At 43.8% G+C, this 576716-nt stretch overlaps 14 protein-coding genes, 1 long non-coding RNA gene and 5 pseudogenes across 28 annotated transcripts; 6 read left to right on the forward strand and 14 right to left on the reverse strand.

Moving 5' to 3' along the window:
* Positions 1-47242: 47242 nt before the first annotated feature.
* LOC121584884 (transcription factor COE2) lies at positions 47243-82054 on the reverse strand. Its single transcript, XM_045225684.1, is given in 16 exon segments — positions 47243-48807; positions 49022-49189; positions 49344-49529; positions 49702-49876; positions 51787-51852; positions 52054-52142; positions 52278-52405; positions 52652-52790; positions 52977-53118; positions 54877-54958; positions 74085-74153; positions 75605-75678; positions 75793-75848; positions 76978-77041; positions 78764-78920; positions 81383-82054. Coding segments are annotated over 16 exon segments (1761 nt in total). The 5' UTR covers positions 81517-82054; the 3' UTR covers positions 47243-48775.
* Positions 82055-85749: 3695 nt separating this feature from the next.
* Positions 85750-94912, reverse strand: LOC121583978 (annotated as a pseudogene).
* Positions 94913-102528: 7616 nt separating this feature from the next.
* Positions 102529-104015, reverse strand: LOC121584183. Its single transcript, XR_006003673.1, has 4 exons — positions 103812-104015; positions 103260-103328; positions 102900-102987; positions 102529-102657 (listed from the first exon to the last, which is right to left on the reverse strand). It is a non-coding gene; the product is annotated as an uncharacterized LOC121584183 (long non-coding RNA).
* Positions 104016-106884: 2869 nt separating this feature from the next.
* sftpbb (surfactant protein Bb) lies at positions 106885-115734 on the forward strand. The gene is made up of 11 exons (XM_041901078.2): positions 106885-107055; positions 109185-109246; positions 109706-109780; positions 110172-110297; positions 110469-110603; positions 110759-110839; positions 110924-111107; positions 112795-112937; positions 113171-113251; positions 113937-114047; positions 115183-115734. Exons 1-11 carry the CDS (start codon positions 107007-107009, stop codon positions 115216-115218), a joined length of 1083 nt encoding a protein of 360 aa, XP_041757012.2. The 5' UTR covers positions 106885-107006; the 3' UTR covers positions 115219-115734.
* A 1859-nt stretch (positions 115735-117593) lies between these two features.
* Positions 117594-130168, reverse strand: LOC121584882 (annotated as a pseudogene).
* A 383-nt stretch (positions 130169-130551) lies between these two features.
* Positions 130552-133380, forward strand: LOC121584880 (UPF0561 protein C2orf68 homolog). 2 transcript variants are annotated; one of them, XM_041901077.2, is made up of 4 exons: positions 130553-130882; positions 131444-131559; positions 131652-131797; positions 131892-133380. In XM_041901077.2, exons 1-4 carry the CDS (start codon positions 130773-130775, stop codon positions 132012-132014), a joined length of 495 nt encoding a protein of 164 aa, XP_041757011.1. In that variant the 5' UTR covers positions 130553-130772; the 3' UTR covers positions 132015-133380. The 2 variants fall into 2 exon arrangements, with proteins under 2 accessions (XP_041757010.2, XP_041757011.1); XM_041901076.2 differs by having other exon boundaries at positions 130552-130882; positions 131652-133380.
* An 18044-nt stretch (positions 133381-151424) lies between these two features.
* Positions 151425-162046, reverse strand: LOC121584879 (S-adenosylmethionine synthase). Of its 3 annotated transcripts, none has more exons than XM_041901074.2 (8): positions 161822-162046; positions 160380-160457; positions 159921-160156; positions 159661-159804; positions 159026-159244; positions 157421-157603; positions 155758-155825; positions 151425-155058 (listed from the first exon to the last, which is right to left on the reverse strand). In XM_041901074.2, exons 1-8 carry the CDS (start codon positions 161913-161915, stop codon positions 154956-154958), a joined length of 1125 nt encoding a protein of 374 aa, XP_041757008.1. In that variant the 5' UTR covers positions 161916-162046; the 3' UTR covers positions 151425-154955. The 3 variants fall into 3 exon arrangements, with proteins under 3 accessions (XP_041757008.1, XP_041757007.1, XP_041757009.1); XM_041901073.2 differs by having other exon boundaries at positions 155758-155891; XM_041901075.2 differs by lacking the exon at positions 151425-155058 and having other exon boundaries at positions 155754-155891.
* Positions 162047-180355: 18309 nt separating this feature from the next.
* On the reverse strand, positions 180356-223409 carry LOC121584878 (phosphatidylinositol 4,5-bisphosphate 5-phosphatase A-like). Its single transcript, XM_041901072.2, has 13 exons — positions 222862-223409; positions 200803-201358; positions 196365-196472; positions 193253-193361; positions 185353-185469; positions 183771-183946; positions 183372-183483; positions 182957-183066; positions 182618-182825; positions 182237-182374; positions 182003-182086; positions 181800-181904; positions 180356-181561 (listed from the first exon to the last, which is right to left on the reverse strand). Exons 2-13 carry the CDS (start codon positions 201342-201344, stop codon positions 181226-181228), a joined length of 2145 nt encoding a protein of 714 aa, XP_041757006.1. The 5' UTR covers positions 201345-201358; positions 222862-223409; the 3' UTR covers positions 180356-181225.
* Positions 223410-230492: 7083 nt separating this feature from the next.
* Positions 230493-236566, forward strand: LOC121583977 (annotated as a pseudogene).
* A 2592-nt stretch (positions 236567-239158) lies between these two features.
* LOC121584877 (smoothelin-like) lies at positions 239159-339356 on the reverse strand. 6 transcript variants are annotated; one of them, XM_045225688.1, is made up of 21 exons: positions 338873-339355; positions 300648-300811; positions 298842-298920; positions 298516-298594; positions 293422-293501; positions 282383-282485; positions 279038-279390; positions 278525-278980; positions 275918-275963; positions 266804-267454; positions 261703-261776; positions 247668-247862; positions 247244-247319; positions 246821-246853; positions 245647-245829; positions 245442-245504; positions 245240-245318; positions 244952-245107; positions 244739-244865; positions 244312-244463; positions 239159-239999 (listed from the first exon to the last, which is right to left on the reverse strand). In XM_045225688.1, exons 1-21 carry the CDS (start codon positions 338921-338923, stop codon positions 239828-239830), a joined length of 3372 nt encoding a protein of 1123 aa, XP_045081623.1. In that variant the 5' UTR covers positions 338924-339355; the 3' UTR covers positions 239159-239827. The 6 variants fall into 6 exon arrangements, with proteins under 6 accessions (XP_045081623.1, XP_041757005.2, XP_045081622.1 ...); XM_045225686.1 differs by adding an exon at positions 241861-242041 and having other exon boundaries at positions 239912-239999; positions 278525-279390; XM_041901071.2 differs by having other exon boundaries at positions 278525-279390; positions 338873-339356.
* A 2012-nt stretch (positions 339357-341368) lies between these two features.
* LOC121584876 (TRAF-type zinc finger domain-containing protein 1) lies at positions 341369-354800 on the reverse strand. Of its 3 annotated transcripts, none has more exons than XM_041901068.2 (12): positions 354698-354800; positions 354116-354152; positions 353851-353986; positions 353654-353707; positions 353099-353540; positions 352597-352905; positions 352324-352388; positions 344730-344984; positions 344326-344464; positions 343744-343951; positions 342136-342202; positions 341369-342043 (listed from the first exon to the last, which is right to left on the reverse strand). In XM_041901068.2, exons 2-12 carry the CDS (start codon positions 354148-354150, stop codon positions 342005-342007), a joined length of 1749 nt encoding a protein of 582 aa, XP_041757002.2. In that variant the 5' UTR covers positions 354151-354152; positions 354698-354800; the 3' UTR covers positions 341369-342004. The 3 variants fall into 3 exon arrangements, with proteins under 3 accessions (XP_041757002.2, XP_041757003.2, XP_041757004.2); XM_041901069.2 differs by having other exon boundaries at positions 354546-354786; XM_041901070.2 differs by having other exon boundaries at positions 353851-353982; positions 354698-354763.
* Positions 354801-358446: 3646 nt separating this feature from the next.
* Positions 358447-369787, reverse strand: LOC121584875 (MOB kinase activator 1A). The gene is made up of 6 exons (XM_041901066.1): positions 369609-369787; positions 368909-369075; positions 368557-368650; positions 359490-359623; positions 359224-359387; positions 358447-358952 (listed from the first exon to the last, which is right to left on the reverse strand). Exons 1-6 carry the CDS (start codon positions 369620-369622, stop codon positions 358875-358877), a joined length of 651 nt encoding a protein of 216 aa, XP_041757000.1. The 5' UTR covers positions 369623-369787; the 3' UTR covers positions 358447-358874.
* A 2371-nt stretch (positions 369788-372158) lies between these two features.
* LOC121584182 (bifunctional methylenetetrahydrofolate dehydrogenase/cyclohydrolase, mitochondrial-like) lies at positions 372159-376872 on the forward strand. Its single transcript, XM_041900017.2, has 8 exons — positions 372159-372416; positions 374385-374569; positions 374784-374906; positions 375120-375272; positions 375382-375489; positions 375664-375756; positions 375927-376052; positions 376168-376872. Exons 1-8 carry the CDS (start codon positions 372337-372339, stop codon positions 376314-376316), a joined length of 1017 nt encoding a protein of 338 aa, XP_041755951.1. The 5' UTR covers positions 372159-372336; the 3' UTR covers positions 376317-376872.
* Positions 376873-377197: 325 nt separating this feature from the next.
* Positions 377198-379699, forward strand: LOC121584181 (ADP-ribosylation factor-like protein 6-interacting protein 4). Its single transcript, XM_041900016.2, has 5 exons — positions 377198-377552; positions 378139-378471; positions 378655-378772; positions 378916-378985; positions 379102-379699. Exons 1-5 carry the CDS (start codon positions 377366-377368, stop codon positions 379156-379158), a joined length of 765 nt encoding a protein of 254 aa, XP_041755950.1. The 5' UTR covers positions 377198-377365; the 3' UTR covers positions 379159-379699.
* Positions 379700-385053: 5354 nt separating this feature from the next.
* On the reverse strand, positions 385054-450690 carry LOC121584873 (membrane-associated phosphatidylinositol transfer protein 2). 3 transcript variants are annotated; one of them, XM_041901063.2, is made up of 26 exons: positions 449901-450690; positions 409920-410135; positions 405064-405278; positions 403833-403954; positions 402898-403131; positions 402300-402641; positions 400993-401088; positions 398656-398760; positions 398441-398505; positions 397074-397318; positions 396771-396960; positions 396183-396302; positions 395713-395927; positions 395345-395520; positions 394998-395168; positions 392955-393107; positions 391629-391793; positions 390262-390570; positions 389103-389251; positions 388884-389000; positions 388673-388789; positions 388270-388418; positions 387640-387789; positions 387327-387507; positions 386939-387067; positions 385054-386828 (listed from the first exon to the last, which is right to left on the reverse strand). In XM_041901063.2, the coding sequence occupies exons 2-26, from the start codon at positions 409995-409997 to the stop codon at positions 386469-386471; spliced, it is 4353 nt and encodes a 1450-aa protein (XP_041756997.1). In that variant the 5' UTR covers positions 409998-410135; positions 449901-450690; the 3' UTR covers positions 385054-386468. The 3 variants fall into 3 exon arrangements, with proteins under 3 accessions (XP_041756997.1, XP_041756998.1, XP_041756999.1); XM_041901064.2 differs by lacking the exon at positions 392955-393107; XM_041901065.2 differs by lacking the exons at positions 390262-390570; positions 392955-393107 and having other exon boundaries at positions 449901-450689.
* Positions 450691-458798: 8108 nt separating this feature from the next.
* On the reverse strand, positions 458799-464673 carry LOC121584179 (cyclin-dependent kinase 2-associated protein 1). Its single transcript, XM_041900015.2, has 4 exons — positions 464512-464673; positions 463763-463860; positions 463215-463341; positions 458799-459155 (listed from the first exon to the last, which is right to left on the reverse strand). The coding sequence occupies exons 1-4, from the start codon at positions 464576-464578 to the stop codon at positions 459088-459090; spliced, it is 360 nt and encodes a 119-aa protein (XP_041755949.1). The 5' UTR covers positions 464579-464673; the 3' UTR covers positions 458799-459087.
* A 1269-nt stretch (positions 464674-465942) lies between these two features.
* Positions 465943-474708, forward strand: LOC121583975 (N-lysine methyltransferase KMT5A-A). The gene is made up of 5 exons (XM_041899824.1): positions 465943-465952; positions 466926-466965; positions 473030-473087; positions 473176-473366; positions 473792-474708. Exons 1-5 carry the CDS (start codon positions 465943-465945, stop codon positions 474000-474002), a joined length of 510 nt encoding a protein of 169 aa, XP_041755758.1. The 3' UTR covers positions 474003-474708.
* A 3210-nt stretch (positions 474709-477918) lies between these two features.
* LOC123481145 lies at positions 477919-483968 on the reverse strand (annotated as a pseudogene).
* A 203-nt stretch (positions 483969-484171) lies between these two features.
* On the reverse strand, positions 484172-505964 carry LOC121583974 (annotated as a pseudogene).
* Positions 505965-520981: 15017 nt separating this feature from the next.
* On the reverse strand, positions 520982-561312 carry LOC121584872 (huntingtin-interacting protein 1-related protein). 2 transcript variants are annotated; one of them, XM_041901061.2, is made up of 32 exons: positions 560774-561312; positions 545265-545328; positions 543607-543749; positions 541621-541677; positions 540750-540830; positions 540417-540493; positions 540038-540099; positions 539124-539264; positions 535593-535650; positions 535142-535217; positions 534852-535019; positions 534655-534710; positions 534063-534135; positions 531730-531913; positions 531535-531623; positions 531254-531370; positions 531040-531141; positions 530140-530334; positions 529716-529863; positions 529414-529500; positions 529139-529246; positions 528847-528983; positions 528656-528766; positions 528456-528514; positions 528345-528375; positions 528125-528187; positions 527901-528001; positions 527669-527774; positions 523018-523141; positions 522848-522909; positions 522508-522738; positions 520982-522369 (listed from the first exon to the last, which is right to left on the reverse strand). In XM_041901061.2, the coding sequence occupies exons 1-32, from the start codon at positions 560864-560866 to the stop codon at positions 522361-522363; spliced, it is 3213 nt and encodes a 1070-aa protein (XP_041756995.1). In that variant the 5' UTR covers positions 560867-561312; the 3' UTR covers positions 520982-522360. The 2 variants fall into 2 exon arrangements, with proteins under 2 accessions (XP_041756995.1, XP_041756996.1); XM_041901062.2 differs by lacking the exons at positions 541621-541677; positions 543607-543749; positions 545265-545328.
* Positions 561313-576716: the final 15404 nt, after the last annotated feature.

Here is a 576716-nt window from a genome sequence, read left to right on the forward strand (position 1 = left end):
AGTATCAGACCTGCCTAATTCTCACTTGAAACATTTTTGTGTTTGATAGGATAAATTCCACATTCTGTTAACATATTCCACATTCTGTTAACCGTGCTATTTTGTGTGTTTTTTCACATTATTTTAAACTTATTTTGTACATAATGTTGCTGCTACCGTCTCTTATGACCGAAAAGAGCTTCTGGACATCAGAACAGCAATTACTCACCTTGAACTGGACTAATAATTTTTATTTTATGAGTCGGACGAGAGGGATTTGCTCCAGACACCTGACAGGGCCCTCATCCCCGTCATTTGCAGTAGAAAGAGAAGGTGATCGAGGTGCTTAGTAAGGAGCCGGCGACGAGTGGCTAATCTGCCTTTGCCATCGATACTATTGGCCAACTTACATTCGCTTGATAATAAAACGGACGAACTACAGGCACGAATATCCTACCAACGGGACATTAAAAACTGTAATATCGTTTATTTCACCGAGTTGTGGCTGAACGAAGACATGAATAACATACATCTGGCGGGTTATACACTGTATTAGCAGGATAGAACAGCAGCCTCTGGTAAGACAAGGGGTGGCGGTCTATGTATATATGTAAACAACAGCTGGTGCACGATATGTAAGGAAGTCTCAAGGTTTTCCTCGCCTGAGTCAAATAAAATAAAATAAAATAAAATTTTATTGGTCACATGCGCCGAATACAACAGGTGCAGACATTACAGTGAAATGCTTACTTACAGCCCTTAACCAACAGTGCATTTATTTTTAACAAAGAAAGTAAAAATAAAACAACAACATAAAAAGTGTTGAGAAAAAAAGAGCAGAAGTAAAATAAAATAACAGTAGGGAGGCTATATATACAGGGGGGTACCGGTGCAGAGTCAATGTGCGGGGACACCGGCTAGTTGAGGTAGTTGAAGTAATATGTACATGTGGGTAGAGTTAAAGTGACTATGCATAATTAATTAACAGAGTAGCAGCAGCGTAAAAAGGATGGGGTGGGGGGGCAGTGCAAATAGTCCGGGTAGCCATGATTAGCTGTTCAGGAGTCTTATGGCTTGGGGGTAGAAGCTGTTGAGAAGTCTTTTGGACCTAGACTTGGCACTCCGGTACCGTTTGCCGTGCGGTAGCAGAGAGAACAGTCTATGACTAGGGTGGCTGGAGTCCTTGACAATTTTGAGGGCCTTCCTCTGACACCGCCTGGTATAGAGGTCCTGGATGGCAGGAAGCTTGGCCCCAGTGATGTACTGGGCCGTACGCACTACCCTCTGTAGTGCCTTGCGGTCGGAGGCCAAGCAGTTGCCATACCAGGCGGTGATGCAACCAGTCAGGATGCTCTCAATGGTGCAGCTGTATAATCTTTTGAGGATCTGAGGACCCATGCCAAATCTTTTCAGTCTCCTGAGGGGAAATAGGCTTTGTCGTGCCCTCTTCACGACTGTCTTGGTGTGTTTGGACCATGATAGTTCGTTGGTAATGTGGACACCAAGGAACTTGAAGCTCTCAACCTGTTCCACTACAGCCCCGTCGATGAGAATGGGGGCGTGCTCAGTCCTCTTTTTTTTCCTGTAGTCCACAATCATCTCCTTTGTCTTGGTCACGTTGAGGGAGAGGTTGTTGTCCTGGCACCACACGGCCAGGTCTCTGACCTCCTCCCTATAGGCTGTCTCATCGTTGTCGGTGATCAGGCCTACCACTGTTGTGTCGTCGGCAAACTTAATGATGGTGTTGGAGTCGTGCCTGGCCATGCAGTCATGGGTGAACAGAGAGTACAGGAGGGGACTGAGCACACACCCCTGAGGGGCCCCCGTGTTGAGGATCAGTGTGGCAGATGTGTTGTTACCTACCCTTACCCTGAGGTAGAGTATCTCATGATAAGCTGTAGACCACACTATCTACCAAGAGAGTTTTCATCTATATTTTTCGTAGCTGTCTATTTACCACCACAAACCGATGCTGGCACTAAGACCGCACTCAATGAACTGTATACAGCCATAAGCAAACAGGAAAATGCTCATCCAGAGGCGGCGCTCCTAGTGGCCGTGGACTTTAATGGGAAACTTACATCCGTTTTACCTCATTTCTACCAGCAGTTTAAATGTGCAACCAGAGGGAAAAAAAAACTCTAGACCACCTTTACTCCACACACAGAGACACGTACAAAGCTCTCCCTCGCCCTCCATTTGGAAAATCTGACAATTTCTCCTCATGATTCCTGCTTACAAGCAAAAACTAAAGCAGGAAGCACCAGTGACTCGATCAATAAAAAAGTGGTCAGATGAAGCAGATGCTAAGCTACAGGACTGTTTTGCTACCACAGACTGGAATATGTTCAGGGATTCTTCCGATGGCATTGAGGAGTACACCACATCAGTCACTGGCTTCAACAATAAGTGCATCGATGACGTCGTCCCCACAGTGACCGTATGTACATACCCCAACCAGAAGCCATAGATTACAGGCAACATCCGCACTGAGCTAAAGGGTAGAGCTGCCGCATTCAAGGAGAGGGACTCTAACCCGGAAGCATAAGAAATCCCGCTATGCCCTCCAACGAACCATCAAACAGGCAAAGAGTCAATACAGGACTAAGATCGAATCGTACTACACTGGCTCCGACGCTCGTCAGATGTGGCAGGGCTTGCAAACTATTAGAGACTACAAAAGGGAAGCACGGCCGCGATCTGCCAGTGACACGAGCCTACCAGACGAGCTAAATTACTTCTGTGCTCGCTTCGAGGAAAGTAACACTGAAACATGCATGTGAGCATCAGCTGATCTGGATGACTGTGTGATCACGCTCTCCGTAGCCGATGTGAGTAAGACCTTTAAACAGGTCAACATTCAGACGGATTACCAGGACGTGTACTCCGAGCATGCGCTGACCAACTGGCAAGTGTCTTCACTGACATTTTCAACCTCTCCCTGTCTGAGTCTGTAATACCAACATGTTTCAAGCAGACAACCATAGTCCCTGTGCCCAAGAACACTAAGGTAACCGGCCTAAATGACTACCGACCCGTAGCACTCACGTCTGTAGCCATGAAGTGCTTTGAAAGGCTGGTCATGGCTCACATCAACACCATTATCCCAGAAACCCTAGACCCACTCCAATTTGCATATCGCCCCAACAGATCCACAGATTATGCAATCTCTATTGCTCTCCACACTGCCCTTTCACACCTGGACAAAAGGAACACCTATGTGAGAATGCTATTCATTGACTACAGCTCAGTGTTCAACACCATAGTGCCCTCAAAGCTCATCACTAAGCTAAGGACCCTGGGACTAAACACCTCCCTCTGCAACTGGATCCTGGACTTCCTGACGGCCGCCCCCAGGTGGTAAAGGTAGGTAACAACACATCTGCCACGCTGATCCTCAACACGGGGGGCCCTCAGGGGTGCGTACTCAGTCCCCTCCTGTACTCCCTGTTCACTCATGACTGCATGGCCAGGCACGACTCCAAAACCATCATTAAGTTTGCCGATGACACAATAGTGGTAGGCCTGATCACCGACAACGACGAGACAGCCTATAGGGAGGAGGTCAGAGACCTGGACGTGTGGTGCCAGGGCAATAACCACTCCCTCAAAGTGATCAAGACAAAGGAGATGATTGTAGACTACAGGATAAAGAAGAGGACCGAGCACGCCCCCATTCTCATCGACGGGGCTGTAATGGAGCAGGTTGAGAGCTTCAAGTTCCTTGGTGTCCACATCACCAACAAACTAACATGGTCCAAACACACCAAGACAGTCGTGAAGAGGGCACGACAAAACCTATTCCCCCCAAGGAGACTGAAAAGATTTGGCATGGGTCCTCAGATCCTCAACAGGTTATACAGCTGCACCATCGAGAGCATCCTGACTGGTTGCATCACTGCCTGGTATGACAACTGCTTGGCCTCCGACCACAATGCACTACAGAGGGTAGTGCGTACGGCCCAGTACATCACTGGGGCCAAGCTTCCTGCCATCCAGGACCTCTTTACCAGGAGGAAGGCCCTAAAAATTGACTCCAGCCACCCTAGTCATAGACTGTTCTCTCTGCTACCGCACGGCAAGCGGTACCGGAGCGCCAAGTCTAGGTACAAGAGGCTTCTAAACAGCTTCTACCCCCAAGCCATAAGACTCCTGAACATCTTATCAAAAGGTTACCCAGACTATTTGCATTGCCCCCCACCCCTCCTTTACACTGCTGCTACTCTCTGTTTATTATCTATGCATAGCCACTTTAATAACTCTACCTACATGTACATATTACCCCAATTACTTCAACTAACCGGTGCCCCTGCACATTGACTCGGTACCGGTACCCCCTGTATATAGCCTCGCTATTGTTATTTTTACTGCTGCTCTTTAATTATTTGTAACTTTTATTTCGTATTATTTTATATTGTATTTTTTTGTGATTTTTTCTGGTATTCTTTCTTAAAACTGCATTGTTGGTTAAGGGCTTGTAAGTAAGCACTGTAAGGTCTACACCTGTTGTATTCGGCGCATGTGACAAATAAAAGTTGATTTGATTTGACCCCAAAGTGATCTGTTCTTGCAATTTATCGTCTGACATTTCAGATTTACATATGATAATTTTTCACAAAGTAGTTTAGATGTAGTGAACTACTTTTTCAAAGTAACTTTAGTTAAGTAAACTATATTTCTCGTAGGGGTAGCTTTAGTGTAGGTTAACTTCTTTCAGCATGAAGAAATTTGTAGCTTGATAAACTATATTTTCAGAGTAGCTTCCCCAACACTTTTTAAGAGTGTGCATGTCCTTCACCAGGTGCACTGCAGCCTGCTCTCACCTGCTCTGCAGTGAATCCAACTAACAGCACTCCATCGTATTCTAGACAAGGCCTGACCAGTGTAGTGTATACTGTTTAGTTTAGTTTATTAGGATCCCCGTTAGCTACTGCACATGCAGCAGCTACTCTTCCTGGGGTCCACATAAAACGTACAAATACATTACAAAGTATAGATCAGTTATAGACAAGAACAATATAAGATATTACTTTAAATACAAAATTATAAATCAAATCAAATTGTATTTGCCACATGCACCGTATACAACAGGTGTAGACCTTACAGTGAAATGCTTACTTACAAGCCCTTAACCAACAATGCAGTTTTAAGAAAAATAAGTGCTAAGTAAAAGATAGATAAGTAAAAAATTATTAAAGAGCAGCAGTAAAATAAAATAACAGTAGGGAGGCTATATACAGGGGGCACCGGTACAGAGTCAATGTGCGGGGGCACAGGTTAGTCGAGGTAATTCAGGTAATATGTACATGTGGGTAGAGTTAAAGTGACTATGCATAGATAATAAACAGAGAGTAGCAGCAGCGTAAAAGAGGGGGTGGGGTGGACAATGCAAATAGTCCGGGTAGCCATGATTAGCTGTTCAGGAGTCTTATGGCTTGGGGGTAGAAGCTGTTAAAAAGCCTTTTGGACCTAGACTTGGCGCTCCGGTACCGCTAATAAGAGTTCTATATAGGAGAGACAGCAAGAGATAACATAAAAAACTAGTTACACACTATTCATTATATACATATTCATATTTTTATATACAGTACACTTCAATTAGATCCTTAGAAAGAGGAGAGGCGCTGTGATACAAGATGTTTATCAGTTTTTTAAAGCTAAACTTGCTTTTTGCCTGAGTAACCTCTGGTGTCAGAGCATTCCATGCTGACATGCCTCTATACATAACTGAGCGACGCATTAAATCAGTTTTTGGTTTGGGTACTGTGAAGAAACCCATAGTGGCCATCTGTGACCAGATATTCAGTGGGTAGGCCATTTCTGGTAAGAACAGGCGTGTTCAGGCCTTCCTCACTGACTGCTCCACATGTGTCACCACCCACATGAAAAAATACTATAGTATACTATTGCATAAATAATGTAGTATTCACTGTTAGTGTTTTTGTGGAGTAAAGTCCACAAAAAAACTCTACAGTAAATTATGTAGTATTTACTGTAGTATATAGTATTATTTACAGTTAACTATAGTATATGAAAACTGTAGTATATACTGTAGTATTTACTGTAGTGTTTTTGCAGACATTACTGTACTCGTTTTCTGGAGTCTGTAGCTATCAGCCAGGAGTGTGTGGCTTTCACAAGACTTTGGGAGGTAGGCATACTGGTTTGAGCAATCAGAGAGAACTGAATTTGTTCATGATGAAACTATCCTGGATTTTTCCAAGGCATGAAGTTCGAGAGATCGGCCTCCAGTCACTCGTAGTACATGGGTTTGATACTATAGGCATGGGACACACATTCCCACTTGGCCATATTTCCATGTTACAGCGCTTGCTTATGGAAGACAGATGTGACCACCTGTTCTAATTAGATAGTGAAGCCTCTCCGAACACCTGTGTATAACGAAAGAAGGACACCAGAATAGTGTTGTAACTAAAAAAAATACTGCAATTGTGCTAAAACCAGTTAAAAACGTCTACAGTAGTGTATATTTTGCATTTGTGAAATTATTTTGATGTGATGTGAAAGTAGAGGGCTTTATGTTTCCAAAACCGTATCGCAAGAGCAGATTATTAACGTTTCTAAACATTAAAATAGAGTGTCAGAATTGTAGTTCATATGGAGGCTGCTTTGGTCCATACGTTCAGCTCAGAACCCAAAAGGGGGAAGCTGTAAGCCCCCTTGGGTTCTCGAGAGCTACAGTGGTTGCATGTATACTACACATACTGTATGTGTGTGTGTGTGTTTCTGTGTGTGTGTGTTTCTGCATGTGTGTGTCTGCATTTGTCTGTGCATGTGCTCGGTGTATCAGTAAAGTGGGAGAAGTGGGTCTGTCACAATGAAGGGATGTCCTTGCTACAGTACTGTGGCACTGTAAGGATAGAGAATAGAGACACTCCAGAGAGCAGATAGATACCACAGACAGCTGATGAAACAGCCACATAAAACATGTGTCAAGTGGCAAACATGAAGGAGAAAAACCTCAACAACCATGTCTAATAGTGAATACCATTATAATAATAATAAATAATAATATAATATGCCATTTAGCAGACGCTTTTATCCAAAGCGACTTACAGTCATGCGTGCATACATTTTTTTTTGTGTATGGGTGGTCCCGGGGATCGAACCCACTACCTTGGCGTTACAAGCGCCGTGCTCTACCAGCTGAGCTACAGAGGACCACCATTATAACTCCACACTAGTATTGGTGAGACCAGAGATAAATAAATCTGTCCGTGAGCGAGCCATAGTACCTGGGATAAGAAGAATTCAGGGAAAATATTCAGTGAAAACAGCATAAATGGGGAACACAATAATTCAACCATAGCCTCTGTATAACCCAGCACTGGCCTGTGTGTCACCCTGCTCTTAGACTAGTGTGTACTGGGTGTGGGTTTTTCATCATGTTCAAATGTTCCCCGAAAGAATCCTACTGTCTGCACCGCAAACACAACCTCAGAACCTTGGGCCCATGGCTAGAGCAAGGGGACACACCAGACATAACATTATGACTGTACTTCACTGGTCTAGCTAGGAAAAATATGAAAATGCAGGAAGAGAGAGAGAAATAAAAAGTTCCCCCTATGATAACATCTACTCCAGAAACCAAGATAGCCTCTAAGCTGGCGTTTAAAAAAGAAGAGAGGGGAGAGGAGGCAAGGGATGGGAGGGGAGGGCTGGGGTAGTCACAAGGCTTATTTAACAGACTTTAAGATGGGTGGTTGCTGGTTACATAAGTGACATGGGATACTCTGTAACAATACACTTTCAATCAAAGTTGAGCTGCATGGCCAGAATGTCTGTCCCTCCCCCTTCTCTGGTGTCTCTCCCTCTCCACCACACTGCCCTCCCTGCCTGACTCCCCCACTGCCCGCTACACACACACACACACATGCAAACACACACACGTACGCACACAGAACGCACACACACACGCACACAAACAAATCATAAAAACAGAGCAAAATGCTGGGCACATGCACTTAGTTCTGATTAACCGTGAATGTTTGTATTGTTTAATGCAACACACGTCTATTACAACCCAATGATTTGTAACATGTACCAATACTGAGGAGGGCCCATTGGTACTCAGGTCCATGAGTCACTTGTGAACCTCCACTGTGACACCTGCCCCAGGTAGGTCTGACTCATATCCTCTCTGCCCCTCTCATGCTCCCCCCTCCTTAATGCTCCCTGCCAGCTCCCCATGTTTCTCACCCATTATCTCTTCCTCTCAGACTCCTTTAATCCATACCGACCTTTCTTTCTACCCTTTCTTTCCACCCCCCAATACATCTGCAGCCATACGCAAACTACGCACGACAAACCCACCCCTACCCCAGCACCCGTTCTCCCCCCAGTCCCCTCTATGTCCATCTCCCCCTCTGGGTGCATCCTGTGGGGGTGAGGAACACTAGTAGCCGAATGCGTGTCTGTCCATCTGTCTGTCTGTCCATATCTCTGTCTCTACTGCAACAGCATCAGATCAGTTTACAGCAGAACAGTCCTACAGGCAGATACATGCAGCTGGACACCAGCTCAGGGGTATACAGACACAGACAGACAGATGGGAGAGACAGACAGACACAGGAATGTCTTATCATACGCTAAACAATGCTCATCGATGGCTTTGACTAGTGCTCATTTTAATTCATGAAACTAAGTGAAATGTGAAGTAAAAGAGCTAAGTAGGGATTTCCCAGCTATCCCAGTCATAATCACAGATTGCGCTGATACAGGTCCATCTGTAACCCACAACACAACAGTCAGTGATTGATGAAGCAGGATGTAGTGTTTGCAGCAAGTGCCACTAGTGCGACAACAGCCACCAGCGCTGGCAGCGCACTGCACAGGTCCCAGTTTGAGAAAAGCCTGCAGGTAATTATTACTTCTTAGTCAGCAGTCATTACAATAGTTCTTAAACGAGAGGTAGAAGGAAGAGGATGAGAGAGAGAGAGAGAGAGAGAGAGAGGGGCACAAAAACATGTCCTCTCTCAGTCCTGTCCGCTTTAAGTTATCACTGAGCAGAGTGGCAGTGAAATGTTGCTCATTGACACAATACGCTGCAATGTGATTTCTAAACAATTTAAAAACTCTAAAATGCAATTTGGAGAACTGCTAAATCAAGCAAAATTGACTCCAGCCATTATCACCTTGGCGGCTGTAGCTTAATTCACCTCAGTTGATAGGGGACATAACATTCTAGTACAAACACATACAGCAATTAGCTGCTAGGCACTAGGTCAGCACCGGGATTAGTTTCATGCCAAGTCAAACAGCAGTTACCTAGCCATAAGCCATCTACTACAGCCATCTTCCACCTCCGCACTGTTTTGAGAGAAAAGTTGTGCTGTTCAGTGCAACTGCATCGACCCCTGTGAGCGGACCCCTTACCTTGCGCTTTTTATCCCGCGAGCGGTTCCTCTTCTTGGCCTTCTCCTCTTCCTTCAGCAGGCGCTCCGCCTCAAGCTGGATTTTTAATTCCTTGTTCTTCACGAGATGTTTGGCAGCTTGTGCCATGGTTCAGCCTGGTTGAGCCGATTGTCTGGTGCAGATGAAGGTGGTAGAGGCCTGGTGAGGTCCTGGGGTTGGGGCTGAGAGGCTGGGGGGATGCAGCGCTGGAGGTCCTGCCTGCCGTGGGCGGACACTGACGCTGATGGTGCCAGTGTGTGTTCCCTTGTATGGCCCCGCTGTGTCTAAGAGAGCGTGCTCACACTCTGCCTCAAGGGAACAGAACAGGGGAATTCAGGTGATGCTGCACTTTTCTCTCTCTGTCTCTCTCCCTCTCCCTCTCTTGAGGCTCTAAGTCTCTCTTCCTCCCCTGCTGTTCTGCAGTCCTGTGAAACTACGCCGACCCCCCTCTAAGGAAATGAAAAGATTAAGAAGAGAGGGATGGACAGAGGAATAGAACAGCCTGAACAGCTTTAAGTCAAAGTCAAATCTCCCTCCTCTTGCTGCATTAATTTGGTTTCTTGTTGCAGTTGTTTTTTTTGTTTTTTTTCTGTCCTCTCTAATAGTCCTGCTGCTTGTCCGTCTGTGGAGGGAGGTGCAGACAGAGCGGTGGACAGAGCTGTGGGGGCTACTCACCGTGCCTCTGCTACTGAGAATCACTGAGCATCACAGGCATTCTGAGTATCATCACACTCACTCACCAAGAGACCAGGGAAGACAAAAACCCATCCAAAACATGCACGTAGAAAACTGCCTCTCTCTCATTCGCTCACTGTGCTACTCCCTCCCTCCCTCTCTCTCCCTCTCTCTCTCCCTCTCTCTCGCCCCCTCCTCTCTCTCCCCTCTCTCGCTGCTCCCCCTCCCTCTCTCTCCCTCTCCCTCTCTCTCTCTCTCTCGCTGCTCCCCCCTCCCTCTCTCTCTCTCGCTGCTCCCCCTCCCTCTCTCTCTCTCTCTCGCTGCTCCCCCCTCCCTCTCCCCCTGCTCTTCAGGCGCTGCGGCGAACAGGATTGGTACCCATGCAGGATTGCTGGTGCAGTGTGTGTGTGTGTGTGTGTGTGAGTGCTTATTTGAGCAATAACAGACCATTCTATATCACACTCTGAGCTGCGGTAATAACACCAGCATGCCTGCTACCAGCTCAGGCTTCTCTCCATCTCTCTTTTTCTCATTCCCTTGGTCACTCTCTCTCTATCTCTTCTCTCAATCTCTCTCTCTCTCCTGTACACTAGAAGGGTACTGTAAGGACAGCAGAGAGAGAAGCTCCTCCTATTGTTTTCTGTATCATGGTCAAAGTGTGTGTATGTCTAAACATGTGCTCAGTGGAGGCTGCTGAGGGGAGGATGGTTCATAATGATGGCTGGAACGGAGCGAATGGAATGGCATCAAACCATGTGTTTGATGTATTTGATACCATTCCACCAATTCCGCTCCAGCCATTACTACGAGCCCGTCTTCCCCAATTAAGGTGCCACCAACCTCTTGTGGTGCTCATGTATGAGTATGTATGTATGTGCATGTGTGTGTGTTTGAGTGTGTTTAGCACACAGAGAGTGGGATTGACGAAGGCTGCACCTGTTCACTGGTATTGCTACGGTCATTTCTCTAGCGCTCCTTCTGCTCTCACTTTACCCACCACCCCTCCCTTTCCTCCCTCTGCAATGCTGCTGATGCAAACAAAAAATATAATCTCCCTGGCTCACTTCATCACATGCAGCACACAAATACAGTACACACACACGTAAACAACACACATGCACAAAGAGATGGAGAGAACTATTGTCTTTGTCTTTTTCTCTTCATTCATTTATAATTTCAGAGCAAATTAACTATTACTGCAGGGACTGGAGAGAAGGAGAGTGCAGGAGGGGGAGAAAGGGAATGTAGGAACTCAATTCAATAGAAGTTGTTTTGTTTCCTTCATCATTCTCCCATACTGCCCTGTTGTATGGACCTCTGGAGGGTTGTGCGCCATCATTGGCACAAACACAGGATGCCATCTCACCAGCATCACTGACATCATTGATATTCACTCTATTTTTCCCATCCTCTCTCATTCTCTGATTTTCTCACCATGTACCAACATTTCTTTCCATTACTGCAGAATGATGAATGATGCTGAATCAAATTTGCATACAAGTTATTCCTTAGAGAGAAGGAAAATTAAGTTCCTCACATTTAATTTTTATGTAGTGAATCTAATGACTTTATGTTGTGTCAAGGACATGCTTTAAGATCTTTCAAACTTTGAACCCTCACATTGTGCTACTACATCCCTCCTTAATCTATACCAGTATCTCTCTTTCGCTCTCTCTCGCACTCTACCTCCCTCCCCTCCTCTCTTTCTCCTGCAAAGGCATCCCCTCATCTGATAGACAGCTCACTATTCTGCAGCAGCATACAAATCAACAGGACTGGTGTTATTGTCTTCTGTCTGCAGTGCTACTGTACACATCACTCTCATTCACACACCACCAGGCAGACACACACATTGTCTGTCACACAAGAGATTACAGGTATGGAAAACATGGAGGCAAATTACTACAGACCCAAACATAGTGTTATATTACTCTGACAAGAGGTATTTTCCGAGAAGCTACGATTACGTAGAGCATTGTCTCTGTGGTTTGTACCTGCGGTTAGATGGTCCTACCTAGGCTTGAGTCTGGGGCTGAAGCTGGGGCTGAGGGGGACAGGACTGAGGCTGGGGCTAGGCCAGAGAGGGACAGGTTGTGTTGCCCTGTTGAGAGAGAGAAGCACGCTGCTGCCCTCATGACGGCTAGCACCGCCAGCACATTAACCGCTCCACTGGCCCTGTTAAAACACAGGCCACAACGTGACAGGCCTTCACACATACACAACCAGCCCTGCCCTACAGAGAGAACACAACATCAATATCACACCCAGTCAAGCCCAGCAGGGTGTTGGTCCATAGTTTAGCATGACACATAGGATACTGTCAATCAGTCACAAGTTAACAAGACTGAAATAATACAGCTTTGGTGCAGCCATAGAGAATCAATCCCCCCTCCTACTAGCATTGACTTTGCTGATAACTACTATGTTGAGGGAAAATGTACTTGCTACGATTGTGATATGTTGTCTCATTTAGCTATCTTAAGATGAATGCACTAATGTAAGTCGCGCTTGATAAGAGTGTCTGCTAAATAACAAAATAAAAAATAAAAATTAATAATCTATAGAGTGGGGTTAGTGGTTAGGAAAACGGACCTGTAAACCTATACTGTAGGGTTGCTAAACCAGGCCCTACTAATTTAAGACATGAACCCAGTCATGTATTAATCTTTTACTGCAGTTTCTTGCTAGTCTTAAACAGATCTACCTTGAAACAAAAGTATACACCTCACACACATGGTTATGGGCTTAAAGAAAGAAGACACCTACCTGTACCATGTCAGATATAGAGTTGAAATGTATTACATTTTGAGTTTGCATCCCAATATTACACTTTATATACATCACAGAAAACTGAAATATAACAAAACCGTTTGACATAGAAACACTGGGATAAAAATAAAATAAAACATTTTTTGATGTACTCAGAGGACTGATATTTGCATGTTTTATCCACTCCTATAAAAATTTTAGATTATCAGATATTCAACAAGAAGGTCTGATTTCATTATTACTGAAACAGGACCCAAGTGGTAAATATAAAGATCCAGTTCATTAAAAAAATGTGAGGCCACTTACATTTCAGTGTTGTGTGTCAAGGCTGAGGTGTATGTGGTGTGGGAGTCAGGCGCAGGACACCGAAGCTTAGTCCAACAAAGTTTACTTGTGAAACCACAAGGCAAAGATACAATGAACGGCCTCAAAACAAAACAGAGGCGAGCAATTACGCAACAATGCGTAAAACAATAAAACAACAAAACAGAGAAAAAACACGCAGCACTACGGACAGGCGAAAAACAACACACAACCTAACCAATACAACACAGGCAACTTATAGAACACGTAATCAGACAAACGGACACAGGTGTAATAGACAGACAAAAGCAATCAAACATAGAAACATTCAACGGTGGCAGCTAGTACTCCGGGGACGACGAATGCCGAAGCCTGCCCGAACTAGGAGGAGGAGCAGCCTCGGCAGAATCCGTGACAGTACCCCCCCCTTGACGCGCGGCTCCAGCCGTGCGCCGACCCCGGCCTCGGGGACGGCCAGGAGGACGCGGACCCGGGCGCGTGGGATGCCCACGGTGGAACTCAGTCAGGAGGGATGGATCAAGGATGTCCCTCCTAGGCACCCAGCACCGTTCCTCCGGACCGTACCCCTCCCACTCCACGAGATACTGGAGACCACTCATCCGGCGCCTCGAGTCCAAGATGGTCCGGACCCCGTACGCCGGGGCCCCCTCGATGTCCAAAGGGGGCGAAGGGGTCTCTCCTATCTCATCTTCTTGGAGTGGGCCAGCTACCACCGGCCTGAGAAGAGACACATGGAACGAGGGGTTCATATTCTTGTAATCAATAGGCAGTTGTAACCTGTAACACACCTCGTTCAATCTTCTCAGGACTTTAAAGGGCCCCACAAACCGCCGACCCAGCTTCCGGCAGGGCAGGCGGAGGGGCAGGTTTCGAATCGAGAGCCAGACTTGATCTCCCGGTGCGTACACCGGTCCCTCACTGCGGTGGCGATCGGCGCTCGCCTTTTGTCGACGGATGGCCCGCTGCAGATGGACATGGGCAGCGTCCCACGTCTCCTCCGAGCGCCGAATCCACTCATCCACCGCAGGGGCCTCGATCTGGTTCTCGTGCCATGGTGCCAGGACCGGCTGATACCCTAAAACACACTGGAAAGGTGTTAAATTGGTGGAGGAGTGGCGGAGAGAGTTCTGGGCCATCTCTGCCCAGGGGATATACCTAGACCACTCCTCCGGCCGGCCCTGGCAATAGGACCTCAGAAACCTACCCACATCCTGGTTGACTCGTTCAACCTGCCCATTGCTCTCTGGGTGGTACCCCGAGGTAAGGCTCACCGAGACCCCCCAAGCGTTCCATGAACGCCCCCAGACTCTGGAGGTGAACTGGGGACCTCGGTCAGACACAATATCCTTGGGGACCCCATAGTGCCGGAACACGTGGGTAAATAGGGCCTCAGCGGTCTGTAGGGCAGTAGGGAGACCCGGCATTGGGAGGAGACGACAGGCCTTGGAAAACCGATCCACAACGACCAAAATGGTGGTATTCCCCTGGGAGGGGGGTAGGTCGGTCACAAAATCCACCGAGAGGTGGGACCATGGTCGTTGTGGAACGGGCAGGGGATGTAACTTTCCCCTGGGCAAATGTCTAGGTGCCTTACACTGGGCGCACACCGAGCAGGAGGAGACATAAACCCTCACATCCTTAGCTAACGTTGGCCACCAGTATTTCACGCTAAGGCAGTGCACTGTCCGGCCAATACCTGGATGTCCAGAGGAGGGTGATGTATGAGCCCAATAAATAAGGTGATCACGAACCTCGAGCGGAACGTACGTCCGCCCCACAGGACACTCGGGGGGAGTAGGGTCGGTACGCAGTGCCCGCTCGATCTCCGCATCAACCTCCCACACCACCGGAGCCACCAGACAAGACTCCGGCAGTATGGGAGTAGGCTCAATGGACCTCTCCTCTGTGTCATACCGCCGGGACAGGGCGTCTGCCTTACCGTTCTGGGACCCTGGGATGTATGTGATCTTAAAAACAAACCGGGTCAGGAACATGTTCCACCTAGCCTGACGAGGGTTCAATCTCCTAGCTGCCCGGATGTACTCCAGGTTACGGTGGTCAGTCAGAATGAGGAAAGGGTGTTGAGCCCCTCAAGCCAATGCCTCCACACCTTTAGGGCCTGGACTACAGCTAACAGCTCCCTGTCCCCTACGTCATAATTACGCTCCGCCGAGCTGAGCTTCTTAGAATAGAACGCACAGGGGCGGAGCTTAGGTGGCGTGCCGGACCGTTGCGACAGGACTGCCCCAATACCGGCCTCTGATGCGTCTACCTCTACTTGGAATGGTAAAGAGGGATCCGGATGCGCCAGCACCGGAGCCGAGGTGAACAGGTTTTTCAGTTTGACAAATGCCCTGTCCGCCTCAGCTGACCACTGCAAGCGAACCGGACCCCCCTTTAGCAGGGACGTAATGGGAGCTGCAACCTGTCCAAAGCCCCGGATAAACCTCCGGTAGTAATTAGCAAAACCCAAAAACTGCTGCACCTCTTTTACAGTGGTTGGAGTTTGCCAATTACGCACGGCCGACACACGGTCAACCTCTATCTTCACACCAGACGCGGACAACCGATAACCCAAAAAAGGAGACGGACTCCTGGAAGAACAAGCATTTCTCTGCCTTGACATACAAGTCATGCTCCAACAGTCTCCTCAACACTCGGCGCACCAGGGCTACATGCTCGGCTCGTGTAGAAGAGTACACTAGGATGTCGTCGATGTATACTACCACACCCTGCCCATGCATGTCCCGGAAAATCTCGTCAACAAAGGATTGGAAGACTGAAGGAGCATTCATTAACCCGTATGGCATGACGAGATACTCGTAATGACCCGAGGTGGTGCTAAATGCTGTTTTCCATTCATCCCCCTCCCTAATGCGCACCAGATTGTACGCGCTCATGAGATCCAACTTTGTGAAGAACCGCGCTCCGCGTAATGATTCTGTCATAGTCGCAATCAGTGGAAGAGGGTAACTATACTTAACCGTGATCTGATTGAGACTACGGTAATCAATACACGGGCGCAAACCCCCGTCCTTCTTCTTCACAAAGAAGAAACTCGAGGAAACCGGGGAAGTGGAGGACCGTATGTATCCCTGTGCCAAGGACTCGGCTATGTAAGTCTCCATAGCCGCTGTCTCCTCTTGAGACAGGGGATACACACGGCTCCGTGGAAGTGCCGCTCCTGTTTGGAGATCTATCGCACAATCCCCCTGTCTATGAGGTGGTAGCCGTGTTGCCCTCGTTTTGCTGAACACAAGTGCTAAATCCTCATATTCAGGGGGAATGCGCATTGCGGGCACTTGGTTCGGACTCTCTACCGAGGTCGCCCCTAAGGAAACACCTAGACATCTCCCTACACACTGGGCAGACCACTCCATAAGAGCCCTCTGTTGCCACGCAATGGTAGGATCATGGGCGCTTAACCAGGGAAGCCCCAGCACCACGGGATACGCAGGAGAGTCAATCAGATAAAACTGAATGATCTCCTCATGACCCCCCTGCGTGGTCATCTTAAGTGGTGCTGTGACTTCTCTGATCAACCCCGACCCCAACGGCCGGCTGTCTAGGGCATGAACAGGAAAGGGGGCTTCTACCGGCCGAAGGGGAATTCCTAACCTATAACAAAATGCACGATCAACAAAATTCCCAGCTGCGCCTGAATCTACTAGCGCCTTATGCTGGGAATGAGGTGCCACCTGTGGAAATCTCACAGGTATACTCATGTGACCAACAGAGAGCTCTGGGTAAGTGGGGCGCCTACTCACCTGAAATGACTCCCCAGTGCGTGACCTGTTGTCCCCTCTCCCAGGAGACCCTCCCCAGCACCTGGCCGCGGTGTGTCCTCCACGGCCACAGTTGGTGCAGGGGATGGCCCCCCTCGGGTTCTCTCTCCTCCTCTCTCTAGCGCCAGCACCTCTGAGCTCCATGGGAATCGGCTCGGAGGTGCTGGAGGGTGGAATGGACGACCCCCACTCGGGACGTCCGCGGGTAGCCAGCAGGGTGTCGAGACGGATGGAGATGTCCACCAACTGGTCGAAGGTTAGGTTGGTGTCCCTGCAGGCCAGCTCATGACGAATGTCCTCTCGTAGGCTACACCGGTAATGGTCGATGAGGGCCCTCTCATTCCACCCCACATCCGCTGCTAGAGTCCGGAACTCCAGGGCGAACTCCTGTGCGCTCCTCTTCCCCTGTCGGAGGTGGAACAGACGCTCCCCCGCCGCCTTCCCCTCAGGTGGATGATCGAAGACAGCCCTGAAGCGGCGGGAGAACTCCGCGTAGGTGATGGTAGCGGCGTCTATTCCCCTCCATTCGGCATTGGCCCACTCCAACGCCTTGCCGGATAGACAGGAGATGAGGGCGGAGACGCCTCGTATCCCGAGGGCGCTGGGTGTATGGTGGCCAGGTAGAGTTCCACCTGCAGGAGGAACCCCTGACACCCGGCTGCAGAACCATCATATGCCCTCGGGAGCGAGAGCCGAATGCCACTGGGTTCCGGTGCTGAGAGAGGAGGACTGGCCGTTGGTGATGGTATGGTGTGAGAAGGCGTGGGCACCTCTCCCGTAACCAACCGGCGCAGAGTGTTGGACACCTCGTTCATGGCGGCCCCAAGTTGCCGGATCATGGTGTCTTGGTCGCTGATCCGATCCTCCAGCGACTTGGGTGCCGCCACTGCTCCTGCTGACTCCATACTGGTGTGTTGTTCTGTCAAGGCTGAGGTGTATGTGGTGTGGGAGTCAGGCGCAGGACACCGAAGCTTAGTCCAACAAAGTTTACTTGTGAAACCACAAGGCAAAGATACAATGAACGGCCTCAAAACAAAACAGAGGCGAGCAATTACGCAACAATGCGTAAAACAATAAAACAACAAAACAGAGAAAAAACACGCAGCACTACGGACAGGCGAAAAACAACACACAACCTAACCAATACAACACAGGCAACTTATAGAACACGTAATCAGACACAAACGGACACAGGTGTAATAGACAGACAAAAGCAATCAAACATAGAAACATTCAACGGTGGCAGCTAGTACTCCGGGGACGACGAACGCCGAAGCCTGCCCGAACTAGGAGGAGGAGCAGCCTCGGCAGAATCTGTGACATTGTGAAGCAAAAATTCTAACAAAATGCAAAGCGCATAGAATTAAAAAGGTATTGTCGGATATTATTCATCCTAATCAGACAGATTTTTTGCATGGACGATACATGGGAGATAATATAAGACAAGTACGGGAAACAATAGAACACTATGAAATATCTGGGAAACCAGGCCTGGTATTCATAGCTGACTTTGAAAAGGCTTTTGATAAAGTACAACTGGAATTTATATATAAATGCCTGGATAATCTCTTATATTTTGGAGAATCTCTTATTAATTGGTGATTGGGGTTTCTAGATGATCCAAATATATTTTTCCATACTGTCTCCCAATTTATTTCTGTCAGCAAGTGTAAAATCCTTTTCCCATACAGTGGATAGAGTTAATGGTTTTTGTGCTGCTAGATTGAATTGACTATAGACATCAGAAACAACTCCTTTTGAGGGGCATCAGTCCGTTAGAAGTTTGACAAGTGGGTGTACTGCTAATTCTGCTCCCTGAGGGGACCCCATAGGCTCGCATGGATAGGCTGAGTTGAAGGTAAAGACAAAATGATGAACCTGGGACATTAAAACACTGGCGGAGTTCCTGGAAACTGAGGAATCCATTCACATTGAATATGTTAGCTATTAAAATCAGATCCAACAATAATATCAAGGGGCTAGAAATCCAGGTGTCATTGTACGCTGATGATTCATGTTCTTTTAAATCTACAATTTGGATCCCTCCACAGCCTCAGAGGATCTAGATAATTTTTCTAACCTCTCTGGATTACAACCAAATTATGATAAGTGTACTACTATATTATGTATTGGATCACTAAAAAATAGAACTTTTACGTTACCGTGTAGTTTACCAATAAAATGGTCAGACGGTGAAGTGGACATTCTCGGTATTCATATCCCGAAATAAATAAATGATCTCACTACAATACATTTTCATAGAAAGTTTGCAAAAATAGATAAGACCTTGCTCCCAGTGAAAGTAAAATACCGGTCTATTTGTGGAAAAATCCCCCTGATTAACTCTTTAGTCATATCCCAGTTTACCTATTTGCTTATGGCCTTGCCTACACCTAGTGACTTGTTTTTTAAATTACATGAGCAAAAGACATTCAATTTTATTTGGAACAGCAAGCCAGACAAAATTAAATGGGCCTATTTATATAATGAATATGAATTCGGAGGACAGAAATTATTAAATATTAAAGCATTTGACCTCTCACTAAAGGCTTCAGTCAAACAAAATTTATACTTAAATCCGAACTGGTTCTCTAGCAGATTAGTAAGAATGTCTCACCCCATATTCAAGAATGGCCTTTTTCCCTTTATTCAGATTACAACCTCTCACTTTCGGTTATTTGAAAATGAAATAATCTCCAAAATATCGCTATTTTTAATACAAGCCATAGAAAGTTGGTTGCAATTTCAGTTTAATTCACAAGAAAAGACAGAACAAATATTATGGTTAAACTCAAATATACTAATTGATAAAAAAATATATATATATATTTTTTTAACGGTATAATCGTTGAAAATGATATCATAAATAGGACTGGGGGAGTTATGTCATACATGCAGCTAACAAAAATATATGAAAATGTCTGCTCTACTCAAAATTACAACCAACTAATTGCAGCTTTACCGCATAAAATGGAAGAGGCAAGTGGAAGGAGAGAAAGTAAGAAACTTGTCTGTCAGCCCTGCATTAAAGACCAAAATTGATTAAAGAAAATAGTGATAAATAAAAAAGTATACCAGTTTCATTTAAGGACCAAAAAATTGACAGCTGTGCCATATATGGATAAAAGCGTCTGCTAAATGGCTTATTATTATTATTATTATATAGATTTCAAAATAGTTGGAAAGAGATTTTTGATGTACCGATTCCATAGCACATGGTTTATGAACTGATACACAAAACGACGCTGGATTCAAAACTTCCAGTTTTTCAATTTAAATTATTATACAAAATTATTGCAACCAATAGAATGTTATACTGTATATATATGAAATTAAAAATATTAATAACATTCCACACGAGGCCACTAGAGGCGACTTTGGTCATTCGACTGCAGGAAAGGTGTAGCTACATAATTTTTATTGAAGAGACGTTTTGCAATTGCAGCAGTGTCCTGCGTTATTTTCCTTTTTGATCACTTTAGGAAGGAAAAATAAATGTAGGCCTATGGGTGTTTGGGGTTGTGCAAGGCGATTTGGCGCCAAACATTTTCTTTGCGGCTCCACTAGTAGATAGTTACTCTTTCCATTCATGCAACTATGTGCATTGGTTAATTAGAAGTTACAACCAAGATGTGATCATATTTAAGAATTACATCTGTATGGTTAAGTGAAAATATAGGCTAATTGCTTACCTGTTAATGTCCTCGTAATTGTGGGGTGGTTTATCATGATCAGTTTGACAGGCCAACGCGAGTGTGTTAGCACAATGTAAACTGTTGTTCTACCCAACCTGTTGTGGGGAAACGGGATAATTGGTGAACATTGAAATGTACTGTATATAATGGAATGTTCCATGGTAAAATGCATAATTTCTTGTTGTGGCCAGACATGGGACTGGTGGTCTATTCTGGTGCTGCTTATGCTAATTGCTATGGTGTTCTTGATGCCAGGGTTAGATCAGTGCTCTGACAGTGATCTCAGTCCAGTTTAAGTTGCTCCTCATCCTACTTGTTATTTTGTAAATATTGGAAGTACTTTTGCTGCCTATTTTTTTACTCTTGCAAATAAAAGCCCTCACCTTTGGTAGGAAAATGTACCATCCTTACCTGCCTCATCATTGCAACATTCACCGCGACAGTCTACCTCACAATGACCTTCGTGCCCTTCCAGCTATGAGAATGCTATGAGAACGACAGCGAGCTGACCTGTGAGTCCACACTTTACTGATGGGGATGGAAACTTTTTTACACTAATTCATATTCACTCCACAGGTGAAAAGACAGAGAGAGAGAGAATGGGACTTGGGGGAATATCTCATTAACTGATCTAATTGAATCATGCTCTTCATCAAAGATGATCACATGGCCATATGGGTCTGTAGAGTATTTTGGGAATAAACACTTTGTTAAGTCAGAATGAACCAGCCCAATGACAGACAAAACAAATACACCTCTTCATATCAATGGCTTCATACATGTAACAGTCTTTGATCTCCTACACACACTGTATACAGACAGATCAGTGTGATGTGGGTTTTGTTATGCTGCTCATGTAGAGTCCACCTCACATTTCTATAGTGTCTCTAGAGTGTAGTGGTTGTTCTGGCAGAGGTCCATCAGCCTACAGTACATGGTGCATGTCATGCTCTCTCTGCACGTTCAACTGCAGCACTGCTGGATACCACAGTTATTTTTAGATAGTATTAGTCACCATTAGGCAACCATAATGTGGCATACAATCGCCCTCGTGTATTTCACAAATACTGACTGCCTGAATTGGTTATGAATTGCAGTGAAAACAGCCTTTCATCAAATTATTTCAGTTATGTCCAGTGGATCAAATTATCATAATCCTGCCATTCCTTAAAATAAGATACATATAGTTGTTCACTGCACTTCCCCTCTCTCCCATTACAGTACACTCAGGGACTAACAGTGTGAGTTGTGTAGAGTAACTGGCCCATCTAGTGGTGAGTGTAAGCATTAATGAGACAGGGGTACAGGACAGAGAGGAGTCAGTACTGACAGAGCATACACTACACCAGCTGACTAGCCCCAAAATAATAAAAGATGGACTGTTTAATGATGCATTTATCTCCATTTGTGTTATCACAGAAAACCTGTAGGCCTACTTCTGATCAAGCAAATATGACTTTTCAATGAATCTGTGAACTTAATCTGACTTTGTGAGTGAAAACATAATTGAAAGAACAGAGACAATGAATGTTGCAGTGGCAGGAGTGTTTTAACCTGCTGTGTGGCTACTACTCCCTGACCCTTGGCGCCCCCTGTGGATAATACTGGAAGTGTTATCCAATGGTGTATTTTATATAGCAGGAGGCTCAGCACTGCACTGCACCACACAGCAAACCCAGAGCACAGCTTCAGTAAAGAGCACCGCTTAACCCAGCCAGCAAAATACATACACACGTGTCCTTTATAAAAACAAACACACAAAGTTTTACTAATCAAACACTATAAAGGCAATACAATATTATGACATCATTAAAACAGAGGTGAAGAAAAATGTATGCACTCACTAACTGTAAGTCGCTCTGGATAAGAGCGTCTGCTAAATGACTAAAATGTAAATGTGAAGCCACGGCAGGGCCAGACTGGGCAGAGGCCTTGTCAGATTGAACACTGGCCCACCCAATCAGGCTGGCTTAAAATATATTTACCAAAAAATAAATACAAATAAATATATTTGATTTGTTGTTTGTATTGTCTCTTGACTCATCAGAAATGTTGAAATGCAGTAGGAAGTTTATGGGATCTAATTGGTTACCCCCCCCACCTCCCCCACACACGTACTTTTGATATTCTAGTCATGAAATCTATGCAGCCTACTCAATCACTTTTTATAGCTACTGTTTACAGGCCTCCTGGGCCGTATACAGAGTTCCTCACTGAGTTCCCTGAATTCCTATCGGACCTTGTAGTCATGGCAGATAATATTCAAATTTTTGGTGACTTTAATATTCACATGGAAAAGTCCACAGACTCACTCCAAAAGGCTTTCGGAGCCATCATCGACTCAGAGGGTTTTGTCCAACATGTCTCCGGACCGACTCATTGCCACAGTCATACCCTAGATCTAGTTTTGTCCCGTGGAATAAATATTGTGGATCTAAATGTTTTTCCTCATAACCCTGGACTATCAGACCACCATCTTATTACGTTTGCAATCGCAACAAATAATCTTCTCAGACCCCAACTAAGGACCATCAAAAGCCGTGCTATAAATTCTCTGAAAACCTAAAGATTCCTAGAGGCCCTTCCAGACTCCTTCCACCTACTCAAAGACGTCGGAGTACAAAAATCAGGTAACGACCTAACTGAGGATCTAAATTTAACCTTGCATTATACCCTAAATGCAGTCACACCCCTAAAAACAAAAAACATTTGTCACAAGAAACTAGCTCCCTGGTATACAGAAAATACCCAAGCCCTGAAGCAAGCCTCCAGAAAATTGGAACGGAAATGGCGCTCCACCAAACTGGAAGTCTTCCTACTAGCTTGGAAAGAAAGTACAGAGCAATATCGAAGAGCCCTCACTGCTGCTCGATCATCACATTTTTCCAACCTAATTGAGGAGAATACATTTCTGTTTGATACTGTCACAAAGCTAACTAAAAAGCAGCATTCCCCAAGAGAGGATGCCTTTCACTTCAGCAGTGATGAATTCATGAACTTCTTCGACAAAAAGATCATGATCATTAGAAAGCAAATTACAGACTCCTCTTTGAATCTGCGTATTTCTCCAAAGCTCAGCTGTCCTGAGTCTGCACAAAACTGCCAGGACCTAGGATCAATGGAGACACTCAAGTTTTTTAATCCTATATCTCTTGACACATTCATGAAAATAGTCATGGCCTCTAAACCTTCAAGCTGCATACTGGACCCTATTCCTACTGAAAGAGCTACTTCCTTCCTATGTTGAACATAATAAATGGCTCCCTATCCACTGGATGTGTACCAAACTCACTAAAAGTGGCAGTAATAAAGCTTCTCTTGAAAAAGCCAAACCTTGACCCAGAAAATGTAAATCGAATCTCCCATTCCTCTCAAACATTTTAGAAAAAGCTGTTGTACTCACTGCCTTCCTGAAGACAAAAAATTTATACGAAACGCTTCAGTCTGGTTTTAGACCCCATTATAGCACTGAGACCGCACTCGTGAAGGTGGTAAATTACCTTTTAATGGCGTCAGACCAAGGCTCTGCATACAGTGGGGGAAAAAAGTATTTAGTCAGCCACCAATTGTGCAAGTTCTCCCACTTAAAAAGATGAGAGAGGCCTGTAATTTTCATCATAGGTACACGTCAACTATGACAGACAAAATGAGAAAAAGAATTCCAGAAAATCACATTGTAGGATTTTTAATGAATTTATTTGCAAATTATGGTGGAAAATAAGTATTTGGTCAATAACAAAAGTTTCTCAATACTTTGTTATATACCCTTTGTTGGCAACGACACAGGTCAAACGTTTTCTGTAAGTCTTCACAAGGTTTTCACACACTGTTGCTGGTATTTTGGCCCATTCCTCCATGCAGATCTCCTCTAGAGCAGTGATGTTTTGGGGCTGTCACTGGGCAACACGGACTTTCAACTCCCTCCAAAGATTTTCTATGGGGTTGAGATCTGGAGACTGGCTAGGCCACTCCAGGACCTTGAAATGCTTCTTACGAAGCCACTCCTTCGTTGCCCGGGCGGTGTGTTTGGGATCATTGTCATGCTGAAAGACCCAGCCACGTTTCATCTTCAATGCCCTTGCTGATGGAAGGAGGTTTTCACTCAAAATCTCACGATACATGGCCCCATTCATTCTTTCCTTTACACGGATCAGTCGTCCTGGTCCCTTTGCAGAAAAACAACCGCAAAGCATTATGTTTCCACCCCCATGCTTCACAGTAGGTATGGTGTTCTTTGGATGCAACTCAGCATTCTTTGTCCTCCAAACACGACAAGTTGAGTTTTTACCAAAAAGTTCTATTTTGGTTTCATCTGACCATATGACATTCTCCCAATCCTCTTCTGGATCATCCAAATGCACTCTAGCAAACTTCAGACGGGCCTGGACATGTACTGGCTTAAGCAGGGGGACACGTCTGGCACTGCAGGATTTGAGTCCCTGGTGGCGTAGTGTGTTACTGATGGTAGGCTTTGTTACTTTGGTCCCAGCTCTCTGCAGGTCATTCACTAGGTCCCCCCGTGTGGTTCTGGGATTTTTGCTCACCGTTCTTGTGATCATTTTGACCCCACGGGGTGAGATCTTGCGTGGAGCCCCAGATCGAGGGAGATTATCAGTGGTCTTGTATGTCTTCCATTTCCTAATAATTGCTCCCACAGTTGATTTCTTCAAACCAAGCTGCTTACCTATTGCAGATTCAGTCTTCCCAGCCTGGAGCAGGTCTACAATTTTGTTTCTGGTGTCCTTTGACAGCTCTTTGGTCTTGGCCATAGTGGAGTTTGGAGTGTGACTGTTTGAGGTTGTGGACAGGTGTCTTTTATACTGATAACAAGTTCAAACAGGTGCCATTAATACAGGTAACGAGTGGAGGACAGAGGAGCCTCTTAAAGAAGAAGTTACAGGTCTGTGAGAGCCAGAAATCTTGCTTGTTTGTAGGTGACCAAATACTTATTTTCCACCATAATTTGTAAATAAATTCATAAAAAATCCTACAATGTGATTTTCTGGAGAAAAAAAATCTCAATTTGTCTGTCATAGTTGACGTGTACCTATGATGAAAATTACAGGCCTCTCTCATCTTTTTAAGTGGGAGAACTTGCACAATTGGTGGCTGACTAAATACTTTTTTTCCCCACTGTATGTCCTCGTGCTCCTAGACTTTAGTGCTGCTTTTGACACCTTCGATCACCACATTCTTTTGGAGAGATTGGAAACCTTAATTGGTCTACACGGACAAGATCTTGCCTGGTTTAGATCTTATCTGTCGGAAAGATATCAGTTCGTCTCTGTGGATGGTTTTTACTCTTTACTGAAGACTCATCTCTTCAGTAGGTCCTATGATTGAGTGTAGTCTGGCCCAAGGGTGCGAAGGTGAACGGTAAGGCACTGGAGTGACAAACCGCCCTTGCTGTCTCTGCCTGGCCAGTTCCTGTCTCTCCATTGGGATTCTCTGCCTCTGACCCTATTACGGGGGCTGAGTCACTGGCTTACTTGTGCTTTCCATGCCATCCCTAGGAGGGGTGCATCACTTGAGTGGGTTGAGTCACTGACGTGATCTTCCTGTCCAGTTTGTCGCCCCCTCGGGATTGTGCAGTGGAGGAGATCTTCGTGGGCTATACTCAGCCTTGTTTCAGGGTAGTAGGTTGGTGGTCTGTTGATATACCTCTGGTGGTGTGGGGGCTGTGCTTTGGCAAAGTGGGTGGGGTTATATCCTGCCTGGTTGGCCCTGTCCGGGTGTATCATCGGACGGGGCCACAGTGTCTCCCAACCCCCCCCTGACTCAGCCTCCAATATCTATGCTGCAATAGTCTATGTGCTGGGGGGCTAGGGTCAGTCTGTTATATCTGGTGTTATTCTCCTGTCTTATCCGGTGTCCTGTGTTAATTTAAGTATGCTCCCTCTAATTCTCTCTCCCTCTCTCCCTCCCATCCCGGAGGACCTGAGCCCTAGGACCATTCCTCAGGACTACCAGGCCTGATGACTCCTTGCTGTCCCCAGTCCACCTGGTTGTGCTGCTGCTCCAGTTTCCACTCTTCTGCCTGCGGCTATGGAACCCTGACCTGTTCACCGGACGTGCTACATTGTCCCAGACTTGCTGTTTTCAACTCTCTCTCTCTACCGCACCTGCTATTTCAACCTCTAAATGCCCGGCTATGAAAAGCCAAGTGACATTTACTCCTAATGTACTGACTTGTTGCAACCTCTACAACCACTGTGATTATTATTTGACCCTGCTGGTCATCTATGAACGTTAGATCATCTTGGAGAAAAATCTGGCCTTAATGGCCATGTACTGTTATAATATTAATAATATTAATAATTAATAATAATTAATTAAAATAATCTCCACCCGGCACAACCAGAAGGGGACTGGCCACCCCTCAGAGCCTGGTTCCTCTCTAGGTTTCTTCCTAGGTTTCTGCCTTTCTAGGGAGTCTTTCCTAGCCACGTGCTTCTACATCTGCATTATTGCTGTTTGGGGTTTTAGGCTGGGTTTCTGTATAGCACTTTGTGACATCTGCTGATGTAAAAAGGGCTTTATAAATAACATTTGATTGATTGATTGATATGGACAGTTTTACTGGCTGGAATACAGTTCGACAAGGGACGCTGTTTTCTGTAAAATGTGTAGACATTTCCCTGAGGCCACAATGGAAGGCTCATTTGTTAGAGACAGATATAAGGATTGGAAGCACCTTCTCGAGGCATGCTTCAAGTACCAGGCTAGCAAACCCCACTCTTTTGCACTGGATACATTTGAAGGCTACAGTGCAAGCCATCGCAATCAAAGCCAGGGGTCATATTTTTATTAACTTAACCGCGAGGCCATGGACTATTAATTTGTAGAGAGGAATTGTCAAAGTGGTTCTGGACATTGTTATGCTATGCGCTGAACAGGACATAATACTACATGGACACTGGGATAGGCACGAGGCCCTTAATAAGGTCAACTTTATGGATTTTTTTTCATTCGTATCCAAATATCATATCCTGACTGAGCTGCACACCCAGTTCCAGGAGGATTAATATGGAATAATGAGACCAGCAGCGGCCTGTCTTCCAGGGTCTAGGACTTTCGAACTGAAATAATCACTGCTGGCCCCATGCAATCAATATCATCCCTCTGGGCACAGACGTCAATTCAACGTCTATTCCACGTTGGTTTAACATAATTTCATTGAAATTCATCCAGAAGGTGAGGTCAGTACAGGTGCATCAAAGCTGGGACCAAGAGACTGAAAAACAGCTTCTATCTCAAGGCTATCAGACTGTTAAATAGCCATCACTAGCTGGCTACCACCCAGTTACTCAACCCTGCACCTTAAGAGGCTGCTGCCCTATGTACATAGACATGGAATCACTAGTCACTTGAATAATGTTTACATGCTGTTTTACTCATTTCATACATATATACTGTATTCTACTGTATTCTAGTCAATGCCATTCCGACATTGCTCATCCTAATATGTATATATTTCTTAATTCCATTCTTTTACTTTTAGATTTGTGTGTATTGTTGTGAATTTTGTTAGATACTACTGCACTGTTGGCGCTAGGAACACATGCATTTCACTACACCCGCAATAACATCTGCTAAATATGTGTACGTGACCAATACAATTTTATTTTATTTTATTAGGATTTTTCTGAGTCAAGATCACTTTCTGAGTCAAAATGTAAGCCGAGATCTACCGCTCAGATAAAAAAAAAAACATGACTTAAAAAGCGTAAGCCTGTACAACATTACCCAATTAAAAGCAATTATGTAGCAATGAGGTTTGTGCAGTTGGCTATAGGCCCAATACATTATTATATCACTGCATATTGGCTATATTTGAATTGCACTGCCAATGTTGTTCTTCTCAGACCATTTTGAAATTATATATTTTTAAAAACATGTAGGTATAAGATCACACTGGTAATATATCATTTGTTGTATTACTTGTGAGGCACAGCTGAGTGAGCATAATCATTTTTTTACTGGACTGATGGCCTGCATCTGTTGGGGGGAAAACAGAGCAGTGGTGAGGCTGCCTCTCACCCGACTCACCGTCGCTCCACTCTCCCTCCCTCCGCTGAGAAAAGGGGACAGTCTTCCAGCTGATGGCGAAACTCAAGTAGCACTGCATTATTTCTGCCTCATGCACCAATTCATGTTGTTACTTGTATGAACAGAGAACGTGAAATATTCATCGATATTAAAAAAGACACAAGACTTACAGAAGTGTTGAACAAAGTGTTGACAGTGCTGAATAACAACTTAAACATGAACTTACTCATAAAAACAGCAGCGCTTTCCTCTATTCGTCGAGTATCTCTCTAGTCATGGTTTTTACGTTTTGAAATCTCACAGTATCAACTTTGCTGTACCTTTCAAGGTTTATGTTTTACGGTCTGTGGCTCGGAAACTGTAGACACCGTGATCTGAGCTATCTGATTGGCCAGCACTCGATTTGCTCTCTGGGCCTGCGGGGTAGGCGGAGTTCTTCCTTCAGACACATGAAACGTTTCAAAATGGGAACACTTTGCCATCCCGGCGCTAGATCTGCTGAATCAAGTTCACCTGACTCCAGCGCAAAACGAAAATAGGAACGTTGTTTTGAATTTTTTTACAGAAATGTTTGGTGATTGACTAGGAATGCCTTCAATGTCAGTCTACTAATCAGGTAGACCGCTGCTCCCGAGTGGCGCAGCGGTCTAAGGCACTGTATCTCAGTGTTTGAGGCGTCACCACAGACACCCTGGTTCGATTCCTGGCTGTATCACAACCGGCCGGGATTGGGAGTCCCATAGGGCAGCGCACAATTGGTCCGGGTTTGGCCGGTGTAGGCCGTTATTGTAAATAAGAATTTGTTCTTAACTGACTTGCCTAGTTAAATGAAAAATAATACAGGACTAGTAAAGGCCCATTTGTTGTGAAAAAAATTTAACTATTTGTACAAAACAGTTAAACTGATAATGCTTGTGGAATATAAAAATACTTGATGTATGTTTTCCAGTTTCTTGAAATACTTTGCAAATGCAACTTCTTTCTATGTGAAAACTGAAATGTTCTATTCATTCCTTTTCCATAGATCCTCTTATCCAGAGCAACTTATAGTAGCATACATTTTCATACTGGTCCCCCGTGGGAATCAAACCTACAACCCTAGCACTGCAAGCGCCATGCTCTACCAACTGAGCCACATCATCACAATCAACTTGATGTCTCAATGTACTCATTTACTGTATTGTTTTTCTTCATGGTGATGGAAAGTCTACAGGTACAAACCTAGATGACCAGCCTATGTAAAATACAGTAATGTACATTTACATTAAGTGGTTTGTAAGGATGGTAAATTAATACTGCACAAAAAGTGGTTGTTTTCCATGTTATTTGATCAAGACAAATATTTAATTTGAGGTGGATGTTTTGTGTCTTTGCCCATATCTTTGCACCTTTTGATGTAAATGTTTGAGGACAGGGTTTTGTTCAGAATGGATTCCATTAGAATGACAATTGCAGAGAAAGGGACAGGGCAACAACTCTTACAATTCAAACTATTGAATCCTGCAAGATACTGTTCTTAATTATACAACTACTTTTTTGCCAAAGCAGATACTGAACAAATAGGTTCGATACTATTCCATTCATTCGATTCCAGCCATTACTATGAGCCCGTCCTCCCCAATGCCTGTGCAGCTAAGCCAAGACAACACACCACTGGATGGGAATCTATTAGTATTTCTTGCAGCAATGTCTGAGTCTGGCACCCCTCCGTTTGCATCAGCAATGAGAAACCTGTGTCATATATTTACATATCAAAATATGAGAACAGCCAGCTACTTATTTTTATCAATATGCTCCATGTCTTTCAAATGAGTCAACTAGACCATTAATGCCCATACAGCCCCTCTGACATGTATTTCCTTTTTTAAAAGCATCTCTGACATTTCCCTGTTTCATGACGGAGCGTAAAGTCCTGGAGCTCATAGCCTCAGAACCTTGGAGTGTCTCCTCTAGTGAGGCTGGCAGTGATGGGCAGCCTGGGCCTGGCATAGCATCAATAGAAGGGACTGATTGGGAATGCCATATGGTGGATAACAAACCAAGGGCAGGCTTCACATCCTTGCTCTCACATGGTCCAGGCACTCTGCCATGTAATCTAAAAGGCTGATCAGTCACTAACACTGCAGTGTGTGTGTGTGTGTGTGTGTGTGTGTGTGTGTGTGTGTGTGTGTGTGTGTGTGTGTGTGTGTGTGTGTGTGTGTGTGTGTGTGTGCGTGCGTGCGTGCGAGTGTGTGCGAGTGTACGAGTGTGCGAGTGTGCTGACCAGTGGCCAGCGTGGGCAGGCCTAGGGGTGTTATGATAACCACAGAGTCAGTGATGGGCATCGCCAGGTCACACAAGCTGGGAATGACAACAGCCTGGGGCAGCTTGGCAACAACCACTGTTCTGTTTCATGCCTCTGATGACTGTGGCCTGAGTATCAGTACAGTATGTGGTGCTGCTAAGTGGTGGAGAGAAATCTATATCAACAGAGTGTTGGGTTCTACAGGCTTGGGTTGTTACGGCCAGGGCTATTCTACTGCTCTGCCCTCGAGACGCAGTAAGTGCTGCTTAACTCACAATGCCAGAGAAAAATGCCTTATCTCACTATAAACACATGTCCATTTTCTGGTCAAAACAACGGCTTTATAACATGGTTAGCCTTTGTAAATGTAGACTTCTACTGAAATATATTTTTTGTTTTAAGCTTAGGGAATGTGTACAAACAAGCTGAGAAATATTCAATTAAACGGAACTGTTCATTGATTGGTAATGAATGGAAAAGCCCCAGCCTGGCTTTAGTAAAGATCTCTAATTGGAGAGCTGAAGCATTGTTTGTCCAAACATTCTCTAATCAAGAAGCTTCAGTCGTGTAATACAGATCTCTGGAGAGATGCTGTTTCTCTCATCATTCAAAAACAGACAAAGTTACAAAGTGATCTGAGACCCTCCAGAGTGGCAGCTCTTGACACTAAGGAACAAACGTTGCTCTGCAAAAGCCCTGTCTACTAGATGTTTGCTCCACATTTCAGCCTCTCTGTTTGTTACACCATCAGAATACACTCCATTACCAGCTAATCAATTATAAAGGAGAATAAGGTTGATTGGATGAGAGGAAGATCTAGTGGTAGATTTGAGCTCTGATTCTGGAAGTGGTAAAGGAGCGTGACAGCAGGGGAAAATGCAGAGCTGAGCTGGTATGGATAAAGATACATCAGCTTGCTCCTGCCACCTAGTGGTATTGTATTGCATGGGTTTGGATAATGTACTGTAAGATGTCTGAGGTGGTAACAGAGTGCTGCTGCTTGTCACAGAGACTTTCTAACACTATGTAGTCCCTTCAACTAGCAGAGGCTTCACACAGGATCAACTGCATCACACACAAGAACCTAACCTTTTTAGCCTAACCTCCATATTCACACAGGAGGGCCTTACAGTGGAAAATATAATTGGTTGTTTTTACAGAGTATTTTCCTTTGGTAGAGGGCATGGTTGCCTTGGTGGTGTTGAAGAGACTGTGTTGGGCGATTCCAAGGGAAAGTAAACCTGAGCATGCCCAAATAAAGTTAGTAATTTCCAAATGAAACCACGTTCATAATAATCCTCAAGGTAAATATGTTGGAGTTCAGGCTTTATTTGAAAAGTTTTAAGTAGGAAATTGCATGAATTTTGGCAAGTTCAGAGTAGGTGGCCAAGTGTCCCAAAAAAGAGCTCACATAGCTTGTTTCTCCACTCACAGCTGTCCCCCAGTGTACGCTTTGAAGATGAGATGTTAATTAAGCAATGCACACCAAATTGTAGTGTCTTGAGTTTTGTTTGCATGTTCTATAGTTTTGTAAAGATAGAGGGGTGACTGGGACATACATTTTTTTTAGGGGATTTTGAATTTTAAAATAAACTTTCTCTGTAAAGCTTACTTTGCTCAAGGTTTTATATGGTCTAGGATGTGATATCCATAACATCCATAATGGTTGTGGATGTGATGGATATTTATGTATCATATCTTAGCTTCAGAAGCTTGTGCATTCGCCACATTTTGTGTGCTTGTTCTGAGATGTATTTTTCAAACTTTTACTGAAGCATTTGTTGTTATCTTGAAAATGATGTGCAAAGATTATCTTGGAAAACATATGCTGAAATGCATTTCTCAAACATGGTAGTACTGTTTTTTTAGATCGGTAGAAAGATGAGAAGAGTGTTTATAAACAATCTGTGAATAATCCTGGAGTGTCTTTTTCAAATGAAAGCCCCCCAAAACCTACTGACTTCATCCAGTGTCCAGAAAAGTGGATTGGCAGTATAGGCACATGTATATTGTCTCATTTGCATATTTAATAGGACTTGTGACAGCAAACGTCCCACTTTAAATCTTGTAAGAATTATTTCTGACTTATAGTTATTATTATTTAGAATGCTATTCCTCTTATACTGTTTAAGTTAGAAATGCCATTCAAACTTTAAAATGTGCAGACCTGTCTGAGATAGTGTGCTGTTATACAACCTTTTGGTAACATTGATACCTTTTAAACTATTCAACTTTTTGTCCTTCTTTTTGTCCTCCATCCACTTTTATGGAATTTCCTGAACATTCTAAAGGGCCATTGTGATATCACAACTTCCAACGTTCTATTCTATTCACTGTAAACAATGTAACTGTTGACATAAATCAGCTACTTTAACCACTTTCCCAACAAGTTAGACAAAAAAATATGAACAGGAATAAATCCTGCCAATCAAGAGGTAGAGCTGTTTTAGTAACCATATCAACTGCTTTCATTAAAGTAACTTCCCACTGTCATGTAATTTTGTTGGTGACACTTCCCTGATTACCATAACAACATTTGGTCTCACTGTGCATTAATAGCCCATCTATCTCTGTATGTTTGAAGTGCCACAATTATCATTTTCTACAGGTATGATGTCACAAACACATTGAAACCAGTACACACACATACACTTCTTCCATTGTCATAGTTTAAAGGCACTGAACCGATCATCGTCTGTGGCTACTTCAACGAGGATCTGCTGTTGAGCAAGCCCACCTTGATGTTGTTTCAAGAGAGAGGGTACTCGCAGTTGATACAAGCTGCTACCACAGAAAATAATACACTGCTGGATCCAGCGTTCATTTCTCGACCACAAAGTTGCCTCCATTCAGGTGTGCTGCAGATGTATTACAGCTTTCACAACCCAGTGTACTGTACATTTTTACTTCAGACATCTCTCAGGTATGAATCTTGACCAAAACATTGGTATCACATTTCACTGCTTGCATATATATATATTTTTTTTGGGTGAATATTAAAACATACAATCTACTTGCAGTGAAGCCGCTCAACATCTACATCACATTAGTCATCTAACAGACTCCCATCCAGAGTGACCCACAGAAGCAACCAGGGTCAACAACCCGCTCAAGGGCACGTCGACAGATCTCCCACAAGGCCAAAAACGGAGACCCGAACCAGTGACCTATCAGCCACCGGCCCAAGCTCCCGACCGCCAGGCCACTAGCCCTCCAAGATCCCCCCCACAGTTCCCCAAGAGCTGCTCCTCAACTGCCCACAATCCAAAGTAATAAGGTTGATATAGTAGTATATCAAAGTAATCAAACCAATTATTTTACTACATTTAACTTAGACTATATTTAAGTGCTTTGTTTAAGTTCAACTTTTTAAACTCCTCAACTACCACAAAATACTTTTAAACAGGTAAAGTCCCACAATTTTACTTTATTTAAAGTTACCATCTAGTTTGTTACAATATTTCAGAAAAGTTGTAATACAAAAACATATTATATTTGTGTCTGCATTCAACTGGTAAAGCTAAATGTGTATGTAAGGTACCAGTCAAAAGTTTGGACACACCTACTCATTCAAGGGTTTTTCTTTATTTTTACTATTTTCTACATTGTAGAATAATAGTGAAGACATCAAAACTATGAAATAACATATATGGAATCATGTAGTAACCAAAAAAGTGATCAACAAATCAAAATATATTTTATATTTGAGATTCTTCAAAGTAGCCACCCTTTGCCTTGATGACAGCTTTGCACTGTCACGATCGCTTATAGACGGGACGGACCAAGGCGTAGCGTGATATGCATACATGTTTATTTATATTGAATAAACACCACGACAAAACAACAAAATGAAACGAACCGTGAAGTCCAAGGCAGCACAACACAACATTCCTTACACGGAACAAGATCCCACAACTAACAGGTGCCAAAAGGCTGCCTAAGTATGGTCCGCAATCAGAGACAACGAGCAACAGCTGCCTCTGATTGGGAACCACACAGGCCAACATAGATCTACACATTCTAGATCTTAAACATAGAACATCGACATAGCAAACACAACACAGAAAATACACACCCTGACTCAACAAATACAAGTCCTCAGAGTCAGGGCGTGACAGTACCCCCCCCCCCCAAAGGTGCGGACTCCGACCGCGCCACATAAACATAACAGGGTAGGGGGCCCTGTTGCGCCCTGGTCTGGTCTGGACCTCGGCGCGCTGCTTCCCCTCTCCTTCCTCCCACGACGTACCAAGCCCTGTCTGGACCCTGGTGTGGGAGACCCCGAACCTGGAGAGGGGCTGACGTCTGGGTCTGGACTGGAACCGCTGACTGGAGCTGGATCCGACGACGGTGGATCGAACTGCTCTGGCTCCGGAGTGGAACCGCTGACCGGAGCTGGATCAGGCACCGGTGGAGCGGATTGCTCTGGCTCCGGAGTGGAGCGGCTGACCGGAGCTGGACTGGACCCCGGTGGAGCGGATTGCTCTGGCTCCGGAGTGGATCCGCTGACCGGAGTTGGACCGGACCCCGGTGGAGCAGGAACAGGCCGGGCCGGGCTGGCGATGCGCACCACTGGTTTGGTGCGAGGGACAGGAACAGGCCGGACCGGACTGGCGACGCGCACCACTGGCCTGGTGTGGGGAGCAGGAACAGGCCGGGCCGGGCTGGCGACGCGCACCACTGGTTTGGTGTGAGGGACAGGAACAGGCCGGACCGGGCTGGCGACGCGCACCACTGGCTTGGTGCGAGGGGCAGGAACAGGCCGGAACGGGCTGGCGACGCGCACCACTGCCTTGGTGCGAGGGACAGGAACAGGCCGGACCGGGCTGGCGACGCGCACCACTGGCTTGGTGCGAGGGGCAGGAACAGGCCGGGCCGGGCTGGCGACGCGCACCACTGGCTTGGTGCGAGGGGCAGGAACGGGCCGGGCTGGCGACGCGCACCACAGGCTTGGTGCGAGGGGCAGGAACAGGCCGGGCCGGGCTGGCGACGCACACCACTGGTTTGGTGCGGGGAGCAGGAACGGGTCGGGCCGTACTGGGAACACGCACCACTGGCTTAGTGCGGGGAGCAGGAACGGGCCGGACCGTACTGGGAACACCCACCACTGGCTTAGTGCGGGGATCAGGAACGGGCCGGACCGGACTGGTGACACGCGCCACCAGACTGGCGACACGCTCCTTCTGCTGTCTAACCAGCTCCTCTCGCCGTGCCTCTACACTCTCCTTCTCCCTTATAGCCTCCAGTAGCTCCTCCCTCTGACCAAATAACTCCTGCTCCCTCTGAACCAATAGCCCCCGTAACCTGGTGGCCTCCTCTCCTAACCTGCAGAATCGCCCTGTCGCTGCCTCCTGCTGCCTCGTCGTCCACACCGTGTGCCCCCCCAAAACATTTTCTTGGGGTTGCCTCTCGGGTCTCCGTCGTCGGCACTGTTGGCGCCATTTCACCTCTCCTACCTGGGCATCCTCCTTCATCGCCTTCCGGTAACGGACGGCCTCCTCCTCCGTAATTCTCCCCCAACCGAGGAGGACATCTACTAAAGTCACCTCCTGTTTAATTCCCGGCGTTTGCTCCTGAACACGCTGCTTGGTCCTATTTTGGTGGGATCTTCTGTCACGTTCGTTTACAGACGGGACGGACCAAGGCGCAGCGTGATATGCATACATGTTTATTTATATTGAATAAACACCACGACAAAACAACAAAATGAAACGAAACGTGAAGTCCAAGGCAGCACAACACAACATACCTTACACGGAACAAGATCCCACAACTAACAGGTGCCAAAAGGCTGCCTAAGTATGGTCCCCAATCAGAGACAACGAGCAACAGCTGCCTCTGATTGGGAACCACACAGGCCAACATAGATCTACACATTCTAGATCTTAAACATAGAACATCGACATAGCAAACACAACACAGAAAATACACACCCTGACTCAACAAATACAAGTCCTCAGAGTCAGGGCGTGACATGCACACTCTTGGCATTCTCTCAACCAGCTTCACCTGGAATGCTTTTCCAACAGTCTTGAAGGAGTTCCCACATATGCTGAGCACTTGTTGGCTGCTTTTGGTGGAGTGTACACCACCAAGGGGTACACATCAACATTTTCATTTATATTTTGTTTGTCCATTCTGTGAGACATTAAAGTTGTGATTTTGCAAGCAAATGTAATGTCAATCATGCTGGAATCGCCCTGTTAGTGCTGCTGTGGTTCACTCTGAGGTCCAACTGTAGCTCCTGGCTGCAGATCAGAGGGTGTGAGGGTGATTTAAGGACCGGGAAGGTAGTGGGGGGAGGTAGAGGTGGGACAGGGGGTGAGAGGCTGGGTGAGGAGGAAGAGATGGATTTACAACCTCAAAGCACAGTGGGGCACACAGGGAGAAGGCCAGAGGATGTCAAAGCCCCAGGAGGTTGTCCGGTCAGGGCAAGGGATCAGAACTTCTACCACCACTACAACTGCTACAGGTGTGTATATGTGAGGGTGTTTGTGTGTCTATATAGTTGTATAAGTAAGGGAATGTGTCTAAGTTAGTGGGAGTGTATGTAGAGGATAAAACAGAGGGAAATGGTTAGTGTCCAGAGAATGAGAATGATGAAGAGAGAGAAAAGGGGTAGCAAAGGAGTGAAAACAGAGGAATTTGAACAGGAAAGAACAGGGGAAGAGGCTGGAGGTAGGTGCCACTCTGAGGCCCCGTGCAGCTGAGACATATCTCCCAGAGCCCCATTCCCAAAATGCCCTTCCTCCCTCCCCCTTGCTCCGCTCCCTTTCCTCACCTCCTCTCCTCCACTGCCTCTTTTCCTCTGGGTGTTTTTCTTTCTGAGCTTCCTTCTTCCCCCGTCAAAAAATAGTCCATCCTTCTCCTGTACCCACTCCCTCTATTCTTTCCCCCCAGGTGGCCATCCCTACCCTCTAACCCCTACTCCCCTTCTTCTATACAACCTGGTCAGAACTATCATGCTCCACTGCCCAAACTGACGTCTTTGGTCAATTAACTTTCTCATAGATCAGATATTTGGATACATGGAAATGACAACCACTGCCTCTGGTGAGTACAAAACTCTGCAGTGTGGTAAAAAAAAAATGTCAACTGATATAAAGTTGACTTCATGATCCATGTGGAATACATTAGGAATATGTAATGAGAACTGTAATTTCAATTTACAGCTAATATAAGAATATTCAGTAAAGCTTCAAGAAAGCCCTCAACAGGACATTTTCTGTGACCAGTAAGAGAGAGGATTTTTTTTTTGCATTGTGTTATCCAAGCCGTTATAGCGCCAACAACAACACACACACAAAATACCACCTGATGCCCTGTGTTCTCACTCTATCCCAATCTTTTCCTTAAGATGGGCCAGCATGCCTCTCTCCACCTGCCCTCTTTCTTCCTTTCTAATCAGGCATCACTGCCAATCAATAGAATCGCTGTGACAACATTTCCTACTCCACCCCCATCCACTGAAAAACAACAGCACAAAAAAATAATGTGATTCCGACAGCTCAGATTGATGAGGGAGAGTCCTGTCAAAGGCCTGAGATGAGATTAGGACTGGAACACACACACACACACACACTCACACACACACACGCACATACACACACACACAAACAACATTGAGGTAGCAGGTGCTCCTGGTTAAACCTTAATTACATGATCTCTGATTTCTCTAATTGATATGGTAATGACTATGTAATTAATGCAAAATAAGAAATACCAGCAGCTCTGTTAATGAATGGATTTATTTGATTAGATATCCTGCTGCATATTTATGCATGTTGGTATTCAGTGGATGGAGTGGAGATGCACTTGTTGTTTGTGCCACACACAGATGGACACGGACCAAATCATTACTATACACTGAGTGTACAAAACATTAGGAACACCTTTTACCTCAGTTCGTCGGGGCATGGACTGGTGGACCATTCTTGATACACACGAGAAACTGTTGAGCGTGAAAAACCCAGAAGCGTTGCAGTTCTTGACACAGTCAAACCGATGTGCCTGGCACCTACTACCATACCCCGTTCAAAAGCACTTACATCTTTTGTCTTGCCCATTCACCCTCTGAATGGCACACATACACAAACCTTTTTCACAATAGACTACCACAGTATGAGTCATAGTACCCATAAAACCTAGTGGTCAAACAATACACAATACCTGTTAGCAAAGGCATCAGATAGAGCTGGCGTGCAGGAGCTTGCAGGAATTTGTAGTGTTGCATGATGTCTACTTTGATGCTAATTAGCATTTTCAAATCTGAGAGTAAATAGAGCCGAATGTATTGATATAAATCACCTAATCCGAGAGAGATTTACATGGTTATCAAAATGTCACGCCAGGGTAAGCCTATACAAAACACAGCCCTTATTTTAAGTGTTTCTAAAATTCCCTATGGGAAAAATGTATGGTGGAAAAATGATTGAAACCATTTCCCTGTTTGACTGCTAGGCTTTATGGGTATTATGACACCTCCACTGTGGGGCTCTATTGTCTCAAGGCTTAAAATTCCTTCTTTAACCTGTCTCCTCTCCTTCATCTACACTGATTGACGTGGATTTAACAAGTGACATCAATACGGGATCATATCTTTCACCTGGATTCACCTGGTCACTCTATGTCATGGAAAGAGCAGGTGTTCCTAATATGTTGTACACTCAGAGTATCTTTGACTAGAGAACAATAAAAACGTTGAACATTTTATTTTACCAGAAGGTGGCACTCTAGAGCTTCTTTGAACAGTCCAAAACTACATCATCAGGCAGCAACCTCAGCACCTCTCTCTAAATGTTAAACTGTGTCGTGCATTCCCTTGCTACAGGCTCTGAATGGCACAGCAGCATAACCCCAGCTCCCACAGTTCAGACTGCCTCCTAGAGATCATAGAACAACTGTAGATTGCGAGTAACTTCTAATCTATTACCTAGGCCCATTACAACCTCATCACACTAGCGTTGGCTGTCCATACATGGCTACAGAAAAGATCTGCTGTGTGTCCACAACACAGATTCCATACAGTAATTGGTGGCCCACTATTAAACATATAAAATATTCAAAGACAGACAGACAGACAGACAGACCGAGACATATAATCTCATTGAACAAGTAGGCCTATCTGTATCAACTCCAACTGCTCTCTCTGTGTGCCTCTGTAAACACTGAGCCAGCTTTCTCGGTGGGAGAAAAAGCGGTTATTTTGGGAGAGTTTCTGGTATGACTGACTCACCCTTTGGGGATGAGAAATAATTTGTCCTGGTCAAGCTAATCTCTCCCCAAGGCTCTCCATCTCTAATATATGTCTCTCCCCTTCTTCTCGCTGACTGTCCCTCTGTTTCCTGAGGAGCAAAGCAAAACCACATGTGGGTCCTGACAAGACCAGGTGTGAAGGAGAGAGGACGCAGGCTCTTCCATCTCTCCCTGTCTGTTTGCTCTCCTCACCCAGACAGATATACACCACACTGCACTGCTGGGATCTTCGATCCTACTGTTGCCTACATTGTACTAAGGACAGGGAGGGAATGACTTAAATCGACAAAAGACTGAAAATTATAAAGTCAACCAGGCCTCTGCTGCAGTATGGTTGTATTCACATCAACAGTATGACATGACCTAAGGGGCCCAACTGACTGTAAACACAGTAAGACCTCTTTAGTATTTTATGTTGATTGGAAAATAAAATAATGTTTTATGAGGCTTTCTAATTGAAGGTTATAAATACATGTAACCTACTGGGCCTACACAGGTGTGCACTACTGGGATTCACATAAACCACCATTCCATTTAACCCAATGCCCAGATCAAAATCATCCTGTGTTATGTTAAATTCTGCTCCCCCTTCAGATGTGATCCCTCCTTGTTTTTGGGTGCAATTTTAAGAGAAAACTTAACCAAATCTCTAACATGCCACATAATATGCTACAACAAAACAACATGTTATATGATCTCATGATTTGGGCGAAATGTTGTCTTTCACTATCTGAAGGGGGAACTAAATGGAATGGGGGAACACAGGATCATTTTGATCTGGATTAAATGTTTTGAAAAACTGCTCCACATAGGGTACATACCAACAGCTTGGATACAGATGAGAGGGATCCTTTTTTATCATGTCCTCAGTCATTTCCTCAGGAGGTACTGATTGACAAAGGCTTCACAGTCGATACAATTATTTGAAAGGTTTTGTCACAATTTTACAGAGAACAGAGGTAAAAACAACAAACAGCTCAGTAGGCAGAAAGGAGTCTTTTTAAATTATAGACTATGAATCATCTCATTAGTTAATACTTGGCTGATGAACAGTGATAGGTAGATATTGAAAGTGTTTAACGGGACTAACAATTCAGCCAGGGAAAACTTCCGTAAACTCACTGTCACTGGACCATAGAGAATGATAGAGGACTCTTCTTTGTATCTGTCCTATTTTGGCATTTGTGAGTGCACGGGCAGAGCCATTGAGGCCATCTCCATTTTGAAGTAGTACATTTTCTTCTTCTACTACTTCTATGAGTTGGTAAACAAACTGAAAGGGTGCATACTGCTACCTATAGTGTGTTGTTTGAACAGGTATAAAGCCACGGTTGGCGATTTACGGCCACCTGTATGTATGGAATGTTTGCTCATGAGCATAATTTATTGGCTGATCCTTCCCGATGACCAGGATGAAATGATGTGATCCTTCCTTAACACATAGGAAGTCCCACCCAGTTGACTACTTCAAAATGGTGAAAGTCCTGAATGGCGGGGGGTTATGTTTTAATTGGGATTTATCAGGGGGTGCTACAGCACCCTCCACACCTCTACTTCCCGAGGCTCACATCTGAAAGGATGCTATCTATCTGTCCCTTAAGAGGAAGCTGTAGTGGCCACTTCTCTGAAGAACACTCCATTCTGTCAAGCTGGGGAATTCCATCAGCACTCCGAGCTAATAATGAAGATAGGCCAAATTGGCATTCGTCCACACGTGCATATAGGCCTGTAGGACTACATGATGAAAAATGGTTGAGCACTCTTTAAAAAGGGATATGTTATCATCACACACTTATATAGGCCTATTAGCCTACTTAGAATATCAGTGTATTCGCATTTTGGCACTTACCGGTACACAACATTTCTTTAGGCAAACAACCCCCCCACACTTTTCTGTCTAACTAGCCAGATGCACGGAGGAGAAGCACGCACACAAGAAAAGCTAATACCATTAATGAAAGGTGGAGCGATATTTGGTTAACTAGCTTATCCCTGAATAATGTGTTTCTTACAGGGGCACTTGGGCCATTGGTGATGGATGGCCTAACAGAAGCTGGGTCAATTAGCCAGGGTGGGTTTCCCTCCGTGTTGGTTGCAGGTACCACGTTGAGAGATCCCACCACTGTCACCCGATGTGGGCGTAATTAATCACCGGTACAGGGCCTTCTCACCTCCTCAAACCTCGGCTCTGCAAAAACAGCCAATATGCGCAGTTAGGCCAGATTCTTACTGATTCTACTCCGCTTTTGTCAGTATTAGAATTAGACTGAGTTTTTAAAATATATTTTCATAAATGCAAAGTTTGTCCTGTAGGCTAGACCACATTGAGGCAACACCTGATGTGGCTCATAATCTCATAAAATCCTCAACACTATAATACACTCTTAGAAAAAAAGGTGCTATCTAGAACCGAAAAGGGTTCTTCGGCTGTCCCCATAGGAGAACCCTTTGAAGAACCCTTTTTGGTTCCAGGTAGAACCCTTTTGGTTTCAAGTAGAACCCTTTTGGTTTCAAGTAGAACCCTTTTGGGTTCCATGTAGAACCCTTTCCACAGAGGGTTCTACATGGAACCCAAAAGAGTTCTACCTGGAACCAGAAAGGTTTCTCCTATGGGGACAGCCGAAGAACCCTTTCGGAACCCTTTTTTCTGAGAGTGTATATTTGCACATCTGGGTCCTCTCCTCCACACAGTAGCCACACATCATGAACATCAGAATGAGGTACCATATGGTACCGTGTGTAAATAAAGAACATGCAGTTCTGAATATGATGATTGAGTACATCTGGCTTCATCTGAGCATCGTTCAGCCCACACTAATACTCTGCAAGTGTCATTCACCACACACACACACACACACACAGATTGAGACAGAGGGGCAGAGGCGTCACTCTGTGTTCACAGAGCGCACTTTTCCAAAGTGAACAAAAGCATAGGACAGACAGATGAGGTCTGTGTCTGTGGAGGGGGGTTGTTTGGGGGGTTGTCTTATGGGCCAGCTCTCTGTCTATCCCATCTGTCACCCCACTCTACTGACACCCAAGGGAATGGTGATGGGGGGGTGGGGGGTTCATTTTGGAAAAAGGAAAGGGGGTTCAGTGGTCTAATGCAGGGTTTCTCGGGTGCATGTTTTGTTTTTTTGCCCTAGCACTACACAGCTGATTCAAATAATCAATGCTTGATGATGAATTGGTTATTTGAATCAGCTGTTTAGTGCTAGGTAAAGAAAACAAAACATGCACCGGGGGGGTTTGGAAAACCCTTGTCTAATGGACAACAATACAGGATTTGGTGATTGATTGGCCAAAGGCTGCAGAGAGTGAATGGTTGGTGTGGGGTGGGGTGGGGTCGAGCCAATCTACACGTCTATTTGACCAAACAGTCCCCCTCTCAAGTCCTATTTTAGACTGCCTTTAGCTGGTCATCATCTAAGATTCAAATGAGAAGGAGATGAACACATGAACACACACACACACACACACTGCACAAACTGCACACACTCTGGGATAATGTCAGCTTAATGCAGAGCCATGCTGTGGCCCGAGGGCTAATTGGGTATATAAACACAAACACATCCCTTGAAATGGATGGATGGACTTTTGTCTTATGCTCCCTACTTTTCTTTTTCTCTTAATTTGTTCTATTCTACCTTGCTACATGAAGAGCTAATTCATATTAAAATATCATCCATTTATTTATATTGCTTTTACATGTAAGGCTTTTGACATAAAAATGGTGATGCTCCTTATAATAAGAGATTGTGTAAATCTGTGAGAAGTGCTTGACGGCAGGTGGTGTAACATCCTTCCTTAATTGAATGTGTGATCATAAGACAGTGAAATGGCACCTGTGATGCAGCAGCCAAAACAATAACAACTAAACAGTCCTGAAGAAGATGAGCATATGGCTCCTGCACCACTGGGCAGAAGGAGCACTCATTGGGATGAATGCTGAGGTGCTGACAACAAAGCTGACTTAAACTTGTCAAATTAGCAGCATGTTTACAGTGAGAGAGAGAGCGAGAGAGAGAGAGAGAGAGAGAGAGAGAGAGAGAGAGAGAGATGGAGAGAGAGAAAGAGGGACAGAGAGTGAGAGATGGCTAGCAGCTTTGACTTCTTTGACAAGTGCCACTTGATGGTGACAAAGAAATCAAACAAAAGCAAAGACTAAAAGGAGGCCAGAGGGTCCTCTCACAGAGCAGCTCTGCCTTTTGTATTCAAAACCGCTATTACTACATCCCTGAGTATAGTTATCTAAATACCCTACTGTAGTGTACAATCAGACTTGTAGCACACAACCACACGCATTGACGCACACATGGACATGCATACACTCAGCCCTGGCCCACCCCCTCACTGCTTTGAGCGTTGTGTTAATGAAACAGTTGCTGTTTCCTGGCATAACATTAATTACCCCATCAAAAAAAGAGCTGGTAATTAACTGCCCTCCTTTACCAGTGCTAATTACATTAACAGAGAGAAGCCATTACAGAGGGAGAGAGGGAGCAGGAGAGAAAGAACAAAGGGATGAAAGGGGATTGAAACAAAGACTGAAAGAAAGAATAGCAGGGTAGCGAGAGAGAGGGAGATGGGAGAGAAAGAGGGCACACGCCAGAGAGATAGAAGGAGGAGAGGCTCATGTGGTTCTCAGTGGGGCCCCCAGAGGCCTGGTCCTTAGAGGAATAAGCAAGGTTGCCGCCGGAGAGGAGAGTGATGGGGGATGTTGTTTATCTTTACAGGCAGTAGCTACACAGTCTGCAACGCTCACTACACAACTACACAGTCTGCAACGCTCACTACACAACTACACAGTCTGCAACGCTCACTCCACAACTACACAGTCTGCAACGCTCACTACACAACTACACAGTCTGCAACGCTCACTCCACAACTACACAGTCTGCAACGCTCACTACACAACTACACAGTCTGCAACGCTCACTCCACAACTACACAGTCTGCAACGCTCACTCCACAACTACACAGTCTGCAACGCTCACTCCACAACTACACAGTCTGCAACGCTCACTCCACAATTAAGATGCTGCGCCTCATCAGCTACAGTGGGGAAAAAAAGTATTTAGTCAGCCACCAATTGTGCAAGTTCTCCCACTTAAAAAGATGAGAGAGGCCTGTAATTTTCATCATAGGTACACGTCAACTATGACAGACAAATTGAGATTATTTTTTTTAGGATTTTTAATGAATTTATTTGCAAATTATGGTGGAAAATAAGTATTTTGTCACCTACAAACAAGCAAGATTTCTGGCTCTCACAGACCTGTAACTTCTTCTTTAATAGGCTCCTCTGTCCTCCACTCGTTACCTGTATTAATGGCACCTGTTTGAACTTGTTATCAGTATAAAAGACACCTGTCCACAACCTCAAACAGTCACACTCCAAACTCCACTATGGCCAAGACCAAAGAGCTGTCAAAGGACACCAGAAACAAAATTGTAGACCTGCACCAGGCTGGGAAGACTGAATCTGCAATAGGTAAGCAGCTTGGTTTGAAGAAATCAACTGTGGGAGCAATTATTAGGAAATGGAAGACATACAAGACCACTGATAATCTCCCTCGATCTGGGGGCTCCACGCAAGATCTCACCCCGTGGGGTCGAAATGATCACAAGAACGGTGAACAAAAATCCCAGAACCACACGGGGGGACCTAGTGAATGACCTGCAGAGAGCTGGGACCAAAGTAACAAAGCCTACCATCAGTAACACACTACGCCGCCAGGGACTCAAATCCTGCAGTGCCAGACGTGTCCCCCCTGCTTAAGCCAGTACATGTCCAGGCCCGTCTGAAGTTTGCTAGAGTGCATTTGGATGATCCAGAAGAGGATTGGGAGAATGTCATATGGTCAGATGAAACCAAAATAGAACTTTTTGGTAAAAACTCAACTCGTCGTGTTTGGAGGACAAAGAATGCTGAGTTGCATCCAAAGAACACCATACCTACTGTGAAGCATGGGGGTGGAAACATAATGCTTTGGGGCTGTTTTTCTGCAACGGGACCAGGACGACTGATCCGTGTAAAGGAAAGAATGAATGGGGCCATGTATCATGAGATTTTGAGTGAAAACCTCCTTCCATCAGCAAGGGCATTGAAGATGAAACGTGGCTGGGTCTTTCAGCATGACAATGATCCCAAACACACCGCCCGGGCAACAAAGGAGTGGCTTCGTAAGAAGCATTTCAAGGTCCTGGAGTGGCCTAGCCAGTCTCCAGATCTCAACCCCATAGAAAATCTTTGGAGGGGAGTTGAAAGTCCGTGTTGCCCAGCGACAGCCCCAAAACATCACTGCTCTAGAGGAGATCTGCATGGAGGAATGGGCCAAAATACCAGCAACAGTGTGTGAAAACCTTGTGAAGACTTACAGAAAACGTTTGACCTGTGTCGTTGCCAACAAAGGGTATATAACAAAGTATTGAGAAACTTTTGTTATTGACCAAATACTTATTTTCCACCATAATTTGCAAATAAATTCATAAAAAATCCTACAATGTGATTTTCTGGAATTTTTTCCCTCATTTTGTCTGTCATAGTTGACGTGTACCTATGATGAAAATTACAGGCCTCTCTCATCTTTTTACGTGGGAGAACTTGCACAATTGGTGGCTGACTAAATACTTTTTTTCCCCACTGTAGGTATACAAAGCAGTGTCAAACTACACAAGGGTACAGGTGAGTCAAAAGATTGTCCTGGTGTAGTCCTGAATTATAGTACCATAATGCTGTATGTAGCAAAACCTCACTTGCCTAAAGAGTTTTTGGGGTCATATTATGGATATCTGTACATTTTTATTGATGTCTAATTGGCATAAATGCGAACAGAAAGTCAGGCGCACACAAAAATAGACCTTGTTTTTTCTACTTTCCTCATGTTTCAGTTATGAATACCAACAGTGAATTCTTACTGTGATTTTTTGTTTTATTTGGGAGGACAAAATATAATTACACTTTATGATATACAAATCACAATTTCAGACAATCATGTTATTCTGTACCATTAAAAAAGAAAGATGGCTTTTGAAAAAAAATATTATAATAACTTTACATTTTACTAACTGCTATCAAATAAATAAAACCAGTAAAACACTAGAAACAACTTTGAATAGATGTCAGCTAAATATTTGTTTTATTCTGTGTTTTCTAATCCTGAGCATGATGTTTGTATTGTGTTACAACAGTGAATAAGAACAGTTGCATGGGTTTATGACAAATCCCCAATATATCCCTTTGATTTCAGTTTGTGCTTGCTACTTTACTGCATAGTGACCAGAGACAGTGGAATGAAACACATCAACTGAATCAACAATGAAAATCATAATCTTCTAAATACAATTTCAAATTGGCCACATGAATGAAATAATACAATGGAATCAGTGTTGAAATAACATGCATAAAAATGTAATTAATAATAATATATGCTAACTAGTTTTCCTTTATAAAGAACAGCAAGGTAATTTGCTTCTTTGACATTGGACATAACAGTTCCATGTGAAAAAACAGGAAAAGTGTATTGGCCAAGGACTTTATTTCAAATGAACATTGGAGTACTACTTCATTCTCTCTTATGTATTAATCATCAGTCATGTCTAATAAAACCCTCAAAGATTTCAATAAAAACAAGAATGGTAACATAGAGATAATCATATTTATAACAATCGCAAAAAAGGAATTAAAACAAGTTTATATTATTCCCTAAACTAACTGTAATAATAAGTTAAATTGCTTGTTTTTTTCTTCTTAAATAAATCAATATATGAATTACTTTTTTATTACCAACCCTGGAGGACAAAGAATTTGCCCTTGTAAAATCGTGGAGATCATAACAAAAAATAAAGGGTCTATCATTCTGGAATGTAAATCACCTTCAAAAAGTCTACTACAAAAACCTTGGAGTCGTCACATGCCTTTGACAGTGTCCTTAGAGACAAATATCACCCTGGTTCATAGAGTTTCAGCACATAGTATCAGAGTTGTCCATTGTCCATTCAGTTCAGTGCTCTAACAACAAATCATCAACAGACATATTCTTCTAGCACACCTCCGCTAGCCAAGAGGTTGATCAGTTTGGGGTAGGTGTTGTTGGAAGAACCAAATCCTGCATACGGCTGTAGCATTGGGTGGTGTGAGTGCTTTTGAAGCTCGTGAAGACATCTTGATGCTGAATTCTGCTTTCCTTTCAAAATGCAGACACCCATAGTGCACCCCATAGAACTCCACTGTGTTGTGGTGTGGCCCAAGAAAGTCTCATGTCTTTGCAGCTACTGCAGATGAAGAGGTCTTCTGTCTGCATCTGGAGTGACTGGCCTGGTCTTTGGACTCTTTCTGTCCCATCCTTTTCATCCAAATGAATGAAACATGGACTCAACTAGTGGCAGGGCATCAGTGAGGATAGTTGTGGGGGGTTGAGAAATCAGTGTGTGTTCCATCATCATCCCTGTCCTGTCAGTGCCTGCAGGGGGGTAGCAGTGTTGGAGCAGTGGTCTGGTCTCGTCTGGTTTGTAGGTGGTGGATGGGAGTTGGTGGAGTGCTGCTACATCGGGGGAACTACCAGGCCGGTCATCGCTATAGAGAAAGAGAATAGTAATAATCTAATATGTTTTAGATAAAATCTTATTTTTGACAATGGCAATAATCATTATAACCAAAATAACAGTCAGACATACTGTATGTTCATGCTTGCCTAGCCTATGTGTATGTGGGTATGGATTTGTTTTTATAAAGGAAAATGTTTTTTTACAAAGAAAGGGGTGTTTCTAAGATTGTAGATTGGTTCTACCTCTGAAGCTGTTGCCTCCTGAGGCGGGGCAGGCAGGAGAGGGGGAGCCCTGGGGCCGGAGGACAGGAGCGAAGGCGCTCTTCTGTTTGGCTGAGGACGGGAAGGAGGAGAACGGCAGGAGGGAGGAGGAGGAGCTGGAACCTGGGATGGTGGGACTAGATGGCATTACTGTGGAGGAGAGAAAGAGAATATCAGTTGTTATTTTATAACAGAAGGATATATGCACTGATCAACCTTTGTCAATGGTGGGCAATGTTTTAGTGTAGCAGGGACAGGAAGAAAACACAGGACAGAGTGATTGAGTAAGAGGAGACACACTCACTACCATAGGGAGAACCAGTGGGGGAGGCACTGCTGAAACCAGGGGACCCTGGCACCCCCAGACTAGTCATGGGCACTGCCCCATAGCCCCCACTCATGCCTCCACCACCCCCATAGCCCGACTGCTGAGGGGTGGAGGCAGAGGGGTATCCCCGCGGGGACAAACTGCTGGAGTTACGAATATAACCTGGAGCGAGAGAGAGAGAGAAACAAAGAGAGAGACCGATAAAGTGTTAGAACAAAAAAGACAGAGGAAAGGAAAAGACAGGAAGACAAGTGATTTTCCCACTGGGGATATCATAGCACCAACTAGAAGAAAATATCACTATGAATCACATATTAAGTCTAGTACTGCTCACCCTGGCTGGTTTGTCCTGGCTCTCCGATGCTGACCCCCAGCTGGGAGGGGTATGAGCCCAGGCCCATGACACTGCCATGGGCTGGGGAACTAGGCATGGCCTGCAGCTGGCTGTGGGGACGGGGAACACTGTACAGGGCCTCAGCAATGTCCGCTGCACGCTTCAGCAACATGTCCTAAAGAGACAGACAATACAAACTGTTAGCCAGACCTCAGAGATTTACAGTAGTTATTGATAAGAGTAATAGTAAAAGAGACAAGAACAGCAGAGTTGTGAACTCCAGTCACATGACTTGGAGTCAAGTCTGACTCCAGTCACAAATTTGATGACTTGAGACTGGACTTGGAATTGGAGCCTCATGACTCGGGACTACCCTCTTACTTGAGACTGATGACTTTATATTATCTGACCAGGTGTTTTTACGTTTTGTCACTCATTTTGTGACACAGAGAAGCCATAGACAGTAGCCGCAGCATCGCCCTTGCAAAACTTAAAAAAACGTGCAACAGATTGGCTAGTGAAACGCACACTTGGCCCTCTGATTGGACCAGAAAACTGTCAATCAACACCGGTCGGGTGAGCTAGTGAACAGATTGCTGATTTGCTGTACAGCTATAGGATCGGGTGCAGCGCAAACGTCAAATTGTAGGGAGAGAGGATTGCCATAATAAATAAATATGCAGCTCCAAAAATAATTTGGTGATCAAGAATATTAACTGTTTTCTTTGCAAGCTCACCAGCAATGGGGCATTAAGCAACAATTAGGCCTACTAGCATAGGCCTGCTGGTCTTTTGGTATTTAAAAATTACTTGACATTTATAATTGACTTATGCTTGCATTTGGAATTTGTTGTTAAAAGTAATTATTACTGTGGCGATGATGCACCATAGTCTCTCCACTTGCGCTCTCCAAACTCCCTCCAGTGGAGAGCACTTTGTTCTCTTGTTGAAATGTTTGATGTTGCTTTCACACGTTTAAATGCATATGTGGTAAATGTATATTCCATCTAATCCTACAATAATTACTAACGTTTCATCATTCCATCACCATGCCGTTTATTGCAACACTTAGACATTTCTGTTTCATGTTTCATATGATACATTTTCATTTAGCCTGGTTGCGATGTTTACTGTACACATGAACGTTCGCAAGACTCAAGAGGTAGAAGTTCTGTTTATTTAATTAAATGTATGATTTCCTTTGTTCATATTTCTCGGGTTAGGTCGGAGTTCCGTGTGTCTGTGTCCTATGTCTCTGTCATTCTGGTTGTGCGTAATAGGAGAATGCGCACCTCAGTGCGCATAGAAATAGGCTTTGTGGCCTGCGCCCCACGCTTTGGATTCAGTACGTTGAATAAGAGGAAATGATTGTTCTATGTATGAATGGTGATTAAATACCATTAAGAATCATTAAGTCTGATTAAGAAGAATGTACCAATGTAACAATGGATGTGGAAATTGCCTTTTAAATTGTAGAACCAGTTTATTGGTTGTAATTGCCAATTGGGTAATTGTATGGTCCTGGGAGGGGCTGTGCTTATATGTACCTGTTTGAGCTCCTGTTAGACAGAGTCGATTTGGTTTCTCAAGGGGAGGCTGTGCAGTAGTGTCCCGCTACCTGTGTCTGTTCAGATAGGACGGGTTAAGCCTGATACAAAAGCTATTTATTTTGGGCCTTGTATATTTGGTAAATCTACTTGTATATTTTGTATGATATGGCCCTTTAGCATTGGATCACCAAGACCTGTAAATGAATCTACAATCTGAGCACCTCAACCTGCCTTTCCCTTATGACTGCTACAAGGTCCCTATTTTACAATGACATAATCAAAATGTGTTGACAAAAGAATGAAAAGGGCTGTATGGTAGCCTCAATAAATAGACAAAGATTATTGCATGTTTAGATGATGTTTTACTTGACTTGAGACTTGACTTGAAAACACTTGTGACTTGACTTGCTCTTAGAATGTACGACTTGGACTTGACTCAAGACTTGACCCGTTCTACTTGGGACTCGACTTAAGACTTGCTTGTGACTCGAATAATAGTGACTTGGTGCCACCTCTGCTGAAAATCGCTGGTTACCTGATTACTGTGTGGGTTTCCATACAAGGCCTCTACCAGATCAGCTGCTCTCTTCAGTAGCATCTCCTAAACACAGACAGAGAGACATGCATTAGCCTCTTATGTTACATAGTGTGTACTGTCTGTAAGGAGAGGTGTGATCACAGAAGTCAACATGTGTGCTGTGCTGTGGTCTGGTGTGGTGTAGTGTGGTGTGGTGTAGTGTGGTGTGGTGTAGTGTGATGTGGTGTAGTGTGGTGTGGTGTAGTGTGATGTGTTCTCACTCACCTTGGCCAGTTTGTCAGGGTCACCAGGGTGTCTAGGAATGACCTTTTGAAGTCTCTGGAAACCGTAGTCTATGGTGGGCTCATTCAGCGCTAAACACATACACAGATACATCAGCACTAGGTCATGACTCATCCCATGTAATGGTGCTGTTTGATATGTTGTTGGTGAATGGCTGCTGGATAGGGTAGGTGTGGCTGTGAGGTAAATAGGAGGTGTCTGTTTACCTGTGTAGATGAAGCGCCCAGGTGTCCCCTTGCAGAACTGTTTAGATTTATAGGACAGCGTGACCTCCACGACCCCTGGGATGTGGCGAGGAGGCGTCTGGACACGGATGGCGTGGGGCCGTGATCAACTAAGAGAAAGAGAGAGAAACAGGGACAAGACAGAAAATGAGCAACAAACGAGACTATTTGATAGTTTACAGTATCTAATAGAATAACACATTTTGCTCTCATAATGCCAACATGTAGCAGGCAGCCAACAAATGACTGTGCTAATGAGACAAGCCATATGCTTTAGCTACCTTGTCCCTTATGTTTTCAATCAGTAACAGTATCATTAATTAGTTGTTTTAAAGAGACAGTTACAGTAAAGCCACATAGCTACCTCGCTCCACACCAGCATGCTGCCGAACACCACCTGCAGTCCATCAAAGAAGTTCTCCCCGATCACAATGACCATGGCCCCGCCCGTGGTCCAGCCCTCACTGGGACTGATGGCTTTGATACAGGGGGTGGCTGGAGAGGAAGAGCAATAATGTCATTTTAATTTAACTAATTCCACATCCTGGCAATTTATTTAGTGTCTGTTTTAGGGGGTCAGCCCTAGACCTTGAGGTTAGCCATTAGCACAGTGAAGTGGATAACATGAGTAAGCTACAGTAAGCATCAGTACCTCAGGGTAGGTAGTGGTGTGTGTCTTACCGTATTCCATGCCGTTCTCCACTGACTCTCCCGGCTCCAGCCTACGGGCTCTCCGGCCGTGTTTGGAGTTGTTGTGGACAAACATGTTGTCAGACACAGCTAAGACATGTCCGTCTACACTCACAGTGCTGGACAGGACCACCTGAAAGACAGGGGAGGATGGGGAAGTGGAAAATATCAACGCACGGTGTATCAGGGTAACTAAAGTGATGTTAGGTCACTTTTTGTAAGATTTGGTTTCCTGCAACAACAAAAAATCCCTTGGCTACAATCAATTTCAACATCCAGTTGATAGGAATATTTCTCAACGGGTAATGTGACAACCCTACTATATAATATTTTTACATCACCGCCCTTCTCTCTGTGGCCTCTCTCTCTGTCCCTCCCTTTCCCTCCCCTCCTCTCCCCTCCTGAGGCTGTGGTTGGAGTTTCAGGCCTACTCCCTCACTGACAGCAGACATATGGACTGAATCTCCTCTTTTTACTGGGAGTTAGAGTGTGATATACGGTGGCCCTAATTTGATTTCTGGCCAACAGCATGTGTTTGTCCCTTCCTCTCCACAAAGTACATATGTTCACCTTGGAGGACATGCATTCAAAATATGTGGGTGTTCTTGTGTGTCTGCCTTGGGTCTTTGTGTTTCAGTGTGTCCATATATCTATATGTGTACATGCAGGACAGGGTGGCGGTGGTTGCGTAGGGTCTATGAAATGCTGAAAGACATTCATCTCTAGATATTTTGAAATAGACTTTGCCATAAGAAAGTGGTGTGTTAAGGATTTATCAGTATTGCAGAGCTGCATATGCAGAGACTGGAGCACAGATGCATAGAAAGGAAGAGAGAGAAAGGGAGAGAAAGCAGATGTTCTTGTAGATGGTTGACTAGGAGATGTAAGGAATCTGAAGGAAAATAACAGTAAATTATCGATCAAGCAGCAGCAACGGGCTCCTGTCCAGCTCCGATCGTCTTTTAACCTGGAGGTGAGGGCCTTGGAGCGGCCGCCCGCTCATAACTTCTCAGCATGTGTCACAGTGCAGGAGTTAAAACAAACATGGTGGAAAACAGGGAGAGAGAGAGAGAGAGGCAGAGCTGAGAGAGTGAGAGAGAGAGCTGTGAGAAAGAGAGACCCGAGAGAGAGAGAGCGAGCGAGAGCGAGAGCGAGAGCGAGAGAGAGAGAGAGAGAGAGAGAGAGAGAGAGAGAGAGAGAGAGAGAGAGAGAGAGAGAGAGAGAGAGAGAGAGAGAGAGAGAGAGAGAGAGAGAGAGAGAGAGAGAGAGAGAGAGAGAGAGAGAGAGAGAGAGAGAGAGAGAGAGAGAGAGAGAGAGAGAGAGAATGCCAGACAGGGGCTACGGTGCTGAAAGACAGCAGAGGAAGTGAAGCGGGAGTGTCCCCTGTGACCACTTCCTGGGTCACGGAGCATGACCTTCCCCATCTGGAGCCAATCACTCAATTCTTGACAACTTCCTGAAACACCTCAGCCTATTTCCTGCCTGCCTCCCCCCTTGTCTCTCCCACCCCACTACCTCCTTTTCCTTTCTCTTTCCATCTCTCCCTCTTTGTTTCTCTATTGATTTTTTACTTTCACCTTTAACTTTCCCCTCTATTCCAGTGCTTGAGGTTATGGTATGGAGAAATGTGGTCTCAACTATACCTGGGCAGATCCTGGACAACAAAACACCCTCTTTGTGAAAGTAGATTGGAAAGAAATTCATATATATATTTTAGATAACCATCAATTGTTATTTTCAACATCATGCATGCACCCACCCACCCTCCCTCTCTCTCTCTCTCTCTCTCTCTCTCTCTCTCTCTCTCCCTCTCTCACATGCACACACACATACACAAATAGGTATACATGCATACACACAAACACCTCTCTCTATCTCCTACTCTCCATACCTGAAATCTCCTCATGTCCCTTGGGTTCCCTGCTGTCTTCAGACAATTTTGGTTACACTTCAGGAAAAACTTCAAGAAGAATCTGCAGGGGTAAAAGAAAAATAGGACATCAATAACTCAATAGACAGGAAAACATAACACGGAAGAACAATGCATTCATTATTTGTTGGCCTTATTTATTGGCATTCATCATTTCAAATCAGTCAAGAAGATGCTGATTGCTGTTCTGGCCAGAGATGTGTTATGAACATTGAGTGTTTGTACATGCCTACACGTGTGTGTGTGTCTGCGTATGTGTGTGCATGTGCGTGTGTGTGTGGTCAATGCTGCTGCGTGATATCTGACCTTGCATTAATCACTGCTGTTTACTTTAGCATTAGAGTCAATGTTACTACACTTTAAATCAAATAATGAGAATTTGTAATGCAGTCCAGTGAAAACTGGTGCTGTGTTTCAAAGTGAACAGGAGACCATGATGTATGCCAGGGGACTCTGGGGACCATGGTATCCCACCATGCTGCATCTGAACCACATGGGAACAGTGGGGGAAGAGAGAAAGGCAACTAGAGAGAAAGTGAAAGGAGGACAGAGACAGAGTGTTTGTATGTACGTGTGCATGTGTTTGCATGAGGTTTGTGTGTGTATTTTCTCATGGATGTGTCTCATTAACGGTGTGTGTGTGGGGGGGAGTATGTGAGGGTGTAGAGGGGGATCAGAGCGTGGAAAGAGAGAGACGGGGTGCTGATAGCCTCCACTAGAGCAGAGAAGAGGAGAGAGATGGAGAAACTGAGATGAAGATGGGGAGAGGAGAGGAGGGAGAGACTCCAAATCCCAGGTGTACACAGTTCGGCAACATAGCCCGCTGCCATGGCAACGCGGCTCTGCCGCAATCCCAAAGTCCCCACGCTGAGAGGGAAAGAGAAGGCAACCACAAGGAACACACATTCCATCACAGAGAGCGAGGGAGAGAGGAGGGGGGAGGAAGTGATAGAAGGGGAGAGGCAGGGGAGATAGTTGAGGGAGTAATGAAATGGTCTGAAGACAAGAAGAGAATGAGAGTGAATGGGCGTGGTGTAGAGATCAGGACTACTGGTGTATATATGTGTGTCCATGGATCAGATACTCTGTCATTTTTGACTGAGTCCCAACATTTAGCCACAAATTTGGCCTCAATTTCAGTGATACACCCAACGCTGAAACTAAACAAAGAACAACAGTGATGAGGAGAAATGCTGGCGAGAGAGAGGCTGGAGCTGGTGCTGGGCGGATAGATATCCGATCCCACCCACATTGAGCTCACTGCAGATATAAGTCATATTAATGGAGAGACTTTGTTTGGAGAGGGACTTCATATTGGCCCCGCAGCCCAGGACCGTCCCATTCAATGGTAATTTCTCCTTCCCTCTCTCAGCCTCTTTCTCTCTCTTCTTCCATCACTCCCTCCCCTCCTCCCTAGTGAACAGGCCCTGGCTCAGAACAAGCGCTTGGTTCCAAGACAGTGTCCAATATTTCTTGATTTGAGCTATTTCAGCGGAGGACAATCAATATTGTTGTTGGCGAAGGGTGATTCTGATTTATCAGTGAGAGCTCGGACCTCCAACCTCACAGCTCCGCTACAGTTGGGCCCAGGGTGGATGTGTGCAAAAGGCCACATCGCCTCTCCCTCCCTCTTACCACTTCCTCCTCTTTACATCCCTATCCCCATCTCTCTCTCTCTCTCTCTCTCTCTCTCTCTCCTTCCCTCTCCCTCTCTCTCTCCCTCCTTCCCTCCCTCCCTCCCTCCCTCCCTTACTCCCTCTCTCTCTCCCTCTCTCTCTCTCTCCGTCCTTCCCTCCCTCCCTTACTCCCTCTCTCCTCTCTCTGTACTGTATCTATCATGCTGTCATGATTTATATGATATGTCAGTAGTTTATGCTCAGTGTTTGAATCCAGTTTGCTTCATAGCCACCGATGAGAGATATACTGGATTATGTTCTGCTGTTTTCAAACACTTCTTTCAAACAGTGCACTTGAAGATCCTTCAGTATGTGACTTCTACTCTGGTATATGATGGGAAACATTCTTTATCAATTTGCTTCAAATTCATGTGGGAACCCCCATAAAGAGACATGGCAGAGTAATTTATAACATTACTGCGGGCTCCTTTGTTGGGCTAAATGACCGTGGCCATGGCCCTGCTCTGTCCCAGACACAGACACGCTCCTCTCCCTGCCCAGCCACCTGCTCTCTGGATCTCTGGCCACTTCAAGTGCACCCAGCCAACAATGACCGCTCACTCCACCCAGTCACATTGGTGACTTCACAGCAGGGATGCATGACATCCCTTTAAAGACACACTCCACATGTAGCGACGACCCTCCAAGTTCTAGGCCGACATCCCCATTGGTCAGTTTGCGTTGGACTGCTCCTTTCCTCTGACTTTCATTCATCATTCCCTCACTGTGTTTGTTTGTGTAACATTATAAACACTCATACATACTTCCATACAACCCCCCCACCACTGTCCTCCCCAAAAACCCATTCAGTCAACTTACAGCCCCCTCAGTTCGGACGCACACAGCTGCAAATGCTGAAATTAAAGCGAGACATTGGTGCATATATTAGCATGCATTAGCCGCTTCCCCCTGCCCACTTAACATGCAAATCTCCCAGCCCCGTCGCCTCGCACCTTCTGCCACACATTCATTTGCTGAATTATAATTAGACTAATCTTGCATAATTAATAAGAAGTCGAGGACCCTCTGTTTTTCTCCCGCCTCTGTTGTGGTCGCAAAAGTTTAATATCGGGGTTGTTTGTTTTTGTTTTGATAATGCAATACGCCCACACACCTCCCCACCCATAGGCTAGAGAGGAGCAGGAGTTGTTAAGCATTGGAGGTGATCTGAATGTCCGTTTTCAAAGGAGAACTCATTTAGCTATACTGTGGCTTAGAGGTATGCATTTGCAGCTTTGCCTCTCATATTCAAAGTGGTTATTCCATAACCAACTGTCACTGGAATGCATATTTATCCCACTATTCAATTATGAAATTAATTTTGGGGGAGGGTACATTTTGTGACAAGTTGAGATGCAAGTTTAATATTTTATGAGTTGTCCAGTTGTCATTCATGTAAATCAAGCTATAGCTATAACCCCTCCAACTGGTGTTCCCCACTACCCTCCTCAAAGACCCTGACTAGGAAACACAAACAAAAGGTAGGCCCAAGTCTTAAGCCTTGGGATCAATTTCCACACTGGCTCCATGGTGAGTCTGTTTTTTCCCCTCTGTATCTCTGTTAAGGCCTCCAAATCCCCTTTGTATGCATCTGCTTCAGTTCCCAATACTAAACACAGGCCTCACAGCATGGGATGAGCAATCCGCAGGGTGACAACTTGCTTAACTAAAACTAGTTAAAAAACTAGAGTAAATCATGACATTGCAATAACAGCAAAGTTACAAACTTAACTCCATAATTGTTTCATAGTCCCCTGTAGCTCAGTTGGTAGAGCATGGCGCTTGCAACACCAGGGTTGTGGGTTCGTTTCCCACGGGGGGTCAGTATGAAAATTTATGCACTAACTGTAAGTCGCTCTGGATATGAGCGTCTGCTAAATGACTAAAATGTAAATGTTCACGGGGGCATTGACTGTCAGACAGACCACATTCAGCCTCCGTCAGTCCTATCTGAGGCATCTGTTAAACATAGCTGAGCCTTTACATATGGCCATAATTGTCACACCCTGATCAGTTTCACCTGTCTTGTGCTTGTCTCCACCCCCACCAGGTGTCTCCCATTTGTCCTCATTATCCCCTGTGTATTTATACCAGTGTTTTCGGTTTGTCTGTTGCCAGTTCGTCTTGTCTCGTCAAGCTTACCCGTGGTTTTCCCTTACTCCTGTTTTGCTCTAGTCCCTGGTTTCCTGTTTTTCTCGGTTTTGACCATTCTGCCTGCCCTGAGTCTGCCTGCCGTTTCTGTAACTTTCAGACTCTGCTCTGGATTACTGACCTCTGCCTGCCCTTGACCTGTCATTTGCCTGCCCCCTGTTTTTGTAAATTAACTTTTTGTAATTTTGAACTGTCTGCATCTGGGTCTTATCCTGAGCCTTGATACTTAATCATACTGCTAGCACATGAGCTGCACAGGACCCCTAACAATAACTTTTATTGGCATTTATCAACCTTAATTACAACTGACTTAAATTGCCATGTCACAGAGACACACCATATATCACACTCTATATACTGATTAGACACACAGCTGTATCAGTGTCTGTATCAGTGTATTAGATCTGTATGCTATGGTGCATAGATTTAGCTACAATATTTTGCTTTATATAGATCATATGAACTGGACTAGTTCCTGCAACCTCGTCTTCCTGTGGGACAGTCCCTTTATCTCATGTGAGCCTGGTCCTCTGTTTGGGACAGCTGCATTGATGACAATCATATTTCAAAAAAAGACTTGGGAGGGATTTGAACTGTGAGAGACAGAGAGAGAGGACTAAAATGGAGAGCATTTAGTTTGGCAGGGTGGGAGAGGCTCTGTTCTCTATCTAGGAACAGAGAGAGAGAGAGAGAGAGCAGGGATGGAGTGACAGGTCAGAAGCATGATCTTGCTTCAATCAGTATTTAGAAGACAGGCGGAGAGACTGAAGGAAGTAGAGAGGGAAGGTGCGGATAGATGGTGCGGAAGAAAAGGCTGAAAGAGTGAGAGAAGAGAGGGAGAGACAAAAAGAGGAGAGGGGAGAATGTTGACGTCCTTTATTCAGGGCCATCACTCATCAGACATCCCACCCATCGTCCCCCCCTGGAAAAACAAAACAGTGTCCTGACATGGTGGGGGGGGGAGGAAAATTAGGAAACCAGATGTGAGGCATTAAAACATACTGACATGCTGAGGACCTTCCTCTGCCACACTCACACACTGAGAACATTAACTCATACACACACACACACACACACACATTACATACACACAAACTCTATAATAAACGCACACATTCTAAAAGAAAATGCATGTAAACCCAACTTGAAATGTATCCACAAAATATATGAGTATTGGGTCAAGCAAGTTCCAAGGCTACTGGCTATTGGCCGATTTCTGCATAGGCCAGAGTTGACCTAAGAATATTTTACACTGATACAGAAATCTACAGATGGGTCATCATGCATCAATGTATGGATATGCATCCAATTAGTATATGGAGTGGGTTGTGGTGAGGGATGGGGGTGTTTTGTTTTCCTCCATGGGGAGATTGGGGGAGGGGGGAGGAGGTAATAAATACCGCTGGATCCCAGGGTCCCCTGGCAGACTGGAAGCTAGACTGGTCACCAGGGTTAACACCCGGGGCACCCGACCTTTGACACTGCTAATGGGGCACAGAGAACCCTCCACGAACTGATACCCCCTCTGTGGCATACCACCACGGGACCTTTCACACTAGCCTACTAACACGCCCCCTTGTATTTTAGTACAGAAATAGTACTAGTCCTTCTCTCACCTTTACTTAACATACTTTATATAACCCTAACCCTCTCTCACTCCCCCCCTCTCTCTCCAAACTGCCTTGCATGTTTAAAAGTAATCGACAAACCAACCCTTAGCAACTTGTTTTAGCAGGGGTTTCACTTCTTTTAGTTTTGTTTTATTGGGAGCACAGATATGCGCCTCTGTCCTCTCAAATTTCGAGCAACCCCCACCTTTCCTAATCCCACTGTCATAATCTATAATATGGGCCCTGTTAGTCTCTCATTGATGCCTGTTTTGATCCAGGGATTAAACCTGTCTTTATGGTCTGACAGTCAGGCATACCAACACCCACCTACTAACAACCACACACTGACAACCACACACTGACAACCACACACTAACAACCAAACACTGACAACCACACACTGACAGACGAGACCACTGAGTGATGGGTGGAGATGGGTACACCAAATCAATGGAAAGAAAAATTGCCGGGCTTAGCTCAAATGTTTGTAGTGACAAAAGATATTTGGCTGCTGGCTTCAAAAGGCATATACTGGAAGGAAAAACCTGCACTCACTGAAATATTCTTTATGTTTTAATGTATTTTTTTAGCAGCAGAGGTCAGAACAAACGGTTGTGTTTCGGCGGCAGCCTTCGTCAGCGTTGGTTGAAGGGAAGTACTCACAGATTGTCCTGTGGTATCAAAAATAACAGCTAGATTATTTGGAGAGGTGCCACACAGACTGAAACAGAGCATGGGGAATGAGGACTCCTTTTAAAGTTTGACCACTGGATTGGATTTGCCCCCATGGCCCCTTCTCCATTTCAGCCCAGCCTCACCCCTGCGGCCCTAGCCCAAAACCCAGCCCACCCGTCTCTAAACTTGAGAACTGTGTCAAAGCCAAACATTTAAACCACTTGTGCTGATTTATAGAGCTTGGTAGTGCTGTACAACCATCAGGCTAGACACCGCAAAAGTGCCTCAGTTGAGCCCGGGCTGTGAGGTGAGAGAGGGGTGAGAAGGGGGGAGAGGGTAATAGAGGGACATGGATGGGGGCTGATGGACCCTCCTGATAAGTGCGAATGTGGACTTTTTGAACATTGTATCACCTTGGTCTTAAAATGACTTTACAACATCACTGCTGGCATGATGGTATCGTTTTAATCTTTTAAATAGTTTAATGTTGTTCCAGCGTCCAACACTTGGCATAATGACAAAAGTGGGAGAGAAAGAAAGAGAGAGAGATATAGGTATATATAGTTATATGGATCTATGGCTGGACAGACTGACAGAGACATGCACAGAGAGATCCAGGCTGGGGAGAACGTGAATGTTCAACCAGGATAGGGAATAGACATCCCATCAGTAGCTTGACCTTTCCCAGCATGCTTTGTGAGTCCTATGGGATGAAGATTCAAAATACGCTCTCCAAACTGTCACACTGGAGTCGTTAAGCAGTCCATTGTGTATGGACAGGTCTCATACATACCAATACGGACCTTTACAATCCCCACACTACATCGGTGACCCAAAACTGGTAGTTCTAACTGCAGCAGCATGAATAATGTCACGATGCACAAATGTACGGCTGAAGTGTATCAGGTGCTCCCTCCAATACACATAACAATGATTCCTAGATACTGAGTCCTCCTAACGCTGTCAAAACCTATATGCTTCCATCAGCCGATAATCACCTTTGAGTATTAAATACCCACATACCACAGCACATCCCAAACCCTCCTCAGAGAAGAACAAAGACAGAGAGATGGACGTTAGAGAGAGGAGAGAAGCAACAACAGAATGAGAAGAGATGTCTTCTTAATTAGCCAGTAATGATAAGATCTGACAAACAACATCTGTTTCCAGAGAGAGAGGGAAGGAGAGGGGGGAGGGAGGGAGAAAGGAGAGGGTGGGAGAGAGTGATCGAAGGGAGGAATAGAGAGAGAGTCAGCTAGCTAAAGAAACCTGTAAAGGCAAGACATGCTGGTGTGTAAAATAAAGAATGCTGTGTAGCGTGACACCATAGAAGAACGAAGGAAGGAGTGAAGTAAAATGAAAAAAGAGAGAGACAGAGAGACAGGGGGAGAGAATTCTGACAGGGTTGAGGGAATCTAGGAACCAGGACGGAAATGACAGATAGAAAGGAGAAAAACAGATCAGAATGAAGAGAGGCAGACAGACAGAGCAGACAGACAGACAGACAGACAGGCAGAGAGAGAGACAGACAGACAGACATACAGAGATTGAGAGACAGACAGAAAGAGAGAAAGAGAGACAGACACAGACAGACAGAGACTGAGAGACAGACAGACAGAGAAAGAGAGCGAGAGAGAGAGAGAGAGAGAGAGAGAGAGAGAGAGAGAGAGAGAGAGAGACAGACAGAGGGTAGAACTGGATAATGGCACAAGGGAGGGAAGGAGGGAGAGGTGGAACGTGTGTAGAGATGGGTATGGAATCACTCAGAGGTCCAGGGTGCTGTAATTTACTGTCTGTAGCTAATCCACAGCAAATGTGTGGAGCCATTGAGAGGAGCGGGAGAGAGAGGGAGGGAGGGAAGGAGAAGAGTGAGGGAATAAGAGAGAGGAAAGGGATGGAGGGGGATAGAGGAAGGGCAGGGGGACTGATGGGCGCACAGCATGCCTGCTGGGAGGCTGTCAGCGGCCACATCACCCCCTGCCCTCAGCCCTGACAGATTCATCAAGACTATTTACACACACACACACACACACACACAGGACCATAAAACATCAGAATTGTTTAGTTTTTTGTGTTTGTGCTCCACAAAAATGATATCAGGAGAATGCATCTACAGACATGTGTTGCTCTAAGGGCCATTAGATATTACAGAAATATGCAAGCTGCATCTAATGCACCCATCTCAATAACAAGTTGTTATAATTACTCTATGACCATACTGTAGCATAGCATGCACGTCTAATATTCCCATCTCTCTAAATACTTTTATATGCATGTTTTAGGGGCTCACATCAACCGGAGCGCCAAGTCTAGGTCCAAAAGGCTTCTCAACAGTTTCTACCCCCAAGCCATAAGACTCCTGAACAGCTAATCATGGCTACCCAGACTATTTGCATTGTCCCCCCCCCACCCCACCCCACCCCCTCTTTTACGCTGCTGCTACTCTGTTTATTATTTATGCATAGTCACTTTAACTCTACCCACGTGTACATATTACCTCAATTACCTCAACTAGCCGGTGCCCCCGCACATTGACTCTGTATGCCTCCTGTAGCTCAGTTGGTTGAGCATGGCGCTTGCAACGCCAGAGTTGTGGGTTCAATTCCCACAGGGGGCCAGTATGAAAAATGTATGCACTCACTAACTGTAAGTCGCTCTGGATATGAGCGTCTACTAAAATGTAAAAATGTAAATGTACCGGTACCCCTCTGTATATAGCCTCCCTACTGTTATTTTATTTTACTGCTGCTCTTTAGTTATTTGCTTTTATTTTTTTTACTCAACTCTTTTTTTATTTTACTTTTTTCTATAAAAAACAGCATTGTTGGTTAAGGGCTTGTAAGTAAGCATTTCACTGTAATGTCTACACCTGTTGTATTCGGCGCATGTGACAAATAAAATGTGATTAGATTTGATAGGCCTTTGAGGCGGTAAGGGGGAGGATGATAAGGAGGATGGGGGGATGTAAGGGAAATCCCAGTCCTCCCTGGGAAATAAATTCTATCCAGATTCCTGACAAACAGACAAACAAACAAACAAACAAACAAACTGGGGCCGGGCCAGCGCCAGGGGGCCTTGTTAAATCGTTAGTGAAATTTAAGACCTTTATATGGGGGGCTGACTGACTGACCCCCTATTCATCCCCCACACCCTCTTTGCCCCACCCCTACGCACCAGCATCCAGCCAAAGATAACAGCCCCTGTTCCTAAATACCACTGCTAACTGGCCTCTGACTCTGGCCTTTGACACACATGCACACACACATGCCTGGTTGGAGGCTCCACACACACATCCATGTGCACACAAACTCTGATACACACACATCCATGTACACACAAACTATCTCAAGTACTCTCTAAAATAAATCATGCTAATCTGACCTCCTGAGAGTGCCCCCCACACTTCATCTCTATGCTGCCCTACCAAAGGTGAAACCTATTAGTGGCCAGACAAATGGGAAGCTGCCTTCCCCTCTCCCTGTCCCAGTAACACAACGCCCGGTCCCAGCCACTCAGGGAGCGTGTGGCCATTTTGAGCGCTATGAGCCCCCCTCCAAACCCTATTTTTACCCCCCCACCTAAATTCCCCTGTCGTTCGCCCACATTATCCCATTCACAGTCCATTCCCATTTCCTGTCAAAACATTTCTCTGCTGCGCTCCGTTTCCGACTTCCCCCTCTGTGCGCTCTCCCTAAGAAAACAACATATGCTTGTTCTGAGTGTTAGGGTTCAAGCCACGACACCCAACCCAACGCAGTCCAACGCAGCCAAAGGTGACAGCACAATCCAGTCATCTAATCTGCCACTCATGGTTCACTTCCTATCTGTATTTGAGTCGTGGGTCTTCCTGGTTCACATGAGACCACATCACCAAAACCCCATACATCACAAAATGTATTCTGACTCCTGACTCTGAATAGAGTTCTCTCTCTTAGTTTCTTACAAGAAGTACCTGTCAGTGAGTATTTGATATTCCAGACAGTGGCACCCACTCCCTCTGTCTGTCTGACTGTCTGTGTGTCATTCTCCTCTCATTGCCTCCTGGGATGAGATGTCCCCCACTACCGTGCCAGCTGCTCAGACTGGCCCAGCCTGTGGTGTTGTGTGCAGTGGAGCTGCTGGAGCCCGTCTCTGTCTCCACTCACTGCCAGTCCCCTGCCTGAGGGGCTCCTGACCGGTGTCTGGGGGGACACCACCAGCCACCAGGGAGACACGGCGCCTGTGACAGGGAAGTGAAGGGACTGGAGGGATTGTGTGTGTGTGTGTGTCTTGTCAATCACACACACCTGGTTCTATTCCCCTAATTAGTCAATTTATAAGTGTTCCCTCTGCCCCCTTGTCCTTGTGGGTGATTGTTTGTTGTGGAGGTTAGTAGCTCGGTGGAGCTCTTGTATTTGTTATCAACGGGAGTGCACCTGTTTTGTGCCCTGGAGTGTGTTTGACACATTTCTGCTAAACCTGTATTTTTCGGATTAAAGCCTGTTTCTGTGATTTACCCTCCTGCACCCCAGCAACCGGAGGGATCCAGATATCCCGACCCCGGGCGTTTGATGGGACGACAACGCTGTGCCAGGGATTCCTCCTCAATTGGAACTTTACTTCGCCAGCATCAGGCCGGAACCCTCGGAGCGGGAGAAGGTGTCCGTCCTCGTTTCCTCCCTCTGTGGGAAAGCCCTGGAATGGGCCAAAGCAGTGTGGAACGAAGGAGGGGAGGCAGCCTCGGCGGAAGTCGTGAAAGTACCCCCCTTGACGCACGGCTCCAGCAGCGCGCTGACCCCCGGGGATGGCCAGGAGGACGCGGAGCAGGGCGAGCCAGATGGCGACGGTGGAAATCCCGTAACATGGAGGGATCGAGGATATCCCTCACCGGTACCCAGCACCGTTCCTCCGGACCGTACCCCTCCCACTCCACGAGGTCCTGAAGGCCCCCCACCCGACGCCTCGAATCCAGGATGGCATGGACAGAGTATTTGGTATCGACAGGAGTATTTTTCCCGTGTGCCTTGTATTTTCCAGTGCACCTGTTTTGTGCCCTGGAGTGTGTTTGACGCATTTCTGCGTAAACCTGTATTTTTCGGATTAAAGCCTGTTTCTGTGATTTACCCCCCTGCGCCTGCCTCCTTCAACACCACCTTATCACAGAGAATGATTTATTTCAGCTTTTATTTCTTTCATCACATTCCCAGTGGGTCAGACGTTTACATACACTCAATTAGTATTTGGTAGCATTGCCTTTCAATTGTTTAACTTGGGTCAAACGTTTCGGGTAGCCTTCCACAAGCTTCCCACAATAAGTTGGGTGAATTTTGGCCCATTTCTCCTGACCGAGCTGGTGTAACTGAGTCAGGTTTGTAGGCCTCCTTGCTCGCACACGCTTTTTCAGTTCTGACCACACATTTTCTATAGGATTGAGGTCAGGGCTTTGTGATGGCCACTCCAATACCTTGACTTTGTTGTCCTTAAGCCATTTTGCCACAACTTTGGAAGTATGCTTGGGGTCATTGTCCATTTGGAAGACCCATTTGCGACCAAGCTTTAAATTCCTGACTGATGTCTTGAGATGTTGCTTCAATTTATCCACATAATTTTCCTTCCTCATGATGCCATCTATTTTGTGAAGTGCACCAGTCCCTCCTGCAGAAAAGCACCCCCACAGCATGATGCTGCCACCCCCGTCCTTCACGGTTGGGATGTTGTTCTTCAGCTTGCAAGCGCCCCCTTTTTCCTCCAAACATAACGATGGTCATTATGGGCAAAATGTTATATTTCTGTTTCATCAGACCAGAGGACATTTCTCCAAAAAGTACAATCTTTGTCCCCATGTGCAGTTGCAAACCATAGTCTGGCTTTTTTATGGCGGTTTTGGAGCAGTGGCTTCTTCCTTGCTGAGCGGCCTTTCAGGTTATGGCGATATAGGACTCGTTTTACTGTGGATATAGATACTTTTGTACCTGTTTCCTCCAGCATCTTCACAAGGTCCTTTGCTGTTGTTCTGGGATTGATTTGCACTTTTCGCACCAAAGTACGTTCATCACTAGGAGACAGAACGCGTCTCCTTCCTGAGCGGTATGATGGCTGCGTGGTCCCATGGTGTTTATACTTGCGTACTATTGTTTGTACAGATGAACGTGGTCCCTTCAGGCGTTTGGAAATTGCTCCCAAGGATGAACCAGACTCGTGGAGGTCTACAATGTTTTTCCTGAGGTCTTGGCTGATTTCTTTTGATTTTCCCATGATGTCAAGCAAAGAGGAAGTGAGTTTGAAGGTAGGCCTTGAAATACATCCACAGTTACACCTCCAATTACATTTACATTTACATTTTAGTCATTTAGCAGACGCTCTTATCCAGAGCGACTTACAGTTAGTGAATACATATTTTTTTTATACTGGCCCCCCGTGGGAATCGAACCCACAACCCTGGCGTTGCAAACGCCATGCTCTATCAACTGAGCTACATCCCTGCCGGCCATTCCCTCCCCTACCCTGGACGACGCTGGGCCAATTGTGCGCCGCCCATGAGTCTCCCGGTCGCGGCCGGCTGCGACAGAGCCTGGATTCGAACCAGGATCTCTAGTGGCACAGTTAGCACTGCGATGCAGTGCCTTAGACCACTGCGCCACTCAAACGTGCAATTGACTCAAATAATGTCAGTTAGCCTATCAGAAGCTTCTGAACCCATGACATCATTTTCTGGAATTTTCCCAGCTGTTTAAAGGCACCGTCAACTTAGTGTATGTAAACTTCTGACCCACTGGAATTGTGATACAGTGAATTATAAGTGAAATAATCTGTCTGTAAACAATTGTTGGAAAAATTACTTGTGTCATGCACAAAGTAGATGTCCTATCCGACTTGCAAAAATGATAGTTTGTTAACAAGAAATGTGGAGTGGTTGAAAAACGAGTTTTAATGACTCCAACCTAAGTGTATGTAACTTCCGACTTCAACTGCCTGTAGCTATAGCTGGCTGAGTGAGTGTCTGTGGGGGCTGTATATGTTTTGGCTAGAAGACATGGCATGCTTAGGGCCAGAGGTAGATGAGCCTGTATGGATGGCTTGTCATGCCATTGATCTGTGTAATTCAGATGCAGGATTCCTCCTCCTTCCCCTAAAATCAGGGCTCTCTGGGACAATTAAAAAATGGGTCTTGGAAGGAACCACCATTGTGGAAAGGGTGTCCAGACTAAACAGGGGTGGTGGTGGTGGAGGGGCCCAGTAGGTCTGTTAACTAGGATCTCCACTCTGACATGCACTGCTGCTGAAGACCATGACATCCTACTCTGAGTTCCACGGCTAAAGGAGTTACAGATTCTGTGATCGTGAGAAACAATCTCTAAAACTGACACTGTTCACATCTCCAAGAAGACATATGATGACGCAACAGGGCCATTTGGCTTCTACTATGCATCTGGGAGAGGAGAGGAATTCGACCCTCTGACATAGTCAAAAATGGTTTCAAATTTTTTGGCCAATTGTTTAATGTTCCTTTCCAAAAGCCCTGCTCCCTGCATGTTCCCAGGGGCTCTGCTGAGAGGGGCGGGTGATGTTCCCCTCCATTAAAATTACAGTGAGAGGCTAACGAGGCTAGCAGGGACCTGCCAACACAGACGTACAGGAGCTCAGAATGGCACAGAGGCAACACACAGAGGCAGGAGGAGGAAGAGGAGGTAAAATCATGCCAAAAAAGATATAATACATTCACCCTGCACGTTCATAACTAACACACAAATAAATCTTACATATAGGAGAAAAAAAGAGAGAGAGAAAAGGAGAGAAGGAAGGAAAGAAGGGCGAGGCAGACGGACAGGCAGTCAAGCAGAGACAGACAGAAAATAAGATTCAGACAGATGGTCAAACAGTCCCTTAGAGATGTGGTTGTTGAAGAAGGGCATTCAGATACAAATGAACAATGATATCTGAATGCTATATTGTCAAACTGTCCAGACAAATCTGTATCGATTCCAACAGATAACACATGCAAAACATTCACTGAAATAATCCTCATCCAAAGGAAGACATTAGAAATTGACCCAAATGATTTTCTGGAAGTAAAAGCAATTTAGTGGATATTGATTTAAAAGCAACTGTGTGCACACTTTCATTCACTGCTATGTGACGGCCAGTTAAAAACAACCAAACGTGCACATAACTAGAATCAGGAGTAGAAGATCAATACGGCCCGTAACACAAGATGAAGAGCAATGGATTCCTCTTAGGGTCGACTATTTGAAGTCTTCGCAAGGGAGCTCTAATCACATTTCTAAAAGTGGGCTTGACCATAACCATTACTGCTGCCTATAATAAGTATTTTTTAACAGTTAACATATAGGAAAGGATTTATCTGGTCTAATTGATGAGAAAACAAACTTGCTGAGGAGGATTTTGTATGTTCTCATTGACAGAAAGGAAAACTAACGTATCTCTCCCTTGCATCCAGTCTTTGTGAAATGGCTTGTTGTTTTGAAAGGGGGAAGGGAAAAGCGATACTGACAAAATTGGAAAATTCCCAACGATTATTCCTCTTTCCTCAGAGTGCTGGCTTGTTAAAAAACACCCCTCCTGAAAACACGATCAATTAGTGAGATAGTGCTTGCCATTGATCCCCTCTCCGGACTTTCTCCTCCCCTCTCCTCCCCTGCCTCCTCTCTCCTGCCTTATGATGGATCCTTCATGCTTTCCTTATGACCATCTATTGATTCCAAGGTCCTAGCCAAATATAAAACCACACTCATACACTCCAACCCTGCCCCCTCCCACTAACCAATCCAAACTTCCCATTCCTACAAACACTAGCACTAATACTGACTGTCTGTCTGTCTCTGTTGTAAAGCATGCTCCTCTATAAATACAGAGGCTAGCACTCATATAGTTCCCTAAAGGTCAGGGGTCATCTGGCAGTAATGCCACTGTTAACTGACCTGTCTGTCTCCGAGTAGAGGGTAGAGTAGAACTCCTTAGGTTGGAGGAGGGAAGGACACACACAGGGATGTGTTCTGGTATATGTAAGTTAGACAAGCGCTGAGAAAATATCAAAGCCAGACAATGCAAAAGCTGTGACAGCAAGGCTTGTAAAAATAAACGGAACATATCAGAGAATGGAGTATGGAGTGCTATGCTACAGCCATACAGTGAGTTCTCTTTGAAATAGATCATTTAATCACAAGAGAGTCATTCAGCAACAGGGCACGTGTGAATGTAATCCGTTAAGATTTGAAATTGGCAAGTCAATCAATCAGTCAATTAATCAATCAAAGATAATTGACATCATCAAAACAAAGAGGTCCCCCTCAATTGCATAAGATAGTTAGTGAGTGAGTGACATATTCAACAATGACAAGACTAGTAAGCGCTGCAAGCAGTATGACCTGATCAGTGCTTTACTCTGAATACGAGTAAGGGTGTCTTAAAGAGTAATCTCCCCATTCTGACTAACCCCCTATACCGCCAAGCCTCCTACCCCCACCACTCCTCCATCCCTCCATCCTTCCCTATGGATCAGCTGTGATCTCCTCTCTCCCCTTTCACTCAAATCAGGATTAGGGCGAAGGAGGGAGCGGAGTAGCAGGAGGGGACTGTGGGGGGGGTGGGGGGGTGGGGGGGGGGGCAATATGGAAAGGAGATTAGAAAAGAGGGGTTTGGGCCGTTTGGGGAATTGCAAACTCCCTTGTACTTGGGTAGGTGTCCTAATGACACTGCCTAATTATCACAAGATTTGATGGGCTAAGAGGAGGGGGAGAGAGGGATGAGGGAACATGAGGGAGAGGAAGAGAGAAAGACAAGGGCAGAAAGGAAGTGAAAGAATGATAGAAAGAGTGTGGTAGAAACACTGGTATGATCATGAGAATCCCAGAGAGAAAGAGTAAGAGAGATGGAGAGAGAGAAAGAGAGAGAAATGGAGAGGGAGGGAAAGGGAGAAAAAAAGAAAAAAAAGAGATGAGAGCGATTGGGCGGCAGTAGGGATGGCAGTAGGGGTAGCAGTAGGGAGGGCAGTAGGGGTGGCAGTAGGGGAGGCAGTAGGGGGGGCAGTAGGGGTGGCAGTAGGGGTGGCAGTAGGGGTGGCAGTAGGGGCGGCAGTAGGGGTGGCAGTAGGGGTGGCAGTAGGGAGGGCAGTAGGGGCGGCAGTAGGGGTGGCAGTAGGGGTGGCAGTAGGGGCGGCAGTAGGGGTGGCAGTAGGGGTGGCAGTAGGGGGGGCAGTAGGGGTGGCAGTAGGGGGGCAGTAGGGGTGGCAGTAGGGGGGGCAGTAGGGGGGCAGTGGGGGTGGCAGTAGGGGGGCAGTAGGGGTGGCAGTAGGGAGAGCAGTAGGGGCGGCAGTAGGGGTGGCAGTAGGGGTGGCAGTAGGGGCGGCAGTAGGGGTGGCAGTAGGGGTGGCAGTAGGGGTGGCAGTAGGGGTGGCAGTAGGGGTGGCAGTAGGGGCGGCAGTGGGGGGGGCAGTAGGGGGGCAGTAGGGGTGGCAGTAGGGGGGTGGGCCCCAGCACGCTGCATGTTAATTGGAGAACAGGTGTTGGGGCTAGGAGCAGGAGGATGATTACTGCAGCCTCAGAAACAACCCACACCTCCACCCATCCCCTCCACCCCCACAAATAATTTAGGCCCCAAGCAGTGACGGGGGGGGGAAAAGGTCAGGCAATGGGTCACATACACACAATTACACATGCATCCATTTCCTATACATGCATAAATAAATAAACATCTGTGCACATCCATACACACACACACATACATTAATTTATGTACACACAAACAATGTACATATGGGCATATTCACACAGACACGTTCTCCCTCTCTCACACATACACACATACAAATCCACAAGAAATACATTTGGGATTTCTGCAAGGACACAGTGCAACAAATTCCAACAGCTTATCCCAAATTACATAGCTGTTAATAGGCTGGTCCCCAAGGAGAGGGATCCTTGAGCCTGTCAAGAGGGAAAAGCTCCTATCAGGTCTGGATGGGCCCAGTGTGATTAGAGGGTACCGTAGGTCAACGATCCCATTTAAAACCATCCTCACAGCACCACCATCAGCCTGCACAGGCTCACACACTGATACAGATCATCCAAATCACAAGCCCCCTGCACTACTTATGAACAATCTTTGGAGAGGTTTAGCCATGGAAGATGGAGGAAAAGGATCGTTGGGAAAGTAATGCACTAAACGAGAAAAACAGCTGCTCCTAGGGATTCTGGGAAAATCCAAAAGACAACAGCCCAATTTTCCGTTATATGAAAACTATCTTCAGCAGAGATCCTCTGAGACACACTGTCAACAGCCAGCCAGCTTGAACAGAGGAGAGAAAGAGAGAGAGAAATCTTTGAGATGTATGAAGTGAGTGTATTTTAGGAGGGATGGATGGAGGGGGGAGGGAGGGATTGAGTGAGTGAGGAAGAGTGAGGGGAAGGAAGATGTGATGAAGGTTGAAGAGATGACATCACAGAAAAACGATTGTACGGAATGTCTGCTTATGAGCATTCATCATAGTGGTTAATGCCATGCAGACACAGTGTGACTTCCAAAATCCCTGGGACGTGGAAACCCTCACACACGTCGATTAAGGTAACGCTCTGTCTCCCTAAAGTCTGATAACTGGCTGTCAGTTGGGGAGGCTACAGACAATACATATGTGTGAACCCTCACATTGCATGATAGACCCTAACTCTTCATGATTCTGACAGGAATGTTTTTTATTCCTACAGTATATATGGCCGGAGTTAGGACTGTGTACAGAGTTTTTTTTTGTAGGACAGTTCGGACTAAGTGCAAGGGGCGGTCACAGTGTTCTGTGTGCTGACCAACCAGAGCAAAGGAGGCGGACAGACAGACAGACAGACAGAGAGACAGAGTATACAGTATCTGCATATTTTAGCAGCGCAGTCACTAACAAACACAGATGCTTACATTAGCAGTGACAGGTATACTGCAGAGATGCTAACTATCACAGACGCATGCCTCAGTGTCATAAACACTCACAGGGTGGGTGCACTTCATTAACCCATTACAGTCTAAGCCCTGTCTAAGCCGGGGAGGGGGAGGGGGGGGGGGGGGTTCTACTAAGCTATATGGAATTGTTTTATGGTCATACCAAGGATCATTTTGCTATTTGATTTTGAATTTTAAGACCCCTTGACATATAAAAATAATATATTTAAAAAATATTTGATGAACATTTTTATTTGGCCTTACTGCTATTAGCCCATACAAATGCATTGAATAAGAGATTGACTACATGGAAGAACAGATAGTCCCTGAACAAAAATCAAAAGGATGTTTGTTCTGAAGTGTCTGTCCTATATCTAAGAGATATTATTATTATTTTTACATGTATTTAAGCCCTTATATTTGGCACTAAACAGTCTCCATATATACTTCCATTCATTTTTTCAACTGGTACTGCAGGACCTTCAGACGAGTCTTGTGAGGCCTGTGGGCGTCTTAGAGCAAAACAACCAACATGTACGTGTTCATGAGAGTCTCGCCTTCCACAGAGGGGTCATATTAGTGTGAAGCCCAAACTGTTCGGTTGTTACAGACAGAAGTTTGCAGATCGGCTGTACCGACTTCAGACGAGTCCCAAGACGCTTGTGGGGGATAGAGACACATCCAATGCAAAAAAACAGATATCAATAGTTTAAACAGACAGATTCTTATGGGAATTGTTGTATTATGCTAATTATATTTCCGCGGGGTGTGGACATCGACTCTAGGGGGTTAAAGGCATCTTGCACAGCAACACAGACCTAGAGGGTGAGCTCCCAAATACACCCACAACAACACACACTGTACACACTTGCCCACACATTTAACATGCAGACATGTATGCACCTCGCCATCACCCCTACACATCCTTCTGTCTTTACCGGCCATAAAAGCAATGGCTGATTTGTGAGATGTCATCACAAGAACCACATGTTTGTGTGAGTATTTCTGCATCTGAGTATGTCTGAACATCTTAGAGGCATGAGAGGGACAGTTGAGGGGGAGACAGTGGAACATAGGCTCAGTTGGGGTGTTTGACGTTGTCAGGGTTGTGTGAACGGATGACAGGTGCTGTTACCTGTCAATGATGACTGGGTCAGAGGGCGTCTCATTGCGGTTTCCACAGCTTTTCTTCTCACAACAGCGACTGTGTTCCAAAAGAACAACCAGAAAACAAAACAACACAGTGAGTGAAACAAACCAGCATGACAGGACTGATTTTCCTCTGGCCTGTCCACCATTCCAGACTGCACTGATCCAGGGAAACAAAAAGGGCCAAAGGAGAGGAGGGGAAAAAGAGACAAAATAATAAAAGAAAGGGGGAGAAAAGGTACAACAACGGACCATACAAACAGAGATTATTCAGAAGTGAAAAGCCAGCCTGGCAATCTGTCACATTGATTTCGAAATCAAACTCAACCCCCACCCAATCACACACAGACAAACACACCCACACACACAGCATCCTACAATTCGTCAGCAGTCCTGTCTGTGAAGCCTGCTGGCCCCCCGGCCCCCCTCCAAGTCCCCTCCGCTGCATAACAAAAAGTGCCCCCACCCCTAACCATCTGCCACTCCTACACCTCACTTCACCCCTCTCGTGTCCCAGCTTGGCCCTGCCCCCCTCTGCCCCCCCGCCGCCCCCCTGTCAGACGGCCTCACTCCCCAGCTGTGACGCTTGCCCTCTGCCTCCCCGGCTCTGTTATTAGCCAGCTGTGAGTCACATTCGGGCATCTGCTGGCTATACAATGGCAAAGCCCACTCAGTCTTAGCCCCTCTTCCCCTGCCAAACCCCCCTCTCCTTCCCCCTCCTGCCCTCAAACCCTGGGTCACTGCCCCAACACTCACTTGCTCTCTCTCTCTGTCCCTCTCTTCCTACCTACATACCTCCAAAAACACAGCATGCATAGTGAGGAAGCCCAGTCTTCCAAAAGCACCATAACAGCAGCCCTCTTCTTTCACCCTGACCCATTGCTGCCACACTGTCTTATAGTTTCCATGCACTCTGTTAGAAATCAGATAAACTACTCTAATTCTTATGTTTCAACAGGGTTCCTATGTGGACCATTGTCAATGTAAAACATAAGGGGCTGGGGTGGTGATGGGGGTGGGGGTTGGGGGGGTTAATTATACCCTGAACATGTTTCAGTGGAGGTTCAAGAAAGTCTGTGAGGGATGCTCCAGAGAGAAACAGGATCTGGCGGGGGACTCAGGGGCTAAAGGAGAAGGCAGCAAGGGGCTCACACTGTAACAAGCCTGAAGACAGACAGGCTATACTTTCACTTCAACCCCAGTCTTATTTTCAAATGGCATACTACATGCAGACACATCAAGACAAAACAAAAAGACATGGGGTGATGGATATTTTTAAGGATATGATTTCCTTTGTCTGTGTGTGTGTGTGTGTGTGTGTGTGTGTGTGTGTGTGTGTGTGTGTGTGTGTGCGTGTGTGTGTGTGTGTGTGTGTGCGTGTGCGTGTGTGTGTGCGTGTGTGTGTGTGTGTGTGTGTGTGTGTGTGTGTGTGTGTGTGTGTGTGTGTGTGTGTGTGTGTGTGTGTGTGTGTGTGTGTGTGTGTGTGTGTGTGTGTGTGTGACTCACCTGCACATAACCTCGTGAGTGAGCAGAACCCGGCACATTTCAGGATTCTTGTTCTGTCCCTCATATGCTATGGGCTGAGAGAGGGAGAGCGGGTGATGGGGGAATTAGATTTCATGTGAAATCAATCAAGCTGTAAGCATGAGTTCCATAGCAGGCTAAATCCAGTCAAAGCAAACAGGGCTCCTTACCTGTTTAGTGACGGAGTCAATAAGCCGTGCATAAAGATCCTGTTCCGTACGAACCCCTGCACACAGACACATACACAATCATTAAAGGAAACTAGACTAATCTCACAAAGACAACCTAATGCTGAAGGCATGGGATATGAGTGTTTTTGACTGGACATTTATTTGATTCCCATAATGGCCATTCCCTGGGTCATCCATACAGGTCAGATGATGAGCAGTGGAGGGCTTTAGGGGCTCTGGGATCTGACAGAGAGCCTCCCAGCATGCTTTTAGAAAACACCTGAACCTTTGGTCTCTGGGTGCTTCAAACCCACTGGTTTTACATCCTTGTAGGCTGCCGTCGATGTAATGCCTTGCGACTGAAGAGCAGCACGTTTTATCAGAGGGATTATTTTATGAAGCCTATGCAGAGTATTGCTTTTTAAAACGGGTTCCTTTCATCAAAGTCTCAATCAGGAGGCCTTTGATATCACTAGGGGGAAGGGGAAGTGGGGTGCAGAGGCAGTCGTGTGTGTGTGTGTGTGTGTGTGTGTGTGTGTGTGTGTGTGTGTGTGTGTGTGTGTGGTGGGGGTCTTTCTGGTACATGTCTTTTATCTCATCTCCCATGGGTGTCACGGCGATGGCAGAGGAGGGGCAGTGGAGGCTCATGGGAACCAAAAATCTCTCTGCATATCCCTTATCTGATTTTGTAACACCATGTGGGGCACTGTGTACTTTGTTTCCCTGTTTATGGGTAAGGAAGCAGCTTCACACACAACTAAATCTGGGGCTCAAAGAACTCAGCAATTGGATGAGTGGATAGATATTTAGAAGAGAGGTGAGGTGGGATGAGAGGCAGAGGAAGAGGCAGGGAGAAGAGTACTGGGAGAGAGGGGTGGGGGTTTCAAGTGGGCTTTTCCTCTCATATTTGGAATGCATGAGAAGTGGTTATGTCCATATCATGTCCATTCCATGACCATACCATTGAGATGCGGAATGGTGTTTAGTCAGTGGTCTGGCTCAGGACAACCTGTTCCTCCTCCCACTCTGAAGTGGTCAGACACTAAAAAGTCTCTGGGACAAAGAATCAAGAGAAATGAAACCACACGGAACATATCAATACCAGAGTGCCCACGTTCTCACACTGACATGAATGGGACATGCTGCTATCCGATGCTATGGCTGTTGATTTGAAGGTCTACTCACCATTGCTGTAGAGGAGCTGTAGCTTGTAGTGCGTGCCGTTGTTGGTCTTTTCTCCCGTCTGCTCCTTGGAATGAGACGACAAACAGACAAACAAACAGATGCAGTCATGCAGTTATAGCACCGGTGAGGGCACAGTTAAGCACAGTTAAGTACAGCTGGGCATCACTAAGCACAGTTCAGCACAGTCAGGCTCCTCTAATCGTGCACTTCATCCTTCCCTGGGAGTGGTGTAGTGGTGTGGGGATCCCAGGGTTGTAGGCTCAAACCCCCAGATGGGACCCTGCACTGGGCTCCAGAGCTGGATACTTAACTTTGAGTTAGCTCCTCTTTTTAGAAGTTGAACTGCAGCACATCTGATGTGAAATCCTAAAGCTGTGGGATCTGTATGATCAAATACAATATAGTGTACCCATTATCATGTATGCTATGCAACAGTGAATGTGCGCACAAGCTTGTGTGTGCGTACGTATGTGTGCATGTGCATAATGTGTCTGTGTGTGTGTGTGTAGGCCTACTCTGGATATTTCAGTGAGTGGAAACTACTATAGTGCTGCGAGAGTGAGCAGCAGTCGACCTTGACAGAGAAACTTCCCTTCCTCCATCCTTTCTTCCCCTTGGCTCTACACCACCCTCTTTCATTTTATTCCTCACTTTCTCTTTCTCTCCCTTTCCAGTCTCTCCCTAACTGGTCTCAAAGGAATGCTTTCTGGTCCAATAACCCAGGGAGCCATCATCTCTCAGCAGAAAGAGAGGAAGACAGAGATAAGAGAGGAAGGAAAGAAATGAACATATTAAGAGAGATGAGTGAAAGTAAGAAAGAGAGAAATCGACAGTATACAGTAGAGACTGGAACATAATGTTTAGTAAATATACACAGAGGAACATTTATTTCCCCTTATCACCCTCCCACCTCTGAATAACAACAAAACCAGATGCCAGGTTAACCATGCAGAAAATGAACTCCTCTGCAGCCGTCATATCATTCTGCCTTGCCCTGGCTGTGTGTGTGGCGCTAGGGGAAACACTGACAGCCCTCAGCCCTGGCATTAGCACTGACACTCTCTCTGTGTGTAAAACAAAACCGTCTCTCTCTCTCTCTCTCTCTCTCTCTCTCTCTCTCTCTCTCTCTCTCTCTCTCTCTCTCTCTCTCTCTCTCTCTCTCTCTCCTCTCTCTCTCTCTCTCTCTCTCTCTCGCTCTCTCTCGCTCTCTCCAATGTCTGACCTGAGGAATTTACTTCTCTCCCCTCAGCAGTATTTAGTACATGGGAGTGGGAGGAAAAGAGACTTTGATGATGTAGTCAGGGTAAAACTTAACAGAGGTGAGTGTAATTTGCATTTTTAAAAGTAGTGATGTCCCACTAATGAGTAAGGCTGCTAATTAGTCATTAGGTATTCTTTTTCAATCGCTCATCATCAGCTCATTGGGAGTGAGCTGTCAGCTGTTCAATATGCTCAGCTTTATTGGGGGATGTGGAAGGTCAAGTTAAACGCTTGTAAACTACTGGCTGCATAGAAATGTCCTGCTACGGGTTGTGTAAATGTGGTCAGTTTAAAGCTTTGCTGTATTGCTGTAATAACCATAGAAATCTTCATTCTATTTCTATGGTAATAGCTACCACCTTTTCTTCACTCTCTCTGGTAAACTTATGGAAACTAACTTGAGACTTATGATTTGATTTCAATAATAACGAACACAGAGGACCTGCATAATAAAGAGAAATCTATGGAGAAATACACACAAATATACTCACAGTCAACAAACAAACAAACAAACAAACACACACACCTTGTCCTGCTCCACGAAGTCCACGAAGGAAGTCCTCTCCACCTCTACAGGCTGTCCGTGTCTGTCATAGAGTGCCAGGACAAAATGGAAGAAGTTGGACTTGCGCAGGTTAGAAGGGGGCTGCTTCTCAAAGTGGGCCCTGGAGAGAGCTACACCACTGTGGAGAGGAGAGGCGAGGAGAGGAAAGGAAAGGAAAGGATGGGAGAGGAGAGGAGAGGGAAATTCACTCACACTACATCACAATCCTCAGTCACACATAGCAAAACATCTTACAACTCCAATCACTGTTTATTAAGGTAAAACGTATAGACTACAACAGAATCATTCATTTCTAGATTCAACATTGTAACATGAATAAGTCAGGAATGGCAATATGGAGTAAATTAGTTTTGAAAAATACTCACTGAACCAACAATGTGGAAAAACCATTAAAGCAATTATAGCCTATATGATTTAGATGCTTAATTAAGATTTTAAAAATAAATAGCCTATGTAGCCTATCTGTATGATGCAATCATCTTATGCTTAATTTTCACAAACTGTAATTTAGATTACTTGTTAGCAACAATTCAAGAATCGCTTACAAAACGTTTTAAAGCATTGGGTTCAATGACTAACTTTCTATGCATGACCTACCTAGGAAATCGCGAATTATCGATGGTGGAATGAAATCAAAATGTTGATATGTCCCAAAAAATAGCATGAAGTGCTGGCGGGGTGTTTATGTAATTAATGGGTGGGTCAAAGTTTGACTTGCTCCAAGCGTGAAGGCCTGCAGCTTAATTAACACTGAATGTTTATTGATGCTTCGCCTCTTACACTGGGTGAGATAAAGGCTGTGTTTTTTTCGACGCTGCAAAATATGAAGAAGTTTAAAACGTTTTTCTTATAGGCCTACTGTGAAAGTTATTTTGGCATTCATGCTGACCTTCATCCTTGACCTTTGAAAAGTGCAAGCACAAAAAGTTCCAAAGTCAGACATAAATGAACATGTACTTTTGATAGGATAATTGTGTCTAGCCTACATTTATCCATTATTTTATCGCTGCATAATTTAGGCTTGGAAGAAGACGGAAAATTCTAATTTTCCTACAGGTTGAGAAGCATCAGAGAACTTTCAGTGAAAGTTATATTATATCTGCTATCTGGTGATTATTATGAAAAGTAGATATTCGTGATGTGACAATTGAGAATTGAAAAGGGTTTCATTCCACATATGACTCGAGACGTGTTTCGATTGCATAAAATACATGTAAAATATGAAAAGACTTGATCTGATTAACGCTCATTTGAAACATCAGCCATAACCTTATTTAATCGAATAACGGAGGCTTGCAAATTATCACAAAAGTTTGTTCTTCTGTATCCCAAAAACAGTTTATTTGGGCAAATACACCTTTGAAATTAATGTTAGGCTACATTGTCTGCATGCTTACTTTTTTGCATGTTCTCCTTTGAAAAGAAGGCTATATAATTTATACCAAGGCTATCATAACAGCCTGTAGATGTAGCCTACTGGAGTATTTTAACATTAAGAATTCACAAAAGTTCCTTTTAAACCAGTATGAAAAACAATGTCAATGTTTTGAAAAACTTTTGCATAAGATAATGGTAGGCTAATTGATTTTTTGATAAATAGATGACAATATGAATATGACTTTGTCTACTGATTAATATTTCAGTAGACAAGCCAATATAATTGTATTATTATTATTATTATTACTATCATTATTATTATTGTTATTATGATTAGGCCTATTATTATTACTGGGCTATTATCATCAACTTAAACCGTCATATTGGCTATAGGCCTAAGCAGCTATAGACCTAGGCCTAATATATGGCGATAAGAGAATTTCTGAATGGAGATATACAATCTTTAGTGGATAATTCAACATGGATAAAATAACAGATTCCAACCGTCAAATGCGTTTCATGCGCGTCCTATAGGCCTACAAATCAATAGCCATGAGGTGGGATCCTCACTAAAATAACATTATTCCGGCCCGGGCGGTCGCTTTTGTGACAGAACGCGTTTTTGTTTTATTGTTGTGTTTTGTTGTATCCCTTTCAAGCTGCTCGTGACACCAGCCCCACTCGCTATTGACAGCGCGCACCTCGGACAAGCCGCACTCTCAGCGCACAGAAAGCCAGGGATGCTTGAGATATGTTTTTCTACACAATTGTCAGCTTTACTCCCAAAGACGACCTGTTGCTTTTTCGTTTCCTCTCAAGTCTGGAGAAGTTTAGGGTCAATGAGTATCACACAAGAGCCATGAGCATAATCAACAACAATACTTTATATTTGACTGCTTTGCACCTCGGGTCACTTTTATGGGCTAGCCTATAGGCTATAATATGGTGATCTGTGCGCTATTTGTCATTTACGTTTATATTTTTTCCCGAGCATAATATGCTTTTTGATATTGAAATGGTTAAAACCATGTGCATAATACATCGACTCCTCTTGCATGCTTAAAGAAATCTAGCCTAACCATTAATGCAATTTCTTAAATGTGCGTTAGTGTTTGATGTTGTGCTAAGTTGCCAATAAGAAAGATTGACTCGTGCATTTCGTCAAAATACCACAGGACTTGAGAACATGAGGGTATACTGTACCTTTGCGCCGCTACGTTAGCATCCACAACACCGACATTACGCACCCAGGACCGGACTGGATCCATCTCCTCTCCGAGAGTTATTTCTTTTAATCCGCTGACGTCTCTTATCAGGTGCTCCTGGATCCCGTACATTTAATACACAAATCCAATGGTGTTATTTTCAGAGTAAACAAGAGAGCAATATCACTTTGGCAAAATAGAACTGGGAGGTCCGTTCCAGGATGCTGTTATCGAGCACTTGGATGATGATTGAGGCTTCAGAGCTGCCCAAGGTAAATAATAGGCTACTGCTTGTCCACTATTCTGTCTTCAAAAGTGCTCTCGAAGGAAAACAGGCAATAGATGTATCTTCCCGTGGACTGCAATCATTGTCCACGAACAGAGGAAAAGTAACGTCAAAAGTCGGTTCGACCATAAACAAAGGTCACCTGTTTGGTGGACACGCGCGCACTCCTCGACAGGCTCATGCACACCGTAGTCTATTCCACAGATATGCATGCACACACACTGCCACACGACAGCTCTAAAATCAGGTGACAAAATCTTTCTCAAACAGCGCAGAAGAGACCTTTTGCGCTTTGAATGTATGGGCAAAAGAGCTGGCAATAATGCTCCACTTCACTGTCCTGGAGCATGTATGAGTTCCTCTGCCGGGATAGGGTCGGGAGGAGGGGCTACACTGCCATATGGGGGACCGATTGTTGAAATGGATGCTCTCATTGGTGTAAAATGCCTCCGTTATTTGGACTTCTGCCAATTTGAGCATCCAGCTAGCCAATAGCTCAGTTGTCTCTTCAAACAGTTCTCTAGTGAAGTCCTACTCAAAGAGTGCTTCAGATCTCAGATGAAAGTGGCATAATATGAACAACAATTAAGGCTAATAACATATGTATTTTTATCCTTTCATTATAACTTTTTGACACTTGGTCACATATTCAGACAATAGACCTTTATTATTTTCAGGAGAAAGAGCTGATATTTTGTTTTTTTAAATGGACTATCGAACTATCAGGTTACATTGTGTTAATTGTGTGATTTTGTGTTTTAACATTAAATTATATTATTATTCTATGTTGAAATCACAAATTGATAGTTTCAGTGAACACGATAGGTTTTCATCTAGGGCCTAAACATTTTATTTAGCCTATACTGCAGTGACATCAATCACCTGTTTATAATATAGGCCTATTTATTAGGCTACTTAATAAATTATTATTATTCGATTTCTTGTTTATTATGTCTTTGTAATCTCTCAGTGTTGCGTGCAATTACCGCTGGAGGGAACAAACCTAAATAAATAACATAGACAAAACATGCCATTTGAATAAAGGCCTACTGCTGCCATATTTGTCCCAGAAATATGCATGAAAGGCCTGCAAAAAGACAGCTAAGCCTCCATGTTGCAGCAAAGTTGTCTAATGATTGTAAAATTGAGAAAGCATTTAAGTCTAGGTTACTTGAAAATGTAAAATGTAAAATGTAACATTATAGCCTACACATACATATTGCATCTCCAGCAAAACTATTGGCCTATTTAGTTTCATATTCTAAATGTGGCCAACGTTTCTGTTCTATTGCTTGCATTAGGCATTCAGTTGCAAATTGTATTTTAATAGGATAACTGGATTAAAAGTCTAAAGCAACAATCCTGAATATCTTATTTGGCATTTTCAGTCGAGTCATCAATATTAAACACAAGAGTGCACCTGTCTGCTCTCCCTGAACAATGCGCAGTGATTGAAAGCTGTGATCCGACTTAAGGATATTAGTGCTAAACAATTGTAGTCTGGTTGTTCTATTAATCTTCACTGCTAAACGTTCGTGCTGCTCATCCAAGACAGTGCTGTCAGTCTGAGGAAACACGGTTGGAAGTTCTGTCTAAAATGTTACAGATACAGTATATGTTTGATAAGTTTCAAATGAACGCAGGATAAATAATGATATCCGCTATAACAACAGGCAATGCAATGACAAGACATCCATGAAAAATAATGTGGTTTTATGTGTAGCCTAGTCTATTTATTCTATTTGCTAAATATATCATCAATATATATTTGGGGCACAGTTCTAAAATGTCCCATAATGGAGGAATCAGATATCATGCTTAGATAGGATGTGAACCTGTGTTCATTTGATTAAACCAAATTTCAGTTATAAATGCGTTCAACCTTATTATAAAAAATATTCTACAGTTGGAAAGTTAGACCTCAGTTCCCATGAGGGTGTCACTGAAGAGCCTGTGCAGAAAAACGGATACATTTGCAGTTTGTCTATCTGCAATAAACACGGGCTATGTGTGTATTACGCGTTTTACTCAGGTTATTTGCACCATAAAATGAAAAATGATTTACATAAAAGTTGCTGACAAACTGCTGTTTCTATATGCCTGTTGATCGGTATGCTAGAATAGCTGCCAGATCAAACGTTTTTATGCGTTTTAATTTACAGAAACGTGTTTTTAATTAATTCCCGTTGTTTCTTTATCCATCCTTCTGTATCTGAAAAGGAAAGTTTTTTCATTCCTTGCTCCTTGCCGAGGCTATTGTCTCTGGATTGAGCTCGAGCCCCTGAACAATGAATGTAAATCTCCCCCCTTCGATCCCGCCTCAACCGACCATCTGCCAGCGCGCGACAGAGTCAGATGTTCCCCCAATTATAAGAACAGTCTCGCGGAATCCTTGCCACTGGTTCTCCGCTCCCTCCCTGTGTTCGTTCCACACTTTTCTTCCCCGCATCCCGACTTGTTTGATTGACAGCTCTGCTTAATCCGAAACCAACTACAGATAATTTAGTAGGTAGGCCTAAAACACATCTTGTTAATTCCTCCACATAACACTACTACCACCCATCACTAAAATAACCGCACTTGCTTTTACGGATTTTGGCATTGAGGGCTGTCTAGGGCCGGCTTAGGCTACTTATTGTCAACTATAGCCTACCTGCTTTATGTACCCACTTCCTCTCAGGTGAATGGAGTAATCTACTGGCAGGAGAGAGACCTTCTTGACTTGAGGACTCATGCAGGACTATTGGCTTTAAAAAAAGTAGTCTCCTCAGAAGCGCTTGAAGGACCCTCTCAGAACTTCTTCAGTGCAAGCATTGCACACTGAGTATACTGGCTATACAGAACACCGCAAATAGTTGGCTGACATTAACTGACTAGATTTTATTGACACGAGTCCTGTTTGCACGTGGAGAATTTATGGACCAGTCATCGAGCTTTAAAGGGAAACAACCTGTTTCACTGTACAGATGGGTAGGCCTAGCCCATAGCCATGTAGCCATATCGAATGAAAAATGGATTTGTTCGCTTCGTAATATTGGAGCAGATACCCAGGCGAAAATGGGGATTAGTCAAACAACCTTGAGCGACACAAACGGCTTTCTAATCAATTTAACTCGCTGAGATGGTCAGTGAGTGTTTATTGGGGGTGGGGCGAGGAATCAGTGACTGCTAGACTGAACAATGGGGTATCGTGTGCCACTCGCCATCTCCAGGCATTCCCTCGCTCCCACGGGAGTCCCAGCCGCCACTGGGGGGGTGAAGGCCCAAGACGCAGCAGCTGGTTCCCGTCCCCTCTGTCCACTGCGGAGAGAACAACGGGATAATGCGGCCCACCACGTCCGTATCGAACGCTTAGTGGACAGAACAACGGGATAATGCGGCCCACCACGTCCGTATCGAACGCTATATATTGCGCTCATTTATTTGTTTACTTATTTAAGTAAGGTGAGTCCCCGGGGGAAATAGACGACAATAATTAAAATGGTGCCCAGTCAGACCACATTTTCTGTTATCCTGTGCCTGCAGCTATCATTCTATTGATTTTCTAAATCCTAATCTTTACTTCACTAATAAAACAAAATGTTTAATGAAAATGTTTAGGCTATGAAAGATGTTAGTTTGACTGATTCGTTTGCTTTAATATTGTTGATGATTGGTTATAAGATAAGTAGGCCTATTAAAGTTGACAAAATCTTAGTGTTCTGTTTTCTGTAGCCTATATGTTATTTTTATAGCCAATATTTCTGTTACTCATTTTCCCCAACGAAAACACACACAGCCTAGCCTAGGCCTATGCACAAAAAGTTATGTTGAGTTTATTGTACTTTTCAATGGCACATATTGACTCTTATAGGCCAATCTTCATAAAACTAACATTACACATATATTATTAATTATATGTGTGATAAGCCACATACTGCAGTGTAGCATATAGGCCAATATCTAAACAATCCAAGTAGATTTTGTGTCATTCGTATTTTGTGAAAATCCCTACATCTGAGAAGGGTGCGAATCGAGGTGGAACCCTCACGCCCCCCTTTGGTTGAGCGTGAAGTGAACATGCTGTGTGCTGTGTCTCGCTACTCAAAAATGTGAGGTGAGGTCTTGACTTGAGGTGACACAGAAGACACAGAGGAGCATGTGCATGTGTAATTTTATGCTATTCATTATTTATCATTCGAAAGATGAATCAGTCAGAAAATAATTGTTTATCAAAGTATATTCTTTATAATAATTTACATCCAAAGTTTACTGCATAAATATTAAAACATTAGCTTTAGAACGAATGTTTTGCTGACCCAACGTCAGGAAGGCTCCCTGAGCATAGTCATTAGCATATATTAAGTTCTTAGGTTTTGTTCTAAGTGTTTAATGTGCAAGATCAAAACGATATAATTTAATTAGCCAACAAGTTCATAAGAAGGAAAATGCATACCAACAATTAGAAGAAAGTCAAATGACATAAAATACAATTAACAATCAAAATGCTATCCCAATGCATTTCCCTGATGTGGTAAGATTAATTTAATCTAACAACAATAATTGGGTTTCGGGGGTAGTGGGTTGGGGTCCGCACACAGAAAAATAAGATGTGTTTAGACATGGGTGTTGCATTGGTGAAAAAAGAGGAAGAGAGACAGATGTAATGCAATGACTCTCCCACTCCTCTGTCTCTCCTATCAGTGCAAGTATAACAAACCAGTGCATTGACCTCTCTTCTCCTTGGTGATGGGATAAAGCTTATCATATGTTAAAAGATAATAAAACATTTAATAAAAAAAATCATTTTAAAAGACAGAAAAGGTAGCTTAGTTGTAACCTGTGGGTCAGAGTGGACTCTAGACAGTGGAAATCAGGTGCCCTGAGAAGAAGCTGTCGGAAGTAATGCCGTTGCCACCGTAGTTAGCTGACAGCCAGATCTTGTCCCCCTTGTTGAGCTGCAGCAGTGTGCCTCCAGTAGCCGTGATGTAGCCGGTCTGCTGGGTGGTGAAGGAATGCAGCACCAGCTGGCCATTTTTCCACAGGTCCACGTTGCCCACATTCTGGTACAGTGAGGGAAAAAAGTATTTGATCCCCGGCTGATTTTGTACGTTTGCCCACTGACAAAGAAATGATCAGTCTATAATTTTAATGGTAGGTTTATTTGAACAGTGAGAGACAGAATAACAACAAATAAATACAGAAAAACGCATGTCAAAAATGTTATAAATTGATTTGCATTTTAATGAGGGAAATAAGTATTTGACCCCCTCTCAATCAGAAAGATTTCTGGCTCCCAGGTGTCTTTTATACAGGTAACAAGCTGAGATTAGGAGCACACCCTTAAGGGGAGTGCTCCTAATCTCAGCTTGTTACCTGTATAAAAGACACCTATCCACAGAAGCAATCAATCAATCAGATTCCAAACTCTCCACCATGGCCAAGACCAAAGAGCTCTCCAAGGATGTCAGGGACAAGATTGTAGACCTACACAAGGCTGGAATGGGCTACAAGACCATCGCCAAGCAGCTTGGTGAGAAGGTGCAGGGGCGGTGTGTTCATTAGGGCGATATGGGCGACGCACTGCCAAACGGGAAAAGGAAGGGATTTTTTTTCTAATCAATTATATCACGGCAACAGTAGTTATCAGTGTTCTAATCTAGACGTCTGATCTGCCACTAAATGTCCAATCAGGCTAAAGTCGTGCTTCAAATGGCCCCGCCCCTTTTGGGGCGATTTCAGTCAGGTTGAAAATCGCCCCAGAAGACTCTCATGTAAATATTTATTTTTTTTCAAATATCAGAGCTTTCAATACAATCTCTATGGGTTCCGGGAGGGCTTGCACTTACGCGCTTTCGTCATACGTAACATAACCATGAACGTAACTAAGAAAAGAGCGGGTAGCAGCGTCAATCAATTCACGTACTACTGTCAAGATGGCTAGCGTTCAGTGCAACTCGATTGTCTCTTTGAAAGAAGTTCCTTTTTGTCGGCCGAACAAATCAAGATAAATTGGCAACGAAACAATTAGGACCTCCCAGACCAAATTTAATAATTCAACAGGTTTCTACTAAAGGGGGAAAGTCCTACACCCGAGGATTTTCCAAAAATTGGTACGAACGAAAAACCTGGCTAGCAGGCTGCGATGTAGCTAATGCAATCTTCTGCTACCCCTGCTTACTCTTTCACCCTGAAGGCGGCACGGCAGACAGCACCGCTTGGACAGCGACTGGTGTAACGGACATGCACCATCTTTCAGAAAAGATTAAGAAACATGAGCTGTCAAAGACCCACATGGATAGCTGTTTGAGATTGTCTGCTTTGGGGAGAGTGAACATTGCCACTCAGCTGGATGAGGGATACAGGCTAGCTGTCTGCCGCCACAACGATGAGGTTAGCAAGAACCGCCACATCCTCAGCCGGCTAATCCAGTGTGTGAAGTTTTGCGGAGTGTTTGAGTTAGCTTTGCGAGGCAAAGATGAAACTGAGGGCTCCACCAACCCTGGTATTTTTCTTGGACTTGTCAACTTTGTGGCACAATTAGATGAGGTGTTTTATGGAAATGCATATTGTTTATGCAGTGTTGAGGAATGTGAAAGAACACCCTTGATTATTTTTACTGTGATAACTTATTTTGCTTTTGTAAGCCAACACTTTTGAGATCAGTCAATAAATGCTTCTGGTATTGACTTATATGCTGCCCCTGTCTTCATGTTGTTGCTGGACATATCTTTTTTAAAATGTGTGTAGGTCACCTAAATCATCAGAAAAATTGCCCCCCCTGAGAATTTTTTCAGGAGCCGCCACTGAGAAGGTGACAACAGTTGGTCCGATTATTCGCAAATGGAAGAAACACAAAAGACCTCTCAATCTCCCTCGACCTGGGGCTCCATGCAAGATCTCACCTCGTGGAGTTGCAATGATCATGAGAACGGTGAGGAATCAGCCCAGCACTACACGGGAGGATCTTGTCAATGATCTCAAGGCAGCTGGGACCATGCTCACCAAGAAAACAATTGGTAACACACTACGCCGTGAAGGACTGAAATCCTGCAGCGCCCGCAAGGTCCCCCTGCTCAAGAAAGCACATACAGTGGGGAAAAAAAGTATTTAGTCAGCCACCCATTGTGCATGTTCTCCCACTTAAAAAGATGAGAGAGGCCTGTAATTTTCATCATAGGTACACGTCAACTATGACAGACAAAATCAGAAAAGAAATTCCAGAAAATCACATTGTAGGATTTTTAATGAATTTATTTGCAAATTATGGTGGAAAATAAGTATTTGGTCAATAACAAAAGTTTCTCAATACTTTGTTATATACCCTTTGTTGGCAATGACACAGGTCAAACGTTTTCTGTAAGTCTTCACAAGGTTTTCACACACTGTTGCTGGTATTTTGGCCCATTCCTCCATGCAGATCTCCTCTAGAGCAGTGATGTTTTGGGGCTGTCGCTGGGCAACACGGACTTTCAACTCCCCCCAAAGATTTTCTATGGGGTTGAGATCTGGAGACTGGCTAGGCCACTCCAGGACCTTGAAATGCTTCTTACGAAGCCACTCCTTCGTTGCCCGGGCGATGTGTTTGGGATCATTGTCATGCTGAAAGACCCAGCCACGTTTCATCTTCAATGCCCTTGCTGATGGAAGGAGGTTTTCACTCAAAATCTCACGATACATGGCCCCATTCATTCTTTCCTTTACACGGATCAGTCGTCCTGGTCTCTTTGCAGAAAAACAGCCCAAAGCATGATGTTTCCACCCCCATGCTTCACAGTAGGTATGGTGTTCTTTGGATGCAACTCAGCATTCTTTGTCCTCCAAACACGACGAGTTGAGTTTTTACCAAAAAGTTCTATTTTGGTTTCATCTGACCATATGACATTCTCCCAATCCTCTTCTGGATCATCCAAATGCACTCTAGCAAACTTCAGACGGGCCTGGCGTAAGCAGGGGGACACGTCTGGCACTGCAGGATTTGAGTCCCTGGCGGCGTAGTGTGTTACTGATGGTAGGCTTTGTTACTTTGGTCCCAGCTCTCTGCAGGTCATTCACTAGGTCCCCCCGTGTGGTTCTGGGATTTTTGCTCACCGTTCTTGTGATCATTTTGACCCCATGGGGTGAGATCTTGCATGGAGCCCCAGATCGAGGGAGATTATCAGTGGTCTTGTATGTCTTCCATTTCCTAATAATTGCTCCCACAGTTGATTTCTTCAAACCAAGCTGCTTACCTATTGCAGATTCAGTCTTCCCAGCCTGGTGCAGGTCTACAAATTTGTTTCTGGTGTCCTTTGACAGCTCTTTGGTCTTGGCCATAGTGGAGTTTGGAGTGTGACTGTTTGAGGTTGTGGACAGGTGTCTTTTATACTGATAACAACTTCAAACAGGTGCCATTAATACAGGTAACGAGTGGAGGACAGAGGAGCCTCTTAAAGAAGAAGTTATAGGTCTGTGAGAGCCAGAAATCTTGCTTGTTTGTAGGTGACCAAATACTTATTTTCCACCATAATTTGCAAATAAATTCATTAAAAATCCTACAATGTGAGTTTCTGGATTTTTTCCCCTCAATTTGTCTGTCATAGTTGACGTGTACCTATGATGAAAATTACAGGCCTCTCTCATCTTTTTAAGTGGGAGAACTTGCACAATTGGTGGCTGACTAAATACTTTTTTCCCCCACTGTATACAGGCCCGTCTGAAGTTTGCCAATGAACATCTGAATGATTCAGAGGAGAACTGGGTGAAAGTGTTGTGGTCAGATGAGACCAAAATGGAGCTCTTTGGCATCAACTCAACTCGTCGTGTTTGGAGGAGGAGGAATGCTGCCTATGACCCCAAGAACACCATCCCCACCGTCAAACATGGAGGTGGAAACATTATGCTTTCGGGGTGTTTTTCTGCTAAGGGGACAGGACAATTTCACCGCATCAAAGGGACGATAGACGGGGCCATGTACCATCAAATCTTGGGTGAGAACCTCCTTCCCTCAGCCAGGGCATTGAAAATGGGTCGTGGATGGGTATTCCAGCATGACAATGACCCAAAACACACGGCCAAGGCAACAAAGGAGTGGCTCAAGAAGAAGCACATTAAGGTCCTGGAGTGGCCTAGCCAGTCTCCAGACCATAATCCCATAGAAAATCTGTGGAGGGAGCTGAAGGTTCGGCTTGCCAAACGTCAGCCTCGAAACCTTAATGACTTGGAGAAGATCTGCAAAGAGGAGTGGGACAAAATCCCTCCTGAGATGTGTGCAAACCTGGTGGCCAACTACAAGAAACATCTGACCTGTGTGATTGCCAACAAGGGTTTTGCCACCAAGTACTAAGTCATGTTTTGCAGAGGGGTCAAATACTTATTTCCCTCATTAAAATGCAAATCAATTTATAACATTTTTGACATGCGTTTTTCTGGAATTTTTCGTTGTTATTCTGTCTCTCACTGTTAAAATAAACCTATCATTAAAATTATAGACTGATCATGTCTTTGTCAGTGGGCAAACGTACAAAATCAGCAGGGGATCAAATACTTTTTTCCCTCACTGTATATGGTGCAATGGAACTCAAACTCGTAGACGCCTGGCTCCACGCAGGTGAACAACCCCGTCTTGGTGTCATAGTGGTTCTGTCCGTTGTAGATTACCTCACAGAATTGGATGGGCTGGCCTGGTTTGGGGTAGTTGTAGCCGAGCCGCACGGCGAAGGCAGATTTCACGGCGATGCCAGGCAAACCATGTGGCCCTTGTGGCCCTGAGTGAGAGAGAGTGAGGTTAGGAATGATGTCAACCCTACAACAGACACTATTAGTCATAACAGTGGTTATGCTCCTCCTTGTTATACACTATTAGGCATAGCAGTGGTTATGCTCTGGGGGACCTCATTTTTAGTGTACAACGGGAAATCACTTATGGTGAATGTAAATGTATGCACTCACTAACTGTAAGTCGCTCTGGATACGAGCGCTCTGCTAAATGACTAAAAATGTCAAATGTAAATGTTCCCCTGAGAAGTGGGACTGAGAGTTGTACCTTCAAAGACGATCCAACAGGGGGCGAAGAAGGCCCTGTGCAGCAGCGGGCTGGGGAACTGGGCGTTCTCAGTGTAGTTCTCATCCAGACAGAAGATAAAGGGCTGGATGGACAGGTGAGTGAAGTGGTAGGTGGCGGTGGCAAACACATTGGATATGCTGGGGTCGACATTCTCATCATAGCCAGGGTAGGTGGACAGCTGCCTTGCAATGAAGTCTGGTCCCACAATGTGGAACAGGTAGTCCCTGAAGGTGATCACCTGTGAGAGGAGGAAGGAGATGAGTGACAGTTTAATCACCCAGCAACTCAAACCCATGTGTGTTGGTAACTACGGTATGGTAGGACCTTTGTAATGTTGAACTCCATGTACAGATAGAAACGGAGCTAAATTAAATAGATTTGTTATTATGCTCTCATTTGACTCACCTGGAAGTAGGCTCCCATGATCTTGCGGGTCTCCTGGTAGGTGATCTCTCCAGTCCAGTGAGGGTTGAGCTGGGTGAGGGCGCGGGCCAGACGGTTGTGTTCACGCAGCATCATTGTGTGCATGGTGGTCAAAGCAATGTTCTCATTTGCACGCTCATCACCTGGAAGACAACAAGAGAAGATAGTTGTTACTGGATTGTTGTATGGTCATTCAAGGACAATACAAGTAGATTAACTAACACACAAAAACCCATCCAAAGAAGCAGAAACATGTCTACACTATGTGGATTTGGGAGTGCTGTGACACACATCTGGAGAAGGGTGTGAGTAGCTTGCTGACAGAGAACATTTTGGTGTAGTGTCTAATTGGATGTGTGGTAACAATACATGTTGTGTAGTGTCTATTGCTCACCTGCCAGGAAGCAGGGCACCTCCTCTGCGTTGCTGTCGTTAGTTATGCGGCTTCGGCTGGCACACATGTTGGTGCCCATGATGGAGAAGGGCAGGAGCTCGCGCCCGTTGTCTGTGAACTTTGTATTAACCGCAGCTGGCCCTTGACGTTGGTGAAGTTACGGAGGTTGCGGGCCAGAGCTTCATCTGAGCCATACACCTGGCCCAAATTGATGAAGCACATCAGAGAGTTCATCTGCTGGCGCACATTGCTGGCTCCGAAGACATAGCCTGTGGTGCCTTTGCCGCAGGCTGGGGCCGAGCGGAAGAAGGGCATGCACTCCTCGTCACGAGGATCATCCTTGGGGATCTGTTTCAGAAGAGAGCAGAGAAGGAGTAGTTCATATGATTCTCTGTATTTCAACCTTCAAAAAAGGTTTAGCGTATGTAGAGTGAGAGACTGACCGCCATGGGGAAGCAGGGCTCTGTGCACTTACAGGTCTCGTCACAGTTGATGCCGTTGCTGAAGTGCTCCTTCAGGTCAGGTCGTGGTTATTCCACTGGCCAAAGATGGTCACCAGGTGGATGTACAGCATGTCACTCTCCAAGTCAGCGTCCACTGGTTTCAGAATGCCATCCTCATACTCAGCAGGGAGCCAGCGGGCAAAGGGTGTGTTGGCAGAGCCTCTTTGAGGGTTTTCCCTGGAAAGAGGAGGAGGGAAATATTAATTGAAAAAGTGAAGGAGATGACATGGTGATATTCATGTTGTGTCAATAATCAATTCCTTCCTTCTGTGATTTTAGGCCAGTATGTGTTGTGCAACAACAGGTTTGTTAGGAGTCTTGTTGCCTTGATGCCTTGATTGGCTTACCTGTTGTTAGACACTGGTGGCGGTGCGGAACCTGTTCAGGTTGGGGGTGGTTTTGCAGGAAGGGGAGCGATAGTCTCCAGATCCTCAGCAGAGATCAGGTCTGTGCGGAAGACAGACATAGAGCCAGTGAGCTGTGTGATCTGATTGTTGATGGGGACATGTGTATGGAGCAGTCAGGGTATTTTCCCTAAACTAGGGGAAATACTAGAAAGGAGACGTGTGTGTATGGAGATGTAACTGTGAGAGAAACAGGACAGAGAAACAGGTGTGTCAGAAACAGGACAGACCTGTGGCGTTGAGTGAGCGCTTGTGGATGTGGTGGTTTTTGGTAGATCTCTCCAGGATTCATTTGATGGCGTTCTCCATGTAGTCTGCAGCCCGCACCACTGAGCGGGTGTGCCGAGTGTAACAGGTCAAAGAATTACAGATTTTTGCAACCGTTCATTTTCTATTTTTTATTTTATTTTGTGAGTTGATTTCACCAAAATATTGTATTGTTCAGCATTTCGTGTAGTCTACAGATATTGGGAGAGTTAGTTGTGTAAGTGCGCCCTCTAGAGTTGGTTTGGTTATATGCGGAGGGAGGTCATGCTTTTCTCAGTCTGCATTGTACTCGGCTGGGAGAGGTATGTATTCACTTCGGCGTGACATAAACTTGATATACCTGTTAAAACTAAAACGTTTCAGTGCACATAGTAACTTGTATGTATATTATATGATGAGTGTACGTACATTTAATCAAGCTGTGTCGTGAATTTAGCCATTTTTGAGAGTTGAGAAATTGCTAACTTAGCTAACCTCGTGTTCTGTTTAGCTGTAAGTTAGCAATCATCATTCTATCCTCTTGTATGAAGCTCACGTTGTTCTTTTTATGTTAGGCGGATTCTGGTCGAGGGTAGAGTTTTGAACATTTTCTCTCTTTGATGTTGAACAGGTATGTATTCCCTATATCAGGTTAAAAATGTGTTCATTTAAAATGTTTTCATGTATTGATTAGTGTTTAATGGCACTGAAAAGCTCAAATGTGAAGGATTACATGTTGCTTCGTGCATATTACTGTATGTATTACCCATTTGAAAGATGGTTTATGTCATGTTGCACAGTATTAATGTAAAGGCTAAAAGCTCAGAGTTTTTGGCAGAGATAACATGAATATGACACATACATAAGATATACACCAGATGCAATGTTTATTTTCCAATGATGTTGTATTTTATTCCTTGTATTTTTGAATGTGATTATATTGAGTCTGCATTGTACTCGGCTGGGAGAGGCGGATTCTGGTCGAGGGTAGAGTTTTGAACATTTTCTCTCTTTGATGTTGAACAGATTGAGAGAGTTGTACACAATAAAGTGCCTTCAAGTACGCCAGTGTGTTGTCTTCAGTGCACCGGAACACAACGCAGTAGTCGGCAACGAGCAGACCGCGCCGGCTACATTGGTGCCGTGACCCGGATATCTTCGCTTCAGATCATCGCCAGGGTGATCGCCGGTGGTTGCTGTGACAAGTAGGAACCTCTTCGGAACGTTGACAAGTAGAAGGGCAAACATTAATGTGTAAATTGTAGCTCTTAATTGCTTACCTCAGCTACTTCTATCATTGTACAATTTTTTTTCATATTCACATGTTTTGGTGATTCACATATCATTACCATAGTCTATTACAACTTTCTATTTAAAAAAAAATAAAAAAAATGGCTGATGGCAAGGATGCGCAGACACCATTTAGTGTTGGAGATGCTGCAGGGGTAAGCCTGGGGAGGGGCAGGTTTATGAGTATGGTGGAGAGCACGCCGGTTAGGGGTGCTGGTATACTAGGCAGACCTGTACTCTCGTCCACACGCTTACGCACTGATGAATATTCCCCGCACCACACATGCGTAGCTTAGGAGATGCTCCAGACATTGCAAGCAGCGTTAGTTCAGTGGGCTGTCCTGCATTTTCATACACTCACACCCAAACAGATGAACACTCTCCACGTCAGCCAGTGTCTAGTTCACATGTGAGTTCTACAGACCTAGGGAGTCTCATCACACAGTTAGCTCATGAAATAGGAGAGAACATTGCTAGCCAATTACAGAGATCTGTTGGTAGTGCAGATAACCAAACCACTCCTACGCCTAGCCTGAACTTAGGATATGGACAGTCTGATTTGAACATGACAGGAGTAAAGTTAGTCATGAAGACAGATGTCAAAGAGCCGCCGTACTTCAGGGGTGATGGAACAGACAAACACACAGTGCATGAGTGGGAAGAGATTATGAGCGTTTACCTGAATAAGAGGGGTGTACACCCGCAAGAGCACTCCCAGGAGATAATGTCAAGACTAATGGGAAAGGCTAGAGACATTGTTAAAGTTACCCTGCGCAGTATGCCATCGCTGCAGCCAGCTGAGAACTCCAAGCTCGTCTTTGATATTCTGAAACAACATTTCAGTGAGTTAACCTACTCCTCTATGCCTTTAGCAGATTTCTATAACACACTTCCTCTGGCTGGAGAAAGTCCCATGGACTATTGGATACGCTTGAACAAGGCTGTGGATGTCGCAGATGAGTGTCTGAGAAGGCAGGGGGCGAAACATTGAGGACCCCTCTCACGAAGTCACAATGATGCTGGTGAAACACTGTCCCGACCCCGCTCTTGCAAGTGTCCTAAAGTGCAAAACAGCTGAAAAGTGGACAGCAAATGAGATTCATGAACACCTGCGTTGAACATCAGAGAGAGGCTAGAACAATGTGTCAAGCCAAATCTTATCGGCCAAAGAACATTGGTGCACATGCTCAGGCATTAACCACAGAGACAGTCGCTGCTGAAAACCCAACAGACCTTACTGGTTACCCAAAGGCAATGGGGCTTCCATCCTCTCCTCAGACAGAGAGCATCTGCATGCAGTCTCTCATTGGCTTGCTGGACCGTGTGCTAGAGCAGACGGCACACACAACAGCAGTCGTGCCACCAAGCAGGGGGCCAGCAGCCATTGTTCAGAGTAGATGTAAAGTCTGTCAGTCTGCCGAACATTCAACTACTGCACACTGTAGACAGGCGAACCTCTGTATGGGCTGTTACAAGCCCGGCCACTGGAAGAGAGAATGCCAACAACGCCGGCCAAGAATTAACGCTCAGCCACAGTTAACGCACACATCACCTAACTCTGAGCAAGGTGGAGCCAGTTTAAACTAGATAGCTCACATACGGAAAGGGGATGTGTGAGCGTTGAAGATTCAACCCTTGAAGAAAGTGAAGAATTGAAGGAGATGTATGTCAATGTCTGTAAAGCAATGTCTGATAATTGCACGGTAATTGTTCAGAATATTCACAGAGTTGAGACGTTCAGTGAGTTATTTCACGCACCGGTGACAGTTAATGGCTGTGCTCAGTTGCAAGGGCTCCTCGATACAGGCTCAATGGCCTGCACGATAAGTGAAGAGGCAGAGCAGAGACTACTATCGGATAGCGTCTTGACCCCACATCAAGAACTCTCACAGCATATCATCCTTGTTGGCTGTGGAGGAGTACAAGTGCGCCCCAAGTGCATGTATGACATGGAACTAAGTCTGTATGGGGTGAAGTGCATGGTCCCAGTTCTGGTGATCACTGGTCAGAAAGACGACATAATAGTAGGCACCAACATGTTGAAACGTGTACTGCATCAGCTGAAAAATGAGAACAGTTATTGGACACTTATCTCGAGCAACACAAAAGGGTCTCCAGATGGCGAACAGTTTCTAGAAATGATGACCAGTCTCACAAGATGGAGGGGTGAAGATGTCCCAGGAAAAGTAGGGACAGTGAAGCTAACTCAGGCGGTGACTCTCCTTCCCAAACAAGAGTACCTGCTGTGGGGAAGACTGCCAAGTAATATACCCAAGTCACCTGGGAGTACAGTTGTGGTGGAGCCTACAACCTCCAGGTGTGTGCCTCGGGGCATTATGGTGGGGAGAGTGGTAACACCGCTATGGGGAGATGGCTGGACTCCCATGAAAGTCACTAATATCTCAGACAAACCACTCACACTGAAAAGGAACAGCAAGCTATGCGGACGTCTCTACTTGTGTTGCAGCTGAAGATCTCACACTGTTCCAGGGTTCCTGTCAGAGTGATGCTGGCTCTGTTGGAGTGACTCATGTGAAACAGGACGACAACGGTGACCTGAAAGACAGACTGCAGAAGTCTGGTCTAGGAAATGTCGATATTGATCATTGTGAAGCGAGCCCCTCCACCAAGCTCCAACTTGTGACATTGCTGGAGAAATATCAGGATATATTTTCAAAGCATAATCTTGACTGTGGAGAAGCCAAGGGCTTTGCCCATAGGATCCGCCTCACTGACGACCGTCCCTTCCGTCTTCCATATCGCAGAGTGCCGCCAGCCCACTATCAAAAGCTGCGCCAAGTTCTCACCGAGATGGAGGAACAGGAAATCATACGGAAATCAATGAGTGAATATGCTTCTCCACTCGTGATGGTTTGGAAGAAAAATGGCGACCTCCGGATATGCACAGACTTTCGATGGCTGAATGCAAGAACTATCAAGGATGCTCATCCTTTGCCCCATCAATCGGACTGCTTGGCTGCCCTTGGCGGTAATGCTGTCTTCAGCACCATGGACCTCACGTCTGGATTTTATAACTTGCCCATGCATGAGGAGGACAAAAAGTATACCGCCTTCACAACACCATTAGGCCTGCACGAGTATAACAGAATGCCACAGGGGCTTTGCAACAGTCCAGCGTCCTTCATGAGGATGATGATGAGTATCTTTGGCGATCTTAACTTCAGCAGTCTCTTGTGCTACCTAGATGATCTCTTGATATTTGCCCCCAATGAACAGCAGGCCCTCAGCAGATTAGAGGTTGTTTTCCAGAGGCTACGGGAGCACAATCTAAAGTTGAGTCAAAAAAATGCCATCTGTTGCGGAGATCTGTGAAGTTTCTCGGACACATCGTTGACAGTGACGGTGTTGCTGTTGACCCAGAGAAGGTCGAGGTCATCACCAAAATGTCAAAGAGGGACTTGATGGAAGATGATGGCTGCACTCCTTCAGTTCGCAGAGTGAAGTCGTTCCTGGGGATGGTATTTTATTACCAACACTACATACCAAATTGCTCCTCCATCGCAAAACCCCTGTTTGCTCTCACAGCTGGCCAGAAACGGAGAGGAAAGGCCGGGAAGTACAGTCAGAATGCGGGAGTCTACAGAAAGCTCAAACCTGCGGATTGGACCCTTGACTGCGATTCCGCTTTCGCCGGCCTTAAGGAGAAGCTCCTGAATTGTGTGGTCCTTAGCCATCCAGACTTTTCTAAGCCCTTGGTTTTGTCCATTGATGCGTCTCTTGATGGCCTTGGGGCAGTTCTGTCCCAGATACCAGAAGGAGAAACGAAGGCACGCCCGATCGCCTTTGCCAGCAAGACCCTCACTGGCTCACAAAAGAGGTATCCTGCTCACCGACTGGAGTTCTTGGCGCTCAAATGGAGTGTTTGTGAAAAATTCAGCCACTGGTTGAAAGGCCACACTTTTACAGTGTGGACCGACAATAATCCTTTGACCTATATAATGACCAAACCAAAACTTGACGCTTGCGAACAGAGGTGGGTGGCAAAGCTTTCCCCCTACACCTTCAGTATCAAACACATTCCTGGGGTAAAGAACATTGTGGCAGATGCCCTGAGTAGAGATCCGTTTGCTAAATCAGTGAGCCAAAGGTTGATCAGTGAGCCCTATGGAAGTCTTTTGGCCGAGGCGGAGGGAACCAAAGAGGAGAAAGTCCAAGATCTCTTCCGGAGTAAGACCCAGTGTCTCCAGGCACTTGATGCAGGGTGCTGTGTAACTATGGACCCCACTCAAGACAGGCTGGCCGGCAGTCAAGAACCCTCTCATGTGAAATCTGCTTGTGAAGCTCATGTAGAGTGGGAAAGGGGAGCAGAGATAAGAGCAACACAGTTTCTCAATGTTCTTCCACAGGCGGTGCCCTCAGAACAAGACACACTTCCAGCCCTCTCCATCGGCGAGCTGAGGCACAGCCAGGAAATAGATCCAGTTATCAGGGAAGTCCTGCCACTCATTCAGAGGGGTGAGCCACCACCTAGGCGAGGGAGGAGGAGGTTAGCTCTTACGACCCAGACACTGTGCAAGCAGTGGCATCATCTAAAAGTCCAGGACGGAGTCCTATATAGGGTAACCAAAGACCCATTAAGCAGAGAGAAGAGGTATCAGTTTGTGCTGCCTGCTAGCTTGAAGGCCAAAGCTCTGGCTGGTGTGCATGACTTCGCTGGGCATCAAGGGCAGGCTAGGACAGCACACCTCGCCCGACAGCGTTTCTTCTGGCCGCAAATGGGAAGAGACATCAAGGAATATGTGAAATGCTGCCAACGCTGTATCCTTGCAAAGACCCCTGAACCAGCTGCCCGAGCTCCCTTGGAGAGCATTCGCACTTCGGCACCCATGGAGCTGGTGTGCATTGATTTTTGGAGTGCTGAGGACTCTAAGCAAAGATCTGTCGATGTGTTAGTCATAACAGACCACTTTACAAAATTGGCTCATGCCTTTCCCTGCGTAAACCAAACTGCAAAGCAAATAGCGAAGAAGTTATGGGATAACGTATTCTGCATCTATGGTTTCCCAGAGCGAATACATTCTGATCAAGGGGCCAATTTTGAAAGCAAACTCATAGCTGAACTCCTCAGCCTCACAGGGATTAAGAAAACACACACAACAGCATACCATCCCATGGGAAATGGGCAAACCGAAAAGGTTCAATAGGACACTTGGCAGTATGTTGCGTGCCCTACCCTGACAGCCAAGCAACACTGGGCCCAACAGATACAGACTTTGACTTTTGCGTATAATGCCACCACTCATGAAACAACTGGATATCCTCCATTCTATTTGATGTATGGTCGAGTGCCCAGACTCCCAGTAGACATGGTCTTCAAACAAGTCTTGAGGGATCCAGTCGTGGTGAATTATAAGACCTATGCAGAGAAACTGATGGCGAACCTCCATGTGGCTGCCGACATAGCTCAGCAGCATGCGAGGAAAGGACAGCAACATCAAGCTGATGGCTACAACAAGAGAGTTCGTGGAACCCACTTGAACGTTGGCGACCGAGTTTTGTTAGCTAATAAAGCAGAGAGAGGGAAGAGGAAGTTAGCGGATAAGTGGGAAGCCACTATGTATACCATCATAGACCGGAACCCTCAGACTCACGTTTACAAAGTCAGAGACGAAAGTGGGAAAACAAAAGTTGTTCATCGGAATTTGATGTTGGACGTGAGCTTCTTGCCCATGCCAGAACTAAGCGATGAAGAGACGAATGGAGCTGCCTCGGATGTGGCCAGTGAGTTTCAGCCTCCTTCTGTTGATGCTTTGAGTGGCCTAGCAGTAGATGCTTCTGAGGACCGTACATGTTCGTGGTTAAACGCATCCTCTGACTCTGAGTCTATTGGAGAAGCTGATGAGTCTGAGATGGAGAATGAGACGCCCCACTCTGTCCAGGAAGTCTGTTCAACTGACACCCACGAGAGCCCAGTCTAAAGAGGTCAGAGGCCAAGGGGAAAATGAATACTCACCTGTGAGAGACTTGTCGGATTCCAGTGACCCCCCTGATTTGCACATGACTGACACTGACTCTGTTGCCCCAATTGATGTTCCTGACTTAGATGAGACAGGGTCTTCGGACGTCAATTCACCTGTTACACTGATTGATAGTCAGATACCCCCTCAAGTACAAGGGTTTGAAAGTCAGGTTGTCAGAACACGTACTGGCAGGGTTGTTAAGGCAGTCGATCGCTTGATAGAGAACATGGTGCAAAACCACTCACCAAGGGTTTTGTTACAGGAGTCAGAAGGTCACTGTCTTTCCGTTCTTTATTTTAGATACATTTTTGAGATTGAGATATTTTTCTTTATTACCAGTAGTATGACCTGGGTCATGAGATGTTCATAATGGAGGGAAAGTGTTCCAAGATTTCATATGATGTATAAGGCATCATATTCACTAGAAGGGGCAGTAGCCTGATCAACTGCTGTTTTCTTTTAACTTACTTTGTAAGTAGCTTTATACGCTGTATATGGGAAATGGAGTCCCAGGGCTATCTTGGACCAAGTGGACAAGAGTTTTATTCTATATGTTTTTGGTTATTTTCCACCCTCGAAGTGTGAAGGATTTTGGTGAAATTAAAGAGGGGTGAATGTAACAGGTCAAAGAATTACAGATTTTTGCAACCGTTCATTTTCTATTTTTTATTTTATTTTGTGAGTTGATTTCACCAAAATATTGTATTGTTCAGCATTTCGTGTAGTCTACAGATATTGGGAGAGTTAGTTGTGTAAGTCGCCCTCTAGAGTTGGTTTGGTTATATGCGGAGGGAGGTCATGCTTTTCTCAGTCTGCATTGTACTCGGCTGGGAGAGGTATGTATTCACTTCGGCGTGACATAAACTTGATATACCTGTTAAAACTAAAACGTTTCAGTGCACATAGTAACTTGTATGTATATTATATGATGAGTGTACGTACATTTAATCAAGCTGTGTCGTGAATTTAGCCATTTTTGAGAGTTGAGAAATTGCTAACTTAGCTAACCTCGTGTTCTGTTTAGCTGTAAGTTAGCAATCATCATTCTATCCTCTTGTATGAAGCTCACGTTGTTCTTTTTTATGTTAGGCGGATTCTGGTCGAGGTAGAGTTTTGAACATTTTCTCTCTTTGATGTTGAACAGGTATGTATTCCCTATATCAGGTTAAAAATGTGTTCATTTAAAATGTTTTCATGTATTGATTAGTGTTTAATGGCACTGAAAAGCTCAAATGTGAAGGATTACATGTTGCTTCGTGCATATTACTGTATGTATTACCCATTTGAAAGATGGTTTATGTCATGTTGCACAGTATTAATGTAAAGGCTAAAAGCTCAGAGTTTTTTTGGCAGAGATAACATGAATATGACACATACATAAGATATACACCAGATGCAATGTTTATTTTCCAATGATGTTGTATTTTATTCCTTGTATTTTTGAATGTGATTATATTGAGTCTGCATTGTACTCGGCTGGGAGAGGCGGATTCTGGTCGAGGGTAGAGTTTTGAACATTTTCTCTCTTTGATGTTGAACAGATTGAGAGAGTTGTACACAATAAAGTGCCTTCAAGTACGCCAGTGTGTTGTCTTCAGTGCACCGGAACACAACGCAGTAGTCGGCAACGAGCAGACCGCGCCGGCTACACGAGCAGGCTGCTTCAGTAGCCGCAGGATGTCTGCAGGTCCGACAGCATTCCTCTTTACGCGTGATAAACTCCTACAGGGTTGCAGTGCAGGGACATGAGCCAATGGTATAACTCACTGGTACTGTATGTAGCAACGCATGCCAGGCTTCTCGGCGCTCTTACAGTGAGAGATACATGGCTGTTATGTGGTGTACCATTAATAAATTGCCACATAGAAATACATATTCTGTACAATACATACACAAACCGAAACATGTTCTGTGATTCATACAAGTCACATAAAAATATTTCAAAGAAGGGTTTGCAGACTCACTATTTTCTGGAGTAATCATAGTACGTGTCCACTCTGGCCTTGTTGTCATTTACTGCGTTTAGGATACAATTCCTCCTCAAGCGCCGTTCTGAAGACAAAATAAGCATCTTTCAATTTCTGTGACTGATATCCACATGCTATACGTATGTCTAGTGCTGGCAATATTCTATGTGCAACAATTATTTATTCAATATTTTCGTCAAAGTTAATTTGATTAGACCATAATAAATGAGAGCACATTCAGGCATTTGTTACCAATTTATGTTCTGACCAATTTATGAAATAATTTCTCTTTTCACCCTTTACACAGAATGCAGTCATTCTTGAAGTTCGATGTAAGGTGCTAAAGCCATCACTCACCTGCATTCACCTGGCTTAACAAGCACAGGTACAGCCCCATGGCCAGAAGGCACAGAAAATGGTTCATCTCTGAAAAACACACACACATGATGTCCTAAGTTTCCCAAAGCCAGATATGTGATGGATGTTGTAGTCATAAAATGAAAACGACACATACTATGTGAACATTAGATGTGTAATTTTTCAGATTGCTTTTACAAGTTTTGAACATTCATGTAAAAACAAAATATGTACTATAATCAACCACAATTCACTCTAATTTTACAATTTACTCACATTTTACATTAGCTATAGATATATCATCCCTCTGTGTACAGGCACCTTTATAGTCTGACTTCTAAGATGTTCAGCTCGAGATTTGTCCAATATCTAGCATTACCTCACTATAAGATTAACTAAAGAAGAGCATGATGCATAAGACAATCTTCTGCTAAGGTGACCGCACATGGACATAGACATTCAACTAAAGCCAAAGCACCAGAACAGGGTACATCCAAGATAATTATTTCGTCCAGACACACAGAGAGATGATGAAAAAGAGGACGTGTTTACCTGCAGCCTCCAAATTGGTTCTTCCAAGAGAGGTCAGATCTCAATGTGTCTTACTGTGATCTACAGTGCCTTATATACTGAGTGATCAGTAGGAGGCACAGCCCATATGTCCACCTTTTGACCTAAGGCAGGACTATTACAGTGATGTGTTTCCTTCTTCCCGATTAATCCTGCCTCTTAACCTTAAACATATTTTCTTGACAGGTTCTCCTTTAGGGCAAAGGAAAAAAACGAATTGTATTTAATAAAAACCAGAACTTATTTGTATCCTGGTGTAATGATTCTTCCAGCATGAGCTTGTCCATTTAAAAAATGTCAAGCATCTCCTGACTGATTGATTAATATTGAATCAAGAGATCTTGTGTGCCTGATAAGTGTGACCAGTCATTATTTGTTTAGTTCAAGCAGGACATTATGGTAAGGTTAACAAATCTGTGATCATGTGCCTTACATTTCAACTTTCAATTCATTATTCAGTTACTAAATGTTGCCAATCAATGTAATTTGCTTTGACGTGTAAGAAATCCTATCTTTGAACCTTATTGAATGAGTGTGCATTAGCTGAATATTGTTTACGGTCATTTCGACATACAGTACCAGTCAAAAGTTTGGACACTCCTACTCATTCCAGGGTTTTTCTTAATTTTTTTTAAATTTCTACATTGTAGAAATAGTGAAGACATCAAAACTATGAAATAACACATATGGAATCATGTAGTAACCAAAACAGTGTTGAACAAATCAAAATATGTTTTTTTTATTTGAGATTCTTCAAAGTAGCCACCCTTTGCCTTGATGACAGTTTAGCACACTCTTGGCATTCTCTCATTAATGTAATTTAAAAGTATGCATTAAGGTGTCTGTAATAGAATAAATGTAGCAAAAACAAATGCATACATAAATAAATGCATTTCTAGCTAATAAATGCATGAATAAATGCATTTAGATAAGAGGAATACCTATGTGAGAATGCTGTTCATTGACTACAGCTCAGCGTTCAACACCATTTTCCCCTCCAAGCTCATCACCAAAATGTGTGCTCCACAGGGGTGTGTGCTTATTCCCCTCCTGTACTCCCTGTTCCCCCACGACTGCATGGCCACGCACGACTCCAACACCATCATCAAGTTTGCTGACAACACGACGGTAGTAGGCCTGATCACCAGCGGCAATGAGTCAGCCTACAGGGAGGAGGTCAGTGACCTGGCAGTGTGGTGCCAGAGCAACAACCTCTCCGTCAACATCAGTAAGACCAAGGAGCTGATCGTGGACTACAGGAAAGGGGGGGGGCGAGCACACCCCCATCCACATCGATGGGGCTGCAGTGAAGCAGGTCGAGAGCTTCAAGTTCTTTGGTGTTCAAATCACTAAAGACTTAAAATGGTCCAAATACACAAGCACCGTCGTGAAGAAGGCATAACAGCGCCTCTTCCCACTCAAGAGGTTGAAAAAGTTTGTCATGGGCCCCCAAATCTTCAGAAAGTTCTACAGCTGTACCAGTTGAGAGCATCTTGACTGGCTGCATCACTGCCTGGTACGGCAATAGCACCGCCCTCGATCGCATGGCGCTACAGAGAGTGGTGTGGACAACCCAGTACATCACTGTGGCCGAGCTCCCTGCCATCCAGGACATCTATATCAGGCGGTGTGGAAGGAAGGCCCGGAAAATTATTAAAGACTCCAACCACCCAAGCCATAGACTAATCTCTCTGCTTCCGCATGGCAAGTGGTACCGGTGCATCAAGTCTGAACCAACAGGCTCTTGAACAGCTTCTATCTCCAAGCAATACAAATTATAAATAGCTAACAAAATAGCTACACTGGTTATCTGAGTTAACCTTGTACCTTTATTGACCTTTTATTTTAAGTTTTACACTGTCTCTTTGCACACTCACAGGGCCCAACACACTCACACACACACTCACTCCATCATCTGCTCACTCACACATAATATGCACATACATTTATACTGACTCTACACACATGCACACCCACTCACATACAAGCTGCTGTCATCAAGTGTATATATAAATTATTGGTCATACCCCATGAGAACCCAAAATATAAGCTTGTTTTACTCCAATGTTTGTAAACAATGGAAATGTAAACAAACACTGCATAGCCTCAAAACATGGTTAAAACTATAATTTTGATATCATGGATGGTCAGTCCTTGCATTCATAGCTGTCTATGAATTTGAGAGTGGTTACATTTCTCCAGGCCCATCCCTCAGCTTTATACCAAAACAGGGGTGACCGCTTTGCTATTGTTTCAATTAAGGATTATAGCTTTAAAAATCTGTTAACTGAGGTGTATTCACTAGAAACCAAACGGAACGAAACGGGGAGGGACCTACCTGAATTTGTCCAATATAAACTCTAGTTTGTGTTGCAAAACGTTCTCCATTTGGAGTAAACGGTTTTGAGATGTTTTTCAACCGAATACGGTAGTGAATACACCTCTGGTAAGGAACATTTGACACAGCAAGCCTTAACATGTGACTGTTGTTTTTTCGACTCTGCCTAAACCATAAAGAATGATAGAGGACTCTTCTTTGTATAATAATAATAATAAATAATATGCCATTCAGCAGACGCTTTTTGTAAGTGCACGGGCATTGAGGCTATTTCCATTTTGAGTAGTCCATTTTATTCTTCTACTACTTGGTAAACAAACTAAACCGGTGAATACTACCACCTGGAATGAGTTGTTGGAACAGGTATACATTTACTGCCACCTGCAGTTATGGAATGTTTACTCACGAGCATAATTCATTGGCTATGGATGGGAATTATGTGATCCTTCCTTAACCCATAGGTCAGGGTTTCCCAAACTCAGTTTTGGTTTTTGCCCTAGCACTACACAGCTGATTCAAATAATCAACTAATCATCAAGCTTTGATCATTTGAATCGGCTGTGTAGTGTTAGGGCAAAAAAACGTGCACCGACTTTGGGAGACCCTGTCATAGGAAGTCCCACCGGTTGACAATTTCAATATGATGAAAGTCCATAATGGCGCTGCCCATGCTAACATAGGCTTTTGTGCACTAGAGTCCTCTATCTTTCTCTATGGCCTAAACGCATTATTCCCTTCATGATCTGTGCTTCCGGACTCATAGCCATCGGAAAGATCATACTACTGTCAGTTTTATTGATACAGGGCTGACTGTAAATCATTCTCTGTCCTCTCTTACGATGTCGGTTTTACAATTTATTGTGTTGATCTTGGCATCTTTTTGTATTGGTAAGTAGCTACATGGCTAGCGCATATATATTCTTCTATGTTGACAGTCTTTTTGGCAAACCCTTCCATGTCTAACGAGTCGCTGTCATTAAATGGCTGTCGCTACATATTAACAGTTACAAAAATAGACCTGGATTCTGCACAAACACATCCGTTAAAACTGCGCTAAGAAGCAGTCGTGCTATTTTCTGATTTTGACCACAGTGCTTTTTTTCTTCAATTAGCAATGCCATTGATATTTTGCTTCCTTCCCACTGGGCACACACTGGTGGAATCAACGTTGTTTCCACGGAATTTCAACAAAATTACGTTGAACCAACGTGGATAGACGTTGAATTGACGTCTGTGCCCAGTGGGTTTTTCCTTTGCATAACGTAGAACACGTTAGGCCTGTTCAAAATTTGGGACATGATGCGGTCTGGTCCTTGCAAGATTAGGCTGTACAATTAAGACGGCAGGTATGAATACATTTTTCTAAAGATCGATCAAATATCGGTTCAACAGGGGTGTCATTTTCTTTTGGAACTTGTCTTTATTGCGACAAATGATGGAAACGGTGTTTTTCGAATAAATGATTGCCTAATCATTTTTAAGGTACGCGGGGCACGTGATGTCACGCCTAACTACACTGAACAAAAATATAAACGCAACATGTAAAATGTTGGTCCCAAGTTTCATGAGCTGAAAGAAGAAATCCCAGCAATGTTCCATACACACAAAAGTCTTATTTCTCTCAAATGTTGTGCACAAAATTGTTTACATCCCCGGTTAGTGAGCATTTCTCCTTTGCCAAAATAATCCATGCACCTGACAGGTGAGGCATATCAAGAAGTTGATTTAAACAGCATGCTCATTACACAGGTGCACCTTGTGCTGGGAACAATAAAAGGATACTTTAAAATGTGAAGTTTTGTCACACAACACAATGCCACAGATGTCTCAAGTTTCGAGGGAGCGTGCAATTGGCATGCTGACTGCAGGGATGTCCACCAAAGCTGTTGCCAGAGAATTGAATGTTCATATCTCTACCATAAGCTGCCTCCAGCATCGTTTTAGAGAATTTGGCAGTACATCCAACCAGCCTCACAACCACAGACCACGTTTAACCACGCCAGCCTAGGACCTCCGCATCTGGCTGGGGGGTGCTGAGGAGTATTTCTGTCTGTAAAAATCCCTTTTGTGGGGAAAAACTGATTCTGATTGGCTGGGCCTGGCTCTCCAGTGGGTGGGTCTGGCTGCCAAGTGGGTGGGCCTATGCCCTCCAAGGTCCACCCATAGCTGCACCCCTGCCCAGTCATGTGAAATCCATAGATTAGGGCCTAATTTATTTATTTCAATTGACTGATTTCCTTATGAACTGTAACTCACTAAAATCTTTGAAATCGTTGCATGTTGCGTTAATATTTTTGTTCAGTATATAAAGTTCCACTCCACACATAATTCTTAATGTCTACTGGTTGCAAAGTCATTATTTTTCATATAAATATAAATATGACTTTCAAGAATCCCTGACTCGCTTTGCATTTCAGGTTGGCAAGTTTCACCATTCAATTATTTCAGATCTATGGGAGTGCAAGTTTCACCATGGCACGGACCGTGGCGATACGTTGGCACATGAGAATTATTGGAATATGGCAAATATTAGTCAATTGCGTTCTATCCATGCTTGCTTTCGCAGGCTACCTGAGACACGAAGATAGGTGGGAGGGCATACAGGCTGTCGCCAATTTATTAATGCGCAATTTGCCTAAATGTGTAATGAAAACATTTCAACCACTACATTTTTATTCGACACTAGGTTTTTGCGAAAAACCGTTTTTTAGGTGTGACGTCAATACGTCCAGCTGTTTTTTATCGACACAAGATAGTTAAATGGAAACGCACCCAAGTAGGCAATTGTCGCATCTATTTTCAATGCGAACTTTATAAATGTCGAAAAAAAATCGCTGAACAACTTAATGGACACAGCTGTTGGCAAGAGAGCAGAAACAAGACTGGCACCAGGCTAGTGCCTTGTTCCAATATCTGAATAGAAATGATGTATTGTACTAGTCTACATCTGACCTAGTTAACAACTTTTGTTTATACTAACAAACTAAACTGGGGGTTATTCTGCGGGATCTTCACAGGTGAGACCATGGTCATCGGTGAGCCTACCAGGGCCAAGTTGGGCATCACACAGCAGTCTTCAGTAAGATATAAATTGCTGTATGTGTGAAACCAACAGATCTAACATGTCTCCTCCAGGACCAGGTTTGATGGAGACTACACCCATTAACTCAAGTAGTCACCTGTTAATAGTTACCAATTGCATAACTTGTATTCTCTATTCTAGGGGATATAGCCCTGTACTTGGTTCATAAATCATTAATCACATCTATAGAAAACTCCATATCTTGGCCACATATTTCTAGTAACACAGCCTGTTTCACCAGGCCTGTGCTTTCACACACTACAAAACAAGTTATTTTTAAACTTCAGAAAGACAGTTGTTGTGGTGTGCTGTTTTTCATCAGAGATTCCATGCCTGAACTGTACACATGCTGAAGAGCATGTGGTTATTAGGTTAGAGATGTAGGGGGTTATGCCTGAACATTTTAAATTATAGTTACTCGCTGACCTCTCACTTCTGACCTTCCCCTTCTACCAGACAACTGACATCTGCTCAGACTGCAGCCAGATCATTGAGCTATTCACAGACATGATCTCCAACACAGACACCCAGGTGAGTACCCATTCTGATTCTGCTGAAGTATGTCTTCTGTCATTGTATTTTTGTAGCCAGAGTTGCAGATAACACCCTGATCAGAAAGTGGTACTTCGGATTTCATTTCTGTAGACAAGAGATACAAGGAAATATGAAAAAAGCCTTCTGGTCTCACGCCATTCCTCCCCCATCTTTCAGTTCCTGTTTATTGTGCAAATATAGAATACCATATCTCGGAGCAACTCCCTTATAGTAGTCAACAGAGACTACATTATATTGAACTCTAAGCTTGAAACCAAGACTGCTAGAAGGATGTCAAATTCACATGTCATTGTGCATCTCACCCCTCAACAAAGTGAGCCACCAGTAGTGTACTGTAACTGTATGTGTACCTGTGTTGATTGTTTAGGAGCTGATCCACAACACCCTGGATGCCCTGTGTCTGCGCCTCCCCGGAGATGAGGCTAAAAGCCACTGTATATCCCGGGTGCAGATGTACCTGCCCCAAGCCATCCAGTACCTCACTGGCATACTGGTGAGTGTCTGAGCACTTCAAACATACAGAGAGGGAAGTCCAGTTTACAAGGGATATTATACAACATAACCATCCAAAATGTTCCTACATTCCCTTTATCATGGGCAATAATGTTGTGATTCTATAATAGAATGACTTCTCAATTGTCTTTCTCCTTCTTCATATCTGTAGAAGCCAGGTGAGACATGTATGGTTCTGGGCCTGTGTGCTGTCCGCTCAGAGAGAAGAGCACCTGAACAGCTTCCTCCCACTTTCACTGACATCGATCTGTCCAATGCTGTACTCGACTCAGGCACCAGCCCAGAGGTGAGTGTGAGAGCTGAACTTTTGTACAGTCTAGGAACGGAAGTCCCTTGCCTGCCCTTTTTGTTTGTTTGTCAATGTGTTTTTTTTTCTAGTTCTGCATTTGTAATTTTTCTGTCTGCATTGAATGCTCTCTCACCAGCTAATCTCATCTCTAGGTGCAGGTCAGCCCACAGTGTACCTTCTGTGTTTATCTTATGAAGAAACTGGAGAGCATGTTGCCTATGGAGAGGACTGAGGTAACTCTCTCAATACGTCTATATTTTCCCCACACGTGTCCACACTCACTAACAAATTTTGTTGGACACCCTTGACCCTTACAGGATGCCGTAGTGAAGCTAATGGGTGAGGTGTGTGGCCTCCTGCCTGCAAGCTACAAAGACCAGTGTGATGACTTCATCAACAAGTATGGAAAGGAGATTGTTGACTTCCTGCTGTCGTCAGCCGCCCCTCACTCCATCTGTGTCATGCTGCACCTGTGTCTGTTCCAGGAGACCCCCAGCATGGGTGAGTGGGGTGATTTGGTCAGACCAGAGCTCATGTCTCAATCATAAGGTCATACAGTGCATTCGGGAAGTATTCAGACCCCTTGACTTTTTCAACATTTTGTTACTTTACAGCCTTATTCTAAAATTGATTAAATTGTTTTTTTCCTTCATCAATCTACACACAATACCTCATAATGACGAAGCGAAAACAGGTTTTTAGAATTTTTTGCAAATGTATCAGACCCTTTGCTATGAGACTTGAAATTGAGCTCAGGTGCATCCTGTTTCCATTGATAATCCTTGATGTTTCTACAACTTGATTGGAGTCCATCTGTGGTAAATTCAATTGATTGGACATGATTTGTCTATATAAGGTCCCACAGTTGACAGTGCATGTCATAGCAAAAACCAAGCCATGAGGTCGAAGGAATTGTCCGTACTGCTCCAAGACAGGATTGTGTCGAGGTACAGATCTGGGGAAGGGTACCAAAAAATGTCTGCAGCATTGAAGGTCCCCAAGAACACAGTGGCCTCCATCATTCTTAAATGGAAGAAGTTTGGAACCACCAAGACTCTTCCTAGAACTGGCCGCCCGGCCAAACTGAGCAATCGGGGGAGAATGGCCTTGGTCAGGGAGGTGACCAAGAACCTGATGGTCACTCTGACAGAGCTCCAGAGTTCTCTGTGGAGATGGGAGAACCTTCCAGAAGGACAACCATCTCTGCAGCACTCCACAAATCAGGCCTTTATGGTAGTGGCCAGACGGAAGACACTCCTCAGTAAAAGGCACATGACAGCCTGCTTGGAGTTTGCCAAAAGGCACCTAAAGGACTCTCAGACCATGAGAAACAAGATTCTCTGGTCTGATGAAACCAAGATTGAACTCTTTGGCCTGAATGCCAAGCGTCACATCTGGAGGACACCTGGCACCATCCCTACGGTGAAGCATGGTGGTGGCAGCATCATGCTGTGGGGATGTTTTTCCAGAGCGCTCAGGACCTCAGACTGGGGCGAAGGTTCACCTTCCAACAGGACAAAGATCCTAAGCACACTGCAAAGACAATGCAGGAGTGGCTTCGGGACAAGTCTCTGAATGTCCTTGAGTGGCCCAGCCAGAGCCCGGACTTGAACCCGATCTAACATCTCTGGAGAGACCTAAAAATAGCTGTGCAGTGACGCTCCCCATCCAACCTGACAGAGCTTGAGAGGATCTGCAGAGAAGAATGGGAGAAACTCCCCAAATACATTTGTGCCAAGCTTGTAGCGTCATACCCAAGAAGACTTGAGGCTGTAATCGCTGTCAAAAGGTTCTTCAACAAAGTACTGAGTAAAGGGTCTGAATACTTATGTAAATGTGATCAGGTTGTTATTTGTAATACATTTGTAAACATTTCTAAAAACCTGTTTTTGCTTTGTCATTAAGGGGTATTGTGTGTAGATTGATGGGAAAAAAACATTTAATACATTTTAGAATAAGGCTGTAACGTAACAAAATGTGGAAAAAGTCGAGGGGTCTGAATACTTTCCGAATGCACTGTATGTGTGTGGTCTCATACTGATATGACTATGTGGGCTACACATTTCCTTTCTGCTCTCTCCTCTTCTTCCCTCATCGCTTATGCTCTCCTTGATCTGTAGATTCTCTGTCTCACTTGACACTGCTCTCCCACATTGTAGCCCTCTGTAACCCTGACCCTCCTCTCCAGAGATGCCCCTCCCCTCTGACTGTGATTCCTGCCGTACCCTTGCGGTTCTGAGCCGGCTCCACCTGGGTCTCAATGCCACTGAACCTCAGACCACCTCTTTCCTCCAGTCTGTCTGCCTGCAGCACCCCAACGCCATCCCCAAGGTCTGCCCAGTCCCTCTACTTTACATCCACCCGTTAGCCCCTACATGTTTATTTAGTGTATGAGAAGCACAACAGAGCTTATGCAAGTTGCCTCCACTACCAGTACCAGGAGAATAGGCCTAAATACAGTGCTCTGTGCTGTAGTCACCGTAAGAGACAAGAATAACAAAACTTTAGTTGTGTTAAAAGTAGTTACGTCAGTTTCATTGTACCGGTCTTTGTGTTCTATCCAGTGTGAAATGTTCACCAAACTCTATGGCCCCAGGCTACAGAAGGTTCTGGGAAGCCAAATGGATGCTCCGGATACATGCGAGGTAATTAAACCATTCCCATCCAGCCGTAGGAGGTCCTCCTCTGACTCTACAGTGTCTGTGACATTGCTAACCTCACCATCTATATCCCCAGACCACTTCTTCTAATTACTAACCATGACCACTGCTCTTATAGAGTGACTGTCCCAGTGACAAGTGGTTTGATTGTGTGTAAGGTGACGGAGTCTTGTCTTAGTATATCAGCTGATTATACACTGAGTGTACAAAACATTAGGAAAACCTGCTCGTTCCATTACATAGACTGACCAGGTGAAAGGTATGATCCTTTGAGGTCACTTGTTAAATCCACTTTTAATCGGTCTAGATGAAGGGGAGGAGACAGGTTAAAGAAGGATTTTTAAGCCTTGAGACATGGATTGTGTATGTGTGCTATTCAGAGGGTGAAAAATATTTAAGTGCCTTTGAACGGGGTATGGGTTTTTCACGCTCAACAGTTTCCCATGTGTATCAAGAATGGTCCACCGCCCAAAAGACATCCAGAGAACTTGACAACTGTGGGAAGCATTGGAGTCAACATGGGCCAGCATCCGTTGAACGCTTTCAACACCTTGTAGAGCATGCCCTCGACAAATTGAGGCTGTTCTGAGGGCAAAAGGGGGTGCAACTCAATTTTAATAAGGTGTTCCTAATGTTTTGTACACTCAGTGTATATCTCTGTGTCCTCCAGAGAGCTGATGTGTGTGTTGCTGTGAAAGAGCAGCATCTTCTGGGGAAGAACCAGTGTACCTGGGGACCCAGTTACATCTGCAGGGACTTGAAAACCGCTCAGGGGTGTGGCGTAAGTAAACTAGATCTGCCATGGGCCCGGTTTCCCGATAGCGATAGAACAAGTGTTTTTAACAATGCATCTTTCCTACAACGATCGTAGATGTAACATGAGAGAGCGGTCGCTAAGTGTGTCGATACTGATAGGATCGATAGAAAGGGAGTGCTGCTCTCAGATCAGGTTTCTCCTTTCAAATCTTTCCTTAACATTATAATTATTTCACAATACTGACGGATCAGCTCCTAGAGAGATATTACCACCTACGGCTGCAAATATTGAGGCGGCTAATTCTAATGCTTACCCAATAAAAATGCACTAAATAACCGATTTGGCACATCATTGCGCACTTGTTAGGCTACACATCATGAAATATTGAGACAAATTAGACAGTAGCCTATAAGTAGCAAAATAACTTAGCCTACATTTCATGTTCAATCAGTTATTTCAATATGTTTGAAATAGGCCTATAGCCTTCTGCTTATATTTTAATGCAGTCATCTGGGTTTTCATTTGAAGTATATTTTATACTGTACATTGCTTGTTTGTATCAATTGCAAAGACATTGACAACTTTATTTGTAGTCAACTTTGTTTTGTTATCGGCGGTCACAGAGACGGATAAACCATGTGATTCCATGTTTAGCGGAGATCTTCTGTGTATAAAAGCATCTAACGATACTTAGCTGTTCTACGAGTTGTCTGAGGCATGCGTTAGATTACGACTTCGTTAGATTAGATTAAGTGCAACGTTAATAACAATGGTTTTGGGAAACAGCTCAGATTTAACTATGCTCCTACGAAGGTTCTAACGATGAACTTACATTTTAGTCATTTAGCAGACACTCTTATCCAGAGCGACTTACAGTTAGTGAGTGCATACATTTTATTTTTTTCATACTGGCCCCCCGTGGGAATCGAACCCACAACCCTGGCGTTGCAAACGCCATGCTCTACCAACTGAGCTACACGGGACCGGTCTTAAACTTAAGATGCTTTTGGGAAACTGGGCCATGGTCTTATCTAATACAACAACCCAAGTACAAGTCATGTCTGCCATTGTGTATTGTCTGAAAAACAACCCTACCCACACCAATGTTTTGCTGCATTATTTCTGATCTGGTTTTATTTTCATTTTGATACAACTCCAGATGGTAGACCTCTGCCAGAAGTTGATGTGGAACTAGAGCTGAGAACCACTCCCAGAGTTCTCCCTCCATGGATGAAGCTGATGATTTATCTGCCAAACATATGTTTTAGATTTGCACTTGTTACTAACTGATTGCACTGTTGCCTTAATGATTTTTCTTTGCCACAGTATAAATGAAATATTTGTCAATTTCATTTAACTGGTCATCTGATATTACACTGAGCAATTTGAGTAAAATTCCTGTATATTTAAATAATTCCTTGATTTGCACTTCTGGTAGGCTGTTGTAGCACTGAGATGATTTGCACTGGGTAGGCTGTTATGAGTACAGTAAGTAATTAAGTCAATGTAAATTATTGACTTAAAATAATATTGGACCTATTTAAGCACATATCCACAAGTATAATAATTTACATTTGAAATGTGTTGTGACTTTTCAGTTGTCTACAATAAAAAGGTAGGCTATAGTATCTTCAGTTAAAATCAGTCATAATCAGGAAGAACAAATATAGTACAATAAATGAAAAAGTGGCAAAGTGTCTTGAAGAAATTAGTGAACATGTACCTCCTGTTGAGAAATCCTTTAAATCAGTAATGTCAACATTTTAATAATGCATTACCTTAATATACAATTATTAGATTTTTGTGATCCAACTAAATGTACATGAGTATACAGTGGGGAGAACAAGTATTTGATACACTGTCGATTTTGCAGGTTTTCCTACTTTGTATGATTCACATTGTATGATTTTTAAGTAATTAATTTGCATTTTATTGCATGACATAAGTATTTGATCACCTACCAACCAGTAAGAATTCCGGCTCTCACAGACCTGTTAGTTTTTCTTTAAGAAGCCCTCCTGTTCTCCACTCATTACCTGTATTAACTGCACCTGTTTGAACGCGTTAGCTGTATAAAAGACACCTGTCCACACACTCAATCAAACAGACTCCAACCTCTCCACAATGGCCAAGACCAGAGAGCTGTGTAAGGACATCAGGGATAAAATTGTAGACCTGCACAAGGCTGGGATGGGCTACAGGACAATAGGCAAGCAGCTTGGTGAGAAGGCAACAACTGTTGGAGCAATTATTAGAAAATGGAAGAAGTTCAAGATGACGGTCAATCACCCTCGGTCTGGGGCTCCATGCAAGATCTCACCTCGTGGGGCATCAATGATCATGAGGAAGGTGAGGGATCAGCCCAGAACTTCACGGCAGGACCTGGTCAATGACCTGAAGAGAGCTGGGACCACAGCCATTAGTAACACACTACGCCGTCATGGATAAAAATCCTGCAGCGCACCCAAGGTCCCCCTGCTCAAGCCAGTGCATGTCCAGGCCCGTCTGAAGTTTGCCAATGACCATCTGGATGATCCAGAGGAGGAATGGGAGAAGGTAATGTGGTCTGATGAGATAAAAATAGAGCTTTTTGGTCTAAACTCCACTTGCCGTGTTTGGAGGAAGAAGAAGGATGAGTACAACCCCAATAACGCCATCCCAACCGTGAAGCATGGAGGTAGAAACATCATTCTTTGGGGATGCTTTTCTGCAAAGGGGACAGGACGACTGCACCATATTGAGGTGAGTATGGATGGGGCCATGTATCGCGAGATCTTGGCCAACAACCTCCTTCCCTCAGTAAGAGCATTGAAGATGGGTCGTGGCTGGGTCTTCCAGCATGACAACGACCCGAAACACACAGCCAGGGCAACTAAGGAGTGGCTCCGTAAGAAGCATCTCAAGGTCCTGGAGTGGCCTAGCCAGTCTCCAGACCTGAACCCAATAGAACATCTTTGGAGGGAGCTGAAAGTCCGTATTGCCCAGCGACAGCCACGAAACCTGAAGGATCTGGAGAAGGTCTGTATGGAGGAGTGGGCCAAAATCCCTGCTGCAGTGTGTGCAAACCTGGTCAAGACCTACAGGAAACGTATGATCTCTGTAATTGCAAACAAAGGTTTCTGTACCAAATATTAAGTTCTGCTTTTCTGATGTATCAAATACTTATGTCATGCAATAAAATGCAAATTAATTACTTAAAAATCATACAATGTGATTTTCTGGATTTTTGTTTTAGATTCTTTCTCTCACAGTTGAAGTGTACCTATGACAAAAATTACAGACCTCTACATGCTTTGTAAGTAGGAAAACCTGCAAAATCGGCAGTGTATCAAATACTTGTTCTCCCCACTGTATGTATCCTATAATGTAATGCTTACAATAGGAACATCCTTTTGTAACTCTCACTATTTGGTAATGTCTTATTCAAAATGTTGACATTTTATTTATTGTTTTTACTACCTTGTTTCACAAATAAAGACCCAACTCTGGCAAAGATTCTGGGGGTGAATAAATCAACACATTTCATCCAAAAAGGTCAAACATATCAAATAATATTAATGACTGGAAACAGACATTTCAAAGCTGATTTAATTCCACCATTTACAGTTAAAAGCTGACGTGAAGAACAAAAAAATAGTAGACATTGTTTTCTCGATATCCAAAATCGACAAATAAAAAGTCCTGTGGTGGGGGCTTACCCTTAGGTAATCTTGGACAGTGTCCAGTTCCACTCTGGTGGCTTTTTGGGGCTCGTCTGACCACTGGCCGGCAAGTGACATCTCTTGCCTGTACAATCAATCTTTCAATACGATCAATGCCTTATTCACACCCCTGTGTGGTTAGTTTTGTCATCTTTGTTCTCTCTTCTTTTCCAAATCTGGAACACAGAACCACACAACACAACTGACAGTTACAGGGAGTCAGTAACTTATCTAGACATAAACCTGTAAATTAGAGAACAGCATCTTGTATAATCAGTTGTCAATGTGACAACAGAGCTTACCTGAATGTAGGCCTCTGACAGTGTGATCATCTGGGGCAGGATATCTGTCACCTGTAGGTCCTGCAGCTCGTACCACTTCCCAGTGCCCTTCAGTGACCCCCCAAAAAAGGCACACATTAGCACCAATAACTGAACAGGACGAGTATTTATTTCACTATGTCATAAAATACTGCACATCTAAAGCTCTGCAAATGTGATCCTTTAGAGTACACAAGGAGAAAGTCCTAAAAAATGCAGCTGTCACTTACATGATGCAGGACATGTATTCTGTATGCCCCATCAGTGGGCTTCCCATCATGCACCACGTTGGCCACCAGGTCATAGGTGGTGTTCTTCTCTGTGACCTGTGCCTCTTCTGTCAGGTACTCACGAAGGTCTACGTTCCTGGTCAAGGAGCAAATGCAAGGAGTCAAAAATACAGACATGAAATCATCAGGCTGAGCATGATGCTAAATAACCATTGAGTACATGGGGAAAGTATGCAACAATCTCTTACGTGAAGGGGAAGTTGACGATGGTGGGGTTCTTCTCCACAAAGAAGTTGTTCTTGGTGAACCTCTTGATGCAGAAGATGAGATAGGGGGGAAGCTTGAGCAACTGGAACCTTTTGAGGAAATTCTCTTTGTAGGTTTTATACTCCTAAAAGCAAACAGGAGGGTGAAGGGACCAGAGGAAAGTGCGAAGAGGTGAGGAAAATCAAGAGGTGATAAAGCACTTAAGATTATTTCAAACAGAAGCTGAAGTCTCACAGGCCATCTTTCCAAATCTTGTCCCGTTGACTCGACTTTTGAAAGATTTTGCTTTGGATGGGAGCGCTGGCTGTTAACACTCGCTTTTGTTTTAGTAGCCTATGCAGCATTAGTTTTGTATCCTATGCTAGCTAGCTTGTTGCAAGTCAGAATTTTTCTGAAACAACATTGGTTGGTAGAGCAACCCATGCAACATTTGTTTGGCTTGATAAGTGGCAACGCATCACTAGTTTCCATCTAGCCCACCCCTTTATACCGTCTTCATGAGGCTTTCAAACAAAACGTGAGAAGCCTAGGCTTCTGAGGCTAGTTTTCATTTAACTTGGTGGGAGAGATGGTTGGCTTGAAGATAGGAGTGCTGTTCCTCTGAGCTAATGTAAGTGGGAGTTTGAGGGCAGTACCTTCTCTGTGTTGCCGTTAAACTTTGCCAGGATGTTGAAGAGGGGGACCTGTGGGATGATGAGCTGCTCCTTCTCATCCTTGTACAGTGGGGCTGTGGGGAGGTCAAGGGTCAGGAAGAGGAAGGTAGACTCCGACATCTCCTCCTGGTACTCCTCCTTCAACAGCAGAGCCTCCTTCTCTTCTGGTGGCTGGAGAGAGAGAAAGGTATGTAATATTAACTATTTAGATTTTCAAATATGTAATCATATTGAAGTCATGAATTTACAAGTAAGGATTTAAACTTTGATACAATGATGCAGTCTTCATTTTACAAAGGTCTGACAATAAGCCACTCACCAAATCTGGGTGAGGAAGCTTCTTGGAGAAGATACGCATGGAACCCTGGAACACTTTGGTAAGGCTTGCTATATTGGCGATAGGCGACAGATGGGACAGAAGAGGGAGATATCTTTGTTAATCTCATAGGTTGTATAGTGAGGAAGACAACACTGAATGATAAAGACAATGAAAAAGGTTTAAGTCATATCCTTCCCCAACATCACTCCCTCCACCCCAGTCATCAGTCCCCTTCACCTCCCACTCACAAGGTTTCTTCTTGGTTCCTCCCAGTGCGCTGTGCAGAGCATTCATGAACCATGACAGAAAGTCCACAGCATCCCCTACAGGACAGAGACCAATCAGCAGATTAGTTTATTCGCAACATAAAGGGCAACACATACAGTTGAAGTCGGAAGTTTACATACACTTAGGTTGGAGTCATTAAAACTCATTTTCAACCACTCCACAAATTTCTTGTTAACAAACTATCGTTTTGGCAAGTTGGTTAGGACATCTACTTTGTGCATGACACAAGTAATTTTTCCAACAATTGTTTACAGACAGATTATTTCACTTATAATTCACTGTATCACAATTCCAGTGGGTCAGAAGTTGACTGCCTTTAAACAGCTTGGAAAATTCCAGAAAATTATGTCATGGCTTTAGAAGCTTCTAATAGGCTAATTGACATCATTTGAGTCAATTGGAGGTGTACCTGTGGATGTATTTCAAGGCCTACCTTCAAACTCAGTGCCTCTTTGCTTGACATGTGAAAATCAAAAGAAAATCAGCCAAAACCTCAAAAAAAATTGTAGACCTCCACACGTCTGGTTCATCCTTGGGAGCAATTTCCAAATGCCTGAAGGTACCACGTTCATCTGTACAAACAGTAGTACGCAAGTATAAACACCATGGAACCACGTAGCCGTCATACCGCTCAGGAAGGAGACGCGTTCTGTCTCCTAGAGATGAACGTAATTTGGTGCGAAACGTGCAAATCAATCCCAGAACAACAGCAAAGGACCTTGTGAAGATGCTGGAGGAAACAGGTACAAAAGTATCTATATCCACAGTAAAACGAGTCCTATATCGTCATAAGCTGAAAGGCCGCTCAGCAAGGAAGAGGCCACTGCTCCAAAACCGCCATAAAAAACCCGACTAAGGTTTGCAACTGCACATGGGGACAAAGATCGTACTTTTTGGAGAAATGTCCTCTGGTCTGATGAAACAAAAATAGAACTGTTTGGCCATAATGACCATTGTTATGTTTGGAGGAAAAAGGGGAAGGCTTGCAAGCCGAAGAACACCATCCCAACCGTGAAGCACAGGGTTGGCAGCATCATGCTGTGGGGGTGCTTCGCTGCAGGAGGGACTGGTGCACTTCACAAAATAGATGGCATCATGAGGAAGGAAAATGATGTGGATATATTGAAGCAACATCTCAAGACATCAGTCAGGAAGTTAAAGCTTGGTCGCAAATGGGTCTTCCAAATGGACAATGACCCCAAGCATACTTCCAAAGTTGTGGCAAAATGGCTTAAGGACAACAAAGTCAAGGTATTGGAGTGGCCATCACAAAGCCCTGACCTCAATCCTATAGAACATTTGTGGGCAGAACTGAAAAAGCGTGTGCGAGCAAGGAGGCCTACAAACCTGACTCAGTTACAGTGGGGGCAAAAAGTATTTAGTCAGCCACCAATTGTGCCAGTTCTCCCACTTAAAAAGATGAGAGGCGCCTGTAATTTTCATCATAGGTACACGTCAACTATGACAGACAAAATGAGAAGAAAAAAAAATCCAGAAAAACACATTGTAGGATTTGTAATGAATTTATTAGCAATTTATGGTGGAAAATAAGTATTTGGTCAATAACAAAAGTTTCTCAATACTTTGTTATATACCCTTTGTTGGCAATGACACAGGTCAAACGTTTTCTGTAAGTCTTCACAAGGTTTCACACACTGTTGCTGGTATTTTGGCCCATTCCTCCATGCAGATCTCCTCTAGAGCAGTGATGTTTTGGGGCTGTCGCTGGGCAACACGGACTTTCAACTCCCTCCAAAGATTTTCTATGGGGTTGAGATCTGGAGACTGGCTAGGCCACTCCAGGACCTTGAAATGCTTCTTACGAAGCCACTCCTTCGTTGCCCGGGCGGTGCGTTTGGGATCATTGTCATGCTGAAAGACCCAGCCACGTTTCATCTTCAATGCCCTTGCTGATGGAAGGAGGTTTTCACTCAAAATCTCACGATACATGGCCCCATTCATTCTTTCCTTTACACGGATCAGTCGTCCTGGTCCCTTTGCAGAAAAACAGCCCCAAAGCATGATGTTTCCACCCCCATGCTTCACAGTAGGTATGGTGTTCTTTGGATGCAACTCAGCATTCTTTGTCCTCCAAACACGACGAGTTGAGTTTTTACCAAAAGTTATATTTTGGTTTCATCTGACCATATGACATTCTCCCAATCCTCTTCTGGATCATCCAAATGCACTCTAGCAAACTTCAGACGGGCCTGGACATGTACTGGCTTAAGCAGGGGACACGTCTGGCACTGCAGGATTTGGAGTCCCTGGCGGCGTAGTGTGTTACTGATGGTAGGCTTTGTTACTTTGGTCCCAGCTCTCTGCAGGTCATTCACTAGGTCCCCCCGTGTGGTTCTGGGATTTTTGCTCACCGTTCTTGATCATTTTGACCCCACGGGGTGAGATCTTGCATGGAGCCCCAGATCGAGAGAGATTATCAGTGGTCTTGTATGTCTTCCATTTCCTAATAATTGCTCCCACAGTTGATTTCTTCAAACCAAGCTGCTTACCTATTGCAGATTCAGTCTTCCCAGCCTGGTGCAGGTCTACAATTTTGTTTCTGGTGTCCTTTGACAGCTCTTTGGTCTTGGCCATAGTGGAGTTTGGAGTGTGACTGTTTGAGGTTGTGGACAGGTGTCTTTTATACTGATAACAAGTTCAAACAGGTGCCATTAATACAGGTAACGAGTGGAGGACAGAGGAGCCTCTTAAAGAAGAAGTTACAGGTCTGTGAGAGCCAGAAATCTTGCTTGTTTGTAGGTGACCAAATACTTATTTTCCACCATAATTTGCAAATAAATTCATAAAAAATCCTACAATGTGATTTTCTGGATTTTTTTCTCTCATTTTGTCTGTCATAGTTGACGTGTACCTATGATGAAAATTACAGGCCTCTCTCATCTTTTTAAGTGGGAGAACTTGCACAATTGGTGGCTGACTAAATACTTTTTTCCCCCCCACTGTACACCAGCTCTGTCAGTAGGAATGGGCCAAAATTCACCCAACTTATTGTGGGAAGCTTGTGGAAGGCTACCCGAAACGTTTGACCCAAGTTAAACTATTTAAAGGCAATGCTACCAAATACTAATTGAGTGTATGTAAACTTCTGACCCACTGGGAATGTGATGAAAGAAATAAAAGCTGAAATAAATCGCTCTACTATTATTCTGACATTTCACATTCTTAAAATAAAGTGGTGATCCTAACTGACCTAAGACAGGGAATTTGTACTAGGATTAAATGTCAGGAATTGTGAAAAACTGAGTTTAAATGTATTTGGCTAAGGTGTATGTAAACTTCTGACTTCAACTGTACATACATTTGACTGTACTAAAAACATTTTGTTCTTAAGAATCATGGCTCACGGCCTAACTGAATGTGATATAATAAAATCGTACCTTACTTGGTGATCTGGAAGTTCTTCTTGCTACACAGCACTACGGCCTGTAACATCTCGTGGGGTGACACGTGGGCCTTGAAGTTCCGTGGGTTCCACAGCTTGCGCATCAGCTCACCGAATCGCTGCACCAGCAGGACCATGATGTCACCAGGTGGCCTACGGATGCCGCAGTAATTCTCCTCTTCCAGAAAGTAGTTCCGCAGTGGGGGCACATTGGACAGTGCCTGGAAGGATAAAGACAGTTCACAATAATCATTTTACATTCAAGTCATTTAGCAGACGCTCTTATCCAGAGCGACTTACAGTAGTGAGTGCATACATTTTCATACTGGTCCCCCGTGGAACTCGAACCCAAAACCCTGGCGTTGCAAGCGCCATGCTCTACCAACTGAGCTACATGGATGATCACACAGGAAAAGGTTTAGCAGCATGTGAATGGTGAGAGGTCTGATTCACCAGTGGATACTCTGTGGAGGATAACAGTCTTACCTGCAGCACCACATTAGCGTAGTCATTACCCTTGATGTTGTTGAGCCCCACTATGCCAGGCACTCATACAGCTTGCCCTGCTTGTCCAATCCAGAAATGTTCTGTCTGGTGAACGTGGGCTTCAGTACATACTAAACACAAAGAACAAAAATATATGACCACCTCCATTATTGCACAAACCATGGCTGAACAATAACAGTTATACCTTATAATTCAGAACTATTGGTTTAGCACCATTTAATCAGTGCATGTTTGAATGAATGCATCTGACACTTCCTCCACTGCTTGTGCAGTGGAGGAGATCTTCGTGGGCTATACTCAGCCTTGTGTCTGGGTAGTAGGTTGGTGGTCTGTTGATATCCCTCTGGTGGTCTGGGGGCTGTGATTTGACAAAGTGGTTGGGGTTATATCTTGCCTGGTTGACGATGCACCTGTCCGGGTGTATCGTCGGACAGGGCCACAGTGTCTCCCGACACCCCATCTCAGCCTCCAGTATCTATGCAGCAATAGTCTATGTGCCGGGGGGCTAGGGTCAGTCTGTTACATTGAGGGAAAAAAGTATTTGATCCCCTGCTGATTTTGTACGTTTGCCCACTGACAAAGACATGATCAGTCTATAATTTTAATGGTAGGTTTATTTGAACAGTGAGAGACAGAATAACAACAAAAAAATCCAGAAAAACGCATGTCAAAAATGTTATAAATTGATTTGCATTTTAATGAGGGAAATAAGTATTTGACCCCTCTGTAAAACATTACTTAGTACTTGGTGGCAAAACCCTTGTTGGCAATCACAGAGGTCAGACGTTTCTTGTAGTTGGCCACCAGGTTTGCACACATCTCAGGAGGGATTTTGTTCCACTCCTCTTTGCAGATCTTCTCCAAGTCATTAAGGTTGAGGCTGACGTTTGGCAACTCGAACCTTCAGCTCCCTCCACAGATTTTCTATGGGATTAAGGTCTGGAGACTGGCTAGGCCACTCCAGGACCTTAATGTGCTTCTTCTTGAGCCACTCCTTTGTTGCCTTGGCCGTGTGTTTTGGGTCAATGTCACGCTGGAATACCCATCCACGACCCATTTTCAATGCCCTGGCTGAGGGAAGGAGGTTCTCACCCAAGATTTCACGGTACATGGCCCCGTCCATCGTCCCTTTGATGCGGTGAAGTTGTCCTGTCCCCTTAGCAGAAAAACACCCCCAAAGCATAATGTTTCCACCTCCATGTTTGACGGTGGGGATGGTGTTCTTGGGGTCATAGGCAGCATTCCTCCTCCTCCAAACACGGCGAGTTGAGTTGATGCCAAAGAGCTCCATTTTGGTCTCATCTGACCACAACACTTTCACCCAGTTCTCCTCTGAATCATTCAATGTTCATTGGCAAACTTCAGACTGCCCTGTATATGTGCTTTCTTGAGCAGGGGGACCTTGCGGGCGCTGCAGGATTTCAGTCCTTCGCGGCGTAGTGTGTTACCAATTGTTTTCTTGGTGACTATGGTCCCAGCTGCCTTGAGATCATTAACAAGATCCTCCCGTGTAGTTCTGGGCTGATTCCTCAACGTTCTCATGATCATTGCAACTCCACGAGGTGAGATCTTGCATGGAGCCCCAGGCCGAAGGATATTGACAGTTATTTTGTGTTTCTTCCATTTGCGAATAATCGCACCAACTGTTGTCACATTCTCACCAAGCTGCTTGGCGATGGTCTTGTAGCACATTCCAGCCTTGCGTGGTCCTCTGTAGCTCAGCTGGTAGAGCACGGCGCTTGTAACGCCAAGGTAGTGGGTTCGATCCCCGGGACCACCCATACACAAAAAATGTATGCACGCATGACTGTAAGTCGCTTTGGATAAAAGCGTCTGCTAAATGGCATATTATTATTATTACTATTGTGTAGGTCTACAATCTTGTCCCTGACATCCTTGGAGAGCTCTTTGGTCTTGCCCATGGTGGAGAGTTTGGAATCTGATTGATTGATTGCTTCTGTGGACAGGTGTCTTTTATACAGGTAACAAACTGAGATTAGGAGCACTCCCTTTAAGAGTGTGCTCCTAATCTCAGCTCGTTACCTGTATAAAAGACACATGGGAGCCAGAAATCTTTCTGATTGAGAGGGGGTCAAATACTTATTTCCCTTATTAAAATGCAAATCAATTTATAACATTTTTTACATGCGTTTTTCTGGATTTTTTTGTTGTTATTCTGTCTCTCATTGTTCAAATAAACCTACCATAAAAATTATAGACTGATAATTTCTTTGTCAGTGGGCAAACGTACAAAATCAGCAGGGGATCAAATACTTTTTTCCCTCACTGTATATCTGGTGAAAATTATCCTGTCTTATCTGGTGTCCTGTGTGGATTTAAGTATGCTCCCTCTAATTCTCTCTCTCTCTCTCTCCTCCCGGAGGACCATGCCTCAGGACTTTCTGTATAGCACTTTGTGACATGTGCCGATGTAAAAAGGGCTTAATAAATACATTTGATTGATATGGTATTTCTTATTACAGGGTTAATGTGTGCAAACCCATCTATGTGGACTCAACGTGATGTCTTCCAGGATGAGTCAATGATCTCATAGTTATCTGGCAGACAGTAGAACTTGAGTGTGTGCAGATTGAGGAACACATGGTGGGTGAGCTGCACACTGAGACACACACACACATTAGTTTAGGTCAAATCATTTCTGAACACTTCTCAGGTAGGGAGGCAAGTAACAATGTTAATCTTGAAGTATTGGATACTTTACCTTGGAAGTATTTCCCACAGATGAGACAGGCATAGACGTTGATGTGGGAGAGCGAGATGGAGCACAGCTTCTCAAAATCAAAGTCCAGCACACTCCTGAAGACAAAGGTATTAGAGGTGAGTGACACAAATATTACACATTCAAGAAATGCCTGTTCTTGTACATCTTCCATGTTAAAAACAGTGGACATTTAACGTTACCTATTGATTGTGTCGAGGTAGGGACAGTGGCGACTTCTGCGGTCCTCGGATGAACAGCCTATTTTCACAGGCACTGTAGCTATAAGACAAAGAACATGACAACAAATAATTCAGTGTAGCTAGCTAATTTGATGCCTAGCAATGACAACAATCGTAGCTATCTAGCTAACAGTAGCTACATTACGCCAGAGCTTTCTGTTTACAAAAAGCCTCTGGCTAACACTAACTTAGCTAGAAGTTGCCAGAAGATACCTACTCTACCATTGCACTTGAGATGCACTGGGTTCGGAATGCAGTCATGGTTACATTAAGACACCGTGGAGCCGGCGCGAGACACGAGTTGGAAAATGTACCTCAATGACACTGCCATTCCAAAATGGCTGTGGTGGCCACTGGTAGCTAGCATGAGGACGAAAATGACAATTTCAAGGGGAAACTAGCAGTATTTCAATCTTCTCTGTGAAGCCATGTTAACAAACAGATCACCGTCCATTTCTAATCCCACCGTACCTTATCCGCTATGCAATCTGGTTTCCAAGCTGGTCATGGGTGCACCTCAGCCACGCTAAAGGTCCTAAACGATATTATAACCGCGATCGATAAAAGACAGTACTGTGCAGCATTCTTCATCGACCTGGCCAAGGCTTTCGACTCTGTCAATCACCGCATTCTTATTGGCAGACTAAATAGCCTTGGTTTCTCAAATGACTGCCTCGCCTGGTTCACCAACTACTTCTCAGATAGAGTTCAATGTGTCAAATCGGAGGGCCTGTTGTTTGGACCTCTGGCAGTCTCTATGGGGGTGCCACAGGGTTCAATTCTCGGGCCGCCTCTATTCTCTGTGTATATCAATGATGTCGCTCTTGCTGCTGGTGACTCTCAGATCCACCTCTACGCAGACGACACCATTTTGTATACATCTGGCCCTTCATTGGACACTGTTAACAAACCTCCAAACGAGCTTCAATGCCATACAACACTCCTTCCGTAGCCTCCAACTGCTCTTAAAACGCTAGTAAAACTAAATGCATGCTCTTCAATCGAACGTTGCTTGCCCGACTAGAATCACTACTCTCGGCGGGTCTGACTTAGAATATGTGGACAACTACAAATACCTAGGTGTCTGGTTAGACCGTAAACTCTCCTTCCAGACTCACATTAAGCATCTCCAATCCAAAGTTAAATCTAGAATCGGCTTCCTATTTCGCTATAAAGCCTCCTTCACTCATGCTGCTAAACATGCCCTCGTAAAACGGACTATCCTACCGATCCTTGACTTCGGCGATGTTATTTAGAAAATAGCCTCCAACACTCTACTCAGCAAATTGGATGTAGTCGATCACAGTGCCATCCGTTTTGTCACCAAAGCCCCATATACTACCCACCATTGTGACCTGTACGCTCTCGTTAGCTGGCCCTCACTACATATTCATCGCCAAACCCACTGGCTCCAGGTCATCTATAAATCACTGCTAGGCAAATCCCCGCCTTATCTTAGCTCATTGGTCACCATAGCAACACCCACCCGTAGTATGCACTCCAGCAGGTATATCTCACTGGTCATCCCCAAAGCCAACACCTCCTTTGGCCGCCATTCCTTCCAGTTCTCTGCTGCTAATGACTGGAACAAACTGCAAAAATCTCTGAAGCTGGAGATTCTTATCTCCCTCACTAACTTCAAGCATCGATTGTCAGAGCAGCTTACCGATCACTCCACCTGTACACAGCCCATCTGTAATTAGCCCACCCAACTACCTCATCCCCATATTGTTATTTATTTTGCACCCCAGTATCTCTATTTGCACATCTTCTTCTGCACATCTATCACTCCAGTGTTAATACTAAATTGTAATTATTTTGCACTATGGCCTATTCATTGCCTTACCTCCATAACTTACTACATTTGCACACACTGTATATAGATTTTCTATTGTGTTATTGACTGTATGTTTTGTTTTATCCCATGTGTAACTGTGTTGTTTTTAATCGCACTGCTTTGCTTTCTTGGCCAGGTTGCAGTTGTAAATGAGAACTTGTTCTCAACTGGCTTACCTGGTTAAATAAAGGTGAAATAAAAAATAAAAAGCAGTGTGGATAAAGGTACAATTTGGAGTTCAGTGGCATATCCCAGCCCTGCATTGAGGTACGTTTTCCAACCTATGATGTGTATAAACCCTGGATGACGGACAGGGGACGCTGTATTGATGCCACAGCGCAGCCATCTTGGTACTCCTCCTCCATTGTAAACAATTATACATATGTGGGAGACCCGTTTGAGGTGTTGAATATGGTGAAGTATGCGCTGGGAAAAGTAGAGTCTGTCAGAGTGACCAGGAGTGGTCTTATTTTGTTCATTGTATTTCTTTAGAACAGAGGAAGATTGCACTGAGGCTCAAAAGAATCCGGACAACAGAAGTTTTGTTTTGAACTTCGGAGTAGAGCACCCATCAAAGGAGTCATCTCAGGGGTGACGACGGATGTTCAGGTGAGAATACCTGAAGAGAATTCCTGGTGTGGTTGTCTGACCTGCTGGGTGAATGGAGAAAAATATGGAAGTCCGTCGGTCCTGACAGAGTATACTGAAGAACAGATGACGGTGTTGATCCCGAGTTCCTGGAGTGCCCTGTAAGGGTGAAGGAGATTAGGTGGCAAAAGTTAGAGCTGAGGCGATTAAAATAATTGAGAAAACAAGTGATGCTAGCGAAGATATGGTAGTGGACGCACCACAGCCTGTAGTAAATGTTTGCTGCCAGTCAAAAGATACCCTGTGTGTTAAAAGGGTGGATTTTGTGGTGTTCATTGCCACAGTTAAACTGTATGGCACAGGTCTCAAAGAAGTCTGGACATTATTGTGGCTGCGGTATAAATGTTTTTGGGACTAAATTATTTTACATCTGAAGACTTGCAAGGGATACTGGCACCGGAAGACCCGCCCTCCCAGGTTCCCCTTGAGCTTGTGTTGGGATCAGATCTATTTAATTTAACAGAAAAGTAGTTTAGTTTATTTATTTTTTCCGTTTTTTGGGAATCCCGTTTCATTAAATTGTGCGATCGCCAATATAACATAGAATAATTAGAAGTAGTGTCTTAATGTGTTGCGTTCCGACCCCAGTGTAGCTCAGTGTAAACAAGCGTAACAGTAGGGTCGGTATCTTCTGGCAAAACTAGACGGACACTTTTGAAGCTGGGATCTTAGCTAGTTAACAATACATTAGTCAACTAGAACTAGCTACCTACCGACAATGTTATTTAGGTTAACTAGCTAACTTGGCTAGCAAATATTAACATATACGCTTGGAAATAAACGCTAGCTTGTCACTAGCTAGCGTTAGCTTATACACGGTTTCAAATCGTTAACGTTAGTTACCTTCATCGTTTTCCAAGTCAACTTCTCTCTCCCGTTTTACAAAGACCATCGTGTTAATCTTTGATGCGTATGGGGAAAAATAGAGATAATATTACTAAAGCCAGGGGTGAGTTGATTTTGCTAGTAGCTAGCTAAGCTCCCCAAACGAAGAGCAGTGCACACATCCAAAACTCCCGGTTTCAATATCAAGATGGCCAACCAGAATTTAACCCCGTGTTTTCACATTTACTCTGGCAAAAACAGAACGGTTGAGATTAAATAGTGTTGGCCATTTTTATTTGGGCCTCTAAAGAGCAACGCAGCTTTTAAACAATTTAAAAAGAAAATAATTCATGAAGATTAAAAATGTGAGAAAAGTATCATTTGCAGGGGTAGAAACTTTTTCCTAAAAATAGATTATGGACAGGCTCGTAACTCCGTGTGCAATTCTAGTTAGACAGTAGCCCAGACCACTTTGAAAGGTTCGTCACTAGTTACCACAGTCACAAAGTCATAAACCCCGCCCATTTCTACTATTTCTCTTCTTAAAATGTGATTTTAAAACCTTAACCACAATGATAACCTCATGCCTAACCTTAAATTAAGACCAAAAAGTACGTTTTTGTTTTAATGAATTTTTACGATAGCCAAGGTTGACTTAGTGGCTGTGGTAACTAGTGGAAGCCCTTAGAAAGATTGATTAACGTTATGATGCAGTTGATGGTGTTGTGCATATAAAGAAGTAATAATGTTCCATTTTAAATACTAAATACATTGTCCATCATCTCTCACGATGGAGATTTTGCGGGATGATGAAGAACAAGCGCTCAAATATAAACGTACGGGTCGTTTGGACATGAGCCATGGTTTCTTATACCACATTCGAAGGAACCAGATTGCCAGGTGAATCACTAATCTGAGCTAACATGCCGTGCGGGGTGTATATTTGTCTATCTATTTTGTCAATGTAATCAATTCTGAGAGCGTTCAGTTTCGAGGGTTTTCTTGATAATGTTGAAATTCATCGCTAGTACGCCTACTCATTCCAACCTCTACTGGGCATGCGCACAACGTCTAACAGAGAACTGCCCCTCTTACATTTTACATTTTAGTCATTTAGCAAACGCTGTTATCCAGAGCGACTTACAGTTAGTGAGTGCATACATTTTCATACTGGCTCCCGTCGGAAACGAACCCACAACCCTGGCGTTGCAAGCGCCATGCTCTACCAACTGAGCTAAAGGGGACTCTTCAGAGTATCAATACCATTGACAGATATTGCTGTCTGCTGTGTACAAACTACACCCATCACAGCTCACTCGTCATGGATATTGTTAGAAGTTGGACACTCACAATCATTCCAATGGTTTGAATTAAATGGCCTTCTTACTCTCTAATTTATATAAATAATGTCTCTCTTACTGCAAGATTCAGACACTGACTTATCACTTTGATGTCTTGCAGAGATGACTATGATAAGCAGGTAAAGCAGGCCAATGAGCGTCAGAGGACCAGGCTCACCACTACCCCCCGACGGCCCCGCCGGCCAGATATCCAAGTGTACCATCCTCGACGCGGAAGTAAGAAAACACTGCTGCTAGTATGAACTCTTCTGTCAACTTGATGTAAGACTCAGTTTAGTGGTGATGTGTATTTATGTATGTGTCTCCAGATGGATCTGAGCCAGGAGGGGGTGCAGAGACTGAAGAGGGGAATGAGAGTGGGTCGAGTACAGAGCCAGAGACCCATGGAACTGAACTCTTCTGGCTGGACTACCAGGCTGACTCTGGCCGTGTCACCTCCTTCATTGTACACAAGGTCTGTCTGTCTAGTGTCTATATAGTTATGATGGTGCTCATCCTGTTGCATGCAGAACAATGTGCCCTCGTGACCCCTGTTTCCTGTCTCTTAGGAGGACAAGCCAGAGAGGGTGGTGGAGCGCGTAGCAGAGGAGAATGTTCTGGACTCAGCCATGAGGGTGACACTGCAGGCCCGGGTTCGAAAGGAAATGGATAAACGTCTGGACAAACGCTGAAGGAAGAGAATTAAGTTAACAGACAGTGATGAGAGAGAGGGGTGAGGAGGAGCCAGAGGCCTTTGTTTACCCTCCAGCCAACCCTCTTCCTGTATGTAATGAATACTAGTAGCAGAGGTCTACTCTGGACTCACATTCTGAGGGACTGTTAACCAGGATCTGAGTGACATCACACAGCCACGCTGTCCCCTCTGTGCTAGTGTACAACCATGGTGAAAAGACTGACTTACAGAAGGGTAAAAATGGAGCCGTCCTCATATCTCCTGTATTGGGCTGGCATCTCTGACCCTGGGTCATGTCTGTAGGGGCCCTGTGAAACTGGCGTTGTCTTGTGGTTGAATGGACCATTGGCTGTCAACCTGCTCCAAAGGACAGAGTTAAATGTGAAATGCTGTGTGTAACGTCCATTTTTATAGTTTACTTCGCTACTTGAGTCATCTCTATCTGCTCTCTCTCTCCATGCTGCTTTCCACACAGCCCTAGCCCCGCCCCCTGTCTCTCAAGGGGCACGCATTTGTTGTTCCTCGACCTTGAGACACTTAGTAGACCGGTAGTATGGTTAGGCTACAGTATTGCTGTACGATAGGAGCACAACATAATAGCCTGTTTAATCTCAAAGGCAGGAGATAGACACACAATCATGTATTGATAAACAAAATATTTAACAACAATTCATATTTTGCGTAGACATGTGGACTGTAGGCAGCATTTACTTTGAATTTGTTCAATAGACAATCAATGTTGTAGAATGTGTAGCCAGTGTTTGGCACTCGCTATAGGCGGCATGCATTTTTTGTTTTAATTAAGTCACTGCAAAAAATTAAAACATTCTGCCCATACCTCTACAGAAATGTGATCACATTTGCCATTGCGCTTTCCTTTAGCAAATATCATGGCCCAGTTCCAACATCTCCAAATCATACAGCAAATGAGGGCGTTGTTGTTACCATAAAAGGTGAATGGAGGGCATTTTCCAGGCGGAGTTGTAGCGTTAGTTCACGCACAAATATAGTATGGCTCTGATTTACCAATGAAAACATGCATATATGTTGTGTGCGACAGTTTGATAGATCCCAATCATTTGTTTGCACGTAAATCCTAGAATCTCCACGTACGCCAGAATTTAGTTCGACATTTATGCACGGTTAATAAATGAGGCCCCAGAAACTGTGACGCCACCCCTGTGAATGTTTGTTTTTAACCACACAGTGACATCCTCTGCCCCATAGAAAGTGTGATGCGTTTGCTGTGTTTACATAATGTACTTTTAGTTTATATGGATGTGGTTTAAATCCAGTGGAGGCTGCTGAGGGGAGGACGGCTCATAATAATGGCTGGAACGGCGCGAATGGAATGGCATCAAACACATGGAAACCATGTGATTGATGTATTTGATACCATTCCACCTATTCCGCTCCAGCCATTACCACATGCCTGCCCTCCCCAATTAAGGTGCCACCAACCTCCTGTGTCACATTTGTTTTGCAAAGTGCTGTGAATGGGATGTCATTGCAGTTATATTTTTGGGGGGTTTTCATGAAAAAGCGACCATTTTGATTTGCTATCTGCAGGGTTACATTTGAGGTTACTGTGACTGAAGCGATATGGTTGTGTTTTGTGATAAATCAATATGACTAAGGCTGGAGAGCAAATCAATTGGTCGTAGCAGTTTCTTGTTTGTGTAAAAAATGTGCCGGCCGTGGTCATGACTTCTCTGTATTCTAATTTATTTTTGATTGGCCTGTATGTTCTAAGAGTCTTATTTTTTTATACTGTCATTTTCTGGAGAGGTCCTTATTGTTTCAGCATTATATATATTAAATATAGTTATTTTCCAAAAGTGTTTATTGTATATTTATTTCCAAAAAGTGGTTGGATGTTCACTGTATGCAGATGAATGTGTTAAAGGTGACCGAGGCCGTACGTTACTCTATCCTCCTCCGTCTCAATGTTTTAATTTACGGCTTGGGTGATGCATGGTGAGGGCTGTACCATTAGTGTGGGGGATAAGGTCATTGTCATGGTTGAAATTCCAGATGATGTGCTTCATGCAATCCTAAATTATATGGCCAGATTAGACTAGCGCATGTCATGGAGTGAACTGAAAGCACAGGCCTGTATAATGGGAAAATAACTCACTTCTCTCTAGGGGCAATGTAATGTTACTATTTGTCACTAGGGGGAAGCATCTACCATTTTTACTTAGACAGGGCACAGAAATGTTCCAGTTTGATGTTCAATACAACAAAATTGATCCACAGAGACCTTTACCCACTTGTATTTTTCCATCTATTCTCCTTCATGATGCTCTTACACCATTCCCGTATTTATACTGTTATGATTTCTCTTTCAGCAATGACAGGAGTGAACCTGTTTAGACTAGGTTTACACATCCATTTGGGTTCAATGGCCTCAACACTTTCAGACCTATCAAATAACTTTTAAAAGTATTGCACCGCAATGTACCTTATTTTGGAAAACTTTTTTGGCTCCTTATTTTAGAAAAATTGACGAGCATGGTTAAGTCGTCCAACCTTACGTGTAACCAGAGTCAGCCATTGAACCACAGTGATAGTATCCTGCAACCCTAAGGAGTCACATGGCTAACCTCCGTTCATAACACAGGCCTACTGACACTAGTACACTACTGCAAGGTTATAGAGTTGTATAGAGATCGCAACATTGTATCTGTCCCATTATGGCGTCTGTGAGCGCACGACAGCGCCATTGAGGCCATTTCCATTTTGAAGTAGTCCATTTTTTTCTACTACTGCTATAAATTGGTAAACGAACTGAAAGGGTGCATGCTGCCACTTGGAGTGTGTTGTTTGAACATGTATAAAGCCAAGGTTGCCAATTTACTGCCACCTGCAGTTATGGAATGTTTGCTCACAAGTATAATTCATTGGTTGATCCCTCCTGATGACCTGGATGGAATTATGTGATCCTTCCCTAACCCATAGGAAGTCCCATTCAGTTGACTACTTAAAAATTGTGAAAGTCTTCAGTGGCACTGTCAATGCTAAAATAGGTTTTTGGGCACTAGAGTCCTCTATACAACTCTTTTTAGAGATTAAATTAAAGAACTAACTAAATAATGTTTTTTCCTAGAGCTGTGGTACAACTTGTTCCTAAGGGACTCAACAATCCCATCCAAAGAAAAATCAAAAGGGGGATTAGAACTAACAATCGAGTGGACAAACTGCTGATTCCCACCATTTGTGGCCGATTAATTCATTGTTTTCAGCAATGCATGAGAATATGTAAACTTTATCCCAGGACCACATGCCTGGCTAGTCTTTGTTGCTGTTACATAAATCCCCCTTTTCAGGGGGAGTGGTCCCTGTGATGCTATTGGTGGAACAAGGCCACCCCCCTTTGGACTCATGCCCCTCGCTTGCTGAATCCCCCCCTCCCCACACACACATTCTCTGCATGTGACTGCTGTTGTGAGAGGAGAACAGGACACATTCCCACATTCCCATGTCTGTTACGGCCTCTCCACAGAACCTCACCAATTTCACCATTCCCCAATTGGCCGAAAAGATACCCAACCAACACTCTCGCCTTCACTCCCTCTGACATCCCATGCATTCCCATAGGGCAGCCTCACATGGACTCTTATGCAACAAGCTTTACAGGTTTGTCAGCAAGACGTAACAAATTGATTGTGAGTGGCCCTTTTCCCTTTTTATATCAGTGACACGCTATGATCTGTTGATTTGATTGACAGGACAGAACAGTGCGAACAGCCATCACAGATCTGTCTGTAGTTAGATCTGACAGTCTTCTCTTTCAGGTCTTGGACACACGCAGGTGTACATACTCAGGTCTTTGTTGCTCTGACAATAATGGTATATTATATCTATATACTGTATGTATTATACTGTATATAACTGTGTGAGGTACCATTTGTCACCATTAATTGTTTTCAGTTTGTTAGCCTATACAGGGTCTCCTGATTTGGAATGAATTAATGAACCTCTGTGTGGCAGGTCTGATTTAGAAAGCAGAGCAGACAGACATCCATACTGCAGTCTGAACATGACTGAACATGGTGCAATTACTAAGAGGATTTTGTGGCTTGCATTTCCTTCCTCACCTTTGACTATTTTTGCAAGTCATCGTTGTTCAATTAGCGTATTGCAAAACACTTTATGTTGCGAAAGCAGTTGAACCAATCTCAGAGACATTCAAGTGTTATAAAAGGTTAACATGTTAAGACTGCATGACTGGATAGACAACAATACTCCTCCAGCGATGACGGAATTGTACAAATAAAACCTGAGTGTAACTCCATTATTTTGAGATACTGGATGAGATCAGAGATACATAGATTTCAAAAGTTCCTTATCTTATCATTTACAAAAACATAGTAAAATGAATTATGTTTTTATGGTTCACGTAACCGCATTGCATAACCCTATACATTGCATTTTTGTTTGTAGCTGGAGAAGTTGCCCTGGGGCCACAGACCTATGGGCTTTTGAGAGGTAGTGAAAACAGAGAGACAGATTAGATTAGTGTCATCCAGACACCAGAGGAGGCTGGTGGGAGGAGCTTTAGGAGGACTGGCTCATTGTAATGGCTGGAATGGAATAAATGGTACGGCATCAAACACATCAAACATATTTAATGGCATCAAATGGAATGGCATCAAACACATCAAACATATTGAATGGCATCAAATGGAATGGCATCAAACACATCAAACATATGGAATGGCATCAAATGGAATGGCATCAAACACATTGAAACTGTGTGTTTGATGTATTTGATACCATTCCACTGATTCCGCTCCAGACATTACCACGAGCCCCTCCTCCCCAATTAATTAAGGTGCCACCAACCTCCTGTGTGGGACACATACAAACAATGGGCTTTCTCTACATACGTAACCCTCAGAAAGTACTATGAGGGCTGTAAAAGCAATTATTCTGGATGGAAGCACGGGATCTGGGCCGGGAGACGCTACTTTTTTATCCTGCATAGACACCCTGCAAAGATAACATCTCTACTAATGTTGCATCATACCATCTACCTAACCCTGCAGAGCCACCTGGCCTGATCATGACTTTCTCCATGACCTTCTCACCATGACACCACCCCTAGCCCCCCAACGCCCATTCTTGGAGTTCAATGAGACTCAGAGAATTTTAGCCACCAACCCTTCATACCAAAGTCTGTAAACTAAGAATGTACAGTACTAGAATGTAAAAGAACATTATTTTTTTGTTTAGTCTCATCTCCAAGGCAGTGGAGGCTGCTCCGGGGAGGCCGGCTCATATTAATGGCAGGAATGGAGCAAATGGAATGGCATCAATCACATGGAAACGATGTGTTTGATGTATTTGATACCATTCCACTTATTTTGGAATAAGCGAGCCCATCCTCCCCAATTAAGGTGCCACCAACCTCCTGTGCTCCAAGGCTGTATAAACCTGTCAAACACATGTACTGTCATTTCACCTCTGTTTATTCTACCTCTTGGACAAAACACACTTAGCTGATACACATCCTTCCCAAGGTGATAACATTAGCTACAGTATAGTTTTATAACAATACACTCCTTCAAGAGAGGTTCAACAACAGTAGAATTGTGCAGGGACAAAGGTGGCACAGGCTTGATTAAACCACTCTGCCCATACCCCCTCCATTCATATTTGTTGGTCAAATAGGTATTTTTTTGTGTCTCTAATTGTGTGTGAAGTACTGTATACAGTGCCTTCAGAAAGTATTCACACCCATTGACTTTTTCCACATGTTGTTATGTTACTGGCCTACACACAATAACCCATCATTTCAAAGTGGAATTATATTTTTAGACATTTTTACAAATTAATTAAAATGAAAAGCTGAAAAGTTGTGAGTCAATGGGTATTTAATTATGGCAAGCCTAAATAAGTTCAGGAGTAACAATTTGCTTAACAAGTCACATAATAAGTTGTATGGACTCACTCTGTGTGCAATAATAGTTTTTAACATAATTTTTGAATGACTACTTCATAATCTCTGTACCCCATACATACAGTTATCTGTAAGGTCTCTCAATCGAGCAGTGAATTTCAAACACAGATTCAACCACAAAGGAAGATGTACATGTTTATAGTATCTTCTGATTGCATTTAATTAAAATATGAGACATAATAATTGTAATCTATTAGCTTCCAAATTCTAAGTAGGTAAATCTAGCTGTCGGATAACACATTCTGATTGAATGGCTTGTCCTGCACTGTAAAAACCCAGAGTGCATTGAGTGAATGTTGGACAAAGATATTGGTTCCTTTCTAAACATAGCAATGTGAATGCAAAGAGGACTCGTTCCACAAAATAGATGAAGCGAACTGGCAAAATAGTTGATTCCTCATTCAAAGGCAAGGGCAGTGTGCATACAAAACAGAACTGAAAATATATCCTTTATAGTAAAGGCATTGAATGAATCTATCATCGTATTTACTGGTCAGAGAAAAACTAGCCATTTATAAACATTTCACGCAATTCTACATATTAGCGAATATTTTAATACCGTACAATTAACCGAAATTACAGACTAAGAATGGACAGAGAGATAGGCCCATGTGTTCATCTTATCATATTTCTCCAATGCCAAATCAGTGTGTTTTGTTTGCAACAAAACTGTCCCTGTTTGCAAATATTTACATCTGAGACGTCATTAGGAATCTGAGCATGGTACTTTCAAAAAATGCGCCTACCTTTCCACCCCAGAGAGAGTAGGCCTACCGACGCAGAAAAATGTAAGCTTTAACTGCTGGATACTTTTCTTCCGTGATTTAACCCAACCCATCGGACTCACGTCTTTCCCGGGTATTTTACAGCTTGTCTCTAGCATAAAGCATTGTGGACCAAAGCGTTTTTATAGATCTCTTTATATAATTGGATCCATTTTATTTTCTTCAAAATCTTAAGCTAACATGGGGTAGGCCTGTGCTTTTTTTTTCAATTATTCTTTAATAAAAGGTAGGCCGATGGCAAACCCCCTCAATTCGAGTCTTGGTTTTAACTTAACAGCCCTTCACTGACACGGAGGTAGGCTCTTTAAAGAGTACATGGTGGGTGGAGGAATTTACCCACAAATCTATGGATATAGCAGCCTATAGCCTAATTTACATCTGTCAAACAAGTAGGCCTACCTCTTATTTCTTAAATAGGAAGAAATAAGCTCCAACACAAAGCCCTCTTGTTGTTAGTAAAGTCTAATTAAAATGAAGACAGTTGAAATTAATTATGCCTACTCGAATTTGTCTACTTTCAGTACCATGAGCTGTCCATTTCTGATTGATTGTGCCGCTGCTGCTGCTTGAAGTTTCAGCACCACAGTGTAAGTTACTCGAATCAATAACTCTGATAAATACATTGTGGGCAAGAAACATATTGTTTTGAATAAAATCAATAATATACTGAATAAAAATATAAACGCAACATGTAAAGTGTTGGTCCCATGTTTCATGAGCTGAAATAAAAGATCCATAACATTTGCCATATGCACAAAAAGCTTATTTCTCTCAAATGTTGTGCACAAATGTGTTTACATCCCTGTTAATGAGCATTTCTCCTTTGCCAAGATAATCCATCCACCTGACAGGTGTGACATATCAATACACTGATTAAACAGCATGATCATTCCCGGCACAAGGTGCACCTGTGTACAATAAAAGGCCACTCTAAAATGTGCAGTTTTGTCACACAACACAATGCCACAGATGTCTGAAGTTTTTGAGGGAGTGTGCAATTGGCTTGCTGATTGCAGGAATGTCCACCAGAGCTGTTGCCAGAGAATTTAATGTTAATTTCTCTACCATAAGCAGCCTCCAACGTCGTTTTAGAGAATTTGGCAGTACGTCCAACCGGCCTCACAACCGCAGACCACGTGTAACCACGCCAGCCCAGAACCTCCACATTCAGCTTCTTCACCTGCGGGATCGTCTGAGACCAGCCACCCGGACAGCTGATGAAACTGAGAAGTATTACTGTCTGTTATAAAGCCCTTTTGTGTGGAAAAATGCATTCTGATTGGCTGGGCCTGGCTCCCCAGTGGGTGGGCATAAGCCCTCCCAGGCCCACCCATGGCTGCGCCCCTGCCCAGTCATGTGAAATCCATAGATTAGGGCCTAATGAATTTATTTCAATTGACTGATTTCCTTATATGAACTGTAACTCAGTAAAATCGTTGAAATTGTATGTGGCGTTTATATTTTTGTTCAGTATAGTAGTACCAAGCTATCAAAGTTGACCTCCGGTCCTCCTTCTCATCTTTGCGCTTTCCTTCTCAAACTGAACAGAACATAGGCTATGGGTAGTCCGCACGCAAAAGTGACTTTTTTTGGACTAGGCTTAATAAATATAAAAATATGGAAAGAAACCTTTGACTCTCCTCCTGAACTGCCACTGTAGCCCTACACAGCACAGCCATTAGTTAAGCAGCACTCAAAAAAGTGTTTGATCAGCAAGAGCAGAGCAGGCCAGGGCTCAGGGTTGGAATATCCATTGCCGTGTGTAATGCAGCCTAGTTTCATTTACACCATCCCAGCAGCTGTCTTAGACATAACTTTGCTCTGTGCTTCTCCGAGCATGCACTTCGTAAGCTATGGATCATTTGATTGAAACCACACTAAAGAGCCTCTAGGTGCACTTAATATTGCGCGCCCAGCGGAGTATCAGAGATGGAGGGGCGGCATCGGGCACACTTTTATTTATATACACTACCGTTCAAAAGTTTGGGGTCACTTAGAAATGTCCTTGTTTTCCAGGAAAACATACATAACATTTGTTTGAATAGGAAATATAGCAAAATGAATAGGAAATGTAGTCATTGACAAGGTTAGAAATAATGATTTTTAATTGAAATAATAATTGTGTCCTTCAAACTTTGCTTTCGTCAAAGAATCCTCCATTTGCAGCAATTACAGCCTTGCAGACCTTTGGCATTCTAGTTGTCATTTTGTTGAGGTAATCTGAAGAGATTTCACCCCATGCTTCCTGAAGCACCTCCCACAAGTTGGATTGGCTTGATGGGCACTTCTTACGTACCATACGGTCAAGCTGCTCCCACAACAGCTCAATAGGGTTGAGATCCGGTGACTGTGCTGGCCACTCCATTATAGACAGAATACCAGCTGACTGCTTCTTCCCTAAATAGTTATTGCATAGTTTGGAGCTGTGCTTTGGGTCATTGTCCTGGTGTAGGAGGAAATTGGCTCCAATCAAGCGCCGTCCACAGAGTATGGCATGGCGTTGCAAAATGGAGTGATAGCCTTCCTCCTTCAAGATCCCTTTTACCCTGTACAAATCTCCCACTTTACCACCACCAAAGAACCCCCAGACCATCACATTGCCTCCACCATGCTTGACAGATGGCATCAAGCACTCCTCCAGCATCTTTTCATTTGGTCTGCGTCTCACAAATGTTCTTCTTTGTGATCCGAACACCTCAAACTTCGATTCGTCTGTCCATAACACTTTTTTCCAATCTTCCTCTGTCCAGTGTCTGTATTCTTTTGCCCATCTTAATCTTTTATTTTTATTGGCCAGTCTGAGAATTGGCTTTTTCTTTGCAACTCTACCTAGAAGGTCAGCATCCCGGAGTTGCCTCTTCACTGTTGACGTTGAGACTGGTGTTTTGCGGGTACTATTTAATGAAGCTGCCAGTTGAGGACCTGTGAGGCGTCTGTTTCTCAAACGAGACACTCTAATGTATTTGTCCTCTTGCTCAGTTGTGCACCGGGGCCTCCACTCCTCTTTCTATTCTGGTTAGAGCCAGTTTGCGCTGTTCTGTGAAAGTAGTAGTACACAGCGTTGTATGAGATCTTCAGTTTCTTGGCAATTTCTCACATGGAACAGCCTTCATTTCTCCGAACAAGAATAGACTGACGAGTTTCAGAAGAAAGTTTTTTGTTTCTGGCCATTTTGAGCCTGTAATCGAACCCACAATTGCTGATGCTCCAGATTCTCAACTAGTCTCAAGAAGGCCAGTTTTTTATTGCTTCTTTAATCAGCACAACAGTTTTCAGCTGTGCTAACATAATTGCAAAAGGGTTTTCTAATGATCAATTAGCCTTTTAAAATGATAAACTTGGATTAGCAAGCACAACGTACCATTGGAACACAGGACTGATGGTTGCTGATTATGGGCCTCTGTACGCCTATGTAGATATTCCATTAAAAATCAGCCATTTCCAGCTACAATAGCTACAATGATTATAGTGGCGCCGGAGAAGATGGCTGCTGTTTTACAGCCCTCTAACCAATTGTATTATTATGTGGGTTTTTCCTCGTTATTTGTCATTTATTTTGTACATAATGTTTCTGCCATCGTCTCTTATAACCAAAAAGAGCTTCTGGATATCAGGACAGCGATTACTCACCTCGTATTGGACAAAGATTTTTTCTTCAACGAGGCGGCCGCGAAGGATATCCTACAGACACCTGACAAGGCCCAAATCCCTGTCATTCGCATGAGGAAGAGACAGAGATATCGTGGACGTAGGTCGGGGTGCCTTGTAAGGATCCGACGGCGAGCGAGTAAACTGCCCCTCCCATCAATCCTATTAGCCAATCTTCAATAATTTGAGAATAAATGGGATGACCTAAGATTACGGTTATCCTACCAACAGGACATTAAAAACTGTAATATCTTATGTTTCACCGAGTCGTGGCTGAACGACGACATGGACAACATACAGCTAGCGGGCTATACGCTACATCGGCAGGATAGAATGGCTGACTCCGGTAAGACAAGGGGTGGCGGTCTGTGTATATTTGTAAACAATAGCTGGTGCACAAAATCAAATACTAAGGAAGTCTCGAGGTTTTGCTCGCCTGAGGTAGAGTATCTTATGATAAGCTGTAGACCACACTATTTACCAAGAGAGTTTTCATCTATATTTTTCATAGCTGTCTATTTACCACCACAAACCAATGCTGACATTAAGATTGCACTGAATGAGCTGTATAAGGCCATAAATCAACAGGAAAACGCTCATCCAGAGGCAGCGCTCCTAGTGGCCGGGGACTTTAATGCAGGGAAACTTAAATCCGTTCTACCTAATTTCTACAAGCATGTTAAATGTGCAACCAGAGGAGAAAAAAAACTCTAGACCACCTTTACTCCACACACAGAGACGCATACAAAGCTCTCCCTCACCCTCCATTTGGCAAATCTGACCATAACTCTATCCTCCTGATTCCTGCTTAAAAGCAAAAACTAAAGCAGGAAGCACCAGTGACTCGGTTAATAAAAAAGGTGTCAGATGACGCAGATGCTAAGCTACAGGACTGTTTTGCTAGCACAGACTGGAACATGTTCCGGGATTCTTCAGATAGCATTGAGGTGTACACCACATCAGTGACTGGCTTCATCAATAAGTCCATTGATGATGTCGTTCCCACAGTGACCGTACGTACATACCCCAACCAGAAGCCATGGATTACAGGAAACATCCACACTGAGCTATAGGGTATAGCTGCCGCTTTCAAGGAGCGGGACTCTAACCCGGACGCTTATAAGAAATCCCGCTATGCCCTCCGACGAACCATCAAACAGGCAAAGAGTCAATACAGGACTAAGATTGAATCGTACTACACCGGCTCTCACGCTCGTCAGATGTGGCAGGGCTTGAAAACTATTACAGACTACAAAGGGAAGCACAGCCGCGAGCTGCCCAGTGACACAAGACTTCCAGATGAGCTAAACCACTTCTATGCTCGCTTCGAGGCAAGCAACACTGAAGCATGCATGAGAGCACCAGCTGTTCTGGATGACTATGTGATCACGCTCTCCGTAGCCGATGTGAGTAAGACTTTTAAGCAGGTCAACATTCACAAGGCCGCAGGGCCAGATTGATTACCAGGACGTGTACTCCGAGCATGTGCTGACCAACTGGCAAGTGTCTTCACTGACATTTTCAACATGTCCCTGACTGAGTCTGTAATACCAACATGTTTCAAGCAGACCACCATAGTCCCTGTGCCCAAGGACACTAAGATAACCTGCCTAAATGTCTACCGACCCGTAGCACTGACGTCTGTAGCCATGAAGAAATTTGAAAGGCTGGTCATGGCTCACATCAACACCATTATCCCAGAAACCCTAGACCCACTCCAATTTGCATACCGCCCCAACAGATCCACACATGATGCAATCTCTATTGCACTCCACACTGCCCTTTCCCACCGGGACAAGAGGAACACCTCCGTGAGAATGCTATTCATTGACTACAGCTCAGCATTCAACACCATAGTGCCCTCAAAGCTCATCACTAAGATAAGGATCCTGGGACTAAACACCTCCCTCTGAAACTGGATCCTGGACTTCCTGACGGGCCGCCCCCAGGTGGTAAGGGTAGGTAACAACACATCTGCCACACTGATCCTCAACACAGGGGCCCCTCAGGGGTGCGTGCTCAGTCCCCTCCTGTACTCCCTGTTCACCCATGACTGCATGGCCAGGCACGACTCCAACACCATCATTAAGTTTGCCGACGACACAACAGTGGTAGGCCTGATCACCGACAACGATGAGACAGCCTATAGGGAGGAGGTCAGAGACCTGGCCGTGTGGTGCCAGGATAACAACCTCTCCCTCAACGTGACCAAGACAAAGGAGATGATTGTGGACTACAAGAAAAAAAAGAGGACTGAGCACGCCCCCATTCTCATCGACGGGCTGTAGTGGAACAGGTTGAGAGCTTCAAGTTCCTTGGTGTCCACATCACCAACACACTATCACGGTCCAAACACACCAAGACAGTCGTGAAGAGGGCACGACAAAGCCTATTCCCCTCAGGAGACTGAAAAGATTTGGCATGGGTCCTCAGATCCTCAAAAAATTCTACAGCTGCACCATCGAGAGCATCCTGACTGGTTGCATCACCGCCTGGTATGGCAACTGCTTGGCCTCCGACCACAAGGCACTACAGAGGGTAGTGCGTACGGCCCAGTACATCACTGGGGCCAAGTTTCCTGCCATCCAGGACCTCTATACCAGGCGGTGTCAGAGGAAGGCCCTCAAAATTGTCAAGGACTCCAGCCACCCTAGTCATAGACTGTTCTCTCTGCTACCGCACGGCAAGCGGTACCGGAGTGCCAAGTCTAGGTCCAAAAGACTTCTCAACAGCTTCTACCACCAAGCCATAAGACTCCTGAACAGCTAATCATGGCTACCCGGACTATTTGCACTGCCCCCCACCCCCACCCCCCACCCCATCTTTTTACGCTGCTGCTACTCTGTTAATTATTTATGCATAGTCACTTTAACTCTACCCACATGTACATATTACTTCAACTACCTCAACTAGCCAGTGCCCCCGCACATTGACTCTGCACCGGTACCCCCCTGTATATATAGCCTCCCTACTGTTATTTTATTTTACTTCTGCTCTTTTTTTTCTCAACACTTTTTTGTTGTTGTTTTATTTTTATTTTTTTATTAAAAATAAATGCACTGTTGGTTAAGGGCTGTAAGTAAGCATTTCACTGTAATGTCTGCACCTGTTGTATTTGGCGCATGTGGCCAATACAATTTGATTTGATTTGATTTGAATACAAAGCGTTATGTTTGGGGAAAATCCAACACAATACATCACTGAGTACCACTCATCATATTTTCAAGCATGGTGGTGGCTGCATTATGTTATGGGTATTCTTGTCAATGGCAAGGACTAGGGAGTATTTTAGGATAAAAATAAACAGAATCGAGTTAAGCACAGGCAAAATCCTAGAGGAAAGCCTGGTTCAGTCTGCTTTCCAACAGACACTGGAGACAAATTCATATTTCAGTATGACAATAACCTAAAACACAAGGCCAAATATACACTGGAGTTGCTTACCAAGATGACAATGAATGTTCCTGAGTGGCCTAGTTACATTTTGGACTTAAATCTGCTTGAAAATCTATGGCAAGACTTGAATATGGCTGTCTAGCAATGATCAACAACCAACTTGACAGAGCTTGAAGAATTCAATCAATTTTGAATTCAGGCTGTAACACAACAAAATGTGGAATAAGTCAAGGGGTATAAATACTTTCTGAAGGCACTGTACCTTCGGGGTGGTCAACATATGGCAGTTTTTTATTGTGTGTGTGTGTGTGTGTGGGGGTTATTATTTTGGGTTAATTAAACACTCCAGGCCACTGTTGAACATCTAAAACTAGATGGAAAGTTATAATGTACCTATGTGTTTTCAAATAACTGCCCTTTTTCTGGCCCACAAATTGGTTTTGACGAACAAATTGGTCCTAAAAGAAATCTGTGCGGCCCTCCGCTGAATTTAGAAATCCTGATGTGGCCCTCGAGCCAAAATTATTGCCCACCCCTGGTATACCTAATAGTGAATAAGTCCATGGACATGGTGGATTGAGGCTGCCATAGTGCAGCCGTAGTGCAAAACCCAGCAATCTAACAGAGAGTGTGAGTTAAAAATAGAAGTTTGAGTAAGCATTCTTGATGGTGTGAGTGGACAGCAGCTGCAGAGTGTAGTCAATTAGTGGCAGACAGTTTGGACTCTAGTCACATGAGTAACTTGAGTATCGAAGCTATTTATGGTCCCTGGTTAGTACAGTGTAACTGTAGTAATGTACTACCTCATGATCCATAAAATGTGCTTCAGTAGTCCTAGTTCCTGAAGATGACAGAGTCAAGGGGAGCCATTAATGTCACCGTTTTATTTGGTGTCACAGGGGAGTAGTTATACTGATGACGTGGACAGGTTGCTCACACTCACAGAGATCCTATTCAATTACTATATGGGATTATTTAAGTAATTCTATGAGGTTGATGCTCTCTTTGTCTGAGGACAGATTCCAGTTCTTCAGAAGCATCAGAAGAAAACAAAGAATGTAACCTGTGCTTTGGAGTCTTCCTTTAGGGTAGACACGTGTCCTAAAGCCGACACGCCATCTGAGCCACCATCTACATACCTACAACCATATTTGGGGGTTCACGAGGAAAGCGTCTATCTCACGCATGTTGCTTGTAATGTGAAGGCACGTCAAGCTAGCAATAAATATACCTTCATAAAGATACACCGTTCGTAGTTATTGTATTCACGTATAGACCAGTTAGATTACACAACAGTTGCCTTGCCAAGATGGTGATAAACCGGAACAGGCAGAAGCAGAATGGTGCCCAGGCTATAGCACAACATTGATCCCCAATCCCCTTCAAGATTACACAGACTCTGGGTTGAGCAGACTATGAAATCCATTCATAAATTTTAAAAAACAGCCAGACAAATGGGGCACAATGTAACAGAGCAGTGAACACCAAAGTAATTAGAAGAGAAGCAGCTCAAAAGATTACTCATTTTGAACAGCTAGCTACTGGTTTGGATTCTGATTAACGAACTGAACAGGATTTGGCTGCTGATGATAAATGGTCTACCTGAGAAAGTGTTTCCATTGCCAATCAGAGACTGAATGCTTGGAACCAGTCAAGAAGGGTCACAAGAAGGACAATACGGAATGAAGCCGTTGTATTTTTTGGGAAGCAGATTACGCTCTAAGAATTACAGATAGAACAATCTGTACAGAGGACAAGGGGGGCCTTTTATTTGTAAATCAGGAAGTTAAATAATACTGGGCTAAGAGACTAGGGCTGGGAAATGCCAGGAACCTCACGATACGATATTATCACGATATGACACAATATATACAGTACCAGTCAAAAGTTTGGACACACCTACTCATTCAAGGGTTTTTCTTTATTTTTACTATTTTCTACATTGTAGAATAATAGTGAAGACATCAGAACTATGAAATAACACATATGGAATCATGTAGTAACCAAAAAAGTGTTAAACAAATCAAAACATATTTTATATTTGAGATTCTTCAAATAGCCACCCTTTGCCTTGATGACAGATCTGCACACTCTTGGCATTCTCTCAACCAGCTTCACCTGGAATGCTTTTCCAACAGTCTTGAAGGAGTTCCCACATATGCTGAGCACTTGTTGACTGCTTTTCCTTCACTCTGCATTGCACATTCAATACCACCCCCTAAGACACGGTAGCTTTGTACTCTCGAAAAAGACCGCACTATGTCCTCAGACTTCGAAAAACTATATCTCAGCCTTTACTGACTGCCTCTGGATAGCAAGTTTAGTAAAGCACGGATTTAGTTTGCAGGTGTGGGTAAAACATGTAATTTCGTTTTGGTATCCTACTGTATGTACACCCTGCCTGAAGGAATTATTTCAGTCAATGGACCAATGAGGTGTGTCTGCGTTCTGTGAGGTGATTGGTTTACGAACATCTGATGGTGCGTGTGGGCGGAGTAGTTTTTGCAGCCTAGGCACTGGCATGTACCCCAGGGCCGAGACTCACGTTCAACTAAAAACTGCAGTAAAACAAATTATCCTAAAGATTATGTTTGTCCTTCAACTTGATCCTGGATTAATCAATTCGTTTAAGTATAAAATATACTCAGAGAAAACCATTTGATGGGTCATATTTTAAAAGTTTAGTATTTGAGTCACCAAGTGTCCATTCCTCTCACATGTAACAAAATCAAGACAGTACCACAGAGTTTCTAAATGCTTGCTAAACGGACCAAGTAGACCAGGCCGAAGTTTGAGAAGTCAATGAGATGTGAAAAATTATTCCTTAGTTGTTAATTTTCTCGAAACCTAAAGGCACAACCGAAATTCGAACCAATGTCTTAAGTAGTTGAACATGTCATTACTCCAACCTCGTGAAAGTGACAAACTGACACGTTTTAATTTTCGTCAAAAACAACTTTATATCGAAAGAGTGCCTTTGACATGATGGCCTGCATATGCGCAGTTCGGCGCGAGATGACCGTCAACTCAGATTACGTGTTTCTGCTCATGAGCGGTTAGCCAACGTCACCATGACGTCGCTGTAAGGGAGTGTGGACACTTATTACTATGCAATTATTAGCGGGACACCAGTCCTTTCTTTGACAAAACTGGTCTTCTAAGGTCTGATTCATGAGTTATTTACAATAACTGACAAAAATGTGAATAATAGTAATACGTGTATTATCTGAAGGTATGAATTCTTTGAGAATCAATGAGTTTCCCAGAATAAGAAGACAAACAAGTTATTTATACATGAGTGATCATGAAAAGGTAGGAAATAGAACGAAAGACAAGAGACCTCATGAATATTGAAGATGTGATAGTCTGTTAACAAAATCTGTTGTCCTTGGCTCTTGTTAGGCCGCATGGAGGTGAACAAAGGAAATATGGTGGTGTCCTCCTTTGTCCTGAGTTGAGGGGTTCCTTGGTGGTTTCTTGCTCCTTTCCTCTGAGTTTGGATGGTCCCTCGTGTCGTGTCGCTGGTTGCTCTGTCTGATGGCTCTACCTTAGAGTTGCAGAGGCTGTGCTCTAAATAGTCTTAGTTCCTTGATACATTCAAATCAAATCACATTTTATTGGTCACATGCGCCGAATACAACAGGTGCAGACATCACAGTGAAATGCTGTAAGTAAGCATTTCACTGTGATGTCTGCACCTGTTGTATTCGGCGCATGTGACCAATAAAATTTGATTTGATTTAATCTTAAAATGTACCGTTCAGGCTACACTAGCTCTTTAAAGACCAAGTTTCCTACAAGGACCGTTTAGTGCATGGGCTCTTCAGTCCCAATTTCTGTACTGAATTACAGGTACTATTCCCAAAAACGTTCTTTCCTAACTTATCAGTTCACGCCATTAAAGCCTACTGAAGATGGAGGTTCTTCTCCCTCATTGAGAAAGGTCCAGCAGGATAAGAGGCTAAAAGGGGGAGACAGCAGAGTCCTTTTGTAGTCCTGTGAGGTCACATGGTATCGCACCTAGATGTTTAAGGGCCACTTCGATGACCCTTTGTCTTAGAGCAGGGTTTCCCAAACTCGGTCCTGGTTACACAGCTGATTCAAATAACTCATTATCAAGCTTTGAATCAGCTGTGTAGTGCTAGGGCAAAAAGACATGCACCCAGGGGTTGGGAACAGGACAGAGTTTGGACAACCCAGTCTTAAGAGATTCAGTAGTCCATAAAAGTTCAGCATTATAGACAGAAAAAGGATGTTCAACATATGACATTAAAAACAGCTTCACTACATCACCTACAAGTGTGATTGGGGATTTATATTGGAGAAGTCGTTTCTGCCCATCTTCATACTGTCATTGACAGTACACAAAAACCACTATACAGGTGTAATTTCCCACCATAATATTTACCAGTTTGTTGACTATATACACGTTTGACCTTACGAGTCACTGTGCTGGGGAAACACTGGCAAAGCCACCATAACAAACTGCCAAAGACTTGGGACTTGGTTGGGATCACCTTTATCAAGGCAAGATACGACCATTACAAAATAATAATAATAATAATAATATGCCATTTAGCAGACGCTTTTATCCAAAGCGACTTACAGTCATGCGTGCATACATTTTTGTGTATGGGTGGTCCCGGGGATCGAACCCACTACCTTGGCGTTACAAGCGCCGTGCTCTACCAAACAAACAAACTACATGGAGAGAGCTCAGTCAAAATTAATTTCATTAAAAAAAAAGAAAAAAAGGAATTGATTAAACCAAGTGTGCCCTGACACTGACAACACATAGGATATCAAACATATCATAGCAGACGTGCAGTTTGATTCACACAGTCATGAATTCTGTAATATGAGTATAGTATCAAAATCATGTTATAGCATTATTATCATCCACTGAAACAGTTGATGCAGTCTAATCATGAATGTGCAAAGTGTGTCCAAATGATTTCTGATTTGATTTCTAATAAGATCCTGAGTGTATTTGTGTGTTAGCAGCACTAGATATATCAGTGAAAGTTATGGTCTAGATGTATTACTGTGCAGTAAGAAGTTTTACAAACAAACAAACTCTATTTACCTTGACTTGCTTTCAGCCAATCCCACAGAGGGAGCAAGTCTGAAAGCACTCTAGCTAGTCATATTGAATCAATATGGCATTGGAGTGCTCCTCAATGTGAGCATAATAAGTAAGGTGAGCATCACTGTTAAAACAACCTTCTTAACACAGAACAGCTGTGTGTTTCAACATGAACCACTGTACGTTTCTATGTAACAAAAGAGGGCAGTAATGTCCCTAAGGCATTTCAGATTTAAAATAAATAGAAATCTGTGCTGCAGACCCAGTTATGGGACAGGTGTAATCCATGGCTCAAATACCCAGAAACACATGGGATGATGCCAAATCGCACTGCTATTTTTCATATTCACTACCCATGATCGACCAGACTCTGATAACACCATTCACTACTTATTGATGATGGATTTGTGGCACCACTGGTCAAAGAATTCCATGTGCACAAAGATCTAGCTAGAGTATAGACATTTAATGAATGTGCATTAACTTTTCAAATACAATCTGACAATGAATGAGACAACAAAAACATGCTTCATGAAGGAAAGTTGACATTTATTGCAGATCTTTGACATGAGAAATCCGTATCGAACCTCTGAAGACTGATGCATTGACAAGCTACCTGTTCCTCAGGATGTCGGACCCATGTTGATAAAGAGCAGGAGGGGTGAAAGGGGTTCAGTACAGGGGGAGGCACTCTTACACTCACAGTAGCCAGAAGACTAGCCTCAGTGGCAAAAAAAAGGGAGAAACAAAGCACCAAGGGAAACCCTATCCATACAAACAAGAGACCGCTTGTAAACCAGGCTGGTTTCTCTGTACCACACCAGCCAAACGTCTCTTCATGCAAGGATGAGTAAGGGGGGGGTGTTAGAGAATGGTCTAATTGTATTGACCAGAGGTGTATAGTCAATACAATCTCACCCCATAAAACTGCAGTCCAAAATACTCATCACATCAGCCAGTGACAGTTCCGTGGAGGCAGACCAAAGCTTTTCTGTATGACACTTCGGAACCACTGAAAATGTAACCTAGTTATGGCATTCAGTAAAGTCAATATGTGAGATCAAAAATAAAAACTCTGGGGTTTAAGCTGCCTTCTGAATCCTTTGCTTCTGTATCCATGCCAAGTTTCAGAGAACAAATAAATATATATATATAAAAAAAAAAAGTGTTTGCCAATAGTAAGAGCTCTTCATTGTGGCAAAGACGGCCCTCCTTCAGGATCAAGATGGCGGTTTCTCTGTAGCTACACCTGCCATCAATACCCAACGAAGAAGAACCTTGACCTTAAACCATTTTATAAAATGTAAAAAAAACCAGAAGGAAATTAAACTACCTTTTGAAGGAGTTTAAAAAGACAATCCAATGACAACATGTTTTAAACAATCAAGTATAACCAACACCCCTACAGGCCTTAGCAGTGACATAGCAGCTTCTGACTTTTCTGTATTACGTCAGAAAACAGCACAGACATCTGCAGGGGCATCCCAGATTTTACTGAGTATATTCAAGAACGTGACTTGAAAATAATCAAGATTGGTCTTGTTTCTCAGCCTGCAATGCATAGCATTTCTTTGAAAATCACAATAACCATTGACCCTTAACGGTGCTGTTCTTACATCCTCCACAAATGATAAGGGGAGTGAAATAAAGCTTCAAAAAGGGAGAAGGATTAGGGGTTGGGGGACTAACAGAAAGAAGTGTAAACTAAAGGGAAAAGATTAAGGGGCAGGGAGGGGGCCCTTCCTTCATTCAGTAGCACCAGTAAATTAACATGATATCAACATGTAGCTTTGGTAGGTCAGACTTAACAGGAGCAAAATATTCCAAAAGCTGATCAAGTTTAAGGACAGCTAAGCCCGGATAACCAAACTGCAGTATTTAGTTTCTCAGTGATGCTGGGCAGGGGCTAGGAGTTAATAACACAGTCATGTGTGCATAAATTTTTACGTATGGGTGGTCCCGGGGATCGAACCCACTACCCTGGCGTTACAAGCGCCATGCTCTACCAATTGAGCTACAGAGGACCACCCATACGTAGATTTGTAGTGTGAAAGACATAAATGGAAGACAGGAAGACTAGGCTACCGTATAAAGAGCCTAGTAACACTGTACAACAAAGAGGGACTTGAATGAGGCGCAGCTTAAAAGTCGACGCAGTAAAGGGAGCGAGACTGCTACAGCTACAGCTGTTTTAGATCAAAATAAAATATTACATTGACCATATTTTTGGGAAGACCAATTGATTCAGAGTTCGGGCATATCATTTTATAAGTGAAAACTACTTCTAAGATGCGTACTAGGGTTGGGCAATGTCAACCTTTGTCTTATCATGATCAAGTATCCATAAAAAACATTGATATACAATGCCCCCCCCCCCGTAATATTTGTCATTCAAAATAAAGCTGTGATAGAGAATCATCTATAGACTGACTTTCACAATTGTTCCCATTTGAAAGCTGCAACTTTACGACATTAAACACCATTAGAATAGCCTATTTTGGAAATACTCTTCATAACTTTAAACTTGTCTTAATGCTTTTGATAGGCCATTTTAACTAGTAGGATTTGGCTTTTGGTTTGCAAAGGCAAGCTTCGCGCAACTAAGGTTTGTTAAAAACTACTTGTTCGATTTTTCTATTGTTTGTTCTACCTCATTACCTTAGGTCCATCATGTTTAGGTAATTCAAAAACACTAACTTTATGACAGCCTAGAGCGCTGTTAGATAAATTAATTGATCATGAAGTAGTGTGGTGGGAGAAAGCCAGCATGCATAAAAGTCATATGAAATGTAGAGCAAATATAAAATTAGGTTTTTAAAATAGACACACCGGAGGCTCCACTATAAAAAAAAAGAAGCGGCGCTATATGGCCCAGAGCTGACACTGACAGATCAAAATAAACATTTGACTGGACATTTTGTGCCGCTTTGGTGAAAATCTTTTGCCTTACTCACCTTCTACTGCGCTATGTTCGCTACATACTTCAGTTGGAATGCCATCGTTGAAGTCGTTTGTGGTGACCTCAAAATGGGGGTGTTGTATAAAACAAAGTCAGTGATTGGATCATACCTAACCAATCAGAATATCAAAGCAAATGATTAATTTGAAAAAAAGACGCTTTACCCAGGTGCGTTCTGGCTCTGGACCAACCCATCAGTTTCTGGGACCAATTAGAATGAGTTCTAGATATCGCTGGGGAGGTACGCCGATCCAAACTAAGTCTGTGGGTGTGGCGTAGCGTTTGGCCAGAGCAAGGAGTTTGTGTAGCCAAGCAAGAACATCTTCTTAGCCCTGTCTAAATTGTGCTCTTGAATTCTGTAAATTGCTTATAACATTTATTGAAAGTAGTTATGCAGGCTATAGCAAAGGAATAGGCCACTTGACATGGTCCTGCTGTGGGCTGCCCGGTCAGCTCTTTACGGTGTGGCGCCAGTGAAGTTGAAATAGGCTAGACATCGGTCACATCACGAAATCACCATCGACTATAGCCGTCAATCTTCAATATTGTAGTAGTCGACCAACCCTAACGCGTACTTTCAGATTTTACTAACTTAAATTGTTAAAATCACTTGCACTGCTCACATTTAAGTCCACAATGTAGGGGGGAGGTTCTAAGGGTTGCGCTAGATGGGGGGGGGGGACAGAGATTGGCAATTAAAAATCAGAAGTTGTTTCGTCCGCGCCTGTCATAGCCTCCATTCAAGTCCCTTTCTGAGGCGCGGTGAAACCAGATGAGTCGACAGAGAGAGACTGCTGGTGGAAGAGATTAGGTAGCTAGCCAACACCCTCCTATTATTAATCTTCTCAACATTACTTTTCTGAAATATTTTTGAGAAAGTTAGTAGTCAAGTTAATACTACCAACAGCAAAAATACAGTACAGATGACTGGAGAGGGGAAGTAGAAAGAGAGTTGGGGTGTATTTTGAGGGACGGTGGAAGGGGTAGGGTTCTAATATGCCATTAAGAGGGAAGGGAGTTAAGGGCCTTTCACCCCCAAGACCGTGTAAGCTTCTCTGTAGTATACACCAACAGGCCTGGGGGGAAAAAGCTTCACAAGTTTAGTATCTGAGCTTTTTGGGCATCTCCCATGGGAATGAGTCGCGGCCAAAGTGGCCGTAGGCAGCGGTCCTCTGATACATGGGCTTCTTCAGCTCCAGCTCCCTGGAATACACAATCGACTCATTTAGCGGCCCATCACAGGAAATGACCTCAGATCAACGCATCAATACTCAGCCAAACGCTCAGCTAATAGGGAGTGTCAAGAGCCACAGAAAGAAAGCAATAATCAGAAAGGTTAATTAGGACAGCTAGTAAAGTGGGGGGAGGAAGGGATGAAGCGTTGACACTTACCCTGCTAACCAACTCATCCTTGAGCAGTGTGGGGACTGCAGCTTGGAGATTGAAAGCGCACTAATCCCATTTATAAATGGCATTGAACTTTAACAAGGTCTGAGAAACCTATGACCTTTCAGTTGGATGTGAGCAGGAAACCCTTCCTTATACTGGGTATTTAACATACCATCTAACAGATCAGACAGCCTCTACTGCAGCTCTCAAAGCATTACATACTGTACTTAACTGGCATTTAAAGCGAGACAGGTTGGACAGGAATATCAGGATTGGCAAACTGATCACAAGCCCTGATTGACGCATAAGTCAAAAAGAAAGCAGCAGTAGCTAACAGGTATGTCATTAATTACACCACAGTAGAGAATCATACAGTAAAGGGTTAGAACCATCTCTGAACACTGGCTGACAGCTCAGGCAGAACAGAAAGACGATAGAGGACGTGTGAGTAAAAGGAGAGACAGAAGGTGCAGATTCAGAGAGGCACACAGATTCAAAAGGGGTATACTTTACCTGACAATGACACCAGGACGAAGGTCAAAGTTTTTCTTGACGATGTCCAGCAGCTCCCTCTCACTCTTCTGGGATGTGCCGTAGTGGAAAATGGAGATTGAGAGTGGGTGGGCCACGCCGATTGCATAGGCAACCTGATGTATAGTCGTGAGCATAGAAACATGCATCGGACTTTAGGTTTGATTTTGTGGCACCCCTTTGCGCCTGTGATTTATGTACAGTGCATTCGGAAAGTATTCAGACCCCTTCACTTTTTCCAGTTATGTTAGAGCCTTACTCTAAAATTGATTAAATAGTCCTCCCCCCCTCAATCTACACACACAGAATGACAAAGCAAAAACAGGTTTAGAAATGCAAGCTAAATTACAAAAAGGGAAATATCACATTTACATAAGTATTCAGACTTCACTCAGTACTTTGTTGAAGCACCTTTGGCAGCAATTACAGCATCGAGTCTCCTTGGGTATGACGTTACAAGCATGGCACACCTGTATTTGGGAGAGTTTCTCCCATTCTTCTCTGCAGATCCTCTCAAGCTCTGTAAGGTTGGATGGGGACCGTCGCTGCACAGCCATTTTCAGGTCTCTCTAGAGATGTTTGATCGGGTTCAAGTCCGGGCTCAGGCTGGGTGCACTCAAGGATATGCAGAGACTTGTCCCGAAGCCACTCCTGCATTGTCTTGGCTTCCTTAGGGTCGTTGTCCTGTTGGAAGGTGAACCGTCACCCCAGTCTGAGGTCCTGAGTGCTCTGGAGCAGGTTTTCATCAAGGATCTGTAGTTCTCGGTTCATCTTTCCCCTCGAGCCTGACTAGTCTCCCAGACCCTGCCGCTAAAAACATCCCCACAGCATGATGCTGCCGCCACGCTTCACCGTAGGGATGGTATTGGCCAGGTGATGAGCAGTGCCTGGTTTCCTCCAGACGTGACGCTTGGCATTCAGGCCAAAGAGTTCGATCTCTGTTTCACCAGACCAGAGAATCTTGTTTCTCACGGTCTGAGTCCTTTAGTTGCCTTTTGGCAAACTCCAAGCGGGCGGTCATGTGCCTTTTACTGAGGAGTGGCTTCCGTCTGGCTACTTTGCCATAAAGGCCTGATTGGTGGAGTGCCGCAGAGATGGTTGTCCTTCTGGAAGGTTCCCCCATCTCCACAGAGGAACTCCGGAGCTCTGTCAGAGTGACCATCGGGTTCTTGGTCACCTCCCTGACCAAGGCCCTTCTCCCCAGATTGCTCAGTTTGGCCAGGCACAATCCTGTCTAGGAGCTCTACGGACCATTCCTCCCACCTCATGGTTTGGTTTTTGCTCTGACATGCACTGCCAACTGTGGGACCTTATATAGACAGTTGTGTGCCTTTCTAAATCATGTCCAATCAATTGAATTTACCACACATGGACTCCAATCAAGTTGTAGAAACATCAAGGATGATTAATGGAAACAGGATGCACCAGAGCTCAATTTCAAGTCTCATAGCAAATGATCTGAATACTTATGTAAATAAGGTATCAGTAAATAAAAAATAAAAAAGATTTTTTATTTATCATTATGGAGTAGTGTGTAGATTGAGGATTTAAATCAATTTTAAAAGGCTGTAAATGTAACATGTGGAATAAGTGAAGGGGTCTGAATATTTCCAAATGATCCTTATTAGGATCACCCTGCCCTCACCTGGACCAGGACCCTCTTGCACAGCTCCGCCTTCACCAGAGACTTGGCCACCCAGCGGGCAGCGTAGGCAGCAGAGCGGTCCACCTTAGTGTAGTCCTTCCCTGAGAAGGCTCCTCCACCATGGGCCCCCCAGCCTCCATAAGTGTCAACAATGATCTTACGGCCCGTCAGGCCAGCATCACCCTGCAGGGGAAGGAGGAATGGTTCATGCTCATTCCTTTTCAATTTACCCGAACATAATTGACAGTAATCAAAAATATGGATCAAATATCATGTAAAAATGCTTTATATGAACAGTTAAACAACCCCATGCATCAAAGTTACTTTAGTGTTGACCCCTTCAAGCACAGGGTACAGGTCCTAGATGCCCAGTCCTACAACCACCACTTATTATGGTTCCTAATTTCATGACTTAACCAAATTTCCATGACCAACAATTGGCAGCATCTATATGTACATATAAATTAGTAAGCATAATGGGGTAGACACTGGGAGGCTGATTTCTGATCCCATTTACCATCTCTCGTTGCACAAGGCACTTACACACACACACACTCCCCCAACAAAGTAGAATACCTGTTAGGCAACTGTATAAAACATGTGGTCAACCCTCAGTCTGGAGAGCTACTGGGTGTGCAGGCTTTTGATCAAGCCCTGCTCAAAACAGAGCCAGTTTATCAAGGTCCAGTTGAGCAGTCTGGAGAGCTACTGGGTGTGCAGGCTTTTGATCAAGCCCTGCTCAAAACAGAGCCAGTTTATCAAGGTCCAGTTGAGCAGCGAATTTCTAAAATGTGGTTTGTTAGACGGGACTGGAAGAAAAGCCTGCAGACCAATTAGCTTTCCTGGAGGATGGTTCACCACCCTTGATGTATAACATTGAACCAAATTTGTTTTATGCCTTTTGAAATAATTCGCTCATTCAATGTCAAAGATCAATTGGCTATGGTAGGCTACAAATATTTTTATTTCAGCTGAAGCAAGCACACAAATTCTCTTCAGGAAATGTACCGTCGAGTTTAGTCATATTTAGCTACCGTAACATTTTTTTTTTTGTGTTCACTTTGCAGGCTGACTAGCAGCTATTGAGTTGAAATGTCCCATACATTGGATGCCCAAATGAACTGGAAGTGTCTACCAAACAATTTGAAGCCACATAATCCAAAAGGCTACAAATATTTTCCTAAAATGACTGTTTGCGATTCACAAAATTATTTTGATTCATATGATTCGATTCACCGTGATTGAACCAAATCGCAACTAATATAATGGCGAAGTGAATTGTTCGTTTAGTCAAAAGTATAATTTAAATGAATCGGTAAAAAAGTAAATAAACTTTGTATGGCCTTATTCGCGAGTGTTGAAATTTTTTTGGGGGAAACAGATGTGTATCATTCTACTATGTTGATTTTATTTATAAAATATTTTTTAAACGGCCTAAATAAAATTACATTAATAGAAATTATGAGACACATTTCCATGACTTCTCCAAAACTTTTCAGATATTTATCATTTTCCTAAACTTTTCCAGGCCTGGAATACACCATTTTAAAATTCCATGACTTTTCCAGGATTTATGACTGTACGAACCCTGACTTATAGTCTCACCTGTGGGCCTCCGATGACGAAGCGCCCACTGGGCTGCATGTGGTAAATAGTGTCGTCATCCAGGTAAATACAGGGCACCACAGCCTTTACGACCTTCTCCTTGAGAGCGTCGCGCATCTCGTCCAGGCAGATGTGCTCATCATGCTGCACGGAGACCACGATGGTGTGGACACGCACTGGCAACATGGCACCACGGTCCTGGCGGTACTGAACTGTCACCTGCACAAAGAAACAGATTCAGCAGGATTGTTCAACAGCAAGCCTAGATTAAGGTTGCTTTCCCTTACTCAGACATTGCATGCGTCAACCAATGGTTGCATGCTAATCATCGACTGTGCAGTCAGGCACTAGAATGCAAAAATATATGATGTAGTTAGCCGAGACGTAAAATACCAATCCAGGCATTGTAAGGTCTGGCATGTTTCAGCAATGTCTGAGCAGGGGAACAACCTAAAACTAGTTATATGCTGGAGTTACTGCTGGCCCCAAACAAGGTTGGAGAGATTGAGTAAGAAAAGTAATATTGCACTCATCAGAAGGTGTGATAGACTAGGACAAACTAGTTATATAGGCATTTCAGCATTCTCAATTTAGCCTCATGTAAATAGTCTATCAATTGCACACAGGCAGCTTACCTGGGTCTTGGAGTCAGGCCGGAGCCAGGGCAGGGTGCCATTGCGACGCAGTTCAGCCATCTTGGCGTTGAGCTTGTGGGCGAGCATAATGGTGAGGGGCATGCACTCCTCAGTCTCATCAGTGGCATAGCCAAACATCAGGCCCTGACAATTGAAAAAGTATAACTTCTAAATCTGAAAGGAAAGCTGCATATTTAGCAGTCTGATAAATGTACAGCTAACGTCGCTACTGCAGTGGTCCTCTGCACCCCAAGTCATACCTGGTCCCCTGCCCCTACGTCCTCCTCATTGCGGTCAATGTGAACACCCTGGGCGATGTCTGGAGATTGCTGCTCTAGGGCCACCAGCACGTTGCAGGTCTTATAGTCAAAACCTTTGGAGGAGTCATCGTATCCAATGTGGCGGATGGTGTCGCGAACAACCTTCTGATAGTCCACTGTAGCACGCGACGTCACCTCACCTGCCAGCAGGATCATCCCAGTCTTAGCAACAGTCTCTGAAAAATGTGGAGGGGGAAGAGTACATTAGAACCATATCTTTCCAGAAAAAGCATATCAATCAATACTCACCTGTCAAAACTCTGGGGAGTTGTGCCATAATATAGGCCTACTACCATTAAGAAGATGCAGAGTTTATTGAGATGCTTCCATTCATGTGGTCACAGCTGACTCCAGTGCAGCTAGAAGTTGTATCAGAGGAAGGATGTGCTTTTTTCTTACCACAAGCAACTTTAGCATCAGGATCCTGCTTGAGATGGGCGTCAAGCACTGCATCACTGATCTGGTCGCAAATCTTATCTGTAAAATGAAGAATACAGATGGTACCAGTTCACAATCCTACACTGACATTTGTGCAATTTACTGGTAGGTTGCTTGTTCAAGAGCACATAAAGCATGGCACAAATGGTAATAATTAAAGTGCTCTTCTCCAATGGGTTTGGATTATGTTGGACATGTTTGTATTGTACACAGTGCTCTACAAACTGCAGTTCTAGAGTTGTACACATGCTGTACCATATGTCAGGATTCTGGCGATGGTGGGAGGGGCCTAGCGGTATGTGTAGCCACAGAGAGATTTATACATCTGTCTCTTTGGTCTGAAGCATCCAGTTGGCGTTTCAACTCACCACCAAATATAGTGAGGAGGGGGAAGCCCAGTGGGAGAAAATAAGATTTTGGCCGACATTCTGCTAATTCTCGTGGATTAAACATTTGTTCTGTTCCCAAAACTATAATCTGTTTTGAACAGAGTGGACTACGTTTTGTAGACTTCACCATTTGCCAAAGTTCCCAAAAATTGAGTTGTTTAGAAGGAAAACAAGGATGAATTGAGTTATTGCACACGCGCACTTCAGAGTAGGCGTTCCCTAACGGAATTATGCAAATACATGCTAGAACGCGCCGATAGGTTGTCGCTAGCGTATCCTTGGCTCGGCTCAGCTCACCTGATTGCTTGTTCTGCCCATTATGGTTAATTTGCCAACATTGGAAAAACGACCATCGTGGTCCATCTTGGGTCAGTTATTTTTTATTTATTTTTTATTGGTGTAGCCGTGCGATTAGCATAAATCCGCCACCATTTCCGCGAGTTCAAATGCAACTAAAAATATCTGATTTGTTTGGATTTCCAAGATGAACTACGACCAGTATAGACAAGGAGTGGCACGGAACTCTTAATGAATCCACTTCAGTGCCCCTTGCATAGCAACCAAACGCTATACACAGACAACACATATGGCCTTGTTCCCTGAGAGCGCGCGCGCAAACTGGTCTGAATATTGAGATCTGCAGGGGGCTCTGGCTGGGCAAAAGCGCTCTTGAAATAAGCATGCTTATGACAACGACTACAGGATGCAAATGTGTAACGAGAATCTATCCCAAGGACGGATAGTAATTGCACAATAGAAGCCATGTGACCAACGCTCAGCAAAGTAGCAGGCTGGTTAGCTAATAAACTAAGAACAATTTGGGCCTCACATGCGGCTTATGCAAGATGCTGACGCCGGCGTGGTTTGATCAGCAGAGATGGTTAGCTCGCTAACGATAATTAGCTTCCTACGAAGGCTAAGGAACACCGACGCGCATGTGCTAACTAGCCATCTAAACAAATAGCTGCCAAGCCATAACACATTGGCTGTATTTGTGCCTAAATTAGTTCTCACCGGGGTGTCCTTCTCCAACTGACTCCGAGGTGAATAGGAAGCAGTCCTCGTCGATAAGGGAGTTGTGAAAACCGTTAATCTCTCCGTTCATCATTGTTGCTCTTTTTTGGCAGATATAATAAAGAAATGTTGTAGCTAGCTAAATTATGCTTATTTTAATGATTAGTTCCCCGTGCTGGTGTTCACATACGACTTCTCATCCATCAGTTAAATCCACGCGTTCACTTGTGGCGCTCTGGTATTTATTCAGAAATTCACAGACGTCACTGTCGGCCGCATTGGACTATACCATATTAAACGTGGGGGTGGAAACGTTGACCAGGTGCACTGAGAGGAACGCAGTTGGGTATCGGGTGGGCCAACGTCATCCTTCTCGGGTAATCAGAGAGGAAGAGGCGAATGGGGGGCAATGAGACGAGGCTTATTTGATCTAATAGACGTTTCGTAATGCTTAGGGCCCGGTTTCCAAAAAGCATAGTAAGGCTAAATTAATCGTTAGAACCTTCTAAGGATCATCGTTAAATGTCCGAGCTGTTTCCCAAAACCATTGGTATTAATGTTGAACTTGAAAACGCTCGTAATCTAACACCTGCTAAGTGCGTCGTTAGATGCTTTTTTTGCTCTCTCGCATTACTTCATACACAGAATATCCCGCTAAACATGGAATCACATGGTTTATCCGTTTCTGTGACCGCCGATAACTTCAGAACAAAGTTTACTACACATTCAAAGTTACCATGCAACAACCAAACGACGTATAAAAAGATGCTTCAAATGAAAACCGAGATGACTGCATTAAAATATAAACAGTAGGCTATAGGCCTATTTAAATCATATTGAAATACATTCCATGTTCAATCAATTTAGTTATATTTTGCTACTTGTCTGTAATTTGTCTCAATATATTTTATGATGTGTAGCCTAGCATGTGCGCAATGATGTACCAAATCGGTTATTTAGTGCATTTTTATTGATTGGGTAAGCATTAGAATAAGCCACCTCAATATTTGCAGCCATAGGAGGTAGGCCTAATATTTCTCTAGGAGCTGATCCGTCGTCAGTATTGTGAAATAATTATAATGTTAAGGAAAGCTTTGACAGGAGAATCATGATATTTCGATCCTATCAGCATCGACAAACGCTCCAACTACGCTCTTAGCGACTGTTCTCTCTGCGTGGTGTTTGGGGAAACGAATGTTACATCTTCGACTGTTGTAGGAAAGTTGCATTGTTAAAACACTCGTAAGCCTAAATTCCATCGCTTTCGGGAAACCGGGCCCAGGTTGTTATGAGTACAGTCGTGGTCAAAAGTTTTGAGAATGACACAAATACTAATTTTCACAAAGTCTGCTGCCTCAGTTTTGATGATGGCAATTTGCATATACTCCAGAATGTCATGAAGAGTGATCAGATGAATTGCAATTAATTGCAAAGTCCCTCTTTGCCATGAAAATGAACTTAATCCCACAAAAACATTTTCACTGCATTTCAGCCCTGCCACAAAAGGACCAGCTGCCATCATGTCAGTGATTCTCTCGTTAACACAGGTGAGAGTGTTGATGAGGACAGGGCTGGAGATCACTCTGTCATGCTGATTGAGTTAGAATAACAGACTGGAAGCTTTAAAAGGAGGGTGGTGCTTGAAATCATTGTTCTTTCTCTGTTAACCATGGTTACCGGCAAGGAAACACGTGCCGTCATCATTGCTTTGCACAAAAAGGGCTTCACAGGCAAGGTTATTGCTGCTAGTAAGATTGCACCTAAATCAACCATTTATCGGATCATCAAGAACTTCAAGGAGAGGGGTTCAATTGTTGTGAAGAAGGCTTCAGGGCGCCCAAGAAAGTCCAGCAAGCACCAGGACTGTCTCCTAAAGTTGATTCAGCTGCGGGATCGGGGCACCACCAGTGCAGAGCTTGCTCAGGAATGGCAGCAGGCAGGTGCGAGTGCATCTGCACGCACAGTGAGGTGAAGACTTTTGGAGGATGGCCTGGTGTCAAGAAGGGCAGCAAAGAATCCACTTCTCTCCAGGAAAAACATCAGGGACAGACTGATATTCTGCAAAAGGTATAGGGATTGGACTGCTGAGGACTGGGGTAAAGTCATTTTCTCTGATGAATCCCCTTTCCGATTGTTTGGGGCATCCGGAAAACACCTTGTCCGGAGAAGACAAGGTGAGCACTACTATCAGTCCTGTGTCATGCCAACAGTAAAGCATCCTGAGACCATTCATGTGTGGGGTTGCTTCTCAGCCAAGGGAGTGGGCTCACTCACAATTTTGCCTAAGAACACAGCCATGAATAAAGAATGGTACCAACACATCCTCCAAGAGCAACTTCTCCCAACCATCCAAGAACAGTTTGGTGACGACCAAGGCCTTTTCCAGCATGATGGAGCACCTTGCCATAAGGCAAAAGTGATAACTAAGCGGCTCGGGGAACAATACATCGACATTTTGGGTCCATGGCCAGGAAACTCCCCAGACCTTAATCCCATTGAGAACTAGTGGTCGATCCTCAAGAGGCGGGTGGACAAGCAAAAACCCACAAATTCTGACAAACTCCAAGCATTGATTATGCAATAATGAGCTGCCATCAGTCAGGATGTGGCCCAGAAGTTAATTGACAGCATGCCAGGGCGGATTGCAGAGGTCTTGAAAAAGAAGGGTCAACACTGCAAATATTGACTGTTTGCATAAACTTAATGTAATTGTCAATAAAAGCCTTTGACACTTATGGAATGCTTGTAATTATACTTCAGTATACCATAGTAACATCTGACAAAAATATCTCATAACACTGAAGCAGCGAACTTTGTGAAGACCAATACTTGTCATTCTCAAAACTTTTGACCACGACTGATATAAGTGGGATGAATGTGACATCCTGGCAACAGACCGCAGTTCCACTCTGTGGACAACAAATCCCATTGTTATGGCGGAGACATAGGCATCTCGTCATTATATCACAGATTATCCATTATATTGACCAGATACTCAAGTGGCCGCTCTAACAATGAAAATAAATGTCTTAAAGAATGGAAAGCAGTCGGGAGGAGGCAAGATCAGATGGGACCATGCAGATACGCATGCAGATACAGGCACAACTTCGATATAAAGTGTTATTTTCTCAAAGTTGCCGGGATGTCACGTGTGCTACTTATATCAGCGCATTCACAACAACCTAACCATTACGAAATGTATATTCTACAACGGGTTGGTCAAAACAAGCATTGTGATTGGTTGGGATGCGTTCTAAGTCATTCCCCAATTTTTTTTTTAGCACGGTTAAGCCTATGACGCAAAAATGGGCATCTTCTTTTCTGTTCTATCTGAGAAATCCCTGCGCATCCACTGTCCCATCAGCCCAGCCAGCCAATTCCTTAACTTGATCTCAACTGTAAAAAGCATCTAGACAACATATCCCCTTGCTTCTAGTCTAACATTTGGTTTGCAACAACATGGGTTTGCACAAATGTTGGGGTCATAACAGTTTATTGCCAAAGAGGTTCAAACACTACAGAAAATCAATTCAACATGCCAAATTGGCTTCAGAAACCACCAGAAGCTTCTGTTTACCACTGAGAGAGTTTGATTCTATCTGTTCTCCTTTACCTTTCCTGGCAGGCAAAGTACCAGTGAATGTGCAACCTGGTCTCAGAGCATTTCGTATTATTCTTTATGTAAATCCGAGACACTCCATTTAGTATGATATGTTACCTTTCATATGGTATGTATTAATTTGTGGTTGTCCATCACCCATTTCGTATGATATGTTACGAATTATATTTAGTATTATATGTTACAAATTTGCTAAACTTATGATACAGTGGGGGAAAAAAGTTTAGTCAGCCACCAATTGTGCAAGTTCTCCCACTTAAAAAGATGAGAGAGGCCTGTAATTTTCATCATAGGTACACGTCAACTATGACAGACAAAATGAGAAGAAAAAAATCCAGAAAATCACATTGTAGGATTTTTAATGAATTTATTTGCAAATTATGGTGGAAAATAAGTATTTGGTCAATAACAAAAGTTACTCAATACTTTGTTATATACCCTTTGTTGGCAATGACACAGGTCAAACGTTTTCTGTAAGTCTTCACAAGGTTTTCACACACTGTTGCTGGTATTTTGGCCCATTCCTCCATGCAGATCTCCTCTAGAGCAGTGATGTTTTGGGGCTGTCACTGGGCAACACGGACTTTCAACTCCCTCCAAAGATTTTCTATGGGGTTGAGATCTGGAGACTGGCTAGGCCACTCCAGGACCTTGAAATGCTTCTTACGAAGCCACTCCTTCGTTGCCCGGGCGGTGTGTTTGGGATCATTGTCATGCTGAAAGACCCAGCCACGTTTCATCTTCAATGCCCTTGCTGATGGAAGGAGGTTTTCACTCAAAATCTCACGATACATGGCCCCATTCATTCTTTCCTTTACACGGATCAGTCGTCCTGGTCCCTTTGCAGAAAAACAGCCCCAAAGCATGATATTTCCACCCCCATGCTTCACAGTAGGTATGGTGTTCTTTGGATGCAACTCAGCATTCTTTGTCCTCCAAACACGACGAGTTGAGCTTTTACCAAAAAGTTCTATTTTGGTTTCATCTGACCATATGAAATTCTCCCAATCCTCTTCTGGATCATCCAAATGCACTCTAGCAAACTTCAGACGGGCCTGAAGCAGGGGGACACGTCTTGCACTGCAGGATTTGAGTCCCTGGCGGCGTAGTGTGTTACTGATGGTAGGCTTTGTTACTTTGGTCCCAGCTCTCTGCAGGTCATTCACTAGGTCCCCCCGTGTGGTTCTGGGATTTTTGCTCACCGTTCTTGTGATCATTTTGACCCCACGGGGTGAGATCTTGCGTGGAGCCCCAGATCGAGGGAGATTATCAGTGGTCATGTATGTCTTCCATTTCCTAATAATTGCTCCCACAGTTGATTTCTTCAAACCAAGCTGCTTACCTATTGCAGATTCAGTCTTCCCAGCCTGGTGCAGGTCTACAATTTCGTTTCTGGTGTTCTTGGACAGCTCTTTGGTCTTGGCCATAGTGGAGTTTGGAGTGTGACTGTTTGAGGTTGTGGACAGGTGTCTTTTATACTGATAACAAGTTCAAACAGGTGCCATTAATACAGGTAACGAGTGGAGGACAGAGGAGCCTCGTAAAGAAGAAGTTACAGGTCTGTGAGAGCCAGAAATCTTGCTTGTTTGTAGGTGACCAAATACTTATTTTCCACCATAATTTGCAAATAAATTCATAAAAAATCCTACAATGGGATTTTCTGGATTTTTTTTCCTCAATTTGTCTGTCATAGTTGACGTGTACCTATGATGAAAATTACAGGCCTCTCTCGTCTTTTTAAGTGGGATAACTTGCACAATTGGTGGCTGACTAAATACTTTTTTTCCCCACTGTATGTTACGAATTCTACCTAGGTGGATAACATTAGCTAGCTGGCTAATGTTAGCTAGGTGTAACAGTGTTGCTTCCGTCCCTCTCCTCGCCCCTACCTGGGCTTGAACCAGGGACCCTCTGCACACATCAACAACAGTCACCCTCGAAGCACCGTTACCCATTGCTCCACAAAAGCCGCAGCCCTTGCAGAGCAAGGGAAACAACTACTTCAAGGTCTCAGAATGAGTGACGTCACCGATTGAAACGCTACTAGCGCGCACCGCTAACTAGCTAGCCATTTCACACCGGTTACATAGGCTAGGGCAAGGTTGCCCAACCCTGTTCCTGGAGAGCTACCCTCCTGTAGGTTTTCGCTCCAACCCCAGGTGTTACTAACCTGATTCATCTTATCAACCTGCTAATTATTAGAATCAGGTATGCTAGATTAGGGTTGGAGCAAAAACCTACAGGACGGTAGCTCTCCAGGAACAGGGTTGGGCAGTCCAGGGCTAGGGGTTAGGGTTAAGATTAGGAGTTAGGTTAAAGGGTTAGTGTAAGGGTTATCTTAAAGGGTTAGCTAAAAGGGTTAAAGTTAGGGTTAGCGGAAGGGTTAGGTAACATGCTAAGTAGTTGCAAAGTAGCTAAAAAGTAGTAAGTATATGAAAAGTTGCAAATTAACTAAAATGCTAAAGTTGTCTATGATGAGATTTGAACTCGCAAATTTTTTTGCCTTAAGTAACCATCTGTCTTATGTAACCATACAAAATGTAAGATTTCATGCTATTTTAGTGTCTACTTTTACTATGCTACGTCTAGTCTATGAGACCAGGCTGGAATGTGTGCAGTTTCAAATCAAAACATTCATGGCAAAATAGGTCAGAAGTCTTTTGTACAGCCTATAGCTCAGCCTATACTGTACAAGCTGAGTAACCTGTCACTAAGAGAAATGTTCAGGGGCAGGAGGTATAAAAACACAAACCGTACAAAAAGGAAGAAACTTTACTCAATTTGGTAAAATAATGCATGATTTTGATGTGCACCCTAAATGTATTTGCATTAATTAAACATCACAGATGGGAATTTCTTATCATTCACAATTTATATATTTTTGCCTGAAGTCTGTAAACTGCAGATATATCACATTCTATTTTGCATCAAATGTTCAGAATTTATAAACAGGTGGTCATGGTCCGGTCCAGCTCCTCTTAGTACTATGCTCTTCAATGAAACCAAACGGTGCCACTCTACAGTTAAAGCGACAGCAAATCATTCCATGCACAGACATTGTTAATGTTATCTGTGCCCTCAAAAAGGTACTCAATGTTCAATGGCAGGGCTATTGATTAAGTTACATATGAAATGGAGGCTTTTTGTGAAACCTGGAATTCAGTTATGTAAGAGAACATACTTTGTCATAAACTTATTTTCAGGTTTATCAGGTTATTGCTTCCGGGCATGTATGTCCCTAATCATTGCAACACTTGGCAGAACTGTAAATCACATTTTGGATGGTTGTTTTAAGTCTGCTATAAGCAGTGCTTGAACTGGTGCACACCTCAAATTTGCTACTGCTTGAGTACCCATATGTTCCGGAACCTCATAGAATATTGGCTCTAAAATAAGAGTACCGGCACCCCAAAATGATCATCGACACCTTAAAATTAGCACAGACTGTCACGACTTCCACCGAGGCTGCCTCCCCTCCTTGTTCGGGCAGGCTTCGGCGTTCGTTGTCACCGGAGTACTAACCACTGCCGCCCCAATCATCATATGAATTGTCTTGTCAATCACACACACCTGGTTCTATTCCCCTAATTAATCAATTTATAAGTGTTCCCTCTGCCCCCTTGTCACTGTGGGCGATTGTTTGTTGTGGAAGTTAGTAGCTCGGTGGAGCGCTTGTATTTAGTATCGACGGGAGTATTTTTCCCGTGTGCCTTGTATTTTCAAGTGCACCTGTTTTGTGCCCTGGAGTGTGTTTGACGCATTTCTGTGTAAACCTGTATTTTTCGGATTAAAGCCTGTTTCTGTGATTTACTCTCCTGCGCCTGACTCCTTCAACACTATCTTATCACACATTTCAGTGCACTTTATTGTGTGGTTGATACTGTATGAGCCTTGTGCTAGTCAGAAAGTGGGGTTACTTGGTGCTCTCTAAATGGACCTCCCAATTTATGTTCATGGAATATCAATGACATAAGACCTCTGAGAGAGATGAAAAATAGATAATTTTAGACATTACAATCATCCCACTCAGTACAGCTTCATTCACTGATGGATTCATTACCTCTAGAATTGATTGCTGAGCCACGTGCAATATGTCTGCATGTACAGTATAGCTTTCCAGCTGTACTTTCTACTCCTTAAAATACCTGGGGGCATGGAAGTGTTTTATAGAGTGCTCCATTACCAGGCGAGCATTTGTACCACAGATGGTCTGGCCACAACAAGGGGCACTGTAGATCAGCAGCATCTAATGACAAACATCCAGTGCAATACATACTAAAGTAAAGGCCAATACCCTCCCGGGTGCACGTTTTGGTTTTGGTCCTAGCACTACACAGCTGATTCAAATAATCAAAGCTTGATGATGAGTTGGTTATTTGAATCAGCTGTGTAGTGCTAGGGGGGCAGGACTGAGTTTGGGAAACCGTGGTCTACGTCAAGTATGGGTGTGTGTATGATTGGCGTATGTTTGGCATCACTGTATGACCTACATAATGACACCAACAGTAACACAGACACACACAAAGTTATTTATATAATAGAAGGGTCCAATATAGTCCTGGGCTTGCCTCTAGTCTTGCATCAAGAGAGGCCTTCATCCAGCCTGCAGCATTTTCCATTCCATTCTTTCTCAAAATATGGGATTAAGGGTGGGATTATATTTCCTAATGATTACTGATAATGAAAGGTCATGGCTAGGGTTGCAAAATTCTGGTAACTTTCAATAAATTCCCTGGTTTTCCCAAAATCACAGTTGGAGGATGTTTTTCGGAATCAGGAGGGAATATGAAGGAAATCTGGAATCCTCCAACCAGGGAATTTATTGAAAGTTCTCAGAATTTTACAACCCTAGTTACGGCACCTTTTACAGGGCTGAGGATGCTAAAAGAAAGTCAAAGAGAGGATGACAGAAAATAAAAATGAGACCACTTGGCACAACACTGAGATACAGTGGGGAGAACAAGTATTTGATACACTGCCGATTTTGCAGGTTTTCCTACTTACAAAGCATGTAGAGGTCTGTAATTATCATAGGTACACTTCAACTGTGAGAGACGGAATCAAAAAAAAAAATCCAGAAAATCACATTGTTTGATTTTTAAGTAATTGTAAGTAAATGCATTTTATTGCATGACATAAGTATTTGATCACCTACCAACCAGTAAGAATTCCGGCTCTCACAGACCTGTTAGTTTTTCTTTAAGAAGCCCTCCTGTTCTCCACTTATTACCTGTATTAACTACACCTGTTTGAACTCGTTACCTGTATAAAAGACACCTGTCCACACACTCAATCAAACAGACTCCAACCTCTCCACAATGGCCAAGACCAGAGAGCTGTGTAAGGACATCAGGGATAAAATTAGTAGACCTGCACAAGGCTGGGATGGGCTGCAGGACAATAGGCAAGCAGCTTGGTGAGAAGGCAACAACTGTTGGCGCAATTATTAGAAAATTGAAGAAGTTCAAGATGACGGTCAATCACCCTCGGTCTGGGGCTCCATGCAAGATCTCACCTCGTGGGGCATCAATAATCATGAGGAAGGTGAGGGATCAGCCCAGAACTACACGGCAGGACCTGGACAATGACCTGAAGAGAGCTGGGACCACAGTCTCAAAGAAAACCATTAGTAACACAATACACCGTCATGGATTAAAATCCTGCAGTGCACGCAAGGTCCCCCTGCTCAAGCCAGCGCATGTCCAGGCCCGTCTGAAGTTTTCCAATGACCATCTGGATGATCCAGAGGAGGAATGGGAGAAGGTCATGTGGTCTGATGAGACAAAAATAGAGCTTTTTGGTCTAAACTCCACTCGCTGTGTTTGGAGGAAGAAGAAGGATGAGTACAACCCCAAGAACACCATCCCAACCGTGAAGCATGGAGGTGGAAACATCATTCTTTGGGGATGCTTTTCTGCAAAGGGGACAGGATGACTGCACCATATTGAGGTGAGGATGGATGGGACCATGTATCGCGAGATCTTGGCCAACAACCTCCTTCCCTCAGTAAGAGCATTGAAGATGGGTGGTGGCTGGGTCTTCCAGCATGACAACGACCCGAAACACACAGCCAGGGCATCTAAGGAGTGGCTCCGTAAGAAGCATCTCTAGGTCCTGGAGTGGCCTAGCCAGTCCCCAGACCTGAACCCAATAGAAAATCTTTGGAGGGAGCTGAAAGTCCGTATTGCCCAGTGACAGCCCCGAAACCTGAAGGATCTGGAGAAGGTCTGTATGGAGGAGTGGGCCAAAATCCCTGCTGCAGTGTGTGCAAACCTGGTCAAGACCTACAGGAAACGTATGATCTCTGTAATTGCAAACAAAGGTTTCTGTACCAAATATTAAGTTCTGCTTTTCTGATGTATCAAATACTTATGTCATGCAATAAAATGCAAATTAATTACTTAAAAATCATACAATGTGATTTTCTGGATTTTTGTTTTAGATTCCGCCTCTCACTGTTGAAGTGTACCTATGATAAAAATTACAGACCTCTACATGCTTTGTAAGTAGGAAAATCGGCAGTGTATCAAATACTTGTTCTCCCCACTGTATATATTAGTGATTAGCAGTCAACAGCAGACAGTTAAAAGTGGTACCCCTCCCTCATTCAATGCCATGCATGACAGGGATAAACATCTACCATGCCAGAAATGAGTTAGTCATCTCAATTTAGGAGCAAAAAGTACAGTGCGAGTGAAAACCCAACAGAATCTGTGCCAGCAAAATTGATTCGCCAAAAAAAGCATATTGCATCTGAAAGGAATCTGCAACATCATCTTTAGTTTGATACTTTTCTAATTTCACTCATTGTCATATGAAAGAGCAGAAGAGGGCCATACAGTATGAGTCAACGGTCGATCCTATTATTATCAAGCCATGTGTTAATCCAAACATCCTGCTCCACATCAGCTGCCCCAGTTAGAATGACAAAGCATTTTTTGGGAGTGATTGTGCCTGGGTATGTGGCTGACACACAATGGCACTGCCACGTTCCCCACTGTCTCAACACCAGCCCCATGTTGCATCAGGGAGAACAGAGAGCTGAGTCGTTCCATGTCATTTCAACAAGTCATGACACTCACCCTCTTAAATTGTTCCAAAATCATTTATGTTGTTAGAAACATGTAAGATAGGCGTCCTTGAAACATTATTTTGTTGAAATTTAATTTGATCTCGGAGAAATTAATCTAATTGATTTCACCTAATGTGGCCATTTTAATTTATAGGATTCAGATCATATTCAATAAATATAATACCCAAAATCCGATTTGGACCAAACTTATTCCTACCAATGAGTAAGGCATGAGGAACCCCCCCAAAAAAATCCTAAAGCTACCCACGGACACCCCATACCCCATGCCAATCCAACCACAACAACTAGTATACAGTATCAGTTCTCTATGTTTGACAAATTTGAAGCTGCGGCTGTGAGTTTTGCTTCTCCATACTATGTCCTTCTTTTACGCTTAATCTGTGTCCAGGAAATAGCCCCTTTGTGTGTGGTTTATTCCCTTCAAAAAAGGTCTGGATTAGTTACTCTTAGACCATTCAGACAGAAATGGAGTGCCTTTGTTGCTGCCCAATGCACCAGCCGGCGCAACGGGATGAGTGAGTGAATGAGACCATTCCTGGTGAACAAGCAAACCATTAGGCTACAGCAGTTCTAATGGTTTCAATGTCATGGTCTCTAATGGGCTTCAGTGGTAAAAGTCCCAAACACACATTATATAGTGTTTTGCAATGGTAATGGTATTGGGTTTAATGGTAAATGTCAATAATTATAATACATATAAAACGGTTTCCTAAATTTTTTTTTTGAAAAACATAAGACTGCCATGCAATGTATTATTTTATTAGGGTTTTCACAACATTTAGTCCCTGTCCCATTTCTCCAGCGAAGTTTTGTGCTTTTAGAAAAGATCTTCATATGAGAATTGCACCATAGGGATAGCCCTCGCAGAGAGCTGCCACTTGTTGGACTATTCAAGGAGAGTTGGATTGAAGCATTCGGTTGCTAAGAGAAGGACAAACTGAATTTCTTTCATGGAGGACTGGCTTGAATTGTGAGGATGATGACCACACAATTTAATTTATAATGAGCCAAATCTATTGTTTTCTACGCAAAGTTGCAAAAAGAAATGTTGTGATCTATTCAATAAACACAAGATAACAGCAAAATTGATAAAATAGTTTGGCGGTCTAGTAGGAACAGCAGCATCTAGTGGTCAAAACATGGTACTTTCACACTACTTGATGGTAAATAATGCAAGCGACTTCAATGACACATTTCTCTGAAAACCATCACCAGATTCACAGAGAATACATTTCATAGTACGGAGAAGCAATACTCCAAGCCACAGTTTCATACTAATTGTCAAACATAGAGAACTAATACTGTATACTGGTTGTTGGGGAGGGATTGACGTGGGGTGTGGGGTGTCCGTGGGTGGCTTTTGTTTTCCTCATGTCTAATTCATTGGTAGGAAGAACTTTGGATACTGTATTTATTGAATATTACCTGAATCCTAGAAATTATAATGGCCAATTTGGGTACAATATATTCGTTTAATTTCTCTGAGATCAAATTATATTTCAACAAAATAATGTTTCAGGAATGCTAATTGTATCTGTTACTAACTACAGAAACGATTTCAGAACAATCTGAGATGGTGAGTGTCGAAATCCTCCTTCTTGTTCCTTTTGAGGTGGAATGACCCAACTGTCAATCCCCCTACACACAGGTCTGAGAAAAATAACAAAAACTGAAGAAGTCATTCTTATCAATAAATCCAACAACGGTTACTCAACCAGTGTCCCATTTAGGGCTCTATTCAATCCACATTGCGGAAGCATAGCTTTACTGGGTGATTGAAATTTAAAGGCAATGCTCCCGCTTTACCTTAACATTTCTATGGCGGAATCTGTACAGCTTTACAGATTAAATAGAGCCCTTAGATCTTTTCGGAGGGAAAAACCCTTCCTCTTTTTTGCATGTGATTTCTATAAGGAGATTGCATCAGATAAATGTATATTCCAATACAAACCAAACCATGTCGTGCAATGTTGTGCAATGGTCCTGGTTTGGCTTGTCTTGATAGAGTTTATGTGCTTTGGTGTCACCCAATCAAGTCACCCAACACTTGGCCAATATTGCATCAGGGAGTTGGCAGTCCCACTCACATGCCCTGGGCCCAAATTTGCAAGATGGACAGTATCTTAACAATGGGTTAATGCATAATGTAAGGTATTTGGGCTGTTGCCCTAACTTTAAAGTGTATTTTTGGGGTGTATTTGATTCAGTGTGTTAACTAATAGTTGTGTAATCCCAAAATGTTTCTTTCTGAGATAGAAAAATTGCAATAATTATTTTCTCATGTCATTCATTTTGATATTTTACCCAGAGCGACTTGCATTTATCTTAAGCTAGCTAGGTGGGATAACCACATCTCAGTCATTGTAAGTACATTTTTCCTCAATAATCAGCAAAGTCAGTGCTAGTAGGGGGGAAATAGTCAAGTACGATTGTTTTGTATTTATTATGGATCCCCATTACTCTTCCTGGGGTCCAGCAAAATTAAGGCAGTTATACAATTTTTAAAAACATTACAATACATTCACAGATTTCACAACACACTGTGTGCCCTCAGGCCCCTACTCCACCACTACGACATACAGTTGAAGTCGGAAGATTACGTACACCTTAGCCAAATACATTTAAACTCAGTCTTTCACAATTCCTGACATTTAATCCTAGTAAAAAGTCCCTGTCTTAGGTCAGTTAGGATCACCACTTTATTTTAAGAATGTGAAATGTCAGAATAATAGTAGAGAGAATGATTTATTTCAGCTTTTATTTATTTCATCACATTCCCAGTGGGTCAGAAGTTTACATACACTCAATTAGTATTTGGTAGCGTTGCCTTTAAATTGTTTAACTTGGGTCAAACGTTTTGGGTAGCCTTCCACAAACTTCTCACAATAAGTTGGGTGAATTTTGGCCCATTCCTCCTGACAGAGCTGGTGTAACTGAGTCAGGTTTGTAGGCCTCCTTGCTCGCACATGCTTTTTCAGTTCTGCCCACACATTTTCTATAGGATTGAGGTCAGGGCTTTGTGATGGCCACTCCAATACCTTGACTTTGTTGTCCTTAAGCCATTTTGCCCCAACTTTGGAATTATGCTTGGGGTCATTGTCCATTTGGAAGAATCATTTGCGACCAAGCTTTAACTTCCTGACTGATGTCTTGAGACGTTGCTTCAATATATCCATGTAATTTTCCTTCCTCATGATGCCATCTATTTTGTGAAGTGCACCAGTCCCTCCTGCAGCAAAGCACCCCCACAGCATGATGCCGCCACCCCCGTGCTTCACGGTTGGGATGGTGTTCTTCGGCTTGCAAGCCCCCCCCTTTTCCTCCAAACATAACAATGGTCATTATGGCCAAATAGTTATATTTTTGTTTCATCAGACCAGAGGACATTTCTCCAAAAAGTACGATCTTTGTGCAGTTGCAAACCGTAGTCTGGCTTTTTTATGGCGGTTTTGGAGCAGTGGCTTCTTCCTTGCTGAGCGGCCTTTCAGCTTATGTCAATATAGGACTCGTTTTACTGTGGATATAGATACTTTTGTACCTGTCTCCTCCAGCATCTTCACAAGGTCCTTTGCTGTTGTTCTGGGATTGATTTGCACTTTTCGCACCAAAGTACGTTCACCTCTAGGAGACAGAATGCGTCTCCTTCCTGAGCGGTATGACGGCTACGTGGTCCCATGGTGTTTATACTTGCGTACTATTGTTTGTACAGATGAACGTGGTACCTTCAGGCATTTGGAAATTGCTCCCAAGGATGAACCAGACTTGTGGAGGTCTACAATTTTTTTCTGAGGTTTTGGCTGATTTATTTTGATTTTCCCATGATGTCAAGCAAAGAGGCACTGAGTTTGAAGGTAGGCCTTGAAATACATCCACAGGTACACCTCCAATTGACTCAAATGATGTCAATTAGCCTATCAGAAGCTTCTAAAGCCATGACATAATTTTCTGGAATTTTCCAAGCTGTTTAAAGGCACAGTCAACTTAGTGTATGTAAACTTCTGACCCACTGGAATTGTGATACAGTGAATTATAAGTGAAATAATCTGTCTGTAAACAATTGTTGGAAAAATTACTTGTGTCATGCGCAAAGTAGATGTCCTAACCGACTTGCCAAAATTATAGTTTGTTAACAAGAAATGTGTGGAGTGATTGAAAAACTAGTTTTAATGACTCCAACCTAAGTGTATGTAAACTTCTGACTTCAACTGTATCTGGTTGTGTTGGGGTGCTGTGGGATTATTTAAGATAGTCTTTGAAGAGGTAGGGTTTCAGATGTTTTCGGAAGATGGGCAGGAACTCTGCTGTCCTAGATTCAGGAGGAAGCTGGTTCGACCATTGGGGTACTAGGACAGAGAAGAGCTTTGACTGGGCTGAGCGGGAGCTGCCCTCCCTTAGGGGTGAGAGGGCCAAGATTCCAACCATACCAGGTTTTACACAAACGTTTAAAGGGAGTTTCATGAGCTTGCATAAGTGAATTGATAATAATGGAAGTTGTTGCAGTGAGCATATCTGCCCTTAGGTCGTTCAACTATGAGTGTTGCATAAACCATTAACTTAAAGGCCATATAAAGTGCCATGTAGTCTGTTTCATCACCAGTGCTATCAGAGTGCTATCAGAGTGCTATCAGAGTGCTTATTGACTGGTGGCCCTGGCTTGCCCCTTACAGATGCCATATCTTCATTTGATCATCCTGTTGTTGTAGTAATGTTTCTGCACAGCAGAAAATGCAAACTGGTAGTGTATTCAAGGTTTAAAAAGGCTAAAGTTTGTAATTTCCACGTTCAAATTTCAGACTTGATTTGCCCTAACGAAAAATGTATCAACCGCTACAAAAAAAGTCCATTCAATAATCCACATATCAATTCACATTTCCTGTTGCTGCAGGATTATTTTCAAATGGCATTTGTACAGTGGCTTGCGAAAGTATTCACCCCCATTGGCATTTTTCCTATTTTGTTGCCTTACATCCTGATTTTTTGGGGGTTTGTATCATTTGATTTACACATGCCTACCACTTTGAAGATGCAAAATATTTTTTGGGGTGAAACAAACAAGAAATAAGAAAACAGAAAACTTGAGCGTGCATAACTGGGATTTTTGCCCATTCTTCAAGGCAAAACTGCTCCAGCTCCTTCAAGTTGGATGGGTTCCGCTGGTGTACAACAATCTTTAAGTCATACCACATATTCTCAATTGGATTGAGGTCTGGGCTTTGACTAGACCATTCCAAGACATTGAAATGTTTCTCCTTAAACCACTTGTGTGTTGCTTTAGGCCAGGCATTACTGGAACCATGTCGTCCAAAAAGTTATACTTTTGAATCCTCTGTCCATAGAACGTTCTTCCAAGAGTCTTGATGATCATCCAGGTGCTTTTTGGCAAACTTGAGTCAACTTTTTGGACGAGATGGGTCCCATTATGCCTGGCAAAAACCAAACACTGCATTCCACAGTAAGAACATCATACCAAAGGTCAAGCATGGTGGTGGTGGTGTGATGGTTTGGGGATGCTTTGCTGCCTCAGGACCTGGACGACTTGCCTTAATAGAAGGAACCATGAATTCTGCTCTGTATCAGAGAATTCTACAGGAGAATGTCAGACCATCCGTCTGTGAGCTGAAGCTGAAGCGCAGCTGGGTCATGCACCAAGACAATGATCCAAAACACACAATCAAGTCTACATGAAAATGGCTAAAAAGCAACAAATTGGAAGTTTTGGAATGGCCTAGTCAAAGTCCAGACCTAATCCCAATTGAGATGATGTGGCAGGACTTGAAACGAGCAGTTCATGCTTGAAAACCCACACGTCACTGAGTTAAAGCAGTTCTGCATGGAAGAGTGGGCCAAAATTCCTCCACAGCGACGTGAGAGACTGATCCAACAACTACAGGAAGCATTTGGTTGGAGTCATTGCAGCTAAAGGTGGCACAACCAGTTATTGAGTGTAAGGGGGCAATTACTTTTTCACACAGGGGAATTGGGTGTTGCATAACTTTGTTTATGAAAGAAACTTTGTTTATGAAAGAAATGAAATAAATATGTAATTGTTGTGTTATTTGTTCACTTATGTTCCCTTTATCTAATATTAGGTTTTGGTTGAAGATCTGATAACATTCAGTATCACAAATATGCAAAAGTAGAGAAAATTAGAAAGGTGGCAAATACTTTTTCATAGCACTGTATGTTTTATAAGAGAGCACTTACAATACACTGCAACAACATTAACGTAGTGCAATATAATTAGTTCCTTATCAGAATGGTCAATGTTATTTGATCTGGCCGACTGAAAACAAGAAAGACTCAGAGAGCAAACCAGCTGTACAGCTTGAAGAGGAGTTTAATTCTTTTTCTGAACAGCGTGTGTGTGTGACAGAGGTGTTGAGCTGGAAGGCAGAGGTGACCCCCTGACCCCAGCGGACGAGTCCACACACCACCCTCCAACATCAACATTCAACAACTAGCCAATTCATGCCTCTGACAATGTTGCTGTAATGTTGTCCAGATGTTTTAAGACAGTCACCTTGGATCCCAGTCACATACAAGCTTGCAGAGCCAATACAATGCACAAAATCTACTTTTGATCTGAAATCACAGATAAAACAAATAAAAATAGGTTTATTTTTGCCTCCACATAAAACTGTTGTGTGCATGAATACATATAAAAGTAAAATAAATATAAAACAAATATGTATACACAATATAGCCTATTAAATTAAATGGAATATAACTTTAACTTTAAACCCTTTTCACCCACACTGGCCAGCAGAATTCTCTTTTGACACAATAAAATAAGAAAATAAATACATCATGTTTAAGTATAATAATATTTTTTGGCAATGATTGTTATCTGTTCTCTATTTGATATTTGTCATTTACATACATAACCTACTCTCATCTGTTTTAAACACATTATAAGCTTTCAATATCATTCCTTAGTTACTATTCACATATTTGTCATTGCACGTACAGTATGGGAGCGAGACGTTGCCAAATACTAAAACGACAAAGGACAATTGAAATTGATTTTCAGATCTAGTCTTTCCTTATCACCTTTTCTAGAACCGTACTTTGGATCAATTCAGTTATATTGATTGATACACATAATCAATACATAACAACAAAAAAGCCAAGTTCACTTGCACATATGCAGCACTGATCCTTTACCTTGGATGAGCTTCAAACTATCTAGTGTATTTTGTATATTTTAAATAGGATGAAGAAATTGAATAAAATAAATAAAGTATTTCTTGTTGTTCTGCAAGCAAACTGATTCAGTCTTTAATTTTCATTATGTAGCTATATCTACCATATAATGTTGTGTTTACACTGTCATCATCCCATGTGTTTCTAACACTTCTCAACAGCCAAGTATCTTACAAAGAGGAGTCAAAAACAGCACTTTTAACGGCACAAAATCACAGTACCGGAATGTTTACAGTCCAGAAAACCATGCAAGCACATACACACATCACTATCAATCATACACAATTACACACTCACTTCTGCAAACCCAAACACACACACACGCCCTTACATAAAACACACTCATACGGTGGCATACATACATGAACACACACAATGAGGTTACAGTACAACAGCACACACTGTCCTAAGCTAACAGCCCATAGGTACAAAGTGTTTAGGATGGCTCATTGGAGGTCACAAGCTAACAATCCAACACATTACTACTAGTGACAGAACAGTGTCAGCTAATCACCATCACCAAAAGAGAAAAGGGGAGAGAGGGGACATAAGGAGAGAGAGACAGAGACAGAGAGAGAGAGAGAGAGAGAGAGAGAGAGAGAGAGAGAGAGAGAGAGAGAGAGAGAGAGAGAGAGAGAGAGAGAGAGAGAAAGAGAGAGCGAGAGGTGAGGAGGGAAGGAAAGAGGAGAACTGGAAACACCAGTACCCTAAAGGTGAACATTGCCATTTTTTACCTTATTTTTTCATCATGGCATTTAAGTGACCCATGCAGTCAGGCCTCAGGATAGTTTTACAAAAAAGACCTTCCGCTCAGAGGAGAGCTCACAACTCACAAGGGGTTGTTGGATTTTTCCATGGTAACCGGCCGGGTCCCTTAGAGAATGTATGTAGCAGTAGACACAATGCAGTATTGAAATGTAGGACAGGACTTGCTAAAGCAAATAGGGATTATTCCTATTTGCGAGCAATGTTCCCTTTGGGAGTCAAACTAATCGTTCACCTCATCAGGAGACACCATTTCCTCATGCTCACACACATGCTAATCTGCTGACTAAGCCACCAGGGCTGATATAGAGGGGCAAATATTATGCTGCTTCAAAATATCTGTGAAACAACTGCCGATATGGACCCAAAATGCATTTGGTGGCCATTTGCCTCTGCCTGGGATTTGGTAATGATTTGCCATGTAAGGACCTATTCAAATCAGCCAAAAGCTCCCTGTATTTTCTACGCCTGAGAGGGAAGAGTGACAGAGTGTGAGAGAGGAATGAGAGAACCTACAGAGAGATATACATTTGAAAACAGGTTAAGAAAAATCACACAAGACAAAGTAGTCTTCCTGCACCAGAAGCCTAACCCCAGTCCTGAAACAAATGGCACCCGAAAATGTAAATTTTCAGTAAAGGAAACATACAATACAGTACAGTGCATCATAGATAAAGAAACCACACAGAGTTGGTTATGTGAGAGCAGGATAACAGGGGCTCCATCACAACCCTGTATTCCCAGCCTCAGCTGAGGCCTTCTCCTTCTCCCCATCCGTACCCTCTGGGGCGTTGCCAGAGACAGAGCCATCAGCGGTGTTGTGGGCCGAGCCAGGCTGCAGCTTGAGGCCCTTCATTTCGGGCAGAGCAGGGCTGCCACTGCGGCTACGGCTGTGGCTAGGACTGCGGCTATGGCTATGTCGGGTTCTGTGCTTCTTTTTCCGGGGGCTGGGACTGCAGGACTTGTTCTTCATACCGACCACTGTGCTGTCATCCTCAGAGGTGAAGTCAGAACTGTCGTCAGAGGGGCTACCGGCGGGGCTGGAGGTGGGCAGCTGGATCTGCAGAAGAGAGAAGAGGGAGAGGAGATGGAGGAGGAGAGGAGGAAGACATAGAGAAAGAGCATAAGGAAGTAGCACAGGAAAAGGGTGTAGATCAAAATGAAGAACAGGCGAAGGAGGGGGGAAGGGTGTAGAAGAACCAAAGTTAAATTATAATCCCATTATTCTTCAATGCTCCCATTATACCTCAACATTTGATATATTTACCATAGAAACCAGACACCATCATTGTAAGTACCTGAAAAGGCTCTGTCACACCCACGAGGGTGCTCGTGTTGTTGCTATAGTAACACAAAATGAAGTCTCCTGAGCCCTTGGGCAACTCTTCCTCAGTAAAGGTCACCTGCAGAGGTAAAGACAGGAAGAAAAGTCAAAACACACAAAGATACCATGACAAGGTTCTCCAATTCATTTATGTGTGTTATTAAAAGTGGCCCTTACCTCGTGTTCTACTCTATGGTAATCTGCCTCCTCCTGCTTGGCCCACACATAGCCTACATAGTCCTTATGGTGTTTGAATCCCACCTGGGGAGGCAAAGGCACCACCAATTCCTGATTTTAAAAGACTGAATGTCTTAGCTAATTATTACTTTATCAATACACATTATCTGGGTTACTTCAAACTTCATTAAACATTAAAATCAGCACTAGAAGGTTAAGAGGAAGAGTGAGTACCTTGTACAGCCCAATCCAGTCCCAGGAGCTGCGAGCGAAATTAGGCGCAGCCTTGAAAGTGCAGGTGGCGTCTGCAATGCTGTTCCACTCATCCTCCACCATGATCGTCACCAGGGGCATGTCCACCTTATAGGGGAACTACACACAGCATTCTGGAGGTCAATATCATCACGGTAGATAATCAATAGAACACAACATCAACATCTCTCTGAGATAATACAACATCAAAGTACAGTCTGTATCTGTATCTGTTACAACCATGGTTATCCCAGTTTATTACAGGTTGCAGAGGGCGTTTTGGGCACAGTTATGTGCATGTCACAACTCAGGTGACAAGTAGGACATGGGGGTGGAAAGAGAGGGAGAGGGGCTGTGTCTCACCTGCAGGGTGAAGATGGAAGAGACAGGCTTGTGGTCGCTGACCATGTACTCCATGTGACTGCGGTAGAAGTGCTGGGTGACCTTGGTCCCGCTGCTCAGCCCTGACATAGAGCCTCTCTTCCCAGCATTAGAGGCCGGCCCAAGGGGAGCTGTGGCCCTCAGACGCCACAGGATCCTGTCTGTCCACGCAGGCTTACGCTTCTTCCCACTGAGAAAGATAGCAAGATAGAGAGATAGATTGAGAGAGAGAGAGCAGGGGGGGGGGGGTAAGAACTGTGATGATCAGAACACTCATCTCATTAAAGAGGTGCAAGGTGGACCCCCCATGTCACCACAAACCTTGTATCGTATGTATTTGTCCCCACGTCAAACTTGTAAGTGGGGGGGAACTTGAGAGGTCCCTCCAGAAAGCCCTCCAGCACCATCTCGCTGTCTTTGGCCATGTTCAGCTGTAGAATGGGGGATAACAGTGAAGAACGTTAAATGAAGTGTCTGTTATTTTGGTCTCTGTATGCCCTCTAGTGGCATCCTCTATGCATTACATGCTCAGTTAAAAACCATATAATGGGCCTTTATCTTACATTTACATTTTTGTCATTTAGCAGACGCTCTTATTCAGAGCAACTTACAGTTAGTGAGTGCATGCATTTTTTCATACTGGCCCCCCGTGGGAAACGAACCCACAACCCTGGCGTTGCAAGCGCCATGCTCTACCAACTGAGCTACATGGGGCTATCTTGAACAGGCATCTCACCTGGTCTTTCTCCCACAGCATGGTGAGTTTGTTGTTATCAATGGCTGTTTTCACTGCTGGAATCTCCAGTTCATCAATGCGGAAATTCAGATCTCCAAACCAGAACACCACACTGTAGAGGAGGAGAATAGTATGGAGTGGACTGAGGACAGAGCGGAACGGCAAAGATGCCTTTTAAGGTATGTCCTCTAAATCACACAAAATCTATTGTTTAGGTATATCGATGGAAAAATGAGGTACCTCTTTAGTGTAACCGTAACTATACCCTCTATATCTGCTGGATAAAAGGGAGGGTGGACTGCTTTGAGTATGCTTTCTTATGTGTTTGTTTATTTGTGCAAGTGCCTGGATGGAAACTTAAGTGGGTGGGTGTGTGCATTCATATGTATAGTGACTAACTCGTGGTCGAGCACCCCTGTGGCAGCCTGGCCTTCAAACTGCTGCTGCTGCAGGATGCTCTCAAAGTCCTCCATGCGCTGCTCCGAGTTCTCCATGTGGGCCGGCAGGTGGCAGTTCAGGAAACAGATGGTGTGACCAAACACAGACATGCGCGCACTCACACCCCCTTTATTACCCTAGAACAAGAACAAGGAGAGGGAGAGAGAGAATAAAGGAAGGGGTAGAGTGAGAGAAAAAGAGAGAAAAAGAATAAGGTTGAAGATTGGGGACAGGAGCAGAAGAATGGCAGGATTATTATGATGGGATAAAACATTCCATTTGCAAACCGAGAGAATAAATAGTATGAATAGTAGCCTAGCCTATGAGATACCACCCCCGGTGCGTAAACATATCTGAAGGCAGGAAGTTTGCGGATACATTTATGACTAGTGAATGACATTATCAATATTTAATGTGCAGTGCTCTGTGTGAATGAAGGCAGGATGGAGCCGTGTGGTTCTTCCTGCTGCTCTCCCTCTACAGCTCTGACCTACTAAAATACAAGAGATGACACAGCAGAGGGAGAACTGCAGAATGTGCTGATGCTTATCTGAGTTCATACAGGGAGGACAATAGAAATACTTCACAGTGCATTACTACATGGAACTCTATGTATCCCTCAGTAAGACTCCCAAAGAGGTCTCCCGAGTGGCGCAGTGGTCTAAGGCATGGGGGAGGGTTTGGCGTTGTCCAAGGTAGGGGAGGGTTTGGCCGGCAGGGATGTGGGTTCGTTTCCCACGGGGGCCAGTATGAAATAAACACAAAAAACAAAACAAACAAAAAAACATGTATCCATTCACTAACTGTAAGTCGCTCTGGATAAGAGCGTCTGCTAAATGACTAAAATGTAAATGTAAGACAGGCAGACAGATCCCCCTGCCTGCACACTTTGATCAACTGCTTGGGCTTTCATTAGCCTTAAAGGGTACTTCTGATTATTATACAACTGATTATTTTAACTTCTTAAAGAGTAGATACAATAAAACATGTTTTTTCATGTTTACATATCTAAATAAATTATCTGGGGAGTGTTTAAGGCTGTGAACCATAAAAACATTATCTTTGGAAATACTAAAGCACCACCTTCTGGACATCAGAGGTATGGAGGCAGCACAGATATCAACACAAGCTTTGGGTACAGCCTGCCCCCCAAAACCCTTCCTGCTAAACCCTTCCTGCTAATTAATGAGCAGTAAGGGAAACAGAGAGGCCAACAGAAGCAAACCTGGAGGCAGGTAGTTTTTCATCATTAGCACTGTCTGGCTGTCCTTAGACTATGTGTGGAGGTTTTAAGGTTGGGTCAGTTCTGAATGTGAACTTCAGTTCAATAATGCTGGCATGCCATTTTACTGTATCTATCCTAGAGTAATGGGTCTTCATTAGTGTGGCTGTTTGACTGTGGTTCTCTATCAGTTGGGTCAGTTCTGTCATTTAGGTGTGCTTCTCTGTCAGTTGGTCAGTAGGATGGGTCAGTTCTGTCAGTTGGTTGTGGTTCTCCGTCAGTTGGTCAGTAGGATATAGTCTCGACAGGCAGTTGTCTCACCCAGTAGCCCCCCAGGCCAGTGCGGGTGGTCTCTGTCTGCACCCCTCGAAGGAAGGGGAGGTGGTAGTACTTAGCAAACACCAGCAGCAACACACCCTGCATCCGCTGGGACGTCACCTGAGAGAGGGACCAACAGAGAAGGAGAGAGGAGGGGGAGAGAGAGAGAATTAGTGATGGTGGTGGTAATTTGTGTCCTGCTAAATTTGTGTCCTGCTACCATTCAGTGGATGATTATTACTGTAATCTGTAGGCAATAGCTAATTCTACACTCAGTAGCCAGTTTATTAGGTACACCATCCCGTTCACGAAAATGGTTCGCTCCTACAGACAGTGAGTCACGTGGCCGTGGCTTGCTATATAAAGCAGGCAGACAAGCATCCAGGCAGTTACTGTTCAATTGAACGTTAAAATGGGCAAAACGAGTGACCTAAGCGACGTTGAGCGTGGTATGATCGTCGGTGCCAGGCGCGCCGGTTCCAGTATCTCAGAAATGGCTGGCATCCTGGCCTTTTCACGCTCGACAGTGTCTACGGTTTACAGAGAATGGTGCGACAAACAAAAAACATCCAGTCAGCGGCCGTCCTGTGGGCGAAAACAGATTGTTGATGAGAGAGGTTGAAGGAGAATGGCAAGAATTGTGCAGGCTAACAGGCGGGCCACAAACAGGCAAATAACGGCACAGTACAACAGTGGTGTGCAAAACAACATCTCGGAACGCACAACTCATCGTTCCTTGTCATGGATGGGCTATTGCAGCAGGGTTCCACTCCTATCAGCTAAAAACAAGAAGAAGCGGCTCCAGTGAGCACGCGATCACCAACACTGGACAATTGAGGAGTGGAAAAACATTGCCTAGTCCGACGAATCACGGTACCTGTTGCTGATGGCAGAGTCAGGATTTGGCATAAGCAGCATCAGTCCATGACTCCATCTTGCCTGGTGTCAACGGTACAGGCTGGTGGCGGTGGTGTAATGGCGTGGGGAATGTTTTCCTGGTACACGTTAGGTCCCTTGATACCAATTGAGCAACGTTTGAACACAACACCTTGTAGAATCCATGCCGGAAAAATTAAGGCTATTCTAGAGGCAAAGGTGGGTTCGACCCGGTACTAGATGGGTGTAACTAATAAGAGAGAGAGAGTACGACCCTGCCTTACAGGGTCGTAGGTTCGGAGAGTACGACCCTGCCTTACACAGGAAGCGGCACAGGTCCTAATCCAGGCACTTGTCATCTCCCGTCTGGATTACTGCAACTCGCTGTTGGCTGGGCTCCCTGCCTGTGACATTAAACCCCTACAACTCATCCAGAATGCTGCAGCCCGTCTGGTGTTCAACCTTCCCAAGTTCCCAGTAAAGTATGTCCAAAAAAAATAAATAAATTGTAAAGTGGTTATCCCACTGGCTATAAGGTGAATGCACCTATTTGTAAGTCGCTCTGGATAAGAGCGTCTGCTAAATGACGTAAATGTAAATGTAAATGTAATAAACTGGCCACTGAGTGTATATAAGCAACCTCTCTGTGCTGTCTGTCTGAAGCCTGCTAACTGTGTGTCTGTCCGTCTCTGCTGTGTACCAGTGATGTCTTTCTCGTTCCTCCTCTCTCCTCACATTTGCATTGTGTCTTGCAGGATCCAGTGGCCCAGCTCTCCCGCTGTTTTGCATGAAGCAGTGAACATAAAGGAGGCCATAGCCAGTGGTCTACCCTCTCTGTCTAAACAGTAAATCCATGTGAGGGAAAAACATGATGCCTGATTTGACAATCCTGCCAGCCTGCAGTTGTATTTCACTTGTATTTCATTGGTCTAGATTCTAGGTAATATAGTGATTTATTCACTATCTATTAACAGATCCACAGACAATGCAATTGCCATTGCACTGAACACCTTCCTATCCCACCTGGATGTAAGAATGCTTTTCATCGACTACAGCTCAGCCTTCAACATCATAGTGCCCTCCAAGCTCATCACTAAAAAGCTCAGGGCCCTGGGTCTGAACACCTCCCTGTGCAGCTGGGCCCTGGACTTCCTGATGGGCTGACCCCAAGTGGTGAAGGTAGCCAACAACTCCTCTGTCTCCAACTCAATCATCAAGTTTGCTGACGACACAACAGTGGTAGGCCTGATTACCAACAACAACGAGACCGCCTACAGGGAGGAGCTGAGTGCCTTGATGGAGTGGTGCCAGGAAAATAACCTCTCCCTCAACATCAACCATTTTGTATACATCTGGCCCTTCATTGGACACTGTGTTAACAAACCTCCAAACGAGCTTCAATTCCATACAACACTCCTTCAGTAGCCTCCAACTGCTCTTAAACACTAGTAAAACTAAATGCATGCTTTTCAATCGAACGCTGCTGGCACCCGCCCACCCGACTAGAATCACTACTCTCGACGGGTCTGACCTAGAGTATGTGGACAACTACAAATATCTAGGTGTCTGGTTAGACTGTAAACTCTCCTTCCAGACTCACATTAAGAATCTCCAATCCAAAGTTAAATCTAGAATCGGTTTCCTATTTCGCAACAAAGCCTCCTTCACTCATGCTGCCAAACATGCCCTCGTAAAACTGACTATCCTACCGATCCTTGACTTGGCGATGTCATTTACAAAATAGCCTCCAACACTCTACTCAGCAAATTGGATGTAGTCTATCACAGTGCCATCCGTTTTGTCTCCAAAGCCCCATATAATACCCACCACTGTGACCTGTACGCTCTTGTTGGCTGGTCCTCACTACATATTCGTCGCCAAACCCACTGGCTCCAGGCCATCTATAAATCACTGCTAGGCAAATCCCCGCCTTATCTTAGCTCATTGGTCACCATAGCAACACCCACCCGTAGTCTGCGCTCCAGCGGGTATATCTCACTGGTCATCCCCAAAGCCAACACCTCCTTTGGCCACAATTCCTTCCAGTTCTCTGCTGCCAATGACTGGAACAAATTGCAAAAATCTCTGAAGCTGGAGACACTTATCTCCCTCACTAACTTTAAGCATCAGTTGTCAGAGCACCTTACCGATCACTGCACCTGTACACAGCCCATCTGAAATTAGCCCACCCAACTACCTCATCCCTAAATTGTTATTTATTTTGCTCATTTGTACCCCAGTATCTCTATTTGCACATCATCTCTTGCACATCTATCATTCCAGTGTTAATACCAATTGTAATTATTTTGCACTATAGCCTATTTTATTGCCTTACCTCCATAACTTGCTAAATTTGCACACACTGTATATTATATGTATTTCTGTTGTATTTTTGACTTTGTTTTGTTTTACCCCATATGTAACTCTGTGTTGTTGTTTTTATCGCACTGCTTTGCTTTATCTTGGCCAGGTCGCAGTTGTAAATGAGAACTTGTTCTCAACTGGTTTACCTGGTTAAATAAAGGTGAAATAAAAATAAAAATAAAATCAACAAAACGAAGGAGCTGATCGTGGAATACAGGAGACAGCTGAGAGAGCACGCCCCCATCCACACCGATAGGGCCACAGTGGAGAGGGTCAAAAGCTTCAAGTTCCTTGGTGTGCACATCACTGATGACCTGAAATGGTCCCTTCACACAGACAGTGTGGTGAAGACAGCCCCTCTTCAACCTCAGACATTTTTTGGTACCCTTTCCCAGATCAACGGACAATTCCTTCGACCTCATGGCTTGATTTTTGCTCTAACATGCACTGTCAACTGTGGGACCTTATATAAACAGGTGTGTGCCTTTCTAAATCATGTCCAATCAATTGAATTTACCACAGGTGGACTCCAAAGGATGATCAATGGAAACAGGATTCACCTGAGCTCAATTTCGAGTCTCATAGCAAAGGGTCTGAATACTTATGTAAATAAGGTATTTATGTTGTTTATTTTTTAAACATTTGCAAAATTTCTAAAAACCTGTGTTTGCATCGTCATTATGGGGTATTGTGTGAGAAAATTGATGAGAAAATGTTTATATTTTATCAATTTTAGAATAAGGCTGTAACGTAACAGAATGTCGAAAAGTCAAGGGGTCTGAATACTTTCCGAATGCACTGTAACTACTGCTATACACACCTTTTCTATTCACATACTGTCCATACTGTCTATACACACCATTCACATACATATATATTATTTATAATTTCCTCCAATTCTATCAATTTTGCTATGGGGTTTTGTATAGTGTTTTTTTATATACTGTATTGTCAACATAGCTCATTCTAAGATTTCTACTATTGTACATTGCATTTTAGTTACACTGTTTATACACACCGCTTATTTATTTATATGCTGGATTCTTGACATAGCTCACTCTAATACTGGAAATCTACATTTTACATTTTAGTCATTTAGCAGACGCTCTTATCCAGAGCGACTTACAGTTAGTGAGTGCATACATTATTTTTTTCATACTGGCCCCCCATGGGAATCGAACCCACAACCCTGGCATTGCAAACGCCATCCCTGCCGGCCAAACCCTCCCCTACCTTGGACGACGCTGGGCCAATTGTGCGCCACCCCATGTCTCCCGGTCGCGGCCGGCTACGACAGAGCCTGGATTCGAACCAGGATCTCTAGTGGCACAGTTAGCACTGCGACCACTTAGACCACTGCGCCACTCGGGAGGTTAAATCTACTGCTGTACATATCATTCCTAATATATCTTGTGTACATTAATCCAGTGTAGATACATATAGATTGCGTTTGGATTACTGTTACAGTGCTATTTGGGTTGTTAATTGGATTTGTTCTGACATTTCTTAATTTCTTAATTATTTCTTTTTGGATTATGTGTGTATTGTTTTATATTGCTAGGTATTACTGTACTGTTGGAGCTAGAAACACAAGCATTTCATTGCACCTGCATTAACATCTGCAAATCTGTGTATGGGACCAATAAACTTTGATTTGATTTTTAATAAAGGTATATAAGGGGGAAATGACATGCAAGTTTCCTGATGGAAACAAGCCAAAGGGACTAAATGTAATTTTTCACTCCAGAACAGAGATTATAGTAATGCTTCTCCCTTCCCCGTCCTCAGTAGACACATTTGGGAGTGCTGCTGAGGGCTGCCAAACCACATTTTGAGTTGATAATAGAAAATACATTATTGACCCCTAGGCATGTTTGTGTGAGTGTGAGTGTGAGTGTAAGTGTCGGTGTGAGTGTGAGTGTGAGTGTGAGTGTGAGTGTGCCTAATTTAGGCCTGAGATGAGCTGTTAGCCAGTATCAACAGGGCAGCCCTGGAGTTTTGCAGAGGAAGTCAAGCGCAAATCCAGTTTAGTACCGGGGCGTAGCTCTGACGACCATGGGACTTTTCATCTTTTACAAGCTTTGTCTTTATTTCCTTCTATTTTTTCCTGTGATCTGTCTCTGAAAAACTACATTTTTGATTGTTTGATATGTCCACCAAAATATCAATAGAGGTAGCCTGGGTGCTAGTCTGTTTCTGCTCTCTTGCCAACTCATGATGGAATTGCCATGCCAAACAAAATGACAGCAATGGAGTTGGCAAGAGCACAAATAGATCTGGGACCAGGCTACAATAGAGGATATGCTTCCCTATAAGTGATTCCTTCTGATTGGTCTAATGGACTGCCAGGTCTGACAGTGGGCTGTGAGAGCAGAGGAGAGTGGAAAGAGGGGAGGGAAGTGGGATATTACTGACTGTGACCTTAGGGAGAGGAAAGAGGGGGTGTTGGGTTACAGGACATTCTTGGAAACCTCATGTCTGTTCAACATGCCATGACTAGACAGACTGATCCTCAACACGGGGGCCCCTCAGGAGTGCGTGCTTAGTCCCCTTCTGTACTCCCTGTTCACCCACGACTGTGTGGCCAAGCACGACTCCAACACCATCATTAAGTTTGCTGACGACACAACGGTGGTAGGCCTGATCACCGACAACGATGAAACAGCCTATAGGGAGGCGGTCAGAGACCTGGCAGTGTGGTGCCAGGAAAACAACCTCTCATTCAACATGAGCAAGACAAAGGAGATGATCGTGGACTACAGGAAAAGGAGGGCCGAACACGCCCCCATTCACATCGAAAGGGCTGAAGTAGAGCGGGTCGAGAGTTTCAAGTTCCTTGGTGTCCACATCACCAACAAACTATCATGGTCCAAACACACCAAGAAAGTCGTGAAGAGGGCACGACAACACCTTCTCCCCCTCAGGAGAGTGAAAAGATTTGGCATGGGTCCCCAGATCCTCAAAAAGTTATACAGCTGCACCATCGAGAGCATCCTGACAGGTTGCATCAACACCTGGTATGGCAACTGCTCGGCATCCAATCGTAAGGCGTTACAGAGGGTAGTGCGTACAGCCCAGTACATCACTGGGGCAGCTTCTACCCCCAAGCCATAAGACTGCTGAACAATTAATCAAATAGCCACCCGGACTAGTTGCATTGACCCCCCCCTCCCTTTGTTTTTACACTGCTGCTACTCACTGTTTATTATCTATGCATAGTCACTTTATCCCTACCTAAATGTACAAATTACCTTGACTAACCTGTACCCCCGCACATTGACTCGGTACCGGTACCCCCTGTAAATAGCCTCATTATTGTTATTTTATTGTGTTACTTTTTGTATTTGGTATTTTTTACTTTAGTTTATTTAGTAAATCTTTTCTGAATTCTATTTTCTTAAAAATGCATTGTTTGTTAAGGGCTTGTAAGTAAGCATTTCACTGTAAGGTCTACACCTGTTGTATTCGGCGCGCATGTGACAAATAAAATGTGATATTACCGTAATACTGTCATGGTTCAAGTTCTGAGGTAGACTACAGACACTAACAACCACTCAGACATTCAATTCTAACAAATAAGCCTACCCATGCATGCATGTGAACACAAAGTATGAATATATATATATATATATATATATATATATATATATATATGTGGATAAGAGCGTCTGCTAAATGACTACAAAAAAATAATAAATGCACATAAAATGTTCTCATGAGCATTTTGGAGTCAAGCAGGGCATGAGATGGCCAGAGGACAGCATCAGTCTCACTCAACATGGAGGGAGCACAGTCCAGAAATAAACCAGCACCCTGGGAGACATTCTCTTGTCTAGCTCTCTGCTGTCTCTCTGCAGCTGGTTCATCCGCTCTCCCTACAGCTCCAACTGGCCCAAACAATGTGTTAGACACTGACAGGCCAACAAACACCAACCAACCACACTGCACCAGCTGTGGCCAGGCCCCCTCCTCTCCATTACTTTGTCTCTCTCTCTGTCTCTCAAATACACACACACACACACACACACACACACACAAGTACATTTTAATGGATGGAGCATAAATAAGCACATTGGAAACGGATGAGAAATGTTCCCTAACCAAGAATGCTGCAACATGCCATTGGGTGAGGGGCTCATGATAAGCCACAGAGCTGTGTGTGTGTGTGTGAGAGAGAGAGAGAGAGAGAGAGAGAGAGAGAGAGAGAGAGAGAGAGAGAGAGAGAGAGAGAGAGAGAGAGAGAGAGAGAGAGAGAGAGAGAGAGAGAGAGAGAGAGAGAGAGAGAGAGAGAGAGAGAGAGAGAGAGAGAGAGAGAGAGAGAGAGAGAGAGATAGAGTGTTGTATGAGAGCCTAGCAGACAGAGGAAGATAACAGATAAACCAACACTGCACGCTTGTTTGTAGTCAGCCCCCACGCTCCACTATGCCCTAGCATATTATAGACATCACATGCATTGGGAGAGATATGAGCACAGAGAGTCCTGAGACTGGCTCACACTCCACTTACATTTCAAAACAGTTTTTACAAATGCATATAACATGAGCTCCATTTGTTTGCTCTGCATTTAATTATCTTTTTGTGTGTGTACCACAACCATGTGGTGTACGTGTTAGTGTGCATGTGCATAAGTGTGCGTGTGTCTCTGTGTCAACCCTTTACTGACCAGTATGTATCCGAAGGGGCTGAGTCTCTCCATGCAGGCATCACTCCATTGGTCTGTGAAGAGAACGTCTTTCAGCCTTTTGTTGATCATGGAGTTGACTTCCTGTAGCCTGAGAGAGCAGCAGTTACATACACAGTCATTATAAGGAGGCCATAGGGGGAGAGAGAGAGAGAGAGAGAGAGAGAGAGAGAGAGAGAGAGAGAGAGAGAGAGAGAGAGAGAGAGAGAGAGAGAGAGAGAGAGAGAGAGAGAGAGAGAGAGAGGGGGAGAGAGAGAGAGAGAGAGAGAGAGAGAGGAGGGAGAGGGAGAGAGAGAGAGAGAGAGAGAGAGAGAGAGGGGGAAAGGGCTGTAACAAGGAAATGGATGGAGAATAAATATGTAGGGGGAAACAGAAACACAGCTAAAGGGAGCTAGATAGATGGATCAATGTTGTTTATTTCAATTTTCGCCTAAAATGAGATACCCAAGTCTAACTGCCTGTAGCTTAGAACCTGAAGCAAGGATATACATATTATTGATACCATTTGAAAGGAAACACTTTGAAGTTTGTGGAAATGTGAAACTAATGTAGAAGACTATAACACATTAGATCTGGTAAAAGACAATACAAACTTTTTTATCATCTTTGAAATGCAAGAGAAAGGCCACAATATAATATTGCAGATTAGGCGCAATTTAGATTATGGCCACTAGATGGCAGCACTGTGTGTGCAACGTTTCAAATTGATCCAGTGAAGCGTTGCAATACTGGACTATTTTGTATGAAGTCTGCCCAAATGTGCCGAATTGGTCAATTGATACATTTTCAAGTACATAACTATAGAGAACATACAAAAATGATACGGTAATACAAAATGTAACTTTACACACTCCCAGGAATGTCATACATGATGGATCATTAGCTTATACACTAACTTTCACACATCTAGATGGCCGGGCGGGTTGGGTATGGAGCCAGAGACAGCAGGGGTTCAAACTGTAGAACCCAGTTCCTACATTTTAATATAAAAATGGATTTTCTCCAAAAAAAAACGATGCTACATTTTATCTCTGGGACCCTTAGGATGACAAATCAGAGCAAGATTACTGAATGTAAGTACATTATTTACCTTCAGAGGTGAATGTATCAAACCAGTTGCCGTGATACGTTTTTTGTTGTTGTGCATTCTCCTCAAACAATAGAATGGTATTTTTTCACTGTAATAGCTACTGTAAATTGGAAAGTGCAGTTAGATTAACAAGAATTTAAGCTTTCTGCCCATATAAGACATGTCTATGTCCTGGAAAGTTTGCTTTTACTTACAACAGTCATGCTAATCACATTAGCGCACGTTAGCTCAATCGTCCGGTATACGGGACACCGATCCCGTAGAGGTTAACAGTAAATCCAACCTCTCATAACCTAGGGGACTGTCTATCAAAGGAGGATGGATACAGTGGGGAAAAAAGTATTTAGTCAGTCACCAATTGTGCAAGTTCTCCCACTTAAAAATATGAGAGAGGCCTGTAATTGTCATCATAGGTACACGTCAACTATGACAGACAAAATGAGACTTTTTTCCAGAAAATCACATTGTAGGATTTTTTATGAATTTATTTGCAAATTATGGTGGAAAATAAGTATTTGGTCAATAACAAAAGTGTCTCAATACTTTGTTATATACCCTTTGTTGGCAATGACACAGGTCAAACGTTTTCTGTAAGTCTTCACAAGGTTTTCACACACTGTTGCTGGTATTTTGGCACATTCCTCCATGCAGATCTCCTCTAGAGCAGTGATGTTTTGGGGCTGTCGCTGGGCAACACGGACTTTCAACTCCCCTCCAAAGATTTTCTATGGGGTTGAGATCTGGAGACTGGCTAGGCCACTCCAGGACCTTGAAATGCTTCTTACGAAGCCACTCCTTCGTTGCCCGGGCGGTGTGTTTGGGATCATTGTCATGCTGAAAGACCCAGCCACGTTACATCTTCAATGCCCTTGCTGATGGAAGGAGGTTTTCACTCAAAATCTCACGATACATGGCCCCATTCATTCTTTCCTTTACACGGATCAGTCGTCCTGGTCCCTTTGCAGAAAAACAGCCCCAAAGCATGATGTTTCCACCCCCATGCTTCACAGTAGGTATGGTATTCTTTGGATGAAACTCAGCATTCTTTGTCCTCCAAACACGACGAGTTGAGTTTTTACGAAAATGTTATATTTTGGTTTCATCTGACCATATGACATTCTCCCAATCCTCTTCTGGATCATCCAAATGCACTCTAGCAAACTTCAGACGGGCCTGGACATGTACTGGCTTAAGCAGGGGGACACGTCTGGCACTGCAGGATTTGAGTCCCTGGCGGCGTAGTGTGTTACTGATGGTAGGCTTTGTTACTTTGGTCCCAGCTCTCTGCAGGTCATTCACTAGGTCCCCCCGTGTGGTTCTGGGATTTTTGCTCACCGTTCTTGTGATCATTTTGACCCCACGGGGTGAGATCTTGCGTGGAGCCCCAGATCGAGGGAGATTATCAGTGGTCTTGTATGTCTTCCATTTCCTAATAATTGCTCCCACAGTTGATTTCTTCAAACCAAGCTGCTTACCTATTGCAGATTCAGTCTTCCCAGCCTGGTGCAGGTCTACAATTTTGTTTCTGGTGTCCTTTGACAGCTCGTTGGTCTTGTCCATAGTGGAGTTTGGAGTGTGACTGTTTGAGGTTGTGGACAGGTGTCTTTTATACTGATAACAAGTTCAAACAGGTGCCATTAATACAGGTAACGAGTGGAGGACAGAGGAGCCTCTTAAAGAAGAAGTTACAGGTCTGTGAGAGCCAGAAATCTTGCTTGTTTGTAGGTGACCAAATACTTATTTTCCACCATAATTTGCAAATAAATTCATTAAAAATCCTACAATGTGATTTTCTGGATTTTTTTTCTCAATTTGTCTGTCATAGTTGACATGTACCTATGATGAAAATTACAGGCCTCTCTCATCTTTTTAAGTGGGAGAACTTGCACAATTGGTGGCTGACTAAATACTTTTTTCCCCCACTGTATAAGGGACAAGAGAGGTCTTCTGGAATACTTGGCGATGAGGAGATGGTTGGCTGACTGCCACCTGGGAAAAGCTCACCCAATGATATACATGTCTGTGTTTCCATCCCCAATGTGTAATCCCAGCAGAGCAGTGATGTCATCCGGCGGCATGGCACCGCCCACATTCCATGTGATTATGTGCACCCTATCAGAGAGCAGGAACACAGAATCTCGCAATCAATAGAAGCTTGGTTCAACCCGTAACCAAATAATTAGGCAACAGATTCTTAATGAACTGCAGACCATTTAATTACAAATAATATTTCAGGACTTGGGAGGGCACATCCTTACGCATTTAACATACAGTACATACAAAGTCTTTCTCTGATATAATTCCATTGATTCTCTGAGTATCCACTCTCTCCATTAGCTTAATTAGCAACATTAATGAGAGAGGTTAGCAGAGATCTCTGACAAAGCCTCTGGGACACTGGGTCTGTGCTGTGAGTAGAAAATAACACACAAGCAACACAGAGTGGGACTGCTGACTGTTATAGCCTCTCAATTTCATAGTTTCAGTGGCAAAGACGGGTGTTTCTCAACATGCATACTACTGTGCTCCAAGCACACAAATTGGAGCACAGGAGGGTCAGAGAATGAGTCCAAATCAAAGTATGCGAAACGGGGCACGGAGGGCACTTCTCGAATGCGTACTCCGTTTGTACATATTGTGAAGCATGCATCGGTGCAAGCTTCAACGGAAAGTATGCAAAGAAATATGACGCAACCACGTAAAAAAGTAAGACATTTTTCTTGAATCAACAGATAATTATTTGAGCTAAAGTAAGAGAAAATACACTCCGACTTCGAAAATACACTCTGACTGCCTATTCACAACTCATACAGTGCATTCGGAAAGTATTCAGACCCCTTGACTTTTTCCCCATTTTGTTATGTCACAGCCTTATTCTAAAATTGATTAAATTGTTTTTTCCCCTCATCAATCTACGCACAATACCCCATAATGACAAAGGAAAAAACGGTTTTTAGAATTTGTTTCAAATGTACAGTACCAGTCAAAAGTTTGGACACACCTACTCATTCAAGGGTTTTTCTTTATTTTGACTATTTTCTACATTGTAGAATAATAGTGAAGACATAAAAACTATGAAATAACACATATGGAATCGTGTAGTAACCAAAAAAGTGTTAAACAAATCAAAATATATTTTATATTTTTCAAAGTAGCCACCATTTGCCTTGATGACAGCTTTGGTCCTCTGTAGCTCAGCTGGTAGAGCACGGCGCTTGTAACGCCAGGGTAGTGGGTTCGATCCCCGGGACCACCCATACACAAAAATGTATGCACGCATGACTGTAAGTCACTTTGGATAAAAGCGTCTGCTAAGTGGCATATTATTATTATTATTTGCACACTCTTGGCATTCTCTCAACCAGCTTCACCTGGAATGCTTTTCCAACAGTTTTGTAGTTCCCACATATGCTGAGCACTTGTTGGCTGCTTTTCCTTCACTCTGTGGTCCAACTCATCCCAAACCATCTCAATTGGGTTGAGGTCGGGTGATTGTGGAGGCCAGGTCATCTGATGCAGCACTCCATCACTCTCCTTCTTGGTCAAATAGCCCTTACACAGCCTGGAGGTGTGTTTTGGGTCATTGTCCTGTTGAAAAACAAATGGGATGGGATGGCGTATCGCTGCAGAATGCTGTGGTAGCCATGCTGGTTAAGTGTGCCTTGAATTCTAAATACATCACCGACAGTGTCACCGGTAAAGCACCCCCACACCATCACACCTCCTCCTCCATGCTTCACGGTGGGAACCACACATGCGGAGATCATCCGTTCACCTACTCTGCGTCTCACAAAGAGTAGGTTGGAAACATACATCTCAAATATGGACTCATCAGACCAAAGGACAGAATTCCACCGGTCAAATGTCCATTGCTTCTGTTTCTTGGCCCAAGCAAGTCTCTTCGTATTATTGGTGTCCTTTAGTAGTGGTTTCTTTGCAGCAATTCGACCATGAAGGCCTGATTCACGCAGTCTCTTCTGAACAGTTGATGTTGCGATGTGTCTGTTACTTGAACTCTGTGAAGCATTTATTTGGGCTGCAATTTGACGTCCAGTTATTCTAATGAACTTATCCTCTGCAGCAGAGGTAACTCTGGGTCTTCGTTTCCTGTGGCGGTCCTCATGAGAGCCAGTTTCATCATAGCGCTTGATGGTTTTTGCGACTGCACTTGAAGAAACTCTCAAAGTTATTTTTGGTTACTACATGATTCCATATGTGCTATTTCATAGTTTTGATGTCTTCACTATTATTCTACAATGTAGGTGTGTCCAACATTTTGACTGGTACTGTATAAAAATAAAAATAAACTGAAAGATACATTTACATAAGTATTCAGACCCTTTACTCAGTACTTTGTTGAAGCACCTTTGGCAGCGATTACAGCCTCGAGTCTTCTTGGGTATGACGCTACGAGCTTGGCATACCTGTATTTGAGGAGTTTCTACCATTCTTCTCTGCAGATCCTCTCAAGCTTTGTCAGGTTGGATGGGGAGCGTCGCTGCAGAGATGTTCGATCGGGTTCAAGTCCGGGCTCTGGCTGGGCCACTCAAGGACATTCAGAGACTTGGCCCGAAGCCACTCCTGCATTGTCTTGGCTGTGTGCTTAGGGTCGTTGTCCTGTTGGAAGGTGAACCTTCGCCCCAGTCTGAGGTCCTGAGCACTCTGGAGCCGGATTTCATCAAGGATCTCTCTGTACTTTGTTCCGTTCATCTTTCCGTCGATCCTGACTAGTCTCCCAGTCCCTGCCGCTGAAAAACATCCCCACAGCATGATGCTGCCACCAACATGCTTCACCGTAGGGATGGTGCCAGGTTTCCTCCAGACGTGACGCTTGGCATTCAGGCCAAAGACTTCAATATTGGTTTCATCCAACTAAAGAATGTTGTTTCTCATGGTCTGAGAGTCCTTTAGGTGCCTTTTGGCAAACTCCAAACGGGCTATCCTGTGCCTTTTACTGAGGAGTGGCTTCCGTCTGGCCACTCTACCATAATGGCCTGATTGGTGGAGTGCTGAAGAGATGGTTGTCCTTCTGGAATATTCTCCCATCTCCACAGAAGAACTCTGGAGCTCTGTCAGAGTGACCATCGGGTTCTTGGTTATCTCCCTGACCAAGGCCCTTCTCCCCCGGTTGCTCAGTTTGGTCAGGCAGCCAGCTCTAGGAAGAGTCTTGGTGGTTCCAAACTTCTTCCATTTAAGAATGATGGAGGCCACTGTGTTCTTGGAGACCTTCAATGCTGCAGACATTTTTTGGTACCCTTCCCCAAATCTGTGCCTCGACACAATCCTGTCTCGGAGCCCTACGGCCAATTCCTTCAACCTCATGACTTGGTTTTTGCTCTGACATGCACTGTTAACTGTGGGTCCTTATATAGACAGGTGTGTGCCTTTCCAAATCATGTCCAATCAATTGAATTTACCACAGGTGGACTGGATGCACCTGAGCTCAATTTCAAGTCTCATAGCAAAGGGTCTGAATACTTATGAAAATAAGGTATTTCTGTTTTTGTTTTTTATAAATTAGAAAACATTTCTAAAAACCTGTTTTCACTTTGTCATGATGGGGTATTGGGTGTAGATTGATGAGGAAATAAATACATGTAATCCATTTTAGAATAAGAAAAAATGTATGCACTCACTAACTGTAAGTCGCTCTGGATAAGAGCGTCTGCTAAATGACTAAAATGTAAAATGTAACATAATGTGGAAAAGGGGAAGGGGTCTGAATACTTTCCGAATGCACTGCCTGACTACAATATTTTATCTTGATACATTAATAAATACATGCTGTGTTAATTGTGGCATGGTTACCTGCCTACAATACCCATTGTAGTGTGCGTAGGTCACAAGCTCATAGTAAGTCAATAGAGCTAACTGGCTAGCTACTACTGTTAGCTAGCCAGATAGCCACGAAGAATGGTTAGCTAGCTACCCACAAAGAATTGACATCTACCTTGGATAACATTGGTTTTAGGTAATTTTTGCCTGTTATACTAACTGGTTAGCTACATTATCACGATTCACATATAGCTAGCTGATAATTATGAAGTGAAACATTTGCCTTGTGTATATATTTTGTTGTCTCTATTGCCATTTTCCTGGCTAGAAGGAAGGTTCAGTGAATGGGTAAATCAATAGGACTAACTGGCTAGCTAGCTAGCCACAAATAATTATTAGCTAGCTACCCACGAAGAATTAATCAGTTTACTGCCACTTTCACTTTGTTAATGGGAAACTACACCCCAGTAAAAGTTTAGTTGGATACATGCCACTGCAGCCTTTACTATTGTGTGTAAGGCTATATATTGAAAAATGACTGTCACCACCACAACACTGAAGGTCTGAAGCCTGCTCTTCAAAAGTGTTTTCTGTTAATGTTTAAAAAAAAGATTATGCGGTAGTGAAAGCTGGATTGGACAGATAACACACAGAGCCTGGAGCTCACCTGAAGTCTTCTACCACCTGGGCCTGAGTGTCCGCGGTGCCCGACACAGAGAAGGCCCTCTGGGCATGAGGGTTGAGGTGGGGAGGTATAGGCCTGGAGGACGGTGGCTGGGGCACTGAGGCTGCCCTCATTGAGATGGGGCTCCGGGCCCCTGGGGGGTGGCCTGGGACTTTAGGGCCAGCCTTCAGAGTGGTTTCAGTGGCCCCCCCAGGCCCACCAGGTCCCCCAGGGGGCTTGGTTGCTCCAGGCCGCAAGGGCTTATAACGTCTGGCCCCAGCTGGAGCATCAGGAGTGGATCTGTCCTGGTTGGCCTCTGGAGGTTTGGGCTCACAGACGTCCACAGAGCCCTCTACTCTGGGGGTCCTCTGAGGCCGTCGAGGCCGCGCTGGGACTGACGGTTGAGGAGCAGGAGCAGAGGCGCAGGGTTCAGAGGTTGGCGCTTCTGTGCCTGGAGGTGCTGCTGGAGTGGGGGTTAAAACCTCTGCTCGTCCAGATGGGTTCTCAGCGTGAGGTTGGCTTTGGTTCTTGTTGTCAGGATCCATCTCCCAGAAACTCACTGAAAAACAATAGCAGGGGAAAGCCATGTTCACCATATTCCATCAGAGTGTGCCACACAGTATAGACAGACTAGATGTTAAAGAAGCAATGGGAGACAAAAGTTCAAAATGTCTGGTGAGGGTGGGGCGGGGCGGGTTATCATGTGCTCTCATTGACTCAGCTGTTAATGTGATTGAGCAGTTCACATTCCCCCCATTCCTAGGCTGCTCTGGCAGCATAATGCCAGCCCTGAGTGTTTGGCTGTCTGCCCTCTCCTGGGCGACTGAGAGCGTCTGAAACAGGTAATTAAGAGAGAGGGAGAGAGGGAAGGGGGGGGCACGTGGAGTATGATGCAGCCTCTGGCCTGTGAGTGTCCCTGGGCCTGAGAGAGTTGACTCATGACCAGTCTGGGACACCTGCCCATGCACATAACTCAACCACTGTGGTTGGGAGACAGAGACATGAGGAGAGACGCCATCTCTCAGACTAGCCCAGGAGATATAAGGAGGGCACCTCTTGATTGCCAATACTGCTGGGCATCCATCCAACACAACATCCCCTCACCCTCTATAAGGTCTATGTGAAAGTACTGACGCTATACCGTACCTATATCACAAAGCAAATGCCAGTGCAGTGTAACAGTACACTCTTAGAAGAAAGGGTTCCAAAAGGGTTCTTCAGCTGACCCTTTGAATAACCCTTTTTGGTTCCAGGTATAAACCCTTTTTGGTTCCAGGTAGACCCTTTTGGGTTCCATGTAGAACCCTCTGTGGAAAGGGTTCTTCATAGAACAGAAAAGGGGTTCTACCTGGAACCAAAAAGGGTTATTCAAAGGGTTCTCCTATTGGGACAACCGAAGAGCCCTTTTAGGTTCTACAGTGCCTTCAGAAAGTATTCACATCTCTTGATTATTTCCACATTTTGTGTTAATTTAGATTTTGTGTCACGGATTTACACACAATACCCCATCATTTCAAAGTGGATTTATGTTTTTAGAAATGTTTACTAATTAATCAAAAATGAAAAGCTGAAATGTCTTGAGTCAATATGTATTCAAACCTTTTGTTATTGCAAGCCTAACAAGTCACATAATAAGTTGCATGCAATAATAGTGTTTAACATGATTTTTAAATGACTACCCCATCTCTGTACTCCCCACATACAATTATATGTAAGGTCCCTCAGTCGAGCAGTGAATTTCAAGCACAGATTAAACCACAAAGACCAGGGACATTTTTGAATGGTTTGCAAAGAAGGGCACCTATTGGTAGATGGGTCAACAACAACAAACAAGCAGACATTGAATATCCCTTTGAGCATGGTGCCGTTATTAATTACACTTTGGATGGTGTATCAATACACCCAGTCACTACAGAGATACAGGCACCCTTCGTAACTCAGTTGCTGGAGAGGAAGGAAACCGCTTAGGGATTTCACCATGAGGCCAATGGTGATTTTAAAACAGTTGCAGTTTAATGGCTGTGATAGGAGATAACTGAGGATGGATCAAAAACATTGTAGTTACACCACAATACTAACATTAATGACAGAGTGAAAAGAAGGAAGCCTGTACAGAATACAAATATTCCAAAACATGCATCCTGTTTGCAATAAGGCACTAAAGTAAAACTGCAAAGAATTTAACTTTGTCCTGAATACAAAGCGTTATGTTTGGGGCAAATCCATGTTTGCAATAAGGCACTAAAGTAATACTGCAAAGAAAGTACAATTACCTAAAACACAAGGCCAAATATACACTGGAGTTGCTTACCAAGATGACATTGAATGTTCCTGAGTGGCCTAGTTACAGTTTTGACTTTTTGAAAATCTATGGCAAGACTTGAATATGGCTGTCTAGCAATGATCAACAACCAACTTGACAGAGCTTGAAGAATAAAAAAATAAAATAATGGGTAAATAATTTACAATCCAGGTATGCAAAGCTCTTAGAGACTTACCCAGAAAGGTGATTCTAACATATATTGAGTCAGGGGATTGAATACATATCTAATTAAGATATATTAGTGTTATATTTTCCATTCATTCAAACAAATATATATATACACTACTGGTCAAAAGTTTTAGAGCACCTACTCATTCAAGGGTTTTTCTTTATTTTTACTATTTTCTACATTTTAGAATAATAGTGTCACGAGTTACAAAGCCAGAACCCAGAAGCAGACCAGGACAAGGTAAGTTGAAACGAAGGTGAGTGTTTATTTACAAATTCAAGAGTGATGCTGAATAATCCAGGGAACAGAGCGGGCGGCGTTGATTAGTTGTTGGGGGTGCAGTGGTTGATCCAATCATGGCTCGGCAGCCGCCGACCACCAGGCAGAGGTTGGATGAAGGTTCCGGACGAGTGACTGCAGATGGAACAAAACGGAGGTAAGTAAACAACAAACCAACAAGGTGCAAAACAACAAAACTAACGCTAGAAGCTCTAAGACTGATACTCTGGTAAACCTACTGTTCATGGCTAACGATCCGGCAGGGAATGGATGTTAGGCCAGAGCCTAAGAAGGGTGATGATCAGGACCAGGTGTGCAGATTGCTGATGGGATGCAGGTGCGGAAATCAAGAGAGCTCCCGCCTAGCGACGTTGCCCGGCAACCAGGCAGGGAGCGTTCCAGAACCCTCGGGAAACTGGAGATCACGAGCAGAAAACTAGTCCACAGACAGGACCCGACTCAGACTGCCGGGATCGTTACAAATAGTGAAGACATCAAAACTATGAAATAACACATATGGAATCATGTAGTAATTAAAAAAGTGTTAAACAAATCAAAATATATTTTATATTTGAGATTTGTCAAATAGCCACCCTTTGCCTTGATGACAGCTTTGCACACTCTTTGCATTCTCTCAACCAGCTTCACCTGGAATAGTTTTCCAACAGTCTTGAAGGAGTTCCCACATATGCTGAGCACTTGTTGGCTGCTTTTCCTTCACTCTGCGGTCCGACTCATCCCAAACCATCTCAATTTGGTTGAGGTTGGGGGATTGTGGAGGCCAGGTCATCTGATGCAGCACTCCATCACTCTCCTTCTTGGTAAAATAGCCCTTACACAGCCTTGAGGTGTGTTGGGTCATTGTCCTGTTTAAAAACAAATGATAGTCCCACTAAGCCCAAACCAGATGGGATGCCATATCGCGTGAGAATGCTGTGGTAGCCATGCTGGTTAAGTGTGCCTTGAATTCTAAATAAATCACAGACAGTGTCACCAGCAAAGCACCCCCACACCATAACACCTCCTCCTCCATGCTTAACGGTGGGAAATACACATGCAGAGATCCTCCGTTCACCCACACCGCGTCTCACAAGGACAAGGCGGTTGGAACCAAAAATCTCCAATTTGGACTCTAGACCAAAGGACAGTTTCCACCGGTCTAATGTCCATTGCTCATGTTTCTTGGCCCAAGCAAGTCTCTTCTTCTTATTGGTGTCCTTTAGTAGTGGTTTCTTTGCAGCAATTCGACCATGAAGGCCTGATTCACACAGTCTCCTCTGAACAGTTGATATGTGTCTGTTACTTGAACTCTGTGAAACATTTATTTGGGCTGCAATTTCTGAGGCTGGTAACTCTATTGAACTTATCCTCTGCAGCAGAGGTAACTCTGGGTCTTCCATTCCTGTTGCGGTCCTCATGAGAGCCAGTTTCATCATAGCCTTCATGGTTTTTGAGACTGCACTTGAAGAAACTTTCAAAGTTCTTGAAATGTTCCGTATTGACTGACCTTCACGTCTTAAAGTAATGATGGACTGTCGTTTCTCTTTGCTTATTTGAGCTGTTCTTGACATAATATGGACTTGGTCTTTTACCAAATAGGGTTATCTTCTGTATACCTTGTCACAACACAACACAACTGATTGGCTCAAACGCATTAAGAAGGAAAGAAATTCCACAAATTAACTTTTAAGAAGGCACACCTGTTAATTGAAATGCATTCCAGGTGACTACCTCATGAAACTGGTTGACAGAATGCCAAGACTGTGCAAAGCTGTCATCAAGGCAAAGGGTGGCTATTTGTGTAATGAAGATTCAGGGAGAAAAAGGTGTAGATTCACGCGCAGAGCGCCGCAGGTGTTTATTTCGCCTTCGCAGAAGGCAGGGATCGTGGTCACAGGCAGGCAATAGACATACACAGGTAGGCAAACAGGTAGGTGAATCAAAACTAGGACTGAAGGCTATAACTGGTACTCACAAACGAGCTAGGAAAAGGCTTAGTTGAGTCAAGACGAACAATACTTCACAAGGCACAAACAGAATGAACTGAACTAAATAAGGAGCTAATGAGACCAGGTGAGTAACAAACACAGGTGAAAACAATGAACAAAAATGAAAGACAGGGCTATGTTCAAGAACACAAAGAAACAGGACTACGTTCAAGAACACAAGGTGAACTAAGAAAATAAATACAGAACCTTACAATTAGAAGAATCTCAAATATGAAGTATATTTTGATTTGTTTAACACTTTTTTGGTTACTACATGATTCCATATTGTCACGCCCTGGCTCTGGGGACTTATATGTTGAGACAGGGTGTGGATTGTCTATGTGTTATTTTCTATGTTGTGTTCTAGTTCGTGTATTTCTATGTTGGCCAGGGTGGTTCCCAATCAGAGGCAGCTGTAGCTTGTTGTCTCTGATTGGGTACCACACTTAGGCAGCCTGTTGGCACATGTTTATTGTGGGATCTTGTTCCGGAAGGTTTGTTTTGGTGTTATTTACCTAGGACTTCACGTATCGTTTGTTTTGGTTCGTGTTGTACAGAAATAAAGTATGTACGCCTATCACGCTGCGCCTTGGTCCGCTTCATCCTGTAACGATCGTGACAGAAGATCCCACCATAAAAGGACCAAGCAGCGTGCCAAGCAGGAGGAGTTGGCGATGTCCCAGGTGGGCGAATGGTGGTATTGGGAGGACATATTCGCGGGCAGAGGGCCCTGGGCAAAGGTACAGGCCCTGGCAAGAGAGGAGAAACACAGAGTGTGTGGAAATAGGCATTCAGCCAGGACGGGTTGTGTCAGCTCTCCGTTCCAGATCTCCAGTCCGTCTCCACAGTCCAGCCCGGCCTGTTCCTGTCCCTCGTACCAAGCCTGTGGTGCGCGTCGCCAGCCCGGTCCGGCCCGTTCCTGCTCCCCGCACCAAGCCAGTGGTGCGCGTCGTCAGCCCGGTCCGGCCTGTTCCTGTCCCTCGCACCAAGCCTGTGGTGCGCGTCGCCAGCCCGGTCCGGCCTGTTCCTGCTCCCCGCACCAAGCCAGTGGTGCGCGTCGTCAGCCCGGTCCAGCCTGTTCCTGTCCCTCGCACCAAGCCTGTGGTGCGGCGTCGCCAGCCCGGTCCGGCCTGTTCCTGTCTCTCGCACCAAACCAGTGGTGCACGTCGCCAGCCCGGTCCGGCCTGTTCCTGCTCCCGCACCAAGCCAGTGGTGCGGCGTCGTCAACCGGTCCGGCCCGTTCCTGCTCCCCGCACCAAGCCAGTGGTGCGCGTCGCCAGCCCGGTCCGGCCCGTTCCTGCTCCCCGCACCAAGCCAGTGGTGCGCGTCGCCAGCCCAGTCCGGCCCGTTCCTGCTCCCGCACCAAGCCAGTGGTGCGCGTCGCCAGCCGGGCCCGGCCGTTCCTGCTCCCCGCACCAAGCCAGTGGTGCGCGTCGTCAGCCCGGTCCGGCCCGTTCCTGCTCCCCGCACCAAGCCAGTGGTGCGCGTCGTCAGCCCGGTCCGGCCCGTTCCTGCTCCCCGCACCAAGCCAGTGGTGCGCGTCGTCAGTCCGGCACGGTCCATGCCTGTTCCACCGGTGCCTGGTCTGGCACCGGTCAGCTGCTCCACACCGGAGCCAGAGCAATCCGCTCCACCGATGTCCAGTCCAGCTCCGGCCAGCGGGGCCAGACCAGACCAGGGGCGCTACGGGGGGGTAGAGAGAGAGTGGTGGTCACGCCCGGAGCCGGATCCGCCTCCGAGGCGGAATGCCCACCCGGCCCCTACCCTCTTGTGTTTGGTTGGCGCGGGCCTTTGGGGGGGGGGGGTACTGTCACGCCCTGGCTCTGAGGACTCTTATATGTTGAGCCAGGGTGTGGATTTTCTATGTGTTATTTTCTATGTTGTGTTCTAGTTCGTGTATTTCTATGTTGGCCAGGGTGGTTCCCAATCAGAGGCAGCTGTAGCTTGTTGTCTCTGATTGGGGACCATACTTAGGCAGCCTGTTGGCACATGTTTATTGTGGGATCTTGTTCCGGAAGGTTTGTTTTGGTGTTATTTACCTAGGACTTCACGTATCGTTTGTTTTGGTTCGTGTTGTACACAAATAAAGTATGTACGCCTATCACGCTGCGCCTTGGTCCGCTTCATCCTGTAACGATCGTGACACATGTGTGTTATTTCATAGTTTTGATGTCTTCACTATTATTCTACAATGTAGAAAATAGTAAAAATAAAGAAAAACCCTTGAATGAGTAGGTGTTCTAAAACTTTTGACTAGTAGTGTATGTATAATTCTCCCACTTTGACATTACAGAGTATATTGTGTACATCGTTGACAGAAAATTACAATTCAATCCATTTTAATCCCACTTTGTAACACAACAAAATGTGAAAAAGTCAAGGGGTGTGAATACTTTGTGATTCTGACAATTCTTATCAGCTCTTGAAATATGTCACAAGACCTTCTGGAGTCAGGGTCGTGACCTTGATGCAGAGAGCTGATATTGGAGCTACAGCTCCATGGAGGTCAGTTCAAGTTATGTGACATGTCCCCCTGAGCTGTACATGCATGGTAACATAGTGTTTTTTATGTGGACCAATAGCCTGGTCCCTGGGCACATGCCTATAGTCCATGTATGGTGTTTTTGTGGAGGAATGGGGAGGAGGGTGGCTGGTGATTCGTCACACATGGGAGAGGGTGGGTACAAAACGAGCAGCGCTGACTGGGGATGAGAGTCAGGCAGGCTAGACTATACCTACGATGACAACATCCTATGTCTCTCAACCGTGCATATACAGTAGCCTATCTCCTGTTTGTTCCTTTCCCATTTGTTCACATATCGTCTCTGGTCCTATCTCATTCTCCATGCCTTAATCCCCTTCTCTTTCGACTCCTTATCTTCCATTTTCTCTCCATCGTCTCCTCTGCCGTCATTGTTCGTCTCCATCTCACACACACTGTTCCTCTCTTATTTATTCTCCTCTATTTTGCCTCTTGCCTGTCATTTTCTCTGTCTATCTAATTCTATACCTAAAATGACCCTACGCTCTTCCTCTGCCTCTCAGTCTCTCTCCATGCTAAGGTGACACTTGTGCTGTTCACTCGGCTGGCTGACATGAGCTGTATTGTCCCTCTCAGCCAACCCCCTCACAGTCACTATCTGTGACGTCAACGTGTCATAGTCCGGATGGCCGCTGTCACATACAGCTAGAGATAACTATCAGCTGCCAATGGAGGAATGGGGGGATGAGGTCTGGAAAGAAATGATGGATGACTGAAAAGGGAGTATAGGTGAGGTAGTGGTAGTAGGACTGATAGTGAGCAATACAGAAAGTAAGGAAATATGAAATGGAGAACATTATTTAGGAAAAATGCAATCACACTGACTAACAACTAAAGGAATGGTATTTTATACCTACACTCCCCTACGTATTTATTTGGACAGTGAAGCTAAAACTCTATATTCCAGCATTTTGGATTTGAGAGCAACATTTTCATGAGGCAACAGTCCAGAATGTTGCCATTTATTTGAGGCTTTTCGATACATATCTGTTTTACCGTTTGGAAATGAAAGCTCTTAACGTATCTAGTCCCCCCATTTGAAGGTGTCATAAGTATTTGGACAAATTCACATGGGGGAATTCCGACCCGAGTTAAGCACATGTAAATTAAACCTAATTCACTTTTTATGCACTTTTCTCTCTACGCGTATTCTGACCTTGAACTTAAGCATGAGAATAGCATGGTATTCATCAGCTATTCGTTTGGGGTGATCGAATAAATGAAGATGTGGCGGAGGTGTGTCTACAGATACGCCGTATTCTGACCTTGACGTAATTACCTAAATATTCCACCAGCTTTACGCGCGAGGAAACGATGAATAAGGTCTAGAGAACCTATCGGTTCCAAGTGGAAAAGGCATCTAGGCCTACTTTTTTCACTAGAAATAACACCATTCTCCATGCACTGTAATTTACAACTTGATAAGAGCTATGTAAATGAGTCATCAGTTTGGATAAGGGAATTGTAAATATAAATGGCACTTGTTTTAGATCTATTTTACCTTATAATCGTGAAATGGCAGCAAATGTGAAATGCTTAATGGCAGCAAACTGAAGCATATCAACACATCAACTTTCCCACAGTAACGTTTATGAAATGCTGTGCCATTATGCAGAATTTAAATTGTACGGCCTTTTAACTTGCAGGGATGGGCGCTCTCGAATGTCTTAATTATAGGCTACCCTGACTTTCTCTGTTTCCTATTTCTATCATGTTAAATATTAGCCACTATCAGTATCGACCGTCAGTAGGCCTACTAACCATACGTATTCAACTGCCAATTTACTGTTAGTTCCCTTCAGTTGGTATAGACTACATTATCATTCCATTTAATGATATTGTTTCGTTTACCTTCATTTGCTTCCTCTGTAAACGCTGTCACGGCCATGTGGTTGTTGCTGAGGATCATTAGTGACATGTAGGCTAATTAAATCGTTATGGAGCGGAGCGCTGACCAAGCCATAACAGTTTGAACCCAACAAATGGCGCAATACTTGGCTGTGTCATCACACAGTTCCATGGTTAATGCAGGCAATTGATGAGGGTATAGCCTACTATTGTACACTATTCTCCCTATTATAATTCTACACGTTTGTACACTGATCTTCCAACATTACCGTGAGTTGAAGAACTGAATGTGGCAACTTTCAGGATTAATAAAACCACAGTATTTTTGATTAATCAATATACACTGCTCAAAAAAATAAAGGGAACACTTAAACAACACAATGTAACTCCAAGTCAATCACACTTCTGTGAAATCAAACTGTCCACTTAGGAAGCAACACTGATTGACAATACATTTCACATGCTGTTGTGCAAATGGAATAGACAACAGGTGGAAATTATAGGCAATTAGCAAGACACCCCCAATAAAGGACTGGTTTTGCAGGTGGTGACCACAGACCACTTCTCAGTTCCTATGCTTCCTGGCTGATGTTTTGGTCACTTTTGAATGCTGGCGGTGCTTTCACTCTAGTGGTAGCATGAGACGGAGTCTACAACCCACACAAGTGGCTCAGGTAGTGCAGCTCATCCAGGATGGCACATCAATGCGAGCTGTGGCAAGAAGGTTTGCTGTGTCTGTCAGCGTAGTGTCCAGAGCATGGAGGCGCTACCAGGAGACAGGCCAGTACATCAGGAGACGTGGAGGAGGCCGTAGGAGGGCAACAACCCAGCAGCAGGACTGCTACCTCCGCCTTTGTGCAAGGAGGAGCAGGAGGAGCACTGCCAGAGCCCTGCAAAATGACCTCCAGCAGGCCACAAATGTGCATGTGTCTGCACAAACGGTCAGAAACAGACTCCATGAGGGTGGTATGAGGGCCCGACGTCCACAGGTGGGGGGTTGTGCTTACAGCCCAACACCGTGCAGAACGCTTTGGCATTTGCCAGAGAACACCAAGATTGGCAAATTCGCCACTGGCGCCCCTGTGCTCTTCACAGATGAAAGCAGGTTCACACTGAGCACGTGACAGACGTGACAGAGTCTGGAGACGCCGTGGAGAACGTTCTGCTGCCTGCAACATCCTCCAGCATGACCGGCTTGGCGGTGGGTCAGTCATGGTGTGGGGTGGCATTTCTTTGGGGGGCCGCACAGCCCTCCATGTGCTCGCCAGAGGTAGCCTGACTGCCATTTGGTACTGAGATGAGATCCTCAGACCCCTTGTGAGACCATATGCTGGTGCGGTTGGCCCTGGGTTCCTCCTAATGCAAGACAATGCTAGACCTCATGTGGCTGGAGTGTGTCAGCAGTTCCTGCAAGAGGAAGGCATTGATGCTATGGACTGGCCCGCCCGTTCCCCAGACCTGAATCCAATTGAGCACATCTGGGACATCATGTCTCGCTCCATCCACCAACGCCACGTTGCACCACAGACTGTTCAGGAGTTGGCGGATGCTTTAGTCCAGGTCTGGGAGGAGATCCCTCAGGAGACCATCCGCCACCTCATCAGGAGCATGCTCAGGCGTTGTAGGGAGGTCATACAGGAACGTGGAGGCCACACACACTACTGAGCCTCATTTTGACTTGTTTTAAGGACATTACATCAAAGTTGGATCAGCCTGTAGTGTGGTTTTCCACTTTAATTTTGAGGGTGACTCCAAATCCAGACCCCCATGGGTTGATAAATTTGATTTCCATTGATAATTTTTGTGTGATTTTGTTGTCAGCACATTCAACTATGTAAAGAAAAAAGTATTTAATAAGATTATTTCATTCATTCAGATCTAGGATGTGTTATTTTAGTGTTCCCTTAATTTTTTGGAGCAGTGTATTTAGTGTGTCAAGGCTCTACAAACCTGTTTTGTATGATTCAGAAATACTTTCCTAACCCTAAATAATCTACAAGATCAGAGTATTTTTAAATCTACCAATTGGTGCTGAAACGGAGATGAATATGCATATATTTAGATGGCTTTCTTTCATTTCTTTCATATTCTGAACCTGTTCTCTCAAAATATTCTAGTGAGTCTATCGACAAGATTTACAACAGAAAAATACACCCTATTTAAAGTGATGGCTTAAGATACATTTACTGAAAACCCTATTGAATGAAAACTCCATGAAAAAAATCTGTTGGTCATCAAGTGGGAAGGTTTACATTTATTCTGAGCGTTCAAGGTAGCCACACCTGCAGAACGCGTTCCGCGACTGAATAAGGTAAGTCTGAATACCAAATACTGAGATGTGCTTAGGAAAGGCATGCTTGGGAAAGACGTAAATGTCCTAAATCTGAAACGGCCCCTTAGGGGGAATTCCGACCAGAGTTAAGCCTGCGGAAATGGAAAGCCCCTTTTTATGCACTTTTCTCTCTATGCATATTCTGACCTTCAATTTAGAATAGCATGCTAGTCGAAAAGAGAACACACAGAAGGCTCCGGATTACATTTTCAAACTAAGGGCAACCATGGCATCCGTGACAGAGAAGGAGAAGCGTCCATCCATGTATACGGGTAAGAGAGTCTAGCTAGCTACAGTGGGGAAAAAAAGTATTTAGTCAGCCACCAATTGTGCAAGTTCTCCCACTTAAAAAGATGAGAGAGGCCTGTAATTTTCATCATAGGTACACGTCAACTATGACAGACAAAATGAGAATTTTTTTTCCAGAAAATCACATTGTTGGATTTTTAATGAATTTATTTGCAAATTATGGTGGAAAATAAGTATTTGGTCAATAACAAAAGTTTCTCAATACTTTGTTATATACCCTTTGTTGGCAATGACACAGGTCAAATGTTTTCTGTAAGTCTTCACAAGGTTTTCACACACTGTTGCTGGTATTTTGGCCCATTCCTCCATGCAGATCTCCTCTATAGCAGTGATGTTTTGGGGCTGTCGCTGGGCAACACGGACTTTCAACTCCCTCCAAAGATTTTCTATGGGGTTGAGATCTGGAGACTGGCTAGGCCACTCCAGGACCTTGAAATGCTTCTTACGAAGCCACTCCTTCATTGACCGGGCGGTGTGTTTGGGATCATTGTCATGCTGGAAGACCCAGCCACGTTTCATCTTCAATGCCCTTGCTGATGGAAGGAGGTTTTCACTCAAAATCTCACGATACATGGCCCCATTCATTCTTTCCTTTACAAGGATCAGTCGTCCTGGTCCCTTTGCAGAAAAACAGCCCCAAAGCATGATGTTACCACCCCCATGCTTCACAGTAGGTATGGTGTTCTTTGGATGCAATTCAGCATTCTTTGTCCTCCAAACACGACGAGTTGAGTTTTTACCAAAAAGTTATATTTTGGTTTCATCTGACCATATGACATTCTCCCAATCCTCTTCTGGATCAACCAAATGCACTCTAGCAAACTTCAGACGGGCCTGGACATGTACTGGCTTAAGCAGGGGGACACGTCTGGCACTGCAGGATTTGAGTCCCTGGCGGCGTAGTGTGTTACTGATGGTAGGCTTTGTTACTTTGGTCCCAGCTCTCTGCAGGTCATTCACTAGGTCCCCCCGTGTGGTTCTGGGATTTTTGCTCACGGGGTGAGATCTTGCGGGGAGCCCCAGATCGAGGGAGATTATCAGTGGTCTTGTATGTCTTCCATTTCCTAATAATTGCTCCCACAGTTGATTTCTTCAAACCAAGCTGCTTACCTATTGCAGATTCAGTCTTCCCAGCCTGGTGCAGGTCTACAATTTTGTTTCTGGTGTCCTTTGACAGCTCTTTGGTCTTGGCCATAGTGGAGTTTGGAGTGTGACTGTTTGAGGTTGTGGACAGGTGTCTTTTATACTGATAACAACTTCAAACAGGTGCCATTAATACAGGTAACGAGTGGAGGACAGATGAGCCTCTTAAAGAAGAAGTTACAGGTCTGTGAGAGCCAGAAATCTTGCTTGTTTGTAGGTGACCAAATACTTATTTTCCACCATAATTTGCAAATAAATTCATAAAAAATCCTACAATGTGATTTTCTGGAGAAAAAAATTCTCAATTTGTCTGTCATAGTTGACGTGTACCTATGATGAAAATTACAGGCCTCTCTCATCTTTTTAAGTGGGAGAACTTGCACAATTGGTGGCTGACTAAATACTTTTTTCCCCACTGTACATTTTCAGATATTACACGTATCTAATTTTGTCAGAAAGTCATTTTCATTTCAAGTTAAAGTGTACTGTTAGCTACCTAGCTAATGTTAGCTGGCTGGCTAGCTAGCTAAAGTTAGCTGGCTGGCTAGGTAGCTAACGTTACGTGTATGATCTGTGTAATAATATTATTCATATTTCAGAGCCATTTTCATTGCTAGTTATAGCCTAATGTTAGATAGCTAACATTGAACCTGGTTGGTTAGCTACCTGCAAATTCATGCTGGGTAGTAATGCGCCCGAGTGGCGCAGTGGTCTAAGGCACTGCATCGCAGTGCTAGCTGTGCCATTAGAGATCCTGGTTCGAATCCAGGCTCTGTCGTAGCCGGCCGCGACCGGGAGACCCATGGGGCGGCGCACAATTGGCCGAGCGTCGTCCAGGGTAGGGGAGGGAATGGCCGGCAGGGATGTAGCTCAGTTGGTAGAGCATGGCGTTTGCAACGCCAGGGTTGTGGGTTCGATTCCCACGTGGGGCCAGTATAAAAAAAATAATGTATGCACTCTCTAACTGTAAGTCGCTCTGGATAAGAGCGTCTGCTAAATGAGTCAAATGTAATGAGTTGTGATTATGGTTCATTGTTTAGCTAGCTACATGTCTAAACAAAAGACTCCACTATGAAAGTAACTATTTCAATAGAATGTTTATGATGTCACTGCGACAACTGTCGATAGACGTAGCTGGTAATTTCGGTCTGGCTATCTACTCCGATTTCAGAGCACTCTCGTCTGAGTGTGCCAGAGCGCAGAATAACTGACAAATTTACGAACGCTCAACACCCGTTGAATATGGCCGGTGTCAGTAAACGTTGGCAAATAAAAGTGTAATTAAATTGTTGCCAGCAGCACAACACTTTGCTGACTGGGTGTAGACAAAGAAGAGCTCTCCAGTAGGTACCAAAACATTCAAGGATCATTTTCTCAAATGTGAGGTTACAAGTTTATCAACATTCAAAGCAGAATTACTTTCCCATTGTTCCTCAACTGTAGTGTATGATATATAATTTTCTAGCTCTGAGTCTCTACTTTTATCCAATGTAAAAAACATCATTTCAAATTTTGCTACATAAGACCGAATCGAGCCGGTCGGTCAAATATTTGCAATCAAACGGCATAATTTTCTCCATCTCCTTAGCTATCATACTCTAATTCCACTGATTTCAGAACTCGGTCCTCCAGAATGTGGAGAGCAACACTTATGCAGTTCTACTATGTGATATCTTTCAAAAAAGCTGCATTAAAAAGGATTACCTACAAAATACTGACCAACTCATATTATAGACAGAAGCATGCTACATGGCAGACCAATCCGAACTCGTCTCTCGGCATGTCCAGCCCACTCATTACCTCAGCCAATCATGGCTAGTGGGAAGGTTGCTGTCTTTTTCCTTTTCCATGGCTAAACCAACTAGGCTTGTCATGTTACCATTTTATTCGTATTTACAGATGGCAAGTTTGTTATTAAGGCACATTAAAGTTCACATGTTCCAGAAGGCATTTCTGCCAAAAAACGCATTTTGATTTTTAAAAAAAAGTTTCAGTTCAAATGGCGCTCCTGTGAAGTAGTGATGCGCGACATATGCCTAGTTTCCTGAAATGAGTCACATATAAATAACAGCATTCTCCATGCACTGTAATTTATAAATTGATAAGAGCTATTGAAAAGCGCTAGGTAAATGAGTAATCCGTTTGGAGAAGGGGATCACAAATACACATAGCAATTGTTTTAGATGATTTTTCCTTATGATCCATGGAGACAAATGATAAACCAGTCATGTGGAAGCAAACTGAAAATCATATCAACATGACATGTATTGCAGCCCCTTTTCCACAGTGAAGTAGGCTATAAATAGCTGTGCTGTTATTCAGAATTTTAATTGTATGCCCTCATAATTTATGTGGATGAAATTTGGAGACCCACGCTATAGATCCTGGTTCGAATCCAGGCTCTGTCGCCGCCGGCCGCGACCGGGAGACTCATGGGCGGCGCACAATTGGCCCAGCGTCGTCCAGGGTAGGGGAGGGAATGGCCGGCAGGGATGTAGCTCAGTTGATAGAGCATGGCGTTTGCAACGCCAGGGTTGTGGGTTCGATTCCCACGGGGGGCCAGTATAAAAAATATATATGTATTCACTAACTGTAAGTCGCTCTGGATAAGAGCGTCTGCTAAATGACTAAAATGTAATGTAAATGTCTATAGGCTTCTGTAGGGCCAAACCTGCCGAGTTGATGTATGCGCTTTAGAATGTTTTAATTATATGGCCAGGCTTTTCTCCTTTTTATTTTACAATTTGTATCATGTTCAATATTAGCCACTATCGGGAGCCACCGTCAGTAATACCCACATACATTTATTACTGTCACTTTAGTCTTAGTTTCCTTCTATTTGTAGCCTACATTTTGCATCATTCCATTCCATTCTGTTTATCTTTCTTTCCTCTGTCACGTCCGTGTAGTTGTTCCTGAGGGTCGCTAGCATTAGTGGATCCTATTAGGCTAACGTTGTGCAATAATTTGTGACATGTAGCCTATTTGAATCATTATGGAACTCAGATCACAAGTAGCAGGTTAAACCTGGAGCCTGGACGCACGGTTCACGACGACTGGACCGTTGTCATACAGTTCCATGATTAGTGAGAATTAGGGTAGATTAATAGGACTATTGTTAAACCACTATTGTACACTTGAACTTGAATATGACCAGTGGTGGGACCAAGTCACTATTATTCGAGTCACAAGCAAGTCTTAAGTCACAAGGTCCAAGTCTCAAGTCGTGTCCCAAGTAGAATGGGTCGAGTCTCGAGTTAAGTCCAAGTTGTGCATTCTAAGAGCAAGAAAGTCGAGTCAAGTCAAGTAAAAACCAAATCTATACATGCAATGACTTGTTCAACTACAAATCTTTGTCTATTTATTGAGGCTACCATACAGCCCTTTTCATTATTTGGTCTACAACACATTTTGATTATGTCATTGTAAAAAAGGGACTTTGTAGCAGTCGTAAGGGCATGAAATCAGCAGAAGGCAAGACAGGTTGACGTGCTCAGAGTGTAGATTTATTTACAGGTCCTGGTGATTTAATGGTGAAAGTGCCATATCATACAAAATGTACAAATATATTTACTAAATATACATGGGGAAAAAGCCCAAAAGAAATAGCCTCTATATCAGGCGTAACCTGTTCTATCTGAACGGACATAGGTAGAGGGCAAGACTGCAAAGCCTCCAGTTGGGAAACCAAATAGATATTTCCTCACCATTCATAAATGGAACAATACTTTTCTCTATTCAACATACTGACTCCAAATTGTAGCGCACAGGTCACGTAGCCTATTTATATATGCACTGAGGCACGCGGTGTCCTATAACGCACAACCAGAATGACAGAGACATAGAGAATTATGAAGGAAACCATACATTTAATTAAATAAACAGAACTTCTACATGAGTCTTGCGAACGTTCATTTGCACAATAAACATCGCACCCACTCAGAGAGTAAGAAATGGTAAATAAAAATGTATCTATCAAACATGAAACAGAAATGTCGAAGTGTTGCAATAAACGGTATGGGGATGGAATGATGAAACGCTAGCAATTCATGTAGGATTAGATGGAATATCGATTTACCACATATGCATTTAAACGTGTGAAAGCAACATCAAACATTTCAACAAGAGAACAAAGTGCTCTCCACTGGAGGGAGTTTGGAGAGCGCACCCGCCTATGGTGCTTCTTCGCCACAGTAATAATACATTTTAACAACAAATTCCAAATGCAAGCTTCATAAGTAAATTAGCAATTTCAAGCAATTTTGACATACTAAAAGACCGGTAGGCATATGCTAGTAATTGTTGCTTGATGCCCCATTTCTGGTGAGCTTGCAAACTAGGATAAACAGTTAATATTCTTGATCACCAATTTTTGAAGCTGCATATTTATTTATTATGGCAATCCTCTCTCCCTACAATTTGACGTTTGCGCTGCACCCGATCCTATAGCTGTACAGCAAATCAGCAATCTGTTCACTAGCTCACCCGACCTGTGTTGATTGACAGTTTTTTGGTCCAATCATAGGTCAAGTGTGCGTTTCACTAGCCAATCTATTCACGTGAGATGCTGTGGTTACTGTCTCTGGCTGCGTGGAGAGTAATCCACTGAGACTCTGCCACAATATGAGGGAAAAAACGTTACAAAACATGGCCATATAATTTCAAGTCATCAGTCTCAAGTCAAAGTCGAGTCCCGAGTCTTGAGGCTCCAAGTCAAGTCATCAAATGTGTCGGACTTGAGTCCAAGTCATGTGACTAGAGTCCATAACTCTGAATATGACAACTTTCAGGATTAATCAAACCACTGTATTTTTTATTCATCAATATATTTTGTGTGTAAAGGCTCTCCAAACATGTTTTTTTTTATGATTCATACATACCTTCCTAACCCTAAAATGTGCCTAAATAATCTACAAGATCAGAGGATTTTTAAATCCACCAGTTGGTGCTGAAACGGAGATTAATATGCATATATTTAGATGGCTTTCATTGATCCCTATATTTTGAACCTGTTCTCTGAACCCGTTATCTCGATTCTAGTGAGTCTGTCGCCAGAATTTTAATTAAAGGTGCACCGTATTTAAAGGGATGGCTTAAGATAAATTTACTGAAAACCCTATTGAATGAAAACTCCACGTTAAAATCTGTTGGCTAGCAAGTGGGAGGGTTTTCAGCGGTTGAATTAAATATATTAAGGGCGCACAAGGGAACCACGCCTGCAAAGGCCGTTATGCACCTGCATAAGGTAAGTATGATTACCAACCAGTGAGAAGTCCGTAGGAAAGGCGTGCGTAGGAAAGGTGTCGATTTCCTAAGTCTGAATCGGGCCCTTATAGTGTACTAAATTTAGTATTTGGTCCCATATTTCTAGCAGGCAATGATTACATCAAGCATGTGACTCTACAAACTTGTTGGATGCATTTGCAGTTTGTTTTGGTTGTGTTTCAGATTATGTTGTGCTCAATAGAAATTAATGGTAAATAATGTATTGTGTCATTTTGGAGTCACTTATATTGTAAATAAGAATAGAATATGTTTCTAAACACTTCTACATAATGTGGATTGGATGCTACCATGATTACGGATAATCCTGAATGAATTGTGAATAATAATGAGTGAAAAAGTTACAGATGCACAAAGATCATACCCCCAAAACATGCTAACATCTCATCATTACCAATAACAGGAGAGATTAGCATTTTTGGGGGGGTATGATATTTATGCCTCTGTAACTTTCTCACTCATCATTATTCACGATTCATTCATGATTATCCATAATTATGGTAGCATCCACAGTAATGTAGAAGTGTAGAGTCACAAATCAATGTAGTCATTGCGTGCTAGGAATATGGGACCAAATGCTGGCGTATAGAGCTTTAAATGTTTTAGCTTCACTGTCCAAATAAATACATAGGAATGTACATATTAGAGTGTTGCTGTAGCTTTAAGAGAATATACACTATATTATGAGCAGTTATATGTTAGCTATCTAGCTAGATGTCTTTCCTCCTGAGGACTACACATGGGCCTGAATAGACAGGCTCTGACTGACAGCAACTACTTTTCATTCCACACACGTTCTACAGGGAGAGAGAGCGGAATGATTTGATAATAGAAAATCTGTCATGATGTTTGCATGCATCTACATTGAGAGAGCAGGAGCAAGAGTGACAGTGAGAGCAGAAGAGAGGGAGTGCTTACAGCAAACAACACACAAGAATACAGCACAAAAAAGTATAAACTGAATTATAAACTGTGTGGTTCGAGCCCTGAATTCTGATTGGCTGACAGCCATGGTATATCAGACCGTATACCACGGTTATGACAAAACATTTATTTTTACTGTTCTAATTACGTTGGTAACCAGTTTATAATAGCAATAAGGCACCTCAGTGGTTGTGGTATTTAAGTGATAATGCCCTCGAAGCCGGTGTTTGGAGGATATATTAGCACCGTGCCAATATATCCTCCAAACACCGGCTTCGAGGGCATTATACAACCGGGTTACCAACATATTCAAATAATGATTGACATATTTTTATTAAAAACGTTATTGTTATGAATTTATTCATACTATTTCATCCTTCCACAAGATATAGTCCCGACACAAATCTAGGGTTGCTACCCAAGCCAGCTGGTCGTTCGTCCTATCGGTTCGGTTGCCAGACGCGACCCAGTTTTCCAGTCTTTTTGTTCTGTATCTATGGACGTGACCCAGTCGTTCGTTCTAAATGTTCCATTGCCATACTGGCTGGCAACGTTATTTTCCTTTGCTTGTTAACTAGCTAACTACGGCTAACTTACAGTCACATCAAAAAGTGCAGCCAGAATAACAACAAAGTAGCTGCCTTTGCATGTGTTTAAGCTGTTTTCTAGTGACATTTATTTGGATACATCCATAACAATCAGCTAATGAGGCGCGATTTCGCTTGGCATAAAAAATGTGCCCACTTGTCAGGACACTGTTGTTCAGAGGAGCTAGCCAACAACACAGCTAACACAATCACTTCAAACTGAAGCTGGAAAGACTGCAAACTAGCTGCACTTCGTTTCGTTTGAACTTTTTTTCAATTGACATTTCTTTGTATATATCCATAAAAATGATGCCAGCTGATTTATGATTTCGACTGGCTGAGAAACGCTGCCTGTCTGTCTCGTCCCAACTCCCAACACGTTGAAACAATGTTGCAAATTTCGGAGAGACAGACAGCAAGGTTTATACAAATCTCCGCTGTTGAAAACTAAATGTTCGTCTAAAAGAAATGTGAGATAATGTCTAGATGCTTTTGATAGTGGAGATCAAGTTTATAAATTGCTTGGCTGGGCTGATGAGACAGTGGATTGCGCAGTCAGATGGAACAGAGTAAATAGGCATTTTAACGTCATAGATTTAGCAGGTGGTAACTTGTGGAATAGACACCGGCTGGAATGCGGTTTTAACCAATCAGCATTCAGGATTAGACCCACCCGTTGTATATATGGCCACTTTTCCTCATGGTCATTTCAACCATATAACTTGCTTTTATTTTTTTGTCATACCCATGGTATACAGTCTGATATACTACAACTTTCAGCCAATCAGCATTCAGGGTATAAAATCACCCAGTTTATAATTAAGCTATAAAGCCCAAGGGGGTGTGGTATATGGCCAATATATTCCAATATACCACGGCTAAGGGCTGTTCTTGGGTACGACGCAACGCGGAGTGCCTGGATACAGCCCTTAGTCATGGTATATTGGAATATATTGGCCATATACCACACCCCCTTGGGCTTTATAGCTTAATTATAAACTGGGTGATTTTATACCCTGAATGCTGATTGGCTGAAAGTTGTAGTATATCAGACTGTATACCATGGGTATGACAAAAAAATAAAAGCAAGTTATATGGTTGAAATGACCATGAGGAAAAGTAGAAAATGAAAGCAAACTGAATTAAATAAGCCATTCTGAGGTTATATCTTGACTTCAGTCTCATGTGCTTTAGCCTATCACAGATCTCTTGGAAGTTGAATTGTGTGCAACAACCATTGGTCCTAATGTTCTAAATTAAGTGACTGACTGAAGAGATGTAAATGTATAAAATGATTTCTTCAGGAATCCAATCAACCAGTGACTGAATGAGGCCAGTCGCTTGTGTGGCCTAATTCTGCTCCTATTTCAAGGGTATTGTGAGAGAAAAATTGAAGGTTGGTTTAATTTGGTGTTTCAGTCTCAGATCTTCTCTCAGAGCATGTTTGTGTATGTGTCCGGTAGATAACAACAGAGAGAGGGCATCTGTGTGTTTAACAACATGATTATAAATCATTACCAGTATTTGGGTGTAGTGGCTATTTCAATCAAGAGTTAGACCATGTTAATTAGTGTAAATGTGTACAAACACTGATGCATGAAGGAACATCAGTGTAGTTGCACAAAGGATTTTTCCACTAGACATAACAATGCCCTAGGAGGTTTTTATTATACAATCACTATCCCATATGGGCTCGGTGGTCAGATTCCTGTATCTGAACCCCAACCTCTCTTTCCACTTCCTGAAGCTGTGTAACTCAATCAGAGGCAAAAAGTAACATGAAACAGAAGCAGAGTAGGGATAGATACCATGATTTCATACAGTGGCATATGGGTTATACAATGATAGCCTATAGTGGTATGCCTATTGCAAACGGATTATACATAGGAGAAATTGATGGGACATAAAATTCATATTAGCATAATATGATTTGTACCACTTTTCTGAGTAAGACAACTGAAACTGATAATGTGAAGAAGAACACTGTCAATGTTTGTTTACATTATTTCCATGTTACCATCAAGTGTGTGAGATTTCTTTTTTTACTGTACAGCTTGTAGTGATCATGTTTATGTTATGTAACAACTCTGGATGTTACAGTGAGTCAGAGGACACCAGATTAAATACATGAAATCATCAGAAATAATATAATACGAACAAATATGAAAAAGTACGCACTCACTACTGTAAGTCACTCTGGATAACAGCGTCTGTTAAATTACTAAAATGTAAATGTTTAGGATTGTATTCAGTGTTGTGCTCAGCAGGTCGCCTACATTGGCAGAAGCATGCAATGACGTGTCTTTACTATAACACAGTTACAGAACTAAATTACCTGTTCAGTCAATATTACAGATGAAAGAATGACAGGCGACGAGATAACCCCTCCGAATGAATGCTTGGTTAGTTAGAGTATAGCTTGATGCTTATTCGGCGCAACCTCTCCTGAGGATGAATAGGTCTGAGCTATTACTGTATTTACGCCTTGTCAGAGGATGAGGTTTAAATAGCCTTCCCCGTTACAATACTGTTATAATATCAGACCTGCCTGACTTTCTTCAAATGAAACCATCCGCATCACAGCCCGTTCCACACTGGCGATAGAGAGCAGGTGAGCTACCAAGTGAACTTTTGCAAGGTTCCAAATCCACGCTCACGAGAGAAACATAGGCTACATTTCATAAACAAACCAGGCGTACGTCCATATTCACCCGTTGCGCTTATCAGTTTATAGTCTGAACGATAGAACAACCGTTACACGCCGAATGCAAATACTGCGTCGATTAAACCGTTAGGGCTTGGACTGTTTGGTAGCCTATGCCCTTTAAATTGTGAATGTGAACACTCTTTCGGCCGGTTCCGTACGCGAACGTCCACTACGCGTTGCTCTGTTGATGATGAGTAGTTACTCAGACAGCCTACAGTAGAGATTGTGGAGCATTACCGCCGCACAGCGGTTATATTTGTGAACTGTCTCTTTACAGAAATGGAACCGTGAAGGTTGCTCAATGCCGTGCAATTTGACGAGGTGGAACGGGCGTCTTTGCGCATCTTTACAATCTTTCATTAAAATTAACAATATAAAAATGTGCCTTGATACCTCTTATTTACCATTTATTACAATCAGTCCTATCCATGTCCTAGGGCTAGTCTATACCCCGCTCTGGGGTCTGTATACCTAGGCTACAGGCCGCCCACTATCCTACACTTGCAGCCATTCAACGACTCCAGGCGCGCGCGCGACGTATCCATATTTAAATGTCATGTTGTTACTATAGCAGGTTTTGTTAAGTCTCATGTGGCCTATTATGTAAAAGTGGCCCGAGTGTGGACTAATTGTGTTTCTAAGTATTTCTCAGTTACCAGAGGCAGTAGGCTACACTTAAGTTCCCACGAACTACACAATAAAGAATTACCTCGGGCCCGAGCTCCACCATCAAGCTCTTGATAATGAGGGAATAAAATGTATAATTTAAAACGAGAGCATTCTAATATTGCAGAATGTATTATCATTAAACATATGTCCCCCATCTATTAAAATTACAATAACATACAATTATAGTGGAGTAGGCCTAGGCCATAATGGTCACAATACAGAGATAATTTGCAATGCAACAATGAGACAGGCATTCATAATTGAAGATTATTAATTATTCATATTCATGAATAGGTTTACCCACTGTCTGTATGCATAAGCACTGTGTATTTCCTATGACAAATAGCTATGAATCTCTGTGCTGAAACAACACTAAATAGACTCCAGGTTAAGATAAACCTTTAAAAAAACAGAATCCTAACATCAGCATCACCACTAATGAAATTGTCACTTTTAATGAGCTATAACCCACACATAACTTTGTTCTGAAGCTGTGATTGACAGCAACATTAAGTTACCAAGGCAACATCCCAGGGTTCCTGTCCACCACATAAGGCGTATGACTTCCTGAATGACAGTGTAAAACCTCTGTAAAATTCATGACCTTCAAACTGTGAGTGAAATTCCCCCATTTATTGTTGTGGATGGGTCTGGCTCAGTTCCATCCCCAATATGGCCATGGGGCATAGCACCTGTATGCTTTATTGGTCTCACTTGTTTATCCACCAATTAGGTACTGTTTAAAGGTACAATCTGTAATTTCAACGGTACAATCTGTCATTTCAACAGTCTGACCCTGCCACTTTTGTTTGGTAAAATGAGTGTAGCCAGTGGCACCTAGTGGCCGCTATGAGATGAGTTGAGCAATTTGCATATATACCTAAAGCGTAATTCTTTGGGGGAGTGTTGATTCTTCCCCAGAGGACAGGGAAGCACATTCCCTGTTCACACCTTTTGGCTGTGTTTATGAAACTTTGTCGAACTTTGGGTAAGCTAACTTTGGTTTCTGGTTCTGTGAATGTTTTACCGCTTGCTAAAGTAATACGACAGCCATGTAAAACAATGATTTGTGTTTCAGTGATGTGATAAACACTGTCTGTGAGATGTGGTATTGACACCATTTTGTTGGTTGTGTATGGCCTACCAGCACTGCTTGTAACATTGTAATGTGAATTGAGTCTATTTGATAATGTTGTGTATTTAATAAAGTATAAAAGTTTGATATTGCTATTTCTAAATGAGCCAGGGTGTAATTATGTTTGTATTTTTCAGTGCTTTAGAGACGCATTTGCCCTGGCAAAAGAGCTGGTACCACTGCAAAAGATTTGGGGTTGCCTTATCAGGTGCACTAGTTTATTTTGATTTGTTATATGTTTGTTTTTGTTTTTGTCTTAAACTGTCACCACTATCCCAGTGGGCACAGACAATCAATTAAACATCTATTCCACATTGGTTCAACGTAATTTCATTGAAATTATGTGGAAACAACGTTGATTCAACCAGTGTGATGTATTTAAGTTTGTGCATGCACGCTAATTACCACAAGTATGTTATCCACAAAAGTATTGCATCAATGTGCTATCTTACATAGAGTTTACAATCAGTGTGCTATCTTATAAAGAGTGTTTAATCATAAGTGTGTTTATCTTAAAGAGTGTGCATAATACTTTATTTATCCCACCCTGCTCCCTGCTGCTAATGATTTGTGTGTTCTCCGGTATACAGTGCATTCGGAAAGTATTCAGACCCCTTGACTTTTTCCACATTTTGTTATGTTACAGCCTTATTCTAAAATTGATTAAATCATTTTTTCCCCTCATCGATCTAAACACAATACCCCATAATGACAAAGCAAAAACAGGTTTTTAGAAATGTTTGCAAATGTAATAAAAAAAAAAAACAGAAATACTTTATTTACATAGGTATTCAGACCCTTTGCTCTGAGACTCGTAATTGAGCTCAGGTGCATCCTGTTTCATTTGATCATTCTTGAGATGTTTCTACAACTTGATTGGAGTCCACCTGTGGTAAATTCAATTGATTGGACATGATTTGGAAAGGCACACACCTGTGTATATAAGGTCAGAGCAAAAACCAAGCCATGAGGATGAAGGAATTGGCCTTCGAGCTCCGAGACAAGATTGTGTCAGGCACAGATCTGGGGAAGGGTACCAAAACATTTCTGCAGCATTGAAGGTCCCCAAGAACACAGTGGCCTCCATCATTCTTAAATGGAAGAAGTTTCGAATTACCAATACTCTTCCTAGAGCTGGCTGCCCTGACAGAGCTCCAGAGTTCCTCTGTGGACATTGGAGAACCTTCCAGAAGGACAACCATCTCTGCAGCACTCCACCAATCAGGCCTTTATGGTAGAGTGGCCAGACGGAAGCCACTCTTCAGTAAAAGGCACATGACAGCCCGCTTGGAGTTTGCTAAAAGGCACCTAAAGGACTCTCAGACCATGAAAAACCAGATTCTCTGTTCTGATGAAACCAAGATTGAAGTCTTTGGCCTGAATGCCAAGTGTCACTCAAACCTGGCACCATCCTACGGTGAAGCATGGTGGTGGCAGCATCATGCTGTGGGGATGTTTTTCAGCGGCAGGGAATGGGAGACTAGTCAGGATCGAGGGAAAAATGGAGCAAAGTACAGAGAGATCCTTGATAAAAACCTGCTCCAGAGCACTCAGGACCTCAGACTGGGGCGAAGGTTCACCTTCTAACAGGAAAACGACCCTAAGCACACAACCAAGACAACGCAGGCGTGGCTTCGGGACAAGTCTCTGAATGCCTTTGAGTGGCCCAGCCAGAGCCCGGACTTGAACCCGATCGAACATCTCTGGAGAGACCTGAAAATAGCTGTGCAGCGACGCTCCCCATCCAACCTGACAGAGTTTGAGATGATCTGCAGAGAAGAATGGGAGAAACTCCCCCAAATACAGGTGTGCCAAGCTTGTAGCGTCATACCCAAGAAGACTTGAGGCTGTAATCACTGCCAAAGGTGCTTCAACAAAGTACTGAGTAAAGGGTCTGAATACTTATGTAAATCTAATATTTCACTTTTTTATTTGTTATAAAATAGCAAATATTTATAAAAACCTGTTTTTGCTTTGTCATTATGGGGTATTGTGTGTAGATTGATGAGGGGAAAAAAACTATTTAATCAATTTTAAAATAAGGCTGTAACATAACAAAATGTGGAAAAAGTTAAGGTGTCTGAATACTTTCCGAATGCACTTTAAATATGCTATGTAGAACTAACATGCCACTCCAACATGTAGAATAAGGAATCACGTCGGCTCCATTCATGGGATTTCTATCTGCAACGTTCGGGAACGTTTTGAAAACTGAATGTGGCCCAGGAATGCAATTGACGTGGCAAAGGGTCCGGACTTGACAGTAGTTGAACATCACCTTAGAGCAGCACATCTTGTTTTTCAAGAATACCTGCTGCAAGTGTCGTAGTAAATATATAATGTTATAGCTTGGTCTGACTAAAATCTTGTGCATGACCCATCTTGTGTTGGGCCTTTGTATTTAATACAATGCACAAGAGACTTCTATCTTGTCAGCCTTATCAGCAGGTGGCTATGGACAACACCCACGCCATAGGTCTCTCAGTTCTTCCAACTCACGAGTTCTTGCTCTGAGGACACACACACACACACCCACACACACACACACACACACATCATCACTGATAAACACACACACACACACACACACACACACACACACACCACTGATAAACACACACACACACACACACCACTGTTAAACACACACAAACACACACACACACAAAAACCCCTTCTCTTAGGCTGAACATCTGAAGACAGAGAACCCGACTCAGAGCCAATGCAACAGTGACACTAGCCTGGAGGTGACCTCGCCCAACTCATCAGGACCAATCAGAAGATCAGAACTACTAGAATCAACCTACTTTATTTTATTGTATAAAATGTCAGCACACAATGTTTAGGGGCTCTCGCTCAGATATCTCCCTACGAGATTGACGAACGGGTCCGTGCACGCTATTTACAGATATCTTTACCTCTGAATAAACTGCCTTATATTATACAATTATCCACCTTGTCCGAAAGTCTCTACTTGGTCTCCGTTCTCCAGTAAACTTGTGATCATCAACACAAGTACGAAGAGGTTTGCAGACTAGTTGGACGACCCGAATGAGCAAGACCGTCTGCTCTGCACGAATCTACTTGCCACGCAGGAATCAAAGGAAAATATGTGGTTGTTAATTTTTGCCAGATTACTTCACTGTGTGTCGGTTTATGATGTAGATCTGAAGAAACTGGATGGTCTCGTAGAAGCGTAGGTGGAGGTAGCAAATAGTATGCAATTGCGTTCATATATTCTATTCTATTATATGGTTATTGTAAACAAATGTAGGCTACTACAAAGTAGCCTAAGACGAGAATCAATACGAGCTAGGCTTTATATTGGTGGATATAATTATGGATCATGTTTGGTCACTGGATAAACGAATAGATCAATTCATTATAGTGTAGCCTGTTGTCATATGTGCGCATGCGTACGTGTTTGTGAGGAGGAAAATTAATGAATGGATGCTGTAAGTGAAACCATCCTCGTATCTGCGCCTATGGGTGCTTCTCTATGATATTAGCATTTGACCAAACATTTTAGGAAATAAGTGCAATACAGTGATATGACCTATGGGTAAAGACAGACTCTCAAGGGTGTAGCCCAAACGGATTACCTACTTCCTGTAATCATTGTGTTCAATATAATGACAAATTAATTATTTCAATGTGGCAGAAAGATGAGATCTACGGTTTAATTTACAGTGTGCTAACAATGTCTTTTTCAAATATATTTCTCCTCTTTGTGAGAGAGAACATACTATTATCCTCCAGGGTGCATCACACCTGCCTGGATCATTGGGCGAAAAATGTGTTGTCGCTTGAGTTGGCATTTACCTGTGTGATACCTACAGTTGAAGTCGGAAGTTTACATACACTTAGGTTGGAATCATTAAAACTTGTTTTTCAACCACTCCACAAATGTCTTGTTAACAAACTATAGTTTTGGCAAGTCGGTTAGGACATCTACTTTGTGCATGACACAAGTAATTTTTCCAACAATTGTTTACAGACAGATTATTTCACTTATAATTCACTGTATCACAATTCCAGTGGGTCAGAAGTTTACATACACTAAGTTGACTGTGCCTTTAAACAGCTTGGAAAATTCCAGAAAATGATGTCATGGCTTTAGAAGCTTCTGATAGGCTAATTTACATCATTTTAGTCAATTGGAGGTGTACCTGTGGATGTATTTCAAGGCCTACCTTCAAACTCAGTGCCTCTTTGCTTGACATCATGGGAAAATCAAAAGAAATCAGCCAAGACCTCAGACAATTTTTTGTAGACCTCCACAAGTCTGGTTCATCCTTGGGAGCAATTTCCAAATGCCTGAAGGTACCACGTTCATTTGTACAAACAATAGTATGGTCCTCTGTAGCTCAGCTGGTAGAGCACGGCGCTTGTAACGCCAAGGTAGTGGGTTCGATCCCCGGGACCACCCATACACAAAAATGTATGCACGCATGACTGTAAGTCGCTTTGGATAAAAGCGTCTGCTAAATGGCATATTATATTATATTATTATAAGTATAAACACCATGGGACCACGCAGCCGTCATACCGCTCAGGAAGGAGACGCGTTCTGTCTCCTAGAGATGAACGTACTTTGATGCGAAAAGTGCAAGTCAATCCAAGAACAACAGCAAAGGACCTTGTGAAGATGCTGGAGGAAACACGTACAAAAGTATCTATATCCACAGTAAAACGAGTCCTATATCGACATAACCTGAAAGGCCGCTCAGCAAGGAAGAAGCCACTGCTCCAAAACCGCCATAAAAAAGCCAGACTACGGTTTGCAACTGCACATGGGGACAAAGATTGTACTTTTTGGAGAAATGTCCTCTGGTCTGAAGAAACAAAAATAGAACTGTTTTGCCATAATGACCATTTGTTATGTTTGGAGAAAAAAGGGGGTCGCTTGCAAGCCGCAGAACACCATCCCAACCGTGAAGCACGGGGGTGGCAGCATCATGCTGTGGGGGTGCTTTGCTGCAGGAGGGACTGGTGCACTTCACAAAATTGATGGCATCATGAGGAAGGAAAATTATGTAGATATATTGAAGCAACATCTCAAGACATCAGTCAGGAAGTTAAAGCTTGGTTGCAAATGGGTCTTCCAAATGGACAATGACCCCAAGCATAATTCCGAAATTGTGGCAAAATGACTTAAGGACAACAAAGTCAAGGTATTGGAGTGGCCATGACAAAGCCCTGACCTCAATTCTATAGAAAATGTGTGCGAACAAGGAGGCCTACAAACCTGACTCAGTTACACCAGCTCTGTCAGGAGGAATGGGCCAAAATTCACCCAACTTATTGTGGGAAGCTTGTGGAAGGTTACCCAAAACGTTTGACCCAAGTTAAACCATTTAAAGGCAATGCTACCAAATACTAATTGAGTGTATGTAAACTTCTGATCCACTGGGAATGTGATGAAAGAAATAAAAGCTGATCCACTGGGAATGTGATGAAAGAAATAAAAGCTGAAATAAATCCTTCTCTCTACTATTATTCTGACATTTCACATTCTTAAAATAAAGTGGTAATCCTAACTGACCTAAGACAGGGAATTTTTACTAGGATTAAATGTCAGGAATTGTGAACACTAACCACTTTTCCATCCAACCATTTCATGCAGATGAATTACCTGACCTGACCAATGAAAAAAGTCACTACCGGGCTGATGGAAACATGAAATGCCGGTACAATTTTCTAAATGCCAACCGATAATTTGTTCGTTCGACATGGTGGGATCTTTTTGTGTCTGGAAAATTAATTATGCGAGAAATGGTGTTGGAAACACCTTTATGCGCAAATATTAATATAGTTAATAACCATCATATAGAAGTAAACTTGGAGTCACGCGATGATATGGTGTGTGGTCCTCCCACTACGACTCGGGAAACCATACAGTTTATTAGGTCAGGGTTTCCAAAACTTGGTCCTGGGGCCCCTCCTGGGTGCATTATTTGGTTTTTGCCCTAGCACTACACAGCTGATTCAAATAACCAACTCATCATCAAGCTTCGATTATTTGAATCAGCTGTGTAGGGCTAGCCTATCTTCACTGTATCTTCTAGCTGTTGGCTAGCGCGCAGGTGCCAAGACCAGAGTAGGCACATTTGTGACAAAACTATCTGTAGAGTTGAAAATGCGATGGAAACACATTAAACTTTAGATTTTTATTCGGTACATGAAAACGTAAGCGAAAAAGTACATTTTGTGTGCACTACGTCATCATGAACTGACTTTTATCCGCAACAAGTCTGTTTGTTGGAAACCACAGGCGGCTGGTGGCACCTTCATTGGAGAGGATGACTCATAGTAATGGCTGGAACGGTATAAATGGAATTCCATACACTCCATTCCAGCCATTAGTATGAGCTTTCCTCCCCTCAGCAGCCTCCTATGGAACACACCACTAGCTGGGTTTCCATCCAATTGTCGACAGATTTTCATGCAAATATTCAAAAATCTGCATAAAAACAATATGCGCATTTTCCCACCAGAGATGTTTCCATAATTTACTTGTTGGGGATAAAAGTCTGTGTGTGATGACGTAGTGCATATAAAACTGAAATTTGCGGTTAAATCCATGTACCGAATAAAAATAGACATTAAATGGGTTTCCATCGCATTTTCTCTACTGATGTTTTTTTCACAAAATAAAGTGTTATATAGCGTGTGCCCACTGTGGTATTGGCATGTGCGCTCTAGCCAACAGCTCGCAGATAAAGTGCATTCGGAAAGTATTCAGACACCTTTACTTTTTTCAAATTTTGTTACGTTGCAGCCTTATTCTAAAATGTATTAAATACTTTTTTCCCCTCATCAATCTACACAGTCAGTCAGTCACCTACTGCCCTGCTCCTGTCCTGGGGTGGATCTATAACCACTAGCCTGTTTTATGTCTGTTTCTCAGTCATGCAGAGGATGACAGCTGAACAGGCTGAGAGAGGTAAGCTCTTAAGTAGACCTATCCTAATCAACAGTCTTATCTGTATATGTAGGATATTGTAGATTGATATATTGCAAGTGTTGAAGTATTTGTAAAATGTATCGCGGTTTGCCCAAAAAAGCTGAGTTACACTAATCATCAACTCGAGGACATTCCTCTTTAGTATCTTTTTCATTTTGGTGCTTGTGATGGCAGACGTGCAGAGATGTGATAGCCAATGTGTGGTAGGTAGGTGCTCTCCCGTGATATGTAAGCCATGCACTGAATAAGGTCTGGATTCACTTGTTGACCATGTTTCTATCTGATTTAACCACCTTAGAATAAATAATGAACGGCCTTCTCACTGATTTATAAACTACACTACATGACCAAAAGTATGTGGACACCTGATCGTCGAACATCTCATTCCAAAATCATGGGCATTGATATGGAGTTGGTCCCCCCTTTGCTGCTATAACAGCCTCCACTCTTCTGGGAAGGCTTTCCACTAGATGTTGGAACATTGCTGTGGGGACTTGCTTCCATTCAGCCACAAGAGCATTAATGAGGTCGGGCACTGATGTTGGGCGATTAGGCCTGGCTCGCAGTCTGCGTTTCAATTAATCCCAAAGGTGTTCGGTGGGGTTGAGGTCAGGGCTCTGTGCAGGCCGTTCAAGTTCTTCCACACCGATCTCGATAAACAATTTCTGTATGGACCTCGCTTTGTGCATGGGGGCATTGTCATGCTGAAACAGGAAAGGGCCTTCCCAAACTGTTGCCACAAAGTTGGATGCACAGAATCGTCTAGAATGTCATTGTATGCTGTAGCATTAAGATTTCCCTTCAATGGAACTAAGGGGCCTAGCCGAACCATGAAAAATAGCCCCAGACCATTATTCCTCCTCCACCAAACTTTACAGTTGGCACTATGCATTTGGGTAGGTAGCATTTACCTGGCATCCGCCAAACCCAGATTCGTCCGTCCGACTGCCAGATGGTGAAGCGTGATTCATCACTCCAGAGAACGCGTTTCCACTGGTCCAGAGTCCAATGGCAGCGAGCTTTACACCACTCCAGCCAACACTTGTCATTGCACATGGTGATCTTAGGCTTGTGTGCGGCTGCTCAGCCATGGAAACCCATTTCATGAAGCTCCCGACGAACAGTTCTTGTGCTGACGTTTCTTCTAGAGGCAGTTTGGAACTCTGTAGTGAGTGTTGCAACCAAGGACAGATGATTGTTACGCACTTCAGCGCTCAGCGGTCCCGTTCTGTGAGCTTTGTGGCCTACCACTTCGCGGCTGAGCTGTTGTTGCTTCTAGAAGTTTTCACTTCACCATAACAGCACTTAAAGCTGACTGGGGCAGCTCTAGCAGGGCAAAAATTTGACAAACTGACTTGTTGGAAAGGTGGCATCCTATGACGGTGCCAAGTTGAAAGTCACTGAGCTCTTCAATAAGGCTATTCATTTACATTTACATTTAAGTCATTTAGCAGACGCTCTTATCCAGAGCGACTTACAAATTGGTGAATTCAACTTAGGATAGCCAGTGGGACAACCACCCTTATTTTGTATTTTTATTTTGTATTTTTAAATGGGGGGTGGGGGAGGGGGGTAGAAGGATTACTGTTATACTATTCCAGGTATTCCTTAAAGAGGTAGGGTTTCAAGTGTCTCCGGAAGGTGGTCAGTGACTCCGCTGTCCTGGCGTCGTGGGGGAGCTTGTTCCACCATTGGGGTGCCAGAGCAGCGAATAGCTTTGACTGGGCTGAGCGGGAACTTCCGTAGAAGTAGGGGAGCTAGCAGGCCAGAGGTGGATGAACGTAGTGCCCTCGTTTGGGTGTAGGGTCTGATCAGAGCCTGAAGGTAAGGAGGTGCCGTTCCCCTCACAGCTCCGTAGGCAAGCACCACGGTTTTGTAGTAGATGCAAGCTTCAACTGGAAGCCAGTGGAGTTTGTCTATGGAGATTGCATGGCTGTGTGATTAATTTTATACACCTGTCAGCAACAGGTGTGGCTGAAATAGCCGAATCCACTAATTTGAAGGGGTGTCCACATACTTCTGTATATATAGTGTATGTACGTTTAATGTAAAGTGCTGCCGTATGGAGTAACGAGAATAGTTACACAGCAGATACATTTACTACACATTTGCATTCACCATCTGACAAAGTAAATGAAAGCTATTTCTGCATACAGAAGCTTATATACATTCTGATAACCCTAAAGCAAGCCGTAAACTTACCCTGCAGATAGCTTTCTGTCCTGAAGCAGTCACACCTCCAGCATGCAAGCCTGTCCTGAAGTCATCTCATAACTGAAGTGCTTTAGGATCCCTGTCCTGTATGGAGCACAAAGTCCAAACCTCACATGAAACAATTTCCTACTACCTGAACAAAAATATAAACGGAACCATTTTCAACGATTTTACTGAGTTACAGTTCATATAAGGAAATCAGCCAATAAAATAAATTCATTAGGCCCTAATCTATGGATTTCACATGACTGGGAATACAGAAATGCATCTGTTGGTCAAAGATACCTTAAAAAAAAGGTAGGAGCGTGGATCAGAAAACCAATCAGTATCTGGTGTGACCATCATTTGCCCCATGCAGCATGACGCATCTCCTTCGCATAGAGTTGATCAGGCTGTTGATTGTGGCCTGTGGAATGTTGTCCCATTCCTCTTCAATGGCTGTGTGAAGTTGCTGGATATTGGTGGGAACTGGAACGCGCTGTCGTACTCGTCGATCTAGAGCATTCCAACCATGCTCAATGGGTGACATGTCTGGTCAGTATGCAGGCCATGGAAGAACTGGGACATTTTCAGCTTCCACGAATTGTGTGCGAGATGGGGCCGTGCATTATCATGCTGAAACATGAGGTGATGGCGGCGGGTGAATGGCACAACAATGGGCCTCAGGATCTTGTCACAGTATCTCTGTGCATTCAAATTGCCATCGATAAAATGCAATTGTGTTCATTGTCCATAGCTTATGCCTGCCCATACCATAACATTTTTTACATTTTAGTCATTTAGCAGACTCTCTTATCCAGAGCGACTTACAGTTAGTGAGTGCATACATTTTCATACATAACCCCACTGCCACTATGGGGCACTCTGTTCACAACATTGACATCAGCAAACCACTCGCCCACACGACGCCATACTGCCATCTGCCCGGTACAGTTGAAACCGGGATTCATCCGTGAAAAACACACTTCTCCAGCGTGCCAGTGGCCATCGAAGGGGAGCATTTGCCAACCGAAGTCAGTTATGACGCCGAACTGCAGTCAGGTCAAGACACTGGTGAAGATGACAAGCATGCAGATGAGCTTCCCTGAGACGGTTTCTGACAGTTTGTGCAGAAATTCTTCGGTTGTGCAAACCCACAGTTTCATCAGCTGTCCTGGTGGGTGGTCTCAGATGATCCCGCAGGTGAAGAAGCCAGATGTGGAGTTCCTGGGCTGGCGTGGTTACATGTGGTCTGCGGTTGTGAGGCCGGTTGGACGTACTGCCAAATTCTCTATAATGACGTTGGAGGCAGGTTATGGTAGAGAAATGAACATTCAATTATCTGCCAACAGCTCTGGTGGACATTCCTGCAGTCAGCATGCCAATTGCACGCTACCTCAAAACTTGAGACATCTGTGACAACTGCACATTTTAGAGTGGTCTTTTATTGTCCCCAACACAAGGTGCACCTGTGTAATGAACATGCTGTTTATAATTTGTTTCTCCCCAATTTCGATCTTGTCTCATCGCTGCAACTCTCGGGAGGTGAAGGTCGAGTCATATGTCCTCCAAAACATGACCCGCCAAACTTAACACCCACCCGCTTAACCCGGAAGCCAACCGCACCAATGTGTCAGAGGAAACACCAAGGTCAGCCTGCAGGCGCCCGGCGCGATGAGTTGCTAGAGCGCGATGAGCCAACTAAAGCCCCCCGGCCAAACCCTCCCCTAACCCGGACGACGCTGTGTCAGACGCCTTTCCACGAGCATTGCATTTCCCTGTTTGCGACCCTTGACCCATGCCACCCCAGCCATAACCTGGTAATGTAGCACATCCCTGGGGCCGAACCTGAGCTTGTCCTCCTCAACCACTACTACGAAGAGCTGGACGTAAGTGAGCTGCTGAAACACACTCTGAAGTTTTACTGTATCTTTATCACATCTCTGGTGTTAATTTTCTGTGCTGTTTGTAGGTTCTCACTAGTGAGCTATAATGGTTAAGAAAATATTTGTCATAGAGATGCATGCATGTAAAGGGTGGGCCTACTATTGCACAGAAATTGTATGACAAACCTATTTGTGCAATGCTACATCTTGTGAAAGAATAGGGTATAGAGCCTGTATGCCTGTCCTGTTCAGCGCATCGCCCTGTCCGACATGGCCCGCTCTGAGATCAACGAGCTGCTGGAGAAGTTGGGCTTCTACAAGAAGGCTCAGCCTGAGGATGAGGTCCCAGAGGAGTTCCGATTCTCCCCCGCCAAGGACAGATCCTTCAAAGGCACCCCCAAGTCCCAGTCCTCCCCCTCCTCAGCCCCCACAGACAACGCTTCCTTTGAGTCCGACGCAGAGGCCAAACACTCTGACCTATAACCCTCACAGCAATAAAGAGGAGTCTGCGATCTGTGTGGACCTGGACAGACAGGGCTACTCTCCCCCAGGTCTGGTCAGAATGACAAGCAGGTCCTGGATCAGCACTTGGGGGAACAGTCTCTGTAGCATCAGCAAAGGTTTCAAAGGTCACACAAAAATTGCACATAAAACAATTTCTGCTGTTTGACCATTTATTTCCGGTGATGCGTATGATTTACCACTTAGTGTCAAGTGAGGGGTCTCTCCTTTGCTGATCTCTCTCGTGTGTCTAATGACTTCCTGTCCGCTGTGGAACTGAATGACGCCTCTGGCTGTAAAATCTCCTGATTGGCTTGGGGCTGATGTAACGTGTCCTGGTGGGTGGGGCTTAGGCACAAGGGGATTCAAGTGAAGGGGCTGACAAATGGTTGTAAAACAAAAACATGTAACACTTTCAATAATTTTGAAATTTTGTAGACTATCCATGTGCCATTTGTAGACTATCCACCCGAAAAACTAATTCCCATTGCTAACACATACACAATTATTTTTATTTTTTTTGTAAAATACCATTTAAAGACAAATCAACAACAAATACTTTGTCTTAAATTGGTTTTAATTGTTAATTTACATTTAATTGTGGAGTACAGATCAAATCAAATGTATTTATAAAGCCCTTTTTACATCAGCAGATGTCACAAAGTGCTTATACAGAAACCCAGCCTAAAACTCCAAACAGCAAGCAATGCAGATGTAGAAGCACCGTGGCTAGGAAAAACTCCCTAGAAAGCCAGGAACCTAGGAAGAAACCTAGAGAGGAACCAGGCTCTGAGGGGTGGCCAGTCCTATTCTACAGAAACAAGGAATTATGACGTGTCCAAGCATGTATGTACAGTACAGGATTCACTAGTTTGTGGAAGCTCTCTAGTTGCCAAATTGGCAGGAGCGGAATATTGAAAAATAGTAACTTTCTCAAGTCTCAATTACAGATGTACAGATAATGAAGCAGATAATTTCATCAGAACCAGTTCTAAATCCAACTGAAAAGTCTTAAAATTCTTGATAAAGAAACCATAATATATAATGGAATACATTTCTTTTTTTTCTTCACTTAAGTTCAGAAAATATACATTGGAAATAAAGTACATTTAGCCTTTATCAGTAATACTCTCCTGTTCATCAGTCATAGAATCAACTGAGCTGAAAGCCAGCCTTCATTGGGCCAAAGGATGTAGAGAAGAGAAGTTGGCCTCGCCAACAAACCTTTCATATTCTATCAAATAATTACATTACCATAAACTTTGTTCTGGCTATAGGTTTGATTCATAGACTGACTCATGAAACAAAACTTCAAAGCATATGGTTATATATATATATATATTTTTTAATGGTCCCAAGCATAAATAAAGAGCCCACAACAAAGAGCCCTGTGTGTGTTTGCTGGGGTGGGGTTGGGTGGGCTGTGGGATGTGCTGGCAGTGTGAATGTGACACCATTGTGAAGCTGGCAAAAATAACTAAGCACGTCCAGGTCATGGATTTTGAGTCCTATCCTGTATACTTTGTAAATTAATAATTAGGGCGAAAATGATGGAAATTGTGCACAATTATCAATATATTTTATACTAGTTATCATATAAATAATTATTTAAAGTATTTCTATGATATGTCTTTTTTCAGGCCTAAATGGTCAACAATGTTTTTTGTGTGTGTACTCCTATCATTTATTGGACTGTACAAAATGTTCTGTACATTGTGTCCAGTAAAAGTGGTGTCCATTCTACTCAGGAGCACTTGTAGTTTCCAAATCCACAGAATTTACACCCCAATCAATCATCGCTGCTAATGTTGTGTCCCTTATAGCCCCCATGCAGTCTTTTTAACTGTATTTTTAAATCATCACTCTGTCTAATAAATCACTCTGTGTGGCCATTCTAATGGTCAGTCTGATCGTGTGGGCGTTGGGAAACGATTTTCCTTTTTTGATATTGTTAAACCAAATCCTAACATTTTATTAGGAAACAAAATGTCCAAATAGAATGTTAAGAGTTTCAACCATTTGTATAATTTTTCTACCATCTTCATTGGACTTTTATTTGGAAGGGAAATCGTCGAGGTCACAGCCTTATTCTTGCTGGCGTCTCAAACATGAATGTGACAACCCTATGCTGAGTCTTTTTATGCCCCAATGTAACAAACTGAGGCAAGGACAGGGGAAAAAAGCTGAGAAAATATGTGATAATCTAGAAACAACACCAATGTGTGATTTTACCTGTTTGAGAAGTACTTGGAACCTACTTTTCAACACTGGTTTCTCCACTCAGACCAAAATGATGTAAATATGAGTGGTGCAAATTCACAATTAATTATAGTTACACAACTACTATCATAACATGTCAGTATTAGAAAATGACTATTACAACCTAGTCTGGCTTTAACCTCATCTGGGTTTGTAGATTCAGATATGGTTCTTACTCAGCATAGGGCTGTACAAACAGATCCACCAATGTCATAATGCCGACTACTATATAACACAATGACTGAATAACATCCCTCCATACCAGTGCTTATGAATAAACTTAAATAGTAATAATGATTATTATTAACAACACAATAGGAATAATAAGGACTATTTAAAACAATTCAAGTAGATGTGTTTTAAAAAGCATGCACAGTCGTTAACACCTTAAACAGTACCAGTGTGGACTGAAGGAATATAAACAGATGCATCATATATCAGATTATTTTTCTTCACCAACAGCTTGAGTAACATCTTACAATGTAGGCATTAAGGTGGGTGAAGGAGTACAATACAATTCATATTTTCCTCATGTACATTTAATGTAGGGTTTTGTTGGTGCCATATCTTCAGGGACTTCCAAAGCATGAATATAATTGCCTACTGATAGACTACAACTACATTTCAGTATAACATATCAATTAAAGCTTAAAAAGATTCTCTATTATGAAAACTTTGGAGTTCTCCTTCGGGAAGGGTCGCACAGCCTGAACAAATGTGTGTCCAGCGGGGGGGAATTTATCTGTCTGACATGCCACCACCGTCAACAAAGATAATCATTAGACAGATACACACACCTACACAAACACTCTTCCACCGTTGGCCATCAGAGATGTGCAAATCAGTAACACCTCTCACTCAGAGTCTGGGCTGCTGTCAGCCTGTTGGGACAGGGGTGGTGTTGAGGGACAGGGCTCAGGAGGACAGGAGGGGTACTGTGTAGTGGTGCGATGGGGAAGGCCACACTGTGAGCACAGGGGCAGATCAGAAGTCGGTGCCCTGGAGTTTGGCCAAGGCCTTGGCAAGTTTCATCTCGTGCCTGCGCAGGTGGTTGACCAGTGACTGCACGTAGGTGAACACACACTTGGAGTCAGGCTTCCTCCCCATGATCATCATGTCCTCCACCTCCAGCAGGGGCATGCAGTTGGCACATTCCCTAAGGGACGGAGATGGCGAGATGGTGAGATGGAGAAAGGGAGAGGTGGGGAGATGGCGAAAGAGAGAGATGAACAGAGTGATGGTAAGGATAAAATATGACATTCTCTCCACAAACGCTGCTCTCATAACAGCTTTTTCATCCACCCAAACTAACCAGGCAAGAGGGAGACACTCTACAAAGTATTTGTTTCAAAAAAGCATTATAGGCATTCCAAACATATTCTGCCATTTGGTCAACAAAATAATATATGTGCAATGCATGCATATAACCACATGGTGGCACACTTGACTACTAAGCCCTAAAGGTACTGTAGCTGACTGACAATGACAACAGTATGGCAGTGTGAGCTGCCCAGCCAGGAGCACAGAGAAGGAAGAGAGGGAGAGCTCTGGGAAACAGCTGCAAGGTAATAATAATAATAATATGCCATTTAGCAGACGTTTTTATCCAAAGCGACTTACAGTCATGCGTGCATACATTTTTGTGTATTGGTGGTCCCGGGGATCGAACCCACTACCTTCGCGTTACAAGCGCCGTGCTCTACCAGCTGAGCTACAGAGTTGGCAGGGACACAGAGAGCAAAGCTACTATACCAGCAGATAGTAACCTAGCCCCTCAAAGACAAACACAAATGTCAACACCGTAAAACTCTGTATTAAAAGTTTTCCTTTGTTGTTTTAGATACTACGGAGATAAGTCTATTTATGTAATTCAGCAATGGTTGTTATAAACTGACCAGACTTTATACACTTAAAGTACAAAAACATCAGTAATTCTGAAGTCACTAAATGAGGGGAGATGATACACATGCTTCACACACCACAGGTCTGACATTTATTTTTCCTCCACTTTGTTTCCAATCTCTGTTTCCACTCCACTGTTGTGTTGCGGCAGCTCCTTTTAAAGTGTGGAGCTGCAGACGGGGTGTGCTGATGGCTGGCCCTCCGCCTGGCTGCAGCCTGGCTCTGACTCTAGTCACAACCTCACAATCCATGTTTGGGCCTTTGGACCCCAGCACTGGCTCACAGGGCGGAGAAAACTGCGCTCCGACCTGTACCTAGACAGTGCAACACTAAGAGTGCACTTCCTACCACTTCATATGACTTCCTGCAGGATAATGATCATGTTTGTATTAATGGATAGCTCACTCTTCTCCTGTCTGACTTCACCATCATAATATGATGGAACTGGTGGCACTGTTGTTGATCCTGCCATTCATCCCCCCCACAACATGCACTCCTACACCCACATTCACACACTGAGAGAATCTCAATTGGATTTGCTCAATTCCTCACGTCCTCTTCTCTGTCCTCTCCTCACCTCCTTTTGAAAAAGCTCAAAGGTAATCGAGGATAGGAGTCATCGAGGAGAGGAAACGTGGAAACAAATGCTCATGTATGAAATAAGACTCCTTCGCAACAAGCTTGTCATCAGGCAGCTGACGTGTACAGTAGAGGAATCCCAAAATGTAATGTGTAAAGGGGTCAAAATACATTAGCTAGTTGTGCTAGACATTTGATGGATAAATGTATAAGTAGCGTATGGTTTTTAAATGTGTGCATGTTTTTCTCCTCCGAGTAAACAACAGCTGATTCAAGGGGTTGAGGAAAAACTCTGGTATCCTCCGCTGGAGGAGGCAATCTAGGAGATGAGGAAACTCCTCGGTTAACCAATTAACAAATTCTCCTACATATGGCGACCACTTATCAGTTTCTGGGTCACGGCGGAGAAGAGGACAGAGGAATCAAGTAGAGTATGAACCTTTGCTCAATTGAGAATCTCCCACTCACACCAATCCCACCCCATAAACCTCCAGCACCAGCATGTGGTTCCTCCGTGGGCCTGTTGCCTCTCTCACCATGAGTGCATTTGGGGTCCTAGGGGTGCGACTCTAGGAGGAGTTTTTGGTTTTAACCAGGCCCTTGGTCACCAGGCCCCTGTAGAACTCCTGCAGGTACGTGTACACACACTTCCAATCTGGCTCACGCATCCGCACCATGTCCTCTACGTCCAACAGCTCGGGACAGTCAGCCAGCTTCCTGCACCCGCACCCCGGAGGGGGAGCAGGGGGAGAGAGGGGGGCGAGGGAGGGGGAGAGAAAGAGAAGAGGGAGGAAAAGAGACGGAAATATAGAGAGAAAGTCCAGATATATGAAAAGTGAACAGATAGAAATAAAGTGAGGGAGACAGAAGGAAGGAGGTTGAGAGAGAGAGAAAGCAGTGAGCAGCCAAATGAGAGGAATACCCAGGGTGTGGAGAGAGGGAGAGAGAAGACACAAAAAGAAACGATAACATTACATTCCCTGTGTTGACAAACATATCCATGAGTTGACATGCTTCATGAACAACATGACACATATGCGCACACACGCAGACACAACAAAATGTCAAATGAAGCGTCAGGAGACGTCCATTTTGCCTTTTTGTTTGTTTTGTTTGTTTTTCTGTGCACTGAGAGAAAAGACTTGGGCATGGGGGTATAGAGACATCAACAATAGAACATTGGCTTTGTTATGTCCAGTACAAAAACAAGAGCAAGGACAAAACAAAAATAATCTTACACTGACATAAAGACATGGACCACAGGGTGAACCTAGAAGAGAAACACAGGATGGTGTGTTTGTGTGGGTGTTGGAGGGGTGTGTGAGAGGGTTCCAGATGAGGCACAGTGGCAGGGGGTGAGGGGGGTGAGGTTGGTAAGGGAGTGACAGTGCAGCACAGTGACAAAGAGGGGGTTGGGGGGTGAGGGGGTAGCTAGGAGGAAGAGGTGTTTGACAATCCGGGGTTTACGTCATCATGGTCGTTATCTTCAGCAGCAGCATCACAGGACAGGTGAACACAGCAGACACTGGTGGGTGACAGGACAGAGGTTGGCAGTACATGACCTCATCAAAAGAGGAGATGACAGAGGTGGAGTGAGGAAGAGGAGGAGGAGATGGCCAGATTAAAGGAGAGAGGGAAGGAGAGGGGTCTGGGAGGAAGTCATTCGAGTGCTCTTCCTGTACTGTAGTAACCTGTTGGTTGTTTGGGGAGGGGTCAGTCTCAGGAGTTTCCTGGTTTAGATCAGGGTTGGTGGATGGAGGGTCACATCACACAGCGGTTACTGAGGTGAGCATCTCTGAGAGGAGAGAGTGGATGGAGAGTGGAGGTTTAAAGGTACAGGAGATAGTAGTAGTAGTAGTAGTAGTAACAGTAGTAGTAGTAGTAGTAGTAGTAGTAGTAACAGTAGTAGTAGTAGTAGTAGTAGTAGTAGTAGTAGTAGTAGTAGTAGTAGTAGTAGTAGTAGTAGTAGTAGTAGTAGTAGTAGTAGTAACAGATCCAGGAGCCGACTGCACAGACATGAGAGAGAGAGGAGAGATTAAAACAACTGAGCAGTGGGCCCAGGCCCACCCCAACCCTCTTACTGTAGGGCCCCTGGAAACAGTGAGTTGAGTCCAATAGGTTAATCTGATGAATCCAAAGGCTGCATCCTGTGGATGCACATTCTCTTCCTCCCTCAGGCAGGCATTCTTACTGTACATGGATGGGTAGTTAGGTGGTAGTAAGGTGGTAGTTAGGTGGTAGTTAGGTGGTAGTTATAATAATAATAAATAATAATATGCCATTTAGCAGACGCTTTTATCCAAAGCGACTTACAGTCATGTGTGCATACATTTTTACGTATGGGTGGTCCCGGGGATCGAACCCACTACCCTGGCATTACAAGCGCCATGCTCTACCAATTGAGCTACAGAGGACCACCTAACTACCACAGCAGGTGGTAGTTAGGTGGTAGTAAGGTGGTAGTAAGGTGGTAGTAAGGTGGTAGTAAGGTGGTAGTAAGTTGGTAGTTAGGTGGTAGTAAGGCTAAGAGGATGGTGAGAGCCCAGAGGTCCAGTCCTGCTGAGCCTGAGGAATCCATAGACTGGCAGCTCAGTGTTGATTTTACAGAGGTCAAACAAACATACCCAATAGAGGGATCATATCTGTTCAGAGAAAGAGGAGTGTGTTGGTTTGGGGCAGAGAAAGGCGAGGGAAGTTGTGGTTCTCAAGATGTGTGATGGATTTTGAGTTCAATGGGTAGGCAAAGAGTTGGCTAGAGCTACTTTCCCACGAACAGAGCCTTGGGGTGGTCAGACGATTGATGGTCTTGGGGACGGAGGATGGTTCACTTAGATCCTGATCCATTCTGCTGTAAATGACCATGGGGCAACTCCAAGAGTGAAGCTTGATTCCATGTCATACTTCAAGACATCACATTCAGTACATCTATGAGTGCATGCATGACGGACAGTTTACAAGTGTATGCATTTGTGTATGTGTGTACTCACTCTGCAGTGCTGAAGGCCACCTCAAAGTTGTGTCTGCGGTTGGCAGGGGTGAGAGAGGAGTAGTCAAAGGCCTCTGGGAAGAAGTTATGCACCAGGGCACAGAACGCCATGCCATCACTCCAACTGGACGAGAAGTTCTGGATGTCCACATTCTGAAAGAGAGGAGGAAAGAAGAAAAAGAGAGAAATACTATATTAAATCACAAAGCATTAACCAATGCTTCCAAATGTCATTAGTCACCTAATAGACTAGACTCAAGAGTATGAGAGAACACAGCATCGCTGACAGAAGACATGGTGGCATGTTTTGATTGCAGTAGAGGGCTTATATAAAGGCCTAACCCTCATAGCAGGATGAACTAGTGTGAATGCCTCAGATCTTTGAGGAGACTGGACACTCAGGATAGTGCCATAGTGGGTTGGCTCACCTCGTATGAGCGGGTCTTGGCGCGGCACCAGTCCAGCAGCATCTGTTTGATGGAGTTGGCATTGGGCACCACACAGCTAGCGGAGCGCTGGACCGTGTTCACCTTGGCAACCGCTTTATTCCCTGGCCTGAAGGAGGGGGATTGGTTTATGTTAGTATAGACATGTTTCAACTCTTCTCCTTCTTTGCTATTCTCAGTTCTTTCTATCCTTACCCTCCGCTCTCCTTCTCCAACTTCTCGATCATGGCTTTGCGGGACTGTGCGGCGGACGTCTTGGGCAGACTTTGGGCTCTCATCAGCTCCTTACGTTTCTCTGCCTGCCGGCGCTCCGCAGCACGGGAAGCCGAGTCATCCTCACGGTCAAACACACTGATGGACGGAAGGGAGGAGGAAGGAAGATAGAGAAGGGGTAAATTACCGTTCAACACAATTTCAGTTAATCCTATAGGGGTTGCTGAGGAGAAGGGTTTAGGCACAGAATTATATGGGTTCAGTTCTCACCTGCCCACTTTCCTGGCGGAGCTGGAACTGGAAGAGGTAGAGGAGGAGTAGCTGTAGGACTTGGACTGGACTGTCCCCACTAGAGAACACAGGGAGGTGGTGGTGGTGAGATCACATAACACCATATATGGATGAGAAGATATAGCAATCAAATGATGATGATGATGATTTAAATGAGGAGGAGGATGCATTGATGACTCACTGTCTGTTTTCTTCACATAACTGGCCTCCATGATGGTGCTGTGAGCTGTCCTGCTGCCATCACCTAGACACACAAACACATATAAATACATTAGAACCATTTCAACTGACCTCGGAAGATCACGCACTGTTAAACTGGAGCTAGTGTATTGCCCAAATGTATCAGCCATGTTGTCAGCCTAAGACATGGTGTATGATTGGCCTACCAGACTGGGCGAAGTGGTTTGTCTTGGTGACTTGGCTGAGGGTGGCGCCATCAGCTGACTTCTCCACCTTCCTCATCACCACCTCTTCAGCTCCTCCTCCTCCCGTACGACCCTTCTGAGCACGATCTTCTCTCTGCTGCCGAAGCTCCACAAGACGAACCTCTCTCTCCTTTTCTCTTTGGTCTGAGATAGAGGAGAGGAGGGATAGCAGGAGGAAAAGGTCAGTGGAAAAAGAGGGAGAAGAGGCACTCAACAAGTTGACAGCATCTCATCTGCTACAAAGCCAAACTAAACATGGGTTGAATGTTTGCAGGGTACATTTCAAGATTCTTTCCAAAGCACCATCAAATGCCTTGGAACACAAACAGCCACCCACAGGTGAAAGACAAACACAACCAACCTCAGGCTGTGATGTGGTGGGGCATGTGCTGAACAAACATCAAAGAGACCCTGAACATCACGTCAGACCACTGAGACACTGGCATAGAAAGGCTACTGAACGCTGTCCAACACTGATACCTTAACACCACTACTGTTACCCGATGCCTGGGAGCTGTAGCAGTCTTACCTGTCCATTTACCTTCCTAAGCCCCAGAGACACAGTTAAGCGCTCATTATAATGGAACTAAATACCTCCGGTCTCTCACTTACTGTTTCAACAGATTGGCTAGGGTTAAGGGTAATACAGGGATGAAATGGGTGGCTAGCTATTAAGCCCATGGAAACTTCTCTGACACAGAGTTCCGAGACCTGTCTGGAGTCTCAACAAACAGTCAACACTTTACACCCAGCCAGCCATATGTGGAACAACATAAGGTGTGTTTGCCCTGAGACAGTGAGTGAACCAGAAAGTCCTGCATCATCCTGATATATCACATATGGCACCGTGGTGAGTAGTCACACAAACATCAAGACTCATGCGTTTCAACAGATGTTTTAACATATCCCTCATCGTTCACCATACAGGTTCCTCATGTTCATTGTTGCTGCTGGTCAGTTCATGATCAATGTGTATCACTGAGAAAACTAAATGACGAGTGTCAAGCTCGATAACAGCACTGGTGGGACAGTATGGTTGACAATGAGGGGATACAGCCAAGTGGGACATTGATAAATGACAAACACGGATGCATACTGTATTAATATAGTCCACAAACACACAGGACGTTCCTACCTATTTCCTCCTGTGTACATCCCAGTATGGCCTCTGAGAGCAGGATGGGAGAATGTGAAAATAAGATCAGAAAATAAGGATGGAAAATGGCAAGAGATGAGGCAGGTACATAATGCAGACTAGATTTGGAAAATGAGGCAGGTACATAATGCAGACTAGATTTGGAAAATGAGGCAGGTACATAATGCAGACTAGATTTGGAAAATGAGGCAGGTACATAATGCAGACTAGATTTGGAAAATGAGGCAGGTACATTATGCAGACTAGATTTGGAAAATGAGGCAGGTACATAATGCAGACTAGATTTGGAAAATGAGGCAGGTACATAATGCAGATTTGGAAAATGAGGCAGGTACATAATGCAGCCTAGATTTGGAAAATGAGGCAGGTGCATAATGCAGACTAGATTTGGAAAAATCTCACCTCTCTTCCTCTTACGCAGATCTCTCATGGCTTGTCGGATCATCTTCCTCTCCTCAAAGTCCTTGGACTCATCCAGCTGTCGGAAAGAACAGGACAGACGGAAGGAATGAGAGGGGTCGGTCTTCAGACAAAGTCAGTCACATAGCTCCAAATACACACAGAGTGTAGTGTACACACACAGAAATACACACAGAGTGTAGTGTACACACACAGAAATACACACAGAGTGTAGTGTACACACACAGAAATACACACAGAGTGTAGTGTACACACACACAAATGTAAAGGTATGACCTTTCCAAATATAAGTTCGCTCAGCAGATCAGATTTAACTCCTAACTAATACACAAAAACAACAACACCACATCTAGGTATGGGGATTTGAAGACTGTAAGCATGTGTGATATGGGGGAGGGGGAAGTACCATTTTATCCAGGAGCTCCTCATCGTCGATGGCAGCCAGCTGTTCTGCAGTCAGTTTTCCGGACCGTTCTTCGACTTTGGCCCGAGCTGCAGAGGAGCCGTTGGGTACTGTAGCCGGGGACTGAAAGCATGCCACCTGCACCGAGGGCTCCACTTCAAACACTGGCTCTGAGGCCATCACAGGCTCTGTCTCCAACTACACAGACAAAGAGAGAGAGGGAGAGGGAATGATGGGTTATTTACAGGTTACACAGCTTTTTAAATCAGGATTGGCATCCATTTTAGACTATGTGAGTGTGAATTCTTTTTTATCCTCAGCTAAGGGTCAATGTCAGTGGCAGGACAGATATAAACAGATACAAAAGGTAGTTGATCATACTCAAAGACCATTCTCCAGCTGGTGAGAAATCATGGGACCAGGACACACAAGGCCAGGGGAGAGACAGAAAAGGGAGGCTTCTGATCCGTCAACCCCTACAGCTGTGTTTACAGAGAAGACACCGAGGCTTGCTGACATTTATGATGGAATGAGCACTGGAGGATCTCAGGAAAACTTCCTGGAACTTTTGGAGGTGGGAGGGGGAGCATGTATACCAGGGATCAACTAGATTCAGCCGCGGGACAAATTATTCTTGAGCGGATGGTCGGGGGGCCGGAACATGATTAGAAATAAGTTGTAGGCTGCAAATTGACCGCAAGAAGCCCAAACAAATATGATATTTGACTAAAATCACGTGTCTCTCTATGCATGGTAATACTTTGGAACAGATTTCCAAAATTAAAATCACTTGGAGCTGATTATCCTGGTGTTTTTACCATCTTTTATTTCCAACAATGAAAAAATAAAATAAAACATTAATAAATTTATATATAAATAAATATAATATATATATATATATATATATATATATATATATATATATATATATATATATATATATATATATATATATATATATATATATATACATACATACACACATATATATATATACACACACACACACACACACACACACACATTACCAGTCAAAAGTTTGGACACACCTACTCACACCTAAAGGGTTTTTCTTTATTTTTACCATTTTCTACAATGTAGAATAATAGTGAAGACATCAAAACTCTGAAATAACACATATGGAATCATGTAGTAACCAAAAACGTGTTAAACAAATCAAAATATAGTTTATATTTGAGATTCTTCAAAGTAGCCATCCTTTGCCTTGATGACAGCTTTGCACACTCTTGGCATTCTCTCAACCAGCTTCATGAGGTAGTCACCTGAAATAGATTTCAATTAACAGGTGTGACTTCTTAAAAGTAAATTTGTGGAATTTCTTTCCTTCTTAATATGTTTGAGCCAATCAGTTGTGTTGTGACAAGGTAGGGGTGGTATACAGAATATAGCCCTATTTGGTAAAAGACCAAGTCCATATTATGTCAAGAACAGCTCAAATATGCAAAGAGAGATGACAACTTTAAGACATGAAGGTCAGTCAATACGGAAAATTTCAAGAACTTTGAAAGTTTCTTCAAGTGCAGTCGCAAAAACCATCAAGCGCTATGATGAAACTGGCTCTCATGAGGACCGCCACAGGAAAGGAAGACCAAGAGTTACCTCTGCTGCAGAGGACAAGTACATTTGAGTTAACTGCACCTCAGATTGCAGCCCAAATAAATGCTTCACAGAGTTCAAGTAACAGACACATCAACATCAACTGTTCAGAGGAGACTGCATGAATCAGGCCTTCATGGTCGAAATGCTGCAAAGAAACCACTACTAAAGGAACACCAATAAGAAGAAGAGACTTGCTTGGGCCAAGAAACACGAGCAATGGACATTAGACCGGTGGAAATCTGTCCTTTGGTCTGAGGAGTCCAAATTTGAGATTTTTTGGTTCCAACCGCCGTGTCTTTGTAAGACGCAGAGTAGGTGAACGAATGCCAAGAGTGTGCAAAGCTGTCATCAAGGCAAAGGGTGGCTACTTTGAAGAATCTCAAATATAAAACTATATTTTGATTTGTTTAACACTTTTTTGGTTACTACATGATTCCATATGTGTTATTTCATAGTTTTGATGTCTTCACTATTATTCTACAATGTAGAAAACAGTACAAATAAAGAAAAACCCTTGAATGAGTAGGTGTCCAAACTTTTGACTGCTACTGTATATATATATATTTTTTGTGGCTCAAATTCGGACTGCGGGCCACCAGTTGGGGAAACCTGATGTACACTTTCGCACCCCTCATGATTCCCCAGGCCCTCCAGCTCCTCAGTCTTCCTGCCTTGTCACGGAGCGTGAGGATTATTACAGCGGTTTGACATCACTGCCAAGCAACAGTTAGCTCACACATCACTGGCCACTTCTGACTGATGCCCTCTCAGTCTGTCTAAGCAGTATGATGATGAACAGAGGGCTCATGTCATGTGACAGGAGTAAAGCACTACTTTGGCTATGGGCCTGTAGAGCTGCAAGAATGTAAATTGTGTAGGATAGAAGCCAGCTCCTTCCTCCTACAGGATATAGTAGTATACACACTACAGTACTGTAAAAGCACAAGCACATTGTCCAGGAACAGATAGTGCACCTCAGTCAGTGCTGTTACAGACAGGAGAGATGTAGGGTTTTTGTGTGCTGCCACTGCTGACAGGCGAAGAAAGGCGATGAGACATGGACATAAACACAGCACAGTCTTCCATTAAGATACCACTGTCTTTGTAACTGTTTATTTTAAGTGGCCATAAAGCCTATAGATAACACCTCTTAAATAGATTTTCATATGGTGCCACATGCCTTCTGCAGACTACAGAGGCTGGGCTGGTCTGCTAGACTTTTTGCTTTTGTTGTAGATGTGCAGGTCCAAATTTCGTCCCAGACAGCGGGCACTGTCCCCATCAGCCCACACACCACCCCCCTCTCCTCCCAGAGAGTCCAGCCAGGGAGAGGGTGCCCCCCCCCAGCCCCAGTGCAGCCAGAGCTGTGTGATCCAGGGTGGCCTCTGGTTCTGGTTCTGGAGGTCTGGACTGAGATTCAGGGGTCTGACCCATGGGACAGATCAGAGTGAGAGCCACTTGACCGCAGTGGAATGTTCTTGGACACGGCCCTGCAAAAAAACACCAAAACAAACAGGGTCTCACTGGAACAGATGCATGGACATGTGTGGGCATTGTGGGGTTAGGGGGGGGGCTTTACTTGGCTCATCGCGCTCTAGCGAGTCCTTCTGGCGGGCCGGGCGCCTGCAGGCTGACCTCGTCGTCAGTTGAAGGGTGTTTCCTCCGACACATTGGTGCGGCTGGCTTCTGGGTTAAGCGGGCGGGTGTTTCGGAGGACGCATGACTCGACCTTCGCCTTCCGCAGCGATGAGACAAGATCGAAATTGGGGGGAAAAAGGGGGTAAAATACAAAATATAAATAACAAAAGTGGCTGGTGTGCCTAACACTATGCCATTGTGTGATGTGTCTGTACACCTTTAGTACTGAGTTATGTAAACAGAACTGCATCTATAATTAATTGATGATCGGAGAGAGACAGGCTTTCTTGTCTTCTTGCATGAGAGTGTACATTATGCTAAGGGTGTCCAGTTGTGTCTAACACTATGCCATTGAGAGTGTCTGTATACTATAGACCTACAGGACTAGGTTATGTAAGAGCTGTTGAGGCAGAAGTGTATCTATATACTACCACATTGTTAAGAGTAGGGGTCGGGTAAGATCAGCTTCCATGCATCCCAGTCATCTGTCAGTCTGTGACATGACTGAACTAAATGAGAACAGCTTCCCTCTGGGTGGAGAGGCCTGATTGACAGGACCAGCTGGTCTGGGAGCATTACTGGGCTAAGGACCCTGTCCAGCTGAATAATACCACATAAATTCCCTTCAATATCCCTCAAAATGTCATCAACCCATGTGGACATGCAACAATAAACATACACTATAGAGCCAGGACGCTCTGTCACTCAGAGCAGCTCAGAATACATTACATTATTAGGAATAACAGACTTGGCAAACCTTCACATAGACACCAATCTACAGAAACATACAGTCTGATTGCCCAACCAACAGAGCAGAGAGGTCAACAGGTTTCAGAGCCTATCTGTGTCAGTGTTAGCGGTACCGGTGTTTAATACCAGACTAATACCATCAGAGTAATTAGAAGGTAAGTAACATAGGACAGAGAGAGAGCCACTATGTTGTCAGCTCCTTGGCTGGGTTCCCTTTACCCCAGTCAAAACACAGAGCAGAGCTGACCTTCTTGATCTGGACTACAGCCGGCTGCAGGGTTCAAGAGCAGTCTGATTGCCTCTAGAACGCTGAGGAGCATGTCCAATCTCTCGAGTCCCCTAATCACAAAGGGTCTGGACCATAGGGGGGCTGATGGAGTGACATTGGTGTGTCACACACCTGAGATGTAATCAGAGAGAGCACCCAGGCTGTGAACCATCATTTGGCCACAGAGAGGGGTATGGTTCAGTATCTGACCAGGATCACTGTGAAGTGTGAACTCTGAGCCACATATCCCAAATAAAATCGTAATGTCGAAGAGAGGTGAGGAGTTCCTAAAAGACTGAAGTGTAGTCCAAGTCCAACACAATGTTAGGGACCTAGTTTAGGAGGAGAGTACCATAGAGATCGTAGGAGCCCAGTGTTTGGGCAGTAGACCAGAGGCTTTCATCATGACCAGGCGGTTACTCAGAAGATTAAATGACAGCAAACAGGACACTTCCTCCCACCGCAGGAAGTGTGTCCCCTGACAGAACACGGAAACAAACAGGAACACATGCACAAACAAACACTCTGCCAGGTTCTTCCAGGGCAGTGAGGGCACCTCCACAAACCCCAACATCCACCCAATGGGATTAAAGCACATCAGTGACAAATGCAGGTGTCACACACTCACAGACAATGAGAGAGGAGCTGGCACGAAACAGTGAGAGATAAGAGAGAAGGTCTTTGTGGATGGGAGGTGATGATGTGAGATGATAGAGATGCTGTTGGAACTGTCCTCATGACAGATGGTGGAAAAAGACAGGAGGAGAGAAGGAGGGGCTACAGAAAGGCACGCAGATAAAGCTGGCGAGTTGATTAGTTACGGGTAAATCCACTTCTTCACAATGACACCCCCAACCCTGATGTAACCAGCCATCTGCACTGACAATGATCTCTAATCTGCAGACTGAAGCTGTCAAGCTGAGCACTAGAAATGGAACACTAGTCACTTTAATAATGTTTACATATCTTGCACTACTCATCTCATATGTATATACTGCATTCCATTCTATTCTATAATATTCTACTGTATCTTAGTCCATGCCGCTCTGTCATTGCTTGTCCATATATGTATATATTCTTAAATTCCATTTCTTACTAGTGTTGTGTGTATTGGATATATGTTGTGAAATTGTTAGATATTACTTGTTAGATATTACTGCACTGTCGGAGCTAGAAGCACAAGCATTTTGCTACACCCGCTATAACATCTGCTAAACACGTGTATGTGACAAATAACATTTGATTTGATTTAGTACAGCCAATAAAACCATAAAATAACCTAGACTGATCAGATGCTCATTGAAGATGTGAAAACCTGTCATTCAGATTAGAGGAAAATATCTAGGCGTCAAAGAGGGATAGGGAAGAGAGTGTCAGTAAAGAGTAAAAGGCTAGAACTGATGATAAATATTTTGGCAGGAGGGGATCCATACAGGCATAGAGAGAGAGGCATACCATGCTATTGCTGTGCGAGATGCCTCCTAGTCCTACCAGAGAGGAGATGGAGGAAGAACGACGTGTGGCAAAGGTGGGACGGTGGGGGACCGGGGTGGCCTCAGGTTCACAGTCTGGCCCATCGGGCATTTTAGGGCAGAGGGGTGTGCTGGATGGAAGTTGGAGGTCATTGGGAGTGCTGGGTGTGGGCTCCGGGACGAAGGCTGTGTAAGGTGGGGGTTCAGGCAGCCCCAGGGCCTGACACAGAGCCTCCAACTGGCGGGCCAGCCTCTCCTGTTGGATACGCAGCCTCAAGTTCTCCTCCTGCAGAGCTGCCAGAGCTGTAGACAGAGGAACCACACGCGCCGCAGCCTCCTCCAGCCGTGCATCCACCCGCTTCCCAAAGGCCTGCAGGTCACTGTGGATCTCCCCCACGGCACAGCGCAGTGTCAGCTCCAGCCCACACTCACCCCCCTCACCCTCCTCCTCCTCAGCCTGATCTTGGGCTAGAAGGTCACCGATCACCTCCTCCAGACCAGACTCAGCACACAGGCTGCCTGGATTTCCCACCAGGGGCTGTGGAGCCTCTGAGGCCGACAGGAAGTCCAGGTTCACGCCAGGCATGGTGGGTAACTTCTCTCAGTATCAAAAGTCACACCGAAGGTCGGATCCCGTTACAATGAGACACAAAGTCCCTCTCCTTCAACTCAACTCTAGGAACCGAATCAAGCTCTAAGAGTTAAACAATCCAAGAGCGCTGTGTGTTGAGTTTTCAGTACGTATCCCCTGGGAGAAGAGGACAGTAGGCTCTCTCTCAGTCTGCCTGTTTATAGAGACCCTCCAAAACTCTAGTTCTTTATACCCCCCACAAATCCCAGACAGCCAATGAGCATGCACGGAATCCTGTTTCCAAGGCAGCAGAGGCCCCCACCCCCTTTTTTCCCCTCAGGTGCCATAGACATGTGTATTTATCACTGGCCCCATCTATTATTCCATTGAGCCAGTCAAGGCTTGGGTGTCTGGTGGGGGCCGGAGGGGAAATACGGGTGACAACAATTCAGAAACCCCCCCTCTCCCTCTCTCAACTCCCCTTTTATTTAGAGCCCTTGTCCTTCACACCTCGATTGGCAGGCGACTGGGGTTTGGATGGGGCTCTGTGTCTGGCCGACTGAGAGGGCTCAGCAGTTAGAGTTTTGCTTAAAGTGTTTTGACCTCCCATTTACATTTACATTTACGTCATTTAGCAGACGCTCTTATCCAGAGCGACTTACAAATAGGTGCATTCACCTTATAGCCAGTGGGATAACCACTTTACAACTTTTTTTGGGGGGGGGGAGGCGGGGTTGGAGTAAGGGGGGTAGAAGGATTACTTTATCTCAGGCTTGACATTATGAGTCAGTTGAGCTACATGGGTCAGGTCATAGGACAGGTCACCAGGGGTAAGGAGAACCTAAGAAGCACACAGAGCTGTAAGATAGAGACAGAGGGTGGTCAATGTGGTGGACTATAGACAACCTGAACCTGGTTCTGGCTGACCCTGGCCGTAGGGAAGGCTCTTGGAAAAGGCTAGCTGTTCTCTGCCGTGTGCTTGCTTTGGAACTTGCTGATAGAATAGAGTATCACAGTGGTCTGACCAGCTGCTGTTACGTGTACATTCTTCAAGTACTTTGTGTGTCAAGTTGAATGCTTTGAGAGAGTGTTGAACAGTCTGTGTCTTCATGAATGTGTGCCTCCAGCATGCGTTTGTGTACATGTATCGAATGCTCATAACGATTCCAATTTTAGAAAATTATAGCACTGTAGGTCTGCATGAAACAAATCATTTGAACTCAAACTACAGTATATGAGGAGAACAAGGTTAGTGCAACACAAGCATGCCCTCTTAGCACGTAATGTTGTTCTAATGTTGACTCCCGAGTGGCGCAGTGGTCTAAGGCACTGCATCGCAGTGCTAGCTGTGCCACTAGAGATCCTGGTTCGAGTCCAGGCTCTGTCGCTGCCGGCAGCGACCGGGAGACCCATGGGCGGCGCACAATTGGTCCAGCGTCGTCCAAGGTAGGGGAGGGTTTGGCCGGCAGGGATGTGGGTTCGTTTCCCACGGGGGGCCAGTATGAAAAAACAAAAAAAACAAAAAAACATGTATGCATTCACTAAACTGTAAGTCGCTCTGGATAAGAGCATCTGCAAAATGTAAAATGTAAAAATTTTCTTAACCTCTGGTACACACACCTAAATGGTTCTTGACTAATGGTGCTTAAGTAATATAGCGGTGTTCACTGAAAACAAGGATTTTTGTAGTTATTTGACATGGTGGTTTCCAGGGTTGGATTTAAGTACGTTTCAATTCAGAAAGTAAACCAAATTCCAATTCAACATTTTCCAAATTGAAAAGCATTGATGAGAATTGGAAATGGAATTTCAGTGTACTTCCTGAATTGACTGGAATTTAAATGGTATTGACCCCAACACTGGTGATTTTATCAATATATCGTCATTCATTGAATTCCTTGATATTGATAGTGTGTGTGTAACTGAGCTGATTTCCTGGGATTTAGAGGACAGCAGAGCAGCTTCCAGGAACGGGGAGCAGGCCAGAGAGACTATGGCCAGGCAGGCCAGGAGAAGTGGGTCAGACCCCATCAAGGACATCACTTTAGTCTGGCCCACACACACACACAGAGGGGCATCTGAACACTGCAACAAGGTTTTGTGTGTGTGTGTGTGTGTGTGTGTGTGTGTGTGTGTGTGTGTCAAAACACAGTCTGTTTTGTTAGTGCATATTTGAGCATGTGTGTGGGAGCGCGAGCGTGAGAAAGAGTCAGAGGGACAAAGAGAGTGAAAGACAGACACAGACACAGACACAGACACAGACACAGAGACAGAGACAGAGAGACAGACAGACAGAGACAGAGATCGACAGACAGAGACCGACAGACAGAGACAGAGAAAGACAGCGAGAGACAGACAGACAGAGACAGACAGAGACAGACAGACAGACAGAGACGGACAGACAGAGAGACAGAGAGACAGACAGACAGAGACAGAGAGAGACCGACAGAGACCGACAGAGACCGACAGACACAGAGACAGAGAGAGACAGAGAGAGAGAGAGAGACAGAGAGAGAGACAGAGACAGACAGACAGAGACCGACAGACAGAGACCGACAGACAGAGACCGACAGACAGAGACCGACAGACAGAGACCGACAGAGACAGACAGACAGAGACTGACAGAGACAGACAGACAGACAGAGAGAGACAGAGAGAGCATGTGTTGTGCAAGTGAATGTTCATGTGTGGATGTTCTCTATATCTCTAGATGTTCTTTATCTGTATAATAAGCAAGTGACTGTATTTTTGCCCTAAGGCACGCCTGTGTGATTCAGATAGACATTAATTGTGTCCGTCTCAGAGAAGTGACAATGTCTTTGATAGTTGTGACCCCGCTGCAGTTATTTACAAGAGAGTGTCTAAAAATTGTCAGCAGCTTTATCCAGAACCTACCAATAAAACTCGGCTGGGACTTCACCCTGGCCCCCCTCCAGAGAAGAACAGCACAGTGAGATAAATGCTCTTAGAGCACAGCTTGAAGTCATATAGTCATAAAACACCAGGGATAAAACAGTAACACACTGTTTCTGACTTATGGCTGCACTAACAAAATAATCTCCAAAATAGTCAGAGACCTCATCTCTCTCTCCCCTTCTCCTTTCCTATACAAAAGCCCCGTTCAGGGGCCATACACTAGGGCACATGTGTGCTGTTTGGGTAACCCGTGTTCAGAGTGTGTGTTCAGGCTGTGCTGATAATAGGAAGATTAGTGTGGTGTATGACAGTGAGGGGCCAGGACTGACAGTTGATCATTCACTTTGGGACTGTGGCCATATACCCCTGTGCAGCGTTACCAGTGTGACCCAGGGCTCTACTGTAATCTCCATGCCCGCAGGAGAGCCACTGCTTGTCCGTCATCGCCGCAAAGACAGAACGATGGCATTATTTATGCCCGAGGGCACGGTCAGCAGACAGCCTGGACGGGTGGCAGAGATGAGCGGGCACAGCTGAGGGTACTTAAGCCAGGGCCGACGTGAGCATCAATAACCCCAGCGGCCGGTCCCATATGCTACACACACACACAGAGCTATTCCAACAGCACTCCCTCTTTCTCACTCTCACTTAGCCTAAGTCTCCGTTCCACCTTTCACCTTTCTGTACTTCGTTTTTCACTGTCTCCCCTATTTACCCATCTGTTGATCTTACTTACCCTCCATTTCCATCCTTAATGCTCCCACTTTTTTTGTCCTTCTACTTACCATTACTTATTTATGATCCCTCCCTCAGCTGCTTCTTGCTCGCTTTCTTTAGAGTTTATGTGTTGTTATTATTCTGCCCACTGTAAGACTCAATGCTTTCCTATCTGCATTCTCCCAGTCTAAAAGCCTATCTGAACCTAAGCCATCATTAAGTAACTGGTTGTGTTTAAGGGTGATAACGATGATAAGGTTTGAGGACAGACCACCAGAGAGGAGCAAAGAACCACCCACACAGATCACAGACAGTCTGTGTACCCCATGGCTGCTCCTTTACCAAACACCAATAAAGACTAACTAATCCAAAACAACCCTCTTATCACACAACTCTGATTGCAAGACATCCATAATAGGACTGTTCCATCAGCGTGTATACAACTCTACGATCCTATAGAGGACAGAGAAATGTGAATGAGGATCACTCAATGCCTGTTATTGATGGGACTGGAAGCCAATCCAGACAAATCCATCGTCCTGGTAACATCATTGTCACGCACCCTTGAACTTGCATGGGCCTGAGAGACTATGTGGACAGGTGGTGGGGCCTCGACCCAGGACAGAGGTACAGTGCAGCAGCCCTGCTTGATGCTAACCCAGAGCGAACACAGCATCTGCCAGCTTCCCTCACAAATCTCATTAGCGGAGTTATTTCCACGTTTGTCTAATAACCTGAATAAGCCCGGCAGCAGCTCCCAGAGGGCTATAAGGTTAACTCAGGGACCCTGCTCACTTTCAGAGCCCAGGGAGAGAGTGAGGAGGCCCACCTGTGGCTCTCCCATCCTCACAGTAACCACGGAAGACAGAAGACCTCATGAGACAGTCATTACCATAGTGTTCTTTCTGCTTGCTTATTACCCTCATTTGTGTCTGCACAACCTACCTGCTAACATATGCAACATGTCTATGCAAGCAGGACGTTTCAGCGTTACACTTTGCTGCACGTGTCAAGTTCAAAGGCTTAACCCCAACCCCTGACAGCGCTGTATAACAAATCGCATTAGAACCATAATAACAATTCAGGGCTTGAGTAACAGTAACTGATATACCATGCTATAATCCGCAGCACCATGCTAGTGGCTTGGCCTGAAAAAGAGTCCCCGTTTGCCTACACAAAAAGGAACAGTGCACATATGTAGTGTAACTGTCTTGGTGTAAATCCTTACAAAAAGGACTTCGAAAGATTCCAATGGTTCTATCCATGACTTTCACAATGAGCCAACAGAGTTCACCACTGAAAATGGGAAGTTTTTAAAATTAAATTGTAACACATCACATACACGCAAGACTCTCGACCATAGTTACCTATTTGTCCTGATTATGCCTAGCTCAGTCAAGCATACACCTCATCTTCTGCAGAATGAATAAATGTGTTGTTGCCCCTTTGTCTCGCTCAGTCTGTGTGTGTGTAAGAGCCACCTATCGGTGTCTGTATCCGTCTGGATGTGTGTGACTGCAGGGTTAACACATCCCCCCCCACCTCCCAGCCCCAGGCAGCATCCGCCCAGCCCTGATCCCCCTAACCAGATTACTGCTCTGCTCTACATGGGGGTGGAATAGAGAACCATTAAGGAGTAAACTAGACTACACTTTTCCCTTGCCCTACATTCACTTCCCTTCATTCACTCGTGACAGAGCTTTTTCCTTTTAAGAAGTATAACTTGATTAAAAAATGATTTGATTTGACCTAATTTTAACATTCTGTCATAAACAGCACATGTTCAAATGTATTGCAAATAACAAGTTTTCCAAGTATCTCAAGAAGTTAAATTGAAAAAAAATGACTATAGTATAGCCTATTACAGTAGCTGCCACAAAGTAACAGGGTTGATGATTTCTTCTTAAGTCAGACATAAATCCCCCTGTGACAGGGGGAATTGAAGCTAATTGTGTGCAACAGGGAGTGGCAATTGGGGGAAATGTTTCTAGCCTATCTATGGGTAACACGGTTGACATGTTATGCTCGACCCACTCAGTTTCCAACCACAAGACACCAGGAAATTGCCAAAAAGAGCAGAACCAGCTCACATGCTTTTACTCTATGATGTGACTATTAGATGTTCAATGTTTCTTTGACAATTTTTTTTTTTTAAGGAATAAATTCTGCACATTAAAACGAGAGCTTAGTTCACGTAACAGAATGACCTTAAAATGAGGGACAGATGTAAATTAATCACTAATCACATTAAATAAATAATAATCTAATCATAAATGACTTTGTCAAAGCAACTAGGGCTTTACCATGATGGTGAAACTTGGAGAAATGTTGGGATTAAGTGGGTTCAAATCTTCCTAGAAGTGACACAGGGTTGACGGAGGGACTTGTGAATTTGCTGAATTTTGCTGATGTATTGAATTATCTATGTGGTCTATATAAAAGGTCACATCATTTATATAACAGGCTTTTAAAATTCCATATTGGTGCACAATTTCTACTGAAAATATCATAGGGACGCAAAAGGCACCCATTTTGCGGAACGACCTGTGTCATCGTCTAGTTGAGTGGCTAAGACTGTAGGGAGATGGCATGGACTGTAGGGAGGTGGTATAGACTGTAGGGAGATGGCATGGACTGTAGGGAGGTGGCATGGACTGTAGGGAGATGGCATGGACTGTAGGGAGGTGGCATGGACTGTAGGGAGATGGCATGGACTGTAGGGAGATGGCATGGACTGTAGAGCGATGGTATAGACTGTAGGGAGATGGCATGGACTGTAGGGAGGTGGCATGGACTGTAGGGAGATGGCATGGACTGTAGAGCGATGGTATAGACTGTAGGGAGATGGCATGGACTGTAGGGAGGTAGTATAGACTGTAGGGAGGTGGTATAGACTGTAGGGAGATGGCATGGACTGTAGGGAGGTGGTATAGACTGTAGAGAGATGGCATGGACTGTAGGGAGATGGCATGGACTGTAGAGAGATGGTATAGACTGTAGGGAGATGGCATGGACTGTAGGGAGGTGGTATAGACTGTAGAGAGATGGCATGGACTGTAGGGAGGTGGCATGGACTGTAGGGAGATGGCATGGACTGTAGGGAGATGGTATAGACTGTAGGGAGATGGCATGGACTGTAGGGAGGTGGTATAGACTGTAGGGAGATGGCATGGAGTGTAGGGAGACAGCATTGGATATGTAGGGAGGTGGCATGGGATTGTAGGGAGGTGGCATGGGATTGTAGGGAGGTGGCATGGGATTGTAGGGAGGTGGCATGAGACTGTACTTGATGTGGATGAGGAGAGACTGGTGTGATTTAGGAAGCAGTACAGAGATAAATCTCAGGCGGGATGGTATGGGGCATAGAGAGAATGAAGTGCCCAGTGCACCTCCCTCCCTCTCTGTCTGTTTCTCATACCCTACAAGGAAAGATGTGACCAGCTACACACTCTTTGTTTGATAAACACCAAGTCCACCCTGCTCCCTCGCTCTCTCTCCCTCCCTTTCTCGCTCTCATTAGGCGCCTGAGGCACTTGCTTTTAGGGGCCTTGGGGCAAGTGCTTTGTGACAACGATGATTTTTAAAAAATGTTGAAATTAACATTTCAAGGCAAGAGGTAAACCATGACTGTTCAACTTATAGTCCAACATGTATTGATAGCTTTTAAAAGGCATGACATGCAGAACTCAGGTTTGACACGTGTTACAGTCATTTAAAGTCCTACTCCAGTCTCCTTTTCACCTCATTTAACACCTGATTTACTTAACAAAAGGCACATCTCAATAGGTGGTCCAGGTATGACATGTCATGGCACAAGTGGGGGGTGGGCCTTTCCTCTTTTGTTCTCTACTGCTCCTCTATTGTCCCTCAAGCAAGGGGGGAGGCCAATGACATCACATCAGACCAACTCCTTGAATGCCCTATTCCTTGAAGTTTGCAGTTGTGTCTAAAAAACTATTTTGCTGAAAGTGTGTGTACATTACTGTATTATACTTGGGATATTGTTTTCAACAGGAAAAGTAAAAAAAATAGCTGGAGTGTGTCTTTAACCCTGTGTTTCTGCCAGGACAGGAGGAGTTACAGTACCTTGAAGGAGGATCCGGAAGTGAGGCTGGAGGAGGAGATCTTGAAGGGGGTCGCTATCAGACCCATGGTCAACTCTGCCAGGGAGAGAGAGAGAGACATACAGTGAGAGACTTACATGGAGCTGAAGTGTCAAAAGCTCTATAAAACAATGTCACAGCACACCACCAGTGTTTAACCATAAATAGTTACATGTTAAATAGACTCAAGTCCCCTAAGCATATATGTTTTTGAACATTGTACATGATGATGTGCGGATGGCTCTGAGTGTCCTTGAGGGGACCATCACTCACTTACATAAGCGGTCATGGTGCCATCTTATACTTATGCAAAACAAAAATATATATTCTACTGAGCCACTTTATATTCATATTCTTATCTTTTATTATTTCTTATTGTTGTTGCATTGTCGAGAAGGAACCTACAAGTAAGCATTTTGTTGGACGGTGTATACCATGTGAATCCTGTACATACGACAAATAAAACTTGAAATGGTGTCATAAAGGATGGTATTGAGTGAGTTACGAGTGAGGAAGGTCTCATATCTAATGAGTGAGTCACACTATGGACCCCGTCACTGCTAATATAAACACTCATGTTACATCTTTCTCTGCACACATACATTTTCATGTGACCTGTGCACTAACACACACACACACACACTAAGCTGGGGACCATCATAATAGGTTTTTTTCTGGATCAAAAAGGGGCTTAGGTGGTTGCAATGGGCACGGTCCGCCCGTCGGTGCTGCTGGATTTCGGAGAACATTATAGAGGCCCCCACCTTGGCGGTGTAGAGAAATGTTTAAATATTTAAGCCAATTACCTGCAATTCTCAAAATTTCTCGAAGAAGGTTAAGATATTTTTTTTCAGTTTTAAAGCACATTTCCTGCAATTCTACACATTTTGTCATGGAGTGGAGAGAAAATGTTGCAGTTTTAAAGCTAATTTCCTGCAATTCTATGCATTTTGACATGGCTAATGCTATGTTCCTATGCTCAAACATAATCAAATCTATACTGCTAAATTCATTGTTTTTGGAATGTACAATTCTCGCTGACTGTCTAGCTTTTATTTTGGTGATTCTCAAAGATTATATTATTGAACAATATATAGATCATTAAGAGTTTTCCATCCTGAAAATGAATTTCAAAAATATACATATACAGTGCATTCGGAAAGTATTCAGACCCCTTTACCACATTTTGTTACGTTACAGCCTTATTCTAAAATGGATTAAATAGTTTTTCCTCAATCTACACACAATACCCCATAATGACAAAGCAAAAACAGGTTTTTAGAAATGTTTGCAAACCTATTACAAATAAAAAAATGAAATATACATTTACATAAGTATTCAGATCCTTTACTCAGTACTTTGTTGAAGCACCTTTGGCAGCGATTACAGCTTTGAGTCTTCCTGGGTATGATGCTACAAGCTTGGCACACCTGTATTTTGGGGAGTTTCTCCCATTATTCTCTGCATATCCTCTCAAGCTCTGTCAGGTTGGATGGGGAGCGTCGCAGCACAGCTATTTTCAGGTCTCTCCAGAGATTTGCGTTGCCTTGACTGTGTGCTTAGGGTCATTGTCCTGTTGGAAAGTGAACATTCGCCCCAGTCTGATGTCCTGAGCACTCTGGAGCAGGTTTTCATCAAGGACCTCTCTGTACTTTGCTCTGTTCATCTTTCCCTCGATCTTGACTAGTCTCCTAGTACCTGCCACTGAAAAACATCCCCACAGCATGATGCTGCCACCACCATGCTTCATCGTAGGGATGGTGCCAGGTTTCCTCCAGATGTGACGCTTGGCATTTAGGCCAAAGAGTTCAATCTTGGTTTCAACATACCAGAGAATCTTGTTTCTCATGGTCAGAGTCCTTTAAGTGCCTTTTGGCAAACTCCAAGCAAGCTGTCATGTGCCTTTTACTGAGGAGTGGCTTCCGTCTGGCCACTCTATCATAAAGGCTTGATTTGTGGAGTGCTGCAGAGATGGTTGTCCTTCTGGAAGGTTCTCCCATCTCCACAGAGGAACTCCGGAGCTCTGTCAGAGTTACCATCGGGTTCTTGGTCACCTCCCTGACCAAGGCCCTTCTCCCCCGATTGCTCAGTTTGGCCGGGCGGCCAGCGCTAGGAAGAGTCTTGGTGGTTCCAAACTCCTTCCATTTAAGGATGATGGAGGCCACTTGGGGACCTTCAATGTTCTTGGGGACCTTCAATGCTGCAGACATTTTTGGGTACCCTTCCCCAGATCGACATAATACTGTCTCGGAGCTCTACGGACAATTCCTTCGACCTCACGGCTTGGTTTTTGCTCTGACATGCACTGTCAACTGTGGGACCTTATATAGACAGGTGCGTGCCTTTCCAAATCATGTCCAATTAATTGAATTTATCACAGGTGGACTCCAATCAAGTTGTAGAAACATCTCAAGGATGATCAATGGAAACGGAATGCGCCTGAGCTCAATTTCGAGTCTCATAGCAAAGGGTCTGAACACTTCTGTAAATAAGGTATTTCTGTTTTGTTTTTTTATATACATTTGCAAACATTTCTAAAAACCTGTTTTTGCTTTGTCATTATGGGGTATTGTGTGTAGATTGATGAGGAAAGCAATTAATTTAATCAATTTTAGAATAAGGCTGTAAAGTTACAAAATTTGGAAAAAGTCAAGGGGTCTGAATACTTTCCGAATGCACTGTATATATTTTTACACTGTTTGGACTTAGACTTCCCGAAAAACTCTTAGGCAGCCCGCCCGAGGATTTTAATAGCAGAAAAATCACTACATAAGACAGCAGCTAGGTCAGTTTAACCACAGCTGTAAAACAGAAGTGCCTGTTTGATCCGTTCCAGTGTTCTGTACTGTACACTCAGGACTGTTGTTAGGAGCTGCTGGGTGAACACAATACATTCTCCAAGCCAGTCTTCAGTCAGTGACAGGGAGCTTCCAAAAAAGGAGCCCAAAGCCATTAGAGAAAATTGGGCTTAACGCTGGCCTCTTGAAGAAGCCCAGTGGAGCTGTCAGAGGGTCTGGGAGGAGGGAGATCAGGCGAGGGGGGTAATCAGAGTCTGACTGGGTGCTGTAATAATCCTGCTCCAGGCAGGGTCTTAAGTAAACTGTTTGAGTTGGAGGTCCTGGTGGCTGGAAAGTGCTAGAGCACAAGACTGGTTGTTTGGACAGATTTCCACAGCAGCTGTGACCAGGCCGCTTCTGAGACACACAAAAACACTAACATACACAGAAAGACGAACAGAAACACACACTGTATTTACAGACACATACAAGTAGGTGTCCAGAGGGGTATACTACGAAGTAAGCTAGATATACTCAGGGTTTTCTAAAGCTAACAGCTTCAGTTAGCTTCACATTCCAGCTCAGACTTCATACTGTACGTATTACGAAGGTGGCTATTGCTTGTCTGCCTGCCGCTAACACTAGCAGGCTTGTAATTGCGGGTGCATGTCGCAGATGGCTAGTTGAACACCGAAAATCTTAACTGAGATAATACTGAAACATCAATCCATGGGCGAGTCATATTTTAGTTTGTGCCGAAAACAAAATGATAGAAAAGTTATCTTGCAAATTCATGGTGTGAAATAAGCTTTTAGAAGTGCAGTCTTTATTTTATTACTTATTATTATCGTTAATAGCGTCTTTGGTGTGCTTATCAATACAGAAGCACCTTTTTCCCCACTCCTACCAATACGTATTTGTATTAAATCATACGAAAGTGTTACATTGCGTGAAGTTGACTAAATGCGTAATGTGATATATTTTAACATTATTAATAAAATATTTAATCAGTCGTCTTCCTGAAGGGTTCTTTGCAAGACGGATGGAATCCGATTTCATTGGTCCTCAACTTGCGTCTCAGTCATTTCATTCAGAGTTAATCGAGAGTTAGCCTGCCCTGGAGAAGGTTAGTTCTGAAGGATTTGCTGCCATAGAATTTTACCTGGCTAAAAGGTTAGCCACTTTCATATGACAGGTTATCCCGAGTTGAACTGAGAGTTGACTAACGTTACCTTGCCATCTCCTCAAACCTGCTTCTAGGATACCCCTCAGGAGTAGGATAAAGTTAGCAATAGTTCAGCAATAACACAATTTGTGTTTACAACGTATGCCTGGGTACTAGTGTACAGTATGAGTGTTTGTATGGCATTTACAGAGTGGTACACAGACCAGTCTGTTGTGGATGTCGCCAACTCTGCAGGAATGCAACAGAGAGACCACAGCGTATTGTGGTGTAAGATCATACGGTTTACTCATTAACTGCCCATTGTTGTGTGTTCTTGATCCCATACCACCCTCCATTCCCCCTCCACCTCCACACAGCGTGCCTGCCCATCTTTAGAGACAATGCTGCTCATGTCCACAGCAGACCCCTGCTCCCACACACTCACACGCTCCCTGGCCCTAACTCTGGCCATGCCCTGTCCTCAGCCTGGGGTTCAGCCCTGCTGACTTACCCATACAAATGCATTCTATTTATATGGACTGACCCCTGTCCCTGTGGCATCTCTGGTGGCCCAAGGCAACAGGGATTCCAGTGGGATCTCAAGGCTGATATTAGCATGCAGAGGTGGAGCTGGGACAGAGCAGGAAACACACAGTATCTACACTGTCTGCCTCCACACACAGAACCAGTGCCTATGATCTGCTGCAGTACACTGGGCTGGAGGGATGGAAAATGGCCCAAAATGCTCCACTGGTAATGTTTGCTGATCTATTCTAAGATTTAAAAGGGAGAAAATATTTAAAGGCACGTCTATGACTGATGTAGGCTCAAGGCACTCAGGCACTTATGTTTTTTTACCCCATATGTAACTCTGTGTTGTTTTTATTGCACTGCTTTGCTTTATCTTGGCCAGGTCGCAGTTGTAAATGAGAACCTGTTCTCAACTGGTTTACCTAGTTAAATAAAGGTGAAATAAAAAATAAATAAAATAAAAAGTCTGCCTGGTACCACTGGTAACGCATCATTTCATAGATCAACTTCTGTTTTTGGATTTAACTCAAATCTATCAAAAGCTATGGTCTGTAAAGATAAAGAATCTGGAACCAGAAGTCTATCTAGCATCCATTAGGCAGTGCTCCTACCTGCTCTCTGTCCCATGGCGTTGGTGGTGATGCGTGGGGCCATGGGGGTCATGGAGGCCAGGTTGCCTCTAGAGGAAGAGGAAGAGGAGGAGGAGGAGGTGCTGATGGTGCGTCCATCTTTGATCTCGATAGTTAGGAAGGTCTTCATGTCGGGGTCTGCCTCTCCCTGGCTCCCTGGGGTCTTGTCTTCCATTGAGATGCCCGAGGAGTGCAGCAGCTTTTCAGCCGGCTGCTTCGCCCCGCCTACAGTGCTCATGGATTGAGCAGCGGTTTGCAGATCTTTGGTGGCCACGCCTCCTGACTGAATTGTGCCCTTGCATTGGACAAGGTTCTCTGAGGAAGAGGAGGATGAAGAGTAGGATGTAGAACCTACATGCGGTCTCCCGTGCCTGTCTGTAGGGGTGCTGATGGATACTGCTGTGGTCCCTGCTGTTTGGTTGGCTGGCCCTGCTGCTCGCCCCTCACTCAGCTCGGTGGCTCTGCCTAGGACTCGGGCACTGGGGGCTGTCCCGTTCCTCAGAGACTGAGAGCCCCTCTTCAGGAACGGGTCACTGGGACTGGGGCTGGGCTCTGTGAACTTACGCATACGGTCCCGCACAGAGTTAACCCGGCCAAACGGGGCCAAGACAACCGTCTCCTTCTTCTCAGGCACTGCAAAACACAGACAACATGTTAGTGGAAATGATTTACACACAGTAGCAAAGAACAGAGGAACACAGACACAGTCAAGTAATACAAACTCAGTAGTTAATTACCCAGCCCTCCAGTACAGCTGACACACAAAGACTGGAAACATTTCAAAGTCTTCAGCGGGGCAATATGACTAAAATCCCCAGAACGCAAAGCAGCACACTCACTGCCTCACTCCTCATCCTAAAGCGCTCTACAAATCCCTTGATTTTATTTCCCTTCTCTCAAACTCCCTCTCTCTCTCTCGCTCTCCCCCTTTTTCCAGCCCCCCTCCTTTTCTTCAATCCCCCTCGCCTTCCCTCATTCTCCCTCTCCTTCAGTGCGTCAGCATTGGCCATAAGCTGACAGATTTGCTATATTTCTAGGTTGCCTGAGTGTTTCTGGATTCCTGCTCCTTTATGTACAGTAGAATGATGGTCTGCTTTCATCACATGCAGGGAAAGGCTCCACTCATTTACGGAAGCAGTTCCCTCCCGCTTAATAATATCGATTTAGTGTGCTTGAGAATCACAACGTTTTAGGAGCCTAGGGCCACAGAGAGGAGATTATAACGAAGGGCCCAGAGCTAGGGAGCGAAAGACAAAAAAAGAAGGATATAAGAGGATAAAGGTACAATCCGACGTCTCCCTTATGGAGGCAAAACATTTGCGGACACGGACCAGTGTTTACATGGGACAGAGAGTTTAAAGACAAACGTGCGCACACACACAGACAGATAGATGATCCTGTGCACTCGTATCTCTATCCAGTCCTCTAGCGGTGCACCTCACACCTTCCCCTGTATGACAGGCCCTATACGGCCATGCTGGCCCTGCAAGGCTCCTTCGAAATGGAAGCCATTCAACTGATAGGAGTTAGGGAGCAGGACGTCTTGATATTAGAGGAACAGCTATAACTCAGCAGCACTAAGGGCTTCCAGCTCACAGGTCCTCTGGTGTGATGTTATCAACACTGCCGGTGGAGTTGAACAGTAAAGCACAATTAATGAGGCACACATCCGGTCTGGCTCCCACTTTAAATGTCAGGTTATTACATCTATAGTGCCTTCAGAAAGTATGTCATACCCCTTGACTTACTCCACATTTTGTCATCTACAAACAACATCCCATAATGACAAAGTCAGGGCTGTGTATGTAAATATCTGACCTAACGCCCATATGATCAGACGGAGCATTCCAATGGCCAAAAGAGGCTCAGGGAAATAAATGATTAAAAAATGTATATTGGAATTATTTTCATTAAATAAACACAGTTATTTATTAGACAGAGTGATGATTTAAAAATACAGTTAAAAAGACTGCATGGGGGCTATAAGGGACACAACATTAGCAGCGATGATTGATTGGGGTGTAAAATCTGTGGATTTGGAAACTACAAGTGCTCCTGAGTAGAATGGACACCACTTTTACTGGACACAATGTACAGAACATTTTGTACAGTCCAATAAATGATAGGAGTACACACACAAAAAACATTGTTGACCATTTAGGCTTGAAAAAATAAACAACTAAATCACATATCTCAGAAATATTTTAAAGACGCACTACGCAGAAATCGCTCTGCCATTTCCTGGTGGCTAATATTCTAATAGTTCGCTTAATTTCAGTTTATGTGACAAAACAAGCAAGTATAGTGTAGAGAATCATTGTACCATCTAAACCGCTGTGAAATATATTTTCTATAACCAAAAATGTTGTATTTTCAGCTGATTGAAGCTGGTGTACAAAGCCAAAATTAAAAGACATAAAAACAAAACGTAAGAACGGGAAGTATAGAAATAGCGCACATAGAACAGATCTACCGCTTCTTAGACTTGCTTTCGATGAGAATGACAGATATATAACACACATTTCTATGTGAATTTGGTCAAGTCACTGAAAAAGTTATACGAAACAAAAATATAAACGCAACATGCAACAATTTCAAAGAGTTTACTGCGTTACAGTTCATATAAGGAAATCAGTCAATTGAAATAAATTCATTAGGCCCTAATATATGGATTTCACATGACTGGGCATGGGTGCAGCCATGGGTGGGCCTTTGGAGGGCATAGGCCCACCCACTTGGCAGCCAGGCCCACCCACTGGGAAGCCAGGCCCAGCCAATCAGAATGAGATTGTCACCACAAAGGGCTTTATTACAGACAGAAATACTCCTCAGACCCCCCACCCCCCACAGGCTGGCGTGGTTACACGTGGTCTGCGGTTGTGAGGCCGGTTGGATGTCTTGCCAAATTCTCTAAAACAACGTTGGAGGCTTCTTATGGTAGAGAAATTAACATTCAACTCTATGCCAAAAGCTCTGGTGGACATTCCTGCAGTCAGCATGTCAATTGCACGCTCCCTCAAAACTTGAGACATCTGTGGCATTGTGTTGTGTGACAAAACTGCACATTTTAGAGTGGCCTTTTATTGTCCCCAGGACAAGGTGCACCTGTGTAATGTTCATGCTGTTTAATCAGATTCTTGATATGTCACACCTGTCAGGTGGATGGATTATCTTGGCAAAGGATAAATGCTCACTAACAGGGATGTAAACAAATTTGTGCACACAATTTGAGAGAAATAAGCTTTTTGTGCGTATGGAACATTTCTGGATTTTTTTTTTCATCTCATGAAACATGAGACCAACATGTTGCGTTTATATATTTTTTCAGTGTACATATTACAGCTTTAAATAATTATTTGTATGATAACTAGTATAAAATATATCGATAATTGTGCACATTATCCATCATTTTCACCCTTATTATTCATTTACAAAGTATACAGGACAAAAAAATCCATGACCCGTAAGTGCTTGCAGTGCCTTCAGAAAGTATTCATACCGCTTGATTATTCAACATTTTGTTGCGTTACAGCCCGAATTCAAAATGGATTTTTTTTTTTAAATATCTCGCCCATCTACACATAATAACCCATAATGACAAAGTAAAAACATGTTTTTAGAAATTGTTGCAAATGTATTGAAAATGAAATACAGAAGTATCTCATTTACATAAGTATTCACACCTGAGTCAATACTTTGTAGAAGCACCTTTGGCGTCGATTACAGCTTTGAGTCATCTTGAGTATGTCTGTATCAGCTTTGGGGATTTTCTTCCATTCTTCCTTGCAGATTTTCTCAAGCTCTGTTAAATTAGATGGGGAGCGGCGGTGAACAGCAATTTTCAAGTCTCTCCACAGATTTTCAATGGGATTCAAGTCTGGGCTTTGGCTGGGCCACTCAAGGTCTTCCACATTCTTGTTCTGAAGCCATTCCAGCGTTGCTTTGGCTGTATGCTTAGGGTCATTGTCCTGTTGGAACGTAAATCTTTGCCTCAGTCTATGGTCGTTTGCACGCTGAAGCAGGTTCACATCAAGGATTTGCCTGTATTTGGTTCCATTCATTGTTCCCTCTATCCTTACCAGTCTCCCAGTACCTACCACTGAAAAGCATCCCCATAGCATGATGCTGCCACCACCATGCTTCACGGTAGGGATGGTGTTAGATGGGTGATGAGCTGTGCCTGGTTTTCTCCAGACATAGCGCTTTGCATTCAGACCCAAAAGTAAAATTTTTGTCTCATCAGACCACATCATCTTTTTCCTTATGCTCTCAGTCTTTCACGTGCCTTTTTGCAAACTCCAGGTGTGCTGTCATGGGCCTTTTTCTCAAGAGTGGCTTCCATCTGGCCACTCTCCCAGATTGGGAAAATCTGCTTTACAGCACTTCACCAAACTCAGTCCTGGGGCACCCCCTGGGTGCACGTTTTGGTTTTTGCCAAACCAAGTCATCATCAAGCTTTGATTATTAGAATCAGCTATGAAATGTTAGGGTAAAAAACAAAATGTGCAACCAAGGGGGTCCCAGGATCGAGTTTGTCCTTCTGGCAGGTTTTCCCATCTCAGCCAAGAAACTCTAATTCTGTCAGAGTGGTTGTAGCGGCTTTCTGTCTCTAAATACCCAATTAACCTACACTACACAGCCAAATATATTTGGATACCTGCTCATCTAACATCTCATTCCAAAATCATGGGCATTAATATGAAGTTGGTCCCCCCTTTGCTGCTATAACAGCCTCCACTCTTATGGGAAGGCTTTCCACTAGATGTTGGAACATTGTTGCAGGGACTTGCTTCCATTCAGCCACAAGAGCATTAATGAGGTCGGGCACTGATGTTGGGCGATTAGGCCTGGCTCGCAGTCGGCATTCCAATTCATCCCAAAGGTGTTTGATGGGGTTGAGGTCAGGGCTCGGGGCAGGCCAGTCAAGTTTTTCCACACCGATCTCGACTAACCATTTCTATATGGACCTCGCTTTGTGCACAGGGTTTCTTGCTGAAACAGGAAAGGGCCTTCCCCAAACTGTTGCCACAAAGTTGGAAGCACAGAATCGTCTAGAATGTCATTGTATGCTGTAGCGTTAAGATTTCCCTTCACTGGAACTAAGGGACCTAGCCCGAACCATGAAAAACAGCCCCAGACCATTATTCCTCCTCCACCAAACTTTACAGTTGGCACTATGCATTCGGGCAGGTAGCATTCTCCTGGCAACAGCCAAACCCAGATTCGATGGTAGAATAACCGTTGTAGCTGCGTGTTTGGCCAGTCTGGGTGCAACAGCGTGTCCTTTGACAATCCCAAACTTTTTGTATCCGTTCTCGTGGAAATATGTATTTGACACAGAATCGGCTTGAAGGTCAGCAAGCTCATCTTCACAGCCGAGGTATTCCACGTCCTCAAGACTGCAAATGTAATGGTCCATCACCCACGATTCCTTTGATAAGTATTCGGCAACATCGGCAAAACAGGATTTAATTTCCTCCCAAAGCATGTTCATGTGCCGGGTAAACTCAGTGCGTAAAGACGCAGGCACAGTGGAAATTTAATCAGCAGTTTCATCAGCAGTGGAAATTGTTGTAGCTCCCCTTTTGACATTTTTCCAACTCTGTACTTCAGTTTCCGCACAAAAGCGACGAGAGCGTCTTTGCACTGCATGATGTTTGATTCAGGACCCTGCATCCTCTTGTTTGTCTCATTGTAGAGAGTGAATGCATCAGCCAGCTGTTCGCACAGTGGTCGATTGTGATCTTGCAAGAATTCCTTTATTTTTTCCTGCAGTTCTATAAAACGCACAAGCACTTGTCCACGTGACAACCAGTGTATCTCTGTGTGTAACAGCAGTGTTTGATGCGCTTCATCCTCACACAGCTGGGCAAACAGTCTCTTGTTAGTAGGGCGAGCCTTAATGAAGTTTACAACTTTAACAGTTGCCAACGTGTTACTAAGGTCTTCCAAAAGTGTTTTACTGGTCAATGCTTGGCGATGTAGCATGCAGTGGAAAATTGCGCACCCTGGGGCTTTTTCCTTAAATCGGCTGTTAAATCCCTTGTTTTTGCCCATCAACGCTGCAGCCCCATCAGTGCAGCATGCAACAATATTCTCATAAGGCAGATTGTTGGACGAGAGATACGAGTCCATAGCTATAAAAATTTGATTAGCTGCTCTCCAGAATTGTGCGGCTTTTTAGCCTTGGCAATTAATAGCGAACAATCAAATGATGCCTCCGTGGCTCTGTGTAAATCACTGCCTGCTCTTTCAAATGCTTTTCTGATGTCTGTGGATCTTTTTGATAGTGCCACCTGCTTCTTCCTCTCAAAAAAATCCTGACCTTCACCAATTGTCTCCTGGTGTTTTGTTTCCTGGTGTCGTTGCATTTTGCTTGGCTTCATGCTGTCATTAGCTAGCTTCTCGCCACAAATGACACATTCTGGCCGAGTCCTTCAATAAAACCGAAGTTAAGATAACTCTCGAGATATAGCCTTACTTTCTTTTTTGATGATGAGTCATCAGCACTTTTATGTTTCTTAGACATGTTGTTTTATTCATAAAATAGTGATGCTCTGACTGCAGGAAAAACGAGCTGATAGCTGAAACTGTTTGAGCGCGGGTCATTGACGTGCAAAAAAAATTTTCGGGGAATTACCGCTTTTAAGTTTCTCTGCCATTATTATTACTATTGTTTAGATTGGCCTTGGCATTGCAAGCATATGATTTTTAATAACATTTTACAATGTATTAATTTTACAATTAAATTATAGTGGAACATTTTATGCATGTTTGACCTCAAAGCAAATTAGATCACGCGCCCCCCCTGTGAACTCTAGCCCCAGGTTGGGAACCACTGCTCTAGCCGACGCTTGGCATTGCGCATGGTGATCTTAGGCTTGTTTGCGGCTGCTTGGCCACGGAAACCCATTTCATGAAGATCCCGATGAGCAGTTTGGAACCTGGTAGTGAGTGTTGCAACCGAGGACAAACAATTTTTATGCGCTACGTGCTTCAGCACTTGCCGGTCCCATTCTGTGAGCTTGTGTGGCCTACCACTTCGCGGCTGAGTCATTGTTGCTCCTAGACGTTTCCACTTCATAATAACAGCACTTACAGTTGACCAGGGCAGCTCTAGCAGGGAAGAAATTTTACGAACTGACTTCTTGGAAAGGTGGCATCGTATGAAGGTATATATCCTCCAAACACCAGCTTCGAGGGCATTATTTTAAAAACATTTTTAGATTTTAGTCATTTAGCAGACGCTCTTATCCAGAGCGACTTACAGTTAGTGAGTGCATACATACTTTCATACTAGCCCCCTGTGGGGAACGAACCCACAACCCTGGCGTTGCAAGCGCCATGCTCTACCAACTGAGCTACACGGGGCCATTATCACTTTTATACAACGGGTTTCCAACATATTCAAATAATGATTTACATATTTTCATTAAAAATGTTATTTTAATGAATTTATTCATACTATTTCATCCTTCCACAAGATACAGTCCTGACACAAATCTAGGGTTGCTAACCAAGCCGGCTAGTCATTCGTTCTATCGGTTCGGTTGCCAGAGAGGCAACCCAGTCGTTCAGTCTTTTTGTTCTGTATCTATGGACGCGACCCAACCGTTCATTCTAAATGTTCTATTGCCATACTGGCTGGCAACGTTCTTATCCCTCGCTAGCTAGCCAACTACGGATAACTTACAGTCACGTCAAACAGTGCAGCCAGAATAACAACAAAGTAGCTGCATTTGCATAAGCCGTTTTCTAGTGACATTTATTTGGATACATCCATAACAATGAGCTAATGAGGCGTGATTTCATCTGGCATAGAAAATGTGCTCTCTCCTCAGGACACTGTTGTTCAGAGGAGCTACCCAACAGCACAGCTAACACAATCACATCAAACTGAAGATGGAAAGACTGCAAACTAGCTGCACTTTGTTTCATTTAACCTGTTTTCTATTGATATTTATTTGTATATATCCATAAAAATGATGCAGATTCATGATTTCCACTGGCTGAGAAAAGCTGCCTGTCTGTCTCATCCCGACACGTTTATTACTACTATGCGACAGCTGGAGATCAAATTAGAATATTGAAACAATGTTGCAAATGTCGAAGGGACAGACAGCAAGGTTTATACAAATCTCCGCTGTTGAAAACTAAATGTTAGTCTAAAAGAAATGTGAGAATGTCTAAATGCTTTTTATAGTTGAGATCAAGTTAATAAATTGCCTGGCTGGGCTGACGAGACAGTGGATTGCGCAGTCAGATCGAACAGAGTAAATAGGCATTTTAACGTCATAGATTTAGCTGGTGGTAACTTGTGGAATAGACCCCGGCTGGAATGCGGTTTTAACCAATCAGCATTCAGGATTAGACCCACCCGTTGTATAATAAACAAATATTTGCATAACCAAAGAAATATAGAAACTGACTCCAACAGTGGTCATTGGGTTCTTGGTCACCTCACTGACCAAGGTCCTTCTTGCCCGGTTGCTCAGTTTGGTCGGATGGCCAGCTCTAGGCAGAGTCTGGTAGCTCCATATCTTTTCCATTTTCCAATGACAGACACCACTGTGCTCTTGGAAACTTTCAACACTCTAGAAATTGATTTATACCCTTCCCCAGATATATGCCTCATCACAATTCTATCTCTGAGATCTACAGACAGTTCCTTGGACTTCATGGTATAGTTTCTGCTCTGACATGCACTGTCAACAGTGGGCCATTATAGAGACAGGTGTTTTCTTTCTAAATCATGTCCAAACAATTGAATTGGCCACAGGTGGACTCCAATCAAGTTGTAGTGACATCTCAAGGATGATCAAAGGAAATTGGATGCGTCATAGCAAAGGGGTGTGAATACTTATGTAAATGAGATATTTCTGTATTTCATTTTTAATAAGCAAATATTTCTAAAAACATGTTTTCATTTTGTCATTAGGGGTTATTGTGTGTAGATGGATGACCATAACATCTATTAATCCATTTTGAATTCAGGTTGTAACAACAAATTGTCAATTAAGTCAAGGGGTATGAATACTTTCTAAAGGCACTGTACACACACACAAAGATAAGGTTTGTATCTGTAAACATGCTCACCTGCATCCTTTGCTTTGCTGAGAGTAGTGAATAAAGTATCTCTGACCTGAAAATGAGAGAGACAGAGAAATAGTTTAGAATAAAATGGAACACAGTAAAGCATCACAGGGCAATAGTGCAGATCAATGGGATGGCAAGGCACTTGGGGCAGGGAGGATCAGACTTGTCACGGTGACATCCACGTGAACACACATACAGGTGACCAGGGTAGTGTTTGCATTATGTAACAGTGTTTAGAGCGAGGGAGACAAGTTTGTGTCTCTGTTCTTTTTTTGGCTGATCAAGGGGCCATGGGGCCACGATGTGCCTGAACCTCCAGTGTAATGTAAACATACGGAACACAAGCATATTATATTGCAGGGCTCTATAAAAGAGCCTGTAGCCTGTGTTGGGTAAACACTCCCGATAAGGATGACGACGTGGTGTCATGGTGACCAAGTCCCTGATGAGGGCGTTGAGCAAACAATATTCTACTGCCTGTGTGTTTGGCTGTTGCTGGCCAGCCCCAGCGGCTCTCCCTCTGACAGCAGGTGAGGGAGACAGAGATCTGAGGGGAACCAGAACCAGCTGTGCACAACAAAGGACTTGGGCACGGCTCTGAGGTGCTGAGTTTATTTGTGTAGCCAATTAACCATAGTTTAACAAAGCTATTAAAAGACATACAGAGAAAGATGAGATGTTTATACAGTGGGGGAAAAAAGTATTTATTCAGCCACCAATTGTGCAAGTTCTCCCACTTAAAAAGATGAGAGAGGCCTGTAATTTTCATCATAGGTACATGTCAACTATGACAGACAAATTGAGAAAAAAAATTCCAGAAAATCACATTGTAGGATTTTTTATGAATTTATTTGCAAATTATGGCGGAAAATAAGTATTTGGTCACCTACAAACAAGCAAGATTTCTGGCTCTCACAGACCTGTAACTTCTTCTTTAAGAGGCTCCTCTGTCCTCCACTCGTTACCTGTATAAATGGCACCTGTTTGAACTTGTTATCAGTATAAAAGACACCTGTCCACAACCTCAAACAGTCACACTCCAAACTCCACTATGGCCAAGACCAAAGAGCTGTCAAAGGACACCAGAAACAAAATTGTAGACCTGCACCAGGCTGGGAAGACTGAATCTGCAATAGGTAAGCAGCTTGGTTTGAAGAAATCAACTGTGGGAGCAATTATTAGGAAATGGAAGACATACAAGACCACTGATAATCTCCCTCGATCTGGGGCTCCACGCAAGATCTCACCCCGTGGGGTCAAAATGATCACAAGAACGGTGAGCAAAAATCCCAGAACCACACGGGGGACCTAGTGAATGACCTGCAGAGAGCTGGGACCAAAGTAACAAAGCCTACCATCAGTAACACACTACGCCGCCAGGGACTCAAATCCTGCAGTGCCAGACGTGTCCCCCTGCTTAAGCCAGTACATGTCCAGGCCTGTCTGAAGTTTGCTAGAGTGCATTTGGATGATCCAGAAGAGGATTGGGAGAATGTCAGATGAAACCAAAATATAACTTTTTGGTAAAAACTCAACTCGTCGTGTTTGGAGGACAAAGAATGCTGAGTTGCATCCAAAGAACACCATACCTACTGTGAAGCATGGGGGTGGAAACATCATGCTTTGGGGCTGTTTTTCTGCAAAGGGACCAGGACGACTGATCCGTGTAAAGGAAAGAATGAATGGGGCCATGTATCGTGAGATTTTTAGTGAAAACCTCCTTCCATCAGCAAGGGCATTGAAGATGAAACGTGGCTGGGTCTTTCAGCATGACAATGATCCCAAACACACCGCCCGGGCAACGAAGGAGTGGCTTCGTAAGAAGCATTTCAAGGTCCTGGAGTGGCCTAGCCAGTCTCCAGATCTCAACCCCATAGAAAAGCTTTGGAGGGAGTTGAAAGTCTGTGTTGCCCAGCGACAGTCCCAAAACATCACTGCTCTAGAGGAGATCTGCATGGAGGAATGTGCCAAAATACCAGCAACAGTGTGTGAAAACCTTGTGAAGACTTACAGAAAACGTTTGACCTGTGTCATTGCCAACAAAGGGTATATAACAAAGTATTGAGAAACTTTTGTTATTGACCAAATACTTATTTCCCACCATAATTTGCAAATAAATTCATTAAAAATCCTACAATGTGATTTTCTGGATTTTTTCCCCTCATTTTGTCTGTCATAGTTGACGTGTACCTATGATGAAAATTACAGGCCTCTCTCATCTTTTTAAGTGGGAGAACTTGCACAATTGGTGGCTGACTAAATACTTTTTTCCCCCACTGTAGCTGCTGCCGTGACAAAGGTGCCGAGAACTAGTGTTTCAAAATAGAGGGAGGGATGGAGGGAAAGAGAAGGGAAACGGGATACCTAGTCAGTCACACACCTGAATGCATTCAACTGAAATGTGTCTTCCGCATTTAACACAACCCCTCTGAATCAGAGAGGTGCAGGAGAGGGACACTAGGAGAGTGCGCGAACATTGTAGCCTCATTATCATTGCTCAACATCCCCATCTAGTGGTGTGATAACCTACATATTCTAATGTTCTACCTCAAGACACAGCAGATCATACCAGCAAGCATCACCCAGGAAGATTAAACAAGACTGTACCTTCTGTTCCTGGATGTCTCCTCTCCCCTTGGAACTGCCATTGAGCAGGCCACTGTGGGAGCCTGAGGCTTTTCTGGATAGGACGGCCCGATCAGGCTGATCACGGTTGGTAGAGGAGCGGTCTAGGCGGGGTTGGGCTGAAAGGTGGTTGGTGCTCTCAGCCTCTGAGTCTGTGCTGGAGGAGGAGCTACTCATGGTCACCTCTGGCTCCTCCACTCGGCCCCGTCCCACAGAAGACACACTCACGCTCAGGTCAGACGTCCCAGAGTCCAGCCGTTTCCGTGACAGCAGCCCCGCGCTGTCAGAGGTCTCAGAGCCTAAAGGGGCTGGTGGTCCCACGCTGGAGTCTGACGTGCCAGAGTCCAGTCTCGGTCTGATGCGGGACTCGGAAGCCCCAGAGTCCAATCTGCCTCTGTGGACTGAACACTGGCTTCTGTCTGATGCTCCCGAGTCCACCTTGGTCCTGAAGGCTGAGCCCAGACCCAGGCTCTTTTCTGACGCTCCTGAGTCCACCCTGGTCCGGAAGGCTGAGCCCAGACCCAGGCTCTTTTCTGACGCTCCTGAGTCCACCCTGGTCCGGAAGGCTGAGCCCAGACCTAGGCTCTTTTCTGACGCTCCTGAGTCCACCCTGGTCCGGAAGGCTGAGCCCAGACCTAGGCTCTTCTCTGAGGCTCCAGAGTCCAGACGGGGCCTGGAGGCCTGGCTGCGGTCCGAGGCTGTCGAGTCAGAGCGCTGGCTGTGGGACAGGACCACGTCCAGCTCTGATGATGTCACAGGGTCCCAGATCTTTGGGCGGGTCAGCAGAGGCCCCGAGACCTCCTCCCTCACCAGGGGGTCCAGAACCAGAACCATGCCTGAGTTGGAGCCTACGGAACACAACCACCACAATACAGTGAGTGGAACACAGTGGAACATACCCATGATTATATCTAGTATAGTGCAGAGGAACACCATGGAAATACAACTCTGCTCTGTACAATTCTCTGACCGAACATAAAAAATATGGAATGTGGGGTCACGTGAGCGGTTGGTTGCTGGAGAACTTGTGGACTGCTGATGGATATGAAAGGTTTCTGCAGACGCCAAATCCCCAAGAGCACAGAGGGAGAGACGTGTGAGCGTCACTGGGGAAACGAGAGGGGTCACGTGGAGACATAAGGGATTGTAGGCATTTCCTTCAGGCCTGACTCAATTCCTGGACCAGATGTCTACGTGTGTGTGTGTGTATGTGTATGTGAGAGAGAAAGCGCCATAACAGTAGGTGGTAACCGAGCAGTAGGAAGTGTAGGGGGAAGTGGGGGTGAAATAGAGACTAGGACAAGTACTTCCCCTCCCCCGGTCCGTATCCAACCTCCTTCATTCCTCCTCCTCTCATCAGGAAACCACACTCCAAACAACGCTGCAATGCCCACATCCTCCCCCTCCTAGAGCCAGAGTCTCTCGCCCCGTCTCTCTCTCTCCCTCTCTCAATCTACCCCTCACCCTGTGGTGCTCACTGCTCAGTGCCTAACTCTGGGGGCTGTACAGGGAGAGACACATCATTGTATGATAACACATCTCTGCATACCCTAGTTATGTGTCCTATTCAAACAGAGTTCACAAAGCGTGCAGGTCTGTCATTTACAAACCAAATCAGTGTGGGAAAGCACCATTCTGGTTTAAGACAGCCACAGCCTCAGCAGCCTTTTCAAGTCCCTCTGAAGGCCTCTCAGAGCCAGGGGCAGGATGAAGTTCACTTGATTAGTTGATGAAATAGTTATAGACTGTGTATTATATGCATTCACTTCGAAAATCACAACATGGCTGCCTTTCTCACACGAGGCCCTATAAAATAGACCACGTGATCTAATGAAGGCCCCAGTCAACTCCAATTAAAAGATAACTATAGTTAAAGGGATGATGTTTGTACATCATTGTGTCCAGTCCATTGTGCCCTGTTGTGAGGGTTTCTGGGAAAACCCCTACTACTCTTGGATAATGAGAGGATGGTTTTAAATAACCACACTAGTGAATAATGCAGAGAGCCCCCCCTCCCCTAACCCTTCTTAACGAACACAAAAAACTAAATAGCAACAACAACAAAAGCGGTCTTTTCAGTGTCAAGTTCAAATTTGAGGAGTCTGGCTCCCTGTCACTCAAAGTGGCTCAGTGGAATGTGCTCTGTCTCTCAAACGGGTAATTTCCTAAATCACAGCCTTGTCACCAACACTGTGGACTGTGAGCATGTATACGTGTGCAAGACATGCAGCTGTATATTTAAGCATGAGAGTGTGTGTGTATGAAAAGGGAGAGAGGTGTGTGTGTGTGAAAAGGGAGAGAGAGGTGTGTGTGAAAAGGGAGAGAGTGGTGTGTGTGTGTGTGTGTGTGTGTGTGTGGCAGCCAGTGTGCCATAGTACACCCCTAATCTTCAAAGTTTAGTCCTCTCTTTCTAGCCACTTCTCTCCTTCTCTGTTAAAAGGACATCTCACCCCCCTTGCCCCTGGCCAAACCCACCCCACCCTATCCTGTCTGTTCCCAGCCACTAACTTCCTGTGTCTTTGTGTATCGGCGTCCATTTCAAACAGCTCCTACCCTCAATCCCTCTGCTCTGTGGAGGTCTGCTCCTGCCGGCTGCTAGCCCTGATTTCACCCCGGACCAAATTGCAGGGCGAGGGCAGAGCAGGGAGCTTCTGGTCCATGTCAAGAAAGGATTCTGTTCTAGTTCTGGTATGTGCTTTAAATAGCAGAGGTATCACTAGGCTGTGGGTTCCTCCTTGAACAGGTGATATTCCTGTTCCGTCTCATAACCCCACTACTACCAGACGCTGGCTGATGAGTGGGGTGCTGAGGTCCAAGGGCAGGCCAGACCACACGGGGTGCGTCCCAAATGGCACCCTATTCTCATAGCCTCATATGGCTCTAGTCAAAAGTAGTACACAATATATGCAATAGGGTGCTATTTGGGATACACACCATGATTTAATTATGATCAAAGGACCCAGCCAGGGAAGCAGCCAGGTTCAGGACAACATTGAGGTGGATGCCCCGATAAGAAAAAGACTGACCTTTCAGCAACAACAACAAAAACATATTAGAGGCGGGTATATTTGTTCAACAAATACTTACTCACTTTAGATTCAGGCATTCAAATCTGTATGGCCGTAAACAAATTCTCTATTCTACTGCATGCTTCTTTCAGCTATTCTTCTCTCCTATATCTTGCTCTTTCACTCTAGCCCTTTACCGGTCCTTTCTCATTTAAACATTTGAATTAAATCACTTTGGGAGTGGGTGTACAAGTCAAAAGGTCATGGATGAAGATAGCACACCTATAGTAAAGCATTCACTGTGTTTGTTAACAGTGGTTAATGAAATGACTCACACCCAAAACCAGAGTGTTAGTCCCATGACTGTGGTGCCTCTAACCTGAAAATAAAGAGGAGGAGCTAAACAAAATCTAAACCAATGTGACCGACCGCCTCAGCTCCACTCCCCTCCCCTTCCCTCCCCTCCCCTACAGCAGAATGGCTCTATTGGCTGGCTATTTTCACTAGCAGGCCAGAGGAAATTGCATCTAAGTGCATATGTGTGGAAATACCGGCAATATTTGAATCAATGTTATGTTTAAGTATAATTGCCTATCCAAACTTGACCCTTAAGCTAATGCAAACATGATCATAAAAGCATGCCATATATAAAACAGAGATTTAAATGGCAGGAAGCAAATAAACTGTGTGTCTGAGTGTGCCTGTGTGTGTGTGTGTGTGTGTGTGTGTGCGTGTGTGTGTGTGTGTGCGTGTGTGTGTGTTGGACCTATGGACTGGCTTAGGGGAAAGGAACAGTCAACCACTCATTCAGATGGTCTTTGACATTGCTCACCTGTCCTCTGCAGCTCTCTGCCCTGCTGCGTCTGGTGGCTGCGCAGCTCCCGGATCTGTGACTTGATTCTCTCTCGCTCGCCAAGGCTCTCGCTCTCTGTGTCCTGCAGAAACAACACAGTAAATCAGAGACACTCTGTGCTTTTCAATTTTTCGCATCAATGCAAAGACAATGGAGTTGAGACGAGGGCATTCAGTTCTTCTCACATGCAGTATGACAAAGATAGAACACAGTCAGTCAGTCAGCCCCAGCCCAGCTACACCATTGAGCTGAACCCCACCCATCCCATCCCTCTCAGTGGTCTGATCAGAAGATAAGTAGAACCATCAGGTGCACAAAGTCCTCAGTCTGTATGGGGCAATCAGAACAGTGTTGTGTGTGATGTCAGGGTCAAACGCTCCTCAAAGAGAGAGGCCATGATGAGGCCCTGCCTACGGCTGAGATGATAAGACAGTTGTTGGCTGCCTCCACCCTGTCCCTGCTCACCCTGGGAGAGACACAGCACAACACACCCTGAGAGCCAGGCAGGTAAATCAACCAACCATCCCATAATACTTTGAAGCTGGATTCTACACCAAGGGAGTTAGTGACCCAGCTGTATGGACATGACATGAAGTGTGCTGGGTTGGGTTAGCATCTGCCTGACCGCTCTGACCCCTCACTCCTCCACCTTGGGCTGCTGTGTTAGTAACGTCTGGTCCTCAGTACAGCCAGCCCAGACAGGAGGAACACACGGGGTCTCATTCATAATCTGCCATGATAGAGGAAAGACACAGTAGGAGGGAGACTGTAGAATAGAGAGCACAGCGTTTTGGCATATGGAGAGGAAATGGGAGGTCGAGACAGAGGGAGAGAGAAAGGGAGAGATGTAGAGGCTGCCACTGCTGTAGGCCCCTGCTGCCTGACCTTGAGAGACTCTCCAGGAGGAGCAGCTGTAGAAACAGGCCAACACATACACACACGCACGGACGCACACACGACCAGACACTTTTCCTCCTACACACGACCACACACTCTCCCTCCTACACACAACCACACACTTTCCCTCCTACACACGACCAGACACTTTTCCTCCTACACACGACCACACACTATCCCTCCTACACACGACCATACACTTTCCCTCCTACACACTACCACACACTTTCCCTCCTACACACTACCACACACTCTCCCTCCTACACACTACCACACACTCTCCCTCCTACACACTACCACACACTCTCCCTCCTACACACTACCACACACTTTCCCTCCTACACACTACCAGACACTTTCCCTCCTACACACTACCACACACTGTCCCTCCTACACACTACCACACACTCTCCCTCCTACACACTACCACACACTCTCCCTCCTACACACTACCACACACTCTCCTTCCTACACACTACCACACACTCTCCCTCCTACACACGACCACACACTCTCCCTCCTACACATAACCACACACTCTCCCTCCTATACACTACCACACACTTTCCCTCCTACACACGACCACAAACTCTCCCTCCTACACACTACCACACACTCTCCCTCCTACACACGACCACACACTCTCCCTCCTACACACGACCACACACTCTCCCTCCTACACACGACCACACACTCTCCCTCCTATACACTACCACACACTCTCCCTCCTACACACGACCACACTTTCCCTCCTACACATGACCACACACTCTCCCTCCTACACACTACCACACTCTCCCTCCTACACACGACCACACACTCTCCCTCCTACACACCCGACCACACACTCTCCCTCCTACACACCACACCTCTCCCTCCTAACACACTCTCCCTCCTACACACGACCACACACTTTCCCTCCTACACACGACCACACACTTTCCCTCCTACACACGACCACACACTTTCCCTCCTACACATGCACACACTCTCCCTCCAGTTCACCCCAAACCTCTCCACTAAAGTGCATCTCTGGTATTGTGTGGAAAAGGATTGGGTGGTTTTATGGGCTTTCTACACACGCTTATTTAGAAATAACTTCACAGTAAGTAATTTCTTTATAACCATAAGGTATTTGGCATAATGCATCCAGGAATAGTAAAACCAGAGCTGTGTCTGGTTCACTGGTCTATAAACGGGTGTCATGAGAAATACTCTGCCCTGAAACTACATAATGTTTGTGCCAGAATTACAGCAGAGTGCCACTACTAATACATGTCTACCTAGTGTAACGAAGCACACACACAGAGGTGGTGGTGGTTATGGAGGGACACACGTGAATTACAAGACACAGGCCTGGAGCATATTTGATTCAAATCCACCACCATCTTTAAACTCTTCAAATCTGGGACACACAAACATGGCACATTTGCTTAATGTGTGTTATCCTGGGGCTGATAAAGGTGTCAGAAGTTTGAGGAGGTTAAAAATCACCTTGTGAATAGAGTAAATCAAATCAGGCTGTGATCAGAGGGAGGTGAGAGAGTGTCAGGTGAGAGAGTGAACAAACACAAAGCCTGGTACCACACAAACACACCTGAGGGAGGGAGGGAGGGAAAAGGAGAGAGCTTAATCACTCGTTAGCCTGTCTGACGAGCCAGGACCAGACTGTGACTTTAGCTAAATAAATAAAATAGAAATCACCCCAAACCTGAATAGCTAATCCAGAGAAAATAACATAGAGAGAAACTGTAGAAGAATGAGAGAAGTTGCTTTAAAATATTCTCTCCCTGAGGAAGGTTCTTCATTCAAAGAAGCGGAGGAGAGATAATGACGTTTGAGCTGGAAATAACCCCCCCCTTTCCTCTCATCTACCCCTCCCCTCAGCTGCCACGACCAGGAGACAGACACCCAGACAGTGATCATTTCACAGCTCCCCATATACCACAGGGAACATACTTCTCACAGAGACAGAAAGAAGGAAAAAAATGTATAGTGGTGTATGAGAGAGAAAAAGAGAGAGCAGGGGTGTATTCATTAGTCGCAGATCTTTGCAAAATGTTTGGTCTGTTGCAAAACGTTTTGCAAAGGAAACAGTTTACACCAAACAGAACACTTTTTGAGTTTCTATTGGACAAAAACAGGTACGTCCCTCCCCGTTTCGTTCCATTTTAAATCTGTTTGCTTCTGTTAGCAAACGGTAAATGGTTTCCGTTGCAAAACATTTAGCAACAGACCAAACATTTTGCAATGGTCTGCAACTAATGAATACACCCCAGATAATCCCATCCCAGGACCTGTTGCCAATCCCACGCTGTCATTACTGGCCTCTGGTCTCTGGCCCAGGCTGACAGTGCAGACCTGACAGAGTGGAACCAAGGCAGAGGCAGTCCCACTCCAGCGCCCTGGCCTCATCAGCTCTTAGGCCTCAGAGTCTGAGCTGGGCTCCTCTCATGTGTGGCTCGTGGCCTCACCATACGGGTTCAGGAGGCTGTTTGTGTCTGTCAGGGTTGTAATTGTGAAAGCGCTGGCCCAAAAACACACAAAAATGCCAACTGTCCTCTGGCCTGATCACAGCCAAGGTGTGGGCCATCTGGACTCCTCTGAACCCTCAGAGCCACAGAAACAACAATGAAGCAGAGCCGACAAGCACGGAGCAAAATCAGACTACTACGGATTACTGCACCACCCAGAGTAGAGCAGAGAAGAGGCAGCTCAACTAAACCAGGGATTACTGCAGCTACCTGGGTTAGAATGGACACATTTTCCATGGAAGCAGAATCCATTATTGTGCAGATGAGGTCAGAATGTGATGAGGTCAGGCTCTCCTCTCCATGGCTGTCTGAGGGAAGTCTGACAGGGTCCTTTTCCATGACTGAATGGCAAAGCCTGAGGAACCACATACACTCGGCCGACCTCCAGTAAGTGAAATACATTAGCAGGACTGAAGTAGAAATCAATCATTTCTGCATCACACACACACAACCTGGACAAGAGACAACCCACAGAGAATTCACCCATAAGCCTCATTCCCGTTTTTCAATTACCCACACATCATTCAAAGTCCAGTTAAAGCCGTTTCTCCCTCTCTCCATCCAACTCTCAATTTTTGCCATCCATCTCCCTTTCGTGACGGTTTCTTTTCCCTTTCTCCATCTTCCATCCTCTCACTACAGCAGATCTTTCTTCCCATTATACCTGTCATCATAAACTGCTCATCTCAGTTTGTTACAGGTTTATGATCATATCAGATTAGTGAACAAACACTGTCTCTGCCCCCAGTCTGGTCTACCTCACCTGCTCCATACAACACACACCTGGCCACGAAGACAGATCTGACACATAACCATTTGTAAAGTTGCACAATGTACAACAATTACACACCTGTATGCTATTAACTATGGATTTCTGAAACCAATTGATAGAAGTTCTAAATGACTGCCCAATTATCAAAAAGGTAGGTCCTCAGGTCTCAGCGCAATGAGAAACAAGAAGAAACATGGATGAATTGTGTAAAGAGAAATAGATGGAATTTGATAAGGAAGAAAAAAGTCTGAAAAAAGGACAGGTATTCAAAGAGGACAACTAGGTCCGTGAGAGTGGAAGAACTAGAATGTGTCATTTACCTTCTTCCCCTGGCTCTGCTGCCTGTCTGTCCTCTCTCGCTCTCTCTCTCTCTCTCTCTCTCTGCGCTCACTCTAGTAGGGAGGACGTCCTCTACCTCTCCACTCCCTCAGTCACCACACACACTCCTACACACCCACCAACAGGCCACTCCCTCCACTTCCCCTCCCTCCCCATCTGTCTCCACAGGGCTCCTTCTAAGCCTCCTTCTCCCTCCCTCTCTCCTTCCTCTCTATATCGCGATCCTTAAGACGTCCGCATACATTGAAAAATGGCATGGTTGTTTGTCCCCCTTGGGCCACCGTAGCAACAACATAGCCAGTAACACTTCCTCACAATAGTCAGAATTTAGCTATTCCTCCTGACAGAGCTGGTGTAACTGAGTCAGGTTTGTAGGCCTCCTTGCTCGCACACGCTTTTACAGTTCTGCCCACACATTTTCTATAGGATTGGGGTCAGGGCTTTGTGATGGCCACTCCAATACCTTTACTTTGTTGTCCTTAAGCCATTTTGCCACGTTGGAAGTATGCTTGGGGTCATTGTCCATTTGGAAGACCCATTTGCGACCAAGCTTTAACTTCCTGACTGATGTCTTGAGATGTTGCTTCAATATATCCACATCATTTTCCTTCCTCATGATGCAATCTATTTTGTGAAGTGCACCAGTCCCTCCTGCAGCAAAGCACCCCCACAGCATGATGCTGCCACTCCCGTGCTTCACGGTTGGAATGGTGTTCTTCGGCTTGCAAGTTACCCCCTTTTTCCTCCAAACATAACAATGGTCATTATGGCCAAACAGTTCTATTTTTGTTTCATCAGACCAGACCAGACCAAAAGTACGATCTTTGTCCCCATGTGCAGTTGCAAACCGTAGTCTGGCTTTTTTATGGCGGTTTTGGAGCAGTGGCTTCTTCCTTTCTGAGCGGCCTTTCAGGTTATGTCGATATAGGACTCGTTTTACTGTGGATATAGATACTTTTGTACCTATTTCCTCCAGCATCTTCACAAGGTCCTTTGCTGTTGTTCTGGGATTGATTTGCATTTTTCGCACCAAAGTACGTTAATCTCTAGGAGACAGCACGCGTCTCCTTCCTGAGCGGTATGACGGCTGCGTGGTCCCATGGTGTTTATACTTGCATACTATTGTTTGTACAGATGAACGTGGTACCTTCAGGCGTTTGGAAATTGCTCCCAAGGATGAACCAGACTTGTGGAGGTCTACCATTTTTTTCTGAGGTCTTGGCTGATTTCTTTTGATTTTCCCATGATGTCAAGCAAAGAGGCACTGAGTTTGAAGGTAGGCCTTGAAATGAATCCACAGGTACACCTCCAATTGACTCAAATGATGTCAATTAGCCTATCAGAAGCTTCTAAAGCCATGACATCATTTCCTGGAATTTTCCAAGCTGTTTAAAGGCACAATCAACTTAGTGTATGTAAACTTCTGACCCACTGGAATTGAGATACAGTGAATTATAAGTGAAATAATCTGTCTAAACAATTGTTGGAAAAATTACTTGTGTCATGCGCAAAGTAGATGTCCTAACCGACTTGCCAAAACTATAGTTTGTTAACAAGACATTTGTGGAGTGGTTGAAAAACAAGTTTTAATGACTCCAACCTAAGTGTATGTAAACTTCCGACTTCAACTGTATATATATATATATACATATACATACATACATACACTACCGTTCAAAAGTTTGGGGTCACTTAGAAATGTCCTTGTTTTCGAAAGAAAATAAATTATTTTGTCCATTAAAATAACATCAAATTGATCAGAAATACAGTGTAGAAATTTTTTTGTTGTTGTATTTTACTCCCTTTTTCGTGGTATCTAATTGGTAGTTACAGTTTTGTCCCATCGCTGCAACTCCCATACGGACACGGGAAAGGCGAAGGTCGAGAGTCGTGCGTCCTCCGAAACACAACCCAACCGAGCCGCATTGTTTCTTGACACAGTGCCCACTTAACCCGGAAGCCAGCCGCACCAATGTGTCGGAGGAAACACCGTACACCTGGCGACCGAGTCAGCGTGCACTGCGCCCGGCCCGCCACAGGAGTCGCTAGTGCGCGATGGGACAAGAACATCCCTGCCGGCCAAACCCTCCCCTACCCTGGACGAAAATGATGCGTCGCCCCATGGGTCTCCTGGTCGCGGCCGGTTGCGACAGAGCCTGGACTCGAACCAGGATCTCTAGTGGCACAGCTAGCACTGCAATGCAGTGCCTTAGACCACTGCGCCACCTGGGAGGCCCCAGTGTAGACATTGTTAATGTTGTAAATGGCTATTGTAGCTGGAAACTGCTGATTTTTTATGGAATATCTACATAGGCGTACAGAGGCCCATTATCAGCAACCATCAGTCCTGTGTTCCAATGGCACGTTGTGTTTGCTAATCCAAGTTTATAATTTTAAAAGGCTAATTGATTATTAGAAAACCCTTTTGCAATTATGTTAGCACAGCTGAAAACTGTTGTGCTGATTAAAGAAGAAATAAAACTAGCCTTCTTGAGACTAGTTGAGTATCTGGAGCATCAGCAATTGTGGGTTCGATTACAGGCTCAAAATGACCAGAAACAAATAACTTTCTTCTGAAACTCGTCAGTCTATTCTTGTTCTGAGAAATGAAGGCTATTCCATGCGAGAAATTGCCAAGAAACTGAAGATCTCGTACAACGCTGTGTACTACTCCCTTCACAGAACAGCGCAAACTGGCTCTAACCAGAATAGAAAGAGGAGTGGGTGGCCCCGGTGCACAACTGAGCGAGAGGACAAATACATTAGAGTGTCTAGTTTGAGAAACAGGCGCCTCACAGGTCCTCAACCAGCAGCTTCATTAAATAGTACCCGCAAAACACCAGTCTCAACGTCAACAGTGAAGAGGCGACTCTGGGATGCTAAGAAAAAGCAATATCTCAGACTGCCCATCTTAATCTTTTCTTTTTATTAGCCAGTCTGAGATATGGCTTTTCTCGCATGGAATAGCCTTCATTTCTCAGAACAAGAATAGACTGACGAGCTTTAGAAGAAAGTTATTTGTTTCTGGGCATTTTGAGCCTTTAATCGTTTCCAGCTACAATAGCCATTTACAACATTAACAATGTCTACACTGTATTTCTGATCAATTTGATGTTATTTTAATGAAAAAAACAAGGACATTTCTAAGTGACCCCAAACTTGAACGGTAGTATATATATATATACACACACACACACACACACACACACACACACACACACACACACACGTATGTATGTATGTGTGTGTGAACTATAGACCATTATCTGGGGTCTCCATCTGCCAGGGGACAATTGAGCGCGGCTCAAAGAGACCCGCTCCTGTGATGTGTGGAAGGAGCCCTGCTGCCAGTTGCTGCTGTTGTTGTTGGCCACAGCCCCATTACAGACAGAGCAGACTGACTCAAGACAGACTCCAATTCGCATACCGCCCCAACAGATCCACAGATGACGCAATCTCAATCGCACTCCACACTGCCCTTTCCCACCTGGACAAAACACCTATGTGAGAATGCTGTTCATTGACTACAGCACAGCGTTCAACACCATAGTGCCAACAAAGCTCATCACTAAGCTAAGGACCCTGGGACTTAACACCTCCCTCTGCAACTGGATCCTGGACTTCCTGACGGGCCGCCCCCAGGTGGTAAGTGTAGGCAACAATACATCTGCCTCGCTGTTCCTCAACACGGGGGCCCCTCAGGGGTGCGTGCTTAGGCTCCTCCTGTACTCCCTGTTCACCCATGACCGCGTGGCCAAGCACAACAGTGGTAGGCCTGATTACCGATAACGATGAGACAGCCTATAGGGAGGAGGTCAGAGACCTGGCAGTGTGGTGCCAGGACAACAACCTCTCCCTCAATGTGAGCAAGACAAAGGAATGATCGTGGACTACAGGAAAAGGAGGGTCGAACACGCCCCCATTCACATCGACAGGGCTGTAGTGGAGTGGGTAGAGAGTTTCAAGTTCCTTGGTGTCCACATCACTAAGGACCTATCATGGTCCAAACACATCAAGACAGTCGTGAAGAGGGCATGACATCACCTTTTCCCCCTCAAGACACTGAAAAGATTTGGCATGGGTCCCCAGATCCTCAAAAAGTTCTACAGCTGTACCAGAGAGCATCCTGACCGGTTGCATCACCGCCTGGTACAGCAACTGCTTGGCATCCAACCATAAGGCGCTAAAGAGGGTAGTTTGTATGGCCCAGTACATCACTGGGGCTAAGCTTCCTGCCATCCAGGACCTATATACTAGGCGGTGTCAGAGGAAGGCCCAAAGAATTGTCAAAGACTCCAGTCACCCAAGTCATAGGCTGTTCCCTCTGCGACTGCACGGCAAATGGTACCGGAGCGCCAAGTCTAGGTCCAAAAGGCTCCTTAACAGCTTCTACCCCCAAGTCATAAGACTATTTACATTGGGGGGGGGGGGGGATCGATGCGCAGTTTCTCTAGAGATAAATCAGATCAAGCCCGAACTGTGCGATGTAGTTGGGAGTTGTAGTTTCCAACAGGCCAATATTTTAAATAGTTTAGCGCAGAAACCATGGTAATTACCTACAATGACCATAATCCAAGTATGCCTTTTTTACTTTGAAGAACTACAAAATAGTGATTTTGTCAGACAGCATAGGCAGAGATGAGATGATGACTTTGAATGAAATAATAAAGTCATCACATAAAATAAATGTAATATACAAAACAACTGAAATATTTTATTAAAGTAAAGTAATGTGAATAAATGATGGTTAATAAGTGATAAGCAGTAATGGCCAGTCATCATGGGACTTTTATTAGCCTAATTGTTTTATTCTGGGTTGTTACAGCATTCAACCCACATAATGCATAGTGCAATTGTCAATTTATTTGATCAAAACCATGATTATTTTTTAATAATCAAACCAAAATCCAAAGAACCTAAAAGAAGCACTAATCACTCAGCACTACTATAGTTTAAAAAGTATTTGTTTTTGCGGACTGTAGTGTTTTTTTTGCGGACATTACTATAGTATTTACAACAGTGCTTTTTTTGCTGATAATACTGTAGTATTTTCTATAGTATTCTATAGTATACTACAACATTCTATAGTAAGTACTACACATGATCGAGGGATACTACAGTTTGTAGTATAGTATTCTAGAGTACACTACAGTTTGCTATAGAATTCTATAGTAAGTACTGTAGTATTATATAGTAAACTGTAGCATTTTTTCATGTGGGTACATCATTCTGGCTGAGCATATAACCCCCATCACCTTCATCAACCCAATTCCTACAGGAATGACGGCATACAATAGGAATTTACTTTGTTTCCCCAACAGAGATCCTGTCTTTAGAAAACAGTGCATTCATCAGGGAGTGCAGACAAACTGATCAAGCAACAGTGATAAGATAGCATCTGGCCCCAGGCAAGCAGTTCTCAAAGACTATTATGTTGTTTTACAGAGATGTCTTTCAGCATTATCAGCACATAAGCTCATCAGTCAATCTGCAATGCTTTCACAGGAAACATGTCATTATTTAATTTGAAGTTAACTGTAGCTATTAGGGATATGAATACAGTAGTTCACTTCACTGACCACAAGGGGGCCTCTCCAAACCAAACGAGTAAAGTGCTTTGACATGCAAAGCCTCAAGTCTGAAAGGTGGAGAGAGAAAGCAAGAGAGGTGAGAGGGAGGAACATAGAATGGGAGAGAGACTACCATCGCTCATCCCTTCCAATCGCCGACAGACAGATGGACAGATAGGCACGCACGCACAGACACGCCCATGCTGTGGTTGCCACACATAATCAAAACATAATAATTTCCCTTCAGTGTGAAGTGAGAGTGTGGAGAGTGACAGCCTAGGTTAATAGTAGTGTGTAGAATGACAGGCATGGCTCGCAGGGTGTTCTTATCACCAAGGATTTACTGTCTATACCAAACACCAGAGCCTGAGCAAATGTAATTCTCCGTCTCTGGGTGTACTTAGCCAGAAATGAATGAGGTATGAAGAATGAAAATTCATTCCTTGCGTTGTGGCAGCCACTTTGGCGCAAGAACGTCTGCTTGTCTGTCAGTTTATGTGTTTGGAACATGGTGAAGAGAAGACACAGTCATGAGACAGACGGTGTCTGACGGAGTCACATGCCTGGGTGTTGTTGTTTTCTGCATTCTTCATTGTGGCAGCACAAAACCTAAATGGTCACTGTTCTCTGCAAACATATACTCAACACCAGCAAATGAGTCTGTGTTGGGCTTATTTTTGCAAATGAAAGTTGACGTGTAAGTTGCAACATGATCTCTCTTCTATAAAAAAGTTTGAGGCATTGAACACGACAGCCAGTGAGATCGCAGCCCCAATCAGTTCATCACCTTGCCGTTTATCTATATTTCATACAGCTGTCATAATCAAACCTGCTTGTCATTCCACCTCTCTCACACACACACACACACACACATATACATACATACACCTCCCTCCCAGGACTCACCCCTGCTCCCAGGCTGTTTTGGAGATCCAGGCCCTCAGACTCCAGGCATCGGCCAGTGGTCCACCATTTCTGCCCCGTACCTGAAACACACACCACAGCCAACTGGTTACACAGAACACATATACATGCCACAGCTATAGCCACACATCTTGAGTTGGAAGAAAGATGGGTGGTGTTGAATGGAGTTGAAGGATGGGACTAATAACAACTAACAACAACTAATAACAACAAGATAACTAATAATGTAAGCATACTGTGTCCATAATAAGTATATAGGTTATAAGTTGAGAGCTTTTGTGAAAGAGCACAGATATGGCATATAGAAGCAAACCGGATGGACATCATGAAAATGATCGGAGCGGTTGAGGGTAGAGGAAGTTGAGGAGTAAAAACAAACAAAATATAATTATTGTAAAATTGACTATGTCCAGTTTACTCCAATTAGGGAAGGGGTGGTGGGGTTGGAAAGTAATAAAGGGAAATATATATTTTTTAAAGGATATGTATGTATGTATGTATGTATGTATGTATGTATGCATGCATGTATATACATGTACTCAGTCATCACCAGAATAACCAAACAAGCCACCTCTTTTTTTTTTTGTCTTTTTTTTTTTTTTAGGTGGTAGATCAGCTTTAATATTGCAGATAGATTGTAACTTCCATATTTATGCTAATTTTGTACGTTTGCCCACTGACAAAGAAATGATCTGTCTATAATTTTAATGGTAGGTTTACTTGAACAGTGAGAGACAAAATAACAACAGAAAAATCCAGAAAAACGCATATCAAAAATGTTATAAATTGATTTTAATGAGGGAAATAAGTATTTGACCCCCTCTCAATCAGAAAGATTTCTGGCTCCCAGGTGTCTTTTATACAGGTAACGAGCTGAGATTAGGAGCACACTCTTAAAGGGAGTGCTCCTAATCTCAGCTTGTTACCTGTATAAAAGTCACCTGTCCACAGAAGCAATCAATCAATCAGATTCCAAACTCTCCACCATGGCCAAGACCAAAGAGCGCTCCTAGGATGTCAGGGACAAGATTGTAGACCTACAAAAGGCTGGAATGGGCTACAAGACCATCGCCAAGCAGCTTGGTGAGAAGGTGACAACAGTTGGTACGATTATTCGCAAATGGAAGAAACACAAAATAACTGGCAATCTCCCTTGGCCTGGGGCTCCATGCAAGATCTCACCTCGTGGAGTTGCAATGATCATGAGAACGGTGAGGAATCAGCCCAGAACTACACGGGAGGATCTTGTCAATGATCTCAAGGCAGCTGGGACCATAGTCACCAAGAAAACAATTGGTAACACACTACGCCGTGAAGTACTGAAATCGTGCAGCGCCCGCAAGGTCCCCCTGCTCAAGAAAGCACATATACATGCCCGTCTGAAGTTTGCCAATGAACATCTGAATGATTCAGAGGAGAACTGGGTGAAAGTGTTGTGGTCAGATGAGACCAAAATCGAGCTCTTTGGCATCAAATCAACTCGCTGTGTTTGGAGGAGGAGGAATGCTGCCTATGACCCCAAGAACACCATCGCCACCGTCAAACATGGAGGTGGAAACATTATGCTTTGGGGGTGTTTTTCTGCTAAGGGGACAGGACAACTTCACCGCATCAAAGGGACGATGGACGAGGGCCATGTACCATCAAATCTTGGGTGAGAACCTCCTTCCCTCAGCCAGGGCATTGAAAATGGGTCGTGGGTGGGTATTCCAGCATGACAATGACCCAAAACACACGGCCAAGGCAACAAAGGAGTGGCTCAAGAAGAAGCACATTAAGGTCCTGGAGTGGCCTAGCCAGTCTCCAGACCTTAATCCCATAGAAAATCTGTGGAGGGAGCTGAAGGTTCGAGTTGCCAAACGTCAGCCTCGAAACCTTAATGACTTGGAGAAGATCTGCAAAGAGGAGTGGGACAAAATCCCTCCTGAGATGTGTGCAAACCTGGTGGCCAACTACAAGAAACGTCTGACCTCTGTGATTGCCAACAAGGGTTTTGCCACCAAGTACTAAGTCATGTTTAAGTAGTACTAAGTCATGTTTTGCAGAGGGGTCAAATAATTATTTCCCTCATTAAAATGCTAATCAATTTATAAAAACATTTACATGCGTTTTTCTGGATTTTCTTTGTTGTTATTCTGTCTCTCACTGTTCAAATAAACCTACCATTAAAATTATAGACTGATCTTATCTTTGTCAGTGGGTAAACGTACAAAATCAGCAGGGGATCAAATACTTTTTTCCTCACTGTGTGTGTGTGTATATATATATATATATATATATATATATATATATATATATATATATATATATATATATATATATATATATATATATATATATATATATATATATATATATATATATACATATATACACACACACACACACAGTGGGGAGAACAAGTATTTGATACACTGCCGATTCTGCAGGTTTTCCTACTTACAAAGCATGCAGAGGTCTGTAATTTTTATCATAGGTACACTTCAACTGTGAGAGAGGGAATCTAAAACAAAAATCCAGAAAATCACATTGTATGATTTTTAAGTAATTAATTTGCATTTTATTGCATGACATAAGTATTTGATCACCTACCAACCAGTAAGAATTCCGGCTCTCACAGACCTGTTAGTTTTTCTTTAAGAAGCCCTCCTGTTCTCCACTCATTACCTGTATTAACTGCACCTGTTTGAACTCGTTACCTGTATAAAAGCACCTGTCCACACACTCAATCAAACAGACTCCAACCTCTCCACAATGGCCAAGACCAGAGAGCTGTGTAAGGACATCAGGGATAAAATTGTAGACCTGCACAAGGCTGGGATGGGCTACAGGACAATAGGCAAGCAGCTTGGTGAAGGCAACAACTGCTGGCGCAATTATTAGAAAATTGAAGAAGTTCAAGATGACTGTCAATCACCCTCGGTCTGGGGCTCCATGCAAGATCTCACCTTGTGGGGCATCAATGATCATGAGGAAGGTGAGGGATCAGCCCAGAACTACACGGCAGGACCAGGTCAATGACCTGAAGAGAGCTGGGACCACAGTCTCAAAGAAAATCATTAGTAACACACTACGCCGTCATGGATTAAAATCCTGCAGCGCACGCAAGGTCCCCTTGCTCAAGCCAGCGCATGTCCAGGCCCGTCTGAAGTTTGCCAATGACCATCTGGATGATCCAGAGGAGGAATGGGAGAAGGTCATGTGGTCTGATGAGACAAAAATAGAGCTTTTTTGTCTAAACTCCACTCGCCGTGTTTGGAGGAAGAAGAAGGATGAGTACAACCCCAAGAACACCATCCCAACCGTGAAGCATGGAGGTGGAAACATCATTCTTTGGGGATGCTTTTCTGCAAAGGGGACAGGACGACTGCACCGTATTGAAGGGAGGATGGATGGGGCCATGTATCGCGAGATCTTGGCCAACAACCTCCTTCCCTCAGTAAGAGCATTGAAGATGGGTCGTGGCTGGGTCTTCCAGCATGACAACGACCCAAAACACACAGCCAGGGCAACTAAGAAGTGGCTCCGTAAGAAGCATCTCAAGGTCCTGGAGTGGCCTAGCCAGTCTCCAGACCTGAACCCAATAGAAAATCTTTGGAGGGAGCTGAAAGTCCGTATTGCCCAGCGACAGCCCCAAAACCTGAAGGATCTGGAGAAGGTCTGTATGGAGGAGTGGGCCAAAATCCCTGCTGCAGTGTGTGCAAACCTGGTCAAGACCAACAGGAAACGTATGATCTCTGTAATTGCAAACAAAGGTTTCTGTACCAAATATTAAGTTCTGCTTTTCTGATGTATCAAATACTTATGTCATGCAATAAACTGCAAATTCCTTACTTAAAAATCATACAATGTGATATTCTGGATTTTTGTTTTAGATTCCATCTCTCACAGTTGAAGTGTACCTATGATAAAAAATTACAGACCTCTACATGCTTTGTAAGTAGGAAAACCTGCAAAATCGGCAGTGTATCAAATACTTGTTCTCCCCACTGTGTATATATATATACATACACATACACACACATGTATATATATATATTTGCGAGAGAAAAAAACATATGGGGGATTGGAAGTGATGCAGACAATTACATTGATGGAAGTTATAATCTATCTGCAATATTAAAGCTGATCTACCCCCTAAAAAAATATTTAAATTAAATTAAAACCTTTAAAAAAAGGTGGCTTGGTGATGACTGAGTACTGACTGATGAGGGGGGAGAGGATCCAAACCTAACAAATCTCCAATGGGAGCTGAGAGTGAGACATACTTATGGAGAAGCTAAAGTGGTTTAATTTGTCATGACAGGAGCTTACTACTGAATGAACAAGCCAGAGGGGGTGAGAAGGACAGAGAACAAAAGGGTGGAAATAGAGTGAGGACGAGAAAGGGAGAACCTCTGGGCAACAGGGGACAGGATTATTAGAGAGTAGTATCCTAACATGTCCTTCTACTTAACAGGTAGCAGGGGAGTGTTGTATGCTAGCAGGGATGTGTGTACTGTATGTGTGCTCCTCTCTGTTCCTTCTCCTCCTCCTCCACCTCCTCTCTGTTCCTTCTCCCCCTCCTCTACCTCCAGCTCCTCTGTTCTTTCTCCCCCTCCTCTACCTCCAGCTCCTCTCTGTTCCTTCTCCCCCTCCTCTACCTCCACCTCCTCTCTGTTCCTTCTCCCCCTCCTCTACCTCCAGCTCCTCTCTGTTCCTTCTCCTCCTCCTCTACCTCCAGCTCCTCTCTGTTCCTTCTCCTCCTCCTCTACCTCCAGCTCCTCTCTGTTCCTTCTCCTCCTCCTCTACCTCCAGCTCCTCTCTGTTCCTTCTCCCCTCCTCTACCTCCAGCTCCTCTCTGTTCCTTCTCCTCCTCCTCTACCTCCAGCTCCTCTCTGTTCCTTCTCCTCCTCCTCTACCTCCAGCTCCTCTCTGTTCCTTCTCCTCCTCCTCTACCTCCAGCTCCTCTCTGTTCCTTCTCCTCCTCCTCTACCTCCAGCTCCTCTCTGTTCCTTCTCCTTCTCCTCTACCTCCTCTCTGTTCCTTCTCCTTCTCCTCTACCTCCAGCTCCTTCTCCTCCTCCTCTGTACTCACCCTGCTGCTCCTCGTCTCGGAGGCGGCGGATGGCAGCTCTGATCAGTTTCCTCTCCTCATATGCAGTGGCCCCGCGTAGCTGGAACACACAGACAGGACAGCCATCACAACACAGGGAGAGTGATGCTCAGAACCATTCATGTGGATGGGGAGACAAACTCAGAGGGCCACATAGAGAGATACAGAAACGGATGAGCGAGACTGGCTGACTTGTCATGTATTTACTAATCTAGGGCAGTATGTGCATGGAGGTTTGTGAAAGATTGATATTGATGTCTAACTGTAAATTCACAAGTAATGTGTGTGGTGTACATCACTGTCCTCACCAGTCCAGTCAGTTCCTCAATGTCCTGGATGGTTTGTAGTTTCACAGCGAGCACGTTTAGGGAGTCACCCGAATCTGACCTGAGATACAGACACACAAACAGAAACACACACTGACACATCAGAGTGCTGCTTTTATGGTAGTTGGTGATGCTTGACCCTGTACACGTGTTAGGGTTGCCAGAAGGGCGGTGTAATCCACATTCAGAGGCATCCTGCAGTGTTGTGGGCCTCACTGGCTCCACTAGCGTGTGACGGGCAGGCGGTGGAGTAATTCAAGACGCCAGACAGATTGTCTTGGCCGGGAAGAAAACATTTTTTTCGGAGAAAAAGATTCCCAAATCCAGCCTGGAAAAAGTGACCGCATGATAGACACGTAAAGGAGAGAGAAGCACATAGCCTGGCAAAAACTTATTCCGCCTCTCGATCCTCATATATCTCTCCATCTCTCTGCCTCTTTTTCTCTTCCTCTCTGACTCATTCCCCCTCTCTTTCCCTCTCTCCTCGCCTCATTGGGATTGGAGGATGTGTGGAACTTGGAATATAATATTTTACATTCCTGCAGTGAGTCGAAAAGGATAATGTTGCTTTCAGGAGGCTTTCTGTGGTGGTGTGTGTGTGTGTGTGTGTGTGTGTGTGTGTGTGTGTGTGTGTGTGTGTGTGTGTGTGAGCCTGTACGGACACGTGCATGCATGTGGTTAATAGACATATTCTTCCACCTTTAAAAAGGGGCACCTCTGTTATTTTTGTAACCCAAGTAATCCAACTACCCAGCAAACGGAACTCATTTAACAGTCATTGTTCCTAATGTGATCCAGTAGGAGTAGAGATGTAGGAGGGCCAGTGTCCTCCTCATGTTGTGGATCTGTGAAGTCTGAAGTGCAGCCCAGAACAGGAGTCAACTAGGAGCAGCTGTCTGCTGGGGCCCTTCCTGGCTGGCTGCAGTAAAGCTGCTGTAGTAAAGACAGTCATTAATTAGCAGAGAGGAGCAGCAAGCCAGCATGGCCCACAGGGCTCGGCCTAGACGCTCCAGCCTGAACTCACTCACTACCATTACAGCCCAATGAAAACTAATAAAAAGTACAATGATGATGATTGGCACACAAAGGGATGTTGTTATCCTGTTAGTCCTGTTTCTAATTGGATTCTAATGAAAAACAAACTGGTGTAATAAACAGATGACAGGAGGCGACAGGAGACGACGACTGCAGAGTCGTCAGTTTTTCCGTCTGCTATGGCTACGTGGCGTGACGGGTCCTGGCGGCTGCGCATCGCTGAACCGGTAAAACGTTCAAGCCTGCTGTAACGGGTCAATAAACACTAATGAAATACAAATAAATAAAATACCCGCAAACGACTGTATTGACGTCTTTACCTCCAGGGATATGGCTGGTAGGCACCTAATAGAATGGGTGTGCATTTGTCTGTAGGCTACATGACAGTGATCCTGTTAGGAATATCACATTAAAGGTATGAGTAAATGTATGAGAATACATACAGTACATACCAATTATTATTCAACGTTATGCCTACACAGGTGTGTATTTGCATAATGAAAAATTGCAAATGAGTTCTTCCACCTCCCCTGTTTTTATGGACTCCCTGTCATGGTTTTTCCAGATCTGCAGTGTTATGGCTCAACTTCCCAGAAGGCCTCCCTGGAGAAGGAGAGGGAGTGCTGCATCTGGGTTTGTGTGCTTGTTGTCTCAGAGTTTCCAGGCAGCTCATCTGGACTGGCACAATCTGTCATGGGTAATGGGTCTGTGTGCACATGTGCAAGTGTGTGTATTCAGATTCAGGAGGCTCACCTATTTGTGAGTTGGTTCTCTTTGTCATCATTCTGGTTGAGGTGTTTGGGCCGGAAGCGTTTGCTGGCCAGGGCTGCCTCCATGTCCTCTATCTCTCTCCTCCTCAGCTCTCTGATGGCTGAACGGATCAGCCGTCGCTCATCCAGGTCCATCGTCCCATCCAGCTACACACACAGAGGGGAAGAGCAGGAGTGTCAGCAATGGAGAGCAAGCACATTGGGACACACACATCTAATAGATAGACCCAGCACCAGGATAATGTCACTAAGGGGGCAGTTGAAATCGGTGAGGTGGCACAATTATGGGGGGGTTCTTGCATTGGAATTATATTGAATCTGCTTATATCACTTTATGCCCTCTGCCCTGTAAAGCCAAACCACTGTGGCAGGCAGGGCAGGGCAGGCAGGGCAGGGCAGGGCAGGGCAGGGCAGGGCAGGGCAGGGCAGGGCAGGGCAGGGCAGGCGGAGCCCCTCTGGAACAGCCTCTTCAAGTTCATCCCAGTCCCTCCATGGGAAACAGGCCCTACCCTCTTCTCTTCTCCCCAGCCTGCCTTGGGAAACAGGCCCTACCCTCTTCTCTTCTCCCCAGCCTGCCTTGGGAAACAGGCCCTACCCTCTTCTCTTCTCCCCAGCCTGCCTTGGGAAACAGGCCCTACCCTCTTCTCTTCTCCCCAGCCTGCCTTGGGAAACAGGCCCTACCCTCTTCTCTTCTCCCCAGCCTGCCATGGGAAACAGGCCCTACCCTCTTCTCTTCTCCCCAGCCTGCCATGGGAAACTTAAATAATAATAATAAATAATTCCCTGCTTTCTTAAATAATCAAAAGGAGGTTTAACATGGAGAGTGAGCAGAAGGAAGTGTCAGTAGTATATTGCTCTGTGAGAGCCAGGCAGCGTTGTGCTGTTGCTGCAGTTGGGCCGTGGCTTAGCTTCCACAGTGTGGTGGGGAGTCATGGGGTCAGTGGGGCTTATATGAGGTTTTATAGTTTGGTGACAAGTGATTTAACTTCAATAAAGCACAAAGTGAGGACGACCTGAGCATGGAGCAGAGGATGAGAAACAGACAGTCTCCCAGCTGCTGCTGAGCTAATGGGCTGTAGGAGAGAGGCTGGGCCAGGCTGACTGTAAACCTACTGGGCTCTAGGAGAGAGGCTGGGCCAGGCTGACTGTAAACCTACTGGGCTCTAGGAGGGAGGCTGGGCCAGGCTGACTGTAAACCTACTGGGCTGTAGGAGGGAGGCTGGGCCAGGCTGACTGTAAACCTACTGGGCTCTAGGAGAGAGTCTGGGCCAGGCTGACTGTAAACCTACAGGGCTGTAGGAGAGGCTGGGCCAGGCTGACTGTAAACCTACTGGGCTGTAGTAGGGAGGCTGGGCCAGGCTGACTGTAAACCTACTGGGCTCTAGGAGAGAGGCTGGGCCAGGCTGACTGTAAACCTACTGGGCTGTAGGAGAGAGTCTGGGCCAGGCTGACTGTAAACCTACTGGGCTCTAGGAGGGAGGCTGGGCCAGGCTGACTGTAAACCTACTGGGCTGTAGGAGGGAGGCTGGGCCAGGCGGACTGTAAACCTACTGGGCTCTAGGAGAGAGTCTGGGCCAGGCTGACTGTAAACCTACTGGGCTGTAGGAGAGTCTGGGCCAGGCTGACTGTAAACCTACTGGGCTCTAGGAGGGAGGCTGGGCCAGGCTGACTGTAAACCTACTGGGCTGTAGGAGGGAGGCTGGGCCAGGCGGACTGTAAACCTACTGGGCTCTAGGAGAGAGGCTGGGCCAGGCTGACTGTAAACCTACTGGGCTCTAGGAGAGAGGCTGGGCCAGGCTGACTGTAAACCTACTGGGCTGTAGGAGGGAGGCTGGGCCAGGCTGACTGTAAACCTACTGGGCTGTAGGAGGGAGGCTGGGCCAGGCTGACTGCAAACCTACTGGGCTGTAGGAGGGAGGCTGGGCCAGGCTGACTGTAAACCTACTGGGCTCTAGGAGAGAGGCTGGGCCAGGCTGACTGTAAACCTACTGGGCTCTAGGAGAGAGGCTAGGCCAGGCTGACTGTAAACCTACTGGGCTGTAGGAAGGAGGCTGGGCCAGGCTGACTGTAAACCTACTGGGCTGTAGGAGAGAGGCTGGGCCAGGCTGACTGTAAACATACTGGGCTCTAGGAGAGAGGCTGGGCCAGGCTGAAGGTGTTAGCATGCTTCAGTCTGGCTGAAACCTAGCCGAACCGAATGAGTGTGCTCGTATACTCCCTTAAAAGACCTTCACTTGAAAAAACGAGAAAAAAGCGGCAATAGTACTGTTTGTCCATTTTGAGACATCGTAACCAGTATACACTTACTCAAAATAGTCAGAATTAATCTAAGATAACTCAAGAAATCTGTCATTAATTTGTACGTTTTTGCCGAGGAGTTCTTAGTCGCGCAATTTTACATCTAAATAAGATGTTTGGGGCAGTATTTCTCAAGTGAAAAATGTGCATGAAAACAATTGAATGACAAAACACTTAAAGAATCCCTACTGTTGACCAATCACCGTCGAAGGGGTGTAGACTTCGGCTTGCCTCAAGAAATTTTTTTGTGTGCTCATCCTCAAGTTGCTCCATCTGTTAGAGGTGTTTTACTATACAGAGACAGGAAGTGTACATGTGTGCAGGCACACACAGTACACCTCTAACAGATGGAGCAACTTGAGGATGAGCACACATGTACACTTCCTGTCTCTGTATAGTAAAACACCTCTAACAGATGGAGCAACTTGAGGATGAGCACACAAAAAATTTTCTTGAGGCAAGCCGAAGTCTACACCCCTTCGACGGTGATTGGTCAACAGTAGGGATTCTTTAAGTGTTTTGTCATTCAATTGTTTTCAGGGTGTGAGTTTTCATTTGTTTATGTTCTAGTTGTTGTATATCTATGTTGGCCAGGGTGGCTCCCAATCAGAGATGGCTGTAGCTCGTTGTCTCTGATTGGGAGTCATACTTAGGTAGCCGTTAGGCATTCATTATTTGTGGTTTCTTGTTCCGTGTTGGTTTGTTTATGTAACCAGGGACGTCACGTTTTCGTTTTGTTGTTTTGATCGTGTGATCATTCTAATAAATAAAATGTTCGCATTCAACGCTGCGCCTTGGTCCTCCTCTATGAATGACGATCGTGACAGAAGAAACCACCAAGATGTGACCAAGCAGCGTGTCCAGGAGCCATCGCCAGGGAGATCCCTAACAGATCTCCTTCGCCTCCTCGACTGGGTCAAGCCGAGTGAGGAAGAGAAGGGCTTGACATTGTGGCAGAAGGGCGAAAGGCTGGCGAGGGACATGGAGACCTGGTCCACGGGTAGGGGAGACGCCCAGAAATTTTTTAGGGGGCTAACGCCGTGGACGACGGGGCCAGCAGGAGACCGCGGCAGAGCGGCCCAGCGGATTGGCAGAGGAGGCCGCCAGGTTACGGGGGCCACTGGTCGAAGAGGGGGTGGAAGATGTAGAGGCACGGCGAGAGGTACTGGCGTGTGTTGCCAGTCCGGTCCGGCCTGTTCCTGATCCCCACGTAGGGCCAGTGGTGTGTGTTCCCAGAACGGTCCGGCCTGTTCCTGCTCCCCGCACCAAGTCTGTGGTGCGTTTCGTCAGCCCTGTTCGGCCCGTTCCTGCTCTCCGCACCAAGTCTGTGGTGCGCGTCGCCAGCCCAGTCCGGCCCATTCCTGCTCCCCGCACCAAGTCAGTGGTGCGTTTCGTCAGCCCTGTTTCGGCCCGTTCCTGCTCCCCGCACCAAGTCAGTGGTGCGCGTCGTCAGCCCGGCACGGCCCGTTCCTGCTCCCCGCACCAAGTCAGTGGTGCGCTTCGTCAGCCCGGTCCGGCCCGCTCCTGCTCCCCACACCAAGTCAGTGGTGCGTTTCGTCAGCCCGGCTCGGCCCGCTCCTGCTCCCCGCACCAAGTCAGTGGTGCGCTTCGTCAGCCCGGTCCGGCCCGCTCCTGCTCCCCACACCAAGTCAGTGGTGCGTTTGCGCCAGCCGGCTCGGCCCGCTCCTGCTCCCCGCACCAAGTCAGTGGTGCGCCCGTCAGCCCGGTCCGGCCCGCTCCTGCTCCCCGCACCAAGTCAGTGGTGCGCTCCGTCAGCCCGGTCCAGCCCGCTCCTGCTCCCCACACCAAGCCAGTGGTGTGCGTCGTCAGTCCGGCACGGCCCGTGCCTGTTCCACCGGTGGCGGGTCCAGCACCGGTCAGGTGCTGCGTCACGCCGGAGCTAGAGCAACCCGCTCCACCAGTGTTCAGTTCAGCTCTGGTCAGCAGGGCCAGACCGGACCAGGGGTACTTTGGGGGGTTAGAGAAGGAGTGGGGGTCATGTCCGGAGCCGGATCCGCCGCCGAGGCAGAGTGCCCACCCGGTCCCTCCCTGTTGTAGTTTGGTTGGCGCGGTCGGAGTCCGCGCCTTTAGGGGGGGGTACTGTCACGCCCTGGCTCTGGGGACTCTAGTATGTTGAGCCAGGGTGTGAGTTTTCATTTGTTTATGTTCTAGTTGTTGTATATCTATGTTGGCCAGGGTGGCTCCCAATCAGAGACGGCTGTAGCTCGTTGTCTCTGATTGGGAGTCATACTTAGGTAGCCGTTAGGCATTCATTATTTGTGGTTTCTTGTTCCGTGTTGGTTTGTTTATGTAACCAGGGACGTCACGTTTTCGTTTTGTTGTTTTGATCGTGTGATCATTCTAATAAATAAAATGTTCGCATTCAACGCTGCGCCTTGGTCCTCCTCTATGAATGACGATCGTGACACACAGAAGCCGTGAAAGCCAACTGCATTAAGCAGGTTGGCATTTATTGGGATGACTAATGTACTGGAGGCAGCTCTGCAGGGTAGTCACTAGCCGGCACACCCACAAAGTCATAAAATCTGACTTTAAACCTAACCCTAACCTTAACCACACTGCTTACCTTATACCTAACCCTAACCTTAAATTAAGACCAAAAAGGGAGAGAAGAGGGAGGAGAGGAAGCAGTCCTCTGTCAGGTATGACAGGTTGCAGAGCTCTACTCCAGCATTTACAGCAGGAACCTGTCAACAAACGCACAAGGGATGAAGAGCTCCATTTCCTCTGGCAGACAGACTGCACTGGGAGACCTAACACTTTCCTAGAACAGCCCACATGGCCTAGGCATGTCATAGTGTGCTAACTTACAGTAGGAGTGTGAGGGCAGGGGGTGTTGTAAACTGGAGATCAAACAGGCCACCCATGAACAGCCTTGTGAATCGTAAAGGAGGAACCAGAGGAGGTACAGTACTCTTCCAGGGGAGGGACGGGGTCTCTGGATTCGAGGCCTCTCTGTGGTTTGGTAGAATATAGAGCCAAGCGCCTCTTGCTCAAAGGGTCTCCCATATAATTGGGAGAAATTTGGAGTGTTGAGCTGACTGAGGAGAAAATGTGTAAGAGGAGTAGAAACAGAGAGAAGGTAAGAGAGGAGAAAGGATATGAATGAGGGGGAGGGAAGGAGAGGTGGGAGGCAAAATACATTAGTAGTTAATGGTGGGATAGAATGACAGAAGGAGAGAGAGGAATGAAGGAAAAAGAGAAAGTCGATCATGCCTAAAAATGGGCAGACGAGTAGGGTGGGAAAGGTCAGGTCATTCCTCACATTCCTGCTGACTCAGGAGGGGAGAGAGAGGAGAGAAATCAGCTACACACAGGCACTGGGATAGACAGACAGACAGGCCTACACAGATGACACATGGGCTGGAAGCATGGCCAGAGTAGGAGAGGGTCGAGGGTGCAGAAGGAAGAGGAGGAAATGAAAACACACGTTCTCACTTCCACTCTGTTTCTCTCTCACACACTTACACCACAAACAGCTCTCCCTTACTGCACAATTGAGCTTATTGCTGCATGAATGCCATGATTTGATTACATGTCCCAATACGCTGCCAAGTTGTTAACCAGGATTTTGTGATCTATTTTTAGTGATTTAGAGATGTATTTATACATTTTTTCAGATAACAAAGAAAGCGCCTGGAGCCTGAGAGAAAAATCAGAGAATAAAGGTGAGAGCTAGGCTACAGCTTGAGCAGGAATCAAGCACACCAAGTACTCCACCACACACTGCCTGTGTGGGAGGGAGTTCATCAAATACTTCCAAATTACATACATTTCTGTTGATGATCAGTTTAAAAAACAAGTCCAAGATGAAGAATGCCATAAAAACGTTATTAATCCGATGAACAGAGCATGCGATGGACTGGAGATGGACGGTGGTCTGGCTGGCATTACCAGCTGTCCAGATTAATTACCCCAATCCTGCCCAACACAAACCGACAGACAGGGATTAAGATCACAAGGTGATGGTACAAGATGAAACATAATCCATCATTTGTGATCATCAGGACTCCCCCATGCCCAAAGCACTTTACCAAGTAACAGCATCAGGTGGGTTCCAAAGAGCCTCCAACTTGACAATAAATTGACAGGGCTTAAACTAACATCAACCCTGATTGGTCCAGACATGCGGGGGCGAGGATATTACTGTCTGTTGGCAGGAGGCCAATGACTGTGCCGGTACAGGAAGGTTATGAGTAATGATAGAGCAAATAAAACACACCTTTCACTTGGACGTCTGCCAAGATAAACACAAAATAACTGTTAAAGAACCAGACACGGAAACACAAACAGAGTTCTTTGACTTTGGACTCCTAGAGGTGTATAACCCATACACAGGGAACCCACTGTAGTGGAACATGGCAGGAGAGAAGGGAGAAAGAAGGAAAGTCTAGCCAGGTCCACCAATGTGCATTTTTCAAAATGAAACACAGTAGTTCCTGGGTTACCAACCGTCACTTTGGTCAAACCAAACAACACTGATCGAGAAGACAGCGTTTCCTGAGCCAAGGCACTATGCTCACAGTACTGAATGTTCTGTAGCCTGTACAGAGCTCTCTGCTGGACCAAGAGCACTCCGCTCTACCGGATTGTTTTGTACTGAGCACTGTGACACTGGTGGAAAGGGAAGGAAGGAAGCCAAAAAACTCTATCACAGTTCACGACATCCGGAGGAAATGTGCATGAGTCAAGTGCAAGAGATTAGTCTCTCAGGAAACTGAACTCTGGCCTTGGTGGAGTCTCCTGATTCACCAGGAGTGACGTGTTAGGAAACAGGACGGGGGGGTGGGGGGGGTCGCAGACAGGAGAGAAGAGGGAAGAGGTTGAGGAAGATGGGCAGGCAGGCAATCCTGTGATAGCCAGCGGATTCTACCATGCAGCCTCGAAGTAGGTTATTGAAGTAGCAAACAAATGCAACACTTTTCATTTCCTCCATCAAAGCTCTGAAGTTATGAGCAAAGCTGGGAACCCTGTTTGAATGGCCCACAGGAAACCTGTCAAATGACTCTGTAAATGTACTGTGGTAAACACGAGGATAAAAAAACACAAACATTCCTACTTTTTCATAAGCAGCCTCGTTAAGGCATGCAGCCCTCTGTGAGTCAACTTCCTGTAGATTAACAGCACATTTCCACCAAAGAAAGAAATCTCCATGGAATTAAAAACCCCAAATTGTCCATAAAGGCATTAAGCTGTAGCTCAATCAATAACGGTAAAATAGATGGTGATTATGGCGCACTAGGACCCGTTCATAATGCCCACCAGCTGGGGAAAGGCTCCTGAGGACGCCCTGCGCCCACCACCCAGCACCCAGCACTCCGCCCACGCCAGTCTCTGCCTGCCTGTGGTGAAACACTACAGTAGGGAAAACAAACCAGAGCAGCTACATACCAGTCCAAGCCCACATACCACCACAACAATGTGAAACACATTGTTAGTTACAATGTGTACTACTTATCTACAGAATAAAGCCTTATAGCTAAGTCTCAGGCTGAGGTCAGATGAGGACTGTATCTCAACAGCAGTTTCAGCTTGCTTGTTACAAAGTTATAGTAAATATACAGTGTCAAGGTTTAGTTGAAAAATTTATAAAGAATTCTATGCATGGCCAAGTGTCAGAAACCGTTTGGACCAACCACTACTAAGAGCGGCTTGGCAAGGGATCCATTGAGATGTGGGTGTTCCAATCACATACACTGCAGTACAGTACAGTGCTGCTGGCTTGACCTCAGAGCCACTACACTTATGTTCAGTGCAGTCTGACATATAGCCCTGCTCTGGTCCCTCTCCCTGTAAGCTGACAGGCAGGCATGCAGACCCACAAAGACACAGTGTCTCTCTGCTGTGTGTCAGGGCAGAGGAGGACCAGCCACCGGCCTCCCCATGATACAGAGTGACTCACAATCACACGACCTGAGCAACGTCATTGCTGCTGCTCCACTCCAGTCTTCAGTTACTCTAGCTACATCACAGCCTACGTCTGCAAGGAAACCCTCTCACCTCCTCCTCCTCCTCCTCCTCCTCCTCCCAGCCCAGTCTCAGAGCACAACAGACCCTCAGGCTGTGTTGTAACAATTTGACTGTAAATTTTTTGTAAATGAAAAAGTATTTCTCAATTACAGTTCAACTGTTTTTGCCTAGTTCATTTGACAGGTATATCAAAATGAGTGTTTTGGGTAGGCATCCTGACAGGCATCCAGTAAGAGCTCAACAGGCATCCAGTACAGACAAAAATGTCTAAACAAAATTAAAAATGTATGTGGGTGTTTGTGTGTATGGTGTGTGTGTGGTTGGGGGGGTGTAATAATTTCCAGCACGGGGGTTAGAGTGCAGACAAAGCAGCAGATCGGATCATTGCTTTAGACTCCAGTGTTAGACCAGAGTTTGTCCTTATAAGGGCACAGGACACTCGGAGCGAGTCAGAGCCTGACCAGATTACCAGCTGCTACTGAGGAAGCCAGCCTGGCACAAGCCGAGAGATAGACAGAAACAAACAAACAGTACTACACACAAAATAAAGGCCTCTAATATGTACCGGAGAACCCAGGGTCAGACTGCACCTCACTATACACCTACACTATACACCTCACTATACAGAACCCAGGGTCAGACTGCACCTCACTATACACCTACACTATACACCTCACTATACAGAACCCAGGGTCAGACTGCACCTCACTATACACCTACACTATACACCTAACAGAACCCAGGGTCAGACTGTACCTCACTATACACCTCACTATACAGAACCCAGGGTCAGACTGCACCTCACTATACACCTACACTATACACCTCACTATACAGAACCCAGGGTCAGACTGCACCTCACTATACACCTACACTATACACCTCACTATACAGAACCCAGGGTCAGACTGCACCTCACTATACACCTACACTATACACCTCACTATACAGAACCCAGGGTCAGACTGCACCTCACTATACACCTACACTATACACCTCACTATACAGAACACAGGGTCAGACTGCACCTCACTATACTGTGCAGCCATTGTCTGGAGAGGGGGAAGACCTAGCGAGAAAGAAAGAGAGATGGGAGAGGACAAGCGATGAAAGAGGGAGGGAAAAGGGATCCTCTTCATGCAGGCCTGTGTTGTGAGGGAAGTTCCACGCAAGGGGAAAGATATCCCCACTCAGAGCTACATGGCAGGACAGTCAGAGGCCCAGGCCAGGCCAGGAGGAACAGTGTCCCTCTTTCCACTCTGGTGAGCATTAATAAAGAGAGGGCAGATACAGGAATGTGTGTGTGTGTGTGTGTATGTGTCAGAGGCTACAGGATATTACATTTACATTTACGTCATTTAGCAGACGCTCTTATCCAGAGCGACTTACAATGAAGGAAAGCACTACGGGAGAGTAATTACGCACTGAGAGAAGGTCGGAGACCTCATGCTATTGCGTGATCTGCACTTGGGCCTGAGCATGCTGGGTGTGTTCGAGTCTAAAGTACAGTCACGTTCTGGTAGTGTTGCATGTGCAGGTAGTCAATCATTACCGAGGCACACTGACATGAGTGTTGACGTGAGGTCAGTGCCCCCATCTGCACTGTAGGTTCAGTCCTGGAGAGTGGGCATAGATCTTCAAAGTTCAAATCCAACCCTTTCAAAACACACCTACAGTGCCTATAGAAAGTCTACACCCCCTTGAACTTTTTATTGCATCATAAAGTGGCATTGAAATAGATTTAATTGTAATTTCTTGTCATTGATCTAAACAAAACACTGCATAATGTCAAAGTGAAAATTAAATAATATTAGCTAAAATATAGCCGTTGCATAAGTATTCACTCCCTTTGTTTAGGCAAGTCTAAATTAAAGTAGAATTTGACTTAACAAATCACATAAGTTATATGGACTCACTCAGTGAATTTCAAGCACAGGATTCAACTACAAAGACCAGGGAGCTTTTCGAAAGCCTCATAAAGGGCAGTGATTGGTAGATAACAAATCAGACATGGAATATATCTTTAAGCATGGTCAAGTTAATGATTATGCTGTTGATTATGTATTAAACCACCCAGATACATCAAAGATGCAGTCGTCTTTCTGAACTGAGCTGCAGGACAGAAAGGAAACTGCTTAGGGAAAACTGAGGAAGGATCAACAACACTGTAGTGACTCCACAATAATGACCTAAATGACAGTGAAAAGAAGAATACAAATATACAGAATAAAAATGTTCCAAAACATGCATATGTAAGCAACAAGGCACTAAAGTAATACTGCAAATAAAACACGGCAGAGGAACACACTTTTTGGCCTAAATGCAAAGCCTTATGTTTGAGGCAAATCCAACAACACATCACTGAGTAACTGCCTCCTTATTTTCAAGCATGGTGGTGGCTGCATCATGGTATGGGTATGCTTGACATCGGCAAACACTGCCGAGTTGTTCAGGATGAAAAGAAACAGATGGAGCTAAGCACAGGAAGAATCCTAGAGGAAAACCTGTTTCAGTCTGCTTTACACCAAACACTGGGAGGGGAATTCTCCATTCAGCAGGACAATAACCTACAACACAAAGCCAAATCTACACTGGAGTTGCTTAACAAGAAGACAGTGAATGTTCCTGAGTGGCTGAGTTACAGTTTTGACTTAAATCTGCTTGAACGTACAGTATATGGCAAGACATGAAAATTGCTGTTCAGCCATGATTGCCAACACCTTGAAGAATTTTGAAAAGAAAAATGGGCAAATATTGCACAATACAGGTGTGCAAAGCTCTTATGAGACTTACACAAGAAGACTGCTGTAATCGCTGGCAAAGGTGTTTCTAATGTATTGACTCAGGGGGTTGAATACTTATCTAATCAATATATATACACACACATACATACATACATACAAAAGTTTCAAATTCAAATTAGTGGATTCGGCTATTTCAGCCACACCCGTTGCTGACAGGTGTATAAAATCAAGCACACAGCCATGCAATCTCCATAGGTAAACATTGGCAATAGAATGGCCTTACAGAAGAGCTCAGTGACTTTCAACGTGGCACCATGATAGGATGCCACCTTTCCAACAAGTCAGTTTGTTAAATCTCTGCCCTGCTAGAGCTGCCCTGGTCAACTGTAAGTGCTGCTACTGTGAAGTGGAAACATCTAGGAGCAACAATGGCTCAGTCGCGAAGTGGTAGGCCACACAAGCTCACAGAAAGGGACCACAGAGTGCTGAAGCGCGTAAAAATAGTCTGTCCTCGGTTGCAACACTCAATACAGAGTTCCAAACTGCCTCTGGAAGCAACGTCAGCACAATAACTGTTTGTCCGGAGCTTCATGAAATGGGTTTCCATGGCCGAGCAGCCGCACACAAGCCTAAGATCAACATGCGCAATGCCAAGCGTCGGCTGGAGTGGTGTAAAGCTCGCCGCCATTGGACTCTGGAGCATTGGAAACTAGTTCTCTGGAGTGATGAATCACGCTTCACCATCTGGCAGTCCGACTGACGAATCTGGGTTTGGCGGATGCCAGGAGAACGCTACCTGCCCCAATGCATAGTGCCAATTGTAAAGTTTGGTGGAGTAGGAATAATTGTCTGGGTCTGTTTTTCATAGTTCGGCTGGGCCCCTTAGTTCCAGTGAAGGAAATCTTAACGCTACAGCATACAATGACATTCTAGACGATTCTGTGCTTCCAACTTTGTGGCAACAGTTTGGGAAGGTCCATACAGAAATGGTTTGTAGAGATCGGTGTGGAAGAACTTGAACGGCCTGCACAGAGCCCTGACCTCAACCCCATCGAACACCTTTGGGATGAATTGGAACGCAGACTGCGAGCCACACCTAATAGCCCAACATCAGTGCCCGACCTCACTAATGCTCTTGTGGCTGAATTGAAGCAAGTCCCCACAGCAATGTTCCAACATCTACTGGAAAGCTTTCCCAGAAGAGTTGAGGCTGTTATAGAAGCAAAGGGGGGACCAACTCCATATTAATGCCCATGATTTATGAATGAGATGTTCAACAACACGTGTCCACATACTTTTGGTAATTTTAATCCCACTTTGTAACACAAAATTTGAAGAAATCCAAGGGGGGTGTAGACTTTCTATAGACACTGTCTATGCAATGAAAACATGGTCTGGACCAACTCTCTAAAAAGGATGGCTCCTCCCACCAGCCTCCTCTGGTGTACAGGCAAACTGTGAGAGTTCAAGGATACACGGTTCCATTCCATGCCATATCCCCATCCCTACAACCTTCAGAAATTTTCTCCCTCAGTCTTCTGCACCTCCCTTCTTGATTTCAACCATCTCTTTGTTTTTAACATAAAATCTTGACATTTCATCCCCATTTTCCTCCCTCAAATATTACACTAGCATTCATTGTCCAGTCCCATATCCTCTATATATCCTTATCCAATTCATTTCAAGACATTTCAGACCTGCCTAGTTTGTCTTCGATATCTATTCATCTTCAACCGCATCGAACTTCTGCCTCCCATTCAAAATCACCATGTTCTCGGTTTCCATTTCCTTTGTTTTCTTCAGACCATTATCTCCATACTTGATTTTCAACGTATTGCGCAACACATGAGGGGAGTTCACACCTACATGATCTTCAACGTATTGCGCAACACATGAGGGGAGTTCACACCTACATGATCTTAAACCTATTGCACAACACATGAGGGGAGTTCACACCTACATGATCTTAAACCTATTGCACAACACATGAGGGGAGTTCACACCTACACTACCAGTCAAAAGTTTGGACACACCTACTCATTCAAGAGTTTCTTTATTTTGACTATTTTTTACATTGTAGAATAATAGTGAAGACATCAAAACTATGAAATAAAAAAAGTGTTAAACAAATCAAAATATATTTTATATTTGAGGTTCTTCAAATAGCCACCCTTTGCCTTGATGACAGCTTTGCACACTCTTGGCATTCTCTCAACCAGCTTCATGAGGTAGTCACCTGGAATGCATTTCAATTAACAGGTGTGCCTTCTTAAAAGTTAATTTGTGGAATTTCTTTCTTCAAGTGCAGTCACAAAAACCATCAAGCGCTATGATGAAACTGACTCTCATGAGGACCGCCACAGGAATGGAAGACCCAGAGTTACCTCTGCTGCAGAGGATAAGTTCAATAGAGTTACCAGCCTCAGAAATTGCAGCCCAAATAAATGCTTCACAGAGTTCAAGTCACAGACACATCAACATCAACTGTTCAGAGGAGACTGTGTGAATCAGGCCTTCATGGTGGAATTGCTGCAAAGAAACCACTACTAAAGGACACCAATATTTACATTTACATTTTAGTCATTTAGCAGACGCTCTTATCCAGAGCGACTTACATTTAGAGCATACATTTTTTATTTATTTTTTTCATACTGGCCCCCTGTGGGAATTGAACCCACAACCCTGGCATTGCAAATGCCATGCTCTACCAACTGAGCTACATCCCTGCCGGCCATTCCCTCCCCTACCTGGACGACACTGGGCCAATTGTGCGCCGCCCCATATGAAGAAGAGACCTGATTGGACCAAGCAACACAAGCAATGGACATTAGACTGGTGGAAATTTGTCCTTTGGTCTGGAGTCCAAATTTGAGATTTTTGGTTCCAACCGCTGTGTCTTTGTGAGACGCGGTGTGGGTGAACGGATTATCTCAGCATGTGTATTTCCCACCGTAAAGCATGGAGGAGGTGGTGTTATGGTGTGGGGGTGCATTGCTGGTGACACTGTCTGTGATCTATTTAGAATTCAAGGCACACTTAACCAGCATGGCTACCACAGCATTCTCACGCGATACGCCATCCCATCTGGTTTGGGCTTAGTGGGACTATCATTTGTTTTTCAACAGGACAATGACCCAACACACCTCCAGGCGGTGTAAGGGCTATTTTCCCAAGAAGGAGAGTGATGGAGTGCTGCATCAGATGACCTGGCCTCCACAATCCCCTAACCTCAACCCAATTGAGATGGTTTGGGATGAGTCGGACGGCAGAGTGAAGGAAAAGCAGCCAACGAGTGCTCAGCATGTGGGAACTCCTTCAAGACTGTTGGAAAAGCATTCTAGGTGAAGCTGGTTGAGAGAATGCCAAGAGCATGCAAAGCTGTCATCAAGGCAAAGGGTGGCTATTTGAAGAATCTCAAATATAAAATATGATTTGATTTGTTTAACCCTTTTTGGTTACTACATGATTCCATATGTGTTATTTCATAGTTTTGATGTCGTCACTATTATTCTACAATGTAGAAAATAGTAAGAATAAAGAAAAACCCTTGAATGAGTAGGTGTGTCCAAACTTTTGACTGCTACTGTACATGCAGCTTAGTGCAACATATTAATGCTGTCATCATGCCTTTACATTAGAGGAGTGGACAGGCACAAAAGAAAGAGAGAAGACCCCTCATCATTGTAAAGAACATCATTGTACAACATGTCACATGAGCTTTCTAAGCTGGCCTGGTTCTTAACTCTTGCTGACGTTGTCCTCTCTGAAGTCCCAGAGCACGGTAACTTGGACCAACTGGAGCATGATGGGTAGCTCTGCACGACTGACTTGTTTGTCTTAAATCAGGGAGGCAACAGAGGGAAGTACCATGGGATGGAACACAGAGATTGTAGCACACTGGAAGGTTCTAGAACTGGAACATGGTGATCAGCTGGATCCATAAGCCCAGTGAATCCAGCCTCCTCCTCTCCTCCACCGCAACATGGACAGGAGCAGAGAGGGCAGGCAGACAGAACAAAACACAATCTACAAGTCAGCTGTGTATATCTAGGGAGCGCCACCATTTTAAACACTGTAACAAGGAAAGCAAAACATCAACATCCACTAGAGGACATCTTTGGTGGATCTCAGGAAATGCCTCTATCCTGAGGGATTCTAGACAGGAAGCTAAAACCCCAGTTATGTGCTTTCACTCTCTCCCTGTCTATACATAACTAGCCTGTCTGTCTGGTTTGTTTTTAGTTTTGACTATGGCTTCTTTTGCAAAAGTATTTTCACGTTAATGTGTTGTGCTTGACATTTGGTTATGGCAGGTGATGGTAGAGACCATGACATCACTATGTGTGTGGTATGTCACAGGAGGTCTGCAAATCCCCATCTTACACCTGGAGATGATCTTTACAGGCCTGTCTGATTTACAGCTCCTGGAGGAAGAGAGGAGAGCTGCTAAGGAGCTATAGCCAAACATTATCCTAGAGGTGATGATAAGAGACAAGATAATGTAATAGAGGACAGGGGAGAGATCTGCATCCATCATCATTGCCCCCACAAATGCAATAAGCTTCCAGGCTGGGCGGGGAGTGTCAGGGCTGTCATGGCCTGGGCCAGGCTGAGGGGAGAGGGCAGCTGGGGAACCAGCAGTCACTGACAACGACTGTCTGAGGGTTGTCACACAGGAGACTCTAAATATCTGTTGAATGTCCCCACTGGGATCACAACACCTGCTCCATGAATCTGACGCAGGTATTTGCCAGAGAAAGCAGAAGACAGACATTTTTCCAAACTCAAGATCCCCAAAGCATGAGGTCAGACTGGGAACACTGGGCCCAACCAGGCCCCTATCATCCGTTCCAGAGAAGAAAATCCCTTTTCCAGAGCTTTCCATTTGACTGGGTGTTGCTGCAGACAAGCAGGGAGCAGCCCCCAAAGCCATGCCTGCTGCTTCAGTTTATAGAGCCAGACCAGACCAGGGCTGAGCCCTGACAGTGGAATATCTCTAAGATCTAGTGGTAACTAACCTATCAATTAGGACTTAAGCGCTTGGCTGACACCCCTCTCTCAAGAGGAATTATACATATGTTTTATTATTACATGCTGTTATGCATTAACAAAACCGAGTTGGCCACTTAAAGATGTGGTTCAGGTTAAAAGTCTTGCAGAAGAGACCAGCTGTGTAGAGGTCTCTCTTGCTTTTCAACCTGCAGCTCTCTGGATGTCCTCCCTTTAGTCTGTCAACACTGCACCAAACTGCAGCTAGCATAGGCAGACTGGGAGGCACACACACACACACACACACACACACACACACACACAGATATCCAGAGCACCGAGAGCCAGGTAGTAAAAGGGATCAAAGCATCAATTTATCAATCAAGCCTGGTCTTTTCCTGTTAGCTCTCCGGGCACTGCAGGACAAATGGGTAACAGAACTTATTCTGTTGCCAATATATAAAGAACTTCATGTACACTTATGGTTTACAAGGAGTCATGATTTACAAATATAACATATTTGACTGAATATCATGGTATTTCGATTCAATTGATACATAATAGTCTACAGCACATGGTATATTTGATAAATGAAACTAAACATCCATATTATATTTACTCAAAGCAATTGTTCTTGTATCAAAAACATTGTGCAATACAATGGACTAAAAATAACCCTTACTATAAATATAGGCCATTTCAAAGTTCATTGCATTTTTTCTCACCACTTCTGGGCCAAAAATACTATTTTAAGCACTTGTCAGAGAGACATTTCCCATCTTATCAAATAAATATACTCTGCCTTATCTCCCTGGCTCTGGTTCCAGTGTGTTCTAACATTATAGTCAGAGCGTATGTATGACACTACCACCACACTGTTGTCAGTTAAGTAGTGGGACAAAGCATTGTTGTTGTCATACTAAATGAGAGGGTCCACACAACACAGTCATTGGGCATTGTCTGATGTAAGACAGTGGTCACTAGGTAGAGAATACATTTGTTCTACTTGAGAATCGGAATACTAATAGAGGCGCTCTGTCCAACAAAGTGACTAGAAACACTGAGCATGACAACACGTCCAGTGGAGAATCAGGTGTGCCGTTTGAACTCTGCTCACATAATTTACAGCTTTCCTAGCTCTGGGTGAGGGAAACACCAGCCATAAAACGTTATAAAACAGCCATTGAGGTCAAAGGTAATTTCAGCTACTAATCTGCAGTTTTCTGGGTAAACTAAGACTCTATGGTTTCTGCTTGGACACTACCTGGAATCCTATCCGTGTATGTGTGCGTGCGTGTGTGGCAGCCTGGAGCTGTGAGAGTATCTGTAAGGCATGCAGCAGCTTGAATCCAGGGCCTACTTGGAAAACACTCAAGCATTAACAACGCCATCTTCCCTTAGCCTCTCACAGCCACTCAGAAGGGAACCCAGGGGAGGGCTGGTTTTCTTGATGTCTCAAAAGGTTGACTTCAATCAAAAACTAATTTCTAGCCTTCCAATGTCAGTGTGCTGTAACTTGTAGCCCTTTGAAAAGGAAAAATCTGTAACAGACTTACTGCGAAAGACAAACATGAAAACAGAATACCCACTTTTACCCAAAACATACAGTACCAGTCAAAAGTTTGGACACACCTACTCATTCAAGGGTTTTTCTTTATTTTTACAATTTTTTTACGTTGTAGAATAATAGTGAAGACATCAAAACTATGAAATAACACATATGTAATCATGTAGTAAACAAAAAAGTGTTAAACAAATCAAAATATATTTTAGATTTTAGATTCTTCAAATAGCCACCCTTTGCCTTGATGGCAGCTTTGCACACTCTTGGCACTCCCTCAACCAGCTTCACCTGGAATGCTTTTCCAACAGTCTTGAAGGAGTTCCCACATATGCTGAACACTTGTTGGCTGCGTTTCCTTCACTCTGCCGTCCGACTCATCCCAAACCATCTCAATTGGGTTGAGGTCGGGGGATTGTGGAGGCCAGGTCATCTGATGCAACACTCCATCACTCTCCTTCTTGGTAAAATAGCCCTTACACAGCCTGGAGGTGTGTTGGGTCATTGTCCTGTTGAAAAACGAATAATAGTCCCACTAAGCCCAAACCAGATGGGATGGCGTATCGATGCAGAATGCTGTGGTAGCCATGCTGGTTAAGTGTGCCTTGAATTCTAAATAAATCACAGACAGTGTCACCAACAAAGCACCCCCATACCATAACACCTCCTCCTCCATGATTTATGGTGGGAACTACACATGCGGAAATAATCCGTTCATCCACATCGCGTCTCAGAAAGACACAGCGGTTGTAACCAAAAATATCAAATTTTGACTACAGACCAAAGGAGAAATTTCCACCGGTCTAATGTCCATTGCTCGTGTTTCTTGGCCCAAACAGGTATCTTCTTCTTATTGGTGTCCTTTAGTAGTGATTTCTTTGCCGCAATTCCACCATGAAGGCCTGATATTTGATTTGATTCACACAGTCCCCTCTGAGCAGTTGATGTTGAGATGTGTCTGTGACTTGAACTCTGTGAAGCATTTATTTGGGCTGCAATTTTTGAGGCTTGTAACTCTAATTAACTTATCCTCTGCAGCAGAGGTACCTCTGGGTCTTTTATTCCTGTCGCGGTCCTCATGAGAGCCAGTTACATCATAGCGCTTGATGGATTTTGCGACTGCACTTGAAGAAACTTTCAAAGTTCTTGAAATGTTCCGTACTGACTGACCTTCATGTCTTAGAGGAATGATGGACTGTCATTTCTCTTTGCTTATTTGAGCTGTTCTTGCCATAAGATGGACTTGGTATTTTACCAAATAGGGCTATCTTCTGTATACCCCCACTACCTTGTCACAACACATCTGATTGGCTCAAAGGCATTAAGAAGGAAAGAAATTCCACAAATTAACTTTTAAGAAGGCACACCTGTTTAATTGAAATGCATTCCAGGTGACTACCTCATGAAGCTGGTTGAGAGAATGCCAAGAGAGTGCAAAACTGTCATCAAGGCAAAGGGTGGCTATTTGAAGAATCTCAAATATAAAATATATTTTGATTTGTTTAACATGTTTTTGGTTACTACCCCCCCTTACCCCATCCCAAAGAAATAAAATAAAATAAAACATATTGTAAAGTGGTTATCCCACTGGCTATAAGGTGAATGCACCAATTTGTAAGTCGCTCTGGATAAGAGCGTCTGCTAAATGACGTAAATGTAAATGTAAATGTTATTTCATAGTTTTGATGTCTTCACTATTATTCTACAATGTAGAAAAATAGTAAAAATAAAGAAAAACCCTGGAATGAGTAGGTGTGTCCAAACGTTTGACTGGTACTGTATATAAATAAACCCAGACTGATTATATAATTCTGTGTAATTCTTCCAATTTTCTCTGATGATGGAGCTGACATTTCCGAGCGGGCCTCTTGGGACCTGACGACATGAGACTGGTGTGCGAGTCTCCAAAACAAACCCATTCCTTCTCTCCATTCTTTACCCCCGAGCCCCTGTCAACACAGAGAAGGGCCCACAGAGCCATAAACCTCCAGCCCAGGGGTCCCATATATCGCTGGACCTGAACCACACAGTGTAATTACTCTATTTTTAACATGTGAATCTCTCGCTGGAGAGAAAGGGTGGGTCACAGAGCCTGCAAGCCCAGTCACAAATCACCATGCAGGACATCCTACACGGCTGATCAGCCCACCAGGCGCCTGGGACAGAGAGACCTCATATCAATCATGTCTATCAGAGGGGTTGGGTTAAATGCGGAAGACACATTTCAGTTGAATACATTCAGTTGTACAAATGACTAGGTATCCCCCTTTCCCTTCACTTTATCCAGTGACGAAAAAGACATCACGGTCACATGTGCACAAAACACACTACAGATTAATACGCTTTTCACGCTACTGAGCGAAACAGAACCGAGCTGTACTGGACTGGCCTGGTTAGGCATCTACCATAGTTGCTGGAACTATGCTGGCAAGGACAATGTGAAAATAACATCTAATAGCCCTATACCCTATATTGTAAATCTGGCACTGACACAGAAATGCCATCTTAACACCAACATCAGTTCAAAGAGAAAGTTGAGCTCAATGCCCAAGCTTGTACACTATATTCAGCTAATTATCAGAACATCAGAGATAAGAAATAAAAGGGTTGTTAACTAAGAGGTCAGAGATGGATGATCACTGACCTGGGGCTCACCTGGACACAGGCTAGAGCACAGAAGGAAGGAGGGAGGGAAGGATGGATGGAGAGAGTAACCACTGCAAGTTCAAAGCATCGCAGAGACGGTGGGTAGGCTCGATCCTAGGCCCCACACTCTTCTCAATTTACATCAACAACATAGCTCAAGCAGTAGGAAGCTCTCTCATCCATTTATATGCAGATGATACAGTCTTATACTCAGCTGGCCCCTCCCCGGATTATGTGTTAAACACTTTCTTAGTGTCCAACAAGCTTTCTCTGCCCTTAACCTTATTCTGAACACCTCCAAAACAAAGGTACAGTGGGGGAAAAAAGTATTTAGTCAGCCACCAATTGTGCAAGTTCTCCCACTTAAAAAGATGAGAGAGGCCTGTAATTTTCATCATAGGTACACGTCAACTATGACAGACAAAATGAGAAAAGAAAATCCAGAAAATCACATTGTAGGATTTTTTATGAATTTATTTGCAAATTATGGTGGAAAATAAGTATTTGGTCAATAACAAAAGTTGCTCAATACTTTGTTATATACCCTTTGTTGGCAATGACACAGGTCAAACATTTTATGTAAGTCTTCACAAGGTTTTCACACACTGTTGCTGGTATTTTGGCACATTCCTCCATGCAGATCTCCTCTAGAGCAGTGATGTTTTGGGGCTGTCGCTGGGAAACACAGACTTTCAACTCCCTCCAAAGCTTTTCTATGGGGTTGAGATCTGGAGACTGGCTAGGCCACTCCAGGACCTTGAAATGCTTCTTACGAAGCCACTCCTTCGTTGCCCGGGCGGTGTGTTTGGGATCATTGTCATGCTGAAAGACCCAGCCACGTTTCATCTTCAATGCCCTTGCTGATGGAAGGAGGTTTTCACTCAAATTCTCACGATACATGGCCCCATTCATTCTTTCCTTTACACGGATCAGTCGTCCTGGTCCCTTTGCAGAAAAACAGCCCCAAAGCATGATGTTTCCACCCCCATGCTTCACAGTAGGTATGGTGTTCTTTGGATGCAACTCAGCATTCTTTGTCCTCCAAACACGACGAGTTGAGTTTTTACCGAAAAGTTATATTTTGGTTTCATCTGACCATATGACATTCTCCCAATCCTCTTCTGGATCATCCAAATGCACTCTAGCAAACTTCAGACGGGCCTGGACATGTACTGGCTTAAGCAGGGGGACACGTCTGGCACTGCAGGATTTGAGTCCCTGGCGGCGTAGTGTGTTACTGATGGTAGGCTTTGTTACTTTGGTCCCAGCTCTCTGCAGGTCATTCACTAGGTCCCCCAGTGTGGTTCTGGGATTTTTGCTCACCGTTCTTGTGATCATTTTGACCCCACGGGGTGAGATCTTGCGTGGAGCCCCAGATCGAGGGAGATTATCAGTGGTCTTGTATGTCTTCCATTTCCTAATAATTGCTCCCACAGTTGATTTCTTCAAACCAAGTTGCTTACCTATTGCAGATTCAGTCTTCCCAGCCTGGTGCAGGTCTTTTGTTTCTGGTGTCCTTTGACAGCTCTTTGGTCTTGGCCATAGTGGAGTTTAGAGTGTGACTGTTTGAGGTTGTGGACAGGTGTCTTTTATACTGATAACAAGTTCAAACAGGTGCCATTAATACAGGTAACGAGTGGAGGACAGAGGAGCTTCTTAAAGAAGAAGTTACAGGTCTGTGAGAGCCAGAAATCTTGCTTGTTTGTAGGTGACCAAATACTTATTTTCCACCATAATTTGCAAATAAATTCATAAAAAATCCTACAATGTGATTTTCTTTTCTCATTTTGTCTGTCATAGTTGACGTGTACCTATGATGAAAATTACAGGCCTCTCTCATCTTTTTAAGTGGGAGAACTTGCACAATTGGTGGCTGACTAAATACTTTTTTCCCCCACTGTAAATGTGGTTTGGTAAGAAGAATGCCCCTCTCCCCACCGCTGTGATTACTACCGTTGAGGGTTTAGAGCTTGAGGTAGTCACCTCATACAAGTACTTGGGAGTATGGCTAGATGGTACACTGTCCTTCTCTCAGCAAATATCAAAGCTGCAGGCTAAGGTTAAATCTAGACTTGGTTTCCTCTATCGTAATCATTCCTCTTTCACCCCAGCTGCCAAACTAACCCTAATTCAGATGACCATCCTACCCATGCTAGATTACGGAGACGTAATTTATAGATCGGCAGGTAAGGGTGCATTCGAGCGGCTAGATGTTCTTTACCATTCGGCCATCAGATTTGCCACCAATGCTCCTTATAGGACACATCACTGCACTCTATACTCCTCTGTAAACTGGTAATCTCTGTATACCCATCGCAAGACCCCCTGGTTGATGCATATTTATAAAAACCCTCTTAGGCCTCACTCCCCCCTATCTGAGATACAGCGCCTTGCAAAAGTATTCATCCCCCTAAGAGTTTTCCCTATTTTGTTGCATTACAACCTGTTATTTAAATTGATTTTTATTTGGATTTCATGTAATGGACATACACAAAATAGTCCAAATTGGTGAAGTGAAATTAAAAAATAACTTGTTTAAAAAAATTCTAAAAAATGAATAAACTGAAAAGTGGTGCGTGCATATGTATTCACCCACTTTGCTATGAAGCCCCTAAATAAGATCTGGTGCAACCAATTACCTTCAGAAGTAACATAATTAGTTAAATAAAGTCCACCTGTGTGCAATCTAAGTGTCACATGATCTGTCACATGATCTCAGTATATATATACACACACACCTGTTCTGAAAGGCCCCAGAGTCTGCAACACTACTAAGCAAGGGGCACCACCAAGCAAGCGGCACCATGAAGACCAAGGAGCTCTCCAAACAGATCAGGGACAAAGTTGTGGAGAAGTACAGATCAGGGTTGGGTTATAAAAAAATATCAGAAACTTTGAACATCCCACGGAGCACCATTAAATCCATTATAAGAAAATGGAAAGAATATGGCACCACAACAAACCTGCCAAGAGAGGGCCGCCCACCAAAACTCACGGACCAGGCAAGGAGGGCATTAATCAGAGAGGCAACAAGGAGACCAAAGATAACCCTGAAGGAGCTGCAAAGCTCCACAGCGGAGATTGGAGTATCTGTCCATAGGACCACTTTAAGCCGTACACTCCACAGAGCTCTGCTTTACGGAAGAGTGGCCAGAAAAAAGCCATTGCTTAAAGAAATAAATAAGCAAACATGTTTGGTGTTCGCCAAAAGGCATGTGGGAGACTCCCCAATCATATGGAAGAAGGTACTCTGGTCAGATGAGACTAAAATTTAGCTTTTTGGCCATCAAGGAAAACGCTATGTCTGGCGCAAACCCAACACCTCTCATCACCCCGAGAACACCATCCGATGTTTTTCATCAGCAGGGACTGGGAAACTGGTCAGAATTGAAGGAATGATGGATAGCGCTAAATACAGGGAAATTCTTGAGGGAAACCTGTTTCAGTCTTCCAGAGATTTGAGACTGGAACGAGGTTCACCTTCCATCAGGACAATGACCTTAAGCATACTGCTAAAGCAACACTTGAGTGGTTTAAGGGGAAACATTTAAATGTATTGGAATGGCCTAGTCAACGGTGGCTAGATGTGCCAAGCTTATAGAGACATACCCCAAGAGACTTGCAGCTGTAATTGCTGCAAAAGGTGGCTCTACAAAGTATTGACTTTGAATAGTTATGCATGCTCAAGTTATTTTGTCTTATTTCTTGTTTGTTTCACCCCAAAATATTTTGCATCTTCAAAGTGGTAGGCATGTTGTGTAAATCAAATGATACAAACTCAATTTTAATTCCAGGTTGTAAGGCAACAAAATAGGAAAAATGCCAAGGGGGGTTAATACTTTCGTAAGCCACTGTACCTACTGCAGCCCTCATCCTCCACATACAACACCCGTTCTGCCAGTCACATTCTGTTTAAGGTCCCCAAAGCACACAAATCCCTGGGTCGCTCCTCTATTCAGTTCGCTGCAGCTAGCGACTGGAACGAGCTGCAAAAAACACTCAAACTGGACCGTTTTATCTCCATCTCTTCATTCAAAGACTCAATCATGGACACTCTTACTGACAGTTGTGGCTGCTTTGCGTGATGTATTGTTGTCTCTACCTTCTTGCCCTTTGTGCTGTTGTCTGTGCCCAATAATGTTTGTACCATGTTTTGTTCTGCTACCATGTTGTGCTGCTGCCATGTTGTGTTGCTACCATGTTGGTGTCATGTTGTGTTGCTACCAGGCTGTGTTGTCATGTGTTGCTGCCATGCTATGTTGTTGCCTTCGGTCTCTCTTTATGTAGTGTTGTGGTGTCTCTTGTCGTGATGTGTGTTATGTCCTATATTTGTATTTATGTTTAAAAAAATAATAATCCAGCCCCCGTCCCCGCAGGAGGCCTTTTGCCTTTTGGTAGATCGTCATTCTAAAAAAGAATTTGTTCTTGCCTAGTTAAATAAAGTTTAAATAAACAAATAGTTTAAAAATGGCTGCTTGACACCAGGGATCTGTCAGACTGTAAATCTCATGTGAGTGAGCAGGTGCGCCCTGCCTCCTGTGCAGGTGTGACAAAGCAACCCCTGGCAAGAGGGAGGGGATCACAGCACTGACAGTACTCCTGTCTAAAACACCAGTGGGTTGGCCCGTCCTACAGGCTCACAGCTGAGAGCATAATGACTAATAATCATCATACACCGCTAGCTAGTAATCAGCTTAATTGAAAAACTGGGTCACTGTTTTTTAAATGTAATATCATGGGTTATTATATACCCATTTCCCAGCCGCGTGGAAGGTTCAAATGAAAAGTTGCATGTGCAGTTCGTCATCATAAACATCTTTGTTTACCCTAGCAGTGCAACTTCAATTGCAGCTTATGCAAGTTAAAATGTAATCAGATGGTTATCATTTACAACATCGCAGATGCCATCAGAGGATTGATTACCTAGCAAACTAGCAAGCCAGCGAGGCAAGGTAAAATATGAAAAATGTAGTTAGATAAAGCCAGAAGAATAACATACTTGTTGAACATAGCTATAGCCATCAGCCTTGCGCGTTTTCATGGTCATCACTCACTCACCTAAAGCTGCAATATGTAACTTTTTGGGCGACCTGACCAAATTCACATAGAAATGTGTGTTATAAATCTATCATTCTCATTGAAAGCAAGTCTAAGAAGCGGTAGATCTGTTCTATGTCCACTATTTCTATGCTTCCCTTTCTTAAGTTTAGTTTTTGCGTCTTTTACTTTCGGTTTTGTACACCGGCTTCAAACAGCTCAAAATACAATATTTTTGGTTATGGAAAATATATTTCACAGCGGTTTAGATGGTACAATGATTCTCTACACTATACTTGCTTGTTTTGTCACATAAACTGAAATTAAGCAAACTATTAGAATTTTTGCTTCCAGGAAATGGCGGAGCGATTTCTGCATACTGCATCTTTAAGTTTGTCAAGGTCCTGACTTTAGCGTTAGCTATCCTGCTACAGAGCTTTTTGGTGCCGGGATGCGCACATCACTCGAAAGTGACACTTGCTTGTAAACAAAAAAATTGCTCTATGATGACCCTTGGCGAAAAAAAACATGTCTGTTTCCCAATTTTCTTAAACAGCTTCCTTTTTTCTTTCCTTTGGGGCCGCTGATCATGAAAGACTACATAGCAATAACGAGTTTAGCCTTCCCCCCTGCTGCTTTCATAAATCTTTCAGATCAGCACAAACACTCAGGTCACAAATGAAGAGTCACAAGGACTCCATGTTCATTTATGAGTATTGGGGGACATGTTTTCAAAGGAATCTTGACCCTAGCAATTGTTGCTGCTCTGTGATCATGGCCTTGTTTTCTGCATTTCACACTAGACAGATGTAGTTAAGCTCTCAGAACCTGCCTGCAGCAGTTTGTGTCTTCTCTGTCTGTTTGACACCAAACTGATGGTTTTGTGTGTGTTCAAAGAGCTGAGTCCAACTGAAAAGTTGTTTTCCTGGTTCCTGTGGAGGGGGACAAATGAGCAATATACCAGCAGGCAGGCAGCTGGCAGTGGACTGAATGGAAGAGTATTCATGAGATTAGTGCCGTTAGGGAGACCACCATATGACCTTCTGGCTGTTAAGTTCATTAAGCACAGCAGTGTGTGTGTGTGTGTGTGTGTGTGTGTGTGAGAGGTTATTGCAAATGTGTTTTTGTAGCAACCCCACCCCGCACTCCACAGTGCCTGTTGTAAATATAGGCCAATCCCAGTTCTACCGTTAAATTCTTGTCAATGGCTTTTTTGACCAGCTTCCTAAGTAGCAATAGGTTACAAATTCTCTGTTCAAACTGCTACCCTGTTGCTGGAGTCTTTTTAAAACCAAACCCTTGGATGATGTGGGCCATCTTTTATTGGGAGAGAAAAAAATGCAACTGAAGAAAAAATAAACATTTGGCGCCATTAATCCTTCTCTCTAGCAGCATTACCCAAATCTCATCAGGCCTCCATATAAACAAGTCAACTGGAGCAATAAGCCCCAGACATCCTTTTGTTTCCTTTGGAGATGATTCTTCCATGGAAAAAAGTGACACTTAAAACATCAAGCGTCTTTGTAGAGCTCAGGGGGGGCTGGGAGCTCTGCGACCCTTGTTGGTGGTCACATCCGAGATGGGGGGGGCAGCGGGAGCCATGGGGGACAGGCACCGGTAAAGGCCTAACTCAGCCCCATACATACTGCACTGGGGTCTGGTGCGAGACATAGCATTCCATTCTTTGTTATTATGCGACTATAAAATGGCCATTATCAGCATAAATATACCAAATGTATCTACACTGAACAAAAACTGAGTTACAGTTTATAGAAGGAAATCAATGAATTGAAATAGATTCATTAGGTCCTAATTTATGGATTTCACTGAGAATACAGATATGCATCTGTCGGTGACAAATACCTTAAAAAAAAGGTATCACTGTGGAATGTTGTCCCACTCCTCTTCAATGTCTGTGCGAAGTTGCTGGATATTGGTGGGAACTGGAACACGCTGTCGTACACGTCGATCCAGAGCATCCCAAACATGCTCAATGGGTGACATGTCTGGTGAGTATGCAGGCCATGGAAGAACTTGGACATTTTCAGCTTCCAGGAATAGTGTACAGATCCTTGCGACATTGGGCTGTGCATTATCATGTAGAAACATGAGGTGATGGCGGTGGATGAATGGCATGACAATGGGCCTCAGGATCTCGTCACGGTATCTCTGTGCATTCAAATTGCCATTGATAAAATGAAATTGTGTTCGTTGTCCGTAGCTTATGCCTGCCCATCCCATAACCCCACTGCTACCATGCAGCATTCTGTTCACAACGTTGATATCAGCAAACGGCTCGCCCACACAACGCCATTACACGCAGTCTGCCACCTGTCCGGTACAGTTGAAAACTGGATTCATCCGTGAAGAGCACACTTCTTCAGCGTGCCAGTGGCCATCGAAAGTTAGCATTTTCCCACTGAAGTCGGTTACGACGCCAAACAGCAGTCAGGTCAAGACCTTGGTGAGGACGACGAGCACGCAGATGAGCTTCCCTGAGACGGTTTCTGACAGTTTGTGCCGAAATTCTTATGTTGTGCAAACCCACAGTTTCATCAGCTGTCCGGGTGACTTGTCTCAGACCATCCCGCAGGTGAAGAAGCCGGATGTGGAGGTCCTGGACTGGCGTGGTTACACATGGTCTGCAGTTGTGAGGCTGGTTGGTCGTACTGCCAAATTTTATAAAACGACGTTGGAGGCAGCTTATGGTAGAGAAATGAACATTCAGTTATCTGGCAAAAGTTCTGGTGGACATTCCTGCAGTCAGCAAACCAATTGCACGCTCCCTCAAACCCTGAGACATCTGTGGCATTGTACTAACTGTAAGTCGCTCTGGATAAGAGCGTCTGCTAAATGACTTAAAATGTCAAATGTAAATTGTGTTGTGTGACAAAACTGCACATTTTAGAGTGACCTTTTGTTGTCCCCAGCACAAGGTGCACCTGTGTAATGATAATTATGTTTAATCATCTTCTTGATATGCCACACCTGTCAGGTGGATGGATTATCTTGGAGAAATGCTCACTAACAGGGATGTAAACAAATTTGTGGACAAAACTTTAGAGAAATTTGTGCGTATGGAACATTTCTGGGATCTTTTATTTCAGCTCATGAAACATGGGACCAGCACTTTACATGTTGCATTTATATTTTTGTTCAGTAGATATTGTATATTCCTTAGGGTATATTTTCCTTCAATGTCAGTCCACATTTGTCCTACTGGCTCATGGGTTTACGTTTTTATAGGAAAGTTCTTACACAATTCCTCCTCTGCTGTGGTTTGATCAACATTTTGTAAACCTCCAATCTTCTTCCCATCCTGGAAAATACATACACCTGTCATTTGGGGAATATGGTCAGTGAAGCACAAAGATGTGGGAAGTGTGAAGAGGAAAAATTATTAAAAGCTACAGATGTGCATATTCCCGCCGCTTACTATTCCATTTATAGTCCTTTATTAGTCCAGACTGAATTCAGATCATTTTCAAGCTGAGGACATTAAAGAACGTCATGAGGGAACATTACGTTAGTCCTGTTTACACTATCAGATTCCTGCCTATGGTAAAAGTTTGCCATCTCAGAGATTTACGAGGATAAAGTCACACACAGTCCCTGCCCAGACAATACCTCCCATCTGATATTTCTGAGGGGGATTGATGATTCATGGCATTCATTAAAATATATCAAATAAGCCTCAGCAGGTCAACAAATCATCACACCCCTACCCGCCTCTGCCAAAATGAGCAATCTTTAACAAATCACAATGTTATTTTAAGATGCCCTTTTTGCTTTTTCATGTACACAGACTGTGTTTGTATCTGAACACCAGTCCTTAGGAAAGTGGCCTATAAGGATAACAACCCTGAGGATTATTTCTTGCCACAAAAGGAGAACTTGAGCCCCATCTGGTATCTGGCCAGCTAATCAAACTGACCTCAGCTAGCCCAGATGTTAAGTGTTTTACCACAACAGCAGCATAGAACAGCACAGCTCAGCACTAGGCAAGGCAGGGATTCTGTCTTTTTCAGCAGTACCAGGTGTCACTTGGGGATTATTACCAGTGACTTAGACACTGATATGACTGATGTAATATTGTGTTCCTCAAATACATGCTGGAAATAGAGCAGTTATACCTTCCTCATTCCAAGGTGTAATGGTCCTCAACAACCCTATTATGAGTGTGGATTGTGGAAGTGTTGGTGGGGCATGGCGTTTGCAACGCCAGGGTTGTGGGTTCGATTCCCACGGGGGGCCAGTATGAAAAATAAAATAAAAAGATAATGTAAGTCGCTCTGGATATGAGTGTCTGCTAAATGACAAAAAAATAATAATAAAAATTTTTTTTGTAGAAGTGTGTACAGTAGTTGGTTTTATAGTTGTGTGTGTTTATTAAAAAAAAATATTTTACCTTTATTTAACTAGGCAAGTCAGTTAAGAACAAATTCTTATTTACAATGATGGCCTACACCGGCCAACGCTGGGCCAATTGTGCGGGAGATACGGAGTGTAAGAGTGTCTGATCAGGCCCAGGTGACTAATACATCTCCAATGATCACACACAGACAGGTGTTATGAGGCATGAGACACTAATGTTACGGCAGTTTCCTTAAAGGCCCAATGCAGCGATTTTTATATCAATATCAAATATTTTCTGGGAAACAATGAAGTACCTTCATGTAATATGTAAATTTCCATAAAAAATAGGCAAAAATAGATTTTTAGCAAAACTTTTTTTCAAGCAAGACTTTTGCTAGGACTGTCGGAGTGGTTTGAGTGGGGAGGGGAAAACTGAAAACTATTGGCAAAGATGTTTGGAACTCTTTCTTATTGGTCTATTAACCAATTTACGGCATGGTGATGTCACCATGAAAAGCCTAAACTCTCGCCCATGCAAACCTGCTGATTAGAAGGTTCTGTGTAGATTATATTTTCAACCAGCAACTATCACCCTCCGCTGCAACTTGCCCATGCCTCCACCACTTCTCCTTCACACAAATTCAGACAGCTGATGTTCTGAAAGAGCTGCACAATCTGGACCCCTACAAATCAGCTGGGCTAGACAATCTGGACCCTTTCTTTCTAAAACTAGCCGCCGAAATTGTCGCAACCCCTATTACTAGCCTGTTCAACCTCTCTTTTGTAATGTCTGAGATCCCCAGAGATTGGAAAGCTGCCGCGGTCATCCCCCTCTTCAAAGGGGGTGACACTCTAGATCCAAACTGTTACAGACTGTTATATCCATCCTGCCCTGCCTTTCGAACGTTTTTGAAAGCCAAGTTAACAAACAGATCACCGACCATTTCGAATCCCACCGTACCTTCTCCGCTATACAATCCCGTTTCCGAGCTGGTCATGGGTGCACTTCAGCCACACTCAAGGTCCTAAACGATATTATAACCGCGATCGATAATAGACAGTACTGTGCAGCAGTCTTCATCGACCTGGCTTTCGACTCTGTCAACCACCGCATTCTTATTGGCAGACTAAATAGCCTTGGTTTCTCAAATGACTGCCTCGCCTGGTTCACCAACTACTTCTCAGATAGAGTTCAATGTGTCAAATCGGAGGGCCTGTTGTCTGGACCTATGGCAGTCTCTATGGGGGTGCCACAGGGTTCAATTCTTGGGCCGACTCTTTTCTCAGTGTATATCAATGATGTCGCTCTTGCTGCTGGTGACTCTCAGATCCACCTCTACGCAGACGACACCATTTTGTATACATCTGGCCCTTCATTGGACACTGTGTTAACAAACCTCCAAACGAGCTTCAATGCCATACAACACTCCTTCAGTAGCCTCCAATTGCTCTTAAACACTAGTAAAACTAAATGCATGCTCTTCAATCGAACGCTGCTGGCACCCGCCCACCCAACTAGAATCACTACTCTCGACGGGTCTGACCTAGAGTATGTGGACAACTACAAATACCTAGGTGTCTGGTTAGACTGTAAACTCTCCTTCCAGACTCACATTAAGAATCTCCAATCCAAAGTTAAATCTAGAATCGGCTTCCTATTTCGCAACAAAGCCTCCTTCACTCATGCTGCCAAACATGCCCTCGTAAACCTGACTATCCTACCGATCCTTGATTTCGGCGATGACATTTACAAAATAGCCTCCAACACTCTATTCAGCAAATTGGATGTAGTCTATCACAGTGCCATCCGTTTTGTCTCCAAAGCCCCATACACTACCCACCACTGTGACCTGTACGCTCTTGTTGGCTGGTCCTCATTACATGTTCGTCGTCAAACCCACTGGCTCCAGGCCATCTATAAATCACTGCTAGGCAAATCCCCGCCTTATCTTAGCTCATTGGTCACCATAGCAACACCCACCCGTAGTATGCGCTCCAGCAGGTATATCTCACTGGTCATCCCCAAAGCCAACACCTCCTTTGGCCGCCATTCCTTCCAGTTCTCTACTGCCAATGACTGGAATGAATTGCAAAAATCACTGAAGCTGGAGACTCTTATCTCCCTCACTAACTTTAAGCATCAGTTGTCAGAGCACCTTACCGATCACTGCACCTGTACACAGCCCATCTGAAATTAGCCCACCCAACTACCTCATCCCTATATTGTTATTTATTTTGCTCATTTGCACCCCAGTATCTCTATTTGCACATCTATCATTCCAGTGTTAATACTAATTGTTATTATTTTGCACTATAGCCTATTTATTGCCTTACCTCCATAACTTGCTACATTTGCACACACTGTATATATATTTTCTGTTCTATTTTTGACTTTATGTTTTGTTTTACCCCATATGTAACTCTGTGTTGTTGTTTTTATCGCACTGGTTTGCTTTATCTTGGCCAGGTCGCAGTTGTAAATTAGAACTTGTTCTCAACTGGCTTACCTGGTTAAATAAAGGTGAAATTAAAAAATTTAAAAAATCAGGAAATAACACACTTGGCGTCATCAGCTGTTGTACAATATCATATAAAACACAGGAAAACTGAATTTTGACTACACTGTGCCTTTAAGGAAACACCATCAGGCCCCGTCTCTGGGTGTCCTGTCCATCAGCATTTCTGTCTGTAAGCTTTGATGACTAAGCCTGTTGAGCAACAGTGTCTGTCATGTCACCTCCACCACAAGTGGGATTTTTAAAAAGGTACTGTCTGATAGTGTTCAGCAAGGCAATACCAATCTGGCTACAATACTTCTAAATGGGTATCTAGACTCTAGAACCAGTAGCTCAATCTGCTACAAAGACATGCATCCTAAGGGGTCAAGGGGTGCACAGAGGAATGTGTGTGCTCATCAAAACAGTTCAAAATTCCCAAGCACTGCTCAGTGCTCACCAAACCACTATGTTAGTCTATAGAAAATGAGAATAATTGGGATGCCATTGAGATGTAGGCTAGAATCTACCATCCAACATACATCAAGCATAGGCCTACATTGCTGTCTGAAAATGTTGAGACTCATCTTAATCTAAATAGGTAAATTGTATCCCATTCACGTTAATCTTTTAGAAAACAATGTTTGAAAAAAACATACACTACCAGTCAAAAGTGTAAACACCAACTCATTCAAGGGTTTTTCTATATTTTTACATTGTAGAATAATAGTTGACATAAAAACTATTAAATAACACATATGGAATCATGTAGTAACCAAAAAAGTGTTAAACAAATATATTTGAGAGTCTTCAAATAGCCACCCTTTGCCTTGATGACAGCTTTGCACACTCTTAGCATTCTCTCAACCAGCTTCATGAGGTAGTCACCTGGAATGCATTTCAATTAACAGGTATTCCTTCTTAAAAGTTAATTTGTGGAATTTCTTTCCTTCTTTATGCGTTTGAGCCAATCAGTTGTGTTGTGACAAGGTAGGGGGGGGGGGGGTATACAGAAGATAACCCTATTTGGTAAAATACCAAGTCCATATTATGGCAAGAATAGCTCAAATAAGCAAAGAGAAATGACAGTCCATCATTACTTTAAGACATGAAGGTCAGTCAATACTGAACATTTCAAGAACTTTTAAAGTTTCTTCAAGTGCAGTCGCAAAAACCATCAAGCGCTATGATGTAACTGGCTCTCATGAGGACTGCCACAGGAATGGAAGACCCAGAATTACCTCTGCTGCAGAGGATAAGTTCATTAGAGTTACCAGCCTCAGAAATTGCAGCCCAAATAAATGCTTCACAGAGTTCAAGTAACAGACACATCTAAACATCAACTGTTCAGAAGGGACTGTGTGAATCAGGCTTTCATGGTCAAATTACTGCAAAGAACCACTACTAAAGGACACCAATAAGAAGAAGAGACCTGCTTGGGCCAAGAAACACGAGCAATGGACATTAGACCGGTGGAAATATGTCCTTTGGTCAGGAGTCCAAATTGGAGATTTTTGGTTCCAACTGCCGTATCACTATGAGACGCGTGTGGGTAAACAGATGATCTCCAATGTGTATTTCCCACCGTAAAGCATGGAGGTGGTGTTATGGTGTGGGGGTGCTTTGCTGGTGACACGGTCTGTGATTTATTTAGATTTCAAGGCACACTTAACCAGCATGGCTACCACAGCATTCTGCAGCGATACGCCATCCCATCTGGTTTGGGCTTAGTGGGACTATCATTTGTTTTCAACAGGACAATGACCCAACACACCTCCAGGCTGTGTAAGGGCTATTTTACCAAGAAGGAGAGTGATGGAGTGCTGCATCAGATGACCTGGCCTCCACAATTCCCCGAACCAGAACCCAATTGAGATGGTTTGGGATGAGTCGGACGCCAGAGTGAAGGAAAAGCAGCCAACAAGTGCTCAGCATATGTGGGAACTCCTTCAAGACTGTTGGAAAAGCATTCCAAGTGTAGCTGGTTGAGAGAATGCCAAGAGTGTGCAAAGCTGTCATCAAGGCAAAGGGTGGCTCCCGAGTGGCAGAGTGGTCTAAGGCACTGCATCGCAGTGCCAGCTGTGCCACTAGAGATCCTGGTTCGAATCCAGGCTCTGTCGTAGCCGGCCGCAACCGGGAGACCCATGGGGCGGCGCGCAATTGGCCCAGCGTCGTCCAGGGTAGGGGAGGGAATGGCTGGCAGGGATGTAGCTCAGTTGATAGAGCATGGCGTTTGCAACGCCAGGGTTGTGGGTTCGATTCCCACAGGGGGTATGAAAAAAAATATATATAATAATAATGTGACTAACTGTAAGTCGCTCTGGATAAGAGTGTCTGCTAAATGACGTAAATGTTTTTGAAGAATCTCAAATATAAAATATTATTTGATTTGTTTAACACTTTTTTGGTTACTACATGATTACATGTGTTATTTCATAGTTTTAATGTCTTCACTATTATTCTACAATGTAAAAAATTGTATAAAAATAAAGAAAAACCCTTGAATGAGTAGGTGTGTCCAAACTTTTGACTGGTACTGTATATAACAATAAAAACGCAGCATTGAGTGTCAGAGACTTATTTCTGTAATTCTATATTGTCTGGGATTCTGGAGCTTTCTGGACATACTTGTTAAAGGCCTTCTTTTCACACCAGGTTTTAGTTCGTAGGTTAAGCTACTGCACGTCGCCTCGGGGCCACAAGGGCACAACCCATTGCAAAGTAGGCAAGGATACGACCAAGATCCGAACATGTGCAATAAATACATCTTCATGCAAACTGAAGACATTATGCCATGTGTCTACCCTCCAAGAGCTTGATGCCGACGTACCTTTTCTAAAGTGAGCTAGAGCACTCTTTATATGTTTAATACATTTAAAATGCCTAACATTAGGATTCCTCATTTTTTGTAAATCAAGCAAGAGGTCACTGGGGAGGTCACTGGGGTGATTGTACGTTTGCCAATAGAACGGAGGGTAGAGGCGGTTTATTTGCTCGCCAACGTAGTCTCATCAGGTGCCGGCTCGTTTGCCTCTCTTGTGACGTCGTTTCCTCTTTAGAGTCTTGGGTATTAGGGCCTGGTCCAGAATAAGCAGAACGTCCAGAGCTGCTGACTCGTTGAAGTAGAAATGGTCATCCAAATCGAGGTTAGTGATCGCTGTTCTGACGTCCAGAAGCTGGTTTTGGTAATAGGAAATGATGGCGGAGACATTATGTACAAAAAAGGTTAAGCTCAGTGTAAAAAAACAACAACACAAAATAGAGTAAAACGGCTGCTATCCACTGCAGCGTCATCTTATACTAGCTAGCCTGTAACGTCACTTCCTGGAGTAGCTCAAACTGCGCATGTTATGTTTCAAGTTTAAATTGTCACGTGCATAGTGAAATGTCTTTCTTGCTTGCTCTTTCCCAACAATGCTGTAATCAAAATCAGTAGTACTATAAAAAAAATATCAAATAAGTCAAGAAGAACAAAAAAAAGAAATAAGAAGAACATGAGAAAGTAAATAACCTATATACAGGGTCAATGCCAATACCATATTTACAATGTGCCGGGATACTGGAGTGGTAGGGTTAGATATGCATGGTCAGAGCAAAAATGTTAAATAAAAGAGGGTCAATGCAGATAGTCCGTGTAGCCATTTTGTTAGCTATTTAGAAGTCTTATGGCTTGGGGATAGAAGCTGTTCAGGAGCCTGTTGGTATCAGACTTGTAGCTCCGGTACCGCTTGCCATGCATTAGCAGAGAGAACATTCTATGGCTTGGGTGGCTGGAGTCCATGAGATGCCATCTTAACCGACTTCATTTGGCTTCAATGCGCTATTGAGTCTTCACATAGGAATGAATGGTGTCACGTGATCCATGGCTTTGTCCATTCATATATACCAGAGGTATTCAACTCTTACCCTACGAGGTCCGGATCCTGCTGGTTCTGTTCTACCTGATAATTAAATTGCACCCACCTGGTGTCCCAGGTCTAAATCAGTCCCTGATTAGAGTGGAACAATGAAAAAACGCAGTGGAACTGGCTTCGAGGTCCAGAGTTGAGTTTGAGCGATAAATACAGTCATTGGTGCACACTCCATAGGTAAGGCAGTACAGTCCAATATGAATGTTCAATACGTATAATAGGCTGACTGGTTAGCCAATGTGGCTCACTTCACAGTGGTGTCAAAGTCCTGCAAAAAGAGCTACAACGCTAATACTTGTGTACACTCTTCAGAGTTGTTCTGTGGGTGTCACCGAGTAGGCTGATACCTATGGAGTGTGCATCAATTAAATGGGGTAAGGCTGTACAGTGCATAGACTGTGCCTTCAGAAATTATTCATACCCCTTGACTTACTCCACATTTTGTTGTGTTATAGCCTGAATTCAAAATGGATTAAATTGACATTTTCTCTCACCCATCTACACAAAATACCCAATTTTTGCTAATTTATTGCAAATTAAACACAGAATCTCTTTTACATAAGTATTCACACCCCTGAGTCAATATATGTTAGAATCACCTTTGGCAGCGATTACAGCGGAGTCTTTCTGGGTAAGTCTCTAAGACCTTTGTAGACCTGGATTGTACAGTATTTGCACATTATTCTTTAAAAAATGATTCACGCTGTTTCAAGTTGGTTGTTGATCATTGCTAGGCAGCCATTTTCAAGTATTACCATTGATTTTCAAGCTGATTTAAGTCAAAACTGTAACTAGGCCACTCAGGAACATTCAATATCATCTTGGTAAGCAATTCCAGTGTATACTTGGCCTTGTGTTTTAGGTTCTTGTCCTGCTGAAAGGTGAATTTGTTCTCAGTGTCTGTTGGAAAGCATACTGAACCAGGTTTTCCTCTAGGATTTTGCCTGTGTTTAACTTATTTTTATCCTAAAAAACTCCCTATTCCTTGCCGATGACATGCATACCCATAACATGATGCAGCCACCACCATGCTTGAAAATATGAAGAGTGCTACACAGTGATATACTGTGTTGGATTTGCCCCAAACATAACGCTTTGTATTCAGGACAAAGTTACATTCTTTGCAGTTTTACTTTAGTGCCTTATTGCAAACAGGATGCATGTTTTGGAATATTTTTATTCTGTACAGGCTTCCTTCTTTTTACTTTGTCATTTAGGTTAGTATTGTGGAGTAACCACAATGTTGTTGATCCATCCTCAGTTCTCCTATCACAGCCATTAAACTCTGTTTTAAAGTCACCATTGGCCACATGGTGACATCCCTGAGTGGTTTCCTTCCTCTGGGAAGGACTCTTGTATCTTCGTAGTGACTGGTTGTATTGATAACTTCACCTTGCTCAAAGCGATATTCAATGTCCGTTTTTTTTTAACCAATAGGTGCCCTTCTTTGTGAGGCATTGGAAAACCTCCCTGTTCTTTGTGGATTAATCTGTGTTTAAAACTCACTGCTTAACTGGGGGGTATCTGTTGGGTACAGAGATGAGGTAGTTATTCAAAAATAATGTTAAACACTATTATTGCACACAGAGTGTGTCCATGCAACTTGTGACTTTTTAATTAACTAATAAAAATATATAAAAACATAATACCACTTTCACATTATGGGGTATTGTGTGTAGGCCAGTGGCACAAAATCTAAATGTAATCCATTTTAAATTTAGGCTGTAACACAACACAATGTGGAAAAAGTAAATGGGTGTGAATACTTTCTGTAGACACTGTAATTATGCCCCCAATGCAAATATGTAGTCTAATACATCCACAGTGTGATTTCAATGTTCTGTTTATTGTCAAATTAATTATTTATTGTATTTCATTTTAAATTATGTAACATTCCAACTTTTTGTATCATTCTAGTAGAAATATTTGTATCCGTTTGCGTCACTTAATGCATAACTTTTATTTTGAAGGCAAATCGCAGATTCCACTATTGTGACTAATCGTTGTGGCTCCCTTTTCATAGGTACTGGGGAGAACCTGAGACTACCAGCCCTTCCATGCCCAATTATTCTCAGGTGTGTAAAAAGCATTAATATTAGCCTCTAGTAAAGTGTTATTATATGAGCCGAGGTACACACAACAAGATAAATAAAGCAGTATGTATTTCACACCATACTCACCAGATTCCGAAGCGACGGTTCATCCAAAGTTGAATATCTTTCAGCAGACATTTTCAGTCTTTAGGATACAATGACAGGTGAAAGGTAAACAAAATGCCGCCTTTTGTTTTGGAAATGTCCTTCAAATAAATAACTGTTGCGCGTTACACGTAGGACCTATCAATGGAATAACGCAGACCAGCAGGATACAAATGCTGGCAACAATTATATCCCAAAAGAAGACCCAAGTCCCCTTTTAACGTGTCCGAATTGATGCTCCACCTGCTCGAATCGGAGTTTCTTCCAAGCAACTTTACATATAACTTGTGAGCGTCTGATCACAACGCAAATCCCTGCCTCAAAATAACTTTTTGATTATTGCAATAAAACACGACTGGAGTGCTTTAGAGATGGAAAACACATTTTTTTTAAACTCAACTCTATCTGGCTTCATTCACTTTTATCTCACTCCTAAAATATTTAGAATACGCGAACCGGAGTTTGAGGAGTTTGAATACAGAATTCCCACTAGATTTGAGGTCTGCTCCGCCCCTGAAAGACTAATCGACCAATTGAATAACAGATATTCAAACCCGCAGCCCTTCGTGGGTGGATCAAATACTCAAGTTGTGTTTATTACAATCAATAAGTAATAAACATAATTATGTTCAGAAAAAAACAAGTAGGCCTAGAGGACAAAACATATTTGGACATACAGTATTATTATGTTGCCCTTTTTTTGTGTGCATTTATTAGATAAATATTATCTAATAATTTTGATATATCCAAGACTACTAGATATGGTCAATAAAGTAGGCTATAATATATTTGGCTTGGAAAATATGGTTTCGCCTAAACGTGATGGGTATCGTTGGCTATATATCATGTGAACCTCATGAACCTCTTGTGTAGACATTCAGGTGCTGAATTGTTTCAAAGACAGAAATGGCTGAGTAGAGTGCTCCCACCAGTGAACAATATGTGAACTACCAGAAGGCAACGCTTCATCGATGGCCACTTCTATTGGGGCTATATCCTTTTATTGACTTACACTGAACAAAAATATAAACGCAACATGTAAAGTGTTGGTCCCATGTTTCATGAGCTGAAATAAAAGACCCCAGAAATGTTCCATATGTACAAAAAGCTTATTTCTCTCAAATTTTGCACACAAATATTTACATCCCTGTTAGTGAGCATTTCTTTGCCAAGATAATCCATCCACTTGACAAGTGTGGCATATCAAGAAGCTGATTAAACAGCATGATCATTACACAGGTGCCCCTTGTGCTGGGGACAATAAAAGGACACTCTACAATGTACAGTTTTGTCACACAGCACAATGCCTCAGATGTCTAAAGTTTTGAGGGAGAGTGCAATTGACTTGCTGACTGCAGGAATGTTCACCAGAACTGTTGCCAGAGAATGTAATGTTAATTTCTCTACCATACGCCACCTCCATCGTTTTAGGGAATTTGGCACCAAGTCCAACCGGCCTCACAACCGCAGACCACGTGTATGGCATCGTGTGGACGACCAGTTTGATGATGTCAACGTTGTGAACAGAGTGCCCTATGGTGGAGGTGGGGTTATGGTATGAGCAGGCATAAGCTACGGACAACGAACACAATTGCATTTTATCAATGGCAATTTGAATGCACAGAGATACCGTGACATTCATCTGCCATCACCTCATGTATCAGCATGATGATGCATGGTCCCATGTCGCAAGGATCTGTACACAATTCCTGGAAGCTGAAAATGTCCCAGTTCTTCCATGGCCTGCATACTCACCAGACATGTCACCCATTGAGCACCCATTGGGATGCTCTGGATCGACGTGTACGACAGCGTGTTCCAGTTACCGCCAATTTCCAGCAACTTCACACAGCCATTGAAGAGTAGGACAACATTCCACAGGCCACAATCAACAGCCTGATCAACGCTATGCGAAGCAGATGTCGCGCTGCATGAGGCAAATGGTGGTCACACCAGATTCTGACTGGTTTTCTGATCCATGCCCCTACCCTTTTTTTTGTTAAGCTATCTGTGACCAACAGATGCATATCTGTATTCCCAGTCATGTGAAATCCATAGATTAGGGCCTAATGAATTTATTTCAATTGACTGATTTCCTTATATGAACTGTAACTCAGTAAAATCTTTGAAATTGTTGCATGTTGCGTTTAAATTTTTGTTCAGTATAATTCAGATGATGTTTAACCTATTGAATGAGGGATACAGCCAACACTGAACTGAATAAATTAACGGCAGTAGTCTGCAGACGATATTTTTACAGGTGGGGAAAATAGAGGACCATTGACCAAGTACTAATTTTGAATCTCTGCAAATCTCACTCTCCGGTCATACTGCAGTAACCAATGTGATATGTGCATTTTTTACATGTGGAGGGTTCAAAGCATTTTAGCCTATTACAGTTGTAGGAAAATGGCCATGTGATGAATAAATACTTTGTATTGAGGACATTCTTTTACATTAAGAGTCATCCACAAGTGCCAAAGCATCAATACTAGGATTTATTAAAAGTATGAAGATAACATCAAAGCATATAAAAAAACTACTGTTTTATAGGTGCAGCCCTAAATACAAATAATACTTAGATAAATAAATACATTATCATTGATTTTCAATTATTCAGAGAACAGTACAATTACTTAGTGGATCTTGAAGATTTCTTACATATACATTTTTACATAGGTTTTTCAAGAGTATATTAAGGGGGGTTTTCGAAATTCTATACAACTTATATAAAACAGTTTAAAACTGAAAGGATTATAATAAGAAGCTGAAAGTTAAAACAAAATATTGGAATCACAAAGATTTCAGTTTGACTGTTTATACTTTAAAAGGTAGAGCGACTGAAACATACCGACACACACACACAAGCAATAAAGAGACTGGTCGTGTTCCAGGCCAACTATATTGGATTGCATCAACCACTGGTTGCGCCCCACGTCATCTGCTGCGCAGTTGGGCATCAGAGTGTTAAACAACAACCCAAGCATGGTGAGATCTCGGAGGCGTCTTCAATGTAGTCAGCCAGGAACACCACCACTTTTAAAGCTCACACAAAATGCATTTGGTGATTGCCTGTTGCTCTTTCCATCGACAGTCTCTTAATCAGTCTTGCCCTCACTCCTCTTCCTTTTCTTTGTTTTGCTTCTTAGGCACCTAAAAATGAATGTTGTCACAGAAAAACATTAAAATTAACTTAGGAGATGACAACCATAGAAGCTCTAAAGAAACAAGGATTGTTTGTTTACCTTTGATGGCCCTGCATTCCTTGGTAACTTATTCCTTCTTCCCCCATTATTTTCTCTTAGGGGTGGTCTGGTGGATAGAGACAAAATATTTAATTTGGAAGCATTATCATTAGAGATGTGCATCTCTCCTTTCATGAACGATTCGACACCTATCTAGATGCATTGGCTCCAATATGATACAGGAACGATACGTTTTAGTTTGAAACGAGTCGGTGCAATTCGGTTTGATTAGAGCTGAGTCTGAGATGACTTCCCTAAACTGAGAGGCCCTCTGTTAGTGTGTGTCAATGTCAGTGGCGTGTGTAGGCACCTGAGCTGAGCCATTCGGCAGACTGAGCATCTACAACTCCACTATCAGATTAGGGGTGGGGTAAATGTATGCTTTTTGCCCCCCCCCACTCCACACTTTTTATCTGAGACCACCATCACTCACTGATTAACTTGCAATTTTTGCAGATTGAAAATGTTTTGAGCTAGAACTATGTCAATATTTATATTTAGAAATTAGCATGGCATTTAGCCATTTAACAATGCAGTTTGGGATTTTACCTCCCTTTCGAAAGCGAATGGTTTAGGCCGTTTTGAATTTTACAGAGATCTTACATTTAAGTCATTTAGCAGACGCTCTTATCCAGAGCGACTTACATTATTTATTTATTTTTTATACTGGCCCCCCGTGGGAATCGAACCCACAACCCTGGCATTGCAAACGCCATGCTCTACCAACTGAGCTACATCCCTGCCGGCCATATCTTCTCCCTCTTCGACCAATGAATGCGAAATGATTGCTGTCCTTTATGAAATTACCATGTTCATGTAAAAATGACCAAATACACTGACTGTTTAAAGCAAAACTACCAAAATGATTTATTATGGTGAACCTGAACAATCTAAATAAAATCTGAATGATTGAAAACCCCAATCAGCAGTTGGATGTGAGTTGCGTCCACTCTGGTAGGCTACACAATTTTCTACTGCGCATTTGATAACAATGACCCAGCAAATTACATAGGTTGTAACTAATAAAGCCTATGATTTGACATTGTGAAAGCCATTGTACAAGCATCTGAATGCTGAAGTGCCATATATTAGAACAGGGGATAGGCCTACCTCTCGTTTGCGCGAGCAGCTGTGTCTCCCGCACATTGCACACAGTTGTTATCTGACAGTCATACGCAGAACATGCATAAAAGTTCGATAGGCTACTGAACTGAAGGAGGCATCAATTCAGTCACAACAGATGAGGTATTTTCGGTATAAAATAATATAATATATAATATAGTAAAAAAACATTGGTAAACAGGCAATTTGTAACGTTTGAATCGTTTTTCTAACCGATGCATGCTTAATTTGGATCGGTTTGGGCTCCCACATACGCACTCATCTCTTAAAAATTCGAACCAGGGAGCGATGCGTATCGGTGAATCGCTACATCCTCGAATTATCATCACTATATTATACTAAAGAAAACACTTTCAACACTAATTCTGTAACACAAAACGTAATCCAAATATTAGGTGACCCAAACAATTTCAAATTAAGTTGTTGTACCAAGTCAAATTGTTTGTTAAAATGACATTATTATGGAAGGTTTGTCATTGTTCTTACCCCACAGCTGCTGCAGAGTTGGATTTGTGGCCTGCAGTGAAAAGTGAGTGGCCCCCATCTGCCTCTCTGCCATGCTGGAGTCTGTTCTTCACCTGGGGATCACAGTTTGAGGTCTTCCCTGTAATAGGCAGCCCACTGTGGTCTCTCTGCCATTCGTTTGGGCTTCGCACCGGGGGCCTCTCTCCATCCAGCCCACCGAAGGGGTCCACTTTAGATGTAAGCGTGTGCACACACACACAAAATTAGTCAGTCTCTCTGAATTTGATGTACTGTGGTCATTAAAGATCCCATGGCATTTATCGTAAGAGTAGGGGTGTTAACCCCGGTGTCCTGGCTAAATTCCCAATCTGGCCCTTGTACAATCATAGCCACCTAATCATCCCCAGCTTCCAATTGGCTCATTCATCCCCCCTCCAAGTATTCCCCATGTCATTGCTGTAAATGAGAATGTGTTCTCAGTCAACCTACCTCATAAAATAAGGGTTAAATAAAATAAAACATAGGTGGATAGATGGAACCCAACCAACATTGACTTTGTTAAAAATTATTTAGCAGTGGTGAACATAGGGTTCAGTGTCTTACATTGGTGCTCGAGTCTCCTCTGCACCTCAGGAGAGATCCGTCCACAGCTCTCTTTGGGAGGAAGAGATTGTTTTTGAAAGGACACTTTGTTGACCTTATCCACTGAGTGAGCAGTGCCGGGTCGGAGGTCACACTTATCCTGTAAACAAAGTGTAATGCTGTACTCGATTACTAGGAAATTACTATGGAGCAACATGTTAGTGCAATAACAATAATACTTGAGTAATTACAATGTTAATACACAGGTATAGGAGCAAAGTTATCACATTTTCTTCCCGTCAAAATTACTTTTCTCCCTCATTTGTATCGTGACTAAGGACTATTTGACATTGGCATACACTCTTTGAATATGATCTTCAGTTCTTACAGTACTACATATTGCACAGCAAATAACGTAGGCCTACCTGGTGGTGAAAGACAACGGCCTCCTCCAGGGCCACTCCACAGAACTCACAAGGAATAACCACATCCCCCTCTAGTGGACTGGCAGGTAAACTATAGGAGAGCGGGGAGACTGAAGGGGGGAAGGTGGGGAAGTAAGGGGTGTCAGGTGGGATGTGCAGTAGACCACCAGCACCCCTAGCAATCCTGTCATCATAGCGTGGAGATGGAGGACGCTTGCTGAAAGATGCAAAGGCTGAGGCTGGACTACAGCCAGTCTGAAAGACAACAAAAACAGCCGTGAGGGGAAAAATGTATTTCTGCTCACCAGATAGAGCAGGTGGCTAGCTACCTACCCTCAAGTGATTACCACATTATCCACACTGCACTATCAAATCAGCCCTCATGGAAAATTATTAACAGTTCTAACATTCTCATCGTGGAATTCCACCATAACTATCTACGTTACATAATTTCAAGGGTTTTTCTTTATTTTTACTATTTTCTACATTGTAGAATAATAATGAAGACATCAAAACTATGAAATAACACATATGGAATCATGTAGTAACCAGAAAGTTTTAAAAAATCAAAATATATTTGAGATTCTTCAAATAGCCACCCTTTGCCTTGATGACAGCTTTGCACACTCTTGGCGTTCTCTCAACCAGCTTCGCCTTGAATGCGTTTCCAACAGTTTTGAAGGAGTTCCCACATATGCTGAGCACTTGTTGGCTGCTTTTCCTTCACTCTGCCGTCCGACTCATCCCAAACCATCTCAATTTGGTTGAGGTCGGGGGATTGTGGAGGCCAGGTCATCTGATGCAACACTCCATCACTCTCCTTCTTGGTAAAATAGCCCTTACAGAGCCTGGAGGTGTGTTGGGTCATTGTCCTGTTGAAAAACAAATGATAGTCCCACTAAGCCCAAACCAGATGGGATGGCATATCGCTGCAGAACGCTGTGGTAGCCATGCTGGTTAAGTGTGCCTTGAATTCTAAATAAATCAGTCAGTGTCACCAGCAAAGCACCCCCACACCATAACACCTTGTCCTCCATGCTTTACAGTGGGAAATACACATGCGGAGATCATCGGTTTACCCACACCGCGTCTCATAGTGACACGGCGGTTGGAACCAAACATCTCCAATTTGGACTCAAGACCAAAAGGACACATTTCCACCGGTCTAATGTCCATTGCTCGTGTTTCTTGGCCCAAGCAAGTCTCTTCTTCTTATTGGTGTCCTTTAGTAGTGGTTTCTTTGCAGCAATTCCACCATGAAGGCCTGATTCACACGGTATCCTCTGAACAGTTGATGTTGAGATGTGTCTGTTACTTGAACTCGGTGAAGCATTTATTTGGGCTGCCATTTCTGAGGCTGGTAACTCTAATGAACTTATCCTCTGCAGCAGAGGTAACTCTGGGTCTTCCATTCCTGTGGCAGTCCTCATGAGAGCCAGTTTCATCATAGCGCTTGATGGTTTTTGCGACTGCACTTGAAGAAAGGTTCAAAGTTCTTGAAATGTTCCGTATTGACTGACCTTCGTCTTAAAGTAATGATGGACTTTTTTTTAGCTGTTCTTGCCATAATATGGACTTGGTCTTTTGCCAAATAGGGCTATCTTCTTTTTTTTGCAGGTTTTAGTTCGTAGGTTAAGCTACTGCACTTCGCCTCGGGGCCACAAGGGCACAATTCATTGCAAAGTAGGCAAGGATACGACCAAGATCCGAACATGTGCAATAAATACATCTTCATGCAAACTGAAGACATTATGCCATGTGTCTACCCTCCAAGAGCTTGATGCCGACGTACCTTTTCTAAAGTGAGCTAGAGCACTCTTTATATGTTTAATACATTTAAAATGCCTAACATTTGGATTCCTCACTTTTTTTTAAATCAAGCAAGAGGTCACTGGGGAGAACTACGTGAAGGGAGCCACAACAATGATTAGCCACAATAGTGGAATCGTGGTTCGCCATCAAAGTAAAAGTCCCACATTTGAAAGTGATACAAACGGATACAAATGGCGGAATCATGCCATATTTGGACTAGATAATGCTAAACAAGGTTGCAATGTTGTTAATTTACAATGAAATACAATAAATTAATAACCATTGGCAGAGATTACAGCTGTGAGTTTTCTGAGTATGTCTCTAAGCGTTTTGCACACCTGGATTGTACAATATTTGCCCATTATTATTTTCAAAATTCTTCAAGCTCTAATTGGTTGTTGGTCATTGCTAGACAATCATTTTCAGGTCTTGCCATTGATTTTAATGCAGATTTAAGTCAAAACTATAACTCGGACACTCAGGAATATTCACTGTCTTCTTGGTAAGCAACTGTAGATTTGGCCTTGTGTTTTAGGTTATTGTCCTGCTGAAAGGTGAATTCATCTCCAAATGTCTGATGGAAAGCACTTTTTTTGGTTACTACATGATTCCATATGTGTTTTTTCATAGTTCTGATGTCTTCACTATTATTCTACAATGTAGAAAATAGTAAAAATAAAAAAACCCTTGAATGAGTAGGTGTTCTAGAACTTTTGCCGGTAGTGTAGGCTAAACCTAGAATTTGTTTTAGAACGAACACAAACCATTTGAATTCAATCTCTTTTTGTCAGAATCCCTTTTGATTTTAACAAAACTTTGCATACGTTTACCCATAGAAGAAGTGGTAATAAAATGAGTTTTTGGAAATGAATGCCAAAACATTCATGAGATAAAGGTATATGGATGTCTCATGGTATGGTGGGGTATGCAAAATAAGTCAACTTTGAGCACCTTTATTTCTTGAATGTTTTGGCATTCAAGTCCGATCAAAACAATGAATGAATCTAACAGAGTTCCATCTCAAAAAGTTGTATTAATAGCCTAAAATGTAAGGCAGACAGGAAACTAATAATGAGAGAAAAAACAATATCAATGGCATATAGAAAAACAAAATGACACGTTTTATCAAGTTTAAGCTTATTAACACAGAAATTATCTGTGAAGGGCGGAAAATCCCACCAAGCGAGGTTGAAAATCAAATGGCCAATAACCTATCCTCCTACTCAATTCAAGAACAGTGGCCTTTTCCAAAATATTCTAATAGCCTAAGGTACTGTTTTCCTAAAGTTGCCACTTTCAAAAAAAAGTATATTGGCCCAGGCTACTCTCAATCACAGCTTTATGCCCATTAAAAGGAGAAGTTTACCCAAAATCCAGAAACTCCCAAGTGATTCCATACATTGAAACTAGTTCAGTGGGGATTGCCCTCTCCCCCGCTCCCTGTCGTGCTGTACTGAAACAGCTGCAAAAACGGGTCACGTGACTCAAGATGTTGCTGGATGCAAGCCTCGCTCTGCTCCGTTGCCAGTGAATTCATGATTCAGAAATCCACGAAGTGTTGACAAATTCATTATTTTATTGAAAGCGTACGGCCGAATTAGCTATTTTTGTCAAAAGTACTATTAGTTTTGATTCAGGAAATGTGTGCTTTTCCACCTAAAACATTAGCGAGTATTTTATATCATTATTTTATGTAGCCGGCTGCAGCGTAGATCGGTGGCCTAACAACTGCGCATGTGCGCTCTGGGGGAATACCTGCTATGTATAAACTGCACGTTACGCCCTTATTCACAGATGCACGTTTTTTTCAGCGGAGAAGTGAAGACTGCGTAAATAACAACCTACAAACATATCTGAGGACGAGTGTTGAAGTGATGAAGAAAACTACTGAAGGGGTACCGATGGTGTCGTCGAACCATATTGATTTGAGCCTGAGTTTTTGGACGAAGAATTAAGGCAAATGTAGCTTTTGATGTCCACCGAAGCCGCAGGAACAGCTGGACCACAGCCCCAATCCATCCGTAGGATCAACACTGACTGGTGGTGCAGTTGCCGACAGATGAGGGAGAGGGGAAACTCAACTGAACTAGTTTCAATGTATGGAATCACTTTGGAGTTTCTTGATTTTGGGTAAATTCTCCTTTAAGAGAAGAGGATAAGACAAAGTAATTATCCAGTTCTGAAGACAGTAGACTTTGCTTCTATCCAGCCCATGATTTATAATAGTCCATGAGCCAGACCCCCAAATTTGAGCCGTCATGCTCACCTGGACCCACGATGTCTCATCATTTTTTATTTTTTTTTATGTCTATGTCCATAGAGTTAGAAAATGTGTGATAGCAGTGCAGCAATGGTAGTAGAGGACTAGACACTTGCTGCATACATTACAATGTCAAATTCCATAGGAATGCCAATTCGTTTTCAACTGATAATACGTAGTTCATCAAAATTCTTACTATGGGGCATAGCAGATTGGTCCGTTACTAGAATACTAAAAGTAATGTAATTGGCCTCAACAGGCCCAACATTGGATTTTACTACACTAATGGAATGTACGGTGCAGGTATACAGTGCAGTCGGAAAGTATTCAGACCTCTTCACTCTTTCCACATTGTTACATTACAGCCTTATTCTACAATGGATTAAATAGTTCCCCCCTCATCAATCTACACACAATAACCCATAATGACAAAGCAAAACAGGCGTAGAAATTTTTGCAAAAGTGTTAAAAATAAATAACTGAAATAACACATTTACATAAGTATTCAGACCCTTTACTCAGTACTTTGTTGAAGCACCTTTGGCAGCGATTACAGCCTCGAGTCTTCTTGGGTATGACGCTACAAGCTTGGCACACCTGTATTTGGGTAGTTTCTCCCATTCTTCTCTGCAGATACTCTCAAGCTCTGGCAGGTTGGATGGGGAGCGTCGCTGCACAGCTATTTTCAGGTCTCTCCAGAGATGTCCGATCGGGTTGAAGTCCGGGCTCTGGCTGGGCCACTCAAGGACATTGAGAGACTTGTCCCGAAGCCACTCCTGCGTTCTTTTGGCTGTCTGCTTAGGGTTGTTGTCCTGTTGGAAGATGAACCTTCGCCCCCAGTATGAGGTCCTGAGCGCTCTGGAGCAGGTTTTCATCAAGGATCGCTCTGTACTTTGCTCCATTCATCTTTCCCTTGTTCCTGACTAGTCTCCCAGTCCCTGCCATTGAAAAACATCCCCACAGCATGATGCTGCCACCACCATGCTTCACCGTAGGGATGGTATTGGCCAGGTGATGAGCGGTGCCTGGTTTCTTCCATACGTGACGCTTGGCATTCAGGCCAAAGTGTTCAATCTTGGTTTCCTCAGACCAGAGAATCTTGTTTCTCATGGTCAGAGTCCTTTGGCAAACTCCAAGCAGGCTGTCACATGCCTTTTACTGAGGAGTGGGTTCTGTCTGGCCACTCTACCATAAAAGCCTGATTGGTGGAGTGCTGCAGAGATGGTTGTCCTTCTGGAAGATTTTCCCATCTCCACAGAGGAACTCTGGAGCTCTGTCAGAGTGACCATCGGGTTCTTGGTCACCTCCCTGACCTAGGCCCTTCTCCCCCGATTGCACAGTTTGGCCGGGCGGCCAGCTCTAGGAAGAGTCTTGGTGGTTCCAAACTTCTTCCATTTATGAATGATGGAGGCCACAGTGTTCTTGGGGACCTTCACTGTTGCAGAAATGTGTTGGTACCCTTCCCCAGATCTGTGCCTCGACACATTCCTGTCTCGGAGCTCTATGGACAATTCCTTCAACCTCATGGCTTGGTTTTTGCTCTGACATGCACTGTCAACTGTGGGACCTTATATAGACAGGTGTGTGCCAAATCATGTCCAATCAATTGAATTTACCACAGGTGGACTCCAATCAAGTTGTAGAAACATCTCAAGGATGATCAATGGAAACAGGATGCACCTGAGCTCCATTTTGAGTTTCATAGCAAAGGGTCTGAATATTTATGTAAATAAGGTATCTGTTGTTGTTTTTTTAAATCTAAAAACCTGTTTTCACTGTCATTATGGGGTATTGTGCGTAGATTGATGAGGAAAATGTATTATTTAAGGCTGTAACGTAACAAAATGTGCAAAAAGTGAAGGGTTCTGAATAGTTTCTGAATTACCTGTATAGTCCTCATAATGAAAACAGCTACTTGGATAACATTGTCTATCATTTTAATCAGTTCATATCCATGACTATTCACATGTACATATCCATTTAACATGGTTGAAGGTTAAATATTGCAATTATTGATCATAACATCTTCAGAAATCAGCGATTCAGACAGCTTTTTGGGAACATTCTTACCACATGTCTGTGAATAATATTTATATATCTGGCACACCTGGCTCACATGGTTGTGTATTCTACATCACTATGAACATTGAAATATATTTTTGGGCATAATACAATTATATTTCACACAGGTATGGTCATGTGAAATTGTCCAATAAGACCACATTGATTTGTTTGGCGGCAAGAACTGTGGGGTTAATGTGTGAATTCGATGATGGCCCTGTATCTACAACTCTTTTTAATAACCGGGCTTAACTGTGTGTGCAATTTGGTGCCTCTATTATCAAAGGTAGAATCCAAAAACATAGCTGTCCCATTACATGGAATTCTATGGCTAAGCTTCCAACATTCTAATGTCAATGTTTAATCAAACAATAGGTGTAGCTGGTGATTTCAAAGTTGGTTATATTATATATCATTTCCACTTGTCAAAAAGTTTAAAATGTATCATGTTTTGCTTTTTAAAGCCATTTACACAGGCAACATAGAGGTCAAAGTTCTGAAAATTGTGTCTGATGGATAGCTGTGAATCTTTCCAATGATATGACTAAAGGGTATAAGTGAGCAATAGCTTGTAGTATACTGACATTGTTTGTCATGGGGTAAAATCCCTATGGAAACATGCATCTGATGGAGGGATGAAAGAAAGAGTGATAGTGCAAAGAGAGCTGCCATTGCTGCACTGCTATCACACATTCTCCAACTCTCGAGACATAGACCTGCAAAGAAATCACTATCAGACATCATCGGCCCAAGTGAGCCCGACCAACCTCCTGGCTCATGGACTATAACCTAACTCACTATGGTAAGACAGCCTGTGCCTCATCAGTTGACTGTCACTTTGCTCCATCATGTGCGCGAGACAGACACACACGTTCCACCAGAAAGGAATATTAGAAAAGATTTGCCTGTACTTCACCTCTACCAAGGTTTTCAACAACATTATCTTTCTTCATGATTCGTCCGTTGTAGCATGTGATTTCACGCTATAGCCCAAAGGTGGTTTTAGCTGAGTTTTTATTTTTGTAGAATGTATTTTTGGGGGGCAAAGCAGATACCTAGTCAGTTTCACAACTGAATGCATTCAACTGAAATGGGTTTCCTGCATTTAACACAACCCCTCTGAATCAATAGGGGGAAATACCATCGTACATCACAATGTTTTATGAGTACATAATCACGATAGGACAAAGGTTGACATCGCCCAATCCTAATACCAAGTGCAAGACACAAAATGAACGGTGACCAAGTATGAACTGTTTTCAGGAGGGGAAACTAGGAAATTAGGGGGAGTGAACAAAAGAAAAACAACATCCACAGGAAGGAAATAATGGGGAGGAGAGGGCCTGTGTTTATAACTAACTGCTGCAGCCTATAAAGGAAATGAATTCCCAGGCCTCGACAGACTCAGCCGCCATTGAGTTAGCCTGACTTGTAGGCTAAGTGTCAAAAGATCCTTCTAACCTGGTGTAAAATGAGGTCCACTTCAGGAAACAGATCCTCACAGAACTCACAGGGCAACATGGTGTCTACATGGGAGAAAAAGAGCAGAGGAATAATGGGTACAGTAGAAAACACTAGATTATTCTCAATTTATTTACAAACATCACAGGGTTGAATGTAAAGATGGGTGGAAACGTCAAAATGTAAAAGGCAGAGGAGGGCAACATTCTGTAACGGAATATAATTATGAAAACAAACTGGGACAATAAGTGGTATTTTTGTATAGTATCTGACCTGTCTGGTCATGGTCTGTATTGGTGCCTGTGGTGAATTGTTGGTAGTTGTTAGGGGGAGAGATGGGAGGGATGAGGGAGCCGGTGTTGGACATCCTTCCAAGTTTGTGGTCCCAGACATCCGTCCACAAGGCCCCCTCTCCTCCCCCTAGATCCCCTGTGTCCCCATCACTCTGCAGGCTGAGGGCCAGCAGGTAGTCCAGGTTGGCAGAGTCCTCTCCCAGTGATTGGCCTGCAGGCCATGCCAATGAGGCCAATGGTGCTATGCTGTAATTGTTGTTGCCCAGCACTGCTGGTTCTTGTTCCAGTACTGGGGAGGTGAAACCACAAGTGAGATATGTTTTTACAATCACAAAAAAAAATATTCAAATAAAACAATGTTTCACTTTAATATAGGCCAGGGAAGTTAATCAATACCAGACTATAAATTCTAAGATTGTTTTTGGATAATGTAAGGGAGAAGAAAAACTTTAACACTTTGTATGAGCCATTGGCTGACGTACAGTGGCTGAAGTCTGTATTCCTAGGGGCAATGTTCACCCTTCCTCCCAGGCCCACTTGCCCCCGGGTGCTGTTGTGCACTCTGGCCTCCAGGGGCCGTGGTAGGGCCCTGCGGTCAGATGCACTGGCGTTGTTGTTCTTGTGGCCTCCTCCCTCCTTGGCCCTAAACAGGTTACGGATGGAGTAGGCTTCAAACCAGGCTCCTGGGGACTGGGGCTCTGCTGGGCTGTGACTTGCCCGGCTGTTGTTCCTCTCTTGAGGAGGCGTGAGGCTACCACACCAGGCTGGGTGGACAGCCTGCTCCCTCAACATTACATTGCACATGCAGAATGGACAGGGCTCTGTGCGCGTCCCACAATAATCCTCATGCTCCTTAGATTGACTGAAAACCAGCTCCAGGTCACAGTACTGACACGGCACCATCCGCTGATTGCACTCAGAGCTCTGGAAAAGAGCGAGGTCAGATGAAAAGGCCACGTCTCAGTTACAATGTAATACATGACCATCACAAGTCAGGTAGATGAGAAGGTCTCCATCCTGATACAAGTTTTACATACCTGGTGGGATTCGATATGGCTTTTCTCAACCTTTAAACCACACTTACATTTCACCTGAAATTTAAAGAAAATGTTTGAAGCCTCCTTTGCAACAACTGTACAGCAACTTTGGGATGTCTCCCTAGCTTTTAATAGGCTAATTTAAGAATAGCCCACCCACCTCCCGGCTCCCGCCCTCTCCATGTTTAGCACTGTACCTGCATATGCTCTTGCTCCTTGTGCTGCTGAAGATCTGAACGGGGCACTGGCTCTTGGCACACCTCACACAGAGCAATGTTCCGGCAACAGTGAATCTCATGAGTAGTGAAATTAGCCTCTGGAATGTCATGCTGACTAGAGCGCAGGAGAGAAAGAAAGAAGGAGAGGAGAGAGACAGAGAAAGAGCGAGAATCAGACAGACTTCTAATGTGTATTTATCCACATTGTCCCTACTACTCAACTACCCTGAATCTTCATACTTACCAATTGGCACAGAACTGTGTACTTTCATCTGCCATGGCTTGTATGGACATAAAAAGAAGGAGAGAAAAATAGGATAAAATTGCCAAGGGGCATTTGAAACTCGGGTGGCAAACAATCCACCTAAAATTGATGTGGCATCAAAGATCGCCTTTTATAGCTAGTTAGCTACAGAATGTACAGATATAACGTTACAATGACCCACAACACACGTTATTACTAGCTAGCAATCTGCCCAAATTAAACAGTAACGTTAGCTAGCTAATTAACAAGCAAGCTAGCTAGAAAAGTTCCCATTTAGCTAGTATCGTCATTTGGCTGACAATGACCAAGCGAACATGCAACGTAGCTAGCTATTGTTTCAGTTCAATGCTGGTAGTTTCGATTTAGCAGGTTGTACCGGTATCTATAAATGAGAAAGTCACATAGCTACCTGTGCTGTGACTTTAGTCCCTTGTTTGTTTACTGTAACGTTACTTGGCTAACGCTACTTTTTAGGTATGTCTAGGCGCTAGTTAGCTAGGTAAAGATTGACGGCGGCTTTAAATCGCTGTTTTCAATAGCTAAATGTCAGAGTAAACTTACGGGGTGACAAGAAAGCTCTTCTGCTGCTAAATTTGTTTTCGTTTCACCCTACTTTCCAAGCTCGTTTATGCAAACCGTGCGTTTCCTGAAAGTACTAGTGACGGATAACTCTCTGATTCGCTAGTCACCGAAAGAAAGTTGACCAATGAGATCACCCGAGTGGAATTTGCTAATATTTGATAATTGGGACGTTCATACCCTAAATCCTTAACGATAACCCATTCCTAACACTTGTAAATGTAAACTTCAATGGAGTAACTTCCGAGTTGCGACGTCCCAAGGATCCCGGCTAGCAAGGGCTTTGACAAAATGAATAGATTGTCTTGTGAATATGTTGTCTTCAGAAAAACATTTAATTGACAGAATGTTGATATAAATAACCAATTGTCTAGGACGTATTGATGGGAGTGGTTGTTAAAAATAGTAGATGTGATCTTACACCAGGCAGTTATTATCAAGAAAGGTGTCATTTAGTTTCCCAACTCTTTTTGATCACTTGAGCAACAAATTAATTATGTTTTGTGAGGCTCTCATACACATTTAAAATAATTTCAAAACAGACACTTGCAATCTCCACAAACTCCTTTTTAATGTTTATTAAACTATTGTGCCATCAATACTGTAATTTCAGACACATTATTTTCTCTTTTCTAAAAGGCACAGTTTTGTTCACATAATGTACTGTAAATTACCTTATTTACAGCAGAGTATTGGACTCACAGTTGTAACATTCATTGCCCACGAATTAGGCTACCTCCAAAAGTTCTATAACCATCTAAATATATATATAAAAAGTCTAACCCTTTTCTGAATTCTTTACTCAAAGTTATACAATTAATTTTACAGCAATATAAAACATAAGATTAAATGTAACTCCAAATCTATGGCATGCCAAACAAAGTTTTCATTGGATATATGGGAGAAAAGGGTAGACAAAATGAAGTAAATGTGTCAAATAAATCATATGAGATTGAGAAAAACCAAAGTAGATATATTTTTCAAGAGAAAACTACACCTGACATATTCCAGAAACATATGGAGTGTGTATGGTCTTATCATTATTCCCAACATCTCATTACCTATGGGGAATGTAACTCCACATTCAAAATTGCAATGTTGAATGCAATAAAATCACATACCGGAGGTATATCAGGTCACTTTATCCAAACATATGAGCACATATTAGGAAAGATGATGAACATCACAAACATGCTGGGGTTTTGTAAAGACATACCAATCTCACAATTGCTTAATACCATGTGTTGACTAGAATACCATATTTCTACAAGGATGTATTTTCCAAACTGGGGGCCAAATGAGAGATAAGCAGTTTAAACATGTATTTCCATTGCCTTAGATTCCATTTTGGTGATCAAAATTGCATGTGTCAAGGTGGCACAACAAACAGCCCTGCTGCTTTAGCCCTGTGTGCCAGGATTGAACACAGATAATGACTAGGGTGAGTTAACATGTCACACACTCAGCTAAGACAAATAGCACAAAACATCACAACAAAAAACAAAAAATCCTGTACACTGTCCCTTGTCATGTATTGGTGCAAGCACTATTGCTATTATTGCATTTTGCATGCATTAGTAAAGTAAAGGTATGTTTAATAAACAATAAAACAAAATATTGACTTGATACTGATATTCAAATTAAGTACCAGCATGTAGGACAAAGATATCAAAGGAATTTGAAATAGTTAAAACATCATTGAGGCACATTTGTGCTATTTGAGTGAAATTACAGAATGAGTAAGATCAAAATATTCACATTTCATTTTTGACATTTCATATACGTTTTTAAAACGTATCCTCTGATACTTTGATTGCCTTCTCTTAAAACACCGTATATTATAACATCTAAGTAGTCAAGTAAAGCATCCAAATATGATCACTGATTGTTTATGAACTATGGAAGATTATCTATTTCACAAGTATATCAAGTGTCACAGCAAATATTTATTGATCTATCCCTGGCTTTTGCAACTTTTCACCCTAAGAGAAAAAAAATCTAAAAATGTAAAACGGTGTCAGATACAGATAAAAAAAACACTGTATTGAAGTACATTATTGACCAAAACTTCAACAAAATGTGATCGTTAAAACGTTTTTAAAAAGCATGTAAAACTGTTTTAGGATATACACTACAGGTCAAAAGTTATAGAACACCTACTCATTCAAGGGTTTTTCTTTATTTTTACTATTTTCTACATTGTAGAATAATAGTGAAGACATCAAAACTATGTAATAACACACATGGAATCATGTAGTAAACAAAACAAGCGTTAAACAAATCAAAATATATTTTATATTTGAGATTCTTCAAAGTAGCCACCCTTTGCCTTGATGACAGTTTAGCACACTCTTGGCATTCTCTCAACCAGCTTCATGAGTTAGTCACCTTGAAGTAATTTCAATTAACAGGTGTGCCTTGTTAAAAGTACATTTGTGGAATTTCTTTCCTTCTTAATGCGTTTGAGCCAATCAGTTGTGTTGTGACAAGGTAGGGGTGGTATACAGAAGATAGCCCTATTTGGTAAAAGACCAAGTCCATATTATGGCAAGAACAGCTCAAATAAGCAAAAAGAAATGACAGTCCATCATCACTTTAAGACATGAAGGTCAGTCAATCTGGAAAATGTCAACAGGTCCCAGACATGCTCAATGGGATTGAGATCCGGGCTCGTCCCTGGCCATGGCAGAACACTGACATTCCTGTCTTGCAGGAAATCACGCACAGAATGAGCAGTATGGCTGGTGGCATTGTCATGCTGGAGGGTCATGTCAGGATGAGCCTGCAGGAAGGGTACCACATAAGGGAACATGATGTCTTCCCTGTAACGCACAGCGTTGTGATTGCCTGCAATGACAACAAGCTCAGTCCGATGATGCTGTGACACACCGCCCCAGACCATGACGGACCCTCCACCTCGATCCCGCTCCAGAGTACAGGCCTCGGTGTAACGCTCATTCCTTCTACGATAAACGCGAATCCGACCATCACCCCTGAGACAAAAGAGACAAAACCGCGACGTGTCAGTGAAGAGCACCTTTTGACAGTCGTGTCTGATCCAGCGACGGTGGGTTTGTGCCCATAGGCAACGTTGCTGCCGGTGATGTCTGGTGAGGACAGGCCTACAAGCCCTCAGTCCAGCCTATCTCAGCCTATTGCGGACAGTCCGAGCACTGATGGAGGGATTGTGCATTCCTGGTGTAACTCGGGCAGTTGTTGCCATCCTGTACCTGTCCCGCAGGTGTGATGTTCGGATGTACCGATCCTGTGCAGGTGTTGTTACACGTGGTCTGCCACTGCGAGGACGATCAGTTGTCTGTCCTGTCTCCCTGTAGCGCTGTCTTAGGCGTCTCACAGTACGGACATTGCAATTTATTGCCCTGGCCACATCTGCAGTCCTCATGCCTCCTTGCAGCATGCCTAAGGCACGTTCACGCAGATGAGCAGGGACCCTGGGCATCTTTCTTTTGGTGTTTTTCAGTCAGTAGAAAGGCCTCTTTAGTGTCCTAAGTTTTCATAACTGTGACCTTAATTGCCTACCGTCTGTAAGCTGTTAGTGTCTTAACGACCGTTCCACGGGTGCATGTTCATTAATTGTTTATGGTTCATTGAACAAGCATGATCTGTGAAGTTTTGGATTTATACGAATTATCTTTGAAAGACAGAGTCCTGAAAAAGGGAAGTTTCTTTTTTTGCTGAGTTTACATGATTCCATAGGTGTTATTTCATAGTTTTCATAGTTCTACAATGTAGAAAACAGTAAAAAGAAAAGAAAAACCCTTGAATGAGTAGGTGTGTCCAAACTTCCATTTAAACTCCTTAAACATCTTGGTCCATAGTACAGGTCAGTAGGTCCCAATTATATAACTTGTTTACCAAAATTACAAAATATACCTTCAATATACTACACTCTGGTATCTTACCTTAAAGACTAGAGTGAGCTGTAACAATACAAGCTCTGAAACAATGTCAGACAACTAGAGGGAAGAGCAAGAAACTGGAACAGAACAAAAAACATACAGGTAATGAATGGAGGGAGAAAGAGGGGAAAGAAAAAGGCACAAAGTGAAAGAGTGGACAATTCTAGAAAGCCAGAGAGGTGGTAGGCACAGCGAGAGTGAGATAGAGAGAGGAGGGGGGATGAGAAAGAGAAAGGAGTTTATCTGTCCTTGGAGCCCAGCTTCTCAATGAGGTCCTGCAGGGGGGCCAGCTCACGACGATCAATGAGGTTGAACTCCTAAACAGACACACAACCAAGGTAAAAGACCATACAAGCCATATGTGATCGTGATAGAACATAAAATCAAGGTTCCTGCTATATTTACACAGGATAGTAACAATTATGCCTGTTAACTGTGAATTATAATTGCACAATGCATCAATGGGAATATAATATTATTTACTACATCCATGGAAGCATGAATAACCCTTCTGATAGAATCATGACAATCATTTCTAAACAGCAATAAAGATAACGTTTGATATTTTGAATGTATTAGCAGTTGCACCTGGACAAAGAAGATGAAGTGTTTGAAGGAGGTATTGAGGTGGGCCTCCTCCTGCAGCTGCATCACAGAATCAAAATGCTGGTGGTAGATGTGGGCATAGACTCTGAACAGGCGCTTCAAAATGGTCTTGGCCACAGACATGAAGTTCTTAGGAAAGGGCACTCCTGGGGAGACAGAGCAGGGGAGTTCTTTCAGTTTCTCAAAGCCAAAGGTCTAGGCTTTGAAGGTTTCAAATTCATGCGCACAAATGTGAATTGTCACCTAACCTATCTTGGAGGGGAAGAGTGTCTCATCATCCAGCTGGTCCTGCACCCAGGTCATCAGGTAGTCTATGTACTTGGGAGCAGAGCACTTGATGGGCTTTTTGATGTTGGTGCCATCAGCCCAGTGGTATTCATACCTTGAGGGAGGTAGAGATGGAGGAGAGATGGAATGAGATGGAGGTAGAGATGGAATTTTAATAACATGCAATTCTGACTTCCTCTGTTTTTGGCACAATTCAATGGCTTAATACTAGAAATCGCTAAAGCAGTCATTTGGACTGCTCATTAATAAATAAATAAATAAATATTACTCTGCCATTTAAGTAATGCCCCCCTCTGTCCTTGACTTTCACTAAATAAGTCTATATAACACACAGTCGTTGTTAGAATCTTAATATCACAAACAGAACCCAGAGTAATAACCAGTTTGAGGAGGGCATGTCATTTTTTGGAATGGTTTCCTCCCCGTTGCCCTCCTTCTCCCAACAGTAGGGCCTGCTCCCCTCCTTCTCCCGACAGTTGAAGGTGTTGTGCCCAGTTGATAATCACCCCGATAATTGCGTCGAAACTAAACCTAAACTATTCCAAAACTAATTTCACACATATAACAGACAAAATAAATTAAGTGAAGTATGATGGGGGAGAATGGGTGAGTTGATGAACAAGGGGAAGCAAACATGCATAGTTATGTAATCACTAATTGTGAATGATGATCAGGGTGGGCCATTCTATTGTTTTGATCTGTTCTAATTCTAATCTCATAATGGTATGTACCCTGTATCAGTCCACCAAATCCAAGCAGTCTCATCAGTCTACTCTGGCCTACTTGGAGAACATTGACAGCGTGAGTAATTTACAATAACAAGAAGCCCAAGACGAATCAATGCACATGGTGCGTTAGCGTCGCTACAAAATCTGAATGAAAATGGCTCAGATGGTGGGGAAGAAATGAATCATGACATCTGATGTTTATTCTTCATTATGATGATTATGAGCCTCAACCTGAACCTACACCTCCGAGGCCTAAGTGCAAAAAAGCCAGAATGGTACGCACTGAGCAGGTGACCGCGCAACCTCCAAAATGAAACAGTGAGAATGGAGAGGAAGGGACAGCACCGTTTGGCTAGAACAGGCCGGTGGCAATGCTACAGGCCGATTATGAGCACAAAATGTCATCACAGAGAGCAGGCCCTACATCTCAAGCAAAAAACATCAGCAAGTGCACTCACCAGCTTTCATTGTTTATGTGACATGGACATGCTCCAACTAATGCCAGTGCGTGAAGATGCACACCATGTAAGCACGAGCTGACAATTGACGTTTTGACTGCTGTCATATCGACACAATTATAATTCCATTATTGCTTTTGTGCTGATTTTCACTATTTATCAAGCACATTGGCGCTTATAATGATGTTTAGGCTACGAATGTTATCATCATTTGGTGGTTGGGGTATTTTATTTATTTTGTCATAAAAATATGCCGTTACCACGTTCCAACACATATGTTTTCTGTTTCATAGTAGTACCAAAGGCACTGTTTGTGATTTTTTGTTTTTAAATATAGCTTACAGCAGCGGTTCCCAAACTAGATGTCGCCTGATATCAACATGGGGTCACTGGAGAAATTCCAAAATCCATTAAAAAATATATATATATATATATATATATATATATATATATATACACATACATACACACACACAGCCTTCGGAAAGTATTCAGACCCCTTGACTTTTTCCACATTTTGTTAGGTTACAGCCTTATTCTAACATTGTTTTTTCACCCCTCATTAAATCTACACACAATACCCCATAATGACAAAGCAAAAACGTGTTTTTAGAAATGTGTATCCTTAGGGTCGTTGTCCTGTTGGAAGGTGAACCTTTGCCCCAATCTGAGGTCCTGAGCGCTCTGGAGCAGGTTTTCATCAAGGATCTCTATGTACTGTTCTCCGTTCATCTTTCCCTCAATCCTGACTAGTCTCCCAGTCCCTGCCGCTGAAAAACACCCCCACAGCATGTTGCTGCCACCACCATGCGTCACCATAGGGATGGTGCCAGGTTTCCTCCAGATGTGACACTTGGCATTCAGGCCAAAGAGTTAAATCATGGTTTCATCAGACCAGAGAATCTTGTTTCTCATGGTCTGAGAGTCTTTAGGTGCCTTTTGGCAAACTCCAATCGGGCTGTCCTGTGCCTTTTACTGAGGAGTGGCTTCCGTCTGGCCACTCTACCATAAAGGCCTGATTGGTGGAGTGCTGCAGAGATGGTTGTCCTTCTGGAAGGTTCTCCCATCTCCACAGAGGAACTCTGGAGCTCTGTCAGAGTGACCATTGGGTTCTTGGTCACCTCCCTGACCAAGGCCCATCTCCTCCGATTGCTCAGTTTGGTAGGGCGGCCAGCTCTAGGAAGAGTCTTGGTGGTTCCAAACTTCTTCCATTTAAGAATGATGGAGGCTACCGTGTTCTTGGGGACCTTTAATGCTGCAGAAATGTTTTGGTACCCTTCCCCAGATCTGTCCCTCGACACAATCCTGTCTCGGAGCTCTATGGACAATTCCTTTGACCTCATGGCTTGGTTTTTGCTCTGACATGCACTGTCAACTGTGGAACCTTATATAGACAGGTGTGTGTCTTTCCAAATCATGTCCAATCAATTGAATTTACCCCAGGTGGACGCCAATCAAGTTGTAGAAACATCTCAAGGATGATCAATGGAAACAGGATGCACCTGAGCTCGGTTGAGTCTCATAGCAAAGGGTCTGAATACTTATGTAAATAAGGTATTTCTGTTTTTAATAAATGTACAAACATTTCTAAAAACCTGTTTTTGCTTTGTCATTATGGGGTATTGTGTGTAGATTGCTGAGGAAATTGTTTTATTTAATCCATTTTAGAATAAGGCTGTAACATAAAATGTGGAAAATGTCAAGGGGTCTGAATACTTTCTGAAGGCACTGTATGTATGTACTAGTCAAAAGTTTGGACACGCCTACTCATTCAAGGGTTTATCTTCATTTTTACTATTTTCTACATTGTAGAATAATAGTGAAGGCATCAAAACTATAAAAGAACACATATGGAATCATGTAGTAAACAAAAAAAGTGTTAAACAAATCACACTATATTTTATATTTGAGATTCTTCAAAGTAGCCACCCTTTGCCTTGATGACAGCTTTGCACACTCTTGGCATTCTCACAACCAGCTTCATGAGGTAGTCAACTGGAAGTCATTTCAATTAACAGGTGTGGAATTTATTTCCTTCTTAATGCGTTTGAGCCAATCAGTTGTGTTGTGACAAGGTAGGGGTGGTATACAGAAGATAGCCCTATTTGGTAAAAGACCAAGTCCATATTATGGCAAGAACAGCTCAAATAAGCAAAGAGAAATGACAGTCCATCATTACTTTAAGACATGAAGGTCAATCAATCAATCCGGAAAATGTCTAGAACTTTGAACGTTTCTTCATGTGCAGTCGCAAAAACCATCAAGCGCTATGATGAAACTGGCTCTGATGAGGACCGCCACAAGAAAGGAAGAGCCAGAGTTACCTCAGAGGATAGGTTCATTAGAGTTACCAGCCTCAGAAATTGCAGCCCAAATAAATGCTTCACAGAGTTCAAGTAACAGACACATCTCAACATCAACTGTTCAGAGGAGACTACGTGAATGGTCGAATTGCTGCAAAGAAACCACTACTAAATGACACGAATAAGAAGAAGAGACTTGCTTGGGCCAAGACAGACGAGCAATGGACATTAGACCGAAAATCTGCCCTTTGGTCTGAGGAGTCCAAATCTGAGATTTTTGGTTCCAACCGCTGTGTCTTTGTGAGACGCAGAGTAGGTGAAAGGATGATCTTGCATGTGTGGTTTCCACCGTGAAGCATGGTGGAGGAGGTGTGATGGTGCTTTGCTGGTGACACTATCAGTGATTTATTTAGAATTCAAGGCACACTTAAACAGCATGGCTACCACAGCATTCTGCAGCGATATGCCATCCCATCTGGTTTGTGCTTAGTGGGACTATCATTTGTTTTTCAACAGGACAATGACCCAACACACCTCCAGGCTGTGTAAGGGCTATTTGACCAAGAAGGAGAGTGATGGACTGCTACATCAGATGACCTGGCCTCCACAATCACCCGACCTCAACCCAATTGAGATGGTTTGGGATGAGTTGGACCGCAGAGTGAAGGAAAAGCAGCCAACAAGTGCTCAGCATATGTGGGAACTCCTTCAAGACTGTTGGAAAAGCATTCCAGGTGAAGCTGGTTGAGAGAATGCCAATAGTGTGCAAAGCTGTCATCAAGGCAAAGGGTGAAGAATCTCAAATATATGTGTTATTTCATAGTTTTGATGTCTTCACTATTATTCTACAATGTAGAAAACAGTAAAAATAAAGAAAAACCCTTGAATGAGTAGGTGTGTCCAAACTTTGGACTTGTGCTGTGTGTGTGTAAAATATATATATATATATATATATATATATACAGTGGGGAAAAAAAGTATTTAGTCAGCCACCAATTGTGCAAGTTCTCCCACTTAAAAAGATGAGAGATGCCTGTAATTTTCATCATAGGTACACGTCAACTATGACAGACAAATTGAGGAAAAAAAAACCTGAAAATCCCATTGTAGGATTTTTGAATTTATTTGCAAATTATGGTGGAAAATAAGTATTTGGTCACCTACAAACAAGCAAGATTTCTGGCTCTCACAGACCTGTAACTTCTTCTTTAAGAGGCTCCTCTGTCCTCCACTCGTTACCTGTATTAATGGCACCTGTTTGAACTTGTTATTAGTATAAAATACACCTGTCCACAACCTCAAACAGTCACACTCCAAACTTCACAATGGCCAAGACCAAAGAGCTGTCAAAGGACACCAAAACAAAATTGTAGACCTGCACCAGGCTGGGAAGACTGAATCTGCAATAGGTAAGAAGCTTGGTTTGAAGAAATCAACTGTGGGAGCAATTATTAGGAAATGGAAGACATACAAGACCACTGATAATCTCCCTCGATCTGGGGCTCCACGCAAGATCTCACCCCGTGGGGTCAAAATGATCACAAGAACGGTGAGCAAAAATCCCAGAACCACACGGGGGACCTAGTGAATGACCTGCAGAGAGCTGGGACCAAAGTAACAAAGCCTACCATCAGTAACACACTACGCCGTCAGGGGACTCAAATCCTGCAGTGCGAGACGGTGTCCCCCTGCTTAAGCCAGTACATGTCCAGGCCCGTCTGAAGTGCATTTGGATGATCCAGAAGAGGATTGGGAGAATGTCATATGGTCAGATGAAAACCAAAATATAACTTTTTGGTAAAAACTCAACTCGTCATGTTTGGAGGACAAAGAATGCTGAGTTGCATCCAAAGAACACCATACCTACTGTGAAGCATGGGGTTGGAAACATCATGCTTTTGGGCTGTTTTTTGCAAAGGGACCAGGACGACTGATCCGTGTAAAGGAAAGAATGAATGGGGCCATGTATCGTAGATTTTGAGTGAAACCCTCCTTCCATCAGCAAGGGCATTGAAGATGAAACGTGGCTGGGTCTTTCAACATGACAATGATCCCAAACACACTGCCGGCAAGCAACGAGTGGCTTCGTAAGAAGCATTTCAAGGTCCTGGAGTGGCCTAGCCAGTCTCCAGATCTCAACCCCATAGAAAATCTTTGAGGGAGTTGAAAGTCTGTGTTGCCCAGCGACAGCCCCAAAACATCACTGCTCTAGAGGAGATCTGCATGGAGGAATGGGCCAAAATACCAGCAACGGTGTGTGAAAACCTTGTGAAGACTTACAGAAAACGTTGACCTGTGTCATTGCCAACAAAGGGTATATAACAAAGTATTGAGAAACTTTTGTTATTGACCAAATACTTATTTTCCACCATCATATGCCAATAAATTCATTAAAAATCCTACAATGTGATTTTCTGGAATTTTTTTCTCATTTTGTCTGTCATAGTTGACGTGTACCTGTGATGAAAATTACAGGCCTCTCTCATCTTTTTAAGTGGGAGAACTTGCACAATTGGTGGCTGACTAAATACTTTTTTTCCCACTGTATATATATATATATATATATATATATATATATATATAATATATATATATATATATATATATATATATATATATATATATATATATATATATATATATATATATATATATATATATATATATATATATATATATTTTTATCTTCAAAATTCAACGAGAGCACCCTTAGATCATGGGAAAAGGCCTAATTTGACCGTTGCACACAAATCATTCCCACGGTGAATGGCTAGGCCCGCTACGCTATGAAACCACACACTATTGCAGAGACTTTGATATTACCGGCCGCAATTCATATGTTGAAAACAATGTGTGGGGAGGCACAGGAACTCACATCAATACCTTTGTCAGAGAAGACTGTTAAACAAAGAATTTATGCTCTGAATGAACGACTCGAAAACTCCCCAGCTTATGCTCTCCAAATGGACGTTAGCTTTGAGGGCCGTTACATGTCCGGGGATGCTATTCATTTCACATTTTAGTCATTTAGCAGACGCTCTTATCCAGAGCGACTTACAGTTAGTGAGTGCATACATTTTCATACTGGCCCCCCGTGGGAAACGAACCCACAACCCGGGCGTTGCAAGCGCCATGCTCTACCAACTGAGCTACACAAGGATATATTGTTCTGGCTCACGATTCCCAAGCATGAAATGACATTGGGGATGTTCAGTGTTCTGCGTGGCTATAGTGACAAAAAACAGATTCCATATGGGATCGAATGGTGGGCTTTTTCACAGATGGGGCTCCATCTATGGCGGGATGGCGGGCAGGCTATGCACTCTAGTTATGAATGTGTCTCCCTCTGCCATATGGACACATTCATTGTATGATACAACGAGAGCAACTGGCAGCAAAAGAGCTGAGCACAGAGCTCTGAGATATGCTGCAGCAGGTGACTTCGATTGTAAACTACATCAAACCACATCCACTGCGCGCATGCCTGTTCGCAAAACTATGTGGAGATATCGGATCAGAGCATGATAATGTTCTATGTTATCGAGGGGGAGTGTTGGATTTTTCACATTGAGAGAGGAACTGTTGTCATTCACAATGGATGTAAAAAGAACAGACTTGGTTGACTTTCTGTGTAATGAAAAGAAAATAACAGAAAACAGCATCAGTGTCCCACACGATTGATGACTGCTCACCTCCAACGCTTGGAAGAGCACTTTGGGACCTACTTCCCAATCCATTTGACTGTGATCCTGTCTCAGTTGACATGCCAGTAAGTGAAATCGAACAGCTGATCGAACTGTCATGTGAGTGAATACATTCACGGGTCAATACAGAGGAGTTTTGGTTCCTGACTCAAAGTAAATACCATGCTGTCTCCCTCTGAGCATTAATTCCGCATTCAAAACAACTGGGAACTCAGAACTGGGACCTCTGAAAGAAACAAGCTTTGACTGGTAGAAAAGTTTAACAGTCATCCAACTCGGAATTCCAACTCCGGTCTCTTTCTAGACCCCCGACTTTCCAACCTAAAGATCACTGACGTCATTATTTGACCTCCCAGTTGTCTTGAAAGCACCATAAAACTCATGGTAGGCTACCCTTCGCCAGCTCATATCTGTGTGAAGCTGGATTCAGTGCTCTGGTCTGCATTAAAATTAAATACAGTAACAATCCAGGTTGGACGTGACAGCAGAGATGAGGTGTACACTGTCGACCACACCCGATGTGCATCAAGCACACCCATCTCATTAGTGGTGGTGAGACAAATTTGCAATTGACTGTCATAGCCCCACATTAAAAGTATGTGACAGTGAGTTGAGAAGACAGTCAGAAATACAGAATGTTTTTCAATTGACTGCCATAGCCCCAAATAAAAAAGTAAACATTGGCTGTTAATTAAAAAATAATAATTCACATGGTTGGGGGTCGCAATAATTTTCAGATATCCAAATGGGGTCATGGCCAAAAAAGTTTGGGAACCCCTGGTATACAGTAACAAACTAATGAAATGCAATAAAAAAAAAATTTATATACATATAAATATACACAACCAAATGATTATTATTTTGTGATAGCATATATGAAATGTATTAATTACAATGTTAGAATGTTGCAGTCAGAATGACTGCTCATTAGCTCTAATGGGGGTCCCTCTAGGCCCAAGGATTCTAGTGTTAAAGAGGACATCTTCCTGACAAGAACCAGTTTGGGGTCAAAACATTGTCCTATTAGACACAGAGCATTTCATTAGTGTGCGGATTTTCTTATTGTTCTTCATACAAGACATTTACCATACATTATTAGTACAGTGTATGCTAGAGTAAGTTCCAGGAGCTGGAAAGGAGCAGAAGAGACTAGGACAAACGCTATAGTGACCGTGATTATGACCATTTGGGCAGGAATTCGGCTCGGGTCTCTTCCTCCTGATTAGAGACCGAAAATAGAGAAAGGAGAAGGAACTCTGAGGAAGAGCCCAAACTATATACCACTAAACTAATGACAGCACTTAAGTGGTTTCAGTCGACACAGGAATCAGTATTCACAAAGCATATCAGAGAAGGACTGCTGATCTAGGATCAGCTTCCCCTTTCATATCATAATGAATAAGATTGCATGATTAGATCACCACTCCTCCTCTGAGAGGCTTTGTGAATACGGGCCACCTCCAGAAATGATTTGTTCTGTACTGCACTCGCATTGTAAAAACATTAAGTGAAACCAACGCACTGAACCAAAGTTTGAAACTAGGTACCCAAAATAAAACATGTCTATGTGTATGTGGGCAGAGTCTGCGCTGGGCTGACCATAGCAGTAGCTTATGGATAAATAAATAACATATTAAAGAATAACATTTTCATCACTCTTTTCAGGTCATTTCAGAGAATACTAGAATTGAAATAGAGGGAACATGCATCAAATGTCTGTCTGTTACCCTGATGAAGGTTCTTTAGCCGAAACGTTGGTCAAATAAATCCACAGCAAAGAAAGCTGAGTGTGCAGCTTCCTTTTCCATTTGAATTGTCTGTCTGCCGGTCTTACCTTGGTCCGGCAGACATCACAGAGCAGCTGGTCTCAGTGCAGAACTCAGTAATGGTGCCGTAGAGCATGTTGATCTGATTGAAGAAGTCCACAGCTGAAACGGAAAGCAGACCAAAGACCCATATTACCTCATACAAAAGCACAACTGAATGGGAAACTAAATGCCCAATGACAAAGTACTTGATATGAAAGAGGCAATAACCAGATAGACTGAACAGTTATACTTAAATCTCATCTCTGGCCACATATATAGACACTGTGCTACAACCTAAAGGACCTGAAGGCTGTCATTAAGAAGAGGTGTCATTTCAATCTCCCGTGCTCTCCTCCCTCAATCACCCCTTTCACTCACTGTTAACAGCAATCCACTCATTGAGATCTTCCCCCTCTGGCAGCATGACAGCCTGCCTCAGGTTCCCACTCCCCAGTGTTGCCTCGGCATGCTTCAACAGCTCATACTGGTGGGAGCCCTCTGGGATGTTCTTCTTCGGCTTAAAGGTCTTAGAGGAACGACTGCCACTGGATCAAGGGATGAGGGGGAGATAGAGTAACAAACTGTGATATTCCAAGTTGTAGCTAGTGGTAATGAGTAGATGGTAGCTATGTGCTCACTACTCAAGATATGAAATCATACTGTGTGAACCTTCCTGTTTACACTTTAATCTGATTAGTTGACGGTAACAAAACAGGAAGGAACCCAGGCTATCTATAATTGCTTGCCATTGACTTGTTCACTAGTTAGCTACATAGTAAAAATATGTCAATGATCAGTTCCCCTGATGTGACACAAAATAGCTAACTAGATAAAACGATTTTATTGTTTTTTAGCTAGCTAACGTTAGGTGGCTAAGTTAGCAGAATTTGTCTTAACCCAGTTAACGTTAGTAACGTTAAATTGTATCAACAGTTTCATCAAATATTATGATAATCTGTGGTTACAGCATTTCTAGGTAGTCAATATCTGTCTGAATCCTAAATTAAGCAAATATAGCTAACAGCATAGCTGGCTAGTTCGCTAACTAGCTCCGAGCTAGCTAGCAAACGTTACTTACAATAGGAAGCTCATCGTTGGAAACTTCGTGTACAGACCAAAGAATATCGTAGATCTAAGGAAAACTGTCGTGTCGAAGGTTTCACTGGCTGTTTGGTGAAAATACAGTCTTTCTAGATTTAACTTCCCTGGTCAAAAGTTTGCAAACCTTCTCTCACTTGTCAGTGTGTTGTCGTCGTGCAAGACGTACGGAAAATAAATAATATTTGTACGTAACTACGTAGTTAGCGCAACATTTTCTCTCGCGAGAATCTTCCTCGGCATGTTGACGTCAGCGCTGTATGCAGGCAACTGCCAAAATAATGGAAACATCTGAGTAAATTAGAGCTATAAAGTGTATTGAAAGCAAGTGCTTCCACACAGGTGTGGTTCCCGAGTTAATTAAGCAATTAACATCCCATCAGGCTTAGGGTCATGTATAAAAATACTGGGCAGGCCATTATATTGGCTACCACGGCTATACCCCATAGGATGACAATGCCCCCATTCACAGAGCAAGAGTGGTCACTGAATGTATTGATGAGCATGAAAACGATATAAACCACATGCCATGGCATCTCCCGAGTGGCACAGTGGTCTAATGCACTGCATGTGCCACTAGAGATCCTGGTTTGAGTCCAGCCGGCCGCGAGACCCATGGGCGGCGCACAATTGGTCCAGCGTCGTCCAAGGTAGGGGAGGGTTTGGCCAGCAGGGATGTGGGTTCGTTTCCCACGGGGGCCCAGTATGAAAAATAAATAAATAAATAAACATGTATGCATTCACTAACTGTAAGTCGCTCTGGATAAGAGCGTCTGCTAAATGACTTAAATGTAAAATGTAAATCTCACCCAATTGAACACTTATGGGAAGGAATGGGAGGAGGAGACTGAATAGGGCCGGCCCTAGCCATTTGATTGTGGGCCCCCCCACGTCACAGGCCTAACATTTTAGTGGCCCCCCTCTTGACAGCTGAGGGAACATTTTCAGTTTTAAAGTTAATTTCATGCAATTCTACTCATTTTGCCATGGGGTGTAGAGAAGTTTAGCAATATTGTTTCCAAACTAGATAAATTGAAGGAGGAGACTGAATAGGGTCAGATTTCGCCACTATCAGATGACAGAACCTTCCAGAAGGACAACCATCTCTGCAGCACCCCACCAATCAGGCCTTTGTGGTAAAGTGGCCAGACGGTGTCGTGGAAATGTATCACTATACTTATTAAAAATCAAAGTTCTTCCAGAGTTTTTGTAGAATCAAGATTTAATTTATTACACAGAGCAACAAAAGCCGAGTCTGCAGAGCAACTGCCTTCCCAACACTCAGCCCTCAATTTATATACAATTTCCATTCCTGCTCGTTTTACATACTCTTTAGCTTAAACCCTCCCAGTTCAGTTTCTCCACTATTGTTTCCAAGCCTTCATCATTTGACCGCTCCGCCCACTCTCTTCATTTATGATAGTGGCGAAATCTGACCCTATTCAGTCTCCTCCTCCTATTTATCTAGTTTGGAAACAATAGTGGCAGAACCACGCTTTCTCATGTAAAAAATAACAGAGCCATCTCCTGACTCTGCTCTGTTTATTCCAAAACATATCAATCAATACTTAAATATGGTTTAAACATGGTAGGTCCATAACCCATTCTCAACCATATACATTTAAGACTTTCCTTATGCATTGCCTCATGCATAACAGTATAATCAATCAAGAGCCATGTCCTGACTCTGGCTCAGACTCCCTCCTTGTGTACCACTCGGTACCACACTCCGTATTCACTTAGTCATACTGCTTGTCTTTATGATTAACTATGTTTTAATCTTTATAGTCTAAAAAATATGTACCATGTTTAACCTATGGTCTGACCTTGTGTATCACTCAGTACCATGGCTCTGTATGGTCTACTGAAAAAAACCCAACAACGGAAGCCACTCCTTAGTAAAAGGCACATGACAGGCTGCTTGGAGTTTGCCAAAAGGCACCTAAAGGACTCTCAGACCATGAAAAACAAGATTCTCTGGTCTGATGAAAACCAAGATTGAACTCTTTGGCCTGAATGCCAAACGTCAAGTCTGGAGGAAACCTGGCACCATCCCTCCTGTGAAGCATGGTGGCGTTAGCATCATGCTGTGGGTATTTATTTATAAATTTACAACAAAACAATTCTAATCTGTTTTTTTTTGTCATTATGGGGTATTGTGTGTAGATTGATGAGGGGGGATGAGGCTGTTACCTAACAATGTGGAAAAAGTCAAGGGGTCTGAATACTTTCCGAATGCACTGTAAATGTAAGGAAAGAAAGGTAATGTTTTGTGTCACATGATTTTTGCCAAATCTGTGAAGACTCCTAGAATGAGAACGGGTTTAAACTCATTCATTATATTGAATTTAGCTATGTTCCTCCTTCATATCTTAATGTATTCACATGAAAACAAATGGTAAATTATTATTCATGACTTTGTAACAGCTCCAAACAGTTGTCCACTACAAGAAATGCTCACTGGTACCCTAGTTTATAGAAGTACCCATTTAGAGGTGTGGCCCATGCCTGGAAACTGACGTAGAGAGAATATACTCAGTGCCAGCAGCCAGCGCTGGAGGGGGGGCATGAGCCTTTAAAACATCTCGAGCCCTCTCAATCTTCCTTACAGGCGGTGTTCTTTCAGACCGGGTTTACTTCCTCCTTCAGCCTCCCTCGCTTCTCTCTTCCTAAACTCAGTTTTGGATTACTTATCTAGATCAGTAAACATGGCAACGCTGAGCGCTCTAAGAAAATTCTGCCAGCAATCGAAGCATCATGTGTGCAGTCTACATATGTCCGCATCAAGGTATGTATTAAAATTGAGATATCAAATAGATTATCTGTCTTGGTGGACTATGATGGGTTACTTTCTTTCGATATGAAAAATGCCGCTTCTTTTTGGAAGGTAGCTACCCGGTATTAATTTCCTACTTGTCAATAACGTTACCCATAGCTTGACACTTTCCCATAGCTTTCCCTTATGTATGTTTTCCATTCTGTACCCTGGCACCTGATGTCGCTGTGGATACAACGTTTCTGATTGTGCTTTGAGGACAATGTTATGTAATGTTTTAAATGATACATTGTAGCGAAGAGTGATTGAATCCATGATCTTCGTAATGCGCCCCCTAACGTTATGCCGGTATCATTGCAATTCTGCATGGCTGATGAAATCTCACTTGTATTGTGTGTATTGTAGGCGGGCAAGTTCCCAATGGGGGAACGTGGTCACCAACCAAAGTGATCAGTATTATTATTATCAGTATTCTCATGTCCTGTGTGTTTAAACCTGGCTTTTGCAGACCATTATGTGCTGCAAATGTATTTGATTAATTCCATGAACCCCTTTTATTTGAGACATGCCTTAATGCAGCACGTTCCTTATGACAAACTAATGTTCCACACGTTGTCCAGAAACATAAACCACGTGTGACTATGCACATGACTTGCATCACAACTGATTTAGCCACTTTTAATCTAGCATGAGATGAGTCTCTTTTGGAGCATGCAAATTCATAATGCATTTGAGTAGTAGGTTATGGCCAACATAGATGAGCCTAAATTATAAATCCATAACAACACAAAACAAGTTGCATTGTTTGTGCTATTTGTATTTCACACTAGCCCATGTCCTAGACTCTTTGAACTTGACAGAATGTTAATAACTGTATTTACAAGTTACATGAAGGCAAACCTGTAGGGCAAGGGTACTCAACTCTTACCATAGTTGTCCGGAGCCTGCTGGTTTTCTGTTCTACCTGATAATTAATTGCACACATATTGGCTTGGCTTCTAGTTCAAAGTTGACAATCTTAATGATTTGGGACTGCTGCAAATCCTTTCCCTATCATGGTACTGGTACTATGTGAAGGAGAACTAGTCTGGGAGGCAAGGCAGCAAGGTGTGAAAAGTATATGCATTTTTGTCAAAGGTGTATTCTTTGGGTAGAAGTTAAGGCCTATTGAGTCCGCTCTGCATTTGCAGTTCTCCCATTGCTTGTGATGGCCACTCATGTACTTTATCCTGTCAGAGGTTAACTACTCATTAACATTGTCAGTTGTCAACTGTTTGCTGAGAACTCAACACATTTCCAACAAGGTTGTCCAAAAATGCTTAGATTAAAACATTATGTTCATGCTCTGTGTGCATGTTGGAAGCAGGGCAGTGGGGGGTGTTGTCAAATGCAAAATGTCATGCCATAATGGAGTCTCCTCCAGGACCTGCTATCCTGGCCCCATGGAAGATTTGAATGTTTCTATGGGTCTTTAATTACTTGTGGCAGAATGGGATGGTTACATCACTGTGGACGGCTCATTACTCCTCAGTTATTACTCCTCTGTGTGCATGCTATTACATAAGCACTGCTATCAAGTTTAACACATTGGACATCAAATGTGAATAGAGCAGCATTCAGGTTTCATATTCACCCACTCTGCACTCCACACTGAGGCCAACACTTGACTTGAAGCCCGGGGGTTCCAAGAAGTTTCTTAAATAGCCTGGGCCACATTGTAATTCATATCTTGCTATTTTAGACACCACACTCCTCATGCATGGGTAACACAGGAGCCCTGTACTTGGTGTGACTGTACTTGGCCATCGCTGGCTTATGGCGGCACTCCTTGCTGGTTGACTGCCATGAACTCTCACTTTGGGATTGACAACTAGTCTGCAGGACTATAAGTCACGTGCCCACCACAGTGTATACTTTCCCCTGACTCCTTGACTGTTTACTTGTTCTGCTGTCCTTTAACATCTGCCTCTGATTCTTCAGACAGGAAGCAGTGGTCATCTCAGGCAGGAAGTTGGCCCGTCAGATCCGGGAGGAGGCCAGGAACGACGTGGAACAGTGGGTCTCCACTGGCAACAGGAGACCCCACCTGAGCGTGGTCCTTGTAGGAGATAATGCAGCCAGTCACTCCTATGTCCTGAATAAAACCCGAGCTGCAGCTGATGTTGGTATGTAAACACACACACTCAATATTTTACTTACCTGTGCTGGAGCTGAACTCTACACAGCAGTGTGACTTTGAAACTATTTTATGAATTCTATGACTCTTCAGTGTGGCTTTCTAATTCCCTTTTTCTTCCTGGTCACCATTCATCTATGGCACTGCTCATTCGTTGGGGATATAATGGGTTCATAATTCCTCCCTCTTCTTCTTCTCTGCAGGTATCAGCAGTGAGACTATCCTGAAGCCCTCCTGTATCTCTGAGGATGAACTCATGGACCTGATCCACAAACTCAACACAGACCACCGGGTGGATGGCCTGCTGGTGCAACTGCCTCTGCCAGGTAAGTAGTGGCTTTAGAGCGAGGTGGCGATGCATGGCTTTGGAAAGGGCATATTGGTAAGGACAAAGAAAGAATGACAGTTTGAAGCTGTTGTTTTGAATATTTATGGCTATTATGGGCATATCCTTGAATTATTTGCTCTTTGGCCTATTTACTGTACAACATCCATTTATATGCTGACTTGTAACCATCACTCTCATTGTCTTCTCACAGAACACATTGACGAGCGGTGCATCTGTAATGCTGTGTCCCCCGGCAAGGATGTGGACGGCTTCCATGTGGTCAATGTGGGCCGCATGTGCCTGGACCAGTCCACCATGCTGCCCGCCACTCCCTGGGGAGTCTGGGAAATCATCAAACGCACAGGTGTGGTAGTGGGATGGATCTCTCACCTCCCTCTGTTATATCAATGGAATTATGCTGTTATGGGGAGCAATGTCAACTCTGTCACTGACTGTTTATCCCTGATTCCCAGGAATTCCTACCCTTGGAAAAAATGTTGTGGTGGCGGGACGCTCCAAGAATGTGGGCATGCCCATTGCCATGTTGCTGCACTCAGATGGGCGCCATGAGAGGCCAGGGGGTGAGTAATGATGTCAGGATAACTAAGGGCTACAGTAATAGGGTGTATGTAAAGGTAGATTAACAATGGGTAGTAGAGATAATACAGGGTTTTCACTTAAAGTTGAAATATTGAAGTTGAAAGGGAATTTGTGGATCATGGCCCTGGCATTTACTTATTTTTTTGGTTCTGCAGGTGATGCCACAGTCACCATCTCTCACCGTTACACACCAAAGGAACAGCTCCGTCAGCACACAAGAATTGCAGACATCGTTGTTGCTGCTGCAGGTATGGATCCTCTCCTCCTACTGAGGATATATCTACCTTGTCTACTACCTGTCTCTCTTATTCTGCATATTCCTGTATGTTTATAGAGCTATTTTTGTGTCTCTTGAGGAGGTTGTCCTGGGTGGGTCTCTTATCAACTGATCACACTCTAAACCCTCTCCTAATCCCAGGGATTCCAAACCTCATCACAGCAGACATGATCAAAGAAGGAGCAGCCGTTATTGATGTTGGAATAAACAGAGTGCATGACCATGCGACTGGCAAGGACAGACTTGTAGGGGATGTGGATTTTGAAGGTAGGAGTTTCTAATCTAGACTTCACAATTTGTCTTATATTACATTTTTCCTGACACATACTGTTCTCACACACATTTTCTCTGCAACACTCACCCTTTATCTCTCCCTGTGTAGGTGTGAGACAAAAGGCTAGCTTCATTACCCCAGTGCCTGGAGGAGTAGGACCCATGACAGTGGCCATGCTTATGAAGAACACCATCAAGGCAGCTAAGAACCTCCTGCTGACGCCCGCTGAGAGGATCCGCATGGTAGCCTCTTCATAACAGGCCATGCCTGACCCCATCAAGTGACACATTCCATCCCACCACCCCTTCCCTTTTCACTCTGAGCAACTCGGCGAACTCCCCTGCACACAGACACAGATCGATATGTGATAGCTTTAAGATTCTCAACTTGCTGGTACCTTCCACTTTCATAACCTCTGCCTGCCATTTCAGACTATTACAGCCATGCAGCTACTACATATTTATTATTTGCTAGACTTCTTCTTTTTTTTCTCATGTACTTTCTATGAGACCTTTTTGGTTTTAGGTGAATTTAAACTACCTATTTATTTATTTCTCTGCATTCATTTGTCAAATATGTTGAAAGCATTAAAAAGTGCAAGGGAGACTGGCAAGAAATAAGACAGTTATGTCTAGCTCCTATCTCCACAATACCCTTTAGATCACACAAGCACTGTGAGTTAAGAGGATTAAGGGCTAGAGTTATGAAATGTCTGAAAAAAACGAGTCTGTTAAACACCATAAGCTTTATATTTACAGTGTTTCAAAAATGCCTTTGGAAATATAATTTGGAAATAAAATGTTATTGCAAATGGATGGTCTTCATTACTGTTGCAATGTTGTGGTTGTTTTTTGGGGGTGAACAGGTGCTTATAGCATAGCTCTCTATTGTAAAGATTTACAGGTAGGCCGTTCTATTTCCATTGTATAGGAATGATACGAAATATCACATAATTCAATAATTTTAACCCTCAGAGGAGGTGATAAATAGTTTTGAGTATGATATAAATCTTGATTTTATATTAGTCCCGTTAATAATAAAAACCAATATTCTAACAATTATTAGCCAAAATACTCTGGCCGTATTATATGCGGCTCATAAAATTATATGATCAGTGTGCAAGAGGACCGTAAAGGGAAGCGGACACACTTCCTAAAGATCCGGAAAAACACGGGGGAAAAAAACAGTTGCACAATCTATTTATTTTGGAGTGGACATGTTTTTTTATTTCTCCATTTATTTGCAGAAACATAGGCAATTTCTTTTAGAGGCATACGATTAATTGATTTACCTAACATTTTCGACTATGGAGCGCAGTAGATCGCGCGACAGTTCCGCCGATACGACCAAGAGCACAAGCAGACAAGGCGGAGAGAAAAAAACATCCAAAAAGAAAAAGCGAAGACGTTCCTCTTCATCTTCCTCTTCGTCCAGCAGCAGTGCAAGTCCGACCCCTTTAAAGAAAGCCTCACGTTCCCTCAGCAAGAACCAAGGTTTCCGTCACTTGATTACTAAATCATCATTAGTAGTAGTAGGCAGCTAACGTTAGCCACACTGGAATGTGTATAGCTGCTATTAGCAATGCTGATACACTACAGCGTTGCTCCCTTTTGTATTGGGTTGTACAAAAACAGTCCGTGGGAAGCCAGAAGTCAAATACAATTCCATTTCAACTTACTAGGCCAGTTGGTCATTAAAACGGGGGGAAACTATCTAAAGGAACGTATTATTAAACGGACTTTCCAAACGTGGGTCTGTTGTATACCCACTTCCTCTCTGCTTACCTTATGTCAAAATAAAAGTCCCCCACAAGTTATTCCACTTATGGCTCACGTACAGGACTTTTATTTCGAATGAGTTAAGAAGCGAGGAAGTGGGTCTACAAACGCTCATTTCTGCCCGACGTAGAATTCAATGCAATTCAACTTCGTGTTCAACAATGTGTAGTGCTTCAGACAATGCACATCCTCACACAGATATATCTATTATCTAATGTGTCAGAGAATATGGTAATGAAATGCATTTTTATGTCTATCAATGCTGACAATGTACATTTCGTTATACCTTTGTCTGCTTCAGATGGGAAAGGGAAGAAAAAAAAGAAAAGTTCATCTTCCTTGTCAAGCTCTTCTTCATCCTCATCGTCCTCCTCATCAAGTGATGAAAAGGCCAAGAGGAAGGAAAAGAAAAGGAAAAAATTAAAGAAGAAGTTAAAGAAGAAAAGAAAGTTGAAGAAAGAGATGAAATTGGAGAAGAAGAAAAATAAGAAGTTAAAGCAATTGGAAGAAAGAAGAGCATCCCTGCTTGTAGATTTGATGCCCCCTCCAGCCCCCCCTCAGGCTCAAGGCAGTGCCCCGCAGCCCTTCCTGGAGTTGTGGCAGAGTGATGATAGCACAGAAGATCACGGACCAGGTATGGTCAATGAAATCCATTGGGAATTTGCGCCAGCAGTTGAGTTTAGACTTGTAGCTGTCTCACATTTTGTCTTATGTTGACAATGGTTGGATGTTTCTTTGTTACCTAGCTCAACAAGGAATGGAAAATGAACATAAAGCTGAGCAGATGGATGGATCTTTTGTTTTGTCCATTCTTTAGCAATGACAGATGAGCAGAAAGCCAGGCTATCCACCAAGCGGCCCCTAACAAAGGAGGAGTATGAGGCTAAGCAGAGTGTCATCCGCAGGGTGGTAGATCCTGAGACTGGACGCACCAGGTACACCAACGCTATAGACAACATGAATGTTCCCATGGCATCTATGGCTCAGTAGTTTCTCTCTATTCCTATATGGGCTGGGTGTGTGCTGGTTTTTATTCCTTATGTGTATAAAGAAAAATTATATTATCTTTGTTTTTCAGGCTGATAAGGGGAGAAGGAGAGATCATTGAGGAGATTGTCAGTAGAGAGAGACACAAAGAGATCAACAAGGTAAATTGAAAACCATCAAAGGCCATGTAGCTGTGTGTGCTTTTGGGGGTTAAAATGTTGTCCTTTACCCCCCCCAAAAAAGCCTACCTAATACCTACCCTCCATTCTTGTCACAGCAAGCCACAAAGGGAGACGGAAACTCCTTTCAGAAGAAACTAGGATTGAACAGGTAGAGGATCACCCCTGATGCCAAATGTATGGTAGAAAGGAGGAAGGAGCCATTAATACTATTCTGTATAGATAGGACAGGAGAATACATCTCCAGTGAATGTTTGGCTGGACCACATTTGTGACATGATCACTACATGTCTCCAAAATGAAAGTGCAAAACAACCCTTTCTGTGCCTATCTATGACTGTACTGTGAGTGTGACTCAATCATATGATGTTTGGTCACACTTTAAATAAAGTTTGGCCAGACTTTATGTTTAATTGCTCAAATTAAATGTAATAACATTACATTTTGATTTTACTTGACCAGCATTCTTTCATCACAATTCACTTTGGACTTTCTCTGAATGCATCAGAACTTCAGAATGGCCATGATGGCCTGACTGTCAATGTTTTCATATTCAATTCTATTATACATGCATTCAAACTGCACCCAAAAACAAGTCAACTGTGTAATGCCGTTTACTTAAAAAAAATTGTACCATACACACTGAACAAAATTATAAACGTAACATGTAAAGTGCTGGTCCCATGTTTCATGAGCTGAAATAAAAGATCCCAGAAATTTTCCATTGCACAAAAAGCTTATTTCTCTCAAATGTTGTGTACAAATTTGTTTACATCCCTGTTTGTAAGCATTTTATCCTTTGTCAAGATAATCCATCCACCTTATTAAACAGCATGATCATTACACAGGTACCATAACTATTTTGAAGTGGCTAGATGCATTGCCCTGAAATATGGACGTCAGTATTCTTGAATGGCCTTTTTCGTTCATGGAGACAAGATGGTCCTTGATGCTTTTTGTGAAGATGTGTTTTACTATTCGTGCTCTGGACTTGAGGCTGGAGGGTTAAGATCATTTTTATTATTTTGAAGGAGTCGTGTGTTTAGTCTCCGTAATTTGTGCTGTGGCATTGTGCTGGGGACAATAAAAGGCCACTCTAAAATGTGCAGTTTTGTCACAACACAATGCCACAGATGTCTCAAGTTTTGAGGGAGCGCGCAATTGGCATGCTGACTTCTGGAATGTCCACCAAAACTGTTGCCAGATAATTGAATGTTCATTTCTCTACCATAAGCCACCTCCAACGTCGTTTTAGATAATTTGGCAGTACGTCCAACCGGCCCTGGACCTCCACATCTGGCTTCTTAACCTGGGGGGGTGGGGTGGGGGGGGAGTATTTCTGTCTGTAATAAAGCCCCTTTTGTGGGGAATAACTCATTCTGATTGGCTGGGCCTGGCTCCCCAGTGGGTGGGCCTATGACCTCCCAGTCCCACCCATGTCTGCGCCCCTGCCCAGTCATGTGAAATCCATAGATTAGGGCCTAATGAATTTATTTCAATTGACTGATTTCCTTATATGAACTGTAACTCAGCAAAATCTTTGAAATTGTTGCATGTTGCGTTTATTGTTCAGTAAATGTCTTTTTTGGGGGGGATAATTATCCTTGACCATCGCTGTGTGCATCGGGTATTTACTATTTCAGTTACAGGTTGAAAACCTAATCTTACACCCGCCATTAAAATAATGTAGAGACAAGAAACCACACATTTAATTTCTGTTCTTCATACTTTCTTTATACACTGTACATGGAAACACTGGGAATGGGTAAAATAAAACTGTCTAAAACTTCAGAGTAATACAAAGTATATTGATACTGTATATAGCCAAGGTATTGGGAGATTTTTACAGCCAGGTAAGGTCATTTTGATGTGATCAAATTCAGTCAGCATTGCCATTTCAATTAGCATGAGATTAAACATTTTTATGTGCAGAGTGGAGGCTTGATATGATACGGGTGCAAGTAGTTGTATTTGTAATATATTCCTATGTACATTTATACTACTTCCCTGTCGAAACAACCAACCAGACATACAAGTCATACCAACGTCTCATTGGGAAATAATGGTCCTTTTCAGTGACCATACAGCAAATTCTACTGGAGGATTATTCCATAGAGGCATGAGTCAGAACAGGGAAACAGCAAATTTAAGGCAAAAAAGGAAATGTACTGTAAGGCCTCTGGTAATATCTGCATCTGCCAGTAGGAGAACTATGGATATTGTCTTTGTGTAGAGGTGTCTGAGTTTAACTGATGATTGCACAGATCTACTTTTACATTCTCCAGGTGTCAATGTCCAGTTGACTGATACAGTATCTCTGGAGCAGGACTGATGCTTTAAAGAGCAGACATGTAATAATTGTTAGAGGGGTGCATGTTTTCTTTTAGCTGGATGTGCTAAACTGTCTTCTCCAATTTCACTGTCAGGATGCACAGAAAGAGTCAGTGTTGTCTACAGAGAAATCCATGTGGGTTGCCCTTAAGAGTTATGTGCTACTTCAAAAAAAAGGTAACCATATCATATGGACAGTGACTCCTAGCCTACTACAGTGTCAGTTACATTTCTTCACCACACAAGACCCTCCCGCTCAACTGACTGCATATTTACCATGCCTGTTGCATGTTTGTGTATTTGGGGCAATGCTTTCTGGGTCACCCTGGAATGTGCCTATAGTCGGGAATTGAACAGGAATAGAATGATCTAATTTATGTATGAGATTAATTGGTGATTAACCAAGGAGTCTAGAACATCGGGTTCACAATAGCCTTGTTTAAACCTTGCGCTAACATGTGAGTTTCATGATCTGATCAATATGATCCAATCACTATCTGATCAAGGTTTGTCGCTTCTACACATTGCATTACAATGAGGGAGTTCTGTTAACCTGAGCTGCGGTGCACTGGTCTATGGCCCGTGAAGTGAACGGGCAAAAGCAATGAGGGAGGAGCGCCCTTCTAAAAATCAAACATTAATCTGCGCAGCTCTGCCATGTTGTCAACAAGGCTGCATGCTGTATCATCTTTTTCATAAAATATATGTTCGAATTTTCAAACTAGTTTTCATTGGGAGGGCAGGAAAAGCGTTATCAAAATCAATCACTTATGCATGTGAAAACACAGAATCCTACTCATTACTCTACGTGCCTTATCTAGCCTAGCCTACGTCACTTTTGTTTTGAGCAGACTGCAAATTCCTCCTACCGGGGGTAACCCGGGCCAGATAATTGAGTCCCATCAATTGCTGCATTTACACAGGCAGCCCAATTCTGATATTTTTTTCCACTAATTGGTCTTTTGACCAATCACATCAGGAAAATATCTGATGTGATTGGTCAAAAGGCAAATTAGTGGATTTTTTTGTAGAATTGGGCTGCCTGTCTAAACGCAGCCAAAGTGCCTCATCCTTCCACTGTGTCCGCATTGTGAACAGATTAGCTGGTGCCTCCCTGTACGCAAAATATTTGACAGCTATTCTTTCAAAAATAATAACACTTATTTATTTTAAGACAATTAATGATGTCATAAATCAATTGTGCTACCTGTCAATGATTTTAGAGGCCGGTATAACGATGATTTAACACTGATGATTTGACCATCCAGATCTGTTTACACTTGATTGATATACAGACACAATGCGTGCCTGACTACCTCTGGAGGGTCTGATGACAATCAGATCACAATGTGTATTTTAATCATCTACACCTGTTTGAAAATGTGGGCACAACCAGAATGTGAACAAGATCAGGACAAAGTGTGAATGTTAGTGCCAGGTAGGCTGCGTTTGCACAGGCAGCCCACTTCTGATCTTTTTTTACTAATTGGTCTTTTGACCAATTAGATCAGCTCTTTTGCCCATAATTGGCCAAAAGATCAGAATTGGGCTGCCTGTGTAAATACAGCCATATAAACAGGGCTGTAGACAGTCTGGTGCCTCATTCATTCCCTACCAGAGCAATCTGTTTGGATTGAGACGACCCCACTTCACCATGATGGTCCTCCCCCTCACAGTCTTGTTGTCCCAGGATCACGGCAGAAATGTAATAACAGTTCAACCAAGATCCCATTTGTCTAAACAACTTGCTATGATCATGTTTATACCCGTATGTCTCAAATCACACAGCACCAAGACATTCTGTGTCTCTGCTTCTGCATGTGCCTGCTTAACTGATTCTTTCTCTATGGTGGATCTGCTGCTGTGGCATGTGTGTGGGTAATATTGAACCTTTTCACTAACATTTCAATTCTCATTGGTCGATTACCGTTATAGTTCTACACAGGTTTGAAACAAGGAAGAAGTAAACATAATTTGAATGATAAACTGACGATCAATCACCTTAAATTATTAATCAACATTATTGAACAAATCTGAACTTTATGTTCCTACTTTCCAAAGCATATTTTTTACATTATCTACAATCTACAAATTGTTCATCGGAGGCTTCAACAAATGACTCCCAATTGAACCTAAATAGTATTGTCTATGTGCATAATCACATTCTGTGCCTCATTTACAGCTCAGGAAGTGATTGACTGTATTTCAAATTTTCTAAATAATCACAACGTATTCAGACCCCTTTACTTTTTCCACATTTTGTTACGTTACAGCCTTTTTCTAAAATTGATTACTTAGTTTTTTCCCCTCATCAATCTACACACAATACCCCGTAATGACAAAGCAAAAACAGGTTGTTAGAAATTTGTGCATATTTATTAAAAATAAAAAACCGAAATATAACATTTACATAAGTATTCAGACCCTTTATTCAGTACTTTGTTAAAGCACCTTTGGCAGCGATTACAGCCTCGAGTCTACAGCCACCTGTATTTGGGGAGTTTCTCCCATTCTTCTCTGCAGATCCTCTCATGCTCTGTCAGGTTGGATGGGGAGCGTCGCTGCACAGCTATTTTCAGGTCTCTCCAGAGATGTTCGATGGGTTGAAGTCCGGGCTCTGGCTGGGCCACTCAAGGACATTCAGAGACGTGTCCCGAAAGCCACTCCTGCGTTCTCTGTGTGCTTAGGGTCGTTGTTCTGTTGGAAGGTGAACCTTCGCCCCTGTCTGAGGTCCTGAGCGCTCTGGAGCAGGTTTTCGTCAAGGATCTCTCTGTACTTTGCTCCGTTCATCTTTCCCTCGATCCTGACTAGTCTCTCAGCCCTGCCGCTGAAAAACATCCCCACAGCATGATGCTGCCACCACAATGCTTCACCGTAGGGATGGTGCCAGGATTCCTCCATATGTGACCTTTGGCATTCAGGCCAAAGATTTAAATCTTGGTTTCATCAGACCAGAGAATCTTGTTTCTCATGGTCTGAGAGTCCTTTAGGTGCCTTTTGGCAAACTCCAAGCGGGCTGTCCTGTGCCTTTTACTGAGTGGCGGCTTCCGTCTGGCCACTCTACCATAAAGGCCTGATTGGTGGAGTGCTGCAGAGATTATTGTCCTTCTGGAAGGTTCTCCCATCTCCACAGAGGAACTCTGGAGCTCTGTCAGAGTGACCATCGGGTTCTTGGTCACCTCCCTGACCAAGACCCTTCTCCCCCGATTGCTCAGTTTGGCCGGGCAGCCAGCTCTAGGAAGAGTCGTGGTGGTTCCAAACTGCTTCCATTTAAGAATGATGGAGGCCACTGTGTTCTTGGGGACCTTCAATGCTGCAGACATGTTTAGGTATCCTTCCCTAGATCTGTGCCTCGACACAATCCTGTCTCGGCACTCTCCAGACAATTCCTTCGACCTCATTGCTTGATTTTTGCTCTGACCTGCACTGTCAACTGTGGGACCTTATATAGACAGGTTTGTGCCTTTCCAAATCATGTCCAATCAATTGAATTTACCACATGTGGACTCCAATCAAGTTGTAGAAACATCAAGGATGATCAATGGAAAAAGGATGCACCTGAGCTCAATTTTGAGTCTCATAGCAAAGGGTCTGAATACTTATGTAAATAAGTTATTTTTAATAAATTTGCAAACATTTCTAAAAACCTGTTTTCGCTTTGTCATTATGGGGTATTGTGTGTAGATTGATGAGGAAAAAATGTAATTTAATCCATTTTAGAATAAGGCTGTATTGTAACAAAATGTTGAAAAAGTCAAGGGGTCTGAATACTTTCCGAATACACTGTAATAATAGCATATACATTAATACAAGTCTCATGATTTGCATGATCAGTCAATCTGGTAGAAATACAATATTGTGCAAGGCAAATACCTCTGCTGTGTATTGGCTGCTGCGGATGATTGCTTGAGAAAACAACCTAGAAAATGAAATACTATGTAGTTAACAGAACTAAAACACTTCTGTTCACAAAAAATGTATATATACATTTATATCTAAAAAATAATTAAAAAGTGTATCCTGAATGTGATTGTGTATCTCCTCAGTGTGAAGAGGATACTAGATAATGGCCCCTTGGCAGACCTGACCCCAGCTCTAAATACAATATTATATACAAACCTTGATTATCTTCAACTATACAATCAATCATCCCAAATGAGGTCCACAGAGCAGTTTCAGCCTGTCTCAAAAGACATCTTGGATTCAGCTTATCCCTTCACATACAGTATACAATTTCATACTGCCTACATTGGCACATCACCTTACAGTAATACACGTTTGCCCTGCAAGTGATATATATAAATATACTTGATGTATAGGCAATGATTGCAGTGGCCTATAGCTAATGTAACATGTTTGGTATGATAACACAGACAATAAATGGGGTCTCAACTGTAACCAAAGAGCAATTGGTACACAGACTTGGGAGTATTGCAGCTGCTGAAAATAATTCTATTTTGGCTGTATTTGTGTGGTTCTGGAGACTGTAGACTGCCATGGTGCAGGGGGGATACAACACACCTGCATAACCCAGGGTGGGAGATGGAGGACATGGATCTATCAGGACTTAACCCAAACCTGCAGCATGAATTACCACAGAATGGAACCAGCTCCAATCTGAAGCCCCAGTCCAGGACACACACTATGTATATTGATATGGTATTAAAGACATTGATAAATAAAAACTAAAACAAAATGCAACTCTTTCTTTAGGAGTCTCTTCCTATTGTTGGCCAGTGGTTTGTTTGTGTGTTGTGCCTGCATGTTCTTTGCTTAAATAAGATGCTTCTTAAAAGGCCTTTCTCCATTGTATCACTGTCTGAAGTAAAGAGAGCCTCTGACCGTTGATTTTTGTTGATTCAGTTATATTGATAGTGTTGCTTTACAAAGACTGGTTCGTAGCACTTAAGGTTTTCAATGCTGTATTCTCTCATTCTTCTTCCTGTCTATATTTAGAGCCTTGAAAGCCTACGATCTGCATCTCACTCTCCCTCTGTCTTGACTCGTCATCTCAATCTTAATTTCTTTAATTATTTTGCAGTCTTTCCCTCCTTTCTCAATTTCATCCTCTTCTTCTCTCACTTTACACACTCTCCTTATCATCCCTCTCTTATCTACCTCTCTAACCCTAACCCTACTTTGGGTTGAAAATCCCAGGTTCCAGCTTGGTGCTGCCACTGCGGCCCCAGCAGCCTGCTGCCATGCTCATGCTGCGCTGGGCTGGTCCCGGGCCATGCTGGCTGTGGCTGTGGCTGTCTGACTGGCTCTGTGTACGCTCTGGTCTGCTGTGGCCGCTGCCGGTGGGCGAGCTGGGGGCCGGCTGGGCGGAGATGGTGCGCAGCAGGTGGTTCCGCTTCCGCAGGAAGTCGCTGTTTGCACCTAGACCAAAGCTGCCTTTCCGTAGGACCATGCGGGCACTGCTGGTCTTTGCTGGCCGGGAGCGCTGGTTGTACTCCAGCTGAGAGAGGTGGGTCGCATAGCCCTCAGTAATGAACTGTTGGGACAGGCAGGGGAAAGAGACAGTCATAAAATGTAATGGCGTGCTGCATATAGTATACAGGACCAGGACTAAACTAAAATGTCAGAAGTGCATGTGTATCGTACCTGGCACTGAGCTTGCATCTTCTTGGAGGGTCGGCCAATGATGTAGATCTGGGAGGGAGAGAGGCCGATGGAGGTGTAGACTGAAATGTCTTTGGTAGAACCGTAGCCAGCAAAGATCTTCATGTGAGCCTGTGGAACCAGCGAATTAAGTGTCATCTATAAATTCTGACCAAGACAACTTATTTTCTTGAAAATCTTTCTCTCATGATCTTTTTGTTTGCCCCATCTCCCCAATCATCTCTTCTCCCTTCATTGTCCCCCTATCATGCATTTTGCACCATTCCCCTTAGCCCTCACCTACTTTTGAACCTACCCCCAGCCTCTGTTACCCACCCCAGTCCCCTCCACAAACCCACCACCCAACAACCACTCCCACTCCCATCCTGACCTCCATGAGTGACTTGAGGAAGTTGGCTTTGTGTCTGAGTGGGTCGTGGACCAGGCCATCACAGAAGGAGACAATGCCATGGGGAAAGTTATGCTGTGACAGCCAGGCCACCACTCTCTGCTTCTGCATGTCTGGACGCCCCGTCACATAGACGATCAGATAGCCCAGGTCCTGCCAGTGCCTGGAAAGAAGTCAAACAGTATAAGAAAGAGTGGAGAGAGTGCAATACAACCAGTTATAGAAACAAAAACAGAGATCAATCATTTTGGTGGTTATGACTATCCAATCCCAAGTGATGCCAGGTGCATATTACCTAACCACGTCGACTGCTCCGGCGCGCACTTTGGGGTCGCTCCCCATGATGGACACACTGGCAGCAAATGAGCCGTCTATACTGAACACCACAAACTCTGTCCCACGGGGAAGCACTGTCAGGTAGCTGTCTGCAAATGTGTGGTCCCCCCTGGTAGTGATAGGAGACAAAATAATGTAACGATGGAGGAGGAGAGAGACAGGGACAGGGACAGAGACAGAGACAGAGACAGAGACAGAGACAGAGAGAGGGACAGGGACAGAGACAGGGACAGGGACAGAGACAGGGACAGGAGAGAGAGAGACAGAGATAGAGAGAGACAGAGACAGGGACAGGGACAGAGACAGAGAGAGAGACAGAGATAGAGAGAGACAGAGAGAGAGGGACAGAGACAGAGAGAGGGACAGAGACAGGAAACAAAGACAGGAGAGAGACAGAGAGAGAGGGACAGAGACAGAGAGAGGGACAGAGACAGGGACAGGGACAGGGACAGAGACAGAGACAGGTGGAAATGAATGAAGGAACAGAGTAAAAAAGACATCAGAGAAATCTAAAACACTCCAAAAACAGAGGTCACCTGGATTGGCTGAAAGAGGCCAGAGAAGAGCGTGCCATAGATACCAGTCTCACCTGACCACCAGTTTGACCGGATAGACACCAACCCCCAGCTGTTTGTTCTCTGGGATTATGAAGGACACGCGGCCGCTGCTGTTGGTCAGCTCCGTGTCAAAGTACACCCAGTCTCCAGATGGAGGCTGGGTCATGATGTGGATGTCCACCTGTAAACATAGAGATATGCGACCACTATGAACACAAACATATAGGATTTGCACATACATGTGCTGTGTGTTGGATTTAAAACAAATACAGATATGACTCATGGATGGAGGGATAAGTACATATGGATAAGATGGATGGTACATATATTTGTATATAGGCCTTTATGTGTTACACACATACTGTTTTCATTGTTGTAATGATAAATAAAAAGAATGAGTGCTGAGAGAGCGAGAGAGAGAGAGCGAGGGCCCACCTTCTCCCCTGTCAATGTAACCATGTCCAGAGGTCCGTACATGAAGCGGCCAGTCACGATCTGCTGCCCATCTTCTGTGAACACTGCATCGTTGACACGATGATTGGCTGTCACATTCTGTCAAAGATACACACACATGAATAGATTGAGACACAATTACAATGTTAGCCTATAGAGTGGTTAACACTGTTCTAATTGCACCAGACCTTACCCTGATCTTGACGTGGGTTCTCTTCCTGAGCCACTTCTCCCGAGGTTTGGATGGAGTGAACTCTGACACCTCCTTACCATCCAGCTCCAGTATGCTGGAGTTGTCATGCCTCATCACCTAAAATAAACATATAGATGACACCATACATACTCACCATGCCTACACTAGTGTAAAGGGGGCGAGAAGCACAGGCCATGGATGTTTGGGGGGTGAGCTTACCTGTCGCAGCAGGAAGGACACTACATCAGTGGACTCCCAGTAGGATGCATGGAAGAGGTGCGGTAGTGCCACCGTGGGGAAGGCTGTCAGGGCATCAGGGCAGTACAAGGCAAAGTCCATACGCTTGGTGCCCCACCAACGGGCTGCGACTGCACGGTGAGAGGGGGTACATGGGTAAGGGTGGGGTGGCATGGGGGCAAAACATCCCAATACACACCCCTGGAAAGGTTAAAACATTAACCATTTGAAGGAAGACTGCATTAAATCATAAACTCCTATCAAAGCCCAGATAGTCCACAGCAGTTCCTCAGCTATAAGGGAAGTAAGACAGGAGTTGAAGAGTGTTACTCCCAGCTGACAAAGCTTTGAATTGTTATGCAATAATTATATTGTTAAAGTTAGTACAAGAAAAATGAGTAAATGTTAAACCAGCATAGTTATTTGTATTAGTATATGAAACACGAAGGGAAGATGGGATTTTAAAGACATCTGTTCAATGATTTTGCCAAATAAAACTTCACTAAGTGGATTCACACTAGGACTGTCACTGATGAATTAATGTTTGCCTCCAGAACAGGCTAGGACAAAAATATCTGAATAACATTTTGTTATTGTTTCACTCTATTGAACCTGATCTGTTACAGTGTCCATAGGGCTCCACCACATGGCAGTGGTACAATTGTGTGATGGTTTTGTAAAGATATCTTCAGTATTGATACATTTTGTTGGTGGTGGACTGCTCACAAACTTGCCATGTTCAATCGTGTCAACTGTGAGGCAGAGACTGGCAAATTTGGCCAGTAGCCTTCCCGCTATATCATTTGGATGATGGGTATGTTACACTTTTAAAGTCACAATATCATCTCAGTAGGCATAGAGGGTCTCTTACTGCAGGTTTGTTGGGAGTATGTTGTATACAATAAACATATTCCACCAGGGAACAGGGTTGTGGTCAGTCCTTTCAGAGCAGAGTTCATCATAGAAACAGAGGGAGAGACTGAGTCAAGCTGGGAGATGTCTATGGTAGACAAGAAGCATATTAAAAAGAGATTGATTGCACAATGATTTAGGATTTAAAGAAGAGGAGGATAGGAGTCAGTAGTAGCCTCAGCCTGGCTTTGGTACAGAGTTGATAGGGTCCAGTCTCTTAGAAGAATACCTTGATCCACCTCTGCCTGGGAGTCCAGGGAGACCAGGTCATATATGGTATAATCCAGGCCAGCTGACAGGTGTCTCTCTAACTGACCAGAGCCACAGGGGCTTACACATCTGTTAGCTTCTGGGTCTGCCTCTTGGTCTGGTTGTGGCCCATTTCCTGTGTCTGTGTCAGTAGATCCTTGGACTGGATCAGTCCTTTCTTTTCTACAGGACTTATGGGGGCTTCTCAGGGAGAATTTGGTTTGTGATGTCAGGGCGATTTGGGACAAAAGGCTGAGTTTTTTGGTTTGGTTAATTTGGCATGGTTGTGCTATGGGAAACAAAACAAAAAGAAAGAAACCACGTGAAAATTATTGATGGATAATGACAAAGGAAATTGGTGTCATACAGTATAATGCAGTTAATTCCAGTTTACAAACAAATGTGAAGTACTTTTGCTACCAGCTGCATTCACAACCTGAAAATGGCTTCAAAACAAAGTATTCAATTGAGTGTTCAACTGGTCCTCAGATGAACTGAAAAAGAAGGTTAGAATGATCTTTGACAAAACCCATTTTCATACTTTTTTCAAAAGCATTCCATGGCATTTCTTCCAATAACCATGAACTGGAAATTCTCTCATCAACGCACAACTTCCCAACTGAGTACATTGTTAGTAAATGTTTTGAAAGCCATGTGAAACTTCTGTAGGTGTTATTAGGCCTTATATAGGACATATCCACTTCAGGTAGAGAGTATAACACAACAGAAGCTTGGTCACCTGGGCAGACAGTGCGACAGGGAGCGAACAATGCAGGAATGATTCAGCTAAACAGGTCTCTTTACATGCATGGCAAACATTCAATAAATGCAGAACACAGCCTTTGCATTTATATTCAAACAATGGGTCAGAGTAAGACAGACACGCAGTGAAAGGAGGTGAGCTTTTGCTTCTCTAGTAGTGGCACATTGTATTTGAACAATGGATAACGTCCACTGTATGTCTGTGGTGATGTTACGCTCCCTCTATGATGAAGGGGCTTAGAGCAGTGCAATCCATCACAGGTGTCATAATGTGTTGGAGCTGAGCTAGCAGGTAACTATGTGGTTATTCTGTGAATGCAGGCACAACTGGGTCACTACAGAGCTGCTTGGGATCCGGCGCAGTGAGTGATGTGTGCAGAGTCTGAGTAAGAACGGTCAGAATGAGAGAGAGAGAAGATTGAGAGAAAAGATTGCAGTGGAGTAGGACCAGGAAGATAGAGCAAGACAGAAAAGAAAAGAGGGGGTGGAAATAAGAAGAGAGAAAGACTAGAGAAGAGATTGACTGAAAGAGGAGTTGAGATGGAGCAGTGTGAGAGAGATACTTGTGGTAACGAGAACACTTACTGTTGGCTATGTTGGTGGCAGTGTAACTGTCTGCCATTCCTGAAACCTGGCTGGCAATGCTGACCTCACTGGCCCTGCGCAGGCCCCGGCAGTGGGGGCCCGTAACAGGGGAGGAGGGGTACGAACTGTCCATGAAGACACCACCATGAGACTGAACAACATCCGCTATTGAGTCGAAACAAGGAGATCCCATTAGACATAGACAAGAGGAGAGGTGGATGAACAGGAAGGCAACAGGATGAGAAGGAGGGGGTTGCAACCAAGAAATGTGATGGACCACACCATGGTTTCAGAAACCAGCAGGTGCCAACGTCAGATTTCTTGGACAATCAGTGAGTGATCAAATAGTGGCCTGATGAATACAACAGCATGTTAAAAGTGACATGTTACTCCATTGGTTGTCACAGTACTATGTCTCAAAGTTTTTAATATCTGTCAAATGATTAGCTGGATTATTATTGTATGTATTTTTAGTGGTAACAGTCCCATTTAGTATACGAAGCTAATCTACATGTTGTAACAAAAAGGTCAGGAGATACAATATTCACCACCATCACTAGCAGAAAAACACAAGGATACACAATTACAATGCAAGGGGCAGGGGCGGGGTTCAATGATTCAAGCAGACATCTGAGCAACACAGTCAGTATAGCTTCCAAGCCTCAGATTTGGCAAAATCACCCAGAAGATAGTTCTCTAGTCACAGTGTTATGGTTTATATGGGGACCATTGCCTACCACCTTAAACACACTCCCCAACTCTTGTATTTGACGTCGAGGAGATGCTGCAGCAGCAAAGAAACCACATAATAACAATGAGTGCAGGAAGAGGCACCATATTTTCATACCATTTCAAAGGACATCAATCATTTATGGCAACAGCGAAACACAGCAAAACAAGGACAGACTATTCCAGGTCAAGGTTTCATTCACTGTGTCAGCCATTGCTGTCTCTCTAAATCACTAAAATTCCAACAACTAATGACTATTGCATTTTGATCACCTCATTGTTTAGAGATAGTTTAAACAGACAGGTTCTGAGGGCCATGCTAATGAGCTATAATAAAGGCAATGGACTGAATCCTGCAGAATGAGGGCTCATACATGACACGATTGACCTGGAACAGCCAGTAATGTGACCCCAACTCTTGACTGGGGTAACATTCCCAAAGCATTCTAATGCACCAGTATTGGTAAAGGTGTGAAAACATACATACACAGACAAAGTCAGTGTGGAAAGAGAGGGTGCAACTAACACAAAAAGACATGTACGACACAGAGTGAGAGACATCGGGGGGGATGCAGGTGAAGAGGAGAGGCTACACACACTCCAGAACAGCAGGTGTGGCCTTGAGGGAGCCCTCCTGCCAGTTTAGCACGGGCACAGGGATGCAGGTCTCGCTGATGGCCTCCTGACAGCGGAAAGAGAGGGGGGTCCCACTATCGAGCAGGAGCTGAGGGTTGCTCTGGACTGTCTCCACTAGAGGGGGAGGTGGGGGATCAGAGGGGAGGGGGCAGGGTTTTCAGGGGAAGGGGGTAGGTTTTTGCAGAGATGGGGGCAGGAGGCCGAGAGAGGGGAAAGGAAGACAATGAAGACACAGAAAACATGAAGCAATAACAAGAACAACAGAAATGTGAAACGAGTCAAGCCATTAGAGCTACAGGAAATACTGCAGTAGCAGTAACTAAGGCAACAACAGGTTGTAGTAGAGCTTAGGGGAGCAGGGTGATGCTGTTCTTGGATTGTAATTCAGGCCACCATGTTAGCACATTTATTCTAAAAATGTTAGTGATATAACAACACGAGAACGCCTCCGACAGTTCCCTATGAATTGACCCGCTGTAAAAAAGCAAAACAGAGTAGCGAATTCAACTGACATTTTTATTGATTAGCATTTGGGATAATGTGTATCCAAGTCTGTACTGTGTTGTGGTGTCAACAAATTGCATATCCCCCCCTCTTTTTGCCTTTAGAACCGCCTCAATTAGTTGGGGCATGGACTCTACAAGGTGTCAAAAGCTTCCCACAGCTGTGTCAAGTTGGGTGGATGTCCTTTGGGTGGTGGAAAAACCCAGCAGTGTTGCAGTTCTTGACACAAACCAGTATGCCTGACACCTACTACCCTACCCTACTACCAAGGCACTTAAATATTTTGTCTTGCCCATTCACCCTCTAAATGGCACACTTACACAATCCATGTCTTAACTGTCTCAAGGTTTAAAAATCCTTCTTTAACCTGTCTCCTCCCCTTCATCTACACTGATTGAAGTGGATTTAACAAGTGACATCAATAAGGGCTCATTGCTTTCACCTGGATTCACCTGGTCAGTCTGTCATGCAAAGAGCAGGTGTTAATGTTTTGTACACTCAGTGTATATATGACTCTGGTTCTGACTCGCATTTAAATTAACCTCTGCACACACTGATTACGGAACCAAAATGAATCATTAAAACTTTCTCAATGATTAATGCTGCACAGTACACCTGAGAATATGGGCTGACAGCTCATTAGATAAAAACTATCAACATATTACTTAACAATCTATCATATCATTTCTAAGATAAAAATAATCAAAATTCAATATCCAGAATAATACTGTATCATTGGGAAGGGAAATACGATCCCTAGTCAGTTGCACAACTGAATGCATTCAACCGAAATGTGTCTTCCGCATTTAACCCAACCCCTCTGAATCAGAGAGGTGTGGGGGGCTGCCTTAATTGACGTCCACATCATCGGTGCCCAGGGAGCAGTAGTTGTTGGGGGTTAACTGCCTTGCTCAAGGGCAGAACAGCAGATTTTTCTACCTTGCCGGCTCGGGGATTCGAACCAGCAACCTTTTGGTTACTCGCCCAATGCTCTTAACCGCTAGGTTACCAGCCACCCCCTACTTAAACAGAAAAGGTGCAGTGTAACCTTTAAGGTTATTCTACTGTAAGGGCTAACCAACCACAACAGAAACCAGCAGCACCATGACAATATATACATGAGAACATTGCTTCACAAAGACTTGAAGCACAAACAATATATATTTTTTCATTTTTCTCAACTTGAAGCTATTTTCGGTGTATCTCTCTATAGCAAACCACAGACCACTGGCAATAGGTCTCTGAGACATTCCCTGCACGTGTGGGAAAGAAGTCAGAAAACTAACAACATATTCCATCACATTGGTCAGTTTCTACACACTGTTACATCACACAGAGTCCCCAATGGCTAATCAAAACAAGGGCTATATAACCAATGAATGTAACAAATTAGTACATTTTTGTTTGCATATAAATCCACAACAGATATATGCTCATACAGGTACAGGACTGTGTGTGAGTCTGAGTGAACTCTTCCAGCTTTCATTCCAGTGTGCTCACCCAGTAGAGCAGAGTTGCCGTCCCCCAGGGGAAAGCGTGTGTAGCGGGGTACGTTGAAGGGGGGCAGGAGGTGGAACTTCTTCTCCAGGAGGGGCTCCAGGCGCGAGGCTGAGGGGTCGGCTGGATGGAACAGGTTGTAGACCTGCTGGCAAGCTGGGCGCAGCTGGGCCACTAGGGGGAGACAGAGTTAACAGGCGTAAAGAAGGAGAAGGGGATTTCAAGGAGTTAAGACCCCACAGTACCTACTAGGCTTTCACTACCCGATTCATAGCACAAAACTTTTCACATATTAAATAATACATTTTTAAAGCACTTTATTCATTTTCCCTCTGTTTAGGTGGGATTACCATCCAGCACAGGAATGACAGTCTTCCTCAGGGCAAGGACAAGGCCCAGAGGAGAGCCGAAGAGGAAGAAGTCTGCCACCTCAAAGTCAAACTTCCCCAGACAGCCTGCATCCTGGAAGGTGCTGCTGCTGGACCTGCGGGAGCACGGGTCGGTCCGCAGAACACTGGAGTGGAGGCTGAGGGGACAACAATAGACAAACAGCCAGAGTCAGAAGGGAAGCACATCCACAAGTATACACACAAACACAGCACACAGTAAGACAAACAGAGACCAACCCATGACTCTACAATATCACATGCATAGCCATACCCTTCTCAGCTACATCAATGATGGAATGTAACTGTAGTAATATAAACCACCGTCACACCTGGTCAGGAAGGCCTGGTGGTGTTTGATGGTGTCCAGCTCGTATGTGGAGGAGTCGCTCCTTTTGCGGGGCAGCTGTCTCTTGGGGTCGTCTGGTCCTCCTGAGCGGGGGATGTCGATGTTGCTGAGGCTCAGGTGGCGGCTGCCCTCCAGGGTGGGAGAGGCAGAGCCGTGCCCACTGTTGATGATGATGCCTGGGGAGAGGAGGTCCTGGTCCTGCAGGGAGGGATGAGGGGAGGACAGAGGTTGGGGAATGTATAGTGAACTTGACTGACATGCAAATGGCACCAGACCTAGGTTGGGCGCTGGATAAGTGTCCTTCTCAGAGGAGAAATGTGGTGGTGAAATACCAGAGCGTTGAAACTTGTATTTAGAGCTCCTGGGTGAGTGAGTGTCTGTGATTTGGGGTATGGGTAAAGATGCAAGATTAGGAACAGGGAGAGTAACTAAGCTTCAAGGTTTAGGTCTTACCTGTACGCTGATTACACTACCCCTGCGGCTGCTGTTCTGGCTCTCACCAATAGTTTGGTTGCTGTTGCACAATGCGTCAAACCCCAGGATCCCTCCCACACAGTCCCCAATCAGGCACACCTACACAGAGGTCACAGGTCAATTTACTAAAACAGATCAGATCATTAGATATCAAACAGGATGCAGATAAGAGTGTCCAACCCCTTTAAAAAGAATCAGCCGTAATAACCACATCATCAAACACACCCACAAACATGTGGGCACACACACGTACAAATAATCTAATCAAATTATGTGAGCCTCTGACAATTTTTTATAAAAATGTATACTAAATTCAACTTGCGTCAAATATTGAATGCTAGCTTCATTTGTCTTACCTGCAGGAACAGAAAACACCCACATAATTTAGAAACAGAAAACACCCACATAATTCATTTGTTGCTAAAAGGATTCAAATCCAAATGATGTTCTTCATAAGAAATATCCTCCTTGACTTGGAAACATGCTCTTGCAATTTTAGACTCCAAATAAAGAGCAGCCGTTGTCCGTAACAATGGAGACGCTGACAGGCCAGTAGCAGCTCCTCACCTGGCCAGAGAAGGTTGCCCCGTTCAGGGACCTGATGAAGTCATTGTACACCTGGTTGGCTCTCATGATGACAGTGGCCACAGCCTCCTGGTACTGGGGGGCGGAGGTGGCCAGGAGAGGCAGGGCAGCCAGGGGGATGTGGTCCTGACTGCTAGACAGACAGCTCTCATCATAACTGTATGGGCTCAGACTGAAGCCAGGGACACACACACAGGGGATAGGTTAGTAATAGTAGTAGAAGTAGTGTGTGTACTGTAGTTGTGTACACAGTATCTACGGTTGTGTAGTGTGTGTGTCCCTCACTTGGACACCAGGGAGAAGGCCTCAGCGCAGATGGCGGGACAGGGAACCAGGCGGATGGCGATGCGACCCAGCGCAGTGGGATAGTGCACGCGCATCACCGCGTCAAAGGCCGTGCTGATGGTGTTGACATCGCCTTGCTTACTGGTCTGGTCCCCTCCGCCCGTGTCCAGGATGTTGCCCCCATGTAGCACCAGGATTAGCACATGAATCTTAGAAGGCTGCAGACACTGCTGGGAGGAGAGGTCCTATTATGGGGGAGGAAATGAGGGGGAATGGATGGAGTGAATGGGAGGTGAAGAGAAAAGGCAGGATGAGGGGCAGAGAGATCTGTTAAACTCAACGGAAATGAAGCCATTCACCCATAGAACCATGCTTCTGGCTTGGCTGCTAATGTATCATGACCACTGACAACATGCTTCTTGACTTACTCACAAAACCACACAGACAGTAACAGGGCTTTGTGTTTGCACACACCTCTTTAGTATATAGTGATACGTCTCATTGTGTGTTCAGTGTGCACTTCCACTTCCTTCAGATATGAAACACAGGAAGTGTATACAGTGTGTGATAACTACACCCTATCCAGCAACAGCATGCTTGTCCAGCTTTCCTCTTCACACTGAGAGCATCATTAAGAGACGCTGGACCAACCTACACCCCAGCTGGTCACATTGCAAACGATTCCAACTTTAGCCAACCACAACAACAAGCCAACAACAACAAAAACCAAGGGCAAAGACACATTTGTATAGAAATACAAAACCACACTGACATAAAAGGGGAAAATGTAAATGTTAAGTTTTTGTGTTTTCCAAAACTCACATTTTTTAGAGGCTGTACACTGTAAACGCCACGACTACAGTTCAGAGGATATTTCACAAGGGATAGGGGGTTTGAGGAGTAGAGAGGGGGTGGGCTGGGGCAAGGGCAGGAGCAGGGTGGTTAGTACTGGGTCTGTTAGGGTCTCTGTGGATCTACTCTGGCCCATAATGGAATGGGACAGGAAGTTTACTTACTGACTGGTGCTTGGTTACAGTGATGGTGGGAATGGTAGAGCTATAGGCTTGGCTGCTAACAGAGCCACCCATCTGAACACAAGACAGAGAGTCTAAAGGAGTGGACCACTAAAGCCCTACACAGAATATTCACTTCAACACCTACTGTTAGGCCTGAACGCTTTAGTGACTGGGATTTAAGTTTCCTTTTAGCTCATACCTCCTGCATGTTCAATGTTGATATTTTGTCTGAATATGAACTCAGCCAGACCGCATCTATGTGACATGCTACTGATATTGGGTCTGAATGTAATGGAGTTGTTGGTATATCAATGTTCAGTTGAAAAGCCATTCACCCTCCCAGGTACCTACCTCATCTAGTCTCTCCTCGCTGGCTGCCCTCTCATAGTCCCCTGCCATATCCTTGTACAGCTCTCCTGCAGAAACATCCACAGACACACTTTAACATTGAGAATCAGAGTAATATAATACTGTCAGTAAAAAAAAGACACTTTGACACAAACTCCATCTCCTCTGTCTTGCCTACATCTCCCATAATACAACACAGACAGCGTTTGTCTCCATACCAGGGGTGTCTTCTGCGTCAGCCGCCTCAATCTTGTCCATGAGGTCGTTGGAGTTCCACTTGGCGATCTCCTTGGGGAAAATGTCTTCATCACCTGACAAGTCCTCTGTGGGGAGAAGGGACAGGATTAGTTTTTACGAAGTGTCCATATTACCAAGTATTATACCTATTAAGTCAATGTGCCATTTTATCCCATCTGCAGTATATTCAGGGCCCAGTTTTTCAAAAGTTATCTATCCGGATTTAGAAAGGGAGTCCCCATTCAAGTCAATGATTTGTCCGTTCTATTCATTCTATTTCTATGCATTTAATCCTATAGGAGAAATCCAGATACTTTTTGAAAAACTGGGCCCAGATGACCAGTCACAGATCATTCTCAAACATTCTGTGACAAGGAACACTGAACTTTTTAGACATTTATATGTTCACAAATGTGAAAGAGGCTTCCGTGTACTGGCGGAGTACAGATAGAGACAAACATACAGTACACCCTGATCGCTACCATAGGACATTATGATTTGAGATCAATATTAATACTGATAAATAAAGTAATTGCTACCTTGCATTTTATGTGTTCCTTTAGAAACAATAGTGGTTTTGGAATAGCATAGCCTCCTCAATCAAATCACCAAGCCACTGGGATGTTTCAGTGAAATCACATTATAGAACCTGTATCCTTTGCACACTTCTGCTTTATCAAAAGGTCACCACTCAAACCTCCAAAACAATGTTTTGCTGGTCCTCATTTGCACAGATCAGGGAGAAGCTCAGTTCAGTTAAAGAAGCTGAGCAGTATAAAAGCTTTTATATGAGCATGAGCATTTATCGGAGTATGCTCAAACACTTTTGCTACAGAGCAGCAGCATTCATGTGTCATATTGGTTTAATCATTCCATGATCTGACATAAAATGGTCATGAATGGATAGTGTAAGCAGTGTGGCACTATGATGACAGAATGTTATAGCTATATGCCTACTATCAGACTTGATTCTGTTAATTTAATTACAGACATATTTATACATATTACATATGCCTGTATGTATGCTATTGTCATCCTTGTAATCTCTACAATCGCATCACCATCTGATCATGGTAATCTTAATGAACGGCTCATCCAGAGACAGGCATGGGTGTTCTCAGCTCTTATGATATGCTACTGTGCTCACAAGGAAAATGTAATGAGGAAAATATTCTGTGGAGCCAATGTCAGTACTTACTGTCCTATTACATTACAACCCTCACCAAACTGCTGCTCTAGAAATCCTTGCTCATTATGGCAATGTTGTCTGAGTTCATTATCAAGGGATTAACTCATGAAGCGACTGAGTAGGGTTGCTTGTATAATAAAACAAGTTACAGTGAAGCATTATTTGATTATGTTTCAGCATTTAGTTTCCACATTTTAATTGATTTAAATTAACTAATCAGGTGTCCAATGAAAAGTTGAAGACTCCCGATAGCCACATACTGGGGTGTGTATAATGGTATAAACATACCACTGTATGATGGTTAGTGAAAAACAGATGAATCCAGGGATGAAACAACAATTTATATTCACCAGAAACAGCTACCATCTCATTGTGAACATAAATAACGGCACAAACACCAAAAGCATACAGCTATATATATTTGAACATGCAGCTAAATGCACATGCAGTTACTTCATGACATCTCATGAACAGTTTCAACTGTTGATACAGATTTAATCCAAATAGCATCAGTATCATCTAAATAAATAGATACAAAGGAAACATGCATTGCTTTATTATTCTTATTTCATTACTTCTTACTTTATTATGTCATTAAAAAATCAAAGTTAATCATGCTTCCACACATACATCATTTTGTGGATTGACTTGATGGGATGATTGACTCTCTACAGGCAATGTGTGATGGATGTGGGGAGGTGATGAGCTTTATGAAGTACAGACTTAGTAATGTCTTCACGAACTGTCTGGTAAATGCAATAGGGATGGTGTAAAGGTGTGTGTTGTGTGTGTAGGAGGGCAGGGGGAGATAGTTTTGTCAATGGGGAACAGGTGAAGGTAGAGGGTGATGATTTCAGCACTTCTTCAGGACAAGCCAAAACCCGGGGTCAGTCCTCTCCTGGGCCAGCAGATGAACCGAAGTGTCGAGCTACACCCACCTATTTCAACCGCAAGCCAAAAGCATGCTGGGTATCTGGGTAGCTTAAGAACTGATCTGTGTTGAAGAGACGCATGCTGAGTCAAAGGAGGATGCAACAGGAGGGTTACGGGAAAGGAACACACTACTAGTGTTGTCTCCTGTAACCTACTCCAGGCCTCTAAGAGGACTTTATCAAAATGGTGGATTTACCGTGAGCATCAAAGAACTCCTCTTCTGAGCTGTCCTCGGAGTCTCGTGCTATGCTCTGCATCCTCCATTCAGAGAGGCTGTGGCGTGATGGGCTCGCTGAATCACACAGAGGGGAACAAACCGTACCACTGTTATTTTAAGACCCAACTGCATCATATTCCTACTAATACACACTCCTGCTGATACACACACAAACACTCAACAGTCTCTGTTACGCTTGACTTAATCACAGATCAATTGCTCAGTGGTCAGGAGGGGGTGTGAAGTGTGGAGTCCAACGTAACACAGACACACTAACAGTCAATTAGCGCACAGAAAAAAGACCCTGGACTAAAAGTAGGACTGTCTGTCCCTCATGTCTGTTGTTAGCTTCCTATATCATTACTGAGGAGGAGGGGGGGGGGTCTCTTTGAAAGCCTGGCTGGCTGGATGCTCATGGGCTAGGGAGCGCAGCTGTGCCTGTCAGCCAAGAGAGAGGAGCAGCAGGGGTGGAGCGGAGGGTCAGTGTGAAGAGAGTCAGTCTCCACTAGCCTGTGATGTCAATACTGCTGCTATAAATAGCCCAGGAGAGCGCTGTAGAGTGGGATAATAGTAGTTAATGGGGGAAAAAATTCTATACAGTTAAATATCGGGATATTATATTTGACGATATATCGTAACGTATTGACAAAAACACAATATTATTTTTGCGCTAGTTGGCTGTACCTGCACCAAAACTCAGTATTTTTCCTTCATAGCTTGTTTTCTTTTTTCTTTTTAAATAGGGAGCCAATTTGTTTCAGCACTTTTATTTCCATGACTGATCAAAACTTGTTTTCTCATGGTTCTCCCTTGTCGTTCTGCAGCAGACATATGGTGAGCAATATGTTTGGAACATTGAATCGCAACAAAATCACAGTATCAAATAGCATTACATATAGAATTGTGAGAATCGCAATACATATCGTATCGGCACCTAAGTATCGTGATAATATCGTATCATGAGGTCCCTGGCAATTCCCGGTCTTAGGTAATAGGGGGTGAAATGAGGCTGACTGGCAGAGAGAGAGGGTCCAGGTGGCAGGCAGGATTCTGACTGCTGCTTAGAGGTGGGGATGGGGGTTGTACTGTCTGTAGGAGAGGGGTTTGTCCTTAGACTGTATATTGAACAAGCAGGTAAAACATATCTGGATAAAGCAGGGACAGTGGTAGTGTAGATACAGCACCTAGATACATACTCAATAACAAATGATGTCTGTACACCACCTGCTTGTTAAACAGTCCAACATCTCCACACAGATACAGACAATTGGGCTCAAACATCTCACCTCCTCTCTTGGATGAGCGGGAGGATCTGGAGGAGGTGGACCACTGCTTGGTGAGCCCTGCTCGTTTTGTTTGGAGAGAGTCTCCCCCACCCCCTGCACTGACCACCTCCTCAGTTTCTAAGGAGCTGATGGTATCTTTGGCCTCCTGGTTCTTGTCTGGGGATGAAGCAGCTCCATTGGCCTCAGTGGCCTCCTCTGCCTGGCTGAACTGGGCCATCTTCTGGGCCAGAGCAAGCTGGGTCTCCAGCTCCAGCTGTCTGATGTCCTCAATGGTCAGGCCGTACCACTCATCCTGCCAGCACCAGGCCTGCCGGTGGGCCCGCACCATCACCTTCCTCAGCCCTGAGGGACGGGAGGGGAGAATATTTAGACAGACAGCACTGGAAAAGATCAGTGCATCCCACCTGGCCACCACCTATAACATATTGACACGATGTCAGCTGAAGTTTGCTAGCTAAACTAGTCAGCAGCAGCATGCCTGTAGTATGGAAACACTACTGCTCTTGGACCAAGCACTCATATGCCAGCACCGGGGAAGGGATATATCAAGGTACTGTTAAAAGTACTCTTTCAACGACTAATCCCATCTAATACGCACCTACATCATGGATGAAGCGCTCGATCTTGGACTGCATGCCCCAGTAGCGGAACTCCACCTTGCACAGTTTGTAAGCACACATGATGGGCGTCTTCCCTGGGTTATTGTTGTACTCCTCGATCCAGTCCTCCTGCAGAGGGCCTCTCTTGGTCTTGTCTGACCTGTAGATCCGAGGGTCCTCCTCTTGCATGTACTCATGTGGGGGGATGGGATCTTTGACAATGTCGATGGGGTCTGCAAGAGAGTCTGATTTGAACACATATGCCAGAAATAACATGTACATATGAGCAGGTGGTTTGTTGGGGTGTCCACATTTTCCTACATAACATAGCCAGTCGTTTTATGGCTGTTGGTCGAAACAAAATTGTTTAACAACCAAGTTATTTTGACACGTTAATTAAATCTAGGACACTTAATAGTACACACTGGATTTGGTATTTCTAAGACAAACATTTTCCCTTTTCAGTCAACAGCTGACGATGAACCAGGGTAGAAATGTCATTCATGACATCTCAGGAACACTGGCAATGAATTGTGTAAATTAGGTCACTGCATGCCCTCAAACCATGAGCATCTGAGCAGCATCACTTCTGACGAGACTCTATTGCCGCCAACAAAAAAAAAAAAAAAAAAACAGGAAAACAGCTGCAGTGGTAGCAAACGGCCACCAGTGGGCCTCTACTCTACTGGCTGCTGTGTGAGACCAGGAGCTTCCCTCTAATCCTTATGGAGGTCATGCGTCAGGAAGACCTCAATACTAATCATGACTATTCAAACAAGACCACTAACATAGGTCTGTCATTTTGTAAGTTGTCCATAGTGAGGAAAAATAATCACCATCTAACAGTGTTGTCAATTTGGACACTGTGGTCTGAAGCTATAGTGTCCTTCTAATCTCCCACTATTTGTCCCAGACTTGCACCACAGGTTCTTACCCAGAGTCCTTAGCCTTTTCTCGACTGGGGACATGTTGAAGACGTCTGGCTGGTTCCCTGTGTCTGGCTTGTAGTATGTCTCAATGTCAATGGAGAACTTCTCAACAAAGGGACAGGTATACCTGGAGGAGAAAAAACAGCAAGCTTAGAGGTCACGGTAATAAATAACCACAATATGTTGACCTGGACACAGTATATACTCACAGGGAAATTACTGGTGGAAACATCTTGATGTCTCTGTTATTTAGTGGGTTCTTTGTTAAATGATGGGCAGGCCCAAAATATGCCTACATGGCAAGAGTTAGCTACTGCTTGTATTTGTCTCTGTCTGTCACTCTAGATCTTTCTCACCCCGAACTCTCGCTCTCTGTTTCTGGCTCCAGGCGAGGTGTAGAGGTGCTAGCTCTGCCCATCTCTCGAGTCAGTCTTCTGCAGCAGAGCTGTCACTGCTTTGATAAACGTGTCAGCAGACGGCTCCAGTCTATCAATACCTTGACAGTGTTTTCAAGGGGCACTTCTCATTTCAGCAGCCTCACGCCTGCGGCTCTGCCCAGGCCCCAGACAGACAGACAGACAGACAGACCCTAAGACTTGGGGAGTCATCAACTCTTAACGACAGGCTGGCTAGCAGAGCTGCTGACTTGAAGACTGTCCATGTCTTGGTTGGCACGCTCAGCAGTGTTCTGACAACTGCTCTGGAAGCTTTGCTTGGCTCTTTACTTGGCTCTTAGTAACAGTATTTTCCTGAAGAGGCAGATTATATAAACAATCACTCCATTATGGATAAGGTTTGATGTTGAGATGGTCTGTTGAATACAACTGATCATACCCCTCAAAATCGACGCCCTCCCTATCAACTCCCTCACTATGGGCATGGGTATAAGCTTAGGGGAAACAGTCTCATCATACTGTACTGGCTCACATGTTGAGCTTTTCCTGTGGAAGTGGGGGAGGCTCCCTGACTGTATGGGGGTGTAAGGGTGGTACTGATCTGTGTGGGTAATTCTGTGTGTGGGGGGTAGTAAGGGTGGTACTCCTATGTGTGTGGGGGTGTTTCAGTTTCAATGTCACGTGCACAACTACAGTGAAATGCCTTTCTTGCAAGCTCTAAACCCAACAATGCAGTAATCAATATCAATATAGTACTAAAAATAACATAAAGTAGGGTGGTACTCCTGTGTGTGTGAGGGGTGTAAGGGTGGTACTCCTGTAGGGGGCAGTAGTCTCACACCTTGTGCGGGTGTAGGGGTAGGCGTTCCAGGACTCCTCCTCCACCCGGAGTGCTGCCTTGGGCAGGATGGAGCGGAACCAGCTGGGGATGTGCATGCCGATGTGGTAGACCTTGTGGGTGTACTGGCCGATTCCCCCTGGGCCGTCATCATAAGGCTTGTTCTCCAGGATCTCCACTCCGCTGCCTTCACCACAGGTCTCATCCCGGCTCTTTTTCTGTTCAGATCAGAATACATTTTCAGTGACGGGTTAGGTGAGGAAGCATAGGTCAAAGGTCAACTGAGGACTGAAATGAGGTTAAACAAGGGAGGTCAGGAGAAGTACACTGCTGGAAAGACAACAAGTCAAGTGTGGCATCCCTCTAAATCCAAAACAATGAATCTGCTACAAATGTTGTTTTTATGAATCTAAACACAGAAGATGTTGTCATTTATCTTCAACAGAATCGGTGAATCACCAAGACATTATGTTGCTTGAGTAGCTGATTCCATTAGGCTCAAGGCTGTTCCTAGTAGGTCTAGAAAGCTCCAGGTCTGTTATTTCATCTGTTCCATAGGCGACACACAAAGGTTTTCTGCACTAAAACTGATGCTTTGACAAACTCTACCCTGCTGGTAAAGTTCCAGACAGCTGACAGTTGTAAACACACCATGTCATGACTCATGTGTGTGGACAATAACCATTGCCTCCAGGTATGACCTACACTGCTAAGTCAGGAGTGTTGCCCAGCCAGTTCAGTGAAACACACCTTTCCCATACTAACATTCCAGGTACACCACAGAAAGGGGGGAGGGTGGGTGGCTAGAAGGAGACGTCATAGGGGACTTAATGGTTGGATGACTTTACTTTTCAAACATAACGCAGTGAGATCCACCAGGGAGAGGCTTCATGATGTAAAAATTTGGGAAACAGGAGTGCTAAAGGTACATTAGGGAACAGAGTCCAAGTGCTGAGGACGCTGAAAACTTGAGGAGTAAAGGGCAAGGACTACAGTACAACATTTCCAGAGAGTCTGAGTAAATACTAGAGTCAATATTACATGTGCATGTAATACCCTAGCCACTACCTGCTTTTACATAATGTTCTATTCTTCACTTTGAAATTCTGATACATGTATTTGACTAATTACAGACAGCATTTACGGCATGGAGAGGGAGAACAGGATAGTGAAGGAGAACAGGATAGAGAAGGAGAACAGGATAGTGTACGAGAACAGGATAGAGAGGGAGAACAGGATAGTGTAGGAGAACAGGATAGTGTAGGAGAACAGGATAGAGAAGGAGAACAGGATAGTGTAGGAGAATAGGATAGAGAAAGAGAACAGGATAGAGAAGGAGAACAGGATAGAGAGGGAGAACAGGATAGAGAGGGAGAACAGGATAGAGAGGGAGAACAGGATAGAGAGGGAGAACAGGATAGAGAAGGAGAACAGGATAGAGAAGGAGAACAGGATAGAGAGGGAGAACAGGATAGAGAGGGAGAACAGGATAGAGAGGGAGAACAGGATAGAGAAGGAGAACAGGATAGTGTAGGAGAACAGGATAGTGTAGGAGAACAGGATAGAGAAGGAGAACAGGATAGAGAAGGAGAACAGGATAGAGAGGGAGAACAGGATAGAGAGGGAGAACAGGATAGAGAAGGAGAACAGGATAGAGAGGGAGAACAGGATAGAGAGGGAGAACAGGATAGAGAAGGAGAGCAAGATGGAGTGTCAGAGCAGGCAGTGAATCTGTGGTGTGGTGGGGAGATGAGATGGTGCGTGAGGTGTCCACCCCTCCAGCCCTCATTACCTCTGACAGGTCGTTCATTAGCCACCCGCCCTGCTCTCAACAGCCAGACACAGCTCCAGACACAGCACAGATACTGACTGAACACCTGCTCTTTCCATGACATAGCCTGACCAGGTGAATCCAGGTGAAAGCTATGATCCCTTATTGATGTCACTTGTTAAATCCACTTCAAATCAGTGTAGATGAAGGGGAGGAGACAGGTTAAAGAAGGATTTTAAGCAGAGACAATTGAGACATGGATTGTTTGTGTGTGCCATTCAGAGGGTGAATGGGCAAGATAAAAGTGCCTTTGAACGGGGTATGGTAGTAGGTGCCAGTCACACCGGTTTGAGTGCATCAAGAACTGCAATGCTGCGTGAGTTTCCCATGCGTATCAAGACAGGCCCACCACCCAAAAGACAACCAGCCAACTGTGGGAAGCATTGGAGTCAACATGGGCCAGCATTCCTGTGGAACACTTTCGGTACCTTGTAGAGTCCATGCCCTGACGAATTGAGGAAGTTCTGAGGGCAAAACGGGGTGCAACTCAATTTTAGGAAGGTGTTCCTAATGTTTTGTACACTCAGTGTACACACACACACACACACACACACACACACACACACACACACACACACACACACACACACACACACACACAAGCAGATGCTCAAAAACACTCCGCAAAGCATACAGTATAGGCCCATGTACGCACAGCTGCACAAACGCACGCCCACAGCCAGACACTTACACAGACATACTGTAGTGTGTATACACCCACACACATGCACACCCACACAAGGCACTTAATTAGCCTGCTGACAGGTGCCTGTGGCCTGCGAGCCTGTGTGCCACTGGCCAGTATCAATCCTGCCCTCCTGCCAGAGATTGGCTCTTGGTGCTCTGCAGCTCACAAGAAACCATCAGGAAGATAAAAAATCCCAGGCCACAGCTCAGCAGGTAGCCTAACGGTTAAGAGAATTGGGCCAGTAACCGAAAGGTCGCTGGTTCGAATCCCGAAGCCGAATAGGTGACACATCTGTCAATGTGCCCTTGAGCAATGCACTTAACCCTAATTTCTCCTGTAAGTCGCTCTGGATAAGAGCGTCTGCTAAATGACAAACATTTAAATGTAGAGCTGAAGGAACCCACAGGGCAAAAACAGGTTGAATCAACATTGGTTCTACATAATTTCAGCTAAAAACGTTCAATGTGATGATGTCGAATCAACATGGAAAACTGATTGGATTTGCAAAAAGTCATCAACGTAAGGGGATAGTCTTTTTTTCACCTTTTACCTAAATCCAATGACATGGTGAATATTTTAGTTGATTTGACGTTGAATTCACATTAGTTGACAACTCAATCGATTAGTGCTTTTTGAGGTCAGTTCGGTTTCGATAATTATTTAAAAACATTAAATGCACTATGCAGGGGTTGAATGCTGTAGCAACACAGAATAAAACAAAAAAAAGTCCCTGATGGTAGTGACTGCCCATGACTGCTTATCACTTATTATTATCAGTTATTCATGTTACTTCAGGACTACCTTAAATCAAATATTTCAGTTGTTGTGTTTATTACATGTTGTATTTGATGACTTTATTATTTCATTCCATCATCTAATCTCTATAGAGCTGCTGCCTATGCTGTCTGACAAAATCACTATTTTAGTAGTTCTTTGAAGTAAATATGGCATACTTTTATGACTGCTGAATACCAATACCTCGCAAAGCAACTGCTCTTTATGCATCCCTTCTTGATTGACGTAGCAGGCGTAAAAGAAACATAGACCGGACAAGTAGACGCGGATTATGGAAATTGTAGTTAATGATCACGTTTTCTGTGCTAAACTATGTAGAACATTGGCCTGTTGGAAACTACAACTCCCTAATACATCGCACAGTTCGGGCATGATCTGATTTATCTCTAGAAAATCTGCAGCCCAATGTGCACATTGAGCTCACAGAAAAAAAATTAACAAAATGGAATTCAAATAATTGAACCGACATCGGTCAATTAGTTGTTTAAAAAATGAAAAATTACCTAAATGTTGGTTAATTGCTCAGCACTACTTTCTGTTCAGCTTCCTCAAAACTACCTGGCTGGCTGTATTGACTGGAGGATAGAGTCATATCCTGCTACATGCCATATGGTATCAGATCAGTGAAACATATTTCCTGTTGAGACGGTTCTCACTTTTCTGGAAGAGCAAAACGGTGGGTGGTGATTAGAGAGAGAAAAGTGCCGACTTCATTTCACTTACACCCTGCATTTGTGATATCTTTGCAAATTCCAGTCGTGATAATGAATTCACAATTAACTATCAATTAAGGAGGCAGCGTGATAAGGTATGAAGATAAACGAGAGACAGCAGTGTGGAACATGGAGTCAGGAGGAGTCTGGCCGGCTGGAGTGAAGATACTCATACAGTACAGAGAAGATTTTAATTGTACTGAGAGGCCAAGCCAGGCTTGAGGCACCATGCTTACACTGGGGATGGGTCAGGGGCCAGCATGCTGCCTGGTGTTTGCCCTAGCAACATACAGTAATGAAGACAGGGTATCCACACTCTGCCTTCTACTCTCCCCAAAATATTTTTCCCTCCTATCTCCCCCTCTGTATCTCTCTCCTACGCTTCCCCTGCCTTTCCCCACATTCTCCCCACGGTTTCTTCTCCTCTCTCACGCCACACTCCATCTCTCTCCAACAAAACCTGACTGCCGGCACGCTGCTGTCGTCATGGTTACCATGGTAATGGGAACTTCACACCAGCGAGAGAGAGAGGCTGCACAGAGAAGGCTGAGGTCAGGGGGAAACGTAACTATGGGTCACTGATCCAACAGGACAATTTAACCTCCATCCCTTTCCTGTCTGCCTCAGATTGTTAACAACCCATCCATGTGGATTATCTCTCTGTTCGCTTTGCTGAGGTTTACAATGTGCCTATGGCACTGGGCCAGAATCAATGGCTCTGGAGTTCAACCCCATTTGTTAGAAATTACTGATCAGCCTGACTTCCTGCTAGTGTCAAAACCCTTCCTCTGATAAAGTCCTATTAAAACAGGTCTAGTACAAGTCCACACACCTGGATCATGTAGAGCTGGGCGATGCGGTACTCGTCCACGCTCATTGGCATTGGGATCCGGTACTCCTTGATCAGCATGGTGAGTGGGGTGGGGGTAGAGGGGTCAGAAGGAGGGGAGAGGGACAGAGGGAGGGGAGGGGGGCTGGAGGTGGGAGGGACTGGGGGGCTTCTATGTGTGGCTCGTCAATTCACTGCTGGCGTCCTCATCGGTGATGCCTGTGGACGAAAGGAGAGACATAATGGTAACATAGATGAACAGTTAACAGCAACTGATGATCTTGTCCCGTGTGGCTCAGTTGGTAGAGCATGGCGCTTGCAACGTCAGGGTTGTGGGTTCAATTCCCACAGGGGACAAGAGCGTCTGCTAAATGACTCAAATGTAAATCAACAGCTTCTTGGTAGAAGTTGGTCATAGAGTGGGGAAAGTTAGCCAGCCGTGGGTCTTGAAAAATCTGACCTCTTAAAACACTCAAAGAAAATAAAATCCAGGGCCTAGGAATTTTCTTAAAGCAGATTCCACAGAATTCATCCACAAATAACAAAACCATTCCGCATGCGTCAAGGCTACAACAGTATGGCTGCAAAAACCAAAAGAACCAAAGTTCAAAATCCTGACCAAAAATACCTGTATTCAAAAACAGTCCTTCGCCTTAGGCAGTAAAATCCCTCTATTTTCACAACCAAGGACATAAAATGTCATTCTCAACTGGCTCACACCCAGATAGACATGATGAAAGGAAAGACGACGTCTCCGGGGGTATTCGCTCAGTATGGAGTGGTGTCGTTCGCTCAGATCCACAGCTCGTTTCTGAGGGAGACTATCAGCTCCACTCCATCCAACAGTGGTCTTCCTCCACGTCTCAGATCCCAGGAAGGCCCCCACACCGCTGGGCTCAGCTCTTATATACCCCAGCCCAGAGCCAGAGTGCGGGGGCACGCACCTGACCGCCACACAGGACCAGAGTGTGGAGAACAGCCAAGCCTCTAAATGCCTCAACAACAGTCACCTCAGCACCACAGGCCATGAGCCAGCCTCTCTCCCAGACCTGTTGATCGATCACATGGGGGGCTCATTCAGCATAAGAGGGATTACACCCGCTGGAAGTGGGGGGCATTACATAACTTCCTCAGAGCCCCCTGTGCATGTATGCTGCTTAACAGTCATTACTATGTGGAATTATGCATATCATAATGTTCTTTTTTAACAATGTGGCCAGAGACTGAGACAAGGAGTGTTCTAAACAGGATCTGAGTGAGTGAGGCAGAACTGTATCTACCTGGACCCTTAGGGCAGAACAACACCTGATGACTACACAGAAACAGAACACGGAGCTCTGGTCAAAACACAGTTCCTCATTCCAGGTCCTCACTGGCAAGCATGTGTCAATAATCCAACTGAATTATAACTAAATTGTCTAAATAATGCAATCACTGGCTTGATTGATCTGTATTATCATACCCTCCAGTTAGTCTCCAGGATCTGTATTCACTGCCTTAGATTGTTTCCACTGATCCAATCCCTTTCCCCATTCTCCTGAAGCCTAACCTGGGGAGAGAGAGAGCACAGAGCAGAGTGCAAGCTTAACACTGGCAGCCCATGGTCATCCACTAGTGATTACCCCATCATTGCATAACCATAGCAATCCCCCCAATAGCAGCAACTGTGGTCCTCTCTGGCTCTAATCACTCTAAATCACGCTAATATTCACACTGCGTCACTAATCCACTGAACAAAGGCTGGCTTTGAGAGAGCCTCCCAGTGACGCCGCCTGACACACTCAGGTCCTCGACCTGTCGAGAGCTCCCACCAACCTTCTCCCCCCTCCCCTCCACTTAGACATTTACTTAACCCATTAAAGGTGAGTGACGCACCACTAGAATACAGAGGACATGGAGGGGACCCATCCAGGATGACATAAACACTTAACAGTGACTGAGAGGCAGGCAACACTGGCTAACAGTGTGGGAGGGCGGTAGAGCAGTGGAGTTTTAAATCTCTTCCTCCTCACTCCTCCTCCACTATTTCTTTATATTCTCCACACAATGTGCAGCAGCCTGCTCTAGATGGGACGACACATCTACAAAAGAAGAGCGGAACATCGTGCTCTGCTTAAAATAACCACGCTCCTGGGAAACAAAGAGATAAAAGTAGGCTAGAGAGGCCTACAGAGGAGGCAGGGGCACAGGAGGGAGCCCGGGGGGGGGGCTGCAGGACATGCCCATGTTTTGTGGAGAACAGATAACATTACTGTAGATAGAGAATAGAATACAGACCACCACTCATCATGCTGACACGCCTGTAGCTGAACAGGTCATTTCCATGTAAAAGGACCCATGAGCACAAACATGTCCATAGAAGCATGTCAAATCTGGTGTCAAATGAAAGCCAAGAGTCTATATATTTATGAAAATAACAGTTGAAGTCAGAAGTTTACATACACTTAGGTTGGAGTCATTAAAACTCGTTTTTCAACCACTCCACAAATTTCTTGTTAAACTATAGTTTTGGCAAATCGGTTAGGATATCTACTTTGTGCATGACACAAGTAATTTTTCCAACAATTGTTTACAGACAGATTATTTAACTTATAATTCACTGTATCACAATTCCAGTGGGTCAGAAGTTTACATACACTAAGTTGACTGTGCCTTTAAACAGCTTGGAAAATTCCAGAAAATGATGTCATGGCTTTAGAAGCTTCTGATAGGCTAACTGACATCATTTGAGTCAATTGGAGGTGTACCTGTGGATGCATTTCAAGACCTACCTTCAAACTCAGTGCCTCTTTGCTTGACATCATGGGAAAATCAAAATAAATCAGCCAAGACCTCAGAAAAAAAATTGCAGACCTCCACAAGTCTGGTGCATCCTTGGGAGCAAATTCCAAAAACGCCTGAAGGTACCACGTTCATCTGTACAAACAATAGTACGCAAGTATAAACACCATGGAACCACGCAGCCGTCATACCGCTCAGGAAGGAGACGCGTTCTGTCTCCTAGAGATGAACGTACTTTGGTGCGAAAAGTGCAAATCAATCCCAGAACAACAGCAAAGGACCTTGTGAAGATGCTTGAGGAAACAGGTACAAAAGTATCTATATCCACAGTAAAACGAGTCCTATATCGACATAACCTGAAAGGCCGCTCAGCAAGGAAGAAGCCACTGCTCCAAAACTGCCATAGAAAATCCAGACTACGGTTTGCAACTGCACATGGGGACAAAGATCGTACTTTTTGGAGAAATGTCCTCTGGTCTGATGAAACAAAAATAGAACTGTTTGGCCATAATGACCATCATTATGTTTGGAGGAAAAAGGGGGTCGCTTGCAAGCTGAAGAACACCATCCCAACCGTGAAGCACGGGGGTGGCAGCATCATGCTGTGAGGGTGCTTTGCTGCAGGAAGGACTGGTGCACTTCACAAAATAGATGGCATCATGAGGAAGGACAATTATGTGGATATATTGAAGCAACATCTCAAGACATCAGTCAGGAAGTTAAAGCTTGGTCACAAATGGGTCTTCCAAATGGACAATGACCCCAAGCATACTTCCAAAGTTGTGGCAAAATGGCTTAAGGACAACAAAGTCAAGGTATTGGAGTGGCCATCACAAAGCCCTGACCTCAATCCTATAGAACATTTGTGGGCAGAACTGAAAAAGCGTGTGCGAGCAAGGAGGCCTACAAACCTGACTTTTGGAGGAATGGGCCAAAATTCGCCCAACGTATTGTGGGAAGCTTGTGGAAGGCTACCTGAAACGTTTGACCCAAGTTAAACAATTTAAAGGCAATGCTACCAAATACTAATTGAGTGTATGTAAACTTCTGACCCACTGGGAATGTGATGAAAGAAATAAAAGCTGAAATAAATCACTACTATTACTCTGACATTTCACATTCTTAAAATAAAGTGGTGATCCTTACTGACCTAAGACAGGGAATTCTTACTAGGATTAAATGTCAGGAATTGTGGAAAAACTGAGTTTAAATGTATTTGGCTAAGGTGTATGTAAACTTCTGACTTCAACTGTATATACACTACCAGTCAGAAGTTAGGACACACCTACTCATTCAAGGGTTTTTCTTTATTTCTACATTGTAGAATAATAGTGAAGACATCAAAACTATGAAATAACACATATGGAATCATGTAGTAACCAAAAAAGTGTTAAACAAATCAAAATTTATTTTATATTTGAGATTCTTCAAATAGCCACCCTTTGCCTTGATGACAGCTTTGCACACTCTTGGCATGCTCTCAACCAGCTTCATGAGGTAGTCACCTGGAATGCATTTCAATTAACAGGTGTGCCTTCTTAAAAGTTAATTTGTGTAATTTCTTTCCTTCTTAATGTGTTTGAGCCAATCAGTTGTGTTGTGACAATGTAGGGGGTATACAGAAGATGGTATTTTACCAAATAGGGCTAAGTCCATATTATGGCACGAACAGCTCAAATCAGCAAAGAGAAATGACAGTCCATCATCACTTTAAGACGTGAAGGTCAGTCAATACGGAACATTTCAAGAACTTTGAACGTTTCTTCAAGTGCAGTCGCAAAAACCATCAAGCGCTATGATGAAACTGGCTCTCATGAGGACCGCCACAGGAAAGGAAGACCCAGAGTTACCTCTGCTGCAGAGGATAAGTTCATTAGAGTTACAAGCCTCAGAAATTGCAGCCCAAATAAATGCTTCACAGAGTTCAAGTAACAGACATCTCAACATCAACTGTTCAGAGGAGACTGTGTGAATCAGGCCTTCATTGTCAAATTGCTGCAAAGAAACCACTACTAAAGGACACCAATAAGAAGAGACCTGCTTGGGCCAAGAAACACGAGCAATGGACATTAGACCTGTGGAGTCCAAATTGGAGATTTTTGGGTGAACGGATGATCTCTGCATGTGTAGTTCCCACCGTAAAGCATGGAGGAGGAGTTGTTATGGTGTGGGGGTATTTTGCTGGTGACACTGTCAGTGATTTATTTAGAATTCAAGGCACACTTAACCAGCATGGCTACCACAGCGATACGCCATCCCATCTGGTTTGGGCTTAGTGGGACTATCATTTGTTTTTCAACAGGACAATGACCCAACACACCTCCAGGCTGTGCAAGGGCTATTTTCCAAGAAGGAGAGTAATGGAGTACTGCATCAGATGACCTGGCCTCCAAAATCCCCCAACCTCAATCCAATTGAGATGGTTTGGGATGAGTCGGATGGCAGAGTGAAGGAAAAGCAGCCAACAAGTGCTCAGCATATGTGGGAACTCCTTCAAGACTGTTGGAAAAGCATTCCAGGTGAAGCTGGTTGAGAGAATGCCAAGAGTGTGCAAAGCTGTCATCAAGGCAAAGGGTGGCTATTTGAAGAATCTCAAATATAAAATATATCTAGATTTGTTTAACACTTTTTTGGTTACTACATGATTCCATATGTATCATTTCATAGTTTTGATGTCTTCACTATTATTCTACAATGTAAAAAATAGTAAAAATAAAGAACAACCTTGAATGAGTAGGTGTGTCCAAACTTTTGACTGGTACTGTAAATTTTTTCAACCATTTTCTATCCTTAATGTTAAGGAATAAGCAAAGGCTTTGATTTCTGGTCAAACATATCAAAAAGGAATCTTAGAAAACATATGGCCTTGATTTTGACATCCACCGAAGTCGTTTTGTGGTACGTTCCACCCCGGCTTTAATTTCAAGGTCCACAGATGTAGACTTTTGGTCCAGCCCGGACCAGAGTTGGGCTCAATTCAGAATTGAGAATGCCTCAAATTCCAATTAAATTCTTGAATTTGAAATGAAGTATTTAATAGGATACAGAATTGCAATTCAAATTTGAATGAAATAAAATATAATTTGATTAAGTGAAATTAAATGAAATTCAAATGTCTCTTCTATTCTATATTACGTGTAGTCTATACAAATATACACAATGTACATAAAAAACATGTCGTTAAATACATACATAAAATATTGTTGAAACAATCAACTTAAACTGAATGATCATATATTTTAAGTTATTATATTTAATTAAAATGACTTACATTTTGTTCAAAATGGGGGAAAATACTACATTTCCCAGAATGCATTAGTTTAACCCTCAAGTTGACCCTGTGGCCTTCAAAAAGAAGCCAAACAAACAAAATGGTTGGCGAAATTAAATATAATTGGCTATTCTAAGCACTAAGATTTAAGAATCTATGGTAGAGAAATTAACATTACATTCTCTGGCAACAGGTCTGGTTGGGGTCATTAAAACTGAAGGCGGATTTACCCAATGCAGTCAAGACCCGAGGAACCTCAAGAGTTGTGAACAGATTTGGTAACTCACATTTTTATACTTCAACAACAAAGTTAGGTAAGTCAGAAGCTTGTGTAGTAGAGCTTTGTAAACAAAAAGGGAATATTGAAGGGATCTACGGGACTTTAATGAAGACCAGCCAACCTTTTGATACAGGATGCAGTGATGCTTATTAAAACTGTCCCCTGTGATAAAGCGAAGGGCGCTATGGTAGACGGCATCCAAAGGTTTAAGAGTAGTGGCTGCTGTATTCCGGTAAATGATGTCACCATAGTCAAGAACTGGCAGGAAAGTTGACTGTACAATCTGCTTCCTGCTGTTTAGGGGCAGAACAGGGACGCAAGGCAGACACTGTTTATATGTTATCTAGGGGAAGTGGAACAGGGATAAATCTACACAGAGGAGAGCGTGAGATTAAGTATTTGAGTCACCACCCAAATGGACAAATTTAGGCCTACTTCTCTAGTGCTATTTGATGAAACACACCCTCTCACACACACTGATGTGCTAACACACCCACAGATGCTAATGTAGTCTTGAATACTGTAACATGCACACTGACAGAAACATACAGTAGTCTGCCATGCTCAAAACACACTGCTGACTGTTCAGCAGTCAAGACAGAGGAGAGAAAGGCCCTTGTGTCCTTGTCCCTACAGACCTCTGCAGTCAGAAAGAGTGAGTGAGTGATAAGGTATGAGTGTATGAGAGAGAGAAAAAAAGAGAGATGGAGAGAGAGAGAGATTCCTACACACCAGTGCACTGTCACGGCATGGCTCTGTCCAGGGGGACCTGACGGGAGCCTGTGGGCAGCAATGATGACGCTGCAGAAAGGGATTGTGCTGACGCATACAAGATTCATGAGCCTCTCGCTTCACCGCTCAGAGATGGAGGAGAGCGAAGGCTCTCCTCTATCACAGTTACTCTTCTCCTCCCTTCCCATTTTCTCCATCTGTCAATGTCTCTTTCACGCTCTCTCTCAGTCTCTACCCAACTTTCAGAGACTCCTGAAAGAGACACTCACGAACTGACACACCAGTATTGTTAAACTCCTCTAAAACCTTTCTGTGCATTAAACAGGCAGGCTGGGGAGAGAGATTGTCTGGTCTGGTGCACTGATGGTTGACACAGGTCCTGAAGGGGAACAGAGAGCAGCATCCTAGCAAACCTCCCCATCAAACAGGGAATAACTTTAGTTACTCTGCTTAGTCTTTTCTCCTCCATCTTTTCTACTGATCAGTGTAAAATCAGCACTGTTCCTCAACCGAACACCATAATCTTTCTAATAATGGCTTAGTAGTTTTCCCAGAAGCAAGTTTCCTGTGAGATGCTACCCAGAAAATGCCATAACAGAAAACACCCGGTAATCTTTCCACAACTAGAATCAATTGGCAATTATACAGATGCCTCTCACTCATGTACCACCAGCAACCTTCACATAGACCACTTGCACCATGCTTTACCTAGAAAACACACACACACACACACACCCCCTCTCATACATGCACACTAAGTCTAAACATAGAATGGACACAATAATCCTAGCATACGCAAGCAAGCAGAGCGCTTGACGCTGTACGTTCGTAGAATATGCCCATTCCCTTCTAAAAATACAGTCTCTGCTACCCCCTTGGTAGTGACGCAATAGCTGCACTCATCCGGTGGGCTGAGGATTCGCTACTAAAACTAGTCTAACTGAACCACTGTGGATGGGTGTCATCTGAAGGGTTTCTCAGGGGTTTATAAATAAAGTTATTTTAATTGAATTGAATAGTGGTGGCCAGCAGCAAGTGAGTAAAATCTGGTGTAACATCTTGACTTGTACTGCCCCCAGATATCTCCCTGTAACCTCTCTGTACTGCTAACTTGAAAACCCTCCATATGATTGCTTGAGCACAAGGTTGTGCCCTCACTTACTCCCCTCTGAGGTGGAAACTGACCTCTGCCCTTGTGGATGGTGTTGCTGTAACCTTGCTAACCAAGACAGAGTATGAGCAGGACATCAAATAACCCTCCTCAAAACTCCTGACACTGTACTGACACAGCATCTCTTTTACCCCTGACATGACTGTGAAGATCGTGGACGGCACTGCTATAATTGTGAACACACCTTTTATAAATGTTAGACATGGAAGAGCACAGGCTGCGTTTGGAATGAGACTGATACCTCCATGTCCGCTACTAGCCTGAGGCCCCAGGTACCGAGTGGCGCAGTGGTCGGTGTGCCACTAGAGATCCTGGTTCGTATCCAGGCTCTGTCGTAGCCGGCCGCGACCGGGAGACCCATGGGGCGGCGCACAATTGGCCCAGCGTCGTCCAGGGTAGGGGAGGGAATGGCCGGCAGGGATGTAGCTCAGTTGGTAGAGCATGGCGTTTGCAACGACAGGGTTGTGGGTTCGATTCCCACGGGGGGCCAGTATGAAAAATAAAAATAATGTATGCACTCTAACTGTAAGTCGCTCTGGATAAGAGCGTCTGCTAAATGACTCAAATGTAATGTAAAATGTACCTAGGGAGGTCATTCAGAACTAGGGCTGTTACGGTGACCTTATTACCGCCACACAGGAGTTATAACCATAGTCAAATTCCACGTGACCGTTGAGTCACAGTAACTACACTTTTTCAAACCTGCGCTCGGATGCCGCTGATGGTCATTAGTAGCCTACCAAACTTGATAAGTACTCAGCGCACTATTGTCCCTCTAATCACTCTGACATCAATGCAAATGCAATCGAAAATCAAATCAAATACTGAATGAGTTTGAGCGGAATAGGATCACCTGTTGCGCAGTGAGAGCCAGCTCCTCATAGCTGGTTGATGCATAGAATTAAATAAGTGTTCCTATAAGCTCATGTTGCGCAATATTTCTACAGGCTATGCAATTGCGTGAGAAAACAAGAGTTTTGATGGCCTCTATTAAAAAGAGGAGAATCCCATCAGCTATCTACAGTGGGGGAAAAAAGTATTTAGTCAGCCACCAATTGTGCAAGTTCTCCCACTTAAAAAGATGAGAGAGGCCTGTAATTTTCATCATAGGTACACATCAACTATGACAGACAAATTGAGTTTTTTTTTCTCCAGAAAATCACATTGTAGGATTTTTTTTGAATTTATTTGCAAATTATGGTGGAAAATAAGTATTTGGTCAATAACAAAAGTTTCTCAATACTTTGTTATATACCCTTTGTTGGCAATGACACAGGTCAAACGTTTTCTGTAAGTCTTCACAAGGTTTTCACACACTGTTGCTGGTATTTTGGCCCATTCCTCCATGCAGATCTCCTCTAGAGCAGTGATGTTTTGGGGCTGTCGCTGGGCAACACGGACTTTCAACTCCCTCCAAAGATTTTCTATGGGGTTGAGATCTGGAGACTGGCTAGGCCACTTCAGGACCTTGAAATGCTTCTTACGAAGCCACTCCTTCGTTGCCCGGGCGGTGTGTTTGGGATCATTGTCATGCTGAAAGACCCAGCCACGTTTCATCTTCAATGCCCTTGCTGATGGAAGGTTTTCACTCAAAATCTCACGATACATGGCCCCATTCATTCTTTCCTTTACACGGATCAGTCGTCCTGGTCCCTTTGCAGAAAAACAGCCCCAAAGCATGATGATTCCACCCCCATGCTTCACAGTAGGTATGGTGTTCTTTGGATGCAACTCAGCATTCTTTGTCCTCCAAACACGACGAGTTGAGTTTTTACCAAAAAGTTCTATTTTGGTTTCATCTGACCATATGACATTCTCCCAATCCTCTTCTGGATCATCCAAATGCACTCTAACAAACTTCAGACGGGCCTGGACATGTACTGGCTTAAGCAGGGGGACATGTCTGGCACTGCAGGATTTGAGTCCCTGGCGGCGTAGTGTGTTACTGATGGTAGGCTTTGTTACTTTGGTCCCAGCTCTCTGCAGGTCATTCACTAGGTCCCCCCGTGTGGTTCTGGGATTTTTGCTCACCGTTCTTGTGATCATTTTGACCCCACGGGGTGAGATCTTGCGTGGAGCCCCAGATCGAGGGAGATTATCAGTGGTCTTGTATGTCTTCCATTTCCTAATAATTGCTCCCACAGTTGATTTCTTCAAACCAAGCTGCTTACCTATTGCAGATTCAGTCTTCCCAGCCTGGTGCAGGTCTACAATTTTGTTTCTGGTGTCCTTTGACAGCTCTTTGGTCTTGGCCATAGTGGAGTTTGGAGTGTGACTGTTTGAAGTTGTGGACAGGTGTCTTTTATACTGATAACAAGTTCAAACAGGTGCCATTAATACAGGTAACGAGTGGAGGACAGAGGAGCCTCTTAAAGAAGAAGTTACAGGTCTGTGAGAGCCAGAAATCTTGCTTGTTTGTAGGTGACCAAATACTTATTTTCCACCATAATTTGCAAATAAATTCATAAAAAATCCTACAATGTGATTTTCGGGATTTTTTTTCCTCAATTTGTCTGTCATAGTTGACGTGTACCTATGATGAAAATTACAGGCCTCTCTCATCTTTTTAAGTGGGAGAACTTGCACAATTGGTGGCTGACTAAATACTTTTTACCCCCACTGTATAGGCTAGGCCTACTATATTTATTTCTCAACTTTCCCAATATTAAGCACATTGCTTCGCTTTACAACCGGAGTAGCCTACCTGGCTGGCATGAAAATAAACCGTCGGAAAAGCGTCCTCCATTCGCTATTCAAGTGCATACGGATGACATGTCATGTTTTACCCTGCCCCTGTTCCGACAAGTGCATGAAAATGGCCCATTATAAATCAAAACTAATTTCACACATATATTATTTAGTATATGTAATGACATGATTAAATTGAGAATAGTCTGATGGGTGAGAATATTACTACTTGTGAATGATGCCCAGCATGTGCAAGAAACTGTGCATGCATTTTAAAATCACAGTCGCTTTCATCATGGAGCCTAACCAATAGGCCTACAGTATATGTTTTGATAAGGTTTGTGTAGAAACGGCTAGCTGGAGCCATCTGAGCAGTTGGCTTCTGAGCCCTCATCCGCTAGTGACTTAAGCAGACTCTACTTTGGTATGACCCCACTGGACATGGTCTGGTAAGAACCAGGCAGATGTGTCCATATCCAAGCAGAGCATGAGACCGCAGACCTGCAAATGGGGCAGCTAACTTAGGGCCTAGCATGGCAGAGGGCTCTAAGCCTGGTGGGATAGTGAGCTGCATGCCCGATAAGCCAGGGGGCCGCGATCCGAGCAGGGCAGGAGACTGCAGACCTGCTGGCAAAGCAAAGCGGACTCTACTTTGGTCTGACCCCGCTAGAGGCGGTCCGGTAAGAACCAGGCAGATGTGTCCATATCCAGAGTTTTATTGTCTTAGTCACCACCACACAGTTGCACACACACACACACACACACTTACATCAGAAGTGATCATGTGGTTATTGCGAATGCGCGCACAAACATTTCTAGAAAACACACAGAAAACTTGGTCCCCAGCCAAACTTTGCGTCCTCATCGGCTGAAGACAATAACTACTCTGAGCTAGGGCTGAGTGGGAGAGTCCAAATGTCCATCCGGCCACACATATTGGCTGAAACCAGGAGGCTGTGATAGACACCTGAGAAAGGGAGAAAACAGGACTGTGGGGAAAGTCACATGCACAGGCATGGCCTTTTTTTACAGTTTGTATCACAACTAAAGTGGCCAAATAACTCCAAAATGTAGCCTATAGGCCAAAGACCCCTGGAACACGGTTGAAGAGATCATAGCACACTGGACAGTAAAAAATTATACCACACATACAGTGAGCACCATAATTCATTGTACAGTGACCATTTATTTGTTATTTTGGTTCTGTACTCTAGCACTTTGAGTTTGAAAGGATACAATGACAATGAGGGTGAAGTGCAGACTGTCAGCTTTAATTTGAGGGTATTTACATACATATCGGATGAAACGTTTAGAAATTATAGAAGCTTTTGTACATGGTCCCCCCCATTTTCGGGCATCAAAAAACATTGGACAGTTTAACATAATGTAGAATAAAGTAATTATTGTTAATATTTGGTCGCATATCCTTTGCAATGACTGCTTGAAGTCTGCGATGCATCGATATCACCAGACGCTGGGTATAATAATATAATAATAATATGCCATTTAGCAGACGCTTTTATCCAAAGCGACTTACAGTCATGCGTGCATACATTTTAAAATAAATAAATTTGTGTATGGGTGGTCCCGGGGATCGAACCCACTACCTTGGCGTTACAAGCGCCGTGCTCTACCAGCTGAGCTACAGAGGACCACCAGGGTATCTTCCCTGGTGATGCTCTGCCAGGCCTGTACTGCAGCCATCTTCAGTTCCTGCTTGTTTAAGGGACTTATTGCCTTCAGTCTCCTCTTCAGCATGTAAAATGCATGTTCAATTGGATTCAGATCCGGTGATTGACTCGGCCAGTCAAGGATCTTCCACTTTTTGGCCATCAAAAACCCCTTCGTTGCTCTAGCAGTATGTTTAGGGTCATTGTCTTGTTGCATGATGAAGTGCCGGCCAATGAGTTTGGAGGCGTTTGGTTTTATCTGAGCAGATAAAATATTTCTGTAGACTTCAGAATTCATTGTTCTACTTCTGTCTGCAGTCACATCAATGAAGACAAGTGAGCCTGTTCCACTGGCAGCCATACAGGCCCAAGCCATACACCCCCTCCACCATGTTTCACGAATGAGGTGGTATGCTTTGGATCATGGGCATTTCTTTTTTTTCTCCGCACTTTCCTCTTTCCATCACTCTGGTACATGTTAATCCTTGTCTCATCTGTCCACAATACTTTTTTCCAGAACTCTTGGGGCTTTTTTAGGTGCTTTTTAGCAAACTGTACCTTTCTGTTCTTCAGGCTTATCAGTGGTTTGCATCTTGTAGTGTACCCTCTGTAGTCCTGCTGGTGTAGTCTTCTACGTATGGTAGACTTTGACACATCCATCCAGGAGAGTGTTTTTGATCTGTTGGGCTGTTGTCAAGGTTTTTTCCTTCATCATAGAGAATATTCTCTGGTCATCCACTACAGTGGTCTTCCTCGGTCTACCGGGTCTTTTGACATAATTGAGTTCACCGGTTGTTTTTTTCTTGTTAATGATGAACCAAACTGTTGACTTGGGCATGGCCAGGGTTTTTGCAATGTTCCTGACTTGTAGTACCTTAAAATGGGGGGACCATGTACAAAAGGTGCTATCATTTCTAAACGGTTCATCCGATATGTATGAATATACCCTCAAATTAAAGCTGACAGTCTGCACTTCACCCTCATTGTCATTGTATCCTTCCAAACTCAAAGTGCTTGAGTACAGAACCAAAATAACAAAAAAAAATGTCACTGTCCAATGAATTATGGTGCTCACTGTACATTAGTAGGCTACAGTGCATTCGGAAAGTATTCAGAACCCTTGACTTTTTCCGCATTTTGTTAAGTTACAGACGTATTCTTATTTAATTTTTTATCCTTATCAATCTACACACAATACCCCATAATGACAAAGTAAAAACAGGTTTTTAGACGTAAATATCACATTTACAAGTATTCAGACCCTTTACTCAGTACTTTGTTGAAACACCTTTGGCAGCGATTACAGCCTCGAGTCTTCTTGGGTATGACGCTACAAGCTTGGCACACCTGTATTTGGAGAGTTTCTCCCATTCTTCTCTGCATATCCTCACAAGCTCTGTCAGGTTGGATGGGGAGAGTCGCTGCACAGCTATTTTCAGGTCTCTCCAGAGATGTTCGATCGGGTTGAAGTCCGGGCTCTGGCTGGGCCACTCAAGGACATTGAGAGACTTGTCCCGAAGCCACTCCTGCGTTGTCTTGGCTGTGTGCTTAGGGTCCTTGTCCTGTTGGAAGGTTAACCATCGCCCAAGCACTCTGGAGCAGGTTTTCATCAAGGATCTCTCTGTACATTGTTACGTTCATCTTTCCCTCGATCCTGACTAGTCTCCCAGTCCCTGCCGCTGAAAAACACCCCCACAGGGATGGTGCCAGGTTTCCTCCAGACGTGATGCTTGGCATTCAGGCCAAAGAGTTCAATCTTGGTTTCATCAGACCAGAGAAGCTTGTTTCTCATGGTCTGAGAGTCCTTTAGGTGCCTTTTGGCAAACTCCAAGTGGGCCTGATTGGTGGAGTGCTGCAGTGATGATTGTCCTTCTGGAAGGTTCTCCCATCTCCACAAAGGAACTCTGGAGCTCAGTCAGAGTGACCATCGGGTTCTTGGTCACCTCCCTGACCAAGGCCCTTTTCCCCCCGATTGCTCAGTTTGGCTGGGCGGCCAGCTCTATGAAGACTCTTGGTGGTTCCAAACTTCTTCCATTTAAGAATGATGGAGGCCACTGTGTTCTTGGGGACCGTCAATGCTGCAGACATTTTTGGGTACCCTTCCCCAGATCTGTGCCTCGACACAATCCTGTTTCTGAGCTCTACGGACAATTCCTTCGACCTCATGGCTTGGTTTTTGCTCTGACATGCACTGTCAACTGTGGGACCTTATATAGAAAGTGAGTGCCTTTCCAAATCATGTCCAATCAATTGAATTTACCACAGGTGGACTCCAATCAAGTTGTGGAAACATCAAGGATAATCAATGGAAACAGGATGCACCGGAGCTCAAATTCAAGTCTCATAGCAAAGGGTCTGAATACTTATGTAAATAAGGTATTTTTTTATTTATTTTTTATATATAATTTCTAAAAACCTGTTTTCACTTTGTTATTATGGGGTATTGTGTGTAGATTGATGAGGGGGAAAAAACGATTCAATCCATTTTAGAATAAGGCTGTAACGTAACAAAATGTGGAAAAAGGGAAGGGGTCTGAATACTTTCCGAATGCACTGTATATGTAAAGACCAGATTAAATTGAGAATAGTCTGAATATTTTCAAGTGCTTGTCAAATTGTGAATGAGAGACTGATGAAGTGTGTGCAGCCTGTGCAAGAAACAGAGCACTTGCCTTTCACGCAACTTTCCCAAATCAGAGTCGCATCATGCAGCCTTAGGCTATAATGTTTTTATTTATTTCTAATACATTCTGACGTTTGTATCACAACTAAAGTTGCATAAATAAGTCTAAATTAAGCATATAGGAGGACTTGTTTTTGTTAACCGCTCAGAATAGCCGCATGTTCGCACTCCCTAGAAAATCGTTTGGGGAAAATATCCATTCTATTTTATTCAGCTATGTTCAATTGTATTGAAAAATATAAATAATGCCATGGGAATTATAAGCAAATCTTACCTGCTAAATGAACTAATGTAGCCCACAGCCATAGCCAGATCAGGGCCTAACATAAGAACGACTCAGAATATGCTATTCTCTTCTTCTGAAATAGGCTACATTTGCTTCATATCATGTTTCTTTAGACCTGCCTAAAAAAAATGTGTGGATTTATTGTGAAGGTGTAAGCTGTATTAAATGGATTTAGACTTTTTTAAATGTAGTTCCAAAGGTCTGCATCAGTGCCTTGTAGGCTACGCGTAGCCGGAGATGCTAAACTTGTTTATGTTAATTAACAGATTGCGTTCTTCATTTCACCAGTCACATTATTCTACATTATGAATCTTACCGTAGTTCCCCAGAACAGTTGAACCAGTCACGTGTTTCTTTGTAAATAGCACAACGGGAGAAAGCAGGAGTAGATTAGTCCAGCTGTGTATTGACAGGGGTCGTGTTTTATATTGAAAGTCAACACTGTTTTTTTGCTTCAATAGAGTGACCAGGGGCGTGCAACTTTAGTTTTCCTTCACAGAAAATACATTGGTTTAACACATTCGGCAGAAAATAGCATCATTTTCATCAGATAACAACAGAAGTGCAACTCTATTTGGCTGGCAGCCACATAAGTAAATTAGCTTATTATGAAAAAGCAAGGTATTTTTTGCAAAAACAATGCATGGTCATCATATTTCTAATGTTTATCATAGAAAGAATGTAGCCAGCTACATTTCCTAATGTTTTGCTTAAAGTTACTCTTGCATTTTACCAGTGAAAAGTAGGCTACACCAAATTTTGCGTTAACGCGACCCATACATTTAACTTGCTAGTTATCTAAGTAAGGGGCTGAATGAATAAGAGCTCAATGATTTTCCACGTGGCACCATCATAGGTTGCCACCTTTCCAACAAGTCAGTTCGTCAAATTTCTGCCCTGCTAGTGCTGCCCCGGTCAACTGTAAGTGCTGTTATTGTGAAGTGGAAACGTCTAGGAGCAACAACGGATCAGCCGTGACGTGGTAGGCCACACAAGCTCACAGAACGGGACCGCCGAGTGCTGAAGCACGTAAAAATCATATGTCCTCGGTTGCAACACTCACTACCGAGTTCCAAACTGCCTCTGGAAGCAACGTCAGCACAAGAACTGTTCGTCTGGAGCTTCATGAAATGGGTTTCCATGGCCGAACAGCGGCATACAAGCCTAAGATCACCATGTGCAATGCCAAGCAGCGGCTGGAGTGGTGTAAAGCTCGCCACCATTGGACTCTGGAGCAGTGGAAATGCGTTCTCTGGAGTGATGAATCACACTTCACCATCTGGCAGTCCGACAGACTGTAAAGTTTGGTGAGGAGGAATAATGGTCTGGGGCCGTTTTTCATGGTTCGGACTGGGCCCCTTAGTTCCAGTGAAGAGAAATCTTAACGCTACAGCATACAACGACATTCTAGACAATTCTGTGCTTCCAACTTTGTGACAACAGTTTGGTCCCTTTCCTGTTTTAGCATGACAATGCCCCCGTGCACAAAGCGAGGTCCATATAGACATGGTTTGTCAAGATCGGTGTGGAAGAACTTGACTGGCCTGCACAGAGCCCTGACCTCGAACACCTTTGGGATGAATTGGAACGCTGACTGTGAGCCAGGCCTAATTGCCCAACATCAGTGCCCGACCTCGCTAATGCTTGTGGCTGAATAGAAGCAAGTCCCCGCAGCAATGTTCCAACATCTTGTGGAAAGCCTTGCCAGAAGAGTGGAGGCTGTTATAGCAGAAAAGGGGAGACCAACTCCATATTAATGCCCATGATTTTTGAATGAGATGTTCGACGAGCAGGTGTCCACATACTTTTGGTCATGTAGTGTATCTATATATAACTTTATGAGCTGGATTGCCTGTCTTTGTAATTCATTTATTTTCCTTTACGCTCGTTAGCATATTTAGCTAGCAGCCTCCATGGAAATGCACTATTACTTGTGCTAAATTTGGCATTCTGGTAATAGACGTCCAGTGGGCTTTGAGTTTTTTGTATATTAAACCGCCTAAATCCCGGGATGAGAGAAGGACGGTATGACGATATGATACCGCCCAACCCTAAATTGAACTTTCCATGGTTCCAGAGTGGTTCTTATGAGTTCTAACCTAATTTTGCTATATCGTGACTTTTATTTATTTACTTTGTTTTTTACAGAATGTTCATACTATTATCACATATGACCGCCAAGCACTTCTGGACATCAGATCAACAGTTACTAACCTTGATTTCAACTTCAAATACAACTTCAACTCCGACGCAGCTATTCCACTGTTCATTCCGGACCCTATTCCTTTGATCCATGGGCTACCAAAACGCCTCAGGCGTAAACATGGGAGATGAGGTGGAGTCGTAGTGAAATTGAGGCGAAGTGATAACCGAATGGCGCTCCCCTCGTTCTATTAGCAAATGTCCAGTCACTCGAAAATAACACGAATGAGCTTCGTTCGAGAGTCAACTAACAGAGACTTGAAAAGCTGCAATATAATATGTCTTACTGAAATGTGGCTGGATGATGATGCTATGCACGTAGTACTCGGTGGATCCTCCATGCAGTGGCAGGATCAGACGGTGGCTTTGGGGAAAACGAAAGGAGGCAGTGTGTGTTTTTCATAAATAACAACTGGTGTGCTGCTTCAAGTGTGAAGGAAATCTCAAGCTTTTGCTCACCTGATATAGAATACCTCATGGTAAACTGCAGATCCTTTAATCTACTAACAGAGTTCTAATCCGTAATTATCACGGCTGTCTACATTCCTCCACAGGCCAACACCACTCTGGCACTCAACGAACTGTATGGGGCCATAAACAAACAAGAAACCGCTCACCTAGAGGCAGCATTTCTGGTGGGTGGAGACATTAATGCGGGAAGACTTAAAAACGTCCTACTGCACTTCTACCAGCACGTCTCCTGCGCCACTAAACCTCTAGACCACTTTTATTCTATCCACAGAAACGCCCTCCCTCATCCTCCCTTTGGCAAATCTGACCATGACGCCATTCTCCTGCTTCCTGTTTACAAACAAAAGCTCATCAATAAGTGCATAGACTATGTCGTCCCCACAGTGACTAGAAGAAGGTATCCCAACCAAAGACCATGGATTACAGGCAACATGCGCGGTGGGCTAAAAGGCTAAAGTTAATGCTTACAATGAACGGGACACGGAAATGGACGCATACAAGAAATCCCGCTACGACCTCAGACGAAACATCCAACATGCAAAAGGACAATTTAGGAGTAAGGTGGACTCCTATTACACCGGCCAAGACACTAGTCGTATGCGGCAGGGCTTGAAGACGATAACAAATTACAAAGGGAAACCCAGCCATGAGCTGCCCAGCGACACACTACTCCCAAACGAGCTAAATGCCTTTTATGCTCTCGTCGAGGAATATAACACTGTGCCTTGCGTGAAAGCCCCTGCTTTTCCGGATGACTGCGTGATCTCGCTCTACATGGCCGATGTGAGCAAAACGTTTAAAAACAGGTTAAGAATCACAAGGCTGCCGGGCGTGTTCTCAAAGCATGCGCAGACCAGCTGGCATGTGACTTCAGACATTTTCAATCTCTCCTTGTCCCAGTCTGTAATCCCAAAATGTTTCAAGCTGACCACCATTGTCCCTGTTCCCAGGAGAAACAAGGTAACCTGCCTAAATTACTATCGCCCTGTAGCACTCACATCTGTAATCATGAAGTGCTTTGAAAGGCTGGTTATGACACACATCAACACCATCATCCCAGACACCCTAGACCCACTCAAATTCGCATACTGCCCCAACAGATCCACAGATGACACAATCTCAATTGCACTTCACACTGCCCTCTCCCACCTGGACAAGAGGTGAAATAACTATGAGAATGCTGTTCATAGCCTACAGCTCAGCGTTCAATATCATAGTCCCTTCCAAGCTCATCACCAAGCTAGGGACCCTGGGACTCAACCCCTCCCTCTGCAACTTGATCCTGGACTTCCTGACGGGTCAGCCCCAGGTGGTGAGGGTAGGCAACAACACCTTCCCCACGCTGACCCTCAACACGGGGGCCCCCTCAGGGGTGTGTGTTTAGTCCCCTCCTGTACTACCTGTTCACCCACAACTGCGTGGCCGCGCACGACTCCAACACCATTACAACGGTGATAGGCCTGATCACCGACAGCGATGAGTCAGCCTACAGGGAGGTCAGAGACTTAGCAGTGTGGTGCCAGGACAACCTCCTCTCCCTAGATGTCAGTAAGACCAAGGAGCTGATCGTGGACTATAGGAGAAAGAAGGGAGAGCACGCCCCCATCCACAGGGCTGTTGTGGAACAGGTTGAGAGCTTTAAATTCCTTAGCGTCCACATCACTAAGGACTTAACATGGTCCACACACACACACACACCCGCACAGTCGTGAAGGCTGAAAAGTCACGAGGCTGAAAAGATTTGGCATGGGCCCTCAGATCCTCAAAAAGTTATACAGCTGCACCATCGATAGCATCTTGACTGGCTACATCACTGCTTGGTATGGCAATTGCATCGCCCTTGACCGCAAAGCGCTACAAAGGGTGGTGCGGACAACCCAGTACATCACTGGGGCCGAGCTCCCTGCCATCCAGGACCTCTATCTCAGGCGGTGTCAGAGGAAGTCCTGAAAAATTGCCAAAGACGGCAGTCACCCAAGCCATAGACTGTTCACTCTGCTAACGTCCGGCAAACGGTACCGGAGCATCGGCTCTCGGACCAACAGGCTCTGAGACAGCTTCTACCCCAAAGCCATAAGACTGCTAATTAGCCAGACTGCTAAATAGTCAATTAATGGTACCCGAACTACCTGCACTGACTATCTTGCACTGACCCTACGCAGACTTTAGAATACACACACACACACACACACACAAATCCCTCACACATTCAAACACTACATACGCACACACACCACAAACAAAACATACATACATACATACATAGTGAGGGAAAAAAGTATTTAATCCCCTGCTGATTTTGTACGTTTGCCCACTGACAAAGAAATGATCAGTCTATAATTTTAATGGTAGGTTTATTTGAACAGTGAGAGAGAATAACAACAAAAAAATCCAGAAAGACGCATGTCAAAAATGTTATAAATTGATTTGCATTTTAATGAGGGAAATAAGTATTTGACCCCCTCTCAATCAGAAAGATTTCTGGCTCCCAGGTGTCTTTTATACAGGTAACGAGCTGAGATTAGGAGCACACTCTTAAAGGGAGTGCTCCTAATCTCAGCTTGTTACCTGTATAAAAGGCACCTGTCCACAGAAGCAATCAATCAATCAGATTCCAAACTCTCCACCATGGCCAAGACCAAAGAGCTCTCCAAGGATGTCAGGGACAAGATTGTAGACCTACACAAGGCTGGAATGGGCTACAAGACCATCGCCAAGCAGCTTTGTGAGAAGGTGACAACAGTTGGTGCGATTATTCACAAATGGAAGAAACACAAAATTTCAATCTCCCTCGGCCTGGGGCTCCATGCAAGATCTCACCTCGTGGAGTTGCAATGATCATGAGAACGGTGAGGAATCAGCCGAGAACTACACAGGAGGATCTTGTCAATGATCTCAAGGCAGCTGGGACCATAGTCACCAAGAAAACAATTGGTAACACACTACGCCGTGAAGGACTGAAATCCTGTAGCGCCCGCAAGGTCCCCCTGCTCAAGAAAGCACATATACATGCCTGTCTGAAGTTTGCCAATGAACATCTGAATGATTCAGAGGAGAACTGGGTGAAAGTGTTGTGGTCAGATGAGACCAAAATGGAGCTCTTTGGCATCAACTCAACGTGTTTGGAGGAGGAGGAATGCTGCCTATGACCCCAAGAACACCATCGCCACCGTCAAACAAGGAGGTGGAAACATTATGCTTTGGGGGTGTTTTTCTGCTAAGGGGACAGGACAACTTCACCGCATCAAAGGGACGATGGACGGGGCCATGTACCGTCAAATCGTGGGTGAGAACCTCCTTCCCTCAGCCAGGGCATTGAAAATGGGTCGTGGATGGGTATTCCAGCATGACAATGACCCAAAACACACGGCCAAGGCAACAAAGGAGTGGCTCAAGAAGAAGCACATTAAGGTCCTGGAGTGGCCTAGCCAGTCTCCAGACCTTAATCCCATAGAAAATCTGTGGAGGGAGCTGAAGGTTCGAGTTGCCAAACGTCAGCCTCGAAACCTTAATGACTTGGAGAAGATCTGCAAAGAGGAGTGGGACAAAATCCCTCCTGAGATGTGTGCAAACCTGGTGGCCAACTACAAGAAACGTCTGACCTCTGTGATTGCCAACAAGGGTTTTGCCACCAAGTACTAAGTCATGTTTTGCAGAGGAGTCAAATACTTATTTCCCTCATTAAAATGCAAATCAATTTATAAAATTTTTGACACGCGATTTTCAGGATTTTGTTGTTGTTATTCTGTCTCTCACTGTTCAAATAAACCTACCATTAAAATTATAGACTGATCATTTATTTGTCAGTGGGCAAACGTACAAAATCAGCAGGGGATCAAATACTTTTTTCCCCATCACTGTACATACATACATACATACATACATACATACATACACACACACACTTTTACACTCATCATTTGCTGCTGCTACTCTGTTCTTTAAATGTACTATTAATAATAATAATAATAATAATAATAATGTCTAGCCGGATGCCTAGTCACTTTACCCTGTATCATGTACATATCTACCTCAAGTACCTTGTTCCTCTGCACATTGATCTGCTACTGGTAGTCCCTGTACATAGCTCCATTCTTGTGTATTTTATTTCTCGCGTTAGTTATTTTATTTTTTAAACTCTGCATTGTTGGGAAAGGTTTGTGAGCAAGCATTTCACTGTAAAGTCAACACCAGTTGTATTCGGCGCATGTGATAAATACAATTTGAGATCCTGGCCTTAAACCTCAAATAACATGATGCTTAGCACTTCTGGAACCAGCAGGACAAGATCAGTAAACACAAACATCTGTGCATCCTGACAGATGGGTAACAGCACACACAATCTTACATACAATCTTCCCCTTTAACACCATCTACTACACCCCACTTATTTTTTCCAGGTAGTGCTCTGTGGCTATTCCGTGGTATTCAACTCCCACAGAGGAATAGGCCTACTAGGGAAGGGCTATTCACGCAATAGCAGGAAAAGCTATGAGTAAAACAATCTAAACAATAACATTGACCTCTCTCTTCACATAATTTGTATCGTAGTGAACACAACATTTACTGTACATGTAAACACATCTAACAAACAGGCAGTAGAAGGAGCAGTGCGGAACAGCTGGTGCTGGCTGTCGTCACGGCGACATAAGGCGTCAAAGTGAAATCCTGGGAGGGAGGTGCTGAGTCACAGGAGGCATTTTACCGGTCTCTGTTAATTAAATATAACCCAGTTTCTGAGAGGACAGCTACGAGGGGGAGCGGCTGGGGAGGTGTGTAATGGAAAAGTTAGTTTTTGGGGGGGTTCCCTCATGACGCACCAATAATAAGACCCCTTTATATACAAGTGGAAAGAAAATGTTGGGCCCTGGTCAGCCTAAAATACCACATATCACTTTCACAGTCACCTTGACATTGCAGGAACAACGTTAGCCATGACAACCACTCCAAACACAGCTCAGTGCATAGTAAGAACCCCATGAGTGGCTCTACGGGCTTATCTCAGAATCCTGTTAAAATGTCAAAGGGCTTAGGACAATACAGTCTCGTCTGTGTGACTCGTGGTAAGAATTGCCAGCATTGCCACCGGCCTCCCATGACCAGATAGGACGAAAACAGACGTGGACATACCATGACTAGAAAAAAAAAACAAGTAGGAAAATTACAGAATATTGTTAAACAACCATGGAAGCCCAGGGGCCGGCCTCTTGTCTTCCCCACAGGGCAGCCTCCCCATGGTCCAGACAGTGTGCCATGGAGCAATCAGTCATCGCCTCCCCCTGACCCGTGCCCCTCCACAGGCTGAGCAGGAGGGATGCACAGCACAACCTGCCCTGGCCCCGTCCTCTACTCATCATTCCGCTACGAGGAGAGAGTTAAAAATACTCTACACCCACCGAGCATCTCTTCCATCATGTACCTCCTCCTCCTACACCTCCTCCTCCCCAGCAATTCAGGCCTGCTTCCAAAAATGACCCTGGTTTAAGCAGAGAAAAAGAAAGAAACAGAGCTGGATATTGATACTGCTATAACTTTGGTGTACGTGTTAAGCTTCTGAAAGCTTCCTTGATACGCAGCTCAAGTTGAGCAACAAGCAGGTTGTTAATTATCCACCTACTGTGAGCTCTCACTGCACATCAAATCCTGTTGCTAAACCAGCTATCCACTGTAGTACCCCAATGTAAAACACACCTTATTCTGTTTAGTTAGATGAAGTAGAGGGGTGCTGGACTAAATTGTTTTACAATGGAGGAAGGGGATAACCACTGTGATGATTAGACCACTGTGATTAGTTATTGTGACCACAGTTCCCAGCATCCAGGCTGCCAGGTTGTCATTGGTGTAGTATAAACAGATGTTAGAGTGCATGCATTGATTACAGTGAGCTCCTGCACTCCAATACTGTACTAGTAGCCTACAGTACGAGGGCATCATTTGGTTTAGGCTATGTTCTACCGGCCATTGTCCTGCCTCGTTAAGGCCAGAAACCACAGGGTCTCCTTTTAAACTCGGCCCGTCACTCAAATCAACACCATACCTCCACCTGAAACACTGGATGAGGTGAGGTGACCTTGTATGCAAATCACACTTGAATTAATCAGTTAAGTGCCGAGGTAGAATGAAAACTCCCATCGGTGACATTCTGTCCGGGTAGCTTGCTCGAAGAGCTGGAATGAACTGCGTAACAGAGAACGGCCTTATGTAACACAAAGACGGAAGGGAAAAACATCCCTGCTGCATACCATTTTTGTCACGCAGTACATTCATGCAAGTTCAATCAGACCAGGTCTCGTCCTGCTAATGGTTTCCCTGTACCGATGCCAAAGTTGTATTTTAAGCCTGTAATTGAAACACCCCTACTCTTTCTCATTCCTCTCTACGGGTAAAAGTTCCAAAACACATCTTCAAGTCATTTAGCAGTACATCATAGCAAAACTGAACCGGCTAAGCAGGTCAGACTAATGGTGTTAGACGCTGCATAATGTGCTTTACAATGCAGTCAAGCAAAACCCTTCAGGTTTGGAAGAGACCATTTCCACAGAATTACATTAATGTCTCTTACTCCATAATTTAGACCAAAAAAACTTACCACCAAAAGGTGTGTGAATTACCACAGTTCTCATGTATTCATCATTGCCTTGAGTTGAGGTCCTCTGCCACCTATAGCCTAATTAATGTTGTGAATGATATTGCTGCTGTGGCCTGGCAATCAAATCTAATAATATACAGACAATGTAGGAGGAGAGAGACAACACTGTGCATATACTGTGTGATTTTTTGGCCAATGGTTTTTGAAGAGGCAGGAAGTATTGCTCTTCTCCTCTACATTGAGCCCCTAAACCCAGTCTATCCTCTCAGTCACTGCTTCAACAGGAGGTTACCATGGAGACATAGAAGGCTCTGTCATGATTGGCTGCTGGGATGCAGTCAGAGTGAGAGAGGAGACCAGATCCTGCCAGAGCTTCTTCCCCTCTTTCCTCCCTCTCTACAAAGCATGTGACAAATAAATATTTTATTTGATTTACCCCTCACATGTTTCCCCATTCATCAGTTCCATTTCATTTCCATGTTCTCCCTCGTTTCCTTCCCCTCCCTCTTGTTACTATGTTGTGTGACTATATACAGTATGATTCTCACATTCCTCTATGCTATGATGCCAGTGTCTTGGTCTCACAGTGCAGTCCACATCGTGTAAATCCACACAATGCAATTTCCCTCTGACTGTGTGTTATAACATGGCAATAACTTCACAAATAGAACCATATGTGTAGAACTCCTTATATGCTATTTTTATCTCACTGTTTTCTGATTATGAGGGGATTTGAGAACCCCTCCACGGAGTCTCTCTCGTGGTGAAAATCCAATGGAAGACAGGCACTGAATGTGGCACAGTATGAGTCAGACCATTATGATGATCTCGATAACGTGATTGATTTTATGGTGATTATCTAACTTGTTGGGAAGCATGTCCTGCCATCTCTGTCTGAAAATAGAAGTTATAATTGAATGTAGGCAAGTACAATTCATTCACTACTTACTTCAAGCAAGATTTCAAGCAAATGGATCTCATCCACTGGTACACGTAGTAAGCACATAAACCAGATCGGTTATCCTTGACCACTTCACATTTGAGTCATTTAGAAGATGCTCTTATCCAGAGCGACTTACAGCAGCAATTAGGGTTTTTCAACTAGTCGGCTCGGGGATTCGAACCAGCGACCTTTTGATTTCTGACCCAACACTCTTAACCGCTAGGCTACCTGCCACCCCACATGCTAAGCATACAAACAAAAAGAGAGACCGAGAGAAATAAAAGCCTGTGTTGGTGATGTAGACTCAAGAGGTAAAGTGAAGCGTTAGTTAGTTTGGCTGTCCTCCTGCAATGGGGACAGAGGGAAAGAACAAGCTCATTTTTTAAATAATAAATCAAAGTGCAACAGGAGAGGGCAATTCATTTGTCTTAGATTATTCACTATAAAATGTATGCCAAACAAAAACCATTGACTTCAAAGTTCAACAAACCATAAAACTGTATGCACAATAACTACTTAGAAAAATGTACACAGAAAATGTTTACAAAATGTAGTGGAAGAACTGTGCAGATGCAAAGTTTGGTAACAGAATTACAGTAAAATCTCCCTCAGTTGAGTGAGTGGCATTCTGGGAGGGAGGGGTGGACAGGAGGCTAATAGTGTGTGCGTGTGTGTGTGTGTGTGTGTGTGTGTGTGTTAATCCGTTCTTACAGGTGCTCATCAGACATTTCTCTTTTCTTGTTTTGGTTCCGCCGGCAAAGGTGCGCTCATGCTTTCTTAATTTCCTTTCTGGGAGCAATAAACGGAAAGAGCAGAAGCATCATTGACCAGATTAGTTTACACTTCATATTACAGTTACTGTGTGTAATGAGTTTAAGTTAATCATTAATTATATTATTATTAGCCATTCATTCATCATGACACTTGATGATGTTGATACTTGCCATCAGCAATTCAAATCAAATTGTATTTGTCACATGCTCCGAATACAATAGATGTAGACCTTACAGTGAAATGCTTCCTTACAAGCCCTTAACCAGCAATGCAGTTCAAGAAATAGAGTTAAGAAAATATCTACTAAATAAACTAAAGTAAAAAATAAAATAAAACGTAACACAATAAAATAACAACGAGGCTATATACATGGGGTACCGGTACCGAGTCAATGTGCAGGGGTATAGGTTAGTCAAGGTAATTTGTACATGTAGGTAGGGGTAAAGTGGGGTTTTTGCAATGGAATTACGAGGCAATGTTTCTTACATTTACAGAAGGCAAATAATTTATCCAAAACTAAATATAAAAGTGTTGATATTAGTTGGCAGGGGTCTTCAACATTATTTGTATTAACCCCCTTTTTTATGCTGCTGCTACTCTCTGTTTATTATCTATGCATAGTCACTTTACTCCTACCTACATGTACATATGACCTCAATTACCTCGACTAACCCACACATTGACTCGGTACCAGTACCCCCTGTATATAGCCTCGTTATTGTTATTGTGTTACTTTTTTTACTTTAGTTTATTTAGCAAATATTTTCTTACTCTGCATTGTTGGTTAAGGGCTTGTAAGTAAGCATTTCACGGTAAAGTGTAGACCTGTTGTACTCAGTGCAGGTGACTAATAAAATAGTATTTTATTATTGTGTGTTGATGTATTTCTAATGTTGTATTGTCTAAGACCCCTTTTCCATCTGTTTGACCAGAAATCAAAGCCTTTGCTTATTCCTAATTGTTGGGATGGAAAATGGTTGGAAAATGTATATATGCCTTAATTTCAAAAAAATAGACTCTTAGCTTTCATTTGACATGCTCCGAAGAACTTCTCGTTGGTGCTCTTGGGTCTTTTTAGATGGAAATGCCAGAGAGCGAGAGAGAGCGAGAGAGAAGACAAAATAAAGTAATGAGACATAAGAGGGGGAGAAAGAGGGGAGAGAGAGGAAGGAAGAGAAGGAGAAAGGAGAGGAAGGAAGGAAGAGAAGGAGAAAGAGGAGAGGGAGGAAGGAAGAGAAGGAAAGAGGAGAGAGAGGAAGGAAGAGAAGGAGAAAGAGAAGGAGAAAGGAGAGGAAGGAAGGAAGAGAAGGAAAGAGGAGAGAGAGGAAGGAAGAGAAGGAGAAAGAGAAGGAGAAAGGAGAAGAAGGAGGAGAGAGAGGAAGGAAGAGAAGGAGAAAGGAGAGGAAGGAAGGAGAAAGAGGAGAGGGAGGAAGGAAGATAAGGAGAAAGGAGAGGAAGGAAGGAAGAGAAGGAAAGAGGAGAGAGAGGAAGGAAGAGAAGGAAAGAGGAGAGAGAGGAAGGAAGAGAAGGAGAAAGAGGAAGAAGGAAGGAGAAAGAGGAGGAAGGAAGGAAGAGAAGGAAAGAGGAGAGAGGAAGGAAGAGAAGGAGAAAGAGAAGGAGAAAGGAGAAGAAGAAAGAGGAGAGAGAGGAAGGAAGAGAAGGAGAAAGGAGAGGAAGAAAGGAAGAGACGGAGAAAGAGGAGAGGGAGGAAGGAAGAGAAGGAGAAAGGAGAGGAAGGAAGAGAAGGAGAAAGAGGAGAGGAGAGGAAGGAAGGAAGAGATGGAGAAAGAGGAGAGAGAGGAAGGAAGGAAGAGAAGGAGAAAGAGGAGAGGAAAGAAGGAAGAGAAGGAGAAAGAGGAGAGGAAGGAAGGAAGAGAAGGAGAAAGGAGAGGAAGAAAGGAGAAAGAGGAGAGGAAGGAAGGAGAAAGGAGAGGAAGGAAGGAAGAGAAGGAAAGAGGAGAGAGGAAGGAAGAGAAGGAGAAAGAGAAGGAGAAAGGAGAAGAAGAAAGAGGAGAGAGAGGAAGGAAGAGAAGGAGAAAGGAGAGGAAGGAAGGAAGAAAGAGAAGGAGAAAGAGGAGAGGGAGGAAGGAAGAGAAGGAGAAAGGAGAGGAAGGAAGGAAGAGAAGGAAAGAGGAGAGAGAGGAAGGAAGAGAAGGAGAAAGGAGAGGAAGGAAGGAAGAGAAGGAGAAAGAGGAGAGAGGAAGGAAGAGAAGGAGAAAGGAGAGGAAGGAAGGAAGAGAAGGAGAAAGAGGAGAGGGAGGAAGGAAGAGAAGGAGAAAGGAGAGGAAGGAAGAGAAGGAGAAAGGAGAGGAAGGAAGAGAAGGAGAAAGGAGAGGAAGGAAGGAAGAGAAGGAAAGAGGAGAGAGAGGAAGGAAGAGAAGGAGAAAGGAGAGGAAGGAAGGAAGAGATGGAGAAAGAGGAGAGAGAGGAAGGAAGGAAGAGAAGGAGAAAGAGGAGAGGAAAGAAGGAAGAGAAGGAGAAAGAGGAGAGGAAGGAAGGAAGAGAAGGAGAAAGGAGAGGAAGAAAGGAGAAAGAGGAGAGGAAGGAAGGAGAAAGGAGAGGAAGGAAGGTAGAGAAGGAAAGAGGAGAGAGGAAGGAAGAGAAGGAGAAAGAGAAGGAGAAAGGAGAAGAAGAAAGAGGAGAGAGAGGAAGGAAGAGAAGGAGAAAGGAGAGGAAGGAAGGAAGAAAGAGAAGGAGAAAGAGGAGAGAGAGGAAGGAAGAGAAGGAGAAAGGAGAAGAAGAAAGAGGAGAGAGAGGAAGGAAGAGAAGGAGAAAGGAGATGAAGGAAGGAAGAGAAGAAGAAAGAGGAGAGAGAGGAAGGAAGAGAAGGAGAAAGGAGAGGAAGGAAGGAAGAGAAGGAGAAAGAGGAGAGAGAGGAAGGAAGAGAAGGAGAAAGAGAGGAGAGCCCATAAGGCCGTGACGCCAAGACCTCCGTCAGAGAAAAAGAGAGGGCAAGGGATGGGTGAGGAGGGTGGATGCTGGTTTATTTATAGAGATGAGATGCCTATTTTACTTCTTCATTTATAAAATTACAGCGGTAAATCAGCCCTCATCCTGAGAGATTTGAGCTCAGAGCTCCCCACAGTGTGCCACTATTCAGGGCTATTAAAAAAACGCTGTTCCCCTCACTGGGCTCCCAGGCTTTGGAGCGGCATAGCTGCACCAAACACAGCAGCAGCACCACAACAACCCACAGGCCACTTACGCAACAGGCTAGCACACTCCTCCACCCGCTTAAAACTCAACCAAGGAACAACACACAGAACAGAGTGCTTATCTCTACCTGGGTATTTTTGGTCTTCTCAGGAGATGAGCAAAGGAATTTCTTGACACAGAAACCTCTTACTTTTAGGCCTATACATAATCACAGTCTTCCTCTGCATAGAAACCACGGTTGACTGAGTGTACGCTATAAGACACACCGCTCCATACATCTATAAATGACATTGTAGTCATGCCTGAACAATCTCAAATCAAAAATGTATGTAACAATGAAACAGGTATCCACAGGTCTATGATATAGAGAGATACACAGAGAGGTCCACAGACAGTGAGTAATGGCAGAAATATGGATTGGTTTTGGTAAGCATGTAGAATATAAAAAATGGAGAACCATGTTCTTCAATCATCTTAACATCTGGGCAACCATAACTCATTTCAGACAAGAAAATTGTTCACCTGCACAAGGAGTAGGCCTAAACGACCCTAATGGCTTATTTTCCAGGCAGAATCCACCAAATAACTAAAAGAGAAACACATGGGACATTGTTGTGATGTCTCATTCACTTCTTGGTGTCAGTATGCACTACTGATGTGGTCACAGTCTTCCCAGAAGGGTACTACTCAGTGTAGTGCGGAATTTCTTTCACTCCAGTATCTCCAGTTCATCGGGCCTCTGTGCTGTGGTCAACATTTTTACTCTAGAGAGGGCCCTGCTTTAGTCACTTGAGCCTCTTCAAATCATACAAGTTTCTCAGCATACAGAGCCTTAAAAATCCAACAGCCCTGTCTGTGTGACGACACATCCCAGAGGGGCCCCCGATGGTTCTGACGAGGGCCACACTCTCTATTCACAACTGTGAATAGAAGGAGAGGCCAGAGGAGTAGCCACCTTGGAGTGACACGGAACCCGGTGGCACAGGGAGCGAGAGGATAATGTGGATACTTCCGACAGCAGCGTACGCTCAGGGAAAATAGTGGAGGACGAGGTGAGGGTGGAGGAGATGCTGGGGGTGGGTTGTGTCTATTTTTAGCTACATATAAGTCAGGTGTCTGCGGCCAGTGGAAAAGAACGAGGAGCGCGGATAAAGTGACAAGAAGCAGCGCTGCCGCTTTTATTTTCCATGATCCCTGTGAGTCAGAGCGCCGACAGACACACTGCACAGGGAGAGGGAAAACGCAGACAAACTGACAGACATCCACACAGTCAGGCATATACAGTAAAGGAGAGAGGGGGACAAAGAAAATCCAATATACAAATATGAAAAAAAGTGTTTTGTTTGTGAGGCTGTGAGTTAGTGTGAAGGCCTACCTCACAGTCCGGTAACAGATAGGCCTAGGCACAGGAGGACCACAGAACGGTGTGATGAGTGGGGGGCGGCAACATCACTCATTTTAAGCAGAGCATGGAACTAGCTGATTAGATTTGTCAATCCAGCATCTACCAGGGGATTGAGGTCCTTGCTTCGTTTGAGGGGGCCTAATTGCATTTTCTGCTTTAATAGCTGTGCACTTCCCTGATGGAGATGGTGGGTCCCAGAGTACCTGGGCTCGTCACCTCTCTCCAACCAGCCCTTTAGAATGACACCACATAACACAGCTTCATTGGACAAGACATGTCACTCCCACAAAGGATTTGGCTGCAAATTTGACAAGAACCTACCCCACAAAACATGATGTACAGATGCCTCTACAAGCCGGACAAGGCAACACACACCCCCACCTCCCAAACTTAAAACTCAATACCATTTAGGGCAAAACAACACTACAGAGGCAAACTGCAGGCTTCACAGAACACAGTACATTCTCACCAGATACCTCTGCAACCTTTTTTAGCTGGGATAGCTACAGGTTCCATAAAACATCATGACACACGTGATTCAATACAGGTCTAAGATTGAATCGTACTACACTGGCTCTGACGCTCATCGGATGTGGCAGGGCTTGAAAACTATTACAGACTACAAAGGGAAGCACAGCCGCGAGCTGCCCAGTGACACAAGCCTACCAGACGAGCTAAACCACTTCTATGCTCGCTTCGAGGCAAGCAACACTGAAGCATGCATGAGAGCACCAGCTGTTCCGGATGACTATGTGATCACGCTCTCCGTAGCCGATGTGAGTAAGACTTTTAAGCAGGTCAACATTCACAAGGCCGCAGGGCCAGACGGATTACCAGGACGTGTACTCCGAGCATGTGCTGACCAACTGGCAAGTGTCTTCACTGACATTTTCAACATGTCCCTGACTGAGTCTGTAATACCAACATGTTTCAAGCAGACCACCATAGTCCCCGTGCCCAAGGACTCTAAGATAACCTGCCTAAATGACTACCGACCCGTAGCACTGACGTCTGTAGCCATGAAGTGCTTTGAAAGGCTGGTCATGGCTCACATCAACAGCATTACCCCAGAAACCCTAGACCCACTCCAATTTGCATACCGCCCCAACAGATCCACAGATGATGCAATCTCTATTGCACTCCACACTGCCCTTTCCCACCTGGACAAGAGGAACACCTACGTGAGAATGCTATTCATTGACTACAGCTCAGCATTCAACACCATAGTGCCCTCAAAGCTCATCACTAAGCTAAGGATCCTGGGACTAAACACCTCCCTCTGCAACTGGATCCTGGACTTCCTGACGGGCCGCCCCCAGGTGGTAAGGGTAGGTAACAACACATCTGCCACACTGATCCTCAACACGGGGGGCCCCTCAGGGGTGCGTGCTCAGTCCCCTCCTGTACTCTCTGTTCACCCATGACTGCATGGCCAGGCACGACTCCAACACCATCATTAAGTTTGCCGACGACACAACAGTGGTAGGCCTGATCACCGACAACGATGAGACAGCCTATAGGGAGGAGGTCAGAGATCTGGCCGTGTGGTGCCAGGACAACAACCTCTCCCTCAACGTGACCAAGACAAAGGAGATGATTGTGGACTACAGGAAAAAAAAAGAGGACTGAGCACGCCCCCATTCTCATCGACGGGGCTGTAGTGGAACAGGTTGAGAGCTTCAAGTTCCTTGGTGTCCACATCACCAACGAACTATCATGGTCAAACACACCAAGACAGTCGTGAAGAGGGCACGACAAAGCCTATTCCCCCTCAGGAGACTAAAAAGATTTGGCATGGGTCCTCAGATCCTCAAAAATTTCTACAGCTGCACCATCGAGAGCATCCTGACTGGTTGCATCACCGCCTGGTATGGCAACTGCTTGGCCTCCGACTGCAAGGCACTACAGAGGGTAGTGCGTACGGCCCAGTACATCACTGGGGCAAAGCTTCCTGCCATCCAGGACCTCTATACCAGGCGGTGTCAGAGGAAGGCCCTCAAAATTGTCAAAGACTCCAGCCACCCTAGTCATAGACTGTTCTCTCTGCTACCGCACGGCAAGCGGTACCGGAGTGCCAAGTCTAGGTCCAAAAGACTTCTCAACAGCTTCTACCCCCAAGCCATAAGACTCCTGAACAGCTAATCATGGCTACCCGGACTATTTGCACTGCCCCCCACCCCATCCTTTTTACGCTGCTGCTACTCTGTTAAGTATTTATGCATAGTCACTTTAACTCTACCCACATGTACATATTACCTCAACTACCTCAACTAGCCGGTGCCCCCGCTACATTGACTCTGCAACGGTACCCCCTGTATATATAGCCTCCCTACTGTCACTTTATTTTACTTCTGCTCTTTTTTTTCTCAACACTTTTTTTTGTTGTTGTTTTATTTTTACTTTTTTTGTTTAAAATAAATGCACTGTTGGTTAAGGGCTGTAAGTAAGCATTTCACTGTAATGTCTGCACCTGTTGTATTCGGCGCATGTGACCAATAAAATTTGATTTGATTTGATTTGATTAGAGAACTAACATTAAAAAGGTTAAAGAAAATTACAATTTGGATTAAAAAAACATTTTTTTCAAGAAATTATCAAATAGTTTGACAACCCTGTTTGTAAGCTTTTAAATGATATCAAACTCAACAGTTCATATTTTCCAGTGATAAAGACATGGATGTCTCATGGTAGGGTGATGTATGCAAAATGGGTGAATTTATGCACTTCCATCTCCTAAATGTTTCGGCATTCAGGTCAAAAATATTACTTTCTGACCACTTCTACCATGGACAAATATATATAAAAAGTTGTTCAACTCAGGTGTGCAGTCAAAAAGGGATTGAAATTAAATGAAACTACCCAGGAGAGAGGATGTGGATTACACAGGTGAGGGATAAAAACGTAATAATAATCCACCCTGCACCATAGACTTAGGCTAAAACTTCAGTGGGGAAGGAGACAGTACTTGGCACCCAAGTAAATGATGATGGCGCATTTAAAATATTGTCACGACAACCACCTCAAGGACCAACCGTGGTAAAAATGTTACATTAAAACAAGGAGGCTTGTTGTAATAAACTCTGGTACTCAGAGGCACAAATGCAAATGTCACTTACAACAGCACATATATAGAAACACAGGAAGAAACTTTACGTAAATCTGTGGTCTATCTTCATAGTCACATTATGAAGCAGCCCATCTCTGAAGTCATGAAGAACATGCAGATATTCATTCAACTCATGACACATTTTTTTAACCAGTAGAACAATGCACTTTTTACATTTCTTACACAGCAGCCAATGAACTGTGGTAAGAGAAGAACCATGTGTCAATGACATCAACGCCTGTAGCTAACATATTTTGCTGACTAGTACCATACAAAATTGATAGAGCCACAGTCTTTGGTCAATAAGGTTGACGAGGAACGCATGGAATGTGGACACATCAGAGGTCATAAAAGTGAGATTGTGGTCCTTTCAGTTCAACTAGCTACATAAACGCCTGTATATCTCAGACACTATGCACTGCATCTTATCTGGCCCATAGAGATAATGCATCCTCCAGGGGGAGTGGCGGTGCATGGGAGGGAGTGTGAGAGTAGCGGAAGGGTGGGGCTCAGGAAAGGGAAAGAGGATACCTAGTCAGTCAGTTGTACAACTGAATGCATTCAACCCAAATGTGTCTTCCGCATTTAACCTAACCCCTCTGAATCAGAGTGGTGCGGGGGGCTGCCTTAAAATCGACGTTCACGTCATCTGAGGCTGATATAGTCAGGCCAAGACGCTCTCCTGCCCCTCTCACCTTTATTTTGCTCCGGTACAAAATAGAACTTGCATGAGTGCCAGTGGGAAATTACACATGTCAAAGCCAGAAATACACTCAAGGAATTAAGAGGCGCTCCAGGTTACCCTGTATCTTGCTGGCCACACAGAAACACCCAACACACACACAAATCAACAAGCAAATGAAGACACATAGACCTACACACACACAAACATAAACACACAGGAACACAGCCTAGTTAGTTATTGATGTGGACTTGGTGACTGAGAAGAGGTTGTTACTTGAGAATGATTCAGTTACAGTGATAGCCTCTGACAAGCCAAAGCAGAATAAAAAAATGAACATAGTCCAGTAAATGGTCGCTGAGTAAACACATATAGAAATATTTTACTTCAGTACAATTAGGACATATATTGAAACCAGTTGTGCACATAGAGTACATAACATGAAAGTTGCGCTTAACATGAAGCACCTCTTACAAACCATCTAAGGAGTTTCCCCAAGAAGGAACATTTAGGCTGTAAGCTCGTTTGTGTTGAGTCTGTGCACTCTGCGATCTACGCTCATCATGCTCTCTACTCAGAGATCTCATGGTATCTTGTATCTAATCAGCTCAAATTATACAGAGGTTCAAAAGGAACAAAAACATGCACCGCACAGCTCTGAAAGTCTAGAAAATCTAAACTGACAGGAAGTGTGTCTTGTTTTGTTTCCTGAATGCAAATCTGATTATGCCAGTAACGCAGAAAACACTGGTGTTCTAGATAGGCTGAGTGGGGGAGTGATATTTAACGCATTTTATTACAATGTAGGCCTATGTTACAGCTCCAAAAGTAGCATGAATTAAGCAGAGGCTTAATTCAAACATTAGCATGGCAACAATTCAAGTTGATGCCTTTTGACAAGGACATCAACAGATAATTGTATTTGAAGGTCTTCTTATAAACTGCTTATGAACATACTTTTTATTAGGCTAAATGGAGTCAATAAAATATACAATGCTGTTTGGCCATGACTTATTACAGGTCCTACTAATGAATTGCTTTAAGTAAACATGCATTTACCATGTTGATATATACAGTACCAGTCAAAAGTTTGGACACACCTACTCATTCAAGGGTTTTTCTTTATTTTGACTATTTTCTACATTGTAGAATAATAGTGAAGACATCACAACTATGAAATAACACATATGGAACCATGTAGTAACCAAAAAAGGTGTTAAACAAATCAAAATATATTTTATTTGACATTCTTCAAATTAGCCACACTTTGCCTTGTTGACAGCTTTGCACACTCTTGGCATTCTCTCAACCAGCTTCACCTGGAATGCTTTTCCAACAGTCTTGAAGGAGTTCCGACATATGCTGACCACTTGTTGGCTGCTTTTCCTTCACTCTGCGGTCCAACTCATCCCAAACCATCTCAATTGGGTTGAGGTTGGGTGATTGTGGAGGCCAGGTCATCTGATGCAGTACTCCATTACTCTCCTTCTTGGTAAAATAGCCCTTACACAGCCTGGGAGGTGTGTTGGGTCATTGTCCTGTTGAAAAACAAATGATAGTCCCACTAAGCCCAAACCAGATGGGATGGCAAATCGCTGCAGAAAGCTGTGGTAGCCATGCTGGTTAAGTGTGCCTTGAATTCTAAGTAAATCACAAACAGTGTCACTAGCAAAGCACCCCCACACCATAACACATCCTCCTCCATGCTTTACGGTGTGAAATACACATGCGGAGATCATCCGTTCACCCACACCGCGTCTCACAAAGACACGGCGGTTGGAACCAAAATTCTGAAATTTGAACTCCAGACCAAAGGACACATTTCCACCGGTCTAATGTCTATTGCTCGTGTTTCTTGGCCCAAGCAAGTCTCTTCTTCTTATTGGTGTCCTTTAGTAGTGGTTTCTTTGCAGCAATTCCACCATGAAGGCCTGATTCACAGTCTCCTCTGAACGGTTGACGTTGAGATGTGTCTGTTACTTGACCTCTGAAGCATTTATTTGGGCTGCAATTTCTGAGGCTTGTAACTCTAATGAACTTATCCTCTGCATCAGAGGTGTCTCTGGGTCTTTCTTTCCTGTGGCGGTCCTCATGAGAGGCAGTTTCATCGTAGCGCTTGATGGTTTTTGCGACCGCACTTGAAGAAACTTTCAAAGTTCTTGAAATTTTCCGAATTGACTGACCTTCATTTCTTAAAGTAACGATGGACTGTCATTTCTCTTCGCTTATTTGAGCTTTTCTTGCCATAATATGGACTTGGTATTTTACAAAATAGGGCTATCTTCTGTATACCCCCCCCTACATTGTCACAACACCACTGATTGGCTCAAACACATTAAGAAGGAAAGAAATTCCACAAATTAACTTTTAAGAAGGCACACCTGTTCATTGAAATTCATTCCAGGTGACTACCTCATGAAGCTGGTTGAGAGAATGCCAAGAGCGTGCAAAGCTGGTTCGAATCCAGGCTCTGTCGTAGCCGGCCGTGACCGGAAGACCCATGGGGCGGCGCACAATTGGCCCAGCATCGTCCAGGGTAGGGGAGGGAATGGCCGGCAGGGATGTAGCTCAGTTGGTAGAGCATGGCGTTTGCAACGCCAGGGTTGTGGGTTCGATTCCCACGGGGGGCCAGTATGAAAATGTATGCACTCACTAACTGTAAGTCGCTCTGGATAAGAGCGTCTGCTAAATTATGTAAATGTAATGTAAATATTTGAAGAATCTGAAATACAAAATATATTTTGATTTGTTTAACACTTTTTTGGTTACTACATGATTCCATATGTGTTATTTCATAGTTTTGATGTCTTCACTATTATTCTACAATGTAGAAAATAGTAAAAATAAAGAAAAACCCTTGAATGAATAGGTGTTCTAAAACTTTTGACCAGTAGTGTGTGTGACATTTGTTTTGATTTAGAATGCACCATTATCATGCACCTGTCTCGAAACAGGTCATCTATGCACTTAAATAGCGAATGGAGGACGCTTTTCCCGTGGTTCATTTTCATGCCAGCCAGGTAGGCTATACTGCTTATCTTTACAACAGAAATGTGCTTAATATTAGGAAAGTTGAGAAATAAATAAAGTAGGCCTAGCCAATAGAAAGCTGATCCTCCTCTTTTTAATATAGAGGCCATCACTGTTTTCTCGCGCAATTTCTTAGCCTATAGAAATGTTGCGCAACATGAGCTCATGGGCTCTCATTAAGTGTTTGATTAGATTTTCGATTACATTTGCATTGATGTCAGAGTGATTAGAGGGACAATAGAGTGCTGAGTACCAGGCAGTTAACAAGTTTGGTAGGCTACTAATGACCAGCAGAAACATCAAAGCTTGGAGAAGCCTAATTACCGTCACTAAATGGAATTGTGATACAGTGATTTATAAATTAAATAATCTGTCTGTAAACAATTGTTGGAAAAATTACTTGTGTCATGCACAAAGTAAATGTCCTAACAGACTTGCCAAAACTATAGTTTGTTAACAAGAAATTTGTGGAGTGGTTGAAAAACGAGTTTTAATGACTCCAACCTAAGTGTATGTAAACTTCAACTGTATAAATAAATCAATGACCTTACGACTTTAAATCACGATACAAAACTAGTTCCCACAAGCCCAGCATGGATAACTGATCTGTGCAAAATTGCAGTATGAATTATATTTCTCTGCTTGAAATGACACCCACCCTGTATTCTATAGCATGCTGTGTCTCAACCTATGGCAGGCACAACAAACACCTCAGATTATGGAAATTAGGGTCTAAACTACAACATATGCAAAAAATAAAAAATAGGTGTTTAAGCGTTAAGATAATTGATGTTAAAGGTTAAAAAAACGACAATTCTTGTCAAAAAAAAGAAGCTTTTAAATGATATCAAAACTCAACTGTCAATCTTTTCCAGTGATAATGATGTGATGTTGTCATTTGCATGTTTTGTATTGTTTATAAAATAAAATAGTATTTTAAAAAATAAAGAAAAATATATATATATAGTAGAATACACCAGGTGCAATTTCAAAATGTGGTTGTGCATCAGCAGTTTCTCTCGTTATGTCAGTCACTGACAGTCACTCAATTTGCCCATGTCAACTAAAACATTTTAGATTGGTAATTTTGCTGGATTGACTAATCTAAACATGTAGTCACTCTCACTCAGATATCATATTAAAAAATGTATTTACGCCCCATGGCAAAATGGGTAGAATTGCAGCAAATTCACTTAGGGCCCCCAAAAAGGCTAGGGCCGGCTCTGACTGCATGTGTGGGTATACAGACCCACAGCGGCCCCTCAGGATGAGTTCAATTATTTTGTGGCCCACAGTTGCCCATCCCTGTTCTAGAGATAAGCATGGGTTGGGCTAAGGTATGCATGATGAATTAGTACTGAATCCAAGCTGCAGATTCTCAAGACATTAAAGGTAGTGTTCCAATTTTATTAACAACTCGCATGTGCAACATGTTACACAATCTTCAGATGATAACAAGCACCACTACAAGTGACAGGCTGAGGCAACAATGATACTGTTCCCCAAACCAATTACCAGACAGAGGGAATACATTTACATTTACATTTTCAGGAATAGTTTGAAGTGTTATAATGCGTCTCTTTTCAACAGCATTCAACAAATCCAGAGTTGTTAATTAGTTCTCTCCTGCATTAATTGATCTATTTAGTGTGCTGATGAAGAGATTGTTGATGGTGACTTGTTGACTGCCTTTCTTGGATGTGGTAGCCGTTTCTCAGGCTCCTCTCCGGAATCGAACCCTCATTCCCCCGTTATGGCATCGCATCATTCACCTACTACTACTAGACATACACTTACATCTGAGCGTGAGTTATGATGAAAACATGGTGAACATTTCATATGCAATTGGATATTGAATTGCTGTTCTCTGTGGGGGGAAAGGACTGAAATTGTTCCGAGATTTTCACTGTGATCCAAAGTAAACCCACCTTCTTTACACCAAGGCAGTTACCTAGCAACATCGCGGCATGGTATTCACAAATTAATGGCTTCCCATGCTCGTCACATACCCTGCATAAAAATGATAAACACCAGTACGCTGAAATAGAATACTATATCACTCACCCAAAATCAAAGTTCATTGGCCCGTTCCCTCGGTTTTTTTTCAAGAGCGCGTGCTGATTCCTATACTCAGCAGACATAGAAGTAGAATACAAGGTGGCATTTAATACCAGCTTGAAATGTTACAATGTAGCCCACAATTAATTGAGACAGTTTCCTTTCCTTCGTCTTGAGGCCGTTTGATAGTTTAACGACTTCATGTACAACAGGAATTAGGGACAGCTCATCATCTGTCTCGAGCTGCATCCGAGTCCTCAAATTTCCTTGCCCAAATAACTACGGTGGCCCTAAGCTTTATGGTAGTTAACCGACGGAAAAGCCATGTACTGAACGTCCTTGACTTCCCTGTATCCAGTAGTAATTGACACACGAGTTGCCTTCTGCCTTCACTTCAGTTCCCCCTCAAGCGAAAGAGACGCTCAGAAAGTGCAGCGGATTCAAACACTGGTAAAAGCGAAGTCCGTATATCCTCCTGAATCAAGAGTATAGCGAAAATATGGTGATTACACTCGCCATCCTGAGCTTCGGAGAGCGGTCAAGTCTTGTTCGCTATTAGTGAACCACAGCTATGAACTTGGTTCCCTCTCGCACTCAGGTCAAATGGAATGCGCCTCCTGTTGGCCAAATGATCGTGCAGAACCCATTTCCGCAAACAGAGCAATATGATGCATTCTTATGAAAGGATAAAGTGACGTCAAGGAAAAATTCAGCTTGTGCATATGACAGTGGTAATGTTATAGCTATACAATGAACATGGACTCATAACATAGTAAATGTAAATCTGTCTCCCCCATTTGCATGATATCTTACGTTTCATATGGTATGTATTAATTTGTGGATGTCCATCATATATTTCAAATTATATGTTACGAATTTGCAATACAAATTATATGTTACGAATTTAAATTTCTTGTTTCTAGGTGGCTAACGTTAACATTAGCTAGGCTATTATAATGGAAAGGGTTAGGGGTTAAGGTTAGGGTTAGGCAACCTGGTCTCAGAGCATTTCGTATTATTCCGCACGTAAATCTGAGAGACACCATTTCGTATGAGATGTTAAATTTCGTATGGTATTTATTAATTTGTGGATGTCCATCACCCATTTCGTATGATATGTTACAAATTACAATTCGTATTATATGTTTTGAATTTGCAAAACGTACAATATGTTACGAATTTGCTAAATATACTACATGTTAAGAATTCTAGCTAGGCGGCTAAGTGGCTAACGTTAGCTAGCTGGCTAACGTTAGCTAGGCTAGGGGTTAGGGTTAAGGTTAGGGTTAAGTTCAGGAGTTAGGTTAAAGGGTTAGGGGACGGGTTAGCTAAAATGGTTAAGGTTAGGGTTAGGGGAAGGGTTAGCTAACATACTAAGTAGTTGCAAAGTAGCTAATTAGCTACAATTCTAAAGTTGCCCATGATGAGATTTGAACACGCAACCTTTGGGTTGCTAGAAGTTAGCTAAAATGGTTGCTAGAAGTTCACATTATATGCACATAACCATACCAAACGTAACATAGCAGATTAATTAGTTTCTCGGATTTACGTGTACTATGTTACGTCTAGTCTATGAGATCAGGCTGGGTTAGGAGTTAGGTTAAAGGGTGAGGGGAAGGGGAAGGGTTAGCTAACATGCTAAGTAAATTAGTTGCAAAATTGCTAATTAGCTAAAATGCAAAAGTTGTCCATGATGAGATTAGACCACGGAACCTTTGGCGCGTTCGCTTTATATGCTAATAATAACAAAGCAAGTTTATCGGAACACTTTGCTATACTCATTCACTGGCGCTGCAGTGCTGGTTGTAGCGTGTGGAGGTAGGGCGAACGTGCATTTTGTGGCTTATACAAGGTGTTGAACAAAGTGTTGACAGTGCTGCTGACTAACAATTTAAACATTAATTTACACATAAAAACAGCAGCTCTTTGCTGTATTCATTGAGTCGCTCTCTAGTCAGAGTTTTGAAATCTCACAGTATCAGCTTCGCTGTGCAATCGAGGCTTTTTACAGTCTATGGCTCAAGGAAACTGCAGTCACGGCGATCTGAGCTATCTGATTGGCCATCGGTAAACTATAAATGCACTTGATTTGCTTTCTGGGCCTGCCGGGTAGGCTGAGATCTAGCTTCAGACACATGAAATGGTTCAAAATGGGAACACTTTGCCTTCCCGGCGCTAGGGCTGCTGAATCTACCGACAAAGCGCGAAACGAATAAAAAAAATAGGAACGCAAGGCTTTATCATTGGCTTTTTTACAGAAATGTTCGGTGACTGGAACGCCTTGGAGATCGACCGGTTGGTGATCACTGCTTTAAGGCAACATGGGGCCTTGCAGACAGATGTTGTTGCATTGTTTATAGCCAGACCTTTATATATATGGTCTATGAGCCAAACCCACAGAAACCTTCTCACTTGTGTGACATAATATGGATGCAACAGATAGGAGAATCAAGCTCCTCCTAAACAAAACTGAGAGTCACCTGATCCAATCTGTTTGTGGTGTCTAAGGGAATAGTACTCCATTATCAACCAAATTGCATTGGTTTTAAAAATGTGAAATATCACACATAATCCCACACTGTCATCCCAGATCCTACCACTAATGGATCAACAGAAGATTGTTGGGCTGGGAGCAAGGGAGGGTGAAGGGTGCTTGGTCAACATCTGGAATGTGCATGGTAGTCTTCATCAGGCCCAGGCTGCTCTGCTGTCCATTATATGAGAGATAATGCCTATTACTATTATCTATACTTTCGTCACACATTCACAAAAACACTAGATAAATCTACTTCCCTCACAGACCAAAGTTTGATTGTGAATAGGTCAACAAATTCTAGCATATGGAGGGTGATGTCTTACTGTTTCCCCAAACAGATGTAGACTTTACCCTTTGCCAAAGTTTCACAATTGTTTAGAAGGAGTGCAAGGGCGAATTAAGTTATTGCACACGTGCACTTCACAGAGTAGCTGTTCCATAACGGAAATATGCAAATAAATGCTAGCACGCGCCAATAGGATCCCACTAGTAATAATAATAAAATAATAATGCCATTTAGCAGACGCTTTTATCCAAAGCTCGTGATTGGTTCTGCCAACCTCCTTGCTTGTTTCGGCCCATTATGATTAATTTGCTCCCATTGGAAACGACAGGCTCTGGTCTATCTTGGGTTAGTTATACAAATCTTTGACTGAGGTGTTGGTCCGTCTTATACTCCACTCCAGGTGGTGGCGATAGTGCGCAACTGTTGGTTCATAGCCACCAATCCAAGAGGAAGAAAAAGTAGACGGTAAACTTGATTGATTTAGGCTGTATAGTAATCAGAAACGTATTACAAATAATCTGGCTGTATATACGGCAGAGCTGATGGCCATACTGTTGGCCTTGCAGTGGGTGGAGGAAGTCAAGCCAGACAGAGTAGTTATTTGCAATGATTCATGTGCAGTGTTAATGAGTCTCCAGTCCTTTAGCTCACGTAGCAGACAAGACCTGCTTTATGAGGTGCTACAAACCCATGGCAAGATTAGACAGATGGGTATACAGATAAGATTTACTTGTGTCCCAGCCCATGTGGGGGTGGAGGGGAACGAGGCAGTTGATGTACTGGCTAAACAAGCCCTTAGTAGTGGGGATGTTGATGTTGTATGTTTCAATGAGCAAGGCAGAGGGGAAAGCCTGATATGGACAGTGGTGATGCAGAGATGGCAGGAGCAGTGGAATAGAGATACTAAGGCCAGGCAATTATTTCTACTACAGAGGAAAGTCGGGGAGGGGATGACGGCAGGAAGGGACAGAACAGAGGAGGATATTTTTTACAAGATTAAGGGTGGGACACAGCCAGTTGAATAAGACTTTAAACGTGATAGGAAAGCATCCAACAGGAAAGTGTGATTATTGCCAGGAAACAGAGACGGTGGAGCATGTAGTGATTATTGCCAGGAAACAGAGACGGTGGAGCATGTATTGCTACAGTGTGGGCAGTATCAGAGAGAAAGAGAGAGGATGAGATCTAGTATGAGGGAGAAGGGGATACAGGAAATTAGTTTAAAGAGTATATTGAGTAGAACGTCATTAGATATAGTGTCAAATATGTTATCTTTTTTAAGAGCAACGGGCTGGCAGGTAGGATTTAGTTTCTCCCTGTCTCTGGCCCACACTCCAGTACAGTAGGTGGCGGTAATGCACCATAACGTTGGATGCCAACCGCCGATAAACCCCACCGAAGATGAAGTATCGTGATCAGGAAATGATTTTTGCAAGCATAAATACAAATGTATACTTTTTATTTTCACCTACATGTGTCCGCTGCGTTATTGAAACACTGTAAACTGAGTGTAAATACAAACCGAGCGCTGTCACGTAATTTGGGTGGGAAATTCCCATTAAATGTCCTCAAGAGTGACAGGGAGGATAACATGGCGACCACCTTTCACTGTGCCACCCGTTGGCTTGGCACACGTTCAGTCCACCGGTAAGATATATTACATTGACCTCCCTGTCCTCAATAAAGACGAGCAGTTTGTGAGAGGGTCTGGACCTGGTGGTCAGGCGACCAACAAAACCAGCAACTGTGTGGTGCTCAGGCACATCCCAAGTGGCATTGTCTAACACAGGGATTGGCAATCCAGTCCTCGGGGGCCTGATTGGTGTCACACTTTTACCCCAGCCCCAGCTAACACACCTGCCTCTAATAATCAACTAATCATGATCTTCAGTTTAGAACGCAACGAGTTTAATCAGCTTTATACAACAACGGGTGGGTCTAATCCTGAATGATGATTGGTTAAAACCGCATTCCAGACAGTGTCTATTCCACAAATTACCACCGGCTAAATCTATGAAGGTAAAATGCCTATTTACTCTGTTCCATCTGACTGCGCAATCAACTGTCTCATCAACCCAGCCAGGCAATTGATAAACTTGATCTCCGCTATAAAAAGCATCTAGACATTATCTGACATTTCTTTTAGACTAACATTTAGTTTTCAACAGCTGAGATTTGTATAAACTTTGCTGTCTGTCTCTCTGACATTTGCAACATTGTTTCAATATTCAAATTCGATCTCCAGCTGTCACATAGTAATGAATGTGTCGGGAAGAGACAGACAGGCAGCGTTTCTCAGCCAGTCGAGATGTCTAGATGCTTTTTATAGTGGAGATCAAGTTTATAAATTGCCTGGCTGGACTGATGAGACAGTTGATTGCCCAGTCAGATGGAACAGAGTAAATAGGCATTTTAATGTCATAGATTTAGCCAGTGATCATTTGTGGAATAGACACTTGCTAAAATGCGGTTTTAACCAATCAGCATTCAGAATTAGACCCACCCGTTGTATAATTAAATGATAATGGCCGAGAAGCCGATGTTTGGAGGATATATTGGCCAAACCGTTCCTCCAAACACCAGCTTTGAGGGCATTATCACTTTTATACAAAGGGTTACCAACATATTCAAATAATGACTGACATATATTCATTAAAAACGTTATTTTGATGAATTTATTCATTCTATTTCATCCTTCCACAAGATATAGTCCAGACCCACCCATTGTATAATAGTAAATAGATACGGGTATTTTGCTCTATGCGATCCGATCTGAAGCGCAGTTTAACGGTAGAACACTCACTTTTTCCATTGACGTTTGTAGGCTACGAATACTGTAATGTCAAATCTCGAGTAGCCTAGACAATATTTCATTTGTAAACATAATACATATAATCATTGCACCTTTTCTGGCCATGATGAGTTCATATTCCCGAAGTAGCCATACAACCAACAAATTACCAGCTGGTTGAGAGAATGCCAAGAGTGTGCAAAGCCGTCATCAAGGCAAAGGGTGGTTATTTGAAGAATCTCAAATATAAAACATATTTTGATTTGTTTAACACCTTTTTGGTTACTACATGATTCCATATGTGTTATTTCCTAGTTTTGATGTCTTGACTATTATTCTACAATGTAGAAAATAGTAAAAATAAAGAAAAACCCTTGAATGAGTAGGTGTGTCCAAACTTTTGACTGGTAGTGTAGGTAGAGGTAAAGTGACTATGCATAGATAAACAGAGAGTAGCAGCAGCATAAAAAGAGGGGGTGGGGGGGACAATGCAAATAGTTCGGGTAGCCACTTGATTAGCTGTTCAGGAGTCTTATCACTTGGGGGTAGAAGCTGTTAAGAAGCCTTTTGGACCTAGACTTGGCGCTCCGGTACCACTTGCCTTGCGGTAGCAGAGAGAACAGTCTATGACTAGGGTGGCTAGAGTCTTTGGCAATTTCTAGGGCCTTCCTCTGAGACCGCCTGGTATAGAGGTCCTGACGGCAGGAAGCTTGGCCACAGTTATGTACTGGGCCGTACGTACTACCCTCTGTAGTGCCTTGCGGTCGGAGACCGAGCAGTTGCCATACCAGACGGTGATGCAACCAGTCAGGATGCTCTCAATGGTGCAGCTGTATACATTTTTGAGGATCTGAGGACCCATGCCAAATCTTTTCAGTCTCCTGAGGGGGAATAGGCTTTGTCGTGCCGTCTTCAAGACTGTCTTGGTGTGTTTGGACCATGATAGTTTGTTGGTGATGTGGACACCAAGGAACTTGAAGCTCTCAACCTGCTCCACTACAGCCCCGTCGATGAGAATGGGGGCGTGCTCGGTCCTCCTTTTCCTGTAGTCCACAATCATCTCCTTTGTCTTGATCACGTTGAGGGAGAGGTTGTTTTCCTGGCACCACACAGCCAGGTCTCTGACCTCCTCCCTATAGGCTGTCTCATCGTTGTCGGTGATCAGGCCTACCACTGTTGTGTCGTCAGCAAACTTAATGATGGTGTTGGAGTTGTGCTTGGCCATGCAGTCATGGGTGAACAGGGAGCACAGGAGGGGACTGAGCACGCACCCCTGAGGGGCCCCTGTGTTGAGGATCAGCGTGGCAGATGTGTTGTCACCTACCCTTACCACGGTGTTGAACGCTGAGCTATAGTCAATGAATAGCATTCTCATGTAGGTGTTCCTTTTGTCCAGGTGGGAAAGGGCAGTGTGGAGTGCGAAAGAGATGGCATCATCTGTGGATCTGTTGGGGTGGTATGCACATTGGAGTGGGTCTAGGGTTTCTGGGATAATGGTGTTGATGTGAGCCATGACCAGCCTTTCAAAGCCCTTCGTGGCTACAGACGTGAGTGCTACGGGTTGGTAGTCATTTAGGCAGGTTACCTTAGTGTTCTTGGGCAAAGGGACTATGGTGGTCTGCTTAGATATAGGCCTACTGTTTTGGCCTAATTCCAATACTTCCAAAGTTTACCGCAAATACAGTATTAGTTCATGATGACTATAACACAACCAATCTTACAATATTACACATGGAAAACAAGGAGAAACTTAGCAGTATCCTTCCTGAGCCATGGGCATCTGATGTATGGGGTTATTTTATGTCCCCCATAAGGGTTAAGTTTCCCATTTAGGAGGTACTATAATCTGTCAATTTTCTATTTCTCATACCTCTCTCCTATTTTAGTGCCATCAAACCAGATCTGTGGACACAAACCTGAAAAGAGCTCGGGAGACAATGAGGGAGAATCGTGAGGTCACCTACAAGGGAGAAGAGCGCGACATTATGAAGAATAAGAAGGAGTCAATACAAAGGAAACAAGACAAGAGGAAAAGGGCAAAAGAGAATTTGGAGAAGAAACTGTTCAAAGAGGCACTGTTGGCAGATTCCAAACCAAGGGATGAAAAGGATGCATGAACATACAATTCAGACTGATCCAACAAATGTGTCCTACCTCATCGTGATCTGTATTGTAAATAAAGAGCACCTATTGAAATCAATTATATTCTTATCAATCTGTCTAAGAGAGGAATGATGTCAGTATTTTCAATCATTTTAATGGAAATAAGTTGTATTACACTGGCCAATAAATACAAAGATGCAAACAATGACTTTAGTAGAATAGTTCATCCATAATGTGGTGTGTTTAACAGTGTGTTTGGCACTATCCCTTTTGTACATACACTAGTGTTGCTTTCAATTGTATTGGGTTGCACAAAAACAGTCCGTGGGAAGCCAGACTTACTGTGCCGGTGGGCAGGACTATTGGTCATTATGGCGAGGGGAATTTTAAACAAAATATCTAAAGAATCGTATTATTAAACAGACTTTCCAAACGTGGGTCTGTTGTAGACCCACTTCCTCTCTGCTTACCTCATGTTAAAAAAAAGTCCCCCACAAGTTATTCATTTTTTGTCCACATATGGCGCACGTGCAGGACTTTTATTTTGAAATGAGGTAAGCAGAGAAGAAGTGGGTCTACAACAGACCCACGTTTGGAAAGTCTATTTAATAATAAGATCCATTACATATTTTGTCTCAAAATACCCCTGCCATAATTACCAACAGTCCTGCCCACCGGCACAGTAAGTTGAAATGGATAACTTCTGGCTTCCCACGGACTGTTTTTGTGCAACCCAATACAATTGAAAGCAACGCTAGTGTATGTAAATACACCCTCGTTGCTAAAAGCACCTATCCCTTTTGCTGTCACTCATGCTTAAATATGTTTAAAATATGCTATAGTTAATATAGCAAAAAGATACTGTAACTATTATAGTATATTTAATATTTACTATAGTAATATTGTTAGTAGCTATAGTAGCTACTAAGTATATTATAATATATAATAATAATAATATGCCATTTAGCAGACGCTTTTATCCAAAGCGACTTACAGTCATGCGTGCATACATTTTTTTGTGTATGGGTGGTCCCGGGGATCGAACCCACTACCTTGGCGTTACAAGCGCCGTGCTCTGAGCTGGTAGAGCTGGTAGAACTCATCCATTGTCAAAATGCCCTTTATACACTCTTACACTATAAAAGCCATGCAAGTTTCATTAAATGATAGGGGCATTGCTACATAACATGCATTTTTGTTTGTTTTCATTATTTTTTATTCATTCAAGTAATATTGAAATTAGGCATTTCCAAAGGGAACACAAATAAAACCAGGAAATTCCTGTCAAGTACAGCTCATAGGGCACTTTTTTTGTCAAAGCCGAACGTGCCATCGCAGTTTTAAAAAACAATGAACTTTTAGTTTTTATTGGTCCAATAAAAGTATTGACTAAAAGCTTCGTCTTTTGAGTCTTGTAGATCTTCAGTCTGGAGAGTTGGTCCAATTCAATCCAATAACTTTGCCTGTACTTTGCCTGTTAGGACCTTGCATTTCTCTCTGTTTCTGCCAAGCATTCACGTACAAGCCCCCTGGCATGAATGATACCTTCAAATGAAAAACAATAGAAAAGGTAAAAACACACAATTAACTGCTTGAGTCCATGAAATGTCAAATTATAACTTTACTGAACCCAACGGTGCATAGTAAGGTTCCACAAGGTAAGCGTTAGCTCTCGAGAACCCAAGGGGGCATACAGCTCTCCCTAGGGTTCTCAGTCGAACATATGGACCACAGCTGGGCCAATATGTATTACATTCCTGACACTCTGTTTTAACGTTTAGAAATGTTAATAATCCCTGCTTGCGATATGGTTATGGAAACCTTTGGAACTTTCACAGAGAGAAAAAAAAAATATTCCCACAGGTGTTTTGTGTTGCATTTTTATGTTGCACATTTTGTGCGACACTTCATAAGCTAATGAAAACTCAGGAGGGACCAAAAAAAGTATTGAAGTTGTGTTACACCAAAAAACTCAGTGGGAATCTGTGGTAAAAGAGCTAACACTAAGTGTACCTTTACCGGTTACCTTTAAGGAGCTGGATTTGTCATTAGCATTGATTTGGGCAAAACTTCTCCACAGATGGAAACCACTGGCCTATCTTTGACTTCACCATCTATTGTTATCTCCAAAGTTTTGGCATCTTCCATAAATTGCGGCTGCGAATCCGCCATATAAATAGTTAGAAGATGAAGCTCCGGTAATTTGGATAACAATTGAAAGATAGCTGATATGCATTTTTCTACATTGTAATGGTGCAAACTTTGGTAGGTAGGCTGCTGGCAGGCTTCAGCTGAGGTACAGCAAAGCCAAGAGAGCCCGTGCTCATGGTTCTCAAAGGGGAAGTGAAATGATAGGCCTCAATGACTTTGCTCATGATCATGCATGGAGCCCCAGGCCGAGGGAGATTGACAGTTCTTTTGTGTTTCTTCCATTTGCGAATAATCGCACCAACTGTTGTCACCTTCTCACCAAGCTCCTTGGCGATGGTCTTGTAGCCCATTCCAGCCTTGTGTAGGTCTACAATCTTGTCCCTGACATCCTTGGAGAGCTCTTTGGTCTTGGCCATGGTGGAGAGTTTGGAATCTGATTGATTGATTGCTTCTGTGGACAGGTGTCTTTTATACAGGTAACACGCTGAGATTAGGAGCACTCCCTTTAAGAGTGTGCTCCTAATCTCAGCTCGTTACCTGTATAAAAGACACCTGGGAGCCAGAAATCTTTCTGATTGAAAGGGGGTCAAATACTTATTTCCCTCGTTAAAATGCAAATCAATTTATAACATTTTTGACATGCGTTTTTCTGGATTTTGTTGTTTTTATTCTGTCTCTCACTGTTCAAATAAACCTACCATTAAAATAATAGACTGATCATTTCTTTGTCAGTGGGCAAACGTACAAAATCAGCAGGGGATCAAATAATTTTTTCCCTCACTGCATATATACACACAGTGCCTTCGGAAAGTATTCAGACCCCTTGACCTTTTCCACTTTTGTTACGTTACAGCCTTATACTAAAATGTATTAAATAAAACATTTTCCTCAGCAATCTACACACAATAACCCATAATGACAAAGCGAAAACAGGTTTAGAAATTGAAGCAAATTTATTAAAAATAAAAAACAGAAATGTACATAAGTATTCAGACCCTTTGCTATGAGACTCGAAATTGAGCTCAGGTGCATCCTGTCTATACAAGGTCCCACAGTTGACAGTGCATGTCAGAGCAAAAACCAAGCCATGAGGTCGAAGGAATTGTCCGTAGAGCTCAGAGTCAGGATTGTGTCAAGGCACAGATCTAGGGAAGGGTACCAAAAAATTGATGCTGCATTGAAGGTCCACAAGAACACAGTGGCCATCATTCTTAAATCGAAGAAGTTTGGAACCACCAAGACTCTTCCTAGAGCTGGCCGCCCGGCCAAACTGAGCAATCGGTGGAGAAGGGCCTTGGCCAGGGAGGTGACCAAGAACCCGATGGTCACTCTGACAGAGTTCCTCTGTGGAGATGGGAAAACCTTCTAGAAGGACAACCTTTACATTTTAGTCATTTAGCAGACGCTCTTATCCAGAGCGACTTACAGTTAGTGAGTGCATACATTAATTTCTTTTATTTTATTTATTTTTTCATACTGGCACTCCACCAATCAAGCTTTATGGTAGAGTGGCCAGACGGAAGCCACTCCTCAGTAAAAGGCACATGACAGCCTGCTTAGAGTTTGCCAAAAAGGCACCTAAAGACTCTCAGACCATGAGAAACAAGATTCTCTGGTCTGATGAAACCCAGATTGAACTCTTTGTCCTGAATGCCAAGCGTCACATATGGAGGAAACCTGGCACCATCCCTACGGTGAAGCATGGTGGTGGCAGCATCATGATGTGGGGATGTTTTTCAGCGGCAGGGACTGTGAGACTAGTCAGGATCGAGGCTAAGATGAACGCAGCAAAGTACAGAGAGATCCTTGATGAAAACCTGCACCAGAGCGCACAGGACCTCAGACTGTGGCGAAGGTTCACCTTCCAACAGGACAACGACCCTAAGCACACAGCCAAGACAACGCAGTAGTGACTTCGGGACAAGTCTCTGAATGTCCTTGAAAGCCCAGCCAGAGCCCAGACTTGAACCGGATTGAACATTTCTGGAGAGACCTGAAAATAGCTGTGCAGCAACGCTCCCCCTCCAACCTGACAGAGCTTGAGAGGATCTGCAGAGAAGAATGGGAGAAACTCCCCAAATACAGGTGTGCCAAGCTTGTAGAGTCATACCCAAGAAGTCTTGATGCTGTAATCGCTGCCAACGGTGATTCAACAAAGTACTGAGTAAAGGGTCTGAATACTTATGTAAATGTATAATTTTCAGTTTTTTATTTTTAATAAATTAGGAAGAATTTCTAAAAACCTGCTTTTGCTTTGACATTATGAGGTATTGTGTGTAGATTGATGAGGGGAAAAAACTATGTAATACATTTTTGAATAAGGCTGTAACGTAACAAAATGTGGGAAAAGTCAAGGGGATTGAATACTTTTTATTTTTTCTATACAGACTAGCTAAAAATTGAGTGAAAATTGACAAATTATCCAATGCATTTTTATAATTCTTCCCTATTTTAATTTGCTCGATGGCTCAGGCGGCCAAGTGGACACTGTTTGGCTCATCTCAGTCTAAATAATTTGTATGTCATATCATAGGAAAAGACACCGCAGTCACACAGATTTGCACAAAGTGGGCAGTTCGGATTTGTCACTTCAAACTAGGGCTGTGATGATACCAGTATTGCAATATTTTTTCTATGGCAAAAATTAAAACATGAAGCAGACCAAACTATTTGATCTTTTAAAAACCTGCTGTATGTAATATATTGTGTGCTATATCTTGGAAAATAAATAAATGTGACTCTGGATGACAACATAATGATGTTTGTTTCCAACATTTTTCCTAAAGAAGTTTAATCCGCTTCGTGTTTTGTTTCCTTGCCACGACACTAAAGAGTATTGCAATACTGATACCGTCCCGGTCCTACTTCAAGACAAAATATATCATACTTTGACTAAAACAATGACTTATTGACTTAAATAGTTGTGCAAATCATAAGCTCTGGCCATCGTCTTTCAGCTAAAAAAAGTTGATTTCTACTGGTGTGGCGTTTAAAGCTGAGATCTGCATTTGTTGAAACAGCGCCACTGGTCGCCCCCAGGCGCATTTGTTTTGTTTTTTAAACGGGGCAGAGGAGCATTCTGCATTGTGAAACAAATATATATCATAGTACATACTCTACTGTTCTACCATGCGTGCAATGATGTGCAATGATATCAGAGGGAATAAAACAATGTTTGTTGTTTGAAGTAACGTCTTTGTTGTTGTAATATTGCAAACGGACATTGCAGTTTCACCGCTACGGATTCCAACTTTAAGTTATTTTTGGATGATAATTAAGTTGAGTTTTCAAATGTCAAAAAACGTATTGCAAGCAAAGATTGAACCATATTGCAAGCGAAGATTAACGTTTTGACAGAGCGTCGGGGCATTTCCACCGCACGGCAGATAGGTTTGTGAATGGACTGTAAGGTGCTAGCATTACAGTGCATGAATAAGCAAGGCAAGCACATACCTCGCTTTAGTCTCTCCATGGCACTTTTGCTCCCAGCATAAGTTGGTCTAATCTCCTTCCCAAGCTCTTCAATAATGGCTAGCAGTTCTGCATATTTACTCTGAGGCACTTGACTTCCACTTGAACTCTGTGATACAATGAAATAAAGAATGGTTTGCAAATGAAACAGTGTGACTTATGTCAGTTACGATAGTCACTAATATACACTAAGTGGCCAGTTTATTAGGTACACCCCGTTCACAAAAATGGTTCGCTCCTACAGACAGTGAGTCACGTGTTCATGGCTTGCTATATAAAGCAGGCAGACAGGCATCCAGTTACTGTTCGATTGAACGTTCGAATGGGCAAAACGAGTGACCTAAGAGACTTTGAGTGTAGTTTGATCGTCGGTGCCAGGTACACCGGTTCCAGTATCTCAGAAACGGCCGGCCTCCTGGGATTTTCACACACGACAATGGCAACATTTAAAATGTGTGGTATAATCTAGCTATCACATTAGATAATGCATTGTCATCATCCAAAACATGTTTTACAATTTCAGTCTATACCTGTGAAAAGCCGAAAGATGGTGGTCCATAGTCATTCACTAATGGCCTGTAAGATTGCAGTGTTGATATGCTTGTTGATGTAGAGTGAACAACAGCAACTGTTGAAGGAGTGAAAAAAGAAAAAGATATACAGTTTACTATATGCCACATGCAATGCATGCATGCATTATGAAATTGATTTGGAATTAATCATTTGAAATTGACCAGGTATAAGTGGCTGAAACGTTAGCCTAGTTTTATGAAATATGTATTTAAGGTGTTGTTTCAATGAGTATGTTGCATTACTTTTGTCCATTTTATCTTGACATTCAAGGAGACTAATGCAGCCTATAGTATGCTGTATAGGGGGGGGGGGGTGCAATGAGGCTCAGCGAACACTGGGTGTCATCAAAGGGTCAAAGAACTGTCCACATCCAGATCAATCATTAGCCTTGGGGAAACAATCATGGAGGAAGCCGTACGCGTAGAATTAAGAAGCCAACGTGAAAATCCGACAATAGAGTACGCGTGTTCTGTTTAGGTAGACGAGTGAACAACCGAATTATAAACTTTACGGATGCACGAGAGGGAAACGGTTTTATGATTAGTAATAATGGCGGATATGAATCAGCTCTCAGGATCTGACCCTATACATATAACTGGACAAAAACTACAGTCACGGGCTTCCCCCAGGTATTCATTACAACATCGAATTTTACACCCGATAAAACAGAGTCTAGACTAAATATTAACAGAAATGTCCTCCTCACCTTGGTTCACGGAAGTTCCGAGAACATGCTGATGGAGGTTGGGCTTGTAAGACATTCCTAGAGACATTATAACTGAAAGAAATAAAAATCGTCCTAAAATCCAATGAAGCGCCTCTGTCTCCCTCAGACACTTTTTGTTTACAGCAGAGCAGCACCGGCAAATATGGCCGTCACTTTATATTGACACCCACAATGCACTATATCCTCACAATAGCAAATACTTGCTTTTTTGACCCCAAAAAACACTTTCTTACGATAACTTTTACAAAATTATTTGGAAAAATACACGTTTTCTTAAATTATTTTTCTTTAAGCCTATTGTTATAGTGTATTAGTTTATAGTTTTAAGACAAAATATTTAAGAAGTTAATGTCAAACTCGGATGACTGAATTAAAAATAGAATGCTTTAGATGACTGACCAAACAGCTACTGTAGTCTGTGCTAGTAATAAGGATAACGTAACTCAAAAAATATTGCTATGCAATGTAATAAGGACATTACTACAATTAAATAATTATCATCCTACACATATTGTTGCTACAGTATAATGTTTAATAATGAAAAATATAGCCTAGGCGTAGTCCTACTCTTACGTTATTTACGCTACATAATCATGACATACTTAAGCAATAAGGCACGAGGGATTGGCCATATACCCCAAACCCCCAAGGTGCCTTATTGCTATTATAAACTGGTTATAAACGTATTTAGAACAGTAAAAATGAATGTTTTGTCATATCCCTGGTATATGGTGTTAATTCAGGGCTCGAACCACCCAGTTTATAAAATGTGATTAATAACAAGCATTGAACTACTTTGCTTGAGGCTGTGTAGTGGTGGGGAGATCTGTAACTGGGAAAGCAAGAGTCCTAAAATAGAAACAGAAACAGAAGGTGAGAACAAATCATATTTGAAGGTAACATTCATCATTATCAGATGAAAATATATGTCAATTGACCCATATTGGGAAAACCGAATGTAAACATGATGTAGCCTACTCGCTTACTGATATTTTGAATAGATTTACAATGCACGAATTCGTTTTTTAAAAATGTATCAAGTCAAGGGCAGACAACTCAAAGAAACTAGACACGTTCCATCCTCCGCATACATTTTGGCTTCTAAAGTGTGTTTCGCGCCCTGCCAATCACATGCTACTAGAGTAGTGTTTAACCAATCAGGGACGAAGTAGCTAGCTTTCTAAATAACAGGAAGTCCCTGTTTGTTGTTATTTTGTGCACACAGTGTGTGTGGTGGTGGTGGTGGTGGTGGTGGTGGTGGTGGCGGCGGCGGCGGCGTCTAGCTATGCGTTTGTTCGCTAGCTAGCAAAATGTAACGTAACGAAACGTAACGTAACGAAGCACACGCGAACATTGCGAAACTTATAACGCAAACTTTTGCACATTCTGTCTAGTTGTGGGAGAGTTGAAATGGCAAAAGGTAAGTAGCGAAACATGTGAAGTCGAAACAAGGATGTTTTGAGGTAGTTAACTTTAGCTAGCTAGCTATCTAACGTTACTGTAGCTAGTTAACAACGACGTTAACTTTACTCGGTACAGTAGCTGCGTCCCTAATTTGACTAAAGTTAGCTGGAGAGAGAGACGTTCAATTCGTTTTTATTTTGATAAAATTGATAAGCTACTTTTCATTGTAAATGTCATAATACTATTGAGTAAATTCTATATTCATAAATGTAAATTTTCAATGACGCCCAGATTAAGCCTTCAATCATGTAGGTATGCATTTGTAGTTTTACAAAATTCCCTCAAATTACATAGCTAGTAACAAAGTATTTGTACTGTAGTACTGTACAATGCAATCTTTGATGGATGATGAAATGCGATCTGTCCTCATTTTATTAATATTTTTCTGTACGGGTGGTTTTTGTAATTATGTGCTCTGCTCTTGCCTGACTTGTATATTGTATTGTTTATTTTTGTCCCAATTTTTTGGGACTAGCTATCAACTAGCTAGCAATAATAAACGTTGGATATGCTATGGATATGGTAGGCTATATCAAGGTCAACCTAGCTAATGACCTGACATGTTTGCCTTCAAAGGGAAGAAACAAGTGCTGACCACCTACAACGGACCCGAGGGAACCCTTAAGCCCAAACAATTCGAAAAGGAGACAAAGGAAAATAAACCAGAAATGAATGGGGTAACTTATTATTTTGTTTTCGAAATATAGCACTAATACAGGCTAGTATTGGTCATCAATACTTCTCAGGTGTTAACTAGCTAAATTACACCAGTGCATGTTGCATCCATTCACCATTATCAAAACATTAATGTGTTGCAGGATGCAGGTAATGGTCAGGCCACTTTACAACGTTTTTGGAATCCCAGCAAACCCAGATCTCCTCTGTGCAACAACTCAAGTTCTCTCAGCCAGGAGGAAAATGTGCCTGAGAAATTGACTCAACAAACAGAGAAATCAAAGCAAGGGAAAGGTAACCCACCATTTATTTTCCCCAACCACCACCAATAATGACAATGTTAAATGAACTGCTCAAATCTATTACTTGGACTTCTCTACCTTCTCATTTTCGAAACCATATAATATTGGTTGTCGTCTGAGTAAGACCTTAAAAACCCACCAGATGTCAAATAAAATTGTATTGGTCGCATACACATATTTAGCAGATGTTATTGCGGGTGTAGCGAAATGCTTGTTTTGTGTTCCTAGCTCCAACAGTGCAGTAATATCTAACAAAACACACATCTAAAAAGTAAAAGCATGAAATGAAAATACAGAAATATTAGAAAGAGCAATGTCGGAGTCCGGAGTATAAATGTATACAGTGAGGGGAAAAAAGTATTTGATCCCCTGTTGATTTTGTACGTTTGCCCACTGACAAAGAAATGATCAGTCTATAATTTTAATGGTAGGTTTATTTGAACAGTGACAGACAGAATTACAACAAAAAAATCCAGAAAAATGCATGTCAAATATGTTATAAATTGATTTGCATTTTAATGAGGGAAATAAGTATTTGACCCCCTCTCAATCAGAAAGATTTCTGGCTCCCAGGTGTCTTTTATACAGGTAACGAGCTGAGATTAGGAGCACACTCTTAAAGGGAGTACTCCTAATCTCAGCTTGTTACCTGTATAAAAGGCACCTGTCCACAGAAGCAATCAATCAATCAGATTCCAAACTCTCCACCATGGCCAAGACCAAAGAGCTCTCCATGGATGTCAGGGACAAGATTGTAGACCTACACAAGGTTGGAATGGGCTACAAGACCATCGCCAAGCAGCTTGGTGAGAAGGTGACAACAGTTGGTACCTCGGCCTGGGGCTCCATGTAAGATCTCACCTCGTGGAGTTGCAATGATCATGAGAACGGTGAGGAATCAGCCCAGAACTACACGGGAAGATCTTGTCAATGATTTCAAGGCAGCTGGGACCATAGTCACCAAGAAAACAATTGGTAACACACTACGCCGTGAAGGACTGAAATCCTGCAGCGCCCGCAAGGTCCCCCTGCTCAAGAAAGCACATATACAGGCCCGTCTGAAGTTTGCCAATGAACATCTGAATGATTCAGAGGAGAACTGGGTGAAAGTGTTGTGGTCAGATGAGACCAAAATTGAGCTCTTTGGCATCAACTCAACTTGCCGTGTTTGGAGGAGGAGGAATGCTGCCTATGACCCCAAGAACACCATCCCCACCGTCAAACATGGAGGTGGAAACATTATGCTTTGGGGGTGTTTTTCTGCTAAGGGGACTGGACAACTTCACCGCATCAAAGGGACGATGGACGAGGGCCATGTACCGTCAAATCTTGGGTGAGAACCTCCTTCCCTAAGCCAGGACATTGAAAATGGGTCGTAGATGGGTATTCCAGCATGACAATGACCCAAAACACACGGCCAAGGCAACAAAGGAGTGGCTCAAGAAAAATCACATTAAGGTCCTGGAGTGGCCTAGCCAGTCTCCAGACCTTAATCCCATAGGAAATCTGTGGAGGGAGCTGAAGGTTCGAGTTGCCAAACGTCAGCCTCGAAACCTTAATGACTTGGAGAAGATCTGAAAAGAGTGGAACAAAATCCCTCCTGAGATGTGTACAAACCTGGTGGCCAACTACAATAAACGTCTGACCTCTGTAATTGCCAACAAGGGTTTTGCCACCAAGTACTAAGTCATGTTTTGCAGAGGGGTCAAATACTTATTTCCCTCATTTAAATTTAAATCAATTTATAACATTTTTGACATGCGTTTTTCTGGATTTTGTTGTTATTCTGTCTCTCACTGTTCAAATAAACCTACCATTAAAATTATAGACTGATCATGTCTTTGTCAGTGGGCAAACGTACAAAATCAGCAGGGGATCAAATACTTTTTCCCCTCACTGTATGTATGTATATACACTACATGACCAAAAGTATGTGGACACCTGCTCATCGAATCTCATTCCAAAATTATGGGCATTAAATATGGAATTTCGAAAATGATGATCCTGGCGCCGACGAAGATCGCGGCCTCGCGACTAGCTCTTAGGAAACGGTATTTTTGTTTTTTAATGTTATTTTTTACATTATCACAAGCATTTCGCTACACCCGCAATAACATCTGCTAAACACGTGTATGTGACAAATACTATTTTATTTGATTTGAATTGGTCCCCCCCTTTGATGCTACACTATATACAAAAGTATGTGGACACCCCTTCAAATTAGTGGATTTGGCTATTTCAGCCACACCCTTTGCTGACAGGTGTATAAAATTGAGCCATGCAATCTCCATAGACAAACATTGGCAGTAGAATGTCCTTACTGAAGAGCTCAGTGACTTTCAACGTGGCACCGTCATAGGATGCCGCCTTTCCAACAAGTCAGTTCGTCAAATTTCTGCCCTGCTAGTGCTGCCCCGGTCAATTGTAAGTGCTGTTATTGTGAAGTGGAAACGTCTAGGAGCAACAACGGCTCAGCCGCATAGTGATAGGCCACACAAGCTCACAGAGCAGGACCGCCGAGTGCTGAAGCGCGTAAAAATCGTCTGTCCTCGGTTGCAGCACTCACTACTGGTTTCCAAACTGCCTCTGGAAGCAACATCCGCACAAGAACTGCTCGTCTGGAGCTTCATGAAGTGGGTTTCCATGGCCGAGCAACCACACACAACCCTAAGATCACCATGCGCAATGTTAAGTGTCGGCTGGAGTGGTGTAAAGCTCGCCGCCATTGAACTCTGGAGCAGTGGAAACACATTCTCTGGAGTGATGAATCGCGCTTCACCATCTGGCAGTCCAACGGACAAATCTGGGTTTGGCGGATGCCAGGAGAACGCTACCTGCCCCAATGCATAGTGCCAGCTGTAAAGTTTGGTGGAGGAGGAATAATGGTCTGGGGCTGTTTTTCATGGTTTGGGCTAGGCCCCTTAGTTGCAGTGAAGGGGAAATCTTAACGCTACAGCATACAATGACATTCTAGAAGATTCTGTGCTTCCAACTTTGTGGCAACAGTTTGGGGAAGGCCCTTTCCTATTTCAGCATGACAATGCCCCCGTGCACAAAGCGAGGTCCATACAGAAATGTTTTGTCGATCTGTGTGGAAGAACTTGACTGGCGTGCACAGAGCCCTGACCTCAACCCCATCGAACACCTTTGGGATGAATTGGAACGCCGACTGCGAGCCAGGCCTAATCGCCCAACATCAGTGCCCGACCTTACTAATGCTCGTGGCTGAATGGAATCAAGTCCCCGCAGTAATGTTCCAACATCTAGTTGAAACCTTCCCAGAAGAGTGGAGGCTGTTATAGCAGCGAAGGGGGGATTAACTCCATATTAATGCCCATGATTTTGGAATGAGATGTTCGACGAGCAGGTGTCCACACACTTTTGGTCGTGTGTGTGATGGAATGAATAGACAATATATGGATAGAATATGTAGTATATCTGAAGAATAGTATATGTACAGCAATAGTTATAGGATAGGCCTTGACTAGAATACAGTATATACAGTTGAAGTTGGAAGTTTACATACACCTTGGCCAAATACATTTAAACTCAGTTTCACAATTCCTGACATTTAATCCTAGTAAAAATTCCCTGTCTTAGGTCAGTTAGGATCACCACTTTATTTTAAGAATGTGAAATGTCAGAATAATAGTAGGGTGATTTATTTAAGCTTTTATTTCTTTCATCACATTCCCAGTGGGTCAGAAGTTTACATACACTCAATTAGTATTTGGTAGCATTGCCTTTAAATTGTTTAAATTTGGGTCAAACGTTTCGGGTAGCCTTCCACAAGCTTCCCACAATAAGTTGGGTGAATGTTCTATAGGATTGAGGTCAGGGCTTTGTGATGGCCACTCCAATACCTTGACTTTGTTGTCCTTAAGCCATTTTGCCACAATTTTGGAAGTATGCTTGGGGTCATTGTCCATTTGGAAGACCCATTTGCAACCAAGCTTGAACTTCCTGACTGATGTCTTGAGATGTTGCTTCAATATATCCACATAATTTTCCTTCCTCATGATGCCATCTATTTTGTGAAGTGCACCAGTCCCTCCTGCAGCAATGCACCCCCACAGCATGATGCTGCCACACCCGTGCTTCACGGTTGGGATGGTGTTCTTCAGCTTGCAAGCGACCCCCTTTTTCCTCCAAACATAACGATGGTCATTATGGCCAAACAGTTATATTTTTGTTTCATCCGACCAGAGGACATTTCTCCAAAAAGTACGATCTTTGTCCCCATGTGCAGTTGCAAACCGTAGTCTGGCTTTTTTATGGCGGTTTTGGAGCAGTGGCTTCTTCCTTGCTGAGCGGCCTTTCAGCTTATGTCGATATAGGACTCGTTTTACTGTGGATATAAATACTTTTGTACCGGTTTCCTCCAGCATCTTTACAAGGTCCTTTGCTGTTGTTCTGGGATTGATTTGCACTTTTCGCACCAAAGTACATTCATCTCTAGGATACAGAACGCGTCTCCTTCCTGAGCGGTATGACGGCTGCGTGGTCCCATGGTGTTTGTACAGATGAACGTGGTACCTTCAGGCGTTTGGAAATTGCTCCCAAGGATGAACCAGACTTGTGGAGGTCTACAATTTATTTTCTGAGGTCTTGGCTGATTTTCTTTTGATTTTCCCATGATGTCAAGCAAAGAGGCACTGAGTTTGAAGGTAGGCCTTGAAATACATCCACAGGTACACCTCCAATTGACTCAAATGATGTCAATTAGCCTATCAGATGCTTCTAAAGCCATGACATCATTTTCTGGCATTTTCCAAGCTGTTTGAAGTCACAGTCAACTTAGTGTATGTAAACTTCTGACCCACTGGAATGTGATACAGTGAATTATAAGTGAAATAATCTGTCTGTAAACAATTGTTGGAAAAATTACTTGTGTCATGCACAAAGTAAATGTCGCCAAAACTATAGTTTAACAAGAAATTGGTGGAGTGGTTGAAAAACAAGTTTTAAATGACTCCAACCTAAGTGTATGTAAACATCCGACTTCAACTCTACATATGAAGTGGGTTAAACAATATGTAAACATTATTTAACGTGACCAGTGTTCCATGACTATGTACATAGGGCAGCAGCCTCTACGGTGCATGGTAGAGTAACCGGGTGGTAGCCGTCTAGTGACCAGTTCAGGGCGGGGGCCGGCTAGTGGTGATTATTTGAGTCTGATGGCCTTGAGATAGAAGCTGTTTTTCAGTCTCCCGGTCCCAGGTTTGATGCACGTGTACGGACCTCGCCTTCTGGATGGTAGCGTGGTGAACAGGCTGTGGCTCGAGTGGCTGAGGTCCTTGATCTTCTTGGCCTTCCTGTGACACCGGGTGCTGTAGGTGACCTGGAGGGCAGGCAGTGTGCCCCTGGTGATGCGTTGGGCAGACCGCACCACCCTGCGGTTGCAGACGGTGTAGCTGCCGTACCAGGCGGTGATACAGCCCGACAGGATGCTCTCAATTATGCATCTGTAAAAGTTTGTGGGTCTTATGGGCCAAGCTGAATTTCTTCACCACCCTGTCTGTGTGGGTGGACCATTTCAGATTGTCAGTGATGTTTGCAGAGGAACTTGAAGCTTTTTACAATTCTAGAAGTAGCAGCTTGTGATTAGTTCATGTTGAAAAACATGGTCATGAATAAGTAGGCTACATCTAATAGCTGTATTACATAAACTCAGACCTGCCTGATCAGTTATTGTCTTCTGTGGAATTCATAATTGTTGGACAGGTTTAAAGGTTATTTTTTCCTATAGTAAACCCTCCGAAATTGGGAGAACATCATTTAGAATGCCTGAAGCTTGGAGTACTTGTGTGTTTGCTTGCACGCAAATGTTAAACTTCAAGAACATTGATCCTTCCCTTACAATCAAAGCATAGTATGCCTGCAACAATGCACTGCTTTTTAAATGGACAAAACTTTTAGGGTCTAATTTGAGAAAATTCAAAAATGGCCTTTTAACTACAGAATCATGTATTTAATTATCTGAATTGTTTGACAGCCTTAATATTTACTTGAGTCACTATATTTACTCATTAAACACAACACTCTGCCAACAGAACGAATAACAGACACCTTGATGACCTGATAAAACATGGAGTTGAAGAAGGACTGCAGGTTAGTTTTGAAACTAAATAAAGTCACATTTTACTGACCCTGATCATCTGAACCTGGAATTTGATTTTACCTACTTAAACCCCAATAGGTAAAAAATATAGAGGGGAAGGGAAGAGGAGTGTTTGCCGTCAGATGTTTCAAGAAGGGTCCATTTGTAATTGAGTATCATGGAGACTTGTTGCATCTGGCTGATGCCAAGAAGAGAGAGGCTCTGTATGCCCAAGACCCCGGGACCGGCTGCTACATGTACTATTTTCACTATCTCAGCAAAACCTACTGGTAAGTCATCTACACAAACTTAATTTTCAGTTGTATTAAGTAACCCAGACATACACGGAGTATACCAAACATTAGAAACACCTTCCTAATATTGAGTTGCACTCCCACACACACAAAACCGGTGTGCCTACCATACCCCGTTCAAAGGTACTTACATCTTTGGTCTTGCCCATTCACCCTCCGAATGGCACTCGTACACAATCCATGTCTCAAGGCTTAAAAATCCTTCTTCAACCTGTCTCCTCCCCTTCATCTACACTGATTTGAAGTGGATTTAACAAGTGACATCAAGGGGTCATGGCTTTCACCTGGTCTTTTTGTCATGGAAAGAACAGGTGTTCATGTTTTGTATACTCAGTGTATGTATTGCCACAATGTTGTCAGCTAGCTCATGGACGTTTTCAAATCTTTAATGTCCTCTACAGTGTGGATGCTACAAAAGAATCAACTCACCTGGGAAGGCTGATAAACCACAGTAAAAACGGCAACTGCCAGACCAAGCTCCATGACATGGATGGAATACCTCATCTCATACTGGTGGCTTCCAGGGACATTGAGGCAGAGGAAGAGCTGCTTTATGACTATGGTGACCGCAGCAAGGAATCAATCTCTGCTCACCCTTGGCTCAAATACTGATGTGCCACCAGAGTATTTTCTCAAGAGAATGACTAGGTGCATTTGATTTCTTCAAAAAGAGATTCAGATCTTTTTTTTTTTTTTATCCATTCCATTGGCCCTAAGGTGCAACTGCTTTCCGATGAGACAAATGAAGTGTGCCTGATGGTTTTTTATCTGTCTTCTGCTTTTTCAAGCAATGCATTTGGGCAAAACGGTGGCTGTATGAATAAGGTGGAGGACAACCTTCAAGATGGCAAATGGGTTAATTTGTTTTTAAAACTATCAATTTATTGCTGGATTTGGAGGTCGTTTTTATACATATTTAGGCCAGTGTGTCCATGAAAATGTGTGAAATATTTTGTGACATACTAGCTATTGTTTTTAGGTTGCTTTTATATAAGTGATTAATTTATAATGCTAGTTATGGTTCTAGTTGACGCAACAATTTTCATATGAGCGTCAATGCTCTCCTGGCTTCAGGGAGAACAGCTTATATTTGATTTTTAAATGTAGCTTTTTTTGTTGCAATGGGTGAAATATCCTAATGAATTTTGAACACAATTTACAATGCAAGTTGCTCTTTTTGAGAGTAAATGAAATGTGTACATAGACAAATCTGTTCAGAAATCTGGCTAGCATGGAAGCTCATTTTGCAAAGCATAGAAAGGCAAGCTTGGTCTTTGACAAATGTACCAATTATTAATATTCACAAAGACAATGAACAGTCCAGCCTCGTTGTATGAGTATTTCACAACGTGCAACATATTAAATATAGTTTGAGTGATTGTATAACAGTAATATTTTTAAATGGCTTTCTTTACAGCTGCTCTATTATTTGAGAGGTCAAATAGTACAGTTCAAAAGCCATTTGAAGAAAATGTCATGAACTTGCATAAAAATGTACAGGATAGACCATTTTGGTAACACTTTATATAGGCTCTTATACCTGTGTAGAGAAACGACAGTCCATCATTACTTTAAGACATGAAGGTCAGTCAATACGGAAAATTAAGAACTTTGAAAGTTTCTTCAAGTGCAGTCGCAAAAACCATGAAGCGCTATGATGACACTGGCTCTCATGAGGACCGCCACAGGAATGGAAGACCCAGAGTTACCTCTGCTGCAGAGGATAAGTTCATTAGAGTTACAAGCCTCAGAAATTGCAGCCCAAATAAATGCTTCAGAGTTCAAGTACCAGACACATCTCAACATCAACTGTTCAGAGGAGACTGCGTGAATCAGGCCTTTGTGGTCGAATTGCTGCAAAGAAACCACTACTAAAAGACACCAATAAGAAGAGACTTGCTTGGGCCAAGAAACACGAGCAATGGACATTAGACTGGTGGAAATCTGTCCTTTGGTCTGATGAGTCCAAATATGAGATTTTTGGTTCCAACCGCCGTGTCTTTGTGAGACGCGTGTATGTGAACGGATTATCTCTGCATGTGTGGTTCCCACCGTGAAGCATGGAGGAGGAGGTGTGATGGTGCTTTGCTGGTGACACTGTCTGTGATTTATTTAGAATTCAAGGCACACTTAACCAGCATGGCTACCACAGCATTCTGCAGCGATACGCCATCCCATCTGGTTTGCGCTTGGTGGGACTATCATTTGTTTTTCAACAGGACGATGACCCAAAAAACACCTCCAGGCTGTGTAATGGCTATTTGACCAAGAGTGATAGACTGCTGCATCAGATGACCTGGCCTCCACAATCACCCGAACTCAACCCAATTGAGATGGTTTGGGATGAGTTGGACCGCAGAGTGAAGGAAACGCAGGCAACAAGTGCTCAGCATATGTTGGACCTCCTTCAAGACTGTTGGAAAAGCATTACTCATAAAGCTGGTTGAGAGAATGCCAAGAGTGTGCAAAGCTGTCATCAAGGCAAAGGGTGGCTACATTGAAGAATAACATATTTCAATTAGTTTAACACTTTTTTTGGTTACTACGTGATGCCATGTGTTATTTCCTCGTTTTGATTTCTTCACTATTATTCTACAATGTAGAAAATAGTAAAAATAAAGACACCCTTGAATGAGCAGGTGTGTCCAAACCTTTGACTGGTACTGTACACAGGAAACTGTTGAGCGTGAAAAACCCAGCAGCGTTGCAGTTCTTTGACACAAACCGGTGAGTTTGGCACCTAATACCATACCCCGTTCACCGGCACTTAAATCTTGTCTTGCCCATTCACTCTCTGAATGGCACACATACACAATCCATGTCTCAAGGCTTTAAATTCCTTTAACCTGTCTCCTCCCCTTCAGCTACACTGATTTTAAGTGGATTTAACAAGTGACATCTATAAAGGATCATAGCTTTCACTTAGTCAGTCTCATAGTAAGAGCAGGTGTTAATGTGTTGTGTACAGTTGAAGTCGGAAGTTTACATACACTTAGGTTGGAGTCATTAAAACTCGTTTTTCAACCACTCCACACATTTCTTGTTAACAAACTATAGTTTTGGCAAGTCGGTTAGGACATCTACTTTGTGCATGACAAGTAATTTTTCCAACAATTGTTTACAGACAGATTATTTCACTTATAATTCACTGTATCACAATTCCAGTGGGTCAGAAGTTTACATACACTAAGTTGACTGTGCCTTTAAAAAGCTTGGAAAATTCCAGAAAATGATGTCATGGCTTTAGAAGCTTCTGATATGCTAATTGACATCATTTGAGTCAATTGGAGGTGTACCTGTGGATGTGTTTCAAGGCCTGCCTTCAAACTCAGTGCCTCTTTGCTTGACATCATGGGAAAATCAAAAGAAATCAGCTAAGACCTCAGAAAAAGAATTGTAGACCTCCACAAGTCTGGTGCATCATTGGGAGCAATTTCCAAACGCCTGAAGGTACCACGTTCATCTGTACAAACAATAGTACGCAAGTATAAACACCATGGGACCAAGCATCTGTCATACCGTTCAGGAAGGAGACGCGTTCTGTCTCCTAGTGATGAACGTACTTTGGTGCGAAAAGTGCAAATCAATCCCAGAACAACAGCAAAGGACCTTGTGAAAACAGGAACAAAAGTATCTATATCCACAGTAAAACGAGTCCTATATCGACATAACCTGAAAGGCCGCTCAGCAAGGAAGAAGCCACTGCTCCAAAACCACCATAAAAAAGCCAGACTACGGTTTGCAACTGCACATGGGGACAAAGATCGTACTTTTTGGAGAAATGTCCTCTGGTCGGATGAAACAAAAATAGAACCGTTTGGCCATAATGACCATCGTTATGTTTGGAGGAAAAAGGGGGTCGCTTGCAAGCTGAAGAACACCATCCCAACCGTGAAGCACGGGTGTGGTAGCATCATGCTGTGGGGGTGCTTTGCTGCAGGAGGGACTGTTGCACTTCAAAAAATAGATGGCATCATGAGGAAGGAAAATGATGTGGATATATTGAAGCAACATCTCAAGACATCAGTCAGGAAGTTAAAGCTTGGTCGCAAATGGGTCTTCCAAATGGACAATGACCCCAAGCATACTTCCAGAGTTGTGGCAAAATGGCTTAAGGACAACAAAGTCAAGGTATTGGAGTGACCATCACAAAGCCCTGACCTCAATCCTATAGAAAATGTGTGGGCAGAACTGAAAAAGCATGTGCGAGCAAGGAGGCCTACAAACCTGACTCAGTTACACCAGCTCTGTCAGAAGGAATGGGCCAAAATTCACCCAACTTATTGTGGGAAGCTTGTGGAAGGCTACCCGAAACGTTTGACCCAAATTAAACAATTTAAAGGCAATGCTACCAAATACTAATTGAGTGTATGTAAACTTCTGACCCACTGGGAATGTGATGAAAGAAATAAAAGCTGAAATAAATCATTTTCTTTACTATTATTCTGACATTTCACATTCTTAAAATAAAGTGGTGATCCTAACTGACCTAAGACAGGGAATTTTTACTAGGATTAAATGTCAGGAATTGTGAAAAACTGAGTTTAAATGTATTTGGCTAAGGTGTATGTAAACTTCTGACTTCAACTGTACATCCTAATGGCTATAACATTCCAATGGCAGTAGGGTGCTCATGTAGTCTTGGAGGTCCTGTCTCTACTGGGGCTACTGTTGTAACCCCTGTCTTGAACGTTGGTCTTTGCAAGGTTCAATCTGTTCATTCAGAGTTTCATCACAATTTGGCACAATGTTCAACCAAAAAGGAATCCTCTGTTACAGCTCATTTTTGTACAAAGTTCAAGGAAACATTAGTTCGGTGTGCATCTACCATGTTATTCTACCTAAAAAGTGCAGAAATAGGAATTTTCCTGTAACTATGAATGACATTTGAGACAAATCTATAAAAAGACAATGCCGAGATACTTTTAAAAGGCTTAATTATTCCAGAGTTTAAAAATGCCATTCATTACCAAAAAAAAAATATCCTAATACAAAGAAAGCATAGAAAAAAGTATGTGCATAAAAATGTTTGGTTTGTCGTTATTATTAATGCTTTAGGTCCTCACACAGGTTGTCCTTATTTCCGCCTGAATGAAAACCTACAAATAAAGAAATAATAATTAGTTCAGAATGCATTTGAGAAAGCTTGCTCTGCAATTTGTTTTTGCCAACACAATTTAGGTCCCTAGAAGTTACTGGTCTTTACAAAGGAGGTGAAGGGGGAGGAGTGCGTGAATTTGCAGTGTCTGCTGAGGCTTGACTGTGTCACATCAGGCAGACCATAACAATACTGACCACAGCAGCAAAGCTGGCCTCGTGGAGTGGCCAGCAACAGTTACATCTGCTTTCTCTCTTCATTCACATTCTCCCAATCACACAGCATCAGCGCAAACAGCCAGCCAGTCACAAGCCGGTCATTATAAGGCAGAGACGGACTGTGAGAACAAACTACCCCTGGTTGTCCACCCTGTGATACCATGATGAATGTCTCTGAAATACTTCAATGTGTTTTCAGAGTGTAAATCAACCTCTTCAAACTGCATGCTTTTCACACAGTTTACTATGGATGTTAAATGGTTATGCAAAGTTGATTTGTGAAAAAAGCTCATTGCTTACAGCTTTCTGATGGTGGTCTTTTCCTCTCTTGGTTCCTCTTCTTTAGTCTCATCTGTTGTGTCAGGAACAGGTTCCGAAGAGGATGGTGATTCCAGGTCAACCTCTACCATGGCTTGCTTGCCCTGTGGCAGCATCCCACTGCAAGTACAGAGCACTACATTAAAGGGGAACAACGGCAAATTTTGGCATATGTCTAACTGCCTAAACTTCTCTGAATTAGTGTTGGACTTTCTCAAAGTGCCCCTCCCCCTCGCTGCAGCGCAAAATATAACTGAGGAATACAGCAAATCTACTGACAGAAATCACATTCCGTCAGCAAACATACACTGAACAAAAATATAAATGCAACTTGTAAAGTGTTGGTTCCATGTTTGAGCTGAAATAAAAGGTCCCAGAAATGTTCCATACGCACAAAAAGCTTATTTTTATATCCCTGTTAGTGAGCATTTCTCCTTTGCCAATATAAACTGTCAAACCATCTCAGGGATGCTTATCTGCGTGCTCGTCGTCCTCACCAGGGTCTTAACCTGACTGCAGTTCACCGTCCTCACCAGGGTCTTAACCTGACTGCAGTTCACCGTCGTAACCCACTTCAGTGGGCAAATGCTCACCTTCGATGCCACTGGCATGCTTGAGAAGTGTGCTCTTCATGAATGAATCCCGGTTTCAACTGTATCGGGCAGATGGCAGACAGCGTGTATGGCGTTGTGTGGGCGAGTGGTTTGCTGATGTCTACGTTGTGAACAGAGTGCCCCATGATGGCGGTGGGGTTATGTATTGGCAGGCATAAGCTACGGACAACAAACACAATTGCATTTTATCGATGGCAATTTGAATGCACAGAGATACCGTGACGAGATCCTGAGGCCCATTGGTTGTGGCCCATTGGTTATGCCATTCATCCGCCGCCTCATGTTTCAGCATGATGATGCATGGCCCCATGTCCACGCCCCTCTTTTTTTTTTTTTTAAGGTATCTACCAACAGATGCATATCTGTATTCCCAGTCATGTGAAATCCATAGATTAGGGCCTAATTTATTTATTTCAATTGACTGATTTCCTTATATGAACTGTAACTAAGTAAAATCTTTGAAATTGTTGCGTTTATATTTTTGTTCAGTGTAAATTCGGGAAGCCTAATCAATTAAGATACCACAAACATTCACGGGTTCACAATTGTACCTTTTCTGAGATCTCTGCCAAGCAAGAGGGAACAGCAGCCCGTGGGTTTATTGCGCATGCAACAACACACGAACGAGGGAACTCGTAAAACAACATTGTCACCGGCAGTTTTCAAAATACATCAGACTTTACCACATCACCCAACAAGCCTTTTAATGTTGACCTATTGTCAGAAGCCATTTCTTTCTTTAATGCCTTTCTCTGTAGCCTAAACCAAGCAGAAAATGCGCAAGTCCTGTGCGACACAACACAACTTTATCACTCGAGAAATGTATACTGAAGCAAACATTTCACCCACCTTTTTAGATAAGAATATATCTGCATACCTTTGTCATGTCAACCATCCATCCGAATCCATCCATCCGCTTGTCTTCATAAACGTTCACTCACATAGCCTATTATGGGGTAGCTAATCTAGCCCAGTTTCTAGACCAGGGATGGGCAACTTTGACGGTGGTGGGGGCCACAAAAAATCTGAACTCATCATGGGGGGCCGCAGTGGCTCACAGGTCTGAGTACCCACATCCATACCCACACATGCAGTCAGAACCGGCCCTAGCCTTTTAGGGGCCTTAAGTGAAATTTTGTTTGGTGGCCTCCCCTCCACCTTGCCAGCAAAACGTAACTTTGAAAGTTGACCTTTGGAGAAATGGAACGATACAGAGCAGCAGCTTCGAAATTTGATGTTTGGAGAAGTGGAACGATGCAAAGCAGGAGCAGCAACCATGGGTGTCAAAAACACTTCAAAATGTGACATTTAGAGAAACGTGGATAAAAGTCTATGTCTGCAGTGAGACTGTGAGAGCTTGTTGATTTTGCCATAGGGTGGAGAAAAAGGTTTGCAGTTTTTAATATGATCTGAGTGAGAGTGACTAACAAAATCAATGGGGGCCCCCCCGGTCGGTAATTCGACCATTATTTAACAAGTTTAGATAGCTGGCCGCCAGACTAATTTATCAATCTAAAAAATGTTCGCTGACATGGCCTAATTGAGTGATGGTCAGTGATTGACATAACAGGAAAACTGCTGATGCACAACCAAATTTCGAAATTGCAACTTGTGTATTCTACTATTCTAACTCTCAACAGTAAGTTGAGACCCTGACTGAGTAAAAAATGTTGTCTTGTTAAATTGATCCGCGGGCCTACAAAAGCCGCTAGTTGCCCATCCCTGTTCTAGACAGACATACAAAGTAAATTGAAAGCAGGTGAAGGGTTCTGGCGGTTCTGTTATGGCTGGTGGGTGAAATGTTTGCTTCAGTATACATTTCTTGAGCACTAAAGTTGTGTGTTGTCACGCACGGGACTCCGGCATTTTCTGCTTGGTTTAGGCTGCAGAGAAAGGCATTGAATTAAAGAAATGGCTTCTGACAATTATGCCTATAGTAAAAGGCTTGTTTTGTTGGGTGATATTTTGAAAACGGTCAGTGACAGTGTTGTTTATGAGGAGTTCCCTCGTGTGTGTGTTGCACACGCAGCAAGCCCACAGGCTGCTGTTTCCTGCTTGCTTAGCAGAAATCTCAGAAAATGTAACATTCTGAACCTATGACCCAAATCTATCACACAAAATGTATATGTCCTATCTCACAATTGATTGGGCTTTAGTATGTTCGCTGTAACATAACGTTAATTTTTTTCCCGTAGATTTGCTGTACTCCACAAAGTTATATCTAGCGCTGCAATGAGGGGCGCGTACCTTTGTGACGTAGCTCTACCTCACTCTCCCTGAGTGAGGTGCACACTTTGACAGACTGTCCAACACTAAGTCAGAGGTTCAGGCACTTCTTAAGACACATTTTCCCTTTAAATATGTGCACATGTTGGTTGGGGGACTGGTCAGGTCTGGCTCTGTATTCTACCTATTGAAGAGCTGCAACTCTTCTTGGGCCACCAGTAGCTGGGCTTTGAGCTGGTTCCTCTCCTGAAGCACCTCCTTCAACTCCTGCATTGTGAAGCGTGGTCTGTTGGGATCTTTCATGTCTACCACCAGTTTGTTTGGTCCTAGTGTTTGCTGAGAGAAGATATTGATTAAAGGCATAAACTCATTAAAAAAAGGAGTCCACACAACTGTATGTTGCAAAGTAGAGTGTATAGCAACCCAGTGAAACATAAAACAACCTTTACATACCCTGACAGAACCTAGTCCAGTTAGAGATGACCACATAATGGAAAACTAAATGTATCGATTCTGTCCACAACTGTTAAAGATTCCTGGTCTAAAAAAAATCTAACTCACCTTTTCCTGCCCCGCAGAACTTTCTCTCACGATTCTATCCAGTTCACTTTTCAAGTTGTCTCGTTCCATTTTCAACTCCTCCAGCGATAGGTTGTACTTATTCACTAACGTTTCAAACATCTCCAAAACACGCACAATTTTGAATTGCAAATCTGAGACTTCCTCACCTGTATTACTTATTTTCAGCAAATCTCTGCCAATGACGTATGAAATGTCATAAACATCTTCCACTGTCAGCTCAAATGCGTCCTTCTCGAACGCAGAAGCGGGTGAGGACTGGGACTCGTTCAACTCTTCCATTTCTCGTGTTCCAAAAACACACCGAATTGAGTTGAAAGAAACACGAGTTTGTTTTCTCAACCGTTGGGACCGATTTCTCAAATCAACCGTTATGACATTTAACATAGAAGAAACGTATGAACAGTAATAAATGTAGTTCCATGCGAGCTACAGTAGCCACTTCAAGTTATTAACTGAATGGACCCTCCTCTTTCAAAATGTTCAATGTTCCGCCGCTTGTAACAAGAGAGCAACGTTTCCCTGGTGACCGTGAAGCCATGCGCATAATCGGTTAAACAGCACGTGATGTTTCCCCGGTATTTTCTACTTTCTACTTTGAACTTCAATGTTTGAAGTTAGATTGACATTCCGTCAACCAGGGGGCCTTGTGGGCATCAGAAAGCTTGCAGGGGTCCCTGAAAATGCAGCGATAAAACCATCAGAAATAACAAAGCAAACAAATATGCTAGAACTGAAGGGCATTAAAACTGTGCAATGTTATATGTTTAAGTGTCGACAATTGAGCAAACACTGAGAACGGGTTGAAAACCATATCTATTGGAAAAAATAGCTTCTTATCATAATCACATTTTTAGCAGACGCTCTTATCCAGAGCGACTTACAGTTAGTGAGTACATTCATTGGGAATCGAACCCACAACCCTGGCGTTGCAAACGCCATGCTCTACCAACTGAGCTACATCCCTGCCGGACATTCCCTCCCCTACCCTGGACGAATTGTGCGCCGCCCCATGGGTCTCCCAGTCGCGGCCGTCTACGACAGAGCCTGGATTCGAACCAGGATCTCTAGTGACACTGCGATGCTGTGCCTTAGACCACTGCGCCACTCGGGAGTCACAAGATACCAGCTTTTAATACAGTCTACTTACTGCTAGTATAAAGCACCATATCTGTACAACAAAACATTTATTGAAAAGGCACAGGATATCTCTCAGATAGCACATTATTCTCTCCCAGATAGCACGTTCTTCTCTCCAGAATTAATCTCTCATTGTCCCCTCAGGACAACTTTGTCCTGATAATCCCACTTGGCATGATGCTCTTCATGACATTCTTCATAGGTTCATCTTACCCACTTTAGGCCTCAAAACACCAAGCTCTCCTGGCAAACTATGCCCTGAATATGAGTCATCTGACAGCCTGAGCACATATTTTTGGTACTGTATTCAACCAGTACTCCAATAATTCACCCTCTGGCGCTCCCCTGCACCCTCTGGTGGTAACTGGCTGTTGGACATTCCCATGACAATTGTTGGTGCACGGACTCCCATGACAATTGTTGGTGCACGGACCCATTCCTTTACTTGGAGACCACCAGCATGGGACATTATAGGTCCCAGCTAATGGATGCTTCAGTGCCTCCTGAGCCTGCTTCATGTGTAAATAATTGCCTCTCTTCCACATATCTGGCACCTCCTCTGGTCGCCTCATGTCTCCGGAGAAGATGCTAAACCTGGAGAGGTGCAATGAGAGAAATTAAGAACTCAGGTTACACCCTGCCAACAAATGTCCTAGCCATGCCAATACTACTACTGAGATCAATAGCAATACTTTGGTTACACTTAAGATTGTTCATGAAGTGAGAACAGTGAGTTCACCGGGGAGGACAACATGCATGTGGATTTGTGGCTTGTGGCATATTTGGCCTTCTAAAATTAATGGAAGATGGAGGTAGTAATAGTGAGTTTCTGGATTAGTATATTGGCAAAGGAGTTGAAAGTATTAATGATCATGGCATTTATTATGATGAGCTGATTAAAGATCTGATTCAAGATCTACACATTATCAGCCAATAAGAATACTCCCACCACACATCATGCAAGGAAGTATTGCATTTGAGATTACATGAGGTACTGTGCTTTTGCACAGTGGAGGTGCTTGGCTCAAGAACAATGGCATCAAAAAATTAGAGAAAATACATGTTAAAGTTCATACAAAGGACATAAGTCTTCTGATTGGCTGTAACGTTGGATCGTCTGCAATCAACCCTGCTGCTATCATCCGCATTACCACAGTGAATATCCTGTCCAAAGAAGCACAGACGGAGACATAGGTGAAATTACTATTGAGAGTTGTGGTGCAATGTGACTTCTTTACAGCACTCAGGTTGGCGAGCGAGGCGAGCCACACCAAGACGAAGTAAGCTACTCAAATAACCATTATCATCCGTCACCATTTCAAATCAAATCAAATTTTATTTGTCACATACAGTGGGGAGAACAAGTATTTGATACACTGCCGATTTTGCAGGTTTTCCTACTTACAAAGCATGTAGAGGTCTGTAATTTGTATCATAGGTACACTTCAAATGTGAGAGACGGAATCTAAAACAAAAATCCAGAAAATCACATTGTATGATTTTTAAGTAATTAATTTGCATTTTATTGCATGACATAAGTATTTGATACATCAGAAAAGCAGAACTTAATATTTGGTACAGAAACCTTTGTTTGCAATTACAGAGATCATACGTTTCCTGTAGGTCTTGACCAGGTTTGCACACACTGCAGCAGGGATTTTGGCCCACTCCTCCATACAGACCTTCTCCAGATCCTTCAGGTTTCGGGGCTGTCGCTGGGCAATACGGACTTTCAGCTCCCTCCAAAGTTTTTCTATTGGGTTCAGGTCTGGAGACTGGCTAGGCCACTCCAGGACCTTGAGATGCTTCTTACGGAGCCACTCCTTAGTTGCCCTGGCTGTGTGTTTCGGGTCGTTGTCATGCTGGAAAGCCCAGCCACGACCCATCTTCAATGCTCTTCCTGAGGGAAGGAGGTTGTTGGCCAAGATCTCGCGATACATGGCCCCATCCATCCTCCCCTCAATACGGTGCAGTCGTCCTGTCCCCTTTGCAGAAAAGCATCCCCAAAGAATGATGTTCCCACCTCCATGCTTCACAGTTGGGATGGTGTTCTTGGGGTTGTACTCATCCTTCTTCTTCCTCCAAACACGGCGAGTGGAGTTTAGACCAAAAAGCTATATTTTTGTCTCATCAGACCACATGACCTTCTCCCATTCCTCCTCTGGATCATCCAGATGGTCATTGGCAAACTTCAGACGGGCCTGGACATGCACTGGCTTGAGCAGGGGGACCTTGCGTGCGCTGCAGGATTTTAATCCATGACGGCGTAATGCAGGGTTCTTCAATTCTGGTCCTGGAGGGCCGAAACACTTCTGTTTTTTATTTCTACCTGGTAGTTAATTGCACTCACCTGGTGTCCCCGGTCTGAATTAGCCCCTGATTAGAAGGAGAGGATGAAAAACAGAGGTGTTTCGGCCCTCCAGGACCGGAATTGAAGAACCCTGGCGTAGTGTGTTACTAATGGTTTTCTTTGAGACTGTGGTCCCAGCTCTCTTCAGGTCATTGACCAGGTCCTGCCGTGTAGTTCTGGGCTGATCCCTCACCTTCCTCATGATCATTGATGCCCCACGAGGTGAGACCTTGCATGGCGCCCCAGACCGAGGGTGATTGACCGTCATCTTGAACTTCTTCCATTTTCTAATAATTGCGCCAACAGTTGTTGCCTTCTCACCAAGCTACTTGCCTATTGTCCTGTAGCCCATCCCAGCCTTGTGCAGGTCTACAATTGTATCCCTGATGTCCTTACACAGCTCTCTGGTCTTGGCCATTGTGGAGAGGTTGGAGTCTGTTTGATTGAGTGTGTGGACATGTGTCTTTTATACAGGTAACAAGTTCAAACAGGTGCAGTTAATACAGGTAATGAGTGGAGAACAGGAGGGCTTCTTAAAGAAAAACTAACAGGTCTGTGAGAGCCAGAATTCTTACTGGTTGGTAGGTGATCAAATACTTATGTCATGCAATAAAATGCAAATTAATTACTTAAAAATCATACAATGTGATTTTCTGGATTTTTGTTTTAGATTCCGTCTCTCACATTTGAAGTGTACCTATGATACAAATTACAGACCTCTACATGCTTTGTAAGTAGGAAACCTGCAAAATCGGCAGTGTATCAAATACTTGTTCTCCCCACTGTACACGTGTTTAGCAGATGTTATTTCGGGTGTAGCGAAATGCTTGTGCTTCTAGCTCCGACAGTGCAGTAATATTTAAGAAGTAATATCTAACAATTTCACAACATATACCCAATACACACAAATCTAAGTAAGGAATGGAATTTAAGAATATATACATATATGGACAAGCAATGACAGAGCGGCTGTCACGCTCGTCAAACACAGTGGACCAAGGCGCAGCGTGATATGCGAACATACTTTTATTTATATTCACCCACACGAAAAAAAAAAAAAACGATACGTGACGTCCTTGGTTTACAACACAAAACCAACACGGAACAAGATACCACAAAACACTGTGGAAAACAGGCTGCCTAAGTATGGTTCCCAATCAGAGACAACAAGCAACAGCTGACACTCGTTGCCTCTGATTGAGAACCACCCCGGCCAACACAGAAACACATGAGCTAGATAAAGAACCTAGAACACAAACACATAGAAACTACACACCCTGGCTCAACATAACAGAGTCCCAGAGCCAGGGCGTGACAGCGGCATGGACTAAGATACAGTAGAATATTATAGAATGCAGTATATACATATGAGATGAGTAATGCAAGATATGTAAACATTATCAAAGTGATTAGTGTTAATTTCTTAAAGTGGCCAGTGATTTCAATAGGCAGCAGCAGCCTCTAATGTGCTAGTGATGGCTATTTAACAGTCTGATGGCCTTGAGATAGAATATGTTTTTCATTCTCTCGGTCCCAGCTTTGATGCACCTGTACTGACCTCGCCTTCTGGATGATAGCGGGGTGAACAGGCAGTGGCTCGGGTGGTTGATGTCCTTGATGATCTTTTTGGCCTTCCTGTGACATTGGGTGCTGTAGGTGTCCTGGAGGGCGGTTAGTTTGCCCCCGGTAATGCGTTCGGCAGACCGCACCACCCTCTGGAGAGCCCTGCGGTTGCGGGCGGTGCAGTTGCCGTACCAGGCGATGATACAGCCCGACAGGATGCTCTCAATTGTGCATCTGTAAAGGTTTGTGAGGATTTTAGGTGCCAAGACAAATTTCTTCAGCCTTCTGAGGTTGAAGAGGCTCTGTTGCGCCTTCTTCACCACACTGTCTGCGTGGGTGGACCATTTAAGTTTGTCAGTGATGTGTAAGCCAAGGAACTTGAAGCTTTCCACCTTCTCCACTGCGGTCCCGTCGACGTGGATAGGGGGGTGCACCCTCTGCTGTTTCCTGAAGTCTATGATCATCTCCTTTGTTTTGTTGACGTTGAGTAAGAGGTTATTTTCCTGGCACCACACTCCCAGAGCCCTCACCTCCTCGCTGTAGGCTGTCTCGTCATTGTTGGTAATCAAGTCTACTACTGTTGTGTCGTCTGCAAACTTTATGATTGAGTTGGAGGCGTGCTTGGCCATTCAGTCATGGGTGAACAGGGAGTACAGGCGGGGGCTGAGCACGCACCCTTGTGGGGCCCCAGTGTTGAGGATCAGCGAAGTGGAGATGTTGTTTCCTACCTTCACCACCTGGGGGCGGCCCGTCAGGAAGTCCAGGACCCAGTTGCACAGGGCGGGGTTCAGACCCAGGGCCTCAAGCTTAATGATGAACTTGGAGGGTACTATGGTGTTGAATGCTGAGCTATAGTCAATGAACAGAATTCTTACATAGGTATTCCTCTTGTCCAGATGGGATAGGGCAGTGTGTAGTGTAATGGCGATTGCATCGTCTGTGGATCTATTGGGGTGGTAAGCAAATTGAAGTGGGTCTAGGGTGACAGGTAAGGTAGAGGTGATATGATTCTTGACTAGTCTCTCAAAGCACTTCATGATGACAGAGGTGAGTGCTACGGGGCGATAGTCATTTAGTTCAGTTACCTTTGCTTTCTTGGGTACAGGAACAATGGTGGCCATCTTGAAGCATGTGGGGCAGCAGACTGGGATAGGGAGAGATTGAATATGTCCGTAAACACACCAGCCAGCTGGTCTGCGCATGCTCTGAGGACGCGGCTAGGGATGCTAGGGCAGCCCTGCGGGGGTTAACATGCTTAAATGTCTTACTCACGTCAGCCACGGAGAAGGAGAGCCCACAGTCCTTGGTAGTGGGCCGCGTCAATGGCACTGTGTTATCCTCAAAGCGGGCGAAGAAGGTGTTTAGCTTGTCTGGAAGCGAGACGTCGGTGTCGGCGACGTGGCTGGTTTTCCTTTTGTAGTCCGTGATTGTCTGTAGACCCTGCCACATATGTCTCAGGTCTGAGCCGTTGAATTGCGACTCCACTTTGTCTCTATATTGATGTTTTGCCAGTTTAATTGCCTTGCGGAGGGAGTAGCTACACTGTTTGTATTCTGCCATATTCCCAGTCACCTTGCCATGGTTAAATGCGGTGGTTCGCTCTTTCAGTTTTGCCATCTATCCACGGTTTCTGGTTAGGGTAGGTTTTAATAGTCACAGTGGGCACAACATCTCCTATACACATCCTGATAAACTCAGTCACCGTTTCAGTGTATTATTCAAAATTATTTTCGCAAGATACCCGGAACATATCCCAGTCCGCGTGATCAAAACAATCTTGAAGCGTGGATTCCGACTGGTCAGACCAGCATTGAATAGTCCTTAGCACGGGTACTTCCTGTTTGAGTTACTGCCTATAGGAAGGGAGGAGCAAAATGGAGTCGTGGTCAGATATGCCGAAAGGAGGGCGGGGGAGGGCCTTATAACCATCCCGGAAGTTCAAATAGCAATGGTCAAGGATTTTAGCAGCCCAAGTACAACAGTCGATATGTTGATAGAACTTAGTCAGCCTAGTCCTCAAATTTGCTTTGTTAAAATCCCTGGCTACAATAAATGCAGCCTCAGGATATGTGGTTTCCCGTTTGCATAAAGTCCAGTGAAGTTCTTTGAGGGCCGTCGTGGTATCGGCTTGATGGGGGATATACACGGCCGTGACTATAACCGAAGAAAATTATCTTGGGAAATAATAAGGTCGGCATTTGATTATGAGGTATTCTAGGTCGGGTGAACAAAAGGACTTGAGTTCCTGTATGTTACTACAATTACACCATGAGTCCTTAATCATGAAACACACACCTTCGCCCTTCTGCTTCCCGGAGAGATATTTATTTCTGTCTGCGCGATGAACTGAGAACCCATCTGGCTGGTACGATTTCCACAGAATATCCCCAGAGAGCCATGTTTCCGTGAAACAAAGTATATTACAGGCCCTGATGTCTCTCTGGAAAGAAATCCTTGCCCTGAGCTCGTCGACTTTGTTATCCAAAGACTGAACATTAGCGAGTAGTATACTTGGAAGCGGTGGGTGGTGTGCGCGCCTCCTAAGTCAAACCAGCAGGCCGCTCCGAGTGCCTCTCCTCCGCCGGCGATGTTTTGGGTCAGCAGCTGTAATCAGTTCAATTGCCCTGGGGAGAGCAAACAAAGGATCTGCTTCGGGAAAGTCGTATTCCTGGTCGTAATGCTGGTGAGTTACCGCCGCTCTGATATCCAATAGTTTTTCCCGGCTGTATGTAATGATACAAAACACTTTCTGAGCTAATAATGTAAAAAGTCATACATAAAAAAAAAAAAATACTGCAAAGTTTCCTAAGAGCTAGTCGTGAGGCCGCCATCTTCGTCGGCGCCAGGAGTGAGGTAATTTGTCTCCCCTTCATGAACTTTACAATTATTTTTTAAATTACCTTCATGAAATGATTATGATAGTTGAAAAATTTCACAGAATGGTGCTGAAACATCATCCCTTCGTCCTGTTACAGGTTCTTCCACAATTATAACACCCCAAACAAGCATTGTGGAAACGAAGTTGTCATTATTTGTTTTAGTGCTCACGCAAACATACTGGTCAGTAAGCACGTTTCCATTCACAGTTTTTCTACGAGTAAAGTCATACAGTATAACAAATTAAACAACGACAGCTGTGATGGAAACAGGACATTTCGGTACAATTGTATAAATGCAGACAGAAAATGTGTTCGTTCCGTTCGACATAGTGGGATCTGTTTGTGTTGGTAGGATTAATGATTGCAAGAAATGGCGGTGGAAACGCTTTTTATGCGCAAATATTGATATAATAACCATCATATCGAAGTAAACTTGGGGTCACGCGATGATATGGTGTATTGTCCTCCCACGAAACCATGCAGTTTATTAGGCTACAGATGAAATAAGATGATGAACTTGACAGGGTGGTGAAAGTGTGTGGTGATGAGCTTGATGCTCCTTTCCAATAAATATCGAGGGTCTTATTCTGATGACATGATGATTGTTGCATGACTGCCGTTTGACAAATAAAAATATTCTTGCTCTTATCCATAATAATCTCATCATGTAGACTAGCCTACCCACACTGTATCTGCAAACTGTTGGCTAGAGCACATGTGCCAAGACCAGAGTATGCACATTTGCTATTTAACGCAACAGTTTTTGTGAGAAATCTATTGGTAGAGTTGAAAATGCGATGAAAACACATTGAACTTTTGATTTTTATTCGGTACATGAAAACATAAGCAAAAAATATATATTTTGTGTGCACTACGTCATCACACACTGATTTTTATCCGTGTCACGGTTTCGGCCGAGGCTGCTCCTCCTCCTGGTTCGGGCAGGCTTCGGCGGTCGTCGTCCCCGGAGTACTAGCTGCCACCGATCTATGTTTCATGTTCGTTTGGTTTTGTCTTGATGTTGTACACCTGTGTCTTGTTAGTCCTCGTTAGTGTCCTATTTAGTTCTCGTTGTGTGTGTTGTCTTTGTGTGTGATTGCTCTTCTGTTTTGTGTTGGAGCTACGTACTTCCCTCCAGTGTTTTGGAGAGGTTTTTCGCACATGTTAGTGCACCGTTTGTTTGACGCCTGTGTGCGCCGTTATTTCGCCTTCGGGCTTATTGTGCTTGTTTTCTACGTGAATATTGCACTAAAGTCTTTTGGACTGAGCTTCTGCGTTCTGCGCTTGATTCATGCACCACACCCACCTTCAGCACCCCTTGACAGAATCACACACCAAAATGGAATCAGCAGGATCTGCAGTTGCACCTGAGTTGCTCGAGGAGCATGTTCGCGGCCAAGATGACCAGATACGACAACTGGGGACCGCTCTACAGGACGTCATCAACACCCTGCACCGATGGGAGGCCAGCGGGGTACCCACACCTCCACCTACCCTGCCAACCCCATCGGCCGGTCCACCAGTCCCAGGTCCGGAACCCAGGGGGATTCGGCTCTCGCTCCCGAGGGCGTATGACGGAACAGCTGCCGGGTGTCAGGGGTTCCTCCTGCAGGTGGAGCTCTACCTGGCCACTGTACACCCGGTGCCCTCGGGACACGAGAGCGTTTCCGCCCTCATCTCCTGTCTCACGGGCAAGGCGTTGGAGTGGGCTAACGCCGAGTGGAGGAAGATGGACGCCAACACCATCTCCTACGTCGAGTTCTCCCACCGCTTCAAGGCCGTGTTCGACCATACTCCTGAGGGCAAAGCGGCGGGGGAGCGTCTAGTCCACCTGAGACAGGGGAGGAGGAGCGCACAGGCATTTGCTCTAGAGTTCCGGACTCTAGCGGCGGACGCAGGGTGGAATGAACGGGCCCTCATCGACCATTTTCGATGTAGCCTACGGGAGGACGTTCAACGTGAGTTGGCCTGCAGGGATACCCATCTCACCTTCGACCAGTTGGTCGATATGTCCATCCGTCTGGACACCCTGCTGGCCACCCGTGGACGTCCCCGAGGGGGTCCGTCCATTCCGCCCTCCGGCACCTCCGAGCCGAGCCCTATGGAGCTCGGGGTGCCGGCGCTAGAGAAAGGAGGAGGAGGAGCCCGAGGGGGCCTGTCTCCTGCACCAAGTGCGGTCGTGGAGGGCACACTGCGGCCAGGTGCTGGGGAGGGTTCTCCTGGGGAGAAGACAACAGGCCACGCACTGGGGGGCCTCCCAGGTGAGTAGACGTCCCACTTACCCAGAGCTTTCTGTTGCGCACTTTTGTATACCTGTGTGTTTTCCACAGGTTGCACCTCATTCCCAGCATAAGGCGCTAGTAGATTCAGGCGCAGCTGGGAATTTTGTTGATCGGAAGTTTTGTTTAGATTTAGGGATCCCTCTCCTACCTGTTGACAAACCTTTTCCCGTTCATGCCTTAGATAGCCGCCCGTTGGGGTCGGGGTTGATTAGGGAGATCACAGCACCACTTAGGATGTGTGCGCAGGGGGGTCATGAAGAGGCTATACAGCTGTATCTGATCGACTCTCCTGCGTACCCAGTGGTGCTGGGAATTCCCTGGTTAAGCACCCATAACCCTGCTATTTCGTGGCAACAGAGGGCTCTCGATGGGTGGTCTGCTCAGTGCGAGGGGAGATGTCTGGGTGTTTCCGCGGGGGCGACTTCGGTGGAAAGTCCAAACCAAGTGCCCGCACTGCACATTCCGCCTGAATATGGGGATTTAGCTCTCGTGTTTAGTAAAACTAGGGCGACGCAGTTGCCTCCTCATAGACAGGGGGATTGTGCGATTGATCTCCAGGCAGGAGCAGCGCTCCCACGGAGCCACGTGTATCCTTTGTCTCAAGAGGAGAGAAAAGCTATGGAGACTTACATAGCCGAATCTTTGAGACAGGGATACATTCGGCCCTCCACTTCTCCCGCCTCCTCAAGCTTATTTTTTGTGAAGAAGGAAGATGGAGGGTTGCGCCCGTGCATTGATTACCGTGGTCTCAATCAGATTACTGTGAAATACAGTTATCCACTCCCTCTGATTGCGACCATGACAGAGTCATTGCATGGAGAGCGGTTTTTCACAAAATTGGATCTCAGGAGCGCGTATAACTTGGTGCGCATTAGGGAGGGCGACGAATGGAAGACAGCGTTTAGTACCACGTCAGGTCATTTCGAATATCTCGTCATGCCATATGGGTTGATGAATGCTCCATCAGTCTTCCAATCCTTCGTAGATGACATTTTCCGGGATATGCAGGGACAAGGGGTGGTCGTGTACATTGATGACATTCTGGTGTACTCGTCTACCCGAGCCGAGCATATAACCCTGGTGCGTCGTGTATTGAGGAGGCTGTTGGAGCACGACCTATATGTCAAGGCAGAGAAATGTCTGTTTTTCCAGGAGTCGGTCTCCTTTTTGGGTTATCAGTTGTCCGCGTCAGGGGTGAGAATGGAGGTGGATCGTGTGTCCGCTGTGCGTAATTGGCAAACTCCAACCACTGTAAAAGAGGTGCAGCAGTTCTTGGGCTTTGCGAATTACTACCGGAGGTTTATCCGGGGGTTTTGGACAGGTGGCAGCTCCCATCACGTCCCCTTCTGAAAGGGGGGTCCGGTGCACCTGCAGTGGTCAGCTGATGCGGACAGGGCCTTTAGGAGACTGAAGGACCTGTTTACGTCGGCTCAGGTGCTGGCGCATCCGGATCCCGCATTACCCTTTCAGGTTGAGGTAGACGCGTCTGAGGCTGGTATAGGGGCCGTTCTCTCTCAACGGTCCGGCACGCCACCTAAACTCCGCCCCTGTGCTTTTTACTCAAAAAAGCTCAGCCCGGCGGAGCGTAACTATGACGTTGGGGACAGGGAGCTGTTAGCTGTAGTTCAAGCCCTTAAGGTGTGGAGGCATTGGCTTGAGGGGGCTCAACACCCTTTCCTCATTTTGACTGACCATCGGAACCTGGAGTACATCCGGGCAGCGAGGAGACTGAACCCTCACCAGGCTCGATGGAGTATGTTTCTCACCAGGTTCGTATTTAAAATCACGTACATCCCTGGGTCCCAGAATGGTAAGGCAGATGCGCTGTCCCGGCGGTATGACACGGAGGAGAGGTCCGTTGAGCCTACTCCCATACTACCGGAGTCTTGCCTTGTGGCACCGGTGGTGTGGGAGGTCGATGCCGAAATCGAGCGGCGTTGCGTACCGACCCCAGCCCTCCACAGTGTCCTGAGGGTCGGAAGTACGTTCCGCTCGAGATTCGGGATCGACTCATTTACTGGGCTCACACGTCACCCTCCTCTGGACATCCGGGTATTGGCCGGACAGTGCATTGCCTTAGCACTAAATACTGGTGGCCCACTTTGGCTAGGGATGTGAGGGTTTATGTCTCCTCCTGCTCGGTGTGCGCCCAGTGTAAGGCGCCCGACATCTGCCCAGGTGTAAGTTACAACCCCTGCCCGTTCCACAACGACCATGGTCCCACCTCTCGGTGGATTTTGTGACAGACCTTCCCCTCTCTCAGGGGAATACCACCATCCTGGTCGTTGTGGACCGGTTCTCTAAGGCCTGTCGTCTTCTCCCCTATGTCGGGTCTTCCTACTGCCCTACAGACCGCTGAGGCCCTATTTACCCACGTCTTCCGGCATTACGGGGTACCCGAGGATATAGTGTCTGATCGAGGCCCCCAGTTTACCTCCCGTGTTTGGAGAGCGTTCATGGAGCGGTTGGGGGTCTCGGTTAGCCTTACCTCAGGGTACCACCCGGAGAGTAACGGGCAGGTAGAACGTGTCAACCAGGATGTGGGTAGGTTTCTGAGGTCGTATTGCCAGGGCCGGCCGGAGGAGTGGGCATGGTACATTCCCTGGGCCGAGATGGCCCAGAACTCTCTCCGCCACTCCTCTACCAACCTAACCCCCCTTCCAATGTGTGTTAGGTTACCAGCCGGTTCTGGCACCTTGGCAGCAGAGCCAGATCGAGGCCCCTGCGGTGGATGATTGGATGAGGCGCTCGGAAGAGACGTGGAACGCTGCCCACGTCCACCTGCAGCGGGCCGTCCTTCGTCACAAGGCGAGCGCCGATCTCCACCGCAGTGAGGGGCCGGTGTACGCACCCGGAGATCGAGTCTGGCTCTCTACCAGAAACCTACCCCTCCGCCTGCCCTGCCGGAAGCTGGGTCGGCGGTTTGTAGGGGCCCTTTAAAGTCCTGAGAAGATTGAACGAGGTGTGTTATAGGTTACATCTACCTGTTGAGTATAAGAATATTAACCCCTCGTTCCATGTGTCTCTTCTCAGGCCGGTGGTAGCTGGTCCACTCCAGGACAATGAGATAGGGGAGACGCCTCCGGCCCCACTGGACATCGAGGGGGCTCCGGCGTACACCGTTCGGTCCATCTTGGACTCAAGACGCCGGATGGGGGGGTCTCCAGTATCTCGTGGAGTGGGAGGGGTACGGCCCGGAGGAGCGGTGCTGGGTGCCGCGGAGGGACATCCTAGACCCATCTCTCCTGTCGGAGTTCCACCGGGACCATCCCGCGCGCCCTGCTCCGCATCCTCCTGGTCGTCCCCGAGGCCGGGGGTCGGCGCACGGCTGGAGCCGCGCGTCAAGGGGGGTACTGTCACGGTTTCGGCCGAGGCTGCTCCTCCTCCTGGTTCGGGCAGGCTTCGGCGGTCGTCGTCCCCGGAGTACTAGCTGCCACCGATCTATGTTTCATGTTCGTTTGGTTTTGTCTTGATGTTGTACACCTGTGTCTTGTTAGTCCTCGTTAGTGTCCTATTTAGTTCTCGTTGTGTGTGTTGTCTTTGTGTGTGATTGCTCTTCTGTTTTGTGTTGGAGCTACGTACTTCCCTCCAGTGTTTTGGAGAGGTTTTTCGCACATGTTAGTGCGCCGTTATTTCGCCTTCGGGCTTATTGTGCTTGTTTTCTACGTGAATATTGCACTAAAGTCTTTTGGACTGAACTTCTGCGTTCTGCGCTTGATTCATGCACCACACCCACCTTCAGCACCCCTTGACAATCCGCAACAAGTCAGTTTGATGGACACACCACTGTTGGGAAAATGCGCATATTTTCTTTGTGCATATTTTAGAATATTTGAAAGAAAATCTTTCGCCAATTGGATGGAAATGTAGCTAGTGACATACAGATCTATTATCTAGGTAAAATTATTGACTGCAAGCCTGAAGCACTATGACCGGAAGCATGACATTGACAACATTGTTTGAAAATGTCTTAAATTGTGGGAATTATAGGCTGTACAAATACAGGTAACTGCCAAAATAAAGGAAACACTTGAGTAAATTAGAGATACAAAGTATATTGAAAGGAGGTACTTCCACACAGGTGTGGTTCCTGAGTTTTTAAGCAATTAACATCCCACCATGCTTAGGGTCTCATATAAAAATGCCCAGTTGCCCATTATTTTGGCTACCATTGGTAGAAGAAGAGATCTCAGTGAAAGAGGGGTCTCAAAGGAGCATAGGTGGTTAAAGGGTGTGTGTCACCAGATATCAACCCAATTGAACACATATGGGAGATTCTGGAGCGGCGCCTTTGACAGCGTTTCCCACCACCATCAACAAAACATCAAATTATGGAATTTCTTGTGGAAGAATGGTATCACATCCCTCCAATAGAATTTCAGACACTTGTAGAATCTATGCCAACGCGCATTGAAGCTGTTCTGGCGGCTCGTGGTGGCCCAACGCCCTATTAAGATCCTTTATTTTGGCAGTTACCTGTATGTGTGTGTGGCCTGAGCGCATACCCATCAAGAGAGATGGGGCGGGGTGGCTGAAGAGTGAGGAACTTTGGCGTAGACCTGGTGGGTTTCAGTACTTCCAGGTGTTTGATCCCTGAGTCAGGCTGTTCAACGGTTGCAGGCTCTGACTGATGGGGTGGATCCCAGTTGATGCTGTTAATCTCATCCTCCAACTCCTCGCTGAGGCAGGGAGGAGAAGGGAGTCATTAAAATAGTGTGGACTTAGTGAAGACGGGGCTAGCAAGTGTTTGTATTATGAACTAAATCTTCTAAATCCAAATGATGAAGTGGGATACGACATCATTATTAAGTACATATCAATAACATAATTAAACATCCTTAAGAGTCTACTGACGCACCTGTGCATCAATCTAAATAACATAATAAAAAAATCCCCATCAAAATCCGTCAGTTTAAGCGAGAGATACACTATATATACAAAAGTATGTGGACATCCCTTAAAATTAGTGGATTTGGCTATTTTAGCCACACCCGTTGCTGACAGGTGTATAAAATTGAGCACACAGCCAAGTAATCTCCATAGACAAACATTGGCAGTAGAATGGCCTTACTGAAGAGCTCAGTGACTTTCAATGTGGCACCGTCATAGGATGCCACCTTTCACACAAGTCAGTTCGTCAAATTTATGCCCTGCTAGAGCTGCCCCAGTCAACTGTAAGTGCTGTTATTGTGAAGTGGAAACGTCTAAGAGCAACAACGGTTCAGCTGCGAGCTCACAGAACAGGACCGCCGAGTGCTGAAGCACGTAGGGCGTAAAAATCGTCTGTCCTCAGTTGCAACACTTACTACATAGTTCCAAACTGCCTCTGGAAGCAACGTTAGCACAAGAACTGTTCGTCGGGAGCTTCATGAAAAAAGTGGTGTAAAGCTCGCTGCCATTGGACTCTGGAGCAGTGGAAACGCGTTCTCTGGAGTGATGAATCACGCTTCACCATCTGGCAGAATCTGGGTTTGGCGGATGCCAGGAGAACGCTACCTGCGCCAATGCATAGTGCCAACTGTAAAGTTTGGTGGTGAAAGAGGAATAATGATCTGTGGCTGTTTTTAATGGTTTGGGCTAAGCCCCATAGTTCCAGTGAAGGGAAAGCTTAACGCTACAGCATACAATGACATTCTAGATGATTCTGTGCTTCCAACTTTGTGGCAACAGTTTGGGGCTGGCCTTTCCTGTTTCAGCATGACAATGCCCCCGTGCACAAAGTGAGGTTCATACAAAAATGGTTTGTCGAAATCGGTGTGGAAGAACTTGACTGGCATGCAAAGAGCCCTGACCTCAACCCCATCGAACACCTTTGGGATGAATTGGAACGCCAACTGCGAGCCAGGCCTAATCGCCCAACATCACTAATGCTCTTGTGGCTGAATGGAAGCAAGTCCCCGCAGCAATGTTCCAACATCTAGTGGAAAGCCTTCCCAGAAGAGTGGAGGCTGTTATAGCAGCAAAAAGGGGACCAACTCCATATTAATGCCCATGATTTTGGAATGGGATGTTCCACAAGCAGGTGTCCACATACTTTTGGTAATGTAGTATATCTATGGGCTACTTCTCAATCCACCGCATCTGCCTATGTCAGCCTTCCGCATCTGTGGTGGAAGGTGGCCGAGCTACACCAGTGTTTGTCAGACCATGAGACATCCCCAAAATTGGTCTTCTCATGAAAATGTCTGTAGTGTCTGAACGGTTTGGAATACAAATACTCTATGGAAAGATGAGACTCTCACAGACACGATGGTGTTCTCCGTTTTGCTCTACGAACCCCACAAGCCCGACGGGACTGTCACAGTCACTAGCCCATTCAAGCTTAACATCCTTGTCATTTATCGCCCTCCAGGTTCCCTTGGAGAGTTCATCAATGAGCTTGACGCCTTGATAAGTTCCTTTCCTGAGGATGGCTCACCCCTCACAGTTCTGGGTGACTTCAACCTCCCTACGTCTACTTTTGACTCATTTCTCTCTGCCTCCTTCTTTCCACTCCTCTCCTCTTTTGACCTCACCCTCTCACCGTCCCCCCCTACTCACAAGGCAGGCAATACGCTTGACCTCATCTTTACTAGATGCTGTTCTTCTACTAATCTCACTGCAACTCCCCTCCATGTCTCCGACCACTACTTTGTATCCTTTTCTCTCTCGCTCTCCTCCAACACTACTCACTCTGCCCCTACTCAGATGGTAACGAGCCGTCGCAACCTTCGCTCTCTCTCTCCCGCTACTCTCTCCTCTTCCATCCTATCATCTCTTCCCTCTGCTCATTCCTTCTCCCTCCAATCTCCTGATTCTGCTTCCTCAACCCTCCTCTCCTCCCTTTCTGCATCCTTTGACTCTCTATGTCCCCTATCCTCCCGGCCGGCTCGGTCCTCCCCTCCTGCTCCGTGGCTTGACGACTCATTGCGAGCTCACAGAACAGGGCTCCGGGCAGCCGAGCGGAAATGGAGGAAAACTAGACTCCCTGCGGACCTGGCATCTTTTCACTCCCTCCTCTCTACATTTTCTTCATCTGTTTCTGCTGCTAAAGCCACTTTCTACCACTCTAAATTCCAAGCATCTGCCATCTTTGCCATCTTCTCCCCCCTTCTCCCTCTCTGTGGATGACTTCGTCAACCATTTTGAAAAGAAGGTTGACGACATCCGATCCTCGTTTGTTAAGTCAAATGACACTGCTGGTCCTGCTCACACTGCCCTACCCTATGCTTTGACTTCTTTCTCCCCTCTCTCTCCAGATGAAATCTTGCAACTTGTGACGGCCGGCCGGCCGCTCAACAACCTGCCCGCTTGACCCTATCCCCTCCTCTCTTCTCCAGACCATCTCCGGTGACCTTCTCCCTTACCTCACCTCGCTCATCAACTCATCCTCGACCGCTGGCTATGCCCCTTCCGTCTTCAAGAGAGCGAGAGTTGCACCCCTTCTCAAAAAACCAACACTCGATCCCTCTGATGTCAACAACTACAGGCGAGTATCCCTTCTTTCTTTTCTCTCCAAAACTCTTGAGCGTGCCGTCTTTAGCCAACTCTCTTGCTATCTATCTCAGAATGACCTTCTTGATCCAAACCAGTCAGGTTTCAAGACTGGTCATTCAACTGAGACTGCTCTTCTCTGTGTCACAGAGGCTCTCCGCACTGCTAAAGCTAACTCTCTCTCCTCTGCTCTTGTCCTTCTAGACCTGTCTGCTGCCTTTGATACTGTGAACCATCAGATCCTCCTCTCCACCCTCTCTGAGTTGGGCATCTCCGGCGCGGCTCACTCTTGGATTGCGTCCTACCTGACCGGTCGCTCCTACCAAGTGGCGTGGCGAGAATCTGTCTCCGCACCACGTGCTCTCACCACTGGCGTCCCCCAGGGCTCAGTTCTAGGCCCTCTCCTATTCTCGCTATACACCAAGTCACTTGGCTCTGTCATATCCTCACATGGCCTCTCCTATCATTGCTACGCAGACGACACACAACTCATCTTCTCCTTTCCCCCTTCTGATAACCAGGTGGAGAATCGCATCTCTGCATGTCTGGCAGACATATCAGTGTGGATGACGGATCACCACCTTAAGCTGAACCTCGGCAAGACGGAGCTGCTCTTCCTCCCGGGGAAGGACTGCCCGTTCCATATTCTCGCCATCATGGTTGACAATTCCATTGTGTCCTCCTCCCAGAGTGCAAAGAGCCTTGTCATCTCCCGTCTGGATTACTGCAACTCGCTGTTGGCTGGGCTCCCTGCCTGTGCCATTAAACCCCTACAACTCATCCAGAATGCCGCAGCCCGTCTGGTGTTCAACCTTCCCAAGTTCTCTCACGTCACCCCGCTCCTCCGCACACTCCACTGGCTTCCAGTTGAAGCTCGCATCTGCTACAAGACCATGGTGCTTGCCTACGGAGCTGTGAGGGGAAAAGCACCTCCGTACCTTCAGGCTCTGATCAGTCCCTACACTCAAACGAGGGCATTGCGTTCATCCACCTCTGGCCTGCTGGCCCCCCTACCTCTGCGGAAGCACAGTTCCCGCTCAGCCCAGTCAAAACTGTTCGCTGCTCTGGCACCCCAATGGTGGAACAAGCTCCCTCACGACGCCAGGACAGCGGAGTCACTCACCACCTTCCGGAGACACTTGAAACCCCACCTCTTTAAGGAATACCTGGGATAGGATAAAGTAATCCTTCTACCCCCCCCTTACCCCACCCCACCCCCCAAAAAAATAATATATATATAATAATAATACACATTGTAAAGTGGTTATCCCACTGGCTATAAGGTGAATGCATCAATTTGTAAGTCGCTCTGGATAAGAGCGTCTGCTAAATGACGTAAATGTACATGTAAATGTAAGTCGGTACCGCCGATGTGCCAACTTCTGTCTGTAGCGTCCAAACCGTTTGGACTACAAACTAATATGACTACGACCCCCACAAGTGTCACGGGACTCATCTGAAGGTAACCCAGTACCAGTTTAAAAAATGAATGGAAGTATGGAGCTAGTTTTAAAAAGGGGTTAAATATGTGTCCAAAAAACAAAAATATTTCCTGAGCTTTCTTATTTCTCCTAGATGAGTCCCGTGACACTTGTAGGGGTCATAGTCATATTAGTTTGTAGTCCAAACGGTTCGGACGCTACAGACAGAAGTTGGCACATCGGCGGTACCGACTTCAGACGAGTCCTGTTGGGCTTGTGGGGTTCGTAGAGCAAAACGGAGACACCTCAAAACCTTATTTTTTAGGATTTTTTTTTGACTGTCTGTTTTGCCATTTATGAATGTGCCATTCAATGTGTTTCTATGGGCTATAGTAGTAGAGGTCAAATTCAATATTTTATCAAAAAAATAAAAATAAGTATATACCTACAGGGGTAGTAAAATTCAAAATCCAATAGCTAAATGATCCATGGTATGACCATCTTAAAACAATTCCATGTTATCTTAGTAGAACCACTTAGTAGTCCCTAATCCCTAGTCCCTCATCTCCATGTTATTGTCTTATTTTTAAAAAATTCCCCCTTTGTTTTCTCACATAGCATATGTCAATCATGTAACCTTTTGTAATAGATTAGCTCCTCTCGCAGCATGAACACTTGGGCTTTGAGTTCATTCCTTTCCTGCAGGACGTCTTGTAGATCCTGGAGGGTGAAGCGGGGCCTGTCAGACTCCTTCTGGTCCAGGGCATCAGGCGCCTCCTCCTGCTCCTCATCACACAGGGGGAGAAGCGGAGGACTCTCTTCTGACTCAAAGCACTCTCCCAGGAATTCATGGTTACCTCTGCATTCCGCCCAAAAATAATTGTGCACGATGGAGGCTGCTGATGCTGGTACCAAGGACTGGATTTGGGACATAGCATGGTCACTTTCAGTACTGAGAAAGATGTATTTATGGTGGGTGGCAACAATATTCAATAACCAAATCTACAAAAATGACTTACCCTCCTTGGGTGGGAGTAATATTATTATGTTCTTGTCAATAGTGAAGTTCCAACCCTGTCTCTATGTAATTTGCATATAAACTTAACTCCATGAGGAAAAGCTTATGGATACGTAATGCCGTGTTAAAGGGAAATGTAATAGACTAGATCAGGGAGGGGGTTGACGCTGTGGTTGCCTTGGCCGGCATTGGTGTAGGCACTGTCATCACAGACTCTGAGGGGGGCGGTTCCTTCTCGGCTGCCCCCTTCCTGTACAGCTCCCACTCTTGACGCTCCTCCTTCAGCCTGGCCACCTCCTGCTGCAGGGCCCCAAGCTCCTGCTGGCGAGCCTGGGACATAGCCTCGAGCTCAGCCTTCTGCTGGATCACTGCCTTGCCCTGAGCCTCCACCACACTGATCCTGTGCCGCAGGTCCAGGTTGATCTTCATCAGACGGTGCTGCTGCAGCTGAAGCTATGAGGGGAGGAAGAAGTCCATTTAATCCTACTTTGTGTAATGAATGATACTGTAATTACATTTACATTTTACATTTTACATTTTAGTCATTTAGCAGACGCTCTTATCCAGAGCGACTTACAGTTAGTGAGTGCATACATTTTCATACTGGCCCCCCGTGGGAAATCGAACCCACAACCCTGGCGTTGCAAACGCCATGCTCTACCAACTGAGCTACAGATGGCCTAAATGAGAGCAATATGGCAGAAACTAAGAAGTAAAAGGCTTGAAAAGGATCATGGTCAGAGAATGAGTGAAGCCTCACGTAATGAACTGATGGAAACACTCTGAGGGGTCCAGATTGTTGGTGGAAGTTGTTGTCGTTCTCAGGCATGTGAACAAAAGAAAGCCCAGGGAGTGTGAACCATCTATGTGCTGGAGCATTAGGCTACAGACAGTAGGAGGCCTAGGGGGGAGGAGTTATGTAGATCAGGGTGTGTGGAATGCTACTAGAAGGAAAGAGACAAGCCTCACAGCCTCCAGGTCCTCGTTCTTAATCCCGGATCTCATCCTTCTGTTTGTCTACCACCTCCTTTAGCTTCTTCATCACCTGACGCTCTCTCTCTGACACGCCTGTCCAAGAGATACACACATACAGCTTAACACAAACATGTATCAGCACATACTGTTGTAAATAAAAAACAACTGTGATAATGTAACAGATAGAACTAATACTGCTGAAATAATGTTTCTGAACTTAAATACTTCAGAATGTTATGTAGCTTTATACAGAGCATTACCAATAGACAGTAACACTATACAGTGGGGAGAACAAGTATTTGATACACTGCCGATTTTGCAGGTTTTCCTAATTACAAAGCATGTAGAGGTCTGTAATTTTTATCATAGGTACACTTCAACTGTGAGAGACGGAATCTAAAACAAAAATCCAGAAAATCACATTGTATGATTTTTAAGTAATTAATTTGCATTTTATTGCATGACATAAGTATTTGATCACCTACCAACCAGTAAGAATTCCGGCTCTCACATACCTGTTAGTTTTTCTTTAAGAAGCCCTCCTGTTCTCGACTCTTTACCTGTATTAACTGCACCTGTTTGAACTCGTTACCTGTATAAAAGACACCTGTCCACACACTCAATCAAACAGACTCCAACCTCTCCACAATGGCCAAGACCAGAGAGCTGTGTAAGGACATCAGGGATACAATTGTAGACCTGCACAAGGCTGGGATGGGCTACAGGACAATAGGCAAGTAGCTTGGTGAGAAGGCAACAACTGTTGGCGCAATTATTAGAAAATGGAAGAAGTTCAAGATGACGGTCAATCACCCTCGGTCTGGGGGCGCCATGCAAGATCTCACCTCGTGGGGCATCAATGATCATGAGGAAGGTGAGGGATCAGCCCAGAACTACACGGCAGGACCTGGTCAATGACCTGAAGAGAGCTGGGACCACAGTCTCAAAGAAAACCATTAGTAACACACTACGCCAGGGTTCTTCAATCCTGGTCCTGGAGGGCCGAAACACCTCTGTTTTTCATCCTCTCCTTCTAATCAGGGGCTAATTCAGACCTGGGAAAACCAGGTGAGTGCAATTAACTACCAGGTAGAAATAAAAAACAGAAGTGTTTCGGCCCTCCAGGACCAGAATTGAAGAACCCTGCACTACGCCGTCATGGATTAAAATCCTGCAGCGCACGCAAGGTCCCCCTGCTCAAGCCAGTGCATGTCCAGGCCCGTCTGAAGTTTGCCAATGACCATCTGGATGATCCAGAGGAGGAATGGGAGAAGGTCATGTGGTCTGATGAGACAAAAATATAGCTTTTTGGTCTAAACTCCACTCGCCGTGTTTGGAGGAAGAAGAAGGATGAGTACAACCCCAAGAACACCATCCCAACCGTGAAGCATGGAGGTGGGAACATCATTCTTTGGGGATGCTTTTCTGCAAAGGGGACAGGACGACTGCACCGTATTGAGGGGAGGATGGATGGGGCCATGTATCGCGAGATCTTGGCCAACAACCTCCTTCCCTCAGGAAGAGCATTGAAGATGGGTCGTGGCTGGGCTTTCCAGCATGACAACGACCCGAAACACACAGCCAGGGCAACTAAGGAGTGGCTCCGTAAGAAGCATCTCAAGGTCCTGGAGTGGCCTAGCCAGTCTCCAGACCTGAACCCAATAGAAAAACTTTGGAGGGAGCTGAAAGTCCGTATTGCCCAGCGACAGCCCCCGAAACCTGAAGGATCTGGAGAAGGTCTGTATGGAGGAGTGGGCCAAAATCCCTGCTGCAGTGTGTGCAAACCTGGTCAAGACCTACAGGAAACGTATGATCTCTGTAATTGCAAACAAAGGTTTCTGTACCAAATATTAAGTTCTGCTTTTCTGATGTATCAAATACTTATGTCATGCAATAAAATGCAAATTAATTACTTAAAAATCATACAATGTGATTTTCTGGATTTTTGTTTTAGATTCCGTCTCTCACAGTTGAAGTGTACCTATGATAAAAATTACAGACCTCTACATGCATTGTAAGTAGGAAAACCTGCAAAATCGGCAGTGTATCAAATACTTGTTCTCCCCACTGTATCTAAATGGTAAAGGAATTCAGTCTTAAATAGCAACCACAAAGCGTTTACAGTCAACAGTATATTTACCAGAGAGCTTTTTCATCTCATGTCACGCATACATGATATTTAATGTCTCTGTATATGTTGATTTGACCTGTGTTTCTAGGTTATGTGTGTTTTGTGTGACCAGCACCTCCAGAACTTCCAGAACCCGGACCACTTTGGACATCAGCCGCAGCAAAGCCTAGCACCCAAACTGATCGATAATGCATTCAAACTCCTGACCCACGACCGCGGCAATGTCATAGACGTCCACAACGGTCAACTCCAGCGGATTTTTGTCCAGGGCTATTCCGAAATCTTCCATGGCTGTTCCTCCTCTCCGAATGTAACCTAACAGTTTCTGTTAATCCGAAATCAACAAGTATAGTTCTCTATATTCTGATTCTGAATCTCTTGCAGTACAATATAGGCCTACTTCTTCCTGCTAGTCTTTCCTATAGCCTACGGCTAAAACCCCTAAAATGTTTTCAACGATTTGAATGTATTTTCTAAAATTATGATGTAGCCTGTTTCTAAATTAGATTCCCCGAACAGCGCAATCCAATCCCTTTTATGAGCTAACAGTAGTTTAGGCCTATGGCATAAATGCGCATGTGAAGTTATTCCAGGACTAAATCACCTCGAGCTCAACATTTAAATGGACTGGACAATAACGGTACATTTTGCGACTAAAGACACCATTCTAGCTAGCTGACCACCGATTTTCATTGCAATTTATGTAACTTAAATTAGGTTGTGAGTTTTCAAAAAAGTTATATATATATACACACATTTTGTGGGACACGCTGTATATTGTAAAATTCGACTGCGCAACAGACCACACAATTTAATATCCAACTTTTTACTTTTTAAATATAGCTAACAGATTTTCTGATGTTGCTAGCTTAGTTGCTAAATGTTGATAGAACTGCTAAGTAAGCAAAAATGAAAGACATTTTAAGCGTTAGATAATACATATCACGAAAACAGCTGAATGTTGTCAAGCTTTACCGTATCAAAATTGGAGTCCTCTGAAAATTAATTTTGAATTTTGAACCATGAACTTTTTGACACCTATCACTGTTGGCTATATTTAATCTTACAACAGCTACATAGAGGCAGTATTTAGTCAAATGTTACAATGTATGCATCAATATTAAACTAATTGGGACACTAATTTTCATTACAGATAACATCAAACAAAAAACGTGAGTACACTTTGTTATTGTGAAAACTTTCATCATCACCTTTCAATGCCTTAGCTTTGAAATGTACATTTGTATATATATTCAGATTGAGTTATCTTTCTAAAAGTTTTATAGTATGCCAAGTTATTTAGCTACATGTATTTACCACCACAGCATGGAGAAAGTCAAGAGGAAGCAGTGGAGTGAGGTGGACATGTTCCATGCCATGGAGGACTGCGGGGCAGGGATGGCTCTCCGCCAGGCTGCCAAGATTAGGCATCTTTTGTTTTTAGGAGATTACCACGTGTATGTGAATTTTATCTGCTAGTAACAGTTTTATTTTCTTATCTACCAAGGTGCATGGTGTACCTCGGCAGACCCTGGCGGACAGGCTGAGCGGCCGGGTGACCAATGGTTGTCGCAGTGGACCACCCACATTGCTTGCACCAGAGGATGAAAATTATCTGGTGCAGTACTGTATCTACTGCGGCAGCCATGGGTTCCCCTTCACCAGACAGAGGCTGATGAAATACACCGACAAAATACACAGGTATTTGGTGTTCTATGGGTTTATGTATGTAGAATGCTGGACTGACTGTTCTCAATATGTGTGATGTAAATGTGGATGTGTATGGTGATGCCAAAACAAACAGTTTCATCCTGGATGGACAATTATATATTCTATTCTATTGCAGGTTTCGGCACCCAGGGGAAACAATCCCACCACTGGGGAAGAGGTGGTGGGAAATGTTCAGGAGGAGGCACAAGAACCTGAGCATGACACCTGGACAGAGGGAGAGCTGAGTGTGCCACACGTCCGACGATGGACACCTTCTTCACTTCTTATGAGAAGCACTTGGAGGAGAGTGGGTTGAGGGAGAAACCCAGACAAATCTATAACTGCGATGAGTCTGGGTTTCGTAGCGACCAGAGCAGGCACAAAGTGCTGGCTCCCCGGGGCGCAAAACATGTGTACCAGGAGGATCCGGGGAACAAGGAGCACATCACAGTGCTGGCCTGCTTCAATGCAGCTGGGGAGGACGTCCCCCCATTTATCATCTACCCCAAGTGTTTCCCCGGTGGCCACTACACACTGGGAGGCCCAACCCAACCCATGTATGGACGGTCAAACAGTGGCTACATTGACGGGGACCTGTTCAGGAAGTGGTTTCAGCACTTCATTAAGCATGCAGTGAAGGAGCGCCCTCTCCTTCTCCTCTTCGATGGGCACAAGAGCCACATGGATCCGGAGGTGCTCGCGGTGGCACTAAGAGAAGGGGTTATACTTCTTTGTCTTCCACCACACTGCACCCATGTCCTGCAGCCGCTGGACGTGGCATACTTTGGCCCTTTAAAGGCTGAGTTCTCCAAGGTAGCTGGAGACCTTAGCCATTTTGACCACTCCTACATGGTAAACAAATCAGAATTTACCAGAGTATTCCGCTACCCGTACCAGCACTGCAAGGACATGTGCTATGTGGTGGAAGGGTTTAAGAAGTGTGGCCTCTTCCCTTTTGACCCTTCAGCTACCGGGTCCCACCACCGCCTCTCCTGGAACTAGCAGCACTGTGCCGTCCATCAGCACCTCCTCCCCAGCAACCACAGGAGGACCCTCAGCCCCTGCTCCAGTCCCAGTCCCAGCCCCTGCTAGTCCAGACAAAAATCTAGGGTCGCTACCCAAGCCGGCTGGTCATTCGTTCTATCAGTTCGATTGCCAGAGACGCGACCCAGTCATTCAGTTTTTTTGTTCTGTATCTATGGACGCGACCCAGTCGTTCACTTTTTGTTCTGTATCTATGGACGCAACCCAGTCGTTCAGTCTTTTTGTTCTGTATCTATGGACGCGACCCAGTCGTTCAGTCTTTTTGTTCTGTATCTATGGATGCGACCCAGTCGTTCGTTCTAAATGTGCCATTGCCATACTGGCTGGCAACGTACTTATCCCTTGCTTGCTAGCTAGCCAACTACAGCTAACTTACAGTCACGTCAAACAGTAGCTGCATTTGCATTTGTTTAAGCGGTTTTCTAGTGACATTTATTTGGATGTATCCATAACAATGAGCTAATGAGGCGCGATTTCGCCTGGCATAGAAAATGTGCTCTCTCGTCAGGGCACTGTTGTTCAGAGGAGCTAGCCAACAACAACCACAGCTAACACAATCACTTCAAACTGAAGCTGGAAAGACTGCAAACTAGTTGCACTTAGTTTCGTTTGACCTTTTTTCAATTGACATTTCTTTGTATATATCCATAAGAATGATGCCAGCTGATTCATAATTTTGACTGGCTGAGAAAAGCTGCCTGCCTGTCTGTGTCTGTCTTATCCCGACTCCCGACACGTTGGGGGACAGCAGGAGATCGGATTTGAATATTGAAACAATGTTGTAAATGTCGGAGACAGGCAGCTAGGTTTATACAAATCTCCGCTGTTGAAAACTAAATGTTAGTCTAAAATAAATGTGAGATAATGTCTAGATGCTGGGCTGGGCTGATGAGACAGTGGATTACGCAGTCAGATGTAACAGAGTAAATAGCCATTTTAACCTCATAGATTTAGCCGGTGGTAATTTGTGGAGTAGACACCGGCTGGAATGCGCTTTTAACCAGCATTCAGCATTCAGGATTAGACCCACGCGTTGTATAATATTCTATACATGACGTTAGGGCTCTGCGCTTTGCAGCACTGCAGGGGCGGCCTGTTCAATAGGGCGATATGGGCGACGCACTGCCAAACGGGAAAAGGAAGGGATTTTTTTTCTAATCAATTATATCACGGCAACAGTAGTTATCAGTGTTGTAATCTATACGTCTGATCTGCCACAGTGCCACACTGCCACTAAATGTCGAATCAGGCTAAAGTCGTGCTTCAAATGGCTCCCCCCCCTTTTGGGGCGATTTCAGTCAGGTTGAAAATCGCCCAGAAGTCTGTAATAGACTCCCATGTAAAATCTATTTTTTTCAAATTTCTGAGCCTTCAATACAATCTCAATGGGTGTCTGTGGGCTTGCACTTACGCTTTCGTCATACGTTACGTAACCATGAACGTAACTGAGAAAAGAGTGGATTGTTTGAAAGAAGTTCCTTTTTGTCGGCGAACAAATGGAGATAAATTGGCAACGAAACAATTAGGACCTCCCAGACCAAATTTAATAATTCAACAGGTTTCTACTAAAGGCGGAAAGTCCTACACCCGAGGATTTTCCAAAAATTGGTACGAACGAAAAAAGACATTGCCACTCACTCAACTGGATGACGAGGGATACAGGCTAGCTGTCCGCCGCCACAACGATGAGGTTAGTGTTGATAATCACAAGTTTACTGGATGTGGATATGGTGTAATAAAGGCAGTTTATTCAGAGGTAAATATATCTGGAATCGCGTTCACGGACCCGTTCGTCAAACTCTTAGGGAGCTATAAATTAAGCCCCATTACTTACCATATCAGATAAGAGAAATTGCTGCAGCTACATATATTTTACATCCTGGCCCTACATGGTTCACTATTTGCATCACTTACCAAAATATTACATGTGGTCATATATGCTTGGAAAGTGGAGATGCCATAGAACGTCAAAAAAGTAAACATTGCTGGAGACACATTGCCGTTTTGGAGAAGACATCGCGTTTGCTAGCGAAGAGATTTGTTGTGGCAAATGAACTTGGGCTGGGAATTGCCAGGAACCTCACGATAAGATATATGCATCAGCATTGCGAGTCTCATGATTCTATACGTATTGCGATTCGATACTGTGATTTTATTGCGCACCATATGTCTGTTGCAGAGGGATCAGAAAGCCATGAGAACGAGTTTTGATCAGTCATGGAAATAAAAGTGCTGAAAACAAATTTGCTCCCAATGTGAAAAGATTGAGAACAAGCTATGAAGGAACAATAATGGTGTTTTTGGTGCAGGTACAGCCAACTAGCGCTAAAATATTGCGATATTGTCAATACAGTATATCGTAAAGTATCACTATGTAACTCGATTTCTTTCACCCCAATCCCTCAAATTAACGGTAAATAACTGAATTGTTTGCCCCACATTTAGCTAAGATGATTAGCTAGCCAGCTAAAATGTTTTATTTAGTTAGCAGTCGCATCTACAATAGTTTACTGTCAATAACATGTCTCCAAAAATGACGTGGTGTCTCCAATTGTGTTGACATTTTACAATTGCAATGCGCATCCATGAGTATCCACTTTCTGTAGCTCAGCTGGTAGAGCATGGTGCTTGTAACGCCAAGGTAGTGGGTTCGATCCCCGGGACCACCCATACACAAAAATGTATGCACGCATGACTGTAAGTCGCTTTGGATAAAAGCGTCTGCTAAATGGCATATTATTATTATTATTATTATTATTATTATCTGAAGAGAGCCCGAAACATTGTGTGCAGACATTTTATGCAATAAATGAAGTAGGTTCAATCTAGTAGTTCTGATCTTCTGATTGGTCCTGATGAGTTGGGCGAGGTCCCCTGCAGGCTACTGTCACTGTTGCATTGGCTCTGAGTCGGGTTCTCTGTCTTCAAATGTTCAGCCTAAGAGAGGGGATTTTTTGTGTGTGTGTGTGTGTGTGTGTGTGTTTAACAGTGATGATGTGTGTGTGTGTGTGTGTGTTTAACAGTGATGATGTGTGTGTGTGTGTGTGTTTGTGTGTGTGTGTGTCCTCAGAGCAAGAACTCGTGAGTTGGAAGAACTGAGAGGCCTATGGCGTGGGTGTTGTCCTTGGCCACCTGCTGACAAGGCTGACAAGATAGGACCCTTTTGTCCATTGTTATTGGATAGGAACAGAACTTATAACCAGCTCCTGACCTAAATAGATCTTAGCACAACATTTTACTCAACATATCATATTCCATATTCACTATAACAAATATATTTACTACGACATTAGCAAGAACCGCCACATCCTCAGCCGGCTAATCCAGTGTGTGAAGTTTTGCGGAGTGTTTGAGTTAGCTTTGCGAGGCAAAGATGAAACTGAGGGCTCCACCAACCCTGGTAAGCCAACACTTTTGAGATCAGTCAATAAATGCTTCTGGTATTGACTTATATGCTGCCCCTGTCTTCATGTTGTTGCTGGACATATCTTTTTTTAAATGTGTGTAGGTCACCTAAATCATCAGAAAAATTGCCCCTCCTGAGAATTTTTTCAGGAGCCGCCACTGCAGCACTGTATGGTTTTGACTGACAGCCGTTCTGAACTTGAGCACCTAGCGCGACAAGGAGTTGACCCCATCCCTCCCGCTAATTGGGCAACTTTTGAAGATTTTTGGTTGTCTGAGTGAGGGAAATTCTACAAATTAAGAGGACTCTATGTATGTGTAGACATTGAGGCAGTGGCGACCCATCATGTTTTGAGCCCCACCTGTTTAGTTAAAAAAAGAAATATATTATTTTCTTTGCCTGTTTTGCATGTTATATTGGCATTAATACGTGTCACATATCAGTTTGCAAACAATGTAAAAAATATAATAATAATTGAGTCAATAAAGCTGCATACAAACATGGTCTCTTTTTTGCTTTCTTGAGTAAGGCAGCTCCAAAATGCAGGTGTTTCAGCCTAGCTCAGTGCTTTCTGTGGTGGTGGGGCAGCCAGCGGAAAATACAGAGCGTAGGGGTTGGTAATGTTCTCTAGTTGCGCGGTGATTGGCTCAGTGTTCTGTCACTCATGGGGAGAGCTCAAAAATTCCAGCCCCTTGGGTGCTGCCATAGAGTTACATTAGAAGTGCCCATCCAAGAAGGCTCAAGGTCATTGGCCACAGATAAAGTGACGTCAAATCCCGTTATATCTACAGTAGCTTTGGTTGGACTAATCATGTCAACATCATACTTTCAAAATCTTCGATAGCAAGCTAGCAGTCATCATCAAGAATCAAGTCGACAATCTACTGTTCAAGTGAGCACAGCACAACAAGGTGAGTCCAACAATATATGGTATGCTGCTGCATAAATGATGTAATATGCCAGGGAGATATGTATACTGTAGCTAAGAAAGTAATACTAAGTGTATGTTGTGTAGTATGCTGTTAGTAGCCCATGTGCCTCACCCTAATAATTTGGTCCCTTTTCCCCTCATTATTTAGCCTACTGTTCTGACTTGGTGGTGCACATGTAGCCTATAACCTGTTTGAGAGAAATGTAATCATCGAATATTGTAAGAGCTTTTATTGTCTGCTTATATGCCCCCTTTATTTATCCTACGGTTCTGACTTGGTGTACAGGGAGAATACTGTAAGAGGCCATACAGTTCTTACACTAAAACAGGCTATATGCTACATGTGCACCACCAAGTCAGAACAGTTCTGAATTCTGAACAAATAGTTATATTGACTACACTCTAAAAATTATGGGTTCAACAAGGGTTCTTCTAAGATCCTCAAAGTTCTTTGAAGAACCTTAGGGTTCTTGGCACTGAAAATTGCCCCCAAAAGGTTCTTCCAAGAACCCCATAGGAGGTGGGGTTCATCGAGGAACTTCCTTAGTTGGTGGGGGTTCTTGCAGGAACCTAACTGCCCAACTGAAACATTTGAATTTTAATTTGAAAGGACAGCAGGTGCAGGCACTTAACTGAAAAATGTAAAAATCTCCTCAATGTAAGGTTTGTCCCTTGTATGATCTAAATTGATATTGTTTTCTGATTAAACCATCTATCTTTTCATATGTGTTTCTCTATCTTTCTAAAACAGAAAATGGACACAATTCAATGGATATCAATCAAAAAGAGGTAAGAATATGTAGGCTATAAGAATATGTTGAAAGCTAGCTCTATTGGGTGCAGATGACTGAACTGCAGGTATACAGACGAGAAGGCATACAAAGGTATGTCAATTGGTATTGGTATGTTATGCAGATCACATTTACCATCATCCTCCCTTATCTCTTCAATTAATATCCCATAGGCCTCTACATTATGGACAAGGTATGTGTATGAAAAACATTATCAAAACAGTTTCATTCACATTTACCACAAAAACCAAGGAATGAATACTGTCATGTGCATGTTTTGTTAATCATCTGTATAATTACTATTTTGGGGATTCACAGTCCTCACCCTCCCTACACCTCTGATGAATATAACAGGAAACCTGTTCGATCACCATGCACTGCAAAATCATTCTGGCTGTGGATATGGAGAACATCAACACATTAACATCAACATGCCAGAGGATATACCCATTTTATTTTATTTCACCTTTATTTAACCAGGTAAGACAGTTGAGAACAAGTTCTCATTTACAACTGCAACCTGGCCAAGATAAAGCAAAGCAGTGCGATAAAAACAACAACACAGAGTTACATATGGGGTAAACAAAACATAAAGTCAAAAATACAACAGAAAATATATACAGTGGGGAGAACAAGTATTTGATACACTGCCGATTTTGCAGGTTTTCCTACTTACAAAGCATGTAGAGGTCTGTAATTTTTTATCATAGGTACACTTCAACTGCGAGAGACGGAATCTAAAACAAAAATCCAGAAAATCTCATTGTATGATTTTTAAGTAATTAATTTGCATTTTATTGCATGACATAAGTATTTGATCACCTACCAACCAGTAAGAATTCCGGCTCTCACAGACCTGTTAGTTTTTGTTTAAGAAGACCTCCTGTTCTCCACTCATTACCTGTATTAACTGTACCTGTTTGAACTCGTTACCTGTATAAAAGACACCTGTCCACACACTCAATCAAACAGACTCCAACCTCTCCACAATGGCCAAGACCAGAGAGCTGTGTAAGGACATCAGGGATAAAATTGTAGACCTGCACAAGGCTGGGATGGGCTACAGGACAATAGGCAAGCAGCTTGGTGAGAAGGCAACAACTGTTGGCGCAATTATTAGAAAATGGAAGAAGTTCAAGATGACGGTCAATCACCCTCGGTCTGGGGCTCCATGCAAGATCTCACCTCGTGGAGCATCAATGATCATGAGGAAGGTGAGGGATCAGCCCAGAACTACACGTCAGGACCTGGTCAATGACCTGAAGAGAGCTGGGATCACAGCCTCAAAGAAAACCATTAGTAACACACTACGCCGTCATGGATTAAAATCCTGCAGCGCACGCAAGGTCCCCCTGCTCAAGCCAGCACATGTCCAGGCCCGTCTGAAGTTTGCCAATGACCATCTGGATGATCCAGAGGAGGAATGGGAGAAGGTCATGTGGTCTGATGAGACAAAAATAGAGCTTTTTGGTCTAAACTCCACTCGCCATGTTTGGAGGAAGAAGAAGGATGAGTACAACCCCAAGAACACCATCCCAATCGTGAAGCATGGAGGTGGAAACATCATTCTTTGGGGATGCTTTTCTGCAAAGGGGACAGGACGACTGCACCGTATTGAGGGGATGATGGATGGGGCCATGTATCGCGAGATCTTGGCCAACAACCTCCTTCCCTCAGTAAGAGCATTGAAGATGGGTCGTGGCTGGGTCTTCCAGCATGACAACGACCCGAAACACACAGCCAGGGCAACTAAGGAGTGGCTCCGTAAGAAGCATCTCAAGGTCCTGGAGTGGCCTAGCCAGTCTCCAGACCTGAACCCAATAGAACATCTTTGGAGGGAGCTGAAAGTCCGTATTGCCCAGCGACAGCCCCGAAACCTGAAGGATCTGGAGAAGGTCTGTATGGAGGAGTGGGCCAAAATCCCTGCTGCAGTGTGTGCAAACCTGGTCAAGACCTACAGGAAACGTATGATCTCTGTAATTGCAAACAAAGGTTTCTGTACCAAATATTAAGTTCTGCTTTTCTGATGTATCAAATACTTATGTCATGCAATAAAATGCAAATTAATTACTTAAAATTCATACAATGTGATTCCGTCTCTCACAGTTGAAGTGTACCTATGATAGAAATGACAGACCTCTACATGCTTTGTAAGTAGGAAAACCTGCAAAATCGGCAGTGTATCAAATACTTGTTCTCCCCACTGTATACAGTGTGTGCGAATGTAGTAAGTTATGGAGGTAAGGCAATAAATAGGCCATAGTGCAAAATAGTTAGAATTGCAAAATAGTTAGAATTTCGTATTAACACTGGAATGATAGATGTGCAAAAGATGGTGCAAATAGAGATACTGGGGTGCAAATTAGCAAAATAAATAACAATATAAATTAGCAAAATAAATAACAATATGGGGATGAGGTAGTTGGGTGGGCTAATTTCAGAATGGCTGTGTACAGGCGCAGTGATCGGTAAGCTGCTCTGACAACTGATGCTTATAGTTAGTGAGGGAGATAAGAGTCTCCAGCTTCAGAGATTTTTGCAGTTCGTTCCAGTCATTGGCAGCAGAGAACTGGAAGGAATTGCGGCCAAAGGAGGTGTTGGCTTTGGGGATGACCAGTGAGATATACCTGCTGGAGCGCAGACTACGGGTGGGTGTTGCTATGGTGACCAGTGAGCTATGATAAGACGGGGATTTGCCTAGCAGTGATTTATAGATGACCTGGAGCAAGTGGGTTTGGCGACGAATATGTAGTGAGGGCCAGCCAACAAGAGCGTACAGGTCACAATGGTGGGTAGTATATGGGGCTTTGGTGACAAAACGGATGGCACTGTGATAGATTACATCCAATTTGCTGAGTAGAGTGTTGGAGGCTATTTTGTAAATGACATCGCCGAAGTCAAGGATCGGTAGGATAGTCAGTTTTACGAGGGCATGTTTGGCAGCATGAGTGAAGGAGGCTTTGTTGCGAAATAGGAAGCCGATTCTAGATCTAACTTTTGATTGGAGTGTCACGGTCGTTGAGAGACGGGTCAGACCAAGGTGCAGCGTGGTATGCGTACATGTTTATTAGAATGAATAAACACTTGACAAAACAACAAAAGCAACATAACCGTGAAGTCCTATGGGCTATAACACCACAAGCCTAACAGGAACACAAACAAGATCCCACAACTAAGGTAGGCAACATGGCTGCCTAAGTATGATCCCCAATCAGAAACAACGATAGACAGCTGCCTCTGATTGGGAACCACACCCGGCCAACATAGAAATACAAAACTAGATATACACATAAATTCACCGGAGCTGGACTGGGCACCGGTGGAGCGGCCTGCTCTGGCTCCGGAGTGGAGCCGCTGACCGGAGCTGGACTGGGCACCGGTGGAGCAGACTGCTCTGGCGTACCGGGCTGGCGACACGCACCACTGGTTTGTTGCGGGGAGCAGGTACGGGCCGAACCGGACTGGATACACGCACCACTGGTTTGGTGCGCGGAGCAGGTACGGGCCGTACCAGGCTGGGAAGTCTGGAGTGTACAGCTGGCACAACTCGTCCTGGCTGGATGCCCACTTTCACACGACACGTACAGGGCGCTGGCACAGGACGCACTGGGCTGTGAACGCACACTGGCGACACAGTGCGTAGGACTGGCGCAGGATATACTGGACCGTGGAGGCGCACTGGAGACCAGGAGCGTTGAGCCGGCACTACTCGTCCTGGCTGGATGCCCACTTTCGCACGACATGTGCGGGGCGCTGGCACAGGACGCACTGGGCTGTGAATGCGCACTGGCGACATCTCCGCATACCTTGGTTCCTCAATGAACACATGCTTCTTTTGTTGCCTGACCAGCTCCTCTCTCCGTGCATCCACTACTTTCTTCTCCCTACGGGCCTCCTGCAGCGCCTCCTCTTGAAGGGAGCTCTCCTGCTCTAACCTCGCCATCAGCCCCCGTAACGTGGTGGCCTCCTCTCTTAAACTGCTGATCCGCAGGTCTTGGAGGACTTCTAAAATAGCGGCCTCCTCCTCTACAGTCAGCCCTTTCACGGCCTCCTGCTGCTTCGTCGACCACCCCGTGTGCCCCCCAAAAATGTTTTTTGCGTTTGCCTCTCGGGTCTCCTTCTTCGATTCGCCTTTTGGAGTCGCCATCTTTTCTCCCTCGCTGCCTCTGTTTGCTCCCAAGGAAGGCGATCCATACCTTCCTGGATCTCCTCCCATGTCCACGATCCCTTACCATTTAATATCTCCTCCCAAGTCCATGATTTCTGCTCCTCCTGGGCACGCTGCTTGGTCCTTGTTTGATGGGATCTTCTGTCACGTTAGTTGAGAGACGGGTCAGACCAAGGTGCAGCGTGGTATGTGTACATGTTTATTAGAACGAATAAACACTCGACAAAACAATAAAAGCAACGTAACCGTGAAGTCCTATGGGCTATAACACCACAAGCCTAACAGGAACACAAACAAGATCCCACAACTAAGGTAGGCAACATGGCTGCCTAAGTATGATCCCCAATCAGAGACAACGATAGACAGCTGCCTCTGATTGGGAACCACACCCGGCCAACATAGAAATACAAAACTAGATATACACATAGAAATTCACCGGAGCTGGACTGGGCACCGGTGGAGCGGACTGCTCTGGCTCCGGAGTGGAGCCGCTGACCGGAGCTGGACTGGGCACCGGTTAGCCCTGACCAAACCAACTAAAGACAACCGGGCTCTCAAGGCCAGGGCGTGACATGGAGATGCTTAATGTGAGTCTGGAAGGAGAGTTTACAGTCTAACCAGACACCTAGGTATTTGTAGTTGTCCACATACTCTAGGTCAGACCCGCCGAGAGTAGTGATTCTAGTCGGGTGGGCGGGTGCAAGCAGCGTTCGGTTGGAGAGCATGCATTTAGTTTTACTAGTGTTTAAGAGCAGTTGGAGGCTATGGAAGGAGTGTTGGATGGCGTTGAAGCTCGTTTGGAGGTTTGTTAACACAGTGTCCAATGAAGGGCCAGATGTATACAAAATGGTGTCGTCCGCATAGAGGCGGATCCGAGCGTCACCAGCAGCAAGAGCGACATCATTGATATACACAGAGAATAGAGTCGGCCCGAGAATTGAACCCTGTGGCACCCCCATAGAGACTGACAGAGGTCCAGATAACAGGCCCTCCGATTTGACACATTGAACTCTATCTGAAGAAGTAGTTGGTGAACCAGGCGAGGCAGTCATTTGAGAAACCAAGGCTATTTAGTCTGCCAATAAGAATGCGGTGGTTGACCGCCATTGGACTTGGGGCTTGTTAAGTGTGCCTTGAATTCTAAATAAATAACAGACCGTGTCACCAGCAAAGCACCCCCACACCATAACACCTCCTCCTCCGCTTTACGGTGGGAACTACACATGCGGAGGTCATCCGTTCACCCACATGCGTCTCACAAAGACACAGCGGTTTGAACCAAAAATCTCCAATTTGGACTCCAGACCAAAGGACACATTTCCACCGGTCTAATGTCCATTGCTCGTGTTTCTTGGCCCAAGCAGGTCTCTTATTATTGGTGTCCTTTAGTAGTGGTTTCTTTGCAGCAATTCGACCATGAAGGCCTGATTCACACAGTCCCCTCTGAACAGTTGATGTTGAGATGTGTCTGTTACTTGAACTCTGTGAAACATTTATTTGGGCTGCAATTTCTGAGGCTGGTAACTCTAATGAACTTATCCTCTGCAGCAGAGGTAACTCTGGGTCTTCCATTCCTGTGGCGGTCCTCATGAGAGCCAGTTTCATCGTAGCGCTTGATGGTTTTTGCGACTGCACTTGAAGAAACGTTCAAAGTTCTTGAAATGTCCCATATTGACTGACCTTCATGTCTTAAAGTAATGATGGACTGTCGTTTCTCTTTGCTTATTTGAGCTGTTCTTGCCATAATATGGACTTGGTCTTTTGCCAAATAGGGCTATCTTCTGTATACCCCCCTACCTTGTCACAACACTGTCATCAAGGCAAAGGGTGGCTATTTGAAGAATCTCAAATATAAAATGTATTTTGATTTGTTTAACACTTTTTTGGTTACTACATGTTTCCATGTGTTATTTCATAGTTTTGATGTCTTCACTATTATTCTACAATGTAAAAAATAGTAAAAATAAAGAAAAAGTGTAGGCCCTAACAATTTGTGGGCACCGTTTGTCACGGTTATAGTGCAATTAATATATTGTTTAGTGTTGTGTTATGTAGTGACTTTGTGTCTATTGTGAAGAAAATTTGTCACGGCACACGCACCTGAATGCACTCATGACTCCTTTCCCTGAATTGCATTGTGAAAGCCTAACACCTTTATATCGTATTTTATAATTTAGCTAGTCATGTTGGCAGCTGGCTTACAAATTAATTACATCAGTAATTGTACGATGGTGGGGATGCAGGGTTGTGTTCCAAACAAAACAAGTGTGCTTGCTCCAGTTCCTCAAAGGCACAGCTAGGAGAGCTCAAAAAAGCACCTTATAAACCATGTTTCCATCCAACCATTTCATGAGGATGAATTACCTGAGGCATGAAAAAAGTCACGACTTGGCTGATGGAGACATTAAATGTTTATCCACAAAAAGTCAATTTGATTGAAACATCTCTGGTGGGAAAATGCGCAAAATATATATTTTTTGAATATTCGCATGAAAATCTGTCGCAAATTGGATGGAAACCTAGCTAATGTTGAAGACTCTTCTTTCAGTCATAAAAGTGCATTGAAATTACTTAGGAACTGTGCACACTTTGGAGAGGTGTATGGCCACTTGGAGACACCAGTTAGTCCACTCACTCAAACCCTTGTAATATTTTGTCTCATGTTGCACCTACCCCACACTTTCCAGCAATATTCTTATCATGTTACTGAATGTATCCAGAGTATTTTCCGATTTCGTTATCAACAAATGCGGCGAAAAGTACAGTAAATGTAAAATGCACAAAATCAACAGTGTAATGTTTGGATTCAGTCTTGTGTCAGGTGAACTGTTGTGGCCTCACCTTTGGACTAATCATTTTCCTATTTTCTCCAAAATGTTCCCTTTCAATTGCTACCAAATACAATTGTATTTGTCACATGAGCAGAATACAACAGGTGTAGACCTTACCGTGTAATACTTACTTACAAGCCCTTAACCAACAATGCAGTTAAGAAAATAAAAAGTAACAATAAAGAGGCTATATACAGGGGGTACCGGTACCGAGTCAATGTGCAGGGGTACAGGTTAGTTGAGGTAATATGTACATGTAGGTAGGGGTAAAGTGACATACTTTTCATATTTCTTCTGTAAGAAACATTTCAATTTTGCCCTATCCATACAGGTCAATTACCACAAGTGTAAAGGGTTTTAAAAAAAAACCTGCTCATGATAACTATTGTGTCCAAAATATAGAGGCACAAACATACACCTATTAACATTTGTTTATTTGACATGTATAAGGAGGAACCACTGTAACAGCAATCTTTACTAAAATATATTACTAGATTTGAATATATAAAATACATGTTTAATACAGAGAACAGAAAAGTAAGCATTTTAAGCTCCTTGAAGCAAAAGAAGAGTTCCACATACTGTATATACTGTACAGACCCCTTGTGCCATCACCCACTCACATTATATCCCCAGTCCCTTTTCAGCCTGGGAAAGTAGCAGAAAAGTCCCTTTTAAAGGTGAAAATGTTTAATTGTCAAGTACAGAGATTCCCTTTGTGTGACAACATTTTTAACCAATGTCCTGTGATTACTTAGCCAGTTTTACATACCCAGTGTGAGAGACATTCAGTGTCTAGGGGGCAAAGAATAATTTGTGATGTGCAGATTAAGTCCCTATTGAGTGAATTTCCTATTGTATATAAATACAAATACATAAATTGTACTTTTGTCCATGTGTATGGCTACTGATAGAGCGGTTCTTGGAACTGGGGGTAATTGGTCAAATCTATAATCAAATGCTGTAACCTAAACAGGGTTGGGAGATCTTTCTCTAAACATTCTCACCCCCTGGTTTTACTGATGATCATGCATGTAGTGATATGGAAAGGGGTGAGCACGAGATTACAGTCCCACTTACATATAGGGTCAAGCTAGGGAAGTAGCGGGAATGACACCCTGGAACTAATGCTGAGGCATCTAATAGGGACTCAATGTGTGAAAAAGTCATTTTCTGCATGATCTGTGTGCCAATGTCTCCCTCCTTTCTCACACAGCAACCAACATAGAAAAATAACAAAAAATACAGGGACGCACTCCACAAAAAGGCTCCCAAACAATGTGCACCAAGAGGCTGTCCCAGATATGGCCTAATTCAATACTTTGCTGTCATTTTATGATGTTAAAGTGATCCTGTCCATACTAATACAATGATATGCACAACAGTCTTTTAAAAGTAGCTTAAAGTAAAAAGATCAGACACAAAATGGCATTGTTGCATTAAAAAACGATTTGCATAATTTCATAAAACATTTTCCCTTTCAGTTCTTGATACCATTATGGTCCACAAAAACAAAGAATACCGCCTTGGTGGCACATTATGGTTTATCTATAAAAGAAGGATAGAGCGTGTCTCCTCCACAGGCAGTAAGCACCGAGAGATAAAATCAGGCTGAAGAAGAGGGGAGCACAAGTTCCAGTTTGGCAAAAGAAAGCGGGAGAGAGGCAAGGTTGGGTTTGGAACAGCGGATTGTCCGGTTGAAGGCAGCTCAAAAGGACCCTGTGTTCACTTCATACGATGGCTGTCTGTCTCAGATCAACCCGATCATCCACCATGGAGATGTCCTTATCTAGCTTGCAGCAGTTTACCTGAACTGAAACACACATATTTGAAACAATAATTGACTTTTAATGATGCAGCATAAGAGTTAGCACAACATTTTTCATGTGGCAGTTTTTTCAGTAAGTACTACCCTAAACATGAACACAAATCCAGCCATTATGTCTCTTACCATGTTTTTAGGTGGTAAGTTGGGTTTCTGAGCCAAGGCAGGTTTCATCATGACACTAGGCTTGGAGGGTTTGGGTGAGGAGGGTGCAACAGCGGCAGGTGAGGGGGCCAGGCCGTTGCCCTCTGAGAGGTCTGCTGCTGGAACACCTGCTATATCATAGTGCTTCTTCCTGAGCTCTCCCAGACGCAGACGCTCATTACCCAGCTGATTCTCCAGCTCCAACACCTTCACCTGAGACATACATACAGTAGAGGAGGGTTACAACCACACAGAAACACATGTATAGAGACAGGCTCAAACAGACAGACACACAAAAACACACACAGGCCCTGGGACTCACCTGTGACTCAATTTCCTCCATTTTTAGTTTGATGAGAGACATTCCAGAGAAGTCCATGGTATCTGCAGAAGTAAGAGAAAGACAAACATCAAACACAGCCATATGACTCATAACGGCCTGAGGGTATTCACATCTTCTGTTTGGTTGGACACACACATACACACACTAACCCTTGTCCTCCAGGTGCTCCTGGCCCGTCTTGGTGGAGGCCACCACGTTGGCTGCCATCTCGTTCACATGGCGAGAAGCCTGCTGGAGAGCTGTCAGTTTCGTACTGTTGCGGTCTGCTTTTACCTAAACACAGAGAAGGAGAGAGGGAGGGTGAGAAAAATAGTGATAGGGACACAACTTGAATATATACAGTACCAGTCAAAAGTTTGGACACACCTACTCATTCAAGGGTTTTTCTTTATTTTTACTATTTTTTACATTGTAGAATAATAGTGAAGACATCAAAACTACTAACTAATTGGTAGGTCTACCATTACTTGTTACTTATGTGAACTTTAATTATCCTCCTTCCTCATGAGGGAGAGAAATTAGAAAATATCTTAAAGATGTGTGTTTTTGGTAACAGAATTACAAGGCAATATTTCTTAAACTTACAGAAGGTAAACAATTTCTACGAAACTAAATATAACATTATTGTGCTTTGATATACAGTACCAGTAAAACGGTTGGACACTCCTACTCATTCAAGGGTTCTTCTTTATTTTGACTATTTTCTACATTGTAGAATAATAGTGAAGACATCAAAACTATGAAATAACACATATGGAATCATGTAGTAACCAAAAAAGTGTTAAACAAATCAAAATATATTTTATATTTGAGATTCTTCAAATAGCCACCCTTTGCCTTGACGACAGCTTTGCACTCTTGGCATTCTCTCAACCAGCTTCACCTGGAATGCTTTTCCAACAGTCTTGAAGGAGTTCCCACATATGCTGAGCACTTGTTGGTTGCTTTTCCTTCACTCTGCCGTCCGACTCATCCCAAACCATCTCAATTGGGTTGAGGTCGGGGGATTGTGGAGGCCAGGTCATCTGATGCAGCAGTCTATCACTCTCCTTCTTGGTAAAATAGATAATAAAAAATAAAATCACAGACACTGTCACCAGCAAAGCACCCCCATACCATAACACCTCCTCCTTCATGCTTTACGGTGGGAACTACACACGCGGAGATCATCCGTTCACCCACACCGCGTCTCACAAAGACACAGCGGTTGGAACCAAAAATCTCACATTTGGACTCCAGACCAAAGGACACATTTCCACCGGTCTAATGTCCATTGCTCGTGTTTCTTGGCCCAAGCAGGTCTCTTCTTCTTATTGGTGTCCTTTAGTAGTGGTTTCTTTGCAGCAATTCGACCATGAAGGCCGGATTCACACAGTCCCCTCCGAACAGTTGATGTTGAGATGTGTCTGTGACTTGAACTCTGTGAAGCATTTATTTGGGCTGCAATTTCTGAGGCTGGTAACTCTAATGAACTTATCCTCTGCAGCAGAGGTAACTCTGGGTCTTCCATTCCTGTGGCGGTCCTCATGAGAGGCAGTTTCATCGTAGCGCTTGATGGTTTTTGCGACTGCATTTGAAGAAACGTTCAAAGTTCTTGAACTTTCCCATATTGACTGACCTTCATGTCTTAAAGTAATGATGGACTGTCGTTTCTCTTTGCTTATTTGAGCTGTTCTTGCCATAATATGGACTTGGTCTTTTACGAAATAGGGCTATCTTCTGTATTCCCCCCTCTACCTTGTCAAAACACAACTGATTGGGTCAAACACATTAAGAAGGAAAGAAATTCCACAAATTAACTTTTAACAAGGCACACCTGTTAATTGAAATGCATTCCAGGTGACTACCTCATGAAGCTGGTTGAGAGAATGCCAAGAGTGTGCAAAGCTGTCATCAAGGCAAAGGGTGGCTATTTTCTGAATCTCAAATATAAAATATATTTTGATTTGTTTAACACCTTTTTGGTTACTACATGATTCCATGTGTTATTTCATAGTTTTGATGTCTTCAATATTATTCTACAATGTAAAAAATACAATAAAATAAAAAACTTGAATGAGTAGGTGTGTCCAAACTTTTGACTGGTACTGTATATTGTTCTTATTATTTACATTTACATTTTAGTAATTTAGCAGACTATTTAACCAGGAAAAGCCCATTGAGACAGACTCTTTTGCAAGGGAGACCTGGCAGTCAATACAACATTACAAAATAAAAATAAAATACAATAAGCACAACAACAACACGAGCCATCCTACAGGAAACATTTACACTCCTCCTGAACAGAGTCTTGCATCAGAGTTTTAAACTCATTGAGGGACACTAATACATCTAGGTGACGCATTGATTGTAGACTATTCTATGCCTCTGGTGCATTAAGTAGCAACCACCTAGTAGATTGCGCCTGTTAACTGTTAGTGGTAAAGGTTGGTAGGCTACAGATGTAGAGAGGGAGTTTACCCAGAATGGCTTTGTAAATGAACCAATGTAGCTGTCTGCGCATATTAAGCGAGGTCCATCCCACCATTTGGTACAAGGTGCAATGGTGGGTGAGTGACTTAGCATTTGTAACAAAGCGTAAAGATGCATTATAAACAGGGTCAAGTCTCTGTAACACAGAAGATGCTGCATGCATATATACAAAAATTCACCATAAACAATTACAGAAAGAAAAGTGGCTTGAACAAGCTTCTTTCTAGCCTCGAATGGGAAGCAAGCCTTATTACGTAAATAAAAAACCAATTTCAGTTTCATCTTCCTCACAAGATAATGCATATGAATTTTGAAGGACAGTTTGTCGTCCAACCATATACCTAGGTATTTGTAGGATTACACTTTTTCAATGGATGTGCCTCCAGATGTGAAAATGCTAACCTTCTCTAGCTGAGAGCGAGCTCTGGCAAAGGTCATGAATTTCGTTTCTTGTGCATTCAAGACCAGTTTGAGACCATATAGGGAGGTCTGCAGTGACTGAAAGGCAGTCTGGAACTCTTCAACAGCATGAACCAGAGAAGGATCTTTTTAATAGATGACCGTGTCATCTGCATACTGATGGAACTTGTCTGGTTGCAGCCCATTTTCCAAGTCATTAATAAAAATTAACAACAACACAGGAGCTAAAATGGAACCCTGAGGGAAAAAAAGTATTTAGTCAGCCACCAATTGTGCAAGTTCTCCCACTTAAAAATATGAGAGAGGCCTGTAATTTTCATCATAGGTACACGTCAACTATGACAGACAAATTGAGATTTTTTTTCTTCAGAAAATCACATTGTAGGATTTTTAATGAATTTATTTGCAAATTATGGTGGAAAATAAGTATTTGGTCACCTACAAACAAGCAAGATTTTTGGCTCTCACAGACCTGTAACTTCTTCTTTAAGAGGCTCCTCTGTCCTCCACTCGTTACCTGTATTAATGGCACCTGTTTGAACTTGTTATCAGTATAAAAGACACCTGTCCACAACCTCAAACAGTCACACTCCAAACTCCACTATGGCCAAGACCAAAGAGCTGTCAAAGGACACCAGAAACAAAATTGTAGACCTGCACCAGGCTGGGAAGACTGAATCTGCAATAGGTAAGCAGCTTGGTTTGAAGAAATCAACTGTGGGAGCAATTATTAGGAAATGGAAGACATACAAGACCACTGATAATCTCCCTCGATCTGGGGCTCCACGCAAGATCTCACCCCGTGGGGTCAAAATGATCACAAGAACGGTGAGCAAAAATCCCAGAACCACACAGGGGGACCTAGTGAATGACCTGCAGAGAGCTGGGACCAAAGTAACAAAGCCTACCATCAGTAACACACTATGCCGCCATGGACTCAAATCCTGCAGTGCCAGACGTGTCCCCCTGCTTAAGCCAGTACATGTCCAGGCCCGTCTGAAGTTTGCTAGAGTGCATTTGGATGATCCAGAAGAGGATTGGGAGAATGTCATATGGTCAGATGAAACCAAAATAGAACTTTTTGGTAAAAACTCAACTCGTCGTGTTTGGAGGACAAAGAATGCTGAGTTGCATCCAAAGAACACCATACCTACTGTGAAGCATGGGGGTGGAAACATCATGCTTTGGGGCTGTTTTTCTGCAAAGGGACCAGGACGACTGATCCGTGTAAAGGAAAGAATGAATGGGGCCATGTATCGTGAGATTTTGAGTGAAAACCTCCTTCCATCAGCAAGGGCTTTGAAGATGAAACGTGGCTGGGTCTTTCAGCATGACAATGATCCCAAACACACCGCCCGGGCAACGAAGGAGTGGCTTCGTAAGAAGCATTTCAAGGTCCTGGAGTGGCCTAGCCAGTCTCCAGATCTCAACCCCATAGAAAATCTTTGGAGGGGAGTTGAAAGTCCGTGTTGCCCAGTGACAGCCCCAAAACATCACTGCTCTAGAGGAGATCTGCATGGAGGAATGGGCCAAAATACCAGAACAGTGTGTGAAAACCTTGTGAAGACTTACAGAAAACGTTTGACCTGTGTCATTGCCAACAAAGGGTATATAACAAAGTATTGAGAAACTTTTGTTATTGACCAAATACTTATTTTCCACCATAATTTGCAAATAAATTCATTAAAAATCCTACAATATGATTTTCTGTATTTTTTGTTCTCATTTTGTCTGTCATAGTTGACGTGTACCTATGATGAAAATTACAGGCCTCTCTCATCTTTTTAAGTGGGAGAACTTGCACAATTGGTGGCTGACTAAATACTTTTTTCCCCCACTGTATGAGGGATAGAGGAAAATAAACAGAGATTGGTAAGGGGAAAGGGAGCACTGAGTGTTGTTTCTCACCTTTGAGGATGCGACCAGCTGTGCCGTGCTGGCAGCGATCTCGTGGGAGCAGACGATGAGCTCCTCATATTTGCCAGTGTGCAGCACCACCTTATCAGCAGACTCACTGTGGGAGAAACCAAGCAAACATCACATCATCATCCCCATCCTCTAACATGTGACATTTCTGTATCACACACAATAACCACACTAGGATAACAAGCTGAGACGACCCTCATGATAATGCACTTACACCATCTGTGTGGCTCCCCATCCCACAGCTTTGGAGGCAGAGATGAGTCCCTCAGTCCAACGGGAGTTCCTGGCGTAGAATTCCTTAATAGTGGCTGCACCCTAGAGAGAGAACATCAAGTCCAGCAGTGGTCAGGACGTTCATCTTTCAGCTAATGATAGGATGGATTTACAGTACAACATTTTCCAACATTAAATTTAATAATTCTATATGTCAAGACTCACCCTTCCGCCCTCAACAATCTCCTTCTGTAGGTCGGTGGATGTCAGGACCAGCAGGTGGATGGCCTGATAGACAGAGTGGGATAGAGGAAAGGAGGGTATAGGAGGGAATGCAAAAAAATAAAATAAAACAATCTATAAATAAATGCTGCATTATTAGGATGTCGATCAGACCTTTTGTGTAAGTCAATCGAAACATGAAGTACAAGGCCAGTCATTTTACCTTCATCAGGTCTGTGCAGCTGTAGAGGATTCTATGAAACAAGGAGTAATATCATGGTGAGTTAAAGGGGAGGAATGCATAAACAGTGTAAGTCACACATCTACTACTGACCTCTCATTGACCTCGAGTTTGACCCCCGAGGTGTCCATTCGGGCCTGGTTCATCATTTCCTTTAGATACAGAAAGATGGCAAATGAGAGATGTCTAGATACAGAATTACTTACCCACATAGTAAAACATAGGGTTGAGCTTTATGTGGCATGCCTCGCTACAGTACGGTGCTCTAGAGTCTATATGGTTGTAATCCTCACATCGATTCTGCGCACTGCCTCCTCAATGGCTGCTGACGTGGTTGCCATCTCCTTGTCCACCAGATCTCCCAACTCATCCTGTCGCACATCCATGCCTTTAGGTCGCAGCTCCTAAACATTGGAAGAGGAGATGAGATTAAGAAGTAGGAAAAGAAGAGAGAAATGGAGAAGACTGCCCAGTAGCCCCTCACCTCCCCCAGCCTCAGGATCTTTTGGACCACTATGCGAATGGAGGCCGGGTCTGCCCTCTGAAGGGAGGCCTTGGACTTGAGATCCTTCAGGAACTGCAGACTCTGAGTGGCACAGCCCCTGCAATTCTCTGTCAGACCTGCAGAGTGCAAAAGTGCAAGATACACACTCTGTGACACTGTAATCACATACCAAATGGATTCAATATCTCATCCAGTAAAATCCCAGTAAGATACAACAAGATTTCTGTTTCAAACAGTAATCCATTCTATTTCAAGAGAAGAATGTTCTTACGGTCAGAGTGGTCGGTGGGAGCCAAGTGTGCTGTGGCACTCCCGTTGATTATGGTGTCAGCAGCCAGGTGGGAGAAGTGGGTCAGGGCCCTCAGCAGCCCACCAGCATCTAGAAAACAGAAACACGACCACAGAGGAGAGAGAGAGAAGGTATCACTGCCAATTCCAACACAGCCCAGCTCTGTCACTCATGACTATCACTGTGGTTGCTCAAAGACTACTAAAGACTACTACAGTATATCAAAAACACTGAGTACCGAGTAATGAGCAACTCACCTCCCATGTTCGTCAGGTAGTCCGAGTGACCTTTTTTCAATTTATCAATGGAGCCCAAAGTGGCCTCTGCCCGACTGACCAGGTAATCTGTGGTGGTGGAGAGACAAAGGAAAAGTTTGAAATGCATTATTTTTCTAGATCCAAAAATAATCAATGGAATGATGAGTAAATATACTGGATGAGTAGATATAAACTGAGATAACTGAATGGATCTCTCACTTTCTATTTTAAGTGACATGAACACCACTACTAGCTAAGGATCTCTAAGCACCCTCTCTGTGAGCCTGTTCACTTATTTTAACCTGGGGAGCTGGTGCAGCGGATGTGCAGGGGGTCGTCCAGCTTGGCCACAGCGTCCTGGATGATGCTCTCAGCCTCAGAGACCGTTCCCTGCAGCAGGGAGAACTGCTCATCCAGCAGCTTCTGCTGCAACTGCACCTCACGTCTAGACTGCAAAGATGCAATGAGACACAGTCATACACAGTCACAGGGAAAAATAGATGGCACAGACATACTAATGGTTTATCTTATATTGTGCACAGACAGCCAAATAGTTAACTGACTCAAGAAAACCTGTCACTTTGCAATGCACAGTCTGAGTAACGGGGGATTTGACCAGCGGTGGAGCTTTTACATGTCTATTTTCTCTTCAGCTATCAGCAAATGATATAGACATGACAACGTAGCGGACTGAACTAGTCACTGCTCTGTGCTGTCCTGACTTACCTTCTCCTGCAGCTTGCCCTGCAGCTCTCCCATCTCCCTGGTGCTCCGCTCTCTCTCCTGCTGCAGAGTAGACTGCTGCAGCTGTGCAGCCTGGCTCAGGAATGACAGCTCGACCTCCTTCTCACTCGCAGAGCGCATCAGGCGCTCTTTCTCCGCCTGCAGCGCCAACATGGAGCTGGTCAGCTGTTCCCCCACCTGGGAGAGAGGGTGATGGAGGGAGGAGAGAGGGAATGATGGAGGGAGGAGAGCAAGGGAGGAGAGAGGGAATGATGGAGGGAGGAGAGCGAGGGAGAAGAGAGGGAGTGATGGAGGGAGGAGAGCGAGGGAGGAGAGGGAGTGATGGAGGAGAGCGAGGGAGGAGAGCGGGAGTGATGGAGGGAGGAGAGCGAGGGAGGAGAGAGGGAGCGTGGAGAGCGAGGGAGGAGAGAGGGAGTGATGAGGGAGGAGAGCGAGGGAGGGAAGAGCGAGGGAGGGAGGAGAGAGGGAGCGTGGAGGGAGGAGAGCGAGGGAGGGAGGAGAGAGGGAGCGTGGAGGGAGGAGAGAGGGAGTGATGGAGAGAGGAGAGAGGGAGTGATTGAGGGAGGAGAGAGAGGGAGGAGAGAGGGGGTGATGGAGAGAAGAGACAGAAAGAGGGAGATCACATAACAATAGGTACATTAACTTTTGTGAGGAAAAGCCTTTTCTGATGTTTGTGAGACTTTCATATGTTATTACACTCATTTCCTCACTCACACACAGTGCAGGTTCCTATGGGCTTTTCAGCTAATTATGATTTACATGAGAGGAAAGTGGGGCAATTATTTTGTATGAGGGTGAATCAGATGAGTCACCTATGCCATTACATAGGCGAGGGAATCCACTTTCTTTATTCAATATTTACTGCATCATCAGCACACACACCTTCTCGTTGTGCTGCAGAGTGCCTTTGACATGTTCCACCTCAGCCCTCTTCTCCTCAAAATCCCTTTTAAGCTTCTTAATCTCAAACTTCTGCTCCTCAAGCTAAAACAAGAATAAATAATATTCAGTCATTTTGATAAATGGCTAATACAGTACTGAAATATAACATTAACGGTACTGGATCACTATTGCCAATACTCAGAATAACAGTAACCTTCATGTCAGCGTCCAGTTTGATGCGCTCCACCTCGAAAGCAAGCTGCTGCTTGGTCCTCACCACCTCTTCCTGGGTCTGCTGTGTTGCCGACAGCATCTTCACTGTGTCTGCACTCTGCCAGCAAAATATCACATGCACACTTTGTCAAACATACTATTAACATTAGACAGACAAATAGTGCTCAGGTGAGTCTACAAGTCGTTACTTATGCACTTATGTACCCAATCAACCAAAGAGAAAACCACAGAATGACAACAGAGGTAAGTGAGGTTCTGTACCTTCCTGAGCAGTTCAGCATGGCTGGACACCAGCTCAGTGTGCTTCTCCTTCAGCTTGGTGTAGCGCTGCTCTGTGGCCTGGGCTCTTGCTGGACAGTACAGAGGGGGTCAGAGACAAGAAAGAGAGATGTCAGTATGCGTGTTCAAGACAGTGTGACTGAACGTGTATGCCAGACTTAGTGAGTGGCCTCTTACTCTCTGCCTCTCCGAAGGTGGCCTGCACGCTCTCATGTTCAGCGTTGCGGCGCCGCGTGGCCTCCAGCTCCATGCGCAGCTGTTCATTCTCCACCAGGGCGTGCTGTTTCTGCACCCGTTGCTCCTCCAGCTCCGCCTCAAGACTGTTAATCTGGGACTTGAGCTGCGTGACGTAGCGCTGGGCCTGCAGGAGGAGAGAGCAGGCAAGCAGACAGTCAGTCACCATAGTAAACCTCCCCTGGATAGATTATCAAGTACCACCACAGGACACCATGATATGGCACTAGTGGATGAGAGCCCCAGATAGGGGAAACAAGAGTGTTGAGTGGTACAAAAACATTCTGAAATGTTTCAATGTTGGGTTAGGATGGATTGATTCAATATCACAATTAAAAGTAATAGCATCATAGTTAACTACTGTAACCTAAAAATATACAAATGCTGAGTAGTGAAACAGGCAACATAAGGAGCCAGCCATGTGCAGAAACCAGGGTCAACGGTAAATGTATATCTCCCCCAGGCACACCTTCTGGCCTTCTCTGACCACAGACAGACATAATTTCCCATTCTGAGACTAGCTGCCACATTCCACATGTCAAGGTCAGTCTTTGCATCCACCTAACACATTACATAAATTCCTTTCCCCTTTACACATTAACAATGTCCACCACTGTCACAACTTTGTTATACATTGTTAACAAGCATAATTAACATTTAAATATACTGAACAAAAATATAAACGCAACATGCAACAATTTAAACGATTTTACTGAGTTACAGTTCATAAGGAAATCAGTCAATTTAAATAAATTCATTAGGCCCTAATCTATGGATTTCAAATAACTGGGAATACAGATATGCATCTGTTGGTCACAGATACCTTAAAAAAAAAAAAGTAGGGGTGTGGTTTAGAAAACCAGTCAGTATCTGGTGTGACCACCATTTGCCTCAAGCAGCGCGACATCTCCTTCGCATAGAGTTGATCAGGCTGTTGATTGTGGCCTCTCGAATGTTGTCCCACTCCTCTTCAATGGCTGTGCAAAGTTGCTGGATATTGTCGGGAACTGGAACACGCTGTCGTACACGTCGATCCAGAGCATCCCAAACATGCTCAATGGGTGACATATCTGGTGAGTATGCAGGCCATGGAACAACTGGGACATCTTCAGCTTCCAGGAATTGTGTACAGATCCTTACAACATGGGGCCGTGCATTATCATGCTGAAACATGAGGTGATGGCGGCGGATTAATGGCATGACAATGGGCCTCAAGAGCTCGTCACGGTATATCTGCGCATTCAAAATTGCCATCGATTAAAACGCAATTGTGTTCGTTGTCCGTAGCTTACGCCTGCCCATACCACAACCCCGCCGCCACCATGGTGCACTCTTAACAATGTTGACATCAGCAAACCGCTGGCACGCACGACCCCATACGCTCTCTGCCATCTGGCCCACACAACACCATACACGCTGTCTGCCATCTGCCCGGTACAGTTGAAACCAGGATTAATCCGTGAAGAGCACATCTTCATATGTGCAAACCCACAGTTTCATCAGCTGCCCGGGTGGCTGGTCTCAGACGATCCCGCAGGTGAAGAAGCCAGATGTGGACGTCATGGGCTGACGTGGTTACACGTGGTCTGACGCACTGCCAAATTCTCTAAAATAACGTTGGACGTGGCTTATGGTAGAGAAATGAACATTAAATTCTCTGGCAGCAGCTCTGGCGGACATTCCTGCAGTCAGCATGCCAGTTGTACGCTCCCGCAAAACTTGAGACATCTGTGGCATTGTGTTTTGTGACAAAACGGCACATTTGTGGCCTTTTATTGTCCCCAGCACAAGGTGCACCTGTGTAATGATCATGCCGTTTAATCCGTTTCTTGATATGCCACACCTGTCAGGTGGATGAATTATCTTGGCAAAGGAGAAATGCTCACTAACAGGGATGTAAACAATTTGTGCATAACATCTGATAAAAATAAGCTTTTTATGCATATGGAACATTTCTGGGATATTTTATTTCAGCTCATGAAACATTGGACCAACAATTCACATGTTGCGTTTATATTTTTGTTCAGTGTAGTATTATTACAAAGAGGAACAATAGAAATGTTTGTGGTCATACGCACATCCTTAAAAAACATAGGTGCTGGGCTAAAGACTGAATATGCTCCCAATTTACCACCTTTATTGACAATGTTTCGATCCAACATGGCTCTTCGTCAGGTAATTTATTATTGCGACTAGTTATGACAAGCATTTAATCAACAAATGTGTACAGCAACTGTAAAATATTTTTTAAAGAGTTAAAACTCATGTCTACTAACCTCTCCCTTGACCCTTTCCAGATCTGCCCTCAATAACTCCAAGTCCTGCTGGAGGTTCTCAATTTGGATATCCCTGTAGACCAGAAGACATAGTCACTAACCGTTAGCATACATACACACTGGCACACTCACAAGAAAATACCCGAACATATGTCTGTTTTTTTTAAAATCACCAGGGGAGTTCTACAAGGGTTCTGTTTGCAGCAAACATGTTACTTAGTAACAATTTCAGATGAATAATTTGAATGAACTTTCCAAAATGTTACGGTGAAACACCAAACAGCTACTTTTTGTAAGGATTACCGTGGATTTTGGTGGCAATAATCAAACTGCAAATTACTTTGCTATTCCTACTACATGTAATGGAAAGCCTACATGGCCACATTATTATCTGTAGTGGCAGTTAAGACCCGAAACAGACACTTACGTTCGCCACACACTACTTTCTCAGACTTCCGCTAACGTTAGCGAATGGTCGCGGCTAACACAAAACAAATATGTTAGCTAACCATTTCCCTTGTTGAACGCACCTCAGTTTACATACCATTTATTTTCAAGCACAACAAATGCTAAAAAAATGACAATGACTAACCTGTCATCAAAACCACCATTGGCGGGTCCGAAGGTCTGATCAAAAATGTCAAACCGCTAAAAGAAAAGTCAAAGACGCATTAATGTTTATACAATCTATAGCCCAAATTAGTGATACCTTTATTATTAAGACATGCATATCCAAGGGGCCATAGCTGTAACCTCGGAGATCATGACCTTGTGACCCATGAGTCGTACCTGTGGCACCATCATGCTGGGCATGGTGACATCGCTGACATTGATAAGCGGTTCAGGGTCATCATCGTCGTCATCATCCTGCTGCTCGGGCTCATCCTCGTCTGGGATGACCACCACCGGCCTCGCATGCTTGGCCAGGGAGGCCGCGTGCAGGAAGTTAGGAGGGGACTGGGGATGAACACACACAAATAAGACAGAGGACTGTAAACACAGATGGATACATTATCTAGGAAGTGTGGTTGCGTCCCAATACAGTATCTTTCCCCTACTATGTCTGTCTATGCTCTCACTTCTGGCAGCTTGGGGATCTGGATGAGTCTCTTGAAGTACAACATGTCTCTGGCTTTGTTGAAGAAGGTCTTGAGGCTGTAAGGCAAGGCACAATATTTCAACCACTGATCTGAATGATGCCTCCAAAACAAGAATATAACATTTTCTAAACTGTATTGTTTCATATATGTGTATAGGACAGAATGCAATAGAATACACTTCATTGATCTGAAGAGAAATTAGTTGGTCATCTTAGTATTCCAAGGTACCCACTATCCAGAGGCACTAACACATCAAGCTTCCTCTCTGCCATCTTTCTGGGCTGATCGTTGTGCAGGTCGATAACATTAACATGTCACCTGGTCCACTGTTCAGATTCAACCCTTTTTCACTTTCCGAGGCTCCCTCCCTCCCTCCTTTTCTTCCCTAACGCCCTCATTTAATAACAGCCTGAGGCCCTGGGTGACTTACCTGTGGAACTGGTCATGAAAACGATCACGGTGTCCTTGCAAGGTGTCTGCTGGGAGACCTGAAATCCAGGACATGCAAGAGACAGTCACTAAAAAGACTTTGAAATAAGTTTTTTGTAATCAAGTCACCAAAGCATAGTTTGCAGCAAGTAGAAATACTAAACTACTATTAAGCATAATTTGCATGATATCACAACAAACATACTGATTTGTGATCTCCAGTTATTTTCCTCTCATTGATGTTACAGTACATGTTGAAAAATATAATCAAGCAGTTAAGTTAAAGTGGAACTGACAGGCATTTTAACTACTTTGCCGATATGAAACAAACAGACAATCATAATATCAGTCAAAAATATCAAATTCCCAGTCTATGCTTCAAAACCAACTTAATAAAAGAGATTGTAAAAATAGGTTATATTTGACTCAAAATACCATGATGCACAGTGAGGCATTTTTGTCAGAATAGATGGATGCAGTTAAATGCATGATTAATATAATAATTCACCAATACATTTCTTGGTAGTCCCACCAGAAAATATTGATATCAGTTGTGAAATCAGAGCTGGCCTGGTACATTGTTTGCTGCCGCCACCCAATCGGGATGCACTGTTTCAGTTAATTTATTTAGCAAGCTAAAGACATGCAGCCTAACGTTAGCTAGCTAGCTGCTGGGAGGACTTCATGTCACTGAAGGAGTGGCCAACTTTTTTTTGTTGGCTACAGCTATACTCATCGACGGGGCTGTAGTGGAACAGGTTGAGAGCTAAAGTTCCTTGGTGTCCAAACACACCAAGACAGTCGTGAAGAGGGCACGACAAAGCCTATTCCTGTAAAGCCCAGCTCTGTGGAGTGTACGGCTTAAAGTGGTCCTATGGACAGATACTCCAATCTCCGCTGTGGAGCTTTGCAGCTCCTTCAGGGTTATCTTTGGTCTCTTTGTTGCCTCTCTGATTAATGCCCTCCTTGCCTGGTCTGTGAGTTTTGGTGGGCGGCCCTCTCTCGGCAGGTTTGTTGTGGTGCCATATTCTTTCCATTTTTTAATAATGGATTTAATGGTGCTCGGTGGGATGTTCAAAGTTTCAGATATCTTTTTATAACCCAACCCTGATCTGTACTTCTCCACAACTTTGTCCCTGACCTGTTTGGAGAGCTCCTTGGTCTTCATGGTGCCGCTTGCTTGGTGGTGCCCCTTGCTTAGTGGTGTTGCAGACTCTGGGGCCTTTCAGAACAGGTGTATATATACACTGAGATCATGTGACAGATCATGTGACACTTGCACACAGGTGGACTTTATTTAACTAATTATGTGACTTCTGAAGGTAATTGGTTGCACCAGATCTTATTTAGGGGCTTCATAGCAAAGGGGGTGAATACATATGCACGCACCACTTTTCCGTTATTTATTCTTTAGAAAAAATTTTAACAAGTTATTTTTTTAATTTCACTTCACCAATTCGGACTATTTTGTGTATGTCCATTACATGAAATCCAAATATAAATCCATTTAAATGACAGGTTGTAATGCAACAAAATAGGAAAAATGCCAAGGGGGTTGAATACTTTTGCAAGGCACTGTACATTTTGTCAAGGCGGAGATGAGTGGCCGAGACCCGAGGCGCGCGTGGACAACAGTGGACACACCAATTCAGGCTACGAGTGTAGGCCTAATGACAAGGCCTAATGACAAGGCCTAATGACAAGGCCTAATGACAATCGCAGAATGTCATTACAATGCACGTAGGTGTTTTGTAACAGATGTCTCTTTCCATTCATCAAATTGCGGGTGCACAGTGCACTGTTGGGGTTTGGATGCTGAAATTATTTTGTGAGTGGACGAATGTGCGCAGGTAGCCTACAGGAGCGCTTTTTTGTTAAGTGATTGTTTGACAATCAGATGAAAACATCATGACTGGTTGTGTTTATGCCACATTAAAAAGGTATAGACGGCATGTCCATAAGGCTAAGGGTATTTAAGCTTTCTCTAAAGTAAATTTAATTTAATTAAATTGCCAAAATTAAATAGCCTAATTAGCTTACTCCTTCCTGTCTATACATAAATAAAATCATTCAAAATAGGCTACTACACCAGAAAGCATGATTTGGCCACAGAGGATAATTAAATATTCTTTTTTTTTTAAAGCTGTGGATTGTTTTAAATCGCATAGCCTACTGTCCGAAGGGCCCGCAATTTGGCGGCACGCGCTGCAAATACTAAACAGATGTTTGTTTTGTTGCGACTGTCAGTGTAAAGCAGAGAGACCCAGCCAGGCATATCGCAATATTTAAAAATACAAATCGCGGAAAAACTGTTCGGAAAGCAAATGGCTATTGATGTAAAGAGATGACTCCAGTCTGTATTTTAGATACCAAAATGCTTTACTTCATTGAGCTAACAGTAGCCTTTCTTATTGGCACAAGCGGAGAACATCGGCCATTTCCCCGGTGAGTGTGCATATTCACTGTCTTTATCATTGGGTCATAGCCACTTTTGTTTGTTTTTGGACAATAATTTCCTCCTCCAGGTTAGATGGCCGTCATATTGTATTTGTGTCTCCCCTTTTCGTAGGCCAATTATATGGATCAGAAATTGTTTTTATTGATCCGTGTGTCAGCAGAGTAGGCTACCTGTACATTTTGTAGTATAAAAAAAAAAATGCGTGCGCGCAGTTGGGTGTCCGGTACGGGTAAGAAATGTAATGTACTTTCACCCCTGGTTGGGACAAGAATGCATTGGCAGGCAAGCTGCAGAAGGACGAGCAAGCTACTGTTCCCCAGCGTTTATCAGTGCAATTTTGACAGCCAACTAGATGAAAAAGTTTGAAAGTTTATCTAATGTTCCCTCATTAGATTTTAGCTCATCTCACTCTGGCTAGCATTAGTTGTTGATCTAGTTGTTTTTGATGTGCATGGGCAACTGAGGGAGAGAGAGCCTACCTTTGCATGGTTGTTTCATCGATAGGATTGTGATGTTCCCAAATGTCAGAGGACTCCCGTGGTATTTACATATTTGCAGAAATCCATTCAGGTGTATTTTATGGCTTTTGGCAAATGCGTTCTAATGATCTAATGTCATGCTGTTGCTACTGCCTGTAAACACAAGGTCCAGGTCAAAGTGAATTATGGCAGGCCTGTGTGGCAAATTGATTATTTGCATATAGGCCTACTGTAGCTCGGATTTGCTATGGCGCACTGGTCTGCTTAGACTCGGGTCCTGGACAGGACAGATGTTTTTATTTGGTTTTATTTACTGCAGTGTCTATTAATTGTCCAAACGCACAGCCACTTTCCCACTCTATATTGCTATAGAATTGTCAATAATGCCTTACAATACGACATTCCCAAACATTCTATGAATTTATGAAAACGTGAAAATGACCATATCTAAGTGCTCGCTTGTCAAAAAATGTAAAAAAAAACTAAAAAGGTGTTATTCTTCCTGGGGGTGATTATCAACAGATTTTAATAAGATTTAAATGTTGCTAAAATGCTGTCAGTTCCACTTTAAAGATGCATAAGAGGTCCAACGTACAGGCATGCAGCTTGAAAAGCAGCTTGACGGTGAAGTGGTAGAGGTGACTGCAGTCCTGGATGACCTGGATGAGGGGGGACAGACGACACTGGCCTGACGTTGTGGTAGAGATGGCAATGGACGTGTTGAGCTGCCGGATCACTGCAGATCACAGAAACACACCAATGTAGAAAAAACTAACATAACACATCCACACAATAAAGAAACACATGGCCTCAATTGGCAGGATTTGGTATCGATAGCTTGCCTGGGTGAAACACCTTTCTCTGTCACTGGTTCAGAAATACAACACTGAGACAATGGCTCACACATTCATGAATCACCCACTATGAGTGGGTGGAAAACAGTTCTCAGCAGATCTAGCACTAGTGTGGGTAGAAAGAAGAAGGCAGTTAGGAGCTCCCATGTTTCCCGAGTACAAGATGCAAGATGCCCAGTTAGTAAGTCAGGCAGGCAGGCAGGGTTGTTTACAGTTGCAGGGTTTGTTTATGGTTGTTCAGGATGACAGGCTGTGACAACATCCTACAGGGCATGATGCCATTACTGCCAATCAGAAGAAACACAATGAATGTCCTCTAATTGCAAACATTTAGAACCTATTCATATGGATTTGGTGAAATGACATATGAGGGCCCTAATCATATTAAACAGGTGGTTTAGAAATGTGTTTAATTTACACAAGGTAAACATCCCTTGATAAAGTGTAGTCATTTTGGGCGATTAAGTCACTCCCTCAACAGCAGCACAAGTGTGTGCTCACAAGTCTATATTTAACTGGCTTCTATCCAGTCCCTATTCCATTTCCGAAACACAAACAGTTGATGGAAACAGACCACTGCCCTGTAGCTCAGGTTACCCATCCTTTGAGAGGTGGAGGTAGGTAGGTAAGTAGGAGAGAAGCGGGGGATTCTCACCTGTCTCAGCTAGCCTCAACTCTGCATCCAGGTAATCAAACACTTTCACAGTGAGCTGGAACCTACAGGAGGGAAGTCGATACCGCCCTTAGTAACACAATGCTAATGGCTTCCTTAAGAAAGGAAAGAGCAGCAGGCTCGCTCCCCAGTCCCCACAGTTCTCCAACTAAATGGTATGATAGCGTCCTTTGAATCAGAGAGTATGACATTTGTATTTTATATCAATAATTGACTTCCCTTGAGTTATGCCAATCAAATGTATACGCATTTGTGTGATGTCTCTGTATGATATTCTGATAACTCAATTACAGGAGAGGGAGTGCACAGTCAAGAGTGCCAGGGATGTGTGGAGACTGGAGAGGGAGGAGAACACACTCACACATTATTGACGTCTGTTCCTGCAACACGCTCCAGAACCTCATCTGTCACCTCTAGGTTGGATCGGATTTCAGAATGCTGCATGGAAGACAAAAGGATGGCAAAAGTGAGCCAACAATTCTTGAACAATATTTTTCAAGGATGGGACAACATTAGAAATATCAAATGATCTCATATCTAATCATATCAATTCAAATGACATACATTGTTTGTTCAACTAAGTGGCATTTTGTGAAAGCACTTGTCGCAATGCAATGCATAAAATGGTAAGATTAGCCAATATCCCATCACGGTAAAACATGCCGTCCCCTAACACTGTAGAGGGTGCTCTTACCTTCATGTGAAACTCCATCTTTGTGCAGAGGAGCTTAGAGTACAGAGCCACCAGCTGTCCATATTTGTCATGAAGGTTGCCCTGGAAAAAGAGCAAGCAACAAGCATTACTCTTTGCTGCAACAAACATTAAGCTTGGCTTTATTTGAAGATGGCAAGAAAAAGCCTTTCCTTTCTACCCACTCCTCTCTTAAAAACATTCTCCGGTACTTTGGCGACTAGTAAGTATTTTTTAAATCTCACACTTTGGGCTGGATGTGTCAATGTGTAGTTCATACATGCATAATCTATTAACAGAATTACTGTCTTAAATACTGCCTCAATTAGCCATGAAATCCCTAGTTTGAAAGCAACTGTTTTCTGGAAGCTGGGCTATGCCATTTTCCCTACATTTCCCCCCACGTGGGCCAGCCCCTAACAATTAGGGTTCAAGCCAATGAGATTCAGCCCCTCGCCATTTGAGTGACAGCCAGCAAGAACCACACAGCAGAGCGAGAGAGCAATGACATGGTGCACATATCTGCACATATGTGATTTAGTACGCAAATCTCGGGGACCACTTTTGGCTCGTGGGTGCTACTTTCAGAACTACTGGCTAAAAAGTATACAAAAGTACTGGAGAATCTCTAACTGCAGCAGACAGAGATTAACTCTGGCTGCACAGGAAGTACAATTACTGTATGAGGGGGAAAAGAAGATGTTTGAAAATAGGTTTTCAAAACATCTGCATTTTTAACTAAACGTAAAAATTAAAGCAAGGGAAGTTTCCCCATTTTAAGTAATCTGACATTGAATTTCTTCGCCCAAAATGTCATCAACCTATTCAAGCACCCCTCGACAAAAACATTGCACAGCACAATTGCCAGACTCACCCATAGTTGCCCCATCTCAACTATGCTACTGTGATGTCTCATGCAGTCCTGAAGGCTCTGGAGGGAAAAAGGGGGAGTGATAATGTCAATTCAATAATAGTACTGAAACTCAATTATGTTCAAATAAGCAATTATAGAAGATAATACTACTGGACTAATTAAGGCCACGGAGGTCAGCATAAAAAACAGAATGCTTAATTAATACACAGTCTGTATGAGTTTGAGAGCTCTGCTCAAAGCAATACTGCGTTACTTTTTATGTAGGCTACCAATTAGGCAGGAATTTAATCTAAGGCCTGTTTTTTCCACCTGCACATGTACAGTGGGGAGAACAAGTATTTGATACACTGCCGATTTTGCAGGTTTTCCTACTTACAAAGCATGTAGAGGTTTGTAATTTTTATCATAGGTACACTTCAACTGTGAGAGACAGAATCTAAAAAAATCCAGAAAATCACATTGTATGATTTTTAAGTAATTAATTTGCATTTTATTGCATAACATAAGTATTTGATCACCTACCAACCAGTAAGAATTCCGGCTCTCACAGACCTGTTAGTTTTTCTTTAAGAAGCCCTCCTGTTCTCCACTCATTACCTGTATTAACTGCACCTGTTTGAACTCGTTACCTGTATAAAAGACACCTGTCCACACACTCAATCAAAACAGACTCCAACCTCTCCACAATGGCCAAGACCAGAGAGCTGTGTAAGGACATCAGGGATAAAATTGTAGACCTGCACAAGGCTGGGATGGGCTACAGGACAATAGGCAATCAGCTTGGTGAGAAGGCAACAACTGTTGGCGCAATTATTAGAAAATGGAAGAAGTTCAAGATGACGGTCAATCACCCTCAGTCTGGGGCGCCATGCAAGATCTCACCTCGTGGGGTATCAATGATCATGAGGAAGGTGAGGGATCAGCCCAGAACTACACGGCAGGACCTGGTCAATGACCTGAAGAGAGCTGGGACCACAGTCTCAAAGAAAACCATTAGTAACACACTACGCCGTCATGGATTAAAATCCTGCAGCGCATGCAAGGTCCCTCTGCTCAAGCCAGCGCATGTCCAGGCCCGTCTGAAGTTTACCAATGACCATCTGGATGATCCAGAGGAGGAATGGGAGAAGGTCATGTGGTCTGATAAGACAAAAATAGAGCTTTTTGGTCTAAACTCCACTCGCCGTGTTTGGAGGAAGAAGAAGGATGAGTACAACCCCAAGAACACCATCCCAACCGTGAAGCATGGAGGTGGAAACATCATTCTTTTGGGATGCTTTTCTGCAAAGGGGACAAGACGACTGCACCGTATTGAGGGGAGGATGGATGGGGCCATGTATCGCGAGATCTTGGCCAACAACCTCCTTCCCTCAGTAAGAGCATTGAAGATGGGTCGTGGCTGGGTCTTCCAGCATGACAACGACCCGAAACACACAGCCAGGGCATCTAAGGAGTGGCTCTGTAAGAAGCATCTCAAGGTCCTGGAGTGGCCTAGCCAGTCTCCAGACCTGAACCCAATAGAAAATCTTTGGAGGGAGCTGAAAGTCCGTATTGCCCAGCAACAGCCCCGAAACCTGAAGGATCTGGAGAAGGTCTGTATGGAGGAGTGGGCCAAAATCCCTTCTGCAGTGTGTGAAAACCTGGTCAAGACCTACAGGAAACGTATGATCTCTGTAATTGCAAACAAAGGTTTCTGTACCAAATATTAAGTTCTGCTTTTCTGATGTATCAAATACTTATGTCATGCAATAAAATGCAAATTAATTACTTAAAAATCATACAATAGTGTACCTATGATAAAAATTACAGACCTCTACATGCTTTGTAAGTAGGAAAACCTGCAAAATCGGCAGTGTATCAAATACTTGTTCTCCCCACTGTATGTTCCTTTTCTCTCTCTACATTTTTTTATTGTATGTATTTGATTATGTGGAAATGAAAACCCTAATACAGAGTAGAGTGTATAGAGCGGAGAGCAGGTTTTACGTTATGGTGGCCGTCCCGCAGCACTTTGTGAAGCACATGGCAGAACTTCCAGCTGAGGATGGAGTTTCTGGACAAAGGGAGGCCCAAGGCGTAGGACCAGAAGGTAAAGGCCCCCTTTTCCCTGTGGGTCCCCAGAATTATCCCTGTAGGGGCCGTCAAGGAAGACCAGCAAAATACAAAGCCAAAACAATACCTTCACTCGGTCCCTCACATATTCTTTTACTTTCTCTTCCTCTCATGTGCGATGGAGACCGTAATAAAAATCACACAATTTCAACACCTCTATCTTACTACATTACCTAAAACAAAACACAGTTTAAGAGATTAATGTATACTTAACACTAAATCATCCCAGGAGCATAAAATACATTGTACATTGTTGCGAGTTAGCAAGTAAGCATTTCACTGTACCGTGTGCACGTGACCAATAAACTTTGATAATAAGCATTGTTGCCATAGATACATTTAGCAGTAAAATATCCTGGGTGAATTCTAAGTTGAAGATAACAAAGGTTAAGACAACTTATAAAATGGGCGGTTCGAGCCCTGAATGCTGATTGGCTGACAGCCGTGGTATATCTGACCAAATACCACGGGTATGTCAAAACATTTATTTTTACTGCTCTAATTACGTTGGTAACCAGTTTATAATAGCAATAAGGCACCTCTGGGTTTGTGGTATATGGCCAATATCCCACGGCTAAGGGCTGTGTCCAGGCACTCCGCGATGCGTCGTGCATAAGAACAGTCCTTAGACGTGGTATGTTGCCATATACCACACCCCCTCGTGCCTTATTGCTTAATTATAAAATGGCATTGTTGAATACTCATTTCTGATTGGCTTGAACGGCATTCTAGAGCGTGCATTATTTCCCTATAGCGCACAGTATATCAGCATGGTAAAATTCAATGGCTATATACTCAGGACTCTATGCGTTCTCTGGAAAATAATGCAACTCCGTGGGAGGTTAGTTCCACTCCGCTAGCGCGTTGTGGAACACACCTTCCACGTCGTTCATTATTGTCCATAGAACACATAGCCCCTCATTGATTATCCCTTATGTAATAATTCCATGCAGAAGCGTTCGAAAATAAACGAATTCACTGAACCAGCACCAGAGCGAAAATGACAGAATGAATGGTAGCAGTACAGAAACTTTGCCATCAAAGTGGAAAATAAATACAATCGTAGTGAATTTCAGCTAACTACAACAGAAAAACTGTTTTACTGTCATTCTATTCATTTAAACTTTATTCAAATGATCTACAGCCACTTTATTAATTGATTTTCCGACCGCTAGTCACATTTTCAATGCTAATCCTGTAGAATCAGCAACAGCACTGGTCCAATGAATGTGTTTATTTTCAAACGCTCCGCATGGCATTATTTCGTTGTCTTAAACTACATTATTTTTATCCTAGGATGGATGTATAGCCTACATGATGGCAAATGTCAGCTCTAAAAACCAAATTACCTTTACAGAACACCACATGATTACATTGTATATCAAACAGGGTTGGGGTTCTACAGCATAACTCCCCAGTGGTTAAAAACAGCCCAGTTGTTCGGCACAGTGGGTTATCAGGCATACAAAGTTTGGAGCACATAATAGCAAAAAGGTTTACTGTTCCCAGTTTGGGGTTATATTGAAGGATACGGCGTGCATGTTTCTCTTTCACAGGCGCCTCGTTGGAGTTGATGGCTTTGCTGATGCTGCTGAGCTGGGAGAGGAGAGAGAGGACGGGTTGAGGCCATCAGTCACTATTGCTACTGAACTACCACTCAACAGTGACAAAAAGCATATTTAAAAAGGGATACTTCAGGATTTTCACAATGAGGCCATGTATCTACTTCCCCAGAGTCAGATGAACTCATGGATACCATTTATATGCTTCTGTGTCCAGTATGAAGGAAGGAAGTTAGAGGTAGTTTCGCGAGCTAATGCTAACTTGCTTTAGCGCAATGACTGGAAGTTTATAGGTATCTGCTAGCATGCTTCCCATAACACTTAGCAACGGAGGTTGCTTATCAGTCCCCCTCCCACCTATCCATCCCTTGAGTCTCCCCTTACATTGAATATTTAAAATCAAGCACTTCGAATACCCCAGAAGCATTTAACTGTAGGGCACTTCCACATCATATGAAGGAATGTGCCTACCTGATTTAGGGGACACAGCGAACAGTTGGTGCCAATTTCATAGTAAAAACATTTCCTTGGCACTAAATACAATCTGTGAACAGACTTAAAATTTATAAATTGATGGTTCGGATTACGGGATGCCAAGGTTATATTTTCCCATATTCTGTTCTAGTTAAAGGGTTGATCAAATTCAATTACACTACTGTTCAAAAGTTTGGGGTCACTTAGAAATGTCCTTGTTTTCGAAAGAAAAGCAATTTTTTTGTCCATTAAAATAATATCAAATTGATCAGAAATACAGTGTAGACATTGTTCATGTTGTAAATGGCTATTGTAGCTGGAAACTGCAGATTTTTAATGGAATATCTACATAGGTACAGAGGCCCATTATCAGCAACCATCAGTCCTGTGTTCCAATGGCACGTTGTGTTTCCTAATCCAAGTTTATCATTTTAAAAGTCTAATTGATCATTAGAATACCCTTTTGCAATTATGTTAGCACAGCTGAAAACTGTTGTGCTGATTAAAGGAGCAATAAAACTGGCCTTCTTGAGACTAGTTGAGTAGCTGGAGCATCAGCAATTGTGGGTTCGATTACAGGATCAAAATGGCCAGAAACAAATAACTTTCTTCTGAAACTCGTCAGTCTATTCGTGTTCTGAGAAATGAAGGCTATTCCATGCGAGAAATTACCAAGAAGCTGAAGATCTCGTACAACGCTGTGTACTACTCCCTTCACAGAACAGCACAAACTGGCTCTAACCAGAATAGAAAGAGGAGTGGGAGGCCCAGGTGCACAACTGAGCAAGAGGACAAATACATTAGAGTGTCTAGTTTGAGAAACAGACGCCTTACAGGTCCTCAACTGGCAACTTCATTAAATAGTACCCGCAAAACACCAGTCTCAATGTCAACAGTGAAGAGGCGACTCCGGGATGCTGAACTTCTAGACAGAGTTGTAAAGAAAAAGCCATACAGTGGGGGAAAAAAGTATTTAGTCAGCCACCAATTGTGCAAGTTCTCCCACTTAAAAAGGTACACGTCAACTATGACAGACAAATTGAGAAAAAAATTCCAGAAAATCACATTGTAGGATTTTTAATGAATTTATTTGCAAATTATGGTGGAAAATAAGTATTTGGTCACCTACAAACAAGCAAGATTTCTGGCTCTCACAGACCTGTAACTTCTTCTTTAAGAGGCTCCTCTGTCCTCCACTCGTTACCTGTATTAATGGCACCTGTTTGAACTTGTTATCAGTATAAAATACACCTGTCCACAACCTCAAACAGTCACACTCCAAACTCCACTATGGCCAAGACCAAAAAGCTGTCAAAGGACGCCAGAAACAAAATTGTAGACCTGCACCAGGCTGGGAAGACTGAATCTGCAATAGGTAAGCAGCTTGGTTTGAAGAAATCAACTGTGGGAGCAATTATTAGGAAATGGAAGACATACAAGACCACTGATAATCTCCCTCGATCTGGGGCTCCACGCAAGATCTCACCCCGTGGGGTCGAAATGATCACAAGCAAAAATCCCAGAACCACACGGGGGGACCTAGTGAATGACCTGCAGAGAGCTGGGACCAAAGTAACAAAGCCTACCATCAGTAACACACTACGCCGCCAGGGACTCAAATCCTGCAGTGACAGACGTGTCCCCCTGCTTAAGCCAGTACATGTCCAGGCCCGTCTGAAGTTTGCTAGAGTGCATGTGGATGATCCAGAAGAGGATTGGGAGAATGTCATATGGTCAGATGAAACCAAAATATAACTTTTTGGTAAGAACTAAACTCGTCGTGTTTGGAGGACAAAGAATGCTGAGTTGCATCCAAAGAACACATTTTACATTTACATTACATTTTTAGTCATTTAGCAGACGCTCTTATCCAGAGCGACTTACAGGAGCAATTAGGGTTAAGTGCCTTGCTCAAGGGCACATCGACAGATTTTTCACCTAGTCGGCTCGGGGATTAGAACCAGCGACCTTTCGGTTACTGGCACAACGCTCTTAAGCACTAAGCTACCTGCCGCCTATACCTACTGTGAAGCATGGGGGTGGAAACATCATGCTTTGGGGCTGTTTTTCTGCAAAGGGACCAGGACGACTGATCCGTGTAAAGGAAAGAATGAATGGGGCCATGTATCGTGAGATTTTGAGTGAAAACCTCCTTCCATCAGCAAGGGCATTGAAGATGAAACGTGGCTGGGTCTTTCAGCATGACAATGATCCCAAACACACCGCCCGGGCAATGAAGGAGTGGCTTCGTAAGAAGCATTTCAAGGTCCTGGAGTGGCCTAGCCAGTCTCCAGAGCTCAACCCCATAGAAAATCTTTGGAGGGAGTTGAAAGTCCGTGTTGCCCAGCGACAGCCCCAAAACATCACTGCTCTAGAGGAGATCTGCATGGAGGAATGGGCCAAAATACCAGCAACAGTGTGTGAAAACCTTGTGAAGACTTACAGAAAACGTTTGACCTGTGTCATTGCCAACAAAGGGTATATAACAAAGTATTGAGAAACTTTTGTTATTGACCAAATACTTATTTTCCACCATAATTTGCAAATAAATTCATTAAAATCCTACAATGTGATTTTCTGGATTTTCTCATTTTGTCTGTCATAGGTGACGTGTTCCTATGATGAAATGTACAGGCCTCTCTCATCTTTTTAAGTAGGAGAACTTGCACAATTGGTGGCTGACTAAATACTTTTTTCCCCCACTGTATGTACTTGCAAATGTATAAATTGACAAATTCTGAACATTTGGGAAAACTCCTGGCAGACTTGATACAAAATATTGTGTAGTGATGTAATCCTTCACTGGATCAGTCTGAAACTTTGCACACACAATGATGCCATTTTGTGGACAAAATCTAAATTACACCTAGATTCCTACATCACTGTCTGGCCTTTCTCTTTCATTTAAAAAATGATTAAATAAAATAAAAAATAAAACAGATTTTTTTTGTTTGTATTATCTTTTACCAGATCTAATGTGTTATTCTCCTACATTAATTTCACATTTCCACAAACTTCAAAGTGTTTCCTTTCAAATAATATCAAGAATATGCATATCCTTGCTTCAGGTCCTGAGCAGTTAGATTTTGGTTATGTCATTTTAGGCTAAGAAAAAAAAGAAAAAAAGGGTACAATCCTTTTAAGATAGCTAGGTGGGACAACCACATCACAGTCATAGCAGTACATTTTTCTTCTATAAAGTAGCCATCAGCAAAGTCAGATCTAGTAAGGGATATCAAAAGCTTTTTCTGCATCGAGAGATAATACAGCACAAGGAGCTGTTGTTTCTGATAAAACATCTGAGATATGTAATAATCGGAGGTTATCCGAGGATAAAAGTTTAACAAACCCGGGTGTCCATCTTTTCCAAACACATGACATGATTACAGCATTCCAAATGTAATTGCTGGTTGACTTTACACCACTGATGGCAACTGGGATTCCTACATTAGATGGATTACAAAACGTGTCAAATGAGCATTCCTAACAGTTGATACCCTACATGCTCCCAAAATACTCCATGCATCAGGGTGTCCTCGCCATGTTATGCTGACAATGACAATAGAGAAAAGAGACCTAATGTGACCAGCAACACGGTACACAGTGCCTCTGTCCTGGTCCCTCAGGCATCTGGGCCAACAGGTAGAACTAGTCAGAGTGAATGGAGGGATGAAGGGAGAGAAGCACAGTCAGAGCTAGGTCAACACTTCCCTCAAAGCATGTGTGTTTCAGTGCCGTTTAAGATCAGGGAGGACTTAAAAAAAATATATATATATATATATACACACAGTTGAAGTTGGAAGTTTACATAGACCTTAGCCAAATACATTTAAACTTAGTTTTTCACAATTCCTGACACTTAATCCTAGTAAAAATTCCCTGTCTTAGGTCAGTTAGGATCACCACTTTATTTTAAGAATGTGAAATGTCAGAATAATAGTAGTGATTTATTTCAGCTTTTATTTCTTTCATCACATTACATTCCCAGTGGGTCAGAAGTTTACATACACTAAATTAGTATTTGGTAGCATTGCCTTTAAATTGTTTAACTTGGGTCAAACGTTTCAGGTAGCCTTCTACAAGCTTCCCACAATAAGTTGGGTGAAATTTGGCACATTCCTCCTAACAGAGCTGGTGTAACTGAGTCAGGTTGTAGGCCTCCTTGCTCGCACACACTTTTTCAGTTCTGCCCACACATTTTCTATAGGATTGAGGTCAGGGCTTTGTGATGGCCACTCCAATACCTTGACTTTGTTGTCCTTAAGCCATTTTGCCCCAACTTTGGAAGTATGCTTGGGGTCATTGTCCATTTGGAAGACCCATTTGCAACCAAGCTTTAACTTCCTGACTGATGTCTTGAGATGTTGCTTCAATATATCCACATCATTTTCATTCCTCATGATGCCATCCATTTTGTGAAGTGCACCAGTCTCTCCTGCAGCAAACACCCCCACAGCATGATGCTGCCACCCCCGTGCTTCACGGTTGGGATGGTGTTCTTCAGCTTGCAAGTTACCCCCTTTTTCCTCCAAACATTACGATGGTCATTATGGCCAAACAGTTCCATTTTTGTTTCATCAGACCAGAGGACATTTCTCCAAAAAGTAAGATCTTTATCCCCATGTGCAGTTGCAAACCGTAGTCGGGCTTTTTTAATGGGGGTTTTGGAGCAGTGGCTTCTTCCTTGCTGAGCGGCCTTTCAGGTTATGCCGATATAGGACTCGTTTTACTGTGGATATAGATACTTTTGTACCGGTTTCCTCCAGCATCTTCACAAGGTCCTTTGCTGTTGTTCTGGGATTGATTTACACTTTTCGCACCAAAGTACCTTCATCTCTAGGAGACAGAACGCGTCTCCTTCCTGAGCGTTATGACGGCTGCGTGGTCCCATGGTGTTTATACTTGCGTACTATTGTTTGTACAGATGAACGTGGTACCTTCAGGCGTTTGGAAATTGCTCCCAAGGATGAACCAGACTGGTGGAGGTCTACAATTTTTTTCCTGAGGTCTTGGCTGATATCTTTTGATTTTCCCATGATGTCAAGCAAAGAGGCACTGAGTTTGAAGGTAGGCCTTGAAATACATCCACAGGTCCACCTCCAATTGATTCAAATGATGTCAATTAGCCTATCAGAAGCTTCTAAAGCCATGACATCATTTTCTGGCATTTTCCAAGCTGTTTAAAGTCACAGTCAACTTAGTGTATGTAAACTTCTGACCCACTGGAATGTGATACAGTGAATTATAAGTGAAATAATCTGTCTGTAAACAACTGTTGGACAAATTACTTGTGTCATGCACAAAGTAGATGTCCTAACCGACTTGCCAAAACTATAGTTTGTTAACAATACATTTGTGGAGTGGTTGAAAAACGAGTTTTAATGACGCCAACCTAAGTGTATTTAAACTTCCGACTTCAACTGTATATACCACAGCAGGTGAAAAGGACAAGAAGATGGAGGAATTCAAGAGCTCTGGATCCCCTGTTCACTCACAGCATGCTGTTCTATTTCATTTCAATTCATTACATAACCGACTGACTAATCCAGTTTGCAGTGACATACATGAGCTGTTATGATTCATTTATGCAGATTTTCTGGTCCTGTCCCAGCTCCCTCTCGCCCTACTTCCCCCTCAATAACCCACCACCGCCACAGAAAAGAGACACTGGTATGTTACACCGAGCAGGGGCAAATGTAAGTCTGTACGCACACACACACGCATACATTCTGCCCTAATGAGTCACTCAATCGAAAAATAATCCCACATTTTTCCTTTACCCACTTGCTGTATACACAGTCACATACAGTACATTCACTCACTCTAGAATGCACACATCTTATCGTTCACATAGGGAGGGAGGAACACAATCTCGGAAATTCGAGTCAAGCCTGGTCGAAATTTGCCAGCAATCCCGGAAATGCATAAAGACCTCAGTTAGTGAAACTGTGGAGACACCACAGACCACAACCCACCAACTTCCCCCTCTCCCAAAACACACAGTCACTAAACAAAGCACAGAGGGGCTACTGTGCGCCTAAGGCAACCACTCACGAGTGAGGGGAAAGTTGGGAGGAGAGACAGAGGGCAGTCTTGGTTAATGTGGACCCCTCCTTGTGAGGCTACTGCTAGTGCTGGCTTATAGGGGGCCTGAGCAAGTGGTGGCCTGGAGGGGTGCATGACAATGAGGGGTTTGTGGGAGGAGGAAGGCCCGTCAGCTGGGGTATAAGATCGGGTTGAATGGGGGCCACGCTCTGCCACAGAGGCCTCGGCAGATGGCCATGGAGCAGCATGGCTGCAGGGAGGCTCCTTAATACATTCAGACTGATTGACACTCAGAGGACAGGAGAGGAGAGGAGAGGAGAGGAGAGGAGGAGAGAGAGTGTGTGAGTGAAAAAGACCGGGAGTGTGAGGGAGAAAGGAAGCGAGAGGGAAGGGGGAGGAAGGGAGATCCTTGTTACACTAACCTTATCAGAAACTGCATAATGCAGTGAAGTGTGAGCAATGGAATTTATAGAACTGCTAGAAGTCTAGAATTGTAGATTGGCAATGACACAAACCAACAAAAGAACTACCCCGTCCCCCACTGGCACACTCCGTCACTCATTCATACAAAGAAACAAACACCATTAAAACTTTCAACAGCAATGCCATAAGGTCAGAAAAGTCTACATTCATCTGGTTGGAAACAGGAGAAGCTGGTCAACTGTGATCTAAGTGGGCCAGAGACAGTCTGACACCATTTAGCTGTCTGACACATGCTACAACATTGAACCTGGTCCCAAACATGTCTAAATCCCCCAATAGAGGGACAAGTAGTGAGAGGGAATGAGGAGAGAGGGATGAGCCCAGCCTAATCCCTGAGGCCAGTCACCAGATAAACACTCTGCTTCATCCCTCCCATCCCCTGATCCCACCCTTCTTACCTTCTCATCTTCTTCCTTCTTGCCTTTCAGCAGCAGTGTGTCTATGTGCTTAGACATCCCTGCAGGGGGACTATAGCTAGTGGAGACACAGCAGTAACACCTCTAGTCTACTCCATACTGGGCAGTCAGTCAGGTGCCCTGCAGTGACTCTAGGTATTGCATTCCTTATCAGCTTAATTCAACAGACTGCTGCTGCGGCTCTGGCTGTCAAGGTCAGACACAGACCCAAGCACTGCACGGCTGCCACTATTAATGCTGTTAGCCTAGTGTAAACACACTGCTAATGAGGCTGAACGAACTGTCTGGTTATGTTAGCATTAACTAGTCTAGCACTAATTCACTGGGAGTGTTGAGAAGAAGTGTTAGATAGTAATGTACTGATAGTAGCAAGAGGCCTGCTCAGTCGCCAACACACTGCTGTTCAAATCTATCAGGGAATGAATTGAAATGCATGTCCTGTATTTCTCTATCCAACACTACATTGTTTAGCGGTAAACAGGAAATTGGATAGTGGAATTTGGGGTGTGTTTTGATAAATAGCTATATCAAACCCCCTTTGATTTCGTAAGACAGCCTTCCCTGTTGTCACTTGGCAACATTAACAACATTTTAAAACGTTTAATTTCAACAAGTCAGTTTCAATTATCATTCTCACAACATCAAATACTAGCTGTTTTCATAGAACAGCCTTTCATGGCTATTATGTAAAGTAGTGTTCTGTGCTGTAGAGACACACTTCCTCTCCTGGACAACAAGCCTGTGAGATTCTGATAGGTCGTTTAGGATGTTTGGGTTCTGTCTTGCCCACACCCACTCAAGGGAGGCAGAAGTCAACTACTGCGGTGTCATCTTAAAATGGTACTACAATCATTCCAGTCTCCATTTTAAAACGTTTAATTTCAACAAGTCAGTTTCAATTATCATTCTCACAACATCAAATACTAGCTGTTTTCATAGAACAGCCTTTCATGGCTATTATGTAAATTTCCCTATTGTGTTACATTTCTCCTTAACTCCTGCTTTCTTGTATTTTGTCTCCCAGACAGCACAACAATAGCTGGCTCAGTCTCTTACAGTGATGATACAAACGGAAACCTGAGCCCCAACTGGACTAGCTTTTCCTGCCTTTGATGAAACTATTCTGTCCTCACCCCTGCTGCTTCTTCTCCTAAACCGGACATCCTACACGGATATATACAGTGCATTCAGAAAGTATTTAGACCCCTTGACCTTTTCCACATTTTGTTATGTTACGGCATTATGCAAACATTTATTAAAATTGTTTTTGTTACTCATCAATCTACACACAATACCCCATAATGACAAAGCAAAAACAGGTCTTTAGAAATGTTTGCAAATTTATTAAAAATAAAAAGCTGAAATGTCACATTTACATAAGTATTCAGACCCTTTACTCAGTACTTTGTTGAAGCACCTGTGGCAGCGATTACAGCCTTGAGTATGACACTACAGGCTTGGCACACCTTTATTTGGGTAGTTTCTCCACTTCTTCTCTGCAGATCCTCTCAAGCTCTGTCAGGATGGATAGGGAGCGTCGCTGCACAGCTATTTTCAGGTCTCTCCAGAGATGTTCGATCGGGTTCAAGTCCAGACTCTGGCTGGGCCACTCAAGGACATTCAGAGACGTGTCCCGAAGCCACACCTGCGTTGTCTTGGCTGTGTTCTTACGGTTATTGTCCTGTTGGAAGGTGAACCTTCGCTCCAGTCTGAGGTCCTGAGCGCTCTGGAGAAGGTTTTCATCAAGGATCTCTCTGTACTTTGCTCCGTTCATCTTTCCCTCGATCCTGTCTAGTCTCCCAGTCCTTGCCGCTGAAAAACATCCCCACAGCATGATGCTGCCACCTCCATGCTTCACCGTAGGGATGGTGCCAGGTTTCCTCCAGATGTGACGCTTGGCATTCAGGCCAAAGACTTCAATCTTGGTTTCATCAGACCAGAGAATCTTGTTTCTCATGGTCTGAGTCCTTTAGGTGCCTTTTGGCAAACTCCAAAAGAGCTGTCATGGCTAACTCCAAAAGAGCTGAGGAGTGGCTTCCGTCTGGCCACTCTACCGTAAAGGCCTGATTGGTGGAGTGTTGCAGAGATGGTTGTCCTTCTGGAAGGTTCTCCCATCTCCACAGAGGAACTCTGTCAGAGTGACCATCGGGTTCTTGGTCACCTCCCTGACCAAGGCCCTTCTCTCCTGATTGCTCAGTTTGGCCGGGCGGCCAGCTCTAGGAAGAGTCTTGGTGGTTCCAAACTTCTTCCATTTAAGAATGATGGAGGCCACTGTGTTCTTGGGGACCTTCAACGCTGCAGAATTTTTTGGAAACCTTCCACAGATATGTGCCTCGACACAATCCTGTCCCGGAGCCCTACGGACTATTCCTTCGACCTCAGGGCTTGGTTTTTGCTCTGACATGCACTGACAACTGTGGGTCCTTATATAGACAGGTGTGTGCCTTTCCAAATCATGTCCAATCAATTGAATTTACCACAGGTGGACTCCAATCAAGTTGTAGAAACATCTCAAGGATGATCAATGGAAACAGGATGCACCTGAGCTCAATTTCGAGTCTCATAGCTAAGGTTCTGAATACTTATGTAAATAAGGTCTATTTTTTATTTGTAATACATTTGCAAAAATGTCTAAACCTGTTTTTTTTGTTTTGTCATTATGGGGGATTGTGTGTAGATTGATGAGAATTTTTATTTGTTTAATAAATTTTTGAATAAGACTAACGTAACAAAATGTGGAAAAAGTCAAGGGGTCTGAATACTTTCCGAATACACTGTAGGTAACTTGCCATTGCTTTAAACCATCCTACAATGGTTGGATATAAAGAGTAGTGTTCTGTGCTGTAGAGACACACTTCCTCTCCTGGACAACAAGCCTGTGAGATTCTGATAGGTCGTTTAGGATGTTTGGGTTCTGTCTTGCCCACACCCACTCAAGGGAGGCAGAAGTCAACTACTGCGGTGTCATCTTAAAATGGTACTACAATCATTCCAGTCTCCTCCTCCACCTCCTCTCAAAAATGGTCACATCAGCCCTGTGTGTCAGCACCATGACTACGCTCCCTGATGTTTGTGCTCTCACTCCCCTAAGTGTCTAACTCCATGCTGTGCCACCCAAAATGGATGATGTCAGCTGTAAATAATAATAACAACCCTTACCAAACCACCCCCACCATAGTTCCACTGGCTTCTTCATTTTCCTGTAGATGCTTGGTTTCTATGGACAACCCAGGAAATTGTACACTGGCAACAAGGGTGCATTGGACTTATAAGCAACAGGTCAAAACTGAGATAAGTTAGTCATCTAGGTAAGTACTTAAACAGCAAGAAACTGGTTAAAGTAAATGGAAAGAGAGGGCTCATGGGTAGGAGTCAGTGTGTGAGTGAGAGAGATTGAGAGAGATTACACAGACCCAAAGAATTCGAAAACAAATCCAATTTTGATTAACTCCCATATCTATTGGGTGAAATACCACAGTGTGCAATCACAGCAGCAAGATTTGTGACCTGTTGCCACAAGAAAAGGGCAACCAGTGAAGAACAAACACCATTGTAAATACATTTTCCCTTTTGTACATCGTTACAGCACTGTATATAGACATAATGACATTTGAAATGTCTCTATTTTGGAACTTGTGCGAGTGTAATATTTACTGTTCACTTTTTACTGTTTATTTCACTTGTGTTTATCCATTTCACTTGCTTTGGCAATGTAAACATATGTTTCCCATGCCAATAAAGCCCCTTGAATTGAATTCAATTGAATTGAGAGTGAGTGAGTGAGTGAGTGAGTGAGTGAGTGAGTGAGTGAGTGAGTGAGTGAGTGAGTGAGTGAGTGAGTGAGAGAAAGGGGTTGTCCAGAGTCTGACTGTTTTAACACTCTTGGTTTCACCACCAGACAAAAGAAAGATAATGAAAACAGTTATCAGCTGAACAGGATGCCAGTGAAAGGGAGGAAAGTAGCAGGTGACCCAACTGTGGTTTGTGACTATTACGATTTCCCATTGTAGCCAATTCAGTTCGCAGTAATTCCATTACTGATTTTTGGTAATTTCGTTACCAATTACAAGTTTTAATCCCTTAACTATTATATCAGTAAAATCACTAACTAATTGGTAGGTCTACCATTACTTGTTACTTATGTGAACTTTAATTATCCTCCTTCCTCATGAGGGAGAGAAATTAGAAAATATCTTAAAGATGTGAGTTTTTGGTAACAGAATTACAAGGCAATATTTCTTAAACTTACAGAAGGTAAACAATTTCTACGAAACTAAATATAACATTATTGTGCTTTGATATACAGTACCAGTAAAACGGTTGGACACTCCTACTCATTCAAGGGTTCTTCTTTATTTTTACTATTTTCTACATTGTAGAATAATAGTGAAGACATCAAAACTATGAAATAACACATATGGAATCATGTAGTAACCAAAAAAGTGTTAAACAAATCAAAATATATTTTATATTTGAGATTCTTCAAATAGCCACCCTTTGCCTTGATGACAGCTTTGCATGCTTTTGGCATTCTCTCAACCAGCTTCACCTGGAATGCTTTTCCAACAGTCTTGAAGGAGTTCCTACATACGCTGAGCACTTGTTGGCTGCTTTTCCTTCACTCTGCCGTCCGACTCATCCCAAACGATCTCAATTGGGTTGAGGTCAGGTGATTGTGGAGGCCAGGTCATCTGATGCAGCACTCCATCACTCTCTTTCTTGGTAAAATAGCCCTTACACAGCCTGGAGGTGTGTTGAGTCATTGTCCTGTTGAAAATAGTCCCACTAAGCCCAAACCAGATGGGATGGCGTATCGCTGCAGAATGCTGTGGTAGCCAGGCTGGTTAAGAATTCTAAATAAATCACAGACAATGTCACCAGCAAAGCACCCCCACACCATAACACCTCCTCCTCCATGCTTTACGGTGTGAAATACACATGCGGAGATCATCTGTTCACCCACACCGCGTCTCACAAAGACACGGCGGTTGGAACCAAAAATCTCCAATTTGGACTCCAGACCAAAGGACACATTTCTACCGGTCTAATGTCCATTGATCGTGTTTTTGGCCCAAGCAGGTCTCTTCTTCTTATTGGTGTCCTTTAGTAGTGTTTTTTTTGCAGCAATTCGACCATGAAGGCCTGATTCACACAATCCCCTCTGAACAGTTGGATGTTGAGATGAGTCTGTGACTTGAACTCTGTGAAGCATTTATTTGGGCTACAATTTCTGAGGCTGGTAACTCTAATGAACTTATCCTCTGCAGCAGAGGTAACTCTGGGTCTTCCATTCCTGTGGCGGTCCTCATGAGAGCCAGTTTCATCACAGCGCTTGATGGTTTTTGCGACTGCACAAAGTTCTTGAAATTCTCCATATTGACTGACCTTCATGTCTTAAAGTAATGATGGACTGTCATTTATCTTTGCTTATTTGAGCTGTTCTTGCCATAATATGGACTAGGTCTTTTACCAAATAGGGCTATCGTCTGTATACCCCCCTACCTTGTCACAACACAACTGATTGGCTCAAGCGCATTAAGAAGGAAAGAAATTACACAAATTAACTAATTGAAATGCATTCCAGGTGACTACCTCATGAAGCTGGTTGAGAGAATGCCAAGAGTGTGCAAAGCTGTCATCAAAGCAAAGGGTGGCTTTTTGAAGAATCTCAAATATAAAATATATTTTGATTTGTTTAACACTTTTCTGGTTACTACATGATTCCTTGTGTGTTATTTCATAGTTTTGATGTCTTCACTATTATTCTACAATGTACAAAATAGTAAAAATAAAGAAAAACTATTGAATGATTAGGTGTGTCCAAACCTTTGAATAGTAGTATATTTCTGATACCTTTTAAGACTTTTTCTCGTCAATGTTTTCTAAGAACACTTTTCCATCTGTTTATGCAGAAATCAAAGCCTTTACTTATGCCAAATTTGTTATATGGAGAATGGTTGAAACATGTATCTATGCCTTCATTTCCAAAAAAGATAGTCTTAGCTTTCATTTGACACCCAATTTGATATGCTCCTATTAAACATCACGTTGGTGCGTGTCCTTTTCAATGGAAATGCACTAATACAGTTTTGAATGAATAGCAAGTATAGCAGCCTTCTTATGTCTTTCCAGTTATGTGCCTTTGATGACCAGAGTAGAGCTACATTAGTGTGCTTTACATTAGGCTAGTAACATTCAAATAGGGGTGTCAGCTGACTTTGGGCAGCTTTATAAGGATGGTAACATACTGCAGCACACACAGAGCGACTGCAGCACCCTCTATAGAAAGACAATATGGTGGAGCTGCCTGTCCTTGGATAGAGGCCCTATATGACCACCAGAGTTGAGTTGATTTGAATACCAGGACATTGCAGCACATTACATAACGGTCTCTACATTTGCACTGTCATATCAGGAGTTAGACGGTCACAAGCAGAGCAGGAAGCAAACAAGGAACCTGTGAGAAAGGGCAAGTAGACCATAGACAGGGAAGGCAAAACAGGACTCACTCAGGAGCAGTGTAGTGTCTCCCTCAGGTCAGCAGTACAAAGGTCTGACTAATGGCTAGACCTAAAGCCAGTCACTGTTTGGGTGTAACATGTCAGGATCTCATGTCTCTATGGCAGCGCTGAACAGAGATGTGCCAAGGGCATGTGACTGCGCCTCTGATATGTTCTGATGTGCTAATCTTTGACAAATTTAAACATCCTGTCAACAATGCAGTCAAAGGGACCACACAATCTCGCTTTCCCACTCCTTCTTCCATCTAGCAGGCCAAAGGAATGCGTTTCCTCTTCCTCATTGATTCAGTTTAGTATCATCACTGCCTAACTTTGTCTGGCTGACCTTGTGTGACTATAGGTTCTAGTTTGTCAAGATACCAGTATTGCGATACTACGATACCAGATTTTCCTTGGCAAAAAAGAAAACACGAAGCAGACTAAACTCTATGGTCCTTTAAAACGTACTTTTGTAAAATATTGTACTATAGCTTGCAAAATAAACAAATGTGACTCTGGGTGACACCATAAAGCTGTTTTTTCCAACATTAGGACTTTTTTCCTCAATAAATTTAGTCTGCTTCATGTTTTGTTTCCTTTGCTTCCTTACTTACATTTACATTTTAGTCATTTAGCAGACACTCTTATCCAGAGAGACTTACAGTTAGTGAGTGCATACATCGGGAATCGAACCCACAACCCTGGCGTTGCAAACACCATGCTCTACCAACTGAGCTACATCCCTGCCGGCCATTCCCTCCCCTACCCTGGACGACGCTGGGCCAATTGTGCGCTGCCCCATGGGTCTCCCGGTCGCAGCCGGCTACAACAGAGCCTGGATTCGAACCAGGATCTCTGGTGGCACAGATAACACTGCGATGTAGTGCCTTAGACCACTGCGCCACTCGGGAGGCGATACTGGTAGCGTGACAACACTAATAGGTTCTGTATTTTTGCATCAATCGATCCAATATATTCAAATGAGGTGCCGTAACAAAGGCACAAGGAGATGGCAAAGATTTCTCTTGCCTCATGCCATGGTCACACTGTTGACAGTTTGCGTTCTGCTGGACGTCAAGTCATTTCAGATGGAGGAGTCCAGCTGTTTTTGGATGATGTTAATGATGATGATGATGATTAAGTTAAAATGTTTGGACAGTGAGACATTATCGACAAATATATATATGGCTGATCAATGTAAAGGAATTACGCCTACACCTCAGTTATTAATCACAGGCAACCACTAACAGCTGATTGAATGGCATATTAATTATGCTGTGAGTAATGTTTCGCCACGCGGGGTGCCACAGGCCTATCAAAATAGCAACTCAGGTGATTGGACCATGTGCAGATTTTGCATCAAAATGTTTTCGAGCGTCATATTACAGTTAACAAGCGCTGTTTTGGGAAACCTACTACCCTTCCTGTGCGCAAATAAAAATAACATTGGAGAAATGACAGGCCTCATATGCTATTTCAAACGCTGGTTTGTCGAAAAGCCGCAAAACAAACAGCTGAGCAGGGCAAATGCATCCACCATCATCAGGTTATTCATATTTACCTGCTGCTTGTCAAAATGTTCCCTCTCCGCACCTAAATTGGTTTCGGTCCTTTTGGTTTTCACTCTTGAAGGCACCCGTCCTACGGAATTCATCCTCACGTCTTGGAAGCCGGTTAAACCCTTACTGGATATTCCACGATATGGACTGTTTGTAACAAATACCCACTCTTTAGCAAAATGTTCGTTTATAAAAGCAGTCCTTGCAGTTTTTGGTAGGAGCAACGCGCGAACAACCGCTTCCAGGCGTTAGACGTCCGCGAGTGGCATTTGGAGGCAGCGAACTCAATTGCGAGAACGCATCACGGTCAGATTAGGAAAAAGCGAAATGAAAGTAACGTTTGCTGTACGTGGGGATCCTCGTCTACTGAGGATACGACAGTAGTTCGCACGAAGAATCACTGGGGGAGCCCATGCGACAGGGAGGCTGTTTATGTCACCCATGCAGTAGGCTATTGAAATGGCACGGGTTTATTTTTCTTCACCTCACACCTGAAAAGGTATTTTAAGGCTACAGAGCTGTTGTGATGATATAGCTGCCGTTTTATCAGCAGGCCTATGGAAGCCCTTTCCCACCACCCCCCAAAAAAGTGGTTATGAGATAGTAAGTCATAATAATGAGATAGTAAGTAATTATTATGAGATCATAGGTCATTATTATGAGATAGTAAGTCATTATTATGAGATACGTTTAGACCATCTGTATCACATGAATCCAATGTGCTCTTTGCATCTGGCCCTCCAACTTTCAAGGATAACCTTATGTATCAGTGGAGGCTCCACAGCTAGCTTCTGTCCTCCTCTTGGTACATTGACTTCAATACAAAACCTAGGCTCTTGGTTCTCACCCCCTTCCATATACTTACACAGTAATTATGACAACTTCCAGAGGACGTCCTCCAACCTATCAGAGCTCTTGCAGCATGAACTGACATGTTGTCCACCCAATCAAAGTATCAGAGAATGAATCTAGTACTGAAAGCATAAGCTAGAGCTAGCTAGCAATGCAGTTGACTCAAAGAGAGAGAAAGACAATAGTTGAACAGTTTTCAACAAATTAATTAAGGAGAAGCGACAGAGAGAGAGAGAGATTTCATAATTTTTGTACACTTTCAGTTACACTTACTTAGCTAGCAAATGCAGTTGGCTAGTTTAGTTACTCAAACACCCGGATCAAACAGAGGGATGCTATGTTAGCTAGCTGGCTATGACTATCCAACACAATGCTGGGATGGGCTACAGGACAATAGGCAAGCAGCTTGGTGAGAAGGCAACAACTGTTGCCGCAATTATTAGAAAATGGAAGAAGTTCAAGATGACGGTCAATCACCCTCGGTCTGGGGCGCCATGCAAGATCTCACCTCGTGGGGTATCAATGATCATGAGGAAGGTGAGGGATCAGCCCAGAAATACACGGCAGGACCTGGTCAATGACCTGAAGAGAGCTGGGACCACAGTCTCAAAGAAAACCATTAGTAACACACTACGCCGTCATGGATTAAAATCCTGCAGCGCACGCAAGGTCCCCCTGCTCAAGCCAGCGCATGTCCAGGCCCGTCTGAAGTTTGCCAATGACCATCTGGATGATCCAGAGGAGGAATGGTAGAAGGTCATGTGGTCTGATGAGACAAAAATAGAGCTTTTTGGTATAAACTCCACTCGCCGTGTTTGGAGGAAGAAGAAGGATGAGTACAACCTCAAGAACACCATCCCAACCGTGAAGCATGGAGGTGGAAACATCATTCTTTGGGGATGCTTTTCTGCAAAGGGGACAGGACGACTGCACCGTATTGAGGGGAGGATGGATGGGGCCATGTATCGCGAGATCTTGGCCAACAACCTCCTTCCCTCAGTAAGAGCATTGAAGATGGGTCGTGGCTGGGTCTTCCAGCATGACAATGACCCGAAACACACAGCCAGGGCAACTAAGGAGTGGCTCCGTAAGAAGCATCTCTAGGTCCTGGAGTGGCCTAGCCAGTCTCCAGACCTGAACCCAATAGAAAATCTTTGGAGGGAGCTGAAAGTCCGTATTGCCCAGCGACAGCAACGAAACCTGAAGGATCTGGAGAAGGTCTGTATGGAGGAGTGGGCCAAAATCCCTGCTGCAGTGTGTGCAAACCTGGTCAAGACCTACAGGAAACGTATGATCTCTGTAATTGCAAACAAAGGTTTCTGTACCAAATATTAAGTTCTTCTTTTCTGATGTATCAAATACTTATGTCATGCAATAAAATGTAAATTAATTACTTAAAAATCATACAATGTGATTTTCTGGATTTTTGTTTTAGATTCCGTCTCTCGCAGTTGAAGTGTACCTATGATAAAAATTACAGACCTCTACATGCTTTGTAAGTAGGAAAACCTGCAAAATCTGCAGTGTATCAAATACTTGTTCTCCCCACTGTAAGTAAAAAATTACAATACAAAATAATTAAAGAGCAGCAGTAAAATAAAATAACAGTAGGGAGGCTATATACAGGGGGTACCGGTACAGAGTCAATGTGTGGGGGCACAGGTTAGTCCGGGTAGCCATGATTAGCTGTTCAGGAGTCTTATGGCTTGAGGGTAGAAGCTGTTAAGAAGCCTTTTGGACTTAGACTTGGCGCTCCGGTACCGCCTGCCGTGCAGTAGCAGAGAGAACAGTCCATGACTAGGGTGACTGGAGTCTTTGACAATTTTTAGGGCCTTCCTCTGAGACCGCCTGGTATAGAGGTCCTGGATGGCAGGAAGCTTAACCCCAGTGATGTACTGGGCCGTACGCACCTACCCTCTGTAGTGCCTTGCGGTCGGAGGCTGAGCAGTTGCCATTTTATCATATTACTCCAGTGCTATGCTCTCTACACTGGCTTCCTATAAAGGCTAGGGCTAGGGCTGAACCTACAAAGCATTACATGGACTTGCTCCTACCTATCTCTCCAATGTGGTCCTGCCGTACATACCTACACATATGCTACGGTCACAAGACGCATGCCTTATTGTCCCTAGAATTTCTAAGCAAACAGCTTTCTGCTAGAACACAATTTTTATGGAATTGTCTGCCTATTCATGCGAGAGATGCAGATTCGGTCTCGACCTTTATGTCTTTACTGAAGACTCCTCTCTTCTGTAGGTCCTATGATTGAGTGTAGTCTGGCCCAGGGGTGCGAAGGTGAACGGCAAGGCACTGGAGTGACGAACCGCCCTTGCTGTCTCTGCCTGGCCGGCTCCCCTCTCCACTGGGATTCTCTGCCTCTGACCCTATTACGGGGGCTGATTCACTGGCTCACTGGTGCTCTCCCATGCCGTCCCTAGGAGGGGTGTGTCACGTTGTGCCAGACTTTTTTTGCTATACTCGACTTGAGTGGGTTGAGTTACTGACGTGATCTTCCTGTCCGGTCTTGCGCCTCGTGCGGTGGAGGAGATCTTTGTGGGCTATACTCAGCCTTGTCTCAGGGTAGTAAGTTGGTGGTCTGTTGTAGCTCAATTGGTAGAGCATGGCGCTTGTAACGCCAGGGTAGTGGGTTCGATCCCCGGGACCACCCATACGTAAAAATGTATGCACATATGACTGTAAGTCGCTTTGGATAAAAGCGTCTGCTAAATGGCATATTATTATTATTATTATCCCTCTCTTTCTCTCTCTCCCTCTCTCTCTGTCTCCTCCCAGAGAACCTGATCCCTAGGACCATGCCTCAGGACTACCTGGCCTGATGACTCCTGGCTGTCCCCGTACCCAGACCACCTGGTCGTCCTGCTGATCCAGTTTCTTATTATTTGCTATGGAACCCTGACCTGTTCAACAGACGTGCTACCTTGTTGTGCTGCTTCTCCAGTTTCAACTGTTCTGCCTGCGGCAATGGAACCCTGACCTGTTCACCGGACCTGCTGTCTTGACCTCTGAATGCTCGGCTATGAAAAGCCGACTGACATTTACTGCTGATGTGCTGACCTGTTGCACCCTCTATAACCACTGTGATTATTATTTGACCCTGCTGGTCATCTATGAACGTTTGAACATCTTGAAGAACGATCTGGCCTTAATGGCAATGTACTCTTAATAATAATAATCTCCACCCGGCACAGCCAGAAGAGGACTGGCCACCCCTCAGAGCCTGGTTCCTCTCTAGATTTCTTCCTATGTTCCTACCTTTCTAGGGAGTTTTTCCTAGCCACCGTGCTTCTACATCTGCATTGCTTGCTTTTTGGGGTTTAAGGCTGGGTTTCTGTATAAGCACTTTGTGACATCTGCTGATGAATTTGATTGAATGTCCATGAGCCAGACTTACTATCTCATAATCACGGCTCACATATCTCATAATTATGCATTACTATCTCATAATTATGACTTGCTATCTCACAATTATGACTTGCTATCTCACAATTATGACTTGCTATCTCATAATTATGACTTGCTATCTCATAACACAGTCAGAATTACGTTCTTTGGTGGCGGGAACAGGCTTCCATGGTAGCCAGCTATTATCCCCAAACAAATAGTTTTTAAGAAGTTGAATGCTTGATTCGCCTATTTGTTGCATGCTTGTTATGATCATATTTTATTATGATAATGAAGAAAAAATAGATTTTTCAGAATTCACCGATAAATTGGTCCACATGGAAAACTAAAGGCATAGAAACCATAAATGACTTGGTAACAATAAATACATTTATTTCCATGACAGAATTAAGAAGTAATTTTGGACTGACCAATGTAGATAGTTTGAAATACATGCAACTTAAAAGTGACATATCACGAAATTTCGATTTTAAATATTTTGGACATCAGAGCAACCTTGAGGGAATCTTATTTGAGTGAGAAAAGGATGTTCATTTGATTGGGAAGATTGGAACTAAGACTTAAAAATAACTGCTGTTGGCACAAGATGGAAGGAAAGTTGGAGCATAACTAATAAAATTACAGTTAACGAAAATGTACGCTTAATCCAGTATAGACTAATGTATTGAATGTATTATGCAAGAGATAAAATTCACAAATTCTACAGCACAATGGCAGAGTCATGTCTTAAGTGTAAAACGAATAATGACTCACTAATCCATGCTTTCTGAGAATGCTATAAAGTCTGGAAGTTGGGGGCTGAGATAGAAAATTGGCTGTCAGAAATATTACAATGTAAATGTACTTTTAATCAATCTGTCTGCATGTTTCAAGACATGGGATATGGGGGTGGTGAGATACCCAATGGGCTGGACGATTCTCTTCTCATCACTCAAGTTGAAAAAACGTATACCAAGAATATACAGTATATACAGTGCTTGCAAAAGTATTCATCCCCCTTGGCGTTTTTCCTATTTTGTTGCATTACAACCTGTAATTTAAATGGATTTTTATTTGGATTTCATGTAATGGACATACACAAAATAGTCCACATTTGTAGACCTCCACAAGTCTGGTTCATCCTTGGGAGCAATTTCCAAACACCTGAAGGTACCACGTTCATCTGTACAAACAATAGTAAGCAAGTATAAACACCATGGGACCACGCAGCCGTCATACCACTCAGGAAGGAGACACGTTCTGTCTGCACAGCTATTTTCTGGTCTCTCCAGAGATGTTCGATTGGGATCCAGTCCGGGCTCTGTCTGGGCCACTCAAGGACATTCAGAGACTTGTCCCGAAGCCACTCCTGCGTTGTCTTGGCTGTGTGCTTAGGATCGTTGTCCTGTTGGAAGGTGAACCTTCACCCCAGTCTGAGGTCCTGAGCGCTCTGGAGCAGGTTTTCATCAAGGATCTCTCTGTACTTTGTTCCGTTAATCTTTGCCTCGATCCTGACTTGTCTCCCAGTCCCTGCCGCTGAAAAACATCCCCACAGCATGATGCTGCCACCACCATGCTTAACCGTAGGGATGGTGCCAGGTTTCCTCCAGACGTGACACTTGGCATTCAGGCCAAAGAGTTCAATCGTGGTTTCATCAGACCAGATAATCTTGTTTCTCATGGACTGAGAGTCCTTTAGGTGCCTTTTGGCAAACTCCAAGCGGGCTGTCATGTGCCTTTTACTGAGGAGTGGCTTCTGTCTGGCCACTCTACCATGAAGGCCTGATTGGTGGAGTGCTGCAGAGATGGTTGTCCTTCTGGAAGGTTCTTCCATCTCCACAGAGGAACTCTAGAGCTCTGTCAGAGTGACCATCGGGTTCTTAGTCCGACAAAATCCTGTCTCGGAGCTCTACGGACAATTCCTTCGAGCTCATGGCTTGGTTTTTGCTCTGACATACACTGTCAACTGTGGGACCTTATATAGACAGGTGTGTGCCTTTCCAAACCATGTCCAATCAATTGAATTTACCACAGGTGGACTCCAATCAAGTTGTAGAAACATCTCAAGGATGATCAATGGAAACAGGAGGTACCTGAGCTAAATTTCGAGTCTCATAGCAAAGGGTCTGAATACCTATGTAAATAAGTTATTTCTGTCTTTTATTTTTAATAAATGTGCAAACATTTCTAAAAACCTGTTTTCACTTTGTCATTATGGGGTGTGTAGATTGTTGAGGATAAAATAAAAAAATATATATTTTAGAATAACGCTGTAATGTAACAAAATGTGGAAAAAGTCAAGGGGTCTGAATAATTTCCGAAGTGGGTAAAACAGTATGTAAACATGATTAAAGTGACCAGTGTTCAATGACTATGTACATAGGGTAGCAGTCTTTAAGGTGCAGGGTAGAGTACCGGGTGGTAGCCAGCTAGTAACAGTGACTAAGGTTCAGGGCAGGGTACTGGGCCGACGCAGGCTAGTGGTGAATATTTAACAGTCTGATGTAGAAGCTGTTTTTCAGTCTCTTAGTCCCAGCTTTGATGCACCTGCACTGTCTCCACCTTCTAGATGGTAGCAGGGTGAACAGGCCATGGCTCGGGTGGCTGAGGTCCTTGATGATCTTCTTGGTCTTTCAGTGACACCGGGTGCTGTAGATGTCCTGGAGGGCAGGCAGTGTGCCCCCAGTGATGTGTTGGGCTGACCACACCACCCTCTGGAGAGCCCTGCGGTTGTCAGGATTTCTCCAACCAGCTTCCCATGAACAAGCATGTGTCTACAAATCTGTATGTATTTCCCACCAGTAGATGATGCAACCTTAGATGATATAAGAACCATTTTTATTATTTTCCTTAATTCAAGACTCCAGTCTATCAGTCTCATTGCAGTTCACATGAGTAAAGATATGTATTTGTTTCTCCAAATTATATGATTACTAGAATACACTATTGAACAAAAGTACATAAAAAAGCTTGATTGGATAATGAGAGCCAATGGCACACAACGTCCCCTGCTGGGCAGGATGCAGCATGCCATAATTTTTTGTTATTTTGACCAGTTGTCATTTTCTGCAAATTAATGCTCTAAATGACAATATTTTTATTTGGAATTTGGGAGAAATGTTGTCAGTAGTTTATAGAATAAAACAAAAATGTTATTTTTACCCAAACACATACCTATAAATAGTAAAACCAGAGAAACGGATAGTTTTGCAGTGGTCTCTTAATTTTATATATACAGTGCATTCGGAAAGTATTCAGACCCCTTCCCTTTTTCCACATTTTGCTATCTTACAGCCTTATACCAAAATTGATTAAATAGTTTTTTTCCCTCATCAATCTACACACAATACCCCATAATGACAAAGCAAAAACTGGTTTTTAGAAATGTTTGCAAAAAATACAGTGGGGAAAACAAGTATTTGATACACTGCCGATTTTGCAGGTTTTCCTACTTACAAAGCATGTAGAGGTCTGTAATTTTTACCATAGGTACACTTCAACTGTGAGAGACGGAATCTAAAACAAAAATCCAGAAAATCACATTGTATGATTTTTAAGTAATGAATTTGCATTGTATTGCATGACATAAGTATTTGATCACCTACCAACCAGTAAGAATTCCGGCTCTCACAGACCAGTTCGTTTTTCTTTAAGAAGCCCTCCTGTTCTCCACTCATTACCTGTATTAACTGCACCTGTTTGAACTCGTTACCTGTATAAAAGACACCTGTCCACACTCAATCAAACAGACTCCAACCTCTCCACAATGGCCAAGACCAGAGAGCTGTGTAAGGACATCAGGGATAACATTGTAGACCTGCACAAGGCTGGGATGGGCTACAGGACAATAGGCAAGCAGCTTGGTGAGAAGGCAACAACTGTTGGCGCAATTATTAGAAAATGGAAGAAGTTCAAGATGACGGTCAATCACCCTCGGTCTGGGGCTCCATGCAAGATCTCACCTTGTGGGGCATCAATGATCATGAGGAAGGTGAGGGATCAGCCCAGAACTACACGGCAGGACCTGGTCAATGACCTGAAGAGAGCTGGGACCACAGTCTCAAAGAAAACCATTAGTAACACACTACGCCGTCATGGATTAAAATCCTGCAGCGCACGCAAGGTCCCCCCTGCTCAAGCCAGCGCATGTCCAGGCCCGTCTGAAGTTTGCCAATGACCATCTGGATGATCCAGAGGAGGAATGGGAGAAGGTCATGTGGTCTGATGAGACAAAAATAGAGCTTTTTGGTATAAACTCCACTCACCGTGTTTGGAGGAAGAAGAAGGATGAGTACAACCCCAAGAACACCATCCCAACCGTGAAGCATGGAGGTGGAAACATCATTCTTTGGGGATGCTTTTCTGTAAAGGGGACAGGACGACTGCACCGTATTGAGGGGAGGATGGATGGGGCCATGTATCGCGAGATCTTTGCCAACAACCTCCTTCCCTCAGTAAGAGCATTGAAGATGGGTCGTGGCTGGGTCTTCCAACATGACAACGACCCGAAACACACAGCCAGGGCAACTAAGGAGTGGCTCCGTAAGAAGCATCTCAAGGTCCTGGAGTGGCCTAGCCAGTCTCCAGACCTGAACCCAATAGAACATCTTTGGAGGGAGCTGAAAGTCTGTATTGCCCAGTGACAGCCCCGAAACCTGAAGGATCTGGAGAAGGTCTGTATGGAGGAGTGGGCCAAAATCCCTGCTGCAGTGTGTGCAAACCTGGTCAAGACCTACAGGAAATGTATGATCTCTGTAATTGCAAACAAATGTTTCTGTACCAAATATTAAGTTCTTATTTTCTGATGTATCAAATACTTATGTCATGCAATAAAATGTAAATGAATTACTTAAAAATCATGCAATGTGATTTTCTGGATTTTTGTTTTAGATTCCGTCTCTCACAGTTGAAGTGTACCTATGATAGAAATTACAGACCTCTACATGCTTTGTAAGTAGGAAAACCTGCAAAATCGGCAGTGTATCAAATACTTGTTCTCCCCACTGTATATATATATATACAGTGAGGGAAAAAAGTATTTGATCCCCTGCTGATTTTGTACGTTTGCCCACTGACAAAGACATGATCAGTCTATAATTTTAATGTTAGGTTTATTTGAACAGTGAGAGACAGAATAACAACAAAAAAATCCATAAAAACACGTCAAAAATTGTATCAATTGATTTGCATTTTAATGAGGGAAATAAGTATTTGACCCCCTCTCCATCAGAAAGATTTCTGGCTCCCAGGTGTCTTTTATACAGGTAATGAGCTGATATTAGGAGCACACTCTTAAAGGGAGTGCTCCTAATCTCAGCTTGTTACCTGTATAAAAGACACCTGTCCACAGAAGCAATCAATCAATCAGATTCCAAACTCTCCACCATGGCCAAGACCAAAGAGCTCTCCAAGGATGTCAGGGACAAGATTGTAGACCTACACAAGGCTGGAATGGGCTACAAGACCATCACCAAGCAGCTTGGTGAGAAGGTGACAACAGTTGGTGCGATTATTCGCAAATGGAAGAAACACAAAATAACTGTCAATCTCCCTCGGCCTGGGGCTCCATGCAAGATCTCACCTCGTGGAGTTGCAATGCTCATGAGAACGGTGAGGAATCAGCCCAGAACTACACAGGAGGATCTTGTCAATGATCTCAAGGCAGCTGGGACCATAGTCACCAAGAAAACAATTGGTAACACACTACGCCGTGAAGGACTGAAATCCTGCAGTGCCCGCAAGGTCCCCCTGCTCAAGAAAGCACATATACAGGCCCGTCTGAAGTTAGCCAATGAACATCTGAATGATTCAGAGGAGAACTGGGTGAAAGTGTTGTGGTTAGATGAGACCAAAATCGAGCTCTTTGGCATCAACTCAACTCGCCGTGTTTGGAGGAGGAGGAATGCTGCCTATGACCCCAAGAACACCATCCCCACTGTCAAACATGGAGGTGGAAACATTATGCTTTGGGGGTGTTTTTCTGCTAAGGGGACAGGACAACTTCACCGCATCAAAGGGACGATGGACGGGGCCATGAACCGTTGAATCTTGGGTGAGATCCTCCTTCCCTCAGCCAGTGCATTGAAAATGGGTCGTGGATGGGTATTCCAGCATGACAATGACCCAAAACACACGGCCAAGGCAACAAAGGAGTGGCTCAAGAAGAAGCACATTAAGGTCCTGGAGTGGCCTAGCCAGTCTCCAGACCTTAATCCCATAGAAAATCTGTGGAGGGAGCTGAAGGTTTGAGTTGCCAAACGTCATCCTCGAAACCTTAATGACTTGGAGAAGATCTGCAAAGAGGAGTGGGACAAAATCCCTCCTGAGATGTGTGCAAATCTGGTGGCCAACTACAAGAAACGTCTGACCTCTGTGATTGGGGGGTCAAATACTTATTTCCCTCATTAAAATGCAAATCAACGTATAACATTTTTGACATGCATTTTTCTGGATTTTTGTTGTTGTTATTCTGTCTCTCACTGTTCAAATAAACCTACCATTAAAATTATGGACTGATCATGTCTTTGTCAGTGGGCAAACGTACAAAATCAGCAGGGGATCAAATACTTTTTTCCCTCACTGTATATATATATATATATATACGTAACTATTCAGACCCTTTGCTATGAGACTCGAAATTGAGTTCAGGTGCATCCTGTTTCCATTGATCATCCTTGAGATGTTTCTACAACTTGATTGGAGTCCAACTGTGGTAAATTCAATTGATTGGACATGATTTGGAAAGGCACGCACCTGTCTATATAAGGTCCCACAATTAAGAGTGCATGTCAGAGCAAAAACCAAGCCATGAGGTCGAAGGATTTGTCCGTAGAGCGCCGAGACAGGATTGTGTCGGTACAGATCTGGGGAAGGGTACCAAAACATGTCTGCAGCATTGAAGGTCCCCAAGAACACTGTGGCCTCCATCATTCTTAAATGGAAGAAGTTTGGAACCACCAAGACTCTTTCTAGAGCTGGCTGCCTGGCCAAACTGAGCAATCAGGGGAGAAGGGCCTTGGTCAGGGAGGTGACCAAGAACCCGATGGTCACTCTGACAGAGCTCCAGAGTTCCTCTGTGGAGATGGGAGAATCTTCCAGAAGGACAACCATCTCTGCAGCACTCCACCAATCAGGCCTTTATGGTAGAGTGGCCAGACGGAAGCCATTCTCAGTAAAATACACGCCAGCCCGCTTGGAGTTTGCCAAAATGCACCTCAAGGACTCTCAGACCATGAGAAACAAGATTCTCTGGTCTGATGAAATCAAGATGGAACTCTTTGGCCTGAGTGCTTAGGGTCGTGGTCCTGTTGGAGGGTGAACCTTTGCCCCAGTCTGAGGTCCTGAGCACTCTGGAGCAGGTTTTCATCAAGGATCTCTCTGTACTTTGCTCTGTTCAGCTTTTCCTCGATCCTGACTAGTCTCCCAGTCCCTGCCGCTGAAAAACATCCCCACATCATGATGCTGCCACCACAATGCTTCATTGTAGGGATGGTGCCAGGTTTCCTCCAGACGTGACGCTAGGCATTCAGGCCAAAGAGTTCAATATTGGTTTCATCAGACTAGAGAATCTTGTTTCTCATGGTTTGAGAGTCCTTTTACGTGCCTTTTGGCAAACTCCAAGTGTGCTGCCATTTGCCTTTTACTGAGGAGTAGCTTCTGTCTGGCCACTCTACCATGAAGGCCTGATTGGTGGAGGGCTGCAGAGATGGTTGTCCTTCTGGAAGGTTCTCCCATCTCCACAGAGGAACTCTGGAGCTCAGTCAGAGTGACCATCAGGTTCTTGGTCACCTCCCTGACCAAGGCCCTTCTCCCCCGATGTCTCAGTTTGGCCGGGTGGCCAGCTCTAGGAAGAGTCTTGGTGGTTCCATACTTCTTCCATTTAAGAATAATGGAGGCCACTGTGTTCTTGGGGACCTTCTCTGCCTCAGAAATGTTTTGGTATCCTTCCCCAGATCTGTGCCTCGACACAATCCTGTCTCGGAGCTCTACGGACAATTCCTTCGACGTCATGGCTTGGTTTTTGCTCTGACATGCACTGTCAACTTTTTTCCTTCACCTCACACTGAGCAGCGTTTTAAAATTGTTTATGAAACATATTATTCAAATCTGTCACTAAGCAATCACAGATCATCCCTGGCATGAGAACTGCAATAAGGTTTTATTTTATTTTACAAGTGGATTAGGACCTTGAGGAGATGGAGGTGAAGGTGACAGAGAATGTAATCATTCCTTTCTGTTGTTTTCCATTCCATATTTAGAGCCTGTCTGCTATTAAAACATCATCATGGTTGCAGGACCTGAATTTCGTGTTCATGGCACTGGGTGGAGCAGCCACTATAACGCTCCGGAGTCAGGTATGCAGGTGTGTGAAACAGGAAAGATTATGGGACTTCAGGAGAACAGAGAAGAGAGCAGAGGTTTGCTTGCAGCACAGGACAAACTGGCTCTCTCACATTCCTCCCCTGCCCTGGTTAGCTATGGCTACAAACCGCCCAACCTCCTCACTGGGATTGCCAGTTCCACTGCTATGGCTGTGTGAAAGGAAAAGGCCCAGAAAGGCCAGAGCACAAAAATGCAAGCATGAAAGCCTGAGGCTCTGCCAACCCTCAAGAAACGTGTCTGACCTCAACTTCCAATTAAATACTGTAAGCTCAACCTTTGGAAATGGGTCACAAATCACTAATTTTCTAAATATTGCTGGCAGATTACATCGACAATTACCTGTAACTCCAAATACAGTAACAGTGTAATTTTTACCACAGAAATTAGAGGTCAATTTGCTCATGGGGATGAATTGTATAGACACAGTGACACACAGCCAACAGAAGTGCTTATATGAAGAGTAAAGATAATCCAAATACATTTTATTGGTTGTGTACACATATTTTGCTGATGTTATCGCAGGTGCAGCGAAATGCTTATGTTTCTAGCTCCAACAGTGCAGTAATACCTAACAATACACAATTATTTTTTATAATAATAACAATTACGAAATTTCAGGAATATAAATATATATAATGGTGTGAAATAGACAGTATGGACAATATTTGGATAGAAAAGGTGTGTACAGCCGTAGTTATATAGGATGAGCCTTGACTAAAATACAGTATATACAGTGCCTTCGGAAAGTATTCAGACCCCTTGAATTTTTCCATATTTTGTTAGGTTACAGCCTTATGCTAAAATGTATTACATTGTTTATTTTCCTCATCAATCTACACACAATACCCCATAATGACAAAGCATAATGACAAAGCAAAAAACATTTTTTCTAAATGTACGCTAATTTATTACAAATTAAAATATCACATTTACATAAGTATTCAGACCCTTTACTCAGTACTTTGTTGAAGCACCTTTGGCAGCGATTACAGCCTTGAGTCTTCTTGGGTATGACGCTACAAGCTTGGCACACCTGAATTTGGGGAGTTTCTCCACTTCTTCTCTGCAGATCCTCTCAAGCTCTGTCAGGTTGGATGGGGAGCGTTGCTGCACAGCTATTTTCTGGTCTCTCCAGAGATGTTCGATTGGGATCAAGTCCGGGCTCTGGCTGGGCCACTCAAGGACATTCAGAGACTTGTCCCGAAGCCACTCCTGCGTTGTCTTGGCTGTGTGCTTAGGATCGTTGTCCTGTTGGAAGGTGAACCTTCGCCCCAGTCTGAGGTCCTGAGCACTCTGGAGCAGGTTTTCATCAAGGATCTCTCTGTACTTTGTTCCATTCATTTTTGCCTCGATTCTGACTTTTATCCCAGTCCCTGCCACTGAAAAACATCCCCACAGCATGATGCTGCCACCACCATGCTTCACCATAGGGATGGTGCCAGGTTTCCGCTAATTGATTGCATTTTGGAACATTCGCACTTATAGCCTACTGCCGTGCGCACATTGCTGCGCTTATAACGTGAAGAAATAGCCTAATCATTTATCAACATTATTATCAACGTCCAAACGTGACGCTTGGCATTCAGGCCAAAGAGTTCAATCGTGGTTTCATCAGACCAGATAATCTTGTTTCTCATGGACTGAGAGTCCTTTAGGTGCCTTTTGGAAAACTCCAAGTGGGCTGTCATGTGCCTTTTACTGAGGAGTGGCTTCTTTCTGGCCACTCTACCATGAAGGCCTGATTGGTGGAGTGCTGCAGAGATGGTTGTCCTTCTGGAAGGTTCTCCCATCTCCACAGAGGAATTCTAGAGCTCTGTCAGAGTAACCGTCAGGTTCTTAGTCCGACACAATCCTGTCTCGGAGCTCTACGGACAATTCCTTCGACCTCATGGCTTGGTTTTTCCTCTGACATGCACTCTCAATTGTGGGACCTTATATAGACAGGTGTGTGCCTTTCCAAATCATGTCCAATCAATTGAATTTACCACAGGTGGACTCCAATCAAGTTGTAGAAACATCTCAAGGATGATCAATGGAAACAGGAGGCACCTGAGCTCAATTTCGAGTCTCATAGCAAAGGGTCTGAATACTTATGTAAATAAGTTATTTCTGTCTTTTATTTTTAATAAATGTGCAAACATTTCTACAAACCTGTTTTCACTTTGTCATTATGGGGTTTGAGGATTTAAAAATATATATATATTTTAGAATAACGCTGTAATGTAACAAAATGTGGAAAAAGTCAAGGGGTCTGAATACTTTCCGAAGTGGGTAAAACAGTATGTAAACATGATTAAAGTGACCAGTGTTCAATGACTATGTACATAGGGCAGCAGTCTTTAAGGTGCAGGGTAGAGTACCGGGTGGTAGCCAGCTAGTAACAGTGACTAAGGTTCAGGGCAGGGTACTGGGCCGACGCAGGCTAGTGGTGAATATTTAACAGTCTGATGTAGAAGCTGTTTTTCAGTCTCTCAGTCCCAGCTTTGATGCACCTGCACTGTCTCCACCTTCTAGATCAGGGGTGTCAAACTCATTTTAGCTCAGGGGCCACATGGAGGAAAATCTATTCCCAAGTGGGCCGGACCGGAAAAATCATGGTATATATAACTTAAAAACAACAACTTCAGATTGTTTTCTTTGTTTTAATACGATCAACATACAACATAAAGCAGGAGCCTGAGGACAGTGTGTCCAAAATAGTACAAGCACAACATCACTATTAATCATAAAACACGTCAAGTTTATTTGAAAATTCTGAGGACAAAGAACACACAAACACACAATGCCTCAGTGATTCACAGAAGTATATCACAGATCACAGAACTATATCAGGGTGTCATTTCTCAGGCAGAAATGTAGATAAAAATAATGAAATCCTGTTCCCCAAACAAGTGCAAGAACCACAGAGTCAAGAATAGGTTAAATATACAAATAAAATAAAAACAATTAAAAACAATAGCACATCAACATAAAAACATATAAACATAAAGCTGGAGCCTGAGGACAGTGTCCAAAAGCACAACATCACTATTAATCATAAAACACCTCAAGTTATTTGAAAGTTCTGAGGACAAAGAACACACAAACACACAATGCCTCAGTGATTCACAGAAGTATATCACAGATCACAGAACTATATCAGGGTGTCATTTCTCAGGCAGAAATGTAGATAAAAATAATGAAATCCTGTTCCCCAAACAAGTGCAAGAACCACATAGTCAAGAATAGGTTAAATATACAAATAAAATAAAATAAATTAAAAACAATAGCACATCAACATAAAAACATAAATCTGAAAGCGTTGCTCAA

Source organism: Coregonus clupeaformis, chromosome 16 (genome assembly GCF_020615455.1).
Source record: "Coregonus clupeaformis isolate EN_2021a chromosome 16, ASM2061545v1, whole genome shotgun sequence".
In the NCBI taxonomy this organism is placed as follows: Eukaryota; Metazoa; Chordata; class Actinopteri; order Salmoniformes; family Salmonidae; genus Coregonus; species Coregonus clupeaformis.

Bases quoted from the DNA above. Each gene is read 5' to 3' on its own strand.
- LOC121584880 (XM_041901076.2), top strand. From the start codon at position 130,773: ATGGAGATTTTGCGGGATGATGAAGAACAAGCGCTCAAATATAAACGT. The intron at 130,883-131,443 runs GTGAATCACTAA...GATGTCTTGCAG, and splicing joins CGAAGGAACCAGATTGCCAG to AGATGACTATGATAAGCAGG. The intron at 131,560-131,651 runs GTAAGAAAACAC...ATGTGTCTCCAG, and splicing joins GTACCATCCTCGACGCGGAA to ATGGATCTGAGCCAGGAGGG.
- LOC121584879 (XM_041901073.2), bottom strand. From the start codon at position 161,915: ATGATGAACGGAGAGATTAACGGTTTTCACAACTCCCTTATCGACGAG. The intron at 159,805-159,920 runs GTATGACTTGGG...TTCAATTGTCAG, and splicing joins ACGTAGGGGCAGGGGACCAG to GGCCTGATGTTTGGCTATGC. The intron at 155,059-155,757 runs GTAAAGTATACC...TGTGTATTCCAG, and splicing joins CGTCCTGGTGTCATTGTCAG to GGAGCTGGAGCTGAAGAAGC.
- LOC121584875 (XM_041901066.1), bottom strand. The intron at 359,624-368,556 runs GTAAGACCGGCA...ACCTCCCTCAAG, and splicing joins GTGATGTCTGCCGGACCAAG to GTATGAATACCACTGGGCTG. The intron at 359,388-359,489 runs GTTAGGTGACAA...CTGTCTCCCCAG, and splicing joins ACTCTTCCCCTCCAAGATAG to GAGTGCCCTTTCCTAAGAAC.
- LOC121584181 (XM_041900016.2), top strand. From the start codon at position 377,366: ATGGAGCGCAGTAGATCGCGCGACAGTTCCGCCGATACGACCAAGAGC. The intron at 377,553-378,138 runs GTTTCCGTCACT...TGTCTGCTTCAG, and splicing joins TTCCCTCAGCAAGAACCAAG to ATGGGAAAGGGAAGAAAAAA. The intron at 378,986-379,101 runs GTAAATTGAAAA...TTCTTGTCACAG, and splicing joins GACACAAAGAGATCAACAAG to CAAGCCACAAAGGGAGACGG.
- sftpbb (XM_041901078.2), top strand. From the start codon at position 107,007: ATGTCGGTTTTACAATTTATTGTGTTGATCTTGGCATCTTTTTGTATT. The intron at 110,840-110,923 runs GTAACTCTCTCA...TGACCCTTACAG, and splicing joins TGCCTATGGAGAGGACTGAG to GATGCCGTAGTGAAGCTAAT. The intron at 114,048-115,182 runs GTAAGTAAACTA...ATACAACTCCAG, and splicing joins AAACCGCTCAGGGGTGTGGC to ATGGTAGACCTCTGCCAGAA.
- LOC121584872 (XM_041901061.2), bottom strand. From the start codon at position 560,866: ATGAATTCCGTAGGACGGGTGCCTTCAAGAGTGAAAACCAAAAGGACC. The intron at 535,020-535,141 runs GTGAGAGCATAG...GTTCATCCCCAG, and splicing joins AGATCCCCAAGCTGCCAGAA to TCCCCTCCTAACTTCCTGCA. The intron at 522,739-522,847 runs GTGAGTCCCAGG...TGTATGTCTCAG, and splicing joins TGGAGGAAATTGAGTCACAG to GTGAAGGTGTTGGAGCTGGA.
- LOC121584877 (XM_041901071.2), bottom strand. From the start codon at position 338,923: ATGTCTGCTGAAAGATATTCAACTTTGGATGAACCGTCGCTTCGGAAT. The intron at 298,921-300,647 runs GTGAGCCTCCTG...TCTGTATCTCAG, and splicing joins GAGAACCAACTCACAAATAG to GTCAGATTCGGGTGACTCCC. The intron at 245,108-245,239 runs GTGAGAACTGAA...TCCGTCCATCAG, and splicing joins TCCGCCAGGAAAGTGGGCAG to TGTGTTTGACCGTGAGGATG.
- LOC121583975 (XM_041899824.1), top strand. The intron at 473,088-473,175 runs GTTAGTTTTGAA...AAACCCCAATAG, and splicing joins GAGTTGAAGAAGGACTGCAG to GTAAAAAATATAGAGGGGAA. The intron at 473,367-473,791 runs GTAAGTCATCTA...TGTCCTCTACAG, and splicing joins TATCTCAGCAAAACCTACTG to TGTGGATGCTACAAAAGAAT.
- LOC121584876 (XM_041901068.2), bottom strand. From the start codon at position 354,150: ATGGCAGATGAAAGTACACAGTTCTGTGCCAATTG. The intron at 344,985-352,323 runs GTTAGAAGGATC...GTTGTCTTTCAG, and splicing joins TGGACCTCATTTTACACCAG to ACTGGCTGTAGTCCAGCCTC. The intron at 343,952-344,325 runs GTAAGACACTGA...TTACATCTAAAG, and splicing joins GAGGAGACTCGAGCACCAAT to TGGACCCCTTCGGTGGGCTG.
- LOC121584873 (XM_041901063.2), bottom strand. From the start codon at position 409,997: ATGCTGATCAAGGAGTACCGGATCCCAATGCCAATGAGCGTGGACGAG. The intron at 405,279-409,919 runs GTGTGTGGACTT...TGATCTGAACAG, and splicing joins CCCAGCTCTACATGATCCAG to AAAAAGAGCCGGGATGAGAC. The intron at 396,961-397,073 runs GTGAGGGACACA...CCCTGGCTTCAG, and splicing joins GCCTTCTCCCTGGTGTCCAA to TCTGAGCCCATACAGTTATG.
- LOC121584179 (XM_041900015.2), bottom strand. From the start codon at position 464,578: ATGTCTCTAGGAATGTCTTACAAGCCCAACCTCCATCAGCATGTTCTC. The intron at 463,861-464,511 runs GTGAGGAGGACA...CTCCTTCAACAG, and splicing joins CGGAACTTCCGTGAACCAAG to TTGCTGTTGTTCACTCTACA. The intron at 459,156-463,214 runs GTATGTGCTTGC...TTTCATTTGAAG, and splicing joins CATGGAGAGACTAAAGCGAG to GTATCATTCATGCCAGGGGG.
- LOC121584878 (XM_041901072.2), bottom strand. From the start codon at position 201,344: ATGGATCCTGACAACAAGAACCAAAGCCAACCTCACGCTGAGAACCCA. The intron at 193,362-196,364 runs GTGAGCTTTTCC...CTGCTCTCTCAG, and splicing joins ACAGACATGTATATCATTGG to GCTACAGGAAGTCAACTCCA. The intron at 181,905-182,002 runs GTAAGGGCCACT...TTACCTCTGCAG, and splicing joins ACCATAGAGTAGAACACGAG to GTGACCTTTACTGAGGAAGA.
- LOC121584182 (XM_041900017.2), top strand. From the start codon at position 372,337: ATGGCAACGCTGAGCGCTCTAAGAAAATTCTGCCAGCAATCGAAGCAT. The intron at 372,417-374,384 runs GTATGTATTAAA...CTGATTCTTCAG, and splicing joins CTACATATGTCCGCATCAAG to ACAGGAAGCAGTGGTCATCT. The intron at 375,273-375,381 runs GTGTGGTAGTGG...CCTGATTCCCAG, and splicing joins GGAAATCATCAAACGCACAG to GAATTCCTACCCTTGGAAAA.